This window comes from Pogoniulus pusillus, chromosome 17, assembly GCF_015220805.1.
Source record: "Pogoniulus pusillus isolate bPogPus1 chromosome 17, bPogPus1.pri, whole genome shotgun sequence".
Taxonomy (NCBI): Eukaryota; Metazoa; Chordata; class Aves; order Piciformes; family Lybiidae; genus Pogoniulus; species Pogoniulus pusillus.
In genome coordinates, this window is record NC_087280.1 from 22,098,135 (window position 1) to 22,603,787 (window position 505,653).

Below are 505,653 nucleotides of genomic sequence, written 5' to 3' on the forward strand. Positions count from 1 at the left end.
AGCACTGGATGATAAGTGTAGTGGTCATACTCTGGGACTTATTCTGGGCATTGTTTTACCAGTAAGGAGGCACCAGAGCCTTCCAATCTTTGCTGGAGCAGTGTCCTACACAGCTGCTGGAACATTTCCAGATATCCTAAGGCTGCCTCAAGCTGTGGAATTGACTGGGCTTTCACTTCTGGAATACCATGTGCAGTTTTGGGCTCCCCTGTTCAAGAGAGACAGGCATCTGCTGGAGAGAGTCCAAAGGAGAGCTGTAGGATGATTGAAGGACTTGAACAAGTCTCTCCTATGAAGAGAGACTGAGAGCCTTGGGGCTGTGTGGTGAAGAGAAGGTTGAGGAGGGATCTGATCAGTGTCTATAAATACCAGAGGGGTGCCTGTCAAGATGAAGGTGCCAGGCTCTTGGTGGTGCCCAGTAACAAGACAAGGAACAACAAGCACAAGCTGGCACACAGGAGGTTCCATCTCAACCCAAGGAGACACTGCTGTACGGTGAGGGTGACAGAGCACTGGAAGAGGCTGCTCAGAGAGGCTGTGGAGTCTCCCACACTGGAGACTTTCAGAGCCCACCCACATGTGTTCCTAAGCCATCCTGCTTCAGCAGGGATTTGGACTCAATGATTTCTGGAGATCCCTTCCAAGCCCTCACATTCTGTGACTCACAGGAGACATTGTGACAAACCCCTACCAGGTGGCACACCTACCCCAACCCAAGCTGGCACTCGCTATGCACTTAGGCTGGATGACTGCTTTTAGATCCTTTGTAAAGGCTTGGGCTCCTTCCTGAGCTGCCATCTCTCAGGCAGCTGAGGAGCCAGTAATGGCACAGTTATCAACCCCTTCCCATTTTCTGTTGTGTTACCTCCACTACAAATATCAATTACACAGTCTGACAAGGAGAAAATGGAATTGCAAAGTGTTAGGCTGCAGGTATTTAGTTCAACGGTTGGGGCTGCCTTTAAAACACTCCAGTGACAGCATCCCAGCCAGATAAGAGGGAGCTGGGGTATTATGCTCATTCCTACACTTGGAATTCAAATTAAAATTGGCTGTGATTTAAGGTGTTATCTCCTTTGAAGGTCTGTGCTTTCCTTGGAGAAGATAATTATTCTCAGCTAATAATGCCAGTCTCTAGGCTGGTGATCAGTGTATGTGCAAGAGGGTGAGCTTTGCTTTCCACAGGCAAAGACCCAGGTGCATTATTTACTGCAGGATAATCTCAATCTAGAATGATTCTTTGACTTGGAAGGACACCTATTCTTTAAAGCTCATCATCACCTTGCCCTGCTTTTGCTTCTGCCTCAGTCTGGCAGCCACATTTCTCTCTGTGCTTTGCAGAAGTCATTAGCAAGTGTTTCAAAGTCTGTCAGTCAGGTTGCCTTGATAATTTCTTGTTATGAATAGTCATAACAGCCATGGCAATAAATAAAGCTGAATTACATCCAAAGGAAAGCAAAGTAGGCACTTGTGAGCTGTGGTTGCAGAAATAGGTAGCAAGAAAGATGCAAGGACATAATCATAGAATGGTTTAGGTTGGAAGGGACCACAAAGATCATCCATTTCCAACCCTCTGCCATAGGCAGGGACATCTCCCACTAGAAGAGGGTGCTCGAGGCCTCATCCAACCTGGCCTTGAACATCTCCAGGGAGGTTATGGACCACAGAATCACAGAATGTGATCTTTGAATATGATTCACAGAGGTGTTGAAAGAAACCAAACCAGGAGTTTGTGGCAGCAGTAACAGATAGAGTTTCCCAGCTCACATCCTGTGCTTGTAGCAGACAGCTCATGGCCCTTTGCTGGAAATCTTGTTCAGGTGGCTGTGGTGCTTTGGAGGAATTCACAGAATCATAGAATGGTTTGGGATGGAAGGGACCTCAAAGCTCAGCCAGTTCCAAGCCCCTGCCATAGCAGGGACAGCTCCCACTAGAACAGGTTGCTTAAGACCTCACCCAGTCTGGTCCTGAACACCTCCAGGGAGGGAGCAGCCACAACCTCCCTGGGCAACCTGTGCCAGGGTCTCACCACCCTCACTGCAAAGAACTTCTTCCTAACATCCAGTTTCAATCTCCCCTCTGCCACTTCAAACCCATTCCTCCGCATCCTCCCCAGCCCTTCTGTAGGCCCCTTCAGATACTGCAAGGCCACTCCAAGGTCTCCTGGAAGCCTTCTCTTCTCCAGGCTGCACAGCCCCAACTCTCTCAGCCTGTCCTCACAGCAGAGCTGCTGCAGCCCTCTCAGCATCTTGGTGGCCTCCTCTGCACTGGCTCCAACACTTCCAAGTCCTGCTTGTGCTGGGGGCTCCAGAACTGCCCCCAGGACTGCAGGTGGGGTCTGAGGAGAGCAGAGCCAAGGGGCAGAATCCCCTCCCTTGCCCTGTGCCCACACTGCTCTTGCTGCAGCCCAGCACAGGGTTGTGTCTGGGCTGCACTCCCACTGCAGGCTCCTGTTGAGCTTTTCCTCACCCCAGACCCCCAGGTGCTGTTCCTCAGGGCTGCTCTCAGCCATTCCCCACCCAGCCTGGAGCTGTGCTTGGGAGTGCACCCACCCAGGCACAGGACCTTACACTGGGCCTTGTGAACGTCATGAATGTGACCTGGGCCTACCTCTGCAGCCTGTCCATGTCCCTCTGGACGGATCCCTGTCCTCCAGCAAGTCGCCTGTGGCACACAGCTCGGTGCTGTGCTGCAGTCCTGGACACCCCACAGCCCTCCGTGGTTGGAGCGGGAGAGGAAAGGCAGCACAGAGCTGCTCGGCCCCGGCGCTGCAGGCGTGAGGCAGGGGCGCGGAGGGCCCTGGGGCCGCAGGGCTGCCCCTGTGGGTGCCTGCGCTGCGGGCGGGCTGCGCGCCGGGCCCCGGGGGCGCGGTGGAGAGGCTCTCTGCCTGGGAAAGGGATGGATACCTGCGGTGGTTTGGTGTTCCCTGCCCCCACACACGCTTTGGAAACCACCCAGGCTAGGCTCAGCAGCTCTGGGAGCTGAATGGAGCTTTACATTGACAGCTCAGCACAGGGTGCAGGCAGCTACAGGCAGCGACAGCTGGGGCTGGGCTCTGCTGCCAGGCAGCCAGCAGCAGAACAAGGGGACACAGCCTCAAGCTGTGCCAGGGCAGGTCTAGGCTGGATGTTGTGAGGAAGTTGTTGTCAGAGAGAGTGATTGGCATTGGAATGGGCTGCCCAGGGAGGTGGTGGAGTGGCTGTGGCTGGAGGTGTTGCAGCCAAGCCTGGCTGGGGCACTTAGTGCCATGGTCTGGTTGCTTGGCCAGGGCTGGGTGCTAGGTTGGGCTGAATGACCTTGGAGCTCTCTTCCAACCTTCTTGATTCTATGATTCTATGATCCCTACCACCACCTTACATGCTGGAGGAATTAATTCTCAGTGATTATGCTGCTGATAAGGGAATCCCCAGGACCACAGAACTGAACATATTTGCTTTACATGACCTTGCTTTAAAATGAGCACTGAACTTGCATCGTGTCAGCAGACACGCTCAAGCATCTCAGTGTCCCTCCTAAACTGGGGGGCCCAGAACTGAACACAGCACTCAAGGTGTGGTCTAACCAGTGCAGAGTACAGGGGCAGAATGACCTCCCTGCTCCTGCTGACCACACCATTCCTGATGCAGGCCAGGATAGAGGCTGAGGGAGCTGGGATTGGTTAGCCTGGAGAAGAGGAGGCTCAGGGGTGACCTCATTGCTGTCTGCAACTACCTGAGGGGTGGTTGTGGCCAGGAGGAGGTTGCTCTCTTCTCTCAGGTGGCCAGCTCCAGAACGAGAGGACACAGCCTCAGGCTGTGCCAGGGGAAATTTAGGCTGGAGGTGAGGAGAAAGTTCTTCACTGAGAGAGTCATTGGACACTGGAATGGGCTGCCCGGGGAGGTGGTGGAGTCGCCGTCCCTGGAGCTGTTCAAGGCAGGACTGGACGTGGCACTTGGTGCCATGGTCTGGCCTTGAGCTCTGTGGTAAAGGGTTGGACTTGATGATCTGTGAGGTCTCTTCCAATCCTAATAATACTGTGATACTGTGATTGCAGCTGCAGCAGAAGGCAGATACCTGGAGATGTCACACTAGAAGATGAAGGGATAGAACAGATAGAGATGGAGAGAGGAGGTGATTTTCCCAAGCTCTGCTGTGCCACAAATCCCTTCAGAGATCTAGTTCAGTGCTGAAGCGAGAAGGAGCTCTCAGCTTGCCAGTGAGCCACAGCATCCCCCTGATCTGAATTCAGAGAACTACCACCCACAGCTCCACCAGTCTGGGGCTTGCATGCACAAGAGAGATTCAGACCCAGGCCTTTGCCTTTGCTTTGCAGCTTGCTCAGTCTTGTGCTGGGAGAAGCCAGTGGGAAAGGCCCATTGCAATGCCTCGCAGCAGAGGGACAGCAGCAGTCAGAAGAGGGTCATTGCCTTCTGATTAGCTTGGTAACTGCTCACATTCTAGTACCTCCTTCAGGATATGACCACGGAGACGAAGACTTTTCAGCTCACATGCCCATTTCATTGAAAGCAGCTTGCAAGCTTTTTGTCTCTGGTTTTTGTGGTTCCTGAGGAGGAGTTGAGATTAGTCTGTTTCTTCACAAGCACTCAGCATTCAGTGCTGGCAAATGCTACCAGGAAGACAACCCTGAGAACAAGTCCTTCTATACTTCTGATAGATGCACATTAAAGTGCCTATGCAAGCCTGCCTCCAAGTCTTAAGCCAGTCCCAAGAAAGCAAAGATGGTGAAGTAAAGGTTCTTCACATATCTGGAGTAGGTCACCCTCAGAATTTCCCCTTGAGTTTAGGCTTGAGTGAAATCAATCTCAAAACTCCTTCTCTTGTGCACTCCCAAACACAGCTCCAGGCTGGGTGGGGAATGGCTGAGAGCAGCCCTGAGGAACAGGCCCTGGGGGTCTGGGGTGAGGACAAGCTCAGCATGAGCCTGCAGTGTGAGTGCAGCCCAGACACAACCCTGTGCTGGGCTGCAGCAAGAGCAGTGTGGGCACAGGGCAAGGGAGGGGATTCTGCCCCTTGGCTCTGCTCTCCTCACACCCCACCTGCAGTCCTGGGGGCAGTTCTGGAGCCCCCAGCACAAGCAGGACATGGAAGTGTTGGAGCCAGTCCAGAGGAGGCCACCAAGATGCTGAGAGGGCTGCAGCAGCTCTGCTGCGAGGACAGGCTGAGAGAGTTGGGGCTGTGCAGCCTGGAGAAGAGAAGGCTTGGAGGAGACCTTGGAGTGGCCTTCCAGTGTCTGAAGGGAGCTACAAGAGGTCTGGGGAGGGACTATTTGCAAGATCTCGTAATGCCAGGATGCGGAGGAATGGGTTTGAAGTGGCAGAGGGGAGATTGAAACTGGATGTTAGGAAGAAGTTGTTTGCAGTGAGGGTGATGAGACACTGGCACAGGTTGCCAGTGACATTTACTCCTGCAGCAAAGCCCTGTTTGTTTTTCCAGCCTCTCTGTGCATCACATTCCTCTTTGGATTCCCCCTTCTCTGTGAAATCCTATCTCTAACCCCTAATCTAAGGGAGTATTTCTTCACCAGCAGACATCAGAAGGTTGCAGTAATCAATGGTCATGGTTTAAGGACACACTTGACTTCAGTCTTGAGCTACTCTCTAGTGGTCATGACATTCACCCAGAGTCACTTCCTTTTTCTCCTTAAGCAGCATTTCTGCTGTGCAAGTTTTATACTGAGCCTTGACCTAAGGAGACAGAGAACCTGCCTAGCTGGAGTTAAGTTTTCACCACTTGAAAGAAAAAAGCTGCTTTAACAGACCCAGAGAAGGGTCAGGATGCAACACCAGAGACAAATGCCAGCAAAGTCACAGAGCTTAAGGACACTGACTAGTAGCTGGCACCCCAACACCTCTGCAGGCTTGCCAGAGAAGGTCTCTGGGGGGCCCTAAAGCAGGGATGACCACACAGAGAGCAAGAGATCTGCCCCAGGGCTCAGCCCAAGGGTGGCACTATTCCTGTGCTCTTCCAGGTGGGATGTGAAAGGGAATAAAGTGACTTAGCAGGGTCCTACAGTTGAGCTGAGTGACTTAGCAGGGTCCTACAGCTGGGCTGAGTGACTTCGCACGGTTCTACAGTTGGGCTGAGCCAGAACTGTGAACTCATTTTGGTCTCCTCAGATAGGGTCAAATGAGGGCTGCAAAAAAAAAAAAGAGTTGTTCTGCAATATTTATAGGCCTAAGGGCTCAGCACATGTCTGGTTTCTGCAGAGCAGTTTGTTGAGGTGTCTGAGGGAAGGAAGGGAACTGCTGGGAAGTTTCAAAGCCTGAATGAAGAAAGGATAAAAGCTCTGAATTCATCAATCAAAGCTGTGTTTCTAGAGGCTGGGTACAATGTTCTTTTCCTGGGTTGAAGGAGAAGATTTCAAGGCTAAGAAAGGGCTCCCTCTGGAGCCACCTTTCTTCTGAACCCCCACAGCTGCTGTGGAGCCTGCTCCAGCTGCTATCCTACTCATGGCACCCCACCACGGAGACAGGTTGTATCCCTGGGAAGATAGGGCCTCCCTGGAGCAAGCCTCTTTGCTGTGCCAGGGTTACAAAAGAGAGGAATGAAGCCACTTGAGAGCTGCCTTTGCTGCCCTTGCAATTAGGTCTGTTTGTATTCCCTGGATAGCTCTTGTGTTTATTTTCCATGGCAAAGCAAAAGCTTGCCAGGAAAACTTAAACTCCTGGTTCTCAGAGGGGAGCCATCCATGTAAAACTTAGAATCATAGAATCAAGCAGGTTGGAAGGGACCTCCAAGCTCAGCCAATCCAACCTAGCCCCCAGCCCTGGCCAATCAACCAGACCATGGCACTAAGTGCCCCAGCCAGGCTTGGCTTCAACACCTCCAGGGACAGTGCCTCCACCACCTCCCTGGGCAGCCCATTCCAATGCCAATCACTCTCTCTGCCAACAACTTCCTCCTCACATCCAGCCTAGACCTGCCCTGGCACAACCTGAGACTGTCCCCTTGTTCTGTTGCTGGTTGCCTGGCAACCCCACCTGGCTGCAATGTCCCTTCAGGTAGTTGTAGACAGCAATGAGCTCTGCCCTGAGCCTCCTGTGGTGGCAACTTGTGGTGGGGACAGCAGCTGCATCCAGCTGTGGTGGGAGTGAGCTCATAAGGTTGGGGCAAAGCCTTTCTTCACCAGATTACACACCTCAGGTTGGGGTCTCTGTTTCTGCAGGCTACAGAAAGGACAACTGCAATGTTGTTGCTGTTAGTTGTTTGTTTTTCAGCAGGCTCAGTCCTCTGACCTCCATCACTTAGCACCCATATGAGGGAGGCATTGATTTGTGGCACAGGTTGCTTCGAGATGATGAAGCACTTAGACACAGAGCTGTTGTCCCTTGTCTTACACTCAGGATACAAGGAGGCAGGAGAGGTTCAAAAAAACCACTCTGGGAAGAGCCTTCTCTTTCCAAGAGCTCAGATTTTAGCTGCAGAAGGTCATGCCTGTGCTGGAGGCTGGAGGAGGAACCTCTGAGGCAATGCTGGTGACACTTTGCCATGGTTAGCTGGACTGGAGACCTTGTCTGCAAAACCCATTCGCTGCAGCATCTTAGCAGACTGCCCCAGGAGTCCCTGCTTGTACTGACCGCTTCCTAGGGCTGTGGTCAAGGCTCTGGCAGCCCAAAGCTTTTCTCTTCTAACTGGAGTCTCAGCAGTTTTTCACATCTGCCCTGGAAAGCATTTAGGAGCTGCAGGCTAGGAAGGCTTGAAAACCATTGCAGCAGGCTGCTGGAGCAGAAACTCTTATTTTCTCCTCTATAATTACATTTGCTCTGCTTCAGGTTTGCTCAACTCCTATTGCAAAAGCTTTGGCACCAGACAAGGCTTTTTCTTTCCTAAACTTCCCCATCGCTGCAGTTTTACCCCCTTTGCCCTGAATTTTCGGGGGGGATCAGACCACTGTGACCTATAGCAGCACCCTGGTTGTACACTCCTGGTCCTAGAGGTGAGGTCTCCTGCAGACAGCGCTGCAGATACTGGCGAGCAGGGAGCGTCAGTCCATGTTGTGGACAGCTGCTGCCACCGTCTGGTCTTCTTGAGACCAAATTTGGGCTCGAAAATGCTGAGGTACAATTGGGATTGAGTCCAGCATCAGTAAGTTTGCAGATGACACCAAGCTAGGAGCAGGTGTGGAGCTGTTGGAGGGTAGGAGAACCCTGCAGAGGGACCTGGCCAGGCTGGATGGGTGAGCAGAGGCCAGTGGGATGAGACTGAACAAGGCCAAATGCAGGGTTCTGCACTTTGGCCACAACAACCCCAAGCAGCACTACAGGCTGGGGCCAGAGTGGCTGAGAGCAGCCAGGCAGAGAGGGAGCTGGGGGTGCTGGGAGAGAGCAGCTGAAGATGAGGCAGCAGTGCCCAGGTGGGCAGCAGAGCCAATGGCATCCTGGGCTGGCTCAGGAGCAGTGTGGGCAGCAGGACAAGGGAGGTTCTTCTGCCCCTGTGCTCAGCAATGCTCAGGCTACCCCTGGAGTGCTGTGTCCAGTTCTGGGCTCCTCGATTCAAGAGAGATGTTGAGGTGCTGGAAGGTATCCAGAGAAGGACAACAAGGCTGGGGAGGGGCCTGGAACACAAACCCTATGAGGAGAGGCTGAGGGAGCTGGGGGTGCTTGGCCTGCAGAAGAGGAGGCTCAGGGCAGAGCTCATTGCTGTCTGCAGCTCCCTGAAGGGAGGCTGTAGCCAGGTGGGGTTGGTCTCTTCTGCGAGGCACCCAGGGTCAGAACAAGGGGACACAGCCTCAACCTAGCACCCAGCCCTGGCCAATCAACCAGACCATGGCACTAAGTGCCCCAGCCAGGCTTTGCTTCAACACCTCCAGGCACAGCCACTCCACCACCTCCCTGGGCAGCCCATTCCAATGCCAATCACTCTCTCTGACAACAACTTCCTAACAACATCCAGCCTAGACCTCTCCTGGCACAGCTTGAGGCTGTGTCCCCTTTGTTCTGTTGCTGGTTGCCTGGCAGAAGAGACTGACCCCTACCTGGCTAAACCTAACTCAAATCATACTCCCAGTATCAAGTTGCTTCACACTTCAGATGCATCACTCAGACCTACTGCTGAATTCAGAGGCTGCTGGAATGCCATCATTTCTTCCTCCCCCAGGTAACCTTCTGTGACAGCTTGGGTGAATCTGCACATCCAGGGAATCTGGGTCATTTATTGGTAGCTGCAAGAATCTGTGCCAGAAAGTCCACACAGTGAGAAGCATGAAATAGTCAGAGCAAAATCAGCAGTGCAGAAAAATGGGAAGACAGATTTGCAAAGACTTTCTTTATCACCCAGTCCATCCTGTCTCAGGCAACTGTGCCTCATAACTCTGCTCTTAAATTCCCTGCACCTCACTTGAATATCAGTCAGGATTGAGGTTATGCACAGGTTTTACCAGCAGCCTGGTCTGAGCATCCAAACAGGAGATTTTCCTGCTTACTGAGATTTCAGGCAGACATAGAATGGGAACTGGCCTGGAGAAAGAACAACTTGAAAGCACCTCCAAGGCTTTCAGTGCAAATCTCTGACCTTTATTTTAAACTGGCTTCTTAGAATCTGCTTTCTGACTGTTTGCTTCCATGTGGTTCCCTGCCCTTATGGAAATGCAAAGCACACAAAAGAGACTTACAGACTGTTGACTCCGTAGCTCTCTGCTCAGCAGTTGGGTAGAAGCACTGCAAAACTCAGAGCTGACAGGTCCCACCTGAGACTGGTCCTTATCAGCTCCTACCTGAGACCAGACCTTACCAGCTCCCCCAGATGGCTGCTGGCTTTGTTTCACCCAGTGGCACCACAGCTCAGATGGGTCCTATAGGAGGAACTGATGCAGCCTCCTGATAATGGACATAGCTTCATGGTTCTCTTATTACATTTCTAACAGCTCCTGGGTCTTTATCTCTCACTTGAATATTAGCTTTAGCAGGTTGCAAATGCAGTGCTCGTGAAGAGAGGGCTAAAGGCTGATTGAGTTTACATTTCACCACCTGGCTGGCTTCAGCAACAAGGCAGAGGTGATTTAGAATCAAAACCCTGCTGGCCTTTGGAGGATCTGGGGAAATGGAATACACAACGTGGAAATTCATGCATAAACCCCAAGGTCTGCCAACCAGCCTCTGTTGCTTGTGCCATGGACCCTGCTCTCATGCAGCAGATGTTGTGCAGGTCTCTATTATCCTGCTCTGCAAACATGGGATGGATTAGAGTTATACAATGGGCTGCAGATGAAGAAATACAAAGAGCACACCATGTAAGTGCATGTTATGGTCAACAGTATACCACAGAGTCATAGAATGCTCAGGGCTCAAGGGCACCTCCAGGATCAGCCAGCTCCAGCCCCCCTGCCATGGCAGGGACACCCTACCCTAGGTCAGGCTGTGCAGAGCCTCATCCAGTCTGGCCTTAAACACCTCCAGGGATGAGGCTTCCACCACCTCCCTGGGCAACCTTTTCCAGTGTCTCACCACCTTCATGCTGAACAACTTCTTCCTAATATCCAATCTGAATCTACCCATTTCCAGCTTTGTTCCATTCCCCCCAGTCCTATCACTACCTAAAAAGTTGCTCAGCAGCTTTCTCATAGGTCCGTGCAGATACTGGAAGGCCACATTGAGGTCTCCTCAGAGCCTTCTTCTCCACAGACTCAACAAGCACAACTCTTTCAGTCTGCCCTCATAGCAGAGCTGCTGCAGCCCTCTGATCATCCTCATGGCCCTTCTCTGGACATGCTCCAGCACATTCAGGTCATTCTTGTAATAGGGGCTCCAGAACTGGGTGCAGTACTGCAGGTAGGGGTCTCACCAAAGGGGAGCTGCAAGAAGCAGCATTTTGGTTTGGACATGTTCTAATTGCAAAGCAGAGTTTAGCTTTTCTGATTTTGCCATGGCACTTAAAAACATTTAATGCTTCCTCCACCAAGAAGCTTTCAGGATGAAGATTTTTCTCATGGAGCGTGTAGGCAGTACTCAGCATGCAAAAGAACTGCAGTAGAAGGGAGACTTAATCAAGGTGGGATTGGTTGAGAGAACAAGGGCATGCAAGTCCTTACAGGTAACAACATTAACAGATGAGGAGTGAGCAACTGATGTCATTCACCTGGACCTGAGCAAGGCCTTTGACACATCCTGGTCTCCAAGCTGGTGACACATGGGTTTGATGGGTGGACCACAAGATGGATAAAGAAGTGGCTTGATGGCTGCATCCAAAGAGTGGCTGCCAATGGCTCCATGTCCAAGTGGAGGCCAGGGACAAGTGGAGTCCCTCAGGGATCAATCCTGGGACCAGTCTTGTTCAGTGTCTTTGTGGGGCCCATGGACAGATGCAATGAGTGCATGAGCCAGCAGTGTGCACTTGCAGCCCAGAAAGCCAAGCAGAGCCTGGGCTGCAGCAGAAGTGTGGGCAGCAGGGCCAGGGAGGTGATTCTCCCCCTCTGCTCTGCTCTGCTGAGACCCCACCTGGAGTACTGCATCCAGTTCTGGAGCCCCTTGATAAGAAGGAGGTGGAGATGCTGGAGTGTGTCCAGAGAAGAGCCACCAGGATGCTCAGAGGGCTGCAGCAGCTCTGCTGTGAGAACAGACTGCAAGAGTTGGGGCTGTGCAGGCTGGAGAAGAGGAGGCTCTCAGGAGACCTTCTTGTGGCCTTCCAGGATCTGAAGTGGGCTACAAAAAAGCTGGGGAGGGACTTTTCAGGATATTAGGGAGTGCCAGGACTAAGGGGAATGGAGCAAAGCTGGAGGTGGGGAGAGTCAGGCTGGATGTGAGGAGGAAGTTGTTGATGATGAGAGTGGTGAGAACCTGGAATGGGTTGCCCAGGGAGGTGGTTGAGGCCCCATCCCTGGAGGTGTTTAAGGCCAGGCTGGATGAGGCTGTGTGCAGCCTGCTCTAGGGTAGGGTGTCCCTGGGCATGGCAGGGGGGTTGGAACTGCCTGATCCTTGTGATCCCTTCCAACCCTGACTGATTCTAAGTAGCAAACATCAGAGGAAGTCCCCCCACTGTTAAGGTACAAAGACCCCCTCAGCAGCCATGGTGAAGGGACTCCAAGTGCACATCAAAGAGAAGCACTACAAGAGTCATTCTTTTGCTTCCAGCTTTTAATGTGACGGAGAGAACAAAACCAAAGTCCTTTGGAACAGCTGCAATTTCCAGTGACAACCAGACACAGAACAAATGGGGGAAAAAACCCCAAACCAAATAATGAAAGAAGAAAGGTTTCAACTGAAGAAAAGGAACCAAGGGACTGGAATTGGCTATTTCACACACAGAGAGTCGACAGGATGTCTAAATGAACCATTTCATTAAGTGCACGACACTGAGTGTTATTTACAGTGGAACTTGCAGTGTGTGCACATTTATACAGCACTAGCATCACATACAGCAAAGAAAGTTCTGTCATTTTCTTTTCCTTCACCGTTCCCAGCCTTGATTCTTCCTAAAAGCAGCATTTGCTAATACAAGGGTGAGAAACTGAGAGCGAAACTCGATGGAGATATGATGTATGGGGCTCAAATCTACATAAAGCTAAAAATATACTCTCCAGTTTTGTGTCCTTTGGAAAGTCAAAGGATGTGAGCAGAGAACACAAATGAAGCCAGGGCCTCCTTAGTAGTATCAGAGCATCCTCTGATGTTGGAGGTCTCAAAGTAGGACCTGGAAGAGATCTGCATGTCTGCAGAAAGCTCAGCTCCATGCAGCCTCACTCTGTGCCTCTCTTGGAGCTGGACCACTCCCAGGCTGAGGGAATATCCCTTAGTGCACCTCTCCAGCATCACCAAAGGATATCAGGCTGCTGGGCCAGTCTTCAGAGTGCAGGGCATCTGGCTCTGGATGTGAGTTTTCCAGGCAATAACATTAATTTTCTTAATCCTAAAGATCCATACACTGCTGTTTGCACATCAGGCAGCAGTTCAAGGGGCTGGGGAACTCATGGGCAGGAAGGGAATCACTCCACCCAGCCCCGAGCTGCGGCCACCACCAGTAGGACATAGCAGAACCAAAGGCAGTAGCAAGATCTGCCCAGCACAGCTGAAATACACCCAGTTAAATCAAGAGGCAACATAAGGAGGCAGAACCCTTATCATAATACCACTGTTTGTAGTTTTGTAGTAGTAGTATCAACAATGCTATATACACTGCTGCATGCTCAGAAGCTTTGTAACAAAGTCCTCCTGTGACCTGTATTACACAGCTGTACAGATAAAGCCACTGAGCCCCAGCAGGCCCTAGAACCACCTTTCCCATGCCATGAAGTCCCTGGCTAAGCAGCTGAACTCGTGTGCCACACGTGCATGGACAGGTCCAGCTGTCCTCTAGATGAGGTCTTTGGGATTTAAGGCAAGTCCCCTTTCTTGGTCCTCTGTGCCCCTGTGGCAGTAAAGTTCATGACTCCAAGAACAGAGTGCTCTGCAGGGGTCATCAGTGGACCCGTGGTCAGCAGTTTTCCTCTTCTCTGTGGATGGCCAAGTGCATCAAAACTCCCAGACAAGGAGAGTTACTGCAGCAGACGTAGGCGAGGGGAAGCGCTGGCGGAGGCGCTGGCCTGTGCACTGCAGCTGGAACGCTGATTCCACAGCAAAGATAAAGCTAAGCCATTGGAGGAGCTGCCTCCCCCTGCACAGTGCTCCAGGTTCTCTCTGGCTTGGGCTCAGCCTAGCAGCTAGCCCACAGCTTGAAACTCAGACCCAAATTGGAATTCAGCTAATGCTGAGGGACTGCACCCATCAGCTCTGCTGCTTTGGAGAGCAGTGGAGTGAAGCCTCCATTGATTTACACTGAGACAAGGACAAGAAACAAACACAAGAGGGGTATTGACTGAGCCCTGTTCACACCAAAGCTGGGGGGGAGCTGTCAGCCGAGGTGTCACACAGACAAATGCCCGAGCTGGAGCTGGTGCCCTGGCTTGCTCTGTCAGGGAAGGAGAGGAGCAGGGCTACCCAGGGCAAGCCTTCACCTTCTTGGCATAGTGCCTGAGCACAGTCACTTGCATTGCCTGTCCCCTCCAGCAGAGAACAATGCAAACCCAGGGTGATGAGATCTGACTGGGAGGTGTCTAAGGCTGGGCAATATGTCTCCCCTTGGCTTTTCCTTTCTTCCTTCTCTGCTCAGTGTTGTCCTTTCCCAGGCCCTTGTATTCCACCTGCAGTGTGCCTTTGCCCTTTCTATCAGTCTGTGAACTCTTTGGTCAGGGGTAGGAGCCTTGTCATGGCACACATGCATCATCCTCTAGCCCTCATGTGGCTAACCCCTGCATTTGAGGGGTGCAAAGAGTTTTTACAGCCACATGGGTAGCCCTGGTGACAAGGACAGCAAAATCCTATTGCTCCCTCAAAGGTGAGGCTTAGCAGCCTGGGAAAGGGCCACTCTGTAAAGAAAGGGTTTTAAGATTGAATAATATTTCCTGTCATTGCTTTGCCATTTCTATCTCCTCAAGACCTCCACTTCTTCCTTCTCTGAAAATGAGCAGAGAAGTTTTGCAACACAAGTGATGTCATTAGTGTCACTGTGCAACGTCAATGGAGAACACAGCTAGGCAGAGTGTTGGCTGATATGTAAGGAAAATCAAGAGACACATTCTGGCTCCACAGAGCAGCACAGCAGAACAGTCCAGAAAGTGAAACAAGTTTTTTTTCTCCCCTCTATTGCAATGTGGTAATTGGCATGCCCAGCCCAGTGAAATGGATGAAACCTGAAGATCATGGGGAGCTTTTGTGCTGAAAGAAAGCTCCTCACTATGCAAAAGGACCAGACATTCTGGGAAGGGAAGGGGAGAGGAGAAGGGAAGGGAAGGGGAGAGGAGAAGGGAAGGGAAGGGGAGAGGAGAAGGGAAGGGAAGGGGAGAGGAGAAGGGAAGGGAAGGGGAGAGGAGAAGGGAAGGGAAGGGGAGAGGAGAAGGAAAGGGATGGGGAGAGGAGAAGGAAAAGGATGGGGAGAGGAGAAGGAAAAGGATGGGGAGAGGAGAAGGAAAAGGATGGGGAGAGGAGAAGGAAAAGGATGGGGAGAGGAGAAGGAAAAGGATGGGGAGAGGAGAAGGAAAAGGATGGGGAGAGGAGAAGGAAAAGGATGGGGAGAGGAGAAGGAAAAGGATGGGGAGAGGAGAAGGAAAAGGATGGGGAGAGGAGAAGGAAAAGGATGGGGAGAGGAGAAGGAAAAGGATGGGGAGAGGAGAAGGAAAAGGATGGGGAGAGGAGAAGGAAAAGGATGGGGAGAGGAGAAGGAAAAGGATGGGGAGAGGAGAAGGAAAAGGATGGGGAGAGGAGAAGGAAAAGGATGGGGAGAGGAGAAGGAAAAGGATGGGGAGAGGAGAAGGAAAAGGATGGGGAGAGGAGAAGGAAAAGGATGGGGAGAGGAGAAGGAAAAGGATGGGGAGAGGAGAAGGAAAAGGATGGGGAGAGGAGAAGGAAAAGGATGGGGAGAGGAGAAGGAAAAGGATGGGGAGAGGAGAAGGAAAAGGATGGGGAGAGGAGAAGGAAAAGGATGGGGAGAGGAGAAGGAAAAGGATGGGGAGAGGAGAAGGAAAAGGATGGGGAGAGGAGAAGGAAAAGGATGGGGAGAGGAGAAGGAAAAGGATGGGGAGAGGAGAAGGAAAAGGATGGGGAGAGGAGAAGGAAAAGGATGGGGAGAGGAGAAGGAAAAGGATGGGGAGAGGAGAAGGAAAAGGATGGGGAGAGGAGAAGGGAAGGGAATATATTCTGGGCTGTGATTCTCAACAGAAGCTGTGAACTGCTGCCAAAGGACATAATTGCATTCACTCCTACCTTAGAAAAGGAACCTCGATGTTTTGAAGACAAATCAAAAAAGAAAGGCCCTAAGCTACCCATGGAATGAAGAAATTAGGCATAATGAGAGAGATGATTACAGCAGCCTGTGATTTGATCCATTTCCTAACCCTCAGAATAGATCTCCAAAATCCCAAACAGCCCATTGGAGGCTGCCTGCTCCCAGAGTGTTTATCCCTCACTGACATGATGATAAAAATGATGCTTGTTGAAGGGGTTTGCCTCACCAGCAAGGACTTGCTTCTTGTGATTTAAGCATGCTCTGTGTCCTTCAGCTGTCTCCTACAGGGCTGACTGGGAGCACATTCCTGCAACTGTGTGAGTCTGGCCCTGGTGTCAGCTCTTCATGTATTTGGGTGTCAGGAGGATGGGACCAGTCTTTTTCAGTGGTGCCCAGTGACAGGAGAAGAGATAACAAGCATGAACTTGAACACAGACAGTTCCACCTAAGCATGAGGAGGAACGTTCTTATTTTGAGGGGGGTAGAGCACTGGAACAGGCTGCCCGGTGAGGTGGTGGAGTCTCCATCTCAGGAGACTTCCAAAACCTGCCTGAATACATTCCTGTGCAACCTGCTCTAGGTGAACTTGCTCTGCTGGTTGGGTTGGAGTAGATGATCTCTAGCTGGCCCTTCCACTCTCTAAGTCTGTGACTACCCCTGTGCAGCTGGAGGCAGAGGTGTCAGACTTCAGTCCTGCTGGATTCCAGCCTAATCTTGCATGTTTTCCTTTGAAAAACAAACAAACAAAACAACCAAGAGGCAAACAAACAAACAAAAAAATCACTAAAAATAGAAAAACTAAAACCAAAACTAGCAAAAAAAAAAAAAAAAAAAAAACCACACCAAAGAGAACAAAACACTTTTTATGTCACAAAAACCTCCTAGTGAGACAGATCTGCTGCGTGATGTGACAGTTTCTGATCAGTTCTTGCCTATTGCTGAGCTTGTTGGAAGGGTCTAATTATCACTACCCAGCCACTCGTGAGCATCGATGTGTTCTGCACCAGTGTGTGTTTCATCCTATGCTTCCTGAGAAAGTGTATCCCAAAAATGCACAACTCACTCATTTTCTAGGTGCACCAGGCCTTAAAGTCATATGCTGAAAAAGGGGCACATGAGTTTCAGGAATGGTTTGTACAGGAGATCAAACTGAACCATGCCCCTTCCTGGAGAATTTGCTGCTCTGTCCAGTGAGAGCTTGCTGTGCTCATTCCCTGTGTAGTGAGTTAAATGGCTTTAAGTAGCTGTGCTTAGAGTGCTTCAATGAGACCCAGGTAGATAATAAAATCAAGCATCAGAGTCTTCAAACCATATGGCTAAAATGCTGGTAAATTCACAGTTACCATACTCTAGGTATCAGACCAAAACCATCTCCTATTTACACCAGATTAATATGTACACATTTGGTTTGTGGGAGTGCTCCAACATCATTGGAATTTCTCCTCTGTGAAAGTTGTAGGGCAAAGAAAATTCTTCAGCATCACCATAGAAATACACATTCCCCACCATCAATGCACTGGAATAGTTTGTGTCTGGATATAAAGTGTCACTGAACTGGTTGTGACTCCAGTTAATCTTGAATTAATGGGCTAAGACTTAAGTGCCTCTCAAGATCTTCTTGAGGGTGCAGAAACTACAAACTATGAATTCCAATACCTGATCACTTCAATATGTATAGATTTATGTGTAAACACATAAATATATATATATATATCATGTATACATTTCTCTCCCAGACCAAGAAGGTGCTTATTGATTGTCTATGCCCAAGACAAGACAGTAAAGGGCTTTGCAACTCCAATTCTTATGAGAGCGCCAAGCACTCGCCCTCATACCCTCAGAAATAAGAACCCTGTCACTCTTTCAGTGGGTAACCCCAAAAATCAAGCCAGCTAGGGTCACTAGTCACAATTGTAGCTCTTGTCCCTACTGCTGGAGCTCAGCTACAGTAGTTTTGTTACCTGCCCTTGTGTCTGAACACAGCTGGTAGGAAACGCCAAGGAGCGCTGGGCAAGGCAGGAGGTATCTCGCAGCTCAGCAAAGGCATAAAGGGGTGAGGATCTGCTCTCCTGCTGGACACGCTCACACCACACAGGCACACACATGCACAAAGCTGCTGTCCGTGTCCTGTGTTGGTACACCAGGATGGAGAGGGGAAAGGTAGACTCCCAGCGTAGGCAAGGTTAAACCCAAGCTCTGCAAGGGGTGTGTGGGAGCTGCATGCACCAGTTGTGGCTGTAAAAGGGTCAGAAACTAGGGGTTGAAGTTTTATGCCTTTGGGTTCTTCTTTCCCTCTGCCCTCTCTCTTTGAGGTATTGACAGAATGGTGTAAAAATGGACATTTTGGCTTCTCCCAAACTGGCTCTTATCTGTTCTTCTGTGTCTGCACCCCCTGATGCCCCTGGCTTCAGTTGCTCACATCAGGACCTGATCTCGAGTCTCTGGCAGGCGCAAAGCGAGCAGACCACCTCCAACCAGAGCGGAGGATGCCAGAAGGATGGGGACCACCTTGGTTATTCCTACGAAGGAGGCAAAGATTGAATTCCCCAGGATGGCACCAAACTTGCAAAGCCCATTGAGAATGCCAAAGGCTGTTGCCCTGTGGGGAAGAAAAGCAGAAAGCAGTGGTTAGGAGGAAGGCTCCCAGAACAACCAGAGGGATCTGGATGGGTAATCTTGTGATTGCTTTTGTGTTGCTCAGGCTGCACTTCTGGCAAGTAAAGCCAGACAGGGTAGTTAAATAGGTAAATAGACATCAATGTCTGGCATGTCTGTGTGAACAAGGAGGATGTCTTCAGGTTCTCATTTCTCCTTTTTGTCTCAGTTTCTCCCTGTAGTGGCCTACTATGGCAGCCTTGGCCCTCCCCAGAGAAGGTGGGACACGACTAGTTTGACAACTGGTCAGAGCCCGTCCAAGCACTTGGGTTTCCTGGGCTCTGCTGTGAGTACTGCTTCACCTAGCAGCTAAAAGCATATTGCCTCCAAAGAACAGGCCTTCTCCTTTCCTTCTGGCTCCTTCCTACAGCCTGGAAAAGGGTAAAAAAAAGACTTGTAGTGATGACACATGAAAGATGACCCCAAAGTTTCCTGTGTTGCCTCATCTCCTCCAGCATTCTGTGCACATGGTTGTCTCCAGGTTGTGGAGGGGAAACTGTCACGGTGAGGAACTATGCCAAGAAGCTGAGGGCACATAGTCAGAAAGGCTGGATCTCCATGTACATCCATGGAAATGGGACAGTCCATATTTCACCTGCTTGGAATTTCCATACCCCCATAGGACTCCCTGTGTCCAGGAATTGTGCTTGCAAACGTCTGTGCTGTTACCACAGGACTGCTCAAGCTCTAAGGACAAAAATAATACACCTTCCCCACTTATATGTATCTAGAATGGATGCTGACTTTTTTCCATCAGGATTTGAGAGGCCTCAAGTCAGAGGGTGGAAAGGAAAAGGAGAAATGTTCTGAGCACCTTTTGTCAGTGGAGTAGAGCTCCACAGTGATCACGTCCAGGGCATTCCAGGCGGCAATGCTGGCCCCGCAGAAGAGGCACTGCCAGCCGATCATTGCTGATTCGCTGTTGCCAAAGAAGAGGAAGAAGCAACACACTGCTGAGATCAACATGGAGCCACCTATGGGAGGAAAGCAAGACTGTTGGCACCAGTTTCCTCTACCCACAGCTGAGCAAACACAGCTGTTGATCAATACGGCTTTCAGGAGATGTTTGACCCCCAAACAAGTGACATCTGCAAGAATCCGAAGAACACCTTGATGCTGCCTTTCCCTCACTCTGGCACTGGAAACCAGCCTGAAAGTGTCAGAGAATCATAGAATCAACCAGGTGGGAAGAGAGCTCCAAGCTCATCCAGTCCAACCTAGCACCCAGCCCTGGCCAATCAATCAGACCATGGCACTAAGTGCCTCACCCAGGCTTTGCTTCAACACCTCCAGGGACAGTGCCTCCACCACCTCCCTGGGCAGCCCATTCCAATGCCAATCACTCTCTCTGCCAACAACTTCCTCTTAACATCCAGCCTAGACTTCCCCCACCACAATTTGAGACTGTGTCCCCTTGTTCTATTGCTGGTTGCCTGGGAGAAGAGGGCAACCCCACCTGGCTACAACCTCCCTTCAGGTAGTTGTAGACAGCATCGAGGTCACTCCTGAGCATCCTCTTTTCCATGCTAAAGAACCCCAGCTCCCTCAGCCTCTCCTCACAGGGTTTGTGTTCCAGGCCTTTCACCAGCTTTATCCTCAAAGACCATCTGATCTGGCTGATAGTCCTGCTCTGCAGACACTCCTGCTTTTCCAGGCAGGCTTCCAGTATCTCAGACTTCCAGATGGACACAGGAAGAGCAGAAGTAAGCAAACAGGAGAGTCAGTGAGGAGGAAGAACGCTCGTGAAGGATTTCCAGCATGAGCTTTGAGTGAAGAGCTGGTGCATTTCATCTTACACTGAAACTGCTTGACACGTTCATAGTCTCAATTAGGATAATTTACAGCCAGTTGTAGGAAGCACTTGAGGTCTCTTTTAATTATAAGAACATCATTAGATTTCATGGCACATTTGCACAGGAGCTGTAATTTTATGAGCACCGTCGAGGGAGAAAGTGAGAACGTTTATGCTCAGTTAGGCACAGTACATACTCAGAAGTACTAATGGCTACATCACTGCCTTCTAACCCAAGGAGAATTTTCACCTGAGGAACAGGGTAGTTTTTTTTCCAGAATCAGAGTTTTTTCCCTTGGAAAAAATCTGTTGTTGTTGAAATGTCTCAATTCACTAACAAGAAACCAACGTCAGAATTCTTTGTTTGGGGTTTTTTGCATCACTTTGACACCACTTGAAGCAGTCTAGATGCTGACCAGGAGCTAAAAAGCTTCATTTTGCACACTATGTTGCATTTCAGAATCATTTAGAATTGTTTGGGTTGGAAGAGACCTCCAAAGGTCACCTAGTCCAATCCCGCTGCAGTCAGCAGGGACATTTTCCACTAGATCAGGTTGCACAGAGCCCTGACAAACATCATCTTCAATATCTCCAGGGATGAGCCCCCCCCAACCACCTGCCTGGGCAACCTGTTCCAGTGTTCCACCATCCCTATAGTGCAGAACTTGTTCCTGACATCCAATCTAAATCTCTTCTAGCTTGAAGCCACTGCCCCTCATCCTATCCCTACAGGCCTTTGCAAACACTCTCTCTGCAGCCTTCTCGTAGCACCTATCAGGTACTGGAAAGGCTTCTATTAGATCACAGAATCAAGCAGGTTGGGAAACACCTCCAAGCTCATTCAGCCCAACCTAGCACCCAGCCCTGGCCAATCAACCTGCACCATGCCCCACTCACCAATCATCTTTATCCTCCCTATTTTGTCCATCAGTAATGCAGAGATGATGTTGCCTGGCAGCACAGACAGGCTGCCCAGGAAGCTGACCAGGTAGATCAGGAAATCATTGTCCTCCTCAAAGTCCAAGTGACAGCCTTCTTTCTCCTTCATAAACGTGCTGTTGATGAGCCTGCAGTTGATGAATTTGTGTTCATAGAGATCTGCAAGGGAGATAATCACAGAATGGTAGAAGTTGGGAGGGACCTCCAGAGATCATCTAGCCCAACCCCTGGCCAAATCAGGTAAACCTAGAGCAGGTTGCACAGGAGCTCAGCATCTATGCATGTTTTGAAACTCTCCAGGAGCCTCCATCTAGAATGGTTTGGTTGGAAGGGACCTCAAAGACCATCTAGTTCCATAGGCAGGGACACCTTCTTCATACCTGAATGGCACTCAAGTAATACTCAAGAAACTACCACATGTACAGCATCCTTCCATTGGACTTGATAGCTGATGGCAATGATTGGTTAGACTTTATGAAGTGTTTTCTTTTTCTGACTGATGTGAGCATGCAGTTCACAGAATCACAGAATGTCAGAGGCTAGAAGGGACCTCAAAAGCTCATCCAGTCCAACCCCCCTGCCAGAGCAGGATCACCTAGAGCAGATCACACAGGAACACATCCAGGTGGGTCTTGAATATGTCCGGAGAGGGAGACTGCACAATGCCCCTGGGCAGCCTGTTCCAGGGTTCCATCACCCCCAAAGTAAAAAAGTGTTTCTCATGTTGAGGTGAAACCTCCTGTCTTCTAGTTTGTACTCACTGCCCCGTGTCTGGGCTCCACAGGAAAGAAATCAGCCACATCTCCTTGACCTCCACCCTTTAGATATTTATATGCAGCAGAATCTTGATCCTGCTTGGCTGATCTCTCTTCATAGAGCAGCCACAGGAGTTAGGATCCAAACTAAACCAAATGTCTGAGAGGTGCTCCCAGTGGAAATAGCATGGGGGAGTTTATTTCATTGCCAACCTCCAGCTGCAAGCTTATGCATCCCTTCTGTTTATCATCAAGACCCCAGTATCCCCATGCCAGAAAGGCAGGCAATGCAGGCCTTTGCTTTCATGGCATTATGGTGTGTTCTCTGTTGGAGTGAAAGTGAAAACTCAGGATAAATGAATGCCTATTTTACTGCTAATGATTGTTCAGCAATCACAGTTTGGTTAAAATCCTATTGTAAGGCAAATTTGTTGAGCCTTTAATCTGCTGCCAGGGTCTGAGCACAGAGTTCTGCATTTCTCATGCAGCAGCTGACAGTATCAGAATCTATATGGTTAAAAACAATGATGGAGCAAACTGAAGCCTCCTTCCAAATGCATCATCCTCTTTTTTGTTTTCCCCTCTTTTCCACCCATGACTTTCATTACCTACCACACACACATAAAGCTCTCTATCATTTTTCTTCCTCCCATAAGCTGACCAAAGAGTTCCTAACCAGAGAGATGAGGCTGTTACCAGTGTTATAGAAGACAGTGGAGATGATGGTGCAGTTCTCAAAGAAGGTCTCGCTGGATGTCACATCCTCAAAGTAGCAGTCCTCAAATAATGAATCCTCAAACCTCACCTCCTTGAATTTCATGCCAATGAATCTGTGGGGCAGGAAGCAGAACTTCACTCTCTGGTTGGAGGCATTTTCTCCACTGTATATCACAGAACAGATCTTTCAAGAGACAGAGCACTAATGGCAATCATAGAATCAAGCAGGTTGGAAGAGAGCTCCAAGATCATCCACTCCAACCTAGCACCCAGCCCTGGCCAATCAACCAGACCATGGCACTAAGTGCCCCAGCCAGGCTTGGCTTCAACACCTCCAGCCACAGCAACTCCACCACCTCCCTGGGCAGCCCATTCCAATGCCAATCACTCTCTCTGACAACAACTTCCTAACAACATCCAGCCCAGACCTCCCCTGCCACAACTTGAGACTGTGTCCCCTTGTTCTGTTGCTGGATGCCTGGCAGAAGAGCCCAACCCTACCTGGCTATAGCCTCCTTTCAGGCAGCTGTAGACAGCAATGCGGTCAGCCCCGAGCTCATTTATAGAGAAGGTGTTCAAGCACAGCTGTCCTGCCACCTCCATGCTTACTTAGTTTAGTAGGTGAAAAGGGTTTTGAGAAGGGCTTGAAGAAGCTTTTTTTCTTTGTTTTTTTTTTTTTCAAGAGAGATGGACACTGTAGGATTTATGGCAGGTTTTTTCTGGTCCTCAAAACAGCCACATCTAAGGAATTGTGTTTATCTGGCTGAGTGGACACAACTCCTTTCACATTCAATGCCAGTCATAGAATCACAGAATCAGTCAGGATTGGAAGGGACCACAAGGAGCAGCCAGTTCCAAGCCCCCTGCCATGCCCAGGGACACCTACCCTAGATCAGGCTGCACACAGCCTCAGCCAGCCTGGCCTCAAACACCTCCAGCCATGGGGCCTCAACCACCTCCCTGGGCAACCCATTCCAGCCTCTCACCACTCTCATGCTCAACAACTTCCTCCTCACCTCCGCTCTGACTCTCCCCACCTCCAGCTTTGCTCCATTCCCCCCTAGTCCTGTCACTCCCTGACAGCCTAGAAAGTCCCTCCCCAGCTTTTTTGTAGCCCCCTTTCAGATCCTGGAAGGTCACAAGAAGGTCTCCTGAGAGCCTCCTCTTCTGCAGACTGCACAGCCCCAACTCTTTCAGTCAGTCCCTATAGCAGAGCTGCTGCAGCCCTCTGAGCATCCTCAAGGCCCTTCTCTGGACACATTCCAGCATCTCCACATCCTTCTTGTAATGGTAACTCCAGCCTGTGTGAAGAAGCCATAATTTCTCTGAGTGGACACAAACCCTCTCAAATTCAGTGCCAGTCCATGTGAAGAAGCCATAATTTCACTCAGTGGACACAAATCCTCTCTCATCCAGCACCAGCCCATGTGAAGAAGCCATAATTTCACTCAGTGGACACAAATCCTCTCTCATCCAGCACCAGCCCATGTGAAGAAGCCATAATTTCACTCAGTGGACACAAACCCTCTCACTTCAGTGTCAATCCATGTGAAGAAGCCATCATTTCACTCAGTGGACACAAACCCTCTCACTTCAGTGTCAATCCATGTGAGAAGCCATCATTTCACTCAGTGGACACAAACTCTCTCTCATCCAGCACCAGCCCATGTGAAGAAGCCATAACTTCACTCAGTGGACACAAACCCTCTCTCATCCAGCACCAGCCCATGTGAGGAAGCCACCATTTCACTCAGTGAACACAAACCCTCTCTCATCCAGCACCAGCCCATGTGAAGAAGCCATAACTTCACTCAGTGAACACAAACCCTCTCTCATCCAGCACCAGCCCATGTGAAGAAGCCATAACTTCACTCAGTGGACACAAACCCTCTCTCATCCAGCACCAGCCCATGTGAAGAAGCCATAACTTCACTCAGTGGACACAAACCCTCTCTCATCCAGCACCAGCCCATGTGAAGAAGCCATAACTTCACTCAGTGGACACAAACCCTCTCTCATCCAGCACCAGCCCATGTGAAGAAGCCATAACTTCACTCAGTGAACACAAACCCTCTCTCATCCAGCACCAGCCCATGTGAAGAAGCCATAACTTCACTCAGTGGACACAAACCCTCTCTCATCCAGCACCAGCCCATGTGAAGAAGCCATAACTTCACTCAGTGGACACAAACCCTCTCTCATCCAGCACCAGCCCATGTGAAGAAGCCATAACTTCACTCAGTGGACACAAACCCTCTCTCATCCAGCACCAGCCCATGTGAAGAAGCCATAACTTCACTCAGTGGACACAAACCCTCTCTCATCCAGCACCAGCCCATGTGAAGAAGCCATAACTTCACTCAGTGGACACAAATCCTCTCTTATTCAGCACCAGCCCATGTGAAGAAGCCATCATTTCACTCAGTGGACACAAACCCTCTCTCATCCAGCACCAGCCCATGTGAAGAAGCCATCATTTCACTCAATGCACTGCGTTTTCTTTGCGAGCTGACCTCGCTGCCTTCTTTACTCTCCCCTTTCTCCAGCATAAATAAAGCCAGACTTTATCAGCAGCCCACTGAGCCATTCAGTGAAAGGTTTCTGACAGCTGTTTAAACTCCAAGTGATTTTTAAGTGAAAATGCAGTTGGGTTTCTAGAAGGAGTGGGGGAGGTTATCTGAGCTGCTGCTCGTAACCATCTCTGTTCGAGGACTCTTGCTAATCGCGGAACGAAAACAGACAACACTAGAAGTAATCAGCTGTGTCAGGTGATTGATGTCTCCTCTGATGGGAAGCTTGACATGTCTGACCTGCCTGCCTGGAGGGTGACACAATATTGATTGACCTGGGAATCTGTGCAGTGGGAAGATGCATTAGTTAATGCCCAGGCAGGCACGTTTGGAAGATGCAAGGAGCGATTAAGACCAAGCATTATTGCTCTGGTTAAGGAGGCCATGACTGTCACCAAACAAAAAGCCTTCTAACATACACCCAGAAACTTAATTGAATTGAGCACTTAGAACAGTCTAGCATGAGGGCTGTTTGCAGCAGTAAATGAGCACTGCAGGGCTTCTTAACTGAAGCTACTAACAGATATTATTAATGCACAAACACCACCAGAAGACTACTGAAGTCTTTTGTTCCAGCTAGGAGGTCTCATAGGTTACAGTAAAACTGAAGCTGCTCTGCATTCCCTCAGCATTAGCCTGTGATGTATTTACTCCCCAAGGCTGTTAGAAGTCTTTTTCCAGCAGTTTGTTTTCTTAACATCCATCTTTAAAAGAGTCATAGAGCAATGGACTTGTGTTCAGTGGAGATTTAACTCACAGCCAAGGGCTGGGAGGGAAACACAGCTACAAATCTCATCTTGAGATATGCTCTGGGCATTGCTGGAGTGTGGCTTGATCAGGTTTTGAATTGGAGAAGCCTGAGGCAGGAGACTATGATGGACCTCAAAATAGCTTTGAGCTTCCTGAATGATAGAATGAACCAGGTTGGAAGAGACCTCCAATATCATTCAGTTGTCTCAATGAAACCAATGAAAACTGAGCATCTCCTCCAGGCATAAGAGTCCTCAATCCTTAACTATGACCAACATTCACATATCACCAGGCCTTGACTGCTCAATAGTTAGGGGAATAGGAACTATGCGGCTAGGTTTACACCATTAAACGGCTTCTTGCTTCAGAGGAGGTCTCTGGAAGGACATAAGGGCACATGCTAGGATCTCCTACCAATATCTGTCAGATACACACCAAGGAAGTGGAGACAAACAGATTCTGAGGGGAAAGGAACAGCCTGGCTGGGCAATGAGGTATGGTTTCACCTGTGAAACTTAGCACAGTGTGTGTTTTGTGTGCCACTTAGCATCCTGTGGGATCTCCCTACACAGTGCAAGGCAGCTAGAGCAGTACCCTGTCCAGCCTGAGGAACTGGGATCCCCATGAAATTCCATAGTTGTATTTTCTTTCCCCCACCCATTTTACTGAGGTTTAGCAAAAAAATAATGGCCTGCTACAAATCCCCAGGGTTTATATTGTCTGAGCATCAGAGTGGTTGGGGTCCAGGCTGGATGCAGAAGAAAAAAACCCAGGCTCAGCTCAAACAGGAGAAGCAAGGAAAGCTGTGATGTTCTGCCAGAGTCACTTCACAGATCCACAGAATGTCAGGGGCTGGAAGGGACCTCCAAAGCTCAGCCAGCTCCACAACCCCCCTGGGCAGACTGTTCCAGGCCTCTGTCACCCTCACAGGGAAAAAATTCCTCCTCATGTTTACTGAAACTTCCTATGGCTCAGCTCCCACCCATTGCCCCTTGTCCTGTCCCTGGGCATCACCCAGCAGAGCCTGGCTCCAGCCTCCTGCCACTCACCTGCACACATTGATAACCACTGCTGAGGTCACCTCTCAGTCTCCTCCTCTCCCAGCAGCACAGCCCCAGCTCCCTCAGGCTCTCCTTGTAATAGAGATGCTCCATTGCCTTCAGCATCTTTGTGGCTCTGTGCTGGTCTCTCTCAAGCAGTTCTATGCCCCTCTTGAACTGGGAGGCTCAGAACTGGACACTACTCCAGATACAGCCTCACCAGGGCAGAGTGGCAGGAGAACCTCTCTTGACTTCCTAACTGTAGCCTTTCTAATACACCCCAGACTGACTTCAAAGCATAGCAGAGATGCCACACTCATTCTGTGGTGAGACGCTGGTCCGTGTGGGAGAAGCACACCACTGCAAACGGCCACGCCAGCTCACACTGCAGGATGGAGGCTGGGTTAAGGCACACCTAAGCAGAACAGCTTTTTGCAGTGGAAATGCAGCACTAGAAGGGTTTCGTGTTAAGTGATGGCCTCTGCTGCCCAAAACCAGTAGATGTCAGTGTGAGCTAAGGAAACAGAACTGCCATTCCTGCACCCAGCCAGCTGGATACCCACTGCCCTGCTCCAAACAAGGGGCTGCTCATAGAATCAACCAGGTTGGAAGAGACCTCCAAGCTCAGCCAGTCCAAACTAGCACCCAGCCCTGGCCAGTCAACCAGACCATGGCACTAAGTGCCCCAGCCAGGCTTGGCTTCAACACCTCCAGGGATGGAGACTCCACCACCTCCCTGGGCAGCCCATTCCAGTGCCAATCACTCTCTCTGGGAAGAACTTCATCACTTTCTCTGTGAAGAGCTTCCTCCTGTTGGATGCAAGATTCCTCCTCCTGGGGTATGGAGCTGACAGTGAAGGAGGCAGTGTGTGGAGTATGGAGCTGACAGTGAAGGAGGCAGTGTGTGAAAAACAGGATTAAAAGGATATTTGGTCTGTGGGAAAATGCCTTTAGGGTTTCAGAGCTCCAAAAGGGCAATGAGGATTTTCCATTGCTGGAAACATTCAGGGAAAGAAAGAGAGGAGAAGATCTTTCCAAAAGTGCAGTTCAATCCACGTGCATTGAACCAGGTTCTGTCCACTTACTTATCATTTCTGTACTCCCCATTTCTGTGGATCTGGTTTTCCAGGGTGAAATTAAAGGTGAAGTGTGACACTTCCTCCTCATCAAAGATCTTCACTCGGGATTCATAGGCCTCATCTTGGAGATAGCGAATCATGTCAGGGAACCAGACAATAAGGCCATAGTAACTACAACAGCACAGGAGAAATGCATTAGGGATGCAAGATCCTGGCACTGCAAATACCACAGCTCTTTTCCAATGAACTGCTACACAGTTGGCAAAGCTGTTCCATTCCTGATGCAAATACACTACTCTTGCTCAAGTCAGAATCATAGAATCAGTTAGAGTTGGAAGGGACCACAAAGATCAGCCAGTTCCAAGCCCCCTGCCATGTCCAGGGACACCCTACCCTAGAGCTGGCTGCCCAGAGCCCCATCAAGCCTGGTCTTAAACACCTCCAGGAATGGGGCCTCAACCACCTCCCTGGGCAACCCATTCCAGCCTCTCACCACTCTCATGGTGAAGAACTTCCTCCTGATGTCGGACACAAGGCTGACTCAGACACAGGACTGAGCTGCCTCCCTGCTTCAAAACATCCCTCTGATGTCAGGAGCATGTTGGTTCAATTTGGTTCACTTAAAGCAGCGCAGCTACTTGAAATTTTAGTGACATTTAGTCCACAGCTGGAAAACACAGCCATGTGCTCTCCTTTCTGCCCAAGAGACCAACAGAGTAGCAAGAGATTTGGAAACTCTCCCAGATAGTTTCCCTAACTCTGCAAGTGGGAGCTTTAGGAGAGACAGAAGTTTCCTGTAGTTTAAATTTAGGGTCACCTGAATTGTTTTTAAATAGATTAAGGAAGAGTTGAGAATCAGGTAAGGTTGGGAGGGATGTTTTATTGTCTGACCAAGGTCAAATGAAAGGTCTAAAGACAAGAAAGTTGATCCACTACTACTTTGCTGGCTGGTTATAGAATCATAGAATCAACCAGGTTAGAAGAGATCATGCAGCCCAACCTAGCACCCAGCCCTGTCCAGTCAACTAGACCATGGCACTGAGTGCCTCATCCAGGCTTTTCCTGAACATTTCCAGGCTGGAAAAGACCTCTGAGGTCATCAAGTCCAACCTAACACCTTCTAATGCAATTAACTAAACCATGGCTCCAAGTGCCCCATCCAGTCTCCCTTCAAACACCTCCAGGCTTGGCTGCAACACCTCCAGCCACAGCAACTCCACTGCCTACCTGGGCAGCCCATTCCAATGCCAATCACTCTCTCTGCTAACAGCTCCCTCCTACCATCCAGCCTAGACCTCCCCCAGAAGTCCTGATTTGTCCAAAGCACCTTGCACCCTCCTATAAGCCATCATTAATCAATAGTTACACAAAGAATTTTTTAAGGTAAGACCAAGATTAACTTTGGATCAGTTTAGTTAAATGCACAAGCAACTACTCCAACTCTGAGTGCTCTCTCATGTCTTGGAGAAGTCAAAAAAGTACCATACCTTAAGGCCATTGTAAACCAAACCACAGCCAGCATCAGTGTGTTCATCCTGTACTGGGCTGTTAAGCAGTAGAGCACGTTGTCCCAGACCTACAAACCCACAAGAGAGAATTAGCTGCAAGAGTATCCCAGCAGACACTTGACAGATTCATTCCTGAGTGCATCACAAATCTCAGGGCTCACTGGGGAAGGTCAGATGTGTGGCTTGTGTTCAGTTCTTTGTTCAAAGTTGTATTTATTGAGATACATGGCATACAAAGAGATCACTTATTCAGCTGTGTGCCAGGGCACTTCATCTGAGTTCTCTGGGAAGAACTGGAGCGCTTGAGCAAGGCCTGGTTTGATGCAGTATCTCTCCCAGATCACAGCATGAAACGGGGATATGAGCCTGGCTTCAGGCCTTCTGACAGCTTTGCCTCCTCAAATGGTCTCAGAGAGGCTTTCAAAGTGAGCTCCAAAGTTCAGCAAAGAGTAAAAAACCCAAACACAGCTGGCATTTTGGGAGGGATAAAGCAAACTCAGGTAGGGATGAAGTCAAGCACAGCAAGAGACAGATCAATATCTCCTCTTGACCAATATCTGCTTTTGACCTCTTGCAGAAAACATTGCCAGGGCCATGAAGAGGTTTAACCCCTCATGCTCTTGCACATAAATAGTATAGCTCCTGCATTGAACATTGCCAGGGACATGAAGAGGTTTAACCCCTCATGCTCTTGCACATAAATAGTATAGCTCCTGCAGTGAACATTGCCAGGGACATGAAGAGGTTCAACCCCTCATGCTCTTGCACATAAATAGTATAGCTCCTGCATTGTTCTTAATTAAGAAAGACTCTCCTTTGAGTCTATCTTCTCAGGTTAGAAGAGGATAAATTCTCCTAGTCCTGAAGATGAATTCCCCTAGACTAGAAGATCTAGCAAGAATCATAGAATCAACTGGGTTGGAAGAGACCTCCAAGATCATCCAGTCCAACCTAGCACCCAGCCCTATCCAATCAACTAGACCATGGCACTAAGTGCCTCATCCAGGCTTCTCTTGAAGACCCCCAGGGACGGTGCCTCCACCACCTCCCTGGGCAGCCCATTCCAATGCCAATCACTCTCTCTGTGAAGAACTTCTTCCTAATATCCAGCCTAGACCTACCCTGGCACAACTTGAGACTGTGTCCCCTTGTTCTATTGCTGGTTACCTGGGAGAAGAGGCCACCCCCCACCTGGCTACAAGGTTTTCCAGAAAGTTCTGCAGGGGCATAGGCATAAGTAAGCCTAGTTCTGCATGGGCATAGGCAAGCAGCATAATGTGTACCATTAGCTGAAGAGGCAGCAAAGCATTGCCAGCAGTACCAAGGAGCAAACTATCTTCTGAATCCACTGCATGTGGTAAATTCACTTAGGCTTGTAGGAGAGGGAATCAATGTTTATCCTCTGAGAAGAGAGTCACTCAGGGCTGTGGCTCCTGCTGGAAGCTCTGCACAGCTGGACCTGCTGTGATGCTGACAGAGGGGATTTCAGGACACAGCTGGCAGCGTGTGGATGCACACATCTGCATAGCACAATCAGATGGCAACCCTTTGCAAACACCAGCACAGCAAGGGTCAGAGGTTCCAGACACAATGACCTGAAGCAACAAAGCACTGGAGCTCCAAGTTCATAAAGCCCCTGGGGGGTGTTCTCATTTCTCTTTACCTGTTTGAGAGTAGTCGTGATTCTGACCAGCCAGCGCTGGTACCAGGTCCCTGTTGAGCTCTGGATTTCAATGAATTCATCTACTTGCTTTGGAGTTTTGATATAGGAAACCTGAGAAAGAGAGGGGGGAAATAAGAGAAAAACTAGGGGAAAAAATGACTTCAGTTTCTAGCTTTGATCTAGGGTGAATTTTCAACTCCACTGTCTTCTGAGCAGTGCTTCCAGCTGACATCCTTCACTCTTTTTCCCTTGAATTTTATCACTAAGAAGTGAGCTGAGTTAATTACAGCCAGAGATATTAATAAAGGAAAGTCTTCCTTTCATCCATGTCTCCATCCTTTCTTTCTCTCTCTCTCTCCTTCCATTAAATATTTTGAATGCATCACATCCACTTCAAGCTTTCCTTGCTTGGCTCATGTGCCTGTCTGTGTACTGCCTTATTTCTCTATCCCATGGATTCCCACTAGAAATTAGGAGTAGGTGACAGTAAAAATGATCTCCAAGATCAGCCATTTGCATCCACAAACTGTGCCCTCAGGGTCTCCTTCTTCAAAAATAAGTGGCAGGATGCTGCTCACTCAGCCCCTTTTAAGTAGCACTGGCAGAACCAATATGAGAAGTGAATGTGTAGAAGGGAATCCTTGCATCTGAAAATGCATCCTCTCATCAAGAGAGCTTGCAGCATGCAATCAGCCTGCTGCACCTAAGCAGTCCAGGTTTTCAGCACCGAACAGCTGAACTGGCCTGCTGAAGGAACCTCGAAAATGGATCCCAGAAAATACTTGTTCAGTCCCTTTAAATCAAGGACATGCTGAAGGAAAGAAGAGCTGTTTGTAAATAGGAGAAGGAGGTGAAAATGTGCTGAGTAAATTTCTGAGTGTGGTGAGTGCCTTGGCTCAGCTGCGAAGTCTCCACGTTCCTCTTGCTGGCACCACTTAAATGTCAGGTCTGGGAACTGAACCAGTACCAACTGACTCACCAGCAACAGGCAACTTCTGGCCTATCAGGAAAAAAACATGTTCTGACAGTTTGTGCTGCAGCAGCACTCAGCATCTGCCCCTGCCAACGGATCCCAGCAAACCTTGATTCAGACACTGCAGCCTACCTCGAGCTGTGGTACTGAGATCACAGGCTCACAGGATGGCAGGGGTTGGAAGGGACCCAAAGAGATCATCCAGTCCAACTCCCTGCCAGAGCAGGACAATACAATCTAGTTCAGGGCACACAGGAACACATCCAGACAGGCCTTGGAAGGCTCCAGAGAAGAAGACTCCACAATCTCTCTGGGCAGCCTCTGCCAGTGTTCTGTGACCCTTCCAGGAAAGAAGTTCCCCCCTGTGTTGTGGTGGAACCTGCTGTGCTGCAGCTTACATCCATTGCTGCTTGTCCTGTCCCAGGGAGCAGTGAGCAGAGCCTGTCCCCCCTCTCCTGACCCCCAGCCCTCAGATGTTTATAGACATTGATTAAATCCCCTCTCAGTCTTCTTTTCTCCAGACTAAACAGCCCCAGGTGCCTCAGCCTCTCCTCACCAGGCAGTGCTCCAGTCCCTTCATCGTCCTTGTAACCTTCCACTGGACCCTCTCCAGCAGATTCCTCCCTCCCCTTTTGAACTGGGGAGCCCAGAACTGAAGGCAGTATTCAAGATGAGGTCTCACCAGGGCAGAGTAGAGGGGAAGGAGAACCTCCCTAGCTTTGCTGGACACACTCTTAATGCACCCCACGATCCCTTTGGCCTTCTTGACCACCTCCTGCCACAGCAGTCACAACACCACTGGATGGAGTAATCCATCACACACTCAGAATCATTGAATGACAGGAGTTGGAAGGGACCTCAAAAGGTCATCGAGTCCAACCCCCCTGCCAGAGCAGGACTGTCTAGAGTAGGTCACAGAGGAACACATCCAGGTGGTTTTTTAATGTCTCCAGAGAAGGAGGCTCCACCACTTCCCTAGGCAGCCTGTTCCAGCACTCAGCCACTCCCTCAGTAACAAAACTCTTCCTAATAACCCAATCTAGTTTGAGGCCATTTCCTCTCATCCTTTCACTAATGACTTGGGAGAAGAGACTGCCCCCCACCTCTGTGCAACCTCCTTTCAGGGAGCTCTAGAGAGTAATGAGGTCTTCCTTCAGGCTCCTCTTCTCCAGACCAAACACCACCAGTTCCCTCAACTGCTCTCCAGACCCTTCACCAGCCACCTTGCTCTTCTCTGGACACATAGATACCTGAGTTTCAGTTCTCTTTTCCACTCACCATGCACCAGGGCTGCCCAGCCCAGCTTGGCATCACAGCAGAGCCAGGTAGAGATTTAAAGAGACAGTTTTGCTCCCTTCTTTTGATAAAGTTCACATCAGTTGAGTGACTGGTAAACTAAAAATAGCACAGGCTGCTTAAGTTCCCACCTCAACCCAGACACACAGTTGTCATGCACAGATACTAAACTTTCACCTTCTTGAAGGACCACTCCTGAAGAGCTCTATTTGGTAACAACCTTCCTGAACACATAGCCTCACTCTCCTTCTTGTTCAGAAAGACTCTTTGCACCCAACCATGTCTCCTGTTCTCCATCCTTCTCTCATCTTTAAAAGCATAAATCAAGAGCTGCTCCCTGGCTGGCTCCTCAGGAGTTTACAAGTAAGTTGTAGTCATTTACAATTAACCTCAGCACCCACCTTTTGTGTGATTTTACTGCTAAGGAAGTCTACTGGTGTGACCTTTTTCACAACAAGCAGCAGCCCAATGAGTAATAGCCACTCATCCCACTTGCCCTTGGAGAGATTAAAGACTGGGTTTGAGGCAGGTGGAGTTTGAGAAGCTCATTAGAAGGTACTTGAAGATTAATCAGAGTTTGATTAGAAGCCAGAGTGGAGAAAGGAGTGACTCACATCTCTCACATGACTCCTACCTCTCTCCTTTGCTTGTAGTCCCTGAGAGCAGCACAAGTAAGCTTGTGTATAATTGAAAAATCACTACTCTGTAGAGTAACACCAGGAACAAAGACTACTCACTGCAAGTCTAGTGCTGGGGGGGGGGGGAGGGGGGGGGAGGTCTGACATCAAAGTTTAAACACACAAAAAGTATCTGAGTCCTTTTACTGATTGTTGGAATGCTGAAAATGCCCTGAGGTGGAATAAAGTAGAGCTGTGCTGCACCAAGGAAGCTGTGTCCAGCCTCACATGCTGGAGGCTTCCTTAAACTCACCGTAAAGACCTTCTCTGGCTCACCCTTGGCCCGCATGTTGGTGTCATGAACTTGCTTGAGGATCATCCAGGCTTCATCGTGCTTACCTATCTGAATAGACACACACCAAAAAAAACCACCACAGAACAAATGCTGGAGTTTCTGGCTTTGTAATTTATGGAAGCATAGAGAGAACCCAGTTCTAGAGGACCATGGTGATGGAGATTCGCACATACAGCGGTGGCTGCATTAAATGCAAAGAGCTGAAAGCTCACTGGGTGCAGCATCTCTTCTGTCTCTGATGGAAGGAGTTACCCTGAAGGTATGGCAGGCAGTAGAGGAGCCAAGAGCAAAGCTTTAAAAACAGATGGAAGATGCCTATTGCAGGAGGGGGTTAGGCTAGATGATCTTTGGAGGACCCTTCCAACCCAAAGCATTCCATGAGGTGATGGATCACAGGATGTCAGGGGTTGGAAAGGACCCAAAGAGATCATCCAGTCCAACCCCACTGCCACAGCAGGGCCATACAATCCAGCTCAGGACACGCAGGAACACATCCAGACAAGCCTGCAAAGGCTCCAGAGACGCAGACTCCACAACCTCTCTAGGCAGCCTGTGCCAGGGCTCTGGGACTCTTACAGTAAAGAGTTCCTCCTTGTGTTGAGCCGGAACCTGCTGTGCTGCAGCTTCCATTCATTGCTCATTGTCCTATCCCAGGGAGCAGTGAGCAGAACCTGTCCCCACCACCACCCCCAGCTCTCACATATTATAAACATTGATTAGATCCCCTCTCAGCCTTCTCTTTTGCAGACTAAGCAGCCCCATGTCCCTCAGCCTCTCCTCACCAGGCAGTGCTCCAGCCCCCTCATCATCCTTGTAGCCCTCCCTTGGACTCTCTCCAGCAGATCTCTGTCCCATTTCAACTGGGGAGCCCAAAACTGAAGGCAGTACTCAAGACAAGGTCTCACCAGGGCAGAGTATAGGGGGAGGAAAACCTCCTTTGATTTGTTGGACACACTCTTCTTAATGCACCCCAGGATCCCTTTGGCCCTCTTGGCCCCAAGGTCACATTGCTGTGTCATGGCTGAGGTGACCTGGGCTCTAATCCCACCTCTAATGTCTTTCAGACTTCCCATGAGCTAGGTATTGTCACATTTCTCATCTGTGAAATGGGAATAAAGAATATTTGCTCTAAACTTCTGAGGTTTATACATCTCGCTCAGTAAAATGTACTCTGCCCTTTGTCTTCCACCAGGATTCAGTAGTTACGTGCCCAAAATCCATGGGATGTTTTCAAAATGCCCTTGTTGGACTCCCAGTTGGAAGTCTCAGCAGCCTTCACCACTCTCTTTCTGTGCCCCACTTGGCAGTGCAACACAAACCAACCCAGGCTGACCCCACAGGCTGTAGTCTTTGGGGTTTAAGCCACCTGTGGAGCTAGTGTGGACACGCAGGAGCGGTTTTGCTTCTGAGCTTGTGCTCTGTGTGTTCAATGGAACAAAAAAAGACAGGTGGTGGCACATTAGGGACCAGCCAGGCTCTGCTAACGTCAGGCTGCAAGGTTCAGATGAATCATCTTACCTCCAGCAAAAACCGCGGGCTCTCAGGCATGAATTTCAGCGCCACCAGGGAGGCGATGCAGGGCAGAGCACAGACGAGTACAAAGACTCTCCAGCTGTGGAAGTGGTACTTGGTTCCCATACTGAACCCCCAACCTGCAAACAGCAAGAGCCACACAATCAAAACACTGACTAGGCATTCTTGTCAGCAACAGCCTTGGTCTTTACAGCTCTGTAACAACACAGTTGGCTGTCGTTGGTCCTGATAGTTCAGAGAGGCTGCAGAGCATGCTCAGGAGGGAACAGCAAGTGAGATCATGCTCATTACAGAAAATGGAACACACCTGCTCAGGCTCTGCCTTTTGAAAACCTCCTTTTATCTCTGGGGTTAGAAATGATCTAGTGATAAGAATAGCTCCGTGCAGCTGTGAGTGAGCAAGGTTGGGAAAGGGTAGAGGAATCAGGGCCATCATTTATTGCTGCTGAGTGATGTTACAGGAGGGCTTACGAAGGCTGAGTTTTCCCTGATCTGAAAGGCACATTGGAGGTGTGTGCTGGTTTGGGGGTAATTGGAATATTTTAATGAGAGAAATTAGATCATTGGCTGTGAAAAGATGATAAAGTGGTGTCTATGTTACCCATTCCTTCTGCTGAGCCATATGAAAATAAGGCCATAAAGATAAGTCAGTCTCTGCCTGGCTGCTGCTGTATTAACTCTTCTACCTGAACCTGCACATTCCCAACTAATCATTCTGCTTCTTACACCCCTTGCTGACCTCTCCAGTTCAACCTGCACATAAGGAACATTCTGAGATAGGGGAAGGGGTGGAAAGAAGGAGGATGGTTAGTTGGAAGCCCCTCCTGGGCAGTCTGGTTGCTAGGAGGGGGTTTGAATTTCTTTATTACTTTTAACTTGTATATTACTGCATATAGTTGTAAATATCATAGAATCATAGAATCAACCAGGTTGGGAAAGACCTCCAAGCTCAGCCAGTCCAACCTAGCACCCAGCCCTAGCCAGTCAACTAGACCATGGCACTAAGTGCCTCATCCAGGCTTTTCTTATATGCTGGTAAATTGTGCCAGGCTGTAAATACAAAGCTTCATTCCTTACCTTCCAGCCAGCTGAGTTAGTTTGGTTAATCTAGGGGCAGGGAAGGGAACTCCAAAACAACTGCAAGGTGGCTCCTTTCCATCTCATGCAGCACACAACATATTTCATGTTGTTTGTAAATCAGCTAGGAAAGCAAGTTGGTTTTTTTTTTACCACAACTACAAAACCTAAGATGGGATTTAAACTTAGAATAAACAAGATCCTAATCCTGCATTTGAGATTCCCCCATTCCTGTTTTCTTTTCCTGGTATTCATAGAATCAGTCAGGGTTGGAAGGGACCACAAGGAGCAGCCAGTCCCAACCCCCCTGCCATGCCCAGGGACACCCTACCCTAGAGCAGGCTGCACACAGCCTCAGCCAGCCTGGCCTTAAACACCTCCAGCAGTGGGGCCCCAACTACTTCCCTGGGCAACTCATTCCAGGCTCTCACCACTCTGATGCTGAACAACTTCCTCCTCACCTCCACTCTGACTCTCCCCACCTCCAGCTTTGCTCCATTCTCCCCAGTCCTGTCACTCCCTCATAGTCCATCCTCAGCTCTTTTGTAGCCCCCCTTCAGATCCTGGAAGGCCACAAGAAGGTGCACAATTCTGCTGCTAAGGCCTGGCAAGTAACAGCAGCATCCTTACATTGCTTCATTTACCATTCCTAGGCTCAGATCTCAGCAGGAATTTTTATTCCCAGAATAAGGAACTCATCAAGCAATGGTTTTCTGCATAGTCTTCATCTGAGTCAGTCATGGTATTCTACTCATTTCAGGAAGTAGGTGGAAAGGGGGAAACCACAGCATCAAAACAGTCATCTGAAATGTAAAGGTAATGTAAACACTTCTGGGACTTTTTAAAGCAAATGCAGTTGCAGATAACAGAATTCCTTCAACCTTCAAACAATTTGCCTCTTTATCCCAACAGTCTCTGTCTTATCAGTCAAGAGCATGAACTTTTCTTTATGCTGAGTGGGTGAACAGATAGATAAAAGTGCTTTTCTTCATGGTCACTGTGGCCTCTCCTAATTTCTTCAAGCAGGATTTGGCAGACAGCTGCTGTCACTGAACACTGAGGGAATTCATCTTTCTCAGTAGGTATTTGTTTCTGATGCTTTCCTGGGATGTGTTACAAGGAATCCCATGTGATGTGCAGATTTTTGCTCCTCAGAACATGAGTATGTTTCAGACTACCTCCATCTCCTGCTTCTCTCCCACTTCCAGCTCTGGGCAGGGAACCCATTCCACTCCTGAACCTATTTAGATGAAGTCAGCCCATCATATGCTGGGGAAATCTGCTACCTGATGCACAGCCCACTTGGCTAAGGAGAAGAGGATGTGCTGTCCTCACTGCTATCATTCACAGCACTCAGTGATTCCCTTATTGATTGTTTTAGATAAATAGTCCATTTTTGCAAGACAATCTCAGTTGTGTGTGTGTGTGTCCCCCTCAAATTGCACTGACATTTGGATTCAGAGCTCAGGTGCTGGCAGTATCATTGGAGGGTTACATTTGAAATGTTTGCTGCAAAGCAGCCCTCATCAGCCCTGTTTACAACCTCAGTATCAGTCATGCAGTCAAATTTATCACAGAATGTCAGGGGCTGGAAGGGACCTCCAAAGCTCAGCCAGTCTAACCCACTCTGAAGCAGGATCACCTAGAGCAGATCACACAGGAACACATCCAGGTGGGTTTTGAGTATCTCCAGAGAGGGAGACTCCACAACCCCCCTGGGCAGCCTGTTCCAGTGCTCTGTCACCCTCAGAGGGAAAAAATTCCTCCTCATGTTTATTGAAACTTCCTATGGCTCAGCTTCCACCCATTGCCCCTTGTCCTGTCCCTGGGCATCACCCAGCAGAGCCTGGCTCCAGCCTCCTGCCACTCACCTGCACACATTGATAACCACTGCTGAGGTCACCTCTCAGTCTCCTCAACTCTAAGCAGCACAGCCCCAGCTCCCTCAGGCTCTCCTCATGACATTCCAATACCCTCAGCATCTTTGTGGCTCTGTGCTGGGCTCTCTCAAGCAGTTCTATGCCTTTCTTGAACTGGGGGAGAATTCAGGTATCTATTTATTCTGGGGTATGCAAGGACTGAGTAATGCCAGCCTCGTAGGGGGGTTCAGGTAGCATAGTGCTAGAGGAATGTGGTGGTGTGAAAAGTGAAGAGCACAAACCAGTTACCATAATGTGGGATGATGCTCCAAGCCATGGCTGAAGCAAAAATGCCACCAATCATCCAGAACATGCAAAGCCAGCTCAGGTGTTCTCCTCTCTTCTCACGAGACAGGAACTCAGAGAAATAGGCAAACACAATGGGGAGGGATCCCCCGATCCTGAGAAGAAACAGCACAGAGGAAGAGTAAGAGCCTTCTTCAGTGTCTCTGTGGTTAGGGTTGCACCTATACAGAGGGAAGGTCACACTCACAGAAGTGAGATTGGTGGGGAAAATGCAAATCTGTCTTTGGCTAGTCTGGTCTGAGACATGAAAGATAAAAAAAGCTCTTCCTCATGCTCTGAGAGCTGAATTTCCTGTGCAGTTCTTGGGAAGCCAGCAACAACCCTGCTCTTCACCTACACATCTCCAGTGTTACTGTGTGGCTACTCATCTCAGGGAGGGAAAATACAGATGGCTGGTGGGAACTGCAGAGGGTCTTACTGGAGACCCTATGGTCAGGTGGGCACCTGTCAGTCTCACTCACCTTTCTGCACAATTTGGGCTGTACCAGGAGAATGCCAACACCCAACCTTTCCTCCCACTAAGACTTTAATGGTCAAGGGGAGCAATGCAACCATGTGTGCTAAACAGCAGTGCCATCCCAGCTCAGAACCAGAGAGGCAACTGCTGAGCAGCCTTCCTTCTCCCACCCCGTACCCCCAGACTGCTGAGCTGTGATGGGAGTTCTCCAGGACGTGGGATGGATTCACCAGTTACCCACCCGAGGCCTGAGATAAGGCGGCAGAAGAGGAAGAATCCGTAGCCCTGGACAAAGGAGGAAAGGAGTGCAAAGGCAGCGTTGATTGCAAGTGATATGATGAGGCATTTCTTCCTTCCCAGCTTATCAGCGAGGCCACCCAGCAGGACAGCTCCCACCATCATTCCCAAGTAGACTATCAAGCCTAGAAGGGAGAGAGGAGACAGTAGTAAATTTGGTCAGCAAGTGCAAACAGCATGCAACGCAGAAGCAGATTTTAAGGCACTCGTGGCAGCTGATGTTGACCTGGCATAAACTAGAGACACTTCCATCCTCCCCACATCAGCTGTGTCAGGTGCCAGGAACTCTCTCTGCTGGTGGAACCTGGTTTTTCCTTTTTGTGCCCACAGGCTTGCACCATTCCCTGCTGCAGTGCAGACATACCCTCACTTGACCAGCCCCACATCTTTCTTCCCCGACCTCAGGGCTCACATAGCCCCTGCACGTAAGCAATGGCCAGACATAAGCAGCTTAGGATGCACGTGTCCCAGCTGTGTGCTACCAATGATACCACACAAGTCTGATGTCTTAACTCCACTGACCCCCACCCCCGAGTGCAGTGGGACTGAGGATGTGTAGGGAGGAGGCTGTGTCTGGCTGCTGTCTGTGTTCAGCAAGCTGCGAGAGCAGAGAGGCTGCTAAAGCACAGCTACATCTCTGCAGGTCAGTATCCTGCCCATGCTTCCTCTGCACTCACCTCTCACTGCTTTTCCTAGCTTGATCTGAGAGCATCAATCTATTCCTAAGACTTGCCTTGTGTAGTACAGCAACTTTGCTACCAGCCAAGATCTGGTATCTAACCAAAGGACAACTTAGAGCAGAAAGCACAGACTTGATGTGAATATTTCAGAAGGAGGGAGAGCCTACTGCCTGTCTTGGCAGTTTAGAGAGTTAGCATCCTGATTCCTAAAGGAAATGGATTCCTCTTGTTAAGTTGACTTCATTTTATCTTCCATCATGAGGTCCTCAAAAGACAGTTTCAGTGACTGCATTTGGTGGCAGATTGAATTACAGAGAATGGTTTTCTTCTCCAGACAGGCTGCTGGTACCCAGCTCACAACCTTGGCCTAGAAAACAATGGCAGTTGTCCTTGGCTCTTCTCCTGACATTGCCACCAGAAGGGACACTTGATTACATTGCCTTTTCCTTTGGATGAGCAGCAGAATAAATGGCAGTAATTAATGGTGCTCAAAGGTCCAGGAATAAGGTTTGGGGTTTTTTTAATTCATTTATTTTATCTCCTTTCCAAATGCAGATACCTCAGAGAGCCAGTGGCATCCTGGCCTGCGTCAGGAGCAGTGTGGCCAGCAGGACAAGGGAGGTTATTCTTCCCCTGTGCTCAGCACTGGTCAGGCCACACCTTGAGTGCTGTGTCCAGTTCTGGGCTCCTCCATTCTGGGCTCCGCCATTCAAAACCTCCATTCAGGGTTTTGCCAGCTCAGTTGTACATCCACCGTGGGCTCTGTGCAGTCAATACCCACACTCTTTTTGCCCTGCCATCCTGACCCAAGCTGTCCTGGTGATTAGGTGATCTGAAGGTGTGTAAAGGTTTCAGATACTGCTCTGCAGCAGTCAGAGAAGTACACATCTGAGAACCTGGGATCACTTTCTCTGTTAACTTTGGCCTCCTGCTTGTTTGCTGAAGTTCAGATTGCAAGGGACAGCTGAGGCCAAAACGATTTTAGTTCAAAATCTTTGTGAAAGGAGAACTCTTAATGCAGTTCTGGAAGACTTAGTGCTTTTACCCTGGCTCCTGAGCCTCATTTAATGGAGCAGCTCTGATGGCAGCCAGCAGATAGAAGTGATGCTGCACCCTGTATCTACTGACTGCAGCCTGGCAGCTACCCATCTGACAGCAAGTCCTGCCAGCACCGTGCCAGTGGCTCACAGCAAAGCTCAGCCCACACCACCAGACCCTGATGGGGAAGAAAAAAATAGCTGCCAAGTTTACTTTTTTCATTTCATTTTTTCCAGAGAAAATCCCTGGATGGCAGATGTTCATCCAAATCCTCTTAGCCACACAAAACATCCTGGGTCAGGAGGAGGTGGAGGTGGTTGTCACAGTCTCCTATCTGATGACTTAGTGCAGCTGAGCACCCCGGCTTGTGGCAGGGCAGCCAGATCCCCAGCCAGGCAAGAGTGGGCTTAGCATGGGTTATGGCATCAAGAAGTGCAATGGAGATGGTTTTTTAAGGGCAAACCCCTGAAGATTCTGACTGAAGAACCCAAACCTGAGGTGGAAGCCTCACCCCTGGATGTTTTTAAGGTCAGGCTAGATGTGGTTCTGGGCAATCTGATCTAGTGGAGGGTGTCTTTGCCCATGGCAGGAGGGTTGGAACTAGATGATCCTTAGGGACCCTTCCAACCCTGACAGTTCTGTGATTCTATGGAAGGGAAGATTATTACTAAAGAGTGATGCTACCCTTTTGCTCTACTCTCCTCAGACCCCACCTGCAGTCCTGGGTGCAGCTCTGGAGCTCCCAACACAAGAAGGACATGGAAGTGTTGGAGCCTGTGCGGAGGAGGCCACCAAGATGCTGAGAGGGCTGCAGCAGCTCTGCTCTGGGGACAGGCTGAGAGAGTTGGGGCTGTGCAGCCTGGAGAAGAGAAGGCTTTGAGGAGACCTTGGAGTGGCCTTCCAGGATCTGAAGGGGACCTACAGGAGGGCTGGGGAGGGACTATTGACAAGGTCTTGTAATGACAGGACGAGGAGGAATGGGTTTGAAGTGGCAGAGGGGAGACTGAAACTGGATATTAGGAAGAAGTTGTTTGCAGTGAGGGTGGTGAGACACTGGCACAGGTTACCCAGGGAGGTTGTGGACCACAGAAGCACAGAATGGGATCAAAGATCTGTGCTCCACAACTTCCCTGGAAGTGTTCAGGACCAGGTTGGATGAGGTCTTGAGCAACCTGTTTCAGTGAGAGGCGGGGGGTCAGAACTGGATGATCTTTGAGGTCCCTTCCAACCTCTTCTCCTACACAACCAGCAACAGAACAAGGGGACACAGTCTCAAGTTGTGTTGGGGGAAGTCTAGGCTGGTTGTTAGGAGGAAGTTCTTCATAGAGAGAGTGATTGGCATTGGAATGGGCTGCCCAGGGAGGTGGTGGAGGCACCGTCCCTGGAGGTGTTGAAGCAAAGCCTGGATGAGGCACTTAGTGCCATGGTTTAGTTGACTGGATAGGGCTGGGGGATGGGTTGGACTGGCTGAGCTTGGAGGTCTCTTCCAACCTGCTTGATTCTATGATTCTAAACCATTCTATGGCTCTAAGATTCTACGAGTAGAAACAGAGAGACTTCATCTGCAGCTGATGGCCTTGCCACTGCAGGACGGATGGCCCCTGTGAAAGGCAGCCTTCCGTTTGCAGAGCTGTGGGGGTGGGTCCTGAGCCAATCTGGCTGCTGAGACAGAGGGATTGTGCACATCCAAGCCAAAGGTGGCTGCGAGAAGCGGGGAGCGCTGTGACGCAGCGCTGGCGAGGCAGGCGCTGCCAGCACCGCGTGGGTGGCTGTTTACGCTGCGCCGGCTTCACAGCCGCCCCACGGGACACGTCCATCACTACAGTATGCATGGCACCATCTGGTTCTCCCCACCCAACCCCTCTGCTAAAGCAAAGTCTTCAACAGAGGAAGCCAAACAAACCCTTTGCTGCTAAACGCGAACCTGCCCGTGCTGGCTCTTGCCAGATGAAGCTCCCCCAGTGCTTGTATGGGGGTGCAGCCATCTCCATATTGGGTGCACATGGAGTGGGATGTGAGGAGGGATTCTTTTCCCTGTGAGGGTGACAGAACACTGGAATAGGCTGCCCAGGGGGGCTGTGGACTCTCCCTCTCTGGAGGTATTCAAAACCCATCTGGATGTGTTCCTGTGTGATCTGGTGTAGGAGATCTTGCACTGGCAGAGTGGGTTAGACTGGATGAGCTTTGGAGATCCCTTCCAGCCCTTGACACTGTGATTCTGTGATCTGCTCTAGGTGATCCTGCTCTGGCATGGGGGTTAGAGTGGATGAGCTTTGGAGTTCCTTTCCAGCCCCTGACATTCTGTGATTCTGTGATCCTGCTCTGGGTGATCCTGCTCTGGCATGGGGGTTAAACTGGATGAACTTTGGAGGTCCCTTCCAGCCCTTGACACTGTGATTCTGTGATCTGTTCTAGGTGATCCTGCTCTGGCATGGGGGTTAGACTGGATGAGCTTTGGAGTTCCTTTCCAGCCCCTGACACTCTGTGATTCTGTGATTCTGTAATTCCCAAATCACAAAACCACTTTTTTTTCCCTCTAACATGTCCCTACCACTCAGGGCACTGATGCCCCCTTGGGCCACAGGAGTGTTTCTGCTCAAGGAATTCACACCTGGCTTTTGGGATGTGGACACGGGCAGATCTCATCAGGGTTTGGATCACAGGATCACACAGGATCACAGGATATTAGGGGTTGGAAGGGACCCAAGGAGATCATTGAGTCCAACGCCCTGCCACAGCAGGACCATACAATCCAGCTCAGGGCACACAGGAACACAGCCAGACAGGCTTTGAAAGGCTCCAGAGAAGGAGACTCCACAACCTCTCTGGGCAGCCTGTGCCAGGGCTCTGGGACCCTTACAGGAAAGAAGTTGTGTTGAGCTGGAGCCTGCTGTGCTGCAGCTTCCACCCATTGCTGCTTGTTCTATCCCAGGGAGCAGTGAGCAGAGCCTGTCCCCCCCTCCTGACCCCCAGACCTCAGAGATTTATAAACATTTATTAAATCCCCTTTCAGTCTTCTCCAGATTAAACAGCCCCAGCTCCTTCAGCCTCTCCCCATCAGGCAGTGCTCCAGTCCCCAAATCATCCCTGCAGCCTCCTGATAGACTCTCTCCATCAGATCCCTGTCCCTCTTGAACTGGGGAGACCAAATCCTAAAGCAGCATTCAAGATGAGATCTCACCAGGACAGAGCAGAGGGGAAGGAGAGCCTCCCTTGATCTGCTGGACACACTCTTCTTAATGACCCCAGGACCCTATTGGCTCCCCTGGCCACAAGGGCACATTGCTGTGCCATGGATGTTCTCCACCAGCACTCCCAGGTTCCTCTCCACAGGGCTGCTCTCCAGCAGATCACCTCCCAGCCGATGTGGCTTTCATGTAAGGGTTCCACAGCTGGGGAGATGCAAAACAGGCAGCCACCAGCCACAGCAGAGCCAGAGAGCCATGGCTGGGCTCGTTTGTGATTATCCAGGGAGGGGAAAAAAAGCCACTGAGCTCTGCAGAGGGGATTAGGATTTACTGTCATATCAGGTGAATCCAGGTCAATGAGAAGCTGAGGCCAGATTTTCTTTCAGCTGATAAGAAAACATCCTCTTCACACCACTAAAAGCAGGGATATTGTTACACATCCTGCTTCACCTGACTGGCACAGCCAAGCATGAATTGCTACATAACTCCATAATTACTAGGAGGATCTTCCCCCCCCCCCCGTTTTTTTCTTATTTAAATCTAATATTGTGAAGCTAAGAGTCTGTAAGATCACATTCCCCTTAAAATACTATCATTAAACCATCAAAAAGAAAAGGGAGCTGTGTGCCTTAAGAAAACAAAACCCAAACCTATTTTGCTCTCAGCACTGATGTGGCTGTTTTGTAGTTATGGCCTTTAAAATGTTCTTGTCTCAGCCTGCTGAGCTGGGAAATGGTGAGGGTTCCTCAGCTTTTTTGGAGGCCCCCTTCAGATGCTGGAAGGCCACAAGAAGGTCACCTGGGAGCCTCCTCTTCTCCAGGCTGCACAGCCCCAACTCTTTCAGTCTGTGCTCACAGCAGAGCTGCTGCAGCCTCTGAGCAACCTCCTGGCCCTTCTCTGGACACACTCCAGCATCTCCACAGCCCTTTTGTAACAGGGAGAGGATGTAAGAGGAGACTGGACAGGGCACTTAGTGCCATGGGTTAGCTAATTAGAAAGGTTAAGTGATGGTTGGACTTGGTGATCCTATAAGTCTCTTCCAACCTGGCTAATTCTCTGTGATTCTGTGATTAATTCATTTTTCACAAAGGATCATCTCACAAACCTCAGATTCGAGAGGCAACCTGAGGCAGATAAATATGCACCAAGGAAGAAAGCATCTTTAACAAATGATCCTCCAAAAATTCCAAGCTAGAGATTGAAGAAATTGTTCTGCAAAAAAACAGGTGCTCAAAAGTTGCCCTTGAAAGTGGGCAGGAAAGGCAGCAAAAAGAGTGCTCCTCTTCTGATTAGCACTTCCAGATGAGCTTGGTTAATGTGCAGGAGAGGCTGGAGCTGGGCTAGGATACAAACCCAAATGTCTCCTTGCTTATTCAGAGCTTATCAGAACACCCTGAACTTTCAGCCATGCAAATATCCAGCTGGAAAAAATCAGAACAAGCTCTCTGGGGAGATTTCTTATTCATTTCTACCTGTGGTTGGGCCAGAAACACTTCAAAGATAGATTTCCTTTGTGACATTTGGAAGTTTTCTGACTCAGGTGCCTGCCAGAGCCTGAGCTCTACAAGAGATAAATATTTATGGGGCCAGAGTTTTAGAGGATCTCCACTTTGATGCAGTCACCAAAATAAATGACCTGCTTTTCAGTAAAGGTCTCATCAATGAGAAGGTAGCCAGCCTGGTGCCCCACAGGGAGCTGGTGAATTCAGAAGTCCCTTTGAAATCAGGATCCAATTGTGAGCAATTTGCTTTTAGACAGCAGCGCTGAGATATTTTGAGCTGGAATCTTTGAGTGGTTTGTGGTGCCAAGAAAAAGGTAGTAAAGTCTTTAAGGCACACACAAAAAGTAAAAGCCTAGCTTACTGTAGAAATAAATGTCCTGAGCCTCAGGTTCAAAGGAAAAAAGAAGAGAAAAGACAAGAGGACTGTGTGAGGATAATTGTCTATTGCCTCTCTCACATGAGAATAGTGCAAACAGAATGGAGCCAAAGGCTGGAGTCCAAAATCATAGAATCATAGAATCAAGAAGGTTGGAAGAGACCTCCAACATCATCCAGCCCAACCTAGCACCCAGCCCTAGACAATCAACCAGCCATGGCACTAAGTGCCTCATCCAGGCTTTGCTTCAACACCTCTGTGGTAAGGGGTTGGACTCGATGATCTGTGAGGTCTCTTCCAACCCTGATGATACTATGATACTATGATACCTCCAGGGATGGTAACTCCACCACCTCCCTGGGCAGCCCATTCCACGGACAAAAACCCTGCATTTACCTTAGCAGCACTTCTGGATCAGAACACATGAACCACAGGCCCTGATGACTCCTCCACAACCCCAGTACATGTCCTTCAAGACACACTCTCCCACTCCTACAGCAGTTCTTCCAAAAGCTGCTTGATTTTCCTTCCAGATGTGCTCTACTGGCTGGCTCTCACTGCAGGCTGTGCTGGATGCTTTGTGATTCCTCAAGATCTGGGAGGCTTTGCTCTCTTTGGCTTAAAAGGTCAAGGCAAAAAACTTGTTCATCCAAAATTTTCTACACAGTCTTGCTCCCAGCAACTAAGCCTTTGTATTTTGACCACAGGGAGATGTCAATGGCTATGCAAAAGGGATTGTGCCAGTAGCAGCTGCCTTTAATCCCCATGCAGCACGTGGCTTGCATCCCACAGACCTAAGAGGAGACCTCCTCTGGCTACTTCTGATCCAGGGCAGATCAGCAAACTGCTCTGACAGGGATGGTTTGCCAGGTGGGACTTTGGGCTAAAGACAAGGGCAACCTGGGCAAAATGGAAACCTTTGGAGAGCAAGGCAGCATCAGGAGACACAAGGCAACAGCCAAGTGATCCAGGCCTAACAAATCCCTGTCTTTTAGAACTGCCACACTGCTATGGCTCTGTGGACTGCTCATCACAATGCCATTTGTCAGGGCAGGGTGATAGGTTGGGCTGGGTGATAGGTTGGACTGGGTGAGGTTGGAGGTCTCTTCCAACCTGGTTGATTCTATGATTTCTAAAAGCATTGAAAGTTGAGTCAGTAGATCTATAAGCACAGAAAGTCAGCCTTAACCTTTCGCTTATTTGTCCTGGAACATTCCCATGAGTTTTACAGTGTGGAGCTGCAGCTGCAGAGTGTGAGCTGCCTCACTCAGATCCAGCCTGCAGCATCCAGTACTTGGGCCACAGCATATTCATCAGGAGCTCTTAGATGTGGTGCAGCCCTGCTGCTTTTGCAAGCCTCTCAAGTCAGATCCACCCAGCTCAGACTATGAATGACATACAGCACCAGAGGAGACACATCAAAAGATCCTGAAGTCAACTGTGCACTAGAAAAAGAGATGTCATGGCTGTTGCCCACTGCATTAGAAGGGCTGTCCACAAGTGACACTTACCTAGCATCCCTTTGTTCGAGCTGGATAAGCACATATCCTTCTCAGCACTGGGAAGAACAAATCCGACCACAAACACCTCCACCCCATCTGCCATCAGTGCCAACCCTAAAACAAAGAAGAGAGTCCACTGGAAGCGTCCATGGCCACACTCCTCAATGATGTTCTCATACTGGTGGGCAAGCTGCTCCTCATCCTCCATCCTCTCTGCCATAAGGTCAGCGCGGTCTCTGTAGTCATCGTCCACAGCAGGAGCTCGCTTCTTCTGCTTCTCCTTAATGTCATCTGGGTGTGGGATCCCTTGGTACTCCCCTTCATAGACCTCATCATCTTCATCGTGGCCTTCTGTAACATCACTCTGAGCGTCCTCTTCATGAGTGGGTTCATCCCCACCACGGTAGTAGCCGTCATTGGGTGTGTACCCTTCATAGTTACCGTCCTGGTACCTGTAGTCATCTTGGTTTGCCTCCCTGCCCCCTTGGTAGAGGTTTGTGTTTCTGTATCCATCATCCATCCTGAATGGAGAGTTCTAAATGCTGTAGATGACTTCCTGTGGCTACTCTAATCTCTGTATTGATTTGTGCAGTTTCTGCTATTGGTTACTTGAGCATCTCCTCTCTCTGCTTCTTTGGAACCACTGGGATGCAGCTTTCCAGGCTCAGGGGGAGAATTACTACAGCAAGATTCTCTTTGACAGTCTCACACAGCTCTTGATAATGCTTCACTTTTCAGCTGTCATTTGTGACTTGCTGGCTTTTTCTGTGCTTTGGGTGGGAAGAGCTGCTGTCTGGTGAACAGCAAGGGAACAGCAAATTGCACAGCCAGGGAGCTAGGAGGATGTGACAGGTTTTTCCTGATGCATCTTGGTGGTGAAGGTCATCTGCTGAGAAAGAGGCAATAATAGCAATGAGATGGCAGGAAGTTTGCAAGCACATATGCAATAAGTTTTAGTGGCCATGGATTTGGATACACATTTTTCCACTGGGGGGGGGAAACCACAAACATTGAGTGTTTGAGGAATGTTTTTTGCATTGCAAAGCCCAAAATCTCTGGGGAAAAAAAAAAAAGGATCATAGAATCAGTCAGGGTTGGAAGGGACCACAAGCATCAGCCAGTTTCAACCCCCCTGCCATACCCAGGGACACCCTACCCTAGAGCAGGCTGCACACAGCCTCAGCCAGCCTGGCCTCAAACACCTTCAGCCATGGGGCCTCAACCACCTCCCTGGGCAACCCCTGCCAGGCTCTCACCACTCTCATGCTCAACAACTTCCTCGTCATGTCCACTCTGACTCTCCCCACCTCCAGCTTTGCTCCATTCCTCCTAGCCCTGTCACTCCCTGACAGCCTAAAAAGTCCCTCCCCAGTTTTTTTTGTAGTTCCCCTTCAGATCCTGGAAGGCCACAATAAGGTCACTCAAAATTACCAACAGGGAAGCTCAAGCAGAGTGTAAAGCAATTTGTGGTCTCAGAAGTCCTGCCTCCTGCATGTGGTCCCAGGGCAGTACTGGGCTGAATTGTTGAAACAGAGCTCTCAGGTTGCTAACCATGTTTCTATCCATCTCCCCAGAGCATGCTCATCCCTGGCTAACATCATAATGACACAAAATATAAGGCTGCCTTTCTTTTTCATCCAGAGCCTTCATTTTATTCAACAGCTTCTTTTCTCTCCTAGTGCCTCTCCATCTGCATGACAGATGTACAGCTAGCACGCAGTGCCTGCCAAAATAGAGTCACCGAATGTCACACCAAGGTTTCTGCCCATATCTAACCATCCATGGAGGATGGCTTTCAGGAGGAGAGGAGAGGAGAGGAGAATGAGAGGAGAGGAGAATGAGGAGGAGAGGAGAGGAGAGGAGAGGAGAGGAGAGGAGAGGAGAGGAGAGGAGAGGAGAGGAGAGGAGAGGAGAGGAGAGGAGAGGAGAGGAGAGGAGAGGAGAGGAGAGGAGAGGAGAGGAGAGGAGAGGAGAGGAGAGGAGAGGAGAGGAGAGGAGAGGAGAGGAGAGGAGAGGAGAGGAGAGGGTTAGGGAAAGGAAAGGAAAGGAAAGGAAAGGAAAGGAAAGGAAAGGAAAGGAAAGGAAAGGAAAGGAAAGGAAAGGAAAGGAAAGGAAAGGAAAGGAAAGGAAAGGAAAGGAAAGGAAAGGAAAGGAAAGGAAAGGAAAGGAAAGGAAAGGAAAGGAAAGGAAAGGAAAGGAAAGGAAAGGAAGAATCACTGCGCTCAAACTGAGAGAAGCCGATTCCCATCTAAACACATTCTTGTCTGGGACACCTGATTTCCATTACTCTTCGAGTGGTTCTCAGCCAGCTGGCTCTGCAGTGCTGACAGGCGTTTGTTACTGCACACAGCTGTAGACAAGGAGCTTGAAAGGAGACTCATGTGGGAAACTGAGTAGAGTCATGCTAGAGGAGCCCGCACAGTCTAGGCGTGCACAAAATGTGGGCTTCAAGCTTTGAGCCACTTGCCTGAAGTGTAAATGAGCTCTGAAATGTCATGGGCAGGCTGATGTCTGGGTTTATGTGGGCATTGTTACCTACACAGTGAGCTGACCTATAGAAGTGTGCACAAAGGCACACACTGTAACTTACAAGGGCTGCCTCTGCACTTGAGGATCATATTTGGCACACAGCATGGACTTAACATGCAGCTGGAATGTCTTCAGAGAGGTAATTCAATAGAAGCACTCTCACAAAGGCTAAGGGCATCACTCCTCCTGCTATAGTGCTGTGATTCTTTGGCAGCCCACATCATGGACTCATAGAATCACAGAATCAACCAGGTTGGAAGAGACCTCTGAGATCACCCAGTCCGACCTAGCACCCAGCCCTGGCCAATCAACCAGACCATGGCACTAAGTGCCCCAGCCAGGCTTTGCTTCAACACCTCCAGGGACAGTGACTCCACCACCTCCCTGGGCAGCCCATTCCAATGCCAATCACTCTCTCTGTGAAGAAATTCCTCCTAACATCCAGCCTAGACCTCCCCTGGCACAACCTGAGACTGTCTCCTCCCAGAGAAGGAAAGAGCAGAGCCTTGAGTCCCCTGCATGGAGTCATGGCCATGCCTTGCCTATGCTGTTCATGGGAGCTGCTTCAAGAGCTTCAAAAATGCTTCCCCTGCATTTCCACTTAGCTACTGATACATTTATGGCTCATGATTATGGCATGGCCTCTGCAGCTCCTGCCAGGGCATCTTCCTTTTCTCTGCCCTCTCTGCCATTTGTCACTGCCATCGTGCTTCCTCTTCCCTTTCTTTGTGCCAAATCACACAATGTATTCTGCATGATGTTAAAAAAGCAGCAGGGCATTTTCAAGGGCTGAAGGAAGACAAATCAATACAGTAAAAAAAGTATTAAACACAATCCCAAAGGTACCCTGATCAGGTTAGAAATATGAGGGGACTACAGAGCAGGTAGCAATAAAGAGAAGTATTTGTATCTGCAGTGAAGTTGTGAATGTGCAGGGGAGTTAATACATCTGACAAGCACTTGAGGGTTCCACAGCTCTTGTTTCAGTGCTGGAGTGTCACCATTAGTGCTTAAAAGAAATGCAAGAGCCCTTCTGAGTCTCAGAACCTCCCAGCCTTGAAGTAACTTTACCATTACACAAAGATTTGTGTCATGACTGAACATGATGTTCTCCAAGGCAGTAAAATTGTAGCTCCACAGAGAGATGTTTGCTTTTGAAAAGCAGAGGAAAGAGCCTTTCCTTGAACAAAGGCAAGAAAACAGAACAATATGTGCTAAGCACCATTAGGCTGTGCTTTGGAAGCCTTTTAAACACCATGTGTTGTGGCAGGTTGGGTTTCAAAGCAACCTCCAGCATCAGAGGAGGAAGCGCAGAGACCTCACCACGTTCATCCTTTTCTGGTTGCTACGGAAGTGGATTGAGAGCTCATCTTAGGAAATGATATAGCAATATGACATAAAATGATATCATAAGGGGCCTGGAACACAAACCCTATGAGGAGAGGCTGAGGGAGCTGGGGTTGTTTAGCCTGGAGAAGAGGAGGCTCAGGGGTGATTTTATTACTGTCTACAACTACCTGAAGGGACATTGTAGCCAGGTGGGGTTGGGCTCTTCTCCCAGGCAATCAGCAATAGAACAAGGGGACACAGTCTCAAGTTGTGCCAGGTCTAGGCTGGATGTTAGGAGGAAGTTGTTGGCAGAGAGAGTGATTGGCATTGGAATGGGCTGCCCAGGGAGGTGGTGGAGTTGCTGTCCCTGGAGGTGTTCAAGAAAAGCCTGGATGAGGCACTTAGTGCCATGATCTGGTTGACTGGATAGGGCTGAGTGCTAGGTTGGGCTGGCTGAGCTTGGAGGTCTCTTCCAACCTGGTTGATTCTATGATTCTATGATTCTATGATAATGACATTAATGAGCAATAACAGAAATTAACAGATCCTGGCTCTCCACAGAGCCTACTCCTGGCCTTACACTTACTTTTTCAAGAGGTAAAAGTATGCTGTTGAAGACCAAGTGCTAGGAAGCAAAGAGCTGTTAAGCTGGAAGCGAGGCTCTTTGCTTCCCAAGATAACAGGACCCAAGAAGATCAGGAAAATTGGAACAGCCTTACTGAAGCATCCATGCTCTCCCACTGGGACACCAAATTGTTATTCATTCTGTGGGATCTCTTACATCTTGGGCAGCCTAGGAAACAATGGCATCTGTATAGTTCTGGAGCCCCCAACACAAGAAGGACATGGAAGTGTGGGAGAGAGTCCAGAGGAGGCCATGAAGATGCTCAGAGGGCTGCAGCAGCTCTGCTATGACAGGCTGAGAGAGTTGTGGCTCTGCAGCCTGGAGATGAGAAGGCTTTGAGGAGACCTTGGAGTAGTCTTTCAGTATCTGAAGGGGCCTACAGGAGGGCTGGGGAGGGACTATTGACAAGGTCTTGTAATGACAGGAAAAGGAGGAATGGGTTTAAAGTGGCAGAGGGGAGACTGAAACTTGATGTTAGGAAGAAGTTGTTTGCAGTGAGGGTGGCGAGACACTGGCACAGGTTGCCCAGGGAGGTTGTGGAGCACAGAAGCACAGAATCTTTTGATCACATTCTGTGCTTCTGTGCTCCACAACCTCCCTGGTGGTGTTCAGGGCCAGGTTGGATGAGGGCTTGAATGACCTGTTCTAGTGGGAAGTGTCTCTGCCTATGGTGGGGGATGGAACTGGCTGATCTTAGAGGTCCTCCCACCCTGAACCATTCTATGACTCTATGAGCTGACACATCTTATAGACCAGTGTCAGACACCTGTGTTTCAGAGACAAGACAGATACTGGGTGCCCACTGGGGATGTAGGTTGGATACTTTCTGGGATCAGGCTAGAAGCACAATGCCCAGGCTTCAATTTTGGGCTCTAGAATGCTTCATGTTGATACCCTACACAAGTTTCCTTTCCTTGCCACACATGCACAGGCTGATTCACTCTAGACCTGATACTTTAACACCCTTTCACTCAAGCTGAGCATCACTCACTCATATTAGCAGCTCCATTTAGCAGTTAGATGTGAAATCATGACTTCTAAAGATTGCAGGCTTGGATTGCTATAATTACCCATCACAGTGATGCATGAGAGCTTGGGACAGATATACATAACACATTCAGTCTATTATGACCTCAGGCCCTTTTAAACTGACAGCTACCACTCTGAGATATGCAAGTGAGGTTTAAACACACAACAAATGTCAGGCTCCATAAGGCAAAGTCTGCTGCAGGGGAAGAAGGTTGAAAGATATCTCATTCCAGCCCCCTGCCATAGAGGAGTTGGAACTAGATGATCTTTGTGGTCCCTTCCAACCTAAACCATTCTCTGATTCTATCCTTCCAATCTAAACCATTCTCTGGTTCTAACTTTACTTAGTCCTGCACCTTGCACACTAATCTAACAACTCTTTAACACACATTATTCATCTTGTAGTTGTTTTGAACTCTTTAGCACTTCAGTCAGCTCAGGTGTTGCATACTTAGCCAGGAATTCAGTCATTTGAGCTCAGCAGTTTAAAAGTCTGGGATATACTCACAATAGAAACTATCTACTCTAGGTAAAGGGACCTTTAAAAAGAGCAGCTTAACACCTGCCTGCCATGCTCAGGTGATGAACTGTGGGCTGAAGGGCTGCAGAGTTGGAGGAAATGTAGAGAAGGGTGAAGTTTTGGTACGTAGATCTAAGAGAAGGGAGTCCAGAGCTTGTCATAGAGCTGAGCCCTAGCAGACAACAGACCTTACAGCACGTTGGTGAGCAGGGCAGTGGGGGAGAGGGGGAGAGGTGAGTTCTTATGCAATACATTGACCCTTGGGGAATGGTGGAGGTTGCTGCTTTGTGGAAACCAGAGCTGAAGGGAACTGTGGGCACACATTTGTATGCAGCAGGAAGAGAGCCAAGGTTGGGAGCTGACATCCAGCTCCTTTTCCTTGCCTTTGCATGTTCAGAAGGGGAAAACTCTCAGAGTCAGCAACTGGAGGGAGAGGTTAGATGACTGCTAAGGGTATGGAGCAGTACAGGAACACTATAAAAATGCTTTCAAGGGATCTTTATCATTCACTAGAATAATCCCTGTAAAAGAGATGGCAGAGCAGTTTAATGTTTTGCCTGAAGGGCAGTTCCTCTAGCACAACTCCCTCACACCCAGAGCTGCTTTCTCCTGTCAGCAATGGGAAGATGCCCAGATCCTACAGTGACCATAAGGACACTCTGCAGTCATAGAGCTGACTGAACAAAAAACCAAAAACAAACAAAAAAAACCATCCTGAGAGGAGATTTTCCCTTGCTGAAAGGAGAAAGGAAATAGCACAGATAGGTTTTTGTGAAGTTCCAATCTCAGTCTCTTAATGAGCATGCAATTAATGGATCCATTTGTACACATGAAGGACCAGACTTTCAACTTGCTTAACAGCTCCCAGCTCCTAGGGGAGCAGTATCCTGGGTTTCAGGCAGGCAGCAATTACACAAATACTGTTAGACAGGTTGAGCTGTGTAGCAATGTCTGATCACTGTGCTGCTGGAAGGAGGTGAAGCATTGCAGTGTGTGGGACACAGCTCTGCGCTGCTGGCTGAGCATCCCTGGGGCTGTCTCTTGGCTTCGTCTCTCTTCTCTGGACACCTTCCAGCACCTCAACATCTCTCTTGAATTGAGGAGCCCACAACTGACACAGTACTCAAGATGTGGCCTGACCAGTGTTGAGTAGAGGTGAAGAAGAACCTCCCTTGTCCTGCTGGCCACACTGTTCCTGATCCAGCCCAGGATGCCATTGGCTCTGCTGCCCACCTGGGCACACTGCTGCCTCATCTTCAGCTACTCTCTACCAGTACCCCCAGGTGCCTTTCTGCCTGGCTGCTCTCAGCCACTCTGAATGTAGTTAATTAGAAGGGTTAGGTGATAGGTTGGACTCAATGAGCTTTGAGGTCTCTACCAACCTGGTTGATTCTATGATTCTATACAAGCAGATATATACAGTTACATGCAAATGAAAATTAACCCTGAAACACAATACCCATCCCAGAAACAATCAAAGTCCCCCAGGAGGGCTCCTGACCCAAGCCCCCTTCCCCCTTTCCCTCCCTTCAGAACTAACCAGGTCAACCCATGTATATCTCACGTGATAAATCTGAAGAGATCTGAGGTGAGATGGCAGAAAAAGATGACAAAGAGGTTAGAGGAAAAAGGGGTTAGGTGGATTAGAGAGTCAAGGGCAGAGGCAGCCACAGAGACCAGAGCACCAGAAGGAAGGCACAGCCTGAAGTGAGAGCTAAGAAGTGTGTGAGAAATGAATACCTTATCTACATTTTGACTAGTTGTGTTTCTCAGCAGAAAACTGAGGGACATAGATCACTGTTGCCTGCTTGCTTGCTTCTCACAGCCAAGGATTTAATTCCTCTCAGTACAAATTAGCCTCAAACCAGCACACAGGTGCATCTTTATGAAGGCAGTCTAAAGAAATATAATATACAAGAAGTAATCTTGCTACTTATGTGACTAAAAGTATCTGACCTCCAATGCAGTGAGATAGAGAAGGGTTTTTTTCTTCCACAGGGCTCTGATTATTCTCTCTCCCCCCTCACTCCCCCCTAACATTAACACTGCTGCTGCAGCCAGCACCCAGAAAGAGAGCTGAGCAGTATCATCACTTTCCTGGACAGATGGCAAGGCTGGGTTCTTGGCAAGGATCCTGCAGAAGGAAAAGCAGCAAGATCTGGAGAAAATATGTATGTGAGTGCAGTCAGGAAAAGGAAATGAGGGGGCTTCTAAAGCAGGGAGGTAGAAATCAAGTGAAAACAGCAGTCAAAGGGCAGGAGCAGCTATCAATGGTCCAAAATGTGCTCAGAACAAAGGAGGAAATGGCCAGAGAAGTCTGGTGGAATCCCTGGCATTACTGACCCACAAAGTGTAGAAAAATAATGACACCTACTGCTTAGTAATACCAGCAGCTCTTGCCTTCATATCTAGGTCTTACAAACCCATCCCAGGCCACCTCTGTTAGAGCTCACCCCTAATCCCTCCTAATTCTTCCTTGATTTCATAGAATCATAGAATGGTTTAGGTTGGAAGAGACCTCAAAGGTCATCTAGTTTCAACCCCTTGCCATAGGCAGGGACACTTCCCACTAGAACAGGTCACTCAAGGCCTCATCCAGCTTGGTCCTGAGCACCTCCAGAGAGGTTGTGGAGCACAGAAGCACAGAATGTGATTGAAGATTCTGTGCTTCTGTGCTCTGCAATCTCCCTGGGCAACCTGTGCCAGTGTCTCACCACCCTCACTGCAAAGAATCCTTTCCTAACATCCAATTTCAATCTCCCCTCTTCCACTTTAAACCATTCCTCCTTGTCCTGTCATTACAAGATCTTGTCAATAGTCCCTCCCCAGACCTCTTGTAGCCCCCTTCAGATACTGGAAGGCCACTCCAAGGTCTCCTGGAAGCCTTCTCTTCTCCAGGCTGCACAGCCCCAACTCTCTCAGCCTGTCCTCACAGTAGAGCTGCTGCAGCCCTCTCAGCATCTTGGTGGCCTCTCTGGACTGGCTCAAACACTTCCATGTGCTGCTTGTGCTGGGGGCTCCAGAACTGCCCCCAGGACTGCAGGTGTGGTGTGAGGAGAGCAGAGCCAAGGGGCAGAATCCCCTCCCTTGCCCTGTGCCCGCACTGCTCTTGCTGCAGCCCAGCACAGGGTTGTGTCTGGGCTGCACTCACACTGCAGGCTCCTGTTGAGCTTTTCCTCACCCCAGACCCCCAGGTCCTGTTCCTCAGGGCTGCTCTCAGCCATTCCCCACCCAGCCTGGAGCTGTGCTTGGGATTGTGCCCACCCAGGTGCAGGACCTTACACTTGGCCTTGTTGAATTTCATGAGGTTTCTGGCAACTCTGTTTCAGTGCCAAAGTAAGAGATAAACAGGGAGGGAAGTCTCACAGCAAGGGACTGAAAGACAATTCTGGAAGAGGTTGGTTGTAGGGAAGAGCACTCAGTGAATAAAGAATAAAAAAAGAGAAAGAAATAAAACTATTGACTGCTGTGCAAGAGTTTGAGACTGGATCTTCACAGAAACCTATCTGCACCATTGTCTTTCTCCTTTCCCAGAGGAAAATTTCCTCTCAGAATATCAAAATAGGTCACACCTCTTGCAGATCTTCAGCAGTCACTTCCCTTCCTCTGCCTTTCCACTAAATGTCCTGGTGGTGCTGAGAAATGAGTCTGTGGGGAATTGCCAGCAGGATGCTTTCAGATGTGAGTGCTGGCTGCTGCGATTTAATCGGCTCAAACCTGGTCCTGTCTGGAAATACAGCCCAGAAGCTTGGGACATGAGCAGATTGTAGTCTGGATGTAGGCCAGATAAGGCATAGGCTCTATTTACAGCACTAGGGAAATAGCTACTTCTGATTCCTCCCCTCCCTCTAGCCTCAAGACTGGGAGCAAAATTTGTCCTTGCAATTAGCATCCAAAATAAACCATGGCTGTGCTAGTTGGAAGCTAGCTAGAATGTTTTGGTGAGAAGAACTAGATTACAGGCTGTGGAAGGAAAACAATGGTGATGGCTACTTCACTCATAGGCTTGCTGAGAGGTACAAGAATCCAAACATAGATAACTCACTCAGCTACTCCTGCTGGGGAGCTCCGAGCTGCATCTCTCTAACCTCTCTGACTAATCCACTTTGCTTCCTAACCCCCTGGCCAAACCTCCATTCTTCCTTGGGACTGGGGTAAGGTTGAGAGGGGTAGGGGGAAGGTGAAGGGGAGGTTGGGAGTCCCTCCTGGGGACTCAGGTTTCTGGGAGGGCTGTTGTGTTTCTGTATTACCTTTTACCTTGTACATTTCTGTATATACTGTAAATATCTGCTTGTGTATTCTGATAAGCTGTAAATATAAAGCTTCATTCAATGTCCAGAGCTGGCTGAGTCTAGTCTGGATGATTTTCACAGTGGGGGGGGGGCGGGGAGGAACGACAACAGGGAACACCCAAACCATCACAGTGGTCATCAAGCATTCCTGAGGGAGGACTACATCCCAGTCCCAGGTTGGGAACCCCTTGCATTTGGAGGTATGTCAGCTCCAGGCATTGTGGAGCAAAAGGAGAAAAGTCTGATAGCAAAGGATTCAGAAACAAAAATGAGACTTTTGCTCTTGCTCAGAAAAATCAAGGGGAATATGTGAGTAGCTGGGAGCTAAAAGAAGCTGCTTTGATGCCAAAGACACCACAATTATGTGTGCAGGCAAAGAAACATAGAATCAATCAAGTTGGAAGAGACCTCCAAGATCATTCAGTCCAACCTATTACCCAGCCCTAGACAATCAACCAGACCATGGCACTAAGTGCCCCAGCCAGGCTTTGTTTGAACACCTCCAGGCACAGTGACTCCATCACCTCCCTGGGCAGCCCATTCCAATGCCAATCACTCTCTCTGACAACAACTTCCTAACAACATCCAGCCTAGACCTGCCCTGGCACAACTTGAGACTGTGTCCCCTTGTTCTGTTGCTGGTTGCCTGGGAAAAGAGCCCAACCCCACCTGGCTACAACCTCCCTTCAGGTAGTTGTAGACAGCAATGACCTCTGCCCTGAGCATCCTCTTCTGCAGGCTGCACACCCCCAGCTCCCTCAGCCTCTCCTCACAGGGCTGTACTCCAGCCTCTCACCAGCTTTGTCAACCTTCTCTGTCCAAGATATAGCTTTCAATTGTAAAGCTATTAGTTAAGAGCTAAAATAGTCAACTGTGGCTGCAAATGCTTACAGGAGGCTAACTGGGGCTTGGACAACAAGAGATTTAAAAATCAGAGTCTGTAGCAGCTCTTACCTTGAAAAGAGTTTGCTTTGAACTCTGGATAAAGAGGTGTCTTTTGTTGGGGCTTCAGAGGAGAGTGCTGCATTAAATGAGAAGGATAAAAACAAGTCTCCCCTGAGACTATTTTTATGGGTTGTTGATAAGAAATTATTAGTTAGATATATAATACAGAGCCAAAAAGGCCTCTCCATGGAGCTTATTAAGCAAGCTACCCTGTTCTGTATTGGTGGCTGTGAGTGAAAAGAAGAGCAAGGTCTTTGAAAGTCAGTGCTTTGAAATCAGCTGGTTCAAAGAACCAGCTCTAAGCACTACAGATGGCATTTAATGACTGCTCCCCTGCAGCACAGGTAGGACAAGGAGGGTAAAATCCCTTTGTTTAGTTTAAAAATCATTGAGTTGCTCTAAGCTGCTGCTGGGCTCTCTGGGCCAGGACTCATTTATTCACTTTTACCATGCTGTAGATTGGAAGAGGACTGGTGCTGATGCAGCCTTGGTATAGTGAGAAATGGAGAGACAACAGAGCTGAAGCAGTTTAGTGTGTTACCAGCAGAGCAGGTGAATTATTTAACAGAGAAAGCATTTCAGTGCAGAATTCTGTCACAGACTCTACTAAGGATGCATTCCTCTGTGACCTGAGCTAGATTGTATGGCCCTGCTCTGGCAGTGGGGTTGGGCCTGTTCAATCTCTTTATTGATGATCTGGACCAGGAGATTGAGTCCAGCATCAGTAAGTTTGCAGATGACACCAAGCTAGCAGCAGGTGTTGATCTGTTGGAGGGTAGGAGAGCCCTGCAGAGGGACCTGGCCAGGCTGGATGGGTGGGCAGAGGCCAATGGGATGAGATTGAACAAGGCCAAGTGCAGGGTTCTGCACTTTGGCCACAACAGCCCCAAACAGACTGGGGCCAGAGTGGCTGAGAGCAGCCAGGCAGAAAAGGACCTGGGGGTGCTGGTAGATCGGAGCTGAAGATGAGGCAGCTTCTTCAGCTGGTGCCCAGGTGGCCAGGAGAGCCAATGGTCAGGGAGTGGAATGAGCTGCCCAGGGAGGTGGTGGAGACACCCAGCCTGGATGTGTTTAAGGGTGGTTTGGCTGTGGTGCTTAGGGCTATGGTTTAAGGTGAATCTTGTAGAGGAAGGTTCTAGGTTGGACTCTGTGATCCTGAGAGGCTTTGCCAGCCTGCATGGTGCTGTGATTCTGTGATTCTCCTTGCATCATCTGATACTAGGGAGAAGAGGCCAACACCCACTTCACTCCAATCTTCTTTCAGGGAGCTGTAGAGAGCAGTGAGGTCTCCCTTCAGCCTCCTTTTCTGCAGATGAAACACCCCCACTTCCCTCAGCTGCTCCTCAGAAGACGTTCTCCAGACCCGAGTAGTTCTGCTGTGCTCTGTTAAACTGCTCTGATTCATTAAGACCCTGGCTAACACCATGATTTTTTTTCATCCTAACCCACCCCAGGCAAACTAGGGGACACTCTTAGGGCTTTCCCTGGAAGCACTGAAATGCCATTGCTGGTGTGGTGGTGACTTAGGCAGCAGAGAGGCTGTGGGCTGAGCTTGACTGGTAATGATCCATGTGTAACATTATGAACTGAGGGATGGAAAGTCCCTTGGATTGTTAAAGGGAGATTACATCCTAGAGCCTGATATTCTGTTGGTGCAGATGCTTTAAAGGTCATCCCGAAGACAGTGTGTGCTGCAGCAAGCTGGCACAGTGAACATGTAGCAGATGAAACAAGGAAGAAGCATCAGCCAAGCAGAATAAACAGCTTTTCTGGAGTCAGGGATGCAGACTAGCAAGTGGGGTGTTAGTGAGAGAGAGAGAGGAATGCTTAACGGTAGGAGTTGGAAAGCAGCACAAAGCTATATAAGGAGGGAAGGACTACACATTATAATTCCAGAGAAAGGCCCTAAAAGGTCATTTTGACAAGCTGAATATGGATAATGAGTTGGGACAGATGGTGTAAGAGCATGGTAGCTAATAAATAATGAACAGCCTCGCTTCAAGGAGCAAAAGCCAGGAGAAATCACAGCCCAGAGCTTAGTCAGAAGGGAGGTGATGAAGGGGAAAGAACAAAACTGTGGTAGATGGGGGAGAATCACAGCAGGAGGACTAGAAGGAGAAGAGTGTCTAATTCCAAGTGCCACAGTTGTGTGGAGATGATAATTTACCCAAAGAAAGCTTATGCATATGCCTGAACTGGAACTTGGCCATCTCACTGAGATTAACAATCTTTTAGCTGAGAAACTATTCATGGTCCCTAGACTTTTCCTGGATCCCTTGTCCCTCTTCTCCACTGTCATGGTACTTAAGCAGCCTGCAGTGCTCACTGCCCCCATGACAGGCTGGGGACAGTTTTGAGGTCTGTTTTGCACATCATGACCCAAGGCAGAGAGACTAAAACTTTGTCTGAGTGTTGGAGCAGTAATGCTGTGCACTGTGTCCCACAATCTCAAGACACCTGCAGACCAGCCAGCTGAGGCCTCCTTCCAACCTTGAAACCAGGCTATCTTTGACATGATGATCGAGATAAAGATGAGTATTGCTGCCCAAAATAATGTCTTCCTCCCATGATGCTGAGTCACCAAACCCTGATCTGGAACACTCAGAGATGTCCCAGTGCAGGAGGTAACTTCAGCAGCAATCCCAAGATCACCTGAGGAAGCCATATCATAGAATCATAGAATCAATCAGGTTGGAAGAGAGCTCCAAGCTCAGCCAGTCCAACCTCTCCCCCAGCCCTATCCAGTCAACCAGACCATGGCTCTAAGTGCCCCATTCAGTCTTTTCTTGAAAACCTCTAGGGATGGTGACTCCACCACCTCCCTGGGCAGCCCATTCCAATGCCAATCACTCCCTCTGTGAAGAACTTCCCCCTAACATCCAACCTATACTTCCTCTGCACAACTTGAGACTGTGTCCCCTTGTTCCAGTGGTGGTTGCCTGGGAGAAGAGGCTACCTCCCACATGGCTACAATGTCCCTTCAGGTAGTTGTAGACAGCAATATCAGTATCAAACATCCAGAGTGTGTTTCTAGTCTACCCTTATCTTTTTAAACATCACAGAGACTTAGAGCCTTTGAGGCTTTGCTGCTTATGAATAAACCACCCTGCCCATCAGCATTGCACCTGGCAGTATAAGCCAATAGGTGATTTAGTGTGGGTTCAGAAACAACCATGCCCTGGTGCCCTTTAATGAGTCTGAGCATTTCTCTGTGTGTTTGCCCTTGGACAGCTTGTTAGGTCTAACCTCACCAGACTTGGAGGCCCTAACAAGCTCCCAGGGAGGAGTGTAAGAGGCAACCTTGGAAACAAACTGCCTGCAATTCAGCAAGTTGTGCCTGTGTCAGGCAGCAAACATGCCTTATTAACTATGAACTGCTTAGCTTATTGGCAAAGATGTGCCTCCAGCTACAGAGGGGACTTTTATTTCATCACACTTGCAATCTGTGTTATTAAATAACAAGCCACTTAATTAACTAATTCATTAATACATGGCTGGGATGAATAGATTTACTCCAGTGGCAGTCAGGAAAGCAAACACCACTCTGAGTGATTTCTAAAGACTGCTTGCTTTCAGAAGGGGTTTTATGTGAGTAAGCATCTCAATTAAATACCTCATTCTTTCTCCTGCCTCTAGATAACAGCACTGGGGTCTGCTCTGTCACCCCCTCCTCCAGCACTCCCAGCTCTTGTCATATAGAACTCAGGGCGATGAAGTTGGTGAGGGGCCTGGAGCACAGCCCTGTGAGGAGAGGCTGAGGGAGCTGGGGGTGTGCAGCCTGCAGCAGAGGAGGCTCAGGGCAGAGCTCATTGCTGTCTGCAGCTACCTGAAGGGAGGTTGTAGCCAGGTGGGGTTGGTCTCTGCCTGTTCCAATGCCTGAGAACGTTTTCTTGGGAGACTTTTTTTCATAACATCCAACATGAAGCAAGTCCTGGCACAACCTGAGTCTTGTCACTTCTCTCCTTTCTGCCTTGCTGGTGCCTGAAGCTCTCCCTCTCCTTTGTCTCCATTTGGTCGAGGTGTCTTTAGTTCCTGGTGCCCCAAAACCTGGTGCCCAGAGCTGCCACATTGCTGTGGAAAGCATGCAGTGCCTTATCATCTCCTATCTCAAAAGGGAACCGACTACAGGTAGTAAAACCATCCTCAGTTATTGTCCATGATCACCATCCCATTGCTGAGGGACCAACAAAACTCCCCACAAACTGGGACAAATAGATTCATAGAATCATAGAATGGTTTAGGCTGGAAGGGACCTCAAGGATCATCCAGTTTCAACCCCTTGCCATAGGCAGGGGCACTTCCCACTAGAACAGGTCACTCAAGGCCTCATCCAGCTTGGTTCTGAACATCTCCAGGGAGGTTGTGGAGCACAGAAGCACAGAATGTGATCAAAGATCACATTCTGTGCTTCTGTGCTCCACAACCTCCCTGGGAAACCTGTGCCAGTGTCTCACCACCCTCACTGCAAAGAACCCTTTCCTAACATCTAGTTTGAATCTCCCCTCTGCCAGTTTAATCCCATTACCTCTGTCATTACAAGACCTTGTCAATAGTCCCTCCCCAGCCTTCCTGTAGGTCCTCTTCAGATACTGGAAGGCCACTACAAGGTGTCCTTGAAGCCTTCTCTTCTTCAGGCTGCAGAGCCTTCTCCTTCAATTAATGCACCTCACAGCAGCCCTTGTAGGGTGTCTGTCTCCTGTTTTCCACCATGGTATCAGAGCATGTTAAGAAAGGGCTCTGATTGAGACATTTCCACAAGCTGAGAGGTCTCCCTGCAGGGAACCACTTTTGCCATCAGAGACAGCTCTTTCTCAGCCTGGGATGCTCAGGCATCAGTCTCCAGGGACAGTTGCTTGCCAGTTCCAGTGAAGTGTACCAAAATACAGGCCAAGCCAGAGCCCAGGCTCCTCCCAAGAAATCCCTCATGCTGCAGCCTGCTGCAGTCACAGCCAACCTTATGTTTCCATCCTGCTCTTTAATAGCTTTGATACTTCTGCGTCCCTTCGGGGCGGCTCAGCGATGAAGCCTGAGGAGCGCAGCTGTTACGGTGCTAAGATTGAGGGGTGATGCTCAAACTAAATTCAGCCTCTTTCATTTTTTTCTGTGTAAGCCCTCCAATATGACTGGTTTGTGGCCAAAAAGAGCTCTGAAAATTGCAGAAGCCCTGTTCATTATGCAGGCTGCCTGTGGAGAACTGCAAGTGCCACCAGCAGGTTTAAAGAGATGTACACTTTGAGGCTTTGCTCAAGGTAATGTAGAAGGGGAAATAATGTGGCACTTAGATTTGGTCCATCTCTTTCCATAGCATTTTCATTAGTTTAGCCATTTTTTTGGATGTGAAACACTATGGATATGAGCCCTGAACTTTGTTTCATCCATGCTCATTTGCCAGATTCCATTATCATTGTGTGCATGACATAGAATCATAGAGTGGTTCAGATTGGAAGTGACCTCAAAGATCATCCAGATCCAACCCCCTGCCATAGGCAGGGACACCTCCCACTAGAACAGGTTGCTCAAGACCTCATCCAACCTGGTCCTGAACACCTCCAGGGAGGTTGTGGAGCACAGAAGCACAGAATGTGATCAAAGAATCATAGAATCATAGAATCAACAAGATTGGAAGAGACCTCCAAACTCAGCCAGCCCAACCTAGCACCCAGCCCTAGACAATCAACCAGACCATGGCACTAAGTGCCTCATCCAAGCTTTGCTTCAACACTTCCAGGCACAGAGACTCCACCACCTCCCTGGGCAGCCCATTCCAATGCCAATCACTCTCTCTGGCAGCAACTTCCTCCTAACATCCAGCCTAGACCTATCCCTGGCACAACTTGAGACTCTGTCCCCTTGTTCTGCTGCTGGTTGCCTGGCAGAAGAGCCCAACCCCAGCTGGCAACAGCCTCCCTTCAGGTAGTTGTAGACAGCAATGAGCTCTGCCCTGAGCCTTCTCTTCTCCAGACTGCACACCCCCAGCTCCCTCAGCCTCTCCATCTCACAGGGCTGTGCTCCAGGCCCCTCCCCAGCCTTGCTGCTCTTCTCTGGACATGTTCCAGTATCTCAACATCTCTCTTGAATTGAAGAGCCCAGAACTGGACACAGCATTCAAGGTGTGGCCTCAGCACAGAGGCAGAAGAACCTCCCTTTTCCTACTGGCCACACTGCTCCTGAGCCAAGCCAGGATGCATTGGCTCTGCTGCCCACCTGGGCACACTGCTGGCTGATCTTCAGCTACTATCTAAGTAGTGCTGAAGACCAGGCTGTATAAGCCCTTGAGCAGCCAAGCCTAGCTGAGAGGTATCCCTGCCCATGTTGGGGAGGTTGAAGCAGATGATCTCCGAGATCCTTTCCAACCTGAGCCTTTCTATAACTGTATGAATTTGCAAAGCCTGCCTTAGCTGGGAAACTGTACCTCAAATATCTCAGATTCCCAGCTCTTGGTAGAAGCTGCTTATGAAACAAGCATCTTGCAGAGAAATCACCAAAATAGCTTTCCACCTTTTTTTTTCCCCTTTTTCATTGACTAGATGCACAAACTAAAATTGCCACAAGGCCTGAAGTATGTTGGCACTAACTTAGCAGTCACACAAGAGCTCACATGTAACAACACTGCTTTCATACCCATGTGGAAAATTGCAACTCAAAGAGCCCCTGGCAGGTTTGTTGCACCACAGAGCAGGAGAGAAGTGCAGCTAATTCAAGCACATGTAGTGGGCCCCCTAACATTATGAGTTGCTTGGCAGTTGTTTTTCCCAAGCATCCCACAATCCTTTCTTGTTCTTGTTCAGTCTGTTTCTTATTCAGCCTGGAGAGGAGAAGGCTCCCAGGTGACCTTATTATGACCTTAAGGGGGCTCTGAGAAAGCTGGGGAGGGACTTTTTATGCTGTCAGGTAGTGATAGGACTGGGAAGAATGGAACAAAGCTGGAAATGGGGAGATTCAGAGTGGATGTTAGTAAGAAGTTGTTCAGCATGAGGGCAGTGAGAGCCTGGAAGAGGTCATCCCAGGGAGAAAGCCTCATCCAGGCCAGGCTGGATGAGGCTCTGGATAGCCTGATCTAGTGTGAGGTGTCCCTGCCCATGGCAGGGGGACTGGAACTGGCTGATCCTTGTGCCCCCTTCCAACTCTGACTGATTCTATAATTCTTGCAGCAGACTTTAGGATAGGAAACAAGACCCCCAAAGCAATTAAGCAGACAACTTCATGGCAGTGAGAAAGTTGTGCATTTGCCTCCCAAACAGCCTCATAAATTCCTGCATCCGGGTTGGACACTAATGATGAAAAAGCTTCATCTCCCCAAATTAATAGCTGCAATACATCATCAGGCTGTAGCACTGTAGCTCATGTGCATGCAGAGAGAAAATCCCCAAATCACCTGCTGAGGCAGAAGAAGGATTTAGCCATTATTTATTGCTTAGTGTGACTCATGCTCGTGGGTAGGGGCACGACAGTGCAGATGGGAGTTAAAGTCAAATTGCCACCAGTGTAATTTATGCCAGGAGAGTTGAATCCAGGCTACTTCTGCTTATATTTTCCCCACAGACCCTCTGTAAAATATGAAAAGGGTAAGAAAACAGTTTGAAAAATACCTGCCTGTGCAGCCATTTGTCAGCACTCAGATTTGGTTAGAGGACAGGTGTTTTTTTGTTTCAGGAGGCTTCAAGAGCTCCATGAGGTTTTCTCTAGTGCCACAAATGGCTCCATTAGCCTCAGAGGAGAACTTTAGTGACTCTTAGGCTTAGTTCTTCATCTGCAGAATGGCTGCAATAACAATTTCACTACCTGTCAGAGGATGTGTAGGGAAAATGCATGTAGAACTGAAAAGTGAACCTTCTAACCACCAATGGAGAGCTCAACACTTCAGCTTTCTGGACTTCAGATCGTGCTTGCCAATACCACTGTAGTGTTGAAATTGTCCTCACAAAGACAGTCTCCTGGGAGTGACCTCCAACATAATCTTTCTAACCAAACTTCCAGGGAGAGAGATCTTGAGGCTCCGGAGTTTCCATGCAAAGGAGCTGCTCTGGTGCCTAGGGAGGGCAGAGGACTCATAACCTGGGCACCAGTCCTCATTGACCCCATTCTAGGTATGGTCTTTTGTGCAGGTGCTTAAATTGAGGGAATTCCTCCACCCCCTCCCAAAGCCCAGGCTTTTTCACAGAATCATTTTGTTTGCAAGAGGCCTTTAAGACCATCAAGTCCATCCATTCACCCAGCACCACTAAACTGTATCCCTTCATTACCTCATCTACATGGCTTTTAAATTCCTCCAGCTGTGGAGATTCTAACCCTGGGCTGTACAGCAGCAATTCCAGCTGCAACCTCTAAGTTGCTGGCTCATCTTCAGCTATTCTCTACCAGCACCGCCAGGTCCCTTTCTGCCTGTCTGTCCCCAGCCTGTAATGCTGCTTGGGGTTGTTGTGACCAATGTGTGGCTCTCCTGGCCACCTGGGCACACTGCTGGCACACTGCTCCCAAAGGAGAAGAGAGAAGTGAGGCCTCTCTTTCCTTGGGTAAAGCTGAGAACAAATAAACACAAGGTTTTTGCTAGGAGCAGGAATTTGGGTGACATACAGGAGCAGTCAGGCAAGAAATGGATTGTGAGTGCAGGTGTCCTCCAGATGACGTGCCTGGAGGGATTAGGTGGCAAATTTCAAAGGGATAATGAATACTTCCAGGCAGGTGATGCTAGTGCCTCTTCAGGGGAAAGAGGATGGAATATCTCAGGTGAAGAAAGAAACAAGGAGGAGATGATGATCAAAAATGATTTATCAAAGTGTAAGATCGGAGTTACTTGACAAGGAGCCAGGGAATGGGCTGCAGACAGTGGGTGGATATTGAGCCTTTAATCTATCCTGGGCTGGCTAGGGAAAAAAAACCTTCCTGATGGCATTTCAGCAACAAACATGATAGCTGCAGGTGGTTGTAAAATCTCTGTGGTTACCTAGGAATGAGCAGCCAGAGCACTGAAGCCCACAGAGAGATCACATGAGTGCAAGCTAAGCCTCAGGGGCAAGAGCTGAGCAGTTATTTCTTGCTTACACAGGATTCTGGGAGGTAAGTGAGGGCAGGAAGAAGAATATGGAGCCATGCTTAGCATATCAGTTTTGGACTTTTAATAGACAAAGTTGTTTCTCTGTCACAAGGGTTTTTGTAAAGCTCTGTGTGACTGCTGTCTCTGTTTCCCCTGTTGGGAATAGGTCAGAGGGCCTTCTACTTCCCAAAGATGCTGTGAGATCATAGACTTATAGAACCAGTCAGGATTGGAAGGGACCACAAGGATCAGCCAGTTCCAACCCCACTCCCATGCCCAGGGACACCTCACACTACATCAGGCTGGCCATAGCTCCATCCAGCCTGGCCTTAAACACCTCCAGGCATGAGGCTTCCAACACCTCCATCAGCAACCCCTTCCAGGCTCTCACCACCCTCATGCTGAACAACTTCTTCCTAACATCCACTCTGAATCTCCCCATTTCCAGCTTTGTTCCATTCCCCCCAGTCCTGTCACTACCTGACAACATAAAAAGTCCCTCCTCAGCTTTCTTGTAGCACTCTTAAGATACTGAAATGCCACATTAAGACCACCTCAGAACCTTCTCTTCTCCAGACTGAACAGCCCCAACTCTCTCAGTCTCTCCTCCTAGCAGAGCAGCTCCAGCCCTCTGCTCATCCTCATGGCTCTTCTCTGGACACCTTCCAGCACATCCATATCCCTCTTGTAATAGTGGCTCCAGAACTGGAGATGCTTGGGAACAGAGGCAGGAGATGCTGCATCTCAGCTGGACAAGGGCAGCCAGAAGGCTGTTGCATGTGGGCAGTGCTGTGCTTGTGCTGTAGAGAAGGTTGGTGCTGAGGGCTGCAGCATTGCTGCTTTGCCTGCACACTGAATTCAGCCCTTAGCTTTCTCCTGCAAGGTGCAGGCGTGAAGAATTCAGGCAATGAATATGGAACAAGGACAGCTCTGAGGCTCTGCAGCTCCTCTTTGCATGAGAAGCACAAATGGATCTAGAGATGGGCACGGAGCTGTGAGCAAAAGGCATTGATGTGTCTGTTGTGCTTGAAGCTCAGTGCTGGAAGAGGGCCAAGGTGCCTGCTTCTTTTTGACAGTAAGTGGGCTTGCTGCTGTGATCAGGATGAGGTGGGGCTTAAAACTGGGCTGGGGAAGGATCTTTTGTTTCCATATAAAACACTTTTCTCACTTTCCTGTGGAGAAGCAATGGGTTGGACATGCCTTGAAGAGAGAAGGCTTCCATAGTCACTAACAAACTGTGACCAGGGCTCCATGCTTTGCAGCGCTGATGCTGCCACAGGTGTTCCACCACGACACATGGAATATTCACAGCTCCCTGCTTTCTGCTGCCTGAACAGCCACGTGAGTCTGCTTACCACCATGTAGGATCCAGGCTCAGTATTGTTTCCACAAGGCCAGCTCACACTACACATCCAAACTAACCCAAGGCAGACACAACAACCTCCAGGTGAGCCATTGGGCTCATCATGGGGTTTTTGGTTCTCACTGAAGCCATACCTCTCCAAGAAGCAGTGTACATCCTCTACAAAGTGCCCATGACTCTTTTGCCTGCTTCCTAAGTGTCACCTGCCCAGCTGTTCTCACCAAGACTTTCCTTCCAAGGCTGGTGGAGCTCCAGGTCTCTGTTCAACAGCGCAGTGCCTGAATTTGGGGTACCAAAGTCTGAAGAAGGATTGAAAAGGTTGCAGGCATTTGGTTGTGAAATGAACAGGCTTTCCTCTGGGAAATAACTCTTCCTGCTCTCTTAGAACTTTGTTTTCTCTCTTGCTGTAAAGTAAATGCTATTTTCTGGGGATCCCCAACCTGCTGCTGTGTGTCTGGCTGTTAAAAGGTCTGAGGGAACTTCCCCATGGTCAAACATGGGGCCAAGACAAGCATGGTACTCTGTACAGAGGATTGCCAAACATAGCTTTGTGGCCTCATGAATCCCATTTCATCCTAGAGCCTCAGTGCTCTTTTGCCAGATCAACACCCACTCCTGCCCAGCTCATCAGGGTTGGCTGCTTCTGAGGCTGTGCCCAGGGTCAAACAGGCCAGAGTACAGGCAGGCAAATTTTGCCTGATTTTTTTCTGCTTCCCCCCATTCGAGTGCTTTGCAGGAGGAAAGTGCTGATCACAGGTCTCTGCAGCAAGGGGTTCATCATGCAGAGAGCTCCCTTGGCTCAGGGACAGCATGGATTTCTTCTGGTAGAGTAACCCTGGCTGGCAAGTGAAATCAAAAGTGGTGATCCTTCTGTACAGCACCCTCAGCACCTGCCCCCAGCCACAGATTAGATCCTTCTCAGAGTCATTTAAACATTAACCTGACAAATGGTTTGTGGCATTGCTACAGATGGTCGAGGCACTGCTGACTTTCTCTGCTGGGAGGTGGTGAAGCTTTCCTGCCCTTCCTGGCTCCTTTCTAACTCAGTCACACTCTGCAATCAGTTATTTATTCATTTTAAACACATTCAATAAAATGTGTAGGAGCATATCAGTCACAGCAGCTCATCACAGGTATCACTGGATGTTAGGGGTTGGAAGCAACTCAAGATCATCGAGTCCAACCCCTCTGCCAGAGCAGGACCACACAATCTAGCACAGAGGATAAGTGAGGAACAAATCAGGACAGGCCTTGAAAGTCTGCAGAGAAGGAGACTCCACAACCTCTCTGGGGAGCCTGTTCCAGTGCTCTGGGACCCTTACATTAAAGAAGTTCCCCCTTGCATTGAGGTGGAACCCCCTGTGCTGCAGCTTCCATCCATTGCTCCTTGTCCTATCCCAGGGAGGAGTGAGCAGAGCCTGTCCCCCTCCTCCTGACCCCCAACCCTCAAATCACCTCTCAGTCTACTCTTGTCCAGATTAAAAGGTCCCAGGTCCCTCAGCCTCTCCTCACCAAGCAGTGCTCCAGTCCCCTAATCATCCTCATAGCCCTCCACTGGATTCTGTCAAGCAGATCCCTGTCCCTCTTAAACTGGGGAGTCCCAAACTGGACACATTATTCAGGATGAGGTCTCACCAGCTCATGGAGAAGAGGAGGCTCAGAGGTGACCTCATTGCTGTCTACAACTACCTGAAGGGACATTGTAGCCAAGTGGGGTTGATCTCTTCTTCTAAGCAACCAGCAACAGAACAAGGGGACACAGGCTCAAGTTGTGCTGGGGGAGGTCTAAGCTGGATGTTAGGAGGAAGTTGTTGGCAGAGAGAGTGATTGGCATTGGAATGGGCTGCCCAGGGAGGTGGTGGAGTCGCTGTGCCTGGAGGTGTTGAAGCAAAGCCTGGCTGGGGCACTTAGTGCCATGGTCTGGTTGACTGGCTAGGGGTGGGTGCTAGTTTGGACTGGATGATCTTGGAGGTCTCTTCCAACCTGGTTGGTTCTATGATTCTATGCTGCTGGTCTGTTTGCTCCTGAGCTCTAGGATGATGATGAGAAGTATCTAATTCTTCAAAGAATGCTGAACATCTCCCATACTTTACTTGCTGCATGAGACTGTATGAGGAAAGAGAATCCACATCAGCCCCCTGAGATGAGAGACTCTGAGAAGGGTAAGATCAGAGGATATTTAATTAGGTTCCTAATTAGAGTGGCTATTTGCTGACATTACATTCACCTGGATTTGGATCTCAGAGCAAAGTGAGGTGCAGATTTCAGAGACATGCATTGCATAGATAACCAATTATTCCTTTGGCTTGATCTCAGCTGGCAGAATAGCAAGCTGCACTATCAGTGACTGAAGATTTAACTCTGATGTGTCATTTGTTCTTTCCACAATGAAAGCAATACAAAGAAATCACAGAGGCACAGAGCTGGGTTGGAATACCAGTTGAGACCCACAGTATTTCAATGCTCCAGGCAATTCACAAGAAGGAAAGCAGGATAGCACCATTGGAAAGCCCACATGGTACTTGAAATACAATCTTACCTCTATTTTCTGCTTTCCTTCTAAAAATACAGCCCTGCTGATAGGAACAGACATTGTTTCTTCCACATGATTCTGACTAAGCCCAGCAAGCAGGGAGTCAACTAGAAACTGGTGGAATAACGTTGAATAGTCATGGAAAAAAAATCAGTATGAACTGTTTTCATAGAATCAAGCAGGTTGGAAGAGAGTTCCAAGCTCAGCCAGCCCAACCTAGCACCCAGCCCTGGCCAATCAACCAGACCATGGCACTAAGTGCCCCAGCCAGGCTTGGCTTCAACACCTCCAGGCACAGCGACTCCCTCCCTGGGCAGCCCATTCCAATGCCAATCACTCTCTCTGGCAGCAACTTCCTCCTAACATCCAGCCTAGACCTCCCCTGGCACAACTTGAGACTGTGTCCCCTTCTTCTGTTGCTGGGTGCCTGGCAGAAGAGCCCAACCCCAGCTGGCTACAGCCTCCCTTCAGGTAGTTGTAGACAGCAATGAGCTCTGCCCGGAGTCTCCTCTTCTCCAGGCTAAACAAGGGGACACATTCTCAAGCTGTGCCAGGGCAGGTCTAGGCTGGGTGTTAGGAGGAAGTTCTTGCCAGAGACAGTGATTGGCATTGGAATGGGCTGTCCAGAGTGGTAGTGGAGTTGCTGTCCCTAGTGGTGTTCAAAAAATGCCTGGATGAGACATTTAATGCCATGGTCTGGCTGATTGGATGGGGCTGGGTGCTAGGTTGGACTGGATGATCTTGGAGATCTCTTCCAACCTCGTTGATTCTATGATTCTGTGTTCTATTGCTGATTGCCTAGAAGAGGCCAACCGCATCTGGCTACAGACTCCCTTCAGGTAGTTGTAGACAGCAATGAGCTCTGCCCTGAGCCTCTTCTTCTGCAGGCTGCACACCCCCAGATCCCTCAGCCTCTTGTTCTTTACCCATCTGTTTCATTTAGGTGATGAAGCAGGGCAAAAAGGGTCAAGAAATAGCCTGGTTTTTATGAAAAAGGAGATTCTAATAAACTTTTTTCTTCATAGTAGCCATATTTTTCTTCCCAATTCAGGAGGTCTTTCCCAACAATTCAGAATTCTACAGTGAGACCACTCTTTTTTTTCAGAGAACATGGGCACCTGCTTCTCGAGCAGTTCTAATCTGTCTGGAACACAGCTTTTGGGTTGATCTTTTTGTGTGTCTTCTGAGAATAAAATGCTTTTCTAAACATTCTTTAACCAGCCAGAAGGAGACCTTCTCTTCTAGACTAACCCATTGGCTTCACTGGAGAGTGTAAATGGGCTGCCCATACAGTCCGTCTGGAACCAGCTGTGCTGAGAGCAGTGGGAGAAAAAAAGGGATGAAAAAATGCATCTGATCTAGCACAAATGCATGAACAAGGAGAGCACAAGCTGGCAGGGAAGATATTCCAGCTGGGAATGAAAAGAGTGTTTCTAAGCAGTCAATGAGTCAGAATACTCCACCCAGTCTGTTTCTCAGGCAGCAGGGGAGGGAGCTGGAGTGATGCATTCCCACTGATCTATTCCCAAGCTGGAGATCAGCTTGGACAGATGTTGGGGCGTTTGCAGCAGATGTGAAAGCCTCACACACAAACTGTTCCTGAAGTTTAGACAAAGTTTCCTGATGGTAAAATTTCAGAGGCTGAAGGACAGCAACTCAATGGAAAAGACAGAGACCTTTGCTGAAAATCCAACAGACTGCTAGGAAGTACTCCACACTGGTGAGACCCCACCTGGAGTACTGCATCCAGTTCTGGAGCCCCTGGGAAAATAAGGATATGGATGTGCTGGCCCAGAGAAGGGCCACAAGGATGATCAGAGGGCTGGAGCTGCTCTGCCAGGAGGAGAGATTGAGGGAGTTGGGGCTGTTGAGTCTAGAGAGGAGAAGGTTCTGAGGTAGCCTTACTATGGCCTTTCAGTATCTTAAGGGTGCTACAAGAGAGATGGAGAGGGACTTTTTATGCTGTCAGGTAGTGATAGGACTGGGGGGAAGGAAACAAAGCTGGAAATGGGGAGATTCAGAGTGCATGTCAGGAAGAAGTTGTTCAGCATGAGGGTGGTGAGAGCCTGGAAGGGGTGGCTGATGGAGGTGTTGGAAGCCTCATGCCTGGAAGTGTTTAAGGCCAGGCTGGATGAGGCTGTGGCCAGCCTGATGTAGTGTGAGGTGTCCCTGGGCACGGGAGTGGGGTTGGAATTGGCTGATCCTTGTGCTCCCTTCCAACCATGACTGATGATTCTAAGTACCTTCTGCTGACTGCACAGCCCAGCCAGAAGACAGAGAAGATCTTGCATTAACCCTTCCACAAATTCAGGATGGAAAAGACTCCAGGCCATGGTAGGAGATGCTTAGTGATGTTACTGGCTACCAAGCTACACAGGGTGCAAGGAGCAGCTTGTTTTCTGCGTCAACCCAGTGGCAGGTAGGTTGAGCATCAGCCAGTGGCTACTGCACATGCCTGGCTGCTGGCAGGCTCTGAAAGGGCATCCAAATGCCACCCAGAGTTAAGGGGATAAGGCCAAGGCTGCCAGGGGAGGTAAATCCTGAGAGCTTCACCTGTTTGTGCATTTTTCTTGAGTCATTGTTGCTTTTGCAGTCAAGGAGCCCTTCACTGCAGGCAGAGCAGAGTGCGGCAAGCCTCAGGGAGTGTCAAGACTCATGAAATATAGATAGGAGCTAGGCAGGCTCCTAGAGCTGGGTAAATACAGGCACAGAAATTGGCTCTGTCTTCAAGCAAGAAATGTTTTCCATAAGGATGCAGAACAAGCTTGTTCAGTAAACTTTGCTGTGCACACTTGACTCAGCAATCACTAGGAAAGGAAGGAAGGAAGGAAGGAAGGAAGGAAGGAAGGAAGGAAGGAAGGAAGGAAGGAAGGAAGGAAGGAAGGAAGGAAGGAAGGGAAATCCCTTCCCCATGCGCAGTAACAACCAAACAGCTCCATTTTCATTCTTTCTCCCCTCTCCCTCCACCTTTTTCCCATCACCCACTCAGAATGTGTTATCTCCAAGGTCCTTTAGAAAGAGCATCTGATGAAAGCAAACACAGCACAGACACAGTATCCTGATCCAAACCATTCACGGTCTCCATAACAGCCTGAAAGCAAACATCTGTCTACCTGGAACCGAGAGGAGGCGAGACTCACTGATGCACAGACCTTAGCACAGAGATAAGCCAACAGCTAAATGGTTACTATTGTAATGAAGGTTGCTCACAGCTCTTTGCCAGCTGTGAGGATAGCCATGCCCACTGCCATGCTCCGAGTGCATGCAAACTTCAGTGGTTGCCCCTCTGAAGTTACCAAAGGCTTTGCAGATCCCATCTCACCAGTGCATGTGAGCTGGATCCTGGGAGAGCTCTGTCTTTAACCATGCATGGTTGGTCAGAGCAAGCCTCTGCTTCTGCAGCCAGAGGAAATGAATTATTTCTAGGCACCTCTCAGGAGACTCTGGTGCTTAACTTGATCTCCTTTGCTTGGAGAGAGCAAGTTTCCCCCTCCTGGCACAACTTGAACCATCACCACCACTGGCAAGGGCAAGGCAGTGCAGAGAGGAGCAAACAGGACCAGATGGATGCAAAATGAAGCAGCGTGGGAGGACTCTGCACTGAAATCTCACATGGATTGGATCTCCTAATGGAATCTCACAGTGGAAACAGTCCTTGCTTCTCCTACCCAAGCACTCATTCTGAATCAGATCTCAACAATTATTTCCACTAATGGGGGGGGGGGGGGGGGGGGGGGGGGGGGGGGGGGGGGGGGGGGGGGCGGGGGGGGTGTGTGAAATTCAGCCCAAACCTGCTCAGCTCCAAGCTGCATTTGTGGACAAATTAGCAATGCCATTTTGCCAGCATCCAATACGTGACCACTAATTAACTCAGCAGCTACTGCCAGAGTTAATTAGGGAAGCAGCTTCATTATCCCTGTACCCCCATGGGGTAGGGATCCACCAGCTGCCACCACCTAGCCTGCTGTACAGACAGGCTGAGGAGCTGCTCTTTTTGCTGCTGCTGCTGCAAGGCCACTAAAGCACTGGTGGGGAGGTGGATGCCTATGGGTGGTTAGCCCTGCTCCATGGCTCCTGCTCATCCCTCCACAACAGCCCTTCCCCTTCAGGAGAGATCCCTTCAGGATGAGCTCCTCCTGTGCCCTTTAAACTGAAAGCAAGGGGGAAAGAAGGCAAGGAAGGAGCTGAACAACAGCTACAGTCACCAAACAGAAGACAAAGGTAGTCTCAGGTGCAGCAGGCTCCACGAGACTTAAAGAGCTCCTTTTGGAGAGGGCAGAAGGTTGGGCACAGCAGAGCTCAGCTCCTGCCCTGAGCTCCCATCCACTTCCAGGCTGCTGCCTTCACAAAGCATCAAAAAGGGAGAATTTCATGCAGCTAGGTGTGGGGAAAAAAGATGGATAGAGGAGATCAAGACTTCTGGAAGACGTCTGAAATGTTGATACTGGGAGCTTTTCTGCAGCTCTTGGGTGCTGCAGACCCTGCCTTATTTCCCACTTGAGGAAAACCTGTGGAACACAGATGTAAAAGACTGCATTTTCTTCTTTACATGTCACACACTTCTGCTGATGCACACAGTCTCAGACCATTTTTTTTCCAGTGGTCAGGGAAAAAAAGGATCACATCTAGCTTTCTTCTTCAGCTTGAGGTGGCAAACTGGTGGCAGGATTTGCTGTTCACATTTTCATTATTCTTTAGAGTTAGATGAAACTTGATGGCAAAGATGCCACTCATCAGATCAGCTTATAGTAGCCATTGATCAGTTCCTAAGTGTTTCTTAATGATGTTAATTGGACTTGATTAGAAGAAGATAACTACAAGAGAGATGATGGATGAATTCCTGAATAAGCAAATCTGGATTAATCTACAGCTTTGAGATTCTGACCAAAAAAATATTTGAAATCAAATTAAAAATCCAGGCTGGTATTATCAGTAAGTTTGCAGATGACACCAAGCTAGGAGCAGGTGTGGAGCTGTTGGAGGGTAGGAGAGCCCTGCAGAGGGACCTGGCCAGGCTGGATGGGTGGGCAGAGGCCAATGGGATGAGATTGAACAAGGCCAAGGGCAGGGTTCTACACTTTGGCCACAACAACCCCAAGCAGCACTACAGGCTGGGGCCAGAGTGGCTGAGAGCAGCCAGGCAGAGAGGGAGCTGGGAGTGCTGGGAGAGAGCAGCTGAAGATGAGGCAGCAGTGCCCAGGTGGGCAGCAGAGCCAATGGCATCCTGGGCTGGCTCAGGAGCAGTGTGGGCAGCAGGACAAGGGAGGTTCTTGTGCCCCTGTGCTCAGCACTGCTCAGGCCACACTTTGAGTGCTGTGTCCAGTTTTGGGCCCCTCAATTCAAGAGAGATGTTGAGGTGCTGGAAGGTGTCCAGAGAAGGGCAATGAAGCTGGTGAAAGGCCTGGAACACAGCCTCTCAGCTGAGGGAGCTGGGGGTGTGCAGCCTGGAGGAGGCTCAGGGCAGAGCTCATTGCTGTCTACAACTACCTGAAGGGAGGCTGTAGCCAGGTGGGGTTGAGCTCTGCTGCCAGGCACCCAGCAACAGAACAAGGGGACACAGCCTCAAGTTGTGCCAGGGGAGGTCTAAGCTGGGTGTTAGGAGGAAGTTGTTGGCAGAGAGAGTGATTGGCATTGGAATGGGCTGCCCAGGGAGGTGGTGGAGTCACCATCCCTGGAGGTGTTGAAGCAAAGCCTGGATGAGGCACTTAGTGCCATGGTCTGGTTGATTGGCGAGGGCTGGGTGCTAGGTTGGACTGGATGAGCTTGGAGCTCTCTTCCAACCTGCTTGATTCTATGATTCCAAGCAATTTGACATAATTTTAGCATCTTATAATTTATTCTTTCAGAGCATCTGAAGTAGCTGTTTGGTTTCAATTACTTTTTTTACCCTTCCCTCTTAATTGCTATTTAAAAAGGTTATCTTTGGCTGGGAAGCATTCCATCTGGAAGGCTTCCAAAACAAAATATTTCCTTTGACATTTAAAAATCAAATCCTGAAACAGTCTTTCATTCCTACTAGATTTAGATCAATAATGTGATGAAAAAAAAAACCCACCATCCAGAATTTCCACCTCCAGGCAGCATATTGCAAAATACAGCACCTCAAAGTAATTATTCAGTTAAACAGTATTGGTTTTCCCCCCCCCCCCCCCCCCATATCTGCTGTAAAATAATGCTCCAATTTTGGGGCAGGCATGCAATATCTGGGCAGGCCACAGCCTGAGTACTGTGTCCAGTTCTGGGCTCCTCCATTCAAGAGAGCTGTTGAGGTGCTGGAAGGTGTTTGGAGAAGGGCAGCAAGGCTGGGGAGGGGCCTGGAGCAGAGCCCTGTGAGGAGAGGCTGAGGGAGCTGTGGGTGTGCAGCCTGCAGAAGAGGAGGCTCAGGGCAGACCTCTTTGCTCTCTGCAGCTGCCTGAAGGGAGGCTGTAGCCAGGTGGGGTTGGGCTCTTCTGCCAGGCAGCCAGCACTAGAACAAGGGGACACAGTCTGAAGCTGTGCCAGGGCAGGTCTAGGCTGGACGTTGTTAGGAAGTTGTTGTCAGAGAGAGTGATTGGCATTGGAATGGGCTGCCCAGGGAGGTGGTGGAGTCACTGTGGCTGGAGGTGTTCAAGAAAAGCCTGGCTGGGGCACTTAGTGCCATGGTCTGGTTGACTGGCTAGGGCTGGGTGCTAGGTTGGACTGGCTGAGCTTGGAGTTCTCTTCCAACCTGGTTGATTTTATGATTCTATGATTTTAAGCATCTGCCCTTTTCCCCCATGGATGAGGCTGGTGCCCTGGGGGCAGACTACCCAGGATCTGTGCACATCAGGGCAGCATTTAAACCAAGTGGATAGTTATTCTCTGAGTATATTTACACTTAACCAGATGAGAAGAGTTTCCTCAACATTTTGCCTTAGTCACAGGGCAGATTTGGACATCTCTTTCGGATGCTCAGACAAGGAAGGGGATTTTCTTTTCCAGCTCAATCGGTCCTTCTCTGACCACTCAGTGCCTGAGGCCAAGCCCTGCTGCTCTGCTTAGCAGTACACAGTCCACTGAGAAACTGAAACTGCTCTATCCTCATTGGGACTGGGCATAGGAGAGATTATGCACATACCCTGAGAGCACAAATGGATCTTACCAGTGATTTTGGGGCCTTCGTGGGTGTATCCAGTACTCAGGTTATCCAAAAGCTCAGGAAGGCAACTGAAAAAAGGGTCAGGTTTCTGCTTCCACCTGAAAGCAACTCCTCTGGTCTGTATTGTAGATTTGGCTGTGCCACTAGTCAGTAAAGGACTTTATCCCTCCACCACTGGCTTCTTTCTTTCTCTGCTTAGTTACCTCAAGGTCTGGTGCCTGATTATCCACAGAGGTCTCCTGTTGTTTAGAGGTAGCCTCTCAGAAATATCAGCCTTCTTCATCTCTCCCTCCACTTTTGCCCCCTACCTGTGATGTCCATTTTGCTTCTGCCTCTGTCTAATCCTATGACCCATCACAAATCTCTTCTCCCTCCTCATTCTCTGACTCTATCTCCATCCATCACTGTCTCACTCAGGGTGCCAGAGACATGTGAGAGTTGAGCCTGGAACAAGGCTGCCCTGTGAACGTGTAACCCTCAGGTGTCAGCTCCCACTACAACCAGCCTGTATGCCACAGAGTCTCCCTGATAACTCAGCCTGACCCCCATCTGCAACACCCCCCTACTCCCTGAGCTCTGCCACACCTTGGCACCAAAACCAAGCAGCCCAAACCCACGTCCTAATAGTGCCTTTAACTCTAAACCCCACCAAGCTATTCTTGGTCCGTTTATGGTCAGACATATTTAAACACAGGCTAATTGCACCAGCACAAACTTGTCCTCACATAACTTCATTTTCATCCAGACAGAAGCTTTCAAGCAACAGCAACAAAACCCTTTCAATATTTAATCAGCTGCACAGCCTGAAACAGCAGAGACTGGCAGCAGCTGCCTGGCGCAGAGTGGGTATGGAGGGGGGGGATGAGTCCTCCCCAAGCTTCTCTCCATCCTGAGCACTCTCCTCCTCTGCACAGTTGCTGTGGTGGAAAGCCAAGTGGGAGCCCTGTTTCAGCCTGCTGCCTTAGCCCTGGTGGCTTGCAAACAGCACAGCTTCCAGGCACCTTATTTTTCATACCTCTCCTCCCACTTCTCAGCTGCCTTCCAGGTGTAAATCTTACTTTCTTTGCTACTGATGGCTGGCAAGTTGCTGTGCTCAGTGTCTTGTAGTTGTAAAGCCAGCAGGGCTTGAGCTCTCTCCTGCTTCTTCCTTGTCTGAAAGCAGGCAGGGTGTAAATCTTGTCTGCAGACAAGTCTGTGCGGTGTGTTGGGGCAACTGTAGCCTTTCCCTAATCGTTCCTCGTTGCTTTAGTGCCTGTGCTGCATGTGGCAGTGGGATTAGAGGGGCTGAAAGGACATCACCCTTCAGTGGGTTGGCTCTGCAGCTTCTGGTTTTGGCCCCATGCTAAAGGCTTGTTGCTTTAAAGCAAAGCCCTAAGGAGAAGGCTCAGCTCCAGCTGCTGGTCATGTCTGGCCTTCTGAAAACCAGGACTTCTGGCCAGGAACTGCTGCAAAATGGAGCCTTAGGAAGCAGCCACTGAAGTCTCCTGCTCCAGCTGCTGGTCATGTCTGGCCTTCCAAAACCAGACCTTCTGGTCAGGAACTGCTGTAAAATGGAGCCTTAAAAGGAGCCCCTCACAGTCTCCTGCTCCAGCTGCTGGTCATGTCTGGCCTCTCAAAAACCTGACCTTCTGGCCAGGAACTGCTGTAAAATGGAGCCTTAGGAAGCAGCCCCTCACAGTCTCCTGCTCCAGCTGCTGGTCATGTCTGGCCTTCCAAAAAGCAGACCTTCTGGCCAGGAACTGCTGTAAAATGGAGCCTTAAAAGGAGCCCCTCACAGGCTCACAGGATTTTAGGAGCTGGAAAGGACCCAAGGAGACCATCGAGCCCAACCCCCTGCCAGAGCAGGGCAATGCTATCTAACACAGATCACACAGAACACATCCAGACAGGCCTGGAAAGTCCCCAGGGAAGGAGACTCCACAGCCTCCCTGGGCAGGCCCTCACAGTCTGCTGCTCCAGCTGCTGGTCATGTCTGGCCTTCCAAAAGCCAGACCTTCTGCTCAGGAACTGCTGTAAAATGGAGCCTTAGGAAGCAGCCCCTCACAGTCTGCTGCTCCAGCTGCTGGCCATGTCTGGCCTCTCAAAACCCAGACCTTCTGGCCAGGAACTGCTGTAAAATGGAGCCTTAAAAGGAGCCCCTCACAGGATCACAGGATTTTAGGAGCTGGAAAGGACCCAAGGAGATCATCCAGTCCAACCCCCTGCCAGAGCAGGGCAACACAATCTAACACAGATCACAGAGGGACACATCCAAACAGGCCTTGAAAGGCTCCAGAGAAGGAGACTCCACAACTGCCCTGGGGAGCCCCTGAAGTCTCCTGCTCCAGCTGCTGGTCATGTCTGACCTCTCAAAAACCAGACCTTCTGGCCAGGAACTGCTGTAAAATGGAGCCTTAAAAGGAGCCCCTCACAGGAGGTTAGGGGTTGGAAAGGACCCAAGGAGACCATCGAGCCCAACCCCCTGCCAGAGCAGGGCAATGCTATCTAACACAGATCACACAGAACACATCCAGACAGGCCTGGAAAGTCCCCAGGGAAGGAGACTCCACAGCCTCCCTGGGGAGGCCCTCACAGTCTCCTGCTCCAGCTGCTGGTCATGTCTGGCCTTCCAAAAGCCAGACCTACTGCTCAGGAACTGCTGTAAAATGGAGCCTTAGGAGGGAGCCCCTCACAGGAGGTTAGGGGTTGGAAAGGACCCAAGGAGACCATCGAGCCCAACCCCCTGCCAGAGCAGGACAATGCTATCTAACACAGATCACACAGAACACATCCAGACAGGCCTGGAAAGTCCCCAGGGAAGGAGACTCCACAGCCTCCCTGGGGAGGCCCTCACAGTCTGCTGCTCCAGCTGCTGGTCATGTCTGGCCTTCCAAAACCCAGACCTTCTGCTCAGGAACTGCTGTAAAATGGAGCCTTAGGAGGGAGCCCCTCACAGGCTCACAGGAGGTTAGGGGTTGGAAAGGACCCAAGGAGATCATCCAGTCCAACCCCCCTGCCAGAGCAGGGCAATGCTATCTAACACAGATCACACAGAACACATCCAGACAGGCCTTGAAAGGCTCCAGAGAAGGAGACTCCACAACTGCCCTGGGGAGGCCCTCACAGTCTGCTGCTCCAGCTGCTGGTCATGTCTGGCCTTCCAAAAGCCAGACCTTCTGCTCAGAAACTGCTGTAAAATGGAGCCCTAAGATGGAGGCCCTGAAGTCTGCTGCTCCAGCTGCTGGTCATGTCTGGCCTCTCAAAAAGCAGACCTTCTGGTCAGGGATTGCTTTGAAATGGAGCCCTAAGATGGAGGCCCTGAAGTCTCCTGCTCCAGCTGCTGGTCATGTCTGGCTTTCCAAAACCCAGACTTTCTGGCCAGGAACTGCTGTAAAATGGAGCCTTAAAAGGAGCCCCTCACAGGATCACAGGATTTTAGGAGCTGGAAAGGACCCAAGGAGATCATCCAGTCCAACCCCCTGCCAGAGCCAGGCAACACAATCTAACACAGATCACAGAGGGACACATCCAAACAGGCCTGGAAAGGCTCCAGAGAAGGAGACTCCACAGCCTCCCTGGGGAGGCTCTCACAGTTTGCTGCTCCAGCTGCTGGTCATGTCTGGCCTCTCAAAAACCAGACCTTCTGCTCAGGAACTGCTGTAAAATGGAGCCTTAGGAAGCAGCCCCTCACAGTCTCCTGCTCCAGCTGCTGGTCATGTCTGGCCTCTCAAAAGCCAGACCTTCTGGTCAGGGATTGCATTGAAATGAAGCCCTAAGATGGAGGCCCTGAAGTCTCCTGCTCCAGCTGCTGGTCATGTCTGGCCTCTCAAAAACCAGACCTTCTGGCCAGGGATTGCTTTGAAATGAAGCCCTAAGATGGAGGCCCTCACAGTCTCCTGCTCCAGCTGCTGGTCATGTCTGACCTTCCAAAACCAGACCTTCTGGCCAGGAACTGCTGTAAAATGGAGCCTTAAAAGGAGCCCCTCACAGGAGGTTAGGGGTTGGAAAGGACCCAAGGAGACCATCGAGCCCAACCCCCTGCCAGAGCAGGACAATGCTATCTAACACAGATCACACAGAACACATCCAGACAGGCCTGGAAAGTCCCCAGGGAAGGAGACTCCACAGCCTCCCTGGGCAGGCCCTCACAGTCTGCTGCTCCAGCTGCTGGCCATGTCTGGCCTCTCAAAAGCCAGACCTTCTGGTCAGGAACTGCTGTAAAATGGAGCCCTAAGATGGAGGCCCTCACAGTCTCCTGCTCCAGCTGCTGGCCATGTCTGGCCTCTCAAAAGCCAGACCTTCTGGTCAGGAACTGCTGTAAAATGGAGCCTTAAAAGGAGCCCTTCACAGGCTCACAGGAGGTTAGGGGTTGGAAAGGACCCAAGGAGATCATCGAGCCCAACCCCCTGCCAGAACAGGGCAATGCTATCTAACACAGATCACAGAGGGACACATCCAGACAGGCCTGGAAAGGCTCCAGAGAAGGAGACTCCACAACCATCCTGGGGAGGCCATCACAGTCTGCTGCTCCAGCTGCTGGTCATGTCTGGCCTCTCAAAAGCCAGACCTTCTGCTCAGAAACAGCCCATGAGCATTTCCTGCTCACAGTCCCTGAGTCCTGCACCTTCCCCAGCCCTCTGCAGCATTGGCTTCTTCCATGCCCTTGCTGCTGGACATCCTGGGCTGGAGGTGTCCATGCTGCCCAGCACCAGTGGACACCACACTGGTCACAGCCATGGCAAAGGTGATTTGCAGTGTCTGAGCTCCTAAAAGGAAGGATCCTATCTTACCATAAAAGATACTTGCTATGAAAGATCTTGCTATAAAAAAAAGGTACTAATATCCACCAAAAAAAACCCCACAACTTATCTAAAAGAGGGAAACAAGCACCAAAAGCATCTTCAGTTAGTGATAAATAATAAATACCAGATTAATTAAAATTCCTCTGCTCTGAATTCCCATCCTCTGGCTCTGAGAATGCAAAAAGGCATTCCCCATGATCCCAAGGCTGACTCAACATCAGAGCATCTCCACAGTCCCCAGAAGGCTGACACATGGCAGTGATGATGACTTGAGTTGTCATGCAAGTGCCAGCCCAGCTGGAAAGGGGCTCTACACTCCTTTCCTGCTGCTCACAGCTAGCCTTGGCTCAGCTTCCACCAACCCCAGGAACTTTGGGTCTGTATCACAAGCAAAGAGGCTCCTCAGCTCCTTCTGAATGCCAGGAAAACCTGACTAATTTCCATCAGCAGCTACACATCAGGAGGAGAAACCACTGGGATTTCTCAGTCCAGGTCTGTGTATAAATCATTTAACACCTCATCTACACATGCTCATAATTAATGCACATTAGATCCCTGCAATGAGACAGCCCTGCTAAAATGGCAGTGAAGCTGGGCTGGGAGTGCTTGTGGCTTGGGGATGTAGAGTGAATGTAGCCTGACCTTGCTGGTGCCCACTGTCAGCTTCAGTGAAGTTGGTGAGAGGAATTGAGTCAGATTTCATAGAATCATAGAATCACAGAATGGTTTGGGTTGGAAGGGATCTCCAAAGATCATCCAGTTCACCTCCCTCTGCAGTAAGCAGGGACATCCTCAACTCGATCAGGTTGCCCAGAGCCCTGTTGAGCCTCACCTTGAATATCTCCACAATCACCTCCCCAGGCAACTTGTTCCAGCGTTCCACTACCCTCACAATAAAGAACTTGTTCCCTTTTCTTCCCTTGCAGTGGGCTGAAAGCATTTGAGAGGCAGCTCACAGTTGTTGAAAGGCTTTGCAAAAGCCTCACTCCTCTCGCAGCCCCAAGCAGCTAGAAGCCCAAATCACATCATCTTCTCCTCCTGCCTATCTCTCAGGGGAGAGAGAACCCTGGGCCCCGTGTACAGCCAGCAGAATGGTCAATAAACACCTTTTGTGTTTATGACATTATGAGGTGCCACATCCCTCACAGTAGTCCATGTATATGCTCTTCCCAGAGAGAGTGATTGGCGTTGGAATGGGCTGCCCAGGGAGGTGGTGGAGTGGCTGTGCCTGGAGGTGTTGAAGCCAAGCCTGGGTGGGGCACTTAGTGCCATGTTCTGGTTGATTGGCCAGGGCTGGGTGCTAGGTTGAACTGGATGAGCTTGGAGCTCTCTTCCTACGTGGTTGATTCTATGATATTATGATTCTATGATATCCTATTCTGTTCAAAGTTCAGTCTGTGCCAGGAGAATTACTTTTGTGTGCTTCTGTTCTTGTCACCTGAACCTCACCAGTCAGTCAGTCATCCTCATGGAGGCATCCAATTCAATCTGCCTCTAACCTCATAGTCTGGCTGTGCTAATCCACTCAGCAATGTGCTTCAGGGGAGGATGGTAGCTGCAAAATTACATGTCACTGGGCATCTCTGAAGGCCATCACTACTACTGCTGCATACAAGAGGTTTTTCAGAGAAGCCACTACCACCTCTGCAGGGGTTTCCTCTGAGTGACAAGGCAAAGGGGGCACAGTAGGAGCAGGATGCATGCCCAAGAAGAGCATAGGTGTAAGCTCAGGAGGTCAGGAACTTGTAAGCTGCAATAATTGGAGCAGTTAAAGCTGGCAAATCTGCAGCAGCCTGACCACCTGCCATGAAGGGCAAGAGAAATGTCCCAGGCAGGAGCTAGGTTTTTCCATGCTGCCTGGAGGGATGTGGTGGGAGCAGTCCCTGGGACCTGGCTGTCACCACTTGTGTCTTGACAGCTTTCAGCTCACCACTGCAGCACCAGAGCTGAATCCTCAAGAGTAGGAGAAGTGTAGAACATACACATCTTGTGCAGGAGCAGATTGGTTCCCATAGCACTTTCCCTATGGTCAGAAATCTCCTGCAGGCACTTTACTGACCCTCCCACATTTTGCAAAGCACCTAACATGGATCATCTTCAGACCAGGACTGGGAAGCTTTCTGTGTTGCAGTGGTGCTCAGGGCTCTGCTGGGTAGACACACCAGGGCTGCCTTCTCCTGAGGGCACCATTCCTCTCCCTCACCATCTGCTTGGGAGATAGCAGGCCAGGGAGGCAGTCACTGCTCTGGCAGCACAATAAGAACCAGAGCTTGGATAAATCCACCCAATAGCCTGTCAGAAGTGGATGAATTCCAGCTTCTTGCAAGCCCATATCCCTCAAGAGTTGCCATGGATGACAGTAAAACACCCAGTTTAGCTGGAAACACTGAATCACTGAGAAGCAGCTGCCCCACAGTCCTGCAGCATCTTCTGTGGCAGCTTGCCCAGCACCAGGCCTGACACATCCCTCATGCAACAGCATCAAGCCTGCCTTCCAAGCAGCACAGCAGCAACCACAAAGAGGAGAGAGGGCATCTCTCATATGGCTGTGTCCACACATGGGCAACTTCCTCAAACAGAGGTACTGCTTTGAGGCTCACATGCTACTTTCCATTCTCTCCCAGCATCTCCACTGTGACATGTAACATGTTCTTCTCTCCTGGCTGCTCTGCTCCACCTAAGAGATGGCTGTTTCCAGCCATGGGTGGGCCACCCACCTCATTATAGATCCTTCTCATTGTAGAAAGTGCACACCAGGCACGAGTGACTGCCAGATAAGCTGAGCTAAGCCAGCTCAGGACACCTTGGACCTCTGGCAGACAGCCTGCAGGACCCTTACAACTGTGTGGGGTGGGAGTTAACCTTAAGGGTGAGAGAAGAAAACACAGAACCACAGAATTAACCAGGTTGGAAAAGACCTCAGAGATCATCAAGTCCAACCTATCACCTAACACTTCTAATTAACTGAACCACATCACCAAGTGCCTCATTCAGCCTCTTTTTAAACACCTCCAGGGACGGTGACTCCACCACCTCCCTGGGCAGCCCATTTCAATGCCAATCACTCTTGCTGTGAAGAATTTCTTCTTAATGTCCAGCCTGAACCTGTCCTGGCACAGCTTGAAACTGTGTCCCCTTGTTCTGTTGCTGGGTGCTTGGCAGAAGAGACCAACCCCACCTGGCTACAACCTCCCTTCTTCAGGTAGTTGTAGACAGCAATGAGCTCTGCCCTGAGCCTCCTCACATAGCTGAGTACATCTCAGCATATCCATTCTGCACTATCTACATCTTATCTCTATAAGGGTACTACCTGGCAGTATTACTATAGTAATAATAATAGTATTAGTAATAATAATAATAATAATAATAATAATAATTTTGGCCTAGAGTTTTCTTTTGGCAGATGTAGCTAAATCATCACAGCTGGATGTGAGGATTTTCTCTTTATAAATATCACAGAGCCATTAATTAAACAGGGGAAATTAACCCTTCCAGGCAGCACTACAGCAGGGATCAGGATAGCACAGTCATCACCAGCCAATATCTGAGCTTGGGGGGAGGGGAAGAAGCCAAGAGCACACAAACACAAAGCCACTCTGAGATTACCACTCCTGCAGGTTTTAAGAGACAATTCAACCAGAAAAACAATTAATATAAATTTCTGGTGCTCAGAAGTGTTTGTTTTTTTCTGGGAAACATGGAATGAAGGAGCTCCAACCTTTTGAAACAAACCATGGTGCAAAAGTTTGGCTCTCTAAGAAGGTTCTCTCACGGATAACAATCCTCAACCCCTCAGAACCAATACATTTGGCAGTTCCTGCACCCTCCCCTCCTTGTACAGTGCTGGGATTCAGAGTCACACAAAACCCCTTCCACTTCCCTGTGTTTGCTTCACTCACTGTTTGCCAGACACAGATGGGGTACCAAAAATTGTCACTGTGAGACACACAGGAAACAAAAATCCAAGGCAAAACTTGCATCTTAGGAGAGGAGGATCTGCTGTAGATGTAACATGATTGATGCCTGAAACTTCAAGGTTGCTCTAGAATAAGCACAGCAACCAGAGCACCCCACTCATGGTATCTAAACATCAAAGAGTAGGAAAAGTGTGAGTTTGCAGCAAGTGGAGGTTTCTATGTATGAATACATCACAGACACATCCAGGTTGGAAAAGATGATGCCAGGGGATTATGAGCAGGACATTTTTACCAACCAATAATCTCTGCAGTGTTCTTCAGGAGGAGCTTTTGACTCTGCCTGCCACAAGTAAATCCAAAAAAGAATTTGTTGTGGTATCCTCAGAGCAAATTTTGCACCAAATTTTGGGTCTGTACAAAAGGTCACAGCTCTCTAACTGTCAGCACAACTGCCAAAGCTTCAGCAATGTATTTTCCCTTTGTTTCTTGCCAGCAGAGGTATTTTATGTACAGACCTTTGCAGATTCAAGAGCCAGATTGAAAAAGCTCTTCTTAAGTTTATTATTCCCTGATCCTCTTTAAACAAGGGCCCTAAATTCATCATTAGTGTAAGAGCTCTGCTGTCGCTCAGCTTGGAAGCAGGATGCCCATATTGAGAGTGCTGTGAGACAAACCAGCTCACAAACCTCTCACATCCAGGACATCAAACAGCCCACAGTCCCAGCACTGTTTAGTCCAGATAGACCTTCTTCCTTCCAAACATCTTTATCTGCACCTATATATGTATCCACAGGGAAAACACAGTTAGACTTCATGGTGGAGAGAGTTCAGCAGCTGGAAAAGTTGTGGAGCTTCATGCACCACCTTAGGGGCAAGAATTCATGAATAACCTTCCCAAACTCCTGCAGTAAAGAGCATAAGGCTGAAAAAAAAAAAGCAACATTCATGCAGTGCTTCATCTAGGACTACCCCGTGGAGAGCAGCACTGCTGCTTGTCAGGGAGCCCTGAATGTTGCCCAGACCAAGCTGGGAATCACATAGGGAAAAAAAAAAAGATGCAGAGTAGGTGATGAAGCTGCATGTGAGTGAAAGCTGCTGCAGCTGCCTAGGCACACACATTCCCTAATCTGCTCGGCTCCCAGCCTCTCACTAATAGTAATTAAATTGCTTTGATGAGCACTGACCCCTCCAAAAGCTTCAGCACAACCCAAATGGGCTTCATTGGCTTGGGGTTTTTTTTTCAGCTCCCCTTCCTTTGCTTTTTCCCCCATTAAGCTGTATTACTTTTGCAGCCAGACCGATTATCTAAGAAAGGGACCGAAAAGATAAAAGCATCACTTACCAGAAGTAGGAAATACTTCATCGTAGCTCTTCGCCAGCCATTTCCCCTCTTTCCAGCCCGCCGAGCAGCCCCCGAAAGCGCTGTCCCTTTCCGCTAGGATGTGACAAGGCGGAGATTAGAAGGAAGCGCTCCGCAAGCCAAGCCGATCATCCCGCTGCGGCTGCAGCCAGGTAGCGAGGCACAAGCAATGGAAAAGTCCATCGGGCGGCAGCGACCACAGGCGCATGCACACACACCCCCCCCAGCCGCCGAGCGAGGCTGCAGGCAGAGCAGATGGGAGGGGGTGGCTCGGGGGAAGCGGGCAGCGGGGGATGCTGCCGTGACAGATGTGGTGACTCGGAGTTACACAGGAAATTGAGGATGTTCGACGCAGGCAGGAGGCATAGCAGCTCACGTTAGAGGCAAGGACTTTCCCCAGTCGTTTTCCCTTCTTTGTGATCTCTCTCCCATCCAAGCTTTCTCCCAGGATTTAGAATCATAGAATCAGTCAGGGTTGGAAGGGATCACAAGGAGCAGCCAGTTTCAAGCCCCCTGCCATGCCCAGGGACACCCTACCCTAGAGCAGGCTGCACACAGCCTCAGCCAGCCTGGCCTTAAACACCTCCAGCCATGGGGCCTCAACCACCTCCCTGGGCAACCCCTGCCAGGCTCTCACCACTCTCATGCTCAACAACTTCCTCCTCATGTCCAGTCTGACTCTCCCCACCTCCAGCTTTGCTCCATTCCCCCCAGCCCTGTCACTCCCTGACAGCCTAAAAATTCCCTCCCCGGCTTTTTTGTAGGCTCCCCTCAGGTACTGGAAGGCCAGAATAAGGTCACCTCAGGGCATCCTCTTCTGAACAGCCCCAACTCTTTCAGTCTGTCCTCATAGCAGAGGTGCTTCAGCCCTCTGATCATCCTCGTGGCCGTCCTCTGGACATGCTCCAGCATCTCAAGCCAGTTCTTTATCTACCTAGCAGTCCACCCATCAAACCCATTTCTAGTGCTATCTTCACATGCAGAAACGAGTCAGGGTTTGCACCGACCTCACCTGTGTGTCCCAGCAAGGCAGGAGCTACAGGAGCAGCTGAGGTGCTTCCCTCCCTAGCAGTAAGTTGAGAGCCTGATCATTTATTCCCTGTTCAGCTCAAACTCCCCTGAAGTTATTTAAATGGCATCCTCTAGAGTGCTGAACAGCAGGATGAGGTTTTTCATTTGTCCCAGTTCTGGGCAGGGGAAAATACAATAGGGTCGAAATCCTGATTTAGGTTGTGTAGAGAGTGGAATAAATTGATTTAAATGCAAGAAAAATAAAGTGCCTTGGTGCACTTAACTTCCCCAGGAGCAAATCTGACTTCACTGCAGTTCAGACAAGGGAGTCCAGAGCAAATCCAAAGGATGGCAGCTGTGCTGTGGGGGTCCACAGGGTTAGCATCCAGGGGGATATAACTCCAGAGTAAGGTGGCAAACCTCCAAAAAGCAGTAAAATGTGAAGACAGTTGGGGAAATCAGCCCCCTGCACTGGGAAGCAGAATGAAGGAGGACAAACCATACTAATCTTGAGACATATCCCAGCATCTAGAGATGAGGGGAGGAAAAAGAGTGGCCCCACCACAAAAGGGGACACAGAAGATCAGAGGTGCCAGGTATCTCAGTCTCCCAGACAAGGGCTCTGGTCCTGCCTGAGAAAATCTCCTTTTCTCTCTGCCTTCAGCACTGGAGGGGCTGAGCCCTTTGGCATCCCTGCAGAGCTGGGTGTCAGCCCCACATGGCATAGCCAAGCCTTTCTTATTCTTCCTCCCTCCAAACTCTAGCCTGAAAACTCAGAGGTAGAGGGACAAGAATGTTTCCTCTATGGCATGTACAAGTTCCCAGGGTGAGAGTGGTGAAAGGACTCCATTCTTTCTAGCAGCTATGAGCTAGGTGAAGGACAGAAGTCTGTCTTCTCTATGAACAAGGCACTCAGCCCATGACTGTGGATGAAATACTCAGGTTTTGGTGCAACCCAGCCTGCCTCACTTCTTATAACTCATTTCTCCCTCCACCCTCACTGTCCCTGAGCTGTGTTATTGGCCTCCTTTCAACATTTTAATGGAGTATTGACAGTGATCCAAACAGATGAACCCAACTTGCATCCCCAGAATTGCATTTGCAGAGCCAGCTTGAGCAGGTGGGTTTGAAGCATCTTCTCAGATGAATCGACTGCAGTTCAAGCAGTATCCCTTTTTCTGGCTAGAGAAACAGCTTGAAAGAGTCTAGCAAGGATATCACACTTTGGAAAACTGCTGCTTTGGGTCTCCTGTCCCTCCTCCTACCTGCTGCTGCACTCCCTCGTCTCTGCAATTATTTATAAAGCTCTGTGTTCCTTCCTAATCAGGCTGCCACAATGTTCCCTCTCCCCTTGCACGTCACTCGCGTGTCACTCCACGTCTGGGTCCCCGCTGACCTCTGGGAGCATTTGGCGAGGCTGACAGCAGACAAATGAGTCATCAGCAACCTGCCTGCACCTCCCTCCCTCCAGCCATTGCCCCCCCTGGCTCCCACCAAGACTGGCTGCAGCAGAGGAGGCCTGGGGGAGTTTAAAGCTGTCTAATCCCCAGGCCGGATAATTCGTGGAAAGAGGATTACCCATTCTGTGCAGAGCCCTTACCTTAATACACAGCAGCCTTCCCCTCGCCTGGCAGCTCATGTAGCATGGAGGCATTTTTCCCTGCACTGCTTCTCTGTCCCCTCTTAGGGACTGCCTAAATCTGGGACAGCCTGGTGTAACTCGTGGAGTAACCATGCAATAAACCCAGGGTTAGTAAAGCAAAGGCAAGACCAGCCTTGTGAAAGCCATCAGCAACGTGGCAGACTCATCCCCAGAATCAGACTCCTTTGGTGGGGCATGGGCATAAGTTGTCTTACTGTAGATTTGGAAACTAGTGTCATGGTCCTGAGCAACAACAGGTTGGGAGGGTAGAAGAGCTAAGTGCTACACATGGTGTGCTAGTTTGAAGCTGGCTGGAGTATATTGGTGAGAAGAATTAGACTATAGGCTGTGAAAAGGAAACAATGGTGATGGCTGCTGCACTCATAGGCTTGCTGAGACCTATCAGAACAAGAACACAAACATGATGGGCTTTGGGCTGCACTTCTCTCTTTCTAACTTGCTGCCTGACTAATCTTTCTGCTTCCTAATTCCCCTGGCTGACCCTCCAAACTCACCTTGATCATAAGGGTAAGGTAGAGGGGCAGGAAGAAGGTGGAAGAGTGGTGGGGAGCCCCCCCTGGGGACTCTGGTTTCTGAGAGGGCTGCTGTGTTTCTGGATTACTTTTTAACTCGTATATTCTCTATATATTGTAAATACCTGCTTGTATCTTGTGCTAAGCTGTAAATATAAAGCTTCATTCCATTTCCAGCAGCTGAGTCTAGTCTGGGTGATTTTCTTAAGTAGAGGGGGGCAGGTAACACCCAAACCATCACACATGGATAATCCCACAGCAGGTTGCAGTAAGCTGTGCTGGGAGCTGGGGATGGTGACTTGGCTCTACCACCTGCCCTCGGGCTGGAGGGGATAAGTATTTGCCATGAAAAGAAAAAGCAATCAGCAATGTTCTACCTTCCCTGCTTGCCCTCACAGAAAGAGAGATAAAGCTGGGAAGGCATCCCTGATTGATTCAGCAGCTTCCTGGCAGGCTGTGGCCTTCCCCACCCTACTCTTCTTTTCCAAGTTCAGTCACCTTCCTTACCTCTGCCCCAGATGGTGAAGTAAGGTCTGACAGAGCCACCACAGGATCCCCTTTCCTATGATATCTCTTCTCTTTTTTTCTTGCTTTTAAAGTCCTGATGGGACTTTCAGTCCCCATAACATTAAAGCTTTCATTAGCACAGGAATAATTCCATAATCTTTTCAGCAGAGGACAATTCCCAAGGTTCAGCTCGTGATCTGGAAAATCAATTTGCTGAACTGATGATGCAGGAAGAGAATTTTCAAGGCCAGATTTGGCTTCCCCAGCAGGACTGTTAGCAATCCTGGGACTTTGTGACCAGACCAGACAAAAGGCCACCCACAACAGCTCTGATCAGAGAAAACAGAACCTGGAGGCTGACACTCACTGCAGGCAAGGAAGGGAGCTGGGCTGATGCTGCATCAAGCACAGGCTGTGCCTCAAAAACCTCACCAAATGTTGTCCAGCAGTTTGCTCTACAAGCAGGACAGCATCACCACAGGGGACTTGCCTGCCTTTTTCATCTCTCTTAATTCATTTCACCTCCATTCTCCCAGCTCAGCTGTGATTACAAGAAAGGGATGCACCTTCAGCATGCTGCCTTTTCCATGCAGGTATAGGCTGGATCAGTTCCTGGTTTGGAACTAAACTGACACAGCCCTGCAACAAGCACCCGGCCATGAGGACTTAGTATCCTCAGGGAGTTCTTCATGTTCACTCTGTGCTTTCAGAAGTTGGTGCCCATGCCCTACCCACAGACAAGCAGCCAGGTTTGCAGAGATCACCTGCATGTGCAAGGCTGACTTCTGGGGAGGATCCAGCTGTGCTCACTCCCTCCCTGGAGGTGTTCAAGGCTATGTTAGATGAGGCCATGAGTGACCTGTTCTAGTGGGAGGTGTCTCTGCTGATATTAAGGGTTTGGAACTAGATGATCTTTGAGGTCCCTTCCAACCTAAACCATTCTATGAGTCTGTGATTTTCAAGTTAAGGTCTGCATCAGTCGCTGGAACAAGGGGCACAAAATCAAGGCTTTCAGCTTCAGCTCAGCTCCCTCAGTCAATAGTTGTCAGTGGCTTTCATTTAAAGTGTTGCAGAACATAAATGGGTGCACACAGCATAGCTGCCTCGTTGGGCAGTCCTCTCAGAAACAGGCAAGTGGAACAGGAAGGCTGATTCCTGTCAGCTGCTCTCTGGGTCTGGCTTTGATGCTCCAGGAGGGTTTCCCCCAGCACTCATGCATTTGCAAGATTGTGTCAGGAAAACCAAGGGTGTCATTGCAGATCTGATCTCCAGCTGAGCTCAACTAACACTGCTGGACATGCCTTTCACAGCAAGGCCCTTAAGAGGGGAGACATCAGGAGCTAACTAGGACCGATACGGACCTCTTGAGACCAGAAATCTCAGGCAGGTGAGTGCTGCCTGTGGCAGGTCTCTTGCAGGGAAGAGAGATGTTCCCCTCCTCTTTCAGATGCAGAGTGGAAGAGGGCCTTTCCATTGGGAAGAATCAGAGGAAGCCTTGGCTGCTGTTTCTGCTCCCACTCTCTCCTCATGCAAGACAAGGCAGTCTAAGGGCATGTCAGTGCATGGAGTGTTAGGGCCTCATGTCCTTTTGGGCAGAGGCACTAAGGTATTTGTCCAAAAGAGCAGCAGACTCAGTGCTTTCACCTGGGATGATCACTGCAGCATTACTGACTATTCAGTATCTGGCTAAGCAAGCAAGAGAATTAACCCTTTCCCTCTCTCTTCCCCCAAATGGTTAATAGCTGGGACCCAGATGAGCCAAGAAACAGCAATATTCCTGCCATGCCAGACACATAAGTTATTCTCATCCTACCTGAAATTTCTGCCATGACTCCCCACAGCAGGATACCTCTTTAAGCTCTACTATGTGCCTGACCAAAACATAGTGAGGGATCCCTTCTGCACACACAGAGCCTGCACTGCTTCTCTCCTACAGATTATAATCCAGCAGGCTTTCACTCTTTTTCTTTCTTATCCTGAGATGAGGTCATCCCTGACAAATGAAGCCAGTTCCTACCCATTCTTTTGCAATGGAATCTTGCTGCCATGGATCATAGACTACAGCAGCTGGCACGTGGAAGGAAAATTTCCCTTGGACACCACTTGTCTTCTCAAGGAAAAATGCTCCCTGCAGAGATGTGCTATGGGACGTGCTGCAGGCATGCACACACACAAGGCAACTTCAGCTGCAGAACCCATGTCCTGCAACAGCTGCAGCTAAGAGAGCCAGCCCTGAGACTCCCCACATCATCACTTTGTCTCTGCGGCTTCATTTAATCCTCCCTAGCGGAGGTGACTAGCTGCAGGCTTTAGCTTTAGCTGCATTTAAGCTTTCCTGCAGAGTGGAGAAGGATAACGAAGGGGAGACAACTAAAATGAGTGCCGGCAGGGGGTAGAGGGGTCCGGGGTGTGGCCGGGTACCAGCACACCCGCACCCAGCTCCGGGGTGCCAGCAGCCCGCAGTCGCGCACGGCTCCCATGCGGACACGGCAGCCCCTGCCCCCACGCAAACACCTTCTCCTGCAGCCGCTCCAGCCCTCCACAGCCTGCACACACGCCGGGAGCACTCCGTGAAAGACAAGTTTAAACTCCCAATGTGCTCCCTGCAGAGAGCAAGGGGAGCGAAACGAGGCCGCTTTAAATCGCCCCTTCGCCCACGACGGCTACGACCCTTCCAATCTCATTAAGCTAATGGAGTCCCTGACAGCTCCTATTGATTCAGCTCGGCTCAGACACTGACTCTGCACCCTCGCTCATCCCCCATTTCAGAGGCATCTTTGGCGTTAGTTTTTCTACAGAGAGCTTTTCCCTGTCCCTAGAGCTGCTTCCTCAGCTGCTCAGAGAACCCCACGGGCTTCTAGCCCTCCAGCATCTGCCTCTCACCCCTTTGAGCCGAGCGGAGGGAGAGACCCACTCTTACCTGGGGCACCCCAAGTTGCGGGCGGTGCAGCGCAGAGCGGTGTGCGGTGCACCAGGCTCTGTGCCGGCATCGGCTCTAGCAGTGATGCAGTCCTGCCGGGCGCCGCATGCCAATGATGCAGCCCAGGGGATCCCAGCCGAGGCAGCCCAGGGCTGGAAGGAAGCCCAGGGCTGGCTATCCTACGTGCATCCCTGCCTCCCCCAAGCCCGACGGCAAAGCGAGCGGGGAGGGAAGGTGTGGAGGCAGCAGGGTGAGAAGCTGCGCTGCAGGCAAAGGGAGAGGGAGAGAGAGGAAAAGCTTCTGTAATGTCATCGCTGTAACGGAACCCAACGCAGCGCCTAAGCGCAGCAGCTCTCTAGCAGAAATCTTCGTTACATAGGGGATTTAAGTGTTCTTTCATTGCTGTCCCACAGGCGTGTTTCTAGCTGCAAGTAGAAGGGCATCCCAGTACGAGTGGGAATTCTGCTGGCAGGCTTCATTTCTCTGCTAGAACACTGCAACACTCCAGAGCCCTGTCCCTGGGGTGGCCAGAGGGTGAGGCTGGGGAATGCACCATGCAGTGATGTGGGGGTCAGTCTCTTCTCCCAGGTGACAAGAGGCAAGATCAGAGCACATGGCCTCAAGTTTCAACGGGGAAGGTTTGGGTTGGATATTAGGAAAAAAAATCTTCACTGAAAGAGTGGTTAAGCACTGGCACAGGATGCTCAGGGATGTGAGTCGCCCACCCTGGATGTGTTTAGGGGTCATTTGGATGTGGTGTTCAGAGCTATGGTTTAAGGTGAATCTTGTAGAGTAGGGTTAGAGTTTGGACTTGGTGATCCTGAGGGGTTTTGCCAACCTGCATGTTTCTGTGATTCTGTGATGGAATCATTGTCCCTGGAAGGACTCAAAAAAACCTTGTAGATGTGGTGCTTAGGAACATGGTTTAGTAATAGGCTTGCTTGGCAGTGTTAGGTTAGCAGTTGGATTCAACGATCTTGGAGGTCTTTTACCAACCTTAATGATTCTACAATTCTATTTCAGGGATAATCCTGCTGTGAGATAAGCCTGGTCTGTTTAAAATCCCCTTGTGTTTATAATTTGGGAGTCCACTGTCAGAAAAACAACAGGAGGAAAAAAATCCTACTGCCCATGCAATTTAGTGCTTGCAAGAGAGCATGCAGACACAGCAGCGTGGAACAGTCTGCTGTGGAAATCCTTCCACAACCACTTTGTATTATTAAAAGAGACAAATAGGCCACACAGAGAGGTGTCTTGTTGAGATATGCAGTTCCTAAAGCCTAGGAAAGCATTGCCAGTGCACTTAGAGAGATGTCCAAATGAGTCCAGATAATGAGAGCAATCAGTATTTTCTCTGCTAGATTTAAATTGCCCTTTCTGGTAACACAAGCAGGACATGGAACTGTTGGAGCCAGTCCAGAGGAGATCACCAAGATGCTCAGAGGGCTGCAGCAGCTCTGCTGTGAGGACAGGCTGAGAGAGTTGGGGCTCTGCAGCCTGGAGAAGAGAAGGAGACCTTGGAGTGGCCTTGCAGTATCTGAAGAGGACCTACAGGAGGGCTGGGGAGGGACTATTGACAAGGTCTTGTAATGACAGGATGAGGAGGAATGGGTTTGAAGTGGCAGAGGGGAGATTGAAACTGGATGTTAGGAAGAAGTTGTTTGCAGTGAGGGTGGTGAGACACTGGCACAGGTTGCCCAGGGAGGTTGTGGAGCATAGAAAGACAGAATGTGATCAAAGATCTCATTCTGTGCTTCTGTGCTCCACAGCCTCCCTGGAGGTGTTCAGGACCAGGATGGATGAGGCCCTGAGCGACCTGTCTCTGCCTATAGCAGGAGGTTGTAACTAGATGATCTTTGAGGGCACTTCCAAACTCCAACCTAAACCATTCTGTGATTCTATGATTCTGTAACCTAACAATGAGGAGGACCATGGAACTATGAGCTTCTCAGAAAGGAAACAGGGATGGGTTTACACGGCAGCCCAAATCCCTTTTACTTACCAAAGGGATAGAGAAAAAGAAGTGGAAGAGCAAGGCCAGGCATGCATTCTGGCTCTACCATCAGGTGACATCTAGAAAGCTATTTTCCCAATCACCTAGAAAGCTACTTTCCAGAAAGCTACTTCCCCAATTTGTACCTCAGTTTCCCCACCTACAAGACAACTCTGGTGCTACTGACCCCTCCAGGCTGCACAAGCACTAGGAGGTGCAGGCATACCCTCCACCTGTCTTCTCTGTCCAGTATTTTACAGCCTGATCTCCTCCCACTTCACCTGATCTGAATCTCCAGCTCAGCTGTGTTTGTAATTGTTGACATCATTAAAAGCTGGGTCTGAAAAGCCTCTCTTCATCTGCCTTCTCACTGGCACAGTCCCTGTGACTGCTCTGGTGGCACCACTTCCATGTGAAAAATGCAGTGGGTGACTAATTAAGGATTTTTCCAAGCCAGTCATTAAAAATTGGAACTCAAATCCAAAGTTCAGCTTCATTGTCCCTAGTGCAATGCATTAGTTTAATTGCATTTGGTATTTGGCACAGTGCACTGATCGCTTTGATGTGGAAGCAATTCAGAAGTCAATTTATTGTCACCACTCCTGTACACTGCAAGCCAAACTAAAAAGCAAGCCAGTTTATCACAGTGCCACTGAGTGTCCCTTTGCCTCCCTCTCACTGTTCTTCTGAGTTCTCCAGCTCACTGCAAAGTCTTTACATCACAGTAACTCTATTTGTGCATGTTAGATCCACTGCACCTTGCATGAGCCACACTCCCAAAGTGCAGCTCTGCTCAGAACTGCATTTCATAGAATCACAGAGTAGAGTCATAGAATGGTTTAGGGTGGAAGAGATCCCAAAGATCATCCAGTTCCATCCTGCCACTATAGGCAGGGACAACTCCCACTAGAACAGGTCACTCCAGCCTGGTCCTGAACACCTCCAGGAAGGTTGTGGAGCACAGAAGCACCCAATGTGATCAAAGATCACATTGGGTGCTTCTGTGCTCCACAACCTCCCTGGGAAACCTGTGCCAGTGTCTCACCACCCTCACTGCAAACAATTTCTTCCTCACATCCAATTTCAATCTCCCCTCTGCTGCTTTAAACCTATTATTCCTCATCCTGTCATTGCAAGATCTTGTCAATAGTCCCTCCCCAGCCTTTCTGTGGGCCCCCTTCCAGATCCTGGAAGGCCACTCCAAAGTCTCCTGGAAGCCTTCTCTTCTCCAGGCTGCAGAGCCCAAACTCTCATAGCCTGTCCTCACAGCAGAGCTGCTGCAGCCTTCTGTGCATCTTGGTGGCCTCCTCTGGACTGGCTCCAAGAGTCCTTCTTGTGCTGGGGGCTCCAGAACTGCACACAGTACAGTATCCCCAGACAGGGCTTTGGAGCAGTCCAGAGATGCTGTCTGAGCTCCATCACAGCTGCCCTCAGAGGAAGGCTGCTCTGTCCCATGTCACCTCCCACTTGCAGGTGGGATTGCAGGTGAGGGCATGTGTGTCAGCCTGGCCAGATGAACACCCCAATGCCTCTGCTGAGCTCTTCTCAATTCCTAGCAAAATCCACTTTGCTTACTGCTTCCCACACAGGAGGTATTCAGCTCGGGTGAATTTGTGTTAAATCTCATGACAGGGGGGTGGTAATAAATCTGGGAGGCTTTCTTTACCATTGCACTGTGATTAACAGTGTTTCTAATTACCTCTGCACCCTAGGCACAACTGTGAATCTCTGTGTTAATCACTGCTGGCTGTATTCAGGTACCTCAGACAGAGAAGAACCATTTTCCACAGCACCATATGGTGCCGGCAGGGAACCTGAGCCTCATGGGCTGCCTGACATGGAAGTCAGCAGGATGGGGAAGCTTAACACCTTTCTGTTTAACAGAGCACATTGATGGAATCTGCAGCAACCCAACTATCTCAGAGCTGCAGGAAGAAAATGGAAAACAAAGCCAAGCTGCAACAAATAAAGAGCTGGTGGAGATGGATAAAATTATTATAGCGTTTCTATCAGGGGGCAAATAGATGTCAGTGTAAGGCTTGGTCACAAAGGTACCTGTGTCTGCATGGTTAAATGGGCAAAAGGGGCTTGATCTGGCTGTATAGCAGCTGTATATCTGCACAACATCATCCCCATCACCTCCTCAGACATGATTCACAAGCTGCAAAACGTGCACTCTGAACCAGAGGGGCTCCAAACTATCTGCAACCCACACAGCAGCACTGACACTGAGATTTCAGGGCAAAAGTGCAGACACTGAGGCAATATCAATTTACCTGAGCTGGAAACATGAGCTGTACCACACCAGGAAACCCATCAAATTAGCAGAGTAGTAAGCACTTCTCTGAAAATCATTTGTGGCATAGAGGCTTCCAAAGAGCCACTGCTCAGACCAGGTGCCACTGCTGCATGCTGTAACAGACCAGGGAGGTGCAGTACCAGACAGGGCCCATGAGCAGCATCACTGATTGCAAATGGTTGAATGCAAATGGATGAGGGTGCTTAAACTTCTCTATTACCAACAGAAACCACTCCATAAGCCAGATTTCAGAAGAAAAACAGAGGTACTTTGGTGAGTCTGGGAGGAAAGGCAAGGCAGTGAGTGCAGCAGGACCTGTGCTGGCAGTGATGGACACACTCAAGTATAACAGTGTCACCATCTCATGCAAGGCTCAGCTAAAGGCAGTGCATCACCTAACAGCTGCATTCTCCATCATCACTTTAGAATCACAGAATGGTTCAAGTTGGAAGGGACCTCAAAGATCATCCAGTTCCAACCCCTGGCACAGGCAGGGACACGTCTCACTCGAACAGGTTGCTCAAGGCCTCATCCAACCTGACCTTGAACATCTCCAGGGAGGGAGCAGCCACAACCTCCCTGGGCAACCTGTGCCAGTGTCTCATCACCCTCACTGCAAAGAACCCTTTCCTAATATCCAGTTTCAATCTCCCCTCTGCCACTTCAAACCCATTCCTCCTCATCCTGTCATTACAAGACCTTGTCAATAGTCCCTCCCCAGCCTTCCTCTAGGACCCCTTCAGATCCTGGAAGGCCACTCCAAGGTCTCCTCAAAGCCTTCTCTTCTCCAGGCTGCACAGCCCCAACTCTCTCAGCCTGTGCTCACAGCAGAGCTGCTGCAGCCCTCTCAGCATCTTGGTGGCCTCCTCTGCACTGGCTCCAACACTTCCATGTCCTGCTTGTGCTGGGGGCTCCAGAACTGCCCCCAGGACTGCAGGTGGGGTGTGAGGAGAGCAGAGCCAAGGGGCAGAATCCCCTCCCTTGCCCTGTGCCCACACTGCTCTTGCTGCAGCCCAGCACAGGGTTGTGTCTGGGCTGCACTCACACTGCAGGCTCCTGTTGAGCTTTTCATCACTCCAGACCCCCAGGTGCTGTTCCTCAGGGCTGCTTTCAGCCATTCCCCACCCAGCCTGGAATTGTGCTTTGCAGTGACTCAGATGCAGGGCCTTACACTTGGTCTTAGGTTGGACTGGATGATCTTCGAGGTCTCTTCCAACCTGGTTGATTCTATGTCTTGCTGAATGTCATGAGATTGGCCTGGACCCACCTCTCCAGCCTGTCCAGGTGCCTCTGAATGGATTCCTGCCCTCTAGCAGGTCAGCTGTGCCACAGAGCTTTGTGTCATCTGTAAACTTGCTGAGGGTGCACTGATTCCTCTGTCCATAGCACTGACAGAGATGTTGAACAGCATTGGTGCCAGCGCTGATCCCTGAGGGATGCCACTTGGCACTGGCCTCCAGTGTTTTCTGTACTTTTTATCTTTTTCCTCCTCTTATAATGATTCTGTTAGACCAGGCTTAAAATCCCAAGCACGAGTGCAGCAAAGCATTCAAGAGCAGCTCTCACATCTCTCTCTTCCCTCGTTTTCATCTCTGGGAAGAGAGGAATACGCTGTCAGGTTAACTCTGACTTTGCAGAGCTCTGATGCATCAGGAAGAGTTTATTTATGTGGAAAAGGTGAGTGGTTCCCTACATATTAATGGCACAATCAGCAACAAAGACCTCAGCATTAATATTTAACATTCTTTGTTCTGGACAGGGCTGCCTGTTAGGCAGAGAAGGCTGAGTCAGGAGATCAGAAGCTCTAGGCACTGAATCAGCATTATTTGTGGTGTTTCTCTCTGTGGAGAGTAGAAAAGCCTTTTTATTTTAATAATGTGTGGTAGCCCAAGGGCCAAGAAACTGTGCAGTTATGTAGAATATAGAATGCAGGCAAGAAATTACACTGCAGTGGCCCTCTGTGGCTTTTTTCAGCCCATGAAGAGGAGGCTCAGGGGTGATCTTATTACTGTCTACAACTACCTGAAGGGAGGTTGTAGCCAGGTGGGGGGTGGCCTCTTCTCCCAGGCAACCAGCAATAGAACAAGGGGACACAGTCTCAAGTTGTGCCAGGGTAGGTATAGGCTGGATGTTAGGAGGAAGTTGTTGTCAGAGAGAGTGATTGGCATTGGAATGGGCTGCCCAGGGAGGTGGTGGAGTCACCAGCCCTGGGGGTCTTCAAGAAAAGACTGGATGAGGCACTTAGTGCCATGGTCTGGTTGATTGGATAGGGCTGGGTGCTAGGTTGGACTGGGTGATCTTGGAGGTCTCTTCCAACCTGCTTGATTCTGTGATTCTATGATTTATGTCACATTAATGCCTCCTTACTGTCACCCTGTAGATGTGCACAGGTATTCTGTGAGAAATGAAGGGGGAAATCTAACAGAAGTGAAGGGCTGTGCTGGTTTGAGGCTGATTGGAATATTTTAATGAGAGAAATTAGGTTATTGGCTGTGGAAAGAAAATATGGTGATGTCTATCATAAGAGGAGGCTCAGAGGTGATCTCATTGCTGGCTACAGCTACCTGAAGGGGAGGCTGTAGCCAGGTGGGGTTGGGCTCTGCTGCCAGGCACCCAGCAACAGAAGAAGGGGACACAGTCTCAAGCTGTGCCAGGGCAGGTCTGGGCTGGATGTTGTTAGGAAGTTGTTGTCAGAGAGAGTGATTGGCATTGGAATGGGCTGCCCAGGGAGGTGGAGGAGTCACCATGCCTGGAGGTGTTGCAGCCAAGCCTGGCTGGGGCACTTAGTGCCATGGTCTGGTTGATTGGCCAGGGCTGGGTGCTAGGTTGGACTGGCTGAGCTTGGAGGTCTCCTCCAACCTGGTTGATTCTACGATTGGGTTGGAAACAACTATCCATTCTATTAATGTCTGATTCTCTGACAATCCAGAGCACAGTCACTTCTAGCTCACATCTTTTAGAATCATAGAATCAGTCAGGGTTGGAAGGCACCACAAGGAGCAGCCAGTTCTAACCCCCCTGCCATGTCCAGGGACACCCTACCCTAGAGCAGGCTGCACACAGCCTCATCCAGCCTGGCCTTAAACACCTCCAGCCATGGGGCCTCAACCACCTCCTTGGGCAACCCATTCCAGCCTCTCACCACTCTCATGCTCAACAACTTCCTCCTCATGTCCAGTCTGACTCTCCCCACCTCCAGCTTTGCTCCATTCCCCCCAGTCCTGTCACTCCCTGACAGCCTAAAAAGTCCCTTCTCAGCTTTTTTGTAGCCCCCTTCAGATCCTGGAAGGCCACAAGAAGGTCACCTCAGAGCCTCTGCTCCAGCCTGCACAGCCCCAACTCTTTCAGTCTGTGCTCACAGCAGAGCTGCTGCAGCCCTCTGAGCATCCTCCTGGCCCTTCTCTGGACACACTCCAGCACCTCCATAGAGAACTGGATGCAGTACTCCAGGTGGGGTCTCAGCAGAGTGGAGTAGAATCTTTTACCCAGATTTCCCAGGAGTTAGACAACCATTTGCATTAAAGGTGTGAATGCTGCATCACTAGATTTTCTTCTTCTCCTTTATGTGCCTGTGCACAGATAAACACTTATTCTAGATGTTACATTAAATAAGTATTAACCTTAAATCTGCTCTCCTTCTGTACCCATTACAACAAAGCTGCTAGTTACAGACAGCTCCATCCTGCTCCCCTGTACAGAACAGAGCTCAGCACTGTCAGGAGCTTTCCAGATACCAGAGCTCTGGCTTGTTTTTCAAGTTAAATTGCCCATAAATGCTACACTTCCAAAGCTTTTCCATATTGCCATGATTACTCTGTAGCAAATGGGCCTAAGCCTGGTGTACAGCTCTCCTTTTTCATCTGTGTCATTTTCAGGCACGCTCAGTTAAATGTGAATGTCTGAGGGTGTAAGAAACTCTGCTATATTAAATTACAGAGAAATTAAATACAAACCTGTCATTCCAGATGCAAAGAGACAGGAGAAGGTGGGGTTCAGGTTTCATTTGTGGCTGACTTGTCTGGAAGAGCCTCTTCTCTTGAAGCTCTGCTTTCTGGGGAATTTCCTTGAGGAAAGCAGAGGAACCTCCCCCTCCTTTGATAAAACAAAAAAGGAGTTTGGGGATTTTCAAACAAAAAATCACTTCAGCTGTTCACTGCTCTCTTTGCCTCACATTCAGTATGGCTCTAAGCCATATCAGAAGGAATTTTATTGAGTTTAATGTGCACTGGGCTTCATCTGCACTCTGAGACAGGCGACTTTTCCAGTAATGCAGCTTGAGGGCAAAAGGGATGGGGAGATATTTTCATGGGATGCTACTGGAAATTGTATCAAGAAAGAATTGCTGATGGTCCTGGGCTGCAGCAAGAGCAGCTCTGAAGGAAAAGGGCCTGGGGGTCTGGAGTGATGAAAAGCTCAACAGGAGCCTGCAGAGTGAGTGCAGCCCAGACAGCAACTCCTGTGCTGGGCTGCAGCAAGAGCAGTGTGGGCAGCAGGGCAAGGGAGGGCATTCTGCCCCTTGGCTCTGCTCTCCTCAGACCCCACCTGCAGTCCTGGGGGCAGTTCTGGAGCCCCCAGCACAAGCAGGACATGGAAGTGTTTGAGCCAGTGCAGAAGAGACCACCAAGATGCTGAGAGAGCTGCAGCAGCTCTGCTGTGAGCACAGGCTGAGAGAGTTGGGGCTGTGCAGCCTGGAGAAGAGAAGGCTTCCAGGAGACCTTGGAGTGGCCTTGCAGGGTCTGAAGGGGACCTACAGGAAGGCTGGGGAGGGACTACTGACAAGGTCTTGTAATGACAGGATGAGGAGGAATGGGTTTGAAGTGGCAGAGGGGAGATTGAAACTGGATGGTAGGAAAGAGTTCTTTGCAGTGAGGGTGGTGAGACACTGGCACAGGTTGAGGGTGGTGAGACACTGGCACAGGTTGAGGGTGGTGAGACACTGGCACAGGTTGCCCAGGGAGGTTGTGGAGCACAGAAGCACAGAATGTGATCTTTGATCACATTCTGTGCTTCTGTGCTCCACAACCTCCCTGGAGGTGTTCAGGACCAGGCTGGATGAGACCTTGAGTGACCTGTTCTAGTGGGAGGTGTCCCTGCCTATGGCTGGGGGTTGGAACTGGATGATCTTTGATATCCCTTCCAATTCAAACCATTCTAGGATGCTATGATTTTATTGTTCACCGCCACTGAGGCATCATATAAAGTGTCCATGTTTGCCCTTGGGCAGAGACTAGGTATAAAAACGGAGAGAAAAGGGAAAACTTCCCCGAGAGGAAGAAGAGATGGAGGAAAGCAGAGGAAAACCCTGGCTGGGGAAGCAGGCAGCAGCTGAAGCAGCAGCCCCGGGCGGCTGCAGTGGGGAGCTGCCTGCAGCAGAGGGCAGCAGAGAGGCCGCGGAACGGGCGCGGAGTGCTGCGGCTGCACCTAGCAGGCTGCGCAGCCCTCCCTAAGCTCTGCCCCCAGCCGGGAGGTCACAAGAGAAAAGTGAATAAAGGCAGCGGCAAAATCTGCAGATCAATCAGTGTGAACCCCACAGCAACCCCGAGCAGCACTACAGGCTGGGGACAGAGTGGCTGAGAGCAGCCAGGCAGAGAGGGAGCTGGGGGTGCTGGGAGAGAGGAGCTGAAGAGGAGGCAGCAGTGCCCATGTGGGCAGCAGAGCCAATGGCATCCTGGGCTGGCTCAGGAGCAGTGTGGGCAGCAGGACAAGGGAGGTTCTTCTGCCCCTGTGCTCAGCACTTCTCAGGCCACCCCTTGAGTGCTGTGTCCAGTTCTGGGCTCCTCAGTTCAAGAGAGATGTTGAGGTGCTGGAAGGTGTTGAGAGAAGGGCAGCAAGGCTGGGGAGGGGCCTGGAGCAGAGCCCTGTGAGGAGAGGCTGAGAGAGCTGGGGGGGTGCAGCCTGCAGCAGAGGAGGCTCAGGGCAGAGCTCATTGCTGCCTGCAGCTGCCTGCAGGGAGGCTGTAGCCAGGTGGGGTTGGGCTCTGCTGCCAGGCAAGCAGCAACAGAACAAGGGGACACAGTCTCAGGTTGTGCCAGGGCAGGTCTAGGCTGGATGTTAAGAAGAAGTTCTACACAGAAGGAGGGATTGGCATCGGAATGGGCTGCGTGGGGAGGTGGTGGAATCCCCATCCACAGAGGTGTTTAAAAGGAGGCTAGGTGAGGCCCTTAGTGCCATGATTCACATAATTAGAAGGGTTAGGCTATAAGCTGGACTCGATGATCTCAGAGGTCTTTCCCTGCCTGCTTGATTCTGTGGTTCTGTGACGGGAGGCTGCAGCCAGCTGCTGTGCTGGGAGCTTCTAACTGCATTACCGAGGCAGCAGTTCAGCACTGGCAGCTCTTTCATAACTATTTCAGGAGCTCTATCCTAGCAGCCAGGTGTCACAGTCCCCCTGGGGCTCCCCACTGAGAGGCTGCTTTCTGCTGCAGCTGAGCTCGGGGGCAGTGCAGGTGGGGCTGAGCTCAGCTTTGCTGCTCTTTTGAACTCAGCATTTCTGCCGGGTCAGACTCCCAGGTGCAGGTGGGTACGGTCAGCTGCAGTCCCTGGGCCAGCACATGAGCTGCTTTCAAGGAGAAAAGGGAGGGTATTTGCTTTCCTGCTTCCAGCCTGCCTTTGGTACAATATTAATGTTATATAATAGTACTGTTTCATATAAACAAACATTATGAGGAGCCATCTGTATCCACGAGCGCTGCTCCTGCTACCTCTGTGTCCTTCAGGGAGCTCCTCAGATGCAGCACTGTGCTCACTGCTCACCAAAGCCTCATGATTTACTGACCATTACTCAAGCCACGTTCCCCCTCCCCTTGGGATCCAGCTGGATGCCACTTGCACGCACATGTGTGCCTTGTAACAGGGATTTCATTAGCAAGGATTAGATAGATTCCATCTCTCACCCAGCCCCCAGGGTAAAACAACAAGGAAGCCCACAAGCTTTTGGGTTTGCAAAGTGTGTGATGGTTCTTTGTGGAACCTAATGAAGAAGAGACACAGTTTGGGAGTTACAGGACTCAAGTTTATATCCTTGCAGCTACATGTGAAACCACAGTGTCAGAAGCTCTCGATAGACAGTGTGACAGGTCAGCATGTGACCACAAACACCACTGCCAAGACACATTGGTTTGATCTTCTCAGTAAGGATGGGCACACAGGCTTGCTCAATGGTAATAAAGATGCTTCTGTCTTGTCCAGCTGGAAGAAGGGCTGGATAGATGCCCCACAAGAAAGCTGATCTCATGTGATTTCCAGGCTACATTTTTCATACTGCACAAACTGCTCAGGCCACACCTTGAGTGCTGTGTCCAGTTCTGGGCTTCTCAACTCAAGAGAGATGTTGAGGTACTGGAATGCATCCAGAGAAGGATGACAAAGTTGGTGAAGGGCCTGGAGCACAGCCCTGTGAGGAGAGGCTGAGGGAGCTGGGGGTGTGCAGCCTGCAGCAGAGGAGGCTCAGGGCAGAGCTCATTGCTGTCTGCAGCTACCTGAAGGGAGGTTGTAGCCAGGTGGGGTTGGGCTCTTCTGCCAGGCAACCAGCACCAGAACAAGGGGACACAGTCTCAAGCTGTGCCAGGGGAGGTCTAGGCTGGATGTTAGGAGGAAGTTGTTGTCAGAGAGAGTGATTGGCATTGGAATGGGCTGCCCAGGGAGGTGGTGGAGTCATTGAGGCTGGAGGTGTTGAAGCCAAGCCTGGCTGGGGCACTTAGTGCCATGGTCTGATTGATTGGCCAGGGCTGGGTGCTAGGTTGGACTGCATGAGCTTGGAGGTCACTTCCAACCTGCCTGATTCTTTGATTCTGTGAAACTGAAATGACACTGGAACACTGGAGGTAGGATCCGTTCCTGCTCTGAGCTGCTGTACATCCTCTGCTTTGCTGTTCCTGGCTCAGACTCTGAGGACAGGTCACTGTGAAGTGTCACTGGGAGAGCCCTCATGGAGATCAAGTAGCTGGTAGATAGCTCCTCTAAACATAATGGTGCAGCATCACTCTAAACCAACCCAGTACTCATGCTTAGTGGAACACACTGAGCTTGTGCAGTTGAGCAGCATGCAGAAATGTAAAGGCAGCAGCTGACAGGCACCTGAGTGCCAGCAGAACAAGGAGAACTCAGCAAATTCTATCAGTAGAGTGCTGGTTTGAGCCTAATTGGAATATTTTACTGAGAGAAATTAAATCATTAGCTGTGAGAAGAAAGAAAAAACCCAGTACCGTGTATCACTCATTTTTCTGCTGAGAAACTAGTCAAAACATAGACAAGACACTCACTCCTCACACGCTTCTCAGTCAGCTCTCAGTTCTTTTCCTTCTTTCTGGCTGTCTGGGTCTGTGTGGTTGCCTCTGCCTTAACTCTTTAATCCAAGCTAACCCTTTCTCCTCTAACCTCCTTGTTGTCTCTTTTGACATCTCACCTCAGATCTCTCCAGATGTTCACCTCAGATCTCTCCAGATGTTCACCTCAGATCTCTCCAGATGTACACCTCAGATCCCTCCAGATGTACACCTCAGATCTCTCCAGATGTTCACCTCAGGTCTCTCCAGATGTACACCTCAGATCTCTCCAGATGTTCACCTCAGGTCTCTCCAGATGTTCACCTCAGGTCTCTCCAGATGTACCATGTGAGATATACATGGGTTGATCTGGTTACTGCTGAAGGGAGGGAAAGAGGGGAGGGGGCAGAGGAGGTTTGGGTCAGGAGCCCTCCTGCCCATCTGATTGTTCTGGGAGGGTTATTGTGTTTCTGTAGTACTTTTAACTTGCATATATTTGTGTATAGAGATGCTTGTGAATTGTGCTAGGCTGTGAGTATAAAGCTTAATTCCTTTACTTCCAGCTGGCTGAGTCTAGTCTGAGTGATTTCATGAGAGTGGGGGGGACAGGTAACACCCAAACCATCCACAAGTAGGTAAGACATGAGATCTGCATGAGGAGAATCAGTGTGCTGGGGTTGCCAGGGTATGGCAGCTTCCATTTCTGGCCTTCTTTCCAGCTCTCACTTTCAGCCAAATCTTTCTAACAGGCTGGGAAGCAGACCATGGGCCAAACCCACCCCTTTTACCTCTACTCCCTTAATCATCTTCCTCCACCGTCTGTGTGCATCAACCCAGATGTGTACTTGCTGTCTGGAAGTTTTACTCCCAAACCACAATCCTGCTCTAGGGTAGGGTGTCCCTGCCCACAGCAGGGGGGTTGGAACTAGATGATCCTTGTGGTCCCTTTCAACCCTGACTGATTCTATGATTCTAATTTCCCAGCACTGCAAACCATCAACAGTGTCACAATTCTGTAGGCACAGCAACTCCTTCTGCAGAGCAGAGTCAAGGTGGAAGGAGGGAGGGTCCCCCCCACTCCTCCTGCTTGAAATCACTGCCTTGCAGTTTGCTGGCAGTCCTTGCAGTATGTCATAGCCACGTGTATAACATTTTCCTGGATTCTTTTACATCCCATGTCTCAGCTGCTGGAAGCTGCTGCAAAACAGCTGGAAAAGCCCACCCTGAGAAAATGTTTAATGTGTTTCCATTGCTTTCTTCTTTGTTTAAGGGAAAATAAAAGGACTTCTGAGTCCAAAATGCCTTTATGGAAACATGAACTTTGGCTGGACCAACACACCAGGTCACAAGCAGGTCTCTGATGCCTTTCAACAACTTCTCAGCCCAAGACACAAACACAGAGCTGGAACAGGTGAGATGGCAGCACTGAGCAGATCTATCGGCTTGCTCAGAGACTTGCACACCTCCAGGGTGACTTGCAGGCTCTGGTGTGATCACCCCAGCAGCAATTCCATGCACAGATGATCATAAAGGTGGAAATGATGACACAGCAGACACAACAGGGGACCCATGAATAGATGGCTGATGCTTCCCACCATGGGCAGTGCCTGGGTGCCTCATTGCTGCTGCAGATGACACCAAGCTAGGAGCAGGTGTTGAGCTGTTGGAAGGTAGGAGAGCCCTGCAGAGGGACCTGGCCAGGCTGGATGGGTGGGCAGAGGCCAGTGGGATGATACTGAACAAGGCTAAGTACAGGGTTCTGCACTTTGGCCACAACAACCCCAAGCAGCACTACAGGCTGGGGCCAGAGTGGCTGAGAGCAGCCAGGCAGAGAGGGAGCTGGGGGTGCTGGTGGGTAGTAGCTGAAGATGAGGCAGCAGTGCCCAGGTGGGCAGCAGAGCCAATGGCATCCTGGCCCGGATCAGGAGCAGTGTGGGCAGCAGGACAAGGGAGGTTCTTCTGCCCCTGTGCTCAGCACTGGTCAAGCCACCCCTTGAGTGCTGTGTCCAGTTCTGGGCTCCTCCATTCAAGAGAGATGTTGAGGTGCTGGAAGGTGTCCAGAGAAGTGCGACACAGCTGGGGAGGGGCCTGGAACACAAACCCTATGAGGAGAGGCTGAGGGAGCTGGGGGTGTGCAGCCTGGAGAAGAGGAGGCTCAAGGCAGACCTCATTGCTGTCTGCAACTCCCTGAAGGGAGGCTGTAGCCAGGTGGGGTTGGGCTCTGCTGCCAGGCAACCAGCAACAGAACAAGGGGACACAGTCTCAAGCTGTGGCAGGGGAGATCTGGGCTGGATGTTAGGAGGAAGTTGTTGGCAGAGAGAGTGATTGGCATTGGAATGGGCTGCCCAGGGAGGTGGTGGAGTGGCTGTGGCTGGAGGTGTTGCAGCCAAGCCTGGCTGGGGCACTTAGTGCCATGGTCTGGTTGACTGGATAGAGCTGGGTGCTAGGTTGGGCTGGCTGAGCTTGGAGGTCTCTTCCAACCTACTTGATTCTATGATTCTATGTATGTAGCAGGAGAAAAAAGTGAGGCAAACGTAAATCTCTAAGGATCTTAATTTCTTAGAGTCATTTCTAAGCTTCATTTCTAAGGATCTAAGCACTGGTTACCTTCCTGGCATTGCTGGATGCCTGGATCTGGAGATGCTTGCTGTTGCTGGAGCAACTCTCTGCCAGGAGCTGAGACCCTTTGATGCTGCAGAGACTCAGCCTTCGTCAGAAGCAGGCATCTCATCACTGATGAGCTATGGCAGCAAGGCAGCAGCTACATTTGTTTAGAGTTCAGCCTTTTCCCTGCTTTGTTTGCTTCTTTTCATGGCAACAGACAAGCTAAGGAGAAGGTTTTTCATCCTCGTGCTTTACCTGTTAGTAACCTTGAACCAGCATCTGTTTGCCTGGAGGCACAGCTCCTCCCTGCTAGTTGGGACCTATTTCTTAGGAATTGTTCTTAAATGATGTCACTTTGGAATGAGCTCCTGTCAGGCTGCGTCTGCTCTGCCTAAAGTCCAAAACTGCTGAAGCTTGCTGCCACCACTGTCTGAAGCAGCACAAGGACAACCAGGGATGTCAAATGTGACATTCCTCCCTTATTTTGCTCCTATGGCATTCTGAGAGTCTTTCCTGTTTGAAAATCGCCCTCTCCTGGGGAAGAAGGGACGTGGGTGCAGGGCTCTGTTTGCTGCTCAGGTGGGTATGCTTGTGCCTGCCCCTGTCCTGCTCAGAAGCAAGCACCTGGCGTGCTCTCTGCTGCGATTGTGTGCGCTCCTGGACAGGCAGTGCCTCCTCTCCTCCACCACGGTACATGCTGCGCCTGGCACAGCAAGGCTGTGAGCTCAGCCACCCAGTGCTGGAGAAACAGCAAAATAACACCAGCAGCCATCAATGCCTGCCTAATCACTGCTGCATCTGCCTCATCTCAGCCAGCATCTGCAGCTGGGGGCTGCTCTCTCCAAACCTGCATCATTGCTGTGCATCCACTCACCCTGCCACTGCTGCTCTGCTTGTATCAGTCTTGAGAGGGTAAACAGCTCAGGCTGTGGGGCTGATGGGTGGTGGGAAGATGCACTCAGCTCCGTGCTCAGCCTCTGAAAGGTGGCTACTCCAAAACCCAGCACAGAGCCACCTCAAGCACAGGGACCCTCTGTGGCTTCCAGATTGAGGTCAGCTCTTGCAGGACATGTGGAGCATCTCTCAGACTTCATCTCCTCTGGATAATGGTCAGATGTTAATGGGTACTGAAATGCAGCTCAGACATCAGTGCAGCAAAATAGGCTGTGGTGGTTTGGTTGTGACCTGCCCCACACACACACTTTGGAAATCGCCCAGACTAGACTCAGCCAGCTCTGGAAATTGAATGAAGCTTTACATTTACAGCTTAGCACAAGAGACAAGCAGATAGTTACAGTATATACAGTTATAGACAGAAATATACAAGGTAAAAGATAATACAAAACCACAGCAGCCCCCCCAGAAACCTGAGTCCCCAGGAGGGGCTCCCAACCACCCTTCCAGGGGACAGCGACTCCACCACCTTCCTGGGCAGCCCATTCCAATGCCAATCACTCTCTCTGACAACAACTTCCTAACAACATCCAGCTTAGACCTGCTCTGGCACAGCTTGAGACTCTGTCACCTTGTTCTGTTTTCCTGGCAGCAGAGCCCAATCCCACCTGGCTACAGCCTCCCTGCAGGTAGTTGCAGACAGCAATGAGCTCTGCCCTGAGCCTCCTCTGCTGCAGGCTGCACACCCCCAGCTCCCTCAGCCTCTCCTCACAGGGTTTGTGCTCCAGGCCCCTCCCCAGCCTTGCTGCCCTTCACTGGACACTTTCCAGCACCTCAACAGCTCTCTTGAATGGAGGAGCCCAGAACTGGACACAGCACTCCAGGTGTGGCCTGAGCAGTGCTGAGCACAGGGGCAGAAGAACCTCCCTTGTCCTGCTGCTGGCTCATCTTCAGCTCCTCTCTCCCAGGACCCCCAGGTCCCTCTCTGCCTGGCTGCTCTCAGCCACTCTGGCCCCAGCCTGCAGTGCTGCTTGGGGTTGTTGTGGCCAAAGTACAGAACCCTGCACTTAGCCTTGTTCAATCTCATCCATGAGGGAGAGAAGCTGCTCTTAACATCAAAAGCTTTGATGCCCACTCAATGCCACACCTCCAGGAGCTGGGCTTTTAAGAAAGCAAAGTGAATGCCCTGGGGTTGGTGCTAGCACCGCAGGAGCTGGCCGCAGGGCTGGCGCTTAGCTGTGGCTGTTGCTGTGAGCGCTGGCTGCCATTCGGCCTCACCTCTCAGCAGGGGATGGAAAATCTGGCAGAGCTCCTTTTGTTGTTTTTTGCCTCTGTCTGTTGTTGCAGGAACAAAGGCGTAAATCACAAGTCCTGGGCACCGGCTGGGATTTTGCGCTCCGCTGCCTCCTGGTGCTAAATTGCATTCCCTCAGATGCTTTGCTCCCTTGTTCGCCAGCCAGCAAGGAACATGAGGCTGCAAAGGGCTCAGGGGTGACCTTATTGCTGTCTACAACTACCTGAGGGGTGGTTGTGGCCAGGAGGAGGTTGCTCTCTTCTCTCAGGTGGCCAGCACCAGAACGAGAGGACACAGCCTCAGGCTGTGCCAGGGGAAATTTAGGCTGGAGGTGAGGAGAAAGTTCTGCACTGAGAGAGTCATTGGGCACTGGAATGGGCTGCCTGGGGAGGTGGTGGAGTCGCCGTCCCTGGGGCTGTTCAAGGCAGGACTGGACGTGGCACTTGGTGCCATGGTCTGGCCTTGAGCTCTGTGGTAAAGGGTTGGACTTGATGGTCTGTGAGGTCTCTTCCAACCTTGGTGATACTGTGGTACTGTGATACTGTGAAAGGGTGTCTGTATGCAGGAGTGGGTGTCTGTATGTGACTGCCTGCTTGTCTTTCATCCCACACCCTCTGGTCAGGCTCAAAACCTCTTGGAGAAGTGTTTAGAGATGGTGCTGTAGCTTAGATCACTCTGGCCTTGCAGTATCTGTAGGGGACTACTGGAGGGCTGGAGAGAGGCTATTGACAAGGTCTTGTAATGACAGGATGAGGAGGAATGGGTTTGAAGTGGCAGAGGGGAGATTGAAACTGGATGTTAGGAAGAAGTTGTTTGCAGTGAGGGTGGTGAGACACTGGCACAGGTTGCCCAGGGAGGTTGTGGAGCACAGAAGCACCGAATGAGATCTTTGATCCCATTCTGTGCTTCTGTGCTCCACAACCTCCCTGGAGGTGTCCAGGACCAGGCTGGATGAGGCCTTGACTAACCTGTTCTAGTGGGAGGTGTCCCTGCCTATGTGCTTAGTAGCTGAGGTAAAACACTTTTTGTGTCAAGAATAAATACTAAGCTTCAAAATGTGAAGAGTTATACTCCTGGGAAGGAGAATGAAGCTTTGTAGGTAACTCTGCCTCTGTCCCAGGGTTAGGCATGCAGATAACATTAATACATCAGTGATCCAGAAGAAGGAGGTGAGGGATCTGCATGTAAAACAGCATCTTCCAGCACAATGCTGGCTGTAAAAAGCCTTCTGTTGGAACTCTACAAAGCAGCCCAAAGGATGGGCAGATGTTCCCAGCACTCACAGCCTCCATACCTGTACACATTTGGCTCTCCTGTTTCAATTTCAACTTCTTTAGATCTGGAGCTGCTTTGTTTTTCAGTTGTTTCATACACTGCTAAAAAGAATTTCAGTGCAGAACAAGTCATCAAGAGCAATAATCATGCAGATGCCCTCAGAATGGAAAGCAGCCAAGAGGACAGGGACCTAGGGGTACTGATAGATAGTAAGCTGAAGATGAGCCAGCAGTGTGCCCAGGTGGCCAAGAGAGCCAATGACATCCTGGCCTGCATCAGGAACAGTGTGGCCAGTAGGACAAGGGAAGTTCTTCTTCCCCTGTACTCAGCACTGCTCAGGCCACACCTTGAGTGCTGTGTCTAGTTCTGGGCTCCTCAATTCAAGAGAGATGTTGAGGTGCTGGAAGGTGTCCAGAGAAGGGTGACAAAGCTGGTGAGTGGCCTGGAAAACAAACCCTATGAGGAGAGGCTGAGGGAGCTGGGGGTGTGCAGCCTGTAGAAGAGGAGGCTCAGGGCAGAGCTCATTGCTGTCTACAACTACCTGAAGGGAGGTTGTAGCCAGGTGGGGGGTGGCCTCTTCTCCCAGGCAACCAGCAATAGAACAAGGGGATACAGCCTCAAGTTGTGCCAGGGAAAGTATAGGCTGCATGTTAGGAGGAAGTTGTTGTCAGAGAGAGTGATTGGCATTGGAATGGGCTGCCCAGGAGGTGGTGGAGGCACCGTCCCTGGAGGTGTTGCAGCCAAGCCTGGCTGGGGCACTTAGTGCCATGGTCTGGTTGACTGGCTAGGGCTGGGTGCTAGGTTGGCCTGGCTAATCTTGGAAGTCTCTTCCAACCTGGTTGATTCTATAATTCTATGAGAATGAAGCCATCCACTGTTTGGCTGTAATGTTTAATCCCTTTTAGAGCTGAAAAAGCCTGCATGATCCTTGAACACACCTCCAGCTCTACAGTCCCAAATGGGCTGCTGTAAAAGAGCACAGTGATAAATGGTTGCCATCACTGATGAGAAATGTTTAAATCAATAAAAGGTTTGTTTAGGTGTCCATATGGAGGAAAGACACAGTCTGTTGCTCTTCATTTTGGATTGATCCCACTGTGTTAAATTACAGCTGGCTACAGCCCCTCCTCGTTTACTGCACAGCTTGACAAGCATGTCAAATAGTCACACTGAGCACAAAAATGTTGAGTGTCTGATCTCTGCATTGTCCTTGTCACTTCCTCCCAGCCAGGGCCAAATTAAAGGCTGCTTAATATGGGGGGGGGAAAGCTTGCCACAGCTCTCCCACAAACCTTTAGCTGCGTTACCCAATATCCTCTCGGATGGCCCTGGGGGAAGGAGCAGCTGGGGAGCAGATGCAGGCAAGCCTCTGGCATGTGATTGTGTCTTTGCCTACAGCCCCAGCATTTAGGGTTTATCAGCTGCTCTGCACTGTTAACCATAACCACATAGACCATAGAATCATAGAATCAGTCAGGCTTGGGAGTATGAGGATCAGCCAGTTCCAAGCCCCCTGCCATGCCCAGGGACACCCTACCCTAGAGCAGGCTGCACACAGCCTCAGCCAGCCTGGCCTTAAACATCTCCAGCCATGGGGCCTCAACCACCTCCCTGGGCAACCCAGTCCAGGCTCTCACCACTCTCATGCTCAAAAACTTCCTCTTCACCTCCAGGCTGAATCTCCCCACCTCCAGCTTTGCTCCATTCCCCCCAGCCCTGTCACTCCCTGATCGACTAAAATGTCCCTCCCCAGCTTTTTTGTTGGCCCCTTCAGATCCTGGAAGACCACAAGAAGGTCACCTGAGAGCCTCCTCTTCTGCAGCCTGCACAGCCCCAACTCTTTCAGTCTGTGCTCACAGCAGAGCTGCTGCAGCCCTCTGAGCATCCTCCTGGCCCTGCTCTGGACACACTCCAGCATCTCCACATCCCTCTTGTCATAGGGGCTCCAGAACTGGATGCAGTAGATACAAGAGTAACATGGTCTTAAAAGAGTAGCTGTTGGAAGGTGCTTGGTTTGTGCTCTTGAGAGGGCTGTAGCAGCAATGGTGGATGGTGGGAAGAGCAGTCAAGGCTTAAAGGGGGAGCTCAGAACTCCGGGTGCTGCTCCCACCCTGCCTCTCTCTCTCCTCAAAACACAGAACAGTGCAGGATGTTTCTTGAGGGTCCTGGAGAGAGGCCAGGAGGGTTGGTAACAGCAGGTTTCCAAAGCCATCTGGAGTTCAGTGGATTCAGAGTCAAACTCCAGGCAGAAATGGGTCCTGAGAATAAAGATGTGCACATGAAAAGAGCTGCCTGAGCAATCTGCTGCTCTGTGCAACTCCTGCCCTCAAGCAGTGGGGGCAGAAACCTGGCATCAAGCACTGAGGTTCTTCAGAGGAAAAGCTGGCTCCTGGTCCCTCAGACGTGCGCTGGTGCAAGGAAGGCTGCCCCTGTACTCCACTCCACTTGAGACTCCCCCACTGCTGAGAATGGGCAGGGGGTATGTCAGGGAAGAAGCTGGGCTGGCACCTGAGGTCCTGCCTTGTAGCACAGTGGCTGATCCCAGACTGACTGCTGAGGCATGGAGGAGAGCTAAAGTTGGGAACAGACAGCAGGGGAGGTGGTGGAGTCGCCATCCCTGGAGCTGTTCAAGGCAGGATTGGACGTGGCACTTGGTGCCATGGTCTAGCCTTGAGCTGTGTGGTGAAGGGTTGGATTTGGTGATCTATGAGGTCTCTTCCAACCTTGGTGATGCTGTGATACAACTGCAGAGCAAAGGCCCTAGCTGCCCAGCCCCAAAGGCAGCACATCACAGGGTCACTTCTATTCAGGAACTCGGACCAAGCTTTGTCAAATCTCTCCTCGGCAGCTTTTCGGATGTGCCAAACGACCTCTTGTTAGTTTAGGGATCCCGTTGAGTGCTGCTGTGTGTCCTGCAGACTCACTTCTTCCTCTTTGGCTTTTGACCTTCGCTCGGGGAATGGAGCCCTGTGCCCTGCAAAGCCTGTGAAACAAACTGCACTGATGTCCTGAGCAGAGCCAGCAGAGGCCACTGCCGTATGCTGGAAAAGTAACTCCAGAGCTCAGGTCTCTGGCGTGGTCTTGGCTGCTAAGCCAGCTCCTCGCTCCAGCCTGTGTTTTCCTCTCTCCTCTGTGGTGTCATCTCTTGGCTCCAAGATCCCCAAGCATGTCGCAAAGCGCTGGATTAGAGTCATGCTTTCTGCTTTCTGCCAAAGGCTGATTTAAGTGCCTGTGTCCCTCCCTTCCTCGCCTCCAAACTCATCATTGGCACCAGACAAGCTACCAGTAACCAGTGCTAGGAAATGCAGGCTCCCAAAGGGGCTGCTGCCCTCCAACCCAGACACAGAATCACAGGATCATAGAACAGCTTAGGCTGGAAGGGACCTTAGAGATGATCTACTCCAACCTGCCTTGCCATGGGCAGGGACACCTCACAACTACACTCAGTTGCTCAAGGCCTCATCCAACCTGGCCTTGAACACTGGAACAGGCTCTCCAGAGAGGTTGTGGAGTCTCCTTCTCCAGAGACTTTCAAGGCCTGTCTGGATGTGTTCCTCAGTCACCTGAGCTAGACTGTATGGTCCTGCTCTGGCAGGGGGGTTGGACTCAATGATCTCTTTGGATTCCTTTCAACCCCTGACATCTTGTGAGCCTGTGACCCCCAGGGAGAAGGCATCCACAACCTCCATGGGCAGCCTATTCCAGACTCTCATCACCCTCATACTGAAGAACTTCTTCCTAAGATCCAGTCTAACCCTTCTCTAAGACACCTGTAAGATGTGTAATTACTGAAGAACTTCTTCCTAAGATCCAGCCTAACCCTTCTCTAAGACATCTAAGATGTGTAACTACTGAAGAACTTCTAAGATCCAGCCTAACCCTTCTCTAAGACATCTAAGATGTGTAACTACTGAAGAACTTCTAAGATCCAGTCTAACCCTTCTCTAAGACACCTGTAAGATGTGTAACTACTGAAGAACTTCTTCCTAAGATCCAGCCTAACCCTTCTCTAAGACACCTGTAAGATGTGTAACTACTGAAGAACTTCTTCCTAAGATCCAGCCTAACCCTTCTCTAGACTGTAAGATGTGTAACTACTGAAGAACTTCTAAGATCCAGTCTAACCCTTCTCTAAGACACCTGTAAGATGTGTAACTACTGAAGAACTTCTTCCTATCCTAAGATCCAGCCTAACCCTTCTCTAAGACACCTGTAAGATGTGTAACTACTGAAGAACTTCTTCCTAAGATCCAGCCTAACCCTTCTCTAAGACACCTGTAAGATGTGTAACTACTGAAGAACTTCTTCCTAAGATCCAGCCTAACCCTTCTCTAAGACACCTGTAAGATGTGTAACTACTGAAGAACTTCTTCCTAAGATCCAGTCTAACTTCAATTATGTGGCTACCTTTCACCAGGGCATGATCTGCTCTCCTGCCCCAAATATTCTGCTTCTGCAGCTGTTTCAGCCAGGGTGATGCTGCTTTGGGCCAAGCCTTGTCAAAGCTTTTAACCTTCTGCCTGTTTACTAAGGTGGTCTAAAGTAGACATAAAGTGGACTGAACATTGAAACCCATGAAAAGATTGCTGCAGTTTCACAGCTCAGCTCTGTACACACCCAGCCATGGAGTAGTGTGTGAGGTGTCTCTGATATTTGCAAGGGCTTGGATGTGTGGAAATGAAGCTGAGCTGTGCCTTTTACAGAAAGAAACAGAGAGGTGACTGTAAACACCAGTTGCTACTCTTAGAAAGGGCACCAATGTGGAAAAGTAACTAGGGCACCTTCAGTAAAGTCAACAGCTCTTGTTAAAATAACTTCATTGCCTTCAATAGCTTCCAATATACTTCAGAACAGCTTAAAATGCTGCTTTTTTCTCCTAGAGACAGAGACCCTTTCTCGTTAGATGATGAAAGACGGTGTTAATTTCTCAGAAATCTGGCATTCTTTCCATGTCTGCCTCTCAGATCTATGAAGACAAACTTGCTCCTTGTGCCTGGGTTTTATCATCTGATTACTCACAGTACCAAGGGGAACAGAGTGCTCTCACAGTGTTCTGGGCTGCAGATGTTGTGCCCCACTCTGTCTCGGTCATCGTGAAATGTGGCTGAGCACATTCAGCTTGTTCCAGCTGGTGTTACACCTCCTTCTGCTCTGCGAGTGGAAATGCAGTCATCAGAGGGTGTGTGTGTGGAGGGAAGATACCTTCTCAAGGGGCCCTCTGGGATCCAGACACTGACTTAGCAGTGTTGCCTAATGGAGAAGCTCCTACATGTGGATGCAGATTCTGTCCAGCCTGGAGGACTCTCCATGATGCCATAAACATTGTAGGCTAGAACCTAAATGAGACAAAAGCTTACTACTTTCTGCCTCAGCTTACTTATCTGTTCAGTAATTCTGTCTTACTTTATTGGGCATTGCAACATTCCTGATGACAGATATTAGGTATTAACTATCAGTAACAAACAGGTGAATCACTGTTCATTTCCCTTCCATGTCCTTGCATCATGCCATTCCCAGTTCAACAACTGAAAGTGCGACTTCAACACTTGCTGGCAAGGGGGTGCCAAGTGCAGAAGCTAATAGTCCTCAGTTATCACTTCCCTTTCCATCCCTAAATGGAAAGGACATGTGCAGCAGCACAAGCCTTATCGACTGCATAAGCAGCTCATTTCTTTCCAGAAATGAGACCAGCAGTTTGTTTCTCCACTGCATTTTGCACTGCCAAGAAAAAGTCCAAACTTGCAGTCCCCTACCACAGAAAACAGTTCCCATTATTCCCTGTAGATATTTGCACTTTCACAGTCACTCCTTTTCCCATTTCAACCAGAGAGTGCCATGGGTGAAGAACTAACTTTAATCAACTGATGCTGCACTATCAGTGCTGGCATCTGAATACATGACTTAGAGCTACCACTTCTAAACCCCTAGACTGAACTCAGCATGGATCTGGCTGTGATTCCTTTTGCACCAGAGCACCAGTGGTGATAGCCTCTTTACCTCTGCAGAGTCAGCCAGCACGAACATCTTCTCATCACAGGTTCTTTATCTGAGCAGTACAGCTAAAAGCACAGCACAAGTGTAGAGTGTAAGCCTGGTTTAGAGATGCTGTTTGGAGCAGGTGGCAAGGAGAGAGAGTGGATGGTTGGAAGAGAACCTAATGGTCAAGATGCAGTTGAAAAGTGCAGAAGTGCAGAAGACATTGGGCTCACCATGAGAGCAGAAGCAGAAGAAAGCAAGAGCAGTAAGATCTGCCCCAAAAGCCTTAGGAGGTAGAAAGAGGCAGCACATTCCCTGCTACCCTACTTTTTAATTCATTGCACTTGTTGAGCAACTGATGCTGAGCTGGGGTGGAAATTGCAGAGGAAGGGCATGTGGTGTGCATATGCATAGGGGTAATGGCTTTACCATGACCAGGCTGGGGGGCCTCAGAGTCAAGCAAGAGCCAGAGAATGAATGCAAAGAAAACAAAGTGCTGCTCTCCATCTACTGAGTGTGGATCACATGCAAATGGCTGCAAGCAAATGTCTCTGCTAGGTGTTAGATTGCAGACATCTCTGAGTGGAACAAAAATGTAGGTTGGCTACTTCATTGCTTGGGATACTTAAATTGGTAAAAGTGATAAAAACAGACTTTGGGGAACTAACTGAACTAGCAGGAACGGTGTGAGGGTGTGAGGAAGCCTGCTATATAATCTAATGGATGTTAATTTCTGTGAAGCCATAGTAACCAGACACATCATGAGCATCCTCCCTGCCAAACACAACCCTTCTTCACCCAGCCTCTCAGCACACAGACCAGCCTGCTGTGTTGCACAAGCTACATGTACACTAAAGCACTGAAAACAATCAACACCCTTCACAGGTGAGGGAAGGTCATTTGTTTACACCTTCATTCTCACTTTCATAGTGATCACCACAGTGCTTTGTTCTAAAAGACAGCAAAGCAGCGCTGCACAAACACAGAATCACAGAATCATTGAATGGTTTAGGTTGGAAGGGAGCTCAAAGCTCATCCAGTTCCGACTCCCTGACATAGGCAGGGACACCTTCCACTAGAACAGGTCTCATCCGTCCTGGCCCTGAACACCTCCAGGGAGGGAGTATCCACAACCTCCCTGGGCAACCTGTGCCAGTGTCTCACCACCCTCACTGCAAAGAACCCTTTCCTAACATCCAGTTTCAATCTCCCCTCTGCCACTTTAAACCCATTCCTCCTCATCCTTTCATCACCAGACCTTGTCAATAGTCCCTTCCCAGCCTTCCTGTAGGCCCCCTTCAGATACTGGAAGGTCTCCTTGAAGTCTTCTCTTCTCGAGGCTGAAGAGCCCCAGCTCTTGTAGCCTGTTCTCATAGCAGAGCTGCTCCAGCCCTCTGATCATCTACAACCTCCCCAGCCCATCATGTTTCTGGAGCTGTCTCTTGTCTTCACTTGTAGCATTATGACAAATGACACTGTGGTAGGTCATTAGATGTTTGTGCTTGTAGGAAATCGTCTCAGTTCACAGGGCTTTCAATGACCTGTTTCTTGCTGTCTCTGCTCGAAGAGAGAGGTGCTGAAAGCAGCTTGCTCAGGTCTGAGGAGCAGGGACCACCATGGATTATTCTCCAGATACCCCACAGGTGCAGACTGCAAGGAGAAAGAGACTGCCACAATTCATGTGAAGGTGATGAGAGACTGGAGATCCTGCTGCCATGCTGTTAGATATCAGCTGAGCATCAGTTATGCAGAAGGGATTGCTCTGCCGTCATCAGCGCTCATATCTTGCACAATTAAACTCTCTGAGACAATAAACAGCTCAGTATCTAAACACTCATTTGCAGAAGTAATTATCAGATGGCATCAGAGTCACAGGAAGTGAGCAGGCAAATTCTGCCCATGAATTAATTCCTCATTATAAAATTGTTTTCAAACCAGAGATGATTTCCAGCTAACCTTACATCACTCCAGCAAAATGTCTTTCTCTTTCACATGTTCTTTAAGCTGCATAGGTCTGAACTCCTGGCCCAAAACTTTTCTTCACTCAGGGGTTTCAGCATAAGCTGCAATGTCTGCTTTATTTCTTCTGCTTGCCACAACAACTGAGAAAATAGTTCAGTTCCTCTTTTTATCTTAAAGATGCTCCCAAAAAGGAGGAGACCCAAATGTCAGGAGTAACCTGCTGTGGCCATACGTTGGCACAGAGAGATGAGCCTCCTGATTCCACTTTGAGAATCAGCTGCTTGGTGTGGCAGGTGTGTCTGTGGTTTTAATAATCACACAGATGTACAGGAATTACAGATAGTTTTATTGATCTATGGATTAATGCATAATGAGTCTAATGACAGAGGGAGAGACCTGTTTGCCTACGTATGCACAGGCTTTCAACAGCTGTTCAGAAGCCAATCAAATGAACAGTCCTCCCCACTTGTAAACAGTGTGGTTTCACTACTCTCCATCAGAAAGAGTGATGCTAGCACCATCTCAGGGTGCTTAAAGCTTTGCAGGACAAGATTTGCTGCAAGCACCTTCATTCCCATCTTAGTGGAATGAACAAGGAATGGTTTATATTATATGGTCCTGCTCTGGCAGTAGGGTTGGACTCAGAGATCTCCAGAGGTCTCTTCCAACCCCTACCATTCTGTGATCCTGTTTCAGGGCTGTCAGTTTCTCTCCCTGTGTAACACTAAACCCTTGGATGTGGTTTGGAGTTGATTACATTCATGCATCAATGCTCTTGGCTTGTGACAAGCATGAGAAAATGGATGCCAACAACTGGGGAACGTACTATGGAGGAGAGAGAATCAAATTCAAAGCAAAGGATTTTGAAGGGCATAGGTATGGAAAAGAAACACCACCAAATCCTGTGTCTGTCTGTGTAGCATCAAGAGGTTTGTTGTATTTGAGACATGCATGAAGCATTTCATCTCCTCTGTCAAATGATCTTGCTTCAGGAGATGGCTTTCAGCTTTCTGATCCATCACTTTCTGCTCTTGGCTAACCCAGGCAGAGAGTGGGAGGAAGAAGAAATAGAATAATGCAAAGGGAAATACAGCTTTTGATGAAGGTCTCAGATGACAGGGCTCTTTAATCAGCCACAAACAAATCCTCTGGGCTCACAAGTTACCCAAGGACCCCCCCCTGCCATATGCCCTGTCTACCTGACTGCCCAGGGCAGGTGCACGATAGTACACGGAATCAGCTTCACTAAGAGCAAGCTGAAGTATGTCTAAGGATGGTTTAACTGCTCTGTGCTGGGACAAAAAAGAAAAAAGGAAGAAAAAAGAAGCTGTGAAAACAAAGACCTCATTAGTTGAAGTTGTCTGCTGACTGTAATGACATCCTGGACACCTGTCAACATCAAGCCGCATGGATGGAGCAGCCTGTTTGATCCTAATCTCTTACTTGCCAGGCTGGATCAGTTCTATCTCTGCTTGATCTATTGGAGGTTCCAGTGGCCAGTGTGGTGGCCTGCAAGGCTGGAGATAAGTCTGCTGAAATACCCAGCTGACCTTGGAATGAGCTCTGCTTGGATTTGCTTACAGGTGGTGATCAAAAATACTGTGTGACTGCTGCTTACTGTGAAATGGATCCCCTCCACACAAAAGCAAGTCAGTGTGTGCTGCAAAACACAGCATGCCCAGCTTCAGATGCCAGAGATGCCATGGCCCATTCTTGACACAGCCAATGCAATGGGCTTCTGAGCCCAAGCTGCTCAGAAATGATTGAGAAGTGGTGTAGCATTACAGGAGTGAGGGGAGACTCCAACGAGGCAGAATGCCAGCCCTGCAGTGTTCACCTCACTGCACATCCCAGACGCCTGCTGCTGCAAATAGCCCCCAGTAGCCAGAGATGTTGTAGCTGAAGGCAGAGAGCAGAAGGGAAAAATGATGCTGTTGTGGGGGGGTCTCCTGCACTGGGGAATGGGCTGCCCAAGGAGGTGGTGGAGTCACCATCCCAGGATGTGTTCAAGAAAAGACTGGATGAGGCACTTAGTGCCATGGTCTGGTTGATGGTATAGGGCTGGGTGCTAGGTTGGACTGGATGATGTTGGAGGTCTCTTCCAACCTGGTGGATTCTATGATTCTATGTGGAGAGAAAAGCATCCATGAGCCTGGTCCCTCCTCGAGAACCATCTTTGGCAGTGGGGACATCTTAGCAAAGCCATGCACTATCCACAAACATTCAGGATCAACTCTGCAGAGGAAAGGCAGAGGGAAGCAGTGTGATAGTAAAAGTTGATGACTATGGGAAGCAGCATGATGCTGAAAGCTGATGAGCAGTGGCACCTTATGTGTCCTAACATAATGCCTGCCATGCTGAACCAATGCAAACACAGCCCTCACTTAATGCCCAGGTCCCCTTTCTTCTTCCTGGCATTAGGGATTGTAGCAACATATCTTTGATTTCTTGGGACCCTCATGGCAGTGGTTTACAGTGCATGGTGAAGCAGCTTTCTCTTTCCCTCTGGAGAACTGAAGTTATTTTAACCCACTGCCACAAGAGATCTGCACTTATTAGCAGGCCAGCTGTTCCTGCTGCTAAACAGAGATGCTCAATGGCCTTTTGTACTTGTCTGTGATTTGGAGGCCTGTTAAGCCAAGGAAAAGCATGATGCATTTTTCCTCACCCCTGTGCACATCATCAGCTCTGGTGCAGAAGCACTAGGACCATCTGGCAGGTGCATGCCATCTTGTATAGCTGGGCTGACTGGCAATAGGAACAGAGAAAATGAGGCTTCATGACATGAAGAGAAGAGCTTCCTGCCTCTCTAGCACTGGAAATCTCAATACAGGGAGTCTACTTTGTTCTCAAGACCTGAAGCCAGCTACCACAGGTACAAATTGTAACACACAGGTGTTGGCAAAACAGCTGGCGGGTGGCTGACAATGGCAATTCAGAGCAGTTTTAAAAGCAGTTCATGTTCAGCCTGCAGGTTTTGTGAACATGTCTGAAGTCCATGGTCCAAGATGTGAGCTCCCAGGCTGTGCTTGGATCTCCATGAAACACCCATGTTCCCTGGTTGCCTTTCTGAGGAAGGCACCTCTTTTGGTACTTATTTGGCAGCTTCATGACCATCTATGGGAGTAGTTTGGGCAGGATACGACCATGAGAAGGCATTCACACATTTGGTAAGCTGGAAATATTGGCCATCACCTATGCCAGTAGTCCCTCCCCAGACCTCCTGTAGGTCCTCTTCAGATACTGGAAGGCCACTCCAAGGTCTCCTCAAAGCCTTCTCTTCTCCAGGCTGCACAGCCCCAACTCTCTCAGCCTGTCCTCACAGCAGAGCTGCTGCAGCCCTCTCAGCATCTTGGTGGCCTCCTCTGCACTGGCTCCAACACTTCCATGTCCTGCTTGTGCTGGGGGCTCCAGAACTGCCCCCAGGACTGCAGGTGGGGTCTGAGGAGAGCAGAGCCAAGGGGCAGAATCCCCTTCCTTGTCCTGTGCCCACACTGCTCTTGCTGCAGCCCAGCACAGGGTTGTGTCTGGGCTGCACTCACACTGCAGGCTCCTCTTGAGCTTTTCCTCACCCCAGACCCCCAGGTGCTGCTCCTCAGGGCTGCTCTCAGCCATTCCCCACCCAGCCTGGATTTGTGCTTGGGACTGTGCTGACCCTGCTGAAATGCAAGAGAAAACCCTCCCAGGAGGGTTAATGACAACAATATTTGCAACCTGCAGGTCTCCTCTCATCCCTCTCTTTGTACTTCATCTAGCACCTACCCCCACAGGGCTGAAGGGATGGTGAGCCTGCAGGCTTAAACCTCCCTGCTGGGACAAGCAAGCCTGTCAGATCTCCACAGATCTGGTGGAGGCAGTAAGAGGCTTATTACTGTTATAGTTACTATTACTTCTGAGCCCAGGCAGGAGGATGAAATGTCACTTTCTTTGCAGCACATCTGCACATGCCTCATCCCTGTGGGGTAGCCAAATCGATTGTGAATCTCTTCTTGTTCTTTGGTTGCCCTTTCTTTTCTTTTCTTTTCTTTTCCTTTCTTTTCTTTTCTTTTCTTTTCTTTTCTTTTCTTTTCTTTTCTTTTCTTTTCTTTTCTTTTCTTTTCTTTTCTTTTCTTTTCTTTTCTTTTCTTTTCTTTTCTTTTTTCTCTTCTCTTCTCTTTTCCCTTTCTTTCTTTCTTTCTTTCTTTCTTTCTTTCTTTCTTTCTTTCTTTCTTTCTTTCTTTCTTTCTTTCTTTCTTTCTTTCTTTCTCTCTCTCTTTCTTTCTTTCTTTCTTTCTTTCTTTCTTTCTTTCTTTCTTTCTTTCTTTCTTTCTTTCTTTCTTCCTTTCTTTCTTCCTTTCTTTCTTCCTTCCTTTCTTCCTTCCTTCCTTCCTTCCTTCCTTCCTTCCTTCCTTCCTTCCTTCCTTCCTTCCTTCCTTCCTTCCTTCCTTCCTTCCTTCGTTCCTTCCTTCCTTCCTTCCTTCCTTTCTTTCTTTCTTTCTTTCTTTCTTTCTTTCTTTCTTTCTTTCTTTCTTTCTTTCTTTCTTTCTTTCTTTCTTTCTTTCTTTTCCCTTCTGTGTTAACTGTTTGGAAGTTGCAGATACAGACAGGACAACACAGAGCTCACCAGACGATTTCTTTGCTCTGGAGAACAGTTCAAGCAAATCCAATTGAATCACACAATCTTATTATTTATGCCTGTCACAAATGTATGTGGCTGTGGCTCCACCGGGGCTGCCAGCAGAGGTGTTCCCTTACCTGTGTTCAGATCCTTTAAACATCAGTAACTGGAGATTCTGGACCAGAATTAAAAGGCAGTGTTTATATCAGGGCTGCAAATGATATCTCTAAAGGAGAGTTTTGAAAGCCTGGTGTTAGCATAGCTTATCAGCACACGGAGGGGCCCTGTGAGCTGCTGAGGTGGAACTGCCAGATGTGTCCCACCAATTGAGCAACTAACTAAAATGACATCTGCATGAGCAACTGATAAGCACTGCCTCCCAGACTCGAAAAGTAATCGGAAAGAGCAGTAATCAGCAAGTGGGGGAGGAGGTGGGTGACAGCTAGGTGCAAACCTGCACCCCTGCTCCTCCCACCAACACCCCACAAATGTCCTGGAGGAGCAGAAGAACCCAGGGAACTTCCTTTGCTTTCATTAACTTCATGCTGCAGATCACAAGTGTTTGTGTTTTGGTCTGAGTAGGGTTTACTGCAGTTCACCCCGTCCAGGCACTCTCCTGTCCTAAGGATGAATTCCAGCGGCTGATGACTCCCTCCCTGGAGGTGTTCAAGGCCAGGCTGGATGAAGCCTTGAGCAACCTGTTCTAGTGGGAGGTGTCCCTGCCTATGGCAGGGGGTTGGAACTGGATGAGCTTTGAGGTCCCTTCCAACCTAAACCATTCTATGATTCTATGACTCTCTGACTCATGCTGAGGCTTTCTACATGCTGGCCGAGAACATATTGACATTTGGTTAGGGCTGGGTGCTAGGTTGGACTGGATGATCTTGGAGGTCTCTTCCAACCTGGTTGATTCTATGATTCTATGATTCTATGACAGGAATGGAGAACCTCATCCTGAAGGCTGCTCTCAGGCACAGCCCATAAGGTTGTACCCGACACAAGACTTCAGAGATCACATTAAGTTGAGGAGCTGGAAAAAGGAAGACATTAAAATCCTTTCAGGTGCAGCTGTTGTTAGCTCCCAGGCACCAGCTTCAGGCAAGGAAGAGCACAAAGAAAACACCATGTGCTGTTGTCAGACACATTAATGCCCAGCGCCTCGATATTGTAGCTGCTTCAACATGATGAAAACAAACCTTTAATAGTTGCTGCTTCCCTCATTGCACTACACTCTGTTCTCTATTCATTTGCAAGGACAGCTAATTTCCAGCAAACGAGAACAATGCACTCATATTCCTAATTCATGCCACTACACACAAATGTTCAGATGATGTTGTGCAGATCCAAATTCCAGCCCCATTCACCAGTTCCCTAGCAAGAAGCAGGGATCCCTGCAGCAAAGCTTGTGATGAATTCAAAGCTGGAAGAGGCAAACAAAGAACATCTGATCTAATGTTTTTAAAAAGCATTCAAAAAGCAGACCTGGGCATATGGCAAGTGGTGAAGCCCAGGGGAACTTGTATCAGAGAAGACTGGAGGCAAATGATTTGTCAGGAGACTGGCATCCACGAAGCTGCTGCGTAAACTTCCCTTCATCTGCTGCCTCTCTGTTTTGGTTTGTGGTTCTATGTGGGTGCAGGCAGGATATTTTGAGATAAAGAATTCGGAGGTGGATAACAGTTTAAAGACAAAGGCAGAGCACAGACTACATCCTGGGGGAGAGGCACAAAAAAAGGCGCTAAGTGCTGCTGAGAGCAGGAGCTGATACAGCCTTTTCGGGGCAGATGCTTACAGATCCCTGATCCTGGGGCGCTTTAAGCCTTGTTGTAGTAATGGGCACTTGAGCTCAGATCTGAATTGAGCATCTTCCCAACCCTCTGGAAATGTGGAGAACTGCCTACCCATCCCACAGCCCTGCCTATCTTTGCTAAGTCCCTTCCTAAGTCACTCTGGCATTCTGGTCAGCTGAAGGAAACCACTCTGGCGGAGAGTATTTCTGATAGCAAAACGTGCACCTTCTCTGTGTTTTGATTCACCTTCCTTGTCTTAAAGGACCTTTGACGATCAGCCTATCAGATGATCTTCCTGCTTTGGTGCTAAGCTGCTGTGTCAACTTTCTTCAGTATTTTCCATGGTAAGTTCCTTGTATCCTGGTTTAAAATACTATGACTGTGGTGAATGCTTCTAGACAGCTTTGGTGACAGATTACCTTTGCACCTTTATGCTGGAAAAGCTCACCAAAAGCATTTCATAGAATCATAGAATCAACCAGGTTGGAAGAGAGCTCCAAGCTCAGCCAGTCCAACCTAGCACCCAGCCCTGGCCAAGCAACCAGACCATGGCACTAAGTGCCTCAGCCAGGCTTTGCCTCAACACCTCCAGGGACGGTGCCTCCACCACCTCCCTGGGCAGCCCATTCCAATGCCAATCACTCTCTCTGTGAAGAACTTCCTCCTAACATCCAGCCTATACTTCCCCCGGCACAACCTGAGACTGTGTCCCCTTGTTCTTTTGCTGGTTGCCTGGGAGAAGAGGCCACCCCCCACCTGGCTACCATGTCCCTTCCAGGCTACTTGCAAGAGTGGTGCATATTACCCTACATGCACAGGCATCTACACATCTGGCATGGACTCATACAGAAGGTTGAGTCCTCTCTTTGGGGCTTCTGATCCCCCCACAGTACGACTCGGGGGTGGGCTACAGCAAGAGCAGGGCTGTGCCAGCTTTAGTTAAGGTAGCAGAATATGGGAGCTGACCTTCCAAGCCGAAATTGACAAGCGGAGCAGATGGACGACCAAGAGGGCAGAGCTAAAGATCTCAGCGCAGGTGTTAGGGAAAAATTGAGGCATCTGTTATCTGTTACCCTGCTGCCTCGCTCGTGATTGCCTCAGGTGCGATGAGGCAGGTTGGGCTGGGTTAGTGACTGCTTGGCTGGAGGCTTGCAGGGGACAGCGTGAGCAAGAAGCGGCTTTTCACTAGATGGTGCTCTTTCCTGAGCCATCACCGGCCTGACCCCGCTTCTTCCATCTGGGCACTCCCAAGCGCTCTGCCTCACAAACCCTTCTCACAGGGGTGGGAAGAAGGAAAATGACAATGTATCTCCAGTGCCCTCACCCTTATTTGCCTCACCCTGTTGGAGCCACGTAAGAAAAAAACTATTGCTTTACAGCCTGGTTGAAAAGGGTACGTGATGCTGGGGGGTTCCAGCCTCCAAAATGACCACGTTGCACAAGTTTGGTGCTGTTCAGTTCGAGAAAGAGGAGGCTGAGGAGAGAGCTCATTGCTGTCTACAATTACCTGAAGGGACATCGTGGAGAGGCTCTGCTCACAGTTAGTTGGAGACAGAACAAGTGGGGATGGCCTCAAGCTGAGACTGGGGAAGTTTAGGTTGGACATTAGGAAAAAGTTTATCACAAACAGAATGGTCAGGGAGTGGAATGAGCTGCCCAGGGAGGTGGTGGAGTCAGCCAGCCTGGATGTGTTTAAGGGTGGTTTGGCTGTGGTGCTTAGGGCTATGGTTTAAGGTGACCCTTGTAGAGCAGGGTTCTAGGTTAGACTTGGTGCTCCTGAGGGGCTTTGCCAACCTGGACGTTTCTGTGACTCTGTGAAGTTGTTGAAGCCATTTGTATTATTTCAGGTGACCTAAACCGAATAAACAGTGCATATTTGGGAAGGCACTGCCAAGTTCACACACAGGGTTTTAAGCAGAACATCTTCTGCCCTGTACACAGTACTGCTATTTCTGTTTCACCTAGATGAACATGAATTCCCTGCAGCCTCTGCTCAATGCTCTGGTCAGCAGCAAGGGCTGTTTGCAATGCACTGCCAAGTGTTTAGGGGGCTGGTTGCTGCGAGGTGAGGCTGCCTAGCCCTGGTGGGATAGGACATGTGTGATAACCTCAGTGTTCTTAATGTCTTCATGGACACAATCACCTGGCCCCTCCAGGGCTAGCGGGATATATGTGTGTGCAGTAGGTTAAGCTGAGTGGAAATATTGGGCCACCACACATAGGCACTTCCAAAGAGCTTCCAACAGGAATGGTAACTGAAGGCAAGTTACCACCATGACAGATCATGCATCTCCTTTCCCAGGGGCCTCCTCAAAGGCAGGCCACATGAACTCATTTGCTAATGGTGGGTTGCCATTTCCACCGTTTTTTTCCAGGGCAAGGCATGGGAACAGCACAGGATATCAGGAATTTCTTTTTTCCCACAGAGAGTGGTCAGGCATTGGAATGAGCTGCCCGGGAAGGTGCTTGAGTCACCACTCCTGGATGTGTTTAAAGGTCTTTCAGATGTGGTGCTTGGGGATATGGTTTTAGGGGTGAACTTGGTGGAGCATGGTTTATCGGTTGGACTTGATCGTCCCGCGGGTCTTTTCCAACCTGACTGCCTCTGTGATTGCCGGGACCTGCCTTCACCAAGCAGGCACACCTCGCACAGCCACAGCGCAACCAGGGGAGAGGGCGAGGAGCGGGAGGCCATGTGCTGGACGGGTGCGGCTCAAGTTGAGCTGCCAGGATTTTGTGATAGGTACAGAAGGGCAGCAGGTCCCGGCAGGACAGCCTGAGTTCTCAGCACTAGGAGAGGCTTGACAACTGCCGGAGGTGGCAGCGCTGGGAACACGACCCCGGGCGAAACAGGCAGCCTGCCGCTGAAGCTTAGTGCGTGGGGAGGAAGCGTCCCCCTGCAAGAGAAACAAACCCGCCGCACGGCAAGTTGCCTGTGTGCTCTCGCAGCGGCAGCACCGCGCTGCAAAGGAGCAGACGGAGCCCCCTCCGCCCCCCGCAGCTGTGCAAAGCGGGCACGGGCACGCGGGAGGCAGGGAGCGCAGGTGACAGGCCGGCAGGTGAGGGGCCCGCACCGGGGCGCCCGGCCCGGCCCGCCCTTGCCTTCGCCGGCGGAAGAGCAGCTGAACCTCATCACCGGAGCAAGTTTTCGCTGGTGCCGCTCTCAGCCATACAACAACCCCCGACCCCGCGGCCTCCCTCCCCGCCCGCTCCCCGGGGGCGGCCCCGCTGGAGCGGCGGCGCATGCGGGCTGGCGGCGGAGCGGGGGCGGGCGCGGCGGCGGCGGCGGCGGCGGAGCTGCTCAGGTTGCAAGCCCGCAGCCCCCGGCCCTCCTTCCTGCCCGCCTCCCCGGGCGGAGAGCACCCGGCCCGGCCGCCTCTTTCCCCCCTCCCCGTCCCCTTCCCTCTCCCTTCCCTTCCCTCCCGGCCCCGCTGCCAGGGGCGAAGCCGCCCGCCGGGCCCCCGCGGTGAGTCTGCCCCGCCGGAGTTGGGCGCAGGGGTGTCGGAAAGTCTGGGGAGGTCCGTGGCGGGGGGCGGGGGGGTGGCCTCTCCCTGCGGGGGAGGGGGCGTCCGGGAGCCCCCCTCCTCTTCCCGCGTCCTCGCACGTTTCCCCCCGCCCTTCCTCCTCTTCCTCGGGGGCTTTTCTCCTCCGCGTAACTTTGCGCGGAGCCGCTGCGGGCAGCCCGTCTCCCTCGCGTGTCTTTATCTCCTTTTGTTTTATGACGATGCGTTTGGAATTTGTCGGATGCGTTTCCGGACGCGGCTGCTCCCCGCCGCTATTGTCTGCGGGCCGGCGGAGCGCGGCGGGCCGGGGCCGGGGCCGGGGCTGGGGCTGGGGCCGGGCGCGGTCCCCGCGCTGCGAGCGTGGGGGTGGCGGCGGCGGCGGCTTCGCTCCCCGAAGCGTGATCCGAGTGTGTGCCCGGGCACACAGACACACCCACCCCTGCCCAGCCTGGCCCCCAGCCTCCCTCCGCATCCTCGCTATTGATACTAATGGTACTGACAATAAAAGCCCCCTTCTAGCTTCGCTGACGCAACTCTCTCTCTCAGGCTGTTGCAAATAAAGTGATCTGGGCGTTATAGCCGAGCCCCGCGTGGGTTTTTCTCACCTGTGGGGCTGGGAAATTACTCAGAGGGTCATTACCGTGGGGCCTCTTCTATGCATTTGTTCGTATTCATTGAAAATGTAACGTGGGGTTTTTTTTGTCCCGTTTTACTCCCGGAGTGGAGACTCTTCTGAAGCAAACGCAAGAGTTTGTGGAGGAGGATTGCTAGAGGGTAGTTGTATCTCGACTCGTAAATCGTTAGGGTTTATTAATCCACCTTCTGTGTCATCCCCGCAGTCACATAAAGGAGTTGAGATTAGTGGAGATCAATTTTGCTGACCTCTGTAACTGGTTGTGCTCCACTGTCCTTTGTGGGGCTTTGCAGCTAAGTGGAAGGGGGGGGGAGAGGGAAGAGCACTTTTTGAACAGCATTGGTTTGGTTTTTTTGGGGGTGGGTTTTCTGTTCTGTTTGAAGAGTGTGCTGTAGTGGTGGTGTTGGGAGCGACCAGACAAGGGCTCGATAAAGGGATTAGAAATGCCCTGCTCTTGCAGGACAGTTGGTCGCTGTGGTGTTCTCTGTAATCTTTGTCAGCCGTAAAACTTGAGGTACTCACGGAGATATGCGATGCAGTAGAAATATGTAAAGCATGTAGCTTCAGAGCTGAGTTTAGACAGTTGGTCTGAGCTCCCCGAATGTCTTGGGTGCTGGGAGTTTTGGCTAATGTGATCGGTTTTAAAGGGCCCGGCTACATTATTTCTCCTCGTGGTGACTCTATTCAAGCTTAAAATCAGCCCCTTGCCGGGTGTGTTTTTCGTCTGCCGCACTCCCTGGCCAAGCGGTTGGGGAACTGCGAAGGTGAGCAAAGTGCCACATGCTTCCGTAAACCTAAGGTACAATGCTTCATTGATTGCTGTGTTAGAGGAGATGCTCAGCAGTGGGAGTAGATTGGCATTAACCTCACGACATCCATGCCTGTGGACAGAAGCTGCTGTCTGTACTTAGAGGAGCATTCACCTGGAAGGCCTTTGCTTCGGACCACTCTGGTCCAGGCTGTCACTTTCCATGGTGACAGTATCTTGCTTGTTGCTTGGCACTGGGTGTGTTTGTTTCTTCTTCTGTTTATTTACCTATTCGGTTTTATTCCAAGCTTAGTAAGCAGAGTAAGGGTGTGTTAGGCAAGGTGAGGATCGTCTGGACCTGTGTTATCCCTTGGCATGTACCTATCTTCTGCATTCATGGCTTGAACCTAATAGGTCTCCTGTCTGTCCTTCCAGTCTGCCACCACGGTGCTGGGCAGACAGGCTAGCCTGGGGCTGTTGCTAGAAGGGCACAGATGTTGAGTTCTGCAAGGCAGACAGGTTTTGTAGGTAGTCTGAATGACTAGTCTCCTGCAGGTAGTGTGGATGTGCCATGCTGCATGCCAGCCTGCATCTCCTGCCTGGCTCCAGTGGGCAAGGGATGGCTGGCATAGCCCGGGAGGTGAGAACCTGGCAAAGGAACAGAGTCCAGTCAGGGACTGCAGCCAGAAAGAAAGGCAAGGAGCTCAGTGTTCCTGATTTACAGCTTCACAGCATCAAAGGAGGAGAACACAGTTAAGAAGTCAAAGCTTCTTGTGGATACAGAGCTTTGCCAGGTCCTGTGCGATGATGAATGTATTTAAACAGAGTCTATATAGGGAAAGCTTGGAGACTTGGGCTGATGCAGAACTTGCTACTAATCTCTTGTCAGGATATGCTCCTGAGTAAGCTGTGTTCTGGTCTAGGGTATGTTGCTCTGCTAAGAGGAGGATTAAGCACTGTTAAAGGAATCTGGCTATTCTATCCAAAGCATGAACTAAGGCAGTGGTCAATAAATTATACTAGCAGAAAACCCCCCCCGGGTTAGGTTTGCTGGTGGTATGCACACCCTCCTGTCTCACAGAGGCAGTGTATACTTGCCTGTAATTTTCTTCTGGCGTAATGGTTTTAATAGATAACTACTTAATGGGGAAAAAAAATTGTTCACAGAACTTGCTGTACCTATTTATTTTCCACTCTGCTTCCAGGACGCCAATGTATCAGTTTTCTCTGCCAGGTCTTTGGTGGTGATCTGCTTGCCTCTAAAACAGTCCTGAAGCAGCTTGGAAGCTTTTCTGCTTACTGCTATAGCTCTTTATCTCTGCAATCTACTTGGGTGCTATTAAATGTTATTTCTGTAGAGGTTCCCCACACTGGTGATAAATAGCCTGAAGTGAACTAAACCACATAGCTGAATTGTATGGAAGAACTTTATGGGTTTGGGTTTGCTGTGCTGATGGAAGGAAGCCCTAAGAAGTTGAGCAAAAGGCCATAAAGGCATGATATACTTACCCTGAGTGATTGTGGCCCCGTGTTTTACCAGCCTCTTGGACAGGGAGTTGGCAGCTTGTGTGGCTTGCAGCAGCACCCTGTTTGCAGGCACCCGAAAGGCTGGGGTGGGAAGCACCTTGCAGCCTGCAGCTTGTGATTACTGAGTGCTGCATGCTGCCAAGTGCTCATGTGTTTGCTTGCTTGCATTGATCACCTGTAGGATAAATAAAGCTAATGAATGACTTAGTGAAGGAACTGATGGCTTTGGGTGTTGCAGCTCGAAGGTTTGCCCCGGGGGATATAATCCGGTTGGGAGCCTGGATCAGGGCTGGTTGTGTACCACCTGGGCAGTCACTTCCAGGGAGCACATCACTTTTCTTTTACCCTTCTAGATCAGAATTTGTTGTTGGGCAGTCACTTCCAGGGAGCACATCACTTTTCTTTTTCCCTTCTAGATCAGACTTTGTTGTTGGGCAGTCACTTCCAGGGAGCACATCACTTTTCTTTTTCCCTTCTAGATCAGAATTTGTTGTTGGGCAGTCACTTCCAGGGAGCACATCACTTTTCTTTTTCCCTTCTAGATCAGAATTTGTTGTTGGGCAGTCACTTCTAGGGAGCACATCACTTTTCTTTTTCCCTTCTAGATCAGAATTTGTTGTTGGGCAGTCACTTCCAGGGAGCACATCACTTTTCTTTTTCCCTTCTAGATCAGAATTTGTTGTTGGGCAGTCACTTCCAGGGAGCACATCACTTTTCTTTTTCCCTTCTAGATCAGAATTTGTTGTTGGGCAGTCACTTCCAGGGAGCACATCACTTTTCTTTTTCCCTTCTAGATCAGAATTTGTTGTTGGGGTCTTAGATGGAATGACAATTTTATGAATAGCTTAGCCAGGCTTCACTTTCCCCCCCTCCTCCTTTAAAACAGCTGTCAGCAATCTTGCTGTGGAGAGGGAACTGGCCACTCCTTGTACTTGGTAAATAGTCAAACACTTGGGTCATGGTGTTGCAGCCTGGCACTGCACTTCTCAGTTGCTTTTGGAAACAAAGCTGTGGATGTGGCATAACGTTGTCTCTCTGGTTAGCTGTTTAAACCTGCCTTTCTCCCTTGCAAATGACCTCTATTCAGATCTAGAAGGCAAAAGACTTCACTGGGAGTTAGCCGGTGACTTACTTTGGTTAGTGATAAGGAAAACACGATGGCAGCAGTCCAGGGAAAGCAGCTATGCTGGGAACTTGCTGCTGGAGTCAAACTGCACAGCTCTTCCTTGAGAAGCTCTGCCTCTGTGTGCATGGCTCTGTGTCACGGCAGCAGGGCGACTGCTCCGTTGATGTCTGTGTGACAAGTACACTGCACCGCAGGGCTCCTAAAGAGTTTAGTGCCCTCCTGCACTGCTGGCTGAAGCACACCATAGGTGAAACTTTTCCATTGACACTCAACAGGAGTAGTGTGGCCAGCTGAACAAGGGAGGTTCTTCTGCTCCTGTGCTTAACACTGCTCAGGCCACACCTTGAGTGCTGTGTCCAGTTCTGGGCTCCTCAATTCAAGAGAGATGTTGAGGTGCTGGAAGGTGTTTGGAGAAGGGCAGCAAGGCTGGGGAGGGGCCTGGAGCAGAGCCCTGTGAGGAGAGGCTGAGGGAGCTGGGGGTGTGCAGCCTGCAGCAGAGGAGGCTCAGGGCAGAGCTCATTGCTGTCTGCAGCTGCCGGAAGGGAGGCTGTAGCCAGGTGGGGTTGGGCTCTGCTGCCAGGAAAACAGAACAAGGGGCCAGAGTCTGAAGCTGTGCCAGGGCAGGTCTAGGCTGGATGTTAGGAGGAAGTTGTTGGCAGAGAGAGTGATTGGCATTGGAATGAGCTGCCCAGGGAGGTGGTGGAGTGGCTGCCCCTGAGGGTGTTGAAGCCAAGCCTGGCTGGGGCACTTAGTGCCATGGTCTGGTTGCTTGGATGGGGCTGGGTGCTAGGTTGGACTGGCTGAGCTTGGAGCTCTCTTCCAGTATTGTTGATTCTATGATTCTATGAACTCAGACTATAGTTTCAGAGGATCTTTGGTGTGTTGGTGTAGGCATAAGCAGCCTCTTTCAGTTCCCTGGCTGGGCCGTACAAGTGTTTATGTCTGTTCATTGACCTGGACTGGGAAATGGCTTCTAGTTAAGATGACAGATTTCTCTTTGTATTTTTTTTTTACCCCCTGTACAATTCATACCTTGGATCAGTTCAGCAAAAAACCAGAACTCCATTCTTTACCTGGATCAGGTAAAAGTATCTTCAGTTATTTTTCACAGAATGGCAGAATTACCCAGGTTGGAAAAGACCTCTGGGATCATCCAGTCCAACCTATCACCTAACCCTTCTAGTTAACTAACCCATGGCACTAAGTGCCTCATCCAGCCTCCTCTTAAACACCTCCAGGGATGGGGACACCACCACTTCCCAGCAGCCTATTTCAAATGGCAATCACTCTTTCCATGAAGAATTTCTTCCTAATGTTCACACTAAACCTGACCTGATGCAGTTTGAGACTGGGAAGATATCTTCCTCACCTGGATCAGATGTAAAGATGGTTGTGGAGTCTTCTTCTCTGGAGACTTTCAAAACCCCCTTGGATGCATTTCTGTGCAGCCTGCCTGATCCTGCTTTGGCAAGGCAGTTGGACTTAATCTCTGGGGGGTCCATTCTGACCCCTTAAGACTCTGTGATCAGTTCCCTTTCTGATGTCTTTGTACGTGGTCTCATGAGCAGCTGCTGTGACAAAGTTTTCCATCAAGTGAAATGCTTCTGGAGAGCTACACCCTTGGAAGTGGTTTTCTGACTGCAAGGAAAGCATTTGACTGTGGTGCCCATCCCTGTTTTATAGCATGTGAAGACGACATGGGAGATAGATGTGTTTCTAAGATAAAGCAGTCAGCTAGAAGTCAGAGTTTTTCCTTTAAGTTCCCCAAGACTGTAATTATTTTTATCTAGAGTGAAGATATCTTCTGGGCAAAGATAAACCCTGCCATTTTTATAACCTTTTTAAACATTATTTTTTCTCTTTATAGCCATTTTAGGTCTGCTTCTAAATTGTTGAGAACCAAGGCAAGAAAGTGTAATCACAAATACTTTAAAGTAGCAAACAGTTCTTTAAGAAGTATGCAGTGTGATAGGATGCAAAAGTCAGCTTTCATTCTGTTGTAGCTGTGTGCAGTTCTGGGCCACTCAATTCAAGGGAGATGTTGAGGTGCTGGAAGGTGTCCAGAGAAGGGCAGCAAGGCTGGGGAGGGGCCTGGAGCACAAACCCTATGAGGAGAGGCTGAAGGAGCTGGGGGTGTGCAGCCTGCAGAAGAGGAGGCTCAGGGCAGAGCTCATTGCTATCTACAACTACCTGAAGGGAGGCTGTAGCCAGATGGGGCTGGGCTCTTCTGCCAGGCACCCAGCAACAGAACAAGGGGACAGAGCTTCAAGCTGTTCCAGGGCAGGTCTAGGCTGGATGTTAGGAGGAAGTTGTTGTCAGAGAGAGTGATTGGCATTGGAATGGGCTGCCCAGGGAGGTGGTGGAGTTGCTGTGGCTGGAGGTGTTGAAGCCAATCCTGGCTGGGGCACTTAGTGCCATGGTCTGGTTGCTTGGATGGGGCTGGGTGCTTGGTTGGACTGGCTGAGCTTGGAGGTCTCTTCCAACCTGCTTGATTCTATGATATGTTGTGACATGATCAGGCAGTCTAACCAAACTGTTTTAAATATGTTAACTAAAAAAAAAACTCACCCCAAACCAAAGTAAAAATCAAATGCTAAAGCATTTATTGGATGATTTTTATCAGGGGTGAGGAAGAAGCTAAGTTCCCTGCTGGCACAGCAATGTAGTTCTCACAGTCCAAACACTGAGCTGTACCAAAGCCTCACTGAGAACTTCTCAAACATTGCACATTGGATTTAAACATCAAACTTTGGATTAAGTATAAGGAAAAAAATATCCTCCAACTGCTGTCAGCAGCTGCTACAGAGCTTGTGTTGAGGGCTTGAAATACAGTGTGTTCCAAGCATGTTTTGTGTGTGGCGTTGGGTTTGGTGTTGCAGGATGACCTCGTGTGGTGTAGACCTTGTTGGCATCCACAATTGACAAAGGACTTGAATTTTGGCCTTAGGTGTAGTATTCAGACTGGTTTAAGTGGTAATTCTGTAGGAGGGGTTAATTTAGTGAAGTTTGCTTGAGTGGCTTAGATTGGAAGGGACCCTAGAGGTCATCTACTCCTAAGCTCTCTGCTGTGGGCAGGGACACCTCTCAGCTAGACTTGCCAGGTCGGATAAGATCTCAAGCAGCCCTTGAACACCCCTAAGGAGGAGGCATCCCTAGCATCCCTGGGCAGCCTATTCCAGATCCTCACCACCCTCCTGCTGAAGAACATCTTCCTCAGCTCCAATCTAACCCTGCTCTGCCTCAGCTTCAAACCATTTCCCTTTGGCCTGTCTCTAGACACCCTCAGGAAAAATCCCTCTGCAGCCTTCCTGTAGGATCCCTTCAGGCACTGGCAGGCAGCTCTAAGGTCCCCCTGGAGCCTTCTCCTCTGCAGGCTGAACACTCTCAGCTCCCTCAGCCTGTGCTCACAGCAGAGCTGCTTCAGCCCTTGGATCATCTTTGTGATCTTTATCCTCCTTGTATTTTCACTGAATCTCTTTCCCCCTTCATAGAGACCAGGAATTCACTTTTATATCCCTTCAGAATCATCATCCATTCTCATTTTTTTTATTATTCTATAATTCCAGGAGTTTGTAACAAATTATTTTCACATCTAGACTAAAAGAGTGATCGTTTCTAAACGAGCAGGTGTTGTGTGTTTGGTTCTTGCATGAGGTTGGAAATCCTGGCATGATGACTGCTGCTTTGTGTCTGTGAGTTGGATCCTGTGTAGTTGCTCTTCTCAGGTACTGTTTAAGATGTATGAGTGCAGGTAGTTGCAACTGATCCCTGCTGTCTTAACTTTCCACAAGTACTTGTGAGATTCTCTAACAGGCTATGCAGCATCTTCAGCATTTGCCAGAGGAGCTTCTGACTGCCACTCTTGGTATGTATTTTTTTGACTTCAGGTGACTTGGTCTGCCTCTCACAAAAGTCATTACCCCTTTGTCTCTTTGCTGAACCTATTTTTTGCCTTATCTTTACATTTGCAAAGTAAGCAGTGAGAGATTTCCCCAAATTATTGTTTAATGTGAGATGTTGAACTGGATGATCTTGGAGGTCTCTTCCAACCTGGTTGATTCTACGATTCTGTGTTATTTGTGGTGTGACAGCCTGATCCAGTGTGAAAGGAAGGATTTAAGGGTTTTCTTCTAGAGCAGCTGCTTCAGTTTTTATTGCAAGAGTGTTCAGGGAAATAAGTCAACTGCTTAACTTCAGTACAAGTCTGAATTTTGGTGAGACTTACTCTCCACGAGCATAATTTAAGGTGGTCATCTTAAAGCAGAAGGGTATATGTCATTTGGTGTAGAATCAGTCAGGGTTGTAAGGGACCACAAGGATCAGACAGTTCCACCCGCCCTGCCATGCCCAGAGACACCCTACCCTAGAGCAGGCTGCACACAGCCTCAGCCAGCCTGGCCTGAAACACCTCCAGCCATGGGGCCTCAACCACCTCCCTGGGCAACCCATTCCAGCCTCTCACCACTCTCCTGCTCAACAACTTCCTCCTTGCGTCCACTCTGACTCTCCCCATCTCCAGCTTTGCTCCATTCCCCCCAGTCCTGTCACTCCCTGACAGCCTAAAAATTCCCTCCCCAGCTTTTTTGTATCCTCCTTCAGATCCTGGAAGGCCACAAGAAGGTCCCCTGGGAGCCTCCTCTTCTGCAGACTGCACAGCCCCAACTCTTTCAGTCTGTGCTCACAGCAGAGCTGCTGCAGCCTCTGAGCATCCTCGTGGTCCTTCTCTGGACACACTCCAGCATCTCCACATCCCATGTGCTCAAGAGTGTTTCATTGTGACTGCTTGATGTGTCATGTTTGAATCCCCTATGCTTTTTATCAACCATGATTAATGCAGACTGGGGCAGTAAGTTATGTTAAATCTTGTGACGTGTTTGGTAGCTTCATCTAAATTGTAGCTGAGGTTTCTGGCAAAGCTGCTTGGGAAAGTAAATCTCTTCCCTGATGTGTCTCTGCCTCCAGTGGTGTAACTCCTCTAAGTTTGAATGCTGCAGATAATAAAACCATTACAAAGAAGGATTTTTGTCATGGAGCAGGTATTCTAAACTGGGCTGTCTTCAGACTTGGGCTACTGACTCAGCCTTTCTTTTTCCATGGATTAACACACCTGGCATGTGTCATGCATGGATGCTGGCCAACTTGTTGTGTTCTTGCAGGTGTCCCTGTTTGGTGTAGAGGAGACCAAAGAGGGGGCTGTGAATGTGCACAGCCACTTCCTGCAGGGGATAAAAAACACCTAATGGAAGTCAGTGCTGAAGATGGATTTGTCCAAAGACTTCTTTTGCCAGGTCTCTGGTGTTGGACTGTGGGAAGGATGCTTTCTGTGCTGCTGTGATTTAGGGCAGTGTAGAGCTGCTGCTGCTTGTGTCAAATTCCTCCCTTTGCAACCACACGAAGAGCTATTCTGGGTCAGACCACTGTATGTCTGCCCTTGGTTCCTGCCTCATGGTGTTGCTTGTGGGTCTCTGGGGAGGTGTAAGAGCAATGTTAGCCGTCTGTGCTAGTGTCTGTGGGCACAGTGGGTTCAGTACCAGGATGTGTGGCACCTTTTTGCTTCCTAGCATATGCAGCTCTCAACACTTGGCCAGATCTGTGGGCACGATGGGGTTCATTACCAGGATGTGTGGCACCTTTTGGCTTCCTAGCACATGCAGCTCTCAACACTTGGTCAGATCTTGGAAGCTGCTGTCAATAGTAAGAGAGGAAAATAGGGGATGCCGAGTTGTGAGATAGCTGAAGTGAATGAGCCTTGCTTGCTTTATACTCTGGCTTCCCTCCTGAGTTTCCTCTGGGATGCTGGAGCCTTTGGTCCCGTAATAGCAGCGGGACAATGAGCGCTCAGATGGAGGAAGCAGATGTTAAGGGAAGGGGAGAAGTGAGCTATTTTTTGGGGGGAAGGGGAGGCAGGATGCCCAGATGTGACCCTTACACAGAGCAGTTTCTTGTGTCACATGAGCTCGTGCACAGCACAGCTCGCTTCCTAATTGGCAAACCCCCAAGTAAGGTGGCAGCAAAGCTGGGACTTGCCCTTTTGAGTTAATACCACTCTGAGAGTCAGCTGGGGGGGCGAGGCTGCTGGTGAGATGTACCTCCAATGTTACGTGATGAATTTTGCTGTTCTTTCATTCCCTGCTACCATAAATCTTTCCCCGCAGCCACAAGCTCGCGGTACTGACGGCACTGGACGTTGTAAAGGCTGCACTTTGCACTTGAGGAGGGCTGGCTTTTAATGGTTTCAAAACCAAACTGAAGATGAATGAGTTTGAACTCTAGTTCTGCTCTGAAGGTCTTTGAGTTGGTGCAGAGGGTGACTGTGGAGATGAAAAGTGTTTCGTGTGTTACGTAGCAGCTGTTTGTATCCGAGGCTGGAAGACTTCCCGTGGGGGGAAGCGATGACAGCACTCTGGTGCAGTGGGGTTTCCAGCCTGTGCAGGAGCTTCTCTTGAGCATGGGACTCATTTTTTCCATCGTTGAGTGGTTTGTAGACACTCCACCCATTTTTATGATGAGTGCTCATCGTCTAAGAGCACAGTGGAACACAAGAGGTGGTGAACAAACCTCTTGCTGCATTAAATGTTTATAGCTTCTTTTCCAGCAGCTGCAAAGAAGGCAGGTTTTATCAGCTGAGGAGTAAAGACTAACCCCCTTTTATACATACAGTTGTAAAAAAGCTTGGTGTAATAAGTATTCATTTCACAAGGGCCAGGTGATTCTCTACACTTCTGCACAATGCAGGGTTGGAACACGGCTGCAGATGTTTCTAACTGCAGGTTAGTACTAAGTAGAATGGTTGCCAACAGGGAAATAAATACACATCATCTTCAGCTCTGTCCTAGGAAGATGCTGGGGTCTGTGTCAGTCCCCATTCTGTGTTTGTGTGCTGAGGGGAGTCTTGCTGGCTTTGGCATGGGAGTGTGAATCCACCTGTGGAACAGGGACATGGCAACCTCCAAAATCTGGAGCTAGTTTTCCAGCCTGGCCAGAGCTGATAGGTTTTGACTAAGTCTTTTGGTAATGTAGCCTGAAGAAGAATGCACATAGTGTGGAGGCTGAGATTTGAGCACTTAACTAGGTTACAAGTGCTCTTGACTAGGTTAAAGATATGCTCTTGGGGGAGTATCTTGCTCCTATCTTTTGTGAGGTGCTGGAGGGGAGTGGGGTCCTGGGAGCTGAGCTTTTGGCAGCTGTTCCACGGTTAAAATGGCCTTAGTCCATATTTCCTGAGCCATGTATTAAGCTAGGAAAAGAACTAGCTCTCTGCTGGGAGAGCTTACAAGCTCAAACTGGGGGTAATAAATATGCTTGCATGGATGTTAAGAGGATTAATTGTTTAAGTGCATTGAAAGTGGGAGAATCAAAGGAGCACTTAGATGGTAACTGGCTGCATGTCACGTACCTTTCCTTAGTTTGTTTCTCCCTCCTTCCAGCCAGACTACAAACAACGTTTGCCAATCCCCATGGAATTCACCTGTTACTCCTAGATTTTCCCCCTGATTTTTGAGTTCTTCTCTTGCAATTTACTTAGGGGCAGTACCTTCAAGGTGGTGAAACGTGGTGTCTTCAGATGTCACAGCTAAAGAGGTGCCCTGCTGAATGTTGATCTCCTTCCTTTTGCAGCTGGAATTTGGTCTATTTAAAATAAAATCCCTCCCCAACCTGCTGTGTTTTAGTGTTTAGACCTCCCTGGTTTTTGCTTTATCAGATTAGCCAGGATTTTTGGCAGGACTTTGTGCTGCTTTTTTCTTAGCCAATCGACTTGCATGTTAGTGTTCAGTAACTTTCTTGCTTTATAATCTCAAAGTTCAGAAGTCACTGGGTCGTTTGAGACTAATAAGAGATCCTCGCCCAGCAACAGCTTGCAGCAGGCATCTAAAAGGAAAACACTTCAGTAAGTGGAGAGTAAGTCTCAAAATGAAAATTCAGAACTACTTGAGGAAGATGGAAGAGTTGTGGCAAGAAAGTGCTTGGAAACTTAGATATCCTGAAGCCACAAAACATGAGTGTGCTCTTTTTAGCCTTTAGTGGATTATTTGTGTGACACAACCCCCTTGCTATGACAGTTCTATGACGTGGCAGATAAATGATACAGAGCTGCTGCACAGTTGCATTATGTGAACAGAGTTAACATTTGCAATGCCTGACAAAATCATTAAAACTTTTAAGAGGTTGTTTTAATGCTCTGCTTAGAGTCTGTCTCTCTTTTTTTTTTTAGCTTTTCCAGGAACTATTATGAAGTCTTTGCCAGTTTTTAGTGAGGAGTTGATCTTGCCAATGTTTCTTGGTAGAGATTAAAAAACCCCAAACATATCTAGCATAATTGTCTGCAAAGAAGACCCCCACCTGTGTGTATTTGTATTGGCTTTGTGTTATTTCAGTGCCAGAAGAAACTAGAGCATCCTTCCTCCACACGGCCCAAGAAGTCTTGTTAATCAGAATCAGCCAGGTTGGAAGAGACCTCCAAGCTCATCCAGTCCAATCTAGCTCCCAGCCCTGGCCAATCAACCAGACCATGGCACTAAGTGCCCCAGCCAGGCTTGGCTTCAACACCTCCAGCCACGGCGACTCCACCACCTCCCTGGGCAGCCCATTCCAATGCCAATCACTCTCTTTGGCAAGAACTTCCTCCTAACATCCAGATTAGACCTCCCCTGGCACAACCTGAGACTCTGTCCCCTTGTTCTGTTGCTGGTTGCCTGGCAGAAGACACCAACCCCACCTGGCTACAGCCTCGCTTCAGGCAGTTGTAGACAGCAATGAGGTCCCCCCTGAGCCTCCTCTTCTCCAGGTTGCACACTGCCAGCCTCTTTTTTTGTCTTTGGAGAATGTGTTGCAGTGAGTTCTTCAGGGCTAGGGAATGCTCTGACACATGGGTACCCCTGTCTGGGTACAGTTTCAATACTTCTAGCTTCAACACTAAAACCATCACAGGAAAGTTGTATACCTATGGCTCACCTGCTGTAACCATAGGGAGAAACTACAGTGCTGAATAAGACATGAGAAACAATCCCAAGTAGCTCTATTGATCAATGGGCAGGCTATGCTCACCCTATCCCCCTGGCCAGCAGAGCTCATGAGATGTGTAGCTGGCAGAGCTGGTGGGCTGCTGTCTCAGCAGGTGGGCATCCCTACTGGCAAGCACACCAGCATGGTGCTAAGTCTGGTGCCGCTCCAACTCGCCTACCCACGCTCTTGGTTTATAGGTGTTCAGAATCCAGTGCATCCCAGAATTCATGAACCAAGGAGAACCAAACTCCTCCTTTCTTTTGGAAGCTGTTCCATACCCTCTTTCCCTAGTGCTCAGGTGCATATCTGTGAGCCCTGCTTCCCTTGGATCTTATCTTTAGTCACCTAGTGATTATCGGCTCGTTGTAACTTCTGGTCACACAAACCAACTCTTCCCTCTTGCACAATGCTACATCACTTGGTGCTTGCACTGAAGGAAATAAATGTTCTTTGTGAGCTTTTGTTTTGACTCTTGAGATAATGCTGGATGTGAATGTGAGCCACTGGATAAAGGAGGAGACATGCTGTAGTGTTTGGTGCACGTTGCAATGAGGACCTGCCTGTGTTAATGTGGCCTTGATGCTCAAGCAGAGCAGCATTGTCATGGAATCATAGAATCGGAGTTGTTAGGGCTGGAAGGGATCTCCAGGATCATATAGCTCCAATCCCCTGCCATGGGCAGGGACTCCTCATGATAAATCAGGTAGTTTGAACTCCTGCGTGAGAAATGTCAGTCTGGGTGGGACTGTATTGCTTCTTACCAGGAAAAAAATATTCCATGATGGAAAAGAGGGAAAGTGCTGTTGGGATGCCGCTAGACAAGAGCCCAGCAGCAATGGGGGAGTTCAGGAATACACCTGAGCTGAGGAATACACTGGCGAGCTCTGAATAGGTGCCTTCCAGACAGGAAAAGTTGTGGAGTAGCTATGGCGTGGGCCACCCTGTGTGTTGGGAACTAATTGTCACTTCTGCTCCTTGCTCAGCTGCAGAATTAGCAAAGCTGTTCCTCAGTCAAGAGCAGTTCTGTGTCCTGCGCAGTAAGCAGTGTGCTGGGAAGACAAAGGAGTGAAGCCTGTTTGTGAACTTCTCTTTGAAGTTAGCAAATGTTCAGTTCAGGGTGGTGAGCGCTGCTGCAGTGTTATCTCGCTGCTCGGAGCAGGGTGGTGAATGCTGCTGCGGTGTTAACTCACTGCTCGGTGCAGGATGCTGAGCACTGCTGTGGTGTTAACTCACTGCTCGGTGCAGGATGCTGAGCAGTGCTGCGGTGTTAATTCACTGCTCGGTGCAGGATGCTGAGCAGTGCTGCGGTGTTAGTTCAGTGCAAGATGCTGAGCAGTGCTGCGGTGTTAACTCGCTGCTCGGTGCAGGATGGTGAGCAGTGCTGCGGTGTTAACTCACTGCTCGGTGCAGGATGCTGAGCACTGCTGTGGTGTTAACTCACTGCTCGGTGCAGGATGCTGAGCAGTGCTGCGGTGTTAACTCGCTGCTCGGTGCAGGATGGTGAGCACTGCTGCGGTGTTAGTTCAGTGCAAGATGCTGAGCAGTGCTGCGGTGTTAACTCGCTGCTCGGTGCAGGATGCTGAGCAGTGCTGCGATGTTAACTCACTGCTCGGTGCAGGATGGTGAGCACTGCTGCGGTGTTAATTCAGTGCAAGATGCTGAGCAGTGCTGCGGTGTTAACTCACTGCTTGGTGCAGGGTGGTGAACGCTGCTGCGGTGTTAATTTGATGCGGGATGCTGAGCACTGCTGTGGTGTTAATTCAGTGCGGGATGCTGAGCACTGCTGCGGTGTTAATTCAGTGCAGGATGCTGAGCACTGCTGCGGTGTTAATTCAGTGCAGGATGCTGAGCACTGCTGCGGTGTTAATTCGGTGCAGGATGCTGAGCACTGCTGCGGTGTTAACTCCCTGCCCGGTGCAGGATGCTGAGCACTGCTGCGGTGTTAACTCCCTGCCCGGTGCAGGATGTTGGGCACTGCTCCCTTGATGTGCCAGCCTTGATGTCGTTGCCTTGGTTGACCGTCAGTGTCTTTGCCTGGTGCGGAGCACTGGTGAGGATTAGACCAGACCCGGAGCTTTGCTTGCCTCTTTCAACCACCTGTGTCAACTCCCCAGTGTGCTCTTCAGAAAATAAATGTTCTGATCCATCCAGCTCAGAAGTGCTTCTCTATCCAGAGGTAGGAAACCGAGTAAGTCCTGATCTATTCTTAATTTCTTGTGTTTCCTGTGGTTTTATTGTTTGTGTTACCAGCCTTAATATTTACATACTTTTGAATGAGCTTTTCTTTTTTGGGGAACTCCTGCTTTGTTCATATGCCTTGCAGAACAGGTTCTTCCATGATTTTTTGTTAGGGGTTTTATTTTTGTACCTAATAACCAAGCAACTTTTTTCAAAGGAGTAGGAGGGGAGAGAGGAAAAAAAAAGGACTATAGGAAACACCAAAGGGAGATAATCTAAGAATAGACTTATTCTCAACTTGCACGTACCCTTCCAAATGCCCTTGGGCTCTTTCAGAGCTTTGTAGAACTCGTTGCATATCAAATGACCTGCTTCTGGGCGCTTGATCTGAATAGCAGATGCGTTTGCAGTTGGTGTTTTAAATGCAAAGGTGCTTCTATGAAAATCTCTGCAAGAACAAAGTCTTGCTTCCCACTAAACCCAGGGCAAGCCAGTGGACTCTGCAGTGTTAATGTTTAAAAGCGTTGCTGGTGAATGCAGTTTTGGCTCTGGGAACCCTGATTCTGGCTTTCATGGTTGTGTTCCCTGGATGTGGGGGAGTGGTGGAGCTGATGTTCTCCTGGAGCTTTGTCTCTTGGTACATCAGCTATGGGTGTTTGATTTCCTCTAATAACCCTTTAGAAACTGATTTTAAATTGCCTTTTTAAAAGCAAAAGAAAATCCATTCTCCTGTGATCAGCTTTCATTTGCACCTATTGCTGTTCCTTATCGATTCTCCAACTATGTATTTCTTTGAAGTAAGGCAGCAGAACATCAGGACTTTTTTTTTTTTGCCCTCCCCCCCTCCTTATTTTAAATCTGTTCTCCATGCCACGGAATAAAACCTCTTTGCACACTGATGAATAGGAAGCCTGTCTGGTTCTGCAACAGGATCCATAAATAGCAGTAGTGTCTGGTTTACTTCGAGAAGGAAGGTGTCCCGTGGTAGTGGTGGTGGGAGAGGAGCCCTGCACTCCCTAGCAGTGAAGTTTCCCTGTCTGGGCAATGTTCAGCAGCAGGCACTTGAAAAGAAACTCGATACAGAGTGTGTAGCTTATACATTTTGAAGTACAGAACCTCTTCAGAAGCTCAAGCAACTAGTGACTTGAGTAGAAATGGGTTATCCTCACCCCCTGCCCTTTTCTTCTGCTGGGGGCTCAAAAAGGACTTTGTGGATCATAAAGCTGATGTGAAATTAAACCTTTCCCATCAGCCTTGCCATCTCTTGCTGCAGGGAGCACCTCGGGACAGGCAGAGTGGATTGTCACACGTGGTCTGTCTATAATGCTCCAGTGTTCAGGTGGATGGGACAGCTCTTGGAGTTTGAGCTGCCAGACTGGATCTGGAAGCTAATTCTGAAACCTGTTTGGTCTCAGGGTTGAGCTTGGCATGGATGTCTCTGAAACACACCCTCCCAATCCTTTAGAAGGATGCTTTTTGTGCCAGGAGTGCCAGATTTGGTCTTTGCAGTGTTTGGTTTGTAGTACAATTGCTACAGGAGGAACCATGCTAGGTAAACATCAGTTTGTTCAGGAGGAGTCCAGGTGGTTCCTCATCCTTGGTGCCCCAGGTGTGCACTCCTCTTGCAAAGTGGCAGTGACAGGAGTCTATAAATATCTGAGGGGAGGATGTCAGGATGAGGGTGCCAGGCTCTGTTTGGTGGTGCCCAGTGATAGGACAAGGAACAACAGGTACAAGCTAGAACACAGGAGGTTCCACCTCAACATGAGGAGAGACTTCTGAATGGTGAGAGTGACAGCACTGGAACAGGCTGCAGAAAGAGGCTGTGGAGTTTCCTTTTCTGGAGACTTTCCAAATCACAGAATCAGCCGCCTTGGAAGAGACCTCTGAGATCATCCAGTCCAACCTAGCACCCAGCCCTAGCCAGTCAACCAACCAGACCATGGGACTAAGTGCTCCATCCAGGCTTTGCTTGAACACCTCCAGGGACATGGACTCCACCACCTCCCTGGGCAGCCCATTCCAATGCCAATCACTCTGGCAAGAACCTCCTCCTAACATCCACCTGGCTGTGTTCCTATGTCACCTGCCCTAGGTGACCTTGCTTTGATAGGGGAGTTGGACTTGATTTCTGGAGGTCCCTTCCAACCCCTACCATTCTGTGATTGTGTAATTAGCTGGGAGCCATTCTGGGAGGCTCTGGATGCTGGTGTCCTGTTTGGATGGCAGTGGGCAAAACAAGGCAAAGTCTTCAGAACTGGGATATAAAAAGCTGTTCATTTTTTTTTTTCCCCTCCCCTTAATGAAGGTGGTGGTGAAATGCTCCCCTGCTGCGCTGTGTTTTCCTTTTTTAAACTGCTTGTGGCGTGGTTATTACTGGATGTTGTGAAATGTAAATAACACCAAGGTAGTGAACTCAGCATTCCCAGCTCCTTGGCAGCGTTTGTGAATGGAAACATCTGTCCATGTCCTCTCCCTCTCCACTTCCCTCGCACAGCTGCCCGCTGGAAGCAGGGCTGAGCGCGGGGCTTTACGTGCTGCTGAGTCCTGGCAGCTCCTTGCCTTTGGCATGTGGACACCACATAAAATGGAGGAGAAGTTAAGAGTGTAAAATGTGGCATTTTCTTTCTGCTTTCTCTTCTGGAGCCCTTATTACAAGAAAGATCTGGAAGGTGTCCAGAGAAAGGCCACGAGGGCTGGAGCTGCTCTGCTGTGGAGACCGAGTGAGAGTTGGGAATGTTCTGTCTGGAGAGGAGGCTGTAAGGTGACCTTATTGTGGCTTCCAGCATCTGAAAGGGGCTTCAGGAAAGCTAGGGAGGGACTTTTTAGGGTGTAGGGTAGTGATAGGGCTAGGGGGAATGGAGCAAAACTAGAAGTGAGTAGATTCAGACTGGACGTTAGGAAGAAGTTGTTCACCATGAGGGTGGTGAGAGCCTGGCACAGGGTGCCCAGGGAGCTGGTGGAAGCCTCATCCATGGAATGTTTTAAGGCCAGGATGGATGTGGCTCTGGCCAGCCTGATGTAGTGTGAGGTGTCCCTGCCTCTGGCAGGGGGTTTGGAACTGGATCATCGTTGAGGTCCCTTCTGCCCCTGTCAGTTCTATGATTTCAGTGTAAGTGAGTAAAAGATCTGTTATTGTGCTAGCCCAACGCAGGGTAGACCTGTTCTGGTGCTCCTGGCAGGGTCCAGCTTTTCTCCTGCTCTGTGCATCTTGCTTGCATTTCACTCTCAAATCACAGCCCCTCTCTTAACAAGTGCATAACTATCCCCTGTCTCTCCTAGCCAGGTTATTTCTACAAGTAGGCTCTGGCAGGGTGTAAGCTTCACTCAAAAGGGTGCATTGCTGCTCAGGCTGTGAGATGGGTGCTATGAGTTGAACTGCTTTTCCATGCAGCCACCTCCTAAAGAGCAGTAGGAGCAAGGGGAATGGCATGAAACTGCCCCAGCAAGTGCAGAAAGCAGAGTAGGAAACCACCCTGATAGTGAACTTGGTGGGGGTTTTGAGTTTGAGTGGGGAATATCAGTAGCTTTTTACTGAGTGGGCATTTAAGTGAAAATTAACAAACCAAACAAAGCCTCAGTGCCTAAAAAGGGGCAGGAAATACGTAATGAACGTTTCATGATGGGCAGAGATAGTAACCTGGGCTTCAGAGCTTGACTTTGGCTACAGGATGTAAATACTGCCTGTGCTGACATGGGGGGAGTGTTGTGTGCCAGCAGCATTGACAAGGTTGGCTCTAAAGCAAACTTTGTGCGGTTCAGGCAGTGCTTCAAAATCATCTTTGTAACAACTAGAGAAGTGATCAAGTCTGTCACGTTTCTGGAGCTTGAAAAGGAGATGTTGTCTTCACCTGGAGTTTTCTTTGTGCAGTTCTGCTTGAAGCTTCAATCATAAATGGGAGGGAAGGGGGTTGAGATGCTTTTGTGCCTTCTTCAAGGTAAAAATATCAGTCATTTTCCTCTGTTCTTCCACTCAGCACTGCTCAGGCCACACCTTGAGCCCTGTGTCCAGTTGTGGGCTCCTCAATTCAAGAGAGATGTTGAGGTGCTAGAAGGTGTCCAGAGAAGGGCAGCAAGGCTGGGGAGGGGCCTGGAGCACAGCCCTGTGAGGAGAGGCTGAGGGAGCTGGGGGTGTGCAGCCTGCAGCAGAGGAGGCTCAGGGAGGTCCTCATACAACTCCCTGCAGGGAGGCTGTAGCCAGGTGGGGTTGGGCTCTTCTGCCAGACAACCAGCAACAGAACAAGGGGACACAGCCTCAAGTTGTGCCAGGGGAGGTCTAGGCTGGATGTTGTTAGGAAGTTGTTGTCAGAGAGAGTGATTGGCATTGGAATGGGCTGCCCAGGGAGGTGGTGGAGTCACCGTCCCTGGAGGTGTTCAGGCAAAGCCTGGCTGGGGCACTTAGTGCCATGGTCTGGTTGCTTGGCCAGGGCTGGGTGCTAGGTTGGCCTGGATGAGCTTGGAGCTCTCTTCCAACCTGCTTGATTCTATGATCCTCTTTGCTTGCATGGGGTGGAAGAAAAATGTCATTTATGTAGGTGGATTGGAAGTCTTTCTGGTACATAGCTTTGGTTTAAAGTGAGGCTGCACAGCCAGGTTGTGTTGGCTTAGGGCTAAGTTAGGTGAATTAATACAGCTGAGTATGATGTAGTTATGAAAATATTTTTGCATGTTTCTGAAGCATTCAGGGATTCTTCTTTTGCAGCAGAAATATTTCTCTAGGGGAAACCTTAACCCTGCTAGCCAGGGAATTGCTCTGCATGCAATATATCCAGTTCTGAAAAGAAAAAAGTGGGTTATTCTTACCATAAATTACATACAATTAACTGAGATTAAAATTACAGTGAAGACAGGCTAATAAGGGTTTTACTCTGCTAAGGAATTTGACTTAAAGCCTGCATTGGAGCCTGAAGTTGCATTTGAGCTGCTAAGTCAGTTGAAGTGCAGAATGCCTCCCTCTGTCTCTTTTGGTGTAAGCTAATGCAGAGTGTTAACTGAATTAATTTTCTCCCCCTTCTCCTTTTCACTGGACAGATTTAAAAAGGAATTATTCTGATGATTTTGTTTCCCCCTCCTGAGTCATTCCAAAAGCTAACACAAATACATTGCATAATGGAGGAGGGGTTGTTTCTGCTGTCTCTCTAGTGCCTCTTCAGCATTTCCAGCGCTGCAAATAATTGCTCAAGGCAAAGGCACACTAATACTGTTTGATGAGCAGGAAGTCTGCAAATAGCCCTGGTGTTTTGCCCTAATTGTGCTTGCAGTGATGCAGGTGTTTAGTCTTACCCATAGCTGGGAAAACCAGGGCTCCAAATAGATGTGTAAGAACATGCAGATGAGGTGGCGAGGTGTAGGGTTGAAGGAAACTACAGCAGCAAAGCTGAATTCACAATCAGAGAATCACTGAGGCTGGAGAAGACCTTTAAGATTGAGTCCAACTGTGACTTGGCTACCCTGACCACTAAACCATGCCCTGAAGCACTACATCTACCTGAAGCTTCTTGAGCACCTCCAGGGATGGGGACTCCACCACCTCCCTGGGCATCCTGTTCCAACCCCTCACCACTCTGTCACTTAAGAAGTTTTTCCAGTGTCCTGTCTAACCCTCTCCTGGCACAACTCAAACCTATTTCCTCTCGTCCTGTCGCTGGTTACTTGGGAGGAGAGACCAACCCCAGCCTTACTCCAACCTCCTTTCAGGTAGCTGTGGAGAGCAATAATGTCTCTCAGCCTTCTCCAGACTACACACCTCCATCTCCCTCAGCTGCTCCTTATATGATGCTTTCTAAACTCCTCCCCAGCCTTGCTGCTCTTCTCTGGACACCTTCCAGCCTACCAATGTCTTTCCTATCCTGTGGTACCCAGAACTGAACCCAGCACTCAGGCTGTGGCCTCACCAGGGCTGACTATAGGGGCACCATCACTGCCCTACTCCTGCTGGCCACACTGGTTTTGATCCAGGCCAGGATGCCCTTGGCCTTCTTGGCCACCTGAGCACACTGCTGGCTCCTGTTCAGATGCCCACCAGCACCCCCTGAACCTTTTCCACCAGACTACTTTCCAGCCACTCTGCCTCAATTTAAGGGTTATAAAGAGAAGAAAGGTTTCAGGAGGTGTTGCTGGTGGCACTGCTGTTGTGGTTTGGCTTCCTAACAGCAAAACAAAACCACCTGAACCCCCATTTCCTCAGAATTGGTGAGATCCCTCCCTTTAGTGTGGTTTGGGGTGGTGTTTTGGGTGGGTTTTGCTTCTGTTGATGTTCTGCTGATTCTGATCAGGGAAGGGTCCCACTGTTGTCCCGGGGCTTGATGGTGTTTATTAATGTGGTAGCTTTGGCTCTTCTGTCTTACCCCCACAGCTCTCTAGTTGATGTGATGCAAACCCTCTTTTCTTGGTTGTGTGGTGAAGGGAGCAGCTGTGTGTTCACCCTTGAGCAGCTGGTTAGGTGACACCTGGTGTCTTCTACAGACAAGAGTGTTAGAACACTTCATTAACACTTAAGTTGAGCTCTCTGCTTGGCATGGCTGAAGGAAACAAAATGCTGTCATTAAAGTAATATTGTCAGAAATGCCTGAAAGTGGCTGTGCTGGGGCACTGACTCATTCTGCCCTTGCTCTGGGACCATGGCTGGATGCAGTAGGATATCCTGCTCTTTCTTTTTTCACAACTTCCAGGCCTCGTGTCACCAGTCCTTGAGCTTATTTGGGAACAAACTGATGTGGGAGAGAGGAACATTTCTGTGGGTGATGCTCATAGCTGAAACGGTCTTGGAGTGTTAACTTGGAGAGGAAATTTTGGCTCGTGTTCATTGAGCAGCCTGGGATGGGAGGAAAGAAGGCAGATAGTGAGAGGATGCAGGGACCAAAGAAGTGGAGTACCACTCCTGTTATGTCTTTGAAGTCTCCTGCTTTTCACCCTCCATTCTAAGTGGGCTCTGAGAGTTGGGAGGAAGAAACTGGGATGTGTGCATGGAGCAAGGACAGAAAAAAAACTCTGTACTGTACATGCCATGGTCTGGTTGACTGTCTAGGGCTGGGGGATAGGTTGGACTGGATGATCTTGGAGGTCTCTTCCAACCTGGTTGTTTCTATGAGCTGTGAATAAGATCTAACTGAAAGGTGCATGGTAGTGTCCTTCATCTGAGTTTGACTCTGAAGCTTTGATGAACATACCACATTGTTTGTGTGCCTTGTGGAATAGTATGAAGATAGACATAAAAGATTATCCCAGTCCTGCTTAGTGTCATAGAATGGGTTAGGTTGGAAAGGACCTCGGAGATCAACTCCTCCAACCTCCCCACCATGGGCAGGGACACCTCCCAGCCAGGCTCAGCTGCTTAGGGCCTCATCCAGCCTGGCCTTGAACACCCCCAGGGAGGAGGCAATCCACAGCCTCGCTGGGCAACCTGCTCCAGAGTCTCACCACCCTTCTGCTGAAGAACTTCTTCCTCAGCTCCAGTCTAACCCTGCTCTCCCTCACCTTCAAACCATTCTCTCTTGTCCTGTCTCTAGACACCCTCAGGAAAAGTCTCTCTGCAGCCTTCCTGCAGGATCCCTTCAGGCACTGGCTCTAAGGTCCCCCTGTTCTCTTCTCTGAGCTGCACATCTCCAGCTCCCTCAGCCTATCTTCACAGCAGAGCTGCTCCAGCCTTTGGATCATCCTTGTGGCCTCCTCTTCTGGACTTTCTCCAACAGCTCCATGTCCTTCTTGTGCTGGGGACAGCAGAACTGGAGGCAGGTTTGTAGGTGAGGTCTCAGCAGAGCAGAGTCAAGGGGCAGGGGCAGAATCCCCTCTCTTGCCCTGCTGCCCACACTCCTTTGGCTGCAGTTCAGCACACGATGTGCTTCATGAGGACACTGCCAGCTCCTGGGGAGCTTCTCATCAATCAGTACACCCAAGTCTCTTTCTTCAGAGCTGCTCTCAATCCACTTTGCACCCAGCCTGCATTAGTGCCTGGACTTGGCTCAACTTCTGCTGTACTTGAAGAACTTGATCTTCCTTAGCCTAAGAAGCAGTACTTAAGATCTTTTAGACATAAATGGTGCTGCTGCCTCTCTAGGAAGGAACTTTAGAGTAAATAGTCAGGGTGTCCAGTGAGTCTGGCAGGGTTGTGAACCCACGCACGATGCTGTGCCTGGGTGCATTTCCAACTCTAATTATGAATGACTTTGTGCAGCCAGACAGTGATAGCTTCAATGCTGCCTTTTGTTATAAATACAGCTTCTTCTGTGCTATTGTTTAAAGACTCCTTTGGAAGCCTGATTTAATAGTGGAGCTGAGTGAATAATTCAAACCCTTTTTATCAAGTCCTTGTTTAAATTCTTCCAGTGAGCTCACCATAACCTTTTTCTGCACCCCTCCTGCATGTGTCATACAACTATTAGAATAATTGAGCTCTCCTAGTGCAAACGTTTCTGTGAAGCAAATTTTCAGAGCTTGATGCATGACTGTTTATGGGAAAGGGAATGTTAAAATCTCACACACCAGTGTCTATGCCAGAAACTGCAACTTGCTTACTTAGGAAGAGGAGGTGAGGGAACCGGACCCTCGGCTTGGTTTGAGCAGTGCTCACTAAGCTCATTTGTCAGATTGACTCTAAGAAACTGAAGACATGCATTTGAAGGAATTCCATCTGTATCCCTCTTCCAAGCCTTTCCACAAACAGTAGCAGTGTGTACTTTATTTGCTTGTTTCCAGATAAGTGCTGTTTCTGACTTTTTCTTGCCCCTTTGCATGAGAGGAGGCAGCGAATACAAAATGCATCTGCTTCACGTCACTCAGCTTAGCAGAGGGGTGCAGACCAGCCAGAATCTCTGCCTGCCTTCCAGGTTTGGTCTTCCTTCAGCTTGAAGTCAAGTTCAGGTAATCTGGGTGAATTTCCCATGGCTGCTGACATGTATTAATGTTTGCAGAATTCCAGGTGAAAGCTCATTAGTGTCATAGGCAATTCACAGTACTGATGAGTTTTGCAGGGCTTTTAATTGCCTTTTTCCAGGAGGGGTAGTGAATTTGCATTCATTTGTCTTTTGCTTCTGAAGAGAACTGGAAGTCTTTAAAGTCAAAAGCCAACTCAAGAAGCAGAGGTTGAAGATTAGCTAAGCAGCTGGGCAATGCTGTGTTTTCAGTGGAGAATTGTGGCTTCATTGGCTACAATAATTCACTAGAGGCTGTTTGTTCTGTTTGCACACAAACCTTCTCCTGTGCATGCTCTGGCAGCCCTCTAACCTTTCTGGCAGCACAAAGCATGTCCTGCAGCTTTCCTCAGAGGATGAGATGGAAAACCCATCCTTGTTCAGTGCATCATGAGCTTGCAGAAATCTGAGTTGCATTTGTGGGGGTTGGCTTTCTGAATCTTGGTGTTCTTTGCCAGCTTTCATCTCTGAGCTCTGCTGAAACCTCTTGTAACAGTCTGAACGTGGTTACCACAGAGCTGCTCAGGAACCACTGGTAGGCATCTGTGCCACATGCCCCTCACAATGCATGCAGAGGTCTGCACTTGCAGGCTTGTGTGGTGAAACAGATTCTTGAAGTGACAAAGAAACTGCTATTGAAATCCTCCATTGCTTTCAGTCCCAGCTATTCCAAGTGTAACTTCCAACAGTGCAGAGGGTAGAAATGAGGCATGTGTGTACTCCCGTGAAGGAGAGGTGGGGAAAAACCAGAACATGGTCTTCAAAAGTAGGAACTTAGCAGTTTGGGGTTGTAAAAACAAACAACAGACCCCCAAACAGACAGAAAAAAAATCAAAACAAAAACCCAAGCTAAAAAATCCCAAGCACACAAACCCTAAACCTCAGCATCATCACAGCAACCAACTTTGAAACTGCAGAGTCAGGCAATGAAAAGATAAGGGCCAAGTAAAAAGAAGAGGTTTTTAAACCTGTCATGTGTGTGAAGTTGTATTTTATGTGAACCAAGTTAGTTCTGTCTGATAGTCTTTGAAGTGAACCAAGTTAGTTCTGTGTGATAGTCTTTGGAGTGAACCAAGTTAGTTCTGTGTGATAGTCTTTGAAGTGAACCAAGTTAGTTCTGTCTGATAGTCTTTGGAGTGAACCAAGTTAGTTCTGTGTGATAGTCTTTGGAGTGAACCAAGTTAGTTCTGTCTGATAGTCTTTGGAGTGAACCAAGTTAGTCCTGTCTGATAGTCTTTGGAGTTGAACCAAGTTAGTTCTGTCTGATAGTCTTTGGAGTGAACCAAGTTAGTTCTGTGTGATAGTCTTTGGAGTGAACCAAGTTAGTTCTGTCTAATGGTCTTTGGAGTGAACCAAGTTAGTTCTGTCTAATGGTCTTTGGAGTGAACCAAGTTAGTTCTGTCTGATGGTCTTTGGAGTGAACCAAGTTAGTTCTGTGTGATAGTCTTTGGAGTGAACCAAGTTAGTTCTGTGTGATAGTCTTTGGAGTGAACCAAGTTAGTTCTGTCTGATAGTCTTTGGAGTGAACCAAGTTTGTTCTCTCCAGCTCTGTAGCAGCAGGCATTGCCTGTTGTGGTTTTCTTGTCTGTCAGCTTAAAGGTGAAAGCTGCTCCAACTCCTTCAGATTCCCTCTTGGCCAACTATCATAATGAAGCTGAAAAGAACTGTCCAAGGAACATCTAGTCCGTGTCTCTCCTCATTTCCTTGCAGTAGGTATCAATGATTGGTCAGCTGTAAGATGCCAGTGGGGGTTCCTCAAACTTGGGGACAAATGGAAGGTTTGGATAACCTTGCTTCACCTGTTTCTAGTTAGGATTGGTGTGACAAGACTTGTTCTGAGACAGAGAAGCTCCAACAATCTTTGGTGTGACAAGACTTGTTCTGAGACAGAGAAGCTCCAACAATCTTCCAGGCTGTGCAGAGCAAGCAGGCTGTGTTTTGTCATCCCATGACCGCATTCCCACTGCAGGAAACAGCCTTTGTGCTGTGACAAACCTCTCCTTATTAATAGTACTAAACGCACAGAAGTGATTGTACACTGCTTTATAACAGGATGTTGTCCTTCCAGACACATGTATGAAGATAGGTGAGCAGTTATTACCCTTCTTTACTGGGGAACTTGGCACCTTGCTCTGAAATGCCCGCTGAGCCTGAGCATTTGCCAAGTACACTGCTGGAGTTGGTGATTGGAGATTGCGACAGGCAAGATTTCCACTGCTGCACAAAGCAGGGAGGACCAGTGCCAGCTGAGCTTTGCCTCAAGTGCTGCATCTGAAGAGATGCAGGCTGGTGGCAGAAGAGAAGGCAGCTGTCTCCTGCTTCCCTAATTCTCTGCTCGATCCCCGAGAAGAAATGATGTGATGACTGAGCAAACCGGCGTGTCCGTACAGCTTGTGCTTAACTTTTGTAGAGAGTTAATAATAAACTAAAGGAGAAGCTGTGTTAAAATATCTCTGGACTTTGCTAGTGCTCTCTTCTCTTTGACTGCATATTGGTGTTCTGCAAAGCAAGAGGTAATTTGGGAGCCTTTGTCCCTGTTTGTGTAAGTACCTTTGATGCTTCATGTGCTGACCTGTGGACCGTCGCTCTTGTGTCTTGATACTGTTCTGGGTTTGGCCATTACCTGGTTGAGATTCACACTCAATCCCTGTCTGATTCAAACTGGTGCCTGTCTAAAATTGCATCCCAGAATGACAGAATCTTAGGAGTTGGAAAGGACCTCGAGGGCTCATCCAGTCCAACCCCCCTGCCAGAGCAGGGTCTCCTGTACCAGATCACACCGAAACACATCCAGGCAGGGTTTGAATATCTGCAGAGAGATTCCACACCCCCCCTGGGCAGCCTGTTCCAGGGTTCTGTCACCCTCACTGTGAAAATACTTTTGCTCATATTTCCATGGAACTTCCTATGCCTCAACTTCCTCCCATTGCCCCTTGTCTTGTCATTGGGCATCACTGAGCAGAGCCTGGCTCCAGCCTCTGGCCACTCACCCTTTACGTATTGATTAAACATTAACTGGGTCACTCCTCAGGCTCCTCCTCTCCAAGCTAAAGAGCCCCAACTCCCTCAACCTCTCACCTTGTGTTTCAAGTTTTCCTGTCTATCTAATAGTGTGTTGGAAAATGTGGTGGTGCTTTTGCTTCTGTTGACCTCGCTGAGCTTTATCAGAGGCAGACAAAGAGTTACCAATTGTTTGGGGTGATGCTGAAGTACAGCCGAGTTGGTGTCTGCCTTTTAAAACTCCATCCTGCTTTTTGCTGTGGGTATTTTTGATTCTGAATGTTTTGATTCTGAATGTTTTGATTCTTGTTTATTTTTCCTACTTTGTTTAGAGAAGAATAGTCTGAGAGAGGGGAAGGAAGAGGCAGAGTTTACCCCTGCAACCATCATTGTTAACCCTAACTTTTGCTAGAGCTTTGCTGCTTTGGCTCCACCTCTGCAAACTGGAGCAATGTGGATTTTGTTTGTATTTCTACCTTGTTAGGTTTTAAAACTGTTTCAACTGTACCAGATTGTTTGAACATTAATAGGAGGAATGTTTTTCAATGTCTTCATAGAGTTTCCAGGCAGCTTTTGCATCTGCCTAAATACTGTAGTGGCCTCTCAGTGGTGGGATTTTGCTTGGTTAGCTCTAAGAATCTGCAAAGCAACTGCTCAAAATTGCTGACACATGTTGAGTAATGTGGAAATCACCATCCTGCTCCACTGGAGTCTGTGTGCTCATGTCAGCAATAACAGCATCTGACCCTGAAAATTGTGCATGAACTGTCTTCATCTGGAGAGCATTTTTAGGCAGCCTCTTCCTTCTGACTCTGGCTGGTTTATCCTCTAGGTCTTGGGTATTCCTTGTTTTTATCTGCTCAGTCTCTTCTGCCTTATCCAAGTGGTTTTGAATTCATCAATTGTGTGGATTTGGTAATGCCAACTTCAGAGTAAAATCTCCGTTCTGTAGTTGATTATCAGGAGGGGCAATGCCTGGTTCTGACACTACTTATTGACTCATAGAATCAACCAGGTTTGCAGAGACCTCCAAGCTCATCCAGTCCAACTTAGCACCCAGCCCTGGCCAATCAAGCAGACCATGGCACTAAGTGCCCCAGCCAGGCTTGGCTTCAACACCTCCAAGCACAGCAACTCCTCCACCTCCCTGGGCAGCCCATTCCAATGCCAATCACTCTCTCTACCAACAACTTCCTCCTCACATCCAGCCTAGACCTCAACTGGCACAACTTGAGACTGTGTCCCTGTGCTCTGTTGCTGGTTGCCTGGGAGAAGAGCCCAACCCCACCTGGCTACAGCCTCCCTTCAGGCAGCTGCAGAGAGCAATGAGGTCACCCCTGAGACTCCTCTTCTGCAGGCTGCACACCCCCAGCTCCCTCAGCCTCTCCTCACAGGGCTCTGCTCCAGGCCCCTCCCCAGCTTCATCGCCCTTCTCTGGACACTTTCAAGCACCTCAACATCTCTCTTGAATCGAGGAGCCCATTACAAGAGGGATGTGGAGATGCTGGAGTGTGTCCAGAGCAGGGCCAGGAGGATGCTCAGAGGGCTGCAACAGCTCTGCTGTGAGCACAGACTGAAAGAGTTGGGGCTGTGCAGGCTGGAGAAGAGGAGGCTCCCAGGTGACCTATCAGGGGTGGCAATGGCTGGTTCTAGCAGGAGTGTTTTTGAGTTCTTCTATTGCATGCATCTGGTGATGCCAGCTTAAGAGTAAATGTCAGTTCTGTAGCTGAGTATCAGGAGTGGCAATGCCTGGTTCTAGCAGGAGTGTTTTTGAGTTCTTCTATTGCATGCATCTGGTGATGCCAGCTTAAGAGTAAATGTCAGTTCTGTAGCTAAGTATCAGGAGTGGTGATGCCTGGTCCTAACAATGGTGCTTATTAATAAGAAATCCCTCATCTCCTCCCTCCCTCTCCAAAGCTCTGCATTTCAGCTTTGGAGCAGTTGTAACCAGCCTGTACAACTTCCCTTCCTGCTCTCATGAATAAATCCCAACAGCCTTATCTTCTCCATCGGAAAGTCCTCCCTGGTTTTAACAGCCTCTCGAGGAGGGTATAAAAGGGGCTTTCACTGGGCTAACAGGAAGCAAAATGAATAGAGGAACTTTTGATAATGCCCTGTCTGTCTGAGCAGAGGATCAGCCTGACTAAATTGAACCAGATTAGTGAATGATCGAGCCTCAGCCGGAGCCAGAATTACAACTTTTTAATCTTGGAACAAGCGATGACTTCTTCCTCCTCAGCAGCAGTCAACTCCCTCTCTTCTTTAGAGGCTTGCCATCATCCATATTCAGTTAGTTTGGGTGGGGAGATGTTGATTTGTTGTTTTTTTCTAGTCTGCATTCATGAGGCTCTCTTCCAAGAGCTGCTTTTTGGTAGTGGTGATTTGGGGAAGACCTGCCATGGCTGCATGTTTCTGCTGCTAACTTTCCCTCTGCTTGGTTTTTTTATGCCCTTAGTGAAATCCTGCACATCAGAGCTTTCTTAATATTGATCTGTGTCAGCTGCCTCACAGCTCTGCAGCTAACCTTGGGCTGGGTTGGATTTTTCTTAACTCTGAACACTTCTGATTCCTGCCATCCTCATCCTCGCCAGAGTGACTGACTCCTCCTCTCTTCCCACCCCACAACTTGGTCTGGATTTACTGATAATCTGCTTTGACAGGAGGGACAAATGACTGAAAATCTAAATGGGGCAGCTTAGCTAATTGCTTTAGGCCTGGCTTGTCTGCTGGGTAAGACTGGTTTTATTGCAGCCCAGCCTGATTGACAGCTGGGGAATTGCACTGCTGTAATGCTGGCAGCGGCGGTGCAAAACCTGCCCTCTTGCTTCTGATACATTTGCTGCCTGAGGAGCACCTTCTTGGTGCAAATAACTATCTGAGATGCAACTGATGGTGTGAATGGACTTATTTTTCCTTTAAATGACTGATTTTTCCTGCCAGTGGGAAAAAGGAAGGAGTATTTTCCTACTTAGTAACATTTTTGTCCTCTTCTGTGTTTTTCAGGCCTTTTCTCTTGGATTTTAGTCCTGGAAAACTTTGTAATGACAGCTGTGCTTAGGTAAGTGAAGCAAGCTATAGAGATAGATGTATTTGTGTTTCTCAAAATCACTTCCCCTATCTTCTTCTGCACGTTGTGTTGTAACTGTGAGCTGCCAGCCAGCTGTACTGTGGTTAGGGCTGGAGAAATGTAGTAAAACAAGAAGTGTGGGGGCAGTGCCTGTAGTGTGACATAAGGACCTCATTAATTAATTGAGTCAGATGAAGTGGACTTGGTGCAGAATAATGAAATACAGCTTTCATCTGCATAACCAACTGATTGACTGCACTTCTTTTCAAGGCATTCCCTGTATTTGCTTTCTGTGGGCAGTGGGGGAAACCCAACTGGATGGTGTCAGTGTCATTTTGTTAGGAAAATGAAGCCTTAATACCTCCACATCTCTAGATCCTTTCTCCTTCCCTTCCTCTGCTCTCTCTCAGAAGTTCTAGGTAGGAGTTTCACAGATGCAGGGTAAATCCTAAGCTTCCAAGTTCTGTATTTATGGCCTGAATGAGAGAACCTGAACAACTTAAGCACGCTCACCCCTGTTCATCTTCATCATCTGCATCTGCAAAATGCTAAACTGGAGATGATCAGTAGTAAATGAAGTTCCTTGGTGTTGTTTGCAAGCACATGATCTTTTCTACTTAGGAATACCTTTGCAGGCTCAGTTCCTCTGCTGCTGCATAGCACAGGGGCATTCTTGTGAGCCCAAGTCCAGCCCAGCAGTGTGTTGGGTGATGAGTGGAAAACCTAAGTGTGTTTCTGCTATGCTAATGTGTTCTGTCTTTTCCTTTCTCTGTGATGGAGAGAAGATTTCATTGCCCTCTGATGCAAGGCAACAAGCTCATCCCCAGATACACAACTGGTTTGATGTATTAATTGGAGTTGCTGCAATCCTGGATGAGGCCAAAGAGCAACTGCAGTATTCCCACAGGAGTGAAGTATCTTGACATCTCTGCTGACAAAGATCAAAGTGCTGTTCTGTGTGAAGTGTCTCTGGAAGGGTTTTCATGTCTCTCTCTTTTTCTGCTGCTGGGTCCATAGCAGTATCCACATTCTCCCTTTTGATTCCTTTCTGGTGGATGGTCAGCATGGAAGCTTTGGGCCTCTGTCTCTTGAGATGGTGGACCTCAGTGAAATAAAATTCATCCAGTCTTAAACCAGAAGTCTTTTCCACTCTGCTTCTCCCTGACATTTGTTTTTGAGGAGGATTCTGGAAGAGTGAATAGATCTTCAGCCTTGAAACTTCATTTTGGCAAAACAGAAAACCCCAGAGGCCTTTGGGTTCCATTTAGGAGCATGTCTGAAGTCTGCCATTCCTTTGCCAAGGTGCTGAACTCAAAGTATCCTGTAGTGTGGCTTTTGGTTTTGCCAGAAATGCACAGGACTGGCTGACAGCCTCCAGGCTGTGGGAGCTGAATTGAAGGTGGTCTTCCTAGTCCTGCTGGCATTTAGATTTGATAAATAGCCATCAAGAGTGGACTCTAAGACAAAGCTGAAGCTGCATATGCTGGCATCTTTTCCATGTCACTAATTCAGAGAGAAAGCTTTGGCAGAGCCATCTATGGCTCATGTTTGAGAGACCTTGTTGCTTGGGATCCAGTGGTGTGTTGCTCATGTTAGGAGGGAGTTCTTCACAGAGAGAGTGATTGGCATTGGAATGGGCTGCCCAGGGAGGTGGTGGAGTCACCATCCCTGGAGATGTTCAAGCAAAGCCTGGATGAGGCACTTAGTGCCATGGTCTGGTTGACTGGACAGGGCTGGATGCTAGGTTGGACTGGATGATCTTGGAGGTCTCTTCCAACCTGGTTGATTCCATGATTCTAAGGCTGAGGCCCAAGAAAAGTAAGTGCCTTGTCCAGAGACCAAAAGTGCTGCAAAGGTAAATGCAGACTTTCTGCTGTTGGAATGGGCTGCCCAGGGAGGTGGTGGAGTTGCTGTCCCTGGAGGTGTTGAAGCCAAGCCTGGCTGAGGCACTTAGTGCCATGGTCTGGTTGATTGGCCAGGGCTGGGTGCTAGGTTGGACTGGCTGAGCTTGGAGCTCTCTTCCAACCTGTTTGATTCTCTGGTTATGATTCATGAGACACACATGCCAGTCGCGGTGTGCTTGTGGCTGGCCCATGTCTCCTGTACCTCAAGGAGTGACTAACTTGCATCCTGAGGCTGTATTTCTTGATGCTGCTGCTTGTCCAGGGAGCAGAGAGGGCTCTGCAAACCAGGGAGCTGTTTAGGCAGCAGTTTAAAATCCTTTTAACTTTGTATATTAGACACATCTATGAGTATCTGCAGACCTAGCTAATAAATAACCCAGGGAATGGTGGTTAAGAGGGAAGGACATAAGTAATTCTGTCGTGTACTCTGCTTTAAGGCTGGATCCAGAGCAGTAATGTGTTATGCTGGGAAGGTAAACACTGTCAGTGTTCAACAATGAAATGTGTCCAAGGCTGACACTGTTTTCCTCCTTTTGATTGAATATTTTTTTCTCTTACAGCAGTTTGGCTATCTTAGATGGCCTTTGTTTGGCATGATGCTGGAAGCCTGACCAAGCCCTACCCTTTCTGAAGGGTCATTAACTCCTTTATTTGAATGGAGTTTTGTACTAACACTGCTTTGCTGACACAGAACGTGTGCTGTTCCAGAAGGCTCTCACTGTGTTAGCAGTTGGGGTGCTTGGCTGGAATTCCTGCAGTATAGTTTGGAGGGAGGGTGGTTTTATTTCATCAGGTGATCCCTTTTCCATTCTCCCCATGGCAGTGTTGGCCCAGGTCAGATGCATGTGCCACATAAAAGCAAAAAAAAAAAAAACAAACCCTTTTTGTGGAGATGCTGTTGAAGCTGACAGGAGTTTCTGTTGAGTTGCAGATCAAAGGTCTGACTATAGCAAATGGAAATTTTCAAGCTTTAACTTCCCCCTACACACCTTTTTTAATGGGAAGACAGCTATGGGGAAGTCATAGATCAACCAGGTTGGAAGAGACCTCCAAGCTCATCCAGTCCAACCCAGCACCCAGCCCTGGCCAATCAACCAGACCATGGCACTAAGTGCCCCAGCCAGGCTTTGCTTCAACACCTCCAGGCACAGCAACTCCACCACCTCCCTGGGCAGCCCATTCCAATGCCAATCACTCTTTCTGTGAAGAACTTCCTCCTCACATCCAGCCTGTACCTCCCCTGGCTCTTCACTTTGCGTCTTAAAGCACTTAAAGGTGCTGTAAAAATCATTGATTCTATGATTATATCAGGTTGGAAGAGACCTCCAAGCTCTTCCAATCCAACCTAGTGCCCAGTCCAGTCAACCAGACCATGGCACTAAGTGCCTCATCCAGGCTTTGCTCCAGGCACAGCGACTCCACCACCTCCCTGTGCAGCCCATTCCAATGCCAATCACTCTCTCTGGCAAGAGCTTCTTCCTAACATCCAGCCTAGACCTCCCCTGGCACAACTTGAGACTGTGTCCCCTTGTTCTGTTGCTGGGTGCCTGGCAGAAGAGCCCAAACCCACCTGGCTACAGCCTCCCTTCAGGTAGTTGTAGAGAGCAGTGATGATATCTTTGCTGGAAGCAGTAGCTGTCATGGGTAAAAGTTACCTAAAGCAAGGTAGTTAACTTTGGGGTTTTTGGTGGGAACTGAGGAGAGGTAAAAACAATGAAGTGATTGCATTTTGAAAGCCTTCTCCCTTACTACTCATAACAGCCTCTCCCCCTCCTTCATAACTCTCATCTCAGTCAAGTTCTTGATATGTTGTTAAACATACACAGAAGCAGCAAAGACTTCGTATACCTGTTGCTGTCTTGTCCATGCTGCAGGCAACCCAACCTGAGCCTGTATGAAATGAAGATGTGTGTATCTAGAGCGGGTTGGTGTTTTGCAACCCCATCAGTGCTTATTCCTCTGGAGCCTTCTTACAGACTCTGCTGTTCTTACAAGCTGGCTTTTCCAGCAGCAAGTCTTGGGGCAAAAACCAGTGGAATAGTTGATGCAGCTCAGCAGCAGCCTCCCAAAATAAGTGATGGAAGGATGCCTGTTTCCCTTAGCAATATTTTCTTTGGAAGACAAGTATCTCCTCAGCGTGTCCTTGGCTTTCTCTGTCTCCCTAGCAAACCAGAGCACTGAACACTAATCCCTCCACTGCTCCCAGCTCAGCTTAAATGTTCCTTGTTAAAAGCAACACGATAAACTCATTTCTGTGTTCCTTCAGAGTCTGCTTCTTTTGACTGCAGAAAGCTTGCAAAACTCTCTGCAATTTGGAGAGGAAGGGAGTCCTTCCTTGGTATAGGTCCAGAAGAAGTTGCATATTGTCAACTTGCACAAGCTCTTTCTTCAAAGTAGGGTTTTATTTTCCCCTCTATTTTTAGTTTCTTTGAAGGGGAAAGGATCTGGTAGAAAATTGTTAGCCCTTGGTGGGTGGCATGAAGCACACTGACTGGAGAGGCTATTGTTCTGTGGTTAATGTGCTGTTTATTTTGCAGCCAGTGATCTTTTTCTTTTGCTGAGGCAGATGGAGGGCTTCCCAGTTCCACAAGCATAACCCTGGGAGAGATTAGCTGGTTTTAGGTTTCACCACTTGGATGATGAGGTTAGCCTGAGATGGAGATGCAGCCCTGTATATGGAAGTGGTCTTGGCCCAGATCGTGTGGAGCGGCGCAAAGCCTGAGAAAAGACCCAAGAGGTCAGCTTCAGCTCCTTAAGGTGTGCAATGTATGTTCATTCTGTGCACTGCTGTGCTTTCATTTCTGCAAGAGTAAAAAAAAAACCCTTAGTTTCAAGCTTGCATTTCTTTAAAAACATGTTTTAATTAGCTGCAGTGATCTTTAAAGTAGAGCTGCAGGAATACTTACAGCAGTGCTATTGAAGCACCAATGATAAAGAATCCTAAGAGAGTTTTCTTATAGCTACAAAGCAAAGAACATTTCTCCCACTCTGCCTCTGAGCACCTTTCTTTCCCTTTCCCTGCCACCCTATTACTGAGCTAACATCCTCCATCTGCAGACACCAGGACCTTATTGATTGATAGTCTAAAGTAATTACTCTGCAGTTCTCCTAGTGCTTGTCACAGAAATGAGCTCTTCTGCTGGTGGCAGTTAAAGATCTGACTTATTTTTTCATGGTGCCCAGAAAACTGAAGCTCTGAAACAAGCTGAAATGAACAGAAGCTTGTTTCCTCTTTGTTCACATGGGCACTTACTTCCCCATCTGCTTTGAAGATTGCTGAGGTTCTTCCTCTGTCTGACCCACTTGGCATAAGCTAGAGCAGATTATCTTTCTTCGGCAGCCAAGTTTATAGGGCTTCAGTTTATTTGTAAATAACCCTTGGAGTTTTGAGTGCTGCCTTTCTCCTTCTTTCCCCTCCAAAACTGACTTGCTGTTGTTCCTGTAGAGCTTGGGGAAATGCATTCTCAGTCCCTAGATAGAGGGAGCAGATGGTGCAACCACTAGGCAAGAGGGCACACAAAGTGTGCCGAGGAGATTTCACTGCGTACCCACAATTGTCGCTATCTGCCTGGTGCAATTTCTGTTTGTAGCCCTAGAACAGAAGTGCCTCAACTGTAGAGGAGTTTTACTCTTCTAGTCCTTGTGCAAGCAGCGTTCCCAGGGTACAAAATAAATCTGAGACAAAGTGCAGGACCTGGATACAGAGAAACATCTTTTTATAGATGTATTTGAGAGGACAGAGTGATGCTGTCTCTGCTTTCACACTCGAGTGCTGGCCACAGTATTTGCATGTGTGAGTGGCTTTTTTAAGGCAGCATTCAAACCCATTTTCAGCTTTACTGAACAAACCTTTCTTTTCTGAGATGGGAAGTTGCAGTGTTGCTGTTAGGCTCGAGGTGAGGAGAAAGTTCTTCACTGGGAGAGTCATTGGACACTGGAATGGGCTGCCCGGGGAGGTGGTGGAGTCGCCGTCCCTGGGGCAGTTCAAGGCAAGGTTGGACATGGCACTTGGTGCCATGGTCTAGCCTCGAGCTCTGTGGTAAAGGGTTGGACTTGATGATCTGTGAGGTCTCTTCCAACCCTGATGATACTGTGATACTGTGATCTTTGCAGCTTCAACTGCTTTGAGTATCTCTGCATGCTGCTCTTTCCCTTGTTCCTGTTCAGGTGCATGCTGCGCCGTAAGAGACTCTGTTGAGCGGTTATCAAGAGTAGAAGCAGCTAAAAGATGTCACAGAACAGATTCTTCCAACCTACCTTAATCTTCAAATTAACTCTTAATACTTTCTAAAACAGCCTCCCCCCCCCCAAAGTCCTGTGGATTTCTGTGTGTTGCAGTCAAGTGAGTCGAACAGAACCCAACTTTCATCTCAGCTCAGAGCTCTCGACAGTTACTAAACCTTTGACTTGTGTGTGTTTGTAGGTACGAATGAGGAGTAAGACTAACAGAATGAATTTCTTTGGTTTGGCCTTTCCTTGGGGGACTGGTGGGACAGCCAACATAAATAACATATGAAAGGCTTGAGGTCATAGTCTTGCTGTCTTTAAACTCTTGTTTCAGCGTTTCTCCTTGCCCAGAGTGAGCTCGAGCAGCTGTTCCAGTCCTTTGCTTTTGCCCTGAATGAACCAAGGTGTGACTTCACATCTGCTTTTTCCTAGTAGCTTCACGTTAACCAGGAGCATATGTATGTCTGGGGTTTGGCTGATTTTTCCCTTCCTTATTTCTCCCACATCTTCTAGTCCTTTTACTGCTGCCAAAGCACGAGGTGATTTTCAGCTTGCTTTCTGTTTGCTGGGCCAGGTGGGCATGTGATGATTTTGGTGGGCTCAGAGGCTCTGCAGAGCAGCTTCTCTTAACTTGAACTTTCAAGCCTTGTGATGTGCATGTGGTCCAGCTGGCCTCTCGGTAGCAAGAGCCAGCAGCCCTTTGCAGAAAGCTGGGCTGTAGTTTTGTCCTGCTTTGAACATGTGGGATTCTAAGTGTCTCCTATTAGATGTACTCCCAGTGTAAACAAACTCTTTTGTTTAGTGTAAGCTCTTTATCCCAATGGGATTGGAGACTTCTTATAAAGCAATGCCTATAAGTTTAAAACTAATATTTGTCATGGTTCAAATAAACAGATGGGGATGGTACACAAAGAGCACAGAAGTTCCCAGCCCAGTAGAATCATAGAATCAACCAGGTTGGAAGAGACCTCCAAGCTCAGCCAGTCCAACCTAGCACCCAGCCCTATCCAGTCAACCAGACCATGGCACTAAGTGCCCCAGCCAGGCTTTGTCTGAACACCTCCAGGGACAGTGACTCCACCACCTCCCTGGGCAGCCCATTCCAATGCCAATCACTCTCTCTGTGAAGAACTTCCTCCTAATATCCAGCCTATACCTACCCTGGCACAACTTGAGACTGTGTCCCCTTGTTCTATTGCTGGTTGCCTGGCAGAAGAGCCTGAGAGGCAGACCTGCTTAGACATGGACCATGTACCTTGTGTCTACTTCCCTAGGAAATTGAAGCTTTGACATTTGTGTCAGTGATAGAATGGATGTGTTCTCATGAAGTCCAACAAGGCCAAGGGCAAGGTCCTACACCTGGCTTGGGTCAATCCCAAGCACAACTACAGGCTAGGCAAGGAGTGGATTTAGAGCAGTCTGGAGGGTGTCAGTTGGTGGCAAACTCAACGTGAGCCAGCAATGGTTGTTGGTGGCCCAGAGGGTAGGCATGTGCTGGACTGCATCACAAGCAGTGAGAGCAGCAGGACAGGGAGAGGATTCTGCCTTTCTGGTCATGAAAGATCACATCTGGAGTACTGTGTCCAGTGCTGTTGCCCTCAGCATTAGAAGGACATCAAATTACTGGAGCAGGTCCAGAGAAGGGCTAAAAATTAGTATCATAGAATGGTCTAGGTTGGAAGAGACCTCAAGGATCACCCATCTCCAAACCCTTGCTGTAGGTAGGGACACCTCCCACTAGAGCAGGTTGCTCAAGGCTTCATCCAACCTGGCCTTGAACATCTTCAGGGAGGAAGCAGCCACAGCCTCCCTGGGGAGCCCATTCCAGTGTCTCACCACCCTCACTGTAAAGAACTTCCTCCTAACACCCAGTCTAAATCTCCCCTCTTCAGTTTAAACCCATTTCTCCTCATCCTGTCATTACAAGCCCTTGTCAGTAGTCCCTCTTCAGCTTTCCTGTAGGGCCCTTCAGATACTGGGAGGCCACTGTAAGGTCTCCTCGAATCCTTCTCTTCTCCAGACTGAAGAGCAGCCTCTACCCTCTGATCATCTTTGAGCTGTTCAGCCTGGAGAAAAGAAGACTCTGAGGAGACCTTAGAGCAGCCTTCCAGTACCTGAAGTGGGCTACAAAAAAAGCTAGGAAGGGACTTTTTTATAAGGGCTTGTGACAGGACAAGAGGGGATGGAGAACAGATTTAGACTGAAGATGAGGAAGAAATTCTTTCCAGCAAGGGTGGTGAGACACTGGCATAGGTTGCTCAGAGAGGTCTTGAATGCCTCTTTCCTGGAGATATTCAAGGTCAGGTTGGATGAGGATTTGAGTGACCCTGGCTGGGGACTTGGAACTGGAAGGTCCCTTCCAACCAAAACTCTTCTACCAATCTATGCATAGTGCAGTGGATGCAGATGCTGAAGCTGCAGAGCACAGATAGGAGGCCTGTAGGGTAAGTCCATGTAAGGATGGCAGATATTAAACAGCTTTTCTGGTGCAGTATCTTTGGCACCCCGGCTGGCTTGATACAGATGCTAGCTTGACAAATCTGAGCCTTTCAAATGGAAAAGGCAATGTCCTGGGTAAGCATGTTGTAATGTGTCTTGTAGAGTGAGAGAGCAGATCAGTAATTCCAAAACCCTAATGCTAGAGAGAAGTTTCCCTGCCAGGCTCTTGAATTTCATTGCTGTGTTAATTAGAAAGGAAGAAGCCCCTTAGTTTTTATGAGGTTTTCCAGCTCAGCTGAGTCTCTGTCACATTAGATGCAACAACCAAAGGCCATCAAGCATTTGTCTGGCTGCCAGCAGCCTTCTGCTTCCAAATGAATTTGTGTTTTTAATGAATCAGTGGTAACTTTTCAGAAAACAGAGCTTGGGACTTGGAAAAAAAGCAGATGCTGATGAGCATGAGGAGGGATGGCAAAGAGAAGGCAGTGTTCCTGTCACCCTAAGTTTGTTTACCAAGTAGCTGCTGGTTTTCATATATGAAATGTAAAGTTCTAGAGGGTAGAGAAGTTTGTAGGTCTTGAGTTTCAGCTCCAACTGAGTGAATTCAGTATCCTCATAGACTGAGTTTTTAGCTAATCAGGCTTTGCAAAACATATGTCTAAGTTGTCAGATGGAAGGCACTGGGTTGGGGGGGGCAAAGCCCTTGCCTCTAAATGGTGGTAAAACTTAAAACTCCTGGGTATGGCTCTGATCAACATCAATTTCAATGTTCCCATAAAAAGCTTATGACTTGGCAGGGTTTCAAGGCCTGGAAAGAAAAAAACTAATGCTCTGTACACAAAATGTTTTATTCACATTGAAGGGGTAAAATGTTGCTGTACTTCGGTGTCTGCCACTGCCTAGAGTAAGCTCAGTTTGGCTTTTGGAGGCTTTGGCTTTCCTCCTGAGGAAAATAAGTTGTGACTTCACATCTGCTTTTTCCTAGTAGCCTTGTATTAATCAGGACTGCACATATTTGCAAGGTTTGGCTGAGTTTCCTCAATTTCTTTTTCCTTAACTGCCCTGTTATGATTCCTGACCCTCAGTTGGTACTGTAAAGTCTATTCGTGTAAACCTCGATGTTAAGCATCGCATCCCACTTACTTGCTGTGATGAGTTTGTGCCTCTTTGTAAGCTCTATGCAAAGGTGAAATTGAAATTAGGCAGCTGAGAAATAAAGTCTGTTAAAACTTGGCAAGTGTTGTTGAACTAATAAAAGCAATTTAAAAGGATCATAGAATCAAACAGGTTGGAAGAGACCTCCAAGCTCAGCCAGTCCAACCTAGCACCCAGTCCTGGCCAGTCAACCATGGCATTAAGTGCCCCAGCCAGCCTTGGCTTCAACACCTCCAGGGCCGGCCACTCCACCACCTCCCTGGGCAGCCCATTCCAATGCCAATCACTCTCTCTGACAACAACTTCATCCTGTCATCCAGTCTAGACCTGCCCTGGTACAACTTGAGACTGTGTCCCCTTGTTGTGCTACTGGTTGCCTGGCAGCAGAGCCCAACCCCACCTGGCTACAGCCTCCCTTCAGGTAGTTGTAGAGAGCAATGAGCTCTGCCCTGAGTCTCCTCTTCTGCAGGCTGCACACCCCCAGCTCCCTCAGCCTTGAAAGAGATATCTTGCTGTAAAACATCAACTTGAAGATGCAATTGCTGCAGGTAACTTATACAGCTCAAATGCAGTTGCTAAAGATGGTTTTTGTACAGCTAAAATGCTCTAGAAGGCAGATTGGACAGTTGAAGCCCAAAATCACAACTAACAACCACAGGCCAGAGTTACTTTGGTAAGGTTCCCTCTGCGTGGGGCTTGGCTGGCGATCAAGGAACGGGAGACGTCTGGCGCGGGATCGCTTGCGGTGTGCGAGGCGTTGGGTCATGCACTGAAACAGGAGTCTGCATTCAGGCACTGAACACTGGCCTCTTTCAGCAAGCACCGTGCAGTGTGCCTGTAGGACACAGCCTGGGCTCTCTGACACAGGAAAAGTGTGAGTGTGGGACTCCTTTAAAGTCATTTCTGCTCCTCCAGTTGTCAAGCTGTTAAATATGAAGTGAGATAGCCATGGCTTGGTCTTAACGCATCTGATTAGTGGGTGCTGTTGCTTGATTCATGTTCATGAAGCATAGGAAGGCTTTACAAGTGCTGTAGATCTGTTCAAAAATAAGTTAGTGCATGTGCATTTGCATGTGCATGCTCCTAAATGTGGAGATTTCCAGCTCCTGCTGAGCAAACACTTGGCTGAGTCACGCAGGTTCTCCCTGACCTACTTATCTCCTTGTTTGCTCACTCCTCCCATTTGACCTAAGCCGGCAGTTCTTTCCTCATGCTGCCGTGGGTTTGTCAGTCTGGCCCTCCAGGATCAAACAGTTCTGTGCCTCTATCCTCCACAAGTGTTTGAGGTCATGGTGGATGTGGCTTAAAGCAGCCTCACCCAGTGAGAGATGTCCCTGCCCTTGACAGGGACTTTGGATGGAGTGGTCTTTAGCGATTGTTTCCAACCCAAACCATTCTGTGTTTCTCTTATCTCCTCCATGGAAGCCACTTCAAAGCTACTAGGGGGTCTTATCTCCCCTTGTCCTCCCCCAGGGTTGCCCATGGATGTCTTGGCTCTTCCCCACACTGATGAGATGAGATTGGGCATTGCTGTCTGGCAGTTCAGTTCCTCCCTTGTCATTGCACAGGCCCTGCACAGAGGTCTGGCAGTTGCCCTTTAGGGAAACCATGTGGATTTCTGGCTTGATTCCCCAAGGAAGAGTTGGGTGAGCCTTAGCTGCTCTTCTCCCCATGGTAGGCATGGAGATCCTTGGAGCTGGAGAAGACTTCAAGGGCAGCAACTAGACCTGAAGTGAGGTTAGGGATGGACATGTGTGAGGGAAAGCTACAAACCCAAAGAGTTGTGGTCCTGCTTGTTGCAGCACAGGAGTGAGAAGGTGATTTTCTAGAAGAGGTGGTGCAAAGGTTCCTGTGGAGCTGAGGTGTGGCTATTTGTGCCCAGATGTGGTGCTCTTTCCACAGCGGTCATCCTGCAATGGCAACTGCTGTTGTTGCAATGCAGTTGCATTACCTCTGACCTGTAAATGTTTCAGAACTTTGTTGGTCTTCATCATTACCAGACAGCTGAAAATTGGCTCTGTGAGTTGTTTGAAGAAATTCCCAGATCAGACTGGACTGTTCAAGAAGCTTAATTCCTTATTTGCAGACAAAACCCAGAAGTTTAACCCTGGACTGTTGAACAAGAGCTGCAGAAACACCAACAGCTTCACCAAAGGCTGAAATCCTTTTGTTTGTAACCAAACTGAAGCTCTTTGAACCTTGATGGTGTTACCTGCAGTGCTGGCATCCTCTGTGAAAAGAAAAGCTCATGTAACTTAGTCTGCTTTTCCTTGCTGAGCCAAGGCTTGGATTCAAGCATGGATAAAGCAAGGAATTTGATCAGGCTCCTAACGTGGGTCACACTTTGAGCTAAGTGAAATGGAGTAGGGCTGAGTTACAAGAACACAGGGTTTTGCTTGTGAAACCTGAAGTGTTTGGCAGGTCCCTGAAAAATATGCATGAATAAGTCTCCATCAAGTTGCTGTGCACTCTGGTTCAGCTCCTCACTGTTACCCTTGTGTGGTGAGCTCATGGTGTGGGTGATACAGAAGATTTTTTTTTGGGGGGGGTTGTTTTGGCTGGTCCTCTCAGCTGATTCTCTCAGCATCTCATAGTTCTGGATGCTACAGAAGGATTTCATGTGGGGGTTTGTTTTAGCTGGTCCTCTCAGCTGATTCTCTCAGCATCTCATAGTTCTGGATGATACAGAATTATTTCATGTGGGGGTTTGTTTTGGCTGGTCCTCTCAGCTGATTCCCTCAGCATCTCTTAGTTCTGGATGCTACAGAAGGATTTCATGTGGGGTTTTGTTTTAGCTGGTCCTCTCAGCTGATTCCCTCAGCATCTCATAGTTCTGGATGATACAGAATGATTTCATGTGGGGTTTGTTTTGGCTGGTCCTCTCAGCTGATTCCCTCAGCATCTCTTAGTTCTGGATGCTACAGAAGGATTTCATGTGGGGTTTTGTTTTGGCTGGTCGTCTCAGCTGATTCTCTCAGCATCTCTTAGTTCTGGATGCTACAGAAGGATTTCATGTGGGGTTTTGTTTTGGCTGGTCCTCTCAGCTGCTTCCCTCAGCATCTCTTAGTTCTGGATGCTACAGAAGGATTTCATGTGGGGTTTTGTTTTGGCTGGTCCTCTCAGCTGATTCCCTCAGCATCTCATAGTTCTGGATGCTACAGAAGGATTTCATGTGGGGTTTTGTTTTGGATGGTCCTCTCAGCTGCTTCCCTCAGCATCTCTTAGTTCTGGATGCTACAGAAGGATTTCATGTGGGGGTTTGTTTTAGCTGGTCCTCTCAGCTGATTCTCTCAGCATCTCATAGTTCTGGATGATACAGAATTATTTCATGTGGAGTTTTGTTTTGGCTGGTCCTCTCAGCCGATTCCTTCAGCATCTCTTAGTTCTGGATGCTACAGAAGGATTTCATGTGGGGTTTTGTTTTGGCTGGTCCTCTCAGCTGCTTCCCTCAGCATCTCGTACTTCTGGATGCTACAGAAGGATTTCATGTGGGGTTTTGTTTTGGCTGGTCCTCTCAGCTAATTCCCTCATCATCTCTTAATGTTGGATATTTATGGCTTGAGATAAGGTATGTGTTGGGTTGCATTTTAGTCCTAATTTAGGTCTACACACAGTTTAGAAGAGGAGGAAAAAGTGTTGTGCTGGAATCCTTCTTGAGGAATGTGTGAGGTTTCTCAAAATACAACTGAGGGGAAGGGAAAGGAGAATAGGTGGTGGTGTGGTTTCAGTCACTATAAATGTTTGCCTGCTGCAGCATTAACTTGTTTCATGTCTTTTCTCCCCCCGTGGAAGAGGAAGGAAAGGAAGGAGGAAGTTGCTTGTCCAGTTTGAATTGAACTAGGTTAGCACTTGTGAAACTGGTGTTTGTTACAAGCTTAAGTTTATGGGGGGTGTTTTGTGTGCTTGACTGTATCCAACACGTGCAGGAACCTTGGAATTTGCAGTCCCTTGGAAGATCCAACACAATTTTTCTTCTTTATTTCTTTTCTTTTCCAGTAATTTGTTTAGCATTCCACAAAGGAACCAAACCTCAGGTAACCCTGAAACACATAGAGCTGACCCTGCTCCAGTTGAGATGATCTCTGTGAAGAGGTCATCCCATGATGCTGCCTACAACTACCTGCAGGGAGGCTGTAGCCAGGTGGGGTTGGGCTCTGCTGCCAGGCAACCAGCAATAGAAGAAGGGGACACAGTCTCAAGTTGTGCCAGGGCAGGTCTAGGCTGGATGTTGTTAGGAAATTGTTGTCAGAGAGAGTGATTGGCATTGGAATGGGCTGCCCAGGGAGGTGGTGGAGTTGCTGTGCCTGGAGGTGTTGAAGGGGCACTTAGTGCCATGGTCTAGATGGCTGGCTAGGGCTGGGTGCTAGGTTGGATTGGCTGAGCTTGGAGCTCTCTTCCAACCTGGTTGATTCTATGATCTCTTGTGCTGTGCCCCAGCCCATGAGCTGTGTGTGAGCCACTCACCTGGAGCTGAACTTTAGCTGTTTATGCCCGTTTAAGAAGTTAATCTCCTTGAAAGGCATTGAGCTGCTTGGCATGGTGTGGTTGCCACAGCTACAGGAGTGTAAACCAGTAATGCTGGGGGGAAATGGAGGGATAAACATTTGCTGTTCTCTATTTGCATGGGGAATTACAAGAACCCAGGATATGTTTAGAGACTTGGAACAATTTTTATTTGGATGCTGGCTCAGTTGTGACCTCCTCACATTTGCATAATGAAAGTATTCAAGCCATGACAGTGCAGTAAGTTAAAAAATAGCTATTGAGATTGCAATCCCTTTAGTTCAGCTGCCCTTGGTCTAACTAATTTTGCTTAATGTGTAGTTTTTAATTAAGCATCATCTGCTTAAAGGAGTAAGTTGTTGGCATCTGCTCAGAGCAGCTCTGAAGCCCGCCTCATGCTCCATGTACTGCACCCATTGGTCATCTTTGCCAGGGCACAGGTTGGTGTTTGACATTTAAGTGCATAAAGCAAAGGAAGAAAGAACTAATGCAAGAACTAGAATCATAGAACAGAATCACAGAATGGTCTAGGTTGGAAGGGACCTCAAGGATCATCCAGCTCCAACCCATGCCATAGGCAGGGACACCTCCCACTCGAACAGGTTGCTCAAGGCCTCATGCAACCTGGCCTTGAGTACCTCCAGGGAGGAAGCATCCACAAGCTCCCTGGGCAACCCATTCCAGTGTCTCACCACCCTCATTGTAAAGAACTTCCTCCTAATATCTAGTCTAAATCTCCCCTCCAGTTCAAACCCATTCCTCCTCATCCTGTCATTACAAGACCTTGTCAGTAGTCCCTCCCCAGCCTTCCTGTAGCCCTTTTCAGATCCTGGAAGGCCACTCCAAGGTCTCCTGGAAGCCTTCTCTTCTCCAGGCTGCAGAGCCTCAACTCTCTCTGCCTGTCCTCAGAGCAGAGCTGCTGCAGCTCACTGAGCATCTTCATGGCCCTCTTCTGCACTGGCTCCAACACTTCCATGTTCCTCTTGTGCTGGGGGCTCCAGAACTGCACCCAGGACTGCAGGTGGAGTCTGAGAGCAGAGCCAAGGGGCAGAATCCCCTGCCTTGCCCTTCTGGCCATGCTGCTCTTGCTGCAGCCCAGCACACAGTTGCTTGCTGATATTCCTGTGACTCGATTGCATCTCTGGTTTCTCCTGAAGTTACATTGGTATTGCACCAGGGGACAGTTGAAGTGCCACTCGCTCGGGGACTCTTGAGTGGCATTTGTCATTGTGACCTCCTAAGACCAAGCTGAGTGATGCTGTAACCTGTCCCTCCCCAGTGAAATCATAGAATCATTCAGCTGGTGTATGTACAGAACTGAATTGGGCTTTCGTGGAGAGGGAGGAGGAGTCTGGCAGTTGCAGGCTACTCCTCCCTTGCAGAAGTGCTGCTGTGCTGTACAGCTTCTGCTGCTTGCCATCTCTCTCAGCTTCTTCCTGAGCCCTGGGCAAAGTGGTGAACATCTGGAGACTGGAGAGTTTGTTGGGAAGCTGCTGGTTTAATTAAGTGACTTCCCCATTTTAATATACAGTATTTGGGCTATTGGAGCAGCTTTTAAAGTCAGGCCCAATAGAGAATCTAAGGGCAGTATGTACAAATGGGACCCATTATGCATTGTCCTTTTTTCTGTGATAATTGATGTCAAGTGAGAAGTCCTCTTGCAGACAGGGAGATGAAATGCAGGTGAAGGCAAAGATAGTGATACAGAATGATGCTTGCTGACATTTGTGGCTTGTACTGGAAAAGTCAATGTTGTTTCCTTGGTGCTGTTAGCCTTTTTGCTTGGCTTCTGTGCAGCTGTGACCTTTTAAGACTTGCAGTCTGTATGTTACTAAAAGCATAGAACAAATAAACTTGTCCAGGCAGCAATAATGCATCAGTGCTGTGTTCTTACCTAAAGCTCTAGGTTTGAAAGAAATAGTGGTGTTGCAGATGATGGTAAGGAGTAGCTTCAGGTCTCCCTGTAGTCCTTTTAAGTTTTTAGCTATGCTTTGGACCAGATATATTTTTAATTGCAGGGGACATAAATCTTCTTGTTACATTACAAGGAAATGCCCAAAAAAACCCCTTCCAAACAGCTACCTTCTTTCAGTTCTCACCACATACCTCATATTAAAGACATGCCTGATAGCTGGGGTTCTGCACTTTGGCCACAACAACCCCAAGCAGCACTACAGGCTCTGGACTGAGTGGCTGGAAAGCAGCCAGGAGGAAAGGGACCTGGGGGTACTTATAGATAGTAGGCTGAAGATGAGCCAGCAGTGTGCCCAGGTAGCCAAGAGAGCCAATGGCATCCTGGCCTGCATCAGGAGCAGTGTGGCCAGTAGGACAAGGGAGGTTCTTCTGCCCCTGTGCTCAGCACTGCTCAGGCCACACCTTGAGTGCTGTGTCCAGTTCTGGGCCCCTCAATTCAAGAGAGATGTTGAGATGCTGGACGGTGTCCAGAGAAGGGCAGCAAGGCTGGGGAGGGGCCTGGAGCACAAACCCTATGAGGGAGCTGGAGGTGTTTAGCTTGGAGAAGAGGAGGCTCAGGGCAGAACTCATTGCTGGCTGCAACTACCTGAAGGGAGGTTGTAGCCAGGTGGGGGGTGGCCTCTTCTCTAAGGCAAGCAGCAACAGAAGAAGGGGACACAGCCTCAAGTTGTGCCAGGGCAGGTCTAGGCTGGATGTTGTTAGGAAGTTGTTGTCAGAGAGAGTGATTGGCATTGGAATGGGCTGCCCAGGGAGGTGGTGGAGTCACTGTCCCTGGAGGTGTTGAAGCCAAGCCTGGCTGGGGCACTTAGTGCCATGGTCTGTTTGACTGGATAGGGTTGGGGGAGCGGTTGGTGTGGATGATTGTGGAGGTCTCTTCCAACCTGCTTGATTCTATACATCTTTTGAAGCTGTGTGCAGATGAATATTCAACCCCTGAACCAGAAGCAGGCTGCAGCAGGGATTATGTGAGAGCTTTGTGTGGGAGGAATTAAATTCACCCATAGTTTATATCATAATATAGAAGAGAAGAGCTCTCTTTCCTTGACTCCTGGGAGCTGCAGCCCCACTGAAGTTCGAGCTGCCATTCACATGGAGGGGGATTTGCAGGTTGCAGTCTGCTGTAGCTGTATTTATTTGTGCAGGGCCAGCTCAGCCATGCAGATAATGCACAATTTATTATGTCTGTTAAGCTTTCAGATTTCCTTCCAGTTTGGGAGGAATTCACTGGACTTTATCTCTGGAAAAACGAGCCTGTCATTTCCTGAAGAGTGACAGAGAGCATCGGCAAAGCTTGGAATGCCTCTCAAGACCCAGCAGTTTTGGGTCTCAGGCTTGGTAGTCTGGGAGCTGCCCGGCACAGAGTGCCCCTAAGGGCAGTGCTAGGTAGCTCAGCGTTGTAATGTCTAACCAAGCAAAGCAGAGCTGGTTGAGCATTGCCAGCAGTTCTTTGCTTTGGCCGTGACTCAGAATGCACAGGAGTGGCAAAGGCCTCCTATGCAAATGCAGGAGGGTGCTTGAATTGGAATGAGCTTTCTGGGAACTGCCTTTTCATGGAGCACTTGGGAGTTTCTGCTGCTCTAAGATCCAAAGTCACCTTTCCCTTGCAGTGCTTTTAGGAGGAGGAGAAGTTGAAGTGGGGAAAGCCTTCACAGGAAGCAAGCGCAAGTGACTCTGGCTGTTGAACAGAGTTGGGTCCTCGATCTGAGCTAAAGGTGGCAAGTTCATGGCTGCTATGGCTTTGCAAGGTATGCTCTTTAAGCTGCCGTGGTTGTGGTTGTCTTGGAATGTCCCTGCGTTGCTTTGCTGTGTTCCAGTGTCCTCTGAATGTGGTGAGATCCATCCTACAAGGTGACCCTTGTATGATCGTCAACGAGCAGGGTGCACCTCCTTTGCATTTAAACTGTGATGCATCTGCTGGCATTTAAGTTTGCTCTGCTTGCTCCTGTTCCCCTCCTTGCCCCGTGAAGGCACAGGGTTATATTTAGTGGGGTTTTTTTTCCCTCTTGCTGCTGCAGTAGTTCAGAAAGGGCTGGAAAATTCCCCATCGGAGAAGTGGTAAGGAATTTCTGGCTGCCTTAGGGTGCTTCACTTGCTGTGCTTGCCTCTGCCTCACGTTGCCTTGTAGCAGCAACACTTCTCCAGGAACACAGTGTACCTGAGGGGTAGGACAGATGCTTGCTGTGGTGGTTTTCATCCTGGATGCCAACGTGGAGTAAGATCAGGTGGCCAACAACGATTGAAGAGTGAAATTGGTGGTGGGACCCCTTCAAAGGGGAATTTAGAAGAGGCACTGGTTTTCCAGCTTTATGTATGGAAAGAGTAAAGGACATAAAGGATCTCTTTCTCAGGGTGGGTTTGATATTCATGCAGCAGCAGAGCAAGCACTCCTTGGGTGGGTGCATGAAGAGCATTGTGCGATGCTGCCTCTGTACACCGTCGCTGTTGATTCCTCTCCTGCTCTATCCACTCAGAACAAACCATCTTCTGCTGAGCTGACTTGATGCTGAGCTGCTGCTTGCAGGCAGACAAGATGATGTAGTGTGGGAACAGCTTCTTGCCGACAGTGCCCCTGAGATGGTGATAAAGAGGAGTCCAGAGACATTCTTCTGCAGCCCACAGTGCAGATTGCTCTCACGCTCCCTGGTGTTTATCCTACCCGCTCCAAGTGGTGTAAGAAGGGAGTGGATTTGGATTATTCCTGTTTGAAAACCCAAAGGGTTGAAACATTTGTTACTGTTTCTTCTCGAGATGGATCGAATGTGGCAAAATGTCACATCTTTAATCGGAAAATTGACACATTTGAGTCACAGATTGTTGCATTGTAAACTTCTTCCCCAGCGCAACAGGCAGGTGATGGATGTTCTGCTGCAGGACAGCACGGCAGGAAAGCTCAGCGTTGTGCATCTAGGATGAGGCTATCTTGGGTTTGTAGTGAGACATTCTGCAAAGAGTGGAATTCACCCAATCAACAACCCCCCCAGGTTAAGCTGAGCCTTCTAGAGAAGCACAGCCCAGAGGGCACATCTCAGCACGTGTTCCGTTTTGGAGCTGCGATGCGATGTGGTCAGTGGTAATCTTTCCATTCTAAGGAAAGTGGCCTTAGGAGTCCAAATTACCTGACCAAAGGGATTTTTCCATTCTCATAACTTGGAAATTACTTCTGGTTTTGTCATTTCTGTGCATCAGGGCCATCCAGTAAAGGCACACATGCTTACAATAAAAAGAAGACTGAATCTGCATTCTTCCCTCTTGCTTTTATGTGGGCCTTTTGGCTCATGACTCACAGGCTCTTGTAGGGGCTTCTGAGCCAAAAATGCAGCTGCATTTTTCTGTGTCACATGCTGCCCTGCCAAGTCCAGTAATAGCAGCTATTGGACAAGAGAGATGAGAAGAGTACAACCTGCCTTACCACAAGTGTGTGTGGAATCATGCTCATGGGAAGCTAAACATTTCTTTCATAGCGAGCAAGCATTCTTGCAAGCTTCCATCTCCTCAGCCCTATCCATATGCTGCTTGTTAACACCCTGGATGCTTGTGGAAATAGTACTGCTAATAAAGGATGTCTCTATGGTTTTGTGATGGAAGACCTGTTGCCAGTGACTGAGCTGTGAGATGTTGCTGGAACAGCACGATCCAGCAGTCAGGGAGAGGGTTTGAGCTACAGCTGGAAAGCATTGAGAAATTCATTGTTTTGCCAAATGTGTTCAGCTGATTTAAAAGGGGAGGAAAAAAAAACCAAAACAAAGGTCTTGCTGGATCCTCAGAATGGACCTCATTCATTGTGTAATGCAGACATTTCCCACAACAGGCTCACCAGCAAAGAAGTTTACCAGGAAAGAAATGGAGCAATCTTTTGCGTGGTGTTTTAAAGTAGTGGATCAGTAGTGTGACCCTTTAGAACCTTCTGGAGGAGCCCTGTGATCCCAGAATCACTGAGGCATGCCAGAGACCTTTAAAATCATCCAGTCCAGCCTGTAACCCAACTGCCATGATGACTAAACCATGCCCTGAAGCACCACATCTACAGCTCCTTGAACATCTCCAGGGATGGGGACTCCACCACCTCCCTAGCATCCTGATCCAACCTCTCTCCACTCTCTCAGTAGGAGAGTTTTTCCTGATGTCCAGTCTAGACCTCCCCTGGTACAACTCAACTCCATTTCCTCTTTTCCTAACTGTAGTTACTTGACAGAAGAGACCAACACCATCCTCACTCCAACCTCATTTTAGGTAGTTGTAGAGAGCAGTGAGGTCTTCCCTCACCCTTCTCTTCTTGAGACGAAATGCTCCCATCTCCCTCAGCCACTCCTTATAAGATGCCCTCCAAACCCCTCGTTGGACTCCTTGCTCTTCTTTGGACACCCTCCACCACCTCAGTGTCTTTCTTGTCCTGTAGTGCCCAGAACTGAACCCAGCACTCAGGCTGTGGCCTCACCAGGGCTGACTACAGGGCCACCATCACTGCCCTACTCCTTCTGGCCACACTGGTTTTGATTCGGGCTGGGATGCCCTTGGCCTTTGTGGCCACCTGAGCACCCTGCTGGCTCCTGTTCAGCTGCCCACCAGCACCCCAGATCCTTCCCCACCAGGCTGCTTTCCAGCCACTCTGCCCCAAGCCTGGAGCGCTGCCTGGGGTTGTTGTGACCAAAGTTCGGGAGCCAGCATTTGGTCTCTTTAAACCTCACTCTGTGATGGTTGCCATCTCTTGTTTTCAGGAGGGTAAAACTGGCTGCTGGGAATTTTCACCTCCAAGTGATGTTTTACCCTGACCTCTCAGGAATAGTGCAGACTGTACAAGAAGTTGTTAAACGTCCCTGGCTTTTCCAAGTGGCAAACCAGCTCAACTCGTCATGATTTACATCAAAATCAAGCCTAATCGATTAGAACGAATGCCATGGCTCTTTAGACCCTGCTGTTTCCTTTGTCCTATTGCTCTTGGGCATGAGGAGAGAGGAAGGGTCTGGGGACAGAGCAGTAGCTGAACAAAACAAGGTGAATCAAGGGCAGAGCAGAAGGCTTAACTTGCAATTTCCTTGTCTTTGTTGGTTTAAGCCTGACCCTCCCAATTGTGTAATGTTTTGTATTTAATTTCCTTTGATGCTCAAGGAATGATTGGGGCAGGCAGAGAAGCTACCAACCATGGGCAGGTGGGGCATGCAAGCCTCAGATAAAAAAACCTGCTTTTGACCTCCAGTGGAGACTCATCTTTCTTTGGAAAGTTAAAAGAAATCAGGTGCAGAGAAGTGCAAAGAAACCCTCTAGACCTGCTGGGCCTGTGACTGTTCTGTAGCCTTGAGGAGGAAAAAAACCCAAGTCCAACCTCAGGTGTTCTGATGAAGTACAGGAGCTTGATCAAGGCATTAGTGAGCAGAGTCTTGCTGGGAGCCAAACTGGATGTGATCTTTTGCTGCATCTCTGGGTTGAGCTTTTCTTTCCAACCATAGCACTTTGCTCCTTGACTCTCCTGATGGTTGAGAGGTGGAATTTGCAGAGGAATACAGCTGTGCTTCAAGTTAGGGAAAAGCTACTGAAGACAAAGTCTTTGGGCTTATATGGCTTGGTCTCCAGCTTGGAATTGCTCCTAAGAACATTTACAGACAGGCCTAATCATGAAGTCGTGGGCTTGAGGGGAAACTGGGGGTGACAAGTGCAGGGTCCTGCACTTTGGCCACAACAACCCCAAGCAGCACTACAGGCTGGGGACAGAGTGGCTGGAAAGCAGCCAGGAGGAAAGGGGCCTGGGGTTACTTATAGATAATAGGCTGAAGAGGAGGCAGCAGTGTGCCCAGGTGGCCAAGAGAGCCAATGGCATCCTGGCCTGCATCAGGAACAGTGTGGGCAGCAGGACAAGGGAGGTTCTTCTGCCCCTGTGCTCAGCACTTCTCAGGCCACCCCTTGAGTGCTGTGTCCAGTTCTGGGCTCCTCAATTCAAGAGAGATGTTGAGGTGCTGGATGGTGTCCAGAGAAGGGTGACAAAGCTGGTGAGAGGCCTGGAAAACAAACCCTATGAGGAGAGGCTGAGGGAGCTGGAGGTGTGCAGCCTGCAGCAGAGGAGGCTCAGGGCAGAGCTCATTGCTGTCTGCAGCTCCCTGAAGGGAGGCTGTAGTCAGGTGGGGTTGGGCTCTTCTGCCAGGCAAGCAACAACAGAACAAGGGGACACAGTGTGAAGTTGTGCCAGGGCAGGTCTAGGCTGGCTGTGAGGAGGAAGTTGTTGTCAGAGAGAGTGATTGGCATTGGAATGGGCTGCCCAGGGAGGTGGTGGAGTGGCTGCCCCTGAGGGTGTTGAAGCCAAGCCTGGCTGGGGCACTTGGTGCCATGGTCTAGATGACTGGATAGGGCTGGGTGCTAGGTTGGACTGGATGGTCTTGGAAGTCTCTTCCAACCTGGTTGATTCTGATTCTGTGATTTTTCATCCTCCAAAACAAGCAATAGAATCTCAGTGATCCAAAGGCTTTCTCCTGACCCTGCTGTCAAGCCTAGAAACAAACAGCCTCTCACCCTAAAATGAAACAGAAAACGAGCAGGTAGATGTTTATCTCTTGTAGAAACATAAGAAAAACATTGTGCTGTCTCCCTTTGTCTGACCCCACCATCCCCATTCTTCCCTAATCACTCGCATGCCTGCTCACTCATTGCTGCTCTGGAGGTTTACATGGAAAGATCTCTGCTGCTTAGGAGTTAGTCAGCTTCTGCTGCTTATCCTTCCCCCACCTGAAAATCCTGAGGTCTCTTCCTCTTGAGTCACCCCCAAGAGTTTAAGAGCCCTCCCCTCGTGTCCCTGGTGGGGCATGCTGGTGGGGAGAGCCCCCAGGTCCTCTGTCTGGCTCACTCCATCATCCAGATAACATTTTGTAGTCGTCTCAGGCCAGCTTGTACTGGGCTGTCGCAGCAGCAAGCCCAGGGTTTTATTTGTGCTGGTCCCAGAGCTCCAGCCCCTTCTCCTGCATCAGGAAATTGCTCCAGCAGAAACCTTAATCTAGTGGATGAAAGATGAGTCTGTCTAGCTGACCCTTGATCTGCCCAGCAGCAGATCCATGAATGAGGCTGGCTGTAGCCAGGTGGGGTTGGGCTCTGCTGCCAGGCACTCAGCACCAGAACAAGGGGACACAGCCTCAAGTTGTGCCAGGGCAGGTCTAGGCTGGATGTTAGGAGGAAGTTGTTGTCAGAGAGAGTGATTGGCATTGGAATGGGCTGCCCAGGGAGGTGGTGGAGTTGCTGTCCCTGGAGGTGTTGAAGCCAAGCCTGGCTGGGACACTTAGTGCCATGGTCTGGTTGACTGGATAGGGCTGGGTGCTAGGTTGGACTGGATGATCTTGGAAGTGTCTTCCAGCCTGGTTAAATCAACTAGAGCATGGCACTAAGTGCCTCATCCTGTCTTTTCCTCAACACCTCCAGGGATGGCAGTCCATTCCAATGCCAATCACTCTCTTTGGGAAGAACTTCCTCCTAACATCCAGCCAATGCTTCCCCTGGCACAACTTGGGACTGTGTCCCCTTGTCCTGTTGCTGGTTGCCTGGGTTGCCTGCCAGTGGCAGGAGGGTTGGAGCTGGATGATCTTCAGGGTCCATTCTATGAGTCTATGAAAAAGTGCTTGTGCCCTTAGACCTCATGGTGAGCATTTTACCTGAGCATATGTTGGAACACTTTCTGAGTACAGAGCAGGAAAAAAAAATGTTGTTTAGCAATAGATTTTTATCTGAAGAATAAGGTCTAGATTGAAGTCTGCTGCTGTTAAGGGCAGGGCACCTGGAGGGGGAAAAGAAAACCAAAAGAAACAAAAGTAAAGTTGTTATCTTGTAACAAGATAACTCAGGCATCAACAAATGAAAGAACCCAAAGAATAAAGGTGTTTGGCCCAAGGTAAGAACAATATTAAATGCTGTGGTATGGTCCCTGCCTTAAAACATTTTCCTTTAGGAAAAAAAAATAAGTATTGAGCAAACTGGAGCCTAAAAACCAGACAGCTCCATCAGTGGTGTAGACACTGACTGAGAAACAGCCAGGGACAGGTACCTGTTGCAAGAAATGGTACTTCTTAGAGGAGTGCTTTTGCTGCTAGGGTTATTCCCCTGTGATGTTGAGTAGATTTAGTTATACTCTTGGTGGCAGTGGGTGGATGATGATTAAATCTGTGGCATTAGAGCTTTCTCTTAGGGGCAAACTATTGAGCATCTGTGCCTGGCTGGGAAAAGTTCCTCTGGTGCCCTTTGCAAGATGCACTTGGTGCAGAGGTGTTGCTTTCTGAAAGCTTCCTCCTCTGTTGTTCTGCCCACCCTGTGCACATGGACCACTACCATGAAGAGGTTCCTGCATGTGCAGGATGGTTCCAGGGGCAGCAGCTGAGGCAGGAATGTGGAACCAGATAGCTCCTGCAGCCTGTTTATGAGGACAGCTTGTGCCTGTGGTATGGGCTGTTGGCCAGGTAGACTTTAGTCCTGCATTGGACTCCCTGTGGCCATCATCTCCTACTCCTTTGTCCTTTTTCCTCTACTTGGAGTTAGAAAAGGGGAGAGGGAGGAAGTCCTGGTTCAGATGGTAACCAAATGTGTTACCACAAACAGGCTGTGGTTAGCTGAAGCAAAGCAAGGAGCAAGAACTTCTCTGGTCCTGAATAGTACTGCCCATGCTCTGCATGTCATGGAAGAGACCTTTCCAGCTCAAGAAGACCAGTGAAATACTTGCTTGTGTGCTTGTTTTTCTTGTGGGCTTTTTGTTTGTCTGTTGGGTTTGTTTTTCTTTCCTGTTTTTTTGTTGGGTTGGTTTTTTTTTGTGGCTTGTTGTTCTTCTGTGTTTTTGTTTGGGCTTTGTGGTTTCTTTTTCTTTTATGTTGGTTTGTTTGGTTGGCTTTTGTTTTGTTTGTGTTTTCTTTCTTTCTTTGCCTTTTTTCACTTGCTCTGGTTTACTGTGGCTTTTGTTCTGACCTTATTTGTTGCTGTGCAGAAGGACAACCACGTCCTGAAGAAGACAGGCAATGCCTGTTGTAGGACTGGCCACAATGGCAGGAATACAGGAAAAGGGAGAGCCAAAGGCTTTGGGGCTGTGTTTGGAAGAGGTGAATCACCTCTTGCACAGGTGTAGATGGGTTGATAGCCACTTGGCAGTCCCAGGTGCACGTGGAACCATGGGGCAGTGCCTTTGTTCTGCTTGGGTAGTGCCTGCAGCTCCTGTTGCCACTCTGGTGGTGTTGCACAAGCGGTGGTTTTACAGGTAGGCTGGGAGAAGGGTGTGCCCCAGCAGCCGCAGTCAGCTCCCACTTCTTGTCTTGCCTTCACTGCTCTTTGCACTGAGCAAAAAAGCTACTTTTGCCTTCACTGCTCTTTGCACTGAGCAAAAAAAACACCTTGCTGCACTTCCTTGGGGTAGCTGAGGAGGGGGAGGGTATTACGTTGAGCAAAAGCTGTTGTTGTTGCTTTAGCTGAAGATCTTTTGCTTCAGGGAGTGGTTGGATGCAGTAAGTCCATGAAGGAAAGCACTGGCAGCTACTTGGGCAGAGTTGCCTAATTGTCCAGTGTGCCTGTAGTAGGATTTGGTAAGTGATGGTAACCTCAATGCAATTTGGGTTTGTTTGTTTCCAGGATGCCTGGCAGCTGGTAGTGAAGTCATTGCAGTGCTGGTTTAGTGGCTGGTAGTAACTCTTGGTGAATGATCAAGGGGGGAGGAGTGCACTTTGCAGAGGAAATAATGAGTAGGACTCACTCTGGCCACCTCCAGCCTGTGTGTGAAACACATGGGAGGAAGCAGGTACAGCCAGGGCTTCACTAGGTGTCAATGCAGAGCAGGAGCAGGTTGAGTTAACTTTAGGCTCTATTTGCTGTCAGCCTTTGAGTTGCAGCTTGTATCATAGAAATGAATCATAGAATCGACCAGGCTGGAAGAGACCTCCAAGCCCATCCAGTCCAAGCTATCCCCCAGCCCTATCCAATCAACTAGACCATGGCACTAAGTGCCTCATCCAGTCTCTTCTTGAAATATGGATGTATGCTGACTTCTTCTGGGAACCTTTCTGCTGCTGGCAAAGCTTGCTGCCTCCAGTGGCACTGGGTTGGTGGGGTACTGGGCAGCCCCCGTGCCATGTGCTAATGCCAAGTAATAATGTCCCTTGCTTTTCTGCTTGCTGATGGAGTGTTCATAGAATGGTTCACAGGATCACAGGGTTTGAAGTGACCTCAAAGATCATCTAGTGCCAACCTCCTGCCACAGGGAGGGACTCCTCCCACTAGGTGTTACTATCACCTTCCTCTTTTAAAGGTGGTATTGTTGTAGGTGTGTGCTTTTAAGCAAATGAATGAAACCAGGTTGTTGGGTGGGAAAGCTGAACTTTGGAAAGCAAATCAAGCAACCTGCTGAAGTAGTTGCATGGCACAAGATACTCTCTGAGCTGCATGCTGGTGGTTTCCAGCTTTGATGTAACTGCAGATCTGCTTGCAGCAGCACCCTTGTGCTGCCTTATGCCTTGGCAAAAATCGAAACAAAGTACTAAAGCACTTCAGTTCTCTGAGGTTTGCTGTTGTGCACTCAGTGATACTTCTGTGATGCTAACAGCTGTGTGGTTTCAGCTGTAAAGCTCCTGTGCATTCAGCCTGCCTCGAAGAGCCTGGATGGATCTGAACTAAGCCTGTGCCAATGTGCTTTGTGACCACAGACCATGTGCTGAGGCACCCAGGAGGAAGCTGTGTCCCCTTTGGTACAGGATAGGCCCAGGGGCTTTGTTCAGAGGTTACTCAATCATCTCTGAAAGTGGGACCAGCTCATCCTTCCTCACTACCACACTGTGCCCCTTGCCAGTTGCGTGCTTTGCTGGCATCCTGCTGTGGAGCATGGTGTGGGTGGGAAAGCACTGGGGGTGTGAGGAGGGTGGGTTGGTGTGCAGGAAGGGTTGTGTGGAAATTAGAAGTTCCTAATCCAGATTTTAATAGACTGAGCAGTTGAAAAGGGAATGGCAATTTTCAGATGTGAGTAGTGAAATACTAATCATTTTGGCGAGTCTCTAGCTAAGGCACAGTGCCTCTTCCTGATGTTTGAGCTCAAAGCTTGTGCAAATAGCAGGAAGCAGCTTCCAAGCTGACAGTATCACACTTCCTTACCACTGAGGTTTTGGTGCTATCAATTTTCTTTGATACTGAACACACAGAGTGGCCATGACACTTAACTGCTTTCCAAAATCCAGATTAGGCTTCTCAGCCCTGATGCTGGTGTAATGGTTTTCCTCTGAGCACTTCACAAGAAGATCACAGAATGAGGCTGCTAAACTGCAGTTTGGTTCTGAGTTTATTGACACAAAAGGGCAGTGCAGCCTGCAAGGATATTTCGTAACAAGTGACAGCTTCTCCCTTATGCTGCATCAAGGGTGTGAATAGGGCTTAAGTCTGGAAGTATTTGAGCCTACTCAGTAAAGAGCCCACTCTCAGAAATCTTCTCTTCCATATAAGCTGTTCATGCTGAGTGCTCATCAAATACCTAAATTGCTTTATTTGTTGTCACAGTTGATGGGTGATCTCTCTGTTGACCTTGTGCTGATAATGCTGCCTTAAATGAGACTACAGCTGGGAGATAAATCATACAGCGTGGTGCAAAAGTCAACCCAGGGGTAAGCTGAGCAGGTTTCACTGGAGTTATGTCATCTCTGTGTGATGGGATGGTAATGCTGAGATAGGAGTGGTTAAAACAAGCTTCAGCTGTACCCACTGAGTTTGGCCATCTGGGAGGTGTCTCAGTTCTAATTTAAATTCCCAGAGACTCAAATATAATTGATAGAACCAAATGACAATTTATAGAGTGCCCTTCCCTCTTCCCCCCTTCTTTCCCAAAGGAGAGGAATTAGATGTAGAGAGAGGAAAGGGTAAGCACACCCAAATAAATAATCTCACTGCCATTTGGAAGTCAAAAAGAAGCAAAGTTTAACAATAAATTAAAGAGGTAGCTGAGGTAGGGAAGTTCCAAATGGATAGGGAAGGGAAGGGAAAACAAGGTACAAAACGTGTAAATACAGCCAGATTTTTGGTGGTAATGGGTTTGTCCACCTGGGGGGTGATGGCCACATGGTAAAACAGAGAGAACCAGGGACAGGATGGTGATGCTGGTAAGCAGGGAGGCAGGGAGCGCAGAGAGAAGTCCCCCCTGCTTCTATGAGTCTTTAGACAGCAAGGGGCAGTGGGCTAACCATGAATCACCTGCTGGTGTTCAGACCCACCCCTGGGGAGGGGTCAAGACCACCTAGGGTCAGGTTCAGGGTCAGTCCCCCTGGAGGGTTAACCCTGTACAGGAGGTTAGGGAGGAGGGCTGACTGCTTTGGAGCATCTGCTCTGCCATGGCTGGCATTGGTGCCTGGACACTGAGCTCTTCACCTTTCCTCTTGAACTTCTGGGGCAAGGCAGGTAGGCAAGCTCCTCTAGACTGGAGCTCACATGTTTGGAGTCAGATGATGGCTCTGGGAAAACGTGATCTGAACTATGCAAGTCTGCAGCCAGCAGCCTAAATGCTTAATTGTTTGAGCTGTTGTGTAAGGCAGCAGTAATCTCAGCACTGGGTTGCAGATTTTCTGTTGCATCATTAGAGCTTCTCTTTCATCACAGGTTTAGGACCATTAACAGATGTGATTTATGCAGTGGAGTGCTGCACAGCTCCAGTGACGTTGATGTGAGCAGTGAGGGCATTTCACAGAGAGGCTGCCCAGCTGGTGTTGGGCAGAGCCAGGCAGCAGTGCGGCAGCCAACGGAGGCAGACAGCTCTTAACGAGAGTGGGGCCTGAGCTGCTGTGTGGGTGGAGAGGTGATACCAGCTGGATTACAGACTGCACCGGCAGTCATCTGTAAAACCTTGGGTGGGTCACTTCATTCTCTCACCCTTTGTGTCTCCTCCCAGCATTCATCTCTTGAGCCTGTACACAGAGTGACAAAGTGACTCTTCCTGCCTGCCTCCTTGGAGCTGCAGTGGCAGGCAGGAATATAGACTGGCACTTGGTCTTTTATACCAGGCTGATCCTTGCTACAGAGACTTGGCAGATGCTGACCTCTAAACAAACCCCATCATTTACTTGTGGTAGAACCTGGTGTGTGCATCATAACATGTCATAAGCTGCAATCTGCCTTCTGCACTGTTGATGATAGAATAGGATAGAGTAGAATCAACCAGGCTGGAAGAGACTTCCAAGCTCAGCCAGTCCAACCTAGCACCCAGCCCTAGCCAGACAACCATGGCACTAAGTGCCTCATCTAGGCTTTGCTTCAACACCTCCAGGGATGGCGACTCCACCACCTCCCTGGGCAGCCCATTCCAATGCCAATCACTCTCTCTGACAACAACTTCATCCTGTCATCCAGTCTAGACCTGCCCTGGCGCAACTTGAGGCTGTGTCCCCTTGTTCTGTTGCTGGGTGCCTGGCAGCAGAGCCCAACCCCACCTGGCTACGGCCTCCCTGCAGGTAGTTGTGGAGAGCAATGAGCTCTGCCCTGAGCCTCCTCTGCTGCAGGCTGCACACCCCCAGCTCCCTCAGCCTCTCCTCATAGGGTTTGTGTTCCAGGCCCTTCCCCAGCCTTGTTGCCCTTCTCTGGACACCTTCCAGCACCTCAACATCTCTCTTGAATTGAGGGGCCCAGAACTGGACACAGAACTGAAAGTGTGGCCTGACCAATGATGAGTACAAGGGCAGAATAACTTCCCTTGTCCTGCTGGCCTCACTGTTCCTGAGCCAGCCCAGGATGTCATTGGCTCTGCTGCCCACCTGGGCACACTGCTGGCTCATCTTCAGCCTACTATCCACCAGTACCCCCAGGCCCCTTTCTTCCTGGCTGCTCTCAGCCACTCTGTTCCCAGCCTGTAGTGCTGCTTGGGGTTGTTGTGGCCCAAGTGCAGATGTAGTGTGCTGTAGTGTGATGCAGAGGTTAGTGGGTCCACATTGCATTTACACAGATTTGGGGCAAACTATCCTTCCACTTATGTTAGGAGCCTGTCCACTGATGTAACTCTGAGTGCTGCAGCAACTTGGATGTTGCTGCTCTTCTCTAGCCCTGCTGTGGACTTGCTTGACTTTCTTTTGAGGTCAACGAAGGGTAGAAGCTTCTGCTCTGAATGTTGCTTCATAGCATGTGACTGTGGGAAATGCCATGTCCAAGTTGAGTGTTTCCAGGCTCCCTTCCCTGAGGAATTAGGAAACACTGTTCAGACCATGGGACAAACTCCTGGAAGAGTCTTGTGAGCCAATTTCTCTTGGGAGATGCACTAGAAGCAGGAAAAGGATGTTCCTGTAATGAGGATATCGTGGTGTGTAAGTATAGGTTGTGTATTAAAAGCAAAAGATAACAGCAGCATGTGGTTGTGCACCCAGCAATTTGGGAGAGGAGGAGGAGGAGCAGTGTTTTCCTTGACATCACTTGATAGGAAACTGAGAGGAGATTTTACAGCAGGCAGCAGCCCAAACTCAGAAGTGCTGCAGAGGTTTGTTTGGGTGCCGTAGCTCTGGGATTGGCTGTGTTTGGGCAATTTGGCTATCAGAAGGTTCCAGCTGTATCCAATAAGCCCAAATAATCAGCAGTTCATCTCCTAGGCCAGTCGTGCCCTGATGTTGGTGCTGTTTCTTGGACTTGTTGAAAGCTTCTTGATGGCAATTACAAGCAGATGGTGAGATAACTCCTTCCGAAGTGTCCAAGCCATCAGCTGGCAGAGCAGCAAGCCATAGAACACTCCTCAGGAAAATGAAATGGGTTTGTGTTCCAGGGGGGAAAAAGAGCAAGGTGGAGGAGTGGTTTCCTCTCTGCTGGAGAAGGGTAGGCGTTTGCTGGGGAGGAGCCAGCAGAGCAACTGGAAACCCTGAGCTCCAGGTCTTGGGGCTCTACCAAGCATGTGTTTGAGGGCCCTGACTGATTGCTGCTAACCACATTTTCAACACAGGAGATCTCCTTCAGTGTTGTTTTTACTGGGTTAGTCACTGCCTATCATTTAATTTAGGAATGTTGAGAGTGTACCTTTTGGTCACAGAATCCAACAGTTGGAGCCAGTCCAGAGGAGGCCACAAAAGATGCTCAGAGGGCTGGGGTGGCTCTGCTATGAGAATAGGCTGAGAGAGTTGGGGCTGTGCAGCCTGGAGAAGAGAAGGCTTCCAGGAGACCTTGGAGTGGCCTTCCAGTGTCTGAAGGGAGATACAGAGCAGCTTTTTCTTTGTGATGCAGTATGAGCTTGAAGAAGAGGAGGCTGAAGGGAGACCTCTGCAACTACCTAAAAGGACATTGTGGAGAGGCTGCTGCTGGGCTCTTCTCACAGGGAACTGGAGGCAGAACAAGGGGGAAGGGCCTCAAGCTGAGGCTGGGGAGGTTTAGACTGGACATTAGGAAGAAGTTTTTCATGGAGAGAGTGGTCAGGGATGGTGGTTGGATCACCCATCCTGGATGTGTTTAAGGGTGGTTTGGCTGTGGTGCTTAGGGCTATGTCTTAAGGTGAGTCTTGTAGAGGAGGGTTCTAGGTTGGACTTTGTGATCCTGAGAGGCTTTGCCAACCTGCATGGTGCTGTGATTCTGTGATTCTCCTTGCATCATCTGATACTAGGGAGAAGAGGCCAACACCCACTTCACTCCAATCTTCTTTCAGGGAGCTGTAGAGAGCAGTGAGGTCTCCCTTCAGCCTCCTTTTCTGCAGATGAAACACCCCCACTTCCCTCAGCTGCTCCTCAGAAGACATTCTCCAGACCCGAGTAGTTCTGCTGTGCTCTGTTAAACTGCTCTGACTCATTAAGACCCTGGCTAACACCATGATGCTTTTTCATCCTAACCCACCCCAGGCAAACTAGGGGACACTCTTAGGGCTTTTCCCTGGAGGCACTGAAATGCCATTGCTCGTGTGGTGGTGACTTAGGCAGCAGAGAGGCTGTGGGCTGAGCTTGACTGGTGATGATCCATGTGTAACATTATGAACTGAGGGATGGAAAGTCCCTCCTCGGAGAGAGATTGCATGCTAGAGTAGGACTATAGGTTGGACTTGGTGATCCTGAGAGCCTTTGCCAGCCTGCCTGTTTGTGTGATTCTGGTTCTGTGAGCTGACCCATGAAGCAGTTTTTGTTGAAGGTACAGAAAACAGAGAGTATGTTGGTGTTTATCTGCACTTGCTAATGATTTCCCAGGAAAGGAAGAAGAGAAGAAGAATTCCACACGGAGAAATTCCTCTGTCTTCTGAAATGGGTGTGCTTAGGCATGCAGGAGTTATCCCAGAGGAGTTTCATGGGGAGCAGAAATCAGTTCTTCAGGAAAGTGCTTCTTTGATGGCCTGCATCAGGAGCAGTGTGGGCAGCAGGACAAGGGAGGTTCTTCTGCCCCTGTGCTCATCACTGCTCAGGCCACACCTTGAGTGCTGTGTCCAGTTCTGGGCTCCTCCATTCAAGAGAGATGTTGAGGTGCTGGAAGGTGTTTGGAGAAGGGCAACAAGGCTGGGGAGGGGCCTGGAGCACAAACCCTATGAGGAAAGGCTGAGGGAGCTGGGGGTGTTTAGCCTGGAGAAGAGGAGGCTCAGGGGTGACCTCATTGCTGTCTACAACTACCTGAAGGGGGGTTGTAACCAGGTGGGGATGGCCTCTTCTCTCAGGCACCTAGCAACAGAACAAGGCGGGACAGCCTCAAGTTGTGCTGGGGAAAGTATAGGCTGGATGTTGTTAGGAAGTTGTTGTCAGAGAGAGTGATTGGCATTGGAATGGGCTGCCCAGGGAGGTGGTGGAGTTGCTGTGCCTGGAGGTGTTCAAGCAAAGCCTGGCTGGGGCACTTAGTGCCATGGTCTGGTTGATTGTCTAGGGCTGAGTGCTAGGTTGGGCTGGATGATCTTGGAGGTCTCTTCCAACCTGGTTGATTCTATGATTCTATTGTATGACAGCCTTATGGATTGTGCAGGCTCTTTATGTAGGGAACTGAGATATATACCTAAGGTTTCTTAATGTGCTTTGCTACTCTTAACAGTTCTGCAGAGTAAAAGCAAACAAAGTCACAGAGGAAGAATTTGATGATCTCTATTACTGCTTTTTTAGTTGATTTCCTCCACTTGCTAATACTTTCCAGGTCATGAGCATCCAAGTGAGCTTTGCATGTGTGTCTTCCTACACACACCCTCATCCTTTAGTGGCTGTGATGGAAAAACCTGCAGTGAATCACAGCATACTCACTATCTACTTCAGCAGTTAGCCATACCCATATTGCTTGGCAGTTCAAAGCCCCACTAAACCCTGCTTTCCCTGCCAAAAAACTAACAAGGAGGCGATTAAAAGCCAAGTTCTGAGTGTCTCACTGATGAATGGAACCACTGTATTGTTGTAGTGGGGGCCTTGGAGAGAGCTGTTACTTGGAGATTGACATGGGATGGCTGGTAGGAGCCTCAGGTTAATGTTGCTTGCTTAGTGCAGTTAATCATTGCTTCATCAACCAGTAACCTTCTGTTAAAGTGTGCTCCTGAAGGTAATGCTGCAGGAATGCCAGAGGGAAGTTCCAGACAGTTTGTTTGTGACTGTTACTGGTTACAAAGAGTGTTTGTGCATTCTTGGTGGGGATTTAAGAGTTCAGGTAAATCCTCTCTGGCTCCAGAGGTTTGCTGTAAGAATAGAATTCAGAAAGGTGCAGCAGCAGAATGAAGGAATTAATGCACAGTCCTGGTACTTGAAGAGGAACAAGGGAGTTAACTGCTCTTTTCTGAAGTGTTTATAAATCATTGCACCTTGATTCTCAACTCCAAGTGGTATATTAAAGCCATGAAGATGGTTGGGGTAGTTGAGCATCTGCCCTGTGGAGAGAGACAGAGCCCTGGAGCTGTTTAGTCTGGAGAAGAGAAGACTGAGAGGAGATCTGATCAACATGTACAAATATCTGAGGGGTGGGTGTCGAGTGGATGGGGCCAATCTCTCCAGTGATGCACAGCAATAAGCCAAGGAGACTTTCAAAACCTGCCTGGATGCATTCCTGTGCAGACTACCCGTGGGGATCCTGCTTTGGCAGGGGGGTTGGACTCGATGATCTCTGGATGTCCCTTCCAGCCTCCAATGTTCTGTGATTCTGTGTAAATGCATGCACTTAAATTGCCTTTCAGCATAGAATCCTAGAATGACTTAGGTTGGAAGGGACCTCAGAGGTCATCTACTCCAACCTCCCTGCCATGGGCAGGGACACCTCTCAGCTGGACTTGGCTGCTCAAGGCCTCATCCAGCCTGGCCTGCAACACCCTGTAGTGCCTTGCAAAATACTTTCCCTATTTCTTCAGCAGGAAGCCACCAGCAGAATGGCTAAAAGGGACTTGCAGCAATGAATCTTAACAAAACTTAGGGTAAAACTGCCATTGAGGTGTTCAGGTGATGCTGCTCTGGTGCAGATGAGAGGGAGGTTGGTTGTACAGAGCCTTATCCCTCCAGTGTTGTGTGTTCTCCATCTAAATTGCACACTACAGGTGATGCTGCTCTGGTGCAGATGAGAGGGAGGTTGGTTGTACAAACCTTACCCCTCCAGTGTTGTGTGTTCCCTGTCTAAATTACACACTACAGGTGAAGCTGCTCTGGTGCAGATGAGAGGGAGGTTGGTTGTACAGAGCCTTATCCCTCCAGTGTTGTGTGTTCTCCATCTAAATTGCACACTACAGGTGATGCTGCTCTGGTGCAGATGAGAGGGAGGTTGGTTGTACAGAGCCTTATCCCTCCAGTGTTGTGTGTTCTCCATCTAAATTACACACTACAGGTGATGCTGCTCTGGTGCAGATGAGAGGGAGGTTGGTTGTACAGAGCCTTATCCCTCCAGTGTTGTGTGTTCTCCATCTAAATTACACACTACAGGTGATGCTGCTCTGGTGCAGATGAGAGGGAGGTTGGTTGTACAGAGCCTTATCCCTCCAGTGCTGTGTGTTCCCCATCTAAATTGCACACTACAATTGATTTCCCATCCCATAACTGGTTTTGCTTTTGTTACTTCTCTGCTTGTAATTGCACTTTGAACTCGGCAGGTTGGCTCAGGCTGTGAGATTCCCTGATTATGGATGCTTTCCCAACAGGGAAGGCACAGAGGCAGAGTCTCCTCTATCTGGTAAAACAGGAGGAGGCAGTCAGCGTGTCGCGCTTGCGGGAGGTGATGTGAGCATGGCTGCAACCCTTCCTGGTGTGCTAACCAAATGATGGCCTAGGCTGCCCTGATGACTTTGATTTAGCTAATAAAAACTCCTGTGCACCATTTAATAAGCTAAAGCCCAACCTGGGCATTTTCTCCTTTTGACATTTAATCCACTTTAGCTACTCTCTCCAGGTGTACTCAGTAGATCAGATTGAACCCTGTGGATGAATCTACTGAATAGATTTCTCCCCAGGGCAGTAAATCAGCCTGTAGAAAAGCTCAGGCAACCCAGAAGGGCTTGGCAGAGACTTGCTGCCACATTTGGACTTCATCAGTTGGCCATCATCTACTTCTGGTTGCTTGGTGTAAGGGAGTTCACAGCTAATTTGAAGTCTGTCTGGGAGGGGTTGTGTTTAAGATGGGTATAGATGACTTAAAGCCAGTTTCAAGGTTTAGGATATGGTGATGGACAGCAGATAACAACTTTGTGGATAAACTCAAGTAGCAGGATGTTAGCAAATACAATTCAGCAGCACAGTTATCCTTACATGGTGCTGGACGTCTGTGTGGGTCTGTATGGAGCCCTAAACTTTGTGTCATCTTGGCACCAGGTGTGCTTGTGGCACAGAACCCCACTGTGGGCAAGGCTACCATGGGAGGGCAATGCCTGCCTCTTGCTTGGCTGGCAAGGTAGAGGATGGTTTCCATCCCCTTCAGTGAAGGTGTTTTGGTGCTATCTTGGATGTTGGGACCCCCAGCAGCTCTACTGTCCCTTGCAGCTGGTGATGACTCCTTCTTCCCTCTCTTTCAGGAGCTGAGCGTCGTGACCTGCCCTGCTCTTCCCTGCTTGGTGTGGGAACGACCTGAAGGACATCTTGGAGCTGCCTGTACTGCTTCATGCAGTTAAAGTAAGGTTAAATGTTTTGGCAGCTCTTTCAGGCACAAGTGAGGGCTGAGGTGAAGGGTTTAGGGGGTTTTAGGGTTTGCCCAGCTGATGTGTCTGGCAGCAGGGTCAGATGCTGCTATCAAAGCACATCATAAGCAAATTCAACAAGTTATTTTGCCATAACATTCAATTTCTCTGCAGTGGGAGGAAATAAGAAAAGGCAAGAGAAGTGTGGTCTCTCTCCTTGCACCAGTCACTTGACACTCAGAGCATCAGCTGGTTTTCCATGATATTTTAAGACAGAACTTTCACACCCCCAAAACAGTCACATGGGACAGCCCATCCCTAGAGCCTGAGGATTTGGGTGGGAGCTGGTCAGGATCAGAGTTTAGGTCCATGGGGCTCAGGTTCTGGCAGCTGCTGGTTTAATGTAGGCATAATGACCTGTCTGTCCTGGAGTGGTTGTGGTGTTGAGGCTTCTGAGGTTGTTTTCTTGTTAACACCAGCTTCTTGGTGTGGTGAACCAGATGAAGGGCTGGGTCTGACCCAGCAGTGAATGTATGGTTGTTGCAGCACCAACAGTGGCTTTTCTGACTCACAGAGTTACTACACCCATTCTCTCCAAAAAGACTCCAGTTGGCAGAAACTGTTAGCCTGAAGCAGATAGACTGCCAGAGGCTTTGCTTGGAAATGTGTGCTTGCTGTGTTTGGACTGAGGAAAACCACTGCAAGCTGCCTTTTCTCTGCTCCCACTGTCTCTAACCTGTTTACCTCCTGCAGTGTCTCACATTTGCCAAGGTCTTGCCTGAGAAAAGCAGAGCTGTAACGACACTGGAGCCAAATCATTTGGTGTTACTAATCTGTAGCAGCAGCTGGGTGGATTAATCATGAACTGCTGTTACTGGAGGGAGACAAGTCTGTATTGTAAGGATTTGGCTTTCCTTTTCTCAGTGGTGTTGGGGAATTGCACCTATGTTGAGATGCTGGAATGTGTCCAGAGAAGGGCAAAAAGGCTGATGAAGGGCCTGAAGCACAAACCCTATGAGGAGAGGCTGAGGGACCTGGGAGTGTTTAGCCTGGAGAAGAGGAGGCTCAGGGGTGACCTCATTGCTGTCTACAACTACCTGAAGGGAGGCTGTAGCCAGGTGGAGTTGGGCTCTTCTGCCAGGCACCCAGCAACAGAACAAGGGGACACAGTCTCAAGCTGTGCCAGGGCAGGTCTAGGCTGGATGTTAGGAGGAAGTTGTTGTCAGAGAGAGTAATTGGCATTGGAATGGGCTGCCCAGGGAGGTGGTGGAGTGGCTGTGGCTGGAGGTGTGGAAGAAAAGACTGAATGAGGCACTTAGTGCCATGGTCTAGATGACTGGATAGGGCTGGGTGCTAGGTTGGACTGGGTGATCTTGGATGTCTCTTCCAACCTGGTTGATTCTATGGTTCTATGATTCAGAGTTTGAGAGAGGAAGGAAGCTTTTGGCCAAGTTCTGAATGAGCCCTGCTTTTTTTTGGAGATCAACAAGCCAATTGGTGTCTGAGTTCAGCCCCAATGTCAGTGCTGATTAGCCACACGTGTGGGGCTGTGTTCCCAAGAGGAATGCATGACACCAGTTGCCATGTAGAAGAAGCAATTTGGGGCTTCGTTTGTCCCATAGCTTCTTACCTTGCTGCTCGTAATGGTGAGTTTCCAGTGAGCAGTGCTTGCTGCTGAGGAACGTGCCAGACCCCTCCTGGGGGTGACAAAGGGGGAATGACTTCTTGCATGGCAGCAGCAGAGGAATCTCTGGGGAGACCCAGCACAGGCACCGAGAACTTCTCACCTGATTTGCCTGGGAACCAGGCTCTGCCTCACATCTGATTTCTGGGTGTGCCTGCTCTGAAGAATCTGGAGTGGGGGAAAGACTAAGCTGAAGATGAAGAGCAACATTCTCATGGCCTTTCCTTTTTCTGCCTGCTGGTGTAGCATTTCCATAATTGTGCTTGTAATGATAGTCTTTTCATTTCATTCATGTAGTGGTTACCACTTAATGAACTTCCTGTTAATGAGCTCTGTAACACTGAAAATAGCTGCATAACTTGGGGGGAGGAAAAGAAAAACCCCAAACAACCCAGCAGAAACCGAAGCCCAGTAACAGAGCAGTGTATTTCCAGTCCCCAAGCTTAATCCTGTGTTCTAATTGCAGAGAGTTGCCTGGCTGGGGAACAGCTGCACAGCGTGGGCTCTCGGTTCTGCATAGCTGCTTGTCCCCAAGCTGGGGTAATAAATGATTTACCAAAGAGGCTGGGACATGTGAGCACTTAACCCCTTTCATTCCTGAAGGGCCAGGCTGAAAAGCCACTTTATGGAGGCAGTTGGAAGGTAGTACTGCAGGTGCAGCGTGCAGCAGTGTCTGTTTGCAACGTTTGCTGTTGAGCCTGAGATAGGTGCAGAAGGGCTTGAACCCAGAAGATCATAGAATCAGTCAGGGTTGGAAGGGACCACAAGGAGCATCCAGTTCTAACCCCCTTGTCATGCCTAGGGAGACCCTACCCTAGAGCAGGCTGCACACAGCCTCAGCCAGCCTGGCCTGAAACACCTCCAGCCATGGGGCCTCAACCACCTCCCTGGGCAACCCATTCCAGCCTCTCACCACTCTCATGGTGAGGAACTTCCTCCTCACATCCAGTCTGAACCTACCCACCTCCAGCTTTGCTCCATTGCCCCTAGTCATGTCACTACCTGATAGCTTCGAAAGTCCCTCCCCAGCTTTTTTGTAGCCCCCTTCAGATCCTGGAAGGCCACAGGAAGGTCACCTGGGAGCCTCCTCTGCTCCAGACTGAGCAGCCTCAACTCTTTCAGTCTCTCGTCGTGGGAGAGCTGCTGCAGCCTTCTGATCAACCCAGTGGCCCTTCTCTGGACGCACTCCAGCATCTCCACATCCCTCTTGTCATAGAGGCTCCAGAACTGGATGCAGTATTCCAGGTGGGGTCTCAGCAGAATGGAGCAGAGGGGGAGAATCACCTCCCTTGACCTGCTGGCCACGCTGTGGGCTGTGGAGTTGGGCAGGAACCCAGCTTGGTTGGATTTTTCTTATTTGCTGCTGTCATTTAAAAGTCAGGTTGCAAAGAGTGTTCTCTCTCAACCAGATTTTGAGCTGCAATACTTTCTGTTGCTTGGGGTTTTACCTGGATGTGTACTGTCCTGGCAACAGAGCTGCTGTTTTCTTTTTCTTCTCTGGGCATGAAGTCCAAAGTGTCTCCATTGCTAGGTGGATGATGTGTGCTGTTTGAGATTATCATGCCTCAGAGGGGGTGCTCTGGTGAACATGAGCATATCCTGTGACTAACCAAAGCATTTTGTCAGAGGAGAAAGTTTTCCCACAGGTTTGGGAGCTGAAGGAACAGGAATGCTTAGAAACAAGGATGGATTTCTGCAGTGGTGGATGTGGTTGTGCTGTGCCACAGGGAGTGGGGTTAGCACAGATCCTCCAGTTGGAAACCTCGAGTTTCTGATGAAGTTTTCCTCTTCTGAAGCCAGGTAGGCTTTCCCTGAGCATGTCTGTGATGCCTAGAGCTGCAGAGTGCCAGCATTTGCATCAGGGGGCCCTGAAGGCAGAAGTGACTCTGATATATTAGGGCTGGGTGCTAGGTTGCACTGGACGATCTTGGAGGTCTCTTCCAACCTGGTTGATTCTATGGTTCTGTATTCTTCAGGGAGGAGAAGCACATTTAGGCACTGAAGCTACTCTGACCAAAATGAGAGTGGAGGTATCTCTTACCTCTTGGTCTTGATGCTAGTTTTTTCCAACTGTGCCTGGTAGCTTTAGCAGTTAAGGTTGGTGCATGCACACAGGGAGTTATCCAGTGTGTATTTTCCTGGCTTGCAGATGCTGGGAAATACTTAGTGGTGTTTGCCAGCATGAAAACATGGAGTGCTTTGGGCCTCATGACTTGTTTGCTACTCACAACCTGTGTTTCTGGGAGAGCAGTGTCCTGCTTGGGGGCATAGGGAAAAGCAGGGCCTTATCACTCAGCTCCAGGGGTGGAGGTATTGTTTCCTCTTGCTGAAACCACAGTTGCTCAATGTAGTTCCTAGAGCACAGCCCTGAGAGTCATGAGAAGAGTGAGGTGGAGAAGGCTGGTTTTAGGATACACTGCTCCAGTCAAGGCTTGTTCAAATCAATGATTAAGAGGCTTTGCTTTCTCCCCCTGTGCATGCCTGCAGGCCTTGGGTGCTGCTGACAGCTATCCATGTGTCTGTGCTTTTGTATTCACTAGGGTTTAATACTCCCCACATGGTTTTCTTCCCTCCCCACCGTTCTTCACCTGTGCATGTGAAGATGCTCAGAGGGCTGCAGCAGCTCTGCTCTGAGGACAGACCACGAGAATTGGGGCTCTGCAGCCTGGAGAAGAGAAGGCTTTGAGGAGACCATGGAGTGGCCTTTCAGTGTCTGAAGTGGGCTACAGGAGGGCTGGGGAAGGACTATTGACAAGGTCTGGGAATGACAGGATGAGGGGTAATGGATTTAAATAATCTGAAGAATCAGAGTCATAGAATCAACCAGGTTGGAAGAGAGCTCCAAGCTCAGCCAGTCCAACCTAGCACCCAGCCCTGCCCAACCAACCAGACCATGGCACTAAGTGCCCCAGCCAGGCTTGGCTTCAGCACCCCCAGGGATGGCGACTCCACCACCTCCCTGGGAAGCCCAATCCAATGCCAATCACTCTCTCTGACAACAACTTCCTCCTAACATCCAGCCTAGACCTGCCCTGGCACAGCTTGAGACTGTGTCCCCTTGTTCTGTTGCTGCTTGCCTGGCAGCAGAGCCCAACCCCACCTGACTACAGCCTCCCTGCAGGCAGCTACAGACAGCAATGAGCTCTGCCCTGAGCCTCCTCTGCTGCAGGCTGCACACCCCCAGCTCCTACAGCCTCTCCTCACAGAGCTTGTATCAGAAGGTACAAATCCTTTGAAGAGGCATCCAGAATGCCTGCAAAGGATTTTTGGAGGTTAATAATTGAGCCTGGGATAAATATCTCCTTTGTATGTGAAGCAGCTGGCCCAGAACCTGCTGGAGGGCTTGATTTGAGTATAAACACACCGTGTGCTTTTGCGTACATGCTGCACTTTAATTCAAGCTGACTGCTGGATCCTAACTTTATTAGGATGTAGCTACTTGAACTGGAGATGTGCTGTGTGATTTTGATTTCATTACAGTGGCACGAGAGCTCCTTTGGAAACGTTGTTTGGATTTTATGGATTGGTGTCTTGAGATGTTGTTGGCTATTAGGAATATTTTTAAGGAGGAGGGGAGGGGAAAAAGCTGGCAAGTGAGGGCGAGGTTACATCTTGCCACAAGTGAACTGGATGACAATAAGTCTGTCTTTAAAATGGGAAATTAATCAGCCTGTGTTGATGAGCCTTGGACATGTACAATAGGCTGCTCTTTATGTTGCACAAATAGATTCCGGACACAGGAAAGAGGCTTATGACAAGAGGATGAGATCAGTTTGTATAATTAGAGCTGGCTAATCATCTTTTTACTCTCTGCTTTTCCAACTTTTACACTATCTGTCTTGATTTGAAGTTGGGCATATGGACTGCAGAGTGAGGGCTGCTGTGGTTCTGGAGTTCTGTGGGTTTGGTTGTTTTATCTCCTAATGGGCGCAGGCAAAGCAGATGTGCACATTTGAGGGAGATGCTGCCTGCCTCTGCTGGGTAGGAGGAATGGTGCTGCCTTTATCACAGTATCACCAAGGTTGGAAGAGACCTCACAGACCATCAAGTCCAACCCTTTACCACAGAGCTCAAGGCCAGACCATGGCACCAAGTGCCACGTCCAGTCCTGCCTTGAACAGCTCCAGGGACGGCGACTCCACCACCTCCCCGGGCAGCCCATTCCAGTGTCCAATGACTCTCTCAGGGAAGAACTTTCTCCTCACCTCCAGCCTAAATTTCCCCTGGCACAGCCTGAGGCTGTGTCCTCTTGTTCTGGTGCTGGCCACCTGAGAGAAGAGAGCAACCTCCTCCTGGCCACAACCTCCCCTCAGGTAGCTGTAGACAGCAATAAGGTCTCCCCTGAGCCTCCTCTTCTCCAGGCTAACCAATCCCAGCTCCCTCAGCCTCTCCTCGTAGGGCTGTGCTCAAGGCCTCTCCCCAGCCTCGTTGCCCTTCTCTGGACACACTCAAGCATCTCAATGTCCCTCCTAAACTGGGGGGCCCAGAACTGAACACAGTACTCAAGGTGAGGTCTAACCAGTGCAGAGTACAGGGGCAGAATGACCTCCCTGCTCCTGCTGGCCACACCATTCCTGATGCAGGCCAGGATGCCACTGGCTCTCTTGGCCACCTGGGCACACTGCTGGCTCATGTTCAGGTGGGTATCAATCTGCACCCCCAGATCCCTCTCTGTCTGGCTGCTCTCTCTGTCTCTTTGGGCTGAATTTTTCTCTCTAACCTAACCTGCCCTCTGTGTGACTAATCCATCTGCTTCCTAACCCCCCTGACCAACCCTCCAAACTACCTTGAGCGTAAGTCAAAGTCTGGGGTAAGATAGAGGAGTGGGGGGAAGGTGGAAGGGTGTTTGGGAGCCCCTCCTGGGGACTCAGGTTTCTGGGAGGGCTGCTGTGGTTTTGTATTACCTTTTTAACTTGTGTATTTCTGTATAGACTGTAAATACCTGCTTGTCTCTTGTGCTAAGCTGTAAATATAAAGCTTCATTCAATTCCCAGAGCTGCTGAGCCTAGTCTGGGTGATTGCCCAAAGTGTGTGGGGGGGGGCAGTGAACACCCAAACCATCACAGTTTGCTCTTTTTTTAATGCTTATGTGCTTTTGCTTGCCTGTACCTTAGCTTTGTGTTAAGCTTCATTACTTTGGCATAAATTTGGGGAAGGGAAATAGTGTGGCCTGGGGAGTAGCTGGAGCAGCAATGAGTGCAGCCCCTGGGAAGCCCAGAAACAGCATAGGGCCAGTTCCTGCTGCCAGGAAGCTGAGCTACATTAAGCAAAGCAGGTTAATCTATATCCAGAGCATTCTATTAAATCATCACTCAATTAAATCAGTGATGCTCTGTTAGCCTTTGTTGCAGCTGGGCTCCCAGCCCCTCTTCTGCTGCATAATCTGCAAGTTGTACAGCTGTAGCAACTCCCTGCCTTGTGTTTGGTGGGCTCTTGGAAGTGAAGCCTGTGGAACTGAAGCTCTGATTCTGCAATGAAATATGTTCTTGTGCAGTGATCTTCTCCAGGGGGAAGGGCTTCACAAATTTCCTTTTCTTCTTGCAGTGAAAGCAATCAGTGTGCCTGGGTTTCCCCAGGGTAGCTTTGCTGGGTTACCTCTGTGCCTTTGGAGCAAGGCAATGGTAGAGCCAGGCCAGCACACAAAAAAAAATACCTTTAAACCTCCTTTCCATCCTTTGAAGCCAAGAGAAACTCCTGCCCAGCAGCATATGGTTTTGTCTGCAGGCAGGACGCCGCTGGGGAGCAGAATCACCTGTGGAGCACCAAATGAGGGGCAGCTTTTTCAAGCAATCAGTTTAGTGGCAAACCACTACCTTCAAGCTACCTAAATTCAGGTGATTGTACACAAATATCTGGTTGGGTTTTTTTTTTTTCAGTTCTAAACTCAGCTGTGACAGTAAATACAACGCTGCAGTGTGCTGGCAGTTTGTTTGCTGCCACAGGTTTGAAGTGTGGTTTCTTGTTTCCTCACCTCCTCTGCTTTCCACAGTTGATAGATTTTGCTGGTGCTATCACTTTCTTAGGTGTCTGCAAAATAAACTTGGGATGGGTTGCTTCTGATTTCCTCCAGCCTTTTGTTTCTGGGCAGATATATAAAATCCTGCATAGGTGTAGGGAAAATGATCCTGCCTTCAGGATGATGCTTGCAGGATCTATGTTCCTCTTTGGACAGCTGTAGGGAAAATGACCCTGCCTTCAGCATGATGCCCAAAAGGATCTATGTTCATCTTTGGTCAGCTGTAGGGAAAATGATCCTGCCTTCAGGATGATGCTCAAAAGGATCTATGTTCATCTTTGGTCAGCTGTAGGGAAAATGATCCTGCCTTCAGGATGATGCTCAAAAGGATCTATGTTCATCTTTGGTCAGCTGTAGGGAAAATGATCCTGCCTTCAGGATGATGCTCAAAAGGATCTATGTTCATCTTTGGTCAGCTGTAGGGAAAATGATCCTGCCTTCAGGATGATGCCCAAAAGGATCTATGTTCATCTTTGGTCAGCTGTAGGGAAAATGATCCTGCCTTCAGGATGATGCTCAAAAGGATCTATGTTCATCTTTGGTCAGCTGTAGGGAAAATGATCCTGCATTCAGGATGATGCTCAAAAGGATCTATGTTCATCTTTGGTCAGCTGTAGGGAAAATGACCCTGCCTTCAGGATGATGCCCGAAAGGATCTATGTTCATCTTTGGTCAGCTGTAGGGAAAATGATCCTGCATTCAGGATGATGCTTGAAAGGATCTGTGTTCATCTTTGATCACCTGTAGGGAAAATGATCCTGCATTCAGGATGATGCTTGCAGGATCTATGTTCATCTTTGGTCAGCTGTAGGGAAAATGATCCTGCATTCAGGATGATGCTTGCAGGATCTATGTTCATCTTTGGACAGCTGTAGGGAAAATGATCCTGCATTCAGGATGATGCCCAAAAGGATCTATGTTCATCTTTAGCCAGCTGTAGGGAAAATGATCCTGCCTTCAGGATGATGCCCAAAAGGATCTGTGTTGATCTTTGGTCAGCTGTAGGGAAAATGATCCTACATTCAGGATGATGCCCAAAAGGATCTGTGTTGATCTTTGGTCAGCTGTAGGGAAAATGATCCTGCCTTCAGGATGATGCCCAAAAGGATCTATGTTCATCTTTGGTCTTTAGGTTTATTTTGGTCATTTCAACTGCCTTAAAACACCTCCAGCCATGGAGCCTCAGCCACCTCCCTAGGCAACCCATTCCAGCCTCTCACCACTCTCATGCTGATGAACTTCCTCCTCATGTCCAGTTTGAACCTACTCACCTCCAGCTTTGCTCCATTCTTCCCGGTCCTGTCACTCCCTTATAGCCTCAAAAGTCCCTACCCAGCTTTTTTGTAGGCCCCCTTCAGATCCTGGAAGTCCACAAGAAGATCACCTGGGAGCCTCCTTTTCAGATGGCTTTTAAGGAGAGGGCATTAATATACAATTAGAATGTTTGTTTTTTTATGGCATTCAGTGAATGAAGCTTGTGGGATGAGCTGTCTGATCCTTGCAGGAAAACAGCCAGGAAAAGCACTGGGAAAGAAAATCCTGCAATAAAGCATCCTCCAAGAGAAGGGCCATGAGGATGGTCAGAGGGCTGGAGCACCTCTCCTGTGAGGAGAGACTGAGGGAATTGTGGCTGTTCAGTCTGGAGAGGAGAAGGCTCCCAGGTGACCCTTCAGTACCTTGAGGGGGGCTGCAAGAAAGCTGAGGAGGGACTTTTTAGGCTGTCAGGTAGTGACAGGACTGGGGGGAATGGAACAAAGCTGGAAGTGGGGAGATTCAGACTGGATGCTAGGAAGAAGTTCTTAAGCGTGAGGGTGGTGAGAGTCTGGAAGGGGTTGCCCAGGGGAGTGGTGAAAGCCTCATCCCTGGAGGTATCACAGTATCACAGTATCATCAGGGTTGGAAGAGACCTCACAGATCATCAAGTCCAACCCTTCACCACAGAGCTCAAGGCTAGACCATGGCACCAGGCAGGATGAGACTGTGGCCAGCCTGATGTAGTGTGAGGTGTCCCTGCCTGTGGCAGGGGGGCTGGAACTAGATGTTCCTTGTGCTCCCTTCCAACCCTGACTGATTCTGTGAGCCTGTGAAAGCACCCCCACATCATTGTTTCTTTCTGCTTTCAGACTTTTAGCTACAGGTTAAAACCCCTAAAATCCAATTCAAAGCCCCAAACCAAAAGAGGCCTTTTCCAAATCCCTGTATTATAACACAACAGAGTGAGGAGACTGCTGAGTTGTCCAATGCTGTACTGTCATATACCACTCAGAAGAAAAGGGGACTATTCCAGCTCAGTAATTCCCTTGACACTAGAGAACAATAAACTCGTGGAAGGCATTGCCATTTAACTCCTCTCTGTATGAAATTCATGGCTCCAGCAGGAATTCCTCTCTCCATGGCCACTTAGTCTCCTCTCCGGTCTTCCCCTCTTGCTGTTTCCTCGTTTTTATTTATCTTGTGTAGTTTAGAGGAGAAGCACTGTAGGACCTGAAACCAAATCCTCTTGATATTTCTAAGCACCTCATAAATTAACATTTTGTAGAGCCAGAGGGTGGGGGAGTGCCCTGGAGGACACTCTGCTGGGCTGGATGAGGAGGGATTGTGTTTTTGGAAGCTCGGTTTTGTTTTTGTAGTGCAGCCCTGCAGAAAGGAAGTCAGCAGCCCAGCAAGGCAGTGGGTCTGTGCTCCCTGGGCATAACTGGATTGCTTTAGACTCTTTTACAGCTTAGGGGATGTTTGTCTAAAGAATCATAGAATCCACCAGGTTGGAAGAGAGCTCCAAGCTCCTCCAGACCAGCCTAGCACCCAGCCCTAGCCAGTCAACCAGACCATGGCACTAAGTGCCTCATCCAGGCTTTGCTTGAACACCCCTAGGGATGGTGACTCCACCACCTCCCTGGGCAGCCCATTCCAATGCCAATCACTCTCTCTGCCAACAACTTCCTCCTAACATCCAGCCTAGACTTCCCCCAGCTGAGGATTAGCTCTAAGGCAGCTTGCCCCAACATGGGTGTCTGCAGCTAGCTGAAAGGAGGTTGTAGCCAGGTCTGGGCTCCTCAATTCAGGAGAGATGTTGAGGTGCTGGAAGGTGCCCAGAGAAGGGCAGCAAGGCTGGGGAGGGGCCTGGAGCACAGCCCTGTGAGGAGAGGCTGAGGGAGCTGGGGGTGTGCAGCCTGCAGCAGAGGAGGCTCAGGGCAGAGCTCATTGCTGTCTGGGAGGCTGTAGCCAGGTGGGGTTGGGCTCTTCTGCCAGGCACCCAGCACCAGAAGAAGGGGACACAGTCTCAAGCTGTGCCAAGGGAGGTCTGGGCTGGATGTTAGGAGGAAGTTGTTGGCAGAGAGAGTGATTGGCATTGGAATGGGCTGCCCAGGGAGGTGGTGTCATCGTCGAGGTTGGAGGTGTTGAAGCCAATCCTGGCTGGGGCACTTAGTGCCATGGTCTGGTTGCTTGGCCAGGGCTGGGTGCTAGGTTGGTTTGGCTGAGCTTGGAGGTCTCTTACAACCTGGTTGCTTCTATGATTCTATATCCAGAGAAATCAAGCACAGCCTTGTGTCCTTGTCCATGAAATTTTGTGCAGAACAGCACTGAAGCTCTCCACAAGAGACTTGAGGACTATTCAGAGTGTTCACTCTTCAGTGCTCAGCAGAGTAGGAAGGCATCCTACCCATTTTGAGAACACTGTAGGAGTTTCAGATTTTACTGACCTCTGCAGATCTTTCACAGTCCTTAGAACCAGGGCTGATTTTAGAGCTTGGAGCCAGGCTTCTCATTTCACATCTTCCTTTCAGGTTTGTAAATGGAAGGGATTTCACTCTGTTATCCTAAGGGGGAAAACATAATGCAATTCCAGAAACATTGCTAGAGAAGTGCTTGGATGACTTGAGAGCAGCTGCTGGACCTCCTAGACACTGAAATGCAAAAGATTTAGCTGTGTGAAAGAAACAAAATGAGTGTTTTAAATACAGACAACTGCTCCTGGAGCAGCATCTGCTGACTGCCATGAGAGTGCCCAGCTCCCACCCAGCAGCTATGGACAAGGGAAGTGGGACTTGTACTTGGCTTTTCTTGTTGGCTTGACTTTCAGGGTAGTTCCTTTGCAGTCAGATCCTGATCTCACTGTAGTCTGTGATATCTGATAGAGGAACTTCTGGCTGCCCAGAAAGACAGAAATTGCTTTCTGGGCTCAGAGCAGGCATGAGCTTGAAGAATGTGCTCCTCAAATACACAGCTTAGCCTTTTCCTCCTTCTCCTCATGTTTATACTTTTGGTAGTCCAAGTTACCCTGATGAATCTTGTTTTGATTCTGAGCCTTTTGTTTTCCCTTGTTCTCACTGTATTAAAGTTTTTGAAAGCTTTCTAGAGGCTGCTGCCTGCCTCCCCACTGGTTGGAGAAGTTCACTTGTCCAGCAACCTAAATTTAGTCCTTTGCTGACGCAGAGAAGTTGTTCAGCCTTATCTGTCATTTGGTTTCTCTCATCTGTTTTAGCCAAAGCACTTCCTAGCACTTGAAAATAAACTATCTTCCAAAGTTGCCTGTCTCCTTGCAAACCAAATTCACATCCCTTGAAATATTGGATTGGTATCTGCCCATGGCAGAGGGGTTGGAACTGGGTGATCCTTGTGGTCCCTTTCCAACCCTGAGTGTTTCTATGATTATTAAATGAGGAATCATTTTAGTTACTGATGTAAAGGCCAAGTAGTAAGATAAGTGATGGTGAGGGGAAATAAAAATCTTCCTGCAGGAAATAGTTCCAGGATTTGGGTTTTCTAAGTTGACCAGGACAAGTGTTCAACAGTGTCACTTTCTGCACAGAATCTGTGAAATTAACTCCACAAAACCCCAAAGCAAACAACATCAAAATCAACCAAATTCAAGCCAGTCAAACAAAAAAACCCAAACCCTCAACAACAAAGTAAAACAACCCCCAACAAAAACTGGTCATGAGTTGGAACTCTTAGGCCTCCTTCCCCCCCCTAGTAAGAATCATGCAATCAACCAGGTTGGAAGAGAGCTCCAAGCTTATCCAGCCCAACCTAGCACCCAGCCCTGGCCAAGCAACCAGACCATGGCACTAAGTGCCCCAGCCAGGCTTGGCTGCAACACCTCTAGGGACAGCGACTCCACCAGCTCCCTGGGCAGCCCATTCCAATGCCAATCACTCTCTCTGCCAACAACTTCCTCCTAACACCCAGCCTAGACCTGCCCTGGCACAACTTGAGGCTGTGTCCCCTTGTTCAATGCTCTCCCTTCCTCACGTACCAAGTATTTACTTCTTTTGGATTCTGTGAGCAGTGGGTGTGAGTTGCAGCACAGCAGGTTCCACCTCAACACAAGGGGAAACTTCTTTACTGTAAGGGTCCCAGAGCCCTGGCACAGGGTGCCCAGAGAGGTTGTGGAGTCTCCTTCTCTGGAGCCTTTCAAGGCCTGTCTGGATGTGTTCCTCTGTGCTCTGTGTTAGGTAGTATTGTCCTGCTCTGGCAGGGGGGTTGGACTGGATGATGTCTTTGGGTCCCTTCCAACTCCTAACATCCTCTGAGCCTGTGACTTGTGGCACTTTCATTGCAACCAAAACTAACTCTTAACACAGAAAGAGGTTACCTACTGGGGTCTTTAAATACTCACCCATTCCTTCCCTATCTATCCATGTCCCTCTCTTTGCCATTTCTCTCTTTGCTCAGCTGCTCTCATGTATCTGTAACAAAAGTGCTGGAGCAGGACAAAATGCTCGATGCTTCTGTTGGCAGGCAGAGGCCAGAAGATGTCATCTCACTTTATTCCTTAAATTACAGGTAGCTAAATACTCTTCAGGGCACCTTGTCCTGCACCTGGTGTTTTCTGTGATACCTTCAGTGCAGCTTGTGCAGGCAGCACAGGAAAGCTCTTCTTTTACTGGTTTCCACCAGCGATCTTAAAAGTAACAATTCAGCTCAGCTGCTCCATAAAGGGATGATGAAAAACTTCATCAAAGGAGCTTGAGCAGTGTTTGCATGTTGGGACTTTGAGCTAAAATGCCTGGAGGGTGTGAGGTGTGATGTAGCAGCTTCTCACTCTGAGTAAACGTGGCAGGGTAGGATGTTGTGATGGAGCACATGAGCTGGGGTTTCTCTTTGTCCTGAAGGTGTGATGGGTGTTGGTGGCAGGTGCTAGACTGGCATCTCCCACAAAAGTGGTCAAGCCAGGAAGAGGGCTCACAGCTGAGCAGTGTCAAATTCTGGGTTCCTCCATTCAAGAGAGATGTTGAGGTGCTGGAAAGTGTCCAGAGAAGAGAGACAAAGCTGGTGAGGGGCCTGGAGCACAGCCCTGTGGGGAGAGGCTGAGGGAGCTGTGGGTGTGCAGCCTGCAGAAAAGGAGGCTCAGGGCAGAGCTCATTGCTGTCTGCAGTTCCCTGCAGGGAGGCTGTAGCCAGGTGGGGTTGGGCTCTGCTGCCAGGCAAGCAGCAACAGAACAAGGGGACACAGTCTCAAGCTGTGCCAGGGCAGGTCTGGGCTGGATGTTGTTAGGAAGTTGTTGTCAGAGAGAGTGATTGGCATTGGAATGGGCTGCCCAGGGAGGTGGTGGAGTCACCATCCCTGGAGGTGTTGCAGCCAAGCTTGGCTGGGGCACTTAGTGCCATGGTCTGGTTGATTGGCCAGGGCTGGGTGCTAGGTTGGACTGGCTGATCTTGGAGGTCTCTTCCAACCTGCTTGATTCTGTGATTCTACCCTGGTGAGGGTGAGCAGCTGGCTGGTGCCCTGTGGGCTTAGCAAAGCAAACCCAGTGCCAGTGCTTGCAATCCAGGTAGGATCTCCCTGAGTTAATTTGCTTTCTGAGTGGGCACAGATAGAATTTGCTTTCAGATCACAGCATTTACTGTGTGTAATGGTAGGTGTGCCAACAACATAACTGTGTTAGGGGAGAGTTAAAGCTTTTAAATAGCAAAGGAGGCAGGAGTTTGGGTTAGAATCACTTCCTTTTCTCAGACTAAACTCCTGAGAAACTGAAATAGGTGATAAACATTTAAAAAGAAGTTAAAAATGAAGAGCTGAGGGAAACCTGAGTAGGATGTGTGCATTGCCTGTGGTGTCTTGGGCAAATAGAAACTTGTCAAGACATTTTCCTGAGCTTCTCATGTGACAGCCTTTAACTTGCACCTCATCCTGAGAAGGCCAGGTGTAATATTGCTGGTGTGGAGTGATGGCTGAATTTTGGGGCTTAGGGGTAAGCCTAACAGTTGATGCAAATGCAGAAGTGTAGATTGTGTTTTAAAGGTATATCACACTCCTTTGTAGCAACAAAAAGTTGTTCAGTTACTTGTCAAGACTGAAAAGAGGAGGTGAGACAAGAACGCTTTGTGTTAACTCCTCTGCTGCCTGCCAGTGCCTGAAGGGATCCTGCAGGAAGGCTGCAGAGGGACTTCTGCTGAGGGTGTCTAGAGACAGGCCAAGGGGGAATGATTTGAAGCTGAGGCAGAGCAGGGTTAGACTGGAGATGAGGAAGAAGTTGCTCAGCAGGAGGGTGGTGAGACTCTGGAATAGGCTACCCAGGAAGGCTGTGGCTGCCTCCTCCCTGGGGTATTCAAGGTCATTCAGGATGAAAACTTGAACATCCAAGTCCAGCTGAGAGCTGTCCCTGCCCATGGCAGGGAGGTTGGAGGAGATGATCTCTGAGGTCCCTTCCAACCTAAGCCATCCTGTGAACTTCCTTCAACCAGCAACAGAAGAAGGGGACACAGTCTCAAGCTGTACTGGGGGAGGTCTAGGCTGGATGTTAGGAGGAAGTTGTTGGCAGAGAGAGTGATTGGCATTGGAATGGGCTGCCCAGGGAGGTGGTGGAGTCACCGTGCCTGTTGAAGGTGTTGAAGCAAAGCCTGGCTGAGGCACTTAGTGCCATGGTCTGGTTGATTGGCTAGGGCTGGGTGCTAGGTTGGCCTGGATGATCTTGGAGGTCTCTTCCAACCTGGTTGATTCTATGATTCTAGACTTAAAACCTGCAAAATATTTGTCCATCCACTGTCTGCTTCTGAAGACCTTTTGTAGAGAGACTGTTTAGAAGAGCAAGCTTGGCAGGTAACTCAGGCATTTGAAAGCAACCAGTGCAAAACAACTCTTTGTCAAGCAAGGAGAGAGCAAGGAGTCAGCTAAGAAAATTCAGCCTGTGGTTTACTTTCTGTCTCACTAAAGGCAAACTGTGGGATTTGGAAAGGAACAAAGTATGAACCTGATCCTGTGTTGTGTTTTGTGTGTGTGTGAAAAGCAGAGTGGTATTTCATCCCTGCTCAAAAGGGTTTGAGATCTTTGCAGAGCATTCCCAGCACTGCAGACATGAGCAACAGCAGAAATTCCATTTTTAATTGTTTTGCATTCCTTCATCTTAGGCTCCTGGACTGCTTAATACAACTGTTAAATGAAAACTTAATAGAGCTTTTGTGCTGGGTGAATATTTGCAACTGCAGTGGAGAAACTGATGCAAGTGGAATTCTGGGTCAACTGATTTCAAAGCTCAATGCAAACAGCTTTCACCAGGCTATACAGAGATTGCAGGGACTGACCTGGAAGATGAAAGTGTCTTCACTCAAATCATCTTAGGATGACTGAGTGTAATTGTTGCCAACCTTGCTGATGGCTCAGATGAGGAACTCTTTGCTCTACCAAGCATTTGAGATTTGTTTTTGCTTAATGTGATTATAAGTAACAAATAGATCCTTGTTGATCTCATAGACAGCAAAATCATTGTGCAGAGGTGGCTGTTGGAAAGAGTAATGGGGGAGTGCTAAAATAGCTTCTGCCACATCCAGTTGGCAGCTGGTACTAGTGGTGTTCCCCAAGGATCAGTGCTGAGCCCAGTCCTGTTCAGTATCTTTATTGATGATCTGGAGCAGGGGATTGAGTCCAGCATCAGTAAGTTTGCAGATGACACCAAGCTAGGAGCAGCTGTGGAGCTGTTGGAGGGTAGGAGAGCCCTGCAGAGAGACCTGGCCAGGCTGGATGGGTGGGCAGAGGCCAATGGGATGAGATTGAACAAGGCCAAGTGCAGGGTTCTACACTTTGGCCACAACAACCCCAAGCAGCACTACAGGCTGGGGCCAGAGTGGCTGAGAGCAGCCAGGCAGAGAGGGAGCTGGGGGTGCTGGGAGAGAGGAGCTGAAGATGAGGCAGCAGTGCCCAGGTGGGCAGCAGAGCCAATGGCATCCTGGGCTGGCTCAGGAGCAGTGTGGGCAGCAGGACAAGGGAGGTTGTTGTGCCCCTGTGCTCAGCACTGCTCAGGCCACAGCTTGAGTGCTGTGTCCAGCTGTGGGCTCTTGAATTCAAGAGAGATGTTGAAATGCTGGAAGGTGTCCAGAGAAGAGAGACAAAGCTGGTGAGGGGCCTGGAGCACAGCCCTGTGGGGAGAGGCTGAGGGAGCTGGGGGTGTGCAGCTTGTAGCAGAGGAGGCTCAGGGCAGAGCTCATTGCTGTCTGCAGCTGCCTGCAGGGAGGCTGTAGCCAGGTGGGGTTGGGCTCTGTTGCCAGACAACCAGCACCAGAAGAAGGGGACAGAGTCTCAAGCTGTGCCAGGGCAGGTCTGGGCTGGATGTTGTTAGGAAGTTGTTGTCAGAGAGAGTGATTGGCATTGGAATGGGCTGCCCAGGGAGGTGGTGGAGTCACCATCCCTGGAGGTGTTGCAGCCAATCCTGGCTGGGGCACTTAGTGCCATGGTCTGGTTGCTTGGCCAGGGCTGGGTGCTAGGTTGGGCTGTCTGAGCTTGGAGTTCTCTTCCAACCTGGTTGATTCTATGAAGTGCCTAAAATGTTATGAAAAGTATCTTAAACTTGTATTTTCTCTTTTGTTTCAGTGTTCTGAGGTCATGAAACTTAATCCACAGCAAGCTCCATTATATGTGAGTATAAAATTCAGGCACTTAATTTCTTTTTTTGCTGTCCTACTATTCACATGAAATGCTTCTTGCCACCACTCTTTTAGGAGGTGCTGCTCCCTTTCTCTTTGCTCCCCAAAGATGTTACTTGTATGAATTCAGTTGCAAATCCTCAGTGATAGCACTCAGGTTAAGTCCCAAAGCTGCTTTCATTCCAGCAGAGAGTTTTAAAGAAGCTTTGAGGCAGGTAATGCTCTCACCCTGCAGGCAGCTCCTGCTTTCCTTTCATTTTGCTTCTCCTCCCAGAAGCATTCTCAAGTGCATGACTTGCTTATGTGGAAAGCAGAGCATCCCAGTGTGCAGTGCTTGCCCACTGTGATAATGTTTTTTTCTGGTCAGAGTTTCAAACGTGGCAGGGAGGAACTAGAAGCAGCCAAGGGCTGTGCTGTGCTGAGAGCGCTGCTGCAGGGGCTGGTTTACATCAGCCTCCTGGAAGCTTGTAACCTCCATGGTTACATTAATGAGGTCCAAGCTTCCTCTCTCTCTTGAATAGCAGCTTTGTTGCAGAGCATGGGGACTGTCAAATTAGGCTTAGATTTGTGGGGGTGTCTGCATGTGTGTTATGATGGTGCCAAAGCTGCCAGCCAGGTTGGTAACCGTTTGCTTTCCGTATCCTGAGTAGGGTTAGCTGCCGAAGCCTCCCTCTGCTTATGGCTCTACCCACAGACCTCGTTAAAAAGGGTAGAGCTGGATGCAAGGGTGGAAAATTTGGAGGGGAAAATTGCTTGCAAATGTGGAAAGGAAGGAGAAATGATCAGGGCTGGTGACAGCCCAGTGTCTTGGAAAGGGGTTGTGCGCTGTGAGCAATGGATCACGTTGACCTTTAATGCTATGGAAGCTTTTAAATGTTGCCTACCAGCTGGAAGCTTGCATTGGAATTTATTCTCTGCTTGCTTTACCCAGTCTTGTGCTTGAAGCAAGATTGAAACACTTTGTAGTGTGGCCTGACTCTGGGAGAGTGTCTTCCCTGGGCTACACCACCAATACTCTACTATTTTAGAATGACAGAATGGTTTGGGTTGGAAGGGACTTCCAAATCTCATCTAGTCCAATCCCCCTGCAGTCCACAGGGACATCCTCCAACTAGATCAGGTTGCCCAGAGCCCTATCAAGTCTGACCTTGAATATCTTCAGGGATGGGACCTTAACTAACTCCTTGAGCAGTCTGTTCCAGAGTTGCACTACCCTCCTGGTGCAGAACTTGTTCCTAAGATCCAATCTATCACTCCTCTAATTTCAAGCCATTGCCCCTCGTCCTGTCACTGCAGGCCTTTGGAAACAGTCCCTCTGCAGTCTTCATGTTGGACTCTCTTGGGTACTGGAAAAGCTCCCTTCAGGTACTGAATGCAAAGTGAATGCTTCCTGAATTTTGTTGCACTCCAAACCTGCTAAATTAACCTTGACTATGAAGAAACTTAATTCAAACTTAGGACACTTTAATAGAGAATGAGATGCACTTAAAGAGAGTGAAACAAAGGAATGTGTGCTGTAGATGCTGTGATAGAAACACTTGAATGGTCCAAAGCAGGCTGAAGTTATCCTTATGTCTCTTGACCAGTGTATGACTTAACTGGTGTGGAAGCTTTGTTTTCCCAGCCTTATCTGCCTGAGTTTGTTTTCCCACTGTTGTGTGTGGGTTTGTATTTAACATGGCACACTGGAGTGCTGTACTTAAATGTCCTCATGCCCACATGACAGTGAGGAGGACTGGGCTGAGGTCAAATGTAGCCCAGTGAAATAGTGATTGTATGGCACAGTGTAGTGCTGCTTTGCCATGCAAATAAGTCAATGATAGTATTATTAATACATCAGACTCTATTTTTTGTCTTCCTCTCCTTTCCCTAGCCAGGTGTGTGTGCAAATCAGCTGCCTTTCAAAACTAATTTGGGTAACTTAAGGAAAAGGCAGAGAGAGGGGCAAAAAGAGACTCAAGGATCTTGGAGCTTCAGTATTTAGCCTTCCTCTTTGCTCTCAGTATAAATGCTTTGTACATCTTAAGATCAGCTTTGTTTTCTGTGTCTCGTTACTGCCAGCTCAGCTCACCTGAGAGTTTTCAGGTGTTTGCAGAACATAAAGAAAAATATATCTCCCTGGTGCTTGCTTTTTGTTTCTCTTTCAATCTTGCCTTTGTTTAGTAGTTGTTTTCATCACCAGCAGCTTTGTGAGCTCTGTTCAGGAGGATGAAGTAAAAGGTGATGTCTCCAGGTCAGTCGCTGGAAGCCAGTTTAAGAGCTAAAGAATGGTTTTATCCTGTCTGATAATTAACAGGTTGCCCAGATAGATTTCCAATTATCAAAAGTGTTTTGGGAACCCAAGATATCCAGTGCACTTGGGACCAAAACTTCATGGGTGATGGAGGAGATGAAGAGAAGACTGGGGAGACCTGATAGCTGCCTTACAGTGCCTGAAGGGGCCCTGCTAGAACGCTGCAGAGGGACTGCTTATAAAAACCCACAGTGTTAGGATGAGCAGCAATGACTTGAAAGGAGAGGAGATTTAGATTGGGTGTTAGGAAGATGTTCTGTACCATGAGGGTGGTGGAACACTGCTAATAGGTTGCCCAAGGAGGTAGTTGAGGCCTCATCTCTGAAGATATTCAAGGTCAGGCTTGACAAGGCTCTGGGCAGCCTGATCTAGTGGAGGATGCCCCTGCTCACTGCAGAGGGGGTTGGACTGGATGACTTTGGGAGGCCCCTTCCAACCCAAACCATTCTACAATCATAGAATGTCAGGAGCTGGAAGTGATCTTGAAAGATCATCTGGTCCAGCCCCCCTACCTGAGCAGAATCACCCAAGAATGCATCCAGACAGTTCTTGAATATCTCCAGAGAGGGAGACTGCACAACCCCCCTGGGCAGCCACTTCCAGTGCTCTGTCACTCTCACAGGAAAAAAAATCCTCCTCAGGTTCATGTGGAACTTCCTATGCCTCAACTTCCACCCATTGCCCCTTGTCCTGTCATTGGGCATCACTGAGAAGAGGCTGGCTCCAGCCTCCTGCCACTCACCCTGCACATATCGATAATAAGCATGAGTGAGATCACTCCTTAGTCTAAGCTAAAGCTAAAAAGCTTCAGCTCCACTTGCAGGTGTGTACTGACAGGGGTTCTTGTTCTTCTCAAGTCAGTGTGGATGAACAGAGAGAAGAGCATTGGCTACATCCTTCTTGGTACCTTCTTTTTGATTCATGGCCTCCTATTTGTCCCTCCTGTAAAAATCACCCACCCTGCCTCTGCAGAACTTGTGACAGGTCCCAGCCTGTCATGGTGACACTGCTGGGATAAGAGGCAGAACATCAGAGTGTCCTGATTTTGTGATCAGCTTTGTCCATTTAAGCACTGCCTGATTGCTTTGTGGTCAGGCTGCAGGTTTGGGCTTTCTTCAGCAGACAGGCAGCCCCTGGGCTTGTTCAGTCAGTCCCTCCAAGAGCCATCGTATCTTTCACACAGAGCTGTTTTCTGCCTGCTCTTAACACTTTAAAGAGCTCTCCTGATCCAGAGCTTGGTGCTGCTCATAGCAGCACAGTCATGGGGCACAGGAGCCAGTGCCAGCAGAGATAGGGCAGCAAAGTGTTCCTCAATATAGCATGAGGAAGGTTCACTGTGGTGCGATACCGTTAATGCTGGGGCTTAAACAGGCTGTAGGTCAAGCAGCTGTCCCAGAGGCAACATGTGATTGCCTTTGCAAAGAGCAGTGCTGCTTTGCAGACTCTGAGGCTTCACACTGTGGGGTGAGTTTGGAATAAAGATGTTTAACCTGCTTCCTCCTCACGCAGGTTTCTGATCAGTGGTACCACTAATGGTGCTGCCAGCAGGGATGTTGTGACGAAGCAGGGTGGTAGTGGGCAAGTCATTGACAAGGTCTTCTGTAGTTCACATAGCTGTTATGATGAGGGTTTGAGTTCTCAATAGTACAGCAATCATCTTAAACTTCATGGTCACAGGATGTCAGGGGTTGGAAGGGACCCAAAGAGATCATTCAGTCTAACCCCCCTGCCAGAGCAGGACCATACAATCTAGAACAGATCACACAGGATCACATCCAGACAGGCCTTGAAAGGCTCCAGAGAAGGAGACTCCTTGGGCAGCCAGTTTCCATGCTCTGTGAGCCTGACAGTTAAGAAGTTCCCCTTTGTGTTGTGGAGCATCCTGTGATGCAGCTTCCATCCATTGCTCCTTGTTCTATTCCATGGAGCAGTGAGCAGAGCCTGTCCCCCACTCCTGACTTCCAGCCCTCAAATATTTATAAATATGAGTTAAATGCCCTCTCAGTCTTCTCTTCTCGAGACTAAACAGCCCCAGGTCCCTCAGCCTCTCCTCATCAGGCAGTGCTCCAGTCCCCTCTTCATCCTCGTAGCCCTCTGCTGGACTCTCTCCAGCAGATCCCTGTCCCCCTTAAACTGGGGAGCCCGAAACTGAGGGCAGTACTCAAGATGAGGTCTCACCAGGGCAGAGTAGATACAAGCTTGACTGATGCAGAGGTGGTCTCCAGAGCTCTAATCAGCATAGTGTGGGGAAGGTTTTAACCACGAGCTTCATCTCCCACCTTGTTCACCAGCACAAGTCAAGGTTACAGAAAGCAACTGCTACTTGACTGGGCTGAGTGTATCTGACTTGTGTTGCTGCAGTTCTTGTGGGCTGTTTTCTGGGTGTGATGATATGGATCATGCTTTACATAGCCTTTGCTACAGCTGCAGATGTTCCCTGCAAAAGGAGCTCTGCAATACAAGATCCTGAAGGTAATAGTGCCATGGTCTAGTTGACTGGATAGGGCTGGGTGCTAGGTTGGACTGGATGATCTTGGAGGTCTCTTCCAACCTGGTTGATTCTATGATTCTATGATTTGATTTCTTCAGGTGCATTTCGTTACAGGATGTATTTAAAAACAACAGAAAAAAAAGCCTCTGTGGCTGGGCAGTCCTTTGCTTGCCTCTGATCACCCAGATTAGATTCAGCCAAGCCTGGAAATTAGAATGAGGTTTATACTTGCAGCTTAGCACAAGATACCAGCAGGTATTTACAATCTCTACAGCTAGAGACAGAAATAGACAAGTTAAAAGTAATGCAGAAACACAGCAGCCCTCCCAGAAACCAGAGTCCCCAGGAGGGGCTCCCAACCACCCTTCCACCTCTTTTCCACCCCTCTACCTTATCCCAGACTTTGTCTTGAGTTCAAGGTGGGTTTGGAGGATCGGCCAGGGGAGGTTAGGAAGCAGAAGGGTAAGTTAGACAGCAAGTTAGAGAGAGAAGTGCAGGCAGCCAGAGCCAGAGATGAGCTGTGTTATCTGTGTTTGTGTTCTTATTTTTGTCCATCTCAGCAAGCCTATGAGTGCAGCAGACATCAGCACTGTTTCCTTTTCACAGCCTATCATCTAATTCCTCTCACCAAAATATCCCAGCTAGGCTCAAACTAGCACACTGCCTCAGACTGTATTGGTGCATAAATACTGCATTACATCTGAGATTGGCTCTATCCACATCCCTTCTGCATTTCAGTGCTGTCCCATCCATAGAATCATAGAATCGACCAGGTTGGAAGAGAGCTCCAAGCTCAGCCAGCCCAACCTAGCACCCAGCCCTGTCCAATCAACCAGACCATGGCACTAAGTGCCCCAGCCAGGCTTTGCTTCAACACCTCCAGGCACAGCCACTCCACCACCTCCCTGGGCAGCCCATTCCAATGCCAGTCATTCTTTCTGTGAAGAACTTCCCCCTAACATCCAGCCTAGACCTGCCCTGGCACAATTTCCACTAGCTGTAGCATCTTTGTGATGTTATTGATCATTCTTCTGAGCCAGTCCCATCTCCTGCTACTCTGAAATCAATGTTGGGCATGTTTTCAGAAGTGTAAGCTGAGAGTATTGGTTATGAATGTGTTGGGAAAGGTCTGGGGTGACATGCAGGGTACAAGCTGGGAAGCAGTTAAGTGTCATCTCCTGATTGCTTCCAAGACTGCAGCCTTACATCTGCCTTTAAGACAGGAATGTTTTTTCATGCTGATAATGATCAGTGGGTGTGAAGTGGAAAAGATTAGCAGCTGTAGAAGGCTGCTGTATTACTGCAAACTTTCCTTTTTCCTTTTTGATTAAAAGGAGCAAACTCGTTTTAAATCACAGCACTCCTCCTCTGCGGCGTTTGTCTAAGGTGTGCCCACGTTATTTGGAGTGACAAACCCAAATGTGTCATAACTGGTGATTGCATGGGAGGGCAAACACTTAATTGATAAAAGGGCTCCCATTGACTTTGGTCTTTAATCAGGTCTGTGGATGGAGTCTCTTGTATAAACTGCTACTTAGGAGCTGTATAACCTGCAGAGTTTCTCAAGGAGAGTTTTGATAGAGATGAGAGCTCCTACTTCCAAGCCAAAATGTCATGCAGCTTAATGAAGTGTGAACTTCAAAAGCATCAGAAAGAATGCATTGACCTTCTTTTCATACAACCTGGGGTTTGGATGCAGTAGGTCCTCTCTTCTGTTACTAAATGAACTACTGCAGATTTCCCAATGCATCCTGCTTGAAAATGGGTAGAAAAGGAAAATGTTTATAAGTTGTTGGGTTTTTTTCTCCCACTCACATACTTCATGCAGAATGATGCCCTTCTGAGGTGCACTGTGTACTCCTGAGAAAACCAATTGCAGTGACTTCTGATGGTCATAATTTAACAGCAAAAAAAAACCCCAACCAACATCTCTTTGGACCAATTCTTAAACAAAAAAGTTGCTAATACAGACACTGTGGCAACAGTTCTTGGTCCAAATGCTGTGTGGTTCCCCATGCCCCCGAGTGCAGGGAAGTGTTGTGTGGGCATGGCTGTTACCATGCCTGAAACCATCTCAGGTGTGATTTCTGCAGTGTTCTGTGCTGAGTAATTAATGATCTTCAGGCATCTCTCCCAAAAGGATGGAATAACTTCATAATCCTGCAGTAAAAGGCTGTTGTGAGACAGGCAGCTGTGATTTAGTTATTTTTCTACTAACGCTGAATTTGTTTGCTTAGTGGCATCTATGGTGACAAAGGCCACTGGGATGCCTGAATAGCTGAGATCAGTCCAGCAGAAAAAGTAGAACATACCTCACATGCTTTTGATGTGGGAATTTCTCAGGGAAATCACTCTACAGCAGCCCTGTCTTGCTCTTGAGGTCCTTAGGCAAGGGGAGGACCAGCCTTGATGTTCATCTCTGTGCTGAGAGGATCTGATAAATCCCTTGGCTGTTATTATTTGTGGGATATTTGATTTCTTCTTAATGATAAACTAGTTTTCTGCTCCACCTTCAAAATGTCTTTTGAATTATGAATGAGTGGAAGGCCTTTGAGCACCTTTTACAACTACTGCTGTGGAAGAACCTGCTTCTTGGTTGGAGAATCGGTCGGGGCGCCTGAATGAACTGATCTTTGGAGAGGAGCACAGTGCAGCTTGTCTGGCTCTGCTTTCATTCTGCAGGCAAAATAGTTTCCTTGCTAAACTTTGCTTGACCTCATCCTTTTAGTTTTTATCACTCAGGTGCTTGATGCAGATTCTTTTAATCCTCCACTTCCCAGTTTCTCACCTGTGTCATGGAAGAAGCCATCCCATATGTTGAAATGGACACCTGGCTGCTGCTGTCTGAACTGAACACCATTCTGTGGCTACTTCTCAGTCCTGGTGTCAGGTTGTAGGCTGAACTTGATGATCTCATAGGTTTTTTTCCAGCCTCAGTGATTCTGTACCTAAATGAGAACTTGAGGTTGCACAGTTTGGTTATCATGAGGCCGTAGCTCAACACCATTCTCTGGCAAGCTGCTTCTTGGTCCTGGGTGCCTAAAGGAAGACTTGAGGTTGCACAGTTTGGTTATCATGAGGCCATACACTTGACTTAGCATCATTCTCTGGCAAGCTGCTTCTTGGTCCTGGGTGCCTAAAGGAAGACTTGAGGTTGCACAGTTTGGTTATCATGAGGCCATACACTTGACTTAGCATCATTCTCTGGCAAGCTGCTTCTTGGTCCTGGGTGCCTAAAGGAAGACTTGAGGTTGCAGTTTGGTTATCATGAGGCCATACACTTGACTTGCTCAGCGCCATTCTCTGGCAAGCTGCTTCTCAGTCCTAGGTGCCTGAAGGAAGACTTGAGGTTGCAGTTTGGTTATCATGAGGCCATACACTGGCCTTGCTCCTCATAAGCAAGGCTCTTACTAGCCTGTGGGATCTGCATAGGACTCCTTTTGGAGTCACTGCTGTGTAGTTACTGAAGGCAGCTTTAGCAGAAGTCAGAGGCAGCCTCCTGACCATCAGCATCACCTTCCTCCAGGATAAGCCATCGATTAAAGTACAGCTCAAAGGCCCTTTCTCAACCTTTCTTCCATACTATCTTGAAGCTGAAAGTGCTGGTGATCTCGGTTCAAAGCCCTCCTCTCATAATTACCTATTTGATCTTTTCTTCTGTGATCCTGTTTTGTGATTATGAATGTGCTGGTAAACAGTAAATGGTCTGGCTTAAAGTCTGGAGCACTCCTCTGAAGTTCTGCCCTTAAATCACCACTGCTTTGCAGCACTGACATACATGGGAAAGCAAAGGAGGGAACAGTCCCAGTCTCCTGGTTTGGGGAGCTGTTAGGTTGCTCCAATCTGTTTCTGAAGCTGCAGAAGGAATTCTTATATTGTCACATTAAACTTCATTAAAATTGGGTGAAATGGTGTATGTATATGTCTTGGGCTCTGAATTTACAGTTCTTTGTTTCTTGTGGTAGCTGATGAGCTGGTTAGTACCTGGAAAGATGCTAGAGGTAATGTCCCATCTCCCGTGCTGGCTGGCAGTGTTGCCTCCCCTGCTCTTCAGCAGTGAATCACAGAATGTCAGGGGTTGAAGATCAGGATTTAATGTTTAAGAGAAAGAAAATACACTTCAACTGCTCTGTGGAATGTATTGATACGGTTCATAAATATCCTTTTGTTGCCTTCAGAGTGAGCAAACACATTTCCCATCTCGTTCATCAGGAGACTTATCCCTGCTTTCTTTTCTGTAACAAAGTGCTGACAATTGTTTCGAGGCAGTTCAGACAGCAAAGCTGATGTGACAGTAGTGGTGATGAAGATGCTAATCACAGAATGTTAGTGACTGGAAGGGACCTTCAGAGACCTTCAAGTCCAACCCCCCTGCCAAAGCAGGATCACCTAGGGCAGGTCACACAGGAATGCATCCAGGTGGGTCTGCTGAGGAGACTCCACAACCTCTCTGTTGTTCCAGGGCTCTGTCGCCCTCACCATGCAGAAGTGTCTCTTCACATTGAAGTGGAACCTCCTGTGTTTCAGCTTGTACCCCTTGTGCCTTGTCCTGTCACTGGGCACCACCAACAAGAGCCTGGCACCTTCATCTCGATGCCCTCAGATGTTTGTAGACATTGAGGGAGCTGGGGGGGTGTTTAGCCTGGAGAAGAGGAGGCTCAGGGGTGACCTACAACTACCTGAAGGGACATTGTAGCCAGGTGGGGTTGGCCTCTTCTCCCAGGCAACCAGCAACAAAACTAGGGGACACAGCCTCAAGTTGTGGCAGGGGAGGTCTAGGCTGGATGTGAGGAGGAAGTTGTTGGCAGAGAGAGTGATTGGCATTGGAATGGGCTGCCCAGCGAGGTGGTGGAGTCACCATCCCTGGAGGTCTTCAAGAGGAGACTGGATGAGGCACTTAGTGCCATGGTCTGGTTGACTGGCCAGGGCTGGGTGCTAGTTTGGACTGGCTGAGCTCGGAGCTCTCTTCCAACCTGGTTGATTCTATGATTCTGTGAATTGATGAGGTCCCCTCTCAGCCTTCTCCAGACCAAACAGCCCCAGGGCTCTCAGTCTCTCTTCATAGCAGGGATGTTTCAGTCCCCCATTCATCCTCCTAGCTCTCCACTGAACTCTCTCCAGCTCTTCCCTGTCTCTCTTGAATTAGGGAGCCCAAAACTGGACACAGAACTTCAGCTGTCATCTCATTAGCACAGAGGAAGAGGAGAACCACCCTTAGACCTGCTGGCCCTGATTTGACGCTTTTAAACGGCCTTTCAGATCTGCCCTCTCCCTTCAGTGCCTCCCTGCTGCTGCTGGAGGTTGCGCTGCGTGCGGTGCGTGCAGCTGCCTGTCCTGTGCCTCGCCGAGCAGAGCAGTGCCAGGAGCTGCTGCGGTGGTGGCGGCGGCGATGCGGAGCTGCCTGCGGCGCTGGCCGCTCTGCACTGCCACCTAGTGGCGGCTCTGCCGAAGGACGCGCTCCCAGCTGCGGCCGCCCGACTGCCTTGCCAGCTGCTGCTGCTCAGCATCCTCAAGGCTTCATCTCTCTAGTGGTGATGTTTGCGGGAGGTACTGGTCAGACCACACCTTGAGTACTGTGTCCAGTTCTGGGCCCCTCAATTCAAGAAGGATGTTGAGGTGCTGGAACATGTCCAGAGAAGGGCAATGAAGCTGGTGAGGGGCCTGGAGCACAAACCCTATGAGGAGAGGTTGAGGGAGCTGGGGGTGTGCAGCCTGGAGAAGAGGAGGCTCAGGGGTGATCTTATTACTGTCTACAACTACCTGAAGGGGCATTGTAGCCAGGTGGGGGGGTGGCCTCTTCTCCCAGGCAACCAGCAATAGAACAAGGGGACACAGTCTCAAGTTGTGCCAGGGTAGGTCTAGGCTGGATGTTAGGAAGAAGTTCTTCACAGAGAGAGTGATTGGCATTGGAATGGGCTGCCCAGGGAGGTGGTGGAGGCACCGTCCCTGGGGGTCTTCAAGAAAAGACTGGATGAGGCACTCAGTGCCATGGTCTGGTTGACTGGTTAGGGCTGGGTGCTAGGTTGGACTGGATGATCTTGGAGGTCTCTTCCAACCTGGTTGATTCTATGATTCTATGTTCTTCAGTGGCAGAAAAAAAATGGTCAGATGGACAGAGGAATCAGTGCACCCGCAGCAGCTGTGCAGGTGGCACCAAGTACTGTGGCACAGTCGACTTGCCAGAGGGCAGGGATCCATCCAGAGGCACCTGGACAGGCTGCAGAGGTGGGCCTAGGCCAACCTCATGATATTCAGCAAGGCCAAATGTAAGCTCTTGCACTTGGGTCGGTGCAGTCCCAAGCACAAATCCAGGCTGGGTGGGGAATGGCTGAGAGCAGCCCTGAGGACAGCACCTGGGGGTCTGGGGTGAGGAAAAGCTCAGCATGAGCCTGCAGTGTGAGTGCAGCCCAGACACAACCCTGTGCTGGGCTGCAGCAAGAGCAGTGTGGGCAGCGGGGCAAGGGAGGGGATTGTGCCCCTTGGCTCTGCTCTTCTCAGACCCCACCTGCAGTCCTGGGGGCAGTTCTGGAGCCCCCAGCACAAGCAGGACATGGAAGTGTTGGAGCCAGTGCAGAGGAGGCCACCAAGATGCTGAGAGGGCTGCAGCAGCTCTGCTGTGAGCACAGGCTGAGAGAGTTGGGGCTGTGCAGCCTGGAGAAGAGAAGGATCCCAGGAGACCTTGGAGTGGCCTTCCAGGGTCTTAAGTGTGCTACAGGAAGTTCTTTATAGTGGTGAGGGCAGTGAGTTCTTTACAGTGAGGGTGGTGAGAGACTGGAATGGGTTGCCCAGGGAGGTTGTGGATGCTTCCTCCCTGGAGGTGTTCAGGGCCAGGTTGGATGAGGCCTTGAGCAACCTGTTCTAGTGGGAGGTGTCCCTGCCTATGGTGAGGGGGTAGGAACTGGATGAGCTTTGAGGTCCCTTCCAACCTAAACCATTCTATGATTGAGTGCCTCTATCATTACAGTAGCTCCAAGTGCTCTACTTGAGAAATATTTAAAGACTGGTGAGGGTATTTTGCAGCTGGCAGGAAAATGAGGATGCTGAAATGGACTGAGCTGTGTCTCTTTGGGTGTTGCTGTAGTGTAGAGGAAGCTGAAATAGCAGGACCACTCTGTCCTTCTGCTCTCTCTTTGGGTGTTACTGCTCAAACCTGAGATACACACACACTTGGCTATGTACACACACAGAGATGTATTTGTACTTTCATGGAATTCATAGAAAGGTTTAGCTTGGAAGGGACCTTAAAAATCATCTAGTTCCAACCTCCCAGCCACGAGCAGGGACATCTTCTACTAGAACAGGTCACTCGAGGCCTCATCCAAGCTGACCTAGAACACTTCCAGGGAGGAGACATCCACAGCCTCCCTGGACAACCTGTTCTACTGTCTCCTTACTCTCACTGGAAAGAATTTCTTCCTAATCCCCACTTTAAATCTGCCCTCCTCAAGCTTCAGTGCTTTCCTTCTCATCCTATGGCTACAAGCCCTTGTAAAAAGTCCCTTCCTGGCTTTCTTGAACCCCCCCTTCAGGTACTGGCAGGCTGCTCTAAGCTATCCCTGGAGCCTTCTTTTCTCCAGGCTGAACAGACCCAACTCTCAGTCTGTCCCCACAGGGGAGGTTCTCCAGTCCTCTGATCATCTCTGTGGCCTTCTCTGGACTTGCTGCAGCACTTCAATGCCCCTCTTATGCTGGGGGCACCAGAAGTGAATGCAGTGCTCCAGGTGGGGTCCCATGAGAGCGGAGCAGAGGGGCAGAATCACTGCTCTCATTTTGCCAGTCACACTTTTGTTGCAGCCCAGCATGTATTTGTCCTTCTGGGCTGCAAGCACACCCTGCCAGGTCGTGTTGAGATTTTCACCAGCTGCCACCCCCAAGCTCTTCTTTTTTTTTCCCCTTTCTTGCCTCTTTAAGACACCTCAAGGCTCTTTGTGGAAGTGCTGCAGTGACAGGAGGTTGTTTCAGAGAACGTGTCATGGGATGTACTTGATCTTCCAGGAACTGTGACTCTCTCCACCTCTCTGGTGCCAAGAGAACCACTGAGTTTCTTAGTCACTGAATACATCCAGGCTGCCTGCTCTTTTCCCCAAGCAGCACAATTTTGTTGTTACTGCTATGTAATTAGCAGGAGATGTTGTCAGTCACTCAAGCAGCTGCTAGTAAAACGTCTTGGTTTGGTTTTCTAGCAGTGTAGTGAAGAAGAGGTTTCAAGATGAGGCCAGAGCCAAAGATTCCCTTCAGTTTGGGTGTGTTTTACAGGGAGTGTTTGCAGTAGAGTCCATAACTTGAGGAGAGACTGAGGCAGTTGGGGCTGTTCATGATGGAGAGGAGAAGGCTCCCAGGTGACCTTGCTGTGGCCTTCCAGTACCTGAAGGGGGCTACAAGAAAGCTGGGGAGGGACTTTTTAGGTTGTCAGGCAGTTATAGGACTAGGGGGAATGGAACAAAGCTGGAAATGGGGAGATTCAGAGTGGATGTTAGGAAGAAGTTGTTCAGCATGAGGGTGGTGAGAGCCTGGAATGGGTTGCCCAGGGAGGTGGTGGAAGCCTCATCCTTGGAGGTGTTTAAGGCCAGGCTGGATGAGGCTCTGGGCAGCCTGATGCCATGTGAGGTGTCCCTGGGCATGGCAGGGGAGTTGGAACTAGATGGTCCTTGTGGTCCCTTCCAACCTTGTCTGATTCTGTGATTCTGAGCGGTAAGACCAGTCCTTGGTGTGGAAGCTGGATGGTGGTGGAGACACATTCGACCAGAGAGGAACTCCCCACCCTTCTTCCTCTTGTCTTCACCTTCATGTGCTGACATTAGAGACCTGCATGGCTTAGAGGGCAGCCCCCAGTGTGTTCCTGCTTGTGTATCTCCTTACTTCCTTCTCTGAACCAGAGCTATGTGGGGCTTGTGGTGGAAGAGTCTTAGGCTTCCTGCTATCTATTCATAGAATCATAGAATCAGCCAGATTGGAAGAGACCTCCAAGCTCCTCCAGTCCAACCTAGCACCCAGCCCTAGACAGTCAACCAGACCATGGCACTAAGTGTCCCAGCCAGGCTTGGCTTCAACACCTCCAGGGACAGCAACTCCACCACCTCCCTGGGCAGCCCATTCCAATGCCAATCACTCTCTCTGACAACAACTTCCTCACAACATCCAGCCTATACTTCCCCTGGCACAACTTGAGGCTGTGTCCCCTTGTTCTGTTGCTGGTTGCCTGGCAGAAGAGACCAACCCCACCTGTGGAAGAGATTAAGTTGTGCCAGGGGAGGTCTAAGCTGGATGTTGTTAGGAAGTTCCTGGCAGAGAGAGTGATTGGCATTGGAATGGGCTGCCCAGGGAGGTGGTGGAGTGGCCACGGCTGGAGGTGTTGCAGCCAAGCCTGGCTGGGGCACTTAGTGCCATGGTCTGGTTGATTGGCTAGGGCTGGGTGCTAGGTTGAGAATGTGTCCCCTTGTTCTGTCCCTGGGTGCATCGCAGAAGAGACCAACCCAACCTGGCTACAGCCTCCCTGCAGGGAGCTGCAGACAGCAATGAGCTCTGCCCTGAGCCTCCTCTTCTGCAGGCTGCACACCCCCAGCTCCCTCAGCCTCTCCTCACACAGCTGTGTTCCAGGCTCCTCCCCAACCTTGCTGCCCTTCTCTGGACACCTTCCAGCACCTCAACATCAATAGAGCAATAGAGGCCGTGGTGGCTGAGGACAGAGGGCACACAATGCAGTCTGGGTAACACTAAACTGTAGACAGTTTATTTGCCCACACTTTTATTATATAAATTAAAAAAATAAATACATCTTTTCTTTACTGCAGCGCCAGTTTCACCCAAACAATCAAATTATCAGAGCAGTCATTACCTAGATGCCTTTTTGTAGCTGAGTAGCACTTTCTTATCCTTGCTCTTCTTTGACTTTTGCCATTTTGTTGTTAATTTCATTGTTAAATTTATCTCTTCTTCCTGTGTGTTAAATATTTCTAGGAATGACCTTGGCTGTTTCATACTGCAAATCTGTCTGCATGGCAGAGTCCAGCACCAAGCACTCTGAGCAAGTGTTAGTAACCTAAGTGCTTGCAAAGCTCTTGGAGCCTGGTGCTAAGGCAATGATACAGCTAAATGAGCAATTAGCAGCCTCACCTAATAGCTGGCCTGGCTCTGTGTAGCTAAGTGATATGTCACAAAGATGTACCCATTGAGATAAATCATGTGTCTCTTTCAGCACTAACAGGATCCCCTTACTTTGGATTTTGTGTTGGCACTCTGCAGAGATATCCTTCAAGATGCCAGAGTTAGTATCTGTGTCATGCTTATAATAGCATCTTGAGGCTCAGTAAAGGTTCATCTCTCAGATGATTGATTTGGGAGCTGACAGGGACCTGCTCTGTCAAAGGATATGAGCTCTCAATAACAGATTTCTTCACCTGTACCCATTTTCCATGGGAGTTTGTGTTGCCAGCACTGCTTCAGAGTAGAAAATCCACCCCTTGCTCTGCTCAAACCATTTACCTCTTGGCAAATAAACCCTGCTGCAGGAGTGGACACCTGGACTGGCTTGGGATGTGCTGTGGCACATGAATAAATTGGCTGCAGCAACACTGGCTCTGCAGACAGGCAAGTCAGGGGTGTCCATGATGTGCTCTTAGTGTAGGTCCCACTTGGGATGCATCTGTGGGAGCCAGCTTGGGCCTGGAGCCAACAATTCAGGGGTGTTCATCACAGATATCCAGGTGTTCCCACACGTTCCTCTCAACCTAAGTGTCATAACTAAATGCTCTGTGACTCTGCAACCTTACTCTACCCTCACCAGCTTCTTATCCATCTTACATGCTAAGCTAATATTAGTTTTGGACCGAATTCTTTCTCACCATTGAGGGAAGAAAGTGGGGGAGAGAAGAAAGTTGTTTTACATGCATGTGAGTGTCTCAGTCACGGCTCTGTGGCTAGCACTGGAAGAGAGCATTTGGCTCAGGGCAGTGTTAGTGAAATATGGAAGGTATCACCTCAGGCTGCTGTGTGTGCTGGCAGGGAAACGTCTACCATGGTCCTGCTCGTTTGGTGGCCTGTGGCTAGGACGTTCCAGTCTGCACTTGTGTTTTCCTATGGGTTAAGAGTCTGCTTTGCAGAATCTGCCTTCCTCATCAGGGGAGTTCAGTACTCATCTTATTAACCTCTGAAACCTTTCTCTGGCACAAATAGAATCATAGAAACACAGAATCAGTCAGGGTTGGAAGGGGCCACAAGGAGCAGCCAGTTCCAACCCCCTGCCATGCCCAGGGACACCCTACCCTAGAGCAGGCTGCACACAGCCTCAGCCAGCCTGGCCTCAAACACCTCCAGACATGGAGCCTCAACCACCTCCCTGGGCAACCCATTCCAGCCTCTCACCACTCTCATGCTCAACAACTTCTTCCTCACAGCCACTCTCACTCTCCCCACCTCCAGCTTTGCTCCATTCCCCCCACTCCTGCCACTCCATGACAGCCTCAAAAGTCCCTCCCCAGCTTTTTTGGAGCCCCCTTCAGATCCTGGAAGGCCACAAGAAGGTCACCTCAGAGCCTCCTCTTCTGCAGACTGCACAGCCCCAACTCTTTCAGTCTGTGCTCACAGCAGAGCTGCTGCAGCCTCTGAGCATCCTCCTGGTCCTGCTCTGGACACACTCCAGCACATCCACATCCTTCTTGTAATATGGACTCCAGAACTGGATGCAGTATTCTAGGAGGGGTCTCACCAGAGTGTGGTAGAGGGGGAGAATCCCCTCCCTGGCCCTGCTGGCCACACTTCTCCTGCTGCAGCCCAGGCTCTGCTTGGCTTTCTGGGCTGTAAGTGCACACTGCTGGCTGCTGTTGAGCTTCTCGACCACCAGTAGCACTGCTCAAATAGTAGCTCTGCCTTTTTCCTGTGAGACCTCAAATGCTACATCCAGTTCTGGTGCCCCCCACACAATAAGGGGACAGCTCTTGGAGCAAGTCTAGAGGAAGGCCACAAAAATCTTCCAAGGGCTGGAACTCATGGTGTTTACTTTGAGGTCTTGAATTCTCCATTCCCTGGAGCCTATCCTCACGATGTTCCCAAATGATGACCAATTTCACAAAGCACACAGATGTCCAGAGACAGAATTGGGACAGAAAGATGTCTTTATAGGTGTCAAACATTGATTTCTTTTTGGACAATGGATAGAACTCTCAAGCTATTAATGTAAGTGATGTTAACTCTTTTAAGCCTGGAAAAGAGCAGGCTCAGGGGTGACCTCATTGCTCTCTACAGCTACCTGAAGTATAGGAGGTCTAGGCTGGATGTTGTTAGGAAGTTGTTGTCAGAGAGAGTGATTGGCATTGGAATGGGCTGCCCAGGGAGGTGGTGGAGTCACTGTGCCTGGAGGTGTTGCAGCCAAGCCTGGCTGGGGCATTTAGTGCCATGGTCTGGTTGATTGTCTAGGGCTGGGTGCGAGGTTGGGCTGGATGAGCTTGGAGCTCTCTTCCAACTTGACTGATTCTATGATAATGTACCTATACCTTGGTTTTCTCCTTTCAGTTTGAGAAGGGCATTGCCATTTAGAGGCAAAGCCACATCCACCTTCCTTACACCCCATTACAAGCTCTCTGGAAGCAGAGATTTTCAGGTTTGAATGAGGCAGAGAGTGACCTCTTTCTTGAATGGACCAAACTGGAATGTTTTCATTTCCAATGGGCTTTAAGCCAAGCAAATATTAGTGGATCCAAACTAGTTTTGAAATGAAATGATTCTTATTTGTTGGAGCATTCCAGAGAATAGCTTTGATCTGTCTGTACTTCCACCAGAGGGATATTGGCAGGCTGGCCTCCCATTTCTAGCCATTTGGGATGAAAGAGAGGTTATAATAACCACCTTGTGTGGCAGTGATACTGAACAGATGACATTTTTTTTTTGAACAATATTAAGTGAATAAAGGTAAACACATTTCAATTAAAATGTTTTTTTGGAGTTTGACTGCAGCAGGGCTCTTGGAAAGTCTTCTCTGTGGGTTGAAGGAATTTGGCTATGTTTAAGTGATTTTTTTTTCTTCTTCAACTGCAGAAATGTTGGGAAGAGAAAAGTTTGTTCTGTGCTGTTGGAGTAAAGCTTTTTGTTTTTTTTGAAAAGCAAATGAAAATCAGCAGCAGGCAATAGAATTGTTAATTACTGAGAAGCAGGGATGTGTGGGGAAGGAGGACAACCTTTCTCATTCAGTGCTTTGCTCGCTTCTGAGGCCTCAGACCCCCACCACACAGGCACAGTGCAGTCAAGAGGTAGCTGGTGACACATGGGTTTGATGGGTGGACCACAAGATGGATCAAGGAGTGGCTTGATGGCTACACAGAGTGGCTGCCAATGGCTCCATGGCCAAGTGGAGGCCAGGCACAAGTGGAGTCCCTCAGGGATCAGTGCTGGCACCAGTCTTGCTCAGCATCTTTATGGGTGTCATGGACAGAGGCACTGAGTGCAGCCTCAGCAAGTTTGCTGAACACACCAAGCTGTGTGGTGCAGCAGCCAGGCTGGAGGGAGGTGCAGCATCCAGAGGGACCTGGACAGGCTGCAGAGGTGGGCACAAGGCAACCTCAGGAGGTTCAATAAGACTAAGTGCAGTGTCCTGCGTCTGGGTTGAGGCAATCCCAAGCACAAATCCAGGCTGGGCAGCGCCGGGCTGGAGAGCAGCCCTGAAGAGAGGGACTTAGGAGTGCTGCTGGAGAAGCTCAACAGGAGCCAGCAGTGTGCACTTGCAGCCCAGAGAGCCAAGCAGGGCCTGGGCTGCAGCAGGAGAAGTGTGGTCAGCAGGGCCAGGGAGGGGATTCTCCTCTGCTGTGCTCTGCTGAGACCCCACCTGGAGTCCTGCATTCAGTTCTGGAGCCCCTGGGACAAGAGGGCTGTGGAGATGCTGGAGTGTGTCCAGAGCAGGGCCGGGAGGATGCTCAGAGGGCTGCAGCAGCTCTGCTGTGAGCACACACTGAAAGAGTTGGGGCTGTGCAGGCTGCAGAAGAGGAGGCTCTGAGGTGACCTTCTTGTGGCCTTCCAGGATCTGAAGGGGGCTCCAAAAAAGCTGGGGAGGGACTTTTGAGGCTGTCATGGAGTGGCAGGAGTGGGGGGAATGGAGCAAAGCTGGAGGTGGGGAGAGTGAGAGTGGCTGTGAGGAAGAAGTTGTTGAGCATGAGAGTGGTGAGAGGCTGGAATGGGTTGCCCAGGGAGGTGGTTGAGGCCCCATGGCTGGAGGTGTTTGAGGCCAGGCTGGCTGAGGCTGTGTGCAGCCTGCTCTAGGGTAGGGTGTCCCTGGGCATGGCAGGGGGCTTGGAACTGGCTGCTCCTTGTGGTGCCTTCCAACCCTGACTGATTCTATGATTCTAAGTACTGGCTGGGGCACTTATTGCCATGTTCTGGTTGATTGGCCAGGGCTGGGTGCTAGGTTGGACTGAATGATCTTGGAGGTCTCTTCCAACCTGGCTGATTCTATGATTCTAAGTAAACTGTAGCACACAGTACTTATGTGGCACATTATCAGCTTTGATGAAGGTATTTGAAGGCAACTTAAAATTTCGAGTAAAAGAAGCAGAACTGCTCAGTTATCATAGTAAGGATATTTTGTGTTCTGCCTTAGTCTTGAGGAGGAGACAGTGGGGTGGTGGAGACCATCCCACCACAATGTGCTGCTTAAACACAGCTGAAGAGGAGCCCTGTGAATTGCTGTGAGCTGATGATAATTTGTGCTCCCCCAGCAGTGATCTCCAATTGTATCTTGGGCTGCAGCCAGTGGAGTGTGGGCAGCAGGGCAAGAGAGTAGATCCTGCCCCTTGCCTCTGCTCTGCTGAAACCTCACCTTGAATACTGTGTCCAGCTTTGGTGTCCCAAGCATGAGAAGGATATGGAATTGTTGGAGTGAGTCCAGAGGAGGCCACAAAGATGATCCAAGGGCTTGGAGCAGCAATGCTGAGGGAGCTGGGGGGGTGTTCAGCTTGGAGAAGAGAAGGCTCCAAGGGGACCTTAGAGCTGCCTGCCAGTCCCTGAAAGGATCCTGCAGGAAGGCTGCAGAGGGACTTGTGCTAAGGGTGTCTATAGACAGGATAGAGAATGAATGAAGTTGAGGGAGAGTTGGTTTAGACTGGATCTTGGGAAGAAATTCTTCCCTGTGAGGGTGGCAAGAGGCTGGAATATGCTGCCCAGGGAACCTCTGGTGTAGAGGTTTGTTATGTGTTGTTTGCATCTTCTTTAAAATACAAAACATACAAATTAGCTGTAGCCAATTGAATTGCTTCTACTCCAAATGTGGGTGGTTTGCATGGACAGACAGCTGCCTTCTCACAGCTGCTTTGTGTGCATTTGCTTCCCTTTCACAGCAGCTGGACTAAGCCATACCTGAGTTCTAAGTTAAACAGAAGAAAGATCTCCTTTAACAGACACCATTGTATGCAGTCAGCCCTGTTGATGAGCATCCTGAAATGTCACCTGCATTTCGAGTCCACTGAAGTGCTTTGTGTGTTCTTGCCTGAAGGGAGGAACAGTTTGAACAGAGACAAACATTAAAAAAACCCAACAAAGCACAAAGGGTTTGTAGGTTACAGCTTCAGCTTTTGGTTTCCTAGAGCATCTGCTCAGAACTGGATCCCTTTGCTTGAGCTGGAATGTTTAGTTTCCAGCTCAGCATGAGAACTGCTCCTGCTAGAATTGAAAGCTTGGTCTCTTTCTTTTTATGCACCTGTTTTCATTTTAACACCAATATGTACTTCTGCTGAGTGGTTCCTTTCCCTCCAGCTGGAAGTTTGGTCTGATGTTATCCTGTGAGATCTTCCTAAACTGGGCATTTGTAACTCTGCAGCCTCTGGAAATGAAAACTGACCTCTCTGCTGCATTTCACTTTCTTGGGCTCGTGGTTTTCTTCCCTTTCTGTTCTAAGACTGACCCATATCTTTGTTGCAAAACCTTGTTTCTATCAAAATAAAATGTGATCCCTTCCCCTGGCAAGAGGTATCAGACAGGCCAGGTTGGAGGAGGCAGCGGTGGTGGGGCATAAAAGGGAGCTGAGGAGAGGGGGAGATGACATTCAACGGGGCCAAGCATAAGGTCCTGCATCAGGCACAGCTCCAGGCTGGGTGGGGAATGGCTGAGAGCAGCCCTGAGGAAAAGGACCTGGGGGGTCTGGGGTGAGGAAAAGCTCAGCATGAGCCTGCAGAGTGAGTGCAGCCCAGACACAACCCTGTGCTGGGCTGCAGCAAGAGCAGTGTGGGCACAGGGCAAGGGAGGGGATTCTGCCCCTTGGCTCTGCTCTCCTCACACCCCACCTGCAGTCCTGGGGGCAGTTCTGGAGCCCCCAGCACAAGAGGAATATGGAAGTGTTGAAGCCAGTGCAGAGGAGACCACCAAGATGCTGAGAGGGCTGCAGCAGCTCTGCTCTGAGGACAGGCTGAAGAGTTGGGGCTCTGCAGCCTGGAGAAGAGAAGGCTTGGAGGAGACCTTGGAGTGGCCTTCCAGTATCTGAAGGGGGCTACAGGAAGGCTGGGGAGGGTCTGTTGACAAGGTTTTGTAATGACAGGGCGAGGAGTAATGGGTTTAAACTGGCAGAGGGGAGGTTGAAACTGTATGTTAGGGAGAAGTTGTTTGCAGTGAGGGTGGTGAGACACTGGCACAAGTTGCCCAGGGAGGTTGTGGCTGCTCCCTCCCTGGAGGTCTTCAAGGCCAGGTTGGATGAGGCCTTGAGCAACATGCTCTAGTGGGAGGTGTCCCTGCCTATGTCAGGGGGTTGGAGCTGGGTGATCCTTGAGGACCATTCTGTGATCCTCTGTGTGATGCAGAGCAATAGAAGCACTGCTAATGCAGCACAGGAGCATAGGGGAGGGCTCGGGAGCCTGGGGGGTTCTGCAGTAGTTGCATTTAACGCAGGGAAGGGACGAGCTGAGGGGAGCTTAAGGGGGTTCTGAATGCAAGGACATTGCATGTTCCGTTGGATATGCAGATTAGAATGACATCATCTGCAAAAATAACAACAATAATCATAATGGCCAAAATCTTTTCCAGACTTGCAGCCTTAACTGTGTGCTCAGTGGGGTGGTGGCAGAGCGAGCTGGCTGATGCAGCTGCAGGGTAAAACTGGGGCAGCCAACTGCTTTTGATCTTGATGGGGAGGGGGCAGAAGGTCAGGCCACTGTCTGTTGTTCTCAGTGTCTTGTTTATGTGATTCTTTGGACAGATAAATGATGTATGGTGAAACCAGATGGGAGTCTTTCAGTTAGTCCTGTAAGAACTGCAAGGTGTCCTTTTGTCCTTGCCCTCCCTTCTTCCTTGAAAACTGCAGCTGGTGGATGTTGCTCCTATGCTGGTCCTTGCAGCTGTATCAATTTCAGGTGTATTTAATCACAGAGTGGCTCAGGTTGGAAGGGACCTCAAATCCAACCTCCCCACCATGGGAAGGGATGCCTCTCCACAAGACTCTCTCAAGCAGTTCCTGTCCATCTTGAACTGAGGAGCCCAGAACTGGAGACAGTATTGCAGATGTGATCTAACTAGGGCTGAGTGGAGGGGGAGAAGAGCCTCCCTTAGCCTGCAGGACACACTCATCTTGATGCACCCCAGTATACTGTTGCCTTTCTGGGCCACAAGGCTTCTGTCTTGGGTTTGGCTGAGCTGGATCTAATTCTCCTCAGGGAATTTATGATGACAGCAGCAGTTTTAGGCTGCTGTCTCGATTCTCTTAGCTCTGGATGCATGGAGGGATGTGTGTGTGTATGAAAACTGTGCAGAGTGTGTGCTGATGTGTGTTAGCCTTGGCCTGATGTCACTCTCTCAGCCTGTGCTCACAGCAGAGCTGCTGCAGCCCTCTCAACACCTTCATGGTCCTCCTCTGGACTGGCTCCAACACTTCCATGTCCTGCTTGTGTTGGGGGCTCCAGAGCTGCCCCCGGGACTGCAGGTGGGGTGTGAGGAGAGCAGAGCCAAGGGGCAGAATCCCCTCCCTTGCCCTGTGCCCACACTGCTCTTGCTGCAGCCCAGCACAGGGTTGTGTTTGTCTGCACTCATACTGCAGGCTCCTGTTGAGCTTTTCCTCACCCCAGACCTCCAGTTCCTGTTCCTCAGGGCTGCTCTCAGCCATTCCCCACCCAGCCTGGAGTTTTTCTTGGCTTGCACTGCCCCAGGTGCAGTACCTTACACTTGGCCTCGTTGAATGTCATGAGGCTGTCCTGGGCCTACCTCTGCAGCGTGTCCAGGTCCCTCTGGATGGATCCCTGTCCTCAGGCAAGTTGACTGTGCCACACAGCTCGGTGCCATCTGCAAACTTGCTGAGGGTGCACTGATTCCTCTGTCCATAGCACTGAGAAAGATGTTAAACCACACTGGTGCCAGCACTGACACCCGAGGGAGCCACTTGGCACTGGTCTCCAGGTGGACATTGTGCCCTTGATCATCACTCTCTGAATGCCACCACCCAGCCAATTCCTTATCCAGCAGTGCTCCACCCATCAAGTCCCTGTTTTTGCAGTTTGGTGACCAGGCTGTCCTGTGGGACAATATACCCCTGAGATTTCTACAGATCTCTTCCCAGAGCTGTGCTCCAGGGATTTCCTAACTGGTTGGCTGGGATGCTGAGAGGCATGCTACAGATGAGTTGCCTATTGGAACAGTGGGATGGGCCTCAAGTTGTATGAACAGAGTGTATAACCAAGGAACAGAGGCCTTGCAAGTAGAGAAGTTTTCTTCCATGTGATGTGAGTGCAAACCTAACCTCTTTCCCTTGTCCTTTTTCCTAGGGTGACTCTGTTATTACAGTGCAGCTGACTGAGGAAGATAAAGTTGAAGAGGATGTAGTGTTTTACTTGGTCTTCACTGGCTCAACTGTCCAACACTGCACAAGCACAAGGAAGATTAATCCTGGGAGTCTGGAGACAATTTCTCCTGGTAAACAGTTGTCTGTCTTTGTGTGTCAGGGTATCAGTCTCTGAGATGTGGTAAAATCAAGAGGACTGAAGTGTGGTGGTGTTGGTTGTCTTCTTCCACGTTTCCACTTTCATGCAGAGTACAGTGTGTGTTTGGGTGGTTGCCTTTGCCTTTTAAAAATCTCTTGCTTGAGTTGGCCTTAGATGGCAGGATGAGGGGCAGTGGGTTCAAGCTTGAGAAGAGCAGATTTAGATTGGACGTTAGGAACAAGTTCTCTACTGTCAGGGTGGTGGAGCACTGAAACAGGTTGCCCAGAGAAGTGGTTAAGGCCCCTTCCCTGGAGACATTCAAGGTGAGGCTTGACAGCGTTCTGGGTGACCTGGACTAGTGGGGATGTCCCTGATGGCTTCAGGGGAGCTGGGCTAGATGATGTCTAGAGGTCCCTTCTGGCCTGGAGAATTCTATGATTCTATGACTGAGATAGCAGTGATCTAACAGGCAACTATGGGGTTCTATTGTAGCAGACAGTCTATGTGCACACAGGAGAGCAGGGTTAGACTGGATCTTAGAAAGAAGTTCTTCAGTATGAGGGTGGGGACATTCTGGATCAGGGTACCCAGGCTGCCTCCTCCCTGGCATTGTTCAAGGCTGAATGAGGCCTTGAGCAGCTCAGCCTAGTTGAGAGGTGTCCCTTCCCATGGTGGGGAGGTTGGAGTAGATGATCTCTAAGGTCCTTCTCAGCCTGAGCCATTTTATGGTTATATAGCATAGTAAAAAGCTTTCAGACATGAGCAAGACCAAGGAGGACACTTGGCCAGCTTAGAGCTGCTGTTCTCCAAACAGTGTACAGCCTGGGAAGCCCTGGGCTCTGCTCAACTCAGTGAGCTTCCTTTCTGTCCTCCCAGTGAAATGCAGCCCTTTCCCCCTAAATCCTGCTGTGCAGACCAGAGCTTGCACAGAGCTCCTGAAGCTCTCGCAGTGGCAGGTGACATGTGGTGCTTAGTGGCATCCCTGGAGCACTGCTGGTTGAGGCAGGGTTGGTTTCCAGAGGGAAGCCTTCATGCTGTTAACAAAACAAAGCAGACCAGCCCAGCATTTGCCTCTGGTGACTTCAGGACCGTGGGAATGGGCACTTTACAGGCTGTGGTCCTTACCATTAACCTTTCTCTCTGACTTGTTGCTATGCAGCACGTTGATAGTAGTGTGAGAAGAATGCCTGCCATTTGCACCAGGCACAGTAAGAGTGTGAGCCATCAAACGTCCTTCTTGGGTTTACCTTTGTATCTGTCTCAGGACTATTTTACCAGAGGTGCTCATGAAGTAAACTTTGGGCTAAGGAGTTTTTCCTCCTGGGAATGAGTGGTTAAAAGTCAGCCACTTTTTTTTTTGTATTTCCCTCTCTTTTTTGTGCTGTTTGAGTAGTTCAGTTGGCCTGGGAAGAGAAGTCTCTTTGCAGGCACCGAGGGCTGGAGCCCTGTGCAATCAATTAGATGAGTGCCTATTTGCTGCCAGCGCAGGCAAAAGGGGTGACTCCTTCCCTGCTTTTGTCTGGCGAGTGTGGGGCTCTGCCAGCCCCCCTTGCAATGACCTCACCTCCCCCTCGGGACCGTGGCTGTGTCGCCAAGAAAGGAACTGAAAAGCTTCAGTGTTCCCCTCCAGCCCGTACGGGAACCAGCTCCCTTGATGGGATTTCCGGGCGGGAGCGATGTTTTCCTATTACCTCTGGCCCTGACATCCTCTGAGCAGCCGGGGATGCAGCTGCCAGGCGGTACCCAGGGTGATGCTCTGGGCTCTGCCAGCCCAAATATAATGGAGTCACTGGGAAGGGCTCCCTGGAGCTCTCTTTGTGGCTGTTAGTGGGAAATCCAACTCCTCCGTTCACGGGGCAGAGAGGAGGGAGAGAATTGCTCTTGTTTGTTGCTTTATAATGGGCTGTTGTTTTTTTCCCTTTTCGCTGGCTGGCAGTTGCAGTCTTGCAGAGTAGGATGCCAGGCAGGGATGGGTGCTGCCCTAAAATACAGCTGCATTGTGTACAAGTTTGACAAAGATTTAATGGGCCCTTTGGAAAGTCTTGTTGCTCCCAGAAAGCACTGTCAGGGGCTGCAGTGCAAGGGAAGACCTCTGATGTAAAGCAGCCACTTAGCTTTCAACCTCTTCCATGCTTATACATCGTCTGGGAGAAACCACTTGAGCAAAAAGGACTTTAGGGGGTGCTGATAAGCAAATGAGAAAATCCTCCTGTTGGCACTGATGGATTTCTTCAGTGTTGCTTCAGCACTGGCTACTCTGATTTCAGTAAAAGCATGACTTATTTCAACCCAGCTCTTCTTCCTCCTCCTCCCCCTTCCTGAACTCAACAGTGAATCTGTAATCATGTGTTTACGCTGTATATTGGGCCAGTTGCCTTGGAGATGGTTGTGGTGACTCACAGCTGGTGTTATTTGACCTCACTGCAGGATTAGCCATGAACAAGAGGCAGTGTGTGGGAGACCAGCCCTTGTTCAAACATCCAGGCCTGGGCACTTCCCAAGTGCTCTGCAAGAAAACTCTTGCAAATAGCTTTTAGCCAAAATCTTGCCCTTCGCTTCCAGCTTTGAGCATCTCTCTGTTGTCCCTGCAGTGCAAGGTGTGTTGCCTGTCCCTGGGGGTACAGCTGCCCTTCAGGGACAGCTCAGGTGGATGAAGGGCAGGCTGACTCACTCAAGGGCATGCCAAATCTCTCTGTTTACCTGCCTTGAACTTCCTCTGCTTCCCTTCTTGCGCTTGGAAGCTCTTCCTTCATCTTTATCCCAAGTCCTCAGTGTCATATCCTTCCCAGGAGACTTCACCATCAAGGCCTGAGGTGAAAGAGGTAACCATAATTCTGTTAAGGCTAATACAAAAATGGAACCACAAATCTTTTTCCATGACTTTGGTATCATAGTAGTATCATAGTATCATCAGGGTTGGAAGAGACCTCACAGATCATCGAGTCCAACCCTTTACCACAGAGCTCAAGGCTAGTGATGTATGGAGGAATAAACCCACCCACCCCACCCCCCAAACTTATTTGATTACATTTGCTGCCAAAACGCAAGGCCTTTGGATCATAAAATCATGGAATGTACTGGGTTGGAAGAGACTCCTAAAGGTCCAACCCTCCTGCAGTAAGTGGTGATGTTCCCAACTAGATCAGGTGGCTCAGAGTCCCATTAAGCCTAACCATGAATAGCTTAAGGAATGTCTTCACTGCAGGACCACAGCATCATCATCTATTGCTAGAGCAGCTTTTCTTCTGCTGGAATAAACCCCCCAGTAACAAAAAAGGCTCAAATAATGATCTGACTAACAAAAGATGTGAAGGCTGTCTTGCAGGATCACACTCCCACAGCAAGCTGGTGTGCTGGCAGCTCAGTTATTTGTGTGGTGCATACAGTGCAGGCTCGTGTGCATGGTGATAAGAGCTGTGATGTTGGGCACAAATTTGGCTCTGCACTCAGAGCCTGGTGTGTAGTATGTGGGAGATGCAGAAGAGCTCAGCAGAGGAGATTGAAAATGATATTTCCTTTAGGGAGAAACAGACCAGTTGTGGAGATCCAGAGCTGAGGCAGCTCCTAGACAAGTAAGCAGAGTTTAAGAAATACCCTGTCTGGAAGGCAAGTCACTGAATCAGTAAGGAAGGACATTTTGTGAGGGAGAATTTCTCTTGTGTGCACTCTTGCAATGTCTGATATCACTAAACTGGATAGGGCTGCATGATGGATTGGGCTGGATGATCTTGGAGGTCTCTTCCAGCCTGGTTGATTGATTCCATGATTCTAAACCTTTGCTCTTCAGTAACTCAATCACTTTTCCCTTCTTGTCTGATCTCAAAAGGTGTAGGATGCTCATATGGATTTCAGAGGGGAGGAGGAGCGAAATCAGAAGCAGAAGAGGGACTTGGAGAGAAACTGCATGCTGAAAGCTGCTTGCTAGGAGTTTCCACTCCCATTTGCTCCAAATGCTTCAACTGGCTGACAGCCAACTGAACATGAGCCAGAAGTGTGCCCAGGTGGCCAAGAAGGCCAATGGCATCCTAGCCTGGCTCAGGAGCAGTGTGGGCAGCAGGACAAGGGATGTCCTTCTGCCCCTGTGCTCAGCACTGCTCAGGCCACCCCTTGAGTGCTGTGTCCAGTTCTGGGCCCCACTATTTAAGAAAGATGTTGAGGTGCTGGAAGGTGTCCAGAGAAGGGCAGCAAGGCTGGGGAGAGGCCTGGAGCAGAGCCCTGTGAGGAGAGGCTGAGGGAGCTGGGGGTGTGCAGCCTGCAGCAGAGGAGGCTCAGGGCAGAGCTCATTGCTGTCTGCAGCTACCTGAAAGGAGGTAGGTGTTCAAGCAAAGCCTGGATAGGGCACTTAGTGCCATGGTCTAGGTGACTGGATAGAGCTGGGTGCTAGGTTGGACTGGCTGAGCTTGGAGGTCTCTTCCAACCTGCTTGATTCTATGATTCTATGAAAGGAGGCTGTAGCCAGGTGGGGTTGGGCTCTGCTGCCAGGCAGCCAGCAACAGAACAAGGAGACACAGTCTCAGGCTGTGCCAGAGCAGGTTCAGACTGGATGTTAGGAAGAAGTTCTTGCCAGAGAGAGTGATTGGCATTGGAATGGGCTGCCTGGAGAGGTGGTGGAGTCCCCATCCCTGAAGGTGTTTAAGAGGAGACTGGATGAGGCACTTAGTGCCATGGGTTAGTTAATTAGAAGGGTTAGGTGATAGGTTGGATTTGATGATCTCAGAGGTCTTTTCCAACCTGGTTAATGCTGTGATTCTGTGACTCACTGGGAGCTTTCTCTCTGCACCTGCAGAGATGCAGGTTCACTCTTCCACTTTTTCTTAGTCCCATACCTGTCAGGGTTTTGTGCTTTTCCTTCCTTCCTTCTAGTCAAAAGGCTAGACTGAAAATTAATTTGACTATGCTTGGAAATATCTTTATTTCCAACTTTTACTGTAAAATCCTTTGCATATGTCGTTGCTTTATTCTCTTCCACCCCAGGCTGTTGTTTTCCCTCTTCACAGACAAAGCTATATTTAATGAATTAAAATTTCTTTGTGCTGGTAGACCAAAAGGGTAAACAAGTTTCATAACAAATGACCACTTGGCAATGGCAGTTGTGGATTTGAAAATAATCTTAATTATGAAACAAAAAAATCCCTCCTAAAATAGAAGAAATCAGCATAGCCAAGAAGAGTTCTTGCAATCCATCCTCTTTGCTGTACTTAATTGCTCTAGGCAGTGTAATTAAAAGGAAGTGATGCCAGTTCTAGATGACATCAGGCACAGGAAAAAGTGATTGCATCTATATTGAGATGATTTAAGATGTAATGTGTGGGGTCTTGCACTTACAGTTTTATCAGGCATACAAAGGACCTTAACAGTCTGAAGACTTCTTTCCACACTCTTCATATTAGTAGCTGAGGGTTTCAAAGGCACAACAAAGGCTCCTGTCTCTTGCTGGTGCTGTGCCTATGTATTTCATGAGGTTTCCTGTGTTGCAAGAGTGAATACAATAACTCTGTAACACTTAAAATATGAGCCCTGATTGGGAAAATCAGGGTTTCTGAAGCAGAAAAGAAAGCACTTCCAGGCTGACTACAGCAGATCCTTCGGCTTCCATGACCACCAACCACCAGATCACAATGCAAAGTCAGGTTGCTCCATGAGATTCACTGTGTTTGTTGTCTGACTTTCCTGTGTGACATAAACCTCTTACTGAAGAGCCCTTTCAGCCCAGCTCCACCATGGTAACTTGGAGGATGTAGTTCCCACTGGGGTCGTTGGTCACCTACCAGGCAAACCCAAACACAGGGCTGGAAATAGCTGCCCAGGCCAGGAGCCCATTGTTTGATAGCTCAAATGTGAACTCTGAAAATAGGAGGTTTGAACAGGATTTCCACTTGTAGAGGAGTAGGAAATGAAGTCATCTTCTACTAAAGCTCTGTTTAGGGGTGTTTTGTCTCCATGTATACCTTGTTTAGTGAAGAGTTTTGCTGCTGCCCTTTTAAACCACATCCCAGATCAAAGAGACAGGTACCAATTAGATGGACAAGTCTGAGGCCTTATGTTGTTAATGACTTACAGCTCCCTCATCTTTTCTCTGCTCACTCTTTTGCATCATTATCAGGTAGAAGAGGCAGTGCTATCATCCTGATGCATCTCATCTCTTCAGGTGTCGGTACAGAGAGACCACAACTCCTTGTTTTCATTTTTGTTCCTGTGTCTTCCCCAAAGCAAGCTTCATGAAGTGTCTCAGCAAGGAATTTTTCAGTTCAAAAGTTGTTGTCATAGAATGGTTTAGGTTGGAAGGGACCTCAAAGATCATCCAGTTACAACCTCCCACCATGGGCAGGGACACATCCCACTAGAACAGGTCGCTCGAGTTCTCATCCGACCTGGTCCTGAACACCTCCAGGAAGGGAGCAGCCACAACCTCCCTGGGCAACCTGTTCTTGTCATTCAAACTAGTTTTCAAAGTGTGTTTTCATCTGAAGATGAGGAATTCTCTCTATCCCAGCAGAAGCATCTCTGCTTTGGCTTGAAACACTTTCTCAGTTTCTCTATTTTCCCTGCACTCTGTTGGCACTTCTCAGGACAGCTCCAAGCAGTGAACTGTTTCCAAGCTAGAGTAACTGAAGAGCAGAAGGAGAAGTGGGGTGGAATGCAGTACAGGAACAACTAGAAGAGTGGGTTACCTGGCTTCTATCACAGCAGCACACAACTGATTTAATCTCCTGCTATGGCACACCAGAAATAGGAGGAGGAGAAGCCTGGCTGTGCACTTGGAGTTACTGCGTGCAGTCTGAGACGCCTGCGAGGTAGAAATTCTACCCTGCTGTGTGTATCAGAAGAGTTAAATGTGAACTGTGTGGCAAGGCTCACTATTTCATCACTTGCTTTTGATTGCTGTTTGGGCCAAAGGGCCTGCTTTCTGGAGAAGGCTGAAGGAAGTCAGGCAGTCAGGAGGGCTGCTGGATGGCATGGTGAACCTGATCACCTTGCAGAGCACAGAGGTTTCTCTTCCCTTCTGTGGGTGCCCTGCTCTCCGTGGTTTCTTCATCTCCTTTTGTGCTTTCAGCCTGCCAAAATGCAAACCTTTGTAAATGGGCTATAAATAGGCTCATCACTCTTCCTGGCACACCCAGCTGTATTTTTGCCTTTTTAATGACTCAGACATTTTTCTGTTCCACTTCTGGGGAAGGTGTGTGAGTGAGTTACAGCAGTTGGTAGTTAAACACTCTGACCCTTGCAAAGTGTCTGACTTGGTGCTTACCCCATGATAGGAGAAAGCCCTGCTGCCTACCAGCTGGAGCAACAGAAGAGATGATCCATGACCAAGAGTGTCTGCTCTGGCACTGCCTGGAGCTCTTTATGATCTTGAGCAAGTTACTTAACCTTGTAAAAACAGATTTGGACTTGTTTTGCAGATGATAACCACTTATCTCCTGAGAGTGCCAGAAAGCTTAGCTCACTTTTGCTAATGCTCTGGGAAAAAGGGCTGCTGAAGTTCAGATATCAGCCTAGGAGAAGGAAGTGATGATCTTTGATGTGGAGAGAAGCACTGCCCCACCACCAGCTCCCTTCAGAAGGTTCATGTGTTGGGGACATGTTTGCTTACATTGTTCCTGTAGCCGTTTCAAAGCAGGGGGGCAGAGACCTCTTGAGCAATCTTTTTGTTATTGCCTATGGTTGTTACTGGCTCCTCTTCTGTTTGAACTGTTTGCCAAAAGTCAGAACCTGTCCCAGACTCTTACCCACCGAGTCTGACATCTTCTCAGATGCAAGGGAGGAGAACATCAAAGCGTTGCGAGCGGTTGCCCTTTCGAAGAACATTCCCCAGGGCTGAGCACGATGCTTGTTTGATCCTTTTAGAGGAAAATGGTTCATCAGCTCTCTCACCTCCCCTTTCAAGGCTCTGTTAAATATCTGGGAGAGTTTCAAGAGAACCACCATGGTCTGCAGAGCAGGACCTGGCCTTTGGTCACCTCTCCTTGGGGTGCACTGAAAGATCCTGCAGCTTTGCCTGGTTTGGGGCTGCTGTTCAGCACAGGCTCCATCCGAGGGAACTTGGTGTACATCCCTGCTGTACCAGTTTAGGAGGCCATGTGTCTTGGCTGAGATTTCCCTGGCTGTTGTCATGATGTTGGAGCTTTTGCTATCCCACAGAAGAGCTGTTTGGCTTCGTGACAAGGAAATGATTGTCCCAAAGTGTCCAGAGAAGTGCAATGAAGCTGGTGAGAGGCCTGGAACACAAACCCTGTGAGGAGAGGCTGAGGGACCTGGGGGTGTTTAGCCTGGAGAAGAGGAGGCTCAGGGGGGACCTCATTGCTGTCTACAACTACCTGAAGGGAGGCTGTAGCCAGGTGGGGTTGGGCTCTTCTGCCAGGCAAGTAGCAACAGAAGAAAGGGACACAGTCTCAAGCTGTGCCAGGACAGGTTCAGGCTGGATGTTGTTAGGAAGTTGTTGGCAGAGAGAGTGATTGGCATTGGAATGGGCTGCCCAGGGAGGTGGAGGCACTGTGCCTGGAGGTGTTCAAGAGAAGCCTGGATGAGGCACTTAGTGCCATGGTCTGGTTGACTGGCTAGGGCTGGGTGCTAGGTTGGACTGAATGATCTTGGAGGTGTCTTCCAACCTGGTGGATTCTATGCTACTTTTCCAGCTGCCTTTGCTCTCCCTAGGAAGCCACACAGCCTCTTCTCTGACAATTTTGGTGCTACCCACAGCGCCCTAATAGCAGTTTTGACCTTTCAATTAACTTCAGGATCGCCTCTTTCAGCACACAAAAACCTGTCTCGATGCCAAAAGCCTCAGAAGAGATTTGGAAGGTTGGCTGAATGGCCATGAAGATTAGAGACATACTTTTCCTCTTGTCAGGGAAATCAACAGCAAAGGGCAGCGCCGCCACGAGAAGGAAACTTTCCCACTGACCGCAAAGAAGGGCTTCAATTGAATTTTCAAGCCTTTTCAAAAGAAATCATCATTTTGTATTTAATGAAGCAGGGTTTCATGAATGTGTAGTGTAGTATGCTGAGGTCATGGGCAAAAAGAAGCTTTTCCAGTAATTAGTGCAGGGTCCATGCTGTTCTGGCAGAACCAGCCATGACGTCAGCCCCAGCCTGGGACAAGAGACTCTGCCGCACGCTGAACTTGAAACACAAACCTTATTATTGCAGGGGCATGGCTGACAATTACAAGTGCTGGTTGTGGTGGACACAGAGTATACTTCTTCCCTTTTTCAAATGGCAAAAAGGTGTGGGTCTGTTGTTTGGGTTTGGTTTGGGTTGTTTTTTTCCTTTTTAAGTTATTTCTTTAGTCTTTTAAAGTTTATGACCCGCTGAAGTCACTGCCCCTGCTAGGGAGGGAGGTTCTTCTGCTCCTGTGCTCAGCACTGCTCAGGCCACACCTTGAGTGCTGTATCCAGTTCTGGGCTCCTCCATTCAAGAGAGATGTTGAGGTGCTGGAACATGTCCAGAGAAGGGCAGCAAGCCTGGTGAATGGCCTGGAACACAAACCCTATGAGGAGAGGCTGAGGGAGCTGGGGGTTGTTTAGCCTGGAGAAGAGGAGGCTCAGATGTGACCTCATTGCTCCCTACAACTACCTGAAGGGAGGCTGCAGCCAGGTGGGTTAGGGCTCTTCTCCCAGGAACCCAGCACCAGAACAAGGGGACACAGCCTCAAGTTGTGCCAGGGGAGATCTAGGCTGGATGTTAGGAGGAAGTTGTTGGCAGAGAGAGTGATTGGCATTGGAATGGGCTGCCCAGGGAGGTGGTGGAGTCGCTGTGCCTAGAGGTATCACAGTATCACAGTATCAGCTTGGATGAGGCACTTAGTGCCATGGTCTGGTTGATTGGCCAGGGCTGGGGGATAGGTTGGGCTGGATGAGCTTGGAGGTCTCTTCCAACCTGCTTGATTCTGTGATTCTCTGGTGGAGAGCTGTGACACCCAGAACTTGTTCTTACCTGATTTAATGCAAAGGTGCTAGGTGCAGTTGTGCTTTTTTTTCCAGCCTGGTGTCTCTCTTTACCATTTCCCTTGGTTTTATTTTGCAGGCCATGATTGCTGTGAGACAGTGAAGGTGGCACTTTGTGCCTCCAGAGAAGGTCATCCTGTGCTGGTGGTGGCAGAGGAGAGTTTCCAGTTCGTCCAGGATGAAGCCTACGATGCTGCCCAGTTTCTGGCCAGCTGCGCCGGCAATCAGCAGGCACTGAACTTCACCAGGTTCTTGGACAGGTCAAGGCCACCTGCTGCTGATGTGGACTTCTTGGATGAGAAAGTGGCTTTGGCCTTCCGGCACCTGAAACTGCCAGCGGAATGGAACGTGCTGGGAGCAGACCAGTCCCTGACCGGTGAGGGCCTCTAGGGCATGGATTCATAGAATGGGTTGGGTTGGAAGGGACTTTCAACATCATCTACTTCCAACTCCCCCACTCCACCATGGGCAGGGACAGCTCCCACTAGAGCAGATTGCTCAAAGCCTCATCCCACCTGGCCCCAAACACCTCCAGGGAAGGGACATCCACAACTTCCCTGGGCAACCTGTGCCAGTGTCTTCTCTTAGAGGGCAACCAAAGCAAAGTGCCTGAAGCCCCTCCTGCAGGAACCTGGAGAGATGTGGCCCTGTAGCATCAGCAGCCTCACCTGGTGGGTGGGTCTAGTTGACTGGATAGGGCTGGGTGCTAGGTTGGACTGGCTGATCTTGGAGGTCTCTTCCAACCTGGTTGATTCTGTGATTCTATGATCAGCTCCCTGCCCACCTCCTGGGAATACTCCTCCTTGGGGCACAGAATGCTTTTCTAACAGATATTCAAACTCTCTGGGTGATGCTTGGCATGCCTGAGGCCTCTGGATTGAGAGAGAGGTAAAAAGCCTGGGAGAAACAGTTCCTTGCTTTTGGAAGCCTCTGCAGGCCCTTCAGGTGTCTTGGCCTCTGTGCTCACAGATGGGACACGATGCACACCAGCATGCCCCTGCTACGTCTGTGCCCTGTGCTTTGCACCTCAGAAGGCACCGATGGATCTCTGTCTCTTCTGTTCTGAAACAGCACAAGCTGCTGTGAACAGTCACTGTTTTAACATACACCCACAAGGGGTTTGTTTGAGTGTGTGCAAAGCTCTGGGTGTCAGCACCATGATGGCTTCTGAGACTCCCTGGGGGAAACCTGGCTGCAGGAAGCCTCCTGGGAGTGTTATCCTCTTGCCACGAATCTGGCACTTGGGCTAAAGGTTCACTTCATAGCACAGATGCAAAGTGACTTAAATGTATAAATTTGGGCTCAGCCTCTGAGGATTTCTTTCCCATGCCTGCTGGCACAGCAGCTGGGTGAACATAGGCATCCTTCAATTTACCCAGTGAAAGAAGGCAAAGGTGGGAAAGCCTGACCCTTAACTACAGCAGTGAGGGATAGTGAGAGCTTAAACCCCAAGGCTGGCTCAAAGTCTCTGCCTTCTGCTGAAGCAGAAAGTCTTAAGGTGTTCATGGTGCTATGGCAGATCTGTGTCCATGGAGTTCTGCTTTTCATTTTGCCCCAAGACAGCTTAAGGAAGCCTATTGAGAGATTGGGGGACTAGTTCCAGTGTGGACCAATCCTTGCTGTGGATTTTCAGGGTTTCACTTAAGGAATGTGGCTGGGAAGCATTTGTTCTCTTTTATGGGGTGCAACACTCTTAAACAGGAATGGGATGGGGCACAGCAAGGTCTGTTCTGATTTTCCTGCTTTATTTTTCACCAGCTTGCTTACTGCTTTTGTACAATGAGTAGACAGACAATCCACAGGCAATTCCAGCTGTTAGCAGACATTGAAAGATTTGATCACATTTGATGGTTTCCAGAGAAAATTAGAAGCATAGAATCATAACATGGTTTAGTTTGGAAGGGACCTCAAAGGTTATCCAGTTCCAACCCTCTGCCATAGGCAGGAACACCTCCCACTAGAACAGGTCACTCAAGGCTTCATCCAACCTGGTCTTGAACAGCTCCAGGGAGGGAGCAGTCACAGCCTCCCTGGGCAACCTGTGCCAGTGTCTCACCACCCTCACTGTAGAGAATGCTTTCCTACATCCAGTTTCAATCTCCCCTCTGCCACTTCAAACCCATTCCTCCTCATCCTGTCATTACAAGACCTTGTCAATAGTCCCTCCCCAGTCTTCCTCTAGGAACCCTTCAGACACTGGAAGGCCACTCCAAGGTCTCCTCCAAGCCTTCTGTTCTCCAGGCTGCAGAGCCACAACTCTCTCAGCCTGTGCTCACAGCAGAGCTGCTGCAGCCCTCTCAGCATCTTGGTGGCCTCCTCTGCACTGGCTCAAACACTTCCATGTCCTGCTTGTGCTGGGGGCTCCAGAACTGCCCCCAGGACTGCAGGTGGGGTCTGAGGAGAGCAGAGCCAAGGGGCAGAATGCCCTCCCTTGCCCTGTGCCCACACTGCTCTGGCTGCAGCCCAGCACAGGGTTGTGTCTGGGCTGCACTCCCACTGCAGGCTCCTGTGGAGCTTTTCCTCACCCCAGACCCCCAGGTCCTGTTCCTCAGGGCTGCTCTCAGCCATTCCCCACCCAGCCTGGAGTTGTGCTTAGGAGTGCAGCAACTCAGGTGCAGGGCCTTGTTGAATGCCATGAGGCTGGCCTGGGCCCACCTCTCCAGCCTGTCCATAATTCAGATGCTGTCACTTGTTTACAAGGAGATAAACATTTGCTATTGTTTTCTTCCCTGTGGAAGACTCTGATGCTGCTTTCTGGGTGTAAAAACAAGTTGTGATGATGCAGAGATTTCTGGTTTTGGTGATAAAAATACAGTCAGAGTGATCTGAAGTGATGAACTTTGAAGCTCTGAACAGCTGCTGATTTTGCAGGGAGGCTGAGATTTGTTTTCCCTCTTTGAGTTGGATCATTCTTTGGCAAAGCAGCAGTCAGGGAAATCAGGCCATTAGTTTTACATTGGTTTGCTCAGCATGTGCTGGTGTGCCTGGAAGTTGTGACTGTGTGGGGCTCTGAATGCAAATGTACCTGTTGAGCTTCTGTTGCACCCACAGTGAGAAGAGGGAGCTCTGTAATGCTGAGCACTTTGGCATATCATGGTGAGGTTTCTGTGGACAAAAGCAGAAGTGAATCAAAAAATGATTTCACCAGGTGCAACCTGCATCCAAAAATGTTGGTGCTGTAAAATGTGTCCCTGCTGTGAGCCATAAATAACTGGGAAAAGGGAGTTTAAGGATGTTCTGGGCTGTCTCATCCTCTGGTCAGCATTTTATTTTGGCTAGAGGCAGATTGATCTGCTATTTTTTTGCAGTGAGATAATTGCATGTTGGGAATTTGGCAGGGGGGGGATTTGAGTGATGGACAGGAAAGATTTGCAAACTCAGTCATTGTTCTGGCTGCATTTTTTTGCTAGAGTGAAATGGAAGAGATGTTCCTGATTAGAAAAACTTCCATGGTAAATTCATAGAGTCAGAGAATTAAGTAGGTTGGAAGAGACCTCCAAGCTCATCCAGCCCAACCTAGCACCCAGCCCTGTCCAACCAACCAGACCATGGCACTAAGTGCCCCAGCCAGGCTTGGCTTCAACACCTCCAGCCACGGCGACTCCACCACCTCCCTGGGCAGCCCATTCCAATGCCAATCACTCTCTCTGCCAACAACTTCCTAACAACATCCAGCCTAGACCTCCCCTGGCACAACCTGAGAATGTGTCCCCTTCTTCTGTTGCTGGGTGCCTGGCAGCAGAGCCCAACCCCACCTGGCTACAGCCTCCATGCAGGCAGCTGCAGACAGCAATGAGGTCTGCCCTGAGCCTCCTCTGCTGCAGGCTGCACACCCCCAGCTCCCTCAGCCTCTCCTCACAGGGCTCTGCTCCAGGCCCCTCACCAGCCTTGCTGCCCTTCTCTGGACATGTTCCAGCACCTCAACATCTCTCTTGAATTGAGGAGCCCAGAACTGGACACAGCACTCCAGGTGTGGCCTGAGCAGTGCTGAGCACAGGGGCAGAAGAACCTCCCTTGTGCTGCTGCCCACACTGCTCCTGAGCCAGCCCAGGATGCCATTGGCTCTGCTGCCCACCTGGGCACACTGCTGCCCCATCTTCAGCTGCTCTCTCCCAGCACCCCCTGGTCCCTCTCTGCCTGGCTGCTCTCAGCCACTCTGTCCCCAGCCTGTAGTACTGCTTGCCTACAGTAGTGCTTGTGGGTTGGATCTGGGGGGAGGAGAGAAAAGCACAGCAAAGGTTGAAGCTGTGGGAGCCTTTGAACATTGCCATGTCCTGCCCTATGTCACTACCTACAAACAGCTATTCCCATTCCTGTTTCACATCTTGCTAAATGTTAGCACCATCTCCTTCAAATAACCTTCTGGAGGGAGAAAGTAGGATAGAAATGAGAACAGAAGGAAAATATCAGATCCTTTCTTGAAAGGTTTTTAGTGCTGGCTCTGAGCTGGCATGTCTCTGTGGGCTCTTGTGGGCTGGAGACAAAACGCTGCTGTTCAGCAAAACCTCTGCCCGCTGGAGCCAGCTGGGAGGCTCAGCCAGCTCTGCCGCTGCTGCAGCCTGCTGGGGAGCTGCTGCTCAAGCAAGTTGAAAAGTCAGTTTTTGTAAGGACTGAAGCAGGAGCCCAGCTCTTTGGCCACAACAACCCCAAGCGGCACTGCAGGCTGGGGGCAGCCCATTCCAATGCCAATCACTCTCTCTGACAACAACTTCCTCCTACACATCCAGCCTAGACCTCCCCTGGCACAGCTTAAGGCTGTGTCCCCTTCTTCTGCTGCTGGGTGCCTGGCAGCAGAGCCCAAGCCCACCTGGCTACAGCCTCCCTTCAGGTAGTTGTAGACAGCAAAGGTGTGGTCCTTTCATGTAGCCAAACTGCAGCCTGTCCTTTCAGCTGCAGGTTAGACATTCCTTCAAGATGACTTAAAACTGCTGGAGGACATTTGCAAACATTCCAATGCCTTTTTTTTTTGTTGGTTTAATGTTTGGTTTGTAGATAACCTCCTCCAGTTGGCTTCTTGACCTAGAAGTTTGTTGAGTTTCAGCAATTTGGAACTCTTAATCTCTTCCACAGGTGGGGTTGGGCTCTTCTGCCAGGCAACCAGCAACAGAAGAAGGGGACACAGACTCAAGCTGTGCCAGGGGAGGTCTAGGCTGGATGTTAGGAGGAAGTTGTTGTCAGAGAGAGTGATTGGCATTGGAATGGGCTGCCCAGGGAGGTGGTGGAGTGGCTGTGGCTGGAGGTGTTGCAGCCAAGCCTGGCTGGGGCACTTAGTGCCATGGTCTGGTTGATTGGCCAGGGCTGGGTGCTAGGTTGGGCTGGCTGTGCTTGGAGCTGTCTTCCAACCTGCTTGATTCTATGATTCTGTGATTCTATGATTGCTTTGTTGTCTTTTTAGACACTGTTTCCATTGAAACAAGATGCACAGAAAATGAATATTTTTTCCTGTGTTGTCATCAGAGCATTTTCAAAACCCCACTAAGTTCATCTGCAATATTCTCATTCCCTTTCTTTTTCCTTTCTCCTTTTGTCCCCCCCTTGTTTATTTTGCCCTTCCCATTGGCTTGGAACAGTAAAAAGTTTTATTGCTTAAAAGGAAATTGTCCAAAGAGTGACAGGACTAAGAGGAGCAGAGTGAAGCTGGAGGTGGGTAGCTTCAGGCTGGATGTGAGGAGGAAGTTGTTCAGCATAAGAGTGGTGAGAGGCTGGAATGGGTTGCCCAGGGAGGGGGTTGAGCCCCCATGTCTGGAGGTGTTTAAGGCCAGGCTGGCTGAGGCTGTGTGCAGCCTGCTCTAGGATAGGGTGTCCCTGGGCATGGCAGGGGGTTGGAACTGGCTGCTCCTTGTGGTCCTTTCCAACCCTCACTGATTCTATGAGTGACACTTGGTTAATTCCCACAGTAATACTATTTTAAAGATTTGGTTAACTTGCTCAAACCCAAATATTTATTAATTTTTGTTCTTCTGCTACAGTGTGAAAGACTGAAGCTGTTTGTGATCACAAGTTCTTATTTCTTCACCCAAAATCCACTGGGAAAAAAAAAAGAGTGGATTCATTTGGACCTCAGCAAGCTTTGAATGAACCCTTTGTGCTGAATTTAACACTGGACCTTGTTTGTGTAGGATTGAGGCTTTGAGGATGAGCTTTTTGCACAGCAGCCAGTGGTGTGTGGAGCACAGTGCCTAGCCTGGGCTTACCACTTGATGGAGAGCCATGGCTGGGCATCATGAATCCCTGATGGGAAGTGCAGGTTCACATAACAGAACCCTCTCTTTAACCCTTTGTCAATGGCCATTGCCTTGTGGTGTTCCCTGCTTGATTTTTCTCTGCCCAAATTCCTGATTTCTGATTCTTTGTCCTTCTGATGTGATCTTGTTTCACCTTTAGTACTCTTTATGCAGTGTCTTCCCCTATATAGATGCACACACACACATCTGAATATATATATGTCTATAGAAGTTGTTCTCTCAAGCTCTTCCTCATGACAGCTGCTCTCAAAAGCTACACCCAGATTTCAGGGTGTTTAAATCAACATTCTATTCCTGTGGAGAAATAGCACAGTCAATTAACACCTGCCTGGAAAGCAGAGGAGGGACCTGTGGGGATTTGGTCTAACAGTGGCCATAATTTTGGTGTCTGGTTTGTTCTTAAGATGTTTTGCATCTGAATTCTAAGTTGCCTTCCCACTCTGTCTCTTCTTTTCTCCTTCTGCCTGAACCCATCTGCTGTGTAGGACACTTGAGCAGCAGCCTCCTACTTGCTGTTTGTAGACAACCTCAGAGAACAAGCCTTGCCTTTTAATCCCTAATTTAAAGAAAGGGGCTACAGAAAGACTTGCATTAAGTGTCTCTTTGCACACAGATACAAAATGTGTTGCAGTGCTCTCAGGTAATTGGATTTTGGGAGAGTAAAGTATCTTCAAGTTCCCACTCAGTGCCATGCTGTCAGAATGTGGGGTGGGAGCACTGAAGCTTCCTGACCTCAGAGGTCATTGGGTTCCTCCAACCTCTCTTGCTGAGGCAAGCAGAAGATACTCAGAAGATAAGCTTGAGAGCAAAAGCAAGCCTGGCATGTGCTGAGGCCAGAGGAGGTGGAGGGAGCAGTGCTGTGCATGATGCTGCTCAGCCTGTCCCTGAGTTGAAGGGGCAGGGCAGGGTGTGTGGTTAAGGAAGGGGTTTGCTTTGCAGGTAGAGAGTGTCTGAACCCTCCCTGAGCAAGTGTCCTGACCTCTCTGCACAGCTGTTGTCTTCATTGCTGCTGTCCTGGGGACTGTGCTGCTCTTTCAGCACACACTGTCCCTCTGCAGCAGGCAGTTCCTGGACCTTGCTCTTAATCACCTTTCTGTATGAACTCAGTGGCATCTGCAATTTCAAAATAGCCATAATTAAGGCTTCCTCCTGTTACCATGGTATTCCAAGCACAGCATTGCTTTCAGGTGCTGTATAATCCTGTCCTTAATTATTACCAGTGCACTGTAACCTTCTGAAGAGCACAGTTGTTCCTGCTGTCAAAAGCTGGGCTCTTTACTCAGTGGCATTTAAGGATGCTTGTTTAAATGGAACAGATTGCCACCCTTTATATCTAGACATCCAAATTTAAGGTGCATGCTGAGAGTGTGTGCCATGTAAACAGAACAGTGGGATTTTCTGTTTGAAATGACTGAAAAGAAAATGAGCTGTCTAGGAAAACCAGGGCAGAATATTTAGAGGTATATGAGCAGTGATTGTGGCTGGTTTGTGTTGTACTGGGGGAAGGGAAAAACAGGGAAAAATGAGGGAGGATCTGAAGCTCAGGTGTGAAAAGCTGAGGTTAATCCTTCAGTTAATTCTCAGGAGTGAACAAATCACCTTCAGAATTCCTTTTAAGTAATATTGCTGTCTGCAACTACCTGCAGGGAGGTTGTAGCCAGGTAGGGATTGGGCTCTTCTGCCAGGCACCCAGCAACAGAACAAGAGGACACAGTCTCAAGCTGTGCCAGGGCAGGTCTAGGCTGGATGTTAGGAGGAAGTTGTTGTCAGAGAGAGTGATTGGCATTGGAATGGGCTGCCCAGGGAGGTGGTGGAGGCATCATCCCTGGAGGTGTTGAAGCCAAGCCTGGCTGGGGCACTTAGTGCCATGTTCTGGTTGACTGGACAGGGCTGGGTGCTAGGTTGGACTGCCTGAGCCTGGAGCTCTTTTCCAACCTGGCTGATTCTATGATTCTGAATAAAACCTTTGAGGAAACAGTCTCTTCATTTTGATTCCTTAAAGGCAGAACCCAGAGGTATGGTTGCAATTTCAGTGCTTCCAGGAGCTGGTTGGCAGAGGATTGCAGTAATCAATTCACCCTGGATGTGTTTAAAGGTCGTTTAGATGTGGTGCTTAGGGCTATGGTTTAAGGTGAATCTTGTAGGGTAGGGTTCTAGGTTGGAGTTGGTGCTCCTGAGGGGCTTTGCTAACCTGCATGTTTCTCTGATTCTGGTATCAACCACACATGAAGCCATTCCCTTGGGAGCTGAAGGAATGAATAGAAACATAGAATCAGACAGGTTGGAAGAGACCTCCAAGATCATCCAATCCAACCTAGCACCCAGCCCTATGCAATCAACCAGACCATGGCCCTAAGTGCCTCATCCAGCCTTTTCTTGAACACCTCCAGGGAGAAGCAGAAGATAGCCACCCTTTACAGGCAGATAGCCAGGAGACCATCTCATTAGATAAACAACTTATCAGCCTCTTAACTTCAGGTACACAGTTCCTGCTGCCTTGTACAGCTTCCCAGAAGTGCTGCAGAGTAAACATCCACACACAGTAAACACTGCATGGGAAATTACACCTGAGAGCTCAGCAGGTAGGGAATGGGTAGGCAGGGAAATGCTTTGCCTTGGTTTGAGATGGAGTGGGTCAGGGTTCCAAGTTCAACAGCTCCATCTCTAAAAGCAGTGGGATTTCAGTGTGCAGCACAGTGTGAGTGTCATTGTGATTGGGGATCATCATTTTCCTGGGCTGGATTTTCTACAGAGAGGAAGAATGTCTGAAGAAAATAATCAAAACACTTATTTAAAAGGAAAAAAAAAGGCTGCTCAAGGCCTCATCCAACCTGGCCTTGAAGGCTCCCAGGGAGGAGGCAGCCACAACCTCCCTGGGCAGCCTGTTCCAGAGTCTCACCACTCTTGTGCTGAAGAACTTCTGGTTTTGAAGACTTGCTTTAATTCTGCCCTGCTGTGTTCCCTTGTGCTGGTAAGACACCTGTCCTCTACAAGATGCTGCATGTCTAAGGCCAGGCTGGATGAGGCTCTGGCCAGCCTGATCTAGGGTAGGGTGTCTCTGCCCATGGCAGGGGGGTTGGAGCTACCTGATCCTTGTGGTCCCTTCCAACCTTGACTGATTCTGTGATTGATAGAAGGGCTTAGGTTGGAAGGGACCTCAGATATGACCTTCTCCAGCCTGCTGGCTGTGGGCAGGGACACCTCTCAACTAGACTCAGCTGCTCAAAGCCAACATGGCCTTCAATACCCCCACAGAGGATGCAGCCACAATCTTCCTGGACAACCTATTCCAGAGCCCCAGCACCCTCTTACTGAACAACTTCTTCTTCAGCTCCAGTCTAACCCTGCACTGCCTCAGCTTCAAACCATTCTCTCTTGTCCTGTCCATAGACTCCCCCTCTGCAGCCTTCTTGGAGGATCTCTTCAGACATTGGAATGCAGCTCTAAGGTGCCCCTGGAGCCTTCTCCAGGCTGCATACCCCCAGCTCCCTCAGCCTATCCTCACAGCAGAGCTGCTCCAGCCCTTGGATCATCTTTGTGTCTCTCCTCTGCACTCCAACATCTCTTTGCCTTTCTTATGCTGAGGAAGCATATGACATATTTGAGGGCATGGAGGACACAGAGCTGTTGTAGAGAGTGAGCAGTTCACTGTGAGTTGCTTCATCTGAAGAGAGTTTGTCTGTTCTCAGCTGTGTCACACCCAAAACGTTTTGGGTTCTTTTTCCCTTCAATCCTTCTTTGTTTTGTGCTAATGGCACCTAAAACTGAAATCCTTTACTAGCAGCAGAGCACATTTAGCAGTGCTCTGTGGGAATGTAGTCCTTAGTTACCCAGATAAACTCTCTGCCTGTGTGTCACAGCTGCAAAAAGGAGTACATAAAAATAATGTATCTGAAGCCTTATGCTTTGCCAGCTGGATCAGAGTGCCCTGCCATTATGGGACAATAATCATATGTTTCAACTCTTGCCTATTACTAGGAAATGAGAGAGGAACAAAACAACTTGGCCTTCCCAGTATGCTGTGTCTTCTATTCCCACAATTTCCTAATTACAAGAAGCTTTTAGTTGGCATTCAGAGGACAGACATTTTAAGATGAGGAGCTTGTGCTGGATACAGGGTAGGAGAAGCAGCTCTGGCTGTTCCATGTTAAAGCTTTTGTTATTCTTCTGTGTCTGGGATGTGCATTTTGCACTGTAACAAGGCTTTGACTTGGATTTCATAGAATCATGGAATCAACCAGCTTGGAAGAGGCCTCCAAGCTCATCCAGTCCAACCTAGCACCCAGCTCTAGCCAGTCAACCAGACCATGGCACTAAGTGCCTCATCCAGGCTTCTCTTGAACACCTCCAGGGACGGTGCCTCCACCACCTCCCTGGGCAGCCCATTCCAATGCCAATCACTCTCTCTGACAACAACTTCCTAACAACATCCAGCCTAGACCTGCCCCTGGCACAACTTGAGACTGTGTCCCCTTGTTCTGTTGCTGCTTGCCTGGCAGCAGAGCCCAACCCCACCTGGCTGCAATGTCCCTTCAGGTAGTTGTAGACAGCAATGAGCTCTGCCCTGAGCCTTCTCCTCTCCAGGCTGCACACCCCCATCTCTCTCAGCCTCTCCTCATAGGGTTTGTGTTCCAGGCCCTTCCTCAGCCTTGCTGCCCTTCTCTGGACATGCTCTAGAGTTTGTGTTAAAAGCTCCATCCCTGGCTACTCCATCCCTATAGCCAGGTGGGGGGTGGCCTCTTCTCCCAGGCAACCAGCAATAGAACAAGGGGACACAGTCTCAAGTTGTGCCAGGGTAGGTATAGGCTGGATATTAGGAAGAAGTTCTTCACAGAGAGAGTGATTTCCCATTGGAATGGGCTGCCCAGGGAGGTGGTGGAGGCACCGTCCCTGGGGGTCTTCAAGAAAAGACTGGATGAGGCACTTAGTGCCATGGTCTGGTTGATTGGATAGGGCTGGGTGCTAGGTTGGACTGGATGATCTTGGAGGTCTCTTCCAACCTGGTTGATTCTATGATTCTATGAAAGACAGGAAGGCTGGAGGGCTCTGTCCATCCAGCAGCGCTGCCACACGTGATGTGGGCCAGCTTTCATCTTATTTTGAGCAGCAGCAGCCACCAGCAGATGTATTTTTCATTATGCATCAGTGGTTAATCCATCCCACAGATGGCAGACGCCTTTGCACTGCAGCTCTGCAAGTTTTGCACACCCCAAAACTACCAAAAGCTGCTGCCTGGGGGGGGAGCCCTGCAGTTGTTGTACAGGCAGCGCTCGTCTCTTTGCTGCCATCATCTGTGCCCATCTGTTAGGGTGGCCTCGTGCCAGGTGACACGTTAGGCAGATCTTTCCAAGTAGGCCTGGCTAGTAAATGTGTCTGTTTAATGTGCTCTGAGTGGCAGCAGGCCATGTCTCCCTGTACAGAGCTGCTCTGCACGTCGTCGTCGTGCAGAGGCGTTGGGGCAGGGGCACGTTCAGTCTGGTCGTGCTTGTGGACACCTCCATCCAAACTCTGGAACCACTGTGTCCACTAACTGCAGCCAAAGAATGGGAAAAAGGGTGGGATTTGCAGAAGTTGCAGTTGTATGAGCAGATGATAGGTTGGACTTGGATGATCTTGGAGGTGTCTTCCAACCTGGTTCATTCTATGAAGCTATGACATCAGATGGGGGGGGTTGGGACAACAAGGAGGGGGTGTTTCATGTAGGGAAATAGGATTTTGGGCCATGAAGATGCTCAGAGGGCTGCAGCAGCTCTTCTTTGGTGGTGGAGTCACTGTCCCTGGAGGTGTTCAAGAAAAGCCTGGCTGGGGCACTTAGTGCCATGGTCTGGTTGATTGGCCAGGGCTGGGTGCTAGGTTGGACTGGCTGAGCTTGGAGGTCTCTTCCAACCTGCTTGATTCTATGGTCAGGCCAGTGCAACACACTCTTTACTCAGCCAGGCATCAGTTGCTCCAACAGCACTGCTTTTGTCCTTCCACCAGGTCAGTAGGGAGAGTTGCAGAGCTTTACTTCTGCAAGCTGACTCTGCCAGAGCGGTAGTACAGGTAGCGTGGGAGTATTGTGTAAGTTCATTGAGTGAAACCTTAGGCATCTGCTTTCACTCTGGGTAAGTCCCACACCTATCAGCACTTTCTGCAGCCTCCTCAGTAGCTTTTCCTTTATGCCTGTCTCTCTGGTATGTTATTTTTCATTGCTAAGTCCAAGACTCTGACAACCATGCAGTAAGTACCTTGTTGCGTTGCTTGTTTCTAAAGCATTACACTCCAGAGTACCTAACACCAGAATCCTTGTCACTGCTCTCTCACAGACTGAGAATTTGTCTCTGACTGTGCTCAGCTAGTCCCTTTTTTCTCTCATCAGCTGAAACCTTCATTCAGACATTGCTCATGTATTCAGGGCAGCATGGTTTTGCTTTACGGTAATCAAGAGGAAGTTAGGGGGAAAGGATTGGTTTGTAGCCCAGAGACCTAATTTGGAGTAATTCGGAAGAGAGCCTGTGCCAGAAAGCTTTTGGTTCTTGAATACAGAGTAGTTCTTCAGGAATCAATCCAAAAGTTGGGAAAAATTGTGTCAGACAGGAGAGAACTGACTGGTTTTGCTTTGTTTCTCACCAAAGGTCTTAATGATGTCCCTTAAGAAAGCAAGTAACCTAGAAAAACAACAGCACTTTGAAGAGCTGGTTTCTCTTGGGGCACACTTACTGAGGAAGAAATGTTTAATTAAACCCTAAGGCCATTATGTGCTTACTTTTGTGTATATATATATATATATATGTATATTTTTTAGGCTTGGCTGGCAACAACCGAAATAGAATCATAGAATCAGTCAGGGTTGGAAGGGACCACAAGGAGCAGCCAGTTCCAACACCCTGCCATGCCCAGGGACACCCTACCCTAGAGCAGGCTGCACACAGCCTCAGCCAGCCTGGCCTCAAACACCTCCAGCCATGGGGCCTCAACCACCTCCCTGGGCAACCCATTCCAGCCTCTCACCACTCTCATGCTGAACAACTTCCTCCTCACCTCCACTCTGACTCTCCCCACCTCCAGCTTTGCTCCATTCCCCCCAGTCCTGTCACTCCCTGAGAGCCTAAAACCTCCCTTCCCAGCTTTTTTGTAGGTCCCCTTCAGATGCTGGAAGGCCTCAAGAAGGTCACCTGGGAGCCTCCTCTGCTCCAGCCTGCACAGCCCCAACTCTTTCAGTCTGTGCTCACAGCAGAGCTGCTGCAGCCCTCATAGCATCCTCCTGGCCCTGAACTGGACACTCTCCAGCATCTCCACATCCCCCTTGTCCCAGGGGCTCCAGAACTGGATGCAGTGCTCCAGGTGGGGTCTCATCAAAGCAGAGTAGAGGAGGAGAATCACCTCCCTGGCCCTGCTGGCCACACTTCTCCTGCTGCAGCCCAGGCTCTGCTTGGCTTTCTGGGCTGCAAGTGCACACTGCTGGCTCCTGTTGAGCTTCTTGACCACCAGCACCCCCAGGTCCCTCTTGTGAGGGCTGCTCTCCAGCCACTCACTGCCCAGCCTGGATTTATGCTTGGGATTACCTCGAATTAATAACCCAAAAAATCATTGCTGTGATATTAGAGCTGTTATGCCAAGTGTGCTCATTGGCGTAGGCTGGTGAGACACAGTTGGTGCTTTGTTGTTGTTGTTGTTGTCACTGTCAGTCAATACTGAAATCCTTTGTTAATTACAATAACATTTTTTTATGTCTTGCAGGTTCTTTTTAGCCCAAATGCTTTTAGCCTTCATAGAGAAGCAACAGGCTTTGATCTGTATTTCAGGAGTGCATCTGAAGCTCATTGCAGGTGGAAGCTTTGCAGAGCATCATTCTAGGGATGCAGCTTTTAGAGTAGGGAGATATTTTCCTGAGATGAAAGCTCAGGCTCAAGATTGGACTTTTTACCAGATTAGAAGGTCACAGTTATTAGGTGTAAAAAGCAGCAGCAAGAGATTGCTGGTTTATAAATGCTGCTACTCAGAGCTACTGTAGCAAGCTGAGACAAGCTGGTCTGAGGCAAATCCAAGTCAGGAAAGCAAAACTCTCTGGTTTGGGGTTTTCTTTCCTGCACTAGGAGTTAAACTGACTGTTTTTTGCTTGTTTTGGTTTAGATTTGTGCTTCAAAAGTAATCGATCATTTCCATGGCATGGGACAAATCAACATCTCATGAAATAACAAAACTTCCCTGTTACTAAAACCTGGCCCTGGGTGTGTGAAGAGAATCAAAACCTACCTGTCCATGCTAGGTTCTGTTTGGAAGTCCTGCAGCTTGGTGATTGCTGTGGCTGGTGGTGAAGTAATGTTACTTTCACATGGATGGCTGTGGTCAGTCTCACTCATAGAATATAATCATAGAAACATAGAATCAACCAGGTTGGAAGAGAGCTCCAAGCTCAGCCAGTCCAGCCTAGCACCCAGCCCTGGCCAATCAACCAGACCATGGCACTGAGTGCCTCATCCAGGCTTTGCTTCAACACCTCCAGGCACAGCAACTCCACCACCTCCCTGGGCAGCCCATTCCAATGCCAATCACTCTCTCTGCCAACAACTTCCTCCTAACACCCAACCTAGACCTTCCCTGGTGCAGCTTGAGTCTGTGTCCCCTTGTTCTGTTGCTGGTTGCCTGGCTCTGCAAGGTCCTGAGCACTCCCAGTCCCTCCATAGGGTGTCCCTCCCTTCAAAGCGCTGCTCCCTCCCGGACCTTGGCAGCCAGTGTGTTTTTCCAGGTGCTCCAGGTTCCTCAGCGTTTGGGCTGGCAGCAGTGGTGTGTGGTGTGGCTGGGAGGTGGGGATATGACAATTACCTAACCCACAGCCTACCCATTGCCATTCCTTTTTTCCCCCTTTCTCTCTCCCCAGAGAACATCCCTCGGGAGACGCTGATGCATTTTGCGGTGAGGCTGGGGCTGCTGCGCCTGACCTGGTTTCTGCTCCAGCAGCCGGGTGGAAGAGGAGCTCTCAGCATCCACAACAACGAAGGGGCAACGCCTGTCAGCTTGGCTTTGGAGAGAGGTTACCAGAAACTGCACCAGCTTTTGACAGAGTAAGGATGGTTTGCTGCTTCCTCTGCTAGTTGTCTGTTCTGTGTCACGCTTGCCTCTGCTGAACAGTATCACTGAAGAGAGTCTAGAGCTGCTCTGCCCTGAAAAGCAAACTCTATTGTTTATTTTCTTGTTGGCAACAGTGGGGACAGGCCTTTAGAGCATAGGGGAAATGCAGTAGTACTCTGTCCTCCTTTTCTGCTGCACACTGCTCTGCTTCCAGCTGTCTCTTAAAGCCCAAAGTAATATCGACTAATTAAGGCAAATCTTAATGCAAACACAAATGGGAAGCTTTGTCTTCAAACAAGCAGAGCTGCACAGAAGAGGGGAGCTGCTGGGCTTCGTGGTGATGGTGGTTGACTGTTGTGTTCTTACTTTGTGGATTTGAAGTTTGGTAAATGAAATACCTGAAGGGATTCTCCAGGAAGGCTGCAGAGGGACTCATATGGGTGTCTAGAGACAGGACAAGAGGGAATGGTTGGAAGCTAAGGCAGAGCAGAGTTAGACTGGAGCTGAAGAAGAAGTTCTTCAGTAGGAAGGTGGTGAGACTTTGGAATAGGTTGTCCAGGAAGGTTGTGGCTGCCTCCTCTGTGGGGGTGTTGAAGGGCATGTTGAATGTGGCTTTGAGCAGCTGAGTCTAGTTGAGAGGTGTCCCTGCCCACAGCCAGCAGGCTGGAGAAGGTCATATTTGAGGTCCCTTCCAACCTGAGCCCTTCTATGAATCACAGAATCAGTCAAGGTTGGAAGGGCCCACAAGGATCAGACAGTTCCAACCCCCCTGCCATGGGCAGGGACACCCTACCCTAGATCAGGCTGGCCAGAGCCTCATCCAGCCTGTCCTTAGACATGCAGCATCTTGTAGAGGACAGGTGTCTTACCAGCACAGGAGGTAAGAATTAATGCAAGTCTTTAAAAACAGAAGTTCTCTCTTGAGTGATCATGAGGAGCAGCCAAATCCTACAAGGTCATAGCAACTAAGTAGTGATAGGAACATTTACAGCAGTGTTTTACCTGCAAGCCTGCAGAAGATGCCAAGTTGGTTTTGAATAGCAAGAGTTTGGAGCTCAGGCTTCAAAAGCTGACTTTATTAAAGACAAAGAGTGTAGATAAGTCCTGAGTTGAGTGGTTGTGAAGGAGAAAAGCTTCAGCCTGCATGTGTGTTACTTTGCTGCCTGGCTCCCTTAGGCTCTGTTATTGGCTTTGTTTCTCTGAGTTTCAGGTGCTTGGGGTTTGTGCTGAGTGACCCAAAGCTGTGCTTAGGGAAGGTGCAGGATAGGACAGGACTTGCACTCTGACCTCTTCTTCTGCCACTCTTGGTTGTGATTAATACAGGTTTACATTTGTCTCCCCTGATTTCTGCAGTTACACTCTGAAAACACTTACAGGCTGTCTTGTAAAGCTGGAATGTGCAAATTCATCCCATAACTGCAGCAGAGTTCTCCAAAATGAGAATAACCACATTAGCAGATATTATATGCTGTCAAGAAGCTTAAGGTGTCCAAAACCTTGCTACAGAAAGCTTAAGTTAGCCAAAACTTGGTTGTAAGGCTCACAGCAAATATTCTAATCTGAATCTGAGTAGAGCTGGTAACTTAGAAAACAAAACCAAAAACAACATCCAAAAAACCAAAACCAAAGAAAAAAGGGAAGTAAGCAAAACTGTTAGAGCAGCTGTTCATGTATTGGGTGCAAGATTTCACAACTGGTTCTAATGCTGGACTTGCAGTCCTTGCTCAGGGGAAGGAAAACAGAGTGCTTAGATCACATAGCATTGCCCTATTCCATTCCTTCTAATGGATGCTACTGCTGTTTTCCAAGGAATTACAGTTTAACCAGTAGGTAGTAGCTGAAGATGAGGCAGCAGTGTGCCCAGGTGGCCAGGAGAGCCATCCTAGCCTGGCTCAGGAGCAGTGTGGGCAGCAGGACAAGGGAGGTTCTTTTGCCCCTGTGCTCAGCACTGCTCAGGCCACACCTTGAGTGCTGTGTCCAGTTCTGGGCTCCTCAATTCAAGAGAGATGTTGAGGTGCTGGAAGGTGTTGAGAGAAGGGCAGCAAGGCTGGGGAGGGGCCTGGAGCACAGCCCTGTGAGGAGAGGCTGAGGGAGCTGGGGGTGTGCAGCCTGCAGCAGAGGAGGCTCAGGGCAGAGCTCATTGCTGTCTGCAGCTGCCTGCAGGGAGGCTGTAGCCAGGTGGGGTTGGGCTCTGCTGCCAGGCAGCCAGCACCAGAACAAGGGGACACAGCCTGAAGCTGTGCCAGGGGAGGTCTAGGCTGGGTGTTGTTAGGAAGTTGTTGTCAGAGAGAGTGATTGGCATTGGAATGGGCTGCCCAGGGAGGTGGTGGAGTTGCTGTGCCTGGAGGTGTTGAAGCCAAGCCTGGCTGGGGCACTTAGTGCCATGGCCTAGATGACTGTCTAGGGCTGAGTGCTAGATTGGACTGGCTGAGCTTGGAGGTCTCTTCCAACCTCGCTGATTCTATGATTCTTTGAAAACAAGACTCTAGAAACTTGAGTAAGATTACTATCAAGATCCCAGCTCCTATTCTCCTTTGTATATCTTTATACTCTCCATTGTGGTTAGTTTTCCTCTTGGGCCGATGGTTGGAAGTGTGTCTGGGAGCCATTCCGCATAGCTCATGACTCTGCCACCTGCATGTAAGCCCTGCAAACAGAATCTTTGGATTCTGTAAAGTCATGGACCCCTTTCTCAATGGGTGGTGGAGCACCTTATGCCATGGGGACTGTAACTGTCCATCCCCATGGGAGACTGGCAGCTGCAAGACAGGCACAGCCTAATTCATCAGCAGAGACTTCTATTGTGCACAGCATCTTCACAGAATCACAGCACCATGCAGGCTGGCAAAGCCCCTCAGGAGCACCAAGTCCAACCTGTGACCCTACCCTACAAGATTCACCTTAAACCATAGCCTTGAGCACCACAGCCAAACCACCCTTAAACACATCCAGGCTGGCTGACTCCACCACCTCCCTGGGCAGCTCATTCCACTCCCTGACCACTCTCTCCATGAAAAACCTTTTCCTCATGTCCAATCTAAACCTCCCCAGCCTCAGCTTGAGGCCATTCCTCCTTGTTCTGTCTCCAATTCCCTGTGAGCAGAGCCCAGCAACAGCCTCTCCACAATGTCCCTTCAGGTAGCTGCACACAGCAATGAGCTCTGAGGTTTTCTACAACAAGATGGGATTGAGGCTTGAAAATCCCTAGTAAGAGGAGAAATATTGAGTTTCAAATATGCAGAAGAGCAGACAAATTCCATTAAGAGAATATCTGTCATTTATCTGCTGTCAAAGCACAATGGGTCCTGCCCAGCCTCTTTTCTGCACTCTGCTGTATAATGCATGCACCAAATTTGGCACTCAACTTGCACCACTCAGCAAAACACAGAGCAGCAACGCATGTTAGAGAGAGGCTGCACAAAGGCCTCATTATTTTTACAAGTAATTAAACTGCACTTTGCCAGATAAATGGATGCAGTGTGTTTGGTGATGAATTATCCTTGGGTTGGGGGGGGTGGGGGGAGCAGTTTTATTCTTCTCTTGCTTGCTAATTTGCAGGACCCTGCATTTGACAAAGATTCTCCCAGCCAGCGTTGGAAAAAGGCTGAGATTTTGCTATAATTAGGATACAGCCATTAAAAAGCAGGCAGAAAACCTTCTCCCTGGTTGCAGTTTTGCCAGGGTTTGGCTGCAAAGCAGCTCCATTCAGCTGCAGTGTAAATATTTTGCTCAAAACCTAATGATGCTGGTGACATTTTGAGTTTCTGTTTATTGCAGGAGCTTTCCCTTTTCAGCTGGTGCAGGTCTTCATGGAAAACAAAAATGGGGACAAGGAAAGGTGCTTCCAGCTGAAATTGTGCAGCCCTTGAAAGGTTCCTTTCTGTTGAGTGTTGAGTTTGTGCACTGGCTCTTGCATCTTGCATGCTGACTGCGTGAGGTGCAGCAAGTCAAGAGTCCAATCCCAGGCACAAATCCAGGCTGGGTGCAGAGCAGGTTAAGAGCAGCTCTGAAGAATGTGGCTTGGGAGTATTGATTGATGAGAAGCTCCCCCAGGAGCCAGCAGTGCTCTCATATAGCCCAGAAGGCAGCTGTGTGCTGGGCTGCAGCCAGAGGAGTGTGGGCAGCAGGGCAAGAGAGGGGATTCAGCCCTTTTGCTTTTGTGAGACCCCACCTTGAATACTGCATCCAGCTCTGGTGTCCAGCGTGAGAAGGACACAGAACTGTTGGAGTGAGTCCAGAGGAGGCTACAAAGATGATCCAAGGGCTGGAACACCTCTGGCTGAGGGAGCTGGGATTGTTCAGCCTGGAGAAGAGAAGACTCCAGGGGGACCTTAGAGCTACATTCCAATAGCTGAAGGGATCCTACAGGAAGGCTGCAGAGGGACTCTTCATAAGAGTGTCCAGAGACAGAACAAGGGGGAATGGTTTGGAGCTGAGGCAGAGCAGGGTTAGACTGGAGCTGAGGAAGAAGTTGTTCAGTAGGAGGGTGGTGAGGCTCTGGAACAGGCTGCCCAGGGAGGCTGTGGCTGCCTCCTGCCTGGGAGTGTTCAAGGCCATGCTGGATGAAGCCTTGAGCAGCTGAATCTAATTGAGAGGTGTCCCTGCCTGCAGCCAGAAGGTTGAAGCAGATGATCTCTGGGTCTCTTCCAACCCAAGCTGTTCTATGATCCTCTAGCAGGAAAGGTGCATGGGCTGCAGCTTTCAAGACCAAACTGAGGAGGCTGCTGAAGATGGAGAGCAGGACGCAGCTCCTCGGTGATGTATCATTCCTGAGGCTACTTGTTTTATCTTTGAGACTAGAACTGCACAGTAAACTTTGTTCTGCTGTGTAAATGGAATAGGATAGATCAAAAGGGCAGAGTTTTTTCTTTCTAGGATCATTTTCAGGGGGGGTTGGAACTAGATGATACTTGTGGTCCCTTCCAACTCTGACTGATTCTATGATTTTGTTGTTCCGACTCTTATGATTTTTATTTGCTTGCTAGCAGCTTGGTTAGCAATTTGTTGGGTTTTCTTTAGATTTAAAATGTAATTGAAATGAATTATGTGCATGAAAGAGCTTGAGAAACTAGACAGGTTGCACAGCCTCTGAGTTTTGACAGTTTCTGACTCTAGTAAGAGTGAATTCCAAAGCAAAGGGTCCTTGGTTGAAGCCTGTTAGTTCCCTGTCTTAAAAGTGGGCAGTGCTGGCTGTGGAGCATTGGCAGAGCTAGGCTCTTCTCCTTGGGCAAGGGCTGGCTCTAAAGAGGTAGCTCAGTTTATTAACTGGGGGTAGGATGCTCCATTTGAGTAGCTTGGCCTCTAGCACTAGGACAGCTGCAGTAGTTCATAGGATCAGTCAGGGTTGGAAGGGACCACAAGGATCGTCTGGTTCCAACTCCCCTGCCATGGGCAGGGACACCCTACCCTAGAGCAGGTATCAGTTGACGTTTTCCAATGCAGTTTGTTGCAGTAACACAATCTGCCTGCCAGCTCTGTGTTCTCCATGGAGCCTGCAAGTCAGGAGAGGAAAATGGCTCCAAGAAAGAGAGAGCCTGCAGGGTTGCAGGCGAGTTGGAAGCGCTGCTTTGGCACACGTACAAGCGCTGATGTTAGTTCTAACATCATTTCTGCAGAGCAGTTCTGTCTGGTAGCCCCAAAGCATTGTGTTTGGTTTCTTTCTGTCAAGTCAAAGGCTTGCAGCTCCTTCACAGCTGAGAGCTATTTATGTGCCCTGAAAAAGAGGAGCGAGAGAAACGTAAAACCCATTAGAAATGCTTGCATGTTCCCAATTCCTTCAAAGGGAGCTTTCAGAGTTGTAACAGCCTCTGAGTTCTTCAGTATTAATCTTAATTCCATTGCTTTTCTCTGCTTGCTTGTTGCTTTAAAGCACTTTTGCACGGCTCATTGCTGTCTACAACTACCTGAAGGGAGGCTGTAGCCAGGTGGGGTTGGTCTTTTCTCCCAGGCAAGCCGCAACACAAAAGTAGACACAGTCTCAAGTCGTGCCAGGGGAGGTCTAGGCTGGATGTTAGGAGGAAGTTGTTGGTAGAGAGAGTGATTGGCATTGGAATGGGCTGCCCAGGGAGGTGGTGGAGGCATCATCCCTGGAGGTGTTGAAGCCAAGCCTGGCTGGGGCACTTAGTGCCATGGTCTGGTTGATTGGCCAGGGCTGGGTGCTAGGCTGGACTGGCTGAGCTTGGAGCTCTCTTCCAACCTGCTTGATTTTGTGATTCTATGAGAGCTCTGGGATTGCTCTTCCTTCAGAACTCCTCTTAACAACCAACAAGCTCAGTGTGTGAAACTCCAAGTCAGTAGGAGCCTGTGTTTCCATAATGAAACTGATGGAATTAACACACATGAGGACTAACTCACTGACAGCAGAAAGGCTTTGTGAGCCTTGTGCAGGCTGTGATTATCAACTGCCATTGTTCTGATTTTACATAAGTAATTGGTGAAGTCTGTGCTGTGCTCTTTGTGCTGTGCTGCTGCCTCTCCACTGGGGAAGGTTTTTTTTCAGTCACTTCACTTTTATAGCTGAATAAACTTCTCAGCTATTCTGAACCAGAGGTGTCAGAGGATTTGCCTGGTCCCTCATTTCTTTGCATCCCAGGTACCTTATTTCTTTGCTCCCCCATTTAGAAAGTTCTTGAAGCCTGTGTTTAGTCTCAGAAGCATCCAGTTCATGTTCAGTAGTGTGAGTGTGATCTTAACTTTAAGCCTGTCTTACAGTGCCCTGCCCAGGCTGGCTAACAGTTGAAGATGCCATTTCTCATTGAAGTTTGGTGTTGGGTGGTTGCATTAAATCCAGTCTGTGCATAGGCAGAGAGCCCTGTGTGGTGCAGATGCTTTTCAAACTCACTGACTGGAAACACTGCTGACTGCTGTGACTTGAGTGCCAGATCTATGGCAGCTGCATGCCAACAGGGTGCTTCTACCTCTGAGAATGTGTAGGCTGAAGCCCTCCTTCCTGTGTGCACCCTGCCACGATTAGGAGCTGGGCACTCTGAGTCTCTCCTGGGTTACTCCAGCTCTCCCAGTACTTACTAGGAGCATGGTGAGCCAGATGCAGCTGGGGACATGCAGGTGGACAGAAGGTTGGCACCCTGAGGGCAGGTGATACTATATGTATTTTTAATGTTATTTCTGGCAAAGCAGGATCAGCAGCTGAAGAGTTTCTTGGTGTTTCTGATGTTGCTCCTTCTGTTCTTCCTGCCCAAAACAAGCAGCAAATGCATTTGATTGCTATTCAGAGTGCCAGGGTATGACTTGCTATGGTCTGGCAGGAGAGAAGAACATTTGTCTTCATCTTTCCAAGTGCTGGCACAAGATCAGCAGCTAAAGGAGAAATCAGAGATAATAGAAGAGCATTGGAAGAAGACATGGTGAGAGATGTGTGTTCACAGGATGCTGTTTAGCTGCACAAGTGTGGGAGCAGACGAACAGAGTCTGCTTTTGTGACTGTGTAATGCTGGTATAGGAGATCCTGCTCTGGCAGGGGGGTTGGACTGGATGATCTTTTGAGGTCCCTTCCAACCCCTGACATTCTGGAGTCTGTAATTCTGAGGTTATTGTTTTAAGCATTGTTGTTTAGTTGATTGAAAGGAGCTGAGGTGCAGTGATTTTTTTCTGGCCACGGCAGAGGAGCTGACTTGGGAGTAAGGTGGTGGAGGAATCAGGTGTGAATGGGATGGAGCAGGAAGGGTTTGTTTTCTCTCTCTCCACCTACTCAGCCACTGCCTGCTCCAACTTTTACTGACTTTCTACTGTGTTCTCAGGTGCCTGTGAAGTTTGCATTTGCACTGCTGGCTCCCTCCTCTCCTTTGTTTTGTGTGTATCAGCCTCTGAACGGGGACAGACAAGTGGCTTTGTCTTGTGTGGAGGAAACAGCTTTTTGCTGTCTCTGATACCCTGCTTGGAAATAGGAGATCCTGGGAAATGATCTTCACATAAACAGGCCCAGGAGGAGGAAAAAAGATACTTGGAAGAGATTTGAGAACTTTTGGTGAGGTAGGAGAAGAAAATGATTCCCTCCTTAAAAATTCTGATTCAGAGGTGAGCCCCAGAGTTGCAGGGTCCATGAAGCCTGAGGAGCCATGTGTGGTTGGTAAGTGCTCATGGTAGGCCAGCTCTGCTTCAGGATAAATTTAGCAAGTGCAGATAAGTGAATTCCCAGAACTGCTGGGTTTTGGCCTCTGGCATGGCTTAGCTGGATACCCAGTCAGGATACTCATATTTAGCCCCTGCAGCAGATTTACAAGCAGCAGTGACGTTGGTGGTGGAGATTGGAGCTTGGAGAGATTATTGTAGAAGACAACTTGGTAAAGTGCTGTGTCAGAGGCAGCCAAGGCAGTGGCTTCATCTCTGGGCTGTGTTGCAGAGTCTGTGGTCACACTGGCATGCAGCACACAGAGATGTTCTGCAGAGACAAGTCCTGCTTCCATATCACTTGTCCTGAGCTGAGGTGTTGGTTTTAGCTGTAAAAATCATAGTTCTGTAAATGCTCTGCTATCAACTATACAATCATAGAACCAACCAGGTTGGAAGAAACCTCCAAGCTCAGCCAGCCCAACCTAGCACCCAGCCCTGGCCAATCATCTAGACCATGGCACCAAGTGCCCCAGCCAGGCTTTCCTTCAACACCTCCAGGGTCAGTGACTCCACCACCTCCCTGGGCAGCCCATTCCAATGTCAATCACTCTCTCTGGCAACAACTTCCTCCTCACATCCAGCCTAGACCTGCCCTGGCACAGCTTGAGACTGTGTCCCCTTGTTCTGTTGCTGGTTGCCTGGGAGAAGAGCCCAACCCCCACCTGGCTACAATCTCCCTTCAGGTAGTTGTAGACAGCAATGAGGTCCCCCCTGAGCCTCCTCTTCTCCAGGCTAAACCACCCCAGCTCCCTCCCAGACATTTAAAAGGTGATTTATTCTTTTTTTTCTTTCCCTTTTTCTCTCCTCTATCACATTCATTTAGTTGCTGGTGCCTTCAGAATAAAGCCACAGCTGCTGTCAGCTTGCAGTAAGATCATAAGAGCTGGCAAGGCTATGGAGTTTGTTTTGTTTCAGCCCAAGTCCAGCTCAGATATCTGGAGGGGATATCCCCAGGAAATAACACCTTGAGTTCCCACACTGCTTCCTTGCCCGTTTGTAAAGCTGTGGCATAAATCTCCTACCACAAGGTTTTCCTTAACCCACTGAAGCTTTTTTGTTCATCTTCTCATCTCTTCCTCCCTCCTGTTTTTGTTCTCCCATCCATTTCAAACCTGCTGTCTCTGCCCTGGGAAAGAAGCCTGGCAGGAGCAGGGGCAGCAGTGCAGTTCACACTCCTGTTACCCAGCACAGTTTCTGTAGCTTTGCAAGGCAAGCAGGACTTTTTCTTGGGTTTTTTGGTCCTCACTTATCTTCCCTCTTCTTAAAAATACCTCACCCATATCTGCAGGAAGCTGTGAGCTGTGCTGTGGTGGTGCAGGCTTTCCTCTCCCTCTTTCCACTGCTGCTTGGCCTGAGGCCATCCTGTCTGCTCCTCCATGAGACGAGATTCAGCACAAGGGTATGGTGCAGCTGCTCCTTCACCAGAGACAAGTCTACTTGGGTGGTGCTGGGAGGTTTAAAAGATGCTACCTCTCATCTTGTCTCATGTACTGAATGAGCAGGAGGTGACACTGCAGTTGGAACAATCTAATCAACAACCAGATTGAGCAGGAAGTGGCCTGGGAGTATTATAGAATCACAGAATCAGTCAGGACTGAGAAGGACCACAAAGATCAGCCAGTTCCAACCCCCCTGCCATGGGCAGGGACACCTCACACTGCATCAGGCTGGCTACAGCCTCATCCAGCCTGGCCTTAAACACCTCCAGGGATGAGGCTTCCAACGCCTCCATCAGCAACCCTTTCCAGGCTCTCACCACCCTCATGCTGAACAACTTCTTCCTAACATCCACTCTGAATCTCCCCATTTCCAGCTTTGTTCCATTCCCCCCAGTCCCATCACTACCTGACAGCCTAAAAAGTCCCTCCTCAGCTTTCTTGTAGCCCCCTTCAGGTACTGGAAGGCCACAATAAGGTCACCTGGGAGCCTTCTCCTCTCCAGACTGAACAGCCCCAACTGCCTCGTAGCAGAGCAGCTCCAGCCCTTTGAGCATCCTGCTGGCCCTTCTCTGGACACCTTCCAGCATATCCATATCCCTCTTGTAACAGAGGCTCCAGAACTGGACACACTACTCCAGGTGGGGTCTGAGCAGAGGGGGAGGATCACTTCCCTCACCCTGCTGCCCACACTTCTCTTGCTGCAGCCCAGACTCTGGTTTGTTTTCTGGGCTGCCAGAGCACACTGACAGCTCATTTTGGTTTTTGTAGGCTTGTCTGCTTCTCCTCTCACACCATTAGGGGTTGGCATCCCTCCCTGAGACACCTTTTCACAGAGGAAGGGACAGCTGGTTGAATCTTTTCTTTCTTGCAGCCAGCAATTTCTCTTCTGGGTTTGCTTACATGGGACAAAAAAAAAATGGAAGCAGAAGGAGCAGGGATGGGAGCTGGAGGGCTTCTGCCAGGCTTTTGCAGTGGGAACAAGGCATGGTGGTGCTGAGTGTTGAGCTAGTGAATGCTGTCAACTTTATTGAGCAGTCTTTGCAAGATACTCTCTTCTGCAACAATTGGGCTTGGAGATGGTGCTGATAAGATTTTGAGTTCACTTGGTATCTTTTACTTGCTTTGATGGGAAGCTGTTGAAAAGGGAGGATGAGAAAGAATTGGCTCAGGGTGGCTAAAGCTCCTAAGACAAAAGGTTTCTCTTGCTGCTGGCAAACTGCAGCAATCTGATTTATTTTTATGCTGAACAGAAGCAGATCTTCAGACTCCTCCAGTGCTGGAGCTTCCAGGTACATTTTTGCTGATTAATCTTCACTAAATATTTGTATATCTGTTCCTATCTCTTAGTAGACCAGCTTGGATATGCCCTGCTCCAGAGATTCCTTGTCTGTACAAAATAAGCACCTTTCACAACCAAGGAGTATAAAATCCATGATTGCAAGGAGGTTTCAAGTGTATTCTCTCAGTAAAACCCAGGGCTTGCAGTGAGACAGGCAGGGCAGACACAAATGGTTAAGCTCAGTATACCCACAGCAAGAGTGTCTTCTTGTGTGATCTGCATCACCTTGGAAGTGATTGCCTGAACAACAGAAATGGGAGTGTGCACTTGCAGACACCCATTGGTTCTGCCTGCTGCAGAACCTTAGCACCAGGATGCAGCAAGGTATGGAAAGGATGATTTGAGGGAGGCAGCAAGACTGAGCCATCCACTACCTGGCTGCATAGTCTGGTTGAGAAGGGTCCCAAATTAAGGCAGGGAGGTTGGACTAGATGATCTCTATGATCCCAGTTTAAGAGGGACAGGGATCTGCTGGAGAGAGTCCAAGGGAGGGCTACAAGGATGGTTAGGGGACTGGAGGACTGCATGATATGGAGAGGCTGAAGGACTTGGGGCTGTTCAGTCTGGAAAAGGGAAGACTGAGAGGGGATTTAATCAATGTTTATAACTATCTGAGGGCTGGGGGTCAAGAGGAGTGGGACAGGCTCTGCTCACTGCTCCCTGGGATAGGACAAGCAGCAATGGATGTAAGCTGCACCAAAAGAGGTTCCACCTCAACACAAGGGGCAACTTCTTTGCTGTAAGGGCCCCAGAGCACTGACACAGGCTGCCTGGAGAGGCTGTGGAGTCTCCTTCTCTGGAGCCTTTCAAGTCCTGTCTGGCTGTGTTCCTGTGTGCCCTGAGCTAGATTGTGTGGTCCTGTTCTGGCAGGGAGTTGGATCGATGATCCCTTTGGGTCCTCTCCAACCCCTGACATCCTGTGGTCCTGTGATCATAGAATCATAGAATCAACCAGGTTGGAAGAGACCTCCAAGATCATCCAGTCCAACCTATCACCCAGCCCTATCCAATCAACCAGACCATGGCACTAAGTGCCTCATCCAGTCTTTTCTTGAAGACCCCCAGGGACGGTGCCTCCACCACCTCCCTGGGCAGTCCATTCCAATGGGAAATCACTCTCTCTGTGAAGAACTTCTTCCTAACATCCAGCCTATACCTACCCTGGCACAACTTGAGACTGTGTCCCCTTGTTCTATTGCTGGTTGCCTGGGAGAAAAGGCCACCCCTTCCAACCTCAGCCATTCTATGATGTGATCTGTCTGGGCCATGTGAAGGTGGCACATTGCAGGAGGGGTGGACATGCTCACAGCGTTGCAGGGGACATTGCTTATCTGTCATCTCCAGATTCTGAGGCTTTTGAAGTCACTGAGGGTCCTTTGAGGCTAAAGTCATGCAGGCTGCTTCGTGGGGGCTGATTTGAAGAAGCTCACAAGTGTACTTGAAGCTGATGAGAAAGTGGAGCAGGCTCATTGTGCTCAGTTGGAGCAGGCTCATTGTGCTCCGCTCTTTCATCTGGCTGATGTTATCCCCACGAGTGGATGAATATGGGGTTTGTGCTGACTGCCTCCTTGTTCTCTGAGAGTGGCCCTGAGTACAGTGGTCTCTCCTATATGACAGCTGAAAAGAAAAATACTGCAGACAGAAAGGTCTGTGTTTGCTTGTTAAAGAAAGGACATTTCTGCAGTCGCTTGTAATGGCTCAGTTGACTTCACTCCCTTCTTGGCTTTGTACTAATCACCACAAAAAGTGAGATGCTTCTTTCTGGTTTTCTGTGGCAGTGTTGATTCTGTTTAAATGAAGTCTACAACTACCTGAAGGGAGGTTGTGGCCAGGTGGGATTGGGCTGTTCTGCCAGGCAACCAGCAACAGAAGAAGGGGACACAGTTTCAAGCTGTGCCAGGGGAGATCTAGGCTGGATGTTGTTAGGAAGTTGTTGGCAGAGAGAGTGATTGGCATTGGAATGGGCTGCCCAGGGAGGTGGTGGAGGCACCGTCCCTGGAGGTGTTCAAGAGAAGCCTGGCTGGGGCACTTAGTGCCATGGTCTGGTTGATTGGCTAGGGCTGGGTGCTAGGTTGGGCTGGCTGAGCTTGGAGGTCTCTTCCAACCTGGTTGATTCTGTGATTCTAAGAGTAATTCTGCTGGGCTCAGAGTTGAATGGTGGAAATCCTAAGTTCTCTTGCTCTCAATTTCCTTGCAGATTTAACCCAGAGTGAGTCACAGAAGGGGGGCAAGTGATTGCGCCAGGGCGGAGCAGGGGCAGCTGCTGCCAGCTCTGTCATCTGCACAGGTCTCTCATCTCTATGATGAACTGTCCAACTGTCATCCCTATGATACACTGTCCAACTGTGGTCTCTATGATGAACTGTCCAACTGTCATCTCTGTGATGAACTGTCCAACTGTTTCCCCACCCTGCTCTGCCCATTCCTGTTGCCAGTTGTGGTATCGTTCGCTTGTTGCCACTTTGCTTTTGCAATCGTGTGGCTTCCAGGGAGGTAGCCCTGCTGCCATTTGCTAGGTGGGCACTTCTTGCTTGTGAAGTAAAAAAGCAGTTGGCAAAGATGCTGCCCACAGTGGGGAGGTTGGAGAAGATGATCCCTAGAGTCCCTTCTAACCCAGGCCATTCAGTGGTAGCATCACCTGGTTGGTGGTATGCATTTGCTGTGTGAACCCCTTGGAATTCCTAACCAGTTGCAATCACAGCTGTGTCCCTTCTAGGGAAGTCCTGAGCTGTGCTGCAAAGGGGCATCTGGGGATGCCTGTTGTGACAGGGGCTGGTCTCCACAATGGGGAAGGGGACATGCTCCCAGCTGGGGCTGGCTGTTGGCAGATGCAGCCCTAGTGAAAGGAACATGGAGAGGTTGCCGTTTCTCACACCCTTGAGCAGGTCAGCATTAACCTCTCTTCCAGTTCTGTCCCAGGGGAGGCAGTGCTGGAGGGGATGCTGAGAGTCCTGTCCTGGGACAATTGAAGATCTTGAGTTTGCTGAATCAGTTCTGATTCAAAATGAAATCTGTAAACCTGAGCACCTCCCTAAGATAAATGTTTCCTCACCCCCTTAAAGGGGTGATGTAGCTTCTGTGCTGCTCATGGAGACCTGAAGGATTCCTGTGCAGAATCAGGATTTGACATGCAAAAAGAGGAGACTGGATAGAAATTGCTGTGGAGTACATTTAACTGCTGAGTTACTCCTTCATTCTGATCTGCAACAGCATCTTTTTTTCCTTCCTTTCTAAGTGGTAAAAAGAGAATCAGAGGTAGTGCTATGGAAGGACCAAGCAAGCTGACAACGTGAAGAACATCCTGCACAGAAGCAGTTTCACAGAGCAAGCTAAACTCATTTCAGGAGTGAAAAAATGCCTGCAATTGGATGACTGTTGGGTGTTTGTGAGGCAGTGTGCTGGTTTTGGTGTAGAAATCTCAGCATCTAATGTCATGATGATCTTCATTTCTTCTAAGTTATCCCTCTGCAGTTCTATCTTTCAGGTTTCTGTTGTTCTGCAACAGCTGCTTTGGTCATCTTCATCTGTAATAAATTCCATTTTAGAAAGTAATTATTGTGCCCTTTCTGCTAGCCTCTTGTAGTCTGGAGAAAGCAAGGAGCTCTCTCTACCTGAGGAGGACCTTGTGAAATAAAGCTTGCAGCTGGCCTCAGCTATAAATGTCATTAATTTTCCAGCCCAAAGAGCCTGTGTGTGTCTATTTGTCTGTCTGGCCCCGGAGCCAGTGCTGTGTTTCGCAGGGGCTGTTGATTAGATGAGTGTCCAGGGTGAAGAACAGCCTGAGTGTCCTGCAATGCAGCATCTCTCTTTGCCTGCAGATTAACCTGTGCTGCTTCTATTGCAGAGAGGAAGCCAAGGAGCCAGACTCCTGGAGCACTTTGTCTCACACCGTGCACTCCGGGGACTACAGCGTGAAGCACCACCGCGGACTCGACGTTTACATGCTGACAGCTGAAGCCAAGGAAGGGGCAGCAGCCAGCCTGGAGAGCGACATTCAGCACCTTCAGATGCACATGCAAAGCCACCAGCACAGGGTAAGGAAAGGGCTGAGATGATGAAAGAGAAGCAGAGCTGGCAGCTTGCAGCTTGGCCCCTGCGGAGGACTTTCACGTGTGGGTGCCCTTCAGGGGTGTATTTGCCTGCGCCTCTCTCTGGGTGTTGCTGTCAGGCAGCCAGGCAGCCACCAGTCTGCTTTCTTCTCCACTGAGCAAGGGGAGAGATGATCAAGCTTTATTAGGCAGAAAATCATCTCTCTCAGAGGAGAAGTAGGATTGGGGCTGTGCAGCAGTGTGCCCAGGTGGGCAGGAGAGCCAACGGCATCCTGGGCTGGCACAGGAGCAGTGTGGGCAGCAGGACAAGGGAGGTTCTTCTGCCCCTGTGCTCAGCACTGCTCAGGCCACACCTTGAGTGCTGTGTCCAGTTCTGGGCTCCTCCATTCAAGAGAGATGTTGAGGTGCTGGAAGGTGTTGAGAGCAGGGCAGCAAGGCTGGGGAGGGGCTTGGAGCAGAGCCCTGTGAGGAGAGGCTGAGGGAGCTGGGGGTGTGCAGCCTGCAGCAGAGGAGGCTCAGGGCAGAGCTCATTGCTGTCTGCAGCTGCCTGAAGGGAGGCTGTAGCCAGGTGGGGTTGGGCTCTTCTGCCAGGCACCCAGCAACAGAACAAGGGGACACAGCCTCAAGCTGTGCCAGGGCAGGTTTAGGCTGGATGTTGTTAGGAAGTTGTTGGCAGAGAGAGTGATTGGCATTGGAATGGGCTGCCCAGGGAGGTGGTGGAGTGGCTGTGCCTGGAGGTGTTGAAGCCAAGCCTGGCTGGGGCACTTAGTGCCATGTTCTGGTTGATTGGCCAGGGCTGGGTGCGAGGTTGGGCTGGATGAGCTTGGAGCTCTCTTCCAACCTGATTGGCTCTATGATTCTATGCTTTACCTCCTGGGCTTTCTCTGCTTGCAGCTGCTTTCTTCTCCATTACAATCAGACCTGCTTGGGTGGACAGACAAAACCTCCCCATAGGCACACAGCCCCTCTGGAATGTCCAGCAGTCCCCTGGCTGACTTTGAAGTGTGGCTGGGTTTGTGGGGGATGAGTCCATCTCTCTTCAGATGGAATGTTCAGTGTCAGAGAGGAGGCTGAGCTCAGAGTCTGTGGGGCAGGTGATGGAGAAAACTGCCATTTCCCTCAGCACAAGCCTGCGCTGGGCACATGGGATCTGTGCCCAGAGTGCTCTCCTCACTCTGCCCCTCTCAGACTTCTGGTGGTCAGACCATGGGAGCTTGGAGCTTTGGATTCATTTCCTTTCAGTGCTTTGAGATTGATGCCATGGGTCTCAGGTGGGATAGGAAGGTGAAACAGCTGAACTGCCACTTCTCAGAAATGCCCAACATGCCTTGCTCAGCTGGCATCCTGTGTGGGTGTTCCCTCACCAGCTCCTCTATCTGCTGTTACAGAGGTTTGGGTTCTGAATAACAGGAAGGTGAGAATCGTTGTCTGCAAGCAGTGCTCTTGGGGGGCACATTCAAAGGTCTGGGCCACTTTTGAGCCATTTTCACCCTTCCCTGGGCATCTGAGATGTTAATTACTCCCAATCTCAGCAGGAACTGGTGGCATGAGCAGCAGACCCAGGGCTGCCCACGAGGTTGCTTCCCCTTTCCGTGGGGGCTGTATCCAGCTCGCTTCTTGTTTGCTCGTGCGAGTGCCAGATGGGTGCATTTTGCCTGACAATGAAATCAGAAAAGGCTATGTTTAGGCTTAGACTTTTTCTTTCCAGCCCTGTTTCGCTTCACATCTAATCTGATTTGAATTTGGAAAGAAGCCTTGTAATTATTTCATTTAGGTTCATTTCAGGTCAGTTAAGAGCCAGTTGACTTCCTTTGGAGACGGCTCTATTTTTCAGGCTATCAGCAGAGTGACTTCACTGTGAGGGTGCTGGGGCTGCCACAGCCCCTCCTTTTTGGGAAACTTGCTTGTTCCCAAGCAAGTATTGGTGTTCTGTGTGTCTGTCCATCCTGGCTGGGAACCAGCAGCCAGGAGCTCCGTGCTCTCCTTCAGGGTTACAGCTATCAGACAGCTGTCACACCACTTGATCCTGTTTGTTTGCCCTTGTTAAAATAGCTGCAGACTGTGGGTAGCACTGCATGCAGAGCCCAGTGTCCCATCCCTGGTGCTACATGATGGGGGGAGATGCCATGCTGCCTGCCTTCGAAGCCAACCTGTCTTGGGATGCCTCCAAGGCAGGGACCTCTGGCACAGGTGACAGCGTACATGGAAGCTGGGTAGCAGGGTTAGTTTATCCCTGGAGACATTCAAGGCGAGGCACAGCAGGGCTCTGGGCAGCCTGATCTAGTTGAGGATGCCCCTGCTGACTGCAGAGGGGGTTGGACTGCATGACCTGTGGAGATCCTTTCCAACCCAGACTGTTCTGTGAGTCCTGATAGGAGCTGCATGACAAGCACCAGAGGTGCGTTTGGTGTTGTGTGAGTGGGTGATGCAGTCGCAATGCTCGTTGTTTGCAAACCTCAGCGTGTGGAAAGATGAGCAAGCACAGCAGCCTCAAGGTAGCAGTGATGATTGTAACCACTGTTTGCATAGGCAGCACCAGAACTTCCTCCTGATGCAGCAGTCATCATATTAGCAGTTTTAATATCCAGGGGATGCTTAAGCTGACTTTTTTTGTTATGAGTCATAGAAGGGTCTTGAGTTGGAAGTGACCTCTGAAGGTTATCCAGTCCAATCCCCTCTGCAGTCAACAAGGACATTGTCAACTAGATCAGGTTGCCCAGAGCTCTGTTGAGCCTCACCTTGAATATCTCCAGGGCTGGGGCCTCAACCACCTTCCTGGACAACCTGTTCTGGTGTTTGACCACCCTCGTGGTAAAGAACTTGTTCCTAGCATCCCAAAATTCTCTTCCTCCAAGAAACTAGAGTCTTAAAGTTCATAGGGATGTAATTCAGTTAGGCTGTTAGAGTGTAGCCAACAGAACAAGGGAGGTTCTTCTGCCCCTGAGCTCAGCACTGCTCAGGCCACACCTTGAGTGCTGTGTCCAGTTCTGGGCTCCTCAATTCAAGAGAGATGTTGAGGTGCTGGAAGGTGTTGAGAGAAGGGCAGCAAGGCTGGAGAGGGGCCTGGAGCACAGCCCTGTGAGGAGAGGCTGAGGGAGCTGGGGGTGTGCAGCCTGCAGCAGAGGAGGCTCAGGGCAGAGCTCATTGCTGTCTGCAGCTGCCTGCAGGGAGGCTGTAGCCAGGTGGGGTTGGGCTCTGCTGCCAGGCAGCCAGCAACAGAAGAAGGGGACACAGCCTGAAGCTGTGCCAGGGGAGGTCTAGGCTGGATGTTGTTAGGAAGTTGTTGTCAGAGAGAGTGATTGGCATTGGAATGGGCTGCCCAGGGAGGTGGTGGAGTGGCTGTCCCTGGAGGTGTTGAAGCCAAGCCTGGATGAGACACTTAGTGCCATGGTCTGGTTGACTGGATAGGGCTGGGTGCTAGGTTGGACTGGATGATCTTGGAGGTCTCTTCCAACCTGGCTGATTCTGTGATTGTATTTTAGGAGTGGTTTTGCTATTAAATGTAAGAAGTAACAGATCTGAGATAGATTCTTAGAGTGCTGTGTCTGTGGAGAGTCACAGGCACTCAGTGTTGAGAACCCAGCGTGGCCTCCCACAGCCGATGGTGCAGTACCCCAAGCAAATCCAGTGAGCTCTGAGGCTGCTCATTGATTTAACAAGGCACTTGTTCCAACAGGTGAGCACTGATTTGCTGCAGAGAAGAGGATAAAAAAGGAGATATCCCAACCAATCCTTTTTAAGCAAAGGTTTGATTGTATCAAACTGTAGAAGCTTTTGGGATCCTTGACAGAGCAGGTGCTTAGGGAGGAAAATGCAGATAAGAGAGGGATTGAGGAAGCAGATATTAATTTTAATAGTAGGGCATCATTCTCAAGATTTTCTTTCCATTTAGAAAATAAGTCTCAGAGATGTAATTATGTGTGCAGTCCTCAGGAATAGATGAGGTGATTAGCTCAGCCCCCAGAGCAGGAGACAAGTGGCAGTGTTTGGACATCATCAGCCAATTCCCACATCTGAAGTAGCATTTCCATCAATACAGAGAATATTGAGCAATGCTGATGAGAGCTGGGGAGTGCCATCAGGAAAGGATCTGAAGTTGTTCTTAAACAGCATTTGCTCAAGGCCTTTGGGACTAGGATGATGTATATTTGCTAGACTGAATTCTGCTGTTTACGCATCTTGAATTTAAGTGCACTCAAGAAATATGATTACAGCTGTTTGAAGAGCAATTACAAACATGAGAGTTCTTCTCAGTGGGGGCAGATGCTGTGCTGAGGGGGTAGAGATACAGACTTCAGCTTCAAGTTGTTTGGCCTGTTCACAGAATTACAGGCTCACAGGATGTCAGGAATTGGAAGGGACCCAAAGAGATCATTGAGTCCAACTCCTCTGCCAGAACAGGACCATACAATCTAGCTCAGGTCACAGAGGAATGCATCCAGATAGGCCTTGAAAGTCTCCAGAGAAGGAGACTCCACAACCTCTCTGGGAAGCCTGTTCCAGTGCTCTGAGACCCTGTTTGTTAGGGCAAACTTCTCCATGGGAGGATGGTGGGGAAGGACTGCCAAGAGAAGTGGTGGGCAATCCTTGCAGGGTTTGGAGGCTTGGCAAGATAAAGTGATGACTGACCTGGCTACAGCCCAGCTTCAGGCAGGAGGTTGGACTAGATGACCTCCAGATGCTCTTCCCAACCAATGATTCTGTCATTCTAATAATTTCAGTATTACTACATAACAGAACCAACGTGAAGCACCCAGTGGAGCATGCTGGCAACACTCTCCTAGACAGCACCACGCTGCTGTTATAGAGGGAGCAAGAGTTGCGTGGGGTCTGATTGTGTAGGTACAGACCCTGTACATGGTGGGAACAGTGTGAAGGTGGAGGCAGTGTAAATGTGTGGCAGGACTAAGTAACTCTTTCTTTCTGTTCTTTGTTTTGCTCTTCTTGCAGAGTTTAAGGCAACAGACAGGGCCTGTACAGGGAGAATCTGGAGACAGCTGTGCTAAGGAGGAAGAACCAGGTGGTCACCCAACCATTACTTCTCAGAGCCCAGAAGAAATGGCAAGAGAAGGAAGACAGGAAAGTCCATCTGATCTTGTTCAACTGGACATGGGGCAGCTCTCAGACCAAAGCCACAAGGAGGAGAAACGCAACAGCAGGAATTTGGGAGCTTTTAATGATGCAGCAAGTGACATCCTGAGCCCAGAGTGCTTCTGTGGAAGTGAAAAGGCAGTGACGTTGAGTAGAAAGGAAGAGGAGGGGCCAGCCTCTGCTGAAGGCTCAGGGACTACACCAGAGGAGGAGGACTGCACAGTGAGCCTGTGTGCGAGTGTCAACGGTGCCCTACATCTTCCCTCCTGTGGAAATACAAATGAGGAAGCTGGAATGACATCTGCTGGAGTTGTGGTGGATCAGGCCGGCTTGTGCAGTAAAGGTAGTGCCCAGCAGGAAGTGCAGGCTGCTGGGGAGCGTGCAGCTGGCAGCGCTGGTGCTGTGGCTGCAGCTGCAGGCGAAGGCCCAGCTTCCCTGGGGGGTGTGGATGTGCCTATGGGGCAGACCGAATGCAGGAACTGTGCGGGGGCAGCTGAGGGGGCTGCAGGCCAGCAGAAGGGAAAGGAAGGGATGGCTGAGGCCAGCGGGAGGAGGACTGCAAACCTAGAGCAGCCATCGCCAGCTAAGGAGGAGTCAGACAGCGCTGCCCAGCCCCTCCTCGGGGCTCTTAATGGCACCAAGTGTGCAGATGGGGAGGATGCAGATGTGGGAGTGATGCCAGCGCCTGGTGGGATGAATGCTGGAGGTGGCACTGGCAATGTCTCCACTGACCTTTGCAAGACCAGTGGTGACAAAGAAACTGGAGCAGACTCATGCACTGATCAGGTAAACGGTGACTTCTTGGAAAGCAAAAGTGATGCCAGTGTCACAGAAGGACAGGATGTCACTGCAAACGCTGGAGTAGTGCTGCCAGCAGTGAATGGGGTGAAGGTGCACACATGTGCAGCAAAATCTGGTCCTGGTTTGGAAATCCATGGCAGCAGGAAGCAAGAAGGACAAGTGGAAGCAGGTTTCACAGATGGGAAATCCAGCCTACCCTCTCTGACAGACAGTATGGAAACTGATGGCACTGATGGTAAGCCTGCAGATAGTGGTACTGCTGGATTTAACCAAAGCAGTGCAGAACCTGCATGCCACCAGGAAAGCAGTAAGATCGCTGAACGTGTGGCTGAGGCAGTGGAAAGCAGTGGAGCCTCTGAAGAGGAGTCAGCAGGAACTGATACCAGCAGCAGCAGCAGAGATGGAGGAAGCACTGATTCTGCAGATGGAGGTCAGGAAGTTGCTGTCTGTCATACTTCTGTTTGTCACACTGTTGTTGAAGGTGAAATGGGTGGCAGCTTAAAACCGGACGCTGCTGGAGAGAGCAAACATGAGCCTGCTTCTCCCCCTCTGGAGGGTGTGAGCGCAAGCTTGGCAGGGAAAGAGCCTGCACCAACTGGAGCAGAGAGCACAGACAGTGCTTCGGAGCTGCGTGGCGAGGTGAGACCGCTCACTCCGCTACCCAGAGGAGCAGAATCGTCTGCGAGTCAGGAGGGAGATGCTGCAGTGGCACCTCCCGGGCAGGAGCCAACCCTGCAAGGTAATGACCCTGGCTTGGCAACGTGTGCCAAGGGCGCAGCCCGTGCAGAGGATAATTTAATAGACACACCCTCTGTAATTCATAATGAGCCATCTAAACAAAACCAGGAAGCGGCGGTGGTGGCGGCAGAGCTCGCCCGGCAGCGCGGCAGGGAGCAGGGCAGGGTGGCTGCCAGAGCCAGCTGGTGTGGGGACCACGAAGGGGACGAGGGCTCTCTGGAGCAGAGCCTCTCGCAGCAAGCCGAAGGAGGCAAAGCTGAGCCTGAGCAGGAGGCTCATGCAAGTGGCAGGGAGCAGGTTTTGTCGGAGGAACTTCTTGCTGCTGTTGTGAAACCTTCTGCCTGCAGTCAGGAGGGGCCTGTGGCAGGCGGCAGCGGCACAGATGCTGGAGTGAAAGGAACAGTCAGTGCCAAAGAAGCATGCCAGACTGGGGCAGCGGGTGCAGGAGAAGGCACCATGCACGGACCTGCATCTGCAGGCAAGTCACAGGATGTGGAGACTGAGCCTTGCCCGGATATGGGTCAGAGCCGAGAGCACGATCCCAGTCAAACCGTGCAGCAGACCTCCCCACCCAGCGGCACCCCTGGATTAAAGCCTGCTTCAGAAACGGGAGCCCCAAGCAATGCCTGTGAGGGCAAGGAAGTGTCAAGGCCAGTGACAATCTCTGCCGTGGCAGCGTACCCAGAGGAGCAGGAGGACGCGGACAGCCTGCTTCCCCGGGCAGCCCTGCAGCCCATTGCAGAGGAGCCCACGTGTGACAGCGACTCCAGCACCGACACCGTTTGTCCAGCTGCTGAGAGTGATGCTGGTCCCTTCGCCGGAGCGGCTCAGGAGGAGGCCTTGGCTGAGCCTGAGGGCGAGCAGGGCCGAGCTGTCCCCGAGTCGCCCTTCTCGCCGTGTCCGTGCCGCTTGCGTGATGCCGAGGCAGCCGTGCTAGAAACTGTGGAAGTAAAGAGCTCGGCTTTGGCAGGTGATGGCTCCTCTCTGGATAAAGTTCCTCAAATGGTGAAGAGTTTTGATGCAGTGGTGTTTGCAGCAGAGACACCTTGTTCCCCTGCTTTACCAGCCGCAGAAAAGGAGGGTCTGGAGCCACAGGCTGCAGTGGAAGTGAGAGCCGACCTTGATGGAGAGGCCGATTTAAGCTCCTCAGCTAAGAAGAGGGATGCCAACCCAGCACTGCAACCAGCTGAGCCTGCTACAGGTAGGAGAAATCCGTGGCTGTCCTCCTTCGTTTTTTTCTCTGTAGGTGTGCCTGTGGTCTCTCATCAGCACAGGAAGGGAAATAAGAGCAGGAGGCCTGCCCTGCAGCGTGTAGGAGTGTAGCTCTTTGTGGTTTTTCTTATAAGGCAACATCTGCAGTTGGAACTTTTGAGTTCAGGTACGTCCTGCTGGCTGGCATGGAAGGTAAGGACAGGGCATCATCTCCTGTGACTGTGCAGAAGAATTCCTAGCGTGTGAGTTCCTCCCTGGAGGAGGAATGAATGGGAGGGAGCCATTTGGGTATCTTCCAGTTACATGCTCTTTGTGTGGACAGGGAGGTTCATTTGCTTAGTGCTGTTCCTTCACTTGTCCCTTTAATTTCTGCTAACGTGGAGTCGGAGGCTGCAGTGGGGCCGTCCTGCATTTCCTTTGCTCCTCCACTACTTGAAACAGCTGCTGGTGTCCCTCTGAGCTGTGCACAGCCACTTCCTAATTGGCAGTATTAGGTCATTTAAAACAGCCAGGGAGCCCTACCCCCGCCGCCTTTTCCGGGCTGCGAAGTTTTTTGTTGGGCAGAGCAGCCGGCGGTGTTTTCCAGTGCCTTGCAGCAGGGCTGGAGCTCCGCTGCGGAGTGCTGCTCGCTGCTGTCCGCTGCCAGCGGCGCCGGCGTTCCCCGCGGATCGGTGGCGATGGGGCAGGGCAGGAGGACTCGGGGCACAGCGTAGATGACTGCTGCCCCTGCGGCAGGAGCGAGGAGAAGACATCACCAGGTAACTAAAGAAAAATGAATTGAATGAAGGAGAAATTGGGTTTGCTGCTCCAGCCTGGGATTAAGTCATAGGTGAATGAATTGGCTGCTGGAGCGTGGAGCTAATCCGAGCTCTATATACTGCACCTGTTCAGGCAGCTGCTGACTGCAAGCAGCTGAACTTTTTCATTTGCCATTTTTGATCTGCTGTGAGGCAACGGTGCAGAGCCTCGTGGCTTTCCCGGCACCAAACTGACACGACAGTGAAACAATTAAAAGGGTCTACTGTGATACAAATCATAAACTAACACAACAGTGAAACAAAAGGGTCTACTGTGATGCAGATCAGACAGTAACACAACAGTGAAACAATTTAAAGGATCTACTGTGATGCAGATCATAAACTAACACAACAGTGAAACAATTTAAAGGATCCACTGTGATGCAAATCATAAACTAACACAACAGTGAAACAATTAAAAGGATCTACTGTGATACAAATCATAAACTAACACGACAGTGAAACAATTAAAAGGATCTACTGTGATACAAATCATAAACCAGCACAACAGTGAAACAATTAAAAGGGTCCACTGTGATGCAAATCAAAGTTGTGCAGTTAAGACAACTGTTTCTTGGCTTGAGTGCTGGGAGCTGCTGCTTCGGTTTGCACGATGAGGTGATGGCAGAGGATTTGTTCTGCCATGGCAGAACACTGGAGACGGTGGAAGGGATTGATTGAAAGGGGTGGGTGGGTTCAGCAGGTCTTTATTTTTGTTGAGTTCAGGATTTTGAGCAGGTTTGTCGGGAGGTAAGCAGTAAATGTTAGCCATCAGCTCATTAGTAAATAGGTAGAAAGATTTAAAGATGGATTAGAAAGCTGTTTGCAGAAAGAAGCTATTTGAGTGCCCTGGTGGATCGACAGTTCAATAGGACAGGAGCTCCTCTAAGACACTCGCTGGCCGGGCTTCTTTCTTCTAGGAGGCTCCTGCTCTGTCAGCTCCATCCTTATCTCTGGCTGGATTCCTGGGGGCATGACATTGTCTCAGCAAGGGTTTAAAAGGATAAGTGACTGTAAGATGTTACTTCAGTAAGATAGTGACTGAAAAAGGAAGGAATTATTAAGGTATCCTCACATGTTAGAATATGGATAAGGAAGTGGGGGTGGGAAAGGAGGCAATTCTGTTTCTGGCTTAAAATACATAAGGATTTAGGGCTAAAAGGTGTGGGAACAGGACAGCCTGACCTCTCCATAAAGAATAATTGCTTATTTGCCATAGGATACTGCACAAACCACAGTTTGAGCTGGAATGGCTGTGCTTGGGTTGCTCAGAGGAGCCCAGATCAAATCATAGAATCAGCCAGGTTGGAAGAGACCTCCAAGATCAGCCAGTCCAACCTATCCCCCAGCCCTAACCAGTCAACTACACCATGGCACTAAGTGCCTCATGCAGTCTTTTCTTGACGAATGTTAGCTTAAAGCAGAGATGAGCAACTCATCCAGGCTCCCTCTTTTAAGTGTTTCTGAAATTCACCTCCTAGAAAGCAGCAGCCAGAGCTCTGATAGGGCAGCAAGTCAAGAGAAGAGATTTATTGTCTGTTGTTATTGCTGTGGGCATTCTTCATGCCCATGCCTAAGCTTTGGGTAGTTTCTTTTGTGTACTAGTTGAGTGGCAGCCTTCTGTTCTTTGTGTCAGCTCTTCTTTGCTCTGTCAGTGCTGGGGAGTTTTCCCTGCAGCCTGGGTTTGTACAGGGTATTTTGGAGCCAGTGCTGGGAATGAATCAGATCCTTTTTCAGCAGACTACAATAAAGCCCTTCCCAAAGGAAGTGTGGGTCATGAGGCTGTTGCTCAGAAACACTTATGGTCAGAGGATTTTGTTGCCATGCTAATTTATCAGAGTTGTAACTGTCTGACAACTGGCTTTCCATTAGTCTGAATATAGGAAGTGTTTGATTATTTATGTTCTTAACCCAAAATATATTTATATATATATTCTTACTCCTATATATTTTTTTTTTCATGAATTTTAATATATTGTTCATAGAATTAAGCAGGTTGGAAGAGAGCTCCAAGCTCAGGCAGCCCAACCTAGCACCCAGCCCTGGCCAGTCAACCAGACCATGGCACTAAGTGCCCCAGCCAGGCTTGGCTTCAACACCTCCAGCCACAGTGACTCCACCACCTCCCTGGGCAGCCCATTCCAATGCCAATCACTCTCTCTGCCAACAGCTTCCTCCTAGCATCCAGCCTAGACCTACCCTGGCACAACTTGAGGCTGTGTCCCCTTGTTCTGTTGCTGCTTGCCTGGCAGAAGAGACCAACCCCACCTGGCTACAGCTTCTCCTCAGGCAGCTGCAGACAGCAATGAGCTCTGCCCTGAGCCTCCTCTGCTGCAGGCTGCACACCCCCAGCTCCCTCAGCCTCTCCTCATAGGGCTGTGCTCCAGGCCTTTTATTCTTACCCCCATATATATATATATATTGCTCCCAAACTCCTGTTTATCTCATTGCCTTCACTTAGTTAAATATATGTCTATATCTATCTCTTCCCAACTCCTGTTTATTTCATTGCCTCCACTTGGTTTCAGCTTAATCCCAAAGCACAGACTTTAGAGTGACAATTACCATATCCAGCCAAATGCTGGATCACAGCACTGAAGAAAGGTGATTGATCTAGAAGGTTCTGCTTTCAGAAGGCAGCTCCTCATGCTGTTAGCTTTAGGCAGAACTGCACTGCAGCTGAGGAATAGGTTCTGGTCATGTAGATAGATGCTACTTGTTAAAGAAGCAGGCAGGTATGAACTCATACCACAGTAGCCAGGCTGGGTAGGAAGAGAAGTGATGTGTGCTTGTACTGACAGAATGTCTCCAAGGAGAGCAGCTTCTTGGCAGAAAGCAGCTGTGGTGAGGTTGGGCTGTATGGTTAGGGTTTGGCATCTTAAATGCTATAACCACTGCTCGCTGTCTCTTCTCCTGGGAGAAACAGCTCTGGTGTGTCTCTTGTACGTCTCAGCAGTTAAGGAGAACCCTCCTTGCCAGACAGCAGAATATCAGCCTAGTTTGAGTATTACCAGTCCTCACCTCATGCTCTTTGATGGAATTTTCCCTGTGGAAAGATGTTTACTTCCCCTGTCAGCGCAGCAGGATGAACCAGCAGCAGATGTCACTGCTGATCACACTTGATAAGGTGCTGTGTGCACCAGTGGCCTGTGTGATAACATTATAGTGCTCTTCGTATGAGATGTTTGCAAGTACAAGTTCAGTGCAGAACATTGTCCTCTTGAATCTGATCCTCAGGGCAGATGTCTTCATCCTCCAGTTCTTTCCCAGCATGGAGTATCACTATGCCACTTGCTTCTTCCATCTTTGGTGTACTGCAGTTTTCTTCCTTAAGTGTTCCGTCTTTGGACCAAGAGCTCAACCACCTCAGCATGGCCATGACCCTGAGCTGGTCTCACTGTGACCATGGTCTCTGCTTTGCCTTCCAATACCTGAAGGGATCCCACAGGAAGGCTGCAGAGGGACGTTTTGTAAGGATGTCAAGAGAGAGGACAAGGGAGAATGATTTGAAGCTGAGGAAGAGTAGAGTTAGACTGGAGCTGAGAAAGATGTTCTGCAGGAGGAGGGTAGTGAGACTCTGGAATAGGTTGGATGTGGCTCTGGACAGCCTGGTGTGAGGCATCCCTGACCATGGCAGGGGGGATTGGAAGTGGATGATCCTTGTGGACCCTTCCAATCCCTAAATGATTTATGATTCTAGGCTGCCCAGGGAGGCTGTGGCTGCTTCCTTCCTGGGCGTGCTCAAGGCCAGGTTGGAGGAGACCTTGAGCAGCTGAGGTGTCCCTGCCCATGGTGCGGAGGTCGGAGCAGATGAGCTCTGGGGTTCCTTCCAACCTCAGAGCCATTCTGTGATTCTATGAAATGGACCTGACAGAAATTTATAGGATTGCCTCTGACTTCAGAGAATCTGCCCACAAACTCTCCTCATGGAGGCAACTTGATGCCAGTTTGACTTACTGAGGTTGAATCAGTTTATCAACAGAGCACTGCAAAACCAGAGAGCCCCAAAGTGAAGAGTGTTCTTTAATGCCAAAGGAACACCAGGGGTGACAGTTGTTACAGCAATTGCCCTGTGGATGTGGGAGGCTCCTCTTGCTAAATCCCTGAACAGGCAAGCTTACTGCAAACACACATTGCCCTTAAGAAGCTGTTATCATCCATCCAGCCTTGGTTTGTAGTGGAAGTGAGACAGGGAGTGGGATTAGAGCGGGGTTTAGCCCTACCATAGCTGCACTCTATCTGAATGGCTTTAGTCAAATCGCTTCCCTCCTCTAAAAGTATCCTGTGTGTCGTGAGAGTCCTTAGCTGAGGGCTGAAAGAGCATGAGGGCGTTGACTTGATGCCAGGAAAAGGTAAGCAGAAGGGAAGCCCGAGGGGATGGTGACTAATGAAAGCTTTGCTGGGCAGAGAAAGCAGCTGGGACATGATCTTTGTAGCACTACAGTGGTGACACCCTCATGGGTGCATGAGGAAGGAGAAAATCAGCTGGGAATTCATCAACCTCCAGCAGGAAGGAGTTTGCCTTCCTGGTCCAGGGACATATCATCATGTTTAAGGCCGTGCAGGTGGGCTGAATTCTTGAGGCTTATGTCTTTTTTTCCTTACTCATTATTATTATTCCTTTTTTTCAGCACTTAAAGTACCTATTGAGAGAAGGCAAAGCTGCTTTCCTGTCTTATTTGCAGGTTGTGCTAAGAAGAAAAGCAGCAAAAATGGTGACTCTTGAACTGGGTGAATGGGAGAGAAGAAAATACACAGTCAAAGACATGCAGATGTGCTGAGCCTCACCTAGAGCTTCTCAGCTTGCTGCTGCTTCATGGTTTCCTTCAGTCCCAGACAGGATAGTTATTAAAAGCTAATAACAAGCAAGCAGCAAAGTCAGGAATGAAACCAGATGTTGAAAGTCAGATGGTTTTTGGGGTGGGATTTTCCTTCTTTCTGGGTTTTTTTTTTGTCTTCTGGAGACTGGTTGGAGCAAAGAGAAAAACATCAGCAGTGCTGAAAGCAGTTTGTTTCCAAATGGCCCACATGAACCCTTTGTTTTTCACAGGGAAGCTGGAAATGAAAACTGAAGACGAGGTGGATTATCTGAAGGATGGTGACAAGAGTGCAGCCCAGGAGGAAGTGGTGAGTGCCACTTTAGGCATTGTCACCTTGTCTTTTGCTGTGCTTTTTAAAGAAACGCTGCTGCTGACCACCAAAACCTCCTGGTTTCCTTTCTGGAGCCTTTGCAAAGTTGAGCAGCATCTATCTGCCACTCTGACATTGGCTTAGCCTTTAAAAATACCATGGCACCTTGCCTTTTTCAACTGCTGGGTTAAGCTGCAGTTGTGTTGTCTCAGTTGATGACCTAGAGATTGGCCTCATGAGGCTGAGCCTGTACCAAGCTTTGTATATAATTTGATGGAAGTGATGCACTGTGGTGCTCTGCCAGGGGGGTTGGAGGTTATTCTTCCCTTGTACTCAGCACTGGTCAGGCCACACCTTGAGTGCTGCGTCCAGTTCTGGGCTTCTCAATTCAAGAGAGATGTTGAGGTGCTGGAAGGTGTTGAGAGAAGGGCAGCAAGGCTGGGGAGGGGCCTGGAGCACAGCCCTGTGAGGAGAGGCTGAGGGAGCTGGGGGGGTGCAGCCTGCAGAAGAGGAGGCTCAGGGCAGAGCTCATTGCTGTCTGCAGCTGCCTGCAGGGAGGCTGTAGCCAGGTGGGGTTGGGCTCTTCTGCCAGGCAGGCAGCAACAGGGCAAGGGGGGACAGTCTCAAGCTGTGGCAGGCTGGATGTTGTTAGGAAGTTGTTGTCAGAGAGAGTGATTGGCATTGGAATGGGCTGCCCAGGGAGGTGGTGGAGTGGCTGTGGCTGGAGGTGTTGAAACCAAGCCTGGCTGGGGCACTTGGTGCCATGCCCTGGTTGATTGGCCAGGGCTGGGTGCTAGGTTGGGCTGGATGAGCTTGGAGCTCTCTTCCGACCCGGCTGATTCTCTGATTCTATGATTCCATGAGATGATCTTTTGAGGTCCCTTTCAAACCTTAACATTCTGTGGTTGTGTGTGTTTGGGGTTGGCTGTGCTGTGTGGGTACTGGCAGCACCTCCAAGGTCCCTGCACTTACCTGATCCTGGTGAATCTCTCCATCCCCTCTCATGCTTTGCATTTCCAGGGAGGTTTTTAGCAGAGGCAGTCATAGCTGTGGTCAGTGTTGGTGCACTTTACAGTTCTTTACAATGAGAGTGGTGGTGAAACACTGGAACAGGTTGCCCAGGGAGGTGGTTGAGACCCCATCCTTGGAAGTGCTTAAGGCCAGGCTGGATGGGGCTCTGGGCAGCCTGATCTAGGGTAGAGTGTCCCTGCCCATGACAGGGGGATTGGAACTGCAATTGGAATGGGCTGCCCAGGGAGGTGGTGGAGTTGCCATCCCTGGAGGTGTTGCAGCCAAGCCTGGCTGAGGCACTTAGTGCCATGGTCTGGTTGATTGGCCAGGGCTGGGTGCTAGGTTGGACTGGCTGAGCTTGGAGGTGTCTTCCAACCTGCTTGATTCTATTCTATTCTAACTGGCTGATCCTTGTGGTCCCTCCCAACCCTGCCTGATTCTGTGATTCCATGAATATTGGGCTTGACAGGAGTGCAATTGCAGTTGAAAAGGCTGCTAATAGATCTGGGTTATTTGATGTCTTCCCTGGCTGGATTTGCATTTGCTCCTCTATTTCATGTATAGTTTCTTGTTCCTAAAAACAAACCAAACCCAAACCTAAGTGTTTTGTAAAGCTGAAATCGCTGCCAGCCCCCTGTTGGTGCAGGTTGCCATCCAGCAGCTAGCTGCGTGTGGTGTGTTAGCCTAACATGATGAAGCTGTTAAAAGAGAAAATACTGCAGAGATGAGTTCACATTGCAGGGTGGAGCACCACAAAACTTTGCTCATCCCTCAGCAAAGCTCTTTAGGCAGCAGAACGGCCGTGCCAAAGCTTGCAATGAAATCAGCTTTATTTTGGTTTTGACAAGTTAAGGCTTAATTTCTCTAGCTGTTTGCTTGGCAAATTAAGCCAGGGACTAACTAGAGGGTATAACTTTCCAAGTTAAGATTTGTGCTGTCTGCTAAGTCAGTCTTTTTGTGGCAGGAGTAAGGGGAAAGCTGGTGAGGAATTACTTCTTGTTTACCGACCCATTATTAAAGGTAATTTTCATGACTAATGCTTAGGTGTCTGGTAGTAAAGTAAGATATCTTTAGAAAATGCAAGTTCCAACACTGCCTTTTCTTTTCAAACAGGAGGAAAAAAAGAATTTGGCTTCCATTATGCATGTTTTACAGGCATTTTGATTTTATGAGTGTGTGTATGTGAGCTTGCCTCTCTTCTTCCTCTCCCTCCCACCCGGTCAAACACCTCTTTAGAAACCTGGCTGTTCTGGGGCAGGAATGGGAGTGCCAGGAGAATGGAAAGTTTGCTGCAGGACTGACAGGGTTTCCTGTTGCTAAGTTCAACAGAATCAAAATAACAACTGCACTATATTAAGGTCATTTAAAAAAAAAAAAGTGAAAGAAGAAAAAAAAAAGTCAGTGGAAGACTTATAAATAGAGCTCAATTCACACATGTAGACTGGGCAGGGAGCTGGCTGGTGAAAGCCTTTGTGCATCTCCTGCAGTGTCCTCTCTCTGCTTTATTTAGTGCTGCCCGGGTTTGGTTTGTCTTTAGTATTTTTTTTGGTAGCCAGAAGTTTTTTCAGGTGCTTGTTGTCTTCTCCTTGCAGAGCCATTTTGTGGTTAGTGAAAGCAGTTAGCTGCAAATAGTCTCTTGTTGTGCCTGGTCAGGAGCTGCAGCCACACTGATGCTGTTGGCAGCTGGAGAGGGACTTTTGCTGAGGGTACCTAGAGGCAGGATAAGGGGGAATGGTGTGAAGTTGGGGCAGAGCAGGGTTAGGCTGGAGCTGAAGAAGAAGTTCTTCATTAGGAGGGTGGTGAGGCTCTGGAATAGGCTGCCCAGGGAGGCTGTGGCTGCCTCCTGCCTGGGGATGTTCAAGGCCAGGCTGGATGAGGATTTGAGCAGACAAATCTAGTTGAGAGGTGTCCCTGCCCATGGTGGGGAGGTTACAGCAGATGATCTCTGAGGTCCCTTCCACCATAAGCCATTCTGTGAGCTTGGAAACTGCATTAACACTTGTTTCATGACAGTGAGCTTGAGCACATAGGGAAGAGAAGAGGGAAGACTCCTCCATGTGAGCTGGTTTGTGAAGGCTGAGGATTAGCTGGCTTTGTGATGCCGGTGCTGTCAGGTCGCACGTGGTTTTCCCTCTGGTCCTTTCAGAAGGCTTTGCTTGAGGGAGGCTCTTGTGCATGCACAGCAGCAGCTGAAAAATGTTTAGGAAAAGAATGGTTTGTGGGGTTATAAGCACTGAAAACAAAGTAATGGAAAAATAGTTTTCCAATTAAAATGAGTTTTTCAGATGCCTTCCTTAAACTTCCACAGTGTTTTCTCAGAGGTTGCATTTGTTCAACTCTAGAAATTCTCTAAGCAGAATTTCCCAAGCTCCTTTCATGTTGGGCAGTGGAGAATCCCCTGGTCCTTATCCTCTGCTTTGCTTGAGGATCTGGAGTAGAGCTGGGACAATAAGTTGATGTGCTCCATTAGAATTAGACTTCATCATTTTGAATAACTTTAGGTCCTTAGCTCTGATGAGAAATCAGGTTTGGCTTCTGCATATGGTGATAATAAAGTAGTTTACAAATGGTGCCTGGGGGCTCCAACATCATGAAAAGTAAAGACACAGTTTGAAGTGAGCTCTACTCTGATGTCCATCCCTTCTTGTATTGATCCCAGAAGTCAGTTTATCATAGAATCATGGAATCAACCAGGTTGGAAGAGATCATCCAGTCCACTCTAGCACCCAGCCCTGTCCAGTCAATGAGACCATGGCACTAAGTGCCTCATCCAGGCTTTTTTTTTTTTAAACACTTAATGATTCATAAATGATTCATTATTTGCTGAATCTTTGTCTTCATGTGGCAAGATGGATAAGGTTCGCTGCTGGGTTCGTCCAACAGCTTCCCTTGTCTAAGCCTGTGACTGACAAATCCTAGCTGGCTGACCCCAGCTACAGAGTTCACTGGGAAATAGCCTTCTTGTTGTATTCACTCATTTCATTAGTTCTTATTCAGTTCAATGCACCTTTATCAGGTGAATTAGTTTCTGATTAATGCCTGTGTTGGCTGAAGTTGCAGTCTACCAGATAGATGTGACCTTGCTGAACACCTGCAGAGAGAATGAAGCTTGGGAAAGGTTTGTGCTTTTATCACTGCACAGCTCTTAGTGCAGTAACATGTGGTTATATCAACGAGGTTGCTTTCTAAGGGACAGCTTGCAGTATGTTCAGCCATGATTTGGAAGGTGGAAGTATGTTTGTAGCACTCTGGGATGACATCAGGTTGGGAGGGGTTGCAGGCACTTGGGAGAACAGGGTCAGAGTTCAGAGTGACCTTAGGAAATTGGAGAGTGCGTTCAGATAAGAGATAAAAGCAGTCACAGAGTGCTTCATTTGCAAAGAAGAAATGAAAATGCAGTCAGGTTTAAGCTGGAGAGGGATGAGGCAGAGGGTTTTTAGTGGACCTCAAATGAATCATCAGTGAGAGGCTATTGCAAAAGAGACAGAACTTGCTTGGAGTTTTATTGAAGGAGCGTCCTCTGTAAGGTGCAGGAGCTGACTTACTTGTACGTGGCACTGCTGAGGCATCGTTGGTGTCACTGAACCCTCTTTTGGGTGCCCTGCTCTGGGGAGGACACAGGCACACTGGAAAGTGTCCAGAAGGAAGCAGCAAGAAGAGATTAACAAACGTGAGAGGAGGCTGAAGGAATTGAATTTATTCAGTGCAACAAAAAGCAAACTCTTGTGCAATCCAGCAGCCTGCCAACATCTAATAGTGCTTATTAAAGCTCCAGATTTCTGTGGCAGTTTAATTTACTGATTTGCTAATTTGCCAGGATGATTTAGGCTGGATGTTGAGAAAACATCCTGCTATCATCGTGAAACTGTCGCAAGACCACCTAGGGAGGCTAGGAAACCTTCCCTGGAACTTGTTACCGATAAGATGGATGATGCTCTATCAGCACAGAGCCCTGGGCCTCTTGTTGTCCACTGCTTTTTGGTTTGTAGCCCCCTTAGATGTGTGGTCTGCTGACCAGGGAGAAGAGGAGGGAGCAGCTTGAGTGGAGTCTGGCAGGGTTTGTAAAAGAAGGGGACAGGGGTGGCAGGACTGTAGGAGATGGAGGTGGGAAGAGGAGATGAGCTGGACAGGCTTGGGGGAGAGAGACCCACACGGCATTGAGGTGGGTGTTGGGATGGACAGTAAGTGTGAAAGAGCCAGAGATCATTCCTTGCCACCCAGCTCTTCATGTTTCTCTTCCCTGGAGTCAGCAGATAAGCAGAGAAGGTTATGGACGAGGTGTGCAGTGTCACTCCCCTCTAGTGGCTGGTCCTTCGGAGGAGAGCCTGCCGCTTCTTATTGGTCAAGTCAAGTAGCAGGAAGGTGTTTGATGGCTCAGAAGTGTTGAACTTTGTTGGTGACCCAAGCAAGGAGTTCTTCAGGCTCCACTTTATTTTCTTTTGGAAGGAAATTCTTCAGGTCACCTCTCACCTCGAGGGAACAGTGCAGGTTGACCGTGTGAAATGAAGTCCATTTCCTCCAACTGTATGTGTCTGCTTCTGCAGACAGTATGTAAAATAAGAAGGGTTGGAGGGGACCACAAGGATCAGCCAGTTACAACCCCACTGCCATGCCCAGGGACACCCTACCCTAGAGCAGGTTGGCCAGAGCCCCATCCAGCCTGGCTTTAAACACCTCCAGGGACAGAGCCTCAGCCACCTCCCTGGGCAACCCATTCCAGGCTCTCACCACTCTCATGAGATGTGATGGGATTGTTTTCCATAGGGCCTGCAGAACAGTGTGGGAAGCTTCCCAACAGCAGGAACGGTTGCAGAGTGAGTGGCTGAAGTGTTAGAAACAAATCAGAGCGGGATCTAGTGGTGGAAAATGCATCCTTAACAACAGGCTGTGTCCTCCCCCTGCCTCTCTACAATCCCTCATGTAACTCTCTGGTTGTGAGTGTTGTGCTGTAACCAGCGTAAACACGGAAAAACCCAGCCAAAAGCAGCCTGCCCTGAGCCTGGCATGAATGCTAGAGTGACACACACATACCCACTGGGTCAGGGCTTTGGACTAGTCATCTGTGAGCCCTTTCTCACACCCACTGGCATCCTGTGCCTGCCCTGGATGTGCAAAGCAGAGGATGGAGGAGGAAGCTGTGTCAGGCAGTCAGCCCCGGAGTAAATTCATGGCTGGGGTAAGCTGTCGAGTCCGTGGTCAATGCTGCAAGGAGTTAGAGTAAAAGCAGAGGAAAGAGGAGTTCAAACCAGAGTGAAGTTGTTGCCTGGCTTTTAGTATTACTCATGCTTTGAAATGTGTAGCAGGAAGGCAGTTACACAACTGCTGTGGCAGGGCTCTCTTGTCCTGCGCTGGGTTTCTCCAAGTGCTGCAATTGCGGTGCCTTTTTCTCCTGAACGCTGCTAATCCTCAGCTCGAGACAGTGGTTTGCAAAGCTCAGTCACAGGATTCATGGATGTTAGGAGACGAGCAGGAACATGGACACGGAGCCAAATCCCCCACAGCACAAAGATGCTGCTCCCAGATTTGGCAGGATGAGGCAGATGAAGGCGCCTGTGCCACCGCTGCAGCTCGCTTGGCCATGGTGCTTGTGCTTGCCCTCGCTGGTCTCTAGAGATGCTGAATTACTTCTGCCATGGGGAGTTCCTTCTGCCTTTCCCTTCAGCCTCTGCAGACAATGGTTTTTAGAGGCAAAGATTCACAGAATGTCAGGGGCTGGAAGGAATCTCCAAAGCTCAGCCAGTCCAACCCCCCTGCCAGAGCAGGATCACCTATACCAGATCACACAGGAACACATCCAGGTGCGTTTTGAATATCTCCAGAGAGGGAGACTCCACAACCCCCCTGGGCAGCCTCTTCCAGTGCTCTGTCACCCTCACATGGAATAGAATCCTCCTTATGTTTCAATGAAACTTCCTATGGCTCAGCTTTCACTCACTGCCCCTTGTCCTGTCCCTGGGCATCACCCAGCAGAGCCTGGCTCCTGCCACTCACCCGCACACATTGATACCCATTGCTAAGATCACCTCTCAGTCTCCTCTTCTCCCAGCAGCACAGCCCCAGCTCCCTTAGGCTCTCCTTGTAATAAAGATGTTCCATTCCTTTCAGCATCTTTGTGCTCTGTGCTGGACTCTCTCCAGCAGTTCTATGTCCCTCTTGAACTCAGGGACCCAGAATTGGACACAGTATTCCAGATGCAGCCTCACCAGGGCAGGGTAGAGGGGAAGGAGAACCTCTCTCAACCTACTAGCCACAGCCCTTTTAATACACCTCAGAATGGCATTGGTCCTCCTGGCCACCAGAGCACATTGCTGGCTCATGGGCAACCTCCCATCCACTAGCACCCCCAAATCCTTTTCCCCTTCTCTGCCTTCCAACAGGTCAGTCCCGAAGTGATCCCTGGGGTTGTTCTTTCCCAGGTACGACTCTACACTTGCCCTTGTTGAACTCCCTTAAATTTCTTCCTGCCCAAAGATTGCTGCCTGTAGCCCTAATAGTCTGTTTTTTCATCATGCCTTTATTTCCTTTCATAGAATCAGGTTGGAAGAGAGCTCCAAGCTCATTCAGCCCAACCTAGCACCCAGCCCTGGCCAATCAACCAGAACATGGCACTAAGTGCCCCAGCCAGGCTTAGCTTCAACACCTCCAGGGACAGCAACTCCTCCACCTCCCTGGGCAGCCCATTCCAATGCCAATCACTCTCTCTGACAACAACTTCCTCCTAGCATCCAGCCTAGACCTCCCCCAGCACAACTTGACACTGTGTCCCCTTCTTCTGTTGCTCAGTGCCTGGCAGCAGAGCCCAACCCTGCCTGGCTACAACCTCCCTTCAGGTAGTTGTAGACAGCAATGAGGTCACTCCTGGCTCTTCCATCCTGCTTCTATCAGCTGCAAAGGAAAGTTTATCCCTCAACTCTTTCACACTCATTGTTGAAAGCATGAAGAGCTTGATGCAATTGTATTTACCATCTGCAGATGCTGTTTCCTCAAAGGCAGAGCTGTGTATATATTCCTGCCATGGCCTGGAAATGGATGCAGATTAAAGCCAACTGTTTAATAGCTACAGACCTTCTGCAGTGCTTGCTTTTGGCTTGCTTCAGATAAAGGGGCTCAGCCATGCAAATTATTTTACAGCAGTGTAAAAAAGGAGGTTTCTGAGGCCCTCTTCAGGATCATGCCTCCATGATTTCACCAGTTGGTAAAACACAGAGCTGAAGGATTTCCAGTACAGAAAATCCTAGTTTTGAGAGTTCTTTTCCAGTGGTCCTGATCTCGGGTGGAGAGTCTCTGCCCATGGCAGGAGGTTTGAAACTAGATGATCCTTGTGGTCCCATCCAACCCTGACTGATTCTATGATTCTATGGTTATGTACATTTATTGTTTAATGTAGCCTTATGGATCCTTAAAATAATGGCTGTATAAGACTGCTGCTGTAGCAAAGGAATTCTGACATTGGATTCCTTGGATTGTACCTTGAGAAGGAAAATGCTGGTTTTGAATGGCCCAACCTCCTGTATCACATGGATTCTTCTATTTGTGTTTGAAATCCCTTGAAGTTTTGTGGTGTAGCTGTTGTGTGGTAGACATGGTTACTGCACACTGAATTCCTGCTCTAAATATAGAGGAAATGAGGATGATAACATTGAGAGAGCAATGGAGACTTCAGTATGGCAAATGTCTGCTTTGGTGTATTGCAGCACTGAGGTTTATCCCTCTGGTGCAGCCCATCCATTCTGATCTTTGGAAGCCAAAGCTGGCACCTTGCAATGCAGAGAAGTCAGCATTTATGTTCTTCTGTAGAGAGAGGGTTTTTGTTGCAGTTCATTGGTAGCTAAACTGCCCTGGAGGAAAACCTCCTGGATACAGAGATAGAGGAGTTTATTGTACTGCCATACATCTGCTCTGGGGCTTCACTTCTCTTGCTGTCCTACACTAACTGCTGTCCTGCCTGGCAGGTTTTCTTCAGTATAGTTTTTCAGGGCTTAAAAAGGCTTTTTGGGGAGCTTGTGCCAAAACCAGAGAGTCTCCTGAAAGGAAAAATGCAGTAAGAAGTGATTTATGGAGGGAGAAAGCCCCTGGGTAGCACTGGCTCATGGCTTCAGCAGTGGCAGCTGCTGGTGAGCACCATAGTTCCTGCTTCACTGCGTCAGCCCAAGGCAAGTTGTGTTGCAAGTGGGCTGGGTTCAAAAGAGAGGTGGGACCTGGGCAAAGCTTTCACTCTGAGTACAGATCAGTGTCTGCCATCTGGGGAGCTGTGGACAATAATCCTACACATAGGAGACATCTTTGAGTAAGTTACTGTGAGAAGAGGTGAGTTCTCCATTGCTTCCAGCGTTTCCATCAGGACTGGATGTCCTGTGAGTGATGCTCTGCAGCTCTAACCAAACTACCAAACCAGGGCTAGGACTGCAGTGGGGTTACATTGCCTGACCTGTGCTACACTGGCAGTTTGTATGGACTTGGTGTTTGCATGATTCGAGATATCTTCTTAATCCTCTTGGTTTGATGATCTGCATTAGAAGGAGAAACCTAGCAGTGCAATCAGCCTTCAGCTAGGCATCACTGTCTGAGAGACAAGCAGCACTCCTGGCTGCTGCTGAGGGATAACAAGCTCTGCAGTATCCAGACATAGCCTTTCTGACTTCATCTTTTCAGCAAGAGATGAGAAGAATGGTGTGAGTAAGAAGGAAAAAGGGACAAAGGAGAGTGAGCTGTATGCAGACTAGCAAGAGCACATGGCTGGAGCGTCCCTCTCATGCAGCATGAGTCGTTATGAAACTGTCTTTGGTGTTTTACCCAGTGCTGTTAAAACTCTGTCCATGGAATCATGGACTCAAAATGCCTTCAGCTTCATGGTACTTCACAGATTCCCCTTTCTGTTGTCATTCTCAGCCTGCCTGCCCCCTCTCCTCCCTTTTTAGGTGGTCTGTCTTCCCTTACACCACCCGTCAAGGTGGAGATCTCAGACTGCTTTCCTCCACTGTCTCTGCTTTTGTTACTGCTCAGAGTCAGGATCACATCCTGGTGTGGCCTAGAGTGACTCAACTATGTTGCAGAATGTTTCTGGGATGGACCTGTTGTTGAAACATGAGATGAGATAAAAGCCTACAAGATAACACAGTGTTTATGTTTCCATGCAGCATCCTTGCTTGTGATGAGCAGATTGACTGCTCTGTGGCTTTGTCAAGGACATCTTCCCTGCTTCCTGTACTACACTGGGCAGAGCAGTGCAGTCATAGGATGGTTTGGGTTAGAAAGGATCTCCAAAGGTCATCTGGTACACCTCCTCTGCAGTGAAAAGGGACATTCCTCTCTAGATCAGGCTGCTCAGAGCCTTGGCAAGCCTGCCCTTGAATTATCTCCAGGGGTAGGACCTGAACTACCTCCCTGGGCAACCTGTTCTAATGTTCCACCACCTTCATGGTGCAGAAGTTGTTCCTAACATCCAATCTAAATGTCCTTTCATTTCAAACCATTGCTGCTCATCCTATCACTGCAGACCTTTGCTAACAGTCCCCCTGCAGCCTTCTTGTAGCCCCCTTCAGGTACTGGAAAGTTCATATTAGGTCTCCCCAGAGCTTTCTTTTCTCCAGGCTGAACAGCCACAGCTCCTTCAGCGTAGAATCGTAGAATCAGCCAGGTTGGAAGAGACCTCCAAGCACATCCAGTCCAACCTAGCACCCAGCCCTAGCCAATCAACCAGACCATGGCACTAAGTGCCTCATCCACTCTTTTCTTGAACACCTCCAGGGCTGGTGACTCCACCACCTCCCTGGGCAGCCCATTCCAATGCCAATCACTCTCTCTGTGAAGAACTTCTTCCCAACATCCAGCCTAGACCTCCCCTGATGCAACTTGAGGCTGTGTCCCCCTGTTCTTTTGCTGCTTGCCTGGCAGAAGAGCCCAACCTCCCCCTGGCTACAACCTCCCTTCAGGTAGTTGTAGACTAGCCTGTCCTTGTAGAAGAGCTGTTCTAGCCCCTGATCGTTTCACAGCCCTCCTCTGGACCATACAGCAGTATGGGGCAGCTTGGTAATGGAGAGAGCTTTAAGCCTGGGGCTGTGAAAGCTGAACAGTTAGTGTTGCAGTGGGTGATTAAAGTATCTCAGTCTGTACAGAAGACTGAGTGATTTGATGGCCAATTAAAAGCACTCGACTGCTATGGAAAGAAGAAGGTTTGGCAGAGCAGAGGCAGCTGCAGGGCAGAGTTACAAACCCCCAGGACAGAGCAGTGCTTTGGTGTTGTGTTTGGCTGTGGTCAGCCGTAGCTGTCCTTGCTGTCACAGTAGCAAATTCATCAACACTTTCCAGGAAGGGCAGCTTTGAATTTGAGTAGGAGGCTTGTGATAGTCATCAGTCACACAGAGGAGGAGCTGATGCCTCCACAAATGAAAAAAGCAGGGACTGCACTGACTTTTTTTTCTGGGGGGGGGATGACCCCAGAGCAGATAGACATAAGGGATTAAGAGTTTCTTCTCACTGCTACTTACCTCCTTCCATCACCAGTTGGTTGTTTTTACTTCTGTGGTCTGTGTGTTGGACTTCTACTTTGGAATATCCCCAACATGGAGGCTGTGACAAGAATGTGAGAGTTTTGCAATGGTTTAATAAACTACACTTGATCAGCAGTGTAAGAGTTAGCAGATGGAAGCAAGTTCTAAACCAGGCTTTCTTTTGCACAGCTAATAAAGCTCTTCTCCTTCCACCTCCTTTCTGCTTTGCTTCTGCATTACATGTACACCTAAACTAAGTGTCTGTTTGATGCAGCTAACTTTCTGGTTTTCCCTTAAGCAGTGGTGAAATTGGCTGCTCCCTCCCTTCTTTATTGCTGTGTTTATCATCTGAATGCCAGCGATGTACTCAGGGAAAATGAAGGCAGTAGCTGTGCCCAGGAGACTAATCCAAAAGATAGAGCCAAGGTTTCTGAGTTATCTCACTTGCTTTCTCTTCAGCTTGTGTGGTTTGAAGCAGGGGATTTGTTGCTAGCTCGTGTTTAACCCAAGTTAGGCTGCTCTCCTTCCAGATCTGCAGGACTGATGCTTGGCTCATGAATTTATCAGCCCAGTTAGACATTGTTGCTCCCTAAAGACTTTGCCTTGCCACCATCACACAACACTTCTGCACCTCCCTGTCCTGAAGTGTTTCCCTCTGCTCTGCTGCAGACACCCAACGCTCTGGTTGCAGGTACCACAGTGCCCATCTTTTACCAGCTGGCTGTGCTCTGCCTCCTGCTACATTGTCCTTCCAGCTGGTGAGATAAGGCAGGAACATGAAGCCTCACCCTCACTAACTCATTAGCAGCCCGAGCCCTGGTACTGAGTCTGCTTAGCATCAAGTGACTTGTTTTTCTGCTGTCTGAGTCTGTACTTACATCCATAAATCACAAGGAGATCATAATCCTGACTTGCTTGACACTGAACTTTTGCTTAGTTTCTTAACACAGCTGGGCTCACTGAATGCCTGCAAGTGATAGAGAGGGAGATTACTTCCAAAATACACAGTTTCAAAGGCTGGAGGTGCAGTTGTCTGAAACACTGATTTCAGTCTGAGCTTCTCCTGGGAATCTAGAACTCTCTTCCACCTCTCCAAAGTACTGCACTGCAAATTACAGGTTGGGCAGGGCAGGGGATGGTCTGTTAGCAATGAAATAAGTGTTTCTTGGTGTTTTGTTCCACTATTTTTAACTCACTGACTATAACACATTGAGGAATTGCATACTTGCCCTTTGCCCAGGAGGAGATGAGCAAGTCTTAGCTTCAAATGCCTGCATATAAGGGGCAAAACCACCAGTGGTAACTGCTTGGAGCCTTTTAAAAGAGAGAGAGAGAGAGAGTTGCTTGCACCATTTCCAAGTGCTGCTACCTGCTGATGCCCTAAGGGAGGCACTGGCTGTAAAGATTGTGTTAAAAAGGGAAGGGGAGCCAGAGAATCCTTTGCTCCCTGAAATGGGTCTTAGAGCTTCTTCCAAATTCTGGTTTTCATTGCATTTTGAGGAGCTGTGGAGAGAAGCCTCTAAAAACTTTTTTGTTCATAGCTGGATGTTTGGGGAAGAGAGTTTGATTTTTACTTGTCAAGACTTGTTTATTACTTTTCTGCCTTTGAGGAAGCTGAGGCTTACTTCATATGTTTTAAATGATGCAAAAGGCACCCAGAAGAGTATAGACAGATCCTCTGCCTTTGTTTTAAATCTGACTGCATAGACTAAATAAATAACTCCTTTCTGGGCTTAAAATCCTTACAGTGCACCAGACAACAAAAAATCTGTGTCTTGGAGTAGCTCCTAGAATTCTTTAAGGCTGGAATATCTCCTCTGCTTGCAAACCTGGGGCTCTCCTTCCTTCAGATAAATGGTTTGTGTTTAAACTGGCTTTGCTTGTCACTGTCCTTTTGGTTGAGGGTGGTCACAATTCACTCAATATTGATGGTGACACCAGGAGTGCAGGGCAAGGAACTAAGAAGATTAAGCACATCCCCTCTGTTTAAAATAAGCATGGATAAAAACATATTCTTGCAGTATTGACTTCTCAACAGTTTGAACATATACTGAAAAGAAAGAAAAAGAGCTGTAAGTATTTTTAGAGCACTTTAAGAGCTTTCTAAGTTGTTTTCCTCACTTTCAAGAAAACAATTTCTATACCAACGTAGTGTTTCCAGCAGAATCTGAACTAGATGCTGAAAAATAAGCTATTTTGGTGGAATTTGTGTTTATTCTTTTTTGTCCTAAAGCAAGCATGAGTCTCCCCAGAAAAGTACATTGTGTTTTTGTGCGTGTCTTATTGAGAGCAATGAATGTTCCCTTCTGCTAAGTGGGGCTGTCAGAGCAGTGAGAACCTTTTGGCAGGTTGGCTTTTAAAATATATTGTGTGTTATCTTTTCCTGAGGATGCTGGCAGATGTCTGGATCCCAGCAATGAAAGAGCAGGAAGAGAGCTGAGACAAACCTGAGGTTTCTTGTGCATCAGTGCTGGAGCTGGGAAGTGGAAGCCACAGAGCTCTGAGTAGCGCAGTGTGCTGCGGGCAACGGCTTCAGCTCTCTTGCACAGGGCAGAAAGCTGCTGCAGCAGGGCATCTTCTAAGGCAATGTTTAGGTGAATAAATGACAAAAGTGCCCTTTTAGGAGCTTCATCCCAGCAGTGAGAGAGCAGAGACAAACCTGGGGTTTCCTGTGCATCAGTGCTGGAGCTGGAAAGGGGAAGAGCCACAGGGCTCTGGGTAGTGCAAAGTGTGGTGTGGGCAACAGCTTCAGCTCCCTTGCACAAAGCAGAAAGCTGCTGCAGCAGGGCATCTTCTAAGGCAATGTTTAGGTGAATAAATGAGAAAAGTGCCCTTTTAGGAGCTGGATCCCAGCAATGAAAGAGCAGGGGGGAGCTGAGACAAACCTGGGGTTTGTTGTGGAGCAGTGCTGGAGCTGGGAAGGGGAAGAGCCACAGAGCTCTGAGTAGCACAGAGTGTGGTGTGGGCAATGACTTCAACTCCCTTGTGCAGGGCAGAAAGCTGCTGCAGCAGGGCACATTCTAAGGCAATGTTTAGGTGAATTCTAAGGCAATATTGAGGTGAATAAATGAGAAAAGTGCCCTTTTAGGAGCTGGATCCCAGCAATGAAAGAGCAGGGGGGAGCTGAGACAAACCTGGGGTTTCTTTTGCATCAGTGCTGGAGCTGGAAAGGGGAAGAGCCACAGGGCTCTGGGTAGTGCAAAGTGTGGTGTGGGCAACAGCTTCAGCTCTCTTGCACAGGGCAGAAAGCTGCTGCAGCAGGGCACATTCTAAGGCAATGTTTAGGTGAATAAATGACAAAAGTGCCCTTTTAGGAGCTTCATCCCAGCAGTGAGAGCAGAGACAAACCTGGGATTTCTTGTGCATCAGTGCTGGAGCTGGAAAGGGGAAGAGCCACAGGGCTCTGGGTAGTGCAGAGTGTGGTGTGGGCAACAGCTTCAGCTCCCTTGCACAAAGCAGAAAGCTGCTGCAGCAGGGCACATTCTAAGGCAATATTGAAGTGAATAAATGAGAAAAGTGCCCTTTTAGGAGCATTATTTCCATTAGCTCTTGTCTGAGGCTGGTGAGTAAGACCAGACATGGTAGACTTCCCCCCCACACCCCCCCCAAAATCCCAGGACAGGGTAGAAAACAGGGCACTGACTGCAGCCACTCGAGTGAGGCTGTAAGTCAGGAAAGGAGCCCAGCTAATATTTTCTTCCAGTCTTACCAATTGACCTAGCAGGGGGAAAAAAAAAACCACCATAAAATAACAACAGCTGTTGAAAAAAAAAAGTCTAAATCATCTGCCTGTACCAACAGATGTTTCCATAAACCATTGATTCTTCTTTTTTTTAGGTTGTCCCAGCTTAAATATAATATGGGGATGAAAAGGGTCAGAAGGGTAAAATACATCTCAGAGAGATTTCTCTGCTTAGGAGAACTTTATAAGCTGTCAGTGAAGCTGTAAACAAAGTTGCACCAAAATATATAGTGGCTTTTAGTTTAAATTGTGTCTTGTCTTGTCTTCCTCTCCCCCCCCCTCCTTGTTACTGGCTGCTTGGGTTAACAAAGAAAACATTTTCCTTTCAATAGCTTTCAGATCTTCTGCTGGGTACTTTTTTTTGCTGTCTTATGCGTCTGCATTAAATAAGCCAATTTAACAAAACCTGATCCTCTTATAAACATGGAATAATGACAGTATCCCACATATGGCTTGCATTAATTTTTGCATGTTTTGAAGTTGCCTTTTGGTTGGGGTTTTGTTTTTTTTTTTCTTTCCCCCTTCTGTAAAGCTGTCTTCAGAAACAGCAGAGATGAATGCTATGGAATAGCCAAAATGACTAGCTGAGCAGTCAGCAGATCTAACTCAGCTTGGAAAGGGTTTCCAGTGGAATTATTTAACCATTGCATAACACACACACACACACACACACAAAAGATGTCTTTATTTTGTATATTTGTTTTATTTATGCTCTGTGTTCTGCAACTCTCCTATGAGGACAGGCTATGAGAGTTGGGGCTCTGCAGCCTGCAGAAGAGAAGGCTTTGAGAAGACCTTGGAGTGGGCTTCCAATGTCTGAAGGGGGCTACAGGAGAGATGGGGAGGGACTATTGACAAGGTCTGGTAATGACAGGATGAGGAGGAATGGGTTTGAACCTGGCAGAGGGGAGATTGAAACTGGATGTGAGGAAGAAGCTGTTTGTAGTGGGGGTGGTGAGACACTGGCACAGGTTGCCCAAGGAGGTTGTGGAGCACAGAATCACAGAAATCAAAGATGTTGAGATGTTAGAGCAAGTCCAGAGGAGGCCACCAAGATGCTGAGAGGGCTGCAGCAACTCTGCTGTGAGGACAGGCTGAGAGAGTTGGGGCTGTGCAGCCTGGAGAAGAGAAGGCTTCGAGGAGACCTTGGAGTGGCCTTCCAGGATCTGAAGTGGGCTACAGGAGGGCTGGGGAGGGACTATTGACAAGGTCTTGTAATGGCAGGATGAGCAGGAATGGGTTTGAAGAAGAAGTTGTTTGCAGTGAGGGTGATGAGACACTGGCACAGGTTGCCCAGGGAAATTGTGGAGCACAGGACAAGGAGGAATGGGTTTGAACTGGCAGAGGGGAGATTGAAACTGTGTGTTAGGAAGAAGTTGTTTGCAGTGAGGGTGGTGAGACACTGGCACAGGTTGCCCAGGGAGGTTGTGGATCAAAGGTCACCTTCTGTGCTCCACAACCACCCTGAAACTGTTCAGGACCAGGTTGGATGAGGCCTTGAGCAACCTGTTCTAGTGGGAGGTGTCCCTGCCTATGTCAGGGCATTGGAACTGGCTGATCTTTGAGTTCCCTTCCAACCTAAACCATTCTGTGATTCTATTCCTCCCAGTTGCCGTTATTGGGTTGCTTTGATTCACCTGGCAGCAGTTCTGCTGGTTATCTGCAAGCTTTCTTGCTTCTGAGTCTTGTAAATGTTTTGGATTTTAGCCTTGAGAGAGAGAGAGAGCTGCAGAACACTTCCCCCTTTCTTCCTAAGAAAACAAATCCAACCCTTTCCTTGTCATCAGCAGCAAGAAACTTCAGATGCTCCATTTTCCTTATCTGCGACCTTTGCAGCTCCTGGGATAGCACAGCTTGGAAGGATAACTCAAGGGTATTGCAAAGCTCTCAGATGTAATAAATGTTGGGTCAGGACAGTTTTTGGCCCCAGTTATCCCTGTCCATTTGCTTCAGTTTGTTTATTTATCTTTTGGCAAAAGCTGTTAGATGAATGGAAGCGCAGCAGCTGTGGCAGGTGGGGAATGAGAGAGGGGAGCACAAAACTCCTGTGATTAAAGTTTTCCTGAATCATCTCTGTTGATCCAGGATTCCCAGTGTTGGCAGGGAACTTTTAACTGGGGTGGAGAGGAATCATAGAATGATATGGGTTGGAAGGGAACTCAAAGCTCAGGCAGTTCCAACCCCCTGCCATAGGCAAGGACATCTCCCACTAGAACAGGTCACTCAAGGTCTCATCCAACCTGGTCCTGAACACCTCCAGGGAGGTTGTGGAGCACAGAATCACCCAATGTGATCTTTGATCACATTGGGTGATTCTGTGCTCCACAACCTCCCTGGGCAACCTGTGCCAGTGTCTTACCACCCTCACTCTGAAAAACTTCTTCCTAACATCCAACCTGGTCCTGAACACCTCCCTGGGCAACCTGTGCCAGTGTCTTACTACTCTCGCTCTAAAAGACTTCCTAACATCCAACCTGGTCTTGAACACCTCCAGGGAGGTTGTGGAGCATAGAGGCACAGAATCATAGAATCAACCAGGTTGGAAGAGACCTCCAAGATCATCCAGTCCAACCTAGCACCCAGCCCTATCCAGCCAACTAGAATGTGATCTTTGATCACATTCTGTGCCTCTATGCTCTATAACCTCCCTGGGCAACCTGTGCCAGTGTCTCACCACCCTCACTCTAAAGAATTTCCTACCATCCAGTTTCAACCTCCCCTCTGCCAGTTCAAACCCATTTTTCCTCATCCTGTCATTACAAGACCTTGTCAGTAGTCTCTCCTCAGCCTTCCTGGATTTGCATCTGTTGTTCCATTTAGGAATTATCTCTGCAACAAGTCTTTCTGTAAAGAGATCTTTGCAAAGCTGGTAGAGGAGTTGTAGCATCTCTTTTATAACCTTGGAAATCAATATTTGATTCTTTTTTGTCTGGAACAGTGTCAACAGTTGTGAAAATTCCTCACTAATGACAATGCTTCCACTTATCAAGCTGTAATTATGCATGGGGCTTTATGTCCTGAAATTCCTTTGGGAATGTTCTCCACAGTTAGGCTAAAGAGGAGAATGCAGTTAGCATGTATTGATAAAACAGTCCTTTATGATGGCTTGGTGAACTCCATGAGTCCTTACACAGAACAGAGGGGTAAGAGTGGGGTAAAAATCATTAAAAGAGGTTTTTTTTCTGCAGGGTCAACATTCTTTGCTGGGCTCTTGAGCTGCAAAGACATTTGTTTAATATTCTTTACAGAGAACTGCCAGGGAAACGGGTAAACCAGTGAGCAAATGAATGCTCCTGTGGTCCTCCAGCAGACCTCCCAGGCAGGAGCTGCAATCCAAATGCCTCCTCTCAAAGTTTGCATTGGATTTCATTTCAAGTTTCCAAATGCATGTAGAGAGGGCATGAAAATGTTGGTTGGATGTGAGTGTAGGCAGGAAGGTGAGCTGGAGTGTCTGTTATTGCTGGGGAGAGGGAAGCCTGGCCACAGTCGTAGCATCTCCATAGAATCAAAGAGTCAACCAGTTTGGAAGAGAGCTCCAAGCTCACCCAGCCCTAGCCAGTCACCCAGACCATGGCCCCAGCCAGGCTTGGCTTCAACACCTCTAGGGATGGCGACTCCACCACCTCCCTGGGCAGCCCATTCCAATGCCAATCACTCTCTCTGACAACAACTTCCTAACAACATCCAGCCTAGACCTCCCCCAGCACAACTTGAGGCTGTGTCCCCTTGTTCTGTTACTGGTTGCCTGGCAGCAGAGCCCAACCCCACCTGGCTACAGCCTCCCTTCAGGTAGTTGCAGACAGCAATGAGGTCTGCCCTGAGCCTCCTCTTCTGCAGGCTGCACACCTCCAGCTGCCTAAGCCTCTCCTCATAGAGTTTCAGATCCTCCTTTCCACAAAGCAAACAAAAAAAAATTGGAAGGGCAAAACAAATACCAAAGTGTCTTCAGTCCCCTGCCTTCATTGGCAGCCAAGCCAGGAATCCACCTGGAAATAGGATGGGTGCATTTGTATGGTGTTTTACTTCTCCATCACTTCCCCTCTCAGATTTTCAAGTTACAAGATGAAAGTGGAGATAACTTCTTCCCTTTTGATGGAGTGCCCAGCCAGGACAATGCACTGGGTTGTGTGGACTTCCCAAGGGTTGAGTCTCTAGGAACTTCAGTGGAAAGGGAAGGGGGGGAGAAAAAAAAGGGAAACTGAATCATTTTCTGGCATGATTTATTAATATGAATGACCCTTCTCTTGTTTTTTTTCAGTTAGATTACAGTGCCTTAATCTGGAGGCATGAAAGAATGGTAAAGTTTGAATAATTTCCTCAGTTCAAGATGTGTCATTTTTATATTGTCCAATGATTTTCCTCACCGACACCATGCGTCACTCTTGTTGGGCTTCATCCACCCATTCATCTGCCTAATCTGCTCCCCTGTCTCTGGCCTTAGCCAGTTCCAGAAGTTCTTTAGACAAAAGCATCCATTTCAGGGTGATGAAGATGGTGACAGTCCTGGAGCACAGCCCTGTGAGGAGAGGCTGAGGGAGCTGGGGGTGTGCAGCCTGCAGCAGAGGAGGCTCAGGGCAGAGCTCATTACTGTCTACAAGTACCTGAAGGGAGGCTGTAGCCAGGTGGGGTTGGGCTCTGCTGCCAGGCAGCCAGCAACAGAACAAGGGGACAGAGTCTCAAGTTGTGCTGGGGGAGGTCTAGGCTGGATGTTGTTAGGAAGTTGTTGTCAGAGAGAGTGATTGGCATTGGAATGGGCTGCCCAGGGAGGTGGTGGAGTCACTGTCCCTGGAGGTGTTGAAGCCAAGCCTGCATGAGGCATTTAGTGCCATGGTCTAGATAACTGGCTAGGGCTGGGTGCTAGGTTGGACTGGATAGTCTTGGAGGTCTCTTCCAAGCTGTTTGATTCTGTGATTCTAATGTGACCAGCTTTAGTGCTGGGTGAGCCAAGAAGTGGACGTCGCTTCTGATAACCCCCTTTGGCAGCAACTTCAGGCGGAAACCAAAGCAGCGTCTTCTGTCCCTGTGTCTTGGTTGAGGATTGTGTTGTTCTTTATGAAAACCCCCATGATTTTTATGTTTTACCCAAACTGAAGGTCCTTAGAGGCCATGCCCTGGTGGGAAGTTGCTGAGGGGAGGAGCAGCCAGCATCCCAGAGGACACAGAGAATATGCAGAACACATTTGCATCCGGGAGACAGATTTCCTTCTGCAGGTGCTCCTTGAGAACCTCTGTTGGGGATTATTCCCACCTTATCCACTCCCTGTTTTCGGGATGCTGGAATTCACAAAGCAAAACAACAAGTCCAGTGTCTGACAGCCAGAAGTTTTTTCTCTCAACTCCCATAACAAGCTAAATAAATCAGTGGTGTGGTCCAAGATCCCACGGCGCTTCGGCCAGCCAGACATCGCGATCCGCGGTTATTTTTGGTAGAGGCAGAAGGAGATGTTGCAAACTGATGTCGAGTCAGCTGAGGGCTTGCTAATCTTTTTGCGTGGGCTGTGCTTCTCCTGTAACCATTTGGGAGCAGTAAGATGGGCAGTTGACTTCCTCTGGAAGGCTGTCCAGGCACGCTCCATGGCAGAGCAAAGCTTTAGCGTTCTCCCGAAGGTGGTCTGGACAATCGAAGTTCCTGCTGAGTGTACAACGAGCTTCTGAGAAACAGTAGAAAAGGGAAGGTCAGGAAGTGGCTGAAGGTCTCTCAAGGTGGTTTTCTGTTTTCTCAGAAGACACCTTCCACATATCCAGAGAGCTTTCCAGGCCCTTCTCATGCCTCCTTCGTAGTCCTTAAGCTGTGTGCAAGCTGCCCAGGGATGTGCTTGTCCTTGGGAGTGTACAAGATCAGACTTGATATGGTCCTGGGCAGTCTGATCTAGTTGGAGGTGTGCCTGCTGACTGCAGAGGGGTTGGACAAGATGACCTTTGAGGGTCCCTTCCAACCTAATGCAATCAGTGAATCTGTGTGCTGGAGGGGTTTGTCTTTGAGCTCAGATGCAAGCTGCAGCTGGTTGATGGTTTCTTTGGATGTAAGATTCAGCTCAGTTGTTATCACTCTAAGGAAATGTCTCTCTCCAGACTTCCCCATGAAGAACTGAATTAAACAGCAAACTTTTGGGAGAGTCTGGGCTGGAGAGTAAAACTTGTGTTGGTACCTCAGTTTGCCCCAAGGATTAAGCTGAGTTGGTGAATATCCAGGACTGGATTTGTAAGGTTTTATTGCCTGCATCATTCACCTTCCCCCTTGCAGCAGCATGGGATTTGCCACAGGTGGGATCCCTGCGAGACTGCCCATGTCCCTCTCAGTGGCTCATCTCCTCTCTGTGCTCTAACTTACAGGGGAATCCATGTCCCTCTCAGTGGCTCATCTCCCTTCTGTGCCCTAACTTAGGGGGGAATCCATGTCCCTCTCAGTGGCTCATCTCCCTACTGTGCCCTAACTTAGAGGGGAATCACAGGGAGAGTGATTTGCCATTAGAATGGGCTGCCCAGGGAGGTGGTGGAGTCACCATCTCTGGAGGTGTTCAAGAGAAGACTGGATGAGGCACTTAGTGCCATGGTCTAGTTGATTGGTTAGGGCTGGGTGCTAGGTTGGACTGAATGATCTTGGAGATCTCTTCCAACCTGGTTGATTCTATGATTCTCTGATCCTTCCTAGTGCCAGAAACCTCCAATTTCAAATCCCCTTTCCAAAAAAAACCCAAACCCTGATTCCTTGTAAGAAAAGAGCAACTGAAATTGTGATTCTTCTCTCTTACTGTCTGGTGAATTTATTATCTCCTGTCTTTAGTGCCCCAAACTTGGTCCTGACTTGCTTACAACAGAGGAGAAGCTTTGCCTTTCATCTGCTGCTGCTTCAGCTCCTATCAGAGTCGCAGCTGAAGAAGTTAACAGGCCTGAGTGTTTCTGCAGATTGCATCATTTTCAGTGTTTCATAACGATATGGCCAAAGTAATTTGAAACAGATAACAATAGTGCAGTCTGTTTCAGCAGGACCATGGTTTCCTTGTCATTAAGAGTCTGTTAGCGGGTAGAGGAGGAGGAGTTTTATCTGGACGAGCTACAGATCATATGCTGCCTTTCCCCTCCCACCCACCCCCCTTTTCCATCCCTTGAAACCCTCAGCTCTGGACTTGGGTTTGGATCTGAAAAGCTTGGAGGGTTTCAGACTCCTGTCTGCACAGAGCAGCTCAGCACTTCCAGATGTTTTCAATAAGAAGCCCAGAACTGTCGCATCAGCAGCCGGTGGCCTGAGCTGCTGCTCCTCTCATCTCTGCTCCATTTTGAGCAACTCACTGAAAAAAAGAGAATGATTTCCTTGTTGGAGTAGGGTTGGGGTTTCTTTTTTCATTCAATCTCTTCTGATTGCCTGATGCCTTGTGTTTGTGAGCACTCTATAAACATGCATGCTGGCATTCGAGTGTCTTAAATAGATGGACAAAGGACACTGGAGAGCTTTGTTCTTCCTCATCCGGGCTAAGCCTCTCTTGTGTGTCTGCTCACCAAGGCTCTGTGTGTGCAAGGCAAAATTTCTGGCCTGGAACAATGCAGCAAAAGCCCCACCTAATGTGGGAAGAGGAGGATGCTGTCCCAAGGGGAGAGTGTGTCTGGCATATTATCTTCTAGTTGTTTGTATTCAGTTTCTCCCCCCTCTACTCTTCAACAGTAAAGTCTGGAAATGAAGATGAGATGGACTTTGGGTGTCTCTAGTCATCACTGGCCTCCTGATCTTGGCTGTGAGTCAGGAACATAACCACAGAAGAACTCTTGGAAGAGATTAGGGATTGGGAAGCTTAAATTTGAAAAGAAAAGGGAGGGGAGGTTTGTTTGTTGGCTTGAATATTTCCTTCAGTGGCTGAAGGTGTAGAGGAGGCCAGAAGTATACTCCTTGGTAAGTTTTGATAGATGAAGACACACAATAGAAGGCAGGTCATCATCTTAATTCACAGGTGGGACATGGATGTGAGCTGAGCCCTGGGACACAGCCTGTGCCCAGAGTCACCTGGCCTGGCAGTTTCCCTGGCCAGCTCTTGTCACTTGCCTGTGGCACCTTGCACCTGAACTTCCACAGAATCACAGAATTAACCAGGTTGGAAAAGACTTCTAGAACTATCAAGTCCAACCTATCACCTAACCCTTCTAATTAACCAAACCATGGCACTAAGTGCTCATCCAGCCTCCTTTTAAACACCTAACCACTCCCTGTTCTCTCCTGCCCCATGCAGGCACATGCTGCGTTACTTGTGGCTTTTGACCATACCAAAGTGCTTGTACACAGCTCAGACAAATAGGACCTGGCTCTTTAAACTTCCTGCTGTGAAGGCTGCACGTCTCCAGTGTGCTTTGGGAAATGCTTCTCAAGTCTTCATACCTGGAGGAAGGCTGAGGTAGTATAAGCCACAAAGGACTGGATGTGAGTGCAGGTACAAGTGGGATCAATCTGACATCGCTGCAGAAGCTGCGCTGTTGGAGCTGGTAGCGATGCTCATGTAGCAGTCTCCTCTGCACTGCCTGAACATCCTCTTGCTGGTTGCCAGAGGGGTTCTGCAGTTCAGAGATGCAGTGCTTTGAGTGAAGTGCTCCTGGATGGAGCTGTGGAGTTGTTGTTTGGGTAAATCCTGGCAGCAGCTGTAACTAAATTGGTTTGAAAACAAAAGCTGGTGAGGGGCCTGGAACACAAACCCTGTGAGGAGAGGCTGAGGGAGCTGGGGGTGTGCAGCCTGCAGAAGAGGAGGCTCAGGGCAGACCTCATTGCTGTCTACAAGTACCTGAAGGGAGGTTGTAGCCAGGTGGGGATGGGCTCTTCTCTCAGACAACCACCAATAGAACAAGGGGACACAGCCTCAAGTTGTGCTGGGGGAAGTACAGGCTGGATGTTGTTAGGAAGTTGTTGTCAGAGAGAGTGATTGGCATTGGAATGGGCTGCCCAGGGAGGTGGTGCAGTCGTCGTCCCTGGAGGTGTTCAGGAAAAGCCTGGATGAGGCACTTAGTGCCATGGTCTGGTTAATTGGCTAGGGCTGGGTGCTAGGTTGGTCTGGATGATCTTGGAGGTCTCTTCCAACCTAGTTGATTCTATGATCAGTTAAAACCCAATGAGTACATTGGTAAGGAGGCATCAGAGCATCCTTAAATCACAGCAACTGCTGATGCAGATTGCTTTACCTGAACTAAATTCACCCACCTTGTTTATTGGTTCCTGTCCTGCAAGTTTAGATTTGAGGAAATCCCTGCCTTTTATGGTAGTGTTTGAAGGGCTGGAATGCTGTCACAGCCATTTCTGATTCCTCATCTAGACAGGCACATGATTGCTGGGATTCATTACTCGTGAAGAAAACTGGTGGCTCCAGAAAGTCCCCAGAGTACTGCCACATTTCATGGGTGTCCTAATACTGAAAGCAGAAGCTCTGCTCATCGTTGTTGAAAAGAGAGTCATTGGCTGAGATCTTGAGCTGTGGATTGTGGCTGTAAGACAGCCCTCATAGAGGAGATCCTCCTCAGCTCAGCTGGTGGTGTGGCAGAGATGAAGCTTTGGGTTGTGAGGAAGAGACTGGAGCCTAGTGAAAGTAGGGGGAGGTAGCTCACATTAATTAGGTAAGAGCCTATTTGTTTCACCTCCTGGGGGGAGCTCGTCCACTGCAAGTCCCCAGCCCACTCCAGTGCATGAGGACCTTAATGGCATGATGCTCAAGGGTGAGCCTTTGAGAGGTGGCTGGCCGTTGTGCCCCTGAGAGGTGTAATGTTCGCAGAAGATGCTCTTCTTAGCTCACTGTACCTAGAGCGTGATCACATTTGTGTGCAACCCAGTGTCATATCCAGGAGGGCCCAAAATAGTACTTTGTGGTTCTGCAAACTCTCCTCATTTCAGCAGAGAGGGGAGTCAGTTCCTGTGTTGCTCACAGGCAGGCTGCTGTTGCGATGTTTTGGGATGTCCAGAAGGCTGTGTAGCTGTGGAAGGAGAGGAGGTGCAGTGCCCACTCACAGCAGGTGCGTCCAGACATCCTTTAGAAGGTGCATTCAGATGTCTCAAACTCACTTTTCATCCATTTTGACAGACTGCAGAGTTTGAGTCCCCTTTGCCAGAACTCGAGCTGGCGCTTACAAAGCACCTCGTACAAACAGGGGGACCAAGACTACCCTGCAGGGCTGCATGAAAAGAGCTACAAGCCCTTAACTAAGCTCCGTGAGGGAAGTGAATCCAGCAGCAGGAGGGTGGGCAGGTTCACCCAGTGCTGCAGAGGATGGCTTTTGGAGATCTGCAATTAAACACTGGCTTGGCAAATGCTTTCTGATGTCTGTGCTTCCTGCCTTGCAGCGTGGGATTAACAATTCCTGCATTTCCATCTTTTCCACCCCAAATCCCCAAGTTCTGTTCACCACAAACTCACAAATAACAAAGCTCCCCTTCCCCCTTTTTTTTTCTTCCCTCTTTCTCTCTTTTTTCTTCCTTTCTCTTTTATTTTTTAGCCACCCCCATTCCCTTTTGAATCTGTGAATGAGAGAATGTCTAAAGCCAGGGAAGTATGGAAAGATTTCATCCCTCGAGAGGTCAGGGTGGGGTGGAAAGTGGAGGGGGCTGCAAGGGGGGCAGTTGGAAAACAGGAAACCATGTGGCAGTGTGCATGCAGGGCCCAGCTGATGTGAATGGGCTATTGAGAGGGGAGAAAAATCTGACTGGCCAAAAAAACCTTTAGGTTGGGCTTGTTGGGCTTTTTTTTTTTTCCCCTTTTTTTTTTTGGGGGGGGGGAAGAAAAATAGCTCCAAAGAGGGAAATTTCTGTTTTCTGGGAGCAAGTTGCTGAAGTGTTTTTGCTCTGTTGCAAGCAACAAGAAAACATAAACTACTGATTTCCCCTTTTCGTGGTGTTTTTTTTGGTTCCTCGTGCAGGCTGATTAAATCCTAAATTTCCATTCCTCTTTTGGGGAAGTGCTCAGCCTAAAATTGTCTTTCATTCATCTGGCCTGGAGGGTGAGGGAGAAGTCTTTCTGCCTCTCCTTAAACGCATCCTTCTGCTTCTGGGGCTCTTTTTGAGCCCAGCAAACAACCAAGCAGGCGGAGGTGGAAGAGGCTGGTGAAGAAAAGCTGCTGCTTCCCCACCCCGCCTTCTTTTCCCTGTCCTCTCTCTGAAGAGATGAATCACTCTCCCACAACTGCACAGAAACGTTGAAAGCTGGGAGCACACTGGTGCAGGACCGAAGAGGCAAGCGGTGACGTTCCCAGCCCAAAGCAGCAGGGGAGTGGCTTGCTTTGGTTATTTTTCTTTCCTTTTTGCCCTGCGCTGTCATTAGAAATTTAAACTTCAGGCAAAAAAAAAAAGCCCCACCAAGCCCTCCTGTCTGGTGAAGAGTGGACTGACTGGAAAGGAGGAGAACACCTTTTTGAGTTGTTGCTCTTGAGTGCGCGAGGAGAGGACAGCAAAACCCCAGCGGTGCCAGCGTTTGCCTCGGCTGCGGTGATCGGCTGGGGTTGGTTTGGCTTGGGCTGGTCTCTCTTTTATTTTTCTCTCCTTTTTTTTTTTTTTTCCCTGTTTTGTGAGTTTTTTGGGGTATTTTTCCTTCCCCTCCATGAATTAGCCCTGCTGTGGCTGAGGCTACCTTCTGCCTTCCCTCTCGGAGCGTCAGGGTTCCTGCTGCACACATCTGGCTTTTGTTCTTTCTCCAGGCAGGATTTTTGTTCTGCTGCTTTCTTTTTTTTTTTGGGATATCGAAGTTGTCTGGAAAACCTTTTATCTGTTTTGGGGTTTTTTTTTTTGATTATTGCTCTAACAGGAAGGCTGATACCATTCTTAACAAAAAAAATATATATATAATCCTATATGTTTAAAGCTCTCTGCAAAACTCTGCTGTGTGCTCTAAGTTCCTGCGTTGCCTGCATAAGCAAATCTCTTCTCAGAAGACTTTTATCAGCCGGTGGCAGCTCTGGGATTTTCTTTTTCCTGTGAAGAGGCTGGGAGGCTGCTGTGCTGTGCTGAGACTCCTCTGAGCACGTATGTGAGAGGTCTGGAGCGTGCCTGGCCGCGGTCAGCCCGGGGTTCATGGTGGGCTCTGCTCCTCCGCTCCCGCCTGCTTGGACACAATGTACGAGCGCCACAAGAGGCGATACAGCCTGTGCGACATCTCCAAGGTGGACAGGACTGTAGATGTTGTGTTGTTAAAGGTAGGATGCTTGTCTACACTTCACTTGCTGGTTCCTTTCCCCGTCTCTCATGGATCTGCCTGTTCCTTGCTATACCTGTCCCCCAGGCTGGATGTTGGGGGGGGGAACAGGTGGAAGAGCTGTCGCCCGGCAGCATGGAGATGGCTTTGAGTGCTACCAAACTTTTTCATGCTATTTGTTATTATCCTTGCACCTTGGGCATGCAGTCAGATACTCTTCCAGAGAGCTCTCTGGGCACCTTCCCTCTCTTCTGCCATGGAATGGTCTCCTCCTGTTTTGAAACCTTCACCACTGCAGATGGGTTTCTGTGTGAGGTGCTGTTCACCAGAGGGTTTCATTTCCAGTGGCTGCTGTTGGGGTTGCGATGTGTGTGCCACTCGAAAGGTGCTTTCTGCTGTGGTGTTTGTTGTTTGAAGGGTGTTGCTGTCAGCCTTTACTGTTTGGGGTGTGAGTTTTGCCTGAAGATGGGCTGGAGCTAGCACCAGGAGTGGCTCTTGGCTAATTGTCCCAGTGTGTTCCTCCTCTGATCTAAAATTAGCAAGTGCTCCACCAAATGGCACAATGGCAGTCTGGGAATGTCCTGTCTCTCTAACGGCTTGCTGGGGCTTCAGCAGTTTCCTGGCAGAGTGGATGGAAATAGGAAAGTGGCCAGAGGGACTGCAAAACAGAGCCCAACTTAGAGAGCTGAACTCCTGGAAGAGCATTTCCTTTCCCTCTCCCTTTTTCTCTCTTTCCATAGCTGAGGCATTGGGTTTCTGCATGACCAAATGGCTTCCTTTTTTAGAGTCTCTGCTTTGTGCCCTTGTGTAAGACAAGGTGAGAATGCATAGAAAAAGCATTTTCAGATTCTCCTTCTTCTTCTTTATCTGCACTAAAATAGACCTGGCAGTTGTTAGCCTGCTTGGTTGAGAATTTATTTTCCTTTAATTCAATATAAGGCTTGGATTTTGGTGACACAATAACTTGTTTTCTTTGCCAAGTCTGTTCTCTTAAGTATTTTTGGACTCTTAATGATGCTACTCCATGGTGCTCCATCTCAATGATGCTACTCCATGGTGCTCCATCTCAATGATGCTACTCCATGGTGCTCCATCTTAATGATGCTACTCCATGGTGCTCCATCTTAATGATGCTACTCCATGGTGCTCTATCTTAATGATGCTACTCCATGGTGCTCTATCTTAATGATGCTACTCCATGGTGCTCTATCTTAATGATGCTATTCCATGGTGCTCCATCTCTAGATACCCTGTGAGTGAGTCAGAAGAAAATGTGGACTTAACTCTGCACACACTACTTAGTGTGAAGTGAAGGCTTAATAATTGTTGGACCTGGGTAGTCCTGATAACTTCAACTGCTACCAGGAAACACACAAATCCTTTTCTTCTTCACAAAGAGTATCTGAATGCCTGCACTGAAATGTAATTCACTGTAATTATCTGACCAGTATTTCTGATGTCATCAGTTCCTTAAATTAGTTGGGTTGGGTTTTTTTTTTGTTCAACAAAGCTTGGATTTTAAAAGGAAATATGGCTCTGGTTAGTCCCCACTAGTATTTTCCTAATTGAGTTTCAAAAGTGTGGGTTTTACTGTCTGTTCCTGCAAGTGACTCAGTGTCCATGTATGTGTGCGTGTGTGCACGCAGGGCTGCTCCCAGTGCAGGCTGAACAGGCTGCAGATGTTTCAGAGAGGAGCCTGCTAGTGACAGCTGCAGTTGCCATCAGCTCTAGCTCGGTTCTGTAGCCTTCCTTCGTGCTTTAGCTGGTTTCTATAACATAACCAGCAGATGAAATTGAGTTTTGATGATCTAGGGAGCTGAGCCAGCGCTAGAGTGCGTCAGTAGGAGATCATCTCTTGACGTTAATGGGAGCTGGATCAGACCCTGAAGGAGGGATCTGGGAGGTGGCATTTTTTGGTTGGGTTTGGTTTTAATTAAAATACTGAAATTAAACTGTAGCTTGTCTGGGTCATCACATTTTGGTCAGTCAACAGGACAGAGATTGTTCAGTGTCGTGGAGTGAAAAGGAAGTAAATATCCTTAGGATAAAAGCAAACACAGATAGGATCCGTTAAGGGTGTTGGATCATCAGAGAATCACAGAATGGCTCAGGTTGGAAAGGACCTCAGAGATCATCTACTCCAACCTCCCCACCTTAGGCAGGGGCATCTCTAACTAGACTCATCTGCTCAAGGCCTCATTCATTCTGGCCTTGGAACACCTCCAGGGAGGAGGCAGCCTCCTTGGGCAGCCTGTTCCAGAGTCTCACCACCCTCATACCAAATAACCTCTCCCTAAGATCCTCCAGCCTAACCCTGCTCTCCCTCAAACCATTCTTCTTTGTCCTATCTCTAGACACCCTCATGCAAAGTCCCTCTGCAGCTTTCCTCTAGGATCTCTCCTTGGAAGGAAGCTCTAAGGTCCCTCCTCCAGAGTCTTCTCCTCTTCAGGCTGAGCACCCCCAGCTCACACACCTTATCATCACAGTAGAGGTGCTTCAGTCCTTGGATCATCTTTATGGCCTCCCCTGGACTCACTCTAACAGCTCTGTGTCCATCTTATGCTGGGGACAGCAGAACTGGAGACAGCATTGGAGCAGAATAAAGGGGCAGAATCCCCTGTCTTGCCCTGCTGGCCCCATTCCTCTTGATTCATCCCAGGACCTGATTTGCCTTTTGGGCTGCATGAAGGAAGCTCCTGGTGAGCATCCCATCAATCAATGCACCCAAATCTCTTTCAAACCCCTCTGTACCCAGTCTGGGTTTGTGCCTAAATGAGACTTTGAGAAGCTGCAGAGCACCATCAGCTTTCAGGCTGGCCAACAGATTGACTCAGACAAGCCATCTTTTCTTTGAGGGGTAGGCAAATATGTTCTTTGCTTCATCTAAAGGAACTCACAAAGAGAAAACCTGCTGGTGGAGAAGGACAACTGGAACAAGCTGTGAACTAAGGAGATCTTGTGTCAGTTTGGTTGCTAAATGTGTATAGATGGGATTAAATTTGCACTGATTGCAACTATTCTTAGATACTGTCACAGAAGAGCTGTGGTTCCAACCAGCTCTTTTGCAGTGCACATCTCTTCTGAGGGGACAGTGTGGTGGGGCTTGATTTTTCCATCTTCTGGTTCTGTCTGAGACAGTGGCTTGTGAAATTACAAACAAAAAACAACCCAGCCCCTCAGCAGGTTGATGCACAGAAGGAGTTTTTGCTTTAACATTGTTTTTTTCCTCCTCCTCTCATCTGAAAAATCAAGAGGCAAGGAGTAAATCAGAGTCCCAGCCTCTGTTGGAGGTAGGACTTCATCTTTACTGTGGCTCTTCTTGCTGCTGCAGCAGCACAAATGTGCTGAACTTGGCTACTGACCATACAGGTTTGCCACTCTGCAGGGAAGAGCTGGATGGTGGAGAAAAGGCATAAAAAACTTGCCATCACCTTTCCTGCTGGGATTGCAGGTGAGGGAGGTGATGTAGGGTATCTGCTGGTCCCAACGATTCTCTCAGCTCTGAGCAGCTACACTCTGGGCAAAGCAGTCTGTGCTATGTTATTCCAAGACCCAAAATGGGAAGTGTCAGTGTGCCCATGTGGGAGTTGGCAGCCCTGTCTCATTTTTACGTTGTGCCTGCTACCACAAATATAACTATCTAGGGACAGAAGACAGAAACCACACTGGCTGGCACCTTGCAAATGCATGTACAGTTAGACAAGCTTTGGTGTCTGGATGAACAGACTCTGCTCTGCAGAGCTGGAAAACCAGGAATGGGCTCACTGTGGGAATGGGAGGCTGAGCAGTCACAACTGGAAGTGTTTTAGAGCTGCTCGCTGCCTGTATCTCATTGCACCTTGGTATGTGAATGCTCAAACTCCTCGAGTGTAGGCAGAAGATGGTGCCCCAGGCTGCAGCAAGCCTGGACACAAGCCCTGTGGGGAGGGGCTGAGGGAGCTGGAGTTGTTTAGCCTGGAGAAGAGGAGGCTCAGAGGTGACTTCACTGCTATATACAACTCCCTGCAGGGAGGCTGTAGCCAGGTGGGGTTGGGCTCTGCTGCCAGGCAGCCAGCAACAGAACAAGGGGACACAGCCTCAAGTTGTGCCAGGGGAGGTCTAGACTGGATGTTGTTAGGAAGTTGTTGTCAGAGAGAGTGATTGGCATTGGAATGGGCTGCCCAGGGAGGTGGTGGAGTGGCTGTGGCTGGAGATGTTGAAGCCAAGCCTGGCTGGGGCACCTTAGTGCCATGGTCTGGTTGGTTGGGCAGGACTGGGTGCTAGGTTGGGCTGGCTGAGCTTGGAGCTCTCTTCCAACCTGGTTGTTTCTCTGATTTTAAGATCAGTGTGGCCAGCAGAGAGGATTCTGCCCCTTTACTCTGCTGAGACACCACCTTAAATATTGGGTCCATTTCTGGTGTCCCCAGCATCAGAAGGCCACAGAGCTGTTTGAGTGAGTCTAGAGGAGGTCGCAAAGATGCTCCAAGGGCTGGATCACCTCTGCTGCGAGCACAGGCTGTGAGAGCTGGGGGTGTTCAGCCTGGAGAAGAGAAGACTCCAGGGGGGCCTTAGGCTGCCTGCCAGTGCCTGAAGGGATTCTGCAGGAAGGCTGCAGAGGGACTTTCCAAAGGGTGTCTAGAGACAGACCAAGGGGGAATGGTTAGAATCTGAGGGAGAGCAGGGTTAGACTGGATATGAGGAAGAAGTTCTTCAGTAGGAGGGTGGTGAGACTCTGAATAGGCTGCTAAGGGATGTTATGGATGCATCCTGTGTGTGGGTGTTCTAAGGCCAGGTTGGATAAGGCTTTGAGCATCCAAGTCTAGCTGAGTGCCCATGGTGGGGAGGTTGGTGTAGATGAGCTCTGAGGTCCCTTCCAACCTAAGCTATTCTACAAGATGTAAGCTTTTTTCATAGCAAATAAGATTTGATTTAGCTTCCCTTCAGATGAGCAGATCCTATTCAGCTTCCAGTTCAAAATCAGAAGAGCATTCATGAAATTCAAACCAAGTCAATGTTATGCAGACACTGGAGACATTTGGGCATCACAGGGGCAGCTTTCTCAATGTGTTATTCTGGCCCTCCCTGCCCGAGGACTGTTCAGTGCAGGGGAGGGTACTGTGAAATGAGCTCTGCTGAGCTAAGTCAAAGTGCAATTTGCAGCATCCTAACCCTAGTGAGTGTAGGAAGGCCCCAGGTGAAGGTTTCTTCCCTTGCATATTATCATACCTAAAGGTTTTTGGGGGGGTTGATGCTCTTGGTTGTTTGATACACAAGCATCTTCATTCCTTCTGTGGAGGAGAACCTTCATCCTTCCCTCATCCTGCTGAGTGTCCTCAGAGGATGGGTATGAAGTGTCTCATCAAACCTGGTGGCCCTAAAGTGGCTCTGAACTTTACTTCTGCATCTGTCTGCATTGGTTTGGTTATTGAAAGGAGTATTTGTGATTGGAGAACTTTGGAGGATTTTCTGCCTCCTGTAGAGTACTGGAAGGATAACTGAAATGAGAGGAATCTTTTCACCTTAGACACATCCATGTTTGGGGGAATTTTGCTCTCATTCTAGCCAAGAGATGGGTTGGTTGGTTGGTTTTTTTATGCAAAGCCATTGCTGTTATTTTTAAAGCTCAATTAAAGAATGTTGTTAATTCTGCTTGTGGAGGACCTCCCCCTTCCAAAGGCTGGAAAATGTGCTTGGGGCACAGCTTCCTTTCCCCAGCTGGGACATTGCCAGGGAGAAAAGTGCACTCTAGGAATTCAGTGTTGCTCTTTCACCACAAAGTGCTAATTTATTCAGTCATTTGAAATGTCCTGTGGTTGTAGGAACCTCTTCTGGTGTAGTCCTTTAGTGTAGCTCTCTATAGCTCACTTGTTGGCTGTCAATAAGGTCGCTTTGGACCTGCTTGGGAAAGTGTTCTCCTGATGCAGTTCTGTAAAGATGAAGGGAGGTTGTAGCCAGGTAGGGTTGGGCTCTGCTGCCAGGCACCCAGCAATAGAACAAGGGGACAGTCTCAAGCTGTGCCAGGGGAGGTCTAGGCTGGATGTTAGGAGGAAGTTGTTGTCAGAGAGAGTGATTGGCATTGGAATGGGCTGCCCAGGGAGGTGGTGGAGTGGCTGTGGCTGGAGGTGTTGCAGCCAAGCCTGGCTGGGGCACTTAGTGCCATGGTCTGGTTGACTGGCCAAGGCTGGATGCTAGGTTGGACTGGCTGAGCTTGGAGCTCTCTTCCAACCTGGTTGATTCTATGATTCTATGTGGTGGAATAGTCAAAGTGCTGGAAGATAAATCTCTGTAGAAATCATTGCAGATGTTGTCACTTCAGCCCTTTTGACATACAGTGAAGAGTGGATTTTGCCTTCCTCATCTGCATGGGAAAAGGTTCTCCTGAAGTGTAGAAAATACATGAAAAGGTTGCAAAGCACTTTAAATTGAAACAAAACAATAATCTGCCATTTGCAAGCCACTTGGTATCTCTGCTCTTACTATGATCTGGCAAGATGATTGCCCAGGCAGTGGCTTTTACCCCTCACATGAGCTTTGTGTCTGTGGAGGGGTTTTTGCATCAGTGACTGTTGAAGGAACACAGTGGAAATTCCTTCCTAGTGTGCTCCATCCCTCATGCTCCTTTTAAAAGAGGTCTGGAGGATATTCAAAGGGAGCATCAATTGTGGCTTTAGTTTTTGGTTAGAAAATATAGGCAACAGGATAACTCCATTGTAAATGGACTGGACATGAGGAGGAAGTTGTTGAGCATGAGAGTGGTGAGAGTCTGGAAGGGGTTGCCCAGGGAGGTGGTTGAGGCCCCATGCCTGGAGGTGTTTAAGGCCAGGCTGGGTGAAGCTCTGTGCAGCCTGATCTAGGGTAGGGTGTCCCCTACTAGATGATCCTTGTGGTCCCTTCCAACCCTGACTGATTCTATGATTCTCTGAATAGAGTTTAACTGAGGTGGCCCAGCACCATGTCAGGCTGGGCCTTTTCTTTCTGGGTGCTCTTCCATCATCTGCTTATGGCAAGAAGAATACAAACTGCCAGGAAGATGATCCTTAGAAAGCAAAACCTAATCATCCTCCTAATAAATGTGGGCTGCTCTGATGCAGACAGCAGGAGCCTGATGCTCAAGCCATCCTCTGCTAGGGAGGCTGTCTCAAGTCTCACCCACTCCTCCTTCCACTTCTCAGCCATGAGCCACACAAAGGTCAGAGGAATGACTAAGGTCAGTAATGACTTCTGCCCATGGCAGGGGGGGTTGCTATGTTTCTGATTCTTCCAACTTTGGCTTTAAAAATTGTCAGGTCTGTGATATTCCTTTAGTGGTAGAACCAGGGGGAATGGAACAAAACTAGAAATGGGTAGATTCAGTCTGGAGGTTAGGAAGAAGTTGTTCTGCATGAGGGTGGTGAGAGCCTGGACTGGGTTGCCCAGGGAGGTGGTGGAAGCCTCATGCCTGGAGGTGTTTAAGGCCAGGCTGAATGAGGCTCTGGGCAGCCTGATGTAGTGTGAGGTGTCCCAGCCCATGGCAGGGGGGTTGGAACTGGCTGATCCTTGTGGTCCCTTCCAACCTTGACTGATTCTATGATTCTAAATGGAACTGCAAAGTGAGAAGTTGCTCAGGGTAAAGATTTCGCTCCGGTTATGTGTGCAGATGTCTTGAATGAAAGCTATCCTACAGGAAAATTTCAGGAACAGGTAGTTCCTAGGGCAAAATGAAGATTTTAATTAAAGAAAGGGGAAAAGAAAGAAAGAAAATGACTATTTTTCAATTATCATCCCTGATGGTTATAATTGAATTTAACTGCTGTCAGCTCTGGCTCAGTCTTTAAGGCTGCACCGAGCGAGGTAGAATTACTCTGCTAAATACTTTTCCTATGCACAGTGGTATCTGGTTTTAGCTGCAATGTAAAACTCTGTCTGGAAGCTAGGGAAAGAAAAAGGAGAGAAATGGAAACTTGTAAATTCAGGACAAAGTTAAAGCAATCTGGAGGGTAGATGAATCCCTAGAGATTTGCTAGGAAATGAAAGTTAAAATCATCTGGTTCCTTCTGCTCTGGAGATGTTGATTTATTTCCCTACCAGTGAGGCTGACAAGTGCAAGCTTTTAAACCAGCAGATTTCCTGAGGGGTCAGCCTGTTTTCTTTATTGTCAAATGGAAGGTGAGAAGCATTAAAATGAAAACAGAGGGGGTGGAAAAAGGAGTTTTTCCATGGTGGGAAAGTAGGAGAGGGACCTAGGAGGCAGGTAGTGACTGGCCCCTGATCAGGCAAGAGTTCCTAGCAAGCTTTCTATCATGCTGCTCTGCCAAAAGTAGACATTTGGGAAGTGTCTTCTGAGAATCACAGAACATTACGGTTGGAAGGGTCCTTAAAAGGTCATTGAGTTCAACCCCCATGGCAGGGCAGTTTCACCTAGGGCAGGAGTGCATCCAGGTTAGCTCTGGAAGTCTCCAGAGAAGGAGACTCCACAGCCTCTCTGGGCAGCCTGCTGCAGGGCTCAAGCAGTGCATCCAGGTTAGCTTTGAAAGTCTCCAGAGAAGGAGGCTCCACAACCTCTCTGGGCAGCCTGCTCCAGGGCTCAAGCAGTGCATCCAGGTTAGCTTTGAAAGTCTCCAGAGAAGGAGGCTCCACAGCCTCTCTGGGCAGCCTGCTCCAGGGCTCAAGCAGTGCATCCAGGTTAGCTTTGAAAGTCTCCAGAGAAGGAGGCTCCACAACCTCTCTGGGCAGCCTGCTCCAGGGCTGCAGCATCCTCACCATACAGAAGTGTCTCCTTGTGCTGAGGTGAAACCTCCTCTGTTCCAGCTTGTACCTGTTGTTCCTTGTCCTGTCGTTGGACATCACTGAGGAGGGTGGTCCTGGTTCTGTTTTTTGTGGGCAGGCACCACACAGGACCATGAGTGCTGCAGGGGGTTAGAAAACTCCTCAGCCAACAGTGCCATGCAGGGGGAGAGGAAGGAAGACCTGGGGAACAGAGGCTGAAGTCACTCATCATTACCATGTGATGGAGGTCATCCCATTCCCATTTGTCTCACAGATTGTCCAGTACCATCCTGTTCTTATGCAAAGAGGTTTGTGCATTAAGTCTCCTCAGGTTTCAAGTTCAGTGTCCTCAGGAAGATGTCTGTGAGTCAGGAAATGCATGGCCTGTGTGTCCAGAAAGAGCCATCAAAGTCTGCTGCTCGCAGCTCCAGCTGGTGTCCTGAGGCCCTCTTTGAAGGTTCCCTCTGCTGGTGTTCCACGTGCAAACAGAGTATCCTTTGGGATCGGGTTTTTGGTGCCTGAGGATGTGCTCCCATGATTCATGCCATGTCTGAGCTGCAGACATTCAGGCTTCTGCATGGAAAACAGCTGGCTCTCTCCTGACCTCTTTTCAAAGGTTTGGCTATTGAAGTTCTGTTCCCAGAGGCTGTTTCGTATCTCTTCTGCCATCTGAGCTCTGCTGCATCCTCTGCTCACACCTCAAAGACGTGGGGTGCCCAGCATCACAGGGCTGGGATCACTGTAGGCAAGGCAGTGCCTGCAGGTTTTATCATCTTCAGTGACCACCAGCCTGTGATGCTGTCATTGAGCTTCTCTTAGCACAGGGAGGCTAAAGCTAAAAAGGAAACACAGAATGTTAGGAGTTAAGAAGGGACCTTCAGAGATCAGAAGGTCCAACCTTCCCCTGCCAAAGCAGCATCACCTAGAGCAGGTCACACAGGAATGCATCCAGGTTGGTTTTGGAAGTCTCCAGAGGAGACTCCACAACCTCTCTGGGCATCCAGTTCCAGTGCTGTGGCAACCTCACCATACAGAAGTGTCTCCTCATGCTGAGGTGGAAGCTCCTGTGTGCCAGCTTGTACCCATTGTTCGTTGTCCTGTCGCTGGGCACTACCAAAAAGACACTGGCACCTTCCTCTTGACATAGAATCAAATCATAGAATCATAGAATCAGCCAGGTTGGAAGAGACCTCCAAGATCATCCAGTCCAACCTAGCACCCAGCCCTAGCCAGTCATCTACACCATGGCACTAAGTGCCTCATCCAGTTTTTTCTTGAACACCTCCAGGCACAGCCACTCCATCACCTCCCTGGGCAGCCCATTCCAATGCCAATCACTCTCTCTGACAACAGCTTCCTCCTGATATCCAGCCTAGACCTCACCTGGCACAACTTGAGGCTGTGTCCCCTTGCCCTGTTGCTGGTTGTCTGGCAGAAGAGCCCAACCCCACCTGGCCACAACCTCCCTTCAGGTAGTTGTAGGCAGCAATGAGCTCCCCCCTGAGCCTCCTCTTCTGCAGGCTGCACACCCCCTGAGGTGTTTATAGATATTGATAAGCTTCCCGCAGGGAGGAGCAGTTTTGCTACCCATCATGCATAGATGTCTTCAAAACCCCAAGACAAGCTCATGTCAAATTTCTTCATTCCCCACCCCCTGATGGGAAGGTGCTTGTGAATGGCCTTTTCTCTGGCTGTACCTGCAGTCTGCAGCTCTGCGTAAAGAGGAGCAGGACTCAGGCGTTGAGGAGCAGCAGTGCTCACTCTTGGGCTGTGCACAGTGAGGTTTGTGTTTGGAGTGTCTGTGGACCACCCAGTTTCCTGAGAGCAAGCAGTAAACCTCCCTCAAATCCTGCCTGGGCTCGTTTTGGCATGGGGAATGCTTTGTATATAGTAGTGGTTTTCTTTGGGTTTTGATGGTGATGGTTGTCATTGTTCCTGCATTAGGACTTCTGAGATAAATGCTTCATTCCTAATGCTTTTGTTTTTAACTTATAAGGACTATCTGAAGCAGCACCTTAAACTTCAGTGTTGTTCTCTTATTAGGTTGTTGGGTTTGAGGGTTTTTTTTTGTTTTTTGATAGAAAAAAATCCCAGACAGTTTCAATACTTGGCAGAGTCGCAAGACAGAGGAGAGAACTGGCTGGGTAATGGGAAAAATGCTCCAATCTCTTTTGAAAACGTGCCAGTGTCTATAATGCATTTTCAGTGAGTGACTCAATTGATTCTATTCAAGGAAAAAAAATATACTGCTCCTTCAGCCTCCTGGAGCTGCTCCTGTTGGCCCTCGACCCATGGGCTTCGACCTCCTCGCAGTTTGCTTGCTTGCGATCGTTGTTGCACAGGGTGGTTAATTAGTGGTGTCCAGGAGTGATTGCTGGTGTCAGCCAGGGGTAGGATACACTCATGGAATGGCCCAGGTTGGAAGGGACCTCAGAGATAGAATCACAGAATCAAGCAGGTTGGCAGAGACCTCCAAGCTCAACCAGTCCAGCCTAGCACCCAGCCCTGGCCAATCAACCAGACCATGGCACTAAGTGCCCCAGCCAGGCTTGGCTGCAACACCTCCAGGGACGGTGACTCCGCCACCTCCCTGGGCAGCCCATTCCAATGGCAAATCATCTTTGACCTCCCCCCCGTGCCCAGGGACACATCTCAGCTAGACTCAACTGCTTGAGGCTGCAACTAACCTGGCCTTGAACATCCCCACAACCTCTCTGGGCAGCCTGTTCCAGAGTCTCAGCACTGTTGTACTGAAGAACTTCTTCCTCAGCTCCACTCTAACCCTGCTCTCTCTCACCTTCTGACCATTCCTCCTTGGCCTGTCTCTAGACACCCTCATAAAGAGTCTCTCTGCAGCCTTCCTGCAGGATCCCTTCAGCTGTTGGCAGGCAGCTCTGAGGTCCCCCTGGAGTCTGCTCTTCTCCAGACTGCACACCCCTGGCTCCCTCAGCCTGTGCTCACACCCCCAGCTCCCTCAGCCCATCCTCACAGCAGAGGTGCTCCAGCCCTTGGAACATCTCCGTGGCCTCCTCTGGACTCTCTCCAACAGCTGTGTCCTCCTTATGTTGGAGACACCCAACCTGGAGGCAGTATTCTAGGTGAGGTCTCAGCAGAGCAGAACAGAGACAGAATCCCCTCTCTCAAGGGTAGCTCTCTTCCATTCGATGCCCATGCGTTGCTTTAAGGGAAAGGGGAGTCAAGCTCAGTGTGCTGAGGAAGGAGTTAGGTGCAGGCAAGTCAGAAGGAGGCAGAACTTGATTCCATGTCCTGAATGCATTGTGTGGACCTGAGCACATTTACCTTTGTCCTCCTATGTGTGCCCAGGTTCACCCTCCAGATTTGCCTTTACTAAAGTGTAAGAAGGTGTGCTGGGAAATTCTGCTGTGTCTGGAGAGCAAAGAACACTGACATGATATTTATTGACTTTCCAGTCATAATGTGGTCTCTACTGACTTTGCAGCTCTTTTAAGAGTAGAATAGCATGTGTGTGCTCTGCAGTGAAGGTCAGGTACCCCTCAGCCTCACTGAGAACAGGGGCTAGCTTTCTTCTCTTGAAAGCTGAACCACCATCCCCTTGCCCATGCATTTAGAATTCAACATCTTTGTGTCACTCTGGGAAACAAAAAAGAAATCCTTGTTCTGAGTACTTGCATTCAGAAGCCTTTCTTAGGCTTCAGGCTGCTTCTCCTTCCCTCTCCCCCTCTCATTTAATGTGTCTATTTGTAAAAGGCAGATGGTCACAGGATCACAGAATTTCTTGGATTGCAAAAGACCTTCAAGATCATTGATCATTAGTTTCACACTGACAAACCCTTGGCTAAACCACATCCCTCAGCACAACATCACAGAATCAAGCAGGTTGGAAGAGAGCTCCAAGCTCAGCCAGCCCAACCTAGCACCCAGCCCTGGCCAATCAGACAGACCATGGCACTAAGTGCCCCAGCCAGGCTTGGCTTCAACACCTTCAGCCACAGCGACTCCACCACCTCCCTGGGCAGCCCATTCCAATGCCAATCACTCTCTCTGCCAACAACTTCCTCCTAACATCCAGCCTAGACCTGCCCTGGCACAGCTTGAGACTGTCCCCCCTTGTTCTGTTGCTGCTTGCCTGGCAGCAGAGCCCAACCCCACCTGGCTACAGCCTCCCTTCAGGTAGTTGTAGAGAGCAATGAGGTCACCCCTGAGCCTCCTCTTCTGCAGGCTGCACACCCCCAGCTCCCTCAGCCTCTGAGCTTGGAGGTCTCTTCCAACCTGGTTGATTCTATGATTCTGTGATATGCACTGAAGTTACCCTAAGTCCTGGCTCTGGTAGAGCATGAGGTCTCCTTCCCTGTCTCCTCCAGCAAAAGCTGCTGTCTGGAGAAGGTCACAACATCCTCCCTGCTGGAAGATTTTAAGGGTACATAGGATTAAGGTCTCTCAAATGATAGTCAAGCCTGACTTAGAGCAGCAGAAAAGAACTAGCTGACCTGTCAAAGGCCTTTCCAACCCCATGTTGTCATCAGAGAAGTATGGAGGAGAACAAAACTGTAGGAAGAAAAATGTATTGTAGAAAGCAGCTGACAGGTCCGAGGGAGCTGAGCACTGAGTCTGTGGTGTGGAGCAGGAGGTGAGCGGAGGTGCTGGCAGGAGCCCCTCTGGTGAAGGGTAAAGAGCACCAGCCAACATCTGCAAGTAAGTTCCATGATCTCAGTGAGAAGCAGAAGGAGGCCATGGGTCATTTGTCAAAGCACAAGTCAGGGCAAGGGTAGGAGAGTCTTTACTGAATACAAAAAGGAAGAAACAGCATTTCATAACGGGAGAAAGGAGCACAGTGAGGGAATGAGACTGAGGGGACTGCAAAATTGGAGCAAGGTCCTGGAGGAGATTTCAAGACAGATCAGAGGCAAAAAGTAAACAGTGAACAGTCACAATTTGACAGAGAGAGGAGGAAAATTTGTTTCAGGAGAGAAGAGGAAAACCAGAGAGTGGTTTGGATGAAGAGTTGTTAAAGTCACAGTCACCTGTTTCAGTAGCTTGCTCTTAGCTCCAACATAACATGCAGGATTCTCTGTGTAGAGGCAAAGCAGGAGGGGGACATGAGACATTGGATTGTCCAACTGAGGTTTGCTTGGTGTTCAGCGAGGAGAAATGGCAGAGCTGCTGAGGCAGAGATCACTAAGGGGCTCCCAGCAGCTACTGGCTGTGGATGAATCATAGAATAGAATCATGGAATCAACCAGGTTGGAAGAGACCTCCAAGATCATCCAGTCCAACCTAGCATCCAGCCCTGTCCAGTCAACTAGACCATGGCACCATGTGATGGGTGCTGTACATTGGATGAGCCAAGGGCTGCAGCCACTGCAGCAGGCTTCAAAGTGCTGGACAACTCGACCCAAGTGACAGGCAGAGGGGAAGGCTGAGAACAGATCAGTTATCCTTGCTGAATGACTGGAAGTCAGGGAGAAGATGAGGGCCAGGGGGAGGTGATAAGGGCTGATGTTGAAATAAGCCTCGTGGTGTGCCTTGGTGTTAAAGTGGGAGTTTCTGACATCATCATCATCATCATCACTTAAGTTAATGCAAATACAAAGTCATTCTCACCACGATCTGGGCACTTCCCCAGCCCTAGTTTCCATGCTGTCAGAGCACTGCACTGTCTTTGTCAGTTATCTGCACTGCAGTACAGGTGGTTAAGGCATTGCTGTGCTGTAGAGTGTGAACCAGAGGTGTGAAGCAGAGGAGCATCTTGCCTGCTGTGCTGCTACAAATGGAAGTAAGAACTGAAGCTGGATTTCCTCAGCTAATAATTAAATGCTGCCTCATCTGCCCTCTGAAGTCCTGCTTTGAGTAGGAGCCACCTCAAAGTCATATTTTCCACTGAGCTATAAAGTTTTTCTGGCTTATTTTAGCAGTTTGTTTAGTAATGCTAACTAAATAAATAAACAGTGAGTTACTGCTGATGTTTTTATTATTGGCACAAAATGAAGCCATAGCTATGGATCATGGAGCCAGAGAATGGCCTAGGTTGGACAGGACCTTAGAGATCATCTCCTCCAATCTCCCTGCTGTGGACAGGGATGCCTCTCAACCAGACTTGGCTGCTCCAGGCCTTATCCAGCCTGGCCTTCAACACTCCCAGGGAGGCATCTACAACCTCCCATTCTTCCTGAGTCTCACCACCCTCATATTGAAGAACTTCTTTCCTTCCAAGATTGGTCTAACCCTGCTCTCCCTCAGCTTCAAACCATCCCCCCTTGTCCTGTCTCTGAACACCCTTATGAAAAGTTCCTCTGCAGCCCTCCTGTAGGATCCCTTCAGCTAGTGAAAGGCAGCAATAAGGTCCCCCTGGAGTCTTTTCCAGGCTGAACACTCCCAGCTGCCTCACCCTATCCACATACCAGAGGTGCTCCAGCCCTTGGATCATCTTTGTGGTCCACCTCTGGATTCACTCCAGCAGTTCTGTGTCCTTACACTGGGGACACCAGAAGAGGAGGCATTATTGGAGGGGAGGTCTCAGCAGAGCAGTCAAAGGGCAGAATCCCCTCTCTCCCTGCTGCCCACACTCCTCTGGCTGCAGCCCAGCACACAGCTGCCTCCTGTGCTACATGAGGTCACTGCCGGCTCCTGGGGAGCTTCTCATCCAGCAGCACCCCCAAGGCTCTTTCTTCAGCTGGTCAACGCAGAGTGGCACGGCAGGAGGGGCTAGCAGGGACGTGCCCAGGGGAGGCCTTGGTGTGATTTGCTGTGGTTGTTTTGCAGATAAACCGTGAGAGTTGGTGTTCTCTGGAGCCATGCCCTGATGCTGCCCTGCTGGAGCGCAAGCGGACGCGGGACTCTCCAGGTGAGCGCTCTGCCGAGGGTGGCTCTGGGCGAGCAGACCCCTGCTTCTCCTCACCTTTTCTTTCCTTCCCTTCCCTCTTTCTCCTCCTTCTTTTTGCCATCCTTGCCTCGACAGGGAAATGCATGAGCTAAGGAAGGTGCGTGAGGAATCTGCCATGAGTCACTGCTAGCACGTGGCTGGAGCATGTGCCTTGCAGTAAGCTGTGTGCTCTGTCGCCTTCTTCTATAACCACACATCTCAAATACTTTGGGCTTTCAGATCTGGGGAGCAGGGGGATGTTAAAATAAACTTGAAAGGTGTGATGGGGCACACAAGCATGGTTTCTGACTAAACTGGGGGAAAGAAAAACAAAAGCCAGAAATTTAAACTCTCAAATCCATGTTTAGATCCCAGGCTCACAGGTTGTCGGGGGTTGGAAGGCACCCAAAGAGATCGAGTCCAACACTCCTCCCAGAGTAGGACCATACAATCTAGCTTAGGTCACAGAGGAACACATCCAGGCAGACCTTGAAAGGTTCCAGAGGAGGAGACTGGGAAGAGGGAGACACAACTTCTCTGGGCAGCCTGTGCCAGTGCTCTGGGAACCTTCCAGGCAAGAAGTTGCCCCTTGTGTTGAGCTGGAACCTGCTGTGCTGCAGCTTCCATCCACTGCTGCTTGTCCTATCCCAGGGAGCAGTGAGCAGAGCCTGTCCCCATCTCAGATATTTATAAACATTGATTAAATCCCTTCTCAGTCTTCTCTTCTCCAAGCTAAACAGCCCCAGGTCCCCCTGCCTCTCCTCACCAGGCAGTGCTCCAGTCCCTAAATCACCCTCATAGCCCTCCCTTGGACTCTCTCCAACAGATCCCTGTGCCTCTTAAACTGGGAGCCCAAAACTGAATGCAGATCCACATTAGTGGCTTGATTTATTTTTTAAACAGCTTTTTCCCCATGGTTTCCAGGCTTCAGGAAGCAGGAAGGCTGTTCAGAGCCATCTTTCCCACACCCTGCCCACCAGCCATGCCAAGCTCCCAGCCTTGCACGCTGGCTGGTGCTTTCTGGCTCTTCCACTGGGACAGCAAATCTTGTCTGGGCAAGTTTCAAACAAGTGTTGGTGTCCAAGATAAGAAATAAAGCATTTCCTTTCATTGAATTGTGCATGTTCAAAACAAATGGAGTCATTTGTCAGGGCCCTCAGCAGTGCCTTTGCTTTGACTGTTCATAGAGAGGACACTGCTTGCATTGCTCTCATGAACTTCACACAGGTCTCCCTCAGTTTATCTAAGAGCCTTAAAAGTAAACCAGGGATTGAATCACACTGAGGGGCAGATGGGAAATTCAGACTCAGTCTGCACAGAGTGCAGGCTGTGAAGGGATCATTTCACTGCCTGCCACAAGGGATTTATCCTAGGTAAAAGGTTTAGCTCCCATTGAAGCGAAATGAGTCCTGTTTTAATTTTACTTTCAAGTGCTCTCTTCAGAACAGTCAGGAACAGTGAACAGCTGTTTCAGGAGAATCTGGCATCACCATGCTGCTTCTTTCCTAGTTGTGTTCCCAAATCCCTTGCCTCTTGGTGTGATGTTTTTACACTCCAGACAAGAATATCTGCACTTGGGCTGCAAAACGATGTGTGCTCACTTGGCTTGGAACTAGGTGGTCTTCGAGGTCCCTTCCAACCCAAACCATTCCATGCATCTGAATCTATGGCTTGCCAAATCAGACTGCAGAAATTAGAATAGTAAGCTAAGATTAGTTAATCAAGTATCTGTATATGCAAATAAATAGTACTAATTACAGTAATATACAAGCACACTGAGGCAGAATTTTAAGCTGATTAATGTAGCCTCTGGTCAGGTTGATGCAGCAGGAAAATCTCTGGCTCTGTAGGTTCTGGCCTTCTAGAAATGAAGTTATTACAGCACAGGCATCTCTCTGCCTGCACTGTGGTGCCCTGCAATGCAGAGAGGGCAAGAATCATAGAATAATAGAATCAGCCAGGTTGGAAGAGAGCTCCAAGATCATGCAGTCCAACCTAGCACCCAGCCCTGGCCAAGCAACCACACCATGGCACTAAGTGCCTCAGTCAGTCTTTGCTTCAACACCTCCAAGGATGGCAACTCCACCACCTCCCTGGGCAGCCCATTCCAATGCCAATCACTCTCTCTGACAACAACTTCCTAACAACATCCAGCCTAGACCTCCCCTGGCACAACTGGAGACAGTGTCTCTTTATTCTGTTGCTGGTTGCCTGGCAGCAGAGCCCAACCCCACCTGGCTACAGCCTCCCTGCAGGCAGCTGCAGACAGCAATGAGCTCTGCCCTGAGCCTCCTCTTCTGCAGGCTGCACACCCCCAGCTCCCTCAGCCTCTCCTCCCACCACACAACTGAAAATGCGGAAGAGTGGAGGGAAGAGAAGTGTTGGGAATTAGTTTCTCAGGCCAGATGAGCTGCGATGTGTGGGGGTCACCATCAGTCATCATCCTTTTGCACTGCTTCATCCCCTCTCTCTTTTGGAGGCTCCTGCAGAGGAGGCCTTGCTGCCTCTTGTGATTTATCACTGGGGTGAGACATCCCTCCCCTGGCAGATCTGGACTGTCCCTGCTGATTTTCCATTGGAACGTGGCTCGAGCCCCTTTGTTTTGCAGTCTGGGCTGTGGACATGCTCTGCTGGTTGCCAGCTGGCTGGCCAGCACCCTGGCCTGCTCCCTTACAGCCTCTCTGTCTCTTCTTTGCATTTCTCTTCCTCATTATAGTTGTTTTTTTTCATTCCCCTCTCTTATTCTCTTTTCCCTTCTCTCCTCACCCTCGGTGATGGAAAAGCAGTTCAGATTTTCCAGGTTTACCGAAAGAGCAGCAAGCCTGGGGAGCAGTCACACCACCTCCAAGCAGTGCTTTTCCACTTCTCTGCAGTGTGGAAACTCCTCCACAACGTCATCAGGTTTCTGAGCAGCTTCAGCTCCCCCCTGCCTTAGAGGGGACAGGCCCACTGGCAGCAAGAAATTATTGTCTCTGAGAGTGGAGTTGCTCCCATCAGCTGGGCTGTGTCTGGAGTCTTTGATAGTTGGTTGGTAGTTGGTTTGATAGTTGTTGTTGGTAGTTGTAGACAGCAGTGAGCTCTGGAGGGACCTCATTGCTGTCTGAAGCTACCTACAGGGAGGCTGTAGCCAGGTGGGGTTGGGCTCTTCTCCCAGGCAAGCAGCAACAGAACAAGGGGACACAGCCTCAAGTTGTGCCAAGGCAGGTCTAGGCTGGATGTGAGGAGGAAGTTGTTGTCAGAGAGAGTGATTGGCATTGGAATGGGCTGCCCAGGGAGGTGGTGGAGTCACCGTGCCTGGAGGTGTTGAAGCAGAGCCTGGCTGGGGCACTTAGTGCCATGGTGTAGATGACTGGATAGGGCTGGGTGCTAGGTTGGACTGGATGATCTTGGAGGTCCCTTCCAACCTGCTTGATTCTATGATAGCTGCTGTCAGGTGCAGGGTAGAGGTGGGGAAGGGGAAAAGGTGGCACTCAGCTACCCAAACCTGTCATCGTTGCGTTGATGTGCAAGTCTGATGTTGCCAGTTGATGGAGTTAGGTGTAATTTAAGAGGGAATCAGTGTTTTATTGCCCTGGCACCTCTCCAGGGAAGCTAAGCATGGTTTGGATCTCGAGCAGCTTACAAAATAACACCTTCTGTTTTTTGTAATAGAAATACTAATCATTAGAAATTACTTTGAGCTGGAGCAAAAAGAATTCTCAGTTACTGCCAAGGTTGTCATTAATGCTTTAGCCTGGAGGCTGAACAGATGAGAAGTTGTGCAGCCATTTTTTTTTAAGCAAATAGATGCCTGTGAAGGCTTTTGGAAAGGAAGAGCCTTTCTCATGGCTGTGGTCCTTGGGCTGCTGATCAACCCAATACAAACAGCTGGAAGCATTTGAGAAGAAAGAGTTGCAGTGTGCTTGTACTTTAAAGGCAGGAGTTAGGGACACTTTACAAAACACTTCAGTTTTCCAACCTTAAAGCAGTCCAGCTTGTTGTGGAAGTCATGCTGGTGCATTTTCAGTGAGGTGTATCAAAGGAGGAATGGAATGATTGCCCCAGTGTGCATGAACAGCACCTTGGCATGTAGAGGGAATTGATGCCTTAACTGAGAGAGAGAGCAAACGTTCAAGGTTTGTTTCTGCACTGACTAGGAATCTGATTTTGCAGTTGCTGCAATCAGAGAATGGCTTAGGTTGGAAGGGATCTTAGAGATCATCTGCTCCAACCTCCCTGCCACGGGCAGGGACACCTCTCAACTAGACTCAGCTGATCAAGGCCTCATCCAACCTGGCCTTGAACCCCCCCATGCAGGAGGCAGCCGCAGCCTTTGTGGGCAGCCTATTCCAGCATCTCACTGCCCTTGTACTGAAGAACTTCTTCCTAAGCTGCTCTGCCTCACCTTCAAACCATTCCCCCTTGTCCTGCCTGTAGACACCCTCAGGAAAAGTCCCTCTGCAGCCTTCCCAGAGGATCCCTTCAGCTATTGGAAAGCAGCTCTCAGGTCCCCTTGAAGCCTTCTCTTTTCTAGACTGAACACCCCCAGCTCCCTCAGCCAGTCCTCATAGCAGAGGTGCTCCAGCCTCTGGATCATCTTGGTGGCCTCCTCTGGACTCTCTCCAACAGTTCTGTGTTCTTCTTGGAGCCCCTAACACTAGAAGGACATGGAGCTGTTTGAGCCAGTCCAGAGGAGGCCACCAAGATGCTCAGAGAGCTGCAGCAGGTCTGCTATGAGGACAGGCTGAAAGAGTTGGGGCTGTGCAGCCTGGAGAAGAGAAGGCTTGGAGGAGACCTTGGAGTGGCCTTCCAGTATCTGAAGGGGGCTACAGGAGGACTGAGGAGTGACTATTGACAAGGTCTTGTAATGACAGGATCAGGAGTCATGGTTTTAAAGTGGCAGAGGGGAGATTTGAACTAGATGTTAGGGAGACGTTCTTTGGAGTGAGGGTGGTGAGACACTGGCACAGGTTGCCCAGGGAGGCTGTGGCTGCTCCCTCCCTGGAGGTGTTCAAGAGTAGGTTAGATGAGGCCTTGAGTGACCTGTTCTAGTGGGAGAGGTGTCCTACCTAAGGTGGTGGGTTAGAACTAGGTCTCTTGAGGTCCCTTCCAACCTAAACCATTCTATTATTCTTATGCTGGGGACACCAGAACTGGATGCAGTATTGGAGGTGAGATCTCAGCAGAGCAGAGTCAAGGGGCAGAGTCCCCTCTCTTGCCCTGCAGCCTACACTCCTCTGGCTGCAGCCCAGCACACGATTTACCTTCTGTGCTGCATGGGCACAGTGCTGGCTCCTGGAGAGCTTCTCATCAATCAGTGCACCAGTCAATGCACCAATCAGTGGGGAACATGCTGTTGCACTCAGTGTGGGGCAGGTGATATGTAGCATCTTCAGCAGCACCTCGAGCTGCCAGCATATCTGACTGTTGAATGCTGAGGTTGCTTGTACTGCGTACTTGGATGATGCACCGAGAGGGAGTTTGAAGCTCTGGAATAAATTAGGTAGAAATTTGCAGTTCTGGGAAGTGAAGGCAGGTTTTAAACCCTTGAATTTGCTGACAGTAAGTGAATTGGGTGTGTGGAGGCTACAGAAAGCATCAGATGATAACTTTTCCTGCTTTGCTCCCACAGAATGTGAGAACTTCTTGGAGGATGGGCTGAGTAGCGTCTGCGCTTCATCACAGAGTGTCCTCAAAAGAGAGTCTGGGAGTGAGTCTGACCTCTTCCCCTTGTCTGGTGATGGGATGGAAGACCTCGTCTTTGGAAAGGTAGGAAAGCCTGGGTGTGGTCAGAAGCCCTCCAAGGCCTGATATGCTAAACCTTGAACAGCCAACACAGATCGCTTTGGTTTCACTAGAGAGTTAGAAACCTGGCAGTGATTATCCTGATGAAGAAGAGGAAGGAAGGATCCAATTCCCTTTTCACATGCACCAACAGAATCACAGAATGGTAGGAGCTGGAAGGGACCTCAAAAGATGATCCACTCCAACCCCCCTGCCAGAGCAGGACCACCTATAGCAGATGACACTTGATAGCATCCAGGCAGGTTGTATTTACGAGCAGCAGAATTCATAGAGTCAGTCAGGGTTGGAAGGGACCACAGTGATCATCTAGTTCCAACCCCCTTGCCATGGGCAGGGACACCCTACCCTAGATCATTCCAAAACCATCTCTGTTAAAGAGGTGCAAGGAATTGTGGCTGTCAGGAGGTAAATCATGTGCCAGCAGGGCAGCTAAAAAGCTGGGTTTTCTTGCACAGCTGATGTGAAAGCCATCTTTAACTCACCTAACAAAGAGCTTTTCTCCAGCAAGCAATGACCTCTGCACTGACACCTTCAGAATTAAGTACTGTAGTTTGCAGAGGAACCAGTGCTTTGCTGTAAATCCAGTGTGACTTCAGGGGTAGGAAGGAAGCACTCACTCTAAATACTTAAGGCCAATTCCACTGAATAGTTTTGTTGCCTAGGTGACACAGCTCTGGTGCCTTCTTGCGTGCAACTAGAAGGAAAACGTTTTCAAGTCTGCTTAAAATCAACAGCAGAAGTCATTACTAACCTTAGTCATTCCTATGACCTTCGTGTTGCTCATGGCTGAGAAGTGGAAGGAGGAGTGGGTGAGACTTGAGACAGCCTCCCTAGCAGAGGATGGCTTGAGCATCAGGCTCCTGCTGTCTGCATCAGAGCAGCCCACATTTATTAGGAGGATGATTAGGTTTTGCTTTCTAAGGATCATCTTCCTGGCAGTTTGTATTCTTCTTGCCATAAGCAGATGATGAAAGAGCACCCAGAAAGAAAAGGCCCAGCCTGACATGGTGCTGGGCCACCTCAGTTAAACTCTTATCAGAGAATCATAGAATCAGTCAGGGTTGGAAGGGACCACAAGGATCATCTACTTCCAACCCCTCTGCCATTGGCAGGGACACCTCAAACTATAGAACAGGCTGTCCACAGCCTCATTCAGCCTGGCCTTAAACACCTCCAGGGATGAGGCTTCCACCACCTCCCCAGGCAACCCCTGCCAGGCTCTCACCACTCTCATGCTGAGCAACTTCTTCCTAACAGCCAAACTGAATCTCCCCATTTCCAGCTTTGTTCCATTCCCCCCAGTCCCATCACTACCTGACAGCCTAAAAAGTCTCTCCCCAGCTTTCTTTTAGCCCCCTTCAGATACTCCAAGGCCACAATAAGGTCACCTGGGAGCCTTCTCCTCTCCAGACTGAACAGCCCCAACTCCCTCAGTCTTTCCTCATAGGGCAGGTTGCAGTAGATGATCCTTGAGGTCTCTTCCAACCTGATGTTCCATGAACCTGTGAGTCTGTGAATGTAGTGATGTAGAATATTAAGGGGGTGTGAACCTTCCTTAGAGCTGCCAACTTCTCGGTCTCTGCTCCTTCAACTCCTGCTGTCTGTCAGCTTCAGTACACCCGTTTGGAAAAACAAAACTTTGAGAGGAGGTTTCCCCCTTGCTTGCAGAGAAATATATTCAATGAAACAGAATCCTGTTTGCTTAAAGCAAATCAGATGGTGGTGAATGTTTTCCATCGGGACGGGAAACACCACAGCCCAGGCTGAGTGATCTCATGTGCTATAAATGAACAGGAGAGTCATCCTCAGGGCACAGAGCTCACCAGCCTCACCCTTTCCCATCTTCCACTTGAAGTGATGCAGGACCCTGGTTTGTGAGACTATTTTATCAGAACAGAAGACTTGTCTTGAGTTTTGGTGTGCAGAATGGTACCAGTTAGGACAGCCAACTGCTGCTGGGGCCTAATTCAGTGCTTGTATGGGGATGTGTGAGAGAAGAGCACTTGAGAATCATAGAATTAATCAGGTTGGAAGAGACCTCCAAGATCATCCAGTCCAACCTAGCACCCAGCCCTATCCAGTCATCTAGAATGTGATCTTTGATCACATTCTGTGCCTCTATGCTCCACAACATCCCTGGGCAACCTGTGCCAGTGTCTCACCACCCTCACTCTAAAGAACTTCCTACCATCCAGTTTCAACCTCCCCTCTGCCAGTTCAAACCCATTTCTCCTCATCCTGTCATTACAAGACCTTGTCAGTAGTCCCTCCTCAGCCTCAACTAGACCATGGCACTAAGTGCCTCATCCAGTCTTCTCTTGAACACAAACTCCACAGGATTTTAACCTTCTCCCTTTACCTGGAAAAATTTCCCTCTCCAAATGCAAGAAAGAAAAAAATAAGAAGAATAGGCAGTGATGCTGCAGGGAAAAGGAGGAGGTGTTGGGGAAAGCAGATCTCCAATTGCCAGTGCAGAGTGGGCAGGGGGAGGAAGTTGTTTTCCTTGTGAAAGGGGATATCTTAATTTGGCAGCCTTTGCATTGTTCTCATGCAGTGAATTGCAGACTCAGTGTATAAGTGGGGTCAGAAGGTTTCTGAGTTGAGTTTAGGAAGTTATTCAAAGCTAATCTCAACCTCAGTCATGTTCTTTTGCCTCTGCTTTGCTGACTAACTTGAGGTGGCCAAGAGAGCCAATGGCATCCTGGCCTGTATCAGGAGCAGTGTGGCCAGAAGGACAAGGGAGGTTCTTCTGCCCTTGCAATCAGCACTGCTCAGGCCACACCTTGAGTGCTGTGTCCAGTTCTGGGCTCCTTCATTCAAGAGAGATGTTGAGATGCTGGAAGATGCTAAAGGTATTCATTTCACTGGAAGTGTTCAAGGTCAGGTTGGACAGGACACTGAGAAGAAACCTGATCTAGTGAACTATGACCCTGCCCACAGCAAGGGAGCTGGAGTGGATGATCTTTGAAGGTCTTTTCCAACTGGAACCAGTCTCTGTGTCCAGTTCTGGGCTCCTCAGAGGTGCTGGAAGGTGTTGAGAGAAGGGCAACAAAGCTGCTGAGGGGCCTGGAGCACAGCCCTGTGAGGAGAGGCTGAGGGAGCTGGGGGGGTGCAGCCTGCAGCAGAGGAGGCTCAGGGCAGAGCTCATTGCTGTCTGCAGCTTCCTGAAGGGAGGCTGTAGCCAGGTGGGGTTGGGCTCTGCTGCCAGGCAGCCAGCAACAGAAGAAGGGGACAGAGCCTCAAGCTGTGCCAGGGCAGGTCTAGGCTGGATGTTGTTAGGAAGTTGTTGTCAGAGAGAGTGATTGGCATTGGAATGGGCTGCCCAGGGAGGTGGTGGAGTGGCTGTGCCTGGAGGTGTTGTAGCCAAGCCTGGCTGGGGCACTTAGTGCCATGGTCTGGTTGCTTGGATGGGGCTGGGTGCTGGGTTTGACTGGCTGAGCTTGGAGCTCTCTTCCAACCTGGCTGACTCTGATTCTGTGATTCTGTCCTTGGTCTTTGATATCTCCTTGCCATATCATAGAATCATAGACTGGTTTGGATTGGAAGGGACCTCCAGAGGTCATCCAGTCCAACTTCCACTGCAGTCAGCAGGGACATCTTCAGCTAGGTCAGGTTGCCCAGAGCCCTGTCAAGCCTCACCTTGAATATCTTCAAGGACTGGGGCCTCAACCACTTCTCTGGGCAACCTGTTCCAGTGTTCCACCATCCGCGTGGTGCAGAACTTGTTCCTAACACCCAAGCATGCCCTGTGCCTGTCTCCTCCTGACTTGCTTTGTGCTCTGAAGGGCATGTACTGAGCTGCCAGCCCGGGGAAGCTTTAGCACTAAAACCTGACTTGTTTTGTCAGGCTTCGGAGGCTCGCACTGAAATGCAGAGATCACTTCCAAAGTCAGGTCTGAGGCTTCAGCAGAAGGTTTTACGTCAGTGCTTCATTTCCATGTCCTTGTCAGTCCTGCTTTTCCTTCTCTCTCCCAGCCAGCCATCTGGGCAGGCTTTGCAACAGCCTCCTCCTTGAGTGATTAATGCTGCATAAGGTCATTTCTCACAATCATCTGGCAGCGTCCTGGGGCGTAGCCCATACGCTTTGCTCATCTTAACTTTTAACCTGCCACTGAAATTCAGCCTTACTGGGAAGTCTTTTTAATGTGCCTCTTGGGAAATGAGTCAGACAGAAAGCCCTTGGGAAGTCATGATCCCACAGATCATTGTCAAAGGGGCTGCAGCTCAACTCTCTTGGACTTTTGGTTTGAGTTCTAGCCTTGTTTTGGTTTGCTGCATGATGTTTTTTTGTTGCTGTTGTTCAGAATGATTCTTTCTCTTAAATAAGTACAAGCACAGCCCAAACAACCAGGGAAAGGAAAGGCAAACCCAGGGGAATGAAAACAGGGAGAGAGACTTTCGCAGGGGAAGACTCTTTAACTCCAAATCACACAAATGATGGTATTTAGTTAAGGGGAGATTATTGAAGTTAATTTGAAGGAATAAAAAGCTCTACTAGGCTCTGCTGGATTATGTATCAATATTCTGCTGGATTTTATATCAAGACTGCTGGATTATTTATCAAGCCTCTTCTAGGTTATATATCAAGACTCTGCTGGACTTACATCAAGGCAACCAAGGATGTTAACTCCTTTAATGTAACGAGATGCCCAGAAAATGTGAGGATGCCAAGGTTGAGTTCTTCATCTTCTTAATCCCTTGCAGTTTTGGTTTAAATTCTACCCTTGGTTTAGCTTGCTACATGTTGCTGCTGTTCAAAATGATTGTTTCTCTTAAATAAGTACAAACACAGCCCCAGCAACCAGGGAAAGGAAAGGCAAACCCAGAGGAATGAAAATAGGGTGAGAGACTTTCAGCAGGGGAGGACTCTTTAACTCCGAATCATATAAGTTCTGTTGGACTGGATGGTCTTGGAGGTCTCTTCCAACCTGGTTGATTCTATGATTCTATGATTGAAACTTAGTTACTGGGAGGTTATTGAGGTTGACTTGAAGGAATAAAAAGCTCTATTAGGCTCTGCTGGTTTATATATCAAGACTCTTCTAGATTTTGCATCAAGCCAACTAAGGATGTTAACTCCTTTACTGCAACAAGATGCCCAAAAACTGTGAGGATGCCAAGGTTGAATTCTTCATCTTTTTAATCCTGCAACACCTTTCAGTGTTCTTTGTCACATGAAAGATGAGGGGACAGAGTAAGCTCAGAGCTTTGTATGTTGTCATCACCCAAATGATTGAAAGGACATTTTAATTCCACTTAACAAGACCTCCTACAGAGGGAGGGATTTAGTTGAAGAGGTTATCTTATACCCCCCACCAGCACAGTGCTGTTATCCCTGTTCATGATGATGTACATACATTCTTGCTCAGAAAACTCCTTTTTTTAATGCCTTATCTCATTTTTTCTTGCTAACTCCTCCCCAAGTAATGTTTCTGAGAGCAAAGAAAATGCTCATCAACCCATGGCTGAAAAGGCTCTTCACAGCCATGAGCTTTCCTGCTCACAGTTAAGGGTTGAATTCACTGAGGTATGAAGCAACAAGTCTGACTTGAAGAAAATGATTTAGTTTGATGTTACCTTTTTTACCTCTAGGAAAAGAGCAGACTAGAGAAGCATTTTTAATCTGCAGGCTCTACTTTCTTACTCAAATAGGATTAATGAGCAATGCATATTAACTGGCACTTGGACAGGCAGCTAATGCTATGCAGAGGTGGCTACAATATAGATGTTTCTTAGATGTGTCAGCCACACTTGGCAGTTTGCAGGCAGAGTCTTGGTCTTGCCTAGTAACTCTTTGGCTTTGTTTTTAAAAAGCTAAAAGTGTTTAAATCAACATGGAATGTTTTTAGAGGGCTACAGGTTCAAGGGAATTGTTCAGTGTGTTCTGTAGTCAATCTGATGAGGAAGTTGTTGGCAGAGAGAGTGATTGGCATTGGAATGGGCTGCCCAGGGAGGTGGTGGAGTGGCTGTGCCTAGAGGTGTTGAAGCCAAGCCTGGCTGGGGCACTTAGTGCCATGGTCTGGTTGGTTGTCTAGGGCTGGGTGCTAGGTTGGACTGGCTGAGCTTGGAGGTCTCTTCCAGCCTGGTTGATTCTATAATTCTCTTTTAACTTATGTTCAATTTCTCTTACCCACAGCAGCCTGAAGAGGAGCAGTCTGCTTGTGACATCACCAGCTCCAGTTCCTCTGCGGATGACACCATGTCCCTGGAGAGGAACTCATCCCTAGGCAGCGACACATCCCTTCCTTTCCCACCAACGGTGAACTTTGTCCAGCCCAGGGACAGGCACAGCCTGGATGGCAGCTGCACCAACATGGTGGCTGCAGAGGGAGGAGAGAAGGAAGAGGAGCTGGACAGCATCACAGATGTGCCCACTCACTCCTCTGTCTTACGGAACTCCATGCGGCCGCTCTCGCCCTTCCGTCGCCATAGCTGGGGGCCAGGCAAGAATGCCACCAACGAGGCAGAAATAAATCAGAGGAGGTCAGTCTGGAATTGCTTTTATTTACTTTGCACCCACTCATGCATTTTATTTTGTCTTTTAAGCTTTATTCTCAGCATGATAGAATGGAAAACCGAGGATGTCACTTGTGGTTATTGGTTTTTCACTCAGAGAGGTGAAGACAATCTCCTAATGTATGTTTGGGTGGGGGGGGTGGGGGAGTGTTAAATTAACTTTCAAGGCTGAAGTACTTCATGGCTACAGTATGCTGGAGCTTTCCAGAGCAAATGAAATTACCTTGGGACAGGTCTTGTGTTTGAAGTGTCAGCAGCCCTTCCTGTATGAAGAGCTTGGTTAAAAGGAGTTATTGGAGTGTTAAATCTCCTCGGCCGCCAAATAAACATGACCGTGATTGCTCCGATTGTGTTAGGAGACAGCAGGAGCAGCAGGGCTTTAACAGGAGCTGTGGTGGGGGCTCCTCATAGTGGTGAGATGAGTAGTGAGTTTTTCACACAGTTGATTTCCACCTCAGTCTCTCATGGACAGTGAGTCTGCCCCAGTGCTGACCAGGAAGATTCAAAAGGATCTTCTTCCCCTTCGTTCTCTCTTAAGATGCAAGAGGGAGAGGTGTAACAGCCATGTGAGTGGGTAGTGGTGGTGCCAAGGGACTGTGAGAATCACAGACACATGCAGGTTGGCAAAGCCCCTCAGGAGCACCAAGTCCAACCTAAGTTCTTCACAGAGAGAGTGATTTCCCATTGGAATGAGCTGCCCAGGGAGGTGGTGGTGGCACTGTCCCTAGAGGTCTTCAAGAAAAGACTCAATGGGGCACTTAGTGCCATGGTCTGGTTGACTGGATAGGGCTGGGGGATAGGTTGGGCTGGATGAGCTTGGAGGTCTCTTCCAACCTGCTTGATTCTATTATTCTAAAACCCTACTCTACAAGATTCACCTTAAACCACAGCCCTAAGCACCACATCTAAACCAATCTTAAACACATCCAGGCTGGCTGACTCCACCACCTCCCTGGGCAGCTCATTCCACTCCCTGACCACTTTTTCCTAATGTTCAGTCTAAACCTCCCCAGTCTCAGCTTGAGTCCATTCCTCCTTGCTCTGTCTCCAGTGACCTGTGAGCAGAGCCCAGCAGCAGCCTCTCCACAGTGTCCCTTCAGATAGTTGTAGACAGCAATGAGATCTCCCCTCAGCCTCTTCTTCCTCAAACTTGACAGCCTCAGCTCCCCCAGTTGCTAAAGGTGCTCAGCCCCACATCTCACTGGAGAGAAAGATGAAGCAAGGTGCACACAGTTGGTCAGAGCTTCCCCATGCTCTGCAGCCTTCAGCATCTGGGCTGTCTGGGGCCAGGGGTCAAAACCTGAATGTTCCCAGAACTCATGAGAGTTTGGCCAGTGTTTTTCATGCAGTTTAATGCTTTCAGAGCAGGAATGGGCAGTTGTTCTAGCAGACTCAGGGTGCTGTATGCTCCCATCCCTCCAGCGTGGAGCTGTGGTTTACACAGGCTGCAAGCACAGAGCTGCTCTGCAGGCTGCCTGCTGCCACCTTCACGGCCAGGTGAAGATAACCAGAGCCATTGCATTTGGTGACATCACTACATTAAAGCTGTCCACTTAACAGTGGCTTCTTGGCCAGTTGTGACTGAGTTATCCAGTGAGAGACAGCAACCTCCCATTGGAAGTGTGTAAAGATCCTTTCCATCTTAGGAGCTGTGGCTATAGAATCAGTCAGGGTTGGAAGGGACCACAAGGATCAATCTAGTTCCAACCCCCTTGCCATGAGCAGTGACACCTCCCACTAGATCAGGCTGGCCACAGCCTCATCCAGCCTGGCCTTAAACACCTCCAGGCATGAGGCTTCCACCACCTCCCTGGGCAACCCCTTCCAGGCTCTCACCACCCTCATGCTGAACAACTTCTTCCTAACCTCCAGACTGAATCTCCCCATCTCCAGCTTTGTTCCATTGCCCCCCAGTCCTACCACTAAAGGAATATCACAGACCTGACAATTTTTAAAGCCAAAGTTGGAGGAATCAGGAACATAGCAGCACAGTGAAAGACATAATCATTGTTGTTGTTGTTTGCTTCTATTTTTTTGTTATTATTATTATTAGTGTTTTCCACTGCCACCTTTTATTGGCTTCATTTTGGGTCCCCAGGTACTATTTAAATAGAGTGATAGCTATCTTTTTAAAGCTACAAAAGAGTCAGCATAAAGCATCCATGCAGGTTTATGGCAGACCCAGTCCTTAAGCTCCTGAACTCATTTAGAGGGATTTACTTTTAAGTGTAGGACCTGTTGTGTAAGGATTTCTGAGGGTACTAAACTGCATAGCTGGAAATGACTGCTAACACTTAACAGATGGGGTTAAGTTCTCTTGCATCAGGCTCCAGAGGCTGTTTCTGATATGGGAAAATGCATTCATTGTAAATGCAAGAAGATTTGAGTTAAAGGAACACTAATTGTTCTCACGTGTTTCTTAGCTGCAGCTGCTGCTCCATAAGGCTGGCTGGCACATAGGTTAATTAAAAAAGAGAAGCTGGATGGGCCTCTGCTGCTAATTTGGTTCCTGTTTGGTTTTGGGTTTCTTTTACAAAGGAATTTAGATTATTTGGTGCTGGGGTTTTGTTGTGATCCTTCCTCTCCCCCCCCCCCACTCCTTTTTGTTCTTTTCATACGTGGCTGTTGAGATGTTGAGATTCTGGTTGCTTAGCAAGCAGCAACAAACACTGAGGATGTGAAGCCCAAACAAGTGACTTTCATCCAAATCAGTTAAATTTGAGTGTTTGCTTATTCATGTGTTTTGTGTGCAGCAGGTTGGTTTCCATTTGAAGGGGAAAAGCCTTTATTGTAACTTGACTTAATGCAAACCTTTGGAGTAAGGTGGAGTGCAAACCTCAGCAGGGTTCGTCATGCTGATGGGCAGGACCTGTGCTGCTCTCAGTTCCTGCCACTTGTGTCAGTGCTCTTCTTCTCTGGGCACCCAATGGTGTGTGTTTACTCCATAGGTGAGCAGGTTGTGCTCATTAGATGAGCAGGAAATAAGCCAAATGAAACACAATTGCTGTCAAAACCAACCCAGAGATTAGAACTGGGCAACACAGCTGAGAAGAGGAATGGAGGCGCTGGCTGCATGCTCACATTTCCTCTGAGAGATGCCCTCTGCTCCAGCAATGGACTTGAAGCCCAATGCAGCCCTCCACACGCACCAGAAAGTCTTTCCCTAATGGCCAAGGTAGCCAAAGCAAGGTTACATAGAGCTGCTGATAGAGAACTCAAAGAGGATATGGGGAAACAAATCACTTTTATGGTAGGAGTTGGTCTTTTCTCAGGTTAGATGTTTGAGCATAAAGCTTTGTTCTCAGCAAAGATCAAATAGATGTAATAATATTAAATAAGATAGGAAAACATCCTCAGTTCCACCCCCCCCTTCCACTTCCCCTCCCCAAATGCGCTTTGCAGACAATCCTCATTGTCTGCATCCTGCTGTTAAAAGCACAAAGCAGAGTAAGAAGGCTGCCCCACAAGGATGTTCATCCTCCAGTTAATTCCTGACGTGCACAGGAGAACTGAAATGCCTGTCTTTCAACGCTGATTTTAACCTCCAGCTCCCAGGAAAAGAAATGCCAGCCTTTTTGGTTCACTGATGGATGAAGTGGTGCAGAACTGGGGCTGGTCTTAATCACAGTTGCTAAAAGCTTCTGTCAGATAGTTTGTCCTTATCTAAACTTTCAACTGACCTGGCTTTGGCACCAGCTAATTTTGCAACGTGGTCAATACCTGTAAAAATCTCCTTTCTGTAACCCTCCCCCCCCAAAAAACAACCCCCAAGCAAGCAACAAACAGATTTATTTGTGAAAGAGAGAAGAGGGAACAAAAGATTGATTGCTTCCTTTAGCATTTAAACGTTGTGGTTTCCCTCTGCTGCTGGTGTGTCAGGGATATTACTTCTTCAGCTGCCATGTGTTCATCTCTCTCCCTCCAAGCTGCTGACCACTCTCCCTGATTCATTTTTCAGTTCAATGCGAGTTCTGGGGGATGGTATAAAGAAGCCTCCCATTCATAGGAGAAGGTACAAAGCCAACTAACACCATTAACTGTTTTGCATTTGAATGTCTACTAACTCCAGGCTGCCCTGTTAGTAAACCTGTAGTACTTCAGAAAGCCTTGGTGGTAGAGCTGTGTGTCCTGCTTGGCTGCTGTCCCTGCCCAGCCAGACCCGGGGCAGTTTCTCTTGCCTCCAGAGCAGATGCTCAAGCCATTTGCTCTAGGAAAACAGGTTCACAGCTTGGAGAAATCTAAGACAGCCTTTTGTTGGCCTTTGCCATCTGTAAGAGTTTGGAGCTGTGTCCAAACAGTTGTTTGCCTGTGAGTGTTGGTTTTTTTTTCAGTTGGGTTTAAAGCCCATCAGAGACCTCCACCAAAGCTTGCAGGAGGGTCACTTGGGGAGGGATGCAGCTCAGAGGATCCTCTGTGGTTGAATGAAATGGCTTTCATTTTGCTCTTTTGCTGGTCAGGCTTTGAGGTCTTTTTTTGGTTTGAGTTTTTTTTTAGTAACTTTTCCTTTAAAGAAAAAGAAGTTGGGTTTTTTTTTTTCTTTCTTTCTGTGTTTTTCTTCTACATAGAAAATCCTCAGTTCCTCATCCATCATGCAGGTGTAACCTTTGCCATTAACTTATAGAATAGGACACTTCATTTCTGACTGTCCACACTTACCTTTTTCAAGGCTAAAAAAGAGAAGCTTAACCTCTCTCTTCCAGTGAGTCAGCCTCTTCTCATCTCTCACAGCTTGCTGCCTCTCCTCCAGCAGGTTAACTCAGGATTTCACTCCCCTCCAAATGAATGGGTTTCCATGTGCCTGTAAACACACTTCTAGGTTTCCACCTACAGAAATCATGTCACTGTGGTGGTATTACCAAAGAAAATCACTCCCAGAAATGGAGCCATGTGAGCAGTGTCCTGCAGTTCAGGGAGAGGGCTCTTAAGGACCTTGTCTTCAAAAGGCACAAGAAGCAGCATGATTTGTTGTTTGGGTTGTTTTTTCCTTCTACAAAGTCACTTTATTTGTATCACTCTGTGCTCTGGAGGAGGAATCACAGAATGGATCTGATTCTCCAAGCCTCCACCCAGCCCTTTCAGTCAACACTAAGCCATGTCCCTAAGCACCAAGTCCACAGGCTCCTTGAGCAGCCCTAGCTAGGGGTGGTGATCCCATCACTACCCTGGGTAGATCATTCCAATGTTTGAGAACCCGTTCAGTGAAGAAATGCTTCCTGAGATCCACCCTGAACCTCCCCTGCTGCAGTTTGGAACCGTTTCCTCTGGTCCTGTGGCTTGTCTGTGATTCTGTGATTGTCATCAAGGAGCAGAGGCTGCCCCCTCCTTGCTCCAACCTCTCCCTTCAGGTAGTTGCAGAGGGCAAGGAGGTCTCCCCTCAGCCTGCTCCCCTCCAGACTGAACACCCCCAGCTCCCTCATCCTCTACTTGTAGCCCAGGCCCTTCACCAGCCTGGTTGCCCTTCTCTAGACATGCTCCAGCACCTCAGTGTCTTTCCTGTAGTGAGGGGCCAAGAAGTGCAGTGCTCCCCCTGACTGAACCCCCCCAGCTCCCTCAGCCTCTCCTTGTATCCCAGGCCCTTCACCAGCCTGGTTGCCCTTCTCCAGACATGCTCCAGCACCTCAGTGTCCTTGCTGTAGTGGGGTGCCAAGTGCAGTGCTCCTCCTTCTCAGCTCGTGCAGATGAGCATCTTTATACCAGTTGTCTGTTAAAGCTTCTCTGCAGGAGCTGTGTTAGAGCCATAATACCCTGAAGCCCTGAGCTTATGCACAGAATAAAGAAAATGCCTCCAGCAGACCACCTAAACCATCAAGTCACATCTGAAATGTGTGCTGATTCCTCCATAAACATTCTCTCTTACCATTCTTTCTCCCTGGCCTCCCAACTCTTTTTTGGTATCATCCTCTCTAACTCCAGCTGCAGAGCAACAGCCTGAAGTAATTCCCATGGTTTCTGCTCTCCCACAAGGCTGATGTGTGCAGCAGTTCATCCCCCCCCTCCCCCTCCCCAAGTCATCCTCTCTGAAGGGGTTTTTGCACGCTTTGCATTGATCTCCTTCAGTTTTCATGGTGCTGCCAACAGATTGTGGGTGGCTTCCCCAGCAGGATTGTAGCTCTGTAAGCCTACTTTCCACAGCCCTTGCCAAAAGGTCTTTTCTCTTCTCTGAGACCTTCTACCACTTCCAGCCTTCAAATGCAGGGTTCCTCTCCTTCCCTCCCTCTACTCTCCTGCAGCAGTAGGTCTTTGGGATTGTCATTGTAAGAGAGAGTCATAGGATGCTCTAGGCAGGAAAAGATCTCAAAGCTCAGCCAGTTCCATCCTCCTGCCATAGGCAGGGACACCCTAGAACAGGTCACTCAAGGCCTCATCCAGCCTGGTCCTGAACACCTCCAGGGAGGTTGTGGAGCACAGAAGCACAGAATGTGATCTTTGATCCCATTCTGTGCTTCTGTGCTCCACAACCTCCCTGGGCAACCTGTGCCAGTGTCTCACCACCCTCACTGCAAAGAACCCTTTCCTAATATCCAGTTTCAATCTCTCTGCCAGTTTAAACCCATTCCTCCTCATCTTGTCATTACAAGACCTTGTCAATAGTCCCTCCCCAGCCCTCCTGTAGCCCCCTTCAGACACTGGAAGGCCACTCCAAGCTCTCCTGGAAGCCTTCTCTTCTCCAGGCTGCACAGCCCCAACTCTCTCAGCCTGTCCTCACAGCAGAGCTGCTGCAGCTCTCTCAGCATCTTGGTGGCCTTCTCTGGACTGGATCCAACACTTCCATGTCCTGCTTGTGCTGGGGGCTCCAGAACTGCCCCCAGGACTGCAGGTGGGGTGTGAGGAGAGCAGAGCCAAGGGGCAGAATCCCCTCCCTTGCCCTGTGCCCACACTGCTCTTGCTGCAGCCCAGCACAGGGTTGTGTCTGGGCTGCGCTCACTCTGCAGGCTCCTCTTGAGCTTTTCCTTACCCCAGATCCCCAGGTGGTGGTGATGGTGAGGAGCAGAGGCATCTTGTGAAGCCCACTACCTAGTGTAAACTTTGCATCATTACTGTAATGAGGACAATCTTCTCTCTCTCACTTGGAAAAGCAACCACATGAATTCCTGGCTTTTGCAGATAAGTCAGCATAAGCACAGCTCCAAGGGGCCACCAATCCCCATAGTCCTGGGGCCTCAAGCAGGTGGCTAGGAGAGGGGAAACACACAATGACACCCTCCTTGGAATGCCTGCTCAGCCTCCAACTAGTTTATGCCAGGCAGTGGGAGGTTGAACCCAAGCCTAAGAGTGCAGACTGAGTTTAAGAGAGACAGGAATCTGCTTGACAGAGTCCAACAGAGTGCTATGAGGATGATGAGGGGACTGGAGCACTGCCTGGTGAGGAGAGGCTGAGGCACCTGGGGCTGCTTAGTCTGGAGAAGAGAAGACTGAGAGGGGATTTAATCAATGTCTATAAACATCTGAGGGTTGAGGGTCAGGAGGAGTGGGACAGGCTCTGCTCACTGCTCCCTGGGATAGGACAAGCAGCAATGGATGGAAGCTGCAGCACAGCAGGTTCCAGCTCAACACAAGGGGCAACTTCTTGCCTGGAAGGGTCCCAGAGCACTGGCACAGGGTGCCTGGAGAGGTTGTGGAGTCTCCTTCTCTGGAGCCTTTCAAGGCCTGCCTGGATGTGCTCCTGTGTGCCCTGAGCTAGATTGTGTGGTCCTGCTGTGGCAGGGGGGCTGGAGTCGATGATCTCTTTGGGTCCCTTCCAACCCCTAACATCTTGTGATCCTGTATGATGTTTACTGTGGCCAGGACTTGGTTCTTTCTGCCTCAAGTAGGTATTTAGTGCCTTCATCCCTCACCAGTACTTGCATCTGGCACCTTAGTTTAGTTGAGTGATGATCCAATGCTTGGAAGTATCAGTAGGCTATGAAGAGGAACACATCCATGCAAAGTGCTTATGGTACTGTGCTAAGAGCTATTGGTGAAGCACACTTGGAGCTTTTGGGGTGCAAAGTACAGGTCCATCAGGTGCATCCTTTCCCAATTACTATCCTTAATAAAGTAAGTAGCAATTATCTGAACTCCACCACTGAACACCAACTGTCAAACCCTTCCCAAATGTTTCCAGTGTTGTACTGTGTGTGGAAACTACGCAGGGACTTCCCATGAGATGATGCAGTCAGTGGCTTTAAACCTTTCTCTGTGCCCTCTGAGGCTTCTAGCACTTGTAAATCCTGGCCCAGGAATGCTCAGATTGCTTCTGGCCTGAGCAGAGCATGCTCTGGATGTAACCTCTCTTTGCATGGATCTCAGGGCAGAGAGCAGGACTTGTGCGGTGCTGCACAGGCAGTCCTGTGCCCATGCAGAATTCCCTTCAGACAAGGTATGCTTCCTGGATAGCTTTTCCAGGATTTAGGGGTCCTGTATATATTAGAGCTGACAAGAAGATTGATTTTTTTCCTCTGTCTGCAAAACCTGCAGTTGTGTCATGAGCTGATAGAGAGGCAAAAAGCAACAACCCAGAAGCAGTAGCTAAAATAACACTCAACAGAACTGCATTTCTTACGTCTTTCATGATGCAACTTGGGACTCTTTTGGGGTGTGGGAGCAGAAAGGTTTTCTAGTCCAAGCACTATTTGAAGGGCTCTTGATTTAATCCCAAGTTAATAGTAAGACAAACCTGGGATGGTTGGTTGTTTTCCACTGTTAAGAATCCTCCTTATTTTACCCAAGTGCAGCCTGAAGTTATTAATGCTTGTGTGGAGGGAAGATTAAATATCTGTAAGGGATTCTTCTTCTGATATGGAGCTAAGAGGGACCAGAAAAAACTACTAACCATTACTAACACAATGGCTGCCTGTGATGACTTGTGCACAATTGGCTTTGGTGTGTTTCAGCCTTGCTTTCTCCCACAAGTTCTCTCCAGGAGCAGTTTTGTCCAGTGCATTGCCTACCTGCCAGTGGGATCGTTTTGGGGGAAGCGTGGGCTGCGTTGCTACCCCTTTGGTGGTAACCTCAGTCACTTAAGGCACTCTGGTGTGCTCTGGCAGGCAGAAACCCACAGTACCACTGCATCATTTCTGAGTTTGGAGTTGGGGTGGGTTTATTTTGTTTAAGCTGTGGAAGAGTGAGAGTCTTTTAGCATCCCCCTGTGCCATAACAACCCAATAATCACATCCCTTTTCCTTTCTTTGCCTCTTTTGATGTCCTCAGTTTAAGCTGGTGTCCCTCTGGCGTACAGTTCATTCCCATGGGTCCTGACTTTACTTGTAGAAGGTATGGTATATGTAACTGTGCAGCAGCAGCAGCAGCCAAGGAGCACTGCAAGCAGCCTGTTGTCAGCTTCTGCGCATCACCTTTGCCGCTGCTGCTCTGGCTGAAGCCTGCACGTCTGTGTTTGCCTCCTCTGCTTGCCCAGCAGTTAGCCTTGGCAATGGCTCTGCTGAACTGGGGGGCAGGTGAAGGTGGTGGCTGCTTTTCCCTGGCTGTGGGCATTAAAGAAGCTGCACTGTTGGTTTGAGCTGCTCTATTCCATGGTGGGTTTAAGGTGTGGGGTTCTTTTTTGTTCCTCGCAGCGATGATCTGTGACAGCCAAAGAATCAAATCTTTAGTTCTGGATGGATCTCATAAAGGATTTGTGTTCATGCAGATTTGCTCTTTGTAAAGGGAATAATCACTTAAAGCTTGGTGTGCAAAATCAATCTAATAGCCACAGATATTTGCAGGTGTCTAAAGCTTGCATCTCCTGTAGAATGTCTTTGAGTTGAGATTAATGCTTGCAGGTCAGACATTGCCTGGAAGCAGTCTCCCAGATTTTATAGCTTGGCTCTGGCAGTTCTTGCTGATTAAAATCTGCTAAAAAGCTGTTAAAATCTTCTTCTGAAAGCCAGATACTAAAAAAAAAGAGGTGTTTTTTTTCTTACTGCTTCAGATTTATGCCCCAGAGAACAAATTACAGACCAGCATCACCCACTGATAACTCATTCATGGGCTACTATTTGCAGTTTTGAGCTGCTTGTGTCATAGAATCATAGAATCAACAGCAAACTACTTGGTTTTGCTGTCTTTTCTTTTGTTCTGTGCCTCATTGTTACCACTTTGGAATGCAAGCTTTAAAAGTTAACTATTCTGCCCTAAATAATTGGGAGAAATGAGATTGATTTCTCTCTGCAGGTGTTTTAGAGTAAGCTTTGTAACACCTTCTACTGATGTGCAATTAGAAGCGTTGCTAAGTCAAATTCTTTCTAAAGCAGATTAAATTGTAACTGCCTCCAGTCTCATTTCTTCTTAATTAACATGAAAAACAGTGCTTAAAAATTGACTGGATCTTCTTAAGTTGGTTTTTTTTTTTTTTGCTTTGAAGATTCATATTTATTATGCTTCTGAAGGGATGTAGAGCCTTAATTATTGCTATGCAAGTCTACCTTGAATTTAAGCTCCTTCTGGTGTTTAAATACAGTCATAGAGCCATAGGATGTTAGGGCTTGGAAGGGACCTCTGGAGAGCATCGAGTCCAACCCCCCCTGCCACAGCAGGGTCACCTGGGGCAAGCAAGACAGGAACACATCCAGGCAGGCTTTGAATGCCTCCAGAGAGGAGACTCCACAACCTCTCTGGGCAGCCTGTCCCTGTCACACTCACAGTAAAGAAGGTTCTCCTCATGTTGAGGTGGAACCTCCTGGTTTCCTGCTTAGACCTGTTGTTCCTTGTCCTATCACTGAACACCACCAAACAGAGCCTGGCACCTTCATGGTGATACCCTGCCCTCAGATGTTGGTAGATATTGAGCAGATCCCCTCTCAGCCTTCTGTTCTCAAGACTAAACAGCCCAGGCTTCAGTGTGTTTTCTGTGTCACTTGTTTATCACAACACTGTCAGCTTGTTGGCCACTTAGAAGTCATGATGAGCCTCAAGCTGGGATATATACCAGGGACAGGCTTTGCTCCAAACTAGCATCCAGTCAAACCTTAGCTGTGGAGTTGTGCTGATCTACCAGGAGATGGATCAGTAAAACTTGCACATTAACCTCACTGGTTTGTAGATGCTTGGGCATGAGAAGCAGGAGGAGTAGAAGCAGAGTACCAGGGCCAAGATAGACCAGATGGAAACAGTCTTGTGTGAAAGAGGGAGTGTTCTGTGCAGACGAGAGGGGAGCATTAGTAGTGCCTTTCTGCAGAGGTCACTTGTCTGTCAGCAGCTGTCTCTGCAGAGGTTGGCCAAAGCTTTTAGTACTGCCAATTGAATTAAAACTCATAGTTAAAAACCAGATTAAAAAAGGAAAACAGCTTTGGCAGGAAGAGAGATGTTATCAGTGCCAAAGCTGAGTGCAGTGGCAAGTGCTAAAAAGATTGGGAGGATGTGCCTGCAGAGATGAAGGCTACAGGCAGCCCAGAGCTGGTTTTGTGCTTCCTGGGAGGGGTTTTGGCTCAGGACAGGCAGCACTCTGCAGTGCTGGGTGGTTTAATTTGAGAGCCTTTATTCCAAGGAGGGCCTAATAAGAGCCTGGCAAAGAGAATTGATGGAAATATCAATATCTTTGGAGGGATTTTTTTCAAGGATGAGGGAAATGACAATGGTAGGAAAGAGAAAATCCTCCGCTGCTGACTGCCCTTGATCAGTGAGCAGTGACATTGTGCTGGTTTGGATGTTACACTTTGGAGATCACCCAGACTAGGGGAGTGACATCTGCATTGCCCTGCACAGTTCAGCTGGTGACTGCCTTGGAGCTTGCTACATGCTGGAGGACACTGGTGAAGAGTTTGTAAGCGTCTAACCTCTATGCTTTCTCTTCAGTTACAGCTTAGAAGGCCTTGCTGGAGACTCTGGTGAGAACAAGAAGCCCTCTACAAACTTGGAGGCTTCTTCTCTGAGCTCCAAAGACCCCAGGCGAAGTCCACTTGCCAGCAACCAGTGTGGGTCCCTGGTCTTACTCACTGAAGAACTTGAGCAAGGGGAAATCAGAGACTACAGCCACCAGGTAAAGCTGTTTAGGAAGTGCCTCAGCAGTGCTTTGGGAGTCGCTGTCTCTAGTGACAGCCTCACTGTGGAGACTTCCAGCTCAGCATATATATAAGATTTCAAAAGTCTCCCATAGAATCATAGGGACCTCAAAGCTCAGCCAGTTCCAACCCCCTGCCATAGGCAGGGACATCTCCCACTAGAACTCAAGGTCTCATCCAACCTGGCCTTGAACACCTCCAGGGAGGTTGTGGAGCACAGAAGCACCCAATGTGATCTGGCCTGCAGAGAGCTCCTAAGTTGAAACTCTTAAGTCTCCTCTTGCTTTGAGGAATAGCATTCTGGGGGAGTGCCCTGCTGAGCATCATTTTTTTTACTCTGTTGATGCACAGCCTAGTTATGCTGAGGAGTGGAGGCACAGACAGTTAACTGCATCCATCTTGTAATACCTTGCAAGAAAATCAAGCATCCAAAGTTCCTCTGCTTGGTGCATAATTAGTTGTCTTGCACTGAAAATTAAGCATCCAAAGTTCCTCTGCTCAGTGCATTATCAGTTGTCTTGCACTGAAAAGACAAAACACTGCACTGAAAAGACAAAACACTGCACTGAAAAGACAGAACACTGCACTGAAAATCAAGCATCCAGAGCTCCTCTGCTCACTGCATAATTAGTTGTCTTGCACTGGAAAGACAAAACACTGCACTGAAAATTAAGCATCCAAAGTTCCTCTGCTCAGTGCATTATCAGTTGTCTTGCACTGAAAAGACAAAATACTGCACTGAAAATCAGGCATCCAAAGTTCCTCTGCTCAGTGCATAATTAGATGTCTTGCATTGGAAAGACAAAACACTGCACTGAAAAGACAAAACACTGCACTGAAAATCAAGCATCCAGAGCTCCTCTGCTCACTGCATAATTAGTTGTCTTGCACTGGAAAGACAAAACACTGCACTGAAAAGACAAAACACTGCACTGAAAATTAAGCATCCAAAGTTCCTCTGCTCAGTGCATTATCAGTTGTCTTGCACTGAAAAGACAAAACACTGCACTGAAAATCAGGCATCCAAAGTTACTCTGCTCAGTGCATAATTAGATGTCTTGCACTGAAAAGACAGAACACTGCACTGAAAATCAAGCATCCAGAGCTCCTCTGCTCACTGCATAATTAGATGTCTTGCACTGGAAAGACAAAACACTGCACTGAAAATCAAGCATCCAGAGCTCCTCTGCTCACTGCATAATTAGTTGTCTTGCACTGGAAAGACAAAACACTGCACTGAAAAGACAAAACACTGCACTGAAAATTAAGCATCCAAAGTTCCTCTGCTCAGTGCATTATCAGTTGTCTTGCACTGGAAAGACAAAACACTGCACTGAAAATCAGGCATCCAAAGTTACTCTGCTCAGTGCATAATTAGATGTCTTGCACTGAAAAGACAAAACACTGCACTGAAAATCAAGCATCCAGAGCTCCTCTGCTCACTACATAATTAGATGTCTTGCACTGAAAAGACAGAACACTGCACTGAAAATCAAGCATCTAGAGTTTCTCTGCTCACTGCATAATTAGATGTCTTGCACTGGAAAGACAAAACACTGCACTGAAAAGACAGAACACTGCACTGAAAATCAAGCACCCAGAGTTCCTCTGCTCACTGCATAATTAGATGTCTTGCACTGGAAAGACAAAACACTGCACTGAAAAGATAAACACTGCACCAAAACACTGCACTGAAGATCAAGCATCCAGAGTTCCTCTGCTCAGTGCATAGTTGTCTTGCACTGAAAAGACAAAACACTGCACTGAAAACCAAGCACCCAGACTCTCTGAGTGTTGCCTAATTAGATGTCTTGCACTTTGCATTCCACCTCTGGAAACAGTGATTTTTCCCTGGTCCTCTCATCCCCCACCTATTACATTGTGCTGGGATGGTTTAAACCTTTTGCTCTTTGGAATTGAGAATTTCAGGGAGTGGTGAACCTGCCAGCTGCAGTTGGGGTGGTGGTGTTGCTGTTGGCCTGTTTACTCAGTGTGGTTGTTTCCCTCTCTGCAGATGCATCAAACGTCGCAGCCGCAAGGATTTAATTTCTGCTCCTCCACTGTTTCGTCTCCGCTGACCAAATCGATGTCTCTCATGTCAATTAGCAAACCAGTGCTGGACAGTGAGTAATGCTCCTTTCCCTTAGCCCTCTTGTCTCTGGCATTAAGTAATGTTGCTGCCTTCCCCACGCTCCTGCTTTCCTGTACTATGTGAAATGGATTTCACCTCTGCCTCCAGCTGTGGGTAGAAAGGCAGAGCCTGTTCAGCTGAGATCCATGTTTTGCTTTTGCCCTGCATATCACAGTATCACCAAGGTTGGAAGAGACCTCACAGATCATCAAGTCCAAGCTGTTACCACAGGGCTCAAGGCTGGACCGTGGCACCAAGTGCCACATCCAATCCTGGCTTGAACAGCTCCAGGGACGCCGACTCCACCACCTCCCTGGGCAGCCCATTCCAATGCCAATCACTCTCTCTGACAACAACTTCCTCCTAACATCCAGCCTACACCTGCCCTGGCACAGCTTGAGACTGTGTCCCAAGCCCAACCCCACCTGGCTACAGCCTCCCTCCAGGTGTAGACAGTGTATGTGCAGAAGCCCAATAAGATGCTCAGTCAGGCTGAGGCTTCACCTTCAGATAGGACTGCAACCAGTGTGTGCATAGAGAGGGGTTATGGAGTGCTGGCCAGCCCAGTGGCTCTGGGGAGGTCTGTCTGTCCTGACTCTCTCAGTGAAGAACTTTCTCCTGCTGAGTTTGGGTTTTTTCTTTTCTTAATTAGATTACTGGTATGAAAACCATGATTTACTGAGTTTGTTATTAAAAATAAAACAAGGGAGAGAATTCAGAATCATAGAATCAGGCAAGGTTGGATGAGACCACAAGCATCATCTAGTTCCAACCCCCCTGCCATGCCCAGGGACACTCTACCCTAGAGCAGGCTGCACACAGCCTCAGCCAGCCTGGCCTGAAACACCTCCAGGGACGGGGCCTCAGCCACCTCCCTGGGCAACCCATTCCAGGCTCTCACCACTCTCATGCTGAATAACTTCCTTCTCACCTCCACTCTGACTCTCCCCACCTCCAGCTTTGCTCCATCCCCCCCAGTCCTGTCACTCCCTGAGAGCCTAAAAAGTCCCTCCCCAGCCTTTTTTTGTAGTCCCCCTTCAGATACTTGAAAGGCCACAAGAAAGTCACCTGAGAGTCTCCTCTTCTGCAGTCTGAACAGCCCCAACTCTTTCAGTCTGTGCTCACAGCAGAGCTGCTGCAGCCCTCTGAGCATCCTCCTGGCCCTACTTTGGGTTTTGCCTCCCTTCAGAATGTCTTCCTTTGATGTCAGGTCAATTCCACTTGAGATCTCACTTTTTGCTTCCCTAGATTTGACACGTGGAAACTTGAGGATCCATTTCTTGGTCTCCTGGTGGGAGTTTGTTGCTCTTTCTTTTGAGTTCAGTATTTGGGGGCAGCTGGGTGCTATTTGTTGCATCTCATTCATGAAGCAAATAGGATTGGGATGAATATTTCAGCCAAGCAAATAGGATTGGGATGAATATTTCAGCCAAGCTTAGTGGAGGTGATAACAAGCACTCAATTTCGTATCTTCACTGAGTTGCTTCTTTCAGCTGAGGAAGTAACTCAGAAGGCTGCAGCTGGATGTGCTTAGGAAGGGCTGTTAACACATGTTTTCATTTTATTAATTGCCAGCCAGAAACCTTCTTGACATTTTAGCTCATGTCTTGTCAGTCAGTGCTGGTCTCTCATCTCTTCCTCTTTATTAACACACTTCTTTGCTTGGGGAGGTGCTTTTCAGAAGGTGTTCTACTCATTTTGGTGGCTGGCTGGAGGAAGCTCACAGAGATTATGCTCTGTAGGAGACCCTTTGAAATTCTTTGCCTGTGGTTCTTCCATGATTAACAAGCATGTGGCCTGGGGGATGTGTCCCACAGCAACAGTAACCAAAACAGCAGCTGATCTGTGCCGTGCTCACCCTCCTTCCTCCTTGGGCTGAAGGCTTGCATTGTGTTTTTGTGGAGCAACCAATTTATTGGCACTGCATCCATCTGCTAACCAAACAGCATCAATAACCCAGCAAGCTCCCAGAAAGCTTGCTGGTGGTGGCTGAGAGAGCCTGGCTGGCTCAGGCTTGTCTCCCTCTGCCTTGAGACTTTGCTGCAGGCCTGTGGCAGGGGGGTTAAGACAGCTGAGGCTTCGTGCCTCCACCTTGGAACTGGGTAACTTGCCACCTCTTCCACTCTTCTTTGGTTTGTGACCAGATTTAAAAATGCCATCAGCTCCTTGAGCTGGTGGTAGACAGGTTTGATGATTGCATCCTCTAGAGTCAGCCCAGCTGTGGTGGTCTCGTTCAGAGAGCAGAAAGAGAGAATCACAGAATGTTAGGGGTTGGGTCAGTAGGTTCAACCCCCCTGCCAAAGCAGGATCAACCAGGGCAGGCCACACAGGAACACATCCAGGCAGGTTTTGAATGTGTTCAGAGAAGGAGACTCCACAACCTTTCTGGGCAGCCTGCTCCAGTGCTCTGTCACACTAACCATGCAGAACTGTCTCCGTGTGTGGAGGTGGAACCTCCTGGTTTCCACCTTAGACCTCCTGTTCCTTGTCCTATCACTGGGCAACAGCAAAAGCAGCCTGGCACCTGAATCCTGACAACCACCCCCCAGATGTTTAGAAGCTGTTTTAAGCATTCCAGAGGGGCTGTTGGAGCAATAGAAGCATAGAATCAACCAGGTTGGAAGAGACCTGCAAGCTCAGCCAGTCCAACCTAGCACCCAGCCCTAGCCAATCAACCAGACCATGGCACTAAGTGCCTCAACCAGTCCTTTCTTGAACACCTCCAGGCACAGCCACTCCACCACCTCCCTGGGCAGCCCATTCCAATGCCAATCACTCTCTCTGCCAACAAATTCCTCCTAACATCCAGCCTAGACCTGCCCTGGCACAACTTGAGACTGTGTCCCCTTCTTCTGTTGCTGGCTGCCTGGCAGCAGAGCCCAACCCCACCTGGCTACAGCCTCCCTGCAGGCAGCTGCAGACAGCAATGAGCTCTGCCCTGAGCCTCCTCTGCTGCAGGCTGCACCCCCCCAGCTCCCTCAGCCTCTCCTCACAAGGCTGTGTTCCAGGGTTTGTCCTCTGCCTTGAGGCAGATGTTTGTGAGTTCTAGGCACCAAAGTTACAAATTGCTAACGCTTTGTGGGCTTCATTTTCTCAGCAGTTAATTTGTGACACTTCAGGAGGGACTCACTTTTATAGGAAGGTGGTTTCTGAAAATTGATGCATTTGAGGTGCTTGATGTAAGCATCCAAAAGGATTACTCACCTTGAAAATTTAGGTCAGAGATTCTGTTCCCAACTCAGACACTGTCCTGACTATGGAAACTTGAGTAAACTACTTCATGCTTCCTCAGTGGCTTTGGAAGAGGAGTAGTGTTACTTGAATTATGACTCTAGGGACTTGTGAAGCAGCTTAGTGCCTCTTCTCAGAAGGTTCTGGGTGTAGGAACTCCCTTCTAACACCTAGGTTTGACATCATATTATTACAGAATCACACAGAACCATGCAGGTTGGCAAAGCCCCTCAGGAGCACCCAGTCCAACCTAGAACCCTGCTCTACAAGAGTCACCTTAAACCACAGCCCTAAGCACCACAGCCAAACCACCCTGAAACACATCCAGGCTGGCTGACTCCACCACCTCCCTGGGCAGCTCATTCCACTCCCTGACCACTCTCTCTGTGAAAAACTTCTTCCTAATGTCCAATCTAAGCCTCAGCTTGAGGCCATTCTCCCTTGTTCTATCTGCAATTCCCTGTGAGCAGAGCCCAGCAGCAGCCTCTCCACAGTGTCCCTTCAGGTAGTTGTAGACAGCAAATGCAGCAGAATGCTTCAGAATGATGCCAGAATAAATCCTTGACCTCAGGGAAGTGAATTCTAGGAAAACTTCAGTTCTTGCATGATTTTGTGGTAGATGTTTAAAAAAAACAAGTTCTCTGGTCCCTTCCAGTGCGTCTGGATGGGAAGAGAAAGCAACATGTTCTGCCCAAAAGCTTCAAAGTTAATAAACATATAGAACCATGGAATTGCTGTGGCTGGAAAAGCCTCTCTCAGATCATCCAGTCCAACCAACGACCTAACACCACCATGGCCATTAAACCACATCCCAAAGTGCCATGGCCACGTGTTTCTTGGACACCTCCAGGGATGGGGACTCCACCACCACCTTGGGCAGCCTGTTCCCAAGCCTGACCACTCCTGCAGTAAAGAAGTTTTCCTCATAGCCAACCTAAACCTCTCTGGACCTGCTCCAGCAACTCAGTGTCTTTCTTGTTTTGCCTGTTCATTGTCACAGGCACTGAGGCAGGAGCAATTTCAAGACAGCTTCTAGCCTGCACTCCATCTGATGTCTCAGCTGTTCCAAGAGCTGCTGTGGCCATTCACAACTGTTAATCCTTCAGCATTTTATAGAGGGAGGTCACAAGAGCTGTTGGCTGGAGCACTCGGAAGACTGCTTCCAGCTTTGGGATAGCAAATTTCCAGTTTGGAGCATTGTTATAAAGCCAGGAACTGCTATAAATAAAAGCACTGAAATGGAAGCTGACTTGAACTGTGCTGGAGGAGCTGGTTCTATTTACAGTGAAGTAGTATTGTTCATCTTGACTTTTAGTCTAAATAGACAGTAGACTACAGAGGAAAGCAAACAGTGTTGCCCAGTCATGTTCTTCAGGTCTGGGGCAGCAGAACAACTCCTTTGCAAGGCAGTCTAAACAAAATGAAGGCATGGATCTAGCTAAGAATCCTTCAGTTTAAATGCATTCCCTTGGGTCCCTCTAGGGTTCTTCTGCTTACCTTGGGAAAATGTGCACAGGATTTTGGTCAGCTCACCCCAGGGCCATGGGCATTTGTGAGTGATGGCTGAAGGAAATTCCAGGGCAGTTTGCTTTGCATTCCATGCATTTTGTTGGATGTTCCTCAGGTAGTGTTTTTAGATTCTGAATTCAGTGTTGGTAGAACCATGGAATGGCTCAGGTTGGAAGGTACCTCAGAGATTGTCTATTCCAACCTCCCCACCATGGGCAGGGGCACCTTTCCACTAGGCTCGAGGCCCCATCCAGATGGCCTTGAACACCCCCAGGGAAGAGGCATCCACAGCCTCCCTGGGCAGCCTATTCCAGAGTCTCACCACTGATTTCTGTCAGCTTCCTTGCATCATTTGGCTGCATAAAGCAGTATTGTACACATACCTTGAGTTCTAGTCTGATTCCCTGGCAGTTTTTTCCAGAGGAGCAGGTGCCCTTTGCCCAGAGATCTGCAGTATGTTGTTGGTATTCCACTGGGGAAAGGAGCTGTTCACTGTAATCTTCATTAAGAAGCCCTATACAAAGCTGCCAGCAAAAGCCTTGAAGCTGGAGTTGTGCATGCAGTGATGCTGCCTCCTCTGAAACCTGCGTCCTCTGCGCCGTGCACCTTCTCAGTTCTGTGTTTCTTGTGCCTTCTCTGCTTTGCAGACATCTCCTTTGCTTTGGTTTTAGTTTGCTTTGGCTGCCTTCTTCTCCTTTTTTTACTATTAAATGCATTTTCAAGCATGCTCTAATGTCTGCTGTTAACCCACTTCTCAGCCCAGGGCCGGACTCGACCATCGAGACGAATCTCCTTCTCCTTCAGCATCTCTCCACTCATTCCTAAGTCTAAAACTCTCTTTTCTATTGGCTCTTCTTCCAGTGATGATGAGGAGGAGTTGGATAGTAAGTAATTGTTTTCTGTGCATTGCAGCCATTATGGGTGGACACAAAGGGAAATTTGCTTTTCTGCTTTGGCTCTTAAAGTCTCACCTTGGCAGACACTGAACTAACTTTTCCCATTGCATTATGTCTCACAGCACTATCTTAGTCCTGTATCTGAATGCTGACCAGTGGCAGAATAAAAGGGTTGTAATCCAAAGCCTCCCACATCAGCATCATCATGTCTTATCCTGGCTAGTTTTGATCTGTATCCGTGTGGCCAATATCATCATCTGCCACTCTGACCAGCAGTACAGTCACTACCTTTTGATTAAAACCACAGTATTTGTCTTGAGGTTGCTGCAGTGCATGGAGTTAGCAGAAGAGGTAGGTGGGAGTCAATGCATTGCTTGGTGGAAGAAGGAGAGAAGCCCTGATACCAAATTCTGAGAGTCTTGCTTGCAATTTCACAGTTCTTCTGCTGAGCAAAAAGCTTGCACTGCAGCCAGCCACCTTAAATCATCAAGGTGTTCAAATCAAGGTCCTCATATTAGAGCCAGAGTGGTTTTGCTGGGAAGCAGATGACTGTTTTTAAGTGTAGCTGGTTTGTCCTCCTGCAAGCTCTGTTGCTGAAAGGAAACCAACAAAGGCAGAAGACTGAATAAGAGTAATTTTGACCCTTCTTAGTCTTTTTATTCAATGGTCTTATCAAAACTAGTTGAAAATGTTTCCTCTTTCTTAAGCATGTTTTATTAGACTATTGAAATAAACCAGAAGAGATAATTCTCTAAAGAGAAAATTCAGAGCAGCTGCTGTAGTCTGCAAGGAACCTAACCCATGTCACTCCTGTGATGAGGGAAATTGCTTCCCAATCCTACAGGTTTTGGTTGCTTCCTGAATTAAAAAAGCCCTCACCATCTGTTTTGTAGATACCTGAATTCTCCTCCTTCCCATTTCCAGTCCTCACTGTGGGTTTGTCTCTTCCTGCAAGAAAGTCCTGTGCTCTTCCCAGGTGTGATGCCTACCCACTTCCATAGTTAAGCTGCTTCTTCCTTCCCCTTTGCTCTGTCCTCTTCTCCTTTTAGTAAAACTCACAGTTTAGCCTTCCTGTAGGATCCCTTCAGATATTGGAAGGTTGCTCTAAGGTCTTCCCAGAGTCTTCTCTTCTCTAGCTGACCAACATCAGCTCCTTCAGCCTATCCTCACAGCAGAGGTGCTCCAGCCCTTTGGACCATCTTTGTGGGTAGAGGCTCATTGTTGCCTCTGATGTCAAGTGTGGGTTTGTTACATTCACCTTCAGCTTTAGGTTGTTAGCAGAATTTGAAACCTCAGCCCTGGTTTTCTTACAATTATAGAATCAACCAGGTTGGAAGAGACCTCCAAGATCATCCAGTCCATCCTAGCACCCAGCCCTGGCCAATCACCTAAACCATGGCACTAAGTGCCTCATCCAGGCTTTGATTGGATGCCTCCAGGGATGACAACTCCACCACCTCTCTGGGCAGCCCATTCCAATGCCAATCACTCTCTCTGACAACAACTTCCTAACAACGTCCAGCCTAGACCTGCCCCTGGCACAACTTGAGACTGTGTCCCAAGCCCAACCCCACCTGGCTACAGCCTCCCTCCAGGTGTAGACAGTGTATGTGCAGAAGCCCAATAAGATGCTCAGTCAGGCTGAGGCTTCACCTTCAGATAGGACTGCAACCAGTGTGTGCATAGAGAGGGGTTATGGAGTGCTGGCCAGCCCAGTGGCTCTGGGGAGGTCTGTCTGTCCTCTGCAGCCTGGTTTCTCCGTGTTCTTCAGTGGTTCTGTAAATGGTGTCAGCTACCTAATCTGCTCCAAGGGTGCTGTGCACACAGGCTTGTGGCGTAAAGGGAATTTGTGTCCTTGGCAGGGCTGCAACCTGACTTCCAAAGTCAGACTTCCCTCAGGCACAGCGTTTGGTGACTCAGCCCTAGGCTGGTGAGGCTCTGTGGAAAATGGAAATAAGGCTTCCTTTGTTTCCCTTACTCTTTACTAAGTGCTTCAGGCTGTTGGTGGGAAAATGAACTGGAATTGTACCAAGCAGAAGAGTTTGGGACATGAAACCAGAGTGTGTGGTGCAACAGATTGTTTCTAGGAGTATGTAAATAAAAGCTTGGTGGCAGAATGATTCTCCTTTATACCTGTGCTCATAGGATAGGCACTTCTGACCTGCCAGCACGTTTAACAGATGCCCATGCTGCGCTGGGTGGCCGGAGAATGCTGAAAACACTAACCAGGCTTCCACCTCAGCATCTGATTTGAGAGCACCTAAGGATACAGGGGACAGGCTTTATCCCCGGAACATGCAATCTATTCTAAACACTCACTTCTGGAAAACATTTCCTGTTCCCCTTGAGCTGTCCGAGTGTGCCAGACTGTTTTTAAAGGCAGGGAGCTAAGGCTGCAGTCTAACCTCTCTCTCCCCCCTCCCCTCTGTTCTTTTGCAGGTACGCAGGCGTTCGGCGGCCCCGCGGGTTCCCCGGCTCAGAGGTACGGTGTTCTGGGGGTACCACAGCTCTTCTGCTTGGACTTACTTCTGCTGTCAGCTTTGGTGCACACCCTAAAGCTTCCTGGCACTAAATGCACTTCAGCTGAAATCACAAGGTGTCAGGCTTGTGCGAATCAGCCCTGCATGTCTGAAGGCTGAAGAGTATTCTAGGTGATAGAAGATGAAAGTCTGCTGTAGGTCCTGTATCTGGCAAGACTCTGTGTTCACTCAGAGGCAGTAACAGATCAGAGTGCCTGTTGTCAAGCAACATCCATTCACTCTCAGTTGTATTTTGCACTCAGATTAGCAGTTCCTCCTGTTGGCTGATTCTGCCTGTGTTTCTATAACAAAGGCCAAAACGATCATGGGTTTGTATGCTGCTTTTCATCCTTGCAAGCTGTGGAGAGCAGATAACCTTTCACAGTGCTTCCCTGGAGGAAGGATGTTTGTGGCACCAGAGGAGCCAAGGGTCTGATCCCTGTGTCACTTCAGCTTTATTTCATGTCTGGGAGGCTCTTCTCTTCTGCTCACTGTTGTTTTCTCCTCCTTGATTTCATTTGTCCTTCTGTTGTGCTTTTGCTTTGCATTGTACTTCCCATTGTCAGACTCTGTCCTTTTCTTTCCTGCAGTAATAATTCCCTCTGTAATTCCTTGTTCTTCCATAGAAGCTGGAGAAGTCATCAGCTTGTGTGTGCAAGGACACTCAGCAAATATCTGGCCTCTCAGCAGTACCTACATTAATACAAATAAGCACTGCTGTTTATTCCTTGGTGCTTTCTCTTCTCAGGGGAAGCTTTGCAGGCAGCATGGCTTCTGTTAAAGACACTCACTGCCTTGGCAGAGTTCATTAAGTGGCCTTCTCTGGAAGGAGGTTTATCTTTAAGGAAGTGTCCATGTCTGTCTCTTTGTCTGGAATATCAGGGATGAAATGACTGTGATTTGGCCATGCCAAGGGGCAGCCGCTGCCAGCTGCGCAGTGGCTGTTTGGCTGTGGGAGCAGCAGAGGGTGCTGTGGCAGGGTTTGGCAATGGAAGAGGCCTGGAAGTATAAAAAGGATTCCTTGAGCTGTATGGCAAAGCACGGGGCTGGCATTTTGTCTTCCCTGTGGCAAAGTATGGGACTGGCATTTTCTCTTCCCTGTGGCAAAATAAGGGGATTGGCATTTCCTCCTCGCTTTGCCTTCTCGCTGTAAAGCAGCCCCTTGGATAATAAATTCATTTGCCCTTCAGAAAAATCACTCATTTCGTTTACTTTGGAAGAATAAACAAAAAACCAACAAGAAAGGACCAAAAGCAACCTCTTTTTCTGTTTTAATTCTAGCATATCTGAAGAAAGCAGCAGTGTCCCCACCGGGAAAGGCGTCACGAAAGTCAGTCGCACCTTCAGCTACCTCAGGAATAAAATGTCCAGCAGCAAGAAGAGCAAAGTGAGTGCTGCTCGTGATGGGTACAGCTGTGCCATACCCACAGGTGGCAGAGATGAATCCTGCATTTCAGTGTGTTTCCACAGGGTGGTATTTATGCCTTTGCCTGACTCTCTGTTTGTCTTCTTTCTGTTGGTGGGTGAGGTTAGAGGGAAAAGCTAGAGGAAATCTTAGCACCCCGAAGTTGAAACGGTCTTGCCTCTTTTCCTCCCCATTTATTATAGGGAACAGAATGTGCTCCAGCATGAGTTATGGCTTTGCAGTGACTGATGGCTCTGATTTTTCTACAGAAGCTGAGAGATGCTTAACAAAATGAGGACAGGAGCTGTGAGAAGGCAGAGGGTGCACTGTGTTTCCCCTTTTGTTTTTACCTTTGCTCCCAAGTTCCTATGCACTGCCGGCAGCGTTGCTCAAGCCATGACCTTTAGCGATGGCCAATATTTTCCCCCAGGGTTTTCCACCCTTAAAACCCTGGGATTTAATTTGCTGAGCATTAAGCTCCACTCAGCACAGCTGAATTTCCTGGGAGCAGCATTGGTTGCAGAAATAATTACATTAATGCTGAATATCTCACAAAGACAGACTGCTGCTGCCTTAGATTTGCCCCTGAAGATGAATCTGGTTGGGGGGAGGGGGGGTTGGCTTGGTTGCATTTTTCACTTGAATCTCACCTCAGTTTATCTTCTCTGACAACAGCTAAGAGCATCCTACCTCACAGTGGGCAATATGTATGATGTAGTTAGGTAATGTGTAGCTAATGTGTTGGTAATGACTATTGGAAGCCCCTGAGACACGTAATGAGATCTTCTAATGAGTGTTTGCATAGCAAACAAAACACCTGGAATACCACAGCCAGTTTACACTTCTAGCACCCACCCAAAGTGGGCAGGAGTCTTGTTGGACACAGACTACAGAGAGCAGCTGCAGCTCCTGCCCTTCTCTTGCCTTTCCAAGAGCAAAGACTCAGATCAGCTCATCCAAATCCAGCTTCACACAGCAGAGAGAACGGCCACAGGAGCAGCTCTGCCTGCCTGCTGTGCTTGCCTCGGAGTGGCAGAGTCTGACTTGGGCATAAGAAGGGCACAGAGCTGTTGGAGTGAGTCCAGAGGAGGGACACAAAGATGATCCAAGTGCTGAGGGAGCTGGAGATGTTCAATCTGAAGAGGAGAAGACTCAAGGGGGACTTTAGAGCTGCCTTCCCACAGCTAAAGGGATCCTTCAGGAAGGCTGCAGGGTACTTTCCATCAGGGTGTCTGGAGACAGGACAAGGGGGAATGGTTTGAAGCTGAGGCAGAGCATCTTAGGAAGACATTCTTCAATACAAGGTTGGTGAGACTCTGGACTAGGTTGCCCAGGGAGGCTGTGGCTGCCTCCTCCCTGGGTGTGTTGAAGGCCAGGTTAGGTGAGGCCTCGAGCAGCTGGGTCTAGTTGAGAGGTGTCCCTGCCCATAGTAGGGATGTTGGAGTAGAATGATTTCTGAGGTCCCCTCCAACCTCAGGCACTGTGATTGTTTGAAAACATGCCATAGTGAGCACTGTGCCTGTCACTGAGTCAGGCTGGGCTGAAGCATACCTGTGTGGGAAGGTCTCCTTTCCTTTGCACAAGCAAACTTGATTTTAGCCTAGCCCCAACATAAAAGCACTTGAAGTTTCAGCCTGAGTGCTCCTCTGAACTAGCTGGGCTGATGTGCTCTCGTGGTCCAGCACACTTCGAGATGCACATTTTTGGAAGGTTGCATCACCTTGGCAATGAGGTAGCAGCTGTTGTGAGATCAGTCATCTTAGTACACAGTTCCTCTTTAATGGATCTGCCTTTAAAGATGCAAGCTGCAAGTGCCAGCCACTCACAGCTGCTGAGCTGGTCCCTGCTAGAAAGCACAATGTGAAAATAGGTAGATAAATAACTAAATACATCTCTGTTTGCATAGAAAAGGCTGCCCAGGGAGGTGGCAGAGTCACCATCCCTGGAGATGTTCAAGAAATGTGTGTACATAGCACTTTGGGATGTGGTTTAATTGCAGTAGTGATGCTGGCTTGATGATTGGACCTGATCTCAGAAGTCTTTTCCACCACAACCAATTCCATGTTTACTGCTTCTGAAGCTGTCGATCAAGCAGCACTAAAGGCTGGGGCCAGAGTGGCTGAGAGCAGCCAGGCAGAGAGGGAGCTGGGGGTGCTGGTAGAGAGGAGCTGAAGAGGAGGCAGCAGTGTGCCCGGGTGGGCAGCAGAGCCAATGGCATCCTGGGCTGGCTCAGGAGCAGTGTGGGCAGCAGGACAAGGGAGGTTCTTCTGCCCCTGTGCTCAGCACTGCTCAGGCCACCCCTGCAGTGCTGTGTCCAGTTCTGGGCTCCTCCATTCAAGAGAGATGTTGAGGTGCTGGAAGGTGTTGAGAGAAGGGCAGCAAGGCTGGGGAGGGGCCTGGAGCAGAGCCCTGTGAGGAGAGGCTGAGGGAGCTGGGGGTGTGCAGCCTGCAGCAGAGGAGGCTCAGGGCAGAGCTCATTGCTGTCTGCAGCTGCCTGCAGGGAGGCTGTAGCCAGGTGGGGTTGGGCTCTGCTGCCAGGCAGCCAGCAACAGAAGAAGGGGACACAGCCTGAAGCTGTGCCAGGGCAGGTCTGGGCTGGATGTTGTTAGGAAGTTGTTGTCAGAGAGAGTGATTGGCATTGGAATGGGCTGCCCAGGGAGGTGTTGAAGCCAAGCCTGGCTGGGGTACTTAGTGCCATGGTCTGGTTGGTTGGGCAGGGCTGGGTGCTAGGTTGGGCTGGCTGAGCTTGGAGCTCTCTTCCAACCTGCCTGATTCTATGATTCTGATTCTTGAGATTGTTTTCCAAACCCCAACAATAATGTGCACTGGGACCATTGCAGCTGACACCAAATCTGCTGCTTTTACTGACTAAAATTACAATTTCTTCTCAGCTGGCAGGGGAATGTTTGTGTCACATCCATTTGTAGGGCTTCAGCTGTACACTTATATAACTTAGCTCAGAAATTCTTGAGAAGGCTGATTTCTCACTAGCATCAGGGCTGGTGAAAAACCTCTAAGAGTTAAAAAACCTCCCAAGAGTTAAAAACATCAACCCTTGAAAGAGGAAGTTGGACAGGAAAAGTTGATTTCTGCTGCTTTCTGGCCTGTCAGGAGAGAGACAAGCTTCAACTTCTTTCTACCTCAGTTTTGACTTTTCTCTAAACCTTTAGAAACACACCAGGAGGTGAACCACAAAATAAGCAGATCCAAGCCTGCTAGTGGCAGTGGCTCTGTATGAAAATGATAGAGTCATAGAATCAGTCAGGGTTGGAAGGGACCACAAGGATCAGACAGTTCCAACCCCCCTGCCGTGGGCAGGGACACCCTACCCTAGATCAGGTTGGCCACAGCCTCATCCAGCCTGGCCTTAAACACCTCCAGGGATGAGGCTTCCACCAGCTCCCTGGGCAACCCATTCCAGGCTCTCACCACCCTCATGCTGAACAACTTCTTCCTAACATCCAGGCTGAATCTCCCCATTTCCAGCTGTGTTCCATTCCCCCCAGTCCTATCGCAACCTGACAGCCTAAGAGGTCCCTCCCCAGCTTTCTTGTAGCCCCCTTCAGGTACTGGAAGGCCACAATAAAGTCACCTGGAAGCCTTCTCCTCTCCAGACTGAACAGCCCCAACTGCCTCAGTCTCACCTCATAGGAGATGATGCAAATAGTTATGCAAAACAAAAGTAGTCCTGCATACAGAGAGGTGGTTTTGGAGTATTAACTGGAGAGGATACTGATAGAATTTTGGGTGCATTTACCTATGTCTGGCATTGTGTCACTTATGCAGGGGAGGGAATAGTCAGCAGGACTGTTGAAATCAGCTGCGTGCAGCGGTTCACGTCTCTGAACTCCAAAGGTGCTGGTTCTGTCAGCTTAAAAAAAAAACCAAACCAAAAACCCTCCTCATTTTGTTCATTTTTGGTACAGAGTTTCTGGGAAGTGACGACACCAAAGCCAGCATGAGTAATTTCTCTCTTTTTAACTTCACTTGTGCAGTTCTTGGGCAGTGCTGCACCAAGTGTCTGTAGTTAAGTGTTCGCAAGGACTGGGGGACAGGGAGAATTTGTGCCCTGTAGAGCAGGAGGAGAGCAAACAACTGAATCCTTTCTGCCCGGGAAATCTTCTGCAGCACTTTGTTTGCTGAAATCCTACCTAGCAACACTGAGGTATGTTAAAATTCACTGTTTCTGTCTCTCAGACATCACAGAGGGTTTGGTTTATTTCCCCCTCTCTGCCTTTTAAAGAGATGGGCTCCTATCGACTTGTGACTTCTCAAGTGTTAATCCCATCCTTTCCTGCCTGGCTTTTTCTTTAGGCCTGGGAGGGTTTTTTTAGCAGTGGAAGCCAGGGTAGGGCAAGATGAAAGCAGCAGCTAAGTCTCTAACATCATCTTGAAGGAAGTCAGCAGCAATCATCCGGCCCTCCCCCTTTTGCTCAACTCCTCTCCGCCTGCCACCCTCGGCTGGCTGTTGGCCGTGGCCATGGGCTGACGGCGGTGGGGAGCAGCTCTGCTGCCCGCAAGGGAAGGATGTCCATAAAGTGGAGTAGGTTTTCTGAAGTCCCTCACATAACAGTGAAGCTGGTAGGACTGAAGCACTGGGAGGTAAGAGCTTGGTGCTTAGTTCAGAGCAGGCTGCGCTGCTGCAGCAGGCAGCGTTATTTAGGGCTGTGCGAGCTGCGGTGTCTCAGCTCGCATCAGCGCGGGTTCAGCTGCTGAAGCTTCACGCTGGCAGCTCTGAGCCTACAGCAAAACTGCTTTTATTTTACCCTCCTTTAAAAAAAAAAAAGAGGTTCCATTAACTATTCACAGGAGGGGGGAAAAGCAGACCTGGTTTTGAAACCTTGAATTTCAGCAGCATGGCTGGCGTCCCCCTTTCGGAGCTTGCCGTTTCCTCCTGCAGAGGGGTGCATTCGTTTCCTCTTTTGCCTGGCGTTGCTCAGCTTGAGTTAAAAAGGTTCTTTGCAGTGATTTTTGCAAAGAGAAGATGTGAGTCCAGGCTAGAATTAACTGAGCTTTGCATTAGACACCAGATAAACTCCAAATATGGGATGGTGAGTCTCCTTTGCGGCAGCTGAAGTGTGTGAATTGCAAGGTCTGCTTTGAGTGTAGAGTGAGCTTTTCTCCTGGGTCCCAGCAATGATGGAGAACTGCAGGCAGCAACCAATGGCTGAACTGGAGAGTTTGAGTTCTTGGCCTCTGCCAGGCTGGACATGGCTAAAACTGGGCAGGTTGAGGCTGTGTGTTTTAGTTCTTGGCTTCTGCCAGGCTGGACATGGCTAAAGCTGGGCAGGTTGAGGTTGTGTGTCTTAGTTCTTGGCTTCTGCCAGGCTGGACATGGCTAAAGCTGGGCAGGTTGAGGCTGTGTGTCTTAGTTCTTGGCTTCTGCCAGGCTGGACATGGCTAAAGCTGGGCAGGTTGAGGCTGTGTGTTTTAGTTCTTGGCTTCTGCCAGGCTGGACATGGCTAAAGCTGGGCAGGTTGAGGCTGTGTATCTTAGTTCTTGGCTTCTGCCAGGCTGGACATGGCTAAAGCTGGGCAGGTTGAGGCTGTGTGTTTTAGTTCTTGGCTTCTGCCAGGCTGGACATGGCTAAAGCTGGGCAGGTTGAGGCTGTGTGTCTTAGTTCTTGGCTTCTGCCAGGCTGGACAAGGCTAAAGATGGGCAAGTTGAGTCTGCATATGTTAGTTCTTGGCTTCTGCCAGGCTGGACATGGCTAAAGCTGGGCAGGTTGAGGTTGTGTGCTTTAGTTCTTGGCTTCTGCCAGGCTGGACAAGGCTAAAGATGGGCAAGTTGAGTCTGCATATATTAGTTCTTGGCTTCTGCCAGGCTAGACATAGCTAAAGCTGGACAAGTTGAGGCTGTGTGTGTTTTAGTTTTTGGCTTCTGCCAGGCTGGACACAGTTAAGATGAACAGGTTGAGGTTGTGGAGGTTTATGTGGAGTGGTCATTCCAACTGATAGCTCAAAGGAGGCAAAGATGTGCCACAAAGCCAACTCCTGGCAGCTTTTTCTGCTTCAGACAGGCTTATTCCACACAGTAACACTCCTGGGTATTCTTATTTGCAGAACTAAATAGTGGTTAGGGCCAGTAAATAGACTTTCTGTTTATGAGTCTTAAGAGTGAGAGACTGATGCTGGCATTTTGCCTGGGATGTGTTGGGAGAAGGAAGACCTTAGGCTGAGTTGCTCATTGTTTGAGTGTCATCAGCGGATCAAAAGTTTCCCAGCTGGTGAGGCTCAGTGCCTCATTTAACTGCTTCATGGCAGTTGCTCAGCTGGGCTGCTCTGCAGCTCACTGATACTTAGGCTGTGACAGTATTTAGCAAAGGGCATGGGGCATGCAAATAACAGAGTGGAAAGATAAGCTCACAGAAACCTTTATCCATTTCTGGTGAAATTTCTCTTTCAGATGCTGTGAAATCTGCATTAACAGTTAAAAACCAGTTCTGGAGCTGAACTGTGCAGTAAAACGTTTGGGAGGGTGGTACATACAAAGCTGGGGTGGATATAATTCACATTTGGAGTTCTTCTCTGCAGTTCCCTTTGAAATCTTTTGGGGAAAATCCCCAACCCAGCAAAGCCTGCAGTGGAAAAAAATGATTGAAAGGGTTAATATTTAGCATTTTCTATCTAAGGTAGCAGTGGAAAGGTAAGCAAAGCTCTGCTAGACGTTTGAGAAGCTGCCTGTGCTTATCATCTTTCCAAAGCTGAGTAGTCCAGAGGTTCAAACCACAGCTTCCTGAAGATGAGATAATCTTGTCTGGTGTTGCTGTTGTTCCTCAGCCTTCCTGTGATGCCTTATTTTGTGAAAGATCCATTTCTCTAAAAAGCTTCACCTATTTCCTTGGGCTTCCACAGCACTGTAGGAAAAAGTTGCTCATCAGAAGGAAAGCAGAGTTGGAAATATCCTCTCTGTGCTGCTGTGCAGGCACCAAGGAGGAGCTTGTGTCCTCCATTAGAAAAATGCAATTGAAAAGCACAAGCCTTAGGAGTTGGCCTTCATAAATGAGCTGTGTTGAGGCTTTGATAGGTACTGCATGTGGTGTTTGCATTCAGCATGACACCCTGAGGGTGCTGAAGAGATTGATGAGAGCCCAGAAGGCAGGAGGTGAGTCACTAAAGCCAGGAGATAGGAAACAAAGGTGGAAGAAAAGAGCTGCCATCAGAAGAGAATCCATTTCAGCTGTGCTGGGCAGATCCCTGTGCAGAAGGGATTCAGTGGTATATCCACAGCCCTGGGGGCTCTTAACAGAGCTGTGCAGACACAGGAGTGCTGTGAGGGTGTGTGCAGATCAATACCATCACTGTGAAAGTGTGTGCAGATCAATACCACCACAATGCCAAAGGCAAACACCGAAGCATTTGGAACTAGAGGGCTGCAAACTCACAAGGCACTCGTTGGCTTTCTCTCCACAGGAAAAAGAGAAAGACAAGGAGAAGACTAAAGAGAAGGACAAAGATTCCAAGGAGAAGGAAAAAGATAAGAAGCTGTTAAATGGGCATCTCTTCACTGCAACCTCTGTTGTAGCCCAAGCAACCTGTTACCACTGTATGAAGCCTTTCAACAAGGATTCGTACTACTGTGCAAGTAAGTCAGGGAGAGTTCTCCCCCCCCCCCCCCTTCTTTTTGTTTCTCATAGGAAATGAAAACCTTTTGCTTTGTTTTCATCTTGCTTTAAGGTTGTGGGGTGGGATGGAGATGTGATAATGATTCATGGAGCAGCATCTTGCTCGAGTTATGGCTGCAAGGAGGCGTCCTGCGACCTCCTTCCTAGCCCAGTCTCAGACATCCCAGTAGGGTTTTCAGCCCTTGCTTGTTGGGATTTATCAGTCAGCTGCAAGACTGTGGTTATTTCAGCTGTGTGTTATGGCTCAGGACTGAGGTGCTGAGTTAAGATGGATTTCCAGTGGAGAAAAAAATGTTCCATCTATCTGGAGTGTAGTGCTTCAGTTCTCTGAGTCACTGCTTCAGTGAGCCCTCAGGCAGAACAGCAGGATACAAGAAAGGAGTCACCAGCCCTCTTCTCCCTTTGTATGTGGAATTGCATCCCAGGGCAATTGTGTGCATGCTGAAGCACGAGCAGTACAGAGCAGGCAGCACAGGAAACCCAGTGAAGAGCATCTGTGAGAGTGGTGATTTCATTCTCTTTTCTCACAAGTTGCTCCTGCCTGTAGCTCTGTCAGCTCAGCACTCCTCATGTGGTCAGGACCAGAGCTGGCTGCTTACTTACACTGCAACCCAAAGCTGCAGACCATGCAGACAAAAATGGCCTTTCCCCACGGCACTTTTTTCCTCCACTAAGCCTAGAACTGAGTTGAAGCATGGATGGGAATGGCTGCCAGGCTGGAGCAGGTGGCTCTGTCTCCTGTCTTTTCCTTCTGGTGCATGAGCAGTGTGCTCTGGTGAGCAGGGGAAGGGGCAGCCAGCTGAATCCCAAATGGCAGCTGGGAGTTTCCTGGAAGAGAAGAGGTTGCAGCCAAGTTGTTTGCATCAGACACGCTCTGTGTCAGCCTGATGGGAAATGGAAGCCCAGCAATTACAAGCTCTCAAATGCATCCTTTCCCTTTTTCCACTTCTATTTTCTTCACAGCTTGTAAAGCCACCTAGACAATCAAATAAGCCCTGATTTAACTCTCTAGATCCCAGTGAGTTAAAGAACTCCAGCAATTCCAGCTGGTTTAGATGTTCTTTCATTATCTTTCAAGACACAAAAGAAATTGGCTATAAACTTTCTTCATTGACTAGAAAATGATTGCCACAAGGAAAGCTGGGTCAGGGCTCAGGTTGTAAACTCACACCTAAAAGTGGGCTATGGTGGTTTGGGTGTTACCTGCCCCCACACACACTTAAGAAAATCACCCAGATTAGACTCAGCCAAGCTGGAAATTAGAATGAAGCTTTGTATTTGCAGCCTAGCACAAGATACCAGCAGGTATTTCCAATCTCTACAGCTAGAGACAGAAAGGGACAAGTTAAAAGTAATGCAGAAACACAGCAGCCCTCCCAGAAACCAGAGTTCCCAGGAGGGGCTCCCAACCACCCTTCCACCTCTTTTCCACCCCTCTACCTTATCCCAGACTTTGTTTTGCATTCAAGGTGAGTTTGGAGAATCAGACAGGATGGGTTAGGAAGCAGAGGGATTAGACAGCAGATCAGAGAGAGAAGGGAGGCAGCCAAAGCCAGAGAGCAACTCTGTTATCTATGTTTATGTTCTTGTTTTGATCCATCTCAGCAAGCCTATGAGTGCAGCAGACATCAGCATTGCTTCCTTGTCACAGCCTGTTATCTAATTCCTCTCACTAAAATATTCCAGCTAGGCTCAAACCAGCACATGGGCCTTTGCCCATCACACCTTAAAATCAGCCATCAAGCAACCTTGGAAGTTGACAAGCAGCAGCCAAGGCTCTGTTGTTCCTGTGCTGCTGTGGAATCTTTTTGCCTGCAGAAGTTGACCAAGCACTTTAGGAAGTGAAGACCTGAGTTTGGGACTTGAGGTTCCACTCACAAGGCTTAAAGCCAACAACACAAAAGTCAAGAGAGACCAAAAGAAAAGGGCTCACTCCTGAGTTAAACAGCAGGGCAGTGTGCTGGTGTGAGCCCCTCCTGGGGACTCAGGTTGCTGGGAGAGCTGCTGTGTTTCTGTATTACCTTTTGCCTTGAATAGAGCCAAAGGCATCCTGGGCTGGCTCAGGAGCAGTGTGGCAGCAGAACAATGGAGGTTCTTCTACCCCTGTGCTCAGCACTGCTCAGGCCACCCCTGCAGTGCTGTGTCCAGTTCTGGGCTCCTCAATTCAAGAGAGATGTTGAGGTGCTGGAAGGTGTCCAGAGAAGGGCAGCAAGGCTGGGGAGGGGCCTGGAGCAGAGCCCTGTGAGGAGAGGCTGAGGGAGCTGGGGGTGTGCAGCCTGCAGCAGAGGAGGCTCAGGGCAGAGCTCATTGCTGCCTGCAGCTGCCTGCAGGGAGGCTGTAGCCAGGTGGGGTTGGGCTCTGCTGCCAGGCAGCCAGCAACAGAAGAAGGGGACAGAGCCTCAAGCTGTGCCAGGGCAGGTCTGGGCTGGATGTTGTTAGGAAGTTGTTGTCAGAGAGAGTGATTGGCATTGGAATGGGCTGCCCAGGGAGGTGGTGGAGTGGCTGTGGCTGGAGGTGTTGAAGCCAAGCCTGGCTGGGGCACTTAGTGCCATGGTCTGGTTGACTGGCCAGGGCTGGGTGCTAGGCTGGACTGGCTGAGCTTAGAGCTCTCTTCCAACCTTGTTGATTCTATGATTCTATCTGCTTGTATCTTGTGCTGATCTGTAAATCAAAGCTCCATTCAATTCCCAGAGCCACTGAGTCTAGTCTGGGTGGTTTCCAAAGTTGGAGGGGATGGGGAGCAAGTAACACCCAAACCACCCCAGGTGCATACTAAAGAGCAACCTTCAGGCTTTCAAGGCTGGGCTGTGAATTTAATGGCTCTGCATTGTTTCACTGCCTCTTTTCATGCAGCCAGCAGCAGGTTCTGTCCCTCTTCCTTGTTTGATGCAAAGAGTGATAGAGCCTTGTGGGTTTTGCAAGAGCAAGCAGGTTTCTTTCTTCTGTCTTTCTTGTACAGGAAATTGTGAGATAGCAACAGAAGAGCAACGCCCTATGGCCTTACCCTTGCCTCGCTCAAAGTGCCAGTTGAGTAGGCTCAAACCCTGTGAGCAGAGGCTGAGGGAGCTGGGGGTGTGCAGCCTGCAGCAGAGGAGGCTCAGGGCAGAGCTCATTGCTGTCTACAGCTACCCAAAGGGAGGCTGTAGCCAGGTGGAGTTGGGCTCTTCTGCCAGGCAGCCAGCAACAGAACAAGAGGACACAGTCTCAAGTTGTGCCAGGGCAGGTCTAGGCTGGGTGTTAGGAGGAAGTTGTTGTCAGAGAGAGTGATTGGCATTGGAATGGGCTGCCCAGGGAGGTGGTGGAGTTGCTGTGCCTGGAGGTGTTGCAGCCAAGCCTGGCTGGGGCACTTAGTGCCATGGTCTGGTTGCTTGGCCAGGGCTGGGTGCTAGGTTGGGCTGGCTGAGCTTGGAGGTCCCTTCCAACCTGCTTGATTCTATGATTCTAAGAAATACAAGAAGTTTTAGGGACCTGAGCATATTTTTTTGTTCTGGGCATCCTTTCCTTTCATGTTTCTTCTAGAAATAATTCAGAGCTGCATGCTTGCAGCATAACCTGCACTTAAAATGCCCTTTATGAGCTGTGTTGATGTCTTTCCATGAGTCAGTGGAAATTGCAGGTATTTCCTAAGCTACTCAATCTCACCTGAGAGCATTTCAGTTGTGAGCTTTCCTCTATCAGAAGAGTTAATGCTCCAAATCCAATTATCAGTTATTGGGGAGGGGGAAATCAATTCTAATCATCTTTGAAAACCTCAGTTCCCAGAAATCTGCTGGCAGAGCTCATGAGCAGAGTGCAGGTGTTCTGAGGAAGATGCAGAGTTGCTGCTCTGGGGTATCTGCAGCACAGGGTGGGGGTGTTCAAGTTCTTTGCATTGGTAGATGTTGTGGGTTTGAGGCAAAGCAGTGGCTTCAGCCTGGGTTTCAGCAGGAAGTCCCAACCTAACAGGCATGGGCACCTGGGAGATCCTTCTGTTCCTTGTGCTGGTAATCCTGCAGTGCAGGAGCACCTGGGTCCTCTGCTCTACAGTCTCTCTGAGGTTATGGAACCTGAGTTGCTGTCTACAACTACCTGAAGGGAGGCTGTAGCCAGGTGGGGTTGGGCTCTTCTGCCAGACAACCAGCAACACAACAAGAGGACAGTCTCAAGCTGTGCCAGGGGAGGTCTAGGCTGGATGTTAGGAGGAAGGGAAGTTGTTGGCAGAGAGAGTGATTGGCATTGGAATGGGCTGCCCAGGGAGGTGGTGGAGTCTCCATCCCTGGAGGCATCCAAGCAAAGCCTGGCTGGGGCACTTAGTGTCATGGTCTGGTTGGTTGGGCAGGGCTGGGTGCTAGGTTGGGCTGGCTGAGCTTGGAGCTCTCTTCCAACCTGTCTGATTCTATGAAATGAATTTTCCTGCTTTTTTCCTGTCCTGTGCATCCTAATCTTGATAAGAACAGAGTCTGTGTTTGCTGACAAAATATCAGCCCCACCATTGCTTTCTGTTTCAGTCTCTTCCTTCAGAAGAACAACTCAATCCTTTCTCCTTTGGAGTTTAAGATCCACAAGGACCTTGGCAACACAACTTTTGCACTGTCTTTCTTTTCTTTCCTTTGGTGTTTATTTTTCCCCAAACAGAATTTGCTGTTAAATTCCAGGAGGACATATGGCAACAAAAGGCTAATTATCTAGGAAGGCAGCCCTGCCTCTCAGTATCTGTAGCTACCCATGTAAACCACAACCATGCTTCAAAGTTGTCATTGTCACTTGTGCAAGATAACAGTTTGGGTTACAAACAGCAAAAAAAAAAAATACCCCAAACCTGACCTGTTTTTTGTGGGAGTTTTGTTTAATTGCTCCTTATTTTGTTTTGCTTTTGGCAGACTGCAATGCAATTGTTCACAAAGGCTGTAAGGAGAGTTTTTCTTCTTGTGCAAAGGTCAAAATGAAGGTAAGAGATTCCTACTCTTATAAAAACAATTTAGCCTGCAGGTAGATAATATCTTGTACCTTACATCCTGAAGTTTCCAGCTTGCTGGACATAATTTCAGCCCCTGTGCTGTGGAGAATAATTTCTCTGAGCTCTCCTGAAGTTCCCCAGATTCACATGGTCACTTCTCTGAAGGTCCCCAGATTTACTTCTCTGAAGTTCCCCAGTTCACATGTTCATGGAATCATGAAATGGCTCAGGTTGGAAGGGAGCTTAGAGATCATCTCTTCCAATCCCCCTTCCATAGGCAGGGGTACCTCAACTAGACTCAGCTGCTCAAGATCTCATCCAGCCTGGCCTTGAACACCCCGAGGAAGGAATCATTCACAGTGTTCCTGGGCAACCTAGCCCAGAGTCTGACCACCCTCCTACTGAAGAACTGCTTCCTCAGCTCCACTCTAACCCTGCTGTGCCTCAGCCTAAAACCATTCCCCTTGGCCTGTCTCTAGACACCCTCAAGAAAAGTCCCTCTGCAGCCTTCCTGCAGGATCCCTTCAGGCACTGGCAGGCAGCTCTAAGGTCCCCCTGGAGCCTTCTTTCCTCCAGACTGCACCCCCCCAGCTCTCTCAGCCTGTCCTCACAGCAGAGCTGCTCCAGCCCTTGGACCATCTTTGTGGCCCTCCTCTGGACTCTAGTCCACAGATTGTCCCTAGGACTCAGTAAATGACAGGCTCACAGGATGTCAGGGGTTGGAAGGGACCCAAAGAGATCATCCAGTCCAGCCCCACCGCCAGAGCAGGACCACACAATCTAGCTCAGGGCACACAGGAACACATCCAGACAGGCCTTGAAAGGCTTCAGAGAAGGAGACTCCACAACCTCTCTGGGCAGCCTGTGCCAGGGCTCTGGGACCCTTACAGTCAAGAAGTCCCTCCTTAAGTTGAGCTGGAACCTGCTGTGCTGCAGCTTCCATCCATTGCTGCTTGTCCTATCCCAGGGAGCAGTGAGCAGAGAGCAGAGGCTGACCCCCATCCCTCTGAGATTTAGAAACATTAATTAAATCCCCTCTCAGTCCTCCCCTCTCCAGACTAAAAAGTTCCAGGCCCCTCAGCCTCTCCTCATCAGGCAGCATGCTCCAGGTCAGCATCACAGAGTGTTTGCTGCCAGCAAACTCCCTGCCTCGCTCCCTGCAGTACACAGGGACCTTAAGGTGAGGTGCTGTGTCCTATCCTTCAGTGAAAATAAACCCAAACACAGCACTTCAGTGGCAAAACCCAGGGGTGTCCAGCTCCTGTAATGCCACATCCTGTGTGCATAACTATTCAATGTGTCTGAGGAATGCATGGAATTCACTCCTGCCCCAAATGGGAGCAACCTCTTCTGCACTGTGCTTCTCCAAGCTTGTTGATGTTGATACAGTCATCATTTTCAGTTGTCTTCAGTGTTGTCAACACTTTCTCTGGTTCTTTTCCTACTTGCCTGCACATTTCTCCACCTGTTATTCTGCTCATTTTGTTGGTGGCATCTGTGGGGGAAGCTCTGTGTGTGTGTGCATCTATTTGTTTATTTGGGGGTTGATATATAAATGCATTCAAATAAATCTACAGCAAAGAACTGATCTGTTCTGAAAGAATTCGAGGGAAAAACATTGCTTTTGAAAATGTTAATTACATGGCACAGCCTGATGGGAGAGGGGAGGAATAAATTACAGTGATTTTCCTTTCTCTTTCAGCCACAGAGAGGGATGCTGCAGGCGCATGATACCTCTTCATTACCCACAGTCACCATGAGAAACAAAAGTAAGAACACTTCCATTTCCCTCTTCTTTGTCCTCTGTCTGCTGTGACAGTTCAATATTATGAGAGATAAGTGCTTCTCAGAGCAAGGGTGAGAGCATCTTCTGTGCACAGTAAGTTATCACAGGATCAGAGGCTCACAGGATGTTAGGGGTTGGAAGGGATCCAAGGAGATCATCCAGTCCAACCCCACTGCCAGAGCAGGACAATGCTATCCAACATAGATCACAGAGGAACACATCCAGACAGGCCTTGAAAGGCTCCAGAGAAGGAGACTCCACAGCCTCTCTGGCCAGCCTATTCCAGTGCTCTGTGACCCTTACAGTCAAGAAGTTCCCCCTTGTGTTGAGGCAGAACCTCTTTTGCTGCAACTTACACCCATTGCTCCTTGTCCTAGGAGCAATAGCTCTGTTTAGCATTTCAGAGGTCCAGCTGAAGCTGCACAGTTCTATAGTGGCTTCAAGCAAATGCAAAGGCATCTCAGGTTTAGAATGAGTGAGAGATGAGTCCACAAACTCTGGAAGATGCAGCCTGTGTCCATGGGTGTCTGACACAGGAAAGGATCCAGCTATGAGTATTTACAGCACTGGTTACAGGTGGAGAGGATGCTTGTTCAAAATACTAGTCTTTGGGTTTTTTTTTTACTTAATCTTATGTTTTGTAGTAGTGAAAGCAGAAAGTTTGGATTTAAATAGGAGCAAGCAAACTTTGCCTGGCTGCACTGAGGTACACACCACACTGCAGAGCTACAAGGCAAAGAAAAGGAGTGAAATAAGCCACATGACTCTTGCAGCACCACGATTTAGGCAAGAGTGTGTGCAGCAGATCAAGGGAGGTTCTCCTCCCCTTCTGCTCTGCCCTGCTGAGACCTCATCTTGAATACTGTGTTCAGTTTTGGGCTCCCCAGTTGAAGAGGGACAGGGATCTGCTCTAGAGGGTCCAGCAGAGAGCTGCAAGGATGATGAGGGGACTGTAGGGCATGGCTGATGAGGAGAGGCTGAGGGACCTGGGGCTGTTTAGTCTGGAGAAGAGAAGACTGAGAGGGGATCTGATAAATGTTTATAAGTATCTGAAGGCTGCCAGGAGTGGGGGACAGGTTCTGCTCACTGCTCCCTGGGATAGGACAAGGAGCAATGGGTGTAAGTTGCAGCAGAAGAGGTTCCACTTCAACACAAGGGGGAACTTCTTGACTGTAAAGGTCACAGAGCACTGGTATAGGCTTCTCAGAGAGGTTGTGGAGTCTCTCTGGAGCCTTTCAAGGCCTGTCTGGATGTGTTCCTCTGTGATCTGTGTTAGTATTGTCCTGCTCTGGCATTGGGGGTTGGACTGGATGATCTCCTTGGGTCCCTTCCAACCTCTAACATCCTGTGAGCCTGTGATTTGATAAACTGAGTTAGTTATAACTTTGGGACCACTATCTGGAGCCACACCATGTGATAGAAATGTACTCACTGTGGTGCTGAGCATGAAATTCAGTAGTGTTGCTTCAGGAAGCAGAAAAGATGGGAAGAAAGGAAGATTTGGAAGTGGTCTGAAAAGTTTAGTCTCAGGTATGTGAGAGGACAATGAGATGAGGGTTAGCATTTCTCTGTGGTACAATGAGATGAGGGTTAGCATTTCTCTGTGGTATGTGCTGATAGAGAAACCTTTCTCAGGAGGTGTGACCAGAAGCAGGAAGGTGCATAAAATTTTAGGTCCAGGAAAGTTAAAAAGCAACACATAGATGGCTACAAGTGTCCCAGATGCATGTTTGTGGACTTTGCAGGTCTCACATAGACCTTGTAAGCAATGCAGTCACAGAAGGCTCAATGTTCTCTCCTTCCTGCAGCTGCTTTAACAGCTGAGATCTCCAGGTGATGACTCTAGAGAGAACAGGAAGTGAACTTTGGAGCCTAGGTTAGGTCATCTTCATCGCGGTGAAGAAGGCAGTTGTGCGAAGCTGACTTTCTCCATCCCTTCCCTTGCAGGCTCCCAGCCGAAGGAGCGTCCTCGCTCTGCCATCCTTGCTCCAGATGAGAACACTGTGACCTCCATATTCAATAACAGGAGGTCACAGCAGACTGCAGCTCTTTCCAAAAGTGTCTCCATACAGAACATTGCAGGGTAAGGCCTCCCCCAGCACACCTGGCTACAGCTGCGTCGCCTGGCGCTGCCAGCACAGAGAGATTCAGAGCTGTGCTCTGGTTTGTGTTAAGGGTACAAAAGAGGATCACACAGGCAGAAAGACTCAACCTTATGTATGGTGCCTTCAGTTGTCTTCTGCACAATCAGACCTACTCACCTTATGTCTGGTGCCATCAGTTGTCTTCTGCACAATCAGACTGACTCACCTTGTGTCTAGTGCCATCAGTTGTCTTCTGCACAATCAGACCTACTCACCTTATGTCTGGTGCCATCAGTTGTCTTCTGCACAATCAGACCTACTCACCTTATGTCTGGTGCCATCAGTTGTCTTCTGCACAATCAGACCTACTCACCTTATGTCTGGTGCCATCAGTTGTCTTCTGCACAATCAGACCTACTCACCTTATGTATGGTGCCATCAGTTGTCTTCTGCACAATCAGACTGACTCACCTTATGTATGGTACCTTCAGTTGTCTTCTGCACAATCAGACTGACTCACCTTATGTCTGGTGCCATCAGTTGTCTTCTGCACAATCAGACTGACTCACCTTATGTGTGGTGCCATCAGTTGTCTTCTGCACAATCAGACCTACTCACCTTATGTATGGTACCTTCAGTTGTCTTCTGCACAATCAGGTTGTCTGAGGTAGTTTAGTCATGACACAAGTTCAGAGGCATCTGAGTTGACTTGGTTATATTCAAGGCCACTTCACAGAGATGCACTGAGCTCCAGGAGGAAATTTCCTTGCCTTGGGCTGCACATATTTGCAGCTCAGGTATCATCACAGAATCAGTCAGGATTGGAAGGGACCACAAGAAGCAGCCAGTTCCAACCCCCCTGCCATGCCCAGGGACACCCTACCCTAGAGCAGGCTGCCCACAGCCTCATCCAGCCTGGCCTTAAACACCTCCAGCCATGGGGCCTCAACTACCTCCCTGGGCAACCCATTCCAGCCTCTCACCACTCTCATGCTGAACAACTTCCTCCTCACCTCCAGTCTGAATTAATAGTAATTTTTGTGTCCCTAAGGATAGGGTAGAAGAGATCTGCAGTTTTTATGGTGTTTCAGGGCCATGTTGTATATAATTAATTACAGCAACAACAAAAAAGCCACAACAGAGAACATCTAAGTTATGTTTCCTGCACTACCTGCATATTGAGTAGCTCTTCAAACAGCAGTAGCATGGAGGGACATAGAAGCCTAGAGTGGTCTGAGTTGGAAGGGACCTGCAGAGATCATGTAGTCCAACTCCCCTGCAGTCAGCAGGGACGTCCTCCACTACATCAGGTTGCTCAGAGCCTTCTCAAGCCTCACCTTGAATATCCCATCCCAGGGATGGGACCAGAATCACCTCCCTGGGCAACCTGTTGCAGTGTTCCACCACCTTCATGGTGCAGAACTTGTTCCTAACATCCAGTCTAAATCTCCTCTAACTCCCTTATCCTGTCCCTGCAGGCCTTTGCAAACAGTCCCTCTGCAGCCTTCTTGTAGCCCACTTCAGGTACTGGCAGGCCACTATTAGGCCCACCTGGAGCATCATTCTCTTCTCCAGGCTGAACACCCCCAGCTCCTTCAGCCTGTCCTCATAGCAGAGGTATTCCAACAACCTGACAATTTTTGTGGCCTCTTTTGGACCCACTCATCAGGTCCATGTCCTTCCAGTGTTGAAGGCTCCAGAGCTGGACACAGCACTGCAGGTGAGGTCTCCCCAGAGCAAAGTAAAGCTCTGGACATGTTGTGCACAGTTGGTGTGCCCTGGCTGTTGGTGGTGAGATGAATTCCACTCCTTCTTCCTGATCGTCCTCAGAGCTAGCCATAAAGACACTTGGATAGCCTTTTGGGTTGTGTTTTTGCAGTGCTTACTCCAGGGACCACGAGGGAGGGAAGTGACTGTAGAATGGAAAGGGATGAAAAAGAGCTCTGCCGCTTACAAAACCTCAGGTGTGATCCTTTACAGATGACTGAGACCTTGCAGGTTGTTGAGCCCCAACAGATAGTCATTAGAAAATGAATACATTAATGAGATAATTAATCAAAGTCCCTTTTTATAGGTAACAGTGCAACACTTGTTTGGTTCTCAGGTCATATTTGGTGTGTTTGAGAACAGGTTTGGCTGTGTTTGTCCCTATCATGAACAATTCCCTGTGTTCTCTTTGCCTGCAGAGTTGGGAATGATGACAGCTTGATACACACTTGGAAGTTCCTGTCGCAGTCAACAGACTCCTTGCATAAAATCAGCAGGGTGAACGAGTCCATGGAGTCGCTGGTTGATGAAGGTGAGTGATGCCCACAGCACTCAGAGCCAAAGGAAGCTCTCACTGCTGCTCTACACCAAGAGCAAATCCCTTTTTGGCATTTCAGCAAGCGTTTGCCTTGCTAACCAACAAGTGAAGTGCATTTACTTTAAGCTTGGGAATGTTAGGGTGAAAAACGGTGAACAGGTCTGCAGCTCCCAACACAAGAAGGACATGGAACTGTTGGAGTCCAGAGGAGGCCACAAAGATGCTCAGAGGGCTGCAGCAGCTCTTGCTATGAGGATAGGCTACAAGAGCTGGAGGTCTGCAGCCTGGAGAAGAGAAGGCTTGGAGGAGACCTTGGAGTGGCCTTCCAGTATCTGAAGTGGGCTACAGGAGGGCTGGGGAGGGACTATTGACAAGGTCTGGTAATGACAGGATGAGGAGGAATGGGTTTGAGCTGGCAGAGGGGAGATTGAAAGTGGATGTTAGGAAGAAGTTGTTTGCAGTGAAGGTGATGAGACACTGGCACAGGGAGGCTGTGGCTGCTCCCTCCCTGGAGGTGTTTAAGGCCAGATTGGATGAAGCCTTGAGCAACCTGTTCTAGTGGGAGATGTCCCTGCCTGTGGCAGGGGTTGGAACTGGATGAGCTTTGAGGTCCTTTCCAACCTAATCCATTCTAGTCTGGTCTGTTCTGTTCTAACTCAAACAGAGCCCCACAAAATAATCTCTGCAGCTTGTCAAATTGTGAGGAAACCTTTGGAAGGTTTCAGTTGCAGTCAACTTACTTTAAATTTAGCTCAGAAAACCTTTGGAAGGTTTCAGTTGCAGTCAAGTTACTTTACATTTTAGCTCAAGGACAATCATTTCTTCTTTCATCCTGCACCTCTGGCCCATTCATACAGCCACAAGCTTTGCACTCTGTCACCTCTGTCACGCTGATGTCTTGCATTTTGTATTTCCCCTCAGAGTGGGGAAGTTAGAAGTATTCTGTTTAGCTTTGTGAGTTTGAAAGTGAAGTCAACTAAACTAATTTCTTAAGTTTAAATATTTATTTTTAGCTGTGGTGCTTTTTTTAGGCTATCATCAGGGGGTTTGTACCTGAAAATAGCAGAATTGTCTTAATTTATTAAGGACTAAACAAGAGTATGCTCACAGTGATAGGTCTCCCAGTACCTGCACAAAAGAGCAGCCTCTCCTAAACACACTGGAATTGGAATGGGCTGCCCAGGAAGGTGGTGGAGTCACCATCCCTGGAGGTGTTCAAGAAGAGACTGGATGAGGCATTTAGTGCCATGGTCTGGTTGATTGGCCAGGTCTGGGTGCTAGGTTGGACTGGCTGAGCTTGGAGGTCTCCTCCAACCTGCTTTATTCTATGATTCTCTGGTCTGGTTGATTGGCCAGGGCTGGGTGCTAGGTTGGGCTGGATGAGCTTGGAGGTCTCTTCCAACCTACTTGATTCTATGATTCACAGAGATCTGTGTGTGTGGTGTTCACTTTCACCTACATTAGTTCTGGCTTTCCAACACTGAAAGCACAGATCTCCCATGGATCTAAGTTCCCTTGATTCTGTGATGTAAATGAATCCCACCTGGGTGTTGTGTTGTCTCCCTTTTATCTGTGATGTTGTTGCACTGCAGGTAAAGTATTCATTGTCTTTCATTTGAGCTAGAATTCGGTCTGGGTGAAGATGGTGAGCTGGGGTTCATTCAGCAAATTGCCTTTGAAAATGCTCAAATAACCTTTAAAAGTGCTTTTAATAACCTGATCCTTATATAGTTTAATGTCATGGGACCATTCTTGTGTCATTAAAGAATGCTGTGATGTCTGTGGTATGACAGACAGAGCCTAAACCCAGATGACTCTCAGACGAGACAAGTTACCCAGGTCCTAATGGCACATTGCTTTGTAAAGGTGCAGACATGAACGAAGGACAGCTGATGGGAGACCTGGAATTGGATTCCAAGCAACTGGAGGCAGAATCTTGGAGCCAAGTAGTGGACAGCAAGTTCCTACAGCAGCAAAACAAAGATGTTGTCAAACGGCAAGATGTCATTTATGGTGAGATACCTGCATCTTCCTTTTCCACTCAGTGAAGAGAACTTCTTGCTATAGCTGCAAGTATGAATTTGGGAAGCTTTATGTCAGCAAACATGAACCTTGATTTGTTTTCCTCAGAAGCCAGTTCTTGAAATTCTTAGAATCATTATGTGTTCTGTGAAAGCTCTCTTTCTGCAGCTCAGCTTGCTTTCTGCAGCTCAGCTTACTTTCTGCAGCTCAGCTTGCTTTCTGCAGCTCAGCTTACTTTCTGCAGCTCACATACCCAGAAGGCATAAAAAAACCCAACCAGAAACTGCCTTCCCTCATTTTTCTGCTGCTGATGTTTAAACTTCATTACAGTAGAGCAGATAGCTATGAGGTCTTCTCCTGTGGAACACAAGGACCATCCTGTATGGCAGAAGTGCCAGCAGGAGCAGGGAGGGGATTGTCCCCTTGGACTCAGCTTTAGGGAGGCCACAGCTCGAGTGTTGTGTTCAGCTTTGGGCACTGCAATACAAGAGAGATGTGGAGGTGCTGGAGTGGGTTCAGAAGAGGGCAACAAAGCTGGGGAAGGACCTGCAGAATAAATCTGATGAGGAGAGACTGAGGCAGCTGGGGATGGTTAGTGTGAGAAAGAGGAGGCTGAGGGCAGACCTCATTGCTGTCTACAGCTACCTGAAGGACATTGTGGAGAGGCTGCTGCTGGGCTCTGCTCACAGGGAGCTGGAGACAGAAGAAGGGGGAATGGCCTCAAGCTGAGACTGGGGAGGTTTAGATTGGATATTAGGATAAAGTTTTTCATGGAGAGAGTAGTCAGGGAGTGGAATGAGCTGCTCAGGGAGGTGGTGGAGTCACCCAGCCTGGATGTGCTTAAGGGTGGTTTGGCTGTGGTGCTTAGGGCTATGGTTTAAGGTGACTCTTGCAGAGCAGGGTTCTAGGCTGCATGTTTCTGTGATCTCTGTGGTTCTGTTGAGGCTGGCAGGGAGGTGCTGGGAAGGAGCAGACAGCAGTGTTTAAACGTTCAGAGCTCAGCAGCAGTGCCCGAAGCTGCCCCTCTGTGTTTCTCTGCTCCCCTCTTTCTCCCACACATAAACTATTGATTGGTGCTTCGATACCTGACATGAAGTTTCCTGAAGCCACTTAGGGAAGCTCTTCCATGTGCTGTACACCTCCATACTCTCCAGTGACCTTGGTTTCGACCTTGTCCTCACCCTGTGCAGAGCTCATGCAGACTGAAATGCATCATGTCCGCACCTTGAAGATCATGAACGATGTGTACAGCGCAGGGATGCTGGAGGAGCTGCAGTATGATCAGCAAGTGGTGGACAAGATTTTTCCATGCCTGGAAAACTTGCTGCAAATCCACAGTCACTTCTTCCAGCGAATTCTGGAAAGGAAGAAGGAGTCACTGGCAGACAAAAGCGAAAAGAACTTTGTTATCAGGAGGATAGGTGACATCCTAGTGAATCAAGTAAGTGCTGGAAAACGTCTGCACTGCTGAGAGCTCAGCTGGAAACCAGGCACTCTCCCTTCCCTCCTGTTTAGGCCTGTTAGATAATCACAGCTGGGGGCACCTTTTCCTCTGCACACTTGGGGAAAAAAAATCTCCACAGCTGTTTGTTTGTTTTTTTTTTTTGAAGCACTTTTTGTTCTAACTGAGGTGAAAATTAACTGAGTTTGTTTTGTGGGGAAGAAAAGCGTTCCCTGAAAGGCACAGAGAGGTTTAGCCACAGCCTGGAGGGTAGGCAGTAGACCACAGCACAATGTGCTTCTGGGCTGAGTTACTGCCTGTGATGGTTTGGGTGTTACCTACCCCACACACACTCTAGATCCTAATGAGTTAAAGAACTCCAGCAATTCCAGCTGGTTTAGATGTTCTTTCATTATCTTTCAAGATACAAAAGAAATTGGCTATAAACTTTCTTCATTGACTAGAAAATGATTGCCACAAGGAGAGCTGGCTCAGGGCTCAGGTTGTAAACTCACACCTAAAAGTGGGCTGTGGTGGTTTAGGTGTTACCTGCCCCCATACACACTTAAGAAAATCACCCAGACTAGACTCAGCCGAGCTGGAAATGAGAATGAAGCTTTGTATTTGCAGCTTAGCACAAGGTACCAGCAGGTATTTCCAATCTCTACAGCTAGAGACAGAAAGGGACAAGTTAAAACAGTAATGCAGAAACACAGCAGCCCTCCCAGAAACCAGAGTCCCCAGGAGGGGCTCCCAACCACCCTTCCACCTCCTTTCCTCCCCTCTACCTTATCCCAGACTTTGCTTTGCATTCAAGGTGAGTTTGGAGAATCAGCCAAGAGGGTTAGGAAGCAGAAGGATTAGTTAACACAGCAGGTTAGGGAGAGAAGTGCAGGCAGCCAGAGCCAGAGAGCAACTCTGTTATCTGTGTTTGCTTTCTTGTTTTGATCCATCTCAGCAAGCCTCTAAGTGAAGCAGACATCATCACTGTTTCCTTTTCTCAGCCTATCATCTAATGCCTCTCACTAAAATATTCCAGCTAGGCTCACACCAGCACACTGCCCTGCTGTTTAACTCGGGAGTGAGTCCTTTTCTTTTGGTCTCTCTTGACTTTTTTGTTGTTGGCTTTAAGCCTTGTGAGTGGAACCTCAAGTTTAGCACTAAGTGTGAACTCAGTGATGTCCCAAACTCAGGTCTTCACTTGCTAAAGTGCTTGGTCAACTTCTGCAGGCAAAAAGATTCCACAGCAGCACAGGAACGACAGAACCTTGGCTGCTGCTTGTCAACTTCCAAGGTTGCTTGATGGCTGATTTTAAGGTGTGATGGGCAAAGGCTCATGTGCTGGTTTGAGCCTAGCTGGAATATTTTAGTGAGAGGAATTAAATGACAGGCTGTGGAAAGGAAGCAATGCTGATGTCTGCTGCACTCATAGGCTTGCTGAGCTGGATCAAAACAAGAACACAAACATAGATATCTACGTGCTTGGTCTAGGATGCTTTGGCCTAATTTGATTTCCTCAAGTTCCTTTGAGAGACTGTCAGGCAGTGCAGGGATGTCCCAGCAGGAGCTGGGCGTGGGTTGGACCTGTGTGTTTCATGTCCTGGCAGTTCTCTGGGGAGAATGCTGAGCGAATGAAGAAAACCTACGGCAAGTTCTGCGGGCATCACAACGAGGCAGTGAATAACTTCAAAGATCTCTACTCAAAGGACAAGAGGTTTCAGGCATTTGTCAAGGTAGGAGCCTCAACACAAAGGGCAACTTCTTTCTTGGAAGGGTCCTGGAGCTTTTTAGTCTGGAGAGGGGAAGACTGAGAGGGGATTTAATGAATGTTTCTAAATCTCAGAGGGATGGGGGTCAGTCTCTGCTCACTGCTCCCTGGGATAGGACAAGCAGCAGTGGATGGGAACTGCAGCACAGCAGGTTCCAGCTCAACTTAAGGAGGGACTTCTTGACTGTAAGGGTCCCAGAGCCCTGGCACAGGCTGCCCAGAGAGGTTGTGGAGTCTCCTTCTCTGGAGCCTTTCAAGGCCTGTCTGGATGTGTTGCTCTGTGATCTGTGTTAGATAGTACTGTCCTGCTGTGGCAGGGGGGTTGGACTGGATGATCTCCTTGGGTCCCTTCCAACCACTGATATCCTGTGAGCCTGTTCTCCTGTGACCCTGTGGGACAGACAGTTGGTGGAAAAAACTCTGTCCACTCTGGTGAGTGTTTTGTACAGAACTGAAATGTTTGTCTTTGCTCCTTAGAAAAAAATGAGCAGTGCCCTGGTGAGGCGTCTTGGGATTTCAGAGTGCATCTTGTTGGTCACCCAGAGAATCACAAAGTACCCAGTTCTTCTGCAAAGGATACTGCAGTACACCAAAGGTGGGGACCACTTCCTCTACTCTAAGCAGCCAGTCTAAATTTTCCTGGACCCAGGAATCAGCTGGAACAGATTTTCTTAGACCAACTAATCAGCCTTACCGTTTCACACCACTGTAATGAGTTAACTCAGTTTCATATCCCCGTTTAGGATTAGTTGCTTGGTTGCCTTGATTTAATTGTTTTAAGTATGTGTGTAGCTAATTATGGAGCAGCATGCTTAGACTCCACTCTCCCAACTTGGCTTGTGTTGGTAGTGGCTGAAATCTGTGATTGATTTGTGTGTTTGATCTATACTGTCTCATATACAAAGTATGCAAGGTAGACATTGGAGTCATCTCCCAGGGGAATGCAGTGGATCCCCCTACAGTGGACAGTTTTAAGGCTCAGCTTGACAGGGTGCTGGGACAGCTCATTTCAACTCTACTATTACCTAGAATCACACAGAATCACACAAGGTTAGGGACTGGAAGGGACCTCAAAAGTTCATCTAGAAAGGTTGGATCAGATGATCATTGTGGTCCCTTCCAACCTGGCATTTTCTGATACAGGTTCTGTGAGATACTGGAATCTTCCTCAGCCATATAGAATCATAGAATCAGTCAGGGTTGGAAGGGAGCACAAGGATCAGCCAGTTCCAACCCCCTGCCATGGGCCGGGGACACCCTACCCTAGAGCAGACTGCACACAGCCTCAGCCAGCCTGGCCTGAAACACCTCCAGGGATGGAGCCTCAACCACCTCCCTGGGCAACCCATTCCAGCCTCTCACCACTCTCGTGCTGAACAACTTCCTCCTTACACACAGCCTGTCTCATGAGAGTATTAAATCTTATCATGTGGGAATCTGGGAGGGAGAAGACTACCTGAAGGGGTCCTACAAGAAGGCTGGAGAGAAACTGCGAAGGCCTGCAGTGACAGGAGGAGGGGCAATGGCTTCAAACTAGAGCAGATTTAGATTGGGTGTTAGGAACAAGTTCTGCACCATGAGGGTGGTGGAGCGCTGGAACAGGTTGCCCAGGGAGGTGATGGGGGTCCCATCTCTGGAGGTGTTTAAGGCCAGGCTGGATGAGGCTGTGGACAGCATGATCTAGTGTGAGATGTCCCTGCCCATGGCAGAGGGATCGGAACTGGCTGATCCTTGTGGTCCCTTCCAAACCTGACTGATTCTATGACTCTATGAATCTTAATGACAGTCCTCTGTGGTGGTGGCCAGCAGGACTGCCCTCCATTGCTGGGCTAGCTCTGCAGCACACCACAGCAGGTGCTGGGTGCAGCCAGCTGCTGCTCAAAACATGTGCATAAAGAGGTGGCACCAATGACTGTAGCACAAATGAGGCTGGAGAGGGCTCTGGGCAACCTGATCTAGTTGAGGATACCCCTGCTTGACCGCAGAGGGGTTTGGACTGGATGACCTTTGGAGGTCCCTTCCAACTCAGACCATTCTGTGAGGAGGAGGAGGGAAATCAGCAGAAGCAGGCAGGCAGAGCGCAGGAGGATGAAGCGAGCTGGAGGTCTGCCTCTTTCTGTTCAAAGACAACGAAGTGGAGCACGAAGACTTGACCCAGTCGCTGAACCTCGTCAAAGATGTGATCGCTGCAGTCAACAGCAAAGTCAGCAACTACGAGAAGAAGATGCGCCTGGGGGAGATCTACAGCCGGACGGACAGCAAGTCCATCATGAGGATGAAGAGCGGCCAGATGTTCGCCAGGGAGGACCTGCGGCACCGCAAGCTCATCCGCGACGGGCCTGTGTCCCTGAGGAGCGCGGCTGGACGGCTGAAAGGTAAGGCTGCCCTTGCCTCCTGCCAGCACGGGGCAGCCCTGCTTGGCGCTGGCCTCTAGGGTCAAGCCTCAGGTGGGTGTCTGCAGCCCTTGCTTAGTCTTCTGCTTTGACAGATTTTGATGGTACAGGCTGGGAGGTGATCTGCTGGAGAGCAGCCCTGTGGAGAGGGACCTGGGAGTGCTGGTGGAGAGCATCCATGGCACAGCAATGTGCCCTGCTGGGCAAAAAGGATAATAGGATCCTGGGGTGTATTGGGAAGTGTGTGCAGCAGATCAAGGGAGGTTCTCCTCCCCCTCTACTCTGCCCTGCTGAGAGCTCATCTTGAGTACTGCCTTCAGTTTTGGGCTCCCCGGTTGAAGAGGAACAGAGATCTGCTGGAGAGAGTCCAGGGGAGGGCTATGAGGATGATGAGGGGACTGGAGCACTGCCTGGTGAGGAGAGGCTGAAGGACCTGGGGCTGCTTAGTCTGGAGAAGAGAAGACTGAGAGGGGATTTAATAAATATTTATAAATCTCTGAGGGCTGGGGGTCAGGAGGGGGGGACAGGCTCTGCTCACTGCTCCCTGGGACAGGACAAGCAGCAATGGATGGAAGCTGCAGCACAGCAGGTTCCAGCTCAACACAAGAGGCAACTTCTTGCCTGTAAAGGTCCCAGAGCACTGGCACAGGCTGCCCAGAGAGGTTGTGGAGTCTCCTCTGGAGCCTTTGCAGGCCTGTCTGGATGTGTTCCTGTGTGCCCTGAGCTAGATTGTGTGGTCCTGCTGTGGCAGGGGGGTTGGACTGGATGATCTCTTTGGGTCCCTTCCAACCCCTGCCATCCTGTGAGCCTGTGGTCTGTGATTCTGACAGCAGCCTTCCCCGAGCTGTGCACTCCCTTCCTGTTGCTTGCACCTGGCGTTTCTGAGGTGATAGGTAGCTGCTTTTCCTCCTGCTGACTGCATGCCTGCTGAAGGCCTGGCTTGCAGTGACACTCTCTTACCTGGGCCAAGGAGTGGAGTTGCTGGGAGATCTTAGGGGCAGGAGAAGGTGATGAGGCTGCAGTTGCCCCGAGCAGTGAGTCACATCTCTGTGCCATGATGTGCATGTGAAGCAGTTCCAGGAAGCTGCTCACTGAATCTGAAACCCAACCTCAGTTTCCTGGGGGCTCTGCTCACCAGCAGCCCTGCCTGTGATCTTCTCCAGGGCCTGCAGTAGGGCTGCCTGGGCTCACCATTGCTCTCCCAGTTTCACTGAGACTCCAGAGACGTGTCCCAGGCATTTGGTGCTCTTGAACCTCTTGAGCTGCTGACGCAAGCTGCTCAGGAGCAGCTCTGATGTGTCTGTAGCTGCCTCTCGCTTGGTCACTGGGATTTTTAATGGCTTTTTTTTTTTTAAATCAGTTGGACATAGTTTTTTCTAAGGTGCTGTGCCCTGCTGAGCACTTTAGTTCTCTACTGATTGAAGAATTGGGCCCCTCAATTTGAGATGTTGCAGTGCTGGAAGGTGTCCAGAGAAGGGCAGCAAGGCTGGGGAGGGGCCTGGAGCACAGCCCTGTGAGGAGAGGCTGAGGGAGCTGGGGGTGTGCAGCCTGCAGCAGAGGAGGCTCAGGGCAGAGCTCATTGCTGTCTGCAGCTGCCTGCAGGGAGGCTGTAGCCAGGTGGGATTGGGCTCTGCTGCCAGGCACCCAGCACCAGAACAAGGGAACAGCCTCAAGTTGTGCCAGGGCAGGTCTAGGCTGGATGTTAGGAGGAAGTTGTTGGCAGAGAGAGTGATTGGCATTGGAATGGGCTGCCCAGGGAGGTGGTGGAGTCGCTGTGCCTGGAGGTGTTCAAGAAAGGACTGACTGGGGCACTTAGTGCCATGGTCTGGTTGACTGGCCAGGGCTGGGTGCTAGGTTGGACTGGCTGAGCTTGGAGGTCTCTTCCAACTTGGCTGATTCTGTGATTCTATGAAATGAGAACTCTGTCAAGGAGGGGTTCAGTCGGGACCACAGTAGCAGTGAGCAGACAGGGCTGTGTCTCAGGCTCAGCAGGAAGGCTGAGCTTTCCTTCTCTCACTCCATCACCAGCTGATTAAACCACGGTGCTCAGAAATGAATACTGGTAGCCTGGTGCTGTGCAGGGAGGCAGTGACAACCTGGAATTCCATATTGAGTTGATTTATTTTGAGGTTTTGGAAGCAGGAAGTTTGCAGATGGTTTCTAGGCACCCAAGGTTACCAGTGACTTTAGATGATGGATGAGGCAGGTTATGCTGCAGTTGTGCAACCTTGTGATAAGTACAGGCTGCCTTTGCATTTCCAAGTCATAGACATGCAGAGACATACCTTTGTCTGTAGTGCAAGCTGCCCCTGATCCTGCAGACAAGCTGCAGAGTCCAGGCAGAGAGCAGCTACTTCATACATCCCAGCTGCTTTGCAGGATCTGAAATGGAGCACAGAGAAATATAGGAAGGTCTTTTCTTAAAGGAATTTAGCATTTCCCCTCTTGCAAAGTGCACAGATGATAGAGGAGAATGGAGCCAGATTCTGACTTCTGCAAACCTGCCAGAGCACAGAGCTTTGATTAAAGTTTGGTAATTCTTTTATCTGGATTGGATCCTGCCTTCCCAAAACGACATGGGAGGAATTACCCAGGGGGATGATTTAACTTTTTGGTTGGTTTCCTCTCTGTCACAAGCTTTCCCAAGGACATCAGACAAAAACTCTTTGTGCTGAGGGCTCTGGGTGTGGCATTTAACTTGGTAGTTGCTGTGCAAGTTTATGAGATGTCGTTAGGAGCCTTGGAAGGCTGGAGGTGGACGCTGAGAAAAGGCTCTGTTCAGATTTAAAGCCCTCTGTTGGCTTGATGTGCCTCCTTCTCCCGTGAAAGCAAGCCAGGTCCTGCGTCTCACTCAAGGGTTGTTTATCTGTGAGCAGAAGCAGTGGTGGCTCCTGAAGGCAGTCACTATTTCCTGGGAAAGCAACTGCAGCTGACAAATGTTGTTGCTGCAGGATCATTTACACTCCCATCGGCAGAACCATAAATCCCCAAACTTCCTGTGCAGATATTTCACTCCAGGGCTAAAATACTGCCTGAGAAAACAGCACTTCAGTTCTGAAAGTGCCTCCAGCTTGTACTGTTGTGCCCATGTCCTAACCAATACAAGGCCTGTGGCTGGAAAGAAGCACTCCTGCTGCAACAGATGAGATGAGAGAGAATCCTGCAGGTTCCTGCTTAACACAAAGCCGGTTCTGAGCTAACCTGACCAAGCATCCCCCAGGCGCTGCCCCTGCTCCTCCTGCTGCCACCTGAAAGGTTGACTCTGCTTCCAGGATTTGCAGACACAGCCCTACTGTTCTCCAGCTATGAAAAGAAACCTGTTTGAGAGCGAGCTGTGTGCTTACAGTGCCCTTCTCTTTCGCAGAAGTCCAGGCTGTGCTCCTCTCTGACATGCTGGTCTTCCTTCAGGAGAAGGACCAGAAGTATGTCTTCGCCTCACTGGTAAGGCTTCAGCCTTTTCTCCTCCTCCTTTTTCTGATGTGAGAGACCCTGGATGTGTGCTGTGCAGCAAAGTCAGCCACTGCCTGCTGAGCAACTTCCATATTGTTTTTGCTTACTACATTTTGGGTTGCTGAGCAGGCTCCTTTCTTTCTGACGGGCAAACCTGTCTCCATGCCCCCCCTCCCCTGGCTGCAGTGCCTTAGCACAGCTGATAATGGGCCTTGGAAACCTGCCTGTCGCTTGATGCACTCAGTCCTTTTCAGTTTGTGCAAGTGGAAGCAGTGACTGGGGGAAGGGGGGAAGGGGGCAATGGGATAATGCAAACATTGTAAAAATCTATCTCAGCAGAAGAAAATGCCCTAATACATTGTGAGCTACGGTGGGGGTGCAGGGGGTGAAATGCCACTGCAGTGAATTCAACGGAACAACTTGAAAACACAGCTGAGGAGTACGTTTGTAATGCTCTGGACCCAAACCATTAGCTTCTGAAGACAGAACTCCTAAAAGGGCTAGGCACAGTGACCTGCTAAAGAAAACCTCGTACCTAATTGAGTCTGCTGGGGCTGTCCCCTTGCAGGCATGGTCTAGACTGGCTGAACCTTGTGACCTTTCCACTCTCTGTACATTTTGAGAGCCGATAACCTGTTATTGCAGCCCCACCAACCATTTGCACCCACATCCTGCTGCTAGTGAACAGCTACCACCTCAGCCCAGTCGTAGCATCCTGTAAAATGCAGCACGGGGCTGACTCACAGGGAAATGACACAACAGCAGGGCACATCTGAGGCGAGCAGGCTGATCTCACAGGGGCCATGGCACGCAGCGAACGTCACCTCGCCCAGCAGTGCTCTGCCAGAGGAGTCGGCTGCGAGCTTCTGAGAACAGCAGGCGGTCTGTGGGGTTTGAAAACAAGATGTTACTCCATCCTTGGGAGAGATCATGAAGATAGTGTGTGGAGCAGGTGGTAGCAAGCTGCACTGAGGAGCTGTGATCCTAATGGCAGAGTGTAGGCAGGAGGAGATGAGATCAAAGGTCTGCTCGAGTCAGAGCAAAGTATGGTGGAGTTTGTAAAGCCACGAGGTCAATTTTCAATGATTTCTTTGTTGAAATGGAACAAGGTGAAATTGCTTTTCCTACAGAACTGGTGGAGGAAAGCAAGCCCATTCCTTGTTCTTTGACCACACTCAAATGGTTTATATTAGCCAGAAGGTTCAGAAAATGTTTACAGCCTGCGAGAGGTAGTGGTGTGGCTATTGGGACCTGGTTTTCACTTCTGGCATACATGTGGGAACTGGCACTGTTCACACCTCCTCACCTGTTTCTTTCCACCCGAAGGACCAGAAATCCACTGTGATCTCTCTGAAAAAGCTGATTGTACGAGAAGTGGCTCACGAAGAGAAGGGTTTGTTCCTGATCAGCATGGGTGTGAAAGACCCTGAGATGGTGGAGGTCCGTGCCAGCTCCAAAGAGGAGCGTAACGGCTGGATACAGATCATTCAAGACACGATGAACACCATGTAAGTGACCAAGCTGATCCTGCAGGGCAGGACATTCTGCACCTGGTAATCTTTTGTCCAGTTCTGGGCCCCTCAATTCAAGAGAGATGTGGAGGTGCTGGAACGTGTCCAGAGAAGGGCAACAAGGCTGGTGAGGGGCCTGGAACACAAACCCTATGAGGAGAGGCTGAGGGAGCTGGGATTGTTTAGCCTAGGGAAGAGAAGGCTCAGGGCAGAGGTCTTTGCTGTCTACAACTATCCAAAGGGAGGCTGTAGCCAGGTGGGGTTGGGCTCTTCTAAGCAACCAGCAATAGAACAAGGGGACACAGTCTCAAGCTGTGCCAGGGCAGGTCTAGGCTGGATGTTAGGAGGAAGTTGTTGTCAGAGAGAGTGATTGGCATTGGAATGGGCTGCTCAGGGAGGTGGTGGAGTCACCGTGCCTGGAGGTGTTGAAGCCAAGCCTGTCTGGGGCACTTAGTGCCATGGTCTGGTTGGTTGGGCAGGGCTGGGTGCTAGGTTGGGCTGGCTGAGCTTGGAGCTCTCTTCCAACCTGCTTGATTCTGTGATTCTATGATCTTCTGGTAGTAACTGAGACATCTCTCTTGAGCAGGAGCAAAGATGAAGATGAAGGAATCCCTTGTGAGTCCGAGTTTGAAAAGAAAGTGTCAGATGCAAAAGTGAGAGGACTGAAAGGTAAAATCCTGCCCGGGACAGAGCCGATTTGGAAACCCGTGTGAGGATTGTTGGGCTGGGGGCTGCGGTTGCACTGTTTTCCAAAGGGGTGGGAATCCTGCACCCAGCAAAGAATTGCAGTCCTCGTCCGCGCTTCGCCTTGCTCGCGTTACTGCTGTTCTGAGCCTGCTGGGGGCCGCTGCTGTGCAGGCTTGTGCAGGGCATGGTTGTATCGTCAGGTTCCAGTAGATGGGGCCAGTATCTCAGGAATCACTCAGCTTTGCCTGCCGGAGACTTTATTTTCTGTCTTAATTCCTGTTTTCTGCTCATCTCCGCAGAACAACTTCAGCAGAAGGATAAGCAGATCCTCCTCTTGCTGGAGGAGAAGTCTAAGATCTTCCAGGACATGGCAGATAGCTCCGTGCAGGAAGACATGCCTGGCTCCAGGCTGCTCTTCAGAGCCAACACAGAAGAGGCACCAAAAGGAGAGGCCATTATGAAAACTGCAATAAATGAAGGTGAGCAAGTCAGGGTGACACATCAACCACACTGCCCAGCAGACCCACCTGCAGTGGAGGCATCAGTGCTCAAGCACCAGCTGTGCCAGGGAAGTCTCTTTGTCAGAGGAGTGGCATAGATGAGGAGATGTTGCCACTTGTGGTGCTGTCTCAAGGACTGGCAGTGAGGATCAGGAAAGGAAGCAGATATTGGTGGCTGTTGAAAGAGGCCAGAAGAGAAGCCAACACAGAGAACAGATGTGCACTGAATCTGCATTGGAGTCAGGAGTAGAGGTGGTGACCTTGGCTGAAGGTCACCAGCTTTTGCTGTGCTTCATCCTCAGGAAGGTGTGGGAGAGGGACTTGGCTTCCTGCAGACCCTTGTGGTGCCTGCAAGGAACAAGCAAGTCTGTTGACAAAGGCAGAGAGAGATGGACTCAGGCAACTTTCTGACGTGACTTTTGGAGAAGCCAAAAACGATTCAGTGCTGTTGTCAGCACTCATCAGTGTTGCCTGGAGGAAGAGGAGAAGGTGTAAGCCAGAAACTGGTCTAAATGGTCAGATAGACTGAGGTTTTGCAGGAGGAACATAAACTGTTCATACCCTTGTCATAGAAAGATGGTTTCTTAGTACAGCAAAGCCTCTGAATTCTCAACCTAAGCTCAGGCAGGGATGAAAATGGCTCAAAAGGCTGAGGTGGTCTTTAACAGAGATTGCTGCTTTTTATCAGTTGAACTCCTGCAAGATCTGGTGAACAGGAGCTTGGGCACTGCCCTCGGACAGCAGGTCAGCAGCACTGCCATGGAACAAGAAGGAGGAGTTGGCCCCATCTCTCTCCCTAGAAGAGCAGAAACGTTTGGTGGATTTGACAGTCATCAGATGAACGCCTCCAAGAGTGAGTAGCTCCTCGTGTGCCGTCACCGCTTCAGCAATACATTCACCATGCCCTTGTGCTCCAGAAGGGCTCCAGCAGCTAGTGGCCTGGGTTTCTCAGCTCCTCCCCAGTAACAGCTGATAGATTAAATAACAGATTAGGAAAAAAAAGGCTGGGCAGAAGTGGAATGGTGATAGCTGAGAGCCCATGGTTAGATGAGGATTAAACATCTGAGCTCCTCTCTGTGCTCTCATCTGTCCTTACCGCTTTTCTTCCATGGCACATGAAGGCATTTGGCTTCTTAACAGATTACTTCATGTTATTGTTGTAGTAGCTGCAGCTCTGCTCTTCGTTCTTCAGTTGTCTTCCAGCAGGAGCCTGGTGCTGGTGCACTTCTGAATGGATGAGGGTATTGCTGACTCAGGCACCTTCTCCCCTGGCTCGGCTCTCTCTGCAGTGTTCTCTGTACAGCTGCATGTGTTATTCCTGCAATTAAGACTCTCCCAGAGAAATGCGTGAATATTTATTTCAGCTGCATAGTTGGCTGCTTCCCAAGGCTCTCTTTCTTTGCCCTAGTCATCAGAAACTTCCCTGTCCTCAAATTCCTTTCTCTGTGGTCTCTCTCATGCTCCCTGCACAGCCAGTTTTGCTGTGCTAGTGTCTGTCTCGGCATTGGGTTTGTTGGGCCTCGTCTGACCTTCTGCGTTGAAGGAGGCAGCTTCAGCTCCAGAGTCAGACACAAGAAGTATGTTGAGGTTTTCCCAGCTCTATTGGAAAGCTTCAAAGCCCTCCACAGGCTTTGTCATCGTGATGACAAATCTATTCATGCTGGAGGGGTTTGTTTAGGGTTGTGGCTCTCTCTGTTGCAGTGATGAATGGGACAACCTCGGGCTGTTCATTGTCCAGCTCTAGGTTTTCTGCAGCAATGCCCTCTTTTGACTTAGGTTGTAATTCAATAGTTGAAGGCTCTCGGGAGAATCTGGGGAATGAGTGCAGGGCCTGTTTGTTCAGCTGCAGGCTGGGAGGCAGGAAACTTGGCTTTCATCTCCAGTTGTTCTGTTCGCAACCTGTGAAACCTTGGGCAAGGCTTATAACCTGACTCCCCTTCGTTCTCCCCTCCAGCAAAGCAGAAGGGAGGTGCTTCCTCCTGCAAAGAGGTGGAAGGTCCCAGGACGTGGCGCAGGAGAGAAGGTCTGTTAGGAGGACTTGAGGGTCAGCCTCTAATAGCAAAGCCTGCCTTGGGGGGTGGTGGGAGGAGAGGGCTTTTGCATGAGGTACGGTGCCCTTCACGCTGCTGCAGGTACAGGTGTATGTAAAGCTGCATTAAAAGAGTGGCAACAGGGAGATTGGCACTGCAGGTGTGGGTGTTCCCCATGGGCTGCATCTCAGCTGGCAGGGGCACTGCAAGAGTCTTGGCAAGAGCTGAAGGATCAGAGAGCCGTACGACAGCTCTGCTACCCACACAGGCTGGGTTGCAGCGATTTTGGCCCCACGGGGATGTTCCCTCCTGCTCAGGAGCGCTGGTATGAGCTGTCCCAGGGGAAGTGAGGAGGGGAAGTCCAGTGTTCCTTTGAAGATAGAGGTTTCTGATAACCAGAGTTAAGGATAGACTGTCAGCATGGAGTTACACAGGGCAGATTGTCAGCGTAAAGCTACACAAGGTACTGCGCAGCAGGATCTGACTCAGCTGTAAAGTGCACTTAGAATCATGAAGGTTGGAAAGGCCTGTAAGGTCATCAAGTCTGACCATCAACCCAGCACTACTATGACCACCAAACCATGTCCTGAGGCACTCATCACTTGCATAAGAGAGACAGAAACTATACCTGCAGTAGTACACCCTGATGGGATACTGCTCTCCATCTGCCCTTCTTCTGCAACCAGCAACAGAACAAGGGGGCAGAGTCTCAAGTTGTGCTGGGGGAGATATAGGCTGGATGTTAGGAGGAAGTTGTTTGCCAGAGAGAGTGATTGGCATTGGAATGGGCTGCCCAGGGAGGTGGTGGAGTGGCTGTGGCTGGAGGTGTTGAAGCCAAGCCTGGCTGGGGCACTTGGTGATCTGGTTGATTGGCCAGGGCTGGGTGCTAGGTTGGCCTGGCTGAGCTTGGAGGTCTCTTCCAACCTGGCTGATTCTATGATTCTATGTCATCTTCACAAGTATTCCCTGCTAGCAGAGAGCAGTGCACACTCTAGACAGAGCACAGCTTAATAGGAGCGTGCCAAATACATCAGCATGTGTGAAACCAAAGTCAATCCTAATCCGAATTCACATCCACTTTTTCTGGTGTTGCTGACACGTTCTGGCTACATGAGTAAGTGTCAAGAGTTCTGTCTCCCCTCCTGTGAAACACCTGAGTTTGCTGTATTGGATCGACCAAGACATGATGAGCAAGTTCATCTGTGGCTTCAAAGGGTGACTAACCAGTGCCAATGCTGCCTTCTTCCTTTAGGTGGAGCAAAAGATGAAGGCGACGATGCTCAGGACCTTCGAAGAACGGAGTCGGACAGCATTTTAAAGAAGGTAGTGCTTGGGTTCTGTGTCTGCTGCCAGCTTCAGATTTCAGGAGGGTGACAGTTCTAAGTCTCGAAATCCCTGAACTCCTTTGCCCCTCAGACGAATCCAAAGTAAAGCTCAGCCTGAAATACAGCTCGCAGCCCACAGCCGAAAACCACTTTGCTGCAGCTAAAATGCTGACTTGAAAACCCCTTGCAAATCAGTGGTATTCCTTTGTGGCACAGGTTATCTGCCATCTGTCTGCAGCGTGTGTTTAATTATGCATCATCATTAAAATGATAAGGGTCAGCTCTAACCTTGCCCCGGTTCGTGCTGCGGATCGATCCGTCACCTAACCGCACAGTGATACCTCATTAACGTTGGGTTTTTAGACGATTCTAACCTGCCTGAAGAAAAAAAACACACCCATGCATGAATTCTCCCAGAATGGAAGATGGAGGTGGGCTTTAATGAGCCTGTCATTAGTTCAGCTTCAGAAGACATTTGCTGTGATTTCTCATTTGTCCTCATATTAAATCTTTGATCTTTTCATAGGGCGGAAATGCTAATCTGATGTTCATGTTGAAAAGGAATAACGAGGTAAGAATTGATTCCTTCATTTGAGTTGCAAGTGAATTTGTCTCAGTAGGTGATAACGTAGAAGAAAGTACATTTCATTTGCTGAAGCACACAAAGACTTTTAAATACATTAAGCTGAGCTCACTCTGTCGTTTATTTGCTTAACCTTGGATGTTCAGACAGAGAGCTCGCTGATTGTCATCTGCTTGCCAGCAGGGTGATGTGTGCTGATTAGAAGCAGCAAGGGTTAATTACCACCAGGATGCTCGAGGCTGTATTTATTGTGCATCTGCAGACAGAGGGAGTTTAATTTCACGTTGCAGGTGCTCTGAATTGGGGCAATTAGATTTCTATTCTCCCTTTGATACACATTCATAACTCCCAATTAGCATTAATGGCAGAATAAGAAGCAGTTCTCTTAATACTGGTTATCCCTCCACTGCTGCAAATCCTGTGGTGGTTTTTCTTCTGAGAAGGAGAGGCTCAGAACTTTTTTTGCTGGGCTAAAAATATATTGAGGGATAGGGCATTGCTCCAAAGGAGTTTGCTCTCTGTTGCTGCATGAGGTGTTCACATTTACCTGTATTTCCAGAGAGCCTCCTTGAACACCTCTGTCTACAACTACCTGAAGGGAGGCTGTAGCCAGGTGGGGTTGGGCTCTTCTTCCAAGCAACCAGCAATAGAACAAGGGGACACAGCCTGAAATTGTGCCAGGGCAGGTCTAGGCTGGATGTTAGGAGGAAGTTGTTGTCAGAGAGAGTGATTGGCATTGGAATGGGCTGCCCAGGGAGGTGGTGGAGTGGCTGTGGCTGGAGGTGTTGAAGCAAAGCCTGGCTGGGGCACTTAGTGCCATGGTCTGGTTGACTGGCCAGGGCTGGGTGTTAGGTTGGGCTGGCTGAGCTTGGAGGTCTCTTCCAACCTGCTTGATTCTATGATTCTCTGCCCTACTGGTGTGCCTGCTGTGTTGCACTTTTTCTGATGACAGTGGGATTTGTATGGGTCTGCTGGGGGTGGAAGGGTACAAAGAGTCCACATTTACTTTTAAATGCTTTCTGGTCTTGCCCCTTGAAATTCTTTCCCTGACTTAAGTTTATCACTGGGTTTCATCCCAATTACTCTGCTGCTTCTTGAGCAAACTGATGCAGTGGGAAATGGTTTGGAGAGACAACCCAGAAGTTCCCATGAGGACTGTGCCTTTTGGTGCTTGTGCAGATGTTTCCTCCCCTGCCAAACTGGTGGCCAGGAGAAAGGGAGATGACGCTAGGCACTTCTGAGACATGTTCAGGGCTTCTGAGGGATGATGCAGTCATTGGAGGTGAAGAGTGAGAGAAGTGAAGGTGTGGATGTAAGGCCATGCAGCTTGTCAGCTTCACTGCTGGGTCACAGTGGAAAAGAGGCTGCTTTTACACCACCCCTGCACCCAGTGAGGTCTAACAGCAGTGCTTTTGTTTTCTCGCAGCAGGTCCTCCAGACCATTAGCAGCCTCCACAAGCTGCTCAGCGCTTTGCAGGTAGGCTTGGCCATCCCTCCTGCTTCTGCTCATTGCACATCTCACCAGCCAGAAACAGCCACTCACACCTCACCCCTCATCTCCTCTCCTTCCCCTTTGCCTGTCACATCACTGCATGGCAGAATGCCTCATGACTGGCCTGCAGACAGCATGCCAGCAGGCTGCAGGAATGAGCTGCTGCCCAAGTGAACCAGTGCCCACCTGAGCTTGGGAGGCTGCTGGGCAAGATGCTCTGCCAGCATCCTCTGTTAGCCCAGCCACAAGGCAGAAGTGCCACACTGTCAACTCGGTGTGAGAAGAAGGGGCCTGATACAGCACCCTGAGGGCTTGGGGAGTGGAGTTTCTGTCCTCTGGGAAGGGGTTGCAGTGATTTGTCTGCCCTCTCTTGTAGGGCGTTGTGCTGCAGCAGGACACCTACATTGAGGACCAGAAGCTGGCTCTGAGCGAGAGGGCTCTGAGCCGAAGCTTCTTCCGTCCGACCTCGCTGCTGGAGCAGGAGAAGCAGCGCAACCTGGAGAAGCAGCGCCAGGAGCTGGCCAACCTGAAGAAGCAGCAGACGCAGCACCAGGAGGAGAGGCGGAGGAGAGAGAAGGAGTGGGAAGTCCGGGAGAAGGAGCTAGCAGAGCAGGAGGCCCACCTGGCCCAGCGAGAGGAGCAGGTGCAGAGGGGGTGGCAGGATCTGGAGCGGGAGCGAGAGGAGCTGCAGGTGAAGAAGGCAGCCTACCAGCTCGACCTGGAGAGGCTTCGTGCGGCGCAGAAGCAGCTGGAGAGGGAGAAGCTGCAGTTCAAGCAAGACGTGGAGCGGTTAGCTCAGGTGCGGCAGGAGCCTGACCACAACCAGGTAAGTGATGCTGAGCTGTGGGGAGCAGCCAGGCAGGTGAGATGTCCTCCTCACAAACAGCCTGGCTGCTGTAGGTTACCTGCACCCTCCAGCTGCCACAAAAGCCGCTTGCAGGGCTGGTAACTGCAGGGAGGGCTGCTCTACACCTACCTCTATCTCCAAAAGCATTCTTGACATCCAGCAAAGAGATGGGCCTTGTCCCTGCCCTGAGGAGACAGGGCACCTGCAGCCTGGTCATAGCTTAGTGAGCAAAGGTCCCCACCTCTGCTGCAAGAAGCTTCTGGTGTCTGGCTGCCCACAGCCAGAAAGAAAAGCCCATGTGGCTGTCCCTGCTCACTGCAGGGGGCTTGGTTGGTCTCTTCTGCAAGGCAACCAACAACAGAACAAGGGGACACAGTCACAATTTGTGCCAGGGCAGGTCTAGACTGGATGTTAGGAGGAAGTTGTTGTCAGAGAGAGTGATTGGCATTGGAATGGGCTGCCCAGGGAGGTGGTGGAGTGGCCGTGCCTGGAGGTGTTGAAGCCAAGCCTGGCTGGGGCACTTAGTGCCATCGTCTGGGTGCTTGACCAGGGCTGGGTGCTAGGTTGGGCTGGCTGAGCTTGGAGGTCTCTTCCAACCTGGTTGATTCTATGACTTTTGGAGGTCCCTTCCAACCCAAACCATTCCATGATTCTATGCAGATCCTGCTCTGTGCAGATTTCAGCAAGCTGGGGTTCATTCTTCCATAGCTGTGCAAGTCTGGCTGAGGAGAGCAAGCATCATGGGCTGAATTTGGTCCTTCAGCCTGTCAGTGATCCTTTGTTTGTTTGTAACTGACTAATTCTGAATGCACTGTGCTACAGCTGTAGCAAAACAAGTTGATAAATGTTGGATCATAGAATGGAAATTATTTTGTGTGCCTGAATGGGCTAATTGCAGAGCTCAGAAGTGAGCTGTGAAAAGCAAATCAGAGGAGGGCTTGCTCCCTCCCACCCCAGTTCCTGATCAAGCCAGACGTTTTCCTAGCACACAGTGAAGCTGTTCCAGCGTGGAGCACACACAGACATATGAAGGGCATGGACACTGTGGGAGAGGCTGAGATAAAATAGCTGAGAGGCCTGGGGCAGGAAGAGAAGGAAGCACCTTTTTGAGGCAGGTATCTTACTGACATTGCAGAGCTTTTAATAGAGGGCTTGGGGAGGCTTTTGTTGAGCTGTTGTTTTGATCTTCCCTTTGCATGTGCAGGCTCAATTACCTCCTGAGACAGCCGTTAGGAGAAAGGGAGGGTGGGGGGGGAAACCAAAACCATGAGGAAAAATGTTTTTGCTTTCATCTTTCACTTGGGAAGGCTTCCTTTGACACATGCCTCTCTGGTGCTGTGTGCCGGCGTTCCCCTGCTGGAGAGGCACACTTCTCCTTGGCCTTCTGCCAGCATCACAGGCGATGCAGGGTGAGTCTTGGTACTGAGATCTTAAGAGCCTATTTGCCCTTGGCTTGTTGATACATAGCAGAGTACATGTAGCAGCAAAAGAGAGCGGAGCGTTACTCTGTGTGCTCAAAGAGAGCTGCTTCCCTCACTGCTTTGCTTGGATGGGGACCACTTTCTAGGCGGTGGATAGGTTGGATGCTCACAAGAACAGCTTGTGTCTCTGAGTGCTCTGAGACACACCTTTCCTGTCCAGGTTCTCTGCTGGCCTCCCTCATGTCCCAACGAAACGCTGTTGTTTGCCTTTACAGGTCTCAAATCTACATGAAAAACTTGCAAGAGTCTCCTCTCAGTCCAGCGTGGATGACTCCTCCAAGCAGAAGAGCCCTTCCCTTCCCAAACAAGGGCACTTTGATGCAGAACTCTCTGTCTCCCCCAAAAGGAACAGTCTTTCAAGGACACACAAAGAGAAAAGCACTTTCCATTTGCTTAGCACAACAAACCAGACTAACAAGGCAGCTGAGGAACAGCCCCAGATGCCTACTCGCCTCTTCAGTTTATCCAAACCAAAGGAGAAGAAGGAAAAGAAGAAAAAGGGCAGGGGACATCGCTCCCAACAGTCTGGTGAGTGCTAGGGGAAGCCATAGGTGTGTTTTGAGGGTTGGTGAGCTGGTGTTTGCCTTCCAGCCAGCACTCTTATGCAAGTCAGAAAATCTAGCCTGAAAAGGTGGATGGCAACGCAGGGATGGAGGAGATGAGCTGTAATGAGGAGAGTTCCCAGTGCAAAGTGATCTTCTCTGGGCTTTTCTATCCGTTCTGCAGCCCCTGGAGTTGGCAGGGAGACACATCCTGCTCCATCCCTCCCTCCCCCAACCTATCCTGAGCAGCCTCCACTGGTCCAGTTCTCCTTTTGTTTTTCAGCTCACCCTGCTTCGAGGAGGAAAAGGTCTTGTTTCAGTTTGTGTGCTTCCAGGAGCTGCTGCTGCTGGCATGCCTCCCAGCTGCTGCACCCCCTGTGTCATTGCTGTCTGCTTTTACTCCATTGTAGTTGGGAAGTGACAGCCACAACCCTTCTGGTAGCCTTTCCCTTCCCTTCAAGCTGGTCTGTCAGGTCTCTTGATCCCAGGAGAAAAAGAAATACAAAGAACTGCAAGTTCTTTCTCTGATAAAACTCAGATCAGGCTTGACAGGGCTCTGGACAACCTGATCTAATGGAGGATGTCACTGGTGGGGGTTGGACTAAATGACCTTTGGAAGTCCCTTCCAACCCAAAACTTTGTAGGATTCTATGATAACCCTCTGACCCACACCCTTAGCTGACCAATTTCTCCATGTTAACTCACTTCTGGTTTCCAGCTTCTGCACAGGAAAAAGCTCAGGAGATGTTTGGTTCTTTACAGTGAGGGTGGTGAGACACTGGCACAGGTTGCCCAGGGAGGTTGTGGAGCACAGAAGCACCGAATGTGATCTTTGATCACATTCGGTGCTTCTGTGCTCCACAACCTCCCTGGAGGTGTTCAGGACCAGGTTGGATGAGGCCTTGAGTGACCTCTTCTAGTGGGAGGTGTCCCTGAATGATTCTTTGAGGTCCCTTTCAACCAGATGATAATCTGATGATAGCTCATCAACCAGTCAGGCATCTTCTGAAGTGCCCGGTGGCCTGGGCAGAATTGCCATGTGTCACACTCTGCCCTGCTCTATTCCTGCATTCCCATAGTGATTCCCACCTGTTGGTTTTGCTTTTCTTTGTGCTGCAGATTCTCACTCATCAGAAGCACCTCCAGAAGGTGAGGAGATCTTCTGCTGAGCAGGGACGGTAGCGGCGCTCACTCGGCATTGGTACAGTGGACATCTCCCTGCCCGCTCCACAGCACACGGCTGGTGCCTGCATCTGACAAGCATTGGGAGGGTTTAAATAAGACATGTGAGGAGGTCTGCTGAGTGTGGTGGGAAGGGGCCTCTCTCTCCTGTGGCTTTGCCTGGATTCTCACCCACAGAGGCAGAGTGCACAGTACTGGCTCTCTGTGCAAACCTTGGGTTAAATGGATTGGGATAGATGTTTTCTTACTGCTGAAGGATGAGAGAACGTAGCCTTAAGGGGTCTGTGCCTTCAAATTCCCCTTTTCTGGGGAAAGTAACCAAAACCAAGCATTTAGGGAAAGATGAGGCCTCTGCCAATGGTGCCTGCACACTGGCATATCTGGAGATGCTGGATTGATCCACCTGTGTGTCCACTGGGATATGCTCACAGTCCGTACAGCCAAGCCTAGCTCGGCCCGGGGGGGATCCATGATTCCTGATGACTTTCAGGGAGCGTGTAGATATTAAATATCTTGCCCTTACTGCTCCTGTTGTAACCTCTCTTCTCTGCTGATGGATAGAATCTGGTTTCAGAATGCTACCTTACACCAGGAAGCAGTAACAGCATTCCAAACAAAAAACCTTGGGGTGGGGGAGGGGAGAGGAAGTAAAAAAAAACCCACAAGAAAATTCAAATAATTCCAAAAAGCTTCCACGGGGCAGAGGATTTAAATGTCAAGAATGTCAAGCTGTTTCCAGGCTCAAGCAGAACATCTTTGGGTATATTGAAAAGGATGCTGAAAGGAGAAATCCAGTAGGTTTGTGAGGCAGCCCCAGGGAGACAGAAGAGTGTTCAAGTGGGAAGAACTCTAAGCAACGCTTTTCTAAGCAATCTCTTGGAGCTCCAGCTCGTTCCTGCCCATCCCCTGAGTAAAGATCATTTGCTTGGACAGAATATGGTTCTCCAGTTGCATTTGATGTCCTTTCATTGCAAGCTTGATGACTTTCTGGAGAGATGGCTGAAAATCTGCTTTTAGGGACCTCTATTCTATTGTTTGCATTTTTCTCCCCCTGCTTTTTGGGATACCCTTGGGCTCCTGTTCCTCCGGCTCGTGTCAGCTTCCCTTGCTCATTTCTAAGGTGGAATGAGACCTTAGAGAATGAGAGCAATTTCAGACCACTTCAGGGGCCCTGAGTGCTGTGGGTAGAGTGAACTCCTTGTCCCTGTGCCTGTGCAGCACCGTGCACTTACTAACCACTGCTGGGGAGAAAATACATCTCATGGGCAAGGCACAGGTCCCCAGCTCCAGCTTGGCAGGTTCCTTTCCATTGCTGTGGTCTCATGTTGCCGTCAGCAGAAGGGGAATGTCTAAGGGTGGCTTTGCCTGCCCTGTCTGTGGGGTGTTTATACAGCTGTTGAAGGCAGGGATGTGCTCAGTGGGGGAAGAGAAATGCAGCAAGCCAAACGTTTTCCCCAAATTACCATTCTTCCAGATCCTCTCCGGGGGATTTCCCGAGCGGATTCGTACCGACGCTATCAGCTCCAACATAGCTCAAGGGTTTGCTCAGAGTTTGAAGCTGTCAAGTGCATTTCCTTTCCTACTAGTTTTCCTTTAACCACCACGCCACAGCCTTTCTCCTCTTGCACTCTTGTTGCAACCTCACCTTGCTCTCTGCCTTCTCACAAGCCAGGAACCCACAGCAGTTCTCAGAGCTGAGTGCTGCTGAGCATCAGCAACAGCGATGGTGAGGTGGATGCTTGGTCTGGGTCCCTTCTTGGTCAGTGCAGGAATCCTAAGCTGCCTGCTTGCTTTTGAAGCTCTCTAAACTATTAAGACTCAAAAGATGAAAGAAAAACAGAAAAGAAAAAAAAAAAAAAAGAGGAAAAAAAAAGAGGAAGAAGAAAGGAAGAAAAGGTCGAGGTTTATTTTTCTTTTGCCTTTTTAAATAGCATTTGGTGCTCATTTGTAACTGCAAGCAGGGCTTGCAAAAAATATTTCTCTTTCTGTTTATTTGAAAGAGTTCCTTTTTTTTTAAACACCTTTACCTGGGTTTATTTTGTTGTTATTTTTGAGGGGTTTTGTTTGTTTGTTTGTTTTTTAGTTTGCTTTTGTTGTTTGTAGAGTTTTGAGAGTGAATTTTGTTCTCTTTTTTTTTTTTGTTTTGGTTTGTTTGTTTTCTTACCAAATGTTCTTAGTCTCTCTGGTTCCTACAAAACCAGATTTGGGCAGTGCTGCTTAGCAGACAGTGCCGTGCCTTGAGTCACAGGATTTCAAGCAGAGAGCTTTCTTGAAGGCAGAGCATCTTGGGGGGCCTAAAAAAAACAAAGACTGGAAAAAGCAGCAGTGACTTCAGACCAGGCTCCTCCTAGCAGTTAGTTTCCTTGTTTAAGTATTTTGTCGAGGTTTTTTCACATAAATCTTGGGAGGGGAAAGGAAAAAAAGCAAAACATTGGAGCACCTTGCAGGGATGTGAGGGTCTGGTTACTTCTCTAGGGGGGATCCAGGCAGCTTTCCTCCTGAAGCTGAAAGAAGCTGGAGCAAGCAGGTGCTGGGCTGTTATCTTTTGCAGTAGAAAAACAACTAAAATGACTAAACAACTAAAATCACCAAATGACTCCTGCTCTGCTGCTGGTACATCTGTGAAAATGAATGTGCCAAGCTGAAATGTTTGGAAACCAGAGCAGTGCATGGCTCATTTGCTGTTGTATAAACAGAGAGCAGTCCCCAGTATTTCTGAAAGGTCCCCTCACTCTCTAAAAGCTTTGCCAGGTTTTCTTTTCATCTCTGCTTTCCCCCCCACCCAGTCCCAACACATCTTGAATTCACAACCTGGGCATGCCCCCATGCTTCTGAGAAGGGCATCAAAAGGGAGACATAGGACAGCAGGGCTGAATCTGTGCCTGGCTTGACTATCCCTTCTGACCTGTGCAAAAAGAGCATTGAGTGCCCTAAGTGCAAACAGTGTTTGCTGAGTGATCTCCTGAGGTCCCTATGGTTCCTTGTCAAAAGAAACCACAGGCATGAGTCAGGAATACACTGACCAGAAACCCTGCACATCAAAGCTGTGTCTTAAATTCTGGTGGACAGACCTTTGTCCTTGGAGACTGTATCTGTATGATTCACTTTTTCGGAACGAAGCCTTTACTCCCACGCTGCTTCCTCCTCCTTTCACCTTTAGGTAGGCAAGGGCTTGGGTTTATGTCTTCAGCCTTTTATCTCACCACTCTCAGGTTTTGTTTGGAAAGCATAGGTTTCCCAGAGTCAGGTTCCCACTCTGATGCCTGAAGGTTGCCTTGAGTTGTCTGATGGAGTGCAGTCCCAAAGCCTTCCTTCTTCCTCGCCTTAACATGGCACTTGCTCCAGTTCCAGGCCTGGCATCCATCTGGCAGTTATGGAAAGCAGCCACCTGCCTGCTGGTGTGGCTGCTTCACAGAGCTGGGCCCTTGATCCCCTTTGGAGCCCCCAGACTACCCTGTTTTGCACAGGGCTCTTGGGACACAGAGCAGGTTCAGAGATGTCTGTGGGAAGCCCCTGTTGTTGGAGGGGGAAGAGGACCCTGCAAGGGCTCTTGAAGGTTTTTGTGCTTGTGCTTCATGGAGGGCAGAAATCAGATTTCTTTTCTTGGGCTTGTTTTAGTCTGGTCTTTATCATTGCCCAGCAGAGGGGGTTTAATGACTGAGGAGGTAAGAGTGGAGGTTCAGATGAATGCAGAAGTGGTCAGTACCAGCCAGGGGTGCCATAACACCCCAGCTGGAGACAGCAGCTGTAACAAACGGTGTGAGACTCAATGGAGGTGTTTTTGGGGTCAGCCTTAGCTTCTTTTAAACCAAGTGATCATCTCAACGTGTAACTTGATGTCAGTTTGATGCCATAAAGCACTTTAAATGGAACTGGTCTTGTCCCTTTTTATTTGGTAACCTGGAGACAATCAGCTTTGCCATTGCACTCCCCTCTGCACCCGAGTAAAATCCAAGTGGTGAGTAGGCACCTTCCTGGTTGGCTTTGGCTTCACCCCAGGAGGGGCAGAAGGGCCAAGCTTCTTCTGTTATTTTTTAAGACCAAAGTGGGTGTGAACCTGACTGCAGTCCCAGTGCAGAGTGAGTGGCAGGACCAGAGGAACTGGCTTCTGATGGCTCAGGTCTATTCCCTGGGAGAGCCCATGCTGGCATCACCATCACCGTTCCTCACAGTGAGTACTGCTGCTGGTAGGGAAGCAGTCCTGCCAGCAGCTTGCCCTCCACCTCCCTTTCCTCGAAGAAACCCAGAGCAAAGGAGTTGTGGAGGGGTGTAACCAAACAGTGAGGCCCTTTTGATGCACTAAGCTGTTGGCTGTCCAGGTGCCATCCCTGGAGCAGTAGCTCTCAACCACCACTTCAGGTGGACTCTTCACCTTGCAATCTGACCGCTGCTGAGAAGCACAGGAATGCCATTAGCTGGTGCAGATCTGCACTGCCTTGTGAAGGCAAGAGCACCCACAGAGGCTGATCTTTGCACCTGCTTCCAGGCACTAGGCTGTCGTGAAGCTGTTGCTGAAACACCCCAAATCCAGTCCTTCCAAATGCCACTGAGTAAGAAGAGGTTCATCAGGTGCCAAATCCCAAGGAAGCTGTCTAGGATATCTGTGGCACAGTGCAAGAGAGGACTGGGCAAGGGGCACAAGAGAGTACCTGCTAAAATCCCACAAAACATTCCTTGTTAACCAGATCTCTGGAAATTACTCTGCCTGCTGGCCAGGTTTGGGAATTTGACATAATTTAAGGCACCCTTTTAAGTGAAAAGAAATAAAACAACCTCCCCTGCTGCTCATAACTCTTGCTTTGTTTGTCAGAAAGGGCAGCAACTGATGATTCTTGACCCAAGATGCAGCTAAGTTTTAAGGATAGGCGAGCTGAACTGGTTTTATCTCTTACACCTGCTCTTCAGGGAAGCAGAAAGCTCCCTTGCTTCCCACCTGCCTCTTCAGGGCTTGATGCCCTTTCTTTCCACATGCATTTCACTGGCACTGATGCTTTGCCCAGATATATTCAGCTTCCACTGCTTTGGGGTGGGGGGGAGGGAGAGGGGGAAACAGGATAACATTCACTGCTTTGCATACAGCTGTAAGCTTAGTATGTATTTAAGCTGTCTATAGGTATCCATCCTTTCCATGCTCTAAAGTATTTTACTGTTTGCTTTTTTGATATTAAACACTGACTCTAAAGGACAAAAAAAACCCAAAAAATCAACAAAACAAAACACAAAACCAACCCACCAAAAAAATCATCCTGTGTCCAGTTCAGTTCGCCTGTAGTTAAAGTTTAGCCTTGGTGTTTGTTTTGTACTAATATGGAATGCACTTGAGTAATTCCCAGAGAGTTGAGGAGGTGTATTACAATAACCTGGTATTATACCTCTGCTTTTGGGGGTTGTTGTTTCTTATTTGTTTCCTATGAAAGAAAAAAAAACAAGAAAGGAAAACAAAAATGAAAGAAAAATGGTTTGCATTTTCATGTTGAACCCATTTAAAAAGAAGGAAAAAAAAGGAAAGGAAAGGAGAAAAAAGAAAGTTGGGGGGGGGAAAAAGGTTACAAAAAAAGACTTTTTAAACAGAGGGTAAAACCTAATTAATTGCTGTATGTTAATTTGTAATTATGTACAAAGTGAGCAGGTTATTGACTGTAAAATTCTTCAGTTTTTCTGTAACTTGCCCAAAACCATTAGGTTTTGTAACAGGCTTTTATTTATCTTCCTTTTTAGTTACCAGCATCAACCTCTTGTAAAGTCATTTTTTTCCTCTAAATAAATTTGATTTTAAGTCTGAGTTTTCTGCTCAGTTTATTTGCAGCCTTTGGTATTTCTGCTGTTGACTTTGAGGCTGAGTGAACAGACGCAACCCTAACCTGTAATCAAATGTTTGCATTGCTTTTATCATCTGGATTCCAGTCTGCACCCACTGGACTCTTACTTTCCTTCTCTGAGAAGCTTTGCCTTTTGCTGAAGGGCATAGGGCCCTGATGATGCTCAGCTCTCTGGGGTTTTCCCACACACACACACAAGGCTTTTCATCTTTTTACAAGAGGAGGAAGTGTCACAGCCCTTATCTCGGCCACTTCAGCTCTGTAAGCTGAGATGAATGGCAGGCTGGTGGCTGCCTGCTGTGTCCTAGAGTCCTATAACCTGCTGAAGTAGCCCCACATCATCAGCAGAATGCTAGACAGAGGAGTTTTTATCTCATTTGGCTGACAGAACTAGAGAGCACACAATGTATCTGGTTAGAAGAGACCTCCAAGCTCATCCAGTCCAACCCTCCACCCAGCACTGATGGGTCAGCACTAAACCATGTCTCTAAGCACCAGGGCCACACTCTCCAGGGATGGTGACTCCAACAATGCCCTGGGCAGCCCATTCCAATGTTTGAGAGCCCTTTCAGTGAAGAAACATGTCCTAATACCCACACTGAGCCTCCCCTGGTGCAGCTTGGAACCATTTCCTCTGGTCCTGTGGCTTGTCATCAAGGAGAAGAAACCCGGCCTTAGTGCAGGGGTGAGGATGGGGAGAGCAGGAGGGATAGTTTGCCCCTGTGATGTGAGTAATGCCAGAATCATAGAATCATAGAATCAACCAGGTTGGAAGAGACCTCCAAGCTCATCCAGTCCAACCTATCACCCAGCCCTATCCAGTCAACTAGACCATGGCACTAAGTGCCTCATCCAGTCTTTTCTTGAAGACCCCCAGGGATGGTGCCTCCACCACCTCCCTGGGCAGCCCATTCCAATGGGAAATCACTCTCTCTGTGAAGAACTTCTTCCTAATATCCAGCCTATACCTACCCTGGCACAACTTGAGACTGTGTCCCCTGTGCTTTATGGATTTTCACATCCCCTGCAAGAGGAGGCCAACAGAAAACTACAGACAGCATCTGGCTTGCTCCTCCTGCCCGGGGAGGTGGAGGTACGTGGTGTTCCCACTGCTGCAGGCATCAGTCCAGGCAGAAGAGGGTGCCAAAAGTACAGAGCCGGAGCAGGGTGCGCGCCGGAGCGCAACGAGGAGCCCGCACAGAGGATGGCAATGGCTGGAGCTTCTCCACCACCACTTTTCGCTACCTGTTGCAGTGATCACAGCTGTCCTACAGAGCTCTTGAGCATCCTCTGCCCAGGAGGAAGGAGCAGAGACTACCTGCACCCTTCATCCTCCACGTATTGGTTTTGAGGCAGAGGAATTGCTTCGTTTCCATCTATTACTTCACTTATCTTCAGAGGTGAGAGCTGAGGCTTGAGCAGAAGCAGATGCATCGATCAAAGCCTCCAGGCCTTCAACACAAAACAGTGCTGGGACTTTTTCTTAAGAGGCACTAGGAAATGCCAGCCCAGCCTCCTGTGCCTCGCTGGCCAGCAGTTCCCTGCCGGTGCTTTCCCTCTCCCCGTGCCTGCGCTGCACGTTCTGTTCCAAAACCCCGCACGGTGTCACTGAACCCAAACCCACGCCCGGTCACGCAGCACTTGCTCGGAGACAGGCAGCAGCCTAGGTGTGAGACAGGAGATGAAAGAGCTCCTTTATCTCCACGGCTGCTCAGTAGTGCTCCTTTTATTTGCATTCCCAGTCGTCCCACCTCACCTATTTACCAACGGGAACGAAAGCCTTCGCTGAGCGCTCGGATCCCGTGTGTGGGGTGAGTGCGTTTCCCCCTGGCCCCTCTTGGCTCTGCATCCTGGATGCCCAACAAAAGCACCGCCGGCTTACCCCGGGCATTCACACTGCTCTGGTGAAACAGCTGAGGCAGCTGCTCACTGGAGACAGGACAAGGGGGAATGGCCTCAAGCTGAGGCTGGGGAGGTTTAGATTGGACATTAGGGAAAAGTTTTCCATAGAGAGAGTGGTCAGGGAGTGGAATGAGCTGCCCTAGGAAGGTGGTGGAGTCGCCCAGCCTGGATTTGTTTAAGGGTGGTTTGGATGTGGTGCTCATGGCTATGGTTTCATAGAATCACAGAGAGGCTGAGGGAGCTGGGGGTGTGCAGCCTGCAGAAGAGGAGGCTCAGGGCTGAGCTCATTGCTGTCTATAACTACCTGAAGGGAGGCTGCAGCCAGGTGGGGTTGGGCTCTTCTGTCAGGCAACCATCAACAGAACAAGGGGACACAGTCTCAAGCTGTGCCAGGGCAGGTCTAGGCTGGATGTTGTTAGGAAGTTGTTGTCAGAGAGAGTGATTGGCATTGGAATGGGCTGCCCAGGGAGGTGGTGGAGTGGCTGTGGCTGGAGGTGTTGAAGCCAAGCCTGGCTGGGGCACTTAGTGCCATGGCCTAGTTAATTGGCCAGGGCTGGGTGCTAGGTTGGACTGGCTGAGCTCAGAGCTCTCTTCCAACCTGGTTGATTCTATGATTCACCAGGCTGCCACAATACAATGGGCACTGGTCATGGGAGGAGGAAGAGCACATTTACTGATGGCAAATTATGTGTAGACAATCAAATTCTTGCTGGATCAAACTTTTGCCAGGGAAAGGTCAGGGTGGGGAGCAAACCAGGCAGTGTGAGCTTCTCTGGTCCTGCACACTGCAAACCAAACCACAGGCAGAGGGGAGCCTGGGCATGCAATGCAAACTGCCTTTGCAGAGGAGGAAACTCAAGGCCCCAACCTCTCCAGGTGGTGATTTGAAGACTCTAAACCTGCCTTCTAGAGTGCCATTTGCAGTCAGCCCTGAGCCATTGGTCATGGCTAGGATGATGAAATAGCTGTTCTTCTGTGGGCCATGTGGGTCAGTTATTTCAGATGGTTCCCCAGGCAGCAAAAATGTGTTTCTGAGCATCCCATTTTTCTTGCCCAGCCCTGGCTTTTTCTCAGAAACCAAGATTAGAGCATGAGATCTCTGTGGGACCACATGGTAGTGTGTCACCTGGGTGTGGCTGGATTTTCACTGTCACCTCCACCTCAAAGAGGTCATAAAGGATCCTTACACATGCACAGGACTCTAAAAGGAGCATTGAGAAGCACAGGAGAGGATCTTCAGAAATGCTGTTTTAGCATCTGCCTTATCTGCCTTTCTCCTTTCCTGTTGCTGCTAGGCTGAGTCCTAGCACTGGCTCCAGGGTGAGAAACTGGAAGCCTGGGAGGACACAGGTGTGAGCCGGGCTGGGGCTTGCAGACAGGCTGCTCATTCATGGAGGTTTCGTAAAGAGAAGGCAAGGCAAAGCCCTAATTAGCTCAGGGAGGGAGGGAGCGAGGTGCCTTGTGAGCAGGTATAAAGGGACCAGTGAGGGAATGGCTTCCCTTTGCTGCAGAAGGCACCTGGGGTTTGTTAGTTGGAGGGATGTTGACCTCTGCAAATGTGATTGGTTTGGGGTTGGAAACATGTTTATATTGTGGGGGAAATAATACTAGCCCCTGAGAGGAGAGCCTGTGCCAGTGAGCACTCCCAGCCCTCACAGCGATGGGCAGGCATGGTAGGTACCGCTCATGTCCCTCCCAAAGCTAATTTCACACCTCTTGAGATACCCAAGAGGTATGCCTGTCCCGCTGGCCCTCTTTCCCACACAGCCCTGTCCTGCTGGCCCCACACAGCTCTGTCCTTCTGTCCCTCTTTCCCCACACAGTCCTGTCCTGCTGGCCCCACACAGCTCTGTCCTTCTGTCCCTCTTTCCCCACACAGTCCTGTTCTCCTGTCCCCGTCTCTCCGTCCCCGCGCAGCCCTGTCCTTCTGTCCCCGCGCAGCCCTGTCCTGCTGTCCCTGCACAGCCCTGCCTCTCCGTCCCCACACAGTCCTATCCTGCTATCCCCGCGCAGCCCTGTCCTGCTGTCCCCGCACAGCCCTGCTCCTCCGTCCCCGCACAGCCCTGCCCCTCCGTTCCCGCACAGCCCTGTCCTGCTATCCCTGCACAGCCCTGCCTCTCCGTCCCCACACAGTCCTATCCTGCTGTCCCCGCACAGCCCTGTCCTGCTGTCCCCGCACGGCCCTGCTCCTCCATCCCCACACAGCCCTGCCCCTCCGTTCCCGCACAGCCCTGCCCTGCTATCCCTGCACAGCCCTGCCTCTCCGTCCCCACACAGTCCTATCCTGCTGTCCCCGCACAGCCCTGTCCTGCTGTCCCCGCACGGCCCTGCCCCTCCATCCCCACACAGCCCTGTCCTGCTGTCCCCGCACGGCCCTGCCCCTCCATCCCCACACAGCCCTGTCCTGCTGTCCCCGCACAGCCCTGCCCCTCCGTCCCCGCACAGTCCTATCCCGCTGTCCCCGCACAGCCCTGCCCCTCCGTCCCCGCACAGCCCTGCTCCTCCGTCCCCGCACAGCCCTGTCCCCCTCTCCCTGCATCCTGGGGCTCCCTGGGGACGTGGCTAACTTGCGGGACAGGCTGCAAGCAGCCGCTTGGCTCTAGGCCGTGTGGCGCAGCCAGGCGTCCCCAGCGGGATGGGGCCCAGGGCTGTTGGCCGGTGCCTAACGCGGCAGGGCTGCGCCCCGGGAGGCTCCCCCGAAGGCACTGTTTTGAAGTCCCTTTGCTCTCTCCTCTCTCCGTGATGCTCGTTCCTCACACAGATGCAGCTCACCTGGCAATTCCTGATCCCGCTGACCTCTCCCCGCAGCCTGGCGTCTCTCCCTCGGGCACTCGGCGTCTCCAGACGCTCTTTTCTTTCCCCTCGCCATTCACCGGAGAGCTGTTTCTCACCGGCCACATCTTTGCAGCGAGCCTAATTAGACGGGAGCCTAATTAGAGCGGAGCAGGAGCGGTGAGTCATTAGCAGCGCCCTGTGGGGAGCCCCGGAGCAGCCCCAGGCGCAGCGGGGTGGCGGCGTGGGCAGCGCGGGGGGCCGGGGCGCGGCGGGCGCTCGGCAGCAGCCGGCGGAGGGAAGCGGCTCCGGCGGGGGTGGGGGTGTCTGACACCTGCAGAGAGTGCCCCAGGTGGGGGTAATGCGCGTTCCACCACCGCCTGCACCTGCTGCAGAGCCAGGTGCAACGTGCTGCGCGCCCGGGGCCGCTGGGCTCGGGCCGGGGCCGGGGCTGGGGTTGTCTGTCCGTCCCACCCAGCCACGGAGGTCAGGAAACAAAAGGGCTTGTCCCAGAATCACAGAACTAACCAGGCTGGAAAAGACCCCTAGGATCATCCAGCCCAACTTACCACCTAACCCTTCTAATTAACTAAACCATGGCACCAAGTGCCCCAGCCAGCTTCCTCTTAAACACCTCCACACTCCACCACCTCCCTGGGCAGCCCATTCCAATGCCAATCGCTCTTGCTGAGAAGAACTTCCTCCTAACATCCAGCCTAGACCTGCCCTGGCACAGCTTGAGACTGTGTCCCCTTCTTCTGTTGCTGGCTGCCTGGCAGCAGAGCCCAACCCCACCTGGCTACAATGTCCCTTCTGGTAGTTGTAGACAGCAATGAGCTCTGCCCTGAGCCTCCTCTGCTGCAGGCTGCACCCCCCCAGCTCCCTCAGCCTCTCCTCACAGGGCTGTGCTCCAGGCCCCTCACCAGCTTCGTTGCCTTTCTCTGGACACCTTCCAGCACCTCAACATCTCTCTTGAATGGAGGAGCCCAGAACTGGACACAGCACTCAAGATGCAGCCTAACCAGCGCTGAGTACAGGGGCAGAAGGTCCTCCCTGGTCTTGCTGGCCACACTGCTCCTGATACAAGCCAGGATGCCATTGGCAGCCCTTAAGCTTTTTCTTCTTCCTGTTTTATTCCTACTCATCTTTTTAATATATTCTACACTACACTTGATCTTAGCCAAGAGGCTGAGAGGAAATCTTATGAGGAGCACCTGAGGGAGCTGGGAATGTTTAGTTTGAGGAAGAGTAGGCTGAGAGGACACCTCATTGGTGTCTACAACTACCTGAAGGGGTGTTGTGGAGAGGCTGCTGCTTGGTTCTTCTCACAGGGAACTGGAGACAGAACAAGGGGGAATGGCCTCAAGCTGAGGCTGGGGAGGTTTAGATTGGACATTAGGAAGAAGTTTTCCACAGAGAGAGTGGTCAGGGAGTGGAATGAGCTGCTCAGGGAAGTGGTGGAGTCAGCCAGCCTGGATGTGTTTCAGGGTGGTTTGGCTGTGGTGCTTAGGGCTGTGGTTTAAGATGACTCTTGTAGAGCAGGGTTCTAGGTTGGACTTGGTGCTCCTGAGGGGCTTTGCCAGCCTGCATGGTCTGTGATTCCCCATGACAGAGCAGAGCCAAGCGTCCTGGCTGCCTGCTGGTGGCTGTGGGGAGAAGGATCCCTAGTGGGATGGAAAAAGAATGTAAGGAGAGGAGCAGAGGTGTGATGTTTTCTCTGGAGGAGGCTGCAGGGCTGGGGCTAGGTGTGATGCTGGGACTGAGAGATGGGGTTTTCTGTGGGTTATTAAATCACATCCCGGCTGAAAGTGCCAGCAGCTCTTTGACAAGCAGAAGTACTGCCATCCTGGCATGGTCCTGGACTGTTCCTCCAGCCTCAGCTAGGGAGGGAGGGCTTCCCAAGAGAGCCAGCACTCAAAGCCCACACGTTATTTGATTTCTGAGCTGCACGGTCCCTGGGGGATGTCGGGAGGAGGGAAAACATAGGTTGTATAGCCAGGATCAGTCCTCTTGAGCCCTTCCCCCATCTCCACACACAAGTACAGAAGGGTCCTTGTCCCCAGCGTCTGTGAGACGCAGCTCTCAGTGCTGCGGGCGGTGCTGGGGAAGTGAGATGTGCAGGCGCTGACAGCGTGAAAGCCAGGCTTTCTTCCACCTAATTGGATTTGTTATTCAGCTGAGGAACGCTGAATGGCCTGGGTGGGCTCCGGGCTGGCCCTTCCAGTGAGGAAGTCAGGACGGCGTGGTAAAGTAGGTCATGTTGCTGCAAACAGGGTTGGTGGCTTTGCACAGCAGCCCGCGATGTTAAATAAGGAGGTGGTGAAACGGAAAGAAAAGGGAGATTGTAAGGAAGGAGGAATGAATGAGCTCAGCCTCTGCTATTCACTCCCACCAGAAGTCCCTGCTGCAGGCTCCCATCCTGGGGCCTCTTAGCAGTGCTGCCTGTACCCAGACGGCTCCCGCTCTGCGCCGGAGCAAGAGCGAGGGGACGCAGGTTACATTTCCAGGTGGTTGCAGGGAGCTGGGGGCAAGAATTTCTCTTGCTCTTGGCAGCTTAGCTTCATTTGTGAGGATGGCATTTCCTGGGGTAGCAGTTTGTGAGCCTGAACCCTCTTCAGAGACTAAAATGTGTTGGATTTAGCCCAAGGAGAAGGTGCATGGGGAATAGGAGTATAATTTGACATGGTCCATGCTGCAAGGGCAAACGTGCAGTGCTGGGGCAGTAATTAATGTGCAGGAGATGACAAGCCCAGGACATGAGGCTTCAGTGCTCTATATAGATGTGGATGTATTTGAGATCGTGTTGGGTGGCTGGAAAACAAAACAAAACAAAACATCCTCCACTCCAATTATGTGTCTAAAATGCAAGAGTCAGCCTCTGGATGGATCTGGGGCTTCCTCAGACACCGGAGGTATTAAATCACCAGCTACTCTGCTTTTAATTGACTCTAATGACAAAAGGAGAGTGAGATCAGATGATAACTCCCCGTAGGGCTTCACAGCACAATAGTAGTATTTCAAGGGCGTCTGAGGTCAGGCTAGGAAAGTGCATGTTTAAAAACTATAGTGCCTTTCACTAGCAGTTGCACTTAAATAAGACATAGGAGCATCAGCCTTTTGCAGCTGGGGAGCTTCAGCATCATCAGTCCCTGCAGATGGAGGTGCCAAGGCCTGGGCCTGCTGGCTGCCTTCCTGGTCCCTTCTCCAAGCATTTCCTATTTCCTCCAAATGTGTGTTCTGTTTTTTCCCCTTTGAGAGTGACAAGCACCCTGTTACAGAGCTGGGGAACTGAGGTGCAGAGTGCTCACGAGCAACATTCAGATGGGCCCAGAGGGTGGGTAGAAACTTGGGTCCTGCCCAAGCTCTCCTGTGGTACCAGGCCCCTGACAAAGGAGGCAGCAGGTAGGTGTGCAACAAGCCAGAGTCTGGTGTCGTGGGTCTGCCTGCAGCAGTTTGCTGTCGTGACTGGGTCTGAGCAAGGGCCAGGTCCTTGAGGACCTCCACACCCCTGAGGAATGTCCATGCTGGGCTCCTTGTCACCTGGTGGGGAAGCTGTTTGAGCTCTGGGCACCCTGCAGTGGGGGCCAGCAATAGCGTGTGGGTATGTCTGCCAGGAGCCTGGGAACACACAGCCCCTGCAATGCCACCAGGCAAGACTCTTTCCCAAGTGCTCGCTCCCAGGCACAGCTGAGCCTGACCTGCTGAGGCAGCGAGAAAGCTCCTTTCAAAAAGCAAAACAAAGCCTGTTTACATTTCTTCCCCTGTACCTCTCAGTTAAAATCTAGCCCTGCTCTGGCTGAAGCTTTATTCTAACTGTTGTATCCGTTTCCATCTCCTGCACCCCTTTTACTTTGTTGCTGCTAACCAAGAAACCTTTGTATTTTGCAGGGCATTTAATTCCATAGCAACATGTTGCTGCTGTCACAGCAGCTGCTGATTGCTTTTGAATTGTCTCTCAGGCAAGCTCCAGAGTAAATACAAAAGAGCAGGTCTCTCCGTGGCTTCTATCAAAGCTAGCCAGTTGCAAAGCCTCCTGAGCTGGTATTTAAAAGTCCTAGAGTCCCATATAAAACCTGAATCAACAAAACTAAAAGGGATTTCGTTCACACACTCCCTCTCTTTTTCCCTCTCCTACCCTGAATTGGCTTCCCAAAGGGTTCTTTAATGAGGTTTTTCTATGGAGCCTTGCACTCCTATCTGCCTGTCTCACACTGGCTAGCTGTGCTGCCCACCTAGCTCCTGCAGGCAAGGAGACACATTCCCAGTCTCCTTAAGGGCTCAGAAATTCAGGCTCCAATGCCCTCTGGGACCATGCATAACTTCTCTAGGAAGAAGAGGCAAGTAAGGCTTTGCAAGGTGGTTGTGTTTTGCTTGGTGCCTCTGAGCTGCTCTGAGCAATGCTTTTGTGCTCCCAGGCCTGAACAAAGCTGGAGCTGCTGGTCCCAGATCCAGGAAGAGCCCAGAGCAGGGCTGAATCAGTGCCCTACTCTTCTGGGAGATGTGTATGGAAGAGAAGCATGAGCAGGAACCCCAGCTGGAAAGCTCATCTCAGCTGTCAATAGGCCCCTTTCTTGAGAGTTGCAGCAGCCAAGTGAAGGCAAATAGAGAAAACAGAAGTATGAACTCTTCTCCTCTTCCTCAGGAATTATTGGCTGTCCCTGCAGCGTCTGGGCTGGGCCCCCCCAACCTATTTGGCAGGTGTTAGCACTGCAGAGTTCCCGAAATCATGGCACTGTCAAGCTGAATGAGAAACAGCTATGGAGAAGGAGCCACATAGGTCCTCAGGGCACAAGGAGCCCTGGACTTTATTCCCAGATCTACCACCAACCTTGGACAAGGCACTTGACTTTGTGCCTCAGTTTCCCAAGCGCTGAAGCAGCAATAATTAAGGCTGGTTGCTTAGGAGGTTGTTTGTGAACCGCCCCACCAAGCCCCAACCCTGTTATTAGTCCTTGGCCCTGTTATTAGACCTAAATCCAACTTGCTTAAGAATGAAGACTCCTGTGAAAAGCACACAAATGGTTTCCCATGTCATCATTTTTATTAAAGTTCACAAACAGCTGAAGAAAACAAACAAACAAACAGAAACAGAAACAAAAAAGAGGACAGAAGATGTAAATAAACATCACTGAGAGAGCACCAGGGGCTGCCTGTGCACAACCTGTGCCCTCCCCGGCAGCACCGCGTGCTCACTGCTCCGAGAAGACCTCTGTTGTTTGAAGCTGTGTCAAGGCTTTTCATCACATTGCATCATTCAGCTGGCCAGGCGACAGCATAACCTAATCCAAGGACAAAAAGGCAAGCCCGGAGCATCTGCGGGGCTAGATCTGCTCAGAGGGAAGTGGGATGCTGGGGCGATGCTGGACCAGTCGTTGGCAGGAGCCAGCCCTGGAGGAGGCTGGTCAGGAGCTGCCTCCCTGGCTCCAAAATCCATGTGCCTTCCTCCATAGCATGCAGGAGGAGTGATTTGGGCTGGCAGCTCCTGGATGAATGAACCCAGCCTGTGTGGATAACCTGGGGTGGCTCCAGCCTCAGCAGCCACATGCAGGCAGACACACTCGTGGCTCTCCACAGCGAAGCCAGGCTGTGCGGCACAGCGGCAAGGAGGAGATCCACCCCCAGCCTGCCCTGCCAGCCCTGCAGAGTGCTCCCCGCGTCCAAGGCCCCTCTAGAGGCGAGATGCCCCCTCCCAAGGCGCACCTCTACTGCAGCTCTCTCGCTCATGAGGCCCTCACCCACGCTCAGCTCAGCAGCTCGGCTCTCATTTATCTGCTGAAGATCTCGGAGCGGGGCCGGAGCCTTGGCAGGCTGACAGAGCCGTCGAGCTCTTCCCAGCAGCTGCCTGCGAGGAGCTGCCCGGCCCGCCACCAAATCACAACCGGCTGCAGCAAGGAAAGGTGAAAGAAGAAATACTTAAAAGGCCCAAAGCAGCAAACAAAAGGCACCTGCCCTGCTTCACCGCAGCACCCAGCACTGCTGGCAGCCACCCCAAGCTCCCACGCTTTAATGTTTCAGCAGTCATTGCCTCTGCGGCGAGGCTGGAGGATGAGGGGAGCCAGGTGCTCCCAGCCCCTGGTCCCTTCCAAAAACACTCTTCCAAGTCTCCCAAGCAGCAACTGCCACTGGGAAGTTCACTGCCTTTCAAAACGCAAATTCACCTGTTTCAATCCCCCTAACCGAGTAACAGAAAGCACTTGGTGGCACCCCATGCTGTGCTGCCAAGGGATGCAGCCTGGTGCAGACCTTCCATCTCCCGGTGCCCCCAGCACCAGCTTCTGGCTCCTTGCCAGTGCCACACAGCGGCCAGGGCTGGGGTTAGGGTGGCCCCTTTGAGGTGATGCTGGTGGTGGGGACGGCTGAGCCTCCTGCTCCCGGTGCCAGGAGGGGATGCAAAAGGCTCCTTGGAGCCAGGAGAGGACTTGGTCACTGTGTCAGCTCCAGCTGTGAGGCAGGGGACGTGGATGTGATGCTGGCATCTGAGACAGGAAAGAAAAAGCTTGTTAGCAGGCTCAATGCTTGGCTCAGCCCAGGCAGGGAAGCAACAGAAAGTGGGCTTCACATTGACAGCTGTTGGGATAACCTCCCCCTCACACCCTTTCTACCCTGAGGTAGAAAGCATTTGGTTTATCTGGGGCTTGGAGTGTGCTGTGCTTTAGCAGGAGAGGGGAGAGAGTGGGCGTTCAGCTGGGGAGCTCTTAGAGTACTGGGGGGGGGGGTCAGGCAAAACCAGCCAGAAAACATCCATGAATATATATGACAGGGAACGAAAAGTTGAGGGAAATGGAGTTTTAGGGTTTGGGTTTTTTTTTTAGGTCAGGGAGGAGGCCCCAAGAATGGGGACAGACAAAACAAAAAGACCCTTTTTCTCTTTTTCCAGAGGTTGCTCCAAAACCTCCCATACGCCTGACGTTTCCAAGGGGTTGATTAATCCAGTCTGGGGCCGAGCTCAGACTGCACATGTTTCCATCTGCCCAGGGTTAGGAAAAGCCTGATTTTCATCGACTTTCCTCCCCAGGCCAGCCACTCCCTTCCAACACTGCCTGATAAACTGGCTTCAGAGACAACCAACCGCTTGGAAAGAGCAGCAGCAGCAGAAAACTGCAGTCCCTGTTTATCCAGCCTTGCCATTATACGTATGCAGATGGGTTTCCCTAGAAGCCACTGAGAGAAACTAGCTATGACTTTGTTCCAGCAAATACCAGTGAGCTTGTAATAGGTTGCAAGCAAGCAATCCAGCAGCAGGCAGGTGAGCTGCAGAGTTCAGGAGACAGGAAATTATCCTCAGGGGGGTTTCAGGCTGCCATTAGCAGGCACACAGGGCTTTTGCAGGGGAAGATGCCCGTTTGTGACCGCGGCTCTGAGGCTGGAAATGGGAGAGCTACGAGGCAACAAAACCCTGAAGCTTCTTGCAAGGTGAAAGCTGACCAAGTGCTTGCTCCACGTGGAAGGGAAGCCAAGCCAGACAAACAGCTCGTTATCTGAGCTGTAATTAATTAAATCACCAGGAAAAGCCACTGAACAGAGCCGACGCTTGGTGTGGCCGCGCTATCAGCATACAGCTCTGGGCCTGGCATGCTGCCCAAATCCTTGCAGCAGGAACTTTGGGGCCAAAGGTCAGCTTTCAAGTGCCAGAGCAGCCTCAAAAACCTGTGGCTTTGGCCACTCAGCACCCGCTCAGCGGCAAGCACCAGCTGCTGGTGCCACCCTACAGCTCTGGCAGGAGCTAAACTCAACACAAAATGGGCTCTGAGCTTTCGTGTGAGCCCCAAGTATTCCAGGTGAGTGAGCAGTGCCCAGCCACCAGGCTGTCCCCTACAGCTCAGACTGTGAGGAGGGTCCTGCAGGAGCTGGAAGAAGGCAGTGGGAGAGGAACCCCTGGATGCTACAGGGTTTGGCTCATCCTCATTTGTTTTGAGATAGGAACTCTGGCACCACCCCAGGGCAGTGCTTGAGGCAGCACAGAGGGATGCAGTGACTCTCTTCGCCATTTCTTCTCCCCTGCCTGGACCAAGCAATCTGCAGCTCCCTTGTCTTCAGTAATCATCCCAACCCCCAGCTGGAGCCCAAGCCCATCTGTGAGCCTGCCCCATGCAAATTAGAGTGTCACACTCAGACAGCTTGGAGATACCACTTCTAACCTGGAGACAGGCAGCTTGGAGAACCTGTTCCTGGCACAGCCTGAAGTCACCTCCTGGGAGGTGTAGAGTTGTCCCCGTCAATTGTCACTGCACAAGACTTGAACAGACCACCCAGCATCATACCCCAAGCTCCTGGCTGGGCTCTGCTTGTGTTACTAAACACAGAGAGTCTTTATGAGCCAAGTGCTCAGTATTCTATTTCCCTTTTGTAATGATTCTCCTCCTTGGGGCTCCAGCACCACGGGTGGGAGGAGGCCAGGCTTTCACTTTTCATATTGCTAATCACCTCTGATCCCTGGAATTAACTGCAGGTAATAAACACTAAATTAATGTCACACAGGGGCTCTGGGACCTCTGTGGAAAGGTGCCCTGGCTCCAGCTGGGAAGGGTGAAGGCCATGCCCTCGAGGAAGCCTTTCCAGCTGATCTGTTTTGTGCTTGGAGCAGGCTCCTGTTTGGGGATCAGTGTTTTTCAAGGACATATAATTTGGGCTTCAGGGCCAGCAGGAATGCAGCTCACAGCCTGACAGGTGAGAGTGGTTATTTCATCAGTACCAAGCACTATTTCCTACCTTGTGACTGCCCAGGCCCTTCCCCACCAGCACAGCTTGCTCTGCTCTGACGGCAGCTTGAACAGTCTCTCCTGAGACTTATAATCAAGCAGGTTGGAAGAGAGCTCCAAGCTCAGCCAGCCCAACCTAGCACCCAGCCCTGGCCAATCAACCAGACCATGGCACTAAGTGCCCCAGCCAGGCTTTGCTTCAACACCTCCAGCCACAGCAACTCCACCACCTCCCTGGGCAGCCCATTCCAATGCCAATCACTCTCTCTGCCCACAACTTCCTCCTAACATCCAGCCTAGACCTGCCCTGGCACAGCTTGAGACTGTGTCCCCTTGTTCTGTTGCTGGCTGCCTGGCAGAAGAGCCCAACCCCACCTGGCTACAGCCTCCCTGCAGGTAGTTGTAGACAGCAATGAGCTCTGCCCTGAGCCTCCTCTTCTGCAGGCTGCACACCCCCAGCTCCCTCAGCCTCTCCTCATAGGGCTGTGCTCCAGGCCTTTCACCAGCTTTGTTGCCCTTCTCTGGACACCTTCCAGCACCTCAACATCTCACTTGAATTGAGTGGCCCAGAACTGGACACAGTACTCAAGGTGTGGCCTGAGCAGTACTGAGTACAGCAGAATAATAACCTCCCTTGTCCTACTGGCCACTCTCCTCCAGCTAAGAGGGATTCCCATAGGATAAGCATTCCCAAAGCACACCAGCAGCTGGGCATGTGCTGGCAAAGCTGACTTCTGGGTGCCCCTATTTAAAGAAGGATGCCACAGGGACTACAGTGGCTATTGCAGCAAAGTCTTTACAGGGTGAGAGCTACAAGCCAGGATATCCCTGGACTAGACCTGCTGACAGGGTGGCCACGGGAGCTTAGGGGGTTCCTGAGGCCAGTTTTGGCACTGGTGCAGCCAGGACAGCCAAGGCAAGCACGTGGATGGCAGCTGGTGTGGCATGGGCAATGCATGCACGCAGGAGACGTTGGGAGCTGGCCCTCACTCCCTTGGCTTGCTGCTTTATTTAAGGAGCTGTCACGGTGGCCGAGGCCATAACAATAACTTAAGCTTTTTAAAGGAAACAAAAAACCCAAGCCCAACCAAGTGTAGAAAAATGAGGTGAAGAGACACTCTGTCTGGCAGGAACTCATGGGTATTTTAAAGACTCCTTTTAACCAAAGAGCAGGACCCAAGCCAAAAAAGCACAGCAAACCCTCACACAGTGACTGTTCACTGTTTGATTTGGAGGCTGGCATATTACAGTTCCTAGTTTTCTTGTGCCAGGCTCCAAATTACATGGGGGGGTGGGGGGGGGGGGGGCAGGGAGGAGAAACAATCAAATCTCTATACAATCCCCACACAACTGTTTATTGGGTCTGAACAGCCCAAATACAGCATAGAGGAGGGGGGAAGAAAAGGCAGGAGAGGAAAATCAACATTTTTGTGACTTTGGAGACAGCTTTTTTATTAGGTGGCTGAAGAATCAACTCCCACCTCAAAAATATTCCCTGTTCCTATTCCCAGCTGAGTGGCTTCTGTGTCTGAATATTAAAGCTCAACATCTGCTACCAGAGAAAATTAATTTTCAGCTCTAGGATGGCTCTTAAAGGGAGGCCCCATTGACCTGAGCTGAAAATGATGGAGTCCTCACACTCCTTGCTGCAATATTTAATAGCTGAGTGGCAGTTAATTAGATTACTGAGCCACTGTGACAGATGCTAGGCAACGCCTGAGGAGGAGAATTTGGAAAGGCCATTATCTTCCAGTGCTGGGAAAGCTCTCAGAGAGCTCATTTTAACCCTTTCCACTCTTGCCCTGCCCTCATTCTGTTCAAGTCCATGTTACTACCAGGTGTTTCACAAATCAAAGGCCAGCAGAATGCTCTGCCTGCCTTTCTTTTTTCCCCCCACCTGGGAAAAGCAGGTGGTCACATTGGGCAAACACCCAGCAGAGGTGCCAGCAGCTCCTCCTTGGTTCCCAGCTGGCATCAAAAGAGATGATCACTGGGAAACACCAGTAATTGCACCCACTGGGAGATTCCCAGGCATACCAACCACACCAAGTGGGAAGCAGGGAAGTGAGAGGGTGTTAGAGGGTTTGGGCAGCATTCCTTCTTCCCTGTATTAAGTGAAGTGTATTTTGCTTAGTCCATGGAAGAATTTCCCTCCCCACAGCTCCCACTCTCCAAATAAATCTGTAAGGGAAGCTTGTCAGTCCTGCCCCTAGACGTGAAGGTTTCCCAGCTCCATCAGCTGCCTGGAGTGTAGGCTCCAACCACTCAATCAGGGCTGTGTGTGCTGCTGGCACTGTGAAACCTGCAGGCTGCACTAGCAGAGGTGTTAGAGACTTCCTGGGAAGACAATGCCACCCAAGTGTGGCCCATATCAATACCTGCTTTCACAAGGCAAGGTGAGAAGAGTTTTTGGCTTTTGCCTGGCCAGCTCCATCTCAGCACAGACTGGGAAGACATGCAAAGCTCTGGAGTCAAACTGCTCAGCAGAATGGCAACAAACACCCCACTGGGGAGGCAAGAGAAGGAGCCAACAGCCCTGTCCTAGTGGCACTGCAACAGCACCTTCCCTGAGCAAGCAAGAAGCGGAGCACTAGAGTGAGACAGGACATCATGAGAGTCAGCTTTCTGACTCTCACCTCCCCAAAAACCACTGATAAACACATTCTTCTGGTTATAAAAGCCCTTCCCTCCCACTCAGGGCTCACACAGAAGTCTCAGAAGTTCTGATCTAACAAGCAATGCTTTGGGTATGAAATAAACACCAAGACCATCAAATGCACCACGGCTGCTGAGCTTCTGCTACCCACTGACGTGTAAGTAGAGAGCACAAAAAGAGATCCAGGGTTTGCCAGCATCCCACGGGTCACTTGCCTGCATATTCATCCCCCACTCAGCACAAATATTGAATTACTGAGACTTTGTCCAAAGCACTTCTGGCCCTCCTATCTCCCAGGACTCAGGCAAGTGCTTTTAGAAACTTAACCCCTCGAACCACCTGGAGACAGGATGCAGACCGAGGCAGTTGGGGCTGTTCAGTCTGGAGAGGAGAAGATTCCAAGGTGACTACTGTGGCCTTTCAGCATCTTAAAGGGGCAACACAAGAAAGCTGAGGAGAGACTTTTTAGGCTGTCAGGTAGTGATAGGAGTGGGGAATGGAACAAAGCTGGAAATGGGGAGATTCAGAGTGGATGTTAGGAAGAAGTTGTTCAGCATGAGGGTGGTGAGAGCCTGGAAGGGGTTGCCCAGGGAGGTGATGGAAGCCTCATCCCTGGAGGTGTTTAAGGCCAGGCTGGATGAGGCTGTGGCCAGCCTGATCTAGTGTGAGGTGTCCCTACCCATAGCATGGGGGTTGGAACTGGCTGCTCCTTGTGGTCCCTTCCAACCCCTACTGATTCTGTGATTCTATGGTGACAGCTGTGGCAGCAGGCATGGACATGTTTGCCCTCCCCTACCTGACCAGCATGTGGAAGGGTGATGCTGGCACATCAAGCTAGCTTGAAGCAGGGGGTGAGGAGCTAGGGCTTGCTTGCTGACATCTGTGTAGATAAGATAGTGGAAGGCTCACATGGAAACAAAAGCAAGTTGGGAGCTAGCTAGGCTCACAGCATCACAGAGCTGCTCGCTGCTCCCTGCTGCTGCATCCCCCCGCTCTGTTTGCACCCTCAAAAAATGCGAGCAACATGGAACCGCTTGGCACGGAGTGTGCAGACAGCACTGAGGCCAGACAGCAGAGCAGACCCTTACCTTATTGACCCCCCGGCTACAAGGCCCCGAGCCCTGCCCCTCCTCACGACGGCAAGTGCTTCCAAGTGCTGACAAAGGCCGTGGGGATGAGCGAGTAAGGCACGGTCGTGATGCAGTTCCACGTGTCCGACGTGGGGTCGTAGCAGTCCAGCGTTTTGCACCGCTGGGTGCCAAAGTAACCCCCCACCACGTAGAGTTTGTTGCCCGAGGCCAGGGCGTGGCAGGACATGCGCTTGGCCGTCATGTCGCCGATGCGCGTCCACTGGTCCGTCTCGCAGTCGAAGCGGTAGGCAGAGGCCGCCGTGAACTCGGTGTCCCCGCCCATGATGAAGATCTGGCTGCCCAGGACAGCGGCCGCCGTGTAGCGCCAGGGCTGCGGGCACTCGGCCTTGATCGTCCACCGGTTCTCGGCCGGGTCGTAGCACTGCACCTTGGACACCATGTCCCGGTGGATGCTGGTGCCGCCGAACACAAAGAGCTTGAGCCTGGCGCTCACCACGGCGGCGTTGCTCACGCCGTCCCGCAGAGGAGCCACCATGGTCCACTTGTTGGAGATGGGGTCGTACTTCTCGACTTGCTTCAAAGAAACAGAAGGAGACGCAGGGAAGACTCCAGCTACGGCGGTGTGGCCCCCGACCACGTACAGGCAGTTCTCCAGTTCAGCCGAGCCGTGCCCGAACCGAGCTATCAGCATGGGGGCGGCTTTGGACCACTCCTCGTGAACGGTGTCGTACACCCACACGTCCTTCGAGACCCCGTTCTCAGAGCCCCTGCCTCCAGTGATGTATACTTTGCAGCCAATGGCACAGGCACTGAACTCCTTCCGTGGACTTGGCAGGTCTGCTTTGGGGATAATTTCCTTTGCTTTGTGATCCACTTGGTAGATCTTATCACACATGAAGGTCTGTCCTCCCAGGATCAGCAAGGTGTGCCCGGCTTTGCGAGGCCTGGCACAGGGACTGGTGACCACCCCGTCGTTCTGGAGGATCTTCTTCTTGCACTGAATAGCTTCATCCAAAACGAGCTTGTTCCTTTCATCCACCATAATCAAGTCCTCACAAGCCAAGGCTTCCTTGAGGCATTCAGAAGGAAGCAAGGCCAGACGAACATTCCTCAGAAGCTCTGGGAGATAAGCCTTCCGCTCATCCAGATCGTATTTCACCCACTGCATGACAGCCTTGAAGACCTTTTCTTCGTCCTCGATTTCCAGCTCATCACTGGAGATGAGGTCCAGCAGAGTGTCCTTGGAAAGGTTGTTGAAGTCCTCGCTCTTGTGAACGGTCTCAAAGTTGACCAGGCACATCCTCCAGGAGAGCTCATATAGCCGCCGGCACTGGTGAGCGTCTGAGAGCAGCATCATGCCCAGGCAGTTGGAGGGGTAGAGGTTCTTCTCCAAGAACTCGGCTGCCGCGTCTCGGACATCGTGGAACTGCAGCATGTCTCCAGCCTCCAGGAGGGACTCTGCGTTCTCCTCATTGATGATAATCCTAGAGGAGTAAGCAAAATCCAGCAGCAGCTCCAGCACCTCTGGGTGGAGGCTGTCGTGGAAGTTTACTTCATCATCCAGGCTCTCGCGGAGGCCGTTGCTAAACATGGCTTCAAAGTACCTGCTGGAGGCAGCCAGCACTGCTCGGTGACAGGGGAACGACCTGTTTCCTGCCCAAAGGGTGACATCAGTGAACATGCAGTGCTTCCGCAGGGTGTTCAGGTGGGACAAGACACAGTCTGGGTGGGAAGCTTTGTGGAAGAGCAGGATGTTCATGGAGCCGGTGCTGGTCCGGGATTTGCGGTTCTCGTGGACGCTGACTGACATGATGCCAGAGCTCCTGCCTGCAGGGAAACACACAGACAAACCATTACTCCCCTGTCCTCGCTGCTGTAAGGCATGGAGAATGTGCATCTGCTGTCCAACCCTGGCCCTTAAACCTGAAGCACCAGGTGCCAGCCCAGTGCTCCTGCTCGGGGGTGCTCCTGCACCCTGCCTTGCAAAGCCTCTGCCTGCTGCACCTAACTGAGGCTGAGCAGCAGGGTGGGAAGGCAGAGCGAGGTGAAGGGGGAAATTCTGCACTTTGGTTTCAGCAACAGAGCAACAAAGTGAAGCAATCAAAACCCAAAGTTGATGGTAAATTGTCTCAACAGCCCCTGGAGGGTATTGGCAAACCGCAGCAGAGTTATTTTTCCTTCGAAAAGAGCATTCAAAGAGCAGCCTATCCAGGATAAAGGGCATGGCTCTGCTCTTGGCTCAGCACAAATCAAGCCTGGCTTCTGCTTTTCATGAAAGATGACTGCAGGTTTAGGAAAGGCAATTGCTAGGGGTCTCACTTAAGGAATATTTAGCTGCCAGCACAGGCAGAAGTTCTGCCCAAATGTTACCAAACCTTTTTAACTGTGGCTTTGTTGCTAAAACTCACCAGACACTTTGTGTCAGCTCAACAGTTTTGCAGGACATACATCGGAGAGCAAGACAAAAAGAGACAACTAAACTCTGCTTTTTAGCAGACAGGCAGAAGCAAACACAAGCCTTTTATTAGCTCCTGTTACACTGAAGTGCTACCTGATGCTTATCCTTGCCTGAAAGAAAGAAAAAAACCCTCTGGCCCAGTCAAATTAATGCTATCTAGATGAGAAAATCCAAGGCATTTACTCCAACATATTTTAGCCAGCTCCATTTTGTCCCCTGTGTAACTGATGCAGGCAGACAGACATGGATGGAGCCTTCAGGACTGATGTTGGTAGCACGACTGCCCCGAGGGCTGAAGAATGAGCCCCCAAAAAAGAGAAACGAGGTCAGCCTGCTGTGCCCCTGCCGTGGGTCCTGTGACAGCAGCCACAGCGATGCCACCCCAGGCACTCCCCTAGCTGACAATCATTTTTTAGTGAGGGACTGGCTAAAAGTGGCATTCGCAGGCAGGTAACCCACTAAATGCAGTGGAGATGGGGAAGATGACAGAGCTCAGGGTGAGTAAGAACTGTCCCAGGAGTATTTCAGGACTTGGGGAAGGGAGGACCCTGTTTGGATGCAGAGGAGCATCAGGGGCTGCGACCTTCAGCTCAGCTATCCTTCCAAGCCACAAAGCCACAAAGAACAGCTACAAGTGGGCAAAGCAGGCCTAATTCAGAGGGAAAAAGTGGGTCTCAAGCAGCCCCATCTGGCTCTGCCACATCTTCTCTATCTTTTTTCTTCCCCAAATCACCATTTTGAATAGAACAAAACAACCAGGCTGGAAGAGACCTCCAAGACCATCCAACCTAGCGCCCAGCCCTATACAGTCATCTAGACCATGGCACTAAGTGACTCATCCAGTATTTTCTTGATCACCTTCAGGGACAGTGACTCCACCACCTCCCTGGGCAGCCCATTCCAATGCCTATCACTCTGTGAAGAACTTCCTCCTAACATCCAGCCTATACTTCCCGAAGCACAGCTTGAGACTGTGTACCCTTGTTCTATTGCTGGTTGCCTGGCAGAAAAGACCAACCCCACCTGGCTACAGCCTCCCTTCAGGTAGTTGTAGACAGCAATGAGGTCCCCCCTGAGGCTCCTCCTCTCCAGGCTAAACAACCCCAGCTCCCTCAGCCTCTCCTCATAGGCTTCCTCCAGCTTCAATGCCGTTCTCTGGACACCTTCCAGGTTTCCTTTGCAGGCTGGAGACACCAGGGCTGAAGCCCCATGGCATTCCCACTGCAGGCACCTAACTGTTTGCAAATCAGTAATCAGTCACACAGATCTAGCTGGGAAAGGGGCTTAGGTTGAGTTCTCTTTGTTGTTGATTGTTTTATCAGCTTGCTTTTCGCAGCCCAAGGTTCCTCAAGGGTCTTTCTGGAGATCTACATCATCAGTCCCATCCTCTCCAGGCAGGCTGCTGATAAGGACTGCAGGGAGAGCGACCACCTCGACGTTAATGTTGTGCTTAGCTCAGACACTGACAGGTAAGGCTTACAGTATACTTTCTCTGGGAGAGAGGTTACCTTTCATTAAAGAGCTCACCCTTCTCACTGACAGTTTCTTGAGACCCAGTTTGATGTGTGCACTGAAAAAAAAACAAAAACAACTCAATTTAGAGTAGATCATAAAAACTGGCCATAGGAGAGCCCAAACCCATCTTTAATCCAGGACAGAGTTATGCACACTACTTAAAATCATGGCCAATGGCAAACTCCAGTGGTTTCAAACATCTGGATTTAAAGTTGGATTTTCCTGCTCTGGCAGGGGGATTGGACTCAATGATCTCTTTGGGGCCCTTCCAAGCCCTAACATCCTGTGATCCTCTGATCTCACCAGCCCTGCACTGGAGGTCCCATGGGAAGCCATGAAACACTGAGAGAGCAGACGCAGCACTCTCAGGCTGCTGGCAGGTCGCAGCTTTGACCTGCCAGAGACCTGGAGCCACACAGTCCTCCCACGCTCCATGGGTGGATGACCTCAAGTGGAGGTGGATGGCCAGATAAGCTGCTTGACTCATGCTCTGCTCATGCACTTCCCACCCCCAGCTTCTCCAGCACCTCAAAAAGAGTCCAAACTCAACAAAGGCTTGTGGACATGTCCCTCCTTCCCCACTCACTGCCACGAACTATTGAGGCTGGTCTTCCTGCGGCTTGACAAGAGAGGTTCTGCCTCAACACGAGGGGGAACTTCTTTACTACAAGGGTCCCAGAGCACAGGAATAGGCTTCCCAGAGAGGTCATGGAGTCTCCTTCCCTGGAGCCTTTCAAGGCCTGTCTGGATGTGTTGCTCTGTGATCTGTGTTAGATAGCATTGTCCTGCTTTGGCAGGGGGGTTGGACTGGATGATCTCCTTGGGTCCCTTCCAATCTCTAATAGTCTGTGAGCCTGTGAGAGGCTGAGGGAGCTGGGTGTGTACAGCCTGGAGAAGAGAAGGCTCAGGGCAGAGCTCATTGCTGTCTGCAGCTACCTGAAGAGAGGCTGTAGCCAGGTGGTTGGTCTCTTCTCCCAGGCAACCAGCAACAGGGGACACAGTCTCAAGTTGTGCCAGGGCAGGTCTAGGCTGGATGTTGTTAGGAAGTTGTTGTCAGAGAGAGTGATTGGCATTGGAATGGGCTGCCCAGGGAGGTGGTGGAGTGGCTGTGCCTGGAGGTGTTGAAGCCAAGCCTGGCTGGGGCACTTAGTGCCGTGGTCTGGTTGACTGGCCATGGCTGGGTGCTAGGTTGGACTGGATGAGTTGGAGGTCTCTTCCAACCTGGTTGATTCTATGATCTATGTTTTTGACTCATTCCTTGGGTTACAGACCAGCATAAAAAGTGTCTCTGAGCTCCTCCACACAGCAACAACAGGTGGCCCAAGCAGCTGTAACTCCTCCTCGGCCTCCAAGCCAGGCAGGAGCAGTGACACTCCTTTCACTTGTCATCAGAGGCTGTCCAGAATCAAGGCTCCAAAACAGGAAGGAAAATGCTATTATGGAGCAGCACCGAGGGAAATGCTTGGCAACATTTACACCCAGAGCAGGGATAACACTAATTTAAGAGGTTATATGGACACCCTTGTCCAAGCTCTGCAGTGAGGAATACAAATGAAACATTTATGAGCCTGCTAAAAGCTATTGATTTAAGTTCCTGCTCCCACAACCTCAGAAACCACCCTGCCATTGCTCCTGCTTTCTTTGCTCAAGGCTCAGGTCAGCTATTCAATGGTAACCTTTGATTTGCTTATCCACAGAAAATAAAATTAAGCCATTTATATAGGACAGCTATGGAAACAAACTAAAAGATTGCTTGCAGGAAGGCAGCAGCAGGGTTTTATTTTCCCCTGGCACTTAGAAAAGCCACTACTCAGAATGGAAGGAGCAGGTCACTTAGAAATTAAGAAGGTCTGTATAAAAACTGCAGCAAAGGCACTTTGTATATAAATATAGAAACAGGTAAATATATGTATAGACAGGCATATGTGTGTGTGTGGGGGTATCACTATCTTCTCCAGGGCACTGGGTAACCCAATACTATTTCTATCCAAAGGGTATTGAACACCATCCAGGGAACAAGTTGGTGGTTCCAGTGCAGTCCCCATTAGCTCTGCTCTTCATATTACCTTGTCCCACTACAGGCACCAGCTGCCAGCCTGAACATTGAAGAGGCCACAGACAAAGCCCCTTTAGTTGGTCTCTGCTGGAGATGGGCTGTGACACTGGATGTCACCAGGCACAGATGAGCAGGGCTAGGCAGACCATTAAGCTGAAAGCAGAGCAACCTCTGAGCTCTGGTGTGCAGCCATCTCACCAGTGAGGCTTGGTTTACAGCTTGTGGTTTATAGCAGTTTCCAAACATCTTGTTTTGAGGGCTTCTTGAATCCTGCTGTAGCTGAGCACACAGAGAAACGTGGCAGGTAGTAATTCTTCCCCTCCCAAACACACCCCACTGCATCTCTCGGTCTGCCAGAGGACTTGGCATCTTCACACCCAGATCAGATGAACAGAAACTGCAGACAGCAGCTATTTCAGCTGATAGCTTTCTTCCAAAATTTAGCAGCCTTCTAAATCCCAGAAGCCTGTAGCTAAAGGGATCTGCTGTAGTTTTGATGATGTGCACTGGAGTATGCTTCGGTGCCAGCACTGCTGAACAGGCTGGACCCACATCATGCCCTGCTACAGGCACTTCTCAGAACCAGATGCATGCAGAGCAGAATTTGGCCCCTACCACAGATTTTGGCCCCTTCTGGATTCCTCACTCCTCTCACCCAGCTACTGAGCTAAAGAGAAAAATGAGACCCACTCAGAATGAGGAATATTTTACACAGAGAAACCTGTCAGTGCCTCCTGCCAAGCTCCCACCTGCTCTGCGAGCGCTCAGAGTTATCAGAGCTCCCAGCTGCATCTTCCATCAGGCTGGAAGCTATCAGCACAACAGACATGTCAACACAAACAGCAGAAGGCATGACCTGAACAAACTGGGCCTTGGATTTCTCCAAGCTGCATTCATTTGTTTTCCCCTCTTTGAAAGGCAGGAAATTGAAAAAATAAATATCTGCTGCATAGCCTTTCAGAAGGACCTTACTGTGTGCAGGGGCAGATGATAACCCCTCCTCCACATGGATGAGGGCAGAGGGGCATCAGCTTTTTGACAGCTATCCAGTGCTGTCTGCTGGCTACAGAATTCCCCTGGCTGTCTGCAGCCTTTGTACAGCAGGTATAGGAACGACAGGGATTTTTTTTTCCAGCAAAGCAAGACAAGGGTGCTTCAGAAATCCTGCCACTCACCCACACAGGGCACAGAGCAACCCCAAAGGAGGGTAGGAGGAGTTGGCTCTGGGAGAAATGGCCTCTTGAATCTCAGTACATGAAGAAAACACCCCAGAAGTCTCTCTGGACAGGACAATGCTGGCAAAGAGAACAAAGGGGAAAACCAAAACCAGAGCTGGCTGAACTCCCCACCCAAATAACAGCCACAGTTCTCCTGTTATAGTGCTTCTTGCTCCCTACAAGCTATGAGGAGAGGCTGAGGGAGCTGGGGTTGTTTAGCATGGAGAAGAGGAGGCTCAAGGGTGACCTCATTGCTGTCCACAACTACTTGAAGGGACATTGCAGCCAGGTGGGGGTTGGTCTCTTCTCCCAGGCACCCAGCAATAGAACAAGGGGACACAGTCTCAAGCTGTGGCAGGGGAGGTCTAGGCTGGATGTTAGGAGGAAGTTGTTGTCAGAGAGAGTGATTGGCATTGGAATGGGCTGCCCAGGGAGGTGGTGGAGTCACTGTGGCTGGAGGTGTTCAAAAAAAGACTGGATGAGGCACTTAGTTGACTGGACAGGGCTGGGGGATAGGTTGGACTGGATGATCTTCGAGGTCTCTTCCAACCTGGTTGATTCTATGATTCTATGCCCCAGCAGAAGGCTCTCTCCCAGGCTGGTAGGACCCCACCTTGGAGCCCTGCTGGTGTGGGCCATTTAGGAGAAGCTCAGGAAACATGCTGTTACCACTTGAAAAATCCAAGCAGCACCTGGGAATCAGAGGCCTTGAAGCCGTATCAGACCCTGTCCCTAAATCACTAAACAACTGCATACGAGAGGACAGTTCAGAAGGACCATACCCAGCCAGGCCTGGCATTCTCTCATCCATCCTTTCCTAGCAGGCTGTCCACAAAGCTCCATTTTCAATCACCATCTGCAGGGAACTGCCAGCTGAGCTGCTGCTTCCTCCCAAGAGCACAATAACTGAGAGTGAGTAAGAAGTTCCTCAGTGGGACTTCAGAGGATCAAGAATAGTTTCTGCTTCGGATCTATAAGTGTTCTCCCAAGACTGTGAAGGTTGGCTAAACACCAACAAAGAGCCCAAATCCCATGAACCAAAGCTGGCTCTCTCTCTTTGCCAGTCAGCCTTTCAGAGAAGCAGCAGGCAGAACATGTTTCTTTTGCCCCACTCAACCATGAACTGCTTGAAGCTGTAAATAAGTAAATAAAGAAGCAATAAAGTTCCCCACTGGCTCAGCTCAGAAGACTTGGAACAAGCTGCACATGTTACAGCAAAGATACCATGTCCAGTTTGGGGCTCCTCAATTCAAGAGAGGCAAGGCTGTGATGGAGAGAGTCCAACAGAGAGCCACAAGGATGATGAAGGGACTTGAACATCACTGCTGATGACTGAGAGACCTGGGCCTGTTTGGTGCAGAGAAGAGAAAGCTGAGAGGAGATCTGACTGATGTCTATAACTAGCTGAGGGGTGGGTGTCAAGATGAAGGTGCCAGGCTCTTACCAGTGGTGCCCAGTGACAGGACACAGAACAATGGGTACAAGCTGGAACACAGGAGGTTCCACCTCAACATGAGGAGACACTTCTGCATGGTGAGGGCGATGGAGCCCTGGGACAGGCTGCTCCTTCTCTGGAGACTTTCCAAACACACTTGGATGTGTTCCTGTGTGACCTGCCCTGGGCAATCCTGCTCTGGCAGGACGGTTGGACTTGGTGAGCTCTGGAGGTCCCTCAAAGCCCTACCATTCTGTGACTGTGTGATCCATTCCCAAGCAGGCAGCCACGCAGGCCCTCCATGGATGGACTGCACTACACCCTACAGCCCCTCCTTCCAAACCAGAGCAGATCCACCTTGGGCAGCCAGCAATGACTACTTGCACAGAGAGGAGGGTGTGGAAGATTCAGGTTATTTTCTCTCTGATTGTACAGTATCAGCCCACTTGGGTGAAATGCCACCTTGAATCCAGCCAAAGTTCAACTTCTCCCTGGAAACAGTGGGATAAGTTCTCTACTTGACCTTGACAGGCTGGATGGGTGGGCAGAGGCCAATGGGATGAGATCAAACAAGGCTAAGTGCAGGGTTCTGCACTTTGGCCACAACAACCCCAAGCAGCACTACAGGCTGGGGACAGAGTGGCTGAGAGCAGCCAGGCAGAGAGGGACCTGGGGGTGCTGGGAGAGAGGAGCTGAAGATGAGCCAGCAGTGTGCCCAGGTGGGCAGCAGAGCTGGGAGGTATCAGGAGCAGTGGGCAGCAGGACAAGGGAGGTTCTTCTGCGCCTGTGCTCAGCACTGCTCAGGCCACATCTTGAGTGCTGTGTCCAGTTCTGGGCTCCTCAATTCAAGAGAGATGTTGAGGTGCTGGAAGGTGTTGAGAGAAGGGCAGCAAGGCTGGGGAGGGGCCTGGAGCACAGCCCTGTGAGGAGAGGCTGAGGGAGCTGGGGGTGTGCAGCCTGCAGCAGAGGAGGCTCAGGGCAGAGCTCATTGCTGTCTGCAGCTCCCTGCAGGGAGGCTGTAGCCAGGTGGGGTTGAGCTCTTCTGCCAGGCAACCAGCAACACAACAAGGGGACACAGCCTCAGGTTGTGCCAGGGCAGGTCTAGGCTGGGTGTTAGGAGGAAGTTGTTGTCAGAGAGAGTGATTGGCATTGGAATGGGCTGCCCAGGGAGGTGGTGGAGTTGCCATGCCTGGAGGTGTTGCAGCCAAGCCTGGCTGGGGCACTTAGTGCCATGGTCTGGTTGATTGTCTAGGGCTGGGTGCTAGGTTGGGCTGGCTGAGCTTGGAGCTCTCTTCCAACCTAGTTGAGTCTATGATTCTACTCATTAGTAAGGTGCCTGCTACCTTGTCTCAAATATCTGTGCCTTTCCAGCATCTCCACCAGCACCACCCCAGGACAAAAGGACTGGTACAGAACCAATTTCCCTCTCTTTTAGTGTAGAGGTTACAAACCTAAAGTGACCTACTATGTTGTCCTCATGGGGAAAAGCTCCTTGCAAAACTGCTTACCAGAAAGAGCAGTGTAGCAACACTGTGCCGAATGCAGAACCCAGGTCCTGCTGCATTTCAGATGCAATTTCCTGGCACTGCAGACCATCTATGGTTCAAGAAAGGGGATCTATTACATGCAGGCATCCATGTACTCACAGACTCAGCTCGAGCTTCAAAAGCAGAAAAGAACCCAAGAGAAAACAGGAAAAGATGGTGGGGGAGGGAGACAGAAAACAAGAAAGGCGAAGGAACCAATGTAACAATGGTCTCAGCTGGTTTTCCTTGCCTAACGTGGTGGACTATCAGGCACACAGCTTAGAGGTGCTTGAAATGCTCGATACTAATGATGTAAAGAGTGCTTGAGATGAAAGGAGTTCAAGTAACACCTGGCACTTAGTGCAGCACAGCACTTGTTAAGCATGCAGCCTGGGCTGCTGCCAGGTGGGCATAAAAGGGCCTTGCACCACATCGTCTCCCAAGCTCCCTCTCTGCTCTGTCCACACTCCTGCGTGCCTGAATGCAGACTTTGCTCCCTAACACGTTGAGTTTGTCTCCAGCTGCTCTGGTGAATTTAGAGGTTTGCCCACGTCAGCCAAATTTGTTCCTGTTTTCTTCAGGATGACTAAGGCAGCAGAGATGCGACTGTGATTTTGCAGGCTGGAATTCAGGAACGCAGCTCTTCTGTGAATCAGAGGGGATCTGTAGCAGAGCTGGATCTGGCCTTCCTGACAAACTCTCCTTGCTTCACCATAGCAGCAAACAGGCAAGCAAAGGTGGTTGACTCCATCCTCCCTTGCACAGAGTTTCTGATGCTGCCCCAGCCTTTGAGAATGGAAAGCGTCCTTATCATTTCTTCTCATTTTCCCACTTTCTAGCTTAGCCTGTGTATCCCTAGACAGAAACCAGAGAAACCATGTGAAAGAAAGGATCCTTCTGTTGGCTCAGACAGAAACTGGGAGGTTTTCCAAGCCCAATTCTGTAGGCTCCAGGAGATCAGATTGTCTGGAGAAGGCCCGGGCACTTATCTGAACGTCAACATGCTTACTAGAGCAAAACTGAACTCAGACACTCAGCCCATCCATCACTGCTTCACATCCCATTCTCACCAGTATCCACCATTCCTCCCTTCGAACCTGAGCCCAAAGCCACCACAAGACTCTACTGAATGCCATTTACCATGGAAAACAAAAGCAGTGTTGCCAAGCTGTACCAAGTAGTGAGGTTCTTGTTCTATCTTGCAAAAGCCCTGGTAAAAGGTGCAGGAGTGCCTCAAATCCAGAGGACACGAACTAATCTGAGCCAAAGGTGACCACGTTCCAACTGAGATGAAAAACCACCCATAGCAAATACACTCTGCACGCAGTAGCTGCAGTTTTAGTTGCTAATCAAGTATTGGACTTGCCACTTTTCACCTGAGGTATTCCATAAAGCTTCTTGAGCTCCCTGTGAGGCAATCAAACGAACTTCACATTCACCACTAAGCACAGTGGCTTTGCAGCTCCTGGGAATATCACACACTCCTAGAACCACTTCCAAATGGGGATAAATAATGCTTTTAGCCACAGTTCAGGCTCCAGACAATAGCTTTTCACTGCTACGCCTTAACCTCGGTGGATCTTTTCAGAGCCCATGATTCATTTCAGAGGCTGCTGTGGGGCTTTGTCCTCCCTGCCTGCCCTCTGGCTCCACTAGTGAATAAATCCCATTCTGCCAGATCAATCACAGTCATTTTGCAAAATGAATGAGGGGCTGCAGAGGAGGCAGGCTGGTTCCCAGTCCTGTCTCCCAGATTATGCTCAAAAAGGCTCCAGAAGGGAAACCAACTACTTGATCACAGTATCTGCCCCAGCCCCATCTGGGCAGGATAAAGTCCTTTTCAAGCAAGCCAACTTGCTAATGTGCTGCAAAGGCAAAAGGCCTTTGCTACTTCAAATACAGAGGAGCAGAACCACATGCCACTTCCCAGGGAGAGTTCAGAAGATGAGATGTGGTCTGTGTCAAATTAATTCCAGAATAACCACTGCAGTTGCTGACTCCAGACAGCTCACTGAGATCCTCCCACTCTGTGCTGTGTCCGGCTCCTGGTGCTGAGGTCAGCAGAGCTGACTGTGCTGATGATGGTCAGGCCAACCAGAAGCCCTGCTGTGGATGCTCACACAAAACAGGTCTGTCTGCCTGCCTGCTGTCAGGGCAGCATTTCAGTTCTGTGTTTGGCCAGTTAACATGGGAGCTTTGCTTTGCCTTCCCCACCCCCTTGACAGGCAGGAGATCTTGGTGCAACTGCCAGGTTCAGTTTGCAGGAGCTCATTTGCAATTCTGGCCAGAGTTCAGAGCCATGGAAATGGGAGGCATTCAGGTCTCCCGAGTCGATTAGCCCTGAATGTTGGTGCACATGGAGGAAAGGGATCCCAACTGGATGGTAAAGCACTGACAGATACTGAAGGATCTGGGGCTGCAAGGCAGAACACTGCTCATTGACCTCTGGCTCTGGACAGAAGGACCAATGTGACACCCATCTCTGATCTTTTCCTTTCAGTAATAACACAGCACCAAAACACACACTCAGCTTGAAACGTGTGCACCAGCACAGAAGCACTGCAGCAGCCCAGGCTGTCCAGGGCATCTGTGCATGCATGAGAAGCAAACCAGGGCAATTGCCAGTGTGCTACAGTAATAAATTTGCCTTGCCACAGCCTGACAGGCTGTCACATAAAACTGGTAGTCTTTGCAAAGGCTGATGGTCAGCAAGCAGACAGCGGTTATGGGGCATGCGACGTTCCCAGGCTTCAGCAGTGAGAGGCAAAGACAGAGCAGCCTGTGCTGGCTGGAGTGCACTGTGGAGATACGAAGTTGATAAGCAAAGGCAGACAGATGTGATGCTGGTTAAAGGTCAGGCCAGGGGGCTTGGAGTGGCTTGTTACAGCTAAACGCTTCCTGGCCAGCATTCTTGCAGCCACTGTTTTAAGCAACGCCAGTGACATTCACTGCAATTCAATTACAGTCTATAAAAGCCAGGAGTAAATCTAGTCCTCAGCTCAAGTGCTGACACTGCTTCTTCAAACCTGCCCCTTTCACAGTCCCCTAGCGCCAGCTGCCAGCGCAGCCGTGGACACCCCGGGCCAGCTCTGCCTGTCCTGCTCCACCTACTCACACCTAAGGACAAGGCACCGCTCAACTCTTTTGTAATGCTGCCACTTCCCTCCCTGCCTAGCAATGTGCTGCCCATCCTCTTCCACCTCCACAGATGGCCACATCCTGCCCTTCCTGTTTCGCTCACCTACCATCTAAACATTGCCTAAAACCTCCTCTGTGTGTTATAAGAAGGGCCTGAGCTCTGGGGAGTGGCTGGTTACCACTGTAGGGGTGAAAATGCTATCCTCGTTCACACGGACATGTAGATCAGCACACATTCCTCGGCCCCATCCAGAGCCACAATCCAGCACTCGCTCCAGTGCTGTCTATCAGGCACACGCTCATTTTCACGTTTGGAGCCCATGTCATGCCACATCTTATCATCTGTTCCCAACCTGTCTGCCTGCACAAATTTCATTTGCCTAGCTGCTTCAGTCAACCCATTTTCGACTGGCCTTATCTCCTCTCCCAAACCACATCTGAGACACCATCCTGACTGCTTGTGCCACTCGGAGCTGCCCCCAAGCGCAGCACAGCAGGCTACGTCTCGCAGAGGTACCGAGGCAGAAGGGCTTCACATAACAATCCTCAAACACTTGAGAAAATGAGCACAAAAGTGCTAGGACATTTAAGTTTCTCAGTGCTGAAGCTGCTTACAGTCTCCTGCGTCCACATTATGGTGTGACTAATTTGCTTCTGCAGCAAATGCCACTCTGGTTTTACTCCTGAGAATCTTGTGTTTGCCCAACTGCTGCTTCTCACTGCAGGGCAAACTTCCACCTCTGCCTTCTGCTCAAGGGCTGTACTCAATAGAGCCTTATCACAGAGATAACCCAGAGCAGATGGTTAGGGCTTAAGGCACAAAGGAGACAAAATGTGTTTTCAGGTAAGATTTAATCTGAAGCAGCAGACAGGACAAGGAAAACAGAGACTCCAGAAAGGATCCTACCTCACTAGAGAGCCAGATCCCTTAAGAGATTGACAGAGAGAATGTGTATGAGAGGTCAGAGCTGGTTTACACTTACTCTGAAAAAGGCACTATTACCAGAGCAGCAATGGATGACAGCTAACAGCAGCAGCTGGCCACCACCAGAAACCTGCTGGGTGTGCTGCAAACATCCTGAGTGCTCCTAAGGTAACTTCAAATATGGCAAGACACAGGAAGGGAGGGAAAGAAGGGAGGGAAGGAAGGGAGGGAAGGAAGGGAGGGAAGGAAGGGAGGGAAGGAAGGGAGGGAAGGAAGGGAGGGAAGGAAGGGAGGGAAGGAAGGGAGGGAGGGAAGGGAGGGAAGGAAGGGAGGGAAGGAAGGGAGGGAAGGAAGGGAGGGAAGGAAGGGAGGGAAGGAAGGGAGGGAAGGAAGGGAGGGAAGGAAGGGAGGGAAGGAAGGGAGGGAAGGAAGGGAAGGGAAGAAAGGGGAAAGCAAGGTAAGTTGTCAAAGTATAAAGTTTGGAGAATTGTTCCTGTGGCTCAGGATGTGTCCTGGACAGAAAGCAGCACACTTGAAAGAAGATTACAGAAGCTGTGGCCCATGGTACCTGACCAAAGGAGTCACTCCTGCAGATCACACTGAGCTTGCCAGGGAAAGCAAGCAGAAGGCAATCAGGAAGCTGGGACGCTCCATACCAGTAGCGTGAAACGCTGAGGTGTCTGCTCAGGAAAGGCAGGGGACAGCAGCTTTTGCAAGCCGACTCGGCTAGGTGAAGACCTCACACCAACAACCACAAATGCAAGTGGCTGGATGAAAAAAAAGCAAAGAAGAAGAACGCCGAGGGGTACCGAACGGGCTTTTAACTTTTCCCTCAATGCAAAGGGAGCTGAGGACAGCAGAGGGATGCAGGACTCGCATCTCCTCTCTTGTCAGCTCAGCTCAGCTCAGCTCAGCCATTCAAAGCAACCTGTCCACTTCTCCAGGGCAGCTGTATCCGTCAAACCACCGTTCTTAGATAGAGGGACAAGAGGAGAGGGAAAGAACTAACCAAATAAAGCAACGCTCAAGAAAGGAATAGCGGGGCTCTTCGGACTGTGGAAGAGCCCTTCACCTCCCCAAACACTTCACTGCCAGCTTTCTACACCTGTGAACCCTGCCTGTGAAACCGCCTCCGGGCCGGTAACTGGCCCCAGGGCCAACCCCGAGCCGGTAACCGGGGCGGCACGCCGGGTGCCCCACCGACGGGGACGTATCTGCCGCCGGGCCGGCTTGTCCTTGGTCTCCCCTGAACCCCAGCAAAAGCCAACTCGGCCTCAGGAAGAGGGGCTAAGCCGGATCTGGGAGAGGCGGCCTGAGCCCAAAGCACTCACCGTCTGCCTCCGTGCGCGGCCAAGCCGAAACCTCCGGCAGCCCCGACAGCCCCGGCGCCGCAGGGGGAGCGGCGGCGGGCCGCGGCGGGGCGGATCTCGGCCCACGCGTGGAGCGATGCGTGGCCCGGCGCGGCCCGGCGCGCTGCGGGGTACAGAGTGAGCCGCGGGCGGAACCGGCCTCGCGTGGGGGCTCGGGGGCGGGCCCGGCCGCTGCCGCCGCGGCCACTCCGGGAGCGCCGAGGCCGTGACGCGCCGCCCCGGCCCCCCCCCCCCGCGGAGCCGCGCCTGGGACGGGCGGGCGCGAGCGGCGGCAGCCGACCAATAGAAGCACAGGGAGACGGCTTGGGGGCGGGACTAGACCGGGTTCCCCATGGGTCCTAAACGCCTCCCTTGAGCCTTACAGCCCCGCGGGCGGCTCTGCGCTGCCCTCTGCTCCCCCCGAGATGCTGTTGCAGCCCCCGCGCTTTGCCAGCTCCCTGAGGGACTGCAGGGTGCTCGGCGCTGGCACTCCGCTGCATAGCCTTCGCGACTGCCCTTCGAGCTCTTGTGGAACCAGCCGTGACATTCCCCCGGCAGAAAGCCTTCCTCTGTGCCCCGTCCTTTGCCCCTGAGCCAGAGCCCTGCTGGGGCCTGCCTGGCGGCCCCGGTGCTGCCGGGGCGGGGGTGGGCTCTCGGCCCCTGGCGTTGGGCGGGATGGGCGCCTCCCGCCCCGCCGTGTGCTGTCCTGGCGCGCCGCTCCCGCGCCTTCAACCCAAGCCCGCAGCGGGACAGGGAAGGTGAGCGCAGCTCCGCTGGAACCTGGGCAAGATTCCGAACTCTCCTCTGACCTCAGCTCGGCAGAATTTCAGGGCGTGAGGAATGCGAAGGTGAACAAACTCCCACGGGGTGTTTCGTCTGCAAGGACTTGCAAAGAGCTTGGGGTCAGCCGGGAGTCTCCCTGAGCTCTGTGTCCCCTCACCACCCTCACTGCAAACAACTTAACATCCAGTTTCAATCTCCCCTCTGCCAGTTTAAACCCATTCCTCCTCATCCTGTCATTACCAGACCCTGTCAGTAGTCCCTCCCCAGCCCTCCTGTAGGCCCCCTTCAGATCATACCAGGTTGGAAGAGGCCTCCAAGCTCATCCAGTCAAACCCAGCCCTGCCCAACCAACCAGACCATGGCACTAAGTGCTCCAGCCAGTCCTTTCTTGAACACCTCCAGCCACAGCAACTCCACCACCTCCCTGGGCAGCCCATTCCAATGCCAATCACTCTCTCTGACAACAACTTCCTAACAACATCCAGCCTAGACCTGCTCTGGCACAATTTGAGACTGTGTCCCCTTGTTCTGTTGCTGGGTGCCTGGCAGCAGAGCCCAACCCCACCTGGCTACAGCCTCCCTTCAGGTAATTGTAGACAGCAATGAGGTCACCCCTGAGCCTCGATGTCTTCTTCCATGATCCAATTTCTCCAGGGCAGTACTCCCTATACTCAGTCACAAGTGCTCAGGAATAAGATTCAAGTGAGAGGCCAACAGTCTCGTTAAATTAATCTTCCCCAGGTAACAGATAGATGGAAAAATCCAGGTCTAAAGTGTGCAAAACCCAGAGACGGACTGTTGCAAGGCTGCTCCTTCCAACCTAGTTATGGAAATCTCCTCAAGTTTCCCACTGAACTGGTGGCCACTGCTTGTCCTTGCTCTGCAGCAATGACTCCTATGAAGTGCTTGCTGCCTGCTTGGAGAATTTTACACGGTGTGGACATGGGAGGAGGTGGAAGGTGGCTGGTATGGGGGTCTATTGAAGCAAAAGTCCCAATAAATAGAAAATACAGTCCCTTCTTCTCTTTCCAGGTTGAAACTGAAGATCAGCTACAGCTGGCAAAGGCTAAGTAACAAAAGACACTGAAGATGTTGAACTGTATCAAATTCCTGGGGTTTTGGATCTGAGTTGTTCCACATCATTGCAGTTTAACTCTTACAGTGCTGCTGTCTTCTCAGCTACTCTTGAAGAGGCTGAAAACCGTCCCTGGGCCAGTTAATTACTTTAATGAGCTGTTCAGGAAGACAGCAAGGGTTTGTGCAAGAGGTGGGTGTGGTGGCATCCTGAACACATCTGTTAAACAACAACAACATGAAAGACAAAACTGATTTTCCCATTTACTGCTGAGTCCCACCCAGCTGCTCCGGAGTATGAAAGACTTGGGGAGCTAAGTGAGGTCATGCTTCTTAATTCCAAAGCACTTTCAGAGTGCTACTACAAAAGCAAAATCCTGTCCCAGCAAGCTCTGTGTGTGTGTGTGTGAATCCAACCTTCTGTAACCTGGCAAGGAGAATTTGTGACAGCTGCCTGTCGGGGGGACCTGCCAATGCTCAAAAGAGCTCTCTGCAAAGCTGGGCCCAGAAAGATGCTTCGAAGGTAAAATGTCTAAGGCTAATCTCCCACCCATCACCTTCCTAACTGTGCAACTCTCTGACTCCTCTCTGTCTCTGGCAAAGCTAAACAGGGGGCAGTCCCAATAAGCACTGCAGGAAACATCCTGTGCTGTAATATTGCACACATCTGGTGCTAAGATGCTTGAGAATATAGGATTAGGATAGGAGTTTTTGTTCTGAGGGAGCAGCAGAGAGAGTGGTTTGCCATTGGAATGGGCTGCCCAGGGAGGTGCTGGAGTCACCATCCCTGGAGGTGTTGAAGCAAAGCCTGGATGAGGCACTTAGTGCCATGGTCTGGCTGATTGGCTAGGGCCGGGTGCTAGGTTGGACTGGATGATTTTGGATGTCTCTTCAACCTGCTTGATTCTATGCTGATTGGATAGGGCTGGGTGCTAGGTTGGACTGGATGATCCTGGAGGTCTTTTCCAACCTGCTTGATTCTATGATACTAGGATATGGTGGTGAGTGCCACACCAGATGCACAGACTGGCAACCAGCTCCTCACCATGAAGGAGAAGCTAAACCAGATAACTGAGAAGGCAGAGAGAGCACAATGGGAATGCTTAATAGCATAAGGAAAAAAAACCCCAACCCCCTGGCAGACATTTTAAAATGTTTTTAAACCTGCTGTTAAAGAGGATTTGAGAAGCAGGCATATGTAGGGAAAAGAAGCTTAATTTATGATGAATATTAATACCAGCTCCTTACAGACGATACTGGCCTCAAGCATCCCTGGGGGTATCTGAGGGACTCGTGCTGTGGTTATCATTTCAGTGCATAGGGGAAATTCTCTTGCATTATTAAACAAATCATGCCCTGTGTTGGCCTTTGGTTTGAGGCATGTCATGCATAGTCAATGTCAGGGAGCTGAGGGGACAGCATTCTGCAACCTGTTGGCATCTTAAAAAGACACTGGCAAACTGCTGACCTGATCTCTTCCTTCACCGTGACCCATCAGAGGGATCAGGGGTTAAATATTCCAACATTTTAAGGGGGAAAAAAAACCCAGAACCAACCCAAACAAACCCAAAAACCAACCCAAAGTTTTAAATAACAAGCATTTTACCCTTTGGCCATGGCTGGTTAGCATAAAACATTCATTATGGATGGAGCATTTAAACATTTGCAAAGTTCAACGTTTGATTTGACTTGTTCTAGAGAACCAGCCCTAATTGCCTGCTTCTCATTAAATCCTCACTTTCCCAAAAGGTACAGAATCAAAAGCTTTGCTCTAGCCAGAGGTCTCTAGCTGTTTTTATCTATTTAGTTGACTAAGTAAATGATGTTCACAGAAGCAGCAAGAGGGATGAAGTCTGGCCAAGAAACCCTCTTGCCTTCCTTGCGTCTGTTTTTCACTGGACATCACCATCCTATAAACTTCAGCTGCTTCAGGGGTTAAACAACAACATTCAGTGTCTTCCCTTCTGGGTCACTGGTTGCAGTCTACCACAGCCCATGTCACAACCAGCTCATGGCTGCTAAGTAGTCTGTGTGGAATTAGTTTATCGAGTCTCAAGCCAGACACTAGTTGACAGATGCCCAAAAAGCAGGAGTCCAACTGGCTTCCTTGGCAGTCACGGCAGGTTGGTCAAGGCTGTGCAAATTCAGCAGTTCCCCGAGGCTAGCAGCATAGACAGAGTTGCCTGTGAATGTTTTCCTCCTCAAGGAGTGCCAAAAGCCTTCAGAGAAGGTCACAGCTCAGTGCTGTGAGTGCCAGTGTCTGAGGACCACACTATCATCTCTGCTTTGTCTCTCCAGGGAAGTGGAGAAAAGGTAGGCAAATGGTGCTGGAGACTCCCAGCAGAGGCAGCTCTGCCATCAAGGAGAGGATACAAGGGGGGGCAATGGGAGTTTTGATGGAAGTTTTCACCCCCTGGATTGCCCTGCACAGGAGAGCAGGCTGCAGGGCTGCCAGTCAGTAACAATACAAATCCAATCTCCCTCCCTCTTGGCCTTTTCCCTCCTGATGCCAAATTTAAACGACCTTACTTTTTTGGCAGCAGGAAACTTCACAATTAAATATAGAAGCAAGAGCAGACTTTCAGATGGAACTTCCAGCAAGGGAACAACAGATGGCATTGTTTGCTGGGTTGGGAAAGCTGCATCTGCTCCTCCTAGAAGAAATGCTAATCAGAGTTTAATTAGGCATTCAGAGGGAACCCGACCCTACCTCAGGACAATGGCCATGTGCACACGATCCTGAAAATCACAAGAAAGTAGATACAAAGCCATCAAAAATCCTCACTGGACCAAGTCCAAATTAAGGCCATGATGTGATAGGGTAATGCAGAGACTTTTCCTCATGCTGAAATCCATCTAAGCCACTCTAAGTAAAAAGGGAATTGGCAAAGACTTAACTGTTTTCATTTCCAAGTGGGCAGTGATTTAGTTTTTGGTTTCAAAGCAGATAATTCTAGCATAGCACTGGAATCAGATCCCAGCCTGGTTGTTTTCTGACTCTCTGAGGTGTGGCAAGAGTAAAGGGTAGCAGAGATCTTTACAGCAAGTAGTACAAATGGGGATAATAGAGTCAGAAAGATCAATAACACACCTTGCTTAGCATAGGTGATCCCTCTAGAGAAACACAAAAGGAAGGAAAAAGAGGATAGTGGAAAGCATTCCCCAAGTCAGGCCAAGTAGGTGTTCAAGCAGAAAATGAGCCCCATGCCATGCAGTGCCTTTGCCTGGTGTATAGAAGAGAGCAGGATATTGTTCCTCCTTCCCTCCCTCAGCCCTGTCAGCTTACCTCAGAAGTGCAGGCAGGCAGGCAAGGCTCTGTGTGTCCTTATTTCAGTGTCTTCTGTTTGGGGAACCAAACTGCCACCTCAATTTGGAGTCCTCAGACCTGTTTCCAAAACAAAACAAGCATACCAAGTGTTTCACCAAGGGGAGGCTCCAGCTGCCAAATTTGCAGGCACCACAGAGACCCCTCCCCAGGCTTTGTGTTCACCTCTCATCTTGCTTTAATATCCTCTTTCTCTCCTAGCTTGGGTCATAGCAGTATGCCCCAGCATGGTTCTTGAGGCTGCTGTATGTACCTGGGCTCACCATGCCATATCAGATGCTTGGGACAGTGCAGACCCCTTCTGCTGATGGTACACCCTGCTTGCAGTAGGCCTGGAAACATGTCCCATGGATAAATCAGCACTCTGGGCTTTGACACCTGGAAGGTGTTCACAAGCAGGGAGCACTGCTGATTTCAAACAATGCCAGGAAATCGGCAGAGATCAAAGGAATTTGGGACAAGGGACTCAGAGCTGCAGTGAAGTTTGCTTGGCACTGAGGCAACTTTCAGCAAATGCAAGGAGTGGTGAAGAGAAATGTAACAGGATGGTAGGGTGTCCCTGGGCATGGCAGAGGGGGTGGAATTAGATGATCCTTGTGGTCCCTTCCAACCCTGACTGATTCAAGGATCCTGAGCCACTTCTACCTTCAGCACTATTCTGCTTGAGAGAGATGTCAGATCCTAGTCTGGCACAATCCTCAGGGCAACTAGAAGAAGTGGTCCTCCTGGCAAACTGCTGCAGAAACTGTAGCCACTGATGAGCCTTGTTCCAGGGACTGCTGTGCCACACTGCCAGCATCATAGTTTTGAGCCCCTGGCTTGTCTGACTGGCTCTGGACAGCCGCCCATGGGCTGTGAGTGTTGTCTGGATCCCATTAAACATCATGGTCCTTTGAGAGAAACCTTGCAGACTTGCTGACTGTCTGCAGCACACTGACAGCAGATTTAATAGTGCTTTAATTTGGAAGGGGCTTCTCCAGTGATGGAAGTGGTGGCTGTATCCTTGAGCACGCTGACCTGGAGCTGGCCTTCTCCCAAGCACTGCATCTCCACGGTGTATGGGGCAGGAGGCTGGCACTGGGAGCAGGTCTTTTGCAGAAATGAACCACCTGCAGGTGTCCAAGGTCACAGAAATCAAGGAAGGCCATGTGCAGAGGTTCTGCATTCTCCTGGAGGTGGCAAGAACCAACCTATCTTGGCAGGGCAGCAGTGGGCTGCATGAGCCAGGTCTTCCTATGCAATGCAGGTGGATGGATGAGCTACTCCACTCTCTTCAAAAGCTGTCCAAGCAACCCTCTGTACTGTTACCTTTGAAGGCTGAAACATCCAAGGTATCAGAGCTGCCACCCTCCTGATGTTCAGTGCCCACACACCGGTGGGATTGGAAGGCCTAGCAGCCCAGGTGAAGGAGATGTCCTCTCACCAAGAGATTGTGCTCAGTGAGGATGGACTGCTAGCACAAGCCTTGGACTCAGCTGACTTGTGAGTGTCAAAGCTCAAGGACATGGCAAACACCACAAAGTCTCAGCTTTCTGAGGACAGATGGAGAGCTAGTCCCAGCTCATCCACATGTATGAGCACATGGGGCTCAAGGCAGGGCTGCTGCTGACCCAGTGTGAAGCTTTTCAGTGTTCAAAGTCAGCAGACACAGACTTTGGCTGGCTGCCTGGAGTGTAAATGTCTGCATTTTAGACCCAGACTTCCTTCTGAGCTGTTCCAGAGGGAAAAAGGGGGGGGGGAAAGATCAGAAAGCATTCCCAAGAAGCTAATTTATCCATCAATGGCCAGTTTTCTGCCATCCCTTGACTCTGAGAAAGGCGGAGAGGAAGCGTGACCGGGGAGCACAAGGAGCCTCTTGGCTGCCCTCTCTGGCTGGGGGGTACTGAAGGGAGCCAAGGGGCTCCAAAGGAAGCGGTGAGCAGCTCCAGCTGGGCAGTGGCCCTGACAGCACTGTGCTAGCAGGAGAGAGAGGACAGACTGCCCTGATGTGAATCAGCCCCGGGGCTGTCTCAGTGCTTCCTGCTCCTTCCTAGGATTTGAAGGCTATGCCCCTGGGCTGTGTCCACTTCTGGAAGCCTAAACTTCCTTTTCCTTTTATTTTTTGGTCTTGGCAGGGACAAGTGCAGGAAACAAAAGGTTGATTGCAGGAGGTCCTCAGCACCCTCCTTCCCTGCAGGCTAGCATTTGAGAATGGGATCATTTGTTCTGCGTGTCAAACAGGGCAAGCTCAGTGACTCCCATCTGACCTTGTCTGAGAATCTGTTTCGAATGTGGTCTGTAAAGACACATTTCCAGCAGTGCCAAAGTGCAGCACCTGGGGCTTCTTGTTCTTTGAGACACCATTACCAGAGGCTGCATAGATTAAAAAAAGAAAGCAAAAAAAAAGAGGGGGGAGGAAAAAAAGAGGGAAAAATAAAAAGAGAGAGAAAAAAAGGGAAAGGAAAAGGATGAAAGGAAGAAAGGAAAGAAGAAAGAAAGAAGAGGGAAGGAAGAAGAAGAAAGAAAGGAGGAAAGAAAGAAAGAAAGAAAGGAGGAAAGAAAGAAAGAAAGAAAGGAGGAAAGAAAGAAAGAAAGAAAGAAAGAAAGAAAGAAAGAAAGAAAGAAAGAAAGAAAGAAAGAAAGAAAGAAAGAAAGAAAGAAAGAAAGAAAGAAAGAAAAGGAAAGGAAAGAAGGAAGAAAGAAAGAAAAAAAGGAAGTAAGAAAGAAAAGGAAGGAAGGAAGGAAGAAAGGAAGAAAGAAAGAAAAAAAGGAAGTAAGAAAGAAAAGGAAGGAAGGAAGGAAGAAAGGAAGAAAGAAAGAAAGAAAGAAAGAAAGAAGAAAGAAAGAAAGAAAGAAAGAAAGAAAGAAAGAAAGAAAGAAAGAAAGAAAGAAAGAAAGAAAGAAAGAAAGAAAGAAAAGGAAGAAAGAAAGAAAAAAGGAAGTAAGAAAGAAAAGGAAGGAAGGAAGGAAGGAAGGAAGGAAGGAAGGAAGGAAGGAAGGAAGGAAGGAAGGAAGAAAAGAGAGAAAGAAAGAAAGAAAGAAAGAAAGAAAGAAAGAAAGAAAGAAAGAAAGAAAGAAAGAAAGAAAGAAAGAAAGAAAGAAAGAAAGAAAGAAAGAAGAAAGAAAGAAAGAAAGAAAGAAAGAAAGAAAGAAAGAAAGAAAGAAAGAAAGAAAGAAAGAAAGAAAGAAAGAAAGAAAGAAAAGAAAAAAGAAGAAAGAAAGAGGAAAAAAGAAGACAGAAAGAAATAAAAGGAAGGAAGGAAGAAAAGGAAAGAGGAAAAAAGAAAACAGAAAGAAAAGGAAGAAGGAAGAAAGAAAAAAAAAAGAAAGAGGCAAAAAAGAAGACAGAAAGAAAGAAAGAAAAAGAAAAGGAAGGAAGACAATTAACTATTGCTGTAGAGTCCTCTAGTGGTGACATTTCACAAGCTGCCCAAGTGTGCTCCCAAGTGAACCCAGCCCCTTTTGCCGTCTGCCTTACACAAAACGCACATGCGAAGCAAACCAACCCCCAGAGCCAATGCCCAACTTCAGTGCAGCTGTTCGAACGGGTTATGAATGGTGTCAAAGGCAATGATCCAAAATCAAACAAACCAATCTTCCTCCTCACTGGCCCTCAGTTTCTTCTTTCCCCAAAGCATCTCCCATCCAAGGTTTAGGTGATGTTCTTCCAGATGGGTGGATTGAAAGCCTAGATGCAATAAAATCTGAAGGTCTTTGCTGCTCAGTTTCTGTTGCTTCTGCTGCCTGGATAAGTGAGAACCTGTGCAGCTGAATTGTTGCCACACGTGTGCCACTCTAAACTTTGGACACGAGCTGGCTGCTGGTGTAGCATTATTCTGCTCAGTCTTCAGCAGCCATTAGAGAAGCAGCTAAGTTTAGATGAGATTTCAAACCCAGGTAATTGAAAGTATTCTTCATTTCCCCTTTTCTCTCTCTTTCCTCCCATGTTGCCTCCAAGCCTGCTTTATTTCTGTTCCTGCGCTCTAGCAGTCCAAGGACATGACCTTGTGCAAAATCCATGCCCAGCTCTGAGCAAAATGGTGGTTGCAGCAATTTGAATATGTGATAGAGGAGAAAAAAGGTACTCCCTGCTGTGAGCTCCTTCTGATGAAGAGCAAAAGCACTGCTTTTGACAGGCTATTCCCCTTCCTAATGAGACCATCGTGTCCCTAACCCACTCTCTCCCTTCAGGCCTGGGTCTTCTCAAATGTGGTTCAATTTCTGCTTCAGGATCAAGGAAGAAATCTTAAAAAGCTTTAAGATTTCATTACAGGATGTGGTCTTGCATGCTGAAACCGAATAATTGGGCACTGTTTCTTTCCTCAGAGTCATTTTTTAACCCTTCCCTCTGAATAATCACCCACAAACGCTGCCCTTTGAATTCCAGCTCCTGCATGGCAATAGCTGCATTAGCACCTGCTGAATACAACCTGCCACTCATTGGCAGGCCGTGTGATTTCAGAAGCATCGAAAGGGGGAACAAAAAAGGATCCTAAACCTGTCAGCAGGCTGGAGGATGCTGCTATGCCTCCATGTTAACAGGGCTGAGGCTTGAAGATTTTTCTGGGTTTGATTTTTGAAGTCTTTGCCCTATTTGACATTTGCCCTGTATTTGCACCAGTACATAAAAATGATACAGTCCTCCAGTCACATCTTAATTTAGGCTGGAGCAGACCACAGGCAGTCATCTGGGCCAACACAACCTAGACCAGGTTGCTCAGAGAAGAGACTTAATCACACACACAAAGCCTCACAGAATGCCAAGTTGGAAGGGACCCCAAGGATCATCTGGTCCAACCTTTCTAGGTGACAGTGGAGTTCAAATGAGCTGGTCCAGCAGCCTGGCAAGCTGAGTCTCAAACTATCCAATGGAGCGGAATCTACTGCTTCCCTTGGGAGATGATTCTGTGATTCCCTTTACTCTGCTCTTGTAAGACCTCACCTGGACTACTGTGTACAGTACTGGAACCCCCAACACAAAAAGGCCATGGAACTGTTGGAGCCAGTCCAGAGGAGGCCACAAAGATGCTCAGAGAGCTGCAGCAGCTCTGCTCTGAGGACAGGCTGATAGGAATCATAGAATCATAGAATTAATTGAGAGATTCTATCATTCTTTCAGAGAGTTGTGGTTCTGCAGCCTGGAGAAGAGAAGGCTTCCAGGAGACCTTGGAGTGGCCTTCCAGTGTCTGAAGGGGGCTACCGGAGGGCTGGGGAGGGACTATTGACAAGGTCTTGTAATGGCAGGATGAGGAGGAATGGGTTTGAAGTGGCAGAGGGGAGATTGAAACTGGATGTAAGGAAGAAGTTGTTTGCAGGAGGGTGGTGAGACACTGGCACAGGCTGCCCAGGGAGGCTGTGGAGCACAGATTGCACATTGGGTGATTCTGTGCTTCACAACCTCCCTGCAACAAGAATAAGGAGAGAAAGGGGATGGAGTGTAACAAAACCCCAAGTAAAATGCTGCTGTCATTCCTAGAAGGAAGTAGAAGCAGGAAGATACTCAACCTTTGAAAGAAGGAGGTGCTCAGGTCCTGCTCTGCAGGCCACATATTTCCCAGCTGCCTCAGCTGGTGCCTCTGAACATTCATTCTAAAAGACAGAGCACATCTGCCTCCCCTTTGTGTGTGAGCAAAGGCTTTCATCCACCTCCCCCAGGTTTCCTGGTCTCTTCTGGTAAGATTAGGCAAGCCAGAAGCTGCAGGAGATAGCCACTGCTGTTCACCTCAAACCCAGCACTCGGAGGAACTGGTTTCAGTCTCCCCCTCTCTGGGTGTGGAAGGGATTTGATCTGGGTGGCAGTAGTTGGCTTTCATCCTGGCCCTTAAAACAAACATTCTGTGTATGTGAAAAATGTTGTCATCCCAGAGCTTCTCATCTAGCTATGTCAGTTACCTGCTGTCTGAGCAGTTCTTCTTCCTGAAATGTAGTCCTCATAGCTGTGAAGAGGAAGAATTTAATCCAATTAGAAATCTACAGTGAAGCAGGGTTTGGATAGAAAATGGGTTCGTAGCAAAAAAAAACCCAACCCCATCCAAACAAACCAATCCCAAACTAAATAAGTTCTAGTGGGAGGTGTCCCTGCCTATGGCAGGGGGTTGAAACTGGATGAGCTTTGAGGTCCCTTCCAACTTAAACCACTCTATGAGTCTATAAACCCAACAACTATAAACATATCCTAGAATCAACCAGGTTGGAAGAGACCTCCAAGCTCAGCCAGTCCAATCTATCCCCCAGCCCTAGACAATCAACCAGACCATGGCACCAAGTGCCTCAGCCAGGCTTTCCTTGAACACCTCCAGGGATGGTGACTCCACCAGCCCCCCGGGCAGCTAACAGTCTCTGTTGGAAACCTTCCATTCAAGAACTTGCAGAAATTTAGAATGCAGGGGGAGAGGGGAAAACAGTAAATTAGCAATGGGATTTGGAGTCAGAAGCTGAAAATGGACTTCACTGGAATCCAGGATAAGGTTTGCATGAATATGGTAGTTCATTTTCTTCACGATTTTCAGGGGCATGAAGAAGAAAGAGAAGGATTAAAAAGGGAACTTTTCCACTTGCATGCAACAATATCTGCTCTCCCAAGGCCCTGGCAATGGTCTATTTGCTAATCCCCTCGTGAAAAGCCACTTTGAAAGTGCTTTGAAATCCTCCTGTGGGACAGAGCAAAATCAACAGCCAAACAAGAGCCCCCCAGGGGCTCATTCCTTTAGCTGAAACAACACTCTAAATCTCTGTTCCTTCAGCTTTATGAAACCATTCGTATTTACCATTACACAATATTATTGATTTGGACACGAGGAGATCTAGAAACTAATGCAGGCAGGCAGGACTGATAAGTGGCTGGCAGCTCAGTTTAAGTTTACAGGAAGCACTTCTGAAATCAGCCTAATTAACAGTGACACCAGCCTGCATCTGGAGCCTGCAGAGGGTTTGGCAGAGCTGAGCTTAAAGCCTTACATCTCAGCAGAAGCATTCCAGGAGGTGCCTGTGCTTACTGATGGGACACCAGGCCCACAGAAAAATAATGAAGCAGTGGAAAAGGACATAGCAAGTATGGAGGAGAGCTTAGCAATTGGAGCACAGAGGCTGACTCCACAGAAAGATGGGACATGCCATGAATTGAGTGCTGCATTCCAATGGCCAGGCAGGTGGAGGAATCTCCAGCCTAGGAGACATTCATTGCTCAGCTGGACACGTTCAGTTCCACTACAACAGGTCACTCGAGGCTCAGCCAACCTGGTCCTGAACACCTCCAGGAAGAAGTTTTTCAGCATGAGGGTGGTGAGAGTCTGGAATGGGTTGCCCAGGGAGGTGGTGGAAGCCTCATGCCTGGAGGTATTTAAGGCCAGACTGGATGAGGCTCTGGCCAGCCTGATGCAGTGTGAGGTGTCCCTGCCCATGGCAGGGGGTTTGGAACTGGCTGATCCTTGTGGTCCTTTCCAACCCTGACTGCTTCAGTGATTCTGTGGAATGCATCTCCTGTAGGGGTGGAGCTGTCATCTCCACACATTCAGCTTTCAGGAGGGTTCCTCAGGAGAGGAGAAAATATACATACTCATGAGGTCATAAGAATATTGGTTGGAACAGACATCTGGAGGTCATACAGCTTCCCACTTGAAGTAGACTATTGCCAGCACTGGTCCTGCTGCCTGGTTCATTGTGGCTGTCTCGCTCAGACCACCAAATTCAGGACCTCTGCAGACTCAAGGATCCTGCTGCTACTTACAGAGGTAGCTCTTGAACAGAAGAAAACAAGGGTTTAGGTAATTAAAATGGAGGAGGAGAGGAGATCTTATGGGATGTTGCTTATTTGGACAATGTCTCACCATCAGAGTGATTTCCCCTCCCAGATTTCTGTGATCCCTGGGGTTATCCCAGATAATACACTGACAGCCCTAGCACAAGGCAGGGGTTTCTTATTCCAGATCACTTCTTAGGTACTTTCATATTAAATTAGACAAATAGTGAAAGCAAAGAAATCAGAAGAGGGTTTTGATGGCTCAGAGGGAGCATTGTGCCTTCCCTTCTGTGTCTAGATATCTTCTCACCTGTTCTTAACCCCTTGGAAACACTATGCTGTGAAGGTGCTCTGCCAGAATAAGCAAAAACACAGAGGCTTTGTTATCTTTAGAAGCCACAACATCACATGCCTGATCCATTTACAGCTCAGAATTTATTAGCAGAATAGCCTGCACACATCTGCAATTCATGTAAATGCTAGGAACTGTTTGTTTCTAATGCCTCCCTGTAATTGCAGCCTGCATACTTTCCATCAGGAGATGCTAAAATGGCTCCCAAAGGAGAGGAGAGATGCTCTGTGGAGTGTTAAACAGCAATATCCAGGCCCTGACCTACCAGACACTGGGAAAGGAAGGGCTAGGGGGAACAGTGGTGGTGGCAGGTGGAGAATAAGCCCTGGTCCTCAACCCCTGTGCATCAGGGAGCCGTGAAGACATTCAGAGGATGCTGAGGAGCAACTGAGGGAGATGGGGATGGTGAGTGTGAGGAAGAGGAGGCTGAGGGGAGGCCTTATTGCTGCCTACAACTACCTGAAGGGACATTGTGGAGAGGCTGCTGCTGGGCTGTTCTCACAGGAGACAGAATAAGGGGGAATGGCCTCAAGCTGAGGCTGGGGAGGTTTAAGTTGAACATTAGGAAGAAGTTTTTCATGGGGAGAGTGGTCAGGGAGTGGAATGAGCTGCCCAGGGAGGTGGTGGAGTCAGCCAGCCTGGATGTGTTTGAGGGTGGTTTGGCAGTGGTGCTGAGGGCTATGGTTTGAGGTGAATCTTGTTGATAGGGTTCTAGGTTGGACTTGGTGCTCCTGAGGGGCTTCTTCAGCCTGCATGGTTCTGTGATTCTGTGATTTTCCTGGGGCTGCTGCATCCCACCTGCGTGGTCCAGGATGCTGGCACTGCAGTGCTGATCAGAGGGCTGGGAGCTCAGACATGTCTGGATGTTGCTTCATATTAATTACCTGCTCTGCACATCTCAGGTAATTAAAAGCCAGAGCAGCTCTTCCTCTCCTCAGTGCACAGGCACCACTTCACTGTTGTCAACACACTTGAGATGGGAGTGAGGCCTCTTGCTGTCTGAACTCCTTGCTTTTATTTCATGTTAAATGTTAGCTGCAGATGCTACCTGTGCTGTGCAGGGGGGTTGGGTTAATTAAGGGTTTCTATGGAAACAGCACATCAAACATAGGATGGAGCTTCTGGGGGAGGGAGGGAAGGGAGGCTGTAGCCATGTGGGGGTTGGTCTCTTCTCCCAGGCAACCAAAGTACACATGGATGGAACCTGCCTACTCTTCCGAGGTTGTCTTTTGCATATTTAAGCTGAGATGTTTCAGAGTCATCAAGTGTTTAGTTGATTTTGAGCTCCACATTTCCACCTTCTTGGAGAATTTCATGGAGGAAGGGAAGGAGCAGCATAGAGCCTTTGAACCTGCTGTCTAGAAAACGTGTTTCTTTTCCACACAGCAAGCCTTCAACCTGTTCCCACTGATACTCAGTGGAAAAGCAGAGCTAGAGTGCGTTTGGGATTGCATCATGGCATCGAGTTCCCTTTCAGGGAGCCCAGGAGTGAATGGTGGGAGCTGCAGAGGGCAGCTGAGGCATGACTCTTTGCACACATAAGCCTGTGCAGCCCAAGTAAATGGTTTGGAGCATGTGTGATACCCTGAGTGAGATCAAGACTCTGTGCATAGGAAGGAGCATTTCCTTCTCTGAAAGATGTTGTCTAAAGAGGCCCAGGAGACAAAAGAGCAAGAGAAAAAGATATTATAGAATCATAGAATCACAGAGTGTCAGGGGCTGGAAGTGACCTCAAAAGCTCATCTTGTTCAGCCCCCCTGCCAGAGCAGGATCACCTGGGGCAGATCACACTGGAATGCATCCAGCCTGTTCTTGAGTATCTCCAGAGAGGGAGACTCCACAGCCCCCCTGGGCAGCCTGTTCCAGTGCTCTGTCACCCTCACAGTGAAAAAATTCCCCCTCAGGTTCACATGGAACCTGAGTAAGAATACCTGGTAGTATTTTCTATGTTTCACAGATGAAACTGTTCCTGAGCAGACTTTATCTGAGTTCTCTAGGTTTTTGCAGGCCTGAATTAAATGCAATAGCTCTGAGCCATCATCCTGGGTCAAGAATTTAAGTCCTCCAGCCAGCTTTGATTTCTGTTATTTTGTCAGGCTGCAGTCAAATTCTCCCTCAGGTAGTCCCCCAGACCTATACCCCTCATTTTGGAATGGGCTGCCCAGGGAGGTGGTGGAGGCACCGTCCTTGGGGGTCTTCAAGAAAAGACTGGCTGGGGCACTTAGTGCCATGGTCTAGTTGATTGGTTAGGGCTGGGTGCTAGGTTGGACTGGATGATCTTGGAGGTCTCTTCCAACCTGGTTGATTCTATTCTATTCTATTCTATTCTATTCTATTCTAATCTAATCTAGCTGCAGCAGAGATCTGCTTCCAAATGATCCCTGGACCTGACTGGCTGCTGCTGAGAGAGACACTATGCAATTAGTGTGCCTCATTAAGAGAGAAACCCATCTCGTAATCATATCATCCCTGCTTCCATCCATCCACTTTTATCCCTCATTTTTCTCCCAGAATCTGGATGCAGATCAGCCACACCATCTGCTTATCAATTAAGGAAGAAGAGATTCATGGTCTGATAAACTTAGGAAGTGCCATGTAAGCTCTGGCTGGCGGACACGATCCGCTTGCCTTGCGTTGGTAACTCCAAAAGCTTCTGCTGATCTGCTCACATCATGTCCTCTTCATGCTTTAATCAGCCCCAGCCCCCTTGCACTGCCATCTTCCACTGTGCCAAGCCCAGCACTGAAGCAAGCACATTGCTGCTTTCATTGATGCTCAAAAATGCCTGTCTTGTTAATAGTATAAATGGACCAGGGGCTTTGCCTTCCAACTCAATTCAAGAGTGCTATCGGCGCGAGTGGGCTATAAAAGCTCTCTCAGTTCCCTGCCAGAGGGAAGGGGGGGGGGGAAAGCTCAAACATCTTTATGACATGCCAGTGCAAAAAACAATTGGGAAGGGTTGTCATAAAGGGAAGCATGTCACTCGTGAACTTTACTGAATTGAGCCTAATGCAAAATTCATGCTGAGGTGTCACAAGAGAAAGGCAGTTTATTAATCCAGCTTCTCTGGAGCTGGTAGGCAGCAGTCATGGTACATTAAGATCCTATGAATATTCCCCAGGCTCATTTGGGTTTCTATTCAGGACCCCTTTTGTGAGTGCAGCAGCGGCCAGAAAGGTCTTTTGGACCAGGAGCAGCCTTCTCTTCCTTTCCCCTTCTACATATCTTTTCATGCTTGTCTCACAGTGGGCACACTGGGGCTAAGTGAAGCATGATGTCCTTGCCACCTGACTGATCAGAATGCAAGGCCAAGCTCACTCTGTCATGCTTCTTTATTCCACTCAGGCATTAGAAAGCATTTTATTCCTCCATTAGCTCCCAGGCTAACTTTCCCTAGTGGGAAAAAGCTGCAGGAAGGCTGGGGTTCTAAGACTGCCTTTTGATCATGCTTCCACTATTTCCCAACCTCTTATCATCCCCGGGCAGAACGGCAAACTGGCTTGGAGCTGGTGTGCACGGAAGGACCGCGCCAATGACCCTGTGTTTGCTGAGGAGGCATCAGTGCACCTGTAGAGAGGACACAGTGGGCTCCTCAGCACAACAGCCCTTTAGAGGAAACAACAGACACCCCACAGCAGCACTGGTGTGGGACCAGTGCCTTCCCAAAGCACGAAGGGAAGGAGAAACTGAGCTGGTTTGAATTCAAAGTGGAGGAGGCTTGCACGCTGCCTCCTGGGGCTGTTGGGTGGAACTCTTAAGTAGACTGTCTTCAGATTGATGGGGCTAGCCAGGGAAACAGAACCCTCCCCCACCACCCCCCCAGCGCTGGCAAATAGCATCAACTCGCCGAGAACAGGGCTGAGGTCCTCCTCCTCGGAGGGTTAAGCTAATTCTGCCATTGATTTCAGCTGGGGCAGGATTTCCCTAGGGCCTCATGGGAAGCAGTAAGGCTGTGAGCATGACAGTCTAAGGGATATAAGGCCAAGTTTAGCCCTACCAGCAGACAGAGCAATGTTTTTGCTTCTGGCTGTGCTGAAGTAGCTGCCTACAGAGCTCAAACCGGCCAAGAGTGACTACAGGTAGGAGAGGAGATGTGGGCTGTGGAGTTGCAGGGAGGTGAAGGAGTTGCTTGAAGTGGATGTGTGTTGGGGAGGTGAATTACAGCAGGAGAGCTGCAGCAGAGGTATGGTTTACTGAGCTTTTGAAGGCTTGAGGAGACTTTTACAAAGCAAAGAGTGTCTCAGCTTATTGAAATCTGAGTGGGGAAGAGACTCAAAGAAAGAAAAAGTCCTCTGGAGCAGGTAGTGAGTGTTGCTGGAAGAAGACTTGCATGCATGCGTTAAAAAGACATTAAAGTTGATCCATTCTGTCATATTTATGGATGTTACCCAGAGTGGCTTTTATCAGATGTGCATTTGGCTCAGCACTGAAGGATAATTGCAGCTAAATAGTCTATAAAAAAGGATCTACAAATGCTATAGAATGTGAGCTGGCCAAATTCTGCCCCCCATTTACATCCATGCAAACTCATTGGCTTTAATGAGGTTGCTCTGATATCCCCATGGCAGACTTTGCTTGGGGTGTTATGCAGAGTGGACAGGGATGTATGATGTGATTATGACAATGAGCTCCTTTGTGTCAGCTGTTCCAATGACTCATTTCATGGCTTTCAGCATGTCAGTTGAGTTTTTCTTCTGTGCTGTGATTTACTCAGCTGTGCTCATTCAGATTGACCTGTCTCACCTGAGGAAAATGGCTGTAGAGCTCCTTGGAGCTGCTGCAAACCACAGTGCAGAGACAATTGCAGCTGGGAGCAGCAAAAAAAAAAAAGGAGCAAAATGTTCTCTTGAAATGTGCTGCTAAATAATTTATCTCACCTTTGCTTGATGAAGACACTGAAGTGTGACATCCTGCAGAAAAGTGGAGTAATAGCAAATTAGTCTTCCTCAACCCCAGTCTTACAAAGCTTTAGGACTTGCTTCTCTATTTAATTGCATGAAATACCTAAAATATGAGCACTTTCTGTGCAGGGTGGAAACACTCCCAGGTTAAGGACTGTCTTGAAATGTGCTCACAGCCAGCACAAGAAGCCCCTGATGTTGGTTGAGCTTTGGAGAGCAGCAGTGATTTGATTTGGTAACAAGTTGTGATGTGCCCATATAATCAAAAGCTGTGTGGCCAGAAGATTGATACAGGAAGGTCCTGGACCTGGTAGAGTGAGTCCAGAGGAGGGCCATAAAAATGATGGGGAGGTTGAGCACCTCTGCTATGGAGACAGGCTGAGGGAGCTGGGGGTGTTCAGCCTGGAGAAGAGAAGGCTCCAGGGTGATCTAATAGAAGCCTTCCAGGATCTGAAGGAGGCCCCCAGGAAGGCTGCAGAGATACTGTTTGCAAAGGCCTGTGGTGATAGGAGGAGGGGCAGTGGTTTGAAATGGGAGAAGAGCAGATTTAGGTTGGGTGTTAGGAATGTGTCCTTTACCTCGAGGGTGGTGGAATACAGGAACAGGTTGCCCAGGGAGGTGGTTGGAGCCCTATTCCTGGAGATATTCAAGTTGAGGCTCAACAGGCCTCTGGGCAACCTGATTTAGCTCAGGATGTCCCTGCTGACTACAGAAGGGGTTGGACTGGATGACCTTTGGAGGGCCCTTCCAGCCCAGCCCATGCTATGCTTGGTGTACCCTATCTGAGTGTAGGCTTCTGGCTGTCTTTGAAAGTGGGCTCTGCCTGCTCTGAGCCCTGTGTTGCAGCTGGCCGATAAACTGCAGAACTAACCAGGCTGGAAGAGACCTCTGAGATCATCGACTTGAAACTAACACCTAACCCTTCTAATTAACTAAGCCATGGCACTAAGTGCCTCATCCAGCTTCCTCCTAAACACCTCCAGGGATGGGGATACTACCACCTCCCATGGGCAATCACACTTTCTGTGAAGGACTTCTTCCTTAACATCCAGTCTAAACCTGCCCTGGCACAGCTTGGGGCTGTGTTCTCTTGTTCTGTGCCTGGCAGCAGAGCCCAACCCCACCTGGCTACAGCCTCCCTGCAGGCAGCTGCAGCCAGCAATGAGCTCTGCCCTGAGCCTCCTCTGCTGCAGACTGCACACCCCCAGCTCCCTCAGCCTCTCCTCACAGGGCTCTGCTCCAGGCTCAGAACACATCTAAGCAGCTCAACATCTCTCTTAAACGGAGAGGCCCAAACCTGGCCACAGGTCAGTGAAGCAGCAGGAGGCTCGGCTGAGGCAGGCTGTGTGGGTGGGAGGTTTGGCAGTGGTGCTCTTGGGGATTGCCTCGCTCCGGGGCTGATGCCCGATGCCAGGGCAAGGAGCAATGGGTGGAAACTCAGGCATAGGAAGCTTCATGTCAACACAAGGAGGATTTTCCCCCCCTGTGAGGGTGACAGAACACTGGAACAGGCTGCTCAGGGGAGGCTGTGGAGTCTCCCTCTCTGGAGATACTCAAAACTCGCCTGGCTGTGTTGCTGTGTGTTCTGATCTAGGTGATGCTGCTCTGGCAGGGGGGTTGGACTGGCTGAGCTTTGGAGGTCCCTTGCAGCCCCTGACAGCCTGTTCGCAGACTCTGTTTTGCTGGCTGGCTGGCACGGCTGAGGGTCTGCCTCGCCCGGCGCGGCTGCTGCTGCTCCCGGGGCTGGCGGCTCCGGATCCTGCCTGCTGCCAGCGCCCACGAGGTGGCAGCCGCCGCTTGAGCATCAGTCCCGGCCCTGCCTGGCAGCTGGATCGACAGCTGGAGGCAGCCAGCCGGCCCAGCGCTGCTCCCGGGGGGACCCGGAGGCGGGGGGGATGGAAAGGCAGGGTCTGTTTCCCCTAGGGAGTCTCCCCCTGGGCTGAGACCTGCTGCTCTGGTGGCTTCAGTTCAGATACCTCTCTGACAGCTGCCTTTTCCCCGAAGATAGCGGCCGTGACACAGAGATGGCACCAGAGCCCCTCTGTGCAGAACGGAATTCCTCTCCCCTTCTCACTGAGCACGTTTTTGCCTTCGGCACAGTTCTGCCCCCAAAACCATCCACCACAAGTGGGAACTGGAGGAGGTATCTTCGCTTATGCCAGCTGTCAGGTTGGTCCCTCCTAGCAGGGGTGCTGTAGGACCAGAGCAGTTAGCTGAAGCTCAGTCCTTTGGAAAACTGCGTTGGAACACAGGAAAGCATTTCTGAGCTGGAGCATTGTGTACCTTGTAGCGTAGAAGCTGTGATTTCAGGATTCTACTGCAGGCTCAGATTCAAAACCCACTTTTAGTGGAGGAGCTGGCCACAGAAATAAGCAAAAGACATGGCAATTTGGGTGGCAACCTTAATGATGTGATTATTCCCACTCTTGTATATGTGAACAACCTACAGTGGAATGTTCAGTGGAATTGTAGCTGGGACACTGAAGAGATTTCCCTGTTACTAGAATTGTGATAACTGTTCTTGAAGGAGAGCTCAGTAAATTGCCTCTAAAGCACAGGAAATTGGCTTAGCTCCTTCTGTGTAATATTTGTCTTAAGGAGCACGTCACAGGCACAGAGCTGAGAAGAGCCAGCGAGGTCTGAAATACATGGGCTGCTGCAGCAGCAATATCACCAACCCCTCTGAGAGAGCCTATGGGGCTTAATTTTGCTCCAGGTTCTCTGGAGGACCATCAAGAAATTGCTTTATGAGTTGAAATACCCATGCTATTATACTCATAATTTGATAGTGCAACACAAGATTGCAGTTATTTGTGTTTCTGCAAATCAGTCTCTCTTTCTTTGCTCTCTGCAATAAAATATCCTAAAGGAGAGAGAGAGAGAGAGAGACTGGGATCAATTTTTTGCTGGTGGTACAGCATAGTGGGGCTGAGATGTTTCAGGATGTCTGTGAAAAGCCCTGTTGGCTGTGGTGCTGAGGGCAGTGTTTAGTAGTGACCCAGCAGTGCTGGGTTAATGGTTGGACTTGATCTCAAAGGTCTCTTCCAACCGAAATAACCCTGTGCATCTATGATCCTCTGCCAGTGAGAGATGTGATGGGATCCTGCTGGGTTTTGTTCTGGCATAGAGGGGTTGACGTCTACAACTACCTGCAGGGAGGCTGTAGCCAGGTGGGGTTGGGCTCTTCTGCCAGGCACCCAGCAGCAGAACAAGGGGACAGTCTCAAGTTGTGCCGGAGAGGTCTAGGCTGGATGTTAGGAGGAAGTTCACAGGATATTAGGGGTTGGAAGAGACCCAAGGAGATCATCCAGTCCAACCCCCCTGCCAGAGCAGGACAATGCTATCTAACACAGATCACTGCGGAACACATCCAGACAGGCCTTGAAAGGCTCCAGAGAAGGAGACTCCACAGCCTCCCTGGGGAGCCTGTTCCAGTGCTCTGGGACCCTTATAGTAAAGGAGTTCTCCCTTGTGTTGAGGCAGAACCTCTTTTGCTGCAACTTACACCTATTGCTCCTTGTCCTATCACAGGGAAGTTCTTACCAGAGAGAGTGACTGGCATTGGAATGGGCTGCCCAGGGAGGTGGTGGAGTCTCTGTGGCTGGAGGTGTTGAAGCCAAGCCTGGCTGGGGCACTTAGTGCCATGGTCTGGTTGTTTGGCTAGGGCTGAGTGCTAGGTTGGGTTGCCTGAGCTTGGAGGTCTCTTCCAATTTGGTTGATTCTGTGATTCAGAGTATAATAGAAGAACATGATGAACTTAATTTTCCTCTCACACCAATGATGAGAAGTCTCTGAATTATCTGAAGATGCCATCTGAGAGAAATCAGGCCTCCCTTATGGCCAAGTTGGAAGCACCCAGAAACTGTTTCCTAGTTGGTGGTCTAGAAAGATTATCTTGGTCTCTCAAAATGGTTGGCTGTTTCTTTTGTGTGTTTTCATCATTTGAGCTGGCTCTCCCCATATCATCCTTCTTTACATCTTTATACATCTACCCTATCACCAGACTGAGCCAACACCTGCTCAGACACAATAGCCAAAATGATTCCTCAGTCCTTTAGCTGATGTCTTCTGTGCCAGAGTGAAGGGTAAAGTGCCACAAGGAAGACATGTTCTTTTACCACAAAGTACAGAATAAGCAGAGTCCCTGCATCCTTAGTTTCCTCCAGCAGCTCCCAGAACTGTCTGCACTCCCAGCAAGAGCCTGCAACATCAGCCAGACTTTTGGAGATGAGCATCTGAGTTGGCACAGCCTTCCTAGTTCAAGCCTGAAGAATAGCTGCATTGTGTTGTCTTTTCCTTCTGGTTGGAGAGGCAGAAAAGATGAGGTAGTGCCTGAATGCTTCCTGCAGGAGGTGTTTTGGGAGTCAGAGAACTTTTCCCATTGTCCTTTCCCTTAATCTAACATCTGATTCTAGTTAATGTGCAGCTTCCAAGGCTGACTCAGTTTTGATCGAGTTATGTTAACTTTGAAGAGCTGACTGACTCCAGCTTAAAATGGATGCACTTACAGGAGGATGAAAGGCCTTTTTTATCAGTGTTGAAGGAAGTAGTTCAAAAGCAGAGATTGTTTCTTTCTGAAGACAAAGAAGCTCTTTCTCACCCTTCTCCTGCCATGAAAGAGATCCTTTGCCCATCAGAGGAGGGTTCGATGAACAGGAGATGAAGTGGCAATATAATGGGAATTTTATTACTGTAGCTGGAATAAAGGAAAGTTAATGTAAGAGAAGGCTCTCTCATGCTTCCCAAATGTCCTCTTACTTCAGTCCTCCTTTGATTTGTCCTTTTCTTCCTCTTTGGAAGCAAATCAGTGGTTTTCCTGGCTGGGAAGAGAGAACTAGTGGCATTCTCCTTTTCTCTCTCATATTGTGAATAACCCTGGACAATAAGAGGAATAGAGAAGGCTAAATTCTACTAGCTCTTGTGGCAACCAGGATTAGAGTCTTCATTTGGAGAGACAAACTCTCCAAATTGGGTGAGGCAATTACTGCTGAAGTAGGGCTGGTTTAGAAGAAGGCTGAGTCCCCAGAGACTTGATTCCCATCAGTTCCTAAATGAATATTTAATTGTTCCCTATTAAGATGCTCGTTATCTCTAGAGCAGACAATGCCACTGTTGCTGGGGCTGCCAGCTGGTGAAATTGGTGACAGGTTAGATTATGGCAGTGGCCCATGGCTGTGCTGGAGTGGCCTCTGCTGTGAGGAGAGACTGAGGGAGCTGGGGCTGTTCAGTTTGCAAAGGGGAAGGCTTTGAGGTGATCTTCTTGTAGCCCCCTTCAGACACTGAAAGGCCTCAAGAAAGCTGGGGAGGGACTTTTTAGGCAGTGATAGGACTGGGAGAAATGGAACAAAGCTGGAAATGGGGAGATTTAGCCTGGATGTTAGGAAGAAGTTGCTCAGCATGAGGGTGGTGAGAGCCTGGAACAGGCTGCCTAGGGAGGTGTTGGAAGCCTCATCCCTGGAGGTGTTTAAGGCCAGGCTGGATGAGGCTCTGGCCAGCCTGCTCTAGTGTGAGGTGTCCCTGCTCATGGGAGGGGGTTTGGAACTGGCTGATCCTTGTGGGTCCTTCCAATCCTGACTGAGTCTATGATTTTGACTAGGTTATAAAAATTCAGCGGAACAATTTTGGCTGTGCTGTCACCCACAAGATATGGAATTGCAGAATGGTTTAGGTTGGAAGGGACCTCAGAGCTCAGCCAGTGCCAACCCCTGCCATAGGCAGGGACACTTCCCACTAGAACAGGTTGCTCAAAGCCTCATCCAGCCTGGCCCTGAACACCTCCAGGGAGGCTGTGGAGCACAGAATCATGGAATGTAATCACATTCTGTGATTCTGTGATCCACAACCTCCCTGGGCAATCTGTGCCAGTGTCTCACCACCTTTACTGGAAAGAACTTCTTCATAACAGCCAGTTTAAATCTCCTCTCTGCCAGTTTAAACCCATTCCTCCTCATCCTGTCACTACAAGACCTTGTAAACAGTCCCTTCCCAACCAAAGGGTCCAAAAGAGACTGACTTAAACTCCTGTTTGTTCTGCCTGAGAAAAGATACCCCTAAAGTCTACTAGCTTGCTCAGAATGGATGTTTAAAACAATAGAATCCCTGAGGTGCCTCTTGGGCTGAGATTTATGGAGACAACTTCCATCCCTCAACCACTGTCTTGCCTAAGAGTTCTTTGTTTAAATGATTTTAACAATGGGGAGAGACCACACACACACTTGCAGAGAGCAGCACACAAACACTTGGAGCACGTTCATCTAACTTCACACTAGAGCTGGCAGAAACATAACCTACATATGATTTGATGCTGAGGGCAATAAAGCCACTGAAACAAGCTATCAAGGGAAGCTGGAGTTTTTCCAGCTGAAGATCTCTTTGGTTCCCAGAGCAGGTGCCAGGGTGCTCTAGCCAGGCAAAAATTCTTGTGCTAAACAGAAATACCAAGTTTGAATTCAATGGTCTGTAGTCTCTGTGATCTTGGAGACTTTGAGCTATTCAAGAGAGATGTTGAGGTGCTGGAATGGGTCCAGAGAGGGGCAACAAGGCTGGTGAAAGGCCTGGAGCACAGCCCTGTGAGGAGAGGCTGAGGGAGCTGGGGGTGTGCAGCCTGCAGAAGAGAAGGCTCAGGGCAGAGCTCATTGCTGTCTACAACTAGCTGAAGGGAGTCTGCAGCCAGGTGGGGTTGGGCTCTTCTGCCAGGCACCCAGCAACAGAACAAGGGGACACAGTCTCAAATTGTGCCAGGGCAGGCCTAGGCTGGATGTTAGGAGGAAGTTCTTCACAGAGAGAGTGATTTCCCTTTGGAATGGGCTGCCCAGGGAGGTGGTGGAGTTGCCATCCCTGGAGGTGTTGAAGCAAAGACTGACTGAGGCACTTAGTGCCATGGTCTCGTTAATTGGCCAGGGCTGGGTGCTAGGTTGGACTGGATGAGCTTGGAGGTCTCTTCCAACCTGCTTGATTCTATGATGCTTTCTCTCTTCAGTCAGAGGCTCTAGGGATCTCCCACTTGCCTAGATTTGTGTCTGACTTGTATCAAGTGGCACTGAGGAACCCAGTTAAAAAGAGCACACACAGCTTTGAATGACAAGGTTCCAGGGTTGGAAGAGACCTCCAAGCTCATCCAGTCCAGCCTAGCACCCAGCCCAGAGCTCTCTTGCTATCAGAGCAAAAGTGCAAATTCTCCACCTTTATTTTGGGTGCTGATCTAGGTCTAAAAGGCAGCAGACATGCATCTAACAAAGCCTAACAGCAGAAGCAGGAAAGAGTAGGTGCAGCCTCCTTCCACTACTCTTTTTAGCCAGAGGCACTGCAAGCAAAATCATCTCCTGCTACTTGATAGGAATTTGCATGATATCAGATTGTATCCATTTAGCAGCTTGATATGCTTCACCCTTCAAATGCATTCAGGTAATGTATTTAATTCCTTTTGATGCATGAACAAGTGGAAAAGCATCCTGATCTGAGTGCTCTGACAATTACTTGAAATTACACCCAGGCTGCACTCTAATCAGCTTATGCCACCCTTCCAGTCACAGCTTGTTGTTAAAGATAACCATCCCCTTGCTTCTCCTCAGACCCCCTTCCTGCTCTTCAAAGACCAGAGCAAATCCAGGTGCTGGGTGTAGTGCCCAGCATCGTAGCGTTGTTTGGGTTGGAAGAGCCCTTTGAGATCATCAGGTCCAACCACCATCTAGTTCTGCCAAGTCTGGTGCTCAACCACATCCCTTAGCAACCATGGCAATTGCTGACCAAAGCCAAGGGGATTTTTAAAGTGGTCAAGGATTTTCATGAGGAAAAGTCCCAAATATTCCATCCCTTTTGATGGGGTCAAAGGTTGGCAGGCATCTGTGTCACAGCCAACTCCAGCTAGAAGCATTTACCAGGAAAGAAGATCTAGAGAATACAAGGATTAGAAACTGAATCTTAGCCTTCTGTAAATAGAATCAGTCAGGGTTGGAAGGGATCACAAGGATCATCTAGTTCCAACCCTCCTGCCATGGGCAGGGGCACCCTACCCTAGGTCTCCTCCTGCCATGGGCAGGGGCACCCTACCCTAGGTCTCCTCCTGCCATGGGCAGGGACACCCTACCCTACATCAGGCTGGCCGGAGCCTCATCCAGCCTGACCTTAAACACCTCCAGCCATGGGGCCTCAACCACCTCCCTGGGCAACCCATTCCAGCCTCTCACCACTCTCATGCTCAACAACTTCCTCAACACGTCCACTCTGAACCTCCCCACCTCCAGCTTTGCTCCATTGCCCCCAGTCCTGGCACTCCCTGAGAGCCTAAAAAGTCCCTCCTCAGCTTTCTTGTAGCCCCCTTAAGATACCAGAAGGCCACAATAAGGTCACCTTGGTCACTCTTCACCTTGGAAAAGGCTGTTCCCATGGCTGAGGAACTGGCTCAGAGGATGGAAAGCGAGCACCACAGTGAGGGTGCTTCTTTGCCCAGTTCCTTTCCATGTTCCACAGCCTTTGGGACCTTTCCAGTGGCTTCTTTGTTCCTGTGTATCAGTGAGCTGAAGCATCTTATTGTCCCCTTGAAGTCATGCCCACGCCACCCCTCCTACATACACCCTTTGATTCCAACTGCAGATGGGAAGAAGAGAAGAAAAGGGCAAAATCATGGGAGTGAGGAGGTGGCAATCAGAGACACAGATGAAATGAGAGATCTAATTAAGTAGTGCCCTCCCCTCTGGAGCCACAGCCTGGGTTTTGTTATATACATGGCTGTATGCTGGCTTCCAAGTGTGTGTGGGCTCACAGCCAGCCCTGGTGAAGAGCTCTTGCCATTCCCTGACCTGATAAGACAGTTAATGGCAGCATCTGCTACCTTCATATACATCTACTTATTAATTAAAATTACATAGCTGCTTAATAGAATCTTTCAGAGCTTGTTAATGCTCACTCAGAACTGGATAGTGTCAATAAGTCTGCAGAATAAAAATGCTGGTCCTGTTGTTAAAGTACTGCACATTGTGCTGTGTGCATACAGATGAAGAGAAGGGGGAATCTCTGAAGAAGGCATTCCTCTGCCCCCCTAACTGCAGCAGCAAAGGCAGGGGCAGCACTGCTTTCTGCCACAGGGTTATCTGTGTACCCAAGCATCTGCATAACTTGGTGGGAGAGGCTAGAGGTGTGCTGGGGAAGATGAGAGCCTGAGTGCTCATCCTGTGTCTCTGGATGTGCTTTTCTGTGTGTCTCTGGCAAACACTGACTTACATGCTAAAGGAAAGGAGGGCTTCTGAGGAGTGGATCTTAAAAGGGGGCTCCCAGGGTTTGTGTCAATGTGGAAGTTAACTCTCTGATTTTGGCAGGTTAGGAATTGCACTGGACTAAACAGCAGTGAGGTTAGCCAGGTGGGGTTGGTCTCTTCTGCCAGGCAGCCAGCAACAGAACGAGGGGACAGAGTCTCAAGTTGTGCTGGGGGTGGTAAAGGCTGGATATTAGGAGGAAGTTAACTCTGATTTTGGCAGGTTAGGAATTGCACTGGACTAAACAGGTAGGTGTCTGTCTCTTCTCCCAGGCAACCAGCAACAGTTGTGCCAGGGTAAGTATAGGCTGGGTGTTAGGAGGAAGTTGTTGGCAGAGAGAGTGATTGGCATTGGAATGGGCTGCCCAGGGAGGTGGTGGAGTTGCTGTCTATGGAAGTGTTGAAGCAAAGCCTGGATGAGGCACTTAGTGCCATTGTCTGGTTGCTTGGCAAGGGCTGGGTGCTAGGTTGGACTGGATGAGCTTGGAAGTCTTTTCCAACCTGATTCTGTGATTCTATGACTTCAGCAGAACCTGTAAGGAAAAAAAAGTCCATCTGTCTGTCTATTTGGTAGCCCACAACGTCAGCCATAGCAGTGACTTGAAGCACTGTTACCTAAAGTGAAATCACAGGGGATATTAGGAGTTGGAAGGAACCCAAAGAGATCATCCAGTCCAACTCCTGTGCCAGAGCAGGGCAATAGTCTGGTTGATTTGATAGGGCTGGACTGGAGTGGATGGATAGGTTGGATGGGCTGGACTGGTTGGGTAGGTTGGACTGGATGATCTTGGAGGTCTCTTCTGACCTGGTTGATTCTATGATTCCTCTGCTCCCTAGATTCTAAAGTCTCATGGGCTCTGAGTACTGAGGAACCTGCTGGCTAGCTTCACAGGATCATTTTCAGTGTCAGTGGCACAGGAATATTTTTAAACCAGCCACATTTTTTTTTCCCCCAGCCTCTGTTAACCTTGATGCAGCTGAAGTGTTTGCTTGCTGTTTCCTGTCGGGTTTGGTGTCTGCTCCTGGTTGGTTTTGGCAAGCGGCTCTCCAGACGAGGGCTGAATCTTCTTTTGTGGGTCTTGTGTTTATGTGATTCCTGACATTAAAAGTTACTACAGAATTTGTATCAAGGGAAGCTTGCTGGTTTTTTTTTTATAGCATTCCAGTAGCTATTAAACTTTCATACAAGTCTGGGGAGTTTCCATGCTTTTGATGGGTAATGATGTGTCCTAAACCACTTAGAGCTCTCCCTCGACAAAGAGTAAATAACATTTCCCCATTAATGGAAAGTCCTCCAAAGCTCTTTTTATATTTGTCTTTCCCATCTGTTTAGTAAATCTTAAACAAAATATGAGCCCTGCAGTGTGTTTTATGGCTGATTTTAATGCTAACTACTGGTTTATTTGAACTAAATGCTTGTGTGGCGTTGCGCGCTGATAAAGAGGAAGCCGTAAAAAGCGACCGCGCTGCAGAGCGCAGGCTGCTTTGTTCTCAGAGCTGTGAGGTTTGATGTCTGCAGTCAAAATGAATTCACCAAGCTCAGGGAAAAAAAAAATAGAGTCAACAAAGCAATGTTCTCACTTTAGGAGAAAAGATGCATTTTGAAAAGGCTCCTGTTGACCTCTCCTGAGAGCAGGGCAGCTTTCCATCTATTCTCCGCTCCCAGGCCAAATTTCTCCTCTCTGATTGTGCCTGTGCTGCAGATCTCTATTTCGTGGTGCAGATTTAGAGTCATAGAATCAAGCAGGTTGGAAGAGAGCTCCAAGATCATCCAGTCCAACCTAGCACCCAGCCCTATCCTGTCAACCAGACCATGGCACCAAGTGCTTCATCCACTCTTTTCTTGAACACGTCCAGGGACGACGACTCCACCACCTCCCTGTGCAGCTTCCCGAGGGATGTCTGCATGACACCCACACAGAATGGACTCTAGGAAGCTCTGCTCTTCCCCTGCTGGTTGCTAGACCCCATCAAGCATGACAGCATCCTCATGCTGATGGAGCTGCTCCCTCCCATAAGGTGATGGGAGCCTTCTGTTCCGCCTGCAGCAGAGGAGGCTCAGGGCAGACCTCATTGCTGTCTGCAGCTCCCTGAAGGGAAGCTGTAGCCAGGTGGGGTTGGGCTCTGCTGCCAGGCAACCAGCAACAGAAGAAGGGGACACAGTCTCAAGCTGTGCCAGGGGAGGTCTATGCTGGCTGTTGGGAGGAAGTTGTTGGCAGAGAGAGTGATTGGCATTGGAATGGGCTGCCCAGGGAGGTGGTGGAGTGGCTGTGGCTGGAGGTGTTGCAGCCAAGCCTGGCTGGGGCACTTAGTGCCGTGGTTTGGTTGTTTGGCCAGGGCTGGGTGCTAGGTTGGGCTGGCTGAGCTTGGAGGTCTCTTCCAACCTGCTTGATTCTGTGATTCCAAGAAAAGAAAAAAGTTGTCCACATCTGGATGTAGATCCAAGCTGAAAAATTTGCAATTTCATTCACAGAATCATCCTGGAATCTGCAGATTAACTGGGGCCATGAGGACTCCTCAGGGGGAGACAATCAGCTGAGAAGCTCCTCTCACAGACCAGCTGCTCTTTGGTAGTTTGGCATGGGGGAGCACTGATAGCCTGTCAGACTACACAGGCAGAGGTCAGGAAAAACCTGGTTCATGGCAAAGTGAAGGAAAGAAGGAAAACATCCAATACAGATCACCACACAGAAGGGCACAGCTGCAAGGAGATCTCGGCAAATAAGAAAGGGGGTGGCTGGCCCTGGTGATGAGAGAGCTATCTCTGCTGAGGAGATAGGAAATATTTAATTGACAGAGGTACTGAGGTGAGGGAAGAAGGGAGAGGAAAGGCAGTGCTTTGATTTCTTCACGCTGGGTCAATAATCTGAGACTAAATAACCCCTTGCACCTTGTGTGCCAGGAGCTCTTCAGCGTGTCAAAATGGGAATTTAAGGATATTAAACTCAGCTCCTCGTGCAATTACTATGCAGATGGTGGAAAATAAGTGTTGGCAGATTTAGTGTGGGTGCCTGGTGAAGCTTGTATCTGTTGAAGAGGCAATGGGCAAACACTAAAGAGGAAATTTCAATTTCTTCCCAGCTCTGCAAGACCTGAGATAATCAAAATATTCATAGGGGCTGTTGAGGTGCTCTTCTAGGTGCTAATCCCTTGTTGTTTTGCAGGCATGTGCAGGTTGTCTGCAAAGGGCAGGCTCTAGGCTGCTGGGCTCTGCTCACACTGCCATGTGCAGGTTGTCTGCAAAGGGCAGGCTCTAGGCTGCTGGGCTCTGCTCACACTGCCATGTGCAGGTTGTCTGCACAGGACAGGCTCTAGCCTGCTGGGCTCTGCTCACACTGCCATGTGCAGGTTGTCTGCAAAGGGCAGGCTCTAGGCTGCTGGGCTCTGCTCACACCGCTATGTGCAGGTTGTCTGCAAAGGGCAGGCTCTAGCCTGCTGGGCTCTGCTCACACTGCCATGTGCAGGTTGTCTGCACAGGACAGGCTCTGGGCTGCTGGGCTCTGCTCACACTGCCATGTGCAGGTTGCCCCCCATGGCAAGGGGGTTGGAACTGTCTGATCCTTGTGGTCTCTTCCAACCCTTACCGATTCTATGATCTGTAATCAGGCAAAACAACCTTTCCAAGGCACTGAGTCCTGATGTCCAGGGCATTCTGCAAACCCCTGCCTTTCTCCCACTGTTGTGTCACTGTCTCAGTAGAGATTTGCTGTCAGATGTAGGGATTTTCTCCTTTTTCTCTTGAGGTGAGGTTGCAAAACTCTCCCTTGGTTGGAGATTCACCAAGAACTGATTTTTTTTCTTTCCTATTTGCTTCCAGCCCAGAGCAGACACTCTTGGTAGGCATCCTGACAGCTTCAGCCCTGTAACATGAATAAATATCCTGTCTAAGAGACAACATTTTACAGTGCTGATTAACCTGAGCTGAGAAGATGGATATTGGCTCCTGCAAACTGTGCTATCAGGGAGAGCAGTGCTAGATGAGTTTTGTGACGTGGCTCAGAAGCAGACCTTGATAGCTGAGTAGCTAACAGCACCATCTACCATTTAAGCACTTGAAATCTTTGTGCAGCAAAGTCACTCCAGAAGCACACACAGGAGGTGTTCAATGGCCATGCTGGGTAGAAAACCCATTAAAGCCCAATCAAGCTCTAGTTTGAAATCCAGGCTTGGTGGCAGCATGGAAAAAAAAAGCCCCAAAACTCCAAAACCTTGAAGGGGAGAAATAAATCTCTGCTTGATCTCTCACAGAAAACCACAGTGGAGACTCAACGTGGATTCTTTACAGTGTGGCAGTGCCTTTCTCTGTCTGCCAGCACAGAGAGAGGAGGGAGCTGGAGCTCTGCAGAAGTGCCCCACTTCCAGGCTGTTCAAAATGCACTCAGGTGCTGTGTACACTCTGCAGAGCCTTGAGGGAAACTGAGAGGGAGATGAGGCTTGTATTAGAAATGCTGTGGCCAGCAGGAGCAAGGAGGGGGTTGTCCCCTTGGACTCAGCTCTGGGGAGGCCACAGCTTGAGTGTTGTGTTCAGCTTTGGGCACTGCAATACAAGAGAGATGTGGAGGTGCTGGAGTGGGTCCAGAGGAGGGCAATGAAGCTGGGGAAAGGCCTGGAGAATAAATCTGATGAGGAGTGACTGAGGGAGCTGGGATGGTTAGTGTGAGGAAGAGGAGGCTGAGGGCAGACCTCATTGCTGTCTACAGCTACCTGAAGGGACATTGTGGAGAGGCTGCTGCTGGGCTCTGCTCACAGGGAGCTGGAGACAGAACAAGGGGGAATGGCCTCAAGCTGAGGCTGGGGAGGTTTGGATTGGACATTAGGAAGTTTTTCACAGAGAGAGTGGTCAGGGAGTGGAATGAGCTGCCCAGGGAGGTGGTGGAGTCATCCAGCCTGGCTGTGTTTAAGGGTGGTTTGGCTGTGGTTTAAGGTGACTCTTGTTGATAGGGTTCTAGGTTGGACTTGGTGCTCCTGAGGGGCTTTGTCACCCTGCATGTTGCTTTGATTCTGTGAGCCCTGAGAAAAGGACTCTGGTTTCGTTGTGATAGTTCCTCAAAGGGTGGAACTGCTGCAAGGACCTCAGGTTTGTGGGATTCAGAAGGGAGAGGAAACTGTTAGTAACCCAGAGTGGAAAATAGGCATGAGTGAAGGCTTCACTGTGCATAGGATGGGCAGGAGCAGGACAGATTCACCCCCACACACATAGATTATTTCAGTGATGCCTCAAGAAAGGACCCCTTAAAAGTGAGAAAGAGGTTGGTGTGACCCACCCTTCATTCAGTGGTGGCTGTGTAGACAGGTCAGTGCACAGGTGGGGTGTCTGCAGGCTCAGAGTGCTTCCTCTCCATTCACCTCTTGTGTTTTTTCTCCTTGGAGACAGCGTTCAGATTTTTCTAGCGCTGTGCTGGAACTAATGAGAGCAGCCTGATGTGGCTGCCAGAATGCATCAGGGGGATAATGCTGCCCTGAGATGCTAGGCCACAGACTACTCTTTTCCCCAAAACTTTAAATTGGTTGCAATCCAATTTTGTCTCTCTTTACACTCAGTGGGGGGATTTTATGGCAGCGTTTCAGTCAGGAAATTTTGCTTCCTCTGTATCGTGCTTCTTCCAATCATAAAGCTAGAGGGAGGTCAGGCTGAGCAATATTCCCCTTGGTGTGTGAAGACATGCACAGGCTGTTTCTTATTACAGAAGAGCCAGAGTTCAGTTCTGAACACCTCAGTGGGCTGAAAATTAACCTTTCACCAGGTTTCTGGTCCAAAAATCTAGACCGGACTAGCGCTGTCCTGATCCACTTGGGAACCTCTGGGAGAGGAAAGAATGTAGTGCTCAAATGAGCTGTGACTCTGGAAAACTAGCCCCTAGCACTGTGCTCTGGAGTTGCTAACCTCAAACTGGCAGCACGAAGAGCAAGCACTTGGTTTTCCTGGAGTCAAAGGGAGTGGAAATATGGCTTGCTTTTGAGCTCTTGCTGTGGGGTAGGAGAACAATGAGCGAGGCTGGAGGTGTGTGATTGAAAGCAGCCCTGAAGAGAAGGACTTTGAGTAGCCTTTGAAATAGGCTGCCCAGGGAGGTGGTGGAGTCACCGTGGCTGGAGGTGTTTAAGAGGAGGCTGGATGAGGCATTTAGTGCCATGGCTTAGTTAATTAGAAGGGTTAGGTGATAGGTTGGACTGGCTGATCTTAGAGGTCTTGTCCAACCTGGTTGATTCTGTGACTTTGGGCTACTGCTGGATGAAAAGCTGGGCACGAGGCAGCAATATGTGCTTGCAGCCCAGGCCAGCCATATCCTGAGCTGCATCAAAAGAAGGCCAGAGGAAAGGGGATTTTGCTCCCTCTGCTCCACTCTCATGAGACCTCACTTGAAGTACTGTGTCCAACGTTGGCGTTCTCAGCAAAAGAAGGACATGAACTTGTCCAGAGGAGGACCACAAGATGGGTCAGAGGGCTGGAACAGCTCTCCTGCTGAGAAAGGCTGAGAGAGTTCATAGAACCGGTCAGGTTGGAAGAGAGCTCCAAGCTCAGCCAGCCCAACCTAGCACCCAGCCCTGGCCAACCAACCAGACCATGGCACTAAGTGCCCCAGCCAGGCTTGGCTTCAACACCTCCAGCCACAGCCACTCCACCACCTCCCTGGGCAGCCCATTCCAATGCCAATCACTCTCTCTGCCAACAACTTCCTCCTAACATCCAGCCTAGAGCTCCCCTAGCACTTGAGACTGTGTCCCCTTCTTCTGTTGCTGGGTGCCTGGCAGAAGAGACTGACCCCACCTGGCTACAGCCTCCCTGCAGGTAGTTCTAGACAGCCATGAGGTTGTTCACCCTGAAGAAGGGAAGACTTAGGGAAGACCTTATTGTGGCCTTTCAGCATTTAAAGGGAGCCTAAAATGAAGATGAGGACAGTCTGTTTAGCAGGGCCTGTTGCACCAGAGCAAATGGTAATGGCTTCAAACTACAAAAGGGATGTTTAGACTGGATATGTGTAGGAGCTGAAACACTGGCACGGGTTGCCAAGGGCTGTGGTGAATGCCTCATCCCTGTAAATGTTGCAGGTCAGGTTGAATAGGGCTCTGATCAACCTGATCCAGTTGAAGATGTCCCTGCTTACTGCAGGGGGGTTGAGTTAGATGACCTTTAAAGGTCCTTTCCAACCAAAAGTGTTTTATGATTCTGTGGTGCCTGTTTTGTCAGTGTCATAGAATCAGTCAGGGTTGGAAGGGACCACAAGGATCAGCCAGTTCCAAACTCCCTTCCATGGGCAGGGACACCTCACATTAGAGCAGGCTGCCTACAGCCTCATCCAGCCTGGCCTTGCACTTCTCCAGGGATGAGGCTTCCACCACCTCCCTGGGCAACCCATTCCAGGCTCTCTCCACCCTCATGATGAAGAACTTCTTTCTAACACCTAGTGTGATTCTCCTCATTTCCAGCTTTGTTCCATTCCCCCCACTCCTATCACTACCTGAGAGCCTGAGTCCCTCCCCAGCTTTCTAGTAGCCCCCTTAAGATACCAGAAGGCCACAATAAGGTCACCTGGGAGCCTTCTCCTCTCCAGACTGAACAGCCACAGCATAGCTGAAGAAAACTCCATTTCAGACCTGCACTGACCATTAGCACCTTTCCAATTAGTCAGACTTATCAGAAAGCGTGGATTTTTCCATCCTGCCTGCAAACAGGCAAGCACTGTTCCCAAGCTGCATCCATTCTTGCTAGGACTGCAAGCACAGAAGGAAAACCGAATCAACAGGGGTCCTCCTTGCCAGCTACTTCTGATTTTTATCTATATATAAGAGTATTCTTTAACTGCTTTTAAGAAATGTTGAGGGGTGGAAAAAAAGATTTGGAAGCTGAGTGAAGAAATCAGAGGATGACAACCCCCAAGGATTAAAGATGATGGATTTGACCTGAGTCCAGAAAAATATGTAAGATTAACATTTCGTTGGATGTTGGATCTTCAAGGGGGGGGGGGGAGACCTTTTTACTTCTAACATTTGTCTTCTCTTTCAAGTTTTGAAATAACCCAAAGGAATGCAAGAATGAAGGCCTAGATTTACCAAGCTGACATAAGAAATATGTCAGATAAGAAATACATTTCTCTTGCACGTGGACTCGTGCTGTTCTTTTCCAAAGGCACGGAATGAAAGCTCTGAGTTGGCATTTTTCTCTTCTGGCCAATGCTGAGAGGAAATGTCCTGAATTTGTACCTGGAGCTGCCCTCTTGTGTTGTGACTCTTCTGCAATTTGGCAGCATGTTTGTGTGCTTCAAGGCTTAAGAGAGATGCCCTTCAAAAGGGAACACCAAAGCACTGGAGGCCTCTTATTCCCTGCCTGTTAAGGCTCCACACCTTTGGTGTCAGCTCCAGTGCTCTTTGATGGATGTAGACAGGCATTTTCCATCCAGGCAGAAATTGCCCTGATTCACCTTTGTTATTTATCCTGGAATGCCAAAAGTATCTCATTGTGTCTGGTTTTCTCTCCACTTCTCTTCCTTTGACTAGATGGAGAAAGCTGTAGGTGTAGCCCTGTCCCTAATCTGTGGGTATATCTGGATCAGCAAATGATTGGGTGCAGTAGGAGTCAAGGAGTGGTTTGAAGCAGGTGGTTTGAGCTACATGAAGCATGGGAGTTTTATTTCTGTGTAGACCTAGCCTGATCCCATGGACCAAATATCTCTTGTGGCACATGGGATTCAAAGATGTCACAGCTGGGCTGCAGCAAGAGCAGTGTGGGCAGCAGGGCAAGGGAGGGGAATCTGCCCCTCGGCTCTGCTCAGACCCCACCTGGTGTCTTGTGTGCAGGACATGGAAGTGTTGGAGCCAGTCCAGAGGAGGCCACCAAGATGCTGAGAGGGCTGCAGCAGCTCTGCTATGAGGACAGGCTGAGAGAGTTGTGGCTCTGCAGCCTGGAGAAGAGAAGGCTTGGAGGAGACCTTGGAGTGGCCTTGCAGTATCTGAAGGGGCTATAGGAGGGCTGGGGAGGGTCTATTCACAAGGTCTTGTAATGACAGGAGGAGGAGGAATGGGTTTGAGCTGGCAGAAGGGAAGTTGAAACTGGATGTGAGGAAGAAGTTCTTTGCAGTGAGGGTGGTGAGACACTGGCACAGGTTGCCCAGGGAAGTTGTGGCTGCTCCCTCCCTAGAGGTGTCCAGGACCAGGTTGGATGAGGTTTTGAGTGACCTGTTCTAGTGGGAGATGTCCCTGCCTATGGCAGGGGTTTGGAACTGGCTGAGCTTTTAGGTCCCTTTCAACCTAAACCATTCAATGATTCTATATCCAGAGGACCAGACATAACTTGATCATTATTGCTTATGTCTGCCATAGGAATTGGAGCACATTTGCTGCACGTTTGGAGTGGAGCTTCTGGTTTAATTTTCTTCATAAGGAATCTAGTTCATGAGTATCAAAACAGCTCTGCAAGCAGAGCCAGTGCACACTGAGTTGATGACTGGGAGATTTACTTCAAAATCCCACTCCTGCTCTGAAGCAAAATGCTAATGCAGAGGCAGCCTTATGTGATGTGTGGAAACAATTCATCTGGTCCTTCCAAATGTAATTTGATTTGTTTTATGTGTCTGAAAATATTTCCCATGCATGAGATTTCTGTCTCCTGAAGAGCTCTGTCAACCCAAGAGACTAAGAGCAGGAGCTGATGGAGAGAATTATTTCAGCATCCCAAGGGGGAGAGGAAAGCACTTGCAGTGGGTAAGATTTAGCAGCGCTTTGGAGGAGATGCATCATCCTTCTCTGAGGCTATTCCTCCTGTGCTGTTGCATTAGTGGCCATTCCTTTGCCTTCTCTGCAGGCAAGATTGGCTGACAAGCTGGGTCTGAAGGAGGCAGCTCGATTTTCTCCCTTTCTCCTTTAGCTCGGTGTTGTGCTCTTGCCAGCGGTCGCCTGTCCTCATAAGACTATCTGAGTCAGTTTGAGTCTTTCCAAACTGTTTGACTTGTTGGCCTGCTGAAAAAGCTAATTCCACAGGGTGCCTGCAGTGTGCTAAAAGAAATAACAGCTTTCTTCTCATCATTTCCAAATTCTGGGACTTCTAGCTCAATAAAAACATCCCTCCCCGCCCATGTGAATGTAGGCAGGAAGGTGAGCTGGAGTGTCTGTTATTGCTGGGGAGAGGGAGCCCTGGCCACAGTCAGAGCATCTCCATAGAATCAATCAGGCTGGAGGAGACCTCCAAGCTCAGCCAGTCCAACCTAGCACCCAGCCCTGGCCAATCAACCAGTCCATGGCACTAAGTGCCCCAGCCAGGCTTTGCTTCAACACCTCCAGCCACGATGACTCTACCACCTCCCTGGGCAGCCCATTCCAATGCCAATCACTCTCTCTAGGAAGAACTTCCTCCTAACATCCAGTCTAAACCTGCCCTGGTACAACTTGAGGCTGTGACCCCTTGTTCTGTTGCTGGTTGTGTGGGAGAAGAGCCCAACCCCACCTGGCTACAGCCTCCCTCCGGGTGGTTGTAGAGAGCAATGCTCTCTATTTGTGAGCAGCAGGTCAAGCAGGGCTGCACCCCTGGTAGGCTCATGTAACAGCTGAGATAAGAAGTTGTCCTCCACACACTCTAGGAACCTTCTAGACTGCCACTGTAGCAGCTGCAGGGTCATACAGCTGGGACAATGCTGAATCCAAGGTAAACCAGTTCTGAAAAGAGCACTATCAGGATCACTGGAGGCTTGTTGCCACTCTCCCATGCTGATGCCTATCAGCCAGCACTCTGCTTTGTACCCAAAAACCTGAAGTGTAGCCCCAGCAACTCTGCAGGGAAGATCTCCACTGCTGGTGTGAAGTGTTTAGCTGGTGCCAGTCTGTTGCCAAATGATGCTTTAGTCCAGAAGAATGAATTGGAGTCTCCTTAAAACACTGAATAGTGTCCTGGTCTTGGGAAATGCACACCGTGGAGTGTGGAGCAGAGCCAGGCTAGCACCCACACAGCTTGTACATGTATCCAGCACTGCACCATACCACCCCACAGTGATTCCCAGCACCATATGCCTGCACTGAACAGGAATAATCCCCTTTAAAAGCAGTCATTAGTTTGGAAATCCTGCTGATGGGGATATGCTGCTTCTGACTGCAGAAGCAGTGCACAGCGGAGGCAAGTCCTGAGACGCCAGTCACTGAATCAGATATGGACTTGGATTCTTGTGACATCAAAAGCCTTCAACAGGCTTTGGTTATTTCTTTTCCCCAGTGTGGAATAAGAACAGCCTTGTAATTCTGGCAATCTGTCTGCAGGATTGGAAAGGCTTTCCCTGTGCCTGTTGTTTGTGGTCTTACATCTCATGCTGCAATTACAACATCGCGCTGATGACGAGTCGAAGTCTGCTGTTTTCAGCAGCAAAACACATTACCAGAGTGGCTTTGTTCCCAGCAGGCTGGGAATTTTGGGCCTGGCTTTCAGCACTGAAACCAAGCAAAGTGTGAAGAGCAGGAGGTTGATGGGATCTTGGTTGGCATTTCTGGGACGTGCAGAGTGTGAAGAGCTGTGTTTACATCAGCCCTCGCTCTAGTCCTGAACTCTTGTGTGGGGAGATGGGGATGTTTAAGGTGCTTTCTGAATCCCCTGTGCCTAGAGCTGGGCATCTGAACCACAAAGCACTTCCTAACAGTGACCTTGTATGAACTAAAGAGTGCTGAAAGAGGGGAAAGCCTCTTCTCCTTGATGGCAAATAACAGGACCAGAGGAAATGGTTCCAAGCTGCAGCAGGGGATGATAGGAAATGTTTCCTCACCAAAAGGGCTCTCAAACATTGGGATGGGCTGCCCAGGGCAGTGCTGGAGTCACCATTCCTGGGGGCATTCAAGCAGAGTATGGATGTGGTGCTTAGGGACATGGTTTAGTGTTGACCCTGCAGTGCTTGGTTGCCTGCTGGAGTGGATGATTTTGGGGGTCTTTCCCAACCAGATGTATTCTGTGAAAATGGAGTCCAAGCTAGATGAAATTGGGTCACCCTTTACCTCCTCTTCAGGTCTTATACCTCTGGTGCCCTATGATGAGAGTGGTGGTATTGAGGTGTGCCAGAAATGTGCACCATGCAGAGAGTGATGGATATGTGACCTGGGCTCCTTGGAAAGGAAACTCAGGGGAGGTGAAGTTCTTTGCAGTGAGGGTGGTGAGACACTGGCACAGGTTGCCCAGGGAGGTGTTCCAGGACCAGGCTGGATGAGGCCTTGAGTGACCTGTTCTAGTGGGAGATGTCTCTGCCTGTGGCAGGGGGTTGACACTGGCTGAGCTTTGAGGTCCCTTCCAACCTAAATCTTTCTATGATTCTGAGTGGTAAAAATGTTCCTATTCAACATTGTGTCCATACTGCTGCTTAAAGGGCACTACTGATCAGGGATCCAAATTATTAGGTGGGGTCATTTGCTCTTTCTTTTCCCTCTGACAAAAGTACATCTTCACAGCTCCAAGACTCATGAGAATGAAATGAGGTAAGACCTCATTTCCCTCAAACTCAGGTAGATCAAGCAGCATATGGCATTCTCTGAGCAATACCCCCCCAGGCAGCTGCCAGGACACAGTGAGGTTTTCATGTGGCAGCTGTCGTTGATGCTACCATCTGAGCTTCAGCCAGTGCAGTTTGGGCTGCAGTGGAGTACTTGTGTGGATAGAAGGCAGATGGGAGCAGGGGATATAAATGAAGAGGGGGGGAAAATTAAATGACATAAACTGCTGGCACCAATAGCTGTTCATCTCAGGGCTGTCAGCTCAAAGCCCAAGCTGGCTGTAAGCTACAGTTACCACAGTCTGGCAGCGGTAGGAAATGAGTTTGTGGTTTCACAGCTGTCTGCAGGGTGCAGAGGTTCAGAGGGATCTGTGCCCCTCTCCTCCTCTGCTCCCCACTGCAGCAACCCTAGCAAAGTGTGTGAGGAAGGTTGGACTTGTAGGGATCATCTCAAACTGCTCCAAAAGCACTTTGTAGCATCATAGAGTGGTTTAGATTGGAAGGGACCTCAAAGCTCAGCCAGTTCCAATCCCCTGCCATAGGCAGGGATATCTCTTACTAGAACAGGTTGCTCAAGGCCTCATCCAGCCTGGTGCTGAACACCTCCCTGGGCAACCTGTGCCAGTGTCTCACCACCCTCACTGCAAAGAACACCCAGTTTCAATCTCCCCTTTGCCAGTTTAAACTCATTCCTCCTTGTCCTGTGGTTACATTTATGATGAGCAGAGAACAGCTTCTACCTGAAGAGTCAAAATTACTACTAAAAAGTTATGGATTATCTACTAAACTCTCCTGTCTGGGAAAGAAGTGGGCAGAGGGCAGGACCCCATGACATGCTGTTTGTGGAACATTTATGCATCTCCTACCTGCAGCTCTATGGGAAACAGTGCCTGGGAGCAGTCTGTCAGAGGAAAGATTTGGAGCCAGCTCTTGCACCTGTATTTCAGAGATGGCCTGAGGCTGCCACACACATTTATACAGAAGGAAAAGCCTTAAGTAAGGAAAGTGGAAATTTGCTGTTTCTTAATCTCCAACACTTTCTAAACCAACCCTGAGTTCTTTCTTTCCCTTCCCTTGTTAGAAAGCTGGTTTGGATTCCTACCACCAACAACCTTGGAGCAGCTTGACCTGAAATGCTTTCAGACTGTGGAAGAAGGACTACCCTGGGCCTAACTGGAGTTTACAGTTTGTGACAAGTCTCTCTTGCTCAATATTTCCTTGTCTGTGCAAGGTTTGCCACAACATTTTCATGAGCTAGGAGAACTGGGACCATTTTGGGACCAAGGAAGTCTCCTCCTTTCAAGGCCCTGTCTGGATGTGTTCCTCTGTGATCTATGTTATATTGTGTGGTCCTGATCTGGCAGGGGGGCTGGATTTGATGATCTCCTCGGGTCCCTTCCAAGCCCTAATATCCTGTGATCAACAGGAATGAGGGCAGCCCTCAGGCTCCTCTGCTCTAAACTAGAGTCCCAGGTCCTTTTCTTCAGCAGGAAGATGTTCCACTGCCTGCAGTATCCTTGTGCCTCTGTGCTGGACTCTTTCAAGCAGTTCCCTGCCCTCTAATGTGTTAGAGACTTCTCCTTTCTTCAGTCTTTCTGTTGCTGTGGAAGTGTTCAGAGCAGTGTTTCCATCACCATCCCTTTGTTTTCCCTGGAGGTGTTTAAGAGGAGGCTGGATGAGGCACTTAGTGCCACGGGTTAGTTAACTAGAAGGGTTAGGTGATAGGTTGGACTTAATGATCTCAGACGTCTTTTCCAGCCTGGTTAATTCTGTGATTTTGTTAATTGCACTTTTCACTCGTGGCAGAGCTTGCCAGAGATGTGTCCACACAGCACACACTCACATGGCAGATGCCTTCAGCTAAGACTAAAACTTGTTTGGGGTCTGTGAGCCTACATTGCTACTGAGCCTTGCAGCAGGCTACTGGTCGCTGTCATGTCATTGGGAGCTGCTAAACTGAAGCACAATGGTCTCTGCTGTTGGGTAGCAGGTTGATGTAATTGTCCTGTCTGCCCTAACAACTGATCAGAGAATGAAATGCACATTTCAGCACGTAGGCTGCTCCTAAATGTTGGCCATCAGCAGTGTTTGCTGTTGTTGATACTCATCACTTATCACTTTGGTTGTTTGAGGTAGACCTTCAGATCGTGTGGCAGATACTGGTCCCTACACAGGATGGGTCCAGCTCCTTCAGTCAGGTCTGTGGACAGGATGATGACAAGGCTGATGTGATGCCTGGCTTAATGGTCTCCTCCAGGGGAGTATTTGATAATGTTAGTCTCTACCACATTCCTGTTAGAATTGCTTGCTGGAATATTAATGTAGAAGTGGCACTGCTGCAGTCAAAACAAATTCATTTTCAGGGCCTGACCTGATACTTATAGATTCTTTTGGTGCTGTTTCTGTCTGAACAGGCACAAGGTGACACAGTAATTCTGATGCATGCATGCTATAGTACATCATCTGATAATCAACACATGTTTCATGTGGCATGATAAGCACGAGAACTCAATTTAGGTTGATAAATGGATAGGCCAGAATCTGTGGAATCTCTGGAGACATACCCAAGCTCTGGAGAGATCTGTTATACAACAGTTGGAAACATTTGACCCTCCTGGAGTTTTGTGCTTCTGCATGCCACAGTCCCTGCCAGGAGGAATCTCTGGAATGAAGAAGGTAATGGAGAGATGGCAATCAAATCACTTAGAGGTTATAGCTCTGGGCACAGGCCAGCTGGAATTAGGTCAGCAAGAGCAGGCTTTATCTATACTTGAACTATGCATGGTTTTTAAATGTCCCCCAGTTAACTTTAACTCTTCAGCTTGGCAAGCAGCAGGGGCTGATAGACCCTCTGAGCTGAATTCTCCGGTGGTGGTAAACATCCTTTGCCTTTGTACTGAGTTGGGACCGGTTCAAAGACACTGAAGATGGTAGGAAACACTACCATCTTCAAGAGATAATGAACCAACTTCAAGAGATAATGAATCAAGCTTTCAAGGGGGCACTGGGTGATGATTTTTGTAGGCAGTTCTGTTAGGGCAAATTTCCCATGCTTGTAAGTGGCATCTTGAGATGAGTTTATGGCATGTGTGGGGAGAAGATCAGTCTTCTCCTGCCATTCTCACTCAGAGAGAGAGATAATGCAGAGAAGAGATGGACCACGACTATGAGCCAACAGTGTGGCCAAGAAGGCCAATGGCATCCTGGCCTGTATCAGGAATGGTGTGACCAGCAAGATAAGAGCAGTCCTTCTGCCCCTGTTCTTGGCACTGGTCAGGCCACATCTTGAAGACTGTGTTCAGTTCTGGGCCTCTCAATTTAAAAGAGATGTTGAGGTGCTTGAATGTGTCCAGAGAAGGGCAACAAAGCAGGTGAGGGGCCTGGAGCACAGCCCTGTGAGGAGAGGCTGAGGGAGCTGGGGGTGTGCAGCCTGCAGAAGAGGAGGCTCAGGGCAGACTTCATTGCTGTCTACAACTACCTGAAAGGAAGTTCTAGTCAGGTGGGGTTGGTCTCTTCTACCACACACCCAGTGACAGAACAAGGGGACACAGTGTCAAGTTGTGCCAGGGGAGGTCTAGGCTGGATGTCAGGATGAAGTTCTTAGAGAGAGCAATTGTCATTGGAACGGGCTGCCCAGGGAGGTGGTGGAGTTGCTGTCCCTGGAGGTGTTTAAGAGGAGGCTGGATGAGGCACTTAGTGCCATGGGTTAGTTAATTAGAAGGGTTAGGTGATAGGTTGGACTGGATGATCCTAGAGGTCTTTTCCAGCCTGGTTAGTTCTGTGATTCTGTGACCCACAGCTGTGCCCAGCTCAGTGACTGAGAGCTGTAAAGCAACAGTGCACATTTTCAGGGAGAAAATACTATCTTGCCAATGTTTTTTTTCAGGCAGAGCTGAGGTTTGTGAAGCACTCAGGCAGCAGAAGCATGAAGAGAGGCCTGCTTCTGTGGGAGACAACAGGGCTCTTCTTTAGGAGGGTTATTGCCTTCGCATCATAGACAAGGGCACAATCTCATCTGTAGCTCAGTAACTGGTGTGCAATACCTGACTCCAAGCAGCTGTTGCCATTCCTCCTCTCTGCAAAGCTCCGAAGCTATGATCAGTGAAGGAAGAGGAGGGTTTAAATAAAACCCTTCACAGCTCTTCCCAGAGAGAGTGATCAGCATTGGAATGGGCTGCCCAGGGAGGTGGTGGAGTCACTGTCCCCAGAGGTGTTGAAGCCAAGCCTGGCTGGGGCACTTAGTGCCATGGTCTGGTTGACTGGCCAGGGCTGGGTGCTAGGTTGGAGTGGATGAGCTTGGAGGTCTCCTCCAACCTGCTTGATTCCATGAAAATATATGTGTGTGTACAAGAATATTTATACACAGGCAATGAAAAAGAAGGAAAGAGGAAAAGAGGAGAGAGGGAAAGGGAAAAGTGAATACCCAAAGCATTTCAGGATCCTTCAGGATGAAAGGTGCTATAGAAATATATGATCACTATTACTTCCATCAACAGGACAATATTGCTGGCTCACTTACTTCATTATAGTCCCATTGCACCACTGATGTTGTTACCTGGCCTATTTTCAAACAGATTGGAGTTTTAGTTTCATCTCTTCCCCCTCCCCTTCCTAGGCTAGAAAGCACTCTGCGAAATCTAGCTAATGTGCTCCAGAGTGACAGAACAAGCATGCTTTATGAAGCCAAATAAAAGTTTGCTTCAGCAACCACTGCAGAGTATAAACAACTGTCAGCCATCTTGGGGAGCAGGCATCCTTTTATTTAATTGCAAATTAAAAAACATAAAGCACCTTAAACACAGAGCTGCTGCCACATCCAATCAATGCAATAACTGCGCTCCGGCGCTTGCAAGGCAGCGCCAGGCTCGGCAGCCTGCATGCTGAACGTGAATCAATCAGCAGAGCAATAAGCAAGCTGTATGATCTAGGAGCAGGCAGTGGTGTATTAGCACGTTTGGGATTCTGTGGCTGCCTGGCCCACCACCCTCCCCCCCCCCCCCCGCCCTTGCCTTGGGTACAAAGGGGGAATTTTTGTGGTAGGAAAGCTGTTGGTGATTCCTTTTGTGCTGGTGAGTTGCTGTTAATAAGACAATGGCTGCAATCATAGAATCGAGCAGGTTGGAAGAGAGCTCCAAGCTCAGCCAGCCCAACCTAGCACCCAGCCCTGGCCAATCAACCAGACCATGGCACTAAGTGCCCCAGCCAGGCCTTGCTTGAACACCTCCAGGCCACTCCACCACCTCCCTGGGCAGCCCATTCCAATGCAAATCACTCTCTCTGCCAACAACTTCCTCCTAACATCCAGCCTAGACCTGCCCTGGCACAATTTGAGACTATGTCCCCTTGTTCTGTTGCTGGCTGCCTGGCAGCAGAGCCCAACCCCACCTGGCTACAGCCTCCCTTCAGATAGTTGTAGACAGCAATGAGGTCTACCCTGAGCCTCCTCTTCTCTAGGCTAAAGAACCCCAGCTCCCTCAGAATAAGGTAAGAGGCTCTCAGCTCACAGGCAAACCCTGGAGCCAGACTTTGCTGCCTGAGTGTGAGCTTTATTGTTTTGAGGCTGCTGGATGTGAGGATGCTGGATGAGGACTTAAAGAGATGGTGTACAAATTACATTGGCACCTTCTTGTGCCCAGCCTTATCCACCCCTCTTAGCTGCCTGCACACACCTCAAGAAGTTTTCCTTGTCCTTGCTAGGTGCAGAATCATAGAATGGGCTGGGCTGGAAGGGACCTCCAAAGGAGCATCTCTGCTATGAGAGAGTTGGGGCTGTTCAGTCTGGAGAGGAGAAGGCTCCCAGGTGACCTTAGTGTGGCCTTTCAGTATCTAAAGGGGACTACAATAAAGCTGGGGAGGGACTTTTTAGGCTCTCAGGTAGCGATGATAGCACTGGGAGGAATGGAACAAAGCTGGAAATGGGGAGATTCAGACTGGATGTTAGGAAGAAGTTCTTCAGTGTGAGGGTGGTGAGAATCTGGAATGGGTTGCCCAGGGAGGTGGTGGAAGCCTCATCACTGGAGGTGTTTAAGGCCAGGCTGGGTGAGGCTGTGGCCAGCCTGCTCTAGTGTGAGGTGTCCCTGGGCATGGCAGGGGGTTTTGAACTGGCTGATCCTTGTGGTCCCTTCCAACCCTCACTGATTTTATGGTTTTAAATACTTTTTGTTAAATGTGGTAATGAAGGAAGGTCTCAGAGACTGAAGCCTTTGACCTGTCTGAGTGGTTATCTGCTGGCTTGAAGAAAAAGGATGCTAGGCTTTTGTGCTAGCCAAGGTCTTATGGTGCTGCACTAACCTAGTCAGTTCCACAAGGTTTGGTGTCATTTCCACCTGACCACTGCACGTCTCATGGATGAGGGAGAGATGCTCTCTCAGGCAGGAGTGGTGACTCTGAGCATCACTTTGCAGGAGTGCTGAGGGAGGTCCTTTCAAGTGATACAAAATGACCAGGGAAGCAAAGATGCCAGATGCTCCAGGAGTCACAGCACAGCAGTGCTTCTTAAAAAGAGAGAAAAGGCCTTTCCCCTGTGACCACTCCTTCCCTATCCAGATGTCTCTCAGCTCTGTTCTCTTATGAAACAGTAAATAAACTCCTTGCTGGCAAGACCAGGAAAAGGTTGAGAGGCTCCTCTTGATGCTGGGAGCCACCAGCTTTCATGGCAGTGCAGCTCTCTTACTGCTACTCCAAAGACCTACTTCAATCCACAGCTTTATTTGTGCTGCTTGCAAACAAAGCTTTGTAAGTGCTTAGCATGTGCAGGTTTCAGCTGCAGGTAGCTGCAGCCTTTCTTTTGCCCTCTGCTGCTGCTGGAGCCTTGCTCTTGGACTCGCTGCTTTCCCTCCTCAGCCCTGGAGTAGCCCCAGTGAATGCTTTTGGATAAGTCCAGGCTTACAGTACATGTTGGAGCTACAAGAAGGGACAGAAGCTGGAGGAAAAGGAGCAGAATTGCTCTTTGCCCACCACAGCCTTTGCTCTGAACTCCAGTTTACAGTTGCCAGGTTGGGAAAAGCCAGAAGAACTGTCTCAGAAGAGCAGCTCCACCTTGCTCTCTGCCAGCCTTTCCAGCCAGGGAATCTGAAACTCATATAAAGGGCAATAAAAGGGAGATTATTGAGTTAGAGCTGGAGAAAAGCCCAAAGGAAGGTGTAGTGCCATATGGAAGTCAACTCTTGCCCAGTCTTTGCTGCTGCTTCTGCTGCTTTTCTTTTCCAGTTGGTTCTTTATTGCCTTGTAAGACAAACGTATGGCACCCAGTGAGTCTTGGCCACTGTGCCTTCATACAGAGGTGGCTTCAGGCAGCTCCTGAGAAACTGAGGCAGACTGAAAGGAGTTGTCCTGAAAGGCAAGGCCCAAGCAGGCAAAGAACCCAGGTGCTGAGAGATTCCCTCGCTGCTGCTGGGAGCCTTTCGCTTTCTGTTTGAAGGCTGTGCCAGGGATTCCAGCCCGGGGAGCTGCCACACCACTGCTCTAAAAAAAGCCCCATGCAAACAGAGATTGATGGGGAGGGGATGAAAGTATCAGTGAGGAACCCAGATGCCCACAGAACAAGCCCCAGAAGCATTTGGCAGCCAGCCCTGGGTTCTCATCTTCAGCCTGCTGCCCTGCTCACGTTTCTGGGGCCGTAGAGTGATAGAGGCAGTTTATCCAGATGACACCGGAGAGGTGATTAGAGGGACTCGCCAGTTAGCCCCAGCCACAAGGGCTGAGCAATCGGAAGCTCTCAGCCCTGCTGCTTACCTGGGAAAATACAGCAGGGGCTCGAACGCTGCCGCTGCTGCCAGCCTCAAGTGATGCCTGCCTGAGCCCTGCCCTCTCCCTCGGAGACACGGAGCCTCTTGCCAAGCGTCATCTGCCCTGGCAGCTCCTGAAGATGGGCCGAGGGAATGTGTGCCCCCAGCGGTGGCCTGTGCCCTCTTTGGAAAGGACCAAGATCCTCTTTCCACCGCGATTGAATTGCAGGTGGCAGCTCCTGGGCTGGAACCTGAGCTGGGTTCGCCTTGGGCTGTAAAATTAGGCCACTCTTTGCAGGGGGCTGGGAAGGGTGCCCAGGGAAAGGTAGAAGGTGACACAGGACACGTTTTGATCCGGGAGGGGTGGGAAAGGTGCCCAGGGAAAGGTAGAAGGTGACACAGGACACGTTTTGATCCGGGAGGGCTGGGCAGAACCCAGCTATGCACCGGCCAAGCGATTCAAGCAGCTTTCAGGTCAACGTCTTAATCTCCTCCGAGTCAAAAAGCCAGGGGACAGCAAGAGAGGCAAATTTCAGCTGGGTTGGCTTCCATTAACATCTTCTCTGAGTCCTGCTCCCACGGCAGATGCCTGCATTGGAGTTATTTACGCACTAAGTAGACCTATAATTGAGGACCAGCAAGTGTCCTCCCCACAGCTGACCTTGCTGATGAAGGAGCTGGCATCTGAATGTCAAATTTGCATCCGTGCCTTTTCTTCCCCCAATAACCACTCTAATATGCAAATACCGAGTTGCAAGAAGGAGGAGGAGGAGGGAAAAAACCCCAACCCAAATGCAACCGCTATTTTGGCAATCTCTGGGAAGATTTGTGTTTACTGCGACTTTGGAGGCTGTGCTGAGATTAGAGTCTGCCACTTAATCAGGAAGTAAGTGAGAAAAGAAAGACATTTGAGATGCAGGGAGATGCTACTTGTAAATAGCCTGCAGAGCAATCTAAGAGGAGAAGCAGGTACAAAGCCCATTACGGGGCCATTTGCAGTTCTTTTGTTCGGGTATAAGTGAGGCTTACAGTCATTTCCTTAAATATTCTGTTTATGTGCTTTTTCCATCCCGCACAAGGAGTTAGCCCAGTCCCTGGAGTGAAGGAGACTCGCAAAATACCTGCGTTCATGTGCTCAAAGCAAGGCAGTAACGGAGCCCTGTTAAGTAAAGGATATGAGGCATCAGCAGGGAGAGGATCAAGGGGAAAACCTGTTCCCTGTTGCAATGCCCATTCTATCAGGAGATGATACCAAATGAGGAGGGGGGGAAATAAAAAGGCCTTTGAGGCTGGTGGTGTTGTAAGACACTCGGAGGGAGAGGCTGCTGGTTGGGAGTTTGCTGGCTGAATAATTCTACAGTGGAAAAGGTCGGCTCATGATAAGTCCAAGACTTGTGTCTTGTGTCTCAGACAGTGTTGGGAGTGCTCTGCTGTGGTGTTCTTTGTGTCCTTGGACAGCACAGAAATGGGGTCCGCTGCTGCATCTGCTCTCCTGTGGCTTTTGCGTGCCCTTTGCCACGGCTCTACCCCGTGGTCCAGAGGGATCAGGGAGATTCACTCCACACTGCTCTGCTCTGCTCACCAGAGGCTCCCTGTAAAACCAGTGGTGACAGATAAGTGCTTCTGGAGGGTAATCTGTATCCTGGGCAAGCTGGAGTGCCCTTTCTCTTTTCCATGATTATCTGGACAGGTGATAAGACTCCTAATTTGGTCCCTGAGGTAGCTGCCTAACTTTGGTGGTATGAATGGCTCCCCCAGGGTTTGCAGTTACATCTCCAGGGACACATGATAATAAAAGAAAACAAACAGCCCAGGCCTTTCCAGGCGTTCTCAGCACAGTGCCCTTATGAGGAGGAGACAAACCAACCCGTCCCAGAAGGCAGAGTCCTTCTGAATCCTGACAACCTGTTCTACACATCTGGCTTCTGTAAATCTCAACCTTATTTCCACCTCCCTACATCCACCTGCAGCTTCCTTTTATTCCAGCTGGTCCCACAACTGGATGCTATCCCCAGTGCTATGAAAACACAAACCTGTTGCTTGTTGAGTCCTTCACCCATAGAAGACCTCAATTCTAACAGCTCCTTCAGGGGGAATCCCAGTTAGAGTCATCTCTGCAGGGAAAGTGGAGAAGAGGACTAACTATCCTACTTTTTGAGGGCTAAATGCATCTACTGGTTGCTGAACCAGGACTAGGGGGAATGGAACAAAGCTGGAAATGGGTACTTTCAGATTGGATGTTGGGAAGAAGTTGTTCAGCATGAGGGTGGTGAGAGTCTGGCAGGGGTTGTCCAAGGAGCTGGTGGAAGCCTCATCCCTGGAGGTGTTTAAGGCCAGGCTGGATGAGGCTGTGGCCAACCTGATCTAGTGTGAGGTGTCCCTGGCCATGGCAGGGGGGCTGGAACTAGATGATCCTTGTGGTCCCTTCCAACCCTGACTGGTTCTATGCTTCTGTGAATCTTAATGACAGTCCTTTGTGTTGGTGGCCAGCAGGACTGCCCTCCCCTTGCTGAGCACCTTTGCTGGCTTAGCTCTGCAGCACACCACAGTGGGTGCTAGGTGCAGCCAGCTGCTGCTCAAAACGTGTGCATGAAGAAGTGACAGCAATATCTGTAGCACAAATCTCCCAACTAAGATATTTTGAGGATTAACACTGAAATGGTTGGAATGTTTTGGTTTTTTTTTTTCTAATGCTTTCTGAGTATTTGATCTCTGAGAACCTGGGTTAGCAGAATCCCAAGCACAGCTCCAGGCTGGGTGGGGAATGGCTGTGAACAGCTCTGAGGAAAAGGACCTGGGGGTCTGGGGTGAGGAAAAGCTCAACAGGAGCCTGCAGTGTGAGTGCAGCCCAGACACAGCCCTGTGCTGGGCTGCAGCAAGAGCAGTGTGGGCACAGGGCAAGGGAAGGGATTCTGCCCCTTGGCTCTGCTCTTCTCAGACCTCACCTGGAATCCTGTATGCAGTTCTGGAGCCCCCAGCACAAGCAGGACATGGAACTGTTTGAACCAGTCCAGAGGAGGCCATCAAGATGTTCAGAGGGCTGCAGCAGCTCTGCTGTGAGGACAGGCTAATGGACTTGGGACTCTGCAGCCTGGAGAAGAGAAGGCTTCCAAGAGATCTTGGAGTGGCCTTCCAGTATGTGAAGGGGGCTACAGGAAGGCCGAGGAAAGACTATTGACAAGGTCTGGTAATGAGAGGATGAGGAGGAATGGGTTTAAACTGGCAGAGGGGAGAGTGAAAATGGATGTTAGGAAGCTCTTTGCAGTGCTGATGGTGAGACACTGGCACAGGCTGCCCAGAGAGGCTGTGGAGCACAGAAGCACAGAATGTGATCACAACCTGGTCCTGGAGGTGTCCAGGACCAGGTTGGATGAGGCCTTGAGCGACCTGTTCTAGTGGGAGGTGTCCCTGCCTATGGTGGAGGGTTGGAACTGGCTGATCTTTGAGGTCCCTTCCAACTTAAACCATTCCATGATTTCTCCTTTTGCTCAGGACAATGGTGGGTTGCTGTTTGGGTTTTTTTTGGTTGGTTTTTTTTTCCCCTAAAGCTGTAACTAATTTGCATGTAGAAGGTTAACTGCAGGAGAGTTCAGGAGGTGAAACATCTCAGCGTTGTTACATTTCACGACTTGCTGGTTTGGTACTGACTCTTTCCCTCTGAAATATTGTTTTGGGTTTTGTTTTGAATTCTCAGACTTCAGAGGGGGGAAAATAATTCTTTGGCACCTTTAATTGTGTGGGAAGAAGGAAAATATATTGGCTTGGGGTGCGCAGGGCCAGATCTATGTGCGTGACAGAGTGCCAGGCAGAGATTTATGACTGTCGCTATCAGGAACATGAAGAGCTGTGTAACACAGGGGTATAATTCTCCCCCATCAAGTGATGTCAATGAGAAAAGCACCTCTCCTGTGACATGAAAGAGTAGGGTGCTTCTGTAGCTTGAGGATTATCCTAAGAGGGATGGAGAAGTGTGTGAGATGAAGAAGACTCCTGGTTTCACCAGAGAGAGTTTATCTGCTCAGTGCACAGATGACCAAGTGGAGATGCTCTCAAGGCCTTGCTGGCAGACTCTTCCATGGAACTGAAACCTGTCATCATGTGATAATTTGTGTTATTCTATATTTAGAGTAGCAGTTGTTCATGTCTGGTCTTTAAAGTCTCAAGGAGAAAGCGAGGCCTGAAAGTCCCCAGGCAATCTCAGTGGCGGAGATTTCGCCGCTTCGTCTCACCTCGGTCAATACTGATGTTTGCTCTGATAGTCAAATACAAACTAAGCTAAAGGTCTGGT

At 49.4% G+C, this 505,653-nt stretch overlaps 3 protein-coding genes and 2 long non-coding RNA genes across 19 annotated transcripts; 3 read left to right on the forward strand and 2 right to left on the reverse strand.

Annotated features, from left to right (window-relative positions):
* Positions 1-16,597: 16,597 nt before the first annotated feature.
* On the reverse strand, positions 16,598-96,436 carry SV2B (synaptic vesicle glycoprotein 2B). 5 transcript variants are annotated; one of them, XM_064158059.1, is made up of 14 exons: positions 96,322-96,436; positions 89,691-89,783; positions 48,344-49,223; positions 39,993-40,173; positions 39,238-39,389; positions 35,978-36,111; positions 34,418-34,507; positions 31,219-31,329; positions 29,535-29,623; positions 28,054-28,218; positions 22,588-22,721; positions 21,095-21,295; positions 19,220-19,379; positions 16,598-18,349 (listed from the first exon to the last, which is right to left on the reverse strand). In XM_064158059.1, exons 3-14 carry the CDS (start codon positions 48,852-48,854, stop codon positions 18,166-18,168), a joined length of 2,112 nt encoding a protein of 703 aa, XP_064014129.1. In that variant the 5' UTR covers positions 48,855-49,223; positions 89,691-89,783; positions 96,322-96,436; the 3' UTR covers positions 16,598-18,165. The 5 variants fall into 5 exon arrangements, with proteins under 5 accessions (XP_064014129.1, XP_064014130.1, XP_064014128.1 ...); XM_064158060.1 differs by lacking the exon at positions 89,691-89,783 and having other exon boundaries at positions 48,344-49,220; XM_064158058.1 differs by lacking the exon at positions 96,322-96,436 and having other exon boundaries at positions 48,344-49,220; positions 89,691-89,858.
* A 36,094-nt stretch (positions 96,437-132,530) lies between these two features.
* On the forward strand, positions 132,531-419,101 carry AKAP13 (A-kinase anchoring protein 13). 9 transcript variants are annotated; one of them, XM_064158064.1, is made up of 41 exons: positions 132,531-132,735; positions 162,901-162,955; positions 199,031-199,127; positions 199,886-200,029; positions 216,640-216,684; positions 240,196-240,343; positions 250,378-250,674; positions 265,404-265,587; positions 280,347-280,536; positions 285,502-288,382; positions 294,241-294,317; positions 337,175-337,256; positions 342,886-343,022; positions 349,195-349,541; positions 361,344-361,527; positions 363,564-363,672; positions 369,179-369,304; positions 371,756-371,798; positions 373,117-373,222; positions 380,653-380,824; positions 385,724-385,791; positions 387,503-387,569; positions 389,534-389,669; positions 391,857-391,969; positions 393,842-393,988; positions 395,188-395,438; positions 397,046-397,171; positions 397,684-397,801; positions 399,333-399,581; positions 402,964-403,040; positions 404,376-404,557; positions 405,147-405,229; positions 405,547-405,726; positions 406,436-406,600; positions 407,702-407,770; positions 409,030-409,100; positions 409,629-409,673; positions 411,112-411,162; positions 411,554-412,003; positions 413,721-414,033; positions 415,167-419,101. In XM_064158064.1, exons 5-41 carry the CDS (start codon positions 216,652-216,654, stop codon positions 415,214-415,216), a joined length of 8,127 nt encoding a protein of 2,708 aa, XP_064014134.1. In that variant the 5' UTR covers positions 132,531-132,735; positions 162,901-162,955; positions 199,031-199,127; positions 199,886-200,029; positions 216,640-216,651; the 3' UTR covers positions 415,217-419,101. The 9 variants fall into 9 exon arrangements, with proteins under 9 accessions (XP_064014134.1, XP_064014135.1, XP_064014132.1 ...); XM_064158065.1 differs by lacking the exon at positions 199,886-200,029 and adding an exon at positions 206,541-206,650; XM_064158062.1 differs by lacking the exon at positions 199,886-200,029.
* A 5,370-nt stretch (positions 419,102-424,471) lies between these two features.
* LOC135183172 (uncharacterized) lies at positions 424,472-430,967 on the forward strand. Its single transcript, XR_010305436.1, has 3 exons — positions 424,472-424,623; positions 425,712-425,902; positions 430,138-430,967. It is a non-coding gene; the product is annotated as an uncharacterized LOC135183172 (long non-coding RNA).
* KLHL25 (kelch like family member 25) lies at positions 430,742-453,912 on the reverse strand. 3 transcript variants are annotated; one of them, XM_064158075.1, is made up of 4 exons: positions 453,770-453,912; positions 442,154-442,196; positions 438,166-439,995; positions 430,742-432,198 (listed from the first exon to the last, which is right to left on the reverse strand). In XM_064158075.1, exon 3 carries the CDS (start codon positions 439,976-439,978, stop codon positions 438,209-438,211), a length of 1,770 nt encoding a protein of 589 aa, XP_064014145.1. In that variant the 5' UTR covers positions 439,979-439,995; positions 442,154-442,196; positions 453,770-453,912; the 3' UTR covers positions 430,742-432,198; positions 438,166-438,208. The 3 variants fall into 3 exon arrangements, with proteins under 3 accessions (XP_064014145.1, XP_064014142.1, XP_064014143.1); XM_064158072.1 differs by having other exon boundaries at positions 442,135-442,196; XM_064158073.1 differs by lacking the exon at positions 442,154-442,196.
* A 17,130-nt stretch (positions 453,913-471,042) lies between these two features.
* On the forward strand, positions 471,043-494,885 carry LOC135182727 (uncharacterized). Its single transcript, XR_010305296.1, has 3 exons — positions 471,043-471,117; positions 494,511-494,634; positions 494,720-494,885. It is a non-coding gene; the product is annotated as an uncharacterized LOC135182727 (long non-coding RNA).
* Positions 494,886-505,653: the final 10,768 nt, after the last annotated feature.

What these genes read in the sequence shown, in the direction of transcription:
- SV2B (XM_064158060.1), bottom strand. Translation starts at nt 48,854, where the DNA reads ATGGATGATGGATACAGAAACACAAACCTCTACCAAGGGGGCAGGGAG. An exon ending in GCCCGCGGTTTTTGCTGGAG is followed by an intron (nt 34,508 to 35,977) that starts GTAAGATGATTC and finishes GTGTCTATTCAG; the next exon opens with ATAGGTAAGCACGATGAAGC. An exon ending in CACTGTCTTCTATAACACTG is followed by an intron (nt 21,296 to 22,587) that starts GTAACAGCCTCA and finishes TCTCCCTTGCAG; the next exon opens with ATCTCTATGAACACAAATTC.
- AKAP13 (XM_064158064.1), top strand. Translation starts at nt 216,652, where the DNA reads ATGAAACTTAATCCACAGCAAGCTCCATTATAT. An exon ending in GATACTGCAGTACACCAAAG is followed by an intron (nt 397,802 to 399,332) that starts GTGGGGACCACT and finishes TTCTGTTCAAAG; the next exon opens with ACAACGAAGTGGAGCACGAA. An exon ending in TGTTGAAAAGGAATAACGAG is followed by an intron (nt 409,674 to 411,111) that starts GTAAGAATTGAT and finishes GTTTTCTCGCAG; the next exon opens with CAGGTCCTCCAGACCATTAG.